At 35.9% G+C, this 510,000-nt stretch overlaps 9 protein-coding genes and 1 pseudogene across 15 annotated transcripts; 3 read left to right on the forward strand and 7 right to left on the reverse strand.

Moving 5' to 3' along the window:
- The first annotated feature begins 22,834 nt into the window (after nt 1–22,834).
- LOC106052993 (serine/threonine-protein kinase TBK1-like) lies at nt 22,835–102,377 on the forward strand. 3 transcript variants are annotated; one of them, XM_013208469.2, is made up of 20 exons: nt 22,835–22,884; nt 57,203–57,795; nt 59,136–59,227; nt 71,037–71,171; nt 72,646–72,772; nt 72,936–73,005; nt 73,316–73,427; nt 77,232–77,389; nt 82,549–82,659; nt 83,612–83,791; nt 84,780–84,985; nt 86,252–86,402; nt 88,863–89,073; nt 91,491–91,603; nt 92,130–92,249; nt 92,796–92,897; nt 93,015–93,111; nt 94,278–94,447; nt 95,804–95,896; nt 97,153–102,377. In XM_013208469.2, the coding sequence occupies exons 2-20, from the start codon at nt 57,762–57,764 to the stop codon at nt 97,232–97,234; spliced, it is 2,364 nt and encodes a 787-aa protein (XP_013063923.2). In that variant the 5' UTR covers nt 22,835–22,884; nt 57,203–57,761; the 3' UTR covers nt 97,235–102,377. The 3 variants fall into 3 exon arrangements, with proteins under 3 accessions (XP_013063923.2, XP_013063922.2, XP_055881276.1); XM_013208468.2 differs by lacking the exon at nt 22,835–22,884 and adding an exon at nt 39,898–40,036; XM_056025301.1 differs by lacking the exon at nt 22,835–22,884 and adding an exon at nt 52,431–52,579.
- A 17,815-nt stretch (nt 102,378–120,192) lies between these two features.
- Nucleotides 120,193–126,803, reverse strand: LOC129925913 (uncharacterized). The gene is made up of 4 exons (XM_056027477.1): nt 126,530–126,803; nt 121,972–122,882; nt 121,401–121,472; nt 120,193–120,734 (listed from the first exon to the last, which is right to left on the reverse strand). The coding sequence occupies exons 1-4, from the start codon at nt 126,601–126,603 to the stop codon at nt 120,310–120,312; spliced, it is 1,482 nt and encodes a 493-aa protein (XP_055883452.1). The 5' UTR covers nt 126,604–126,803; the 3' UTR covers nt 120,193–120,309.
- A 31,572-nt stretch (nt 126,804–158,375) lies between these two features.
- LOC106052453 (uncharacterized) lies at nt 158,376–169,418 on the reverse strand. Its single transcript, XM_056027494.1, has 7 exons — nt 169,184–169,418; nt 162,695–162,992; nt 161,743–162,148; nt 160,240–161,021; nt 159,326–159,501; nt 159,031–159,142; nt 158,376–158,538 (listed from the first exon to the last, which is right to left on the reverse strand). The coding sequence occupies exons 1-7, from the start codon at nt 169,255–169,257 to the stop codon at nt 158,512–158,514; spliced, it is 1,875 nt and encodes a 624-aa protein (XP_055883469.1). The 5' UTR covers nt 169,258–169,418; the 3' UTR covers nt 158,376–158,511.
- Nucleotides 169,419–184,504: 15,086 nt separating this feature from the next.
- LOC106054059 (S-crystallin SL11-like) lies at nt 184,505–189,417 on the reverse strand. The gene is made up of 6 exons (XM_013209770.2): nt 189,262–189,417; nt 186,992–187,127; nt 186,738–186,830; nt 186,265–186,383; nt 185,570–185,674; nt 184,505–184,913 (listed from the first exon to the last, which is right to left on the reverse strand). The coding sequence occupies exons 2-6, from the start codon at nt 187,125–187,127 to the stop codon at nt 184,752–184,754; spliced, it is 615 nt and encodes a 204-aa protein (XP_013065224.2). The 5' UTR covers nt 189,262–189,417; the 3' UTR covers nt 184,505–184,751.
- LOC106054056 (probable E3 ubiquitin-protein ligase makorin-1) lies at nt 188,057–209,416 on the forward strand. Of its 4 annotated transcripts, XM_056026835.1 has the most exons (9): nt 195,327–195,381; nt 196,220–196,438; nt 201,268–201,434; nt 202,027–202,158; nt 202,306–202,553; nt 203,436–203,647; nt 204,982–205,196; nt 206,216–206,326; nt 206,666–209,416. In XM_056026835.1, exons 3-9 carry the CDS (start codon nt 201,361–201,363, stop codon nt 207,033–207,035), a joined length of 1,362 nt encoding a protein of 453 aa, XP_055882810.1. In that variant the 5' UTR covers nt 195,327–195,381; nt 196,220–196,438; nt 201,268–201,360; the 3' UTR covers nt 207,036–209,416. The 4 variants fall into 4 exon arrangements, with proteins under 4 accessions (XP_055882811.1, XP_055882814.1, XP_055882813.1 ...); XM_056026836.1 differs by lacking the exons at nt 195,327–195,381; nt 196,220–196,438 and adding an exon at nt 188,057–188,221; XM_056026839.1 differs by lacking the exons at nt 195,327–195,381; nt 196,220–196,438 and adding an exon at nt 195,247–195,292.
- A 5,887-nt stretch (nt 209,417–215,303) lies between these two features.
- LOC106054057 (mediator of RNA polymerase II transcription subunit 20-like) lies at nt 215,304–226,631 on the forward strand. The gene is made up of 4 exons (XM_056026850.1): nt 215,304–215,486; nt 219,951–220,093; nt 221,138–221,385; nt 222,163–226,631. Exons 1-4 carry the CDS (start codon nt 215,473–215,475, stop codon nt 222,373–222,375), a joined length of 618 nt encoding a protein of 205 aa, XP_055882825.1. The 5' UTR covers nt 215,304–215,472; the 3' UTR covers nt 222,376–226,631.
- LOC106054058 (urocanate hydratase-like) lies at nt 222,829–239,313 on the reverse strand. 2 transcript variants are annotated; one of them, XM_013209769.2, is made up of 20 exons: nt 239,171–239,313; nt 237,598–237,759; nt 237,268–237,398; nt 236,364–236,517; nt 236,108–236,236; nt 234,832–234,960; nt 234,288–234,344; nt 233,631–233,717; nt 233,299–233,450; nt 232,278–232,457; nt 230,991–231,088; nt 230,123–230,231; nt 227,545–227,633; nt 227,243–227,313; nt 226,598–226,696; nt 224,706–224,805; nt 224,039–224,120; nt 223,889–223,937; nt 223,315–223,365; nt 222,829–222,996 (listed from the first exon to the last, which is right to left on the reverse strand). In XM_013209769.2, exons 2-20 carry the CDS (start codon nt 237,721–237,723, stop codon nt 222,850–222,852), a joined length of 2,040 nt encoding a protein of 679 aa, XP_013065223.2. In that variant the 5' UTR covers nt 237,724–237,759; nt 239,171–239,313; the 3' UTR covers nt 222,829–222,849. The 2 variants fall into 2 exon arrangements, with proteins under 2 accessions (XP_013065223.2, XP_055882824.1); XM_056026849.1 differs by lacking the exon at nt 222,829–222,996 and having other exon boundaries at nt 223,026–223,365.
- Nucleotides 239,314–241,882: 2,569 nt separating this feature from the next.
- Nucleotides 241,883–452,385, reverse strand: LOC106054061 (potassium voltage-gated channel protein Shal-like). Its single transcript, XM_056026848.1, has 6 exons — nt 451,501–452,385; nt 394,039–395,911; nt 259,354–259,516; nt 255,730–255,915; nt 253,105–253,281; nt 241,883–249,513 (listed from the first exon to the last, which is right to left on the reverse strand). The coding sequence occupies exons 2-6, from the start codon at nt 395,142–395,144 to the stop codon at nt 249,073–249,075; spliced, it is 2,073 nt and encodes a 690-aa protein (XP_055882823.1). The 5' UTR covers nt 395,145–395,911; nt 451,501–452,385; the 3' UTR covers nt 241,883–249,072.
- On the reverse strand, nt 412,111–412,728 carry LOC106070629 (60S ribosomal protein L18-like; annotated as a pseudogene).
- Nucleotides 452,386–458,453: 6,068 nt separating the features above from the next.
- On the reverse strand, nt 458,454–459,698 carry LOC129925783 (myb-like protein D). Its single transcript, XM_056026330.1, has 3 exons — nt 459,465–459,698; nt 459,149–459,349; nt 458,454–458,936 (listed from the first exon to the last, which is right to left on the reverse strand). The coding sequence occupies exons 1-3, from the start codon at nt 459,696–459,698 to the stop codon at nt 458,454–458,456; spliced, it is 918 nt and encodes a 305-aa protein (XP_055882305.1).
- Nucleotides 459,699–510,000: the final 50,302 nt, after the last annotated feature.

The following is a 510,000-nucleotide window of genomic DNA, read 5'->3' on the forward strand; positions in this document are numbered from 1 at the left end:
CACATAAGTATATGTGCGCTTTGGTCCAGTTTCTGTTTTAGAGTAGACTGTAAATGTTTTTACAAAGCTTATATCAATTCATTCTGTCTGTCTGGTAAAAAGTTAGTACACTTTATTTCTCCGACACCTAATCTCGGATCAAGCTGAAGTTTTGCGCTATTATTTCTTTTACCTGACAACACAAGAATCAATAAAAACAATTAACCAATAAGTTAATTAACTATTGGTAATTATTTTGTTTGATATCTTGGACAAAGGAAAGAAACTGTACTAGACTGAAGTAGTATATTCTTCACTAGAGACTCTAGGATCGGAAGCCAGGGACTTTACCTTCAACCACGACCCCCATGAATCAAACATTCCTCGTTCCATATGCTAGGACAAATTTGTACAAATGCTCCTTCTTCCCTAGTGCTATTAGAGCATGGAATGGATTGCCTGAGCTAGCCAGGAAAACCAGTGACTTGGCAGAATTTAGGTCATTGGTTAATATGCATGACTAAATGCATGACGCGTAGGACGTATTCATCTTCTTTTTTGATCTAACGTCCGTATTATATAAGATAAATATCTGAAATCTCGAAATCATAAGCGTATTCTGAGTTAGTTCTAGGTTGTTTTTTTGTACTGTTTGAACATAATAACATTCTGAGGTCTTTTGTATTCCACGTTTAGTCTCTACGTCAGACTTTAAGTAGGAACCTTTTTATTGGTGCTGCACACACGTCAGACACTTTGTGTACTTTTTGTTTGTGTGTGTATGTGTTGTTGTTTTCTTCGAAACTAAACTGCAGATAATTACCACCAAAATAATTTCTTTTTCGCAATAGAGAAAGAGAATATAAATGACCTTGAACTTAAACTTGACTATGATGACGTAGGATCAAAAACAGAGCAACTAGGAAAATAAAATAATAGATGAACAAAACTTAGTTTTAATGTTCGAGTCTACATCTATAAATTATAGGCTTAGTTTTAATGACATAATGACTACTACTTTACATCAATACATTATATAACTTTACCTCATTGTTATGTATAACAAATTTAAATATCCATCCTTTAGATCTACTAAAATATTAGAAGTCATAACAATTAAATAGAAAATATCATAACAGTTTTGAGTTAAAAGAGTATTGTTTTTTTTCAATTCTTATTTTTTCTTTAAAGTTGAAATTGTAATCATGTATGTCCTTATCAAAGACTACAACTATGAACAGCATTGAAAGAATGTTATAGTGCACTTTTAAGACATTAGACTCATTCTTTTCAAACAAACAAAAACATTTATTTTGTATGTAATTTGTAAGAAAAAAAAATTGCCTCGGCGGGTTAATAAATAAAATATTAAAATAAATAAATCTTTAATAAAGCAAAGAGATTTAAGTACGAACAAAATACTAATTTCACTATTGATTTGCTAACAATTTCAGAGTCCTCTCCCATGTTATGTCTATACAACTTACTGCGCTCTACATTAAAGTAATTCTTTTTTTGCGAATCGAAAAAGTGTATTTCAGCTTTCTAATTCTGGTGTACACATTCTTTGAAGTCTCTGGATGCACAAGACGGCTCCTTAAGTAAGAATGAAACCAAAATTGTACTGAAAATGATTACGCCGATTTCCTAGGAGAAGAAAGTGAAAACCAATCAGAAGAACTGAAAGCGTACTGCCATTGGTTAAATTTCAAAGTTTTCAGACACTGGTTTATAAAGCAGTACTCATCATTTTAGACACTGGTTTATAAAGCAGTACTTATCATTTCAGACACTAGTATATAAAGAAGTACTCATTATTTCAGACACTGGTTTATAAAGCAGTACTCATCATATCAGACAAATCCTGAATCTATTTGTGTGTGTGTGCTCGTGCATCATTTAAAACTAAATATCCAGGTAAAGTGTCTATTATAAACATTCTGACCTGCATTATACCCGCATGAATAACTTTGCGACAAATTTTAGAGTTATCTAACGTTAAAATGAAAATTCTAAAATGGCAGTCTAGCCTTTAAATGTCTAAATTTCATTTCAGCATAGCGTTACCTTCGTATCTCATCTCTCTTATTGGAGAACTTTCTCTTTGTTTTTAATGTTTCGTTTCCATGAACAGGCGAGAGAGCAAGAAAGAAGAGAAATTGAAGAGAGAGAGAGAGAGAGTTTATTGGTCCCTTTCCCGCGCTGAAGTGCATGGGTATTACTAACACAGAACTATTCCATTTCTATTAAGTTACTTTATCTAGTTCTTTCTCACTAGAGCTTCAAAACCTTAAACCTAAGAAGAATCTTTGGTGTTTATCTGTTATAGAGAATACGAATAGTTTGATAAGCTATTTAATACATATACATATATACAAGAGAGTTAACAAATGTTATTCTGCAATTATATATATATATAATTGCAGAATAACATTTGTTAACTCTCTTGTAGTAGAAAATAATATTTATTATTTAATTCTCTTTCAATTGTCTTTGCCCGTCTTTATATATATATATATATAAATATATAATTCTAATTCCCTTCCAATCTTTCGCATTGACCATACAAATGTAAAAATCAGATCTTATAAGTAAAATGTGAACAGAGTGAAGGAAACTGACATTGACATAAGTTTGAAAATTCCCCTAAATAGATAAAGCACCGTTAATGCAGTTTTTACTTATGAAATTATTCTTATAATTAATTCATTAATGTACATCTATAAAGATTAATAAAGAATGAACCTATGTATGTGAAGGCCTACTAGATCTATGTCACGGTTTTATAACAATATAATAAATTAACAGGCAGAGTATAAAATTACACCAGGACAATAAAGCTTATATTAAGAAAAGCACCGAAAAATAAAACTGCCATCTCTCAGTACTACAAGGTTTATCTCCTCCTTTTCCTTTTTTCCACATAACAAAAAATTAATTACCTCTAAAGGATTAACATGTGGTTCACCTTTTGATCGATTCGTGTAGTGTCTTCGACTAGGAATGATTGTGCGAAGTTTCAACTTGATCCGAATGGGAAGTGGGAGAACAAATAAACGTAGAAATAATCCTCCCAGACAGACAGATGGAGTGAGCTTTGTAACCTAAACCAAAGTGAGATACTATTCACAAATCTAATAGGCTTAATATGTGGCCGAGGAAAGTTTCGGAACCCTGTAGGCTACTTCATTGTTATTTAGTTCTTTAGGTTTGGGAGTGAGCGGTGAAGGAATTTAAACTCCTCAGCTAGATCGAACATTTAAAAAAAAAATTTGAAAACACTAAACCACAGACTTTTGAACTGATTCTCTGGGGGGAGGGGGGGTGGTCAACCTAAACACTGTGACAGTGTTATTCATTTTAGTAGAGCGTGAAGCATAAATCGAATGTTTCTACACTGGTCCGTTATATCCAAACACGAAACCAATCAAAATTAAGTTTACCCCCTTTTGTGTGTGTGTGTGTGTAGTTTCATAACATTTCCTTGTCTTCGGGTACATTCGAACCAATCAATTGTTTACATATTAATAGCATGGACATGGGGAAATTACCGTAAGCTAGGAACTGACACACATACAAAAAAAAAAAAAAACTTCTCGGAAAAGTTATTTGAATAACACAGAGCTAACGTTTCGACTAAATGGAACAACAAGAAACTGTTCAATCCAATGTGAATGTTTGTCGAAACAAGCAGTACACAAAAACTGGGTTTGAAAGAGTGTGTTATAAAAAATAAGAATACATGTATAAAAAAAAAAGTGAAAAAAAACGTTATTCGGAACACTCAATAAGGATTTATAATACTACAAAATTATTCCGGGTTCTCATTTTTTTAAAAATTGAACCGATTGAATGTAATTATTATAAATTGATTTAAATTTATTGTTGCTAATTTTTTGTTGTTACTAGTTTTATATGTTAGTCGAGCATTACTTCTAGACAATCTCTCAATCTCTAGTTGTAAGCCAAGTCTTCATTTTGGGCCAATTTTAATTATAGGCAAGCCTTTGTAAATGCCAGCCTTAGTTGGGCAAGTATTAGTTGTTAGACAAGCCTTAATTTTGAGCCAGTCTTTGTGGTTAGGCAAGCCTTAAGTTTGGACCAGCCTTAGTGGTTAGGCAAGCCTTAATTTTGGACCAGCCTTAGTGGTTAGGCAAGCCTTAATTTTGAGCCAGCCTTAGTGGTTAGGCAAGCCTTAATTTTGGACCAGCCTTAGTGGTTAGGCAAGCCTTAATTTTGGACCAGCCTTAGTGGTTAGGCAAGCCTTAATTTTGAGCCAGCCTTAGTGGTTAGGCAAGCCTTAATTTTAGGCCACCTACTTACAACCAACAGCATGCCAGCTAACGATAAGCCTAAGTCAAGGCTTACTTTTAAGCCATCCTTAGTTGTTAGTTGTTAGTTAAGTCTTAGTTCCAGACAGCTTATAGCCAAGCCTTGGTTTTAAACAGCTTTAGTTGTTAGACACTCTTTGTTTCTAGACATCTTTAGTTGTTAGCCAAGCCTTGGTTCTAGACAGCTTATAGCCAAGCCTTGGTTTTAAACAGCTTTAGTTGTTAGACACTCTTTGGTTCTAGACAGCTTTAGTTGTTAGCCAAGCCTTACATTTAGGCTATCCTTAGTTGTTGACTAAGCCTTACATTTAGGCTATCCTTAGTTGTTAGCCACGCCTTACATTTAGGCTATCCTTAGTTGTTGACTAAGCCTTACATTTAGGCTATCCTTAGTTGTTGACTAAGCCTTACATTTAGGCTATCCTTAGTTGTTAGCCACGCCTTACATTTAGGCTATCCTTAGTTGTTAACCAAGCCTTACATTTAGGCTATCCTTAGTTGTTAGCCACGCCTTAGTTCTAGACAGCTTATAGCCAAGCCTTGGTTCTAGACAGCTTATAGCCAAGCCTTGGTTCTAGACAGCTTATAGCCAAGCCTTGGTTCTAGTCAGTTGATTGCAAAGCCTTGGTTTTATCGAAGTCCCTAATCTTGATAGGAAATGTAAAAATAATTTTTTCTTCTTTTTAATTTCTAAGAAAATAATGACCACAAAAAAAAAAAAATCAGAAATATTTTTTTTTAAAGAAAATGCATCCACGTCTGACACGTGACTTTCAGTTGTGGTTAGTGGTGAGCTGTTTGAGATGCTGAAATAGAAAAAACAATTGGTGAGAAATATGGATGTTTTTTCCTGTCACGATTTAAGAAAGTCTGTACTTTGTGGTAATCACGAACTATTTGATGATTCATTTAAACCTGGATATTTTTGGGTTACTCTGTTTAAACTTGCTTATTTCATCCGAATTTAAGTCCGTCGACTATTCATATGTACATCGTGCTGGGTGTCACAGTAGTCGGGGCTGATGAACCACTTAACATTATAATTAGATGTCTACCTTTTTAGTTCAGCGTTTTTATAAAGGATATGAATGATATAGGTCCGCTATATTTATATACCGTATACGAGTATTAAAATGTATTCCTAGTAAATTAAGTTTCACGAATTAAAATAGTTTTCATTTATGTAAGTATTCAAACTTAAATCAAACGAGATTTTTTCATTCGTTGCATTTCATAATCTTATTTGATCTGATAAGTGATGGTGAAATTGTATACAATTCTTTATTCTTTATACGGATATACAGATTATTTAAAAATCTAATCCTACGTCTTCTTAGTTTGTCGGAAAACGAAATATATAATTAAAAAAAAACACTTTCTGTATTATGTTGTATATCAATATTTTATTTCATAATTTTGTAAAAATTCTAAATTAATATGGTAATATGATGAAGATTATCTTACATTTGTATGAGGGTGGCCATATGCAAAAGGTTTGTTTGTTGAAGATAAATTTACTTCCTAGTTCAAATCTCCCGCACGACGACGGGGGATGGAAGCGGGCAGGGTTTGAACCCGGGACCATGAATAAGTCCCAACGACAATCCAGCTCGCAAACCGCACGACTAGGCAGATAGTGACTGATACACTACTGATTACACAGTGATTAGAAAATACAGTATAACTCTTAGGTCATCTGAGATTTTTAAAAATAGTTTATTCAATAATTAAAGACGTTATCTTTCTGTCTGACAGTTTAATAAAATGTGTTGTGTTGTCACTCAGCGCAAGTTATTTTATTTTTTTATTATTATTATTTTAGCTCGATAAGGTAAAAGAAAGTTGTCCAAATAGATTATTCATATTTTTATCTAAAGATGAAGACCAGATACCTGTGTTTGATAACCTTGACGTCTTACTTGATATTGAAATGAAAGACAATGTTCTGCTGTAGCCTATTTCTCTGTTTCCTATCTCGGAGAAAAGTCATGCTCACAGAATTTTTAATTTCAACTATTCTGCCTGGTTTTTTAATTAAGTTAACATGAATATACGTCTAACTTAACATGACAAGACGTCCAACTTAACACAAGATGTCTAAATTAAGACAAGACGTCTAACTTTACACAAGACGTCTAACTTTACACAAGATGACTAACTAAACACGACAAGACATGTAACTTAACACAAAGATGATCTTACGATAATCACGCCCATTGCAAGCGTACGTGTGCTCTATGTAACTCGAATGTTCTCACATAGATCTGTAAGTATTGGCCACTGATGCCTCTTTCTTATTAACCTTAATTTAATCTGCGACTTTTTTTTTTTACTAGAATGAATGCAATTGCAATAAAACGTTTCAATATATGCGTGTCCTAATCCTTTTTTACAGTAAATTTTTTGACCTGTGCCTTTCTTACTATAAGCAAAAGTGAATTATTAGGTTCGGAACGCTAGAAACGCTTGGCGCCGGCCGGGCACCGCTGTGGAAACTTACAGCGCTCCCTAGACCCCATTGCTGGTCGGAGGGAAAACCTACTGCTTCTCTAGTTAGTACAGCGGTTCTCAACCTTTTATGCTCAGCGACCCCTTTTTACAATCCCCCACTCTGCCGCGACCCCCCTCCCCCACACACATATAGCAATAGAAGAATAGACAAAAACAATCCACATTTTCGATGGTCTTAGGCGACCCCTGGCAAAACGTCAATCGACCCCCAAGGGGGTCGCGACCCACAGGTTGAGAACCCCTGAGTTAGTATATCCAGAAAGACCTTCTCTTGTAGACAAAACACTTACAAATTATCTTTGAAATACTTCTGTCAAAAAAAAAGATTATAATGGACTAACTTAAATGAATCACCCACTGTGAAAGTCCACAGCGCCCCAATGCCTCCAGCTGGCTAAGTTGGGGAGGAGGAATATTTTACTGGTTTAGGAAGGTTGGGCGCCATCGACAAAAGTTTAAGAAACACTGAGTTCAGTGCTATATAAACAGCACTGATTGTGCGGTAGTTTTTAGGTCTCTCAAATGTTTATATCGAATCAATAATATTTGACACCGATATTTGCACCAGATCAATAGATACGTAGGGCGTACATTAACGTAAAGGAGGCTTTAGTTTCCTTACATTGCTAGCCGAATCAGGAAGGGAAAGTTCTTTTTGGTTTTGTATAGTTAAAGGGGTGTGGTGGCCGAGCAGTTAAGTGCTTGGTTTCCAAAAAATGGGTCACGAATTCAAATCCCAAATAACACTAGAAATTTTACTTTTCGGATTTTTTTCAGGGATTCCCTGACTTCTACCAGTTTTTACGGGTACGTGACATCAATTAGGAAAAGTAAAGACGGTTGGTCGTTTTGCTGGCCACATAACGCCGTCAGTAACCGCAGGCCAAAAAAAAAAAGATTTCTGCCCCGTGGATCTATGGTCTATGATGGGAACTTTACTTTACTAATTTCTTTACTTACATAGTCAAAACAGTTTCGTATAAATCTTCTTTAAAAAAAAAACATTGAGGTAATATGTGTGTCATCATCATCTGTCTCTTTGACTTTCGTCGTAGGGGTGCTGTGAGAGGTCGCGTAACCAAATCCCGCCACTATTCACTGTCAGCAGCTGGATATCAAGAGAGAGGCCGGTCCAACCTTTTACGTTGTCTAGCCAGCTTTGCTTGGACGACAATTTGATCGTGTCCTAGAAGGAGGACATTTGACAGCGAGTCTTCTGTTACATTCTGTAGTAGCACGTAAGGGACGCAAATAATAGAAGAAATAATAACTGTAAACATGCATTGAAACAGTTTCCAATGGCGTTACTGCACTTAGAAACATCTAAGAACTTGCGAAAGGTTAAAAAAAGAAAATCAAAACAGCAGACGATGAAATTGAAATACTTATCTGTTTTTATGGTCAACAGCTTTACTAATTTCAGGTACTCATTTGAGTTGGTTGGACTCATGGGCGTCCTTAAAATCCCGAAAGGGATCACATTCACAAATTGTAAACAAACACTCTTTAAGTCGCATGCTTCCCTGTCCTTTCCATACAACTTACGACCTAATGCGAATGATATCACGTGACCTTATTTTTTTCCCCATGAACATCACGTGATCTTTCTTTTTGGTGAATAAGGTCAATTAAAAAAAAACAGTTTTCACCGAGATTCGAATCCGGGATCCCTCGGTTCGGAAAACATACACTTGAACACTCGGCCAGCACGCCCGTTAAAACATGTAGAAACAAACATAAGTCTCAATGACTTTCACCATGCCTTACAACGAGATTATTTTTTTTTAAAGCAAGAAGACGCCCATGGAAATAAATGTTTCTATTGATATGCATCTAAAGTGTGGTGATCTCGAAAGACTATCATAAAAGTTCCATGTTTAAATCCTTAGCATTGGATGTGTATTCAAAAATGGGAAAACCATTTGAAATTCTCTAATCCGATATTTAAAGTAGTTGTGTAGTTTGGTTTAGACACGCTAGTTCCATAATATAGCTACAGTGCATTTCACTGTAAACGAATGGCTTGCTTCCTTCCTAAACACATACAAATATGTTATGTTAGTATGCTCTCTCTGCCTGTTCATATTCTCTTGGCACAAATTGTACACTTTTTATGAAGATGTCTGAAAACTAGGTGTCAAAAAAAATTAATTAAAAATGCTAATATAATTTCTAATGACGTGTACTTCGATGTAAAAGTACAGTCATTTTGATTTAAAAGTACAGTACATTTTCTACTAGAAGTGCAATCTTGTTTTGTTCTTAAAGTGCGATGTATTTTGTTCCGGAAGAATGCCTACGCTATATTTTGTTCTGCTAATACATTGTAGTTCAATGATATCCAATCTATGACTCGCGGTACACATCCGGCATGTTACGTAAAACGTCCGGCCCATCTTAACGTCGACCATAACTTTACAATAAAGAGGCTCGCTTCCATTGGATCCAAAGATTTGGTTTGAGTGGATGTGGCTCTTGGCATGCGTGAGGGAAAGTTTTAGGATAGGTCGCTCTCCACTGGTGTTGTTATTCTTGATATAGGCCTACATTTGTCCGGTCTAAGAGGAAACAAGCGAAATTGAAAAAAAAAAATTATAAAAAACAAACAAAGATTGTATAAGGAAAAGAACTGCAAAATCATTGCCATATCTATTTATTTTTCTAATTAAAACACAATTAATTAATTAATAAACCTCTAAGGTAATTGTTTTACTAATTGGTTAATTATTTGATTGATTCGTGTATTGTCATCGACTGAATGACTGTTCCAAATTTTTACTCGACCCGAGATGGAGAAGTAGGAGAAAATGTGTAAAAGAATCCACCCAGACAGAGTGAATTAATATGTGTGTATATATGTATGTATGTAAGTATATAAATATAAGTGTGTGTATTTATGTATGTATGTAATTATGTATGTATGTAATTATGTATGTATGTAATTATGTATGTATGTAATTATGTATGTATATGTGTATGTATGTATGCATGCATGCATGCAAACATATATTTAAGTATGTATTTAATTATGTATGTAATTATGTATGTATGTATGTATGTATGTATGTATGTATGTATGTATGTATGTATGTATGTATGTATGTATGTATATGTGTATGTATGTATGTATGTATGTATGTATGTATGTATATGTGTATGTATGTATGTATGTATGTATGTATGTATATATGTATATGTGTATGTATTTATATATGTATGAATGTGTATGTATTTACTATGTATATTATAAGCAAGTATGTATACTTGCATTTCATTTAGACTACAGAAAATAGAAGAATGTCACAAGAACAAAGACCTATATGTAGGTAAAGTCTTGTCGCATACCTCACTCAAAATACTTAAAACACAATAGGGAAATTCCCACTTTAGCCACGATTCGGTCCGATGAACAATCGGGGAACCTGTGTCTCATAACTGGACCAGGAAAAACGAATAGAAATATCAGTCACATGACAGACTAGTACAAATGCTTGATAAACGACAGTGTCTAATAAGCATGTTTGAAATACAAACATAAGTAACTATTTCAATAGCAGTTGGAAGTGTCTTGATGTATAGTGCATGCTGCCGCCAAGAATTCCATGATAACGCTAATCAACGTAACGTACTTCATGTCTGATCATGTCAATGCCTATTTCCCCTTTGTAATTCATTTCAATGGCTTTTGCCCAGATTCAATTCATGTCATTGTCTATTGCCCCAGTCTAATTCATGTCAATGCCTTTGCCCCAATGCAATTCACGTCAATGCATATTGTCCCAACGAACTTCATCCCGATGCTATACAGCCCCAATGTAAATCATGTCAATACCTATTGTCCCAATGCAATTCATGTCATCACCTATTGCCCCATTGTAATTCATGCCAATGCCTATTGCCCCAATGGAATTCATGACAATGTTTATTGCCCCAACGAGCTTCATTCCAATCCACACAGCTCCAATGTTATTTTTGTTATTTAAACAAGCAGTACATTTAAAAAAAAATACTTTAAAAAAACATACAAAAAACACCTAAGCTTATACAAGGGAAAGAACCGCAAAATTAATGACATATCTCTAAATAGCATGATTTATCACCCCTTTTCTAAATAAAAAAAATTAATTAATTACCACTAATTAAATTAATTGGTTTATTTTTTGATTGATTCGTGTATAGTCTTGGACAACGAATGTATTTTGCCTGCAAAGCTTCAATTTGATTTTAAAATTGTTGAAGAAAGAACGTGTACAAGTTTTGTACCAGACAACAGGTGGAGTTGATATTAGTTTTGTACCAGAAAACAGGTGGAGTTGATATTAGTTTTGTACCAGAAAACAGGTGGAGTTGATATTAGTTTTGTACTAGACAACAGGTGGAGTTGATATTAGTTTTGTACTAGACAACAGGTGGAGTTGATATTAGTTTTGTAGCAGACAACAGGTGGAGTTGATATTAGTTTTGTACTAGAAAACAGGTGGAGTTGATATTAGTTTTGTACTAGACAACAGGTGGAGTTGATATTAGTTTTGTACCAGACAACAGGTGGAGTTGATATTAGTTTTGTACCAGAAAACAGGTGGAGTTGATATTAGTTTTGTACCAGAAAACAGGTGGAGTTGATATTAGTTTTGTAGCAGACAACAGGTGGAGTTGATATTAGTTTTGTACCAGAAAACAGGTGGAGTTGATATTAGTTTTGTACTAGACAACAGGTGGAGTTGATATTAGTTTTGTACCAGAAAACAGGTGGAGTTGATATTAGTTTTGTACCAGAAAACAGGTGGAGTTGATATTAGTTTTGTACTAGACAACAGGTGGAGTTGATATTAGTTTTGTACCAGACAACAGGTGGAGTTGATATTAATTTGTAAAATTCCTTTATAAAAGTGTTGTTTTTTTTTAAATGAGGGCACTCTTTGATTTCAAGGGAACATCTGTAAATTTAGTGACTGGAAGCCCTGAACAAGATGTGTGTGAATGCCCGAACCCTTTTCAAGGCTCATTATAAATGAACTTAATAACATTATAACATGTAAGACCAAGTTATAGATGTACAGAAACAATAAGAGAGTTGTGAATGAAATATCATTTCTCTTATATTTTCTTACATTTAATATGCAGATATTGTTGAAAATGTGGAAGCTCCTTTATGGGAGAGGCTCTGTGCGACTGAAACATCTTACACCGTCGTAGGACCGGCCCTGGTAATCTACTGGAAGTGAAAGTGATAGTTGGCTAACTGAATAGGGTCACAGGTAATTAGGTACACCATGCATATATATAGAAGTCGTTCTAGGGTTAAAGGAGGCCAACACACTTACATGGTAAATAATAATTCCCCACCGTCAGCAAATGTAGTTTCCAGTTCTAAAAACAGCCGTAACACACAAGCAACCTGTCGCGTGACCTATCTCACGATCTTTATTACGTATACATGGTCACGTGATTCTGATTGCCAAAGTTTATTTCTTCGTTTTGTTAATGAAGTTTGTATATACATACATACATAGTTCAATGATAATTCCGTACAGGGGAGAATCTCTTTCTATGATCCTTTGTCAATTTTAAACTTTAAAAAAAAAAAAGAATGGTTTGATTCAAACCAAATATTGTTACATATTTATAAGAAACTAAATTTTATTTTTCTTTGAAGCTAACAATATTTTGTTTCCCACTTCTGCCATCTGTATTGTTTTGCTTGTTTGGTTGTTGTTGTTTTTCTCATTCCAGACATTGAGGTTTAAATGTTTGAATATACTACTTAAGCGTCAAAATAAAATTATTTGTGAAAAAAAAAGAATATTTTTTTTAAAAATCTTATTAGTTTCAGACGTTATTTAAAAAAGAGAAGATGATCATGTTCTGCGCATGTGTCAATCTAGTCATACATGTACATCAATGACTTCAACTCTGTTAAGTCTTTGTTGTTGTTGTTGTTGCTTTTTTGGCTGATTCAAGCAACCTACTCCATTCTCTAATGGCACTAGGATAGGAAAGAAGGAGCACTTGTACGAATCTATCCTACCATATGGAATAAGAAATGTATCTTTATCTTTGTGTCTTTATGAGTATTTTATTAGATTTTGTTTTTCTATTTATAAATTCTAGTTTCGTGTTTTATGTATTATAGCTACTTGACTTTCTAGTCTTCTGTCCTGAAGTGTCTCAAAGTTCTAAGTTTAGTCATTTTACTCATGGTGTTACTCTAATAATACTCTAATCAAATGTGAATATTCGTTTGTTATAAATCTCATGGCTCTGTTTTGTGTCTTTTCTAGTTTAATGTTTAATGTAAGTGTTTGGTTATTTTATTTACTTAACATTGGCTGTAATGACAAACACTGAGCCCAAGTGGGGGACGAAAAACAGGAGCCAGAGGTCAATGTACAACTTCTGGGCTAGCATGTGTCCTATTGTATTTTCGTTTCATTTAGTGTATCTTCGGTTGCGATGATCGATTCAGTTGCGATTATTGATTTAGTTGAGATGATGGATTCAGTTGCGATCATTGATTTAGTTGAGATGATGGATTCAGTTGCGAAGATATATTTGAGCAGATTCTTTGCTTTTTTACAGAACAACTAGACTTGGAAATGGGTCAAGTACAAACCAAAGCTAAGATAAGAAACTACGAAAACAAATACTTTTATTAAGAAACCTGACACGTTTAGCCTAGACACATAAGTTTGAGTCACCGTTTTGCAATCTTATAATATTAATAATAATAATAATAGTGTAATAATATAATATAATATCTATAGTAACAACAAACTCCGTTGTTATAGCAATCGAAGAAGTAATGTTGACTAACCTCGCGGACATAGTCGAACCCCTAATCATTCCTAAGAGAATCCTTATTACCTGTGAAAGGGCAGTACTGCTGCAGACCTGCCACATCATCAGACTATTAGTGGACACTGTTAAAGGGACTACAATATATATTTTTTTCACTTTAACGAAGCTCCACCATAGCAGCATCCACCACGGGAAGGTGGGGGTCAGGATTCCTCATTGCTCCCATACTCCGAGGATTTGTCCCATCTCTCAAACCATTTCTTCCATTTCTATCTTGAAATAAAACGCTCCTACCTTTTAAATTCCTTCTTCCTCACTCAGATCTCCTGTTTGATTGGGCAATCGTCTAAAACAAAAACACACAAAAAAAAACAACAACAACATAATTGTTATTTTATGTCCCAGCCAATAATATACAAGTACCTTTTTTTTCAAATATATAGTTCAGTGTTATGAATTAACCCTCCCCAAGACACAACACACAGACACACACAAGACAAACGGTTATGGAAAACGGTTGAATTCTGCTGCCTAAATTTCCGAATAGCTTCCTGAATATTAATATGTAAACGTACTACCTCGTTCTTAAAGCCTATTCTCTTCTAAGTTACATAATACGCTAGATCCTATATAACCACTTCCTATTTGTAAAAGCCGCGGATACACATTTAAGACCAAAAGAAAAATCCCCTGTCGAGGACAGCCGTAGATGGAAAGGTGGAAATCTAAATCGACCACCGGTGGACACAAGTTATGGCTGCGCTACATGTGGTATGAAAAGTAGGTCGCATCTAGGGGCTGCGTAGCCACGGGAAATACTGCATTCCTCATTAATCTCCGGACTCACAAGACAAGCCTTATTACTTTATTATTATTATTATTATTACATATTAATACTATTATTGTTATTATTATTTGTAACTATCAGAGTAAATAAAAGCACATAAACGGAATTCAGAACATAATTATTTGGATGGACTATCCGCCAGATCTGCTGCCCATATATCGCTGACTCGTCATAATGTTATACTTTTCGGTTTCAAAATAGAACACTTTGCAATTGTTCCCCTTGTTAAGAAGGTTTCTGGACCTGACCTCAGTTTCCAATGTTCCTGTTTCTAATACTATAATATCATCTTCCTTGTTTAGGTCATGCGCAACGTTGGCATATGTCATTCTATAGTTTGATCATTCGTGTGACAATGTCAGGCGTCAACGTCGCGTAGAGCGGCAGAGACGAATTAGTCGTTCTTATTTTAATAGTAGCCACTAACAAGAAAAACAAACAACAAAGTTTATACTTAGTGTTATTATAATTGTATCCATTAGTTTGAAAGTCATTTATTGTTTAGGCCCAAAGTTTTGTATATAATTGTGTAGATCTAGTTAGTGGTTAAGACATAGTTTGGACTGGTAGGTTTGACAAATGAAAACAGATTGCAAACAAGTCAAGAAAAAAAAATTCTTAAAAAAAAAAACAACGAAGCTTAATCGAGTGTGGCTCTATTAATTAGTGTAGATCAATTATGTAATTAAGTTTGTAATAGATCTAGACCAACAACAATAAATGTGTGCGATTAATAATATTTTTACCACATGTTTTTGCTTAGTGCTATTTCATGCTTTTAGCTTTCTCAATACGCTATGATCCAATCACTTATCTGGACCAGTTGGGAAAAGGGGGGGGGGGACGGAGGAAAGAAAGTGATATCTGGGTGGATTTTACCGTAAATGTTCTTTAAAAGCATTTACAAAAAAAAAAAGAGGGAACGATATGAATTTGAACTCGTGGCTCACGACTGCTTGGGTCGACGTGCAAACCACTAGACAAGATTGTTTAGTTATGTATTGGTTAGAGAAACAAAAACCTAATGAAATACTCTGAAAGACACAAAGATAGAAGCACATTTCTTATTCCTTATGCTAGAACACATTCGTCCAAGTGCTCCTTCTTCCCTAGTGTCATTAGAGAAAGGAATGGGTTGCCTGAATCAGCCAGGAAAACCAACGACTTAGCATGCATGAATAAATTGATACGTGAAATGCGTAGGAAGTAATTATCTTTAATTCTGAAATGACCTCTGTAATATATTAGATAAGATAAGATACAAGAAAATTAAAAATACTCTCTTCTGGTCTTGACATATTTTGGAAATACAAAAATACTTTTTTTCCCCCTTTTACAGTGTAACTAAATATAGGCATATTTTGACACCAGATACCCAGTCACTAGTATGCAACTCTGTTGAGATAGTTAATAGTCAAAGGTTTCTTTTTAGTACGCCTCAATACAGACTTGCGGAACTTGCTAAATGAGAATTCGGTAAAAACCGGTTCTGGTGAACAGGACTTGAACTAGGCCAATGCTTTTTACTTTAGTATTTCGCAGTAGAAACAAGAAATATTATATGTAGATTTAAATAGACTTCAACTTTTTTTTCCCTTTTCAGAGGAACATACTTGAAAAGTCGGGCATTTCATTATGTAGACATAATTATTTACATTCTCAATTAAAAACAACTTGAATAGCATCAAACATATATCTACTCTATACCCTTCACCCTAATCGTAGACTTATCTCTTATACGGATATCTAAACATTGTTTTCTTTAAAGTACTCCAGTGATCTGATATTCATATTTGTATTGGCCTAATTTAAATTGATTAAATTTACATTAAAAAATATTACTTTATTAAGCACCCCACCATCACGATGGGAACATAGATATTTACGTGTATTTGTTGGAACAAATTTCCTCTTGGTGGTTGCATCGATTTGTAGAACTATGTTCTCCTTCAAAGAAATCTCTCTGGCTGTTAAAGACCTTTCTTGAAAAGGTAACTAGTGATAATGCTATATGAAGCATATAGTTACAGGAGTAAGGTCGCAAATGGGATATTAGGACCTACTACACTCATCTCATTGCAATATGTTGATTTTCTCTTTCTCTATCACATTTCGTTTTATCTTATATCTTGTATATTGGGCACGACATGGCCTGAGTTGTGCCGATGTGCCCAAAACCTAAAATATCACAAACATATCTTATATATTAGTTCTTACTCTTAATAACTTCTAGCGTCTTCGAAAAACAAAAAAAATGATGAACTGCTTTCCTTTGTTAAATTCCAATTCCCAGATTTAAAAAAAAAATGACCTAACAAGAACTGTTACCATAGGCAAAGTATTGAAAGCAATACTAAGTGAATTCTCGAATGACGTTTGACACTTTTCTGTGGTGCTTATAGGAAGCACAAGACAATATTTTTTCCTTTTCAAAGATATTAGAGTTTCAGACCCGGAAATCCAGTTCCGGAAGAATGCACTTTTACGTATGTGTGAGGGGGGGGGGGCTAGATTTGGGAAGATATAAAACGTAGTGTTTTGAAATAACAATTCAATAATTTATTAATTGAGCTGTAAAAATAAGAAAGAAGTATGAACTTTTTATACATTTGGGAAAGCCTGGCTTCAGACTACCGCAATCCGTAGTGCATGATATAATCTATATCTTGATTGAAAACCTGACTTTAATTTTTCATTTGTAGATAACTGTTGTAGATAATTATGGTAACTCTATAATTTCAAGATTGTGCAGGTATGAAATGTTATGCAGTGTATGCCTGTGTATCATTTGTGTAACTTTCGGGTAGAATTCTCGAAGATGATTGGCTGAACAGGAAGGAGAGAGCAGACGAGAGACTACTAGTGTCTATTATGGGGTGAATACAGTAGTTTTAATGTGAGTTGAAATAGTTTGTTAAAACGTGAACTAGAAAGCTGCAAATATCTGTCAATTAAAAGTGTATTTTGTTTAAATAGAAGTTTTTTAGCTTTGTTTATACGCAAACTGTGGTACGTTGGTCTAACTGTCTGGATCTGCAGCCCATTACACCATATTAATATATATATATATATATATATATATATATATATATATATATCCTTAGTATGGGATGTAAAAAATATGAAAGTGATATAAATGAATAAAGAAATGGATATAGCGGAAGCAACTGTCAGAGTACTTTGCTAGTAGAAATAGGAAATAGTTTTATTTATTGGTATATTTTAATATAGAAACAAAAAAAAATCGTTATATTAACTTATATTTAGACAGGGAAATGACGACAGTTTTTTGTTAGAGATTAATTAAATCTATATTGTCCACTACTTACCATTCCACTGTTGCGCTTGGTTGGACTTTTATCTCGCATGGGGGACGACCGCGACATTCTTTGGCGAGGTATAAGAAGGATGGCATAACAGAGGTCGAGGTACCCACTGAAGGCACTATTTAAAAAAATCAATTCAGACGCCATTTTGGCCTCACTGACCTAGGACATAGAGGAAAGTAACTGGAAGCTATTGGCCTCTTAAAGAAACAATTGGAGAGCTCTCAGGAAGGCGCGGGAAACAGATTTATGGTCCAAAAGAAAAGCCTTGACGAAGAAAGGCGCAAAAGATGTAAATAACAATTCATAAAGACTCCAAGCGAACTAAGACTTTGTCTGCATTAGATGTGACAAAATATGCAGGTCGAAACTGGGTTTACAGAGTCATGTGAAACACTGCACTCACCCTTACGACATTGCCATTTATAATTAGTAACCAATAGAGACAGGATACGAAATAATGAACGACATTTATAATTAGTAACCAATAGAGACAGGATACGAAATAATGAACGACATTTATAATTAGTAACCAATAGAGACAGGATACGAAATAATGAACGACATTTATAATTAGTAACCAATAGAGACAGGATACGAAATAATGAACGACATTTATAATTAGTAACCAATAGAGACAGGATACGAAATAATGAACGACATTTATAATTAGTAACCAATAGAGACAGGATACGAAATAATGAACGACATTTATAATTAGTAACCAATAGAGACAGGATACGAAATAATGAACGACATTTATAATTAGTAACCAATAGAGACAGGATACGAAATAATGAACGACATTTATAATTAGTAACCAATAGAGACAGGATACGAAATAATGAACGACATTTATAATTAGTAACCAATAGAGACAGGATACGAAATAATGAACGACATTTATAATTAGTAACCAATAGAGACAGGATACGAAATAATGAACGACATTTATAATTAGTAACCAATAGAGACAGGATACGAAATAATGAACGACATTTATAATTAGTAACCAATAGAGACAGGATACGAAATAATGAACGACATTTATAATTAGTAACCAATAGAGACAGGATACGAAATAATGAACGACATTTATAATTAGTAACCAATAGAGACAGGATACGAAATAATGAACGACATTTATAATTAGTAACCAATAGAGACAGGATACGAAATAATGAACGACATTTATAATTAGTAACCAATAGAGACAGGATACGAAATAATGAACGACATTTATAATTAGTAACCAATAGAGACAGGATACGAAATAATGAACGACATTTTTTCCTTCAGAGAAAAAACTTTTTTTAATAGGGACGAACCTTTTGTAAATTATTGAATATTAGTGATTGATAGAAACGCTTGTGTGTTGGACACTTTTGAAGTCATACATATCTAATGGGCTCCTTCACGGATATGGATCATCTCATTGCAATGAGATGAATGCCTGGGCACTAGCTATGGTCGGAACGATGTCGCTCACATTCCCCCCCCTCCCCCGCAGTGCAGCTGATCTATCCAAAGAAAGGTCACGTTCCCATACAGTTAGAGATCAGCGCAATCGCAGGCTCTGCCAGGGTGTACCTATATGCTGCCTTTAGGTCAGCGGCTCCCTGATTTATTCCTCAGGGTTGACCATCAAAGCCTTTACAATGATTGGGCAGAGCTGCAAGGCAGCAACAGTTTGAATTCAGAGTTTGCCATCTTCAAAGTCATATACATACAAAATCAAGAAAGTCACATGAATGAATATTAATTATGCAGCTAACGTAATTGTTAAATCAACACCCTATTTACTGTTTCTGATCGACAAATGGTATAATGAAATATAGTTAACATTACTAGCTTTGTTCCAATCTCTGCTTTAAAAATGTCCCAGAGAAATCAGGGAAACGACCCTGGCTTCAAACTTCGTTGTGACCGCCCCTGTATCGTTATTGGGATCTTTAACACACTTATCTTGTCTGTTGACATGCCGTCCATTAACACTCACTTTATCTACGAGACGTGACATATATAAACAGATCCTCGGGACATTTCCAAAACTAAAAATATTTATTGTCTTCCTACTTACATATGTAAAATAAGAGTTGGGACAAGAGTGGCATTTATTGAAGAGCAACAAGGTCAAGGGCACATGAATGTCAATTCGAGACATTGTTTATTTGTGCAAGGTCTCGATAGACACATTAATGTCACTTAAGGACATAGCTTACTTTTGTGCGGTCTCAATGCAATTCAGCATTAAATTTAATGATGTTTTTTCCCCACAAATTAAAATTAGCCTGTACAGCCAAAGTCCACGAAGATCAGAAAAAAAAAAAGGTGGAATTGGCAGCTTGACAAGGGGCACTAAACAGTTAATGTCTTTCAAAATAATCCGTGTAAAAAGTAGACATAGACACATAGTTATTGTGATGGATATATGTCTCATACCCTTACGTGAATTCGTATGTAAGGTACCTCTGTTGCTCAACGATTATGTTGGCAACTCCGCGCTGGATTTGATAAAATATGTAGCCACGTGAAATACTATACTCCTCATCAGTCTTCAGACTCGAAGAAAAACCTAATTTATTTATTAGCTGCCACTTTGAAAACATTTGCCTTAGTTTGTGTTCATATTTCAAATTTTATTATCTAACTTTTATGTAACGATTAAGTTAAATAATAAAGATTATTTGTTCCGACTAAAATATTTCAAGCTAACGCTCTTCGTATTTCTGTTGTTTATTAAATATTGCATACCAGTTATCCTCAAGCTATGGACCAGGACACATGGGGCACGTAACATCTCTTGTAACTTCTGCCCGTAATGATGCAGCAGACGATCAGTTCCACAATATTTTGCACGTGGCCCACGACAAGCGTGTAAGATATCCGTGTGACCCACCCCAGCACTTCTAGGCCTAGAAAAATAATGGACACAGCAAATGAAATGTATACTGACTAATTTCAACACTTACAAAAGCACTTCTAGTTCCTCCTACCGTACCCGAAATAGGTCAATAGCCAAAGTAAGAGGCCGTCTATTCAAGTCATGCGAGGGTTTTATATTGTGACCCTACCGTACCCTAAATAGGTCAATAGCCAAAGTAAGAGGCCGTCTATTCAGGTCATGTCATGGTCTTTACTGTAACCCTTCGTACGTTTGACTTTAAATAGCGTACAGAGGAACTTAGTTTAGCATGCATGCAATAACACTGCAAATTGGAGTCACAAATTGCACGCGCAGCAGCCATTGTGCCCCTGTAAGTCTCTTCTGGTCTTCAGTTGTAGCCTCTTTAATTTTGAGACCCTGGGTCGTGACATTCTCACTTTAAACATTCAACCAATCAACTTTGGTTTCACTTTAAACAAATACAAATGTTAGTGCCTTGGTCTATGCACTCCCTTAGTTCGTCAGACTAAATTCATCATTTTGTCTCATTAAAAAATTTAGTCCCTGGTGATGCCTTTATATATGTCATAGGTATGCGTCAGTCATTGTTTCCGCTATAAGCTTTATATTCATATTTACGTTTACAGCTTAATTGCAATCTACTCACTAAAGCCTCTAGGTGTAAAGCATTTGTATTGTCCTTTTCGTTTATTGAGAGATATATGGTTCTTTTTGTGTCCAATATATGCCAAACGGCTATCTGTTGTGCCGTCTCTTATTTCTTCATATTTCACCGTTTTCTATCATTTCAAATCCTTTGTACCTGTACCTATATGTATGATTTAATCTTATTAGTATTTTTTCCACCGTCGTGTGCATTTAAAAATATTTTTTTTAAATATATATATAACACATCATAAATTCTCCCACTTGCGGTGGTTGAAAAAAAAACTACGAAATATTTAACATCTTATTACATGTGACTAGAACCACTAAGAACCTTTCGCGATCGAAACCGCCGCGGTTCAATTGACTAAAAACAATTCTTTATTCTTTATTTAGACCCAATTTTATTTTAAAAGTCCACCTATCAAAAAGCACAAAATTAAAATTCCTCCTGTTTTTAAGCAATATTTACTTTTTTTTGTGTGTGAGTACATTTCTCCTTGGCACGAAATTTGATATTGTAGACATTACATAAAATAATTCTTTTTTTTTTCATATGAAGCCGGCATTGACTGAATACGTGTTTTTTGTGCGTTTATATTATGAACCAATTTACTAACTGGATTATTATGTTTTTAGTTTAGCAGTAAACGTGTACATTGGTGACTGGGATTCACTTTTGTAAATACAAAAATAAACTACTACAAAGGAGTTATACATTCATTTATACATGTATGAATAATCTCGGGAATTCACCAATCACGCGATTTTGGGAAGGATTACATTGTTTGTATAGGGTTACTATTACAAAAATTACTATAAATATATTTGTTTGCGGCAAAACATGATGGTCACGTGGGCACAGTTGGACCTGCGTTACGGCTGCGTAGCCACGTGAATTACTACGCTTTGTTTTGTCTCGTGTCTCATTTTTTTTTTAAAAATCAAAATGGGTTTTTTGTTTTGTTTCGAAATTCAACATTGTGTATACCCAACATTGTGATCCTATGTTGTTTTCCTTGAATAGATCTGCTACTAAATCTGTTGACGACAAAGATAATACATTACATCTAACAAGGGGACTAGCATTCGTTGACCTTGATGTGGATTATCATTTCGTGTAAGAAATCGACGACAAAGTTTTGGATACATCCAACGCAAGTGTTAATGGTTTTATTATAATATTCAGTCTTATTTGTTATACACTATAGATTCTATAATACTTTTCAATGTGAGTGTTCACGTTCAAGAAAAGCAATAGCACTTTCGTAAACGATATCTACATATGTATGTATATAGGTCAAACCATATTTCATACGTAAATTATTTTTCGTAGCTTTTTTTTCCTAAACATATAATAGGTCAACACTCACATGCATACCCTTATGACATAAAAAAACAACATTATAACGTTTAAAATGGATGTTTACATTATTCAGAGAGTTTAATTTAAAGCGTATTATTATTTCTTTTTTTTTTATTATTTCAGATTTCTGAAAAAAAAAACTTAACGTACTAACCAAGGACACATCACGGACAGTAAGTAGATTGTTATGCGATTAAACAGAGTGTACCAAGAGAAAGGAAGTTACTACTTTACAGATTAATTTAGTAGAAACAATATTCATATCGGATTCAAAGATGTCTTTGTGTGTGGTTAGAAGCCAGTCTTGATTAGTCTAAGTACAGAACTGAAGTTTGAAAAGCACTTCGAGACTGCCTGAGACTTGGCGACATTTTAAAAGCTAGTCAGTACAATAAAGTCAACCGTTTTTTAAATAGCTTTTTATAAAGCATTTGTCAGGTCACTCTATCTGTCTGTCTGGGACAATTTTGTACACGTTATTTCTCCCACACCCATGCTTGGATCAGGTTGAAACTTTACACAATTATTAGCAATAATTAAAACATGAAACTGTCAAAGAATTAACCAATTATTTAATTCATAATTGGTAACAATTTTTTTCTTTGGTATTAAAGAATGGAAATAAATGCGACGTATTGAGATATGTGTATATGTGGAGTTATCCCCTTATCAAGTTTTGTACACATTTTTTTCTCCCACTTCCCATTCTCAGATGACACTACAAGAATCAATAAAAAATGTAACCAATTAGTTAATCAAGTAGTGGTAATTAATCTTGTTTTATATATATATATATATATATATATATATATATATATATATATATATAAAAGAAACCTTTCATATTCAAAAAAATATTTTTTCTATTTTATTTTTTTATAGTTCTAGACTTTGGAATTAGGAATATGTCTTCACTAAATCTTTGGAATTAGGAATATGTCTTCACTAAATCTTTGGAATTAGGAATATGTCTTCACTAAATCTTTGGAATTAGGAATATGTCTTCACTAAATCTTTGGAATTAGGAATATGTCTTCACTAAATATTTCTCACGTTATTTCAAAACTATTTTCCCCGCCATCTAGAATTTTGAATGTACACAATACCTCTGTAATACATCGTAGGAACATATAGATCTATCTTTCATCAGTTCGGTATTGTCTTTTTTACAAAGCTTATATCAACTCACTTTGTCTGTCTGTCTGGTCAAAAGTTTGAACATTTTTTTATCCCATTTCCAATTCTCTGAACAAGTTGACACTTTGCACAACTATTTATTGTACCTGACAAAACACGAATCAATAAAAAAAAAATAACAGTTAGTTAATTAATTATTGCTGATAAATTATTTTGTTTGATATCGAAAAGGGGGAATAACTGCTACTTAATGAGAGCTATGGAGGTTAATCCCCTTATTACGCCTTGACACGTTTTTTCTCTCACTTATCATTCTTGTATCAAATTTAAATTTTGCATAATTATTCGTAGTCGATGACAATACACAAATAAATCCAAATAATAAACAATTAATTAATTAGTACTATTAAATATATTTTGTTTTATAATAATAATATGGCTAGTCTTCGAGCCCGAAGATCAGTGAGGAATGCAGTATTTCCGTGGCTGCGCAGTCCCAGCTGTGACCTACATATTTTGCCACATCCAGGGCAAGCATATCCATATCCATTGTCCGCAGGTGGTCGATTTAGATTTTCTTTTCGCCGTCTGCGTTTGTCTTCGGCAGCAGATTTTCTTTTGGTCTCAAATGTGTATCCCGCGGCCTTCGTGAGTGACCTTCAGCTGTCTCGTTCTGAGGCCGCTTGCAACCAAGTGCTCTTTTTTTTCTTTCCATATTAATGGTATTCATAGCCATCTACTATTTGTTAACATTTTGATTTTTTAAGATCTGGTCTGCATTCTCAGCAAAAAAAAAACAAAAAAACAGTTGTGTAGAAAAAGATGAGAAAGCGGTATGAGAAATGTGGAGACTAAGAAATGAACTTAAAGAAAAAAAAAACATAAAGTGAAAAGAAGAAAATTTTGTGATATTTTGATGGAAATGAACTTTTGAGAAAATGTCAAAGACGCCATATTGAAATATCATTATAGCCTAGAAAATAATAAATATGTTCTTTGTGTGACTAAAGAAAAAAGGTTAGAACTTTGATTCTGCAATGCTGAAAAGTGACCAAAACTTATTTTAGTTCCATGGATTGTTAAAATACTTCGCTTATCAATAATTCCTTTTTATGTACATCGGATAAACCAGAACAGTAGCCCGGAATTTCATACATTGATAAATCTATCTTAAAAATATTCAATAGGACTTTATTAATGAATGATTTTAAAGACAGATGTGACTGGGTGTTCATCGAATGGTATACAGTGTGTGTCGTCCAGATTGTATGGTAGGCAGGGACAATTTGGACACCCCGTCCGTCTCTGTTACTACTTTTTATCTTCTTTTCTTTGTCTTTCTTACTCGTCACTTCATCCTCTCTATCTCTCTCTCTATCTCTCTCTCTCTCTCGCTCTCTTTCCCCTTTACCTTCACCTGTCCCTTAGACTTTTGGACTGTTGGGGCACCACATCTATCTATCTATCTATCTATCTATCTATCTATCTATCTATCTATCTATCTATCTATCTATCTATCTATCTATCTATCTAATCTATCTATCTATCTATCTATCTATCTATCTATCTATCTATCTATCTATCTATCTATCTGTCTGTCTGTCTGTCTGTCTGTCTGTCTGTCTGTCTATCTATATGTCTGTCTGTCTGTCTGTCTGTCTCTATCTATCTATCTATCTATCTATCTATCTATCTATCTATCTTACTATCTATCTTACTATCTATCTATCTATCTATCTATCTATCTATCTATCTATCTATCTATCTATCCATCTATCTATCTATCTATCTCAGTGTGCAGATGTGGGTTTTTTGTACATATAGTAGCCGTATGTGTGTGTATGAGAGTACGCATATATGCAAGTGTGTTTTGAATGCTTGTGAATGTCTCAAAAATGTATGTTTGTATGTGCGCGTGTATGCATGTGTTTATTATCTATTTATGTGTAGATTTGCATGTTTGTATGCGTTTTCATCCCAGCTAAGTTATTTATTTATTTATTCACCTATAAGGTAAAGTAGTTTAACTTTATGACACCGTCTCTCCGTCTCTTCGAATTTTCAGTTCTGCAGTTTTACTGTGTAAGTTGTAAAATAAAATGCAGCCAATAAAACGTATTTATTGATATGCAGGTGTTATTATAAAACCATCAGCTCAAATGCGTTGCCCTCTAGAGGTATACTAGACTCAGTGGCTATGTCACTTCTTTCTACGCATACAATAAATAACATCCAAAAAGTTTGAAAGCTTTTTAAAAAGTAAATAAATGAACAAAGCACTTCCTATTCATACCAAGTGTGTGCGGACTGGATCCCGATAAAGGCTGTGAACTGTAATCTGGAATTCTTAGATTTTAGGAGTCCACCCATCTTAAAATGGTACCTGCCAATTTTTGGTGGCTTGTTGTTTTTCGTGCTTCCGTAACGCCATCATTAACTGCTGGACACGTTCTGACTTTAACTGTGCACTTGTACTACCCCTACAGTGTTACCGGTATCCACACAATAAGTAGACTTTACTTATGGGTGTCGTCACACGCACTATACTGAAGTTTACAGATCTCACGGGATTACAGTGATGTCTGCAAGCGCCACTTCAGGAATACAGCTTTCAATGAAAGTGAGTTGGTAGAGATCCCCAAAGACCAGACAGCATGGATAGAGACTGTACTTTATTTGTATACGACATTTGCAGAGACCAACCGGCTGAGGCGGCCTTAGACACGAGAGTGGGGAAGAAAGCTGCCCTATAAGCTAATATAACACTAAGATCCATTCTCATGCACGAACTTTGGCTAAATTTGCCTTTCCAGATTTGGACAGCTTAGTGAACAAGCATTCTGCCTAATCTAGGAAAAAGAAATGTACAATAATGATTCATCTAAATATCCCACTGAAGTATTACCTTGTAAGCCTACCACATTCCACCATGCTGTTATCCTAGTCGTGGGTCACGTAGCCATCTAACCTGACAGGTCAAAGAGTGATGTCCCCATTTATTTTCTTTTTGGACTTTGTCTCCTACGCCTACACTCACACAAGTACTAGTTACAGACTCAACATTTAATCTCCAGGCAATTGATTGGAGTCACGACTGCAATCTAATCATGGAACGTGAAACAATCAGTTTCATTTGTGTCCTGTGAATCATGCACTTTCTGAACTTCTAAGAAAACGTTAGTAAGCAGTACAAAACACACAGACCTATATATATTATATGTAAACTGGACATGGAGATTTTTTAACACTATACAAAAATGTCCTGAAAAACTTCAACAAAAAAAAGTTAAAACAAGGCGTTGTTTTGTAAAGTAGGCCTAGTTATACGAAGTAACTTTTTTTTCAACCCTAACCTTTGTAACATAAAAGTTAATGTTTAGATCTAGATCATAGACCTATATATAGTACTAGCCTACCATTACCGCGGCCTGCGGGTCTAAGTTTGTGTTTACTAATCTAGTGGATTGGATTTAGATGTATGTTAAACTTAGCTAATGATCCTTTCAAGTTTTTTCTCTTTCGCTACGAAAATAAAATTAGGTTTGCGAAAAAGGGTTTACCAGAAGCCGATACATTCATATCTATTAAAAACGAAAAGAGCGATAGCTTTGTTAAATGAATGGGATTATAAAGTGAACAATTAAACGAAATAATTTTTAGTACGCGATTCATGAATGAATATAGATCTAGGCCTATCTCAACTCGGCTTCGCAGCTTTCGTAAACGAATGTAGTCTCTTAAAAATGCTTTAGAAAACCAAATTTGAATGTTTATTTGATCAAAATATGAAATGAATGTACTATAATTAGTATGTTCATGTGTTAAAGTATAAAACTATCTGTGCGAAGAGAAGTTTTATCATCTTAGAGTTGAATTAAAGTTTTAGATCTATGAATGGGATTATAAAGTAAACAATTAAACGAATTAATTTTTAGTACTCGATTCATTACGGTATTGTCTAATGAAAGAATGTTCGCCAGGAAATCTGTAGTCACAGATATCAGGAACTAATTTATGTAAAAAAAATGCTTTTGAAACATAAAATTGAAGGTTAATTTTATTATATAATGAAATCAATGGATCTTCTTTTGTATTTTCATGTGTCAAAGTAAAAAACTATCTGCGCAAAGTGTATTTCTTAAAATTAGATCTAGGTCTAAATCCTTTCGATCTTTTCTCATTCTCAACATTGTTAACCATTGCCTAGATCCATAAATACTATAGCTGTAATAGAGTCGGACAACTTTATTTTTTTTGAGGGTCTTAAGTTTGTTTTAGGGCTACAATACATACACTACGGTCTAAGTTGGTACCCAAGAAACATTCCTGCCAAGTTTTATCAAGATTGGTCAAGCGGTTTTGATGTCTAAAAGTCACATACATACATACACCTTACATTCTACTTTATAATATAGATATCAAGACTGGACATGTAGATCATTTAACAGTACAAAAAATGTCGTGAAATATTTTTTTTTAAGTTGAAACATGGCGTTGTTTTGTTTGTAAAGTAGTAATCAATGTAACATATAATTTAATTTTTAAATCTAGATCTAGTACATAAAAATAAGAGCACTCTCGTCTCATAATTATTATTTTGCAGTTTTTAGATACATAATCTGGAAAGATCTAGGTCATCAATCTAGTTAAATGCACATAGATAAGTTGATTAAAATCAACTGACGTGAATTATTGCGATCCTATTTTCGAAACATTATCTCTATGGAAACTGGAAACTAACAGGAAATAGCTTTATTTCATATATTTGCATGAATATATAGTTCTGTAATTGATGGCTCATTCCATAAAAAATCTGCTAAATGGTATTGCATTATTTCTAAACTTTGAAAACTAAAGATCATTCCTTTTCTAAGACAGAAAAGAAAGATTTTCCTAGATTCTCTTTCAGCTTGGAAAAAAAGTTACATACATGGCAATCTATATATAGAGTAGTTTATGCTATTCGGACACCTATAGGCCCAAATTTGAAAGTTTGACTTCGACAGCGCATTATTTTACAATGGTTTGACATAGAAAAGAAAATGACGTATCAAAATCTTCTTTAGTTAAAGGAGAATAAGGATGATTACTTATATTTGTTCCTCTAACCTATATTTGTTATTATATTTAAGGTCAAAGAGGCCGTGTGTTTTCATTTAATTCGGACACATTTGACCCAGATTATTTGATTCCGGACACCATAATTTATTTCGGACAGTCTCTATATTTAGGCATCAATAAACTCAGATTTTAATTCTATATTAACATTATTTAAATTTTAAGATCCCCAGGCATAGCCCCTCACATGAAATCATTACGATGTTTTCAAACTATGCATAAATACGAACACAAAAAATAAAAATGTGAACACACTTATTCTACCAAAATTAGATCACTGGGATAGTGATTTCTGCACCGACTTTTAGACTTATTTTATGTTTGTTTATTTTATGTGTGTTGAACGTTTGGGGTTTGCATGATTAGATGTGTGTTGAATGTTTGTGTTTTTTTTTTGTTTATTAATTTAATAAATTTCTAATACAGATGATCTTTCGTAGTATAGTAGGCCCCTACAGGTTACGATAGCCATTCTTGCCTAACTGAATCCTCTATATTCTCTCTATCTAAATCTAGATCTATCTAGTTGGTCTAGATCTAAGCATTTAACTTCATTCAATGTACCAAGCTCACTCCAAACATTTGCCCATTTATTCTCTATTTTAAAAAAAAAAACAACAAACGAACAAATATAAGATCATTTTTATTGATGTCCAAAACTGTCTGTCCGAAATAAATTTTGGTAAGAAAATCGTAATTTAATTCGGACACCGTATTAATTTTTTTTTTGTATGGAATTAGAAAACTTGGCTTATGAATCAAATAAATTAGCTCCAAAAACAGAATAAATATTGCCGGGCTCATTAGTATAGACTTAGCCAATCAAAAAATATAGTCTTAACTCTAGGAAGAGGTAAAGTCGTCCGTGTAACATAGGAAAAAACAACAACCTGACTAACACATTTGAAATTCGTGTTTCTTACATAAAAAGACAGCTAAATGGAAGGAAATTGGGTTAGAATCATTGGAAAATGGACAAGCACATTATACAGCACGCTAGTTTTATAATACATATTAAAATAATTATGTAATGACCACAAAAAACAGCGAATGTCCGAATTCATGTAATGTCCGAAATAAATAAACTACTATATATATAGGTCTGTGATTTGATCATTATGGGATAAGAATTTACTTCCTTTTTCCAGCCTAGCTATAACATATATGCTATAGGTGTATGACAAAACAACAGTGTGCACACATCGCACTCTTCCTCTCTCGCATTCCTTCATTATCAGTAGATCAGTACTCTCTATCCCTGTCTCTAGCTGGAATTTAAATACCCGACCCACTATCGTTCCATTAAGCACGTGGTTTAAAATATCCCCTAACCGGCAGTGGAGTTAAAAGTGGCCTGTAGTTTTATGGAGTTATCTTTTACATGAAGTATTTCCTCTTGTAAATCTATCAGACTTAATGCAACTCAAGGTCACCATAATAGCTAAGGAGGAAGGGAGAGAGGCGCAAGGTGCTGACAAGAGAAAGGGTGGGGGCGGGAGAAGTAGTCTTGTCTCATCTTCAAAATATTTAACAACAACGTGATGAAATCTAGTTAGATACTATATTTTTTATATATAAATGAAGTGAAAATGAAATTATTACTAATGTTACCAAAATTAAATTTAATTAAGAGGCGTTGTTTCTTATTCAAGATAGGAACTTTTTCAGAATGAAAACGATTTTGCAAGAGTCATCAGCAACAAAATTAAATCAAAACTCCTCAAATAGTTCTAATATGTTAGTTTTAACCTGTGTCCCCTCTTTTCTTTTTTTTTTTTTTTTAAACTGACTTTGACATCCGTCTTTTTGTATTTGGTTAAAAATTCCGCGCTATCGACGCACGTAGAATACAAGATTCCGTCTGAGAAGTGTCGGAAGACGATTGAAGCCAACTGCTTTCATCTCTAGCGCGAACTTACATTTATCTTTTGTCTAAAGGTGGCAACACAGGTCAATAATTTGAGAAACACTGAAACAAACGCGACAGTTGATCGGAAAACCTTAAAGCTTTGGTCTGATAAAGGACGGACTGACTGTGACTGACGCCTGTGATGAATACATGAAGTCGCTGTATTTCTTTGAATTTATGACACAGTGTCAGCAATTAATCCATGTCTGTTATTCGGGCCTCATAGCAGGATAGATGATAGAATAAACGACGAAAATGCTTATTACAAAGCTTATATCACACTCACTCTGTTTGGTAAAAAGTTAGTACGCGTTATTTCTCCGACACCCAATCTCGAATCAAGCTGAGAATTGGCGCTATTTCTTGTACCTGACAAAACAAGAGTCAATAAAAAAAAAAATTACCAATTAGTTAATTTAAGTTAATTAGTAATTAATTTTTTTTGTTATGTATCGAACAAGGTAAATAATTTGTACTGATGTGTTGAAACAAGTTGAATTAGTCTCCTTTTTAATTTGTAGAGAAATATGTCGCCGCTTTAAAGTTTGAAACTAACAATAGATAACTATAAAACCATCTATTTTCATAAGCACTTCGCTGACACAATGGTTACTGATAACCGAGAAGGTTTCATCCTTCAATTTCGAATTCAGCTCGTTCCTCTTTTTTTTTTACTTTTTGTAAATGCTTTTAAAAACCAGTTACGTAAAAATCCACCCAGATATCTCTTTCTTTCTCTCCCTCCCCCCTTTTTCATTTTCCCAACTGGTCCAGATAATTCATATAGGATCATAGCGTATTGAAAAAGCTAAAAGCATGAAGTCTGGATCTATTACAAACTTAATTACATGATTGATCCACTCTAATTAATAGAACCACACTCGATTAAGCTTCGTTTTTTTTTTAAGTATTTTTTTTTCTTGACTTGTTTGCAATCTGTTTTCATCTGTCAAACCTACCAGTCCAAACTATGTCTTAACCACTAACTAGATCTACACAACTATGTACAAAACTTTGGGCCTAAACAATAAATGACTTCTCTTTTCTTCTTCATTGAGTCCCTTGTATCATCATTGTCTGTTCTGCTGTCTTCAAGTGTGTGATCTCTTTAGAACTAAATGATGTACAACAGCTGAATTTAGACATTTCTACGTTATCTCGTATGCTGATATCAGTTGATGAAACACTCGCTATATACCGTTCACACAGTTGATTAAATATAAAATGCTTTAAAGGTATAGCTGTTTTTTTTTTATAATCTAAATTGGTATGGGTGTTTTTTTTTGTTTTTTTTTATGAGACTAGTTTTAAAAAAATGAATACAATAAAAAAAAAACTGCATAGAAACCAGTGTATGAACAATTTTAATGTCATATTGGAAACATCCTGGTGATACAAAGTCTAATCCTTTAAACAGAGGGGAGATAACTCATTGATAAACTGATAAGAGAGAGTAACGCGTACCTTAGACACTCTTCTATAGTAAAATCTATAAACAATACTAAAAATAACGGCACTCAATAATGAATCTCTTTGTGGGAAAGGTAAAGGGAATCCCGAGAATTACTTGTGGGGAGAGAGACATGGCTTGCCTTCTAGATAGACGTTCTATACAGTTGTTTGTAAAATGTTTGACATGCTTCGGGTGTTCCTTCAGAGTTCGATATAATCCGCTTCTTAGTCCAAACCTCCCGCAGGACGATAGGGGGGGGGGGGGGTGGCAGCGGACAGGGACTATCGAGACGACCAAACGACAGTCCAGTGCGCATAACGCATGATCAGGCCTCGCCCTCCCCCCCACCTCATCTACGATAAAGAATCTTGGTTAAGCGAATGTATAGATCTAGTCCACTTTATAATTCTCCAATTTAGATCTAAGAGTAAGTAAAGACTTACAATAAGATGAGCAAAATTTTCATGAAAATTAATTTATTAAACTCTTGAATCAGTAACATGAATTGTAAAAATGAAAATTAAAAACAATTTTTGGTATTTAGATAATACAGTTTTCATTCACACTACCTTATCTTTCAGTAAGCATGCTTCATTCATTAGACAGCCTTATGTTTCATAATGCATGCTTCATTCATGAAACAACTTTATCTTTCAAAGTGTATGCTTCATTCATGAGATAACCCTTTCTTTCAATGTGCATCCTTCATTCATAACATAACCTTTCCTTTCAATGTGCATCCTTCATTCATAACATAACCCTTTCTTTCAATGTGCATCCTTCATTCATAATATAACCCTTTCTTTCAATATGCATACTTCATTCATGACATAACCTTTTCTTTCATTGTGCATTGTTCGTTCATAAAATAACCCTTTCTTTCAATATGCATGCTTCATTCATGACATAACCTTCTCTTTCATTGTGCATTCTTCGTTCATACCATAACCTTCTCTATCAATGCTTCCATCACAAGATAATGTTATCTACACAATCTGGTTCACGGAGATTACTGTGACGTTTTAACTCTTTCTCTCCTAACTGACGATACCAGCGTTGATTCCACCAGAATGTGGTAAATAATTACGGAGAGAAAGAGTTAAAAAAGAATCAACACTCACTAATAAGTTTTGTAACGATCAATGAATGTGGTTCATTAGCTCATTGTATTACGATTAAATAAAAAGAACAATCTAACGATATTTTTAGGTGGGGATGTTGGGGGTGTAGGAGTGACACTCTACAACCTTAGGCTACCGTTAATCGCACCGAAGGAAACCGACACCTAGTGTCACCACTTCGACCAAAAAAAAAAAAGCTATACTAAAAAACTTATTAGCTCTTCAAACTAAATTACTAGAGCTACTAACAAACTTACTGGCGATGTTAATCAGTTAGTCCTAGGAATATTTTATGACAAAAATACTTAACTTGGTAACACTTTTTTTTTTAGATTTTGATTTATCCAAAACAAAAAAAAAGTCGCGAATATATTAAAAAAATATGCTGGAATATTTCATCTTGTACTATTATGGCCTCTTGAGTTATGTTTTTTTTAAACTATTAATAGTGAATAGTTTTGAAAATTATGAATTTTATGAAAAACTGGATGCATAGTTAATTTTAAAAAATCAAACTTTTCGCATTCAGATAAAAAAAAAAAGTAGCCGTTGCATCAGACTTTTGAAAGATGTAAAATAACATGATATTGGATTTTCAATATCTTTTCTAGTTTTTAATATCTAAACGCGACGGACGGGCGGACAGACTACACAATACTAAAAGCGGCTACTTCCATTTCGGGGCCGCAAAAAAAAATAAAAAATATATATATGAAATGATTTCTCCACGGGAGCCGAAATTTCATGACCATTGATCGTTCCAAGGGTTCTCTGTCTTTTTTTTTCTTCTTCCCCTATCAAGTAGTTTTATTTAGATATCAGAAAGTACCAAAAGTTAAGGATGTGACACTGCTTTCCCTATCAATCAAACCTAGACAAGAACTGCATCAAGGAAGTCAGTTATGTTTGGAATCCGTACAAGAGTACATTCGAGTATGGTGCAACTTTGATCATTTCCAAACTCTCAATTTTTAGCTCAAAAAAGACAAAGACAAATATGTGAAAATCAACATTTAGGCTAACATTTTTTTTATGGCATTACTGCCAGTGCGTCCATGGCGCGAGGGGGTTCAATGAACCCGGGTCCGCGACCATTAGGGGCCCACAGTCCGTGAAGAAGCAACAATGGCACGTTGGGGTTTCATTGCACTAGAGCCCATGGATCATGACCAATTAGGGCCCACATGAGCCTATGGGGCTAACATCAAAGTGAGAGAAAAAATGTACTTTCGTAAAAGCCGACTAGTATCATTTCACCTTATTTTTTCGTGCCCTCCCATGGTTTTAAGACGCTATAAGATGTACGGAATAATAGCTGAATTAAACTTTGCAATATTATTTGAGTGTTAAAAAAAACTATAAATCCCAGCGCCATACAAGTACTTGTGTAATCAATAAAATAAACTCGAAATGACTATTCCAAGAAACTTTATTGCTTCAGAATTTCCTAATTTCCGGGTAAAGTTATGTAGTATCAAAATAAAATCAATATTTTCGGGGTTGCTTTGTCGAAGAAGTCCAAGATGTCCTAGCGTACATACCTACAGGACAACTGGGTTTGAAGACTATAGAGACGATGGTTGGAAGAACGTGTCTGATTGAATATGTCTGGTTGTAGAATGTATGTAATCCGCACTTTTGTTTATATTTCTAAAAAATTATTTTCACTTAATAGTGCACTCATAATTTAAAGTGTGATTTTAAATAATTGTTTTCTTTCTACATAATACAATGAGATTATCTCCCTTGACGTATTTCTAAAGTGTCCCAAGCTGAAATTTTGCACAATTATTTCTTTTACCTGACAACACAAGAATCAACAAAAAAAAAAGTTAATTAAATATTGATAATTAATTATTTTGTTTGGTATCTCGAACAAGTGAAAGAAAGTGCACTTGACTGACAATGTGGTATAAGTTGAATGAGTCCCCTTTTAACTTTGTAGGGAGTAAAGTTTGAAATTAAGATAAGTATAAAACATTCTATGTTCTTAAGCACTTCCCTGGCACAGTGGTTAGTGTACCGGCTTGAGGAGGAGGAGAAGATTTTAGAACTCCAGTTCGAATTCAGGTCGTTCGCTTTTTTTTTTTTTTATAAATGAATTTAAAAAGCGATCACCAAAATACCCCCCCTCTTCCTCCCTTCCTCCCCAGCCCCTTTCTAACTGGTCCAGATAAAGTGACAGGATCATAACGTAATGAGAAAGCTTAAACCATGAAATTGCGCTAAACAAAAACAATTGGTAAAAATATTATATTAAAATTCCCAAACAGATGATTTTTACGATAAAATTTCCCTTTTCGATATAAAATCTAAATCAAACTACAGTCACTTAATTCCGAGAGCGTAGCCAAGAGAGTATTTCGTCTAGCTTGCGCTGGCTTGGACATGTTCGCCGGATGGAGGACAATCGCATCCCGAAAGTCATCGTATATGGACAACTCGCGAGTGGCTCAAGAAAAACTGGTCGCCCCCACCTCCGTTACACAGATGTAATAAAACGGGACCTCAAATCAGTGAACATCAATACTGACCATTGGGAAGACATAGCTCTAGTCCACTGGCGGATCCAGGGGGGGGGGCGGTAGGGGCGATCGCCCCCCCCCACTCGGCCGACCCCCCCCCCCAGGGGGGGGGCGGACGAACTTTAGTATAGGATTCACACAATTTGTATACGAATTTATTACTTATGTTAAAAATATATACTAATTATTTATATTTCAACCTATTTTTAGATTATTTCGCCCCCCCCTCTAGTATGTTGGCCGATTTGGTGGGGTCGGGAGGGGGCGATGGTATCAATCCCGCCCCCCCTACACTTTCGAGTGGGGGGGCGGTCCAATTTATTGGTAGAAATCACAGCCTGCTAACAAATCAATTAAATATCTATATCCTTGTAACTTTTTATTGATATTTTAACCGATCTTTATATTATGTCGTTCCCTGTTTGCCGATTGGTGGGGGGGGGGGGGACGAATACCTCTTCTGCCCTTCCCACCTAAACCATTTGAGTGGGGGGGGGGCGGTCCGTTTTTATGGAGAAATCATAGTTTGTGAACAAAATTAGTTGAATTAATATATAAATTTTATGTTTCTCCCTTTCTGGTATTTTGGCCGATTCGGTGGGGTGAGGGGGGGGGGCGATTGCATGTACTGCCCTCCCCACTCTAGCCCTCTGAGTGCTGGGGGGGGGGCGGTCCTATTTTTGTGGAGAATCATAGTTTGTGAATATCTATATAATATAAACTACGTATTGATATGTGACCCATTGTAAATATGTCGTACCACACTCTAATCTCAAATTGTATCATTAGTAAATTTAAATGAAAAAGGGTTGTACCAGGTGGGAGGGGCGATACATGCAATCGCATTTCCCCCATCGGACAAATCAATACTTTTTCTTTTTGTATTATAGTTAAGAAATTACAAAATTATAAAAATCTGTCACTAGTATAATTTATATATACTATAAATAAAATTCTTATATCGAGTCGCCCCATACCTATTCTTTAATGCCAAATGCAATCTTTAGCAGAAATTAGTAAAGGAGCGAGGATTAATCGTTTTCACTCTACCGCCATTCCCATTTCCAGACAGAGTTTTTGTAATTTCATATGAAGTTATCATAAGTATTTTAAGAAAGACTTTGCATTGGAAAAGTTAGAATTCAAACGAAATTTTTCAGTATAAGAGTCATGATTGAGATGAGTTCTAAACTCAAATAACCTTTTCATAGTCACCTTTTCCCAACCTTTTCAATCTGATTTTTTTCTAGCTAAATAAATTTGGGACTATAACTCACAATTTATGCTAGAGTTTTCTTGAATAATATTTATCGAATAAGTTTTTTTTCGGCGGCGATCCTCAAAGCAAAAATCTAAATACGTGGGGTATCCTATCTTTTTAAGGAACAAATCGGTTTTATTTGCAATGTATTATGGGCCTATAAATTCAAATTAGAATATTTTTCAAGTACAACATTATTCGAAAGGTCGTTTTTTAATAGTATGAATAATGAGCTTCAGGTCAGGAGAATGCGTTTCTGCAGTGAAGAATGCAAGAAAACGCTTTTGGCGTCGGGGCTTCGCCCCGAACTTCATTTATGGGTAATGAGTTGTAGATGTCAGGAGAATGCGTTTCTGCAGAGAAGAATGCAAGAAAACGCTTCTGGCGTCGGGGCTTCGCCCCGTACTCCATTGATGAATAATGAGCTGTACTTGTCAGGAGAATGCGTTTCTGCAGTGAAAAAAGCAAGAAAACGCTTTTGGCGTCGGGGCTTCGCCCCGAACTACATTGTGAAGAATGAGCTGTACTTGTCAGGAGAATGCATTTCTGCAGTGAAAAAAGCAAGAAAACGCTTTTGGCGTCGGGGCTTCGCCCCGAACTACATTGTGAAGAATGAGCTGTACTTGTCAGGAGAATGCATTTCTGCAGTGAAAAAAGCAAGAAAACGCTTTTGGCGTCGGGGCTTCGCCCCGAACTCCATTGATGAATAATGAGCTATACTTGTCAGGAGAATGCGTTTCTGCAGTGAAAAAAGCAAGAAAACGCTTATGGCGTCGGGGCTTCGCCCCGAACTTCACCAGAGTACCTTATAGCGCTGCCCCAGTTGTTTTGTTTTTCGCAGAAGGTTGAGAAATGCTGCTTTTTTTTATTCTCATATTTATTTATATATATATATATATATATAAATATATATATATATATATATATATATATATATATATATATATATATATATATATACATATATGTGTGTGTGTGTGTGTGTGTGCGCGCGCGTGTGTGTGTGTGTGTGTGTGTGCACGTTTATGCGTAGGGTTAGGGTTTACTGGGCGTTAGGGTTAGGGTTTGGAAAAAAATCGCCCCCCCCACTCCAAAGTTCTGGATCCGCTAGTGCTCTAGTCCGCACCAGATGGAGAGAGATAGTGACCAAGAAAGCTATCGACAGTGAAAGAACATGGGTCTCAGCTCGGGAAAAAAAACGTACAATACGAAAAATGGCCTGCTCCTCTACCACTGAAGCAAAGGCCACCTTAACCTGCGATATTTGTGGACGGGAGTGGCTCTCCAAAAATAGGGCTCCACAGTCACATGAAGAAGTGTGCTAGATGAACAACAAGAAGCCAAGAGAGGTTACACATTTCTACCGTTGGCTGGGCTCTATTAATAAAGTGCAGTAAATAGTCATCTGCCGAAATTGAAAAAGACTAAATGTGGCTCAATAATGATGGCTAAGACGGATTTAAGGAGTCAGTTAAAGAGATCAGGTCTCAATCAAGGAAATCATTTGCCGAACTGGGAGTCGACCCCTTAGTAAGGTTGTGACAGAGCGTCGCATGGGGTTTGCGGGACATGTTCTCCGACAAAATGAATTACCCATAACAAGAGTTGCGATTACATGGAGGCCATTACGAGGAAAGCACAAACAGGGAAATCCTAGTATAACTTGGCGCCATACTTTCATGGAGGACCTCAGAGCAGGTGGAAAGAAGCTTCAGACATTGCCAGTGACAGATTTTTGTGGAAGCAGCTTGCACCCAATGCGACGAACGGCGCATGAGGATCTAAGTCCTAAGTAAGTAAGAAAAGCAGATTAGGTTTTTGAAATAAAACTTTTTAATAGCAGAATATTGCACTGTAGATTCCTCAGAATATGCATTTTGTTGGCTTTCAATACCGGAAATAGTGCTGGCGGCGGGGCTCCACCCCGAACCCCTCTGGGGTGAGCTCGCAGCGCTCCCCCAGACGCCCTACTGGCAAGGGCTGGGATTCTACAATCTTTCCACTAAGTCCAGGAAGAACCTATTTTAGGGTACAATAAACGTCTTCCGAAAGGATGAAGGGTCAGAATGTAATAGAGATTAATTAAGTACACACACATTCGAACGTATATATGTGTATGTACCATATGTATATAATATATATATATGTATATGTATATATATATATATATATATATATATATATATATATATATATATATATATATATATATATATATATATATATATGTATATATGTATATATATATATATACATATATATATATATATATATATATATATATATATATATATATATATATACATATATATATATATATATATATATATATATACATATATATATATATATATATATATACATATATATATATATATATATATATATATATATATACATATATATATATATATATATACATATATATATATATATACACATATATACATATATATATATATATATATATATATATATATATATATATATATATATATATATATATACATATATATATATATATATATATATATATATACGGTACATATATATGTATATATATATGTATATATATATACATATAGCGGGGGGGGGGGAGTATCAGAACGATTTTAAATGTTTTTTTTATATAAAATAAATAATGTTTGAGCCGCAGATCAACATCGAAAGAGCCGTGCATGGCTCGAGAGCCGCAAGTTGTCGACCCCTGGCCTACATCTAAATTAAGCTCAGGTTTTTTCTATGCTATTTTTAGATTCTAGCTCCAGATGGTATTTTCTGTAAGGCAGGCTAAATTCACGGTAAGATTAATTATTTTTGGACAATAGCGTAATCAAGAACATATTATAGGACATGATTCACCTTAAGAATATTTTAAAATAGGCAATTAAGGTCTTAATAATGATAAATTTTGTTTGACCTCAGCGTAGAGCCTAATCGAGCTATCTAGGTCAACCTCGTACAAAGGATTCTGACTTCCTAGTAGTCGTGGCTACACTAGTCTAGTGTGTAGAATACGGTTGTTGCCGTTCTCGCGATAAAGCGCACTAAACTAGTCCGTAAACTTTTCACTCTTCAGCACCCTAAGATTGTCATCTGCGCTTTATTTTTGCCAATCTGCAGTTATTTTTAATCTATCCACCAATCAATCTAATTTTACTAGACTCTACTGCCATTTACATATATTCTGCAAGATCTAGAGTCTTGCATATATATAGCCTACTATATAGATCTAGCTAGATCTAGTTCTACGTGTAACTGCATCGTTTATAGTATAGGCTTAGTTAGAACTCAAGATCTAGACCGAGGTTTATATCTAGATTTAGTCAATCTAGACTGAAGTCTATTGATTTAGATATTTATATATATAATGTCTGCAACGACAAAGGACATTTTCCACGCCCGCTTGGATAAGTCGCTATTCAGGAGTTCATTTCAGCCCTAAATATAAGATCTGTACTAACTTGTCTACCTCTAGATCTATGTGTCGTGTTACTGTATAATTTGTAACTCTATAAAACAAAATGGCCAATAAAATTATATATTCTATAGTGTTTTTTTTTTTTTTTACTTTCTCTGTCATTTTTAATTTTTAGCTTAAGGAATATTCCATAATGCATCTTTTTTTTTTCCCAAATACAAGATCTAGAAATATTGGGTTAAAACAGCTAGAATCTAGGGTAAATTCAGGGATATATTTAAATTGTTGGATAAATGGAAGACGAGTTTTGACAATCAAAAGATGTTCTGTTAATCTGGATGTCTTGTTTTATTTTTTTTTAAATTTTATTTTAGATTTTATTTTTACTTGATTTTTTACATCCATCTGTAAAATTTAGAAATGTACAAATGTGAGACTTAATTTTAAACCTTATATTGTTACATTTAGAATAAGTGAACTACGTATAGTGTTGCCTTAAAAAAAAAACATGCATACTGCAAACACTGTGGAGAAGAAATGAGATACTAGTCAAGATGTTGTTCTTGTGGGAAAATGAAGTTTGAAGATATATGTATTGAATAGTCTACACTTTAAACAAAACTTTGAGACACTTTACGAGCTGTCTTCTTATATTGTAAGCACATAAATCTACTGCCAATTCTATATTTAAAAAAAAAACAAAATAAAAAAAACTTTGACTAGAATTTATTGGAGATTGTTTTCATTATTTTTTAGTGTATCCGCTTTGCAGACTAATGAAGTATGACCTTATTAATATGCGGATTATTATAATAAACTATTAAATAATTTTCATGCCCATTTTCAGAAGTGTACAAATTTCGTATCTCTTTGAATTATAAGACAAAGTCATTTTTTTTTATTTCGCTGACACGAGACCAGTCGTCATAGAAGGCCTCAACACTACCCTTCTATATCACAACCTGTGGGCAGTGGAGAGCAATAGATCGTTGCCATGTCGCAGGTTTTTATGACATAGCAACCAGCTATTGGGCTTCACTGCTCACAGGTTGCTCCAGTGTTGAGGCCTTCTATGACGACTGGTCTCGTTTGAAAACGATGAAATTCCAGTATGACAATGTGTTTATTCAACAACATCTGTACATCAAATAAGCTTCAAGGTATTTCAATTCGATCGTTGTACCGCAAAACTAAAACCTCTCTCAGAAAGAAAGACTCTCCTCCTCTGATACAAAAAATAAAATAAAAAAACAACGACAACATGACCTCTTAATAAACACTCTTACTCTCCACACCTTATTTACCCCCTCCTCCTTTTTTAATCTACACGTGAGCCTGTTGACCAGGATCTCATTCCTCCGTGGTCAGTGTCTCTACGGGACAGTAAAACTGGCACAATTTATCCCCAACTTTATAATTCACTAATATGTTTGTGCCATTACCAATGCGATATAGAAACTATAAATAGCTAGCTTTTTAAAAAAAAGAAAATGTATCCGGTGTATAGAATATAGCAAATGTTGATAAGCTGTTTTTAAAAAAGTATATGGTAATTTCTGTGCACGTTAGGACTGCAGAATCAAATTGATATAACCTCTTTCGCTTGTCTAAAGTAAGTTTTCTTATCTTACAGGCACTGTGATGTCCCGACATGCATCCTTGAAATTCTCTATTCTGTCTGTTTCGAAATTTCTCTCAATCTTTCAATTCCCTTTTTTTTAAAGTTTTTTTTTAACTTCCATTATGTTGTCACCACATTTCTTCTTATCACATTTCCTTTTTCTTTTTCTCACTATTCTTCTATTGCTTAAAAACATAAAAGATATAACAAGCAGAACATAAAAATTACTTTAAAAAAAAACAAACAAAGCTTATATTAGGGAAAGCACTGCATAATCACCACCATATCTCTAAATATTGCAAAACGTATCTCCCCTTTTCTACATAACTTAAAATTAATTAGTCGATCACCACTAATTGATCAACTGATTAGTTTATTGCTTGATTCGTGTATTGTCTTCGATATTGAATATTCCAACTTGATCCGAGAATGGGAAGTGGGAGAAAAAAAACTTGCAAAAGAATCCATTCAGGCAGACGGAGTGAGTTAATATAAGCTTTGTAAAACAATAACGTCAACAAAGGTCAGATCACTCTGTATAACTTTTTGTGTTCAAATTCCTAATTAGCCTATTATTTAGGATAAAATATAGGTCAGTGAGGCTAAGTTAATGTTTTCTGTGGTACTTATTTAATTTTTATTCTTTTTTTTTTGGCAATACAATTTTGTGAATTAAAAATAAACTTAGTTCTTAGGAATCTTCAAAATAATATTACACAGAGTAATTCTTAAGTAAAACAATTTTAGGTATTTCAATAATCTATTCTAAATGAATCGCGAGCGTCCAAAATACCAGACTGGGTGCGTTCTTCCGGTACTAAGTCGTATATCTTGGGAGTGCAAGTTTGCTTTACTAAGAAATACTAAGCAATTACAGGCCTGACTGTCCTGTCACGCTTTAAGATTGTATCTAGGTTTGGCTTGTTTTATAGGCATGACAAGATGTGTCTTAAAAAGTAAGAACAGAAACGTGTGCGTGATAAAAAACGAAACAGTCTATCGACGTCACAATTGGGGATAGTTTTAGCTATGATGAAAGCATGTTATTGCTTCGCTGATCATTGAAAAAGATTCGGATGGCTGATTACGTATGGCTCCCGAATCTTGTAGGCTAACTGACTTCCTTTAATGGAACACTTCGCAATTTAGTAAAATTTAGCGGAAAACTTTGCTTTTATTTTTTAACTTGAATTATATCCTATATTATACAAACAAATTAACTGAATTATAAAACACAATTTTGCTTTATTATTTATTTTTAAGTATAAAAATATAATAATAACTCTTATAATAATAACTCCAATCCCTTCGATTCCGAAGTTTAAGGATGAGTCCAGTGTTTAACATGACCACGCAAACCCAGATGTGACTTGCATATTTTCCCGCATCTCGCGCAGACAATAAATACAAACATAAACATATAAACAAAAAAAAATCTCAGAGACTGTGATGGTATTTTGTCCTTGAAGAACATAGCAAATGGATATCAAGCACTTATATTGGTCAGCTTAATTCTAACATCTTGTTTCAATACTTTGTGCAACATGAATAGAAAATCTTGCTTCGCAAAAAATGTTTCTACGAAACTGAGGTATGATAATGATAGCTTGTTTTTTTGAAATATTGTGGAACTCTTCAGACAAACTCTACCAGAAATAGACGAATGGTTGATCTTTCTTTGTTTGAAAGTTATGTTGTAGAATGTCATTTCCGTGACCGAGAAGAGCTAGTAATAAAATTAATGGTCTACTAATTAATGAATCCAAAAGTTCAGTTCTGTGGAACTCTAATGTTCCGAGGAATACATTTTGGAAACCACTGATTTAAAGAGAGCAGTGGTGGCTATAGAATCACAAACGCGTTTTAAAAATATATTTGTTGAACTTATTTAGCAAATCCAACTTCGGCACTGTTTGCATTTATTACATTGATAATTGATATTTCACATAATTTTTTTTTGCGGTTGGGGGGGGGGGGGGATGGGGGGGGGGGCGTGGGACTTGTAATTTACCTTATTTATTTTTTTCTATATAAACGGTCATTCTATTTATAACTTAAACATTAACTCTTTCTCTCCTAATTGGCCATGCCAACGTTGATTTGATCCCATTACGTTAAATTGATTTTTGGATTTCCCCTATAATACCAAATATAACATTTTCTGATAGCAAATAAAAAAGTTATTGAAGTTTAATCATAACAGGATAGTGAATTACGAATGAGCAAAATGAATAATTCTATCGGAACGAGGAAAATAATTGCGGAGAGAAAGGGTTAAGTTTTATTTTTTTCGGAATGCTGTTTTATGATTTCTTAAACACCTTCTCTTCATTAAACTATTGTGTAGTATACATGCCTAACCATGCTTAGAACTAAATACGTTAGTTCGAAAATTACTATACAAAACTAAAATCTATAACTAAGTGTCACAGATTACATTATAGAATTGTTTGTACATTTCACTTTTGAAAGTAATATAAGCCCTCGACATGAGTCTCGGGATTTAATCCTCAAATTTAGACACTTGACGTTCAAGTCAGGATTTACCCAAGGGACGTAATTAGTATGTTTGAAATCTATTGGTTGATTTGAATTTAAACAAAGACATTTTTGAAAAGAGTTAGCGCCAGAGGATTGGCGGTAGTAAGAAAGAAAAGTCAGTCGATAAAATAATGTTCTTGTAGCTAGTCACGTTTCTAGGAGCTCTGTTTGAAAAGCCTTTGTAATATGTTCCATATTCATTGATTTGTAATTTGTACATAACTGTACTTACGTTGTGTTTAAATAAAGTTCCAGAGTTTTGTTTTATCAAAGAATCGTCAATTGTGATTCTAGATCGTCATTTTTGTTAGCTATTGAATTCAAGTAAAATCCCCGGCATAACAACACATCATACCATCAAAAGGTTGTCACATCTGGCACAAGTGTTGTTACACTAAGCATTTTAAAAAAATGTAATAAATATAGTGTTGCATTATGTTACACTTTAATTAGTAGGGATCTAATGCTCTATGTGTCTCAGCGCGTCACGTTATTACTAAGAAGGGAAATATTTTTTATTTATATATAAATGCCTGGAAAAAAAAAAAAGTAATTTAATTGTTTAAAATCACTTCCTACTTTGTTTAAATAACATAGTAAACTAAACATTCCTATTTTATTTGTTACTGGAAAAATATGCCAGTAAGGGGATCGAACCCGCTTCATCTGCGTTAATAATGCCACGCTCAATCAACTTTGCCAACCGGCCACAGCCAGACAGAGAGAGTTGATATAACCTTTGTAAGAATAAAATTTATATTCGTGACAATAAATTTGGCTGGTGTCCTCTTAACAGGGCCGGCCTTAGGCCCATTTCAAAATTGGGCCCCGCACCTGACAAGGTTTCCGCAATTTTACATTTAGCATGTCACTACCAGTTGTGTCTGTTGTCATAAGCCAGGATGTGGGAATTATAAGGGTCAACATATTTAGTATATCGCACGAATGACGTAGCTTTAATAAATTTACTGGCGCCTATGGCGTTTGAGCTGCTTCCTATGCTTGTTGTATATTAAATGTTGATAAAATGATCTAATTCATAGTAATAATAGAAGCGGGACCTCGCAAGCATCCAATAAATAGGGGCCCGTAATTCTTAAGGCCGGCCTTGCGTTTAGCAGCAGGTTGCATGAGTTTGTTTGGCGATGTCTGAGACGTTAATATATGCATGTGCACTTTGTACACTGAGTGTCCTTCTTTGTTTGTTTTTCTTTAAAAGGAATTAACTGTGCTTAAACTAGGTGCAAAATCTACGTTCGGTCTTTCAAGTGTACCCATTCTTGGTTATATACAAAATATGCATATTTTATGCATAAACGTCTAAACCATTTTAAAACAAAAGCAAAAATGACATCGGGTATTACGCAAGGATTTTACAAAGTACCATAATTTCGCAATGGAAAATCCCATTTCACTGTCGTTTACACGTGTTCAGAATAGGTGCTCCCGGACTTTTTTTTTTTTTGTCGACTTGTAAAAAGGGAAAAGTGTGTTATTCAATATCTCTTTGGGATCGAGATTAAATCGGGCCGTTGATAACATTCTTGAATTTATACAAGTAGCCTCTAGACTGGTTGGTTTTGTTTCTTGTTCTTGTCTCATCATTTAATCATCTTTTTTTTTCCTACCAAGCTATTGTGATATATAATTTTTTTTTATATAGATTCACTATATACACCTGACACACTGTTGTGAATATGATTTATATTTAGGTTTTGTGCAACATAATGTGGGCGTGGAACTGCTTTCAACGAGCCTCCAACGAATCGCTGTATTGTTTGTACATTTTAAATTGAAACATAAGCTGAAACTCCAGATAGTCGACCCAGTCTCACGTGAACACAAATAATGACATTGATTTAATTACAATCTAGCTTGAATAAAATTCATAACACTTTTTAACAATACTAAATCTATCTTTTTTTTTTAAGAATATAAAGTTAGGTAAAGTTCCCCTTTCAGACCTTGTGGTCTATGGGGCAGATGATGTAAAGGTCATCTATTTCTGTGGCCCACGGTTAACATTACAAACATTTTAATTATTTTGTATAACAATGTATATCTATCTTCTATTACAGAATATGCACACATTTCAAACCTTTTTTTTAACATCATATAAAACTAGAATAAAAATTTGTTGTTCCTAGCGATGGCAGTATATAGGCGGTGGCATTTGGACCCCTTGCTGTGGATGATAAATATGAAAATGTAATCTATTATTTTCTAACTTAAGCCTAAGACAACTAAGCCATTTTAAAGATCGAAACCGCAGCGGTAAAATTGACTAAATATAATTTTTTTTTTAATTCGCAATTTTTACCAACTATGTATTCGAAAGCCGACATTTTAATGCCTAAAGTACAAAACAATAATTCCGTCCGCTTATTCACGTATTAACATTTTTTTGTGCTTAACTTTCTTTCGATTCATTCTGTTATTTCTTCACAGATGTAGATCTTGAATGTAATTCTCCTCTAGGTGTCAATACTTGTCACAGTGGATGTGAGGGATTATCCTTAGATCAGTGTGATTATCAAATGTGCTTTTACCTTTGTGTGAAAACGTGTGTGTGTATGTATGCGTGTGTGTGTGTGTGAACAAAAATTACTGCAATTTGAAATGTAAAGACTGTAGTTAATGATAATGTGTAGAACAATTTTAAAACGACTAGATTTAGTTCTACAAGTAGGCCTATGCCTTTATTCTAAAGCAAAAGTCATACAAATTGTCGCAATGAATGAAAGGGGCTATTAAAAGTGTGAGTGTCTGTATTTGTTTTTTATTTTGAGGGGGGGGGGTGGAGGTGTATAATACTGTTTGTAAAGATGGGTTATTCTAAATAACGTGCCTCTCTTGATTAAGGTCCATGACTGAGAAAATAAAATACATAAGGATTCGACGAAGTTGCGAATAGCGATGTTTCTTCCTTCAAACTGTTCCGCGGGAAGGGGCGGTTCATTAAAAATTATTGTGTATATATCTGGGGGTGCAGGGAGATGGAAGGCCTACTCTTGTGAATACTCTGTAATAAGATGACAGAAGACGGACAGCATTGAGTGTCATGATACTATTACTTTTAAGGGTGGTAGGCCTACATAAGTTGAAATGTCATTTTGCAATGTACTAATAGATACAAGATTAATCGATTTGTTTTTGTCACACTCAACCTTCTATTTTATTGGGGGGGGGGGGGGGCGGGGGCCACCATCAATCATATTATTGAACCCAGGCCCACTGAGACCTTGCTACGTCACTGGTGAGACACAGTACATTCTGTCTACCCTTTGATGTTATAAACACAAGATACCTTCTCTCTTTCTAGATATTTCCCTAAATAACTTTAGCAATGGTAATAGTACTGACTCTAGTTCCAAATAGAAGTAATAACACAAATAGTACAAACAATTTATTTGACGCATTTTGTCTCGAACGTTAATGGATGGGCCTAGAGTCTGCCCTAGAGTCTGCCCTAGAGTCTGCCCTAGAGTTGCCATTAACGAATAACGTGTTTATTTTTTCGCATTGAGTCGGGGCAGAAGCTGATTGACTTTAACATTAACATGCCGATTCTGGAACAGCAACATTTGTCACAGTTCGTGCACTGAATTGAATCATCTTCGTGGGCAGCTTTCTCCCTCTTTCTTCTGACCACTCAAAAAATTATGAAGAAAAAAAAATATATATACATATAAATGAACCAACTCCTGTGGGTCCTTAATTTGATAGTCAATTTAGGTCAAAGGGCAGATTTAAAAAAAATAGCATGATGGACATAAGGGTAAAATTAGATTTCAATAGCTCATTTTGTTTTTTTGAGATGTCACTATAATCATTGTAAATATAAAGAGCTAAGAGTGACGTTGAGTTTATAAAAATTAACCGGAAATCTTCATGTGTGGATATATGAAACTATACAAAAATTTAAGTTACATCTCTCTTCGTTCAATGTGCACTTAAAACTTGATTGCCTGGGATCACTTTCAGCTCACGACCCTTGAAAATAATGCTCACTGTGCTGACTCTACACAAGGTATTGTCGCTAGTCCGATTAAGGTCAACTTGCTCAGTAGGCCCCTACAGTGTTTTTTTGTTTTGTTTTGTTTCATTGTAAACTGACACTAATTTACTGTTACAGCAATTGTGGATTACATACAGCTGTAAATAAACAAATTGCCTATTAGATCACATTTATAAAATGTTTATGTGTTATGCATATCTTATACAATCATACTTGGTGTTTCTATACTAAAGTGCACGCTGTATATAGGTTTTTTTTTTTTTTTTTACTTTTTCTAAATTCATATTTTAACGAACCGGAAAGCATTGTAGATAAATAAATAAATTTTGTGAATTTTTTTGTACATTGCAATTACTGTAGGCCTCCTCAGCGTCCATAGTTAGGTTACATCATATAAGACTTTAAAATCTGTTTTAAATATGATATTTTATCATCTACCTAATTCGCAACCGTTAAACTTATCTTGGACATCACATAACCGACAACTCTGAAATAAAATTTATGAAGTGACTATGTGACTGGTAAAAACAGACTGCACAAAACCAGCCCCCCACCCTTTTCTTTTCTTTTTTTTTTTTTGGGGGGGGGGGAGGTGATAAAAAGGAAATAATGATGAATGTCGCAGCCCTTGTAGCACGAGTAACATTAAAACCATTTAGTGAAATAATTGATTTAAAAAAAAAATCTTATCGATGGAAAGAACCGCATTAACGACTAAGACATGTTCACAGTTGTGTATGCCCATGAAATCTCTCAAGTAATGGAGAAAGAACAACATCGACAGTTCGGTAAACTACGTTGATTTTGAAAGTCTTCTCTTGAATGTAGAATTTTCTCTTCACAGTTATTAATGATGGGTTCATCGAATTGCATTTTAGCTTTCCTTGTAGGAAAAAAAAGATCAGCATCCTCAAGTTCGAGCTACTTCAGCAGCCTCATTTTTTACACTCTTAAAGTCATTCTAGATCTTCTCCAATTAACTTTCTTCTCTACGTTGATTTTGGTGCTCACTTGCAAACATTTTTTAAACAACGTTGATTGCTCTTACAATTCTGCAATCGACAAAAAGCAGAACATAAATATCAAATGTTTCTAATCTTCTCCTAAGTATTGCAGCTTCCAGGCGTTCTTTTTTCCTATGGTGAACACAAAATACTTTGTGTTAATACCTTAAATACCGGTACATGAAAACACCTGAATCTAATTGCTGTTAGAGGATCATTCCTTGCAGGGCAAAATTTTTTGAGTGCCTTATAAACTATGGTCTCCCTATTAGATTCATATCGCGCCCATCTTGAGATGTTGTGAGCAAAAAACAAACCAAGTCATAGAAATCTGCAATGTCTTGAACATAGTTGATGACCAATTATATGTTGTGATTAATGCATAATGCGCGAGCAGCTGCTTTTGATGAAGCAATGCCTATAGCTCATTCTACTATTCACTTATGTTGGAAGCAGGATCTTAGCATTGCAGCTTATTTAAGGATAAATTTAAATTATTTAATACTTGGAGAATTTTTTTCAGACAATTCTGCAGACTTCTGGTTCTCACAAATATGAATCTCTAATCGCTATTTCTTTGGGTATTCCGTCATCGGAAATCACGAAATCATATCGGAAAATTGGATCACATTTGGTAATGAGTGCTGTCACCAATGACAGAGAATAATGGTGCAGATTGGATCTTCTCTAGTAGGCCTACAGGTATTTTCGCTAGCATTGCAATGCCAAACAGGCCTATTATCTCGTTTTGAATCTGTGGGGCTTAGTTTTCCTGTCAAAGTCAAATATTCTTAGCAATTTCAAATAAAGCCTGGTCTGAGGCTTTTGTATACTTGAAATGCTTTTTTAATTTCTTTGAGAACTATGGATCAAGTTTCAACTAAGCCTAAATACTAGATCTTTTTTATAAACCTCATCCCTAAGTCGCCTTCGCCATTCGATACAATAGCACAAAGAAATTCAGCTTTAAGGATTCCTATGCAACAAAATATTTCTTTCTGTTATATTTGTTTCTTTTGCTTGCCAAATATTCTTTTTCGATTTATTCACCATTTTCAAATGTTTCAAATTACCCAAAACAAAATGAGCAAATTGCACTGTCTCTCAACAAGAAACGTATTCAGAAATTGTTCATTTGATGTTTGACATTGATTCGTAGAAATTTAATAATTTTTAAAAAATGTAAATAGAAAAAAAGTAAGCGATTGAGCTTTAAGAAAGTTGAAGAACTAAGAGCTATGACTGTGTCGAAATTTTAATTGGTGAAGACTATCCCTAGAGACCTAATTGTCGTTGTTCCCTTCTCCTTTTTTCTGTGTTACACATCATGTTTATTCCTCTAACCAAACTCTGTCTTCCACCTCTCCCCCCCCCCCTTTTCCGAATCCTGTAATACTATCAATTTAATGGTTTCCTTAGGGCTTATATTAAAATTCAAGCCGCTGGTGCTATTACTCTAGATGAAAACAAGGTTTAATGTTTTGAAGTTAATTTTAAGTTTCGACTTTCGAGTAATGTTTAAGACATTCTGAGGGGGACTTTTTAGATTCTATTTTTTTTTAAATTTGTTTAATTTTGTTTATTCACTTTGGTCTCATCCCCCCTAGTGCTCATGTTGGCTCCAACTGGTCATGAGTTATAGTCCTGAGCGCAATGAACCCCTTGTTGTGGACGCTCGTTGACTTGTAGGCGCTAGCACCAGACCGCTGGTAGACAACTAAGCCATAGCCTAGTAGGTGTATTGCATTTTAACCTGCAAAACTTGAAATTACTTGAACATTTTATTAACATAACTAAATATAGTTTTTATTACTATCGGCAGACTAATTGAACTTGAGATGAAATGAAATAAATGTAGTAGCCTAGACTTTGGTAATAATAATATTTTGAACAAAATTCTTGTCAATCCGGCATTTGAAATTGGAGCCGTCTGGCGTAGGCTAACCAAGACAGCTCACGACAATCCCACTTAGGCCTATCTTGCATCATTGACACTGCATATAAACACCATCCAATCGCTAACTAGCTTCTTCTCGCCCCTAATGGTCTTGGGCCCGGGTTCATTGAACCGGCGCCTTCGACGGAGGTCACGATTGAACCCCTTTGCGCCGTGGATGCGACGCCACTGCCTTAATTTGTGCATTGTCATAAACATATTGAATACATTTCAGTTATTTGATCTTTAACATTTTTATCCTTTTCAAATTTACGTTTTGTTAGTATCATCAAAATCTAATTTTAGAATGACTTGTCATATTCAGACATATTTTATTCCACAAATAGACGTGAATGATTAATTTTCTTTGTTTAAGTTTAAGAATTTGGATAAGATAAAAGAATATATCTGTGATAGAAGAATATGAGTTTGCAGTGTTTTCTTCACCTAAAAGTAAAATTAATAGACAAAATATAAGAGTCTATCATAGTCTTTTATCTTTTCATATTATAGACAAAATAATTTGAGATTTTAAACATTTTTAGGTTATTATTTCGTTTCCTTAGAAATCAATTTTGAATAGTTTATAAAGGGAAATCACTGTAAATCAATGCAATTTCGAATGTGATAATAATAATAGAATCTAGAATTCTAGAAATCTAGATCTAGATCTATCTAGTTAATCTAGATATCTAATCAATAAATCAATCTATTTACATTTCTAGATCTACTCTAGATGTTAATGTTGTCTAGATTTATATAGATGTCTATAGATCTACATTTTTCATTAACAAATTCGTAGAGTATGAACTTTTTTACTTTTTAAAAATTAAAACCTTTCACTTTCATTACTTTCAATCCTTTCACGAAACCGACTCGGTTAGTTAAAAATAAAGAGAAACTCCGATGAGATGGTTTTGACAATTTTTGATATAATATGTGTTTTGATTTACACATAATGAATATAGATCTATTATTTTTTTTATAAAATTTGCAATAATAATTTAGTAATTGATGTTTTTCTGACATATTTTTTCTGGGCTTCTAGATCTATCATCTATCTATGTGACGTCAAACTAACCAAGTATTAATTTAATCTATTGACTTATTGCATTATTGCATAACGGGAGACCATACAGTAAAGTTTACATTCTCGTAAAAGAAATATATCTTCGTCTATGCAGTTAGAGCTAGATCTTGTAATGTATGTATGTAAAGAAAAAAATGCGTGTTGGAAGTAGATTTACATGCTTGACTAGCCACGGCAGTGTGTATTTTCTCGCCTGACCACTCAACACACACAAACACTATCGCTTGATTGTCTTGTCATGACCGACTACATGTAGTCTAGACTATGCCTATGCTAACACTGACCACTTTGTTAGAATCAGTCAGACACACAATCTATTTAATATTTAGGATAGGGAGGGGATTAGCTGAATATGTTACTTTTTTATCGAGTTGGTTATCCTAATGCTTTTAGATCTCTCTTTCTATATATATAACTGTACCATAGCTCTGGACTAGGCTGTCACTAAGCCTAACAGCTACTGTAAGAATGAAGCGATACGATTGGTTAAATGTAGTTTCTCTTTCAGTATTGTTGAGGGAAGTGACGCAAAATCTCAAAGAACCCCGTTTTTTTGGAGATGTCAAGAATTTACTGTCTTATTTATTACATATAAATGTTTCTAAGCATTTAAATACAAAATGGTAAAATGTTTACTATTACAATGTTTTACGCAGTATTTAAATATGTCAATAAATCTAATTTGAAAAACCTACAGAGTTTCCCTTTAACTCAATCACTCATCTGCATCACTCAACTCAAAGTCAAATCACTGGCCAGACCTTTCAACTTCGTCTTAGTCAAGTGACTGACTAGCGTTTACTAGATTAGATTATTTATTTAGATTCTACTAGATCTAGAATCTAGTCTAGACCTAGGCTCCAGATCTAGACATAATCATCTTTTTTTCAGTAACCTCTTGATCTAGATCATCTATATTTTAAATTAATTTTTTAATTTATGTTAAAGTATGAATGATAAACTCATAAAGATAGAATTTTTAAAAAATTGATCTAGATCTATATTCTAGACACTAAGTCTCTAGACTCTAGATTACTCTATATTAATCTAGAATAATCTAGATTCTAGATAGATCAAGAATCTATATAGACCTATTCTAGATCTAGAAATCTAGATCTATCACTACTATCAGTATCTGAGTATCTAATCTAGATCTAGAATTAAAAAAAAAAGAATCTTGAATTAAGTTGAATTTATAATCTAGAACTATACTGATAATTCTATTTTATATCTAGATTTTATAGAATTACTAGAATAAGAATTAGGCTCTAGATCCAGATCTAGCTAGAATTGATTGAATGAAGTTATTCAATTAAATTTATAAAACTAATTCATCATTTCAATCTCAGGCGCAGGGAATTAGGAAAATGTTCATAATTCAGGCGCATTCTATTTGAATTTTTTTTCTTTGTATTAGAATCTAGATCTAGACTAGATGAAATCTTTTATTTTTTTTAATTGATCTAGAGGCTTAGAATACTTATAGAGGTTTAGAGTCTAGACTAGAAGAAGAAAAGTATATAGAACTAGACTCTATCTAGATTTTAATCCTCCTAGAGAACTACAGGCCAGATTCTAGATCGTGAAAAAATATATATTGATAGTCTATGATGTAGGTCTCTAGAAACAGAGTATCTGTATATATATTATTCTCTACGTCGCCTAACCATGTGTGACACCACACACGCCGACTCTCTAACCCTCGATAAAAAGTAATGGAAAGATAATTCTTTTATTTTTGCAAGTTGGACTTAGAGTAGTCCCACGTAACTTTCGTGGGGACAGAGAGTGTGGCTCAAAAAAAAAGAGGGGTGAGGGTAGAACAAGTAATCTTCTATATATATATATATATATAAATCTCTACGTCGCCCAACCATGCGGGACACTACACATGCACGCTGACTCTCTAACCATCTTGGTGTGCTAATAGGTCTCTCATTGCTGCCATCTTTGTTTGTCCCCACACGCTTCTTTGGCCCGCCTTTTTTGCTTTGCTAACGGGTCTATCTCATTGCTCCTGTATTCTTAACTGTGTCTTTCAGGAAGTGTTCACTTGCCACTTAATAGCGGCGTATGCTACACTGCGGGTCAGCTCGATATATATATATATATATAGCTAATGTTACAATGATCTAGCTAGATCTGTGATCTAAGCAGTTTAATAAAAATTTCATAATGATAATAAACTGTCACTAAATCTATATATATATAATTCTCTTCATGGCTCAACAGTTTGAACCCCAAGCAAATAAAGAAAAGATCACTCTTTTGTTTCTGCAAGTCGGACTAGAGTTACCAACAAAAACAAAAAAAGAGGTGGGGGGAAAACCAAGTAGTATTCAGCCGTCACTAAATAGCAGGTCCGGACTGAATCATTGTGACCAAGAAATCATGGAAAGATCACTCGGCGAAAAAAAAGAGGGGGGGGGGGGGGGAGTAATCTACTCTGTATTCACCTGTCACTAAATATCAGGGCGGACTCAACCGTTGTGGGGCCCTATGCAAAACAGATTTTGCAGGGTCAAGTTTGGGTAGGGATACGTATAATAAGTGAAAATTAAGAGTTTGTATTAGAAAATAAATTCGTCTTTGCATTTTATTCATTCTTTACTACGCACAGAATTACTCTACGAGCCTTGCGTGTATGGAAATCATAAACAGCACACTATTTATCCTTGGCTAAAAGGAAAAAAAAGCAAAAAGCTGGCCAGAAGAAGAAGAAGTATGGAATTCATACAGTATATCATAAAAATTCTATTTCCTGCATAGATCACGGTCAATAGCAAGAATTACCAAATGTTTCAATCTATCTACGAGAATTGTTGACCTCAAGTAATTCTTCATTAATTTGAGGCGCGAGAAGCTTCTTTCACCCGATTCCACAATTACGGGTATTGCATTTTTTTTTTTTTTATCACGCTTAGGATTGGCATTTTCCATATTGAACGACACCCCAAAATGACAATTGTTGTCTATGTATTTCAGGAGATTTTTGAAGTTTGAGCTTATTGATTTGATGATTCTAGCCTTTACACATATTGTACAAAGCTTATATCAACTCACTCTGTCTGTCTGTATGGTAAAAATGTGTACACATTATTTCTCCCACACCCAATCTTGGATTAAGCTGAAATTCTGCACATATATCTCTTTTACCTGACAACACAAGAATAAATACAAAAAAAAATAACTTATTAGTTAATTATTTATTGGTAATTAATTATTTTGTTTGGTATCTTGAAAAAGGTTAACAAATCTTACTTGACAGATGTGATGGTATTAGTTGATATAGTCCCCTTTTGGATTCTTGAGCCCAGAATGAATTTTTTTTTATGCCTTTAAAAAACGATTATATGTAAACATTCACCAAAATACCCCTTGCCTCCCTCCCCCGTGCACAACTGTTCCAGACAAGTGATAGGATTGAGCATTGAGAAAGCAAAAAGCATGACATTGCGCTAAACAAAAACATTTGGTTAAAATATTTCTAATCGCACAGATTTATTATGTATCAAATCATACATACATACATGACTGATCCAAACTAGTTGATACAGTTACACTTAATTATAAGCTTTGATTTTTTTAAAAAGTATTTTGTATGTTTTGCTTGTTATTATTTTACTATTTCTTTTTTCTGCTATGACTCTCATTATTACATTTAGTATATTTTTTTTAATGGCTTTGATTTGATTTGAATGGTAACTTAATTTAAATGAAATTAGGAAAGTGTTGTGAAAAATCTGTGTTGCAGGGAACTAGAAAGTTTTAAGTCTTATAGGAAAGGGCCTAAAAAAAAGAAAAAAAGATTGAAGAAATTGTCATTTTGGCATGTAACATGAATTAAACATCTTTTTATTCCTTCTTATCTTTTTTTTTCTGTCTCCAGACTTAAAACAGTATTTGCTGTAGCAGGAATATATATAAACTTATATTTTCCAAGGCAAATTTATTTTTTTCTTTAATTTGAAGCGCAACATATATTTGTGAATTAACATCAGATTATAATATATTCTAACCTTATTATTATTATTCATAGCACTACACCAAAGTTTTTCCCAAATGGGGTTTACATAACTTTCAGAATGTTACATACCTGTAACATTTTGGCCGAGGAGGACAATATGATCAAATGTGTCCAGTTTTTGTACTTTTTAAAATCCTCTGCCCTGCTTCTAATGGTTGTGCATTTAATTTAGTATTGTATAGAGCTACATACTAACGAAATTCAGTGCTGTTGTAACCCATATATAATTGTATGATTTTTATGTTCATAAACATTAATTTATTAAACTGTTATCTGTATTTTAATTCTTTATTTCTTTATGTTCTACAGATTCTTCTCAAACCTTAAATTGCGATGATATCATCTTACCAAAGGATCTGGCAATATTTTCCACCACGGCGTCTCCATTTATAGTCCTGTTTATTACCTATTCTACTTCGATGAGAGGATATAGTGATATTCACTTTACTTACATTGACCCAATATTTCGACATCTGGTCCGGCCAATCGGTCCCAGGAAGAGGATTCCTGATTCAGAGCTGATCCCTTGGCTACCAACGTATGTAATATTGCTGACTACATCAAAGTTACATGTAATATTATTACACAGTGACATAACTTAGCAAGTTTTGGTGGAGACTGTCATTGTTTGTTATATTTGTATACAAGTGTATATTTATTCATATATTGTGTTAATATAGATATTGTATTTCACGTTCATATAAACAAGTGGATAAATGTAGTGGAATACAATCATTGTGTTTCTAAAAAAAAATATTATTTCTGTGAACAACTGTCTACATACACAAGGATATATGTGTATTTAGTGGAAATATTCTTGATGAAGGACTTAGATTCACATGCATACACATTGTTATAGTAAATTCAGATGACATCTACTTCATCATATCCTGTAATAAAAGGTATGGATTTTTTTTCAACTATTGAAATTATTTTACATTTTTATGAAACCTATAAATTGATTAAATTCAATTTCTAATTTATATAAGTCGTCTCATGGAACTTATATTTATTTAAAAAAGCAAATAAAAAATGTTTAAAAAAATTATTTGATATTGAAATGGGCCAGCTTTCCATCTTTTTCCAGGTGTAATCAAACTTGAATGTGTCTGCCTTTAGTTCGCATCACCAGGTGCTTCTAGGAAGCCTTTCTTTCTGTTTCATAAATTTATAAATGCTTTTATTTTTTTTATCTTATTCTAGCAATGTTATCTATAAAATTATGCTGGGTTGAAGCGAATGCTGTACATTATAGAAGATGCTGAATCATATGTATTGAATTAGGCAAAATCATGAAATCATATCGTTATGATATATGCATATATTGGTTTTAGTATCAGAATCTTACTCCAAACCCAGATGTTCTTTGTTACATCGAAAGTCTTTATTTTGTGTGCTATTTTTACACATTTTCTACAATTTTTATTTTTACACTTAGAAGCAACTTCTTAGCACAAAATATCTAACTTATAAATATAGATTAACCATTTCTAAATTAATTGAGCATTGCAACATTTCAATGAGAATTTTTTTAGATTGTATCTGGACTTTTTAGTGAGCCAACATCTTCAAAGGCTTTAAAGGCAGTGTTTGAAAAAAAAAACATTTAAAGGCAATAAAAATAAACACTATACCATAACTTGCTTAAAAATAAAATATATATATATTTTTTAAGAAAAATGCTTGTAAATGCTCAAAGGTTATAATATTGTTGTAAATTTAAGAATCAGGCAACTCAACGATGGAGCAAATTTGGATGTTGTTTGTTTATTAAATATTGTAGAAAGTGCATCTGATGATAACAACAAATACAGAACTGTCTGCCTTGGGTTCACGTCTGCCCAACCGAGTTTAATTGTACCACTATATTAGCTCTTAGGTTCACCTGTCCTTTCTGCATATATATCTCCACTTTTCAGGCACCCCCACCACGCAGCACCAATAACACTCTTAACAGTGTTGTTTTCAGTCCACACCAACAGCCTCCACTTTCCTCTCCTCTTCTTGTTCCAGAATGCCAGAATGTCGTGATTGCCTTCTTGTCACTTGGGCGGAAGGAAACTCTTCTCTTTTTAAACAGCTAATTCTTGTCCCATGTTAAACAGGGAGCAATATCATTTGGGATGGCAGAGTTACAATTTGTTCATTATATAAATATTCTTTGTACATATTCCATTTATTTTGTGTCATCTCTAAGTTTACTTTTATCTTTGATGTCAATTTTTGTGTATTCTCTATGTAGGTACTCTAGTGAGCACTGATAACCACACATGGAACACTGCAGACTCCCTTGGGAGGGGGGCTAGTGCTATCGTTTATCTAGGAAGAAATAAGGTAGGTTTAGACACAAAAGTTGACATTTAACATATCACTTGACTCCCTATGAGGGGGGATTGGTTGAGTTGAATTGCAAATGGAGCTGAGTTGTGTTTGCTGAGTGCCTTTAGGCAGCATGGAAACCTTCTCTCACTTCTCTCAGATCCCCCCATCCACACACACACCCCGCAGATCCACAAAAGAGATTAAAATAGCTAATAGTACACTGTGCATGCAAGAATTTGGGATGCTACATCTCAAAAGTCAGCTGTGCACACATTAAAAAAACAAATTGGCATCAGATAAGAGAACTCCCTACTGTCAGAATGTGTCATGAGTATGAGCTCTCAGCTGCTACCTATTCTAATGTGGAGCAATAGATAACTGAAAGTTTGTACATTTTCTAATTCTTGATAGATTTGTTGTTGTTGTTGTTGATGAAGGAGGCATTGTAAACGTCCAGTGTCTTACATTGGTCCAGTGTCTTACATTGGTCCAGTAGGGTTTCCTATAAATGTAGGTCAAATTCTCTTTGATAATAGTCACAATACAAGCTTGTTTTATATTCGGTCAAGTTTAGTTGCAAATCTGCTTGGTTAAACCTAACGTAAAAAAAAAAAAAAAAAAAAAAAAAGATTATAATACTATCATACTATGCGTTTCTAAGAAAAACATAATAAAACACTTGAAAAAAAAAAGCTTATATTAAGTGTAGTTGTATTATTAGTTATGTAATTAAATTTGTAACAATTGCTAACAATAATAAATCTGGGCAATTAGAAATATTTTTATCAATAGTTTATGTTTAGCTTCATGCTGCTTTTAGCTTTCTCAATTCGCTATGATCCTATCACTTGTCTGGGCCAGTTAGAAAGGGTAGGGGGGGGGGAGAAAGATTGGGGTATCTGGGTGATCGTTTTTTTAGATGCTTATTATTAAAAAAAACAAAAAAAAACCTAGTGTACGACCTCCCCAGCCTCCTCAAGCCATTATACTAACCACTGTGCCTGGTAAGTTTTCTCTCTACCAAGTATAAAGGGGACTAATTCAACTTATACCACCTTATCAGTCAAGTACAATGTCTTTCCCTTGTTTAAGATACCAAACAAAATGATTAATTACTAATAGTTAATTAACTTATTGGTTAGTTTACAAACGTTTTACTTGACAACGGGTGAATTGATAAAAAAGTACATCAGTAACAAATACTCCTCCCTCCTCAAATTGTAACTAGTATTGAGTTGTAATTACACTAAGCTTCATGTGCTGGACAAATAGAGAGTGTTGTTTGTTTCGGGGGTTTGATGTTATGTTCTATGAAACAGCTGTCAATCATTGGTGAGAGAAAACATATCCCACAAGTCAGCTGCCGTGGGAATTCTCTCGTCTGTCCTTTTGTTTATTTTTTGTGTGTGATTCATTCACTGAGCTCTGTAGTGTCTTGTTTAACAGGGGGGGGGGGGTCCTCTATGTCCTGTACTAACAAGGGATGGTAATGCGTGCAAAATTAGACTTAACACAACGGATCATTTCCCAACTGTCGTAATGTTTATACCACGAACCAGGTTTAAGCTTTCTGTGAATAGAAATGTGAGCAGACCTCCTGCCCCCGCCTCTCCGCTCACACTTCAGTCCCTAAACACTGATGTGCGATCTTTGTGCAGAGGGAAACAAAAGGTGTCGAGTCACTTCCTTCTCATTTCATCATTGACCGAGCTCGGAGACGAGGATGACTTCCTCAGCCAAGAGGAAGCTAAAACATAGGTTGCGACAGGTGCCAGCTAGCACCGCCCGGATATTGAAGTACTCATGTTTACACAGAATTGTTTGTTTCCTTATAAATTATTTTGTTTTAAATATCAGTTTATTCGTTGATTTTTCTAAAATTCAATTTGTATGTCTACTCGTGTCACTAATAGCTTACTCTAGTCTACCAAACTCTCCTAGCCTTAGCATAAAACTCCGTTTGTAACTCGTCTTTGATAAGAAGTTAATACAAATAAAATAAGATTGTCTGGACATATAGATTGTCTTATATTTACTCTGTTCTAATCCTTCTTGTTATGAGCTACTTTGCGAACTGTTTTTTCTGTATCTGCTAAAAGGTTTATGAATTTGGTATTCCATGTCACGTGAAGTGCCGAGCCCAACCTACAAAATCAAATCTCAATTTAATACTTTTGGTGCAACTAGGAGAGACAACCCAGTGATATATAATGCTTGGAGGACATGAAATGTTAAGTTACGATAAATTGGTCCCAATGACAACGTCAAGTTCGTTGGTCTATTTCTTAAGCCTTTAAAACTACATTGTCATGTGCATTACATTAGTATAATATTACAAAATAGAGAAAAATAATTCGTTGGTTTTTTAGAAAACTTTAATTCATTATTGCCAGTGGCGTAGCATCCATAGTCTTGAACCCGGGCCTACTACGCCACTGAATTTATGGCACACGACAATTTTATCTTTATATACACTTCATTAAAATATAAAAAAAAAATAAAACATGTGTACAAATTGTGTATGTTTCGTGTGAGAGTTGTGTGCAGGGCCAGATTTAGACTCGATAAGACCCTAAACTATTTGAGATATGGGGGCCCCTTGTAATCAACATAAAGTAATTTATTTTTTTGCTTTTTCCTCAAAACAATTTGTTTAGGGCCGTGGGGGGGGGGGGGGGGGAGGCTCTAGCTTATGTTTTCTACTATACGGTAACCCCGGCACTGTGTGGGTAAAAAAACATGCTTCGGTATACAACATTGAGCAATAATGCGACAATAAGGTGTGCCCCTCCCCTTGATTCAAGTAGCCACGCCTACACTCATTTCAGCTAGCTGTATCCTCCCAGTCCCACTTTCCTGTTCATTGGATGGCTATCTAGTTCTCCTATTGCCTCCTCTTCATTGACACGCCCTGGTACACAACGCCATGTCACACGGGCGTGACCGTTGCTGGATAGGGAAAATCGTGGTCACGTGACTATTGAGAAGGATATCGTCTCCCAGGAAATCAATACAACTTTTTATTTGTATAAATGTTTCAACTGCGTCTCAGATTATTTCTTTCTTTCCGGTCAATGACAAGCTCAAATATGGGCCCACTATCTCTTGAAATAAAATGTCCAAGGAGTGTACATCCTCGTATTCAGGCACCGATTTGCTTTTAAGGGATCAATGTTCGTTGAGCCCCGTAAATATAACGGGGGGAAAATATGAAGCCACCCCACCCTTTTTTTTTTCAATAGTGCAAGAAAAATGTAATTGAGGCCCGGCTTTCCTGGGATATATGCGTATGTCATTCGTCTGACTTGACCCAGTTTTGTGTTGTTTCGTGACGAGTTAAGAGTTCATTGTTCTCTCGAGAGCTAGAGCTACGCCGGGGATTCTCAACACTTGACATTGTACCCTTCTTGTGTGTTGTACCTTCTTACAAAGCTTATATAAACGCACCCCGTCTGTCTGTAGGGTACACGTTTCCCTCTCCCCTATCTCGGGTCAGGTTGAAACTTGGCACAATTAATCATTGTCGATGGTAAAACAAGAACCAATTTAAAAAAAAAATTAATTAATTAATAATTTGTGGTAGTTAATTTTGTTTGATGTAGAAAGGGGAAACAAATATTACAGCATTGAGGTATATGGCTGTAAAATGTTCAGTTCTTTCCCTTATAAAAGCTTTGTTAGTTGCTTTTTTTTTTTAATCATTTTTTCTAATTTTGCTTGTTTATAAATCATCTGAAATATCAGGACGTTTGTTAATTTTTGCTTTACTATTCTCCCACATGTACTTGTTCATATAGTGCAAGACGGATTAGCAACCATCCCCACCCCCAACCCCCCTTTTTCCCCCTTAAAAGTTATTTAGTACCTCAAATATCTGGCCACTTCAGTCTCTTGTATTTAAAACGAAAATGTCTTTTTTTTTTTAATCTTCATTTCTATCAATGGGGCAGAGTGGCCGCGAGAGATACGTGATGGGATTTACAGAGGTAGAACTTGAGGTGGGATTGACAGAGGTAGAATTTGAGGTGGGATTTACAGAGGTGGGATTTACAGAGGTAGAATTTGAGGTGGGATTTACAGAGGTAGAACCTGGGGGGGGGGGAGAGATTTACAGAGGTAGAACTTGAGGTGGGATTTACAGAGGTAAAGCTTGAGGTGGGATTTACAGAGGTAGAATTTGAGGTGGGATTTACAGAGGTAGAATTTGAGGTGGGATTTACAGAGGTAGAATTTGAGGTGGGATTTACAGAGGTAGAATTTGAGGTGGGATTTACAGAGGTAGAATTTGAGGTGGGATTTACAGAGGTAGAGCCTGAGGGACGATTTACAGAGGTAGAACTTGAGGTGGGATTTACAGAGGTAGAACGTGAGATGGGGTTGACAGATGTCGAGCTTTGGTTGACATGAGAAGAAACTGAGAGATGGTTGTGGGAAGTAACCAAGCTCTGAATTGCTTTGCTGTCGTGCTTGCTTTGCTTATATTATTAACGCGGACTATGCCTATAAGCAAACAGCCTGTTATAACAAAATGGAATAAGCATTCGGATAGTTTGACAGTTCAACGGTTGTGCGATATAATCGAACAATGCAGTTAAGCGCTTCGCACATAAGCGGGTTTCACTTTGTGACACTGTATCTCGATTTGGGTCACCGTTTTGTAAAGTAGGTTTGTAGGTTACTAAAAAAAATAGTACCAAAATACTAAAAGTGAAAAGGACCGAAATCAAAAATAGTTGGGAAATCCCCATCTTTGAAGTCAGCTTTGTGAATAGTCACTCAGACTCTTCTAGGAAGAGAGAACTCAATTTTAGCGCATGAAAACTGTCAAAATTGTCTGCAGGGCATTCTTTTTTTTTCTCTAGTCAGTATACAAATTAAAAAAAAACAAACTTTGATTAATGTAGGTCATAATAAATGTATTCAGTTCTTACAGTTCTAAGTGTATCTTTGGATTTGTCTCCAGACTATTTGTGTTTCTAGCACACTCTAACCACGCCCTGACATTAACAATATTCAAAGGAAGCGATGATATTGTGAAGACATTCAAACTTTCTGAATTAGAGATTTTAAAAAAATCTAAACTAAACACCCCAAGCACGATTCCGGATTTAGTCATATTTCTTATTGGCATTAACCTAGGCACTTTGCTGTGTCAGGTAGATACCGTTTCGTGCAAGCTGAATACTGACATTGTAGTGAGCGTATGGGTTTGTTGCAATTCTAAACGATAGTAAATATAGATTGGTCCAAATTTTGAGCTGGGTAGTCTGATCCTTGCCTTTGGTAAAACATAAATATGTTCTTGTGAAATTAAAAACTAAAAAAGACAATTTATTAGATCTCTGTATTAAAAATTCATCCAACATTTTACTCTTCATTTTTGCTGAGTTGTTTTGAAATGGGAGATAATCGATTCGTTGAGGTCAACCAGACAACTGGACACACACACACAAAAAACAGAAAAAAACGAGAAAATAGGAAAATGTAATATATATATATATATATATATATATATATATATATATATATATATATATATATATATATATATATATATATATATAATAATAATAATAAGTCTTCGAGTCCGAAGATTAGTGAGGAGAGCAGTATTTCCCGTGGGTACGCAGCCCCAGCTGTGACCTATATATTTTGCCACAACTAGGGCAAGCATAACCATTGTCCGCAGGTGGTCGATTTAGATGTATGTACATGTTAGTTTTAAATAATTTTATAACATTTTAGTCGTAATTGTTATCGGTGATTTGGGGAAATGGTTGAGGAAGTTGTCAAAGGGTCTATATATAATGTACGTTATTTTCCCCCAACCCTAGGTGTAAAGATTGATGGATAGAAAAAGATAACTTCTTAGTTTTTCCTTCCTATTCCTAACTTGTGTTTTCTTTCATCAGTAGCCTACTTTACACTTAGATCTATGTACTAATCAATAAAGAAACAGAAAGAGAGAGGGTCATCTGTTTAATCAGCAATGCATGTACAAAGAAAGGTTTCAATATTTTCAACAGAAGTTATTTTCTTCTTCTGGGCTCTCATGGTCTTGTTGTGGGGTTCCAATAACTAGTCCCTAGTCTGAGGCGTACTGCGCAGTGGTTACTAGACCAGGCAGCTCTCCACCTTGCTTCTCTTCTAATGGGTTGTTTTGGGGGTTGTATCTTAAAGGCTATGACCTTTTTTAAACATAAAGGTTCCTAATCGCAAATTTATTGCTAGTACGTATAACGGAACACACACAATATGAATATATATTGTAACATTATTTTGAGAAATATAACCGTTTGCAGAAATCACATTTAGGCTACCCGTGATTCCCCTCTAAATGAGAAACATTTCGTTCGCGCTCACCTTAGCAGCTGAGGACTTGGAGGAGCGCTATAGGCTCCCACATTAAGGGGTGGCAATGTTTGACGCTTTTAAGAAAGTAGTAAAAATAAAAGAAGCTTAAAGGCAACACAATTTTCAGTTGTTTTTTTTTTTTTTTTTTTTTTTCATTTAGATTAACACTATGTTTAGAATTAAATTTTAGGTAATGAAATTAGTCTATTTATTTTTTGTTTTCGGAAACAGTGTTTCGTTCAGAATTTTAAAATGTTTTGTTTACTAGGAATTTTTTTTTCCTGGAGTAATATTGGAGAGGTGCTGAAGGTTTCCCCTACATCCAGCAACGGGGCGGTCTGTGGAGCACTGGCGCCAATCTTATTCCGGCGTTCTGAGCTTAAGAAATTATTTGTCCTGGTGCCTTTTTTCTCGAAGAAGAGAGCATCTCAATAACGGTCAATATTAGAGTGTTTTCTTGCAATCACGGTTCACTATTTATCCTAGTTAAAAAAAAAAAGTCGAGGGTTAAATTAAGTCTAATAAATAAGTAGGCAGCACTGGCCAATTATATTATGCGAGGGACATTCGAGGTACAGATCGTGCACGTCCGTCCGTAATGGAGCTAATTATCGTGAGAACATTTTCGTGTTAAGTTAGACTTTTTTTGTTGTTTGTTTTGTTGTTTTTTGCCGCACCATAACGAAGTACAAGTGTCCGAAGCATTTCGACTATTCTGACGCACAGTGTCAACAAGAATCACATTAGCGGAGACGTTTTGAAATGTCTTCTTCAAAAAACGTTTTGAGTGCTATTGTTGCAGACGCCTCCCGAGAAAACCACACATTTTACTAGGTCCATATTAGAAGAGGAAACGACGCCTCCTACTTAAAATATTGTAATTTTTAAAACATTGGTAATAAGTTTGAGAGACACTGGAATAAAAGTTATAACAATATACCCAATAATCACCTTCATTAGTAAATATAGCCTCCCTCTGTTTCTTGCTAGTATTATAGTAAATAGTTTTAAAGTGGTGTGATTTTATGCAACAAATCGGCTTTACTTATTGAATGCATAAAAAAAAAGTTTGCTTTTTTGAAAATAAAGACGTACTGCTTTAAGGTTTAAAGCTGCCAATAGATATTAGGCAATCGGGTTTTTCAATATCTCTTCCAGTACTTTGAATTTAAACGTCATAGACTAACGGACCGGCCTCACGAAACGAACAGCGGCTATTCCCCATTCGTGGACCTTTATGGAAGTGTTTGAATGTTGATAGAATGACGTGCAAGACTGTAACATCTTTGTCTTTTTTTGGGGGGCACTTATCTTTACAACGCGATGTGCTAGTAGGACATTTCGAGTCCTGGAGATATTATATTTTGAGGACTCCCCATTGCTGACTTCATTGTCTTAGCCAAACGTTTCATTGGACTGTATGCTGCTAGTTCACTATACAAGCCCTCCAACTTTCCCCCCCTCCCTCTTTTGTCTCATTTCCTTGTTCCTTGATTGAGATCAAAATGCGTTCTTTTTTACTTGTGACAGAGCTCGGAGTTCATCTCGATCACATTTTCTCCAAACTTGTTCAGACAGGCTGTTACTAATTAAGGCGTCTGACTAATACTGAAGGTTGCCTGGGGGGTGGGGGAGCAGTTTAGTTTTTCTTGATCCTCATTATTATGTGTCACCGTTAAAAAAAAAAGAAAGCTACAAAGAAACATCAATGGACTTTCCAGAGCCCGTCTCCAGTTAAACGTAGCCGCGCGATGATGACGCAAGTGTGGAGTCACCACTGGGAAATGGTAAGAGAATGACGTCCAGGTACACAGGTGAAAGTATGTGGCCGCTAGTACGTTTGGTTTTGAAGGTCTGCTACGTCCGACTGGCCAAGTCAAACTAACGATTTATAGTGAACTGTAAATTTTGTCATAACCCCCCCCCCCCCCCACCCGTCTGGCCCAACTTCCTTCTTTTTTTTAAACTTGTGAGTATTTGTAATATGTATAGCTCAAGACTGTAGCCTCTGATCTGGATTAATTTGGTTTAATACTTTTTTTTTTTACAAAGCTTATATCAACTCACTCGGTCTGTCTGATAAAAAAGTTTGTACACGTTATTTCTCCCACACCCAATCTGCACCAGGCTGAATTTTTTAACTTATTTCTTTTACCCGACAAAACAAGAATCAATAGGAAAAAAAATTAGGAAAATATTTTTTTTTTGGTATAGAACAATGTAAATAAATTGTGGTGCATTAAAGTTTGAAACTAACATTGAATAACTATAAAACCTTCTATTTTTATAAACACTTCTCTAGTACAGTGGTTAGAGTATCATCTGGAGGAGGCAAGAGCCCAGGAGTTTGAATCCATGACGTTCAACAGTTGTTTTTTTTGTATAAATGCATTTAAAAAGTGATCACTGTAAATTTCTCTCCCAACCCCTTCCCAGCTGGTCCAGATAAGTGATACGATCATAGCATAATGAGAAAGCTCAGGCTAAAAGCATGAAATTGCGCTCAACAAAAACAATGGATAAACATATATCTAATCGCTCTGATTTATTATTGTTAGTCTAGATCTATTACAAATTTAATTACTTGGCTGATACAAACTAATTGATACATTAATGCTTAATATAAGCTTTTTTTTTTAGCATTTTTCTTAAATATTTTTTTTTATTTTGTTTTTGTCTAATTCACAAATTTGGAGGAGGGATGTTTATGTTAGTTTTCTTAAAATTTTTCTTTGGCTACAGGTAACAAGGTTGTCGTGTGGCCAGCACAACGACCAACTAATGTCAGGTATCCATCAGAGTGGGGTGGACTTATGGGCATCCTAAAATCCAGAAATTCAAAATCACAGTAATCACTCAGATTTGAACCTGATATCCCTCCATTGGAAGCAAAGTGCTTTGCAACTTGGCCTGCACCTGTGTAAACAATGCAGCGCTCATAATAATACCCTATAGGTCTTGATCTGTAAGAACACTCAAGTGTTAGGGCATGTTTATAGACTTTTACATATAATTGTATGATTTTTTTAAAAATTATTTGAAACACTTTACATTTTTGAAATGAGTTTACATCTACTAAAACATTAATCCTACACTTAAGCTTTTAATTAGTGTAGCTCATTTCTATGAAAATACTGAGAGGACACTTTGAATGAAGCACTTCCAAATGTCACTTCACTTAGTCTGTTCTAGAAGAGTATAATGAAGACACAGTATTTAATTTGAAGCCCATTTCATGATTGCTATCAAGCTCAAGTTATTCAGCTTGAAAACTGTTTTTATTCATTCTATAAATCGTCCCCCTCTACAATCACTCATCTTTGTGAAGCTACCTACTGATGAACTCAAACCCGTTGATGCTGTTGTTCGTACTATATAACAGAGAGAGAGAGATAGAGAGAGCAGCTTTTCCCGAAATATGTTATGCGGAACCCTATCCTGAATAAGTGTTAACGAACTTTTGGAAAAATTAACTAATAGACCTACAAGTGAATTGATTCCAAAGTAAAAATGCAGAAAAGAAAACAATGATATTTATTAGTTCTTCATGGTAACATAACATGGATGCACATGCCGGCAAAATATAATCTAAAAAAATAACTTGTCGGTAAACGCCAGCCCGGTATTGGACTTTTTTTTTTCAAATAGCAACTAATAAATTATATACATCTTAATTACAGTATTCAATATGATTTATATGCAAGAGAAATAAGAAAATTAGATATTTTATATACTGAATCCATTTTGAAATATATAAAAAAAAAATTTACTTTCTTTCTGTGTTTACAAAGCAGATTATCTGCAGATTTTAAGCAACTTTACCACAACTTTTCATATGAAAAAAAAGGTTTTAAGGTCGTGCATACCTATGTAAATATATAAACTACAACGGTGATAGTGGTGAAACATTCAAACTTTATAATAGCGGTGAAACATTCCTATTCTATAATAGCATTGATACATTCAAACTTTAAAACATTGTTGAAACAGCAGAGAATTAACTGGGCAGGTTTCAACCAGGCAGTGATCCTTTCATCCTCTACTGTAAGATGTGATTATACAAGATATGAACTTTGAACTGATTTAGATTCTAAATCCAATTTAAAAACAAAAATAGACATATCTAATATTAAATGATTTATGGGCTAGTTTGTCTGAAGAGTACTACAGTATTTGAAAACAAGCTAGCATTATTTTAATTCAGTTTCTTACTACCTAAATAAGGTGAAGCAGAAATTTTGTTATTATACTGTATAAAGTCAAAGCTAACAGGCTTGACAACACACCAGCTATAAGAATTCAAATTACCAATATTGTGCAATATTATTCATAATATCTTAACTTCTTATCCTATAAATTACAGACGGTGATATATTAAGAATTGATGCTCTTCAAGGATACAATGTTATCCGTCTTTATGTCTGTATTTTTTTTTAAGAGTATATTGGACATAAGTATATAATTCTTATTTTGGAATATGTTTTAATTATTATTTTTATTTAAACAAATAGGAAATGCTTCAACCTCTGCTAAATTCTCTGAATGTGCGAATATATATATACACAGTGCTTTTTTTGTGATGGTACAATGTGGGGAAAAATTATTACTTTTCTTGTATTTTAACATTTATTTTTTATTTATTAGCAGTCAAAAGTTAGGCATTTCATCACTGAGTACTGGCACCTATTTTTTTTTTTTTTACATAAAAGCACTTTATAAAGAGAGAGAGATAACTTTTTGTTATTATTGGGTTTGGTATTTTAAAATGATTGTTTGAAAACACAAATATTGCTTTTTTTAATTCAGTATTGTGTTCAACAAGATTAACTTAACTCTATATTTTAGTTGCATTGCTTCTCAAAGTCATTTCTCCTGGTAGATGGTCAGGACCTAAAACTATAACTGGCCACTCAGAATTGACTGTCACTAAAGTACACATTTTATTTTCCCTCCTTTATCCTGAAATTTGTTTTTTTCTACTAATTCAATTGTAGTCTAACTAAATTTCCATTTGATTGGACCAATAAATATTATCTTAACTTATAATCTCTTTATTTTCTTGAACAGTTTAGTGGCTTATTTGACCATGGACATAATTAATTACATCAAAGTACCTGATTTTTTTTTGAGAAGTAAAAGAAACTACTACAAAAAAGAAAATACAAGTTTCATGTCTAGTATTTAATTTATGTTTAGATTGTGTCTAATGTCACCAGAGTAACTGAAAATGGAACGCATGATGATTTTTGTCAACAGAAAGATCTCAGAGATCATTGGTAGTCATAATATCATTATTTTAACATCCTAGAGTTAAGGAAAAAATTTCTTGTTGGCATATAGGCTGGTGATTGTATGTCTTTTTGTTCACTTATTTTTGTGTGTGATAATCTTAATTTTAAGATAGACATAATACACCTTTAAATACAAGTTTATCTGAACACATTTGTTCATGTTTTCTCATTGCAAGAATAATGGTCAAGTTGTAGCTGTGAAAGTATTTCATGATTACATTAGCCAGAAGACAGACGATATCAGGGAATTGGAGCTACTCAAACAATTAAATCATAGAAACATCATCAAGTTAATTGGAATAGAAAGACTAGTAAGTTATACATTTTCGGTTAGCTCAATTTTTTTCTTTATTCAAATTATCTTTAACCTTATCTTATAAAGTACAGATTTTCCTTTAAAAAAAAAAAAAGAATTATTACATCACACACACATCAATGTGTTTATCTAGTCTATGACCTCCTTCATTTGGAACCAACCTTGGATCATCTCATTTCTAGCCTGGGCATTTGCTAACCATCTTACACACACAGCACCACCACCCCCCACTAATCTACACCATTGATGTGTCTAAAGGAAGGGCAGTTGCCAATATAGTTTGTGAGTGGCAGTGTTGCAGGCTCTGCCAGGGTGTAGCACTCTGCAAATTGGGTATAGCTGCAAGGCAGCAGAGTTTGGATTCGAGTTTTCTCTCTCCTAGGTGGGTAGCCAACCAAGGCTAATGAAACTTTCCTGCCCAAAGCTTACTGATTTATATGCCAGTTGCTTGCGTTTGCACCATCTAGTCATTAGTAAAAGTTCCACCTGACCATATATTTGAGCCACATGTGAAGACCAGGAGTTGGACTGGTTGTCAGAGGCTATTTGAGACGCATGCCATTGGAAGCATTTTATAGGTAGTGGAGTGCTTTTATCCATTAACACTTCCAGCACTAACAACCATTTGGACATTTTGCATGTTAATTAAAGACTTAAACTCTTCTCAGTCATGGGTTTTGCAGGTTTCATGGTCAAATGGCACTGGGGAAGAGAGGAGCACTTTCAGGACTTTATCCTAGTATACAAAATAAGAAAATTGCTTTTTATCTTTGTGTCTTTCTGGGTATTTTTTAGTTGTGATTTTGTATTTGTAATTTATGGTTCAGTTTTTAAGTATTATTTCTACTTTACTTTTTAGTTTTTTTTTCCTGAAGTGTCCCTAAGCTAAGTGTTTTTTGAAATAGCGTTTCTATTATTTATCAGCACAATAAGATTTAGTTGGAGTCTGAATATTATAAAGTATAAATATGATAGGCTAATTAACAAGGAAATTATTGTATAAGACCTCTAAATATTGAGACAGTGACTTAAATCTATTATCTCTGTGGTGAGCAGTTTTTTAATGTGCTTGATACTTGACAAGCCAAATGGCAGATACCCATTGGTACTAGATTAAATTGGCACTTGTGAGGATGGTGAAGATGCTGGAAAGACCTGTTTTAGTGAGCATATCAGTCTTACACTGTCTTTCTTGTCATGTGATTTTCAGGATGCCATAGGGGTAGCACAAGTTACATGAATTAATTTTTTTTTCTCTTGCTTCCTGTAGAGTTTTGCTGATTACCTTTATTTTTGAGTTTTTAATCAAACTTATCTGACTTCAGCTTTTAGAAAATACACAAATTATATACTTTGGTTCTATTATCAGATAACTTTGTAAACCTTGCTATAAACAAAGCATTCGGTCCCTCAAGCAAAGAATTGAATTTCTGAAAGTATTTAAGATTATTTGACTATTTGTTTTCCAGCCATCCAATAAAAATGTTCTTATTATGGAGTACTGTGAAGGTGGCTCATTGCATCACATGCTAGACCTACCTGTGTACTATTATGGCCTGTCTGAGGAGGAGTTCATTTTGGTCCTAAAGCACGTTTGTAAGTTTTAAAAAAGCTTTTTATTGAGACCTCATATTAAGGGTTATTTATATTGCACACACATATATATATATATATATTATGTCATTATCGGGAAGAAATTCTCCTCATTTATATCTGATCCATCTGTTGTACATTATTATTGATGTTTCTTTCACTGTAGCTGATGGCATACAGTATCTTAGACAAATGTGTGTGATTCATCGTGATATTAAACCAGGGAACATAATGAGGTATTGTAAAACAATATTAGCTGAGTTGTTTTTTTTTGTATTGTTAGCACTTCAACTCAAATACTGTTTGTGTTGTTCATTGATATTTTGTATGGAGCATTGTATAGTAGTAAATTTTGTTTGTTTTTTCTCTAACTCCCAGCTGCCTTGCTTTTTACAAGACATGTTTTATAATTGATCAGTTTTATAATTGATCAGTTTTATAATTGATCATTTTCAATTCAATTTTATTGTCAGCATTCTCTAACAAGATGTTTGGTAATCTCATGGGCTACTAGTCCAATTTTAATTCTCTGCTTATCACAACAAGGTATATAACAGCAGATGGCCAGTCTGTTTATAAACTTACTGATTTTGGTGCTGCAAGAAACCTGAATGAAGATGAAAGCTTTCAGTCTCTGTATGGAACAGAAGAATATTTGGTACTTTTTTTTTATCCTTACTTTCTCTCTATCACTTTTTCATCATTACTGCAGTTGACCTTTATTATATACAACTCTTTGGGGAGCTCCTATATCTATATACTATCTCAGTTTACATCAGGACTGTTTGATTCCTTTGATGCAGACACTTCTAACCCATACAACATCCTAAACACCATCCCAAACCAAACTCACCAACCACTAGCCAGATCCACTCCTGTTAAACCTAAATCTACTAAAATTAATACAACAGCCTCACTAAACAAACCTACTAAAGAAGTAACACCAAAATACCTTAAAACCTTAGTAATAAATTTTCAAAGCATTAGGAACAAAACAGCAGACTTAGAAATTTTATTAGAATGTGAGAAACCAGACATAATTGCAGGCACAGAAACTTGGCTACATCCTGAAATTTATAATGCAGAAATTTTCAATAGTAATTATGAAATTTTTAGAAAAGATAGGGCTGATAATCATGGAGGAGTTCTTTTAGCAATAAAAAACACTCTTATAGCAGAAGAAATTACCTTACCTAACTCAAAAAATATAGAATCAACATTTTGTAAAATTAATACCACCTCAACATCCCTAATAATAGGCAGCATTTACAGACCACCAAATTCTAGTTTAGAATACATGCAGGAACTATGTAATCAGATTACGACACTTAAAGAGACAAATAAAAATGCAGTTTTTTGGATTATGGGTGATTTCAACCTACCTGATATAAATTGGAAAACACTAACCATAGATAAACACCAAAACCTTAAGGACATAAATGAGCTTTTCATAGAAACTTTACACAACCTAAGTTTAAATCAAATCATTAAAAAGCCAACTAGATTAAACAACACATTAGATCTCTTCTTAACCAACAGACCTGGATTAGTAGTTGATTATGATATTATCCCTGGCCTATCAGACCATGAGATCATAAAAATACACAGTCAGATAAAAGCAGTAGCCAATACAAAACCCAAAAGAAAAATCTTACTCTGGAATAAATGTAACCTAACACAACTACACCAAGCTGCATTAAACTTTCAACAAACATTCTTATTAGAAAAAGACATTAACCAACCAGTCGATGACCTCTGGAATTTTATTAAAAACCATCTTAAAAGCATTATAGAAAATCAAATACCAACTAAATACACATCAAACAAAATAAATAAATGCTGGTTTAATAATAGACTAAAGAAGCTTTGTAAACAGAAGGAAAACCTATATAGAAAATTTAAAGAAACTAATGCAGAAAGAGTTTACAAAAAGTATATAAAAATTAAACACTTAACCCAAAAAGTAAGCAGACAGCTGCAGAGTGAATACATAAACAATGTAATATCTAAAGACAACAACAAAAACCTATGGTCATACATTAAGTCTAAGAAAATGGAAACAACAGGCGTAGCGCCATTAAAAGATGAACATAACATAATACATAATGATAATGAAACTAAAGCAAACATTCTAAACAAATACTTTGCATCAGCATTCTCAGCCCCAGGAGACAAAGACATATTACTGAATTTGAACCAAGTAGACAACATAGAAGATATAGTAGTACAAGAAAATGGAATTCAAAAACTATTAGCCAACACCAAACCAAATAAAGCTTCTGGACCTGATGGTATTCCAGCTAGATTACTCAAAGAACTAAGTAATGAGCTAGCCCCAGTGTTCAAAATACTCTTTCAGGCTTCACTTAACCAGGGCAGAGTACCAAAGGACTGGAAAGAAGCTAATGTCACCCCCCTATTTAAAAAAGGAGAAAAATCTGACCCAGGAAACTACAGACCAGTATCACTTACCAGCATCACATGTAAAATCCTAGAACACATAATATGTAGCAACATCATAAACCACTTAGACAAACATAATGTCCTCACACCATACCAACATGGCTTTAGGAAATATAGATCATGTGAAACACAACTAATAGGACTAATTGATGATTTTTCAAAAGGTTTAGATAATAGTGAACAAATAGATGCTATCTTACTAGATTTTTCTAAGGCTTTTGACAAAGTTCACCACCATAGTTTGCTTAAAAAATTAAAATATTTCGGCATTAATGGTCCACTGCATCAGTGGATTAAAGACTTTCTGATAGGGAGAGAACAAACTGTAATAATAAATGGCTCTAAATCAACACCGATAACAGTAAACTCAGGTGTACCTCAAGGAACAGTCTTGGGTCCACTACTATTTTTAATTTACATAAATGATTTACCAAATTGCATTACTTCAGGAACAAAAGTCAGATTATTTGCAGACGATTGCATAATATATAGAACAATAAAAACAACACAAGACACAGATATTTTACAAAGAGAATTAGATGAATTACAGAAATGGGAATCAAATTGGAGCATGTCTTTCCACCCAGAAAAATGTCAGTTGTTAAGAGTAACAAAAAAACTAAAACAAATTAATTCCACTTATCTTATTCATGGCAAACCAGTAACACAGACTAAAAACGCAAAATACCTAGGTGTTATAAATGAAAAACTGTCATGGAATCCACATATTGATGAAACTACAAAAAATCAAACAAAGCATTAGGATTTATTAAAAGAAATTTCTATAAATCAAATAAGAACATAAAACTAAAATGTTATTTAACCTTGGTTAGGCCAATAATAGAATATGCATCCTCTGTTTGGGACCCCTCAACTCAAGAAAACATTAAGAAACTAGAACAGACACAAAATAGAGCAGTGCGATTCATAACAAACGAATATTCACATTTGACTAGAGTAACACCTTTAGTAAAATCACTAAATTTAGAAAGCCTTCAGGACAGAAGGCTCAAAAGTAAAGTAGCAATCATACATAAAACACTGAACCATAATCTTCAAATACAAAAACAAAATTTAATAAAATACTCTGAAAGACACAAAGATAAAGGCACATTCCTCGTCCCATATGCTAGGACAAATTTGTACAAATACTCCTTCTTCCCTAGTGCTATTAGAGCATGGAATGGGTTGCCTGAGCTAGCCAGGAAAACCAGTGACTTGGCAGAATTTAAGTCATTGGTTAATATGCATGACTAAATGCATGACGCGTAGGACGTAATCATCTTCTTTTTTGAAGTAACGTCTGTATTATATAAGATAAGATATACTGACATTTTTACAGACATTCTGTATATTAAAAATTTAAATCCCATATCACTAAAAAAACTTAATTCTCTGAGAAATATTTTTTTTCCTTTAAATTGTTTTACTAATATTTGATAAAAGAAATTGGACAGACGTCAGTTATTCTAAATTTCCAAACTTGAAATGTTGACACAGGTGATTTTGAAACGACTATTGGCTTTAGCTATAACCTGTATTTTTGCATTTGTAATATTTTTTTAATGTGAGGAAATATTATATAAGAAGGTTTCATTATATTTTGTGTACATATTGTATAACACTGCCATTATGAATTATATTTTAATTAACTGTTTATTAATTTTTATCTATATTTTTTCCTAAATAATAAAAAAAAAAATTCTTGCAAATTTCAATTTAAATTTTTAAAAAAATTTCACATCAATGTTGTAATCTTTAGATGAAATGAGCAGTGTTTCATCTGTTGTATTTCTAAACTATACACAAAAACATTGGGATATAATTCTTTGGGGAACATTTTCATTTCTAAGTGAAAATGGTTGGTGGAAAATACCTAGATCTAGTACAGAAAGAATTAATTAAAATTTGAAGCTTATCTCAATGCCTCCATTTTGTTTAAAATAGAGAAATTGTTTTCATTTGGTTTAAGCTTTAATCATTACTATTATTTGTACAGCATCCTGGTATATATGAGCGAGCAGTCTTAAAACTACCTACCCAGCAATCTTTTGATGCCAAAGTTGACCTGTGGTCTCTGGGAGTTACATTCTATCATACAGCAACTGGTCAGCTACCTTTCCAGCCATTCGGAGGTCGCAGCAATCGATTAAAAATGCAAGTATCTGACACTGTTCTAATGTGACACTGGTTAAAGTGAACTTATGTTTTGTTGTTAGCTTTATTATGTAGCGAAACCAGTTTGGGACTTAGCTTTTTTTTTTTTTTTTTTTTTTTAATTTATTTACCCTTTTAGAACATTTTCTTTTTTTTTTTTTATATTTCTGTTTAATTTTTTTAGGAGAGGGAGGGAGTCTATTCATCCAGTGTCCAACATTTGCTTTTCAGTTCAGAAAGGGAACTTTGAATATCTGGCAGTATTAATGGCAGTTCCATATTTGTGTCAGTCAAGTGTGAATGAAACTTTCCTTCCTTCCGTTGAAAAGGCAATGAATGAAATGACTTTCCAAGATTTTCTTTCCCTTAATGTGTTAACTTTAACATCTTGTGCCATGGTGTACATGTGATTTTTTTAGACTAGGGGGTCTTGATTTGAAATCCAGGTTAAGGCTGATGTCCCAAGGACAAGCTCTGATGATTACTTGACCTTGGGGGAAGTAGGGAGAGGGGTAAGGCATCTGGTCATTGTAAAGTTCCCTTTTAAGACCTTGTGATCTAAAGGGCAGATGATGTAAAGGTCATCTGTTTCTGTGTGCTAGGGTTAACGAGGGTGTCATGTGGCCAGCACAACCACCAACTGCCTTTACTTTTCCCTAACTAATGTCAGGTACCCATTAGAGGTGGGTAGACTCAGAGGCGCCCAAAGGTTTCGTTATTAAAAATTCAAGTGTTCACCAGGATTGACCCTGGGACACCTTGATTCAGAAGCCAAGTGCTTTACCACTCATCTCCACCTGGTCATAGTGCTAGACACAAATTAACTAAATAACTAAATAATGTCTTTTTCCCATTTGAAGGCATCTAAAAGTAGATTTATTATGATAACATTCAAATAGAGAATTCTTTCTTTCTTACAGAACTCTCTACCTGTAATAGTATTCAATTTTATTCTTTTATTGTCATTGATCCATGTGACTACAATTTGTAGAGGACTTTGGCCTGATTCACCATGCAAACTGTTTTCTTGATCAAAACTTGAAGCTGTCAAAGGTCAATCTCCAAACCATCAACTCAATTCTTAGACAATTCATTTAGCAGTTTGTCTCTAAGCCTATGTAAAAAGAAGTCTTAAATTTCTACTGCCATTGTAAGCTTTTTGACTTCACCAAGTTTTTGGCTTCTTTAGTTGTTAATCTTTTCTCATATGTTATATATGTTACTGGCTAATTGCAAAATCCAGGCATTCTATACAGTTCAAAGTAACAGAAGTTAAAAGTAATTGATAATACTCTGAGTAGTAGCCTGCTCATTATTTTAAAATATTTCTTGTTAGTTTCTTCTAAACATTAATGCAAATATAAAAATTAAGATAATGTTCCAATCAGTTGCCTTAATTTATATAATGAAAAAAAGTAATTTAAAAATAAATTGTATATAATGCAAATAAAAAAAAAATAAATTTAATGTTTAAAATTCTATTTCCCAATTCTTCTTCAATCTTTACTTCTTGTCTAATCAACTCTTCTACATCTTGTCAAATATCTTGTGGGTAGATAAAACTTGAGGTTACAAAACTCCTGCACACTTATGTGAACCTAAAAAACTCTAAAAACTTAGCTTACAATGTATTTTATATTACACACCAGTAAATCATAGGTTGTAAAACAACATTATTATGTTTGTTGGATGTTTCTCAGTTGAAATGAGTTGTTACATTAGTTCATGATTCACGCAATATTAGGCATAAAACTCCTTGCATAACTTTTCTTCTCATAGTACTAAGTGACAAAATTGCCACTAACTGCAGAATCTTTGTATCTTTACTTTATCTTGATGGGACTTAAGTTTGATCAGATCAACCTGACAGTAAGAATTTACATCAGAAAGATTTGTTTATAGATTTGTTAACAGCATTTGTTTCACACAATTACAAAGTTCATTGTCATGACAATTGAAGTTCTTGTATTTGGATACTGGCTCTTTCAACAGTCTGTCTTTGGATACTGGCTCTTTCAACTGTCTGTCTTTGGATACTGGCTCTTTCAACAGTCTGTCTTTGGATACTGGCTCTTTCAACTGTCTGTCTTTGGATACTGGCTCTTTCAACAGTCTGTCTTTGGATACTGGCTCTTTCAACTGTCTGTCTTTGGATACTGGCTCTTTCAACTGTCTGTCTTTGGATACTGGCTCTTTCAACAGTCTGTCTTTGGATACTGGCTCTTTCAACAGTCTGTCTTTGGATACTGGCTCTTTCAACAGTCTGTCTTTGGATACTGGCTCTTTCAACAGTCTGTCTTTGGATACTGGCTCTTTCAACAGTCTGTCTTTGGATACTGGCTCTTTCAACTGTCTGTCTTTGGATACTGGCTCTTTCAACTGTCTGTCTTTGGATACTGGCTCTTTCAACAGTCTGTCTTTGGATACTGGCTCTTTCAACTGTCTGTCTTTTCATCATTGGCACAATGAGTTTTTTTAATTGTGTCAAATGTTAGATAGCTAGTTTAGTTAGTTGGATTGCGCACTTTATTAGACTGACGGTGAACATACATTTTATAGTGACGACATAGACTTTGGGTTAGAGATTAGAATAGACTTTTATTAATCAGTTACTGCTAGACTCTTGAGGGGATAACATCGTTTATTAGTGACAGACTAGACTGTGGCCCATTCTGTATTAAACGTTTGTTTGAAGTTCACCTTGAGTCAACTTGGACATTGAGTCTGTGTTCCTGTTTAGTACCTGTTCAATCTTGTAACCTGATGTTCATGTCTTGAACTTGCAGTTGTAATACACTCAACAAGGTACGCACGCACTTAGTCTAATTAAGCATCTTCTAGAAATACTTCAGCTACATTTGATATACACATGCATCTGTTACACAAATAGTTCAGACATCAAAATGATGAAATTACTTGTTCATTTGTTGAAAATCAAAAATAACTTGACACTGTGCAATGAAATGTTGATACAACCCACTTTGCAAAACATCCTCCTCAGGTTGTGTTACTAATGGGAATGTGTTATACTATATAATAATAATACAAGAAATTTAAACTTGGGCTTTTAGTCAAGGATTGTGTTGGGCCCTGATCTGTCTAATGAATTTTACCAACTAATGTCAGGTACTCATTAGAGCTGGGTGAGCTCATAGGTGCCCTAAAAATCTAGAAATTAAAAATTCCAGTCTTCATCAGGATTTGAACCTGGAACCCTCTGGTTTGGAAGCACTTTAACACTCTATCACTCCTCCTCCTAGTCTTAAATGTTAATCTAATATAAAATTGTAAAAAATTTTAAATAATCTCTTGATAAAATTTTGTTTTTGAAATGTAACAAATAATTTAAATATCCTTAAAATATCAGCTTATGCCTTCTTACTGTTGCATAACATATTGATGCAATGTAGTGATTTGTAAGATACTTGAGTATTTGCTTTAACTTCAGGAGAATTACAAAAATGAACAGCTTACAAATGAAATTATCACAATTATTGTAAAACATATTAAGAGGATTTAGTAGGTCTTAATGATAACACCAGTTTTCATAACCAAAATGTGGAATCTATGGGCATAATTACTTTTACAATGTCAAGTATGTGTAGAGACTATATCATTCAGCTGATGAGAGGATGTCACTAATTTGTAATGAAGGAAGCTTGATATTAAAATGTTTTTTGTTTGGTTGTTGTTTTAAAAACTAGTATCTAATTACAAGATGGGGAATTTCCCTTAAAGTTCCCACTGGCTAAAAACAAACATCCTAAACTAACTGATTTGTAGCTTGTTCTAAATTAAATTTATTTTATTTAAACCTTAATGGCTTTACAATTTATTAATACTGAAATTAGAAAAAAAAATGAATTGATACACTTTCCTATAAGAACTAATATTTAAACATTATCAGACACAAATTGGAACTATTTTAAACTTGAAATTTCCCTTCTTATTTTTCCTTTCCTTTTTTAAAAATATGCTTCTTTTTCTTGTCCTTTTATTAGATTTAAAATTATGTAGCTAAAAATTATACTTGATCTAATGGAATATTTTACACAAGACACATTTTTACTTCTACATACATTTAGATTCTGTGCCTTTTGATTTTAGCCTAATTTTGTGTGTGTTTGTGTGTTGTTTTTACATTAAAAAAAAATGGAAAACAAAAATTGTTGTTATAACTAATTTCCAGGCATCACTGCTGCTCTAACTTATGAGTGGGTAACAAATTTTTATTGTACAGTGTATTAAAGTTCCATTGAAAGCCACACATTCTGCCTGTAGAGCATGTTGACTAGTTCCTTTTTTGTCAATTCATATTTTCCTTTGGCTATCTAGTATAATCAGAAGTCAGCCTGCAATAAAGTCTCATTGAAGTAGCAATGGAAGCTCATGCTGTGCTAATCATGGAAATTTAAAACATGAGTCATTAGAATTATTTTCCACAAACCCCAGATCTTAACTAGAGAGTAACCCAGAAACTCTTAGCACTGTATACAGTTAAGAATAGGAAGTAAAATGAACTCAAAACAAGTCTTTGTGTATGAGTTCTCATCTGCTAGTTTAACCTTCAAATGTTTTGGGGGGGGGGGGGGAAGAACTTAAACCACTAAAAAATGTATTGATAGAGTACATGCTGGAGAGCTGAAAGGTTTTTCAGATGTTATTTTATTTCCTTATTTCATAAAATATCTTCAGGTTTTAAATAGCGTATATTTCAATTCTACTTTCTCATCACACATCATTGTAATTGACTCTAGTCTTCTGTCTCTATTTTATCCAAGATTTTTTTTTTCAATAAATCCTCCAAATCTAAAAATCAGCAAGTGTATTCACTTCTACATGACCATTTGTGAACATTTTGGCACTACAAGCATATGTAAAAGGCGTCATGTATAGCAGATAGGCTTTAGAAACAAGGAACTCCTTTCAAGAAAAGTGAATACACTTTATCCCTCTAAGTTACACTTCTCAATGTTTATGACTTAACAGGGTTTTTGTAATAAAAAATGAACTTCATTTGTTTTATTTGTTTGTTTGTTTTTTTACAAGAATTGAGTGTTTTGTAAATATCTGCTATTAGCTTTGTCATTAATGTTTATGACAACTTTTTGGTTAATGTTTATTTCTGAGTAGTCTGAGACTTTTTTTTTTCCTTTCAGGTTTGAAATTATAACACAGAAAGAGAGTGGGGTAATATCTGGAGTCCAAAATTTTGAGAATGGGCCTATCCAGTGGAAACGTGATCTTCCAGAAACTTCACCATTGTCAAGGTACTTTAATACTAGATAGTATTTCATAGTCAATATAGCAAATATATAAATATATCATCTTCTTTTTTGAAGAAACAACTGTATTTGATAAAATATATATTTAAAGAAAATCTGAAAAACTAACAAAACAGAATTAGATAAAACAGCACAATCAGCCAACAAAAGATGTGTCCTTTTCTCTGATTGTAGATATGGACTGAAGTTTTGCTGGACTATCAACTAGCAGATTAGTTTAAATAAATCACTCATTGTATTTTTTTAGCACCCTTTTTTTTTAAATTAAATCTGATCATTCAAAAAAAGATTGTTGGTCTTTTAGGAAAGCTGTTGAAACTTTTTATGACTTTAATAGAAATTGAATAGGGATTATGACGTAAGCATTGTTGGGGATCTCTAATCATCAGCCTGTAGATATTTATTCATATCATAAGACATTTTAAAGGTATTCTTTTTCAGAAGTGCATGCGTGACTTGTTCGTTTTTGAGCTCTTTGATATTTGTAATGATGATCTATTTGTTTCTTACTGGAACTTTTGAAACATTCTTTTAAAAACCTTTTTTTGGGTGGGAGGGGAAGGACTTTTTTAAAAAGTATAATAAACATTTTCTTTTAGACATTCATTTATAATGAGTAACTTTATTAAAACTAATCATTACAACATTACAATCTTGCATATAACTTTGACAAAAGTTATCATAAATTGATTGATACAGCAGAACAATAAAATAACAAGATAATGCTTTTTAATTGTAATGCTGTATTAATTTCCTAATCATAACATTTTGTTACATCTTGGAATATATTGGAATATAGATTTAGGTCTAATTTTGTACTAACTTTGAAAAAAAAATTATGTTTCACATTTTTCAGTTTCTGTTAAAACATTTACTTTGTGGTTTGAAATGAATATCAGATTTTATATGATCTTCAATTGACAATATTTTGTTTCAGTGGTCTGAAATCTATAGTCATTCCAGTGCTTGCTGGTCTAATGGAGCCAGATCCTCCTAAGATGGTATCTTACGAGAGTCTGTTCCGGATGGTGAAAAATCTTTGTGAAAAGATCAATATCTCTGTGTTCCATTTCAGTCGTTGTGAGGATCTCAATATCTATGCTGATGCTTCTACAAGGTGACTACTTAAGCTCTGACAGTAAACATTCCCTAAATGAAATTAAGCTTGTGCTTGAAAGCTTCTACTCTTCTGTTACTTGTAGATACACATCCATGTACATTGTTGTTTCAATCATTTAATGTCTTTCGTGTTGGTGATAAAGGTATACCTAAAACAACTAAGGATTAAAAATTATCAGCATCAAAATAAAGTACCCAAAATGATATATTTTTTATTGTAAAAAAAAAAAAAGAACTTTGAAGTTAAAATAACTTTTTTTTTCAGGGATTCTTTAAATTTGGGTTATTATGACTTTTGTGTTGTAACGTTATCTTCCTTTTGATAAGAAAATCTTCACTGACCAACTCTTCCAAAGAATCCCTACCTCTACCTCTCAAACTGATGATTAGATTTGGAAGTTATGGGTTTAGGTGAGATGAGGATGTTCCAAGATATGAATTTAGGATGTTAAAGGAACAAAATGCCTTGACAGCTGTTCACTTCACACAAAAACAACATAACTTTAACTGCATCATGGACAGGGAAGTTTCTTAGACTTGAAATAGAAGTTCTGAATCATGTTTAACAGGATGATTGATGATGATGATTACTGCACCAAAGCAAAGAAATAATTTTTAGGTCAAATAAAGGATGTTGTCAAAACATGTCTCAAAAGCCCAAATTCAAAATAGTGACATGTCCTTTTGGCATTGTTCCATCAAACAGAAAACACATTCCTATTAAAATACAATATCAAAACAGTGGCCCCATTTTATATCCTGTCAGAGAACAACTTTCATTTCTACTATCTTTGCTTAGGTCTTCTGGGCTGTAGATCCACTGGGCTGTAGATCCTCTGGGCTGTTTATTTTTGTTAGAATTACTTTTCTTCCTATTTTCTTTTATAGAAAAAGAGAAAAACATTTTTTGGTTTACTTAACTGTTTAAATAATTCAATTGTCCTGAATAGCTGTAGGACTAAACAGTTTTGATTGTCTTCCACCAGCCTCGCTGGACTTCAGGATGAGATAGCTGCTCTCACTGACATAGCAGCCAGAGACCAGATCTTGCTGGTGGGAGGAAAGGGCCTGGAGGAGATAGTGGATCCCAGCTGTCACTTGAAAGACTATCCAGTACATTTACTGCAGGACAGTATCTATTTGTTTCAGAAGGAAATGTCAGAGACAGTACGCCTCTCTAAACCTGAGATACGTAAGTCTTAAGAGCTGGTAAACTATTAGGAAAATGCATTAATAATTTCTGATAGGTTTGGATTTTCAAAAGAATAAAAAAATCCAGTGTCTATTCTTTTAATATCTTTTGGATATTCAGTTTTATGGATATTTAACCAAGTCTTTATTGCCTTGGCTATATTTGTCTGTTAATTCAACAAACTTTGTCTAGTTCTTGTATTTCTGTATGTTCCAATCGTCAACAAGGTCACAGAACCCTATAGGTGACAAGGAAGTAAAAAAAATATATTTTAGAGCTGTATATGTGAGATAAAGAATAGTGTAAGCCTATTAATCTTTTACTTTCAATAGTTTTTGTATTAATAGATTTTGAATGTTTGTTTAAAAAAAAAAAAATTTGCATGAGATTGAAAGAAAAAAGGCTTTAGATGGTGAAAGGTAAGTTTGTAAAACTGTCCCCCTTTTGAAATGGTTATAACTTTGAGATCTTAAGCTCTATGGTTCATAGTGTTGGCCTTGCAATAGCTATTCCTTTTACTTTCCACTACAATGATCTTAGGTGATGAGTCTGAAGAAAACTAACCCTTGTCCCCAACTAGAACAGCTATAATCTTCAGACTTCACAATTTACATAGCCTATAGCTCACAATAATTTGTGCAACAATTACAGACTGTTTTTTTTTAGTGAAGTCTAAAGAACATTGACATTATTTTTTTTTTATAATCACATAACTTAGTAATATTTTTAATTGCCTTTGGCAATTTATATCTTTAGATATTATTATTATTATAGCTTTTATAGAGCGCTACTTTCATGCTTATAGCATGCTCAGAGCGCTTTTTAGGTCCAATCTCATTTGTGGATCAGTGGGGGGGGGAGGGGGTATCTAGGAGTTGGTTTTCTGTGCTGCCTTTAGGCGCTCAGTAAACACAACTCTGCCTGAGTTGGGTGTCAAACCTCAAGCCCCCTTCTAGGTAGCCAAGCCAAGCCAAGTTCAAACGCACTTGGCCTCTCGACCACGCTTCCCACATATTTGATAGATGTAATATTTTCCCTTTGCAGCTTCTCATATAACTAAATTCTAAACTAGAAAATTGGACTAAATGAAAAAAAGAAGATCTCTATTTGACACAGACAGGGCCTGTATTACATTTTACTGATTTTAAGTGAAAAAAAAGAATTCTCATCTTTTGTGATATTTAGATTGTGATTGGTTGAGTCTATGTTTATGTGGTTAAGTCTAGTTTAATTTTTAAGCAATAATATTTTTTTTTCTTCCCACAGCAATCTTCCCAGAATTTTCAGTCAGTTTTGACATGGACTCTGATGCTAGACTGGCACATAGCTGTGCCGCTAGAGGCGAGCTTGTCAAGAGATATGTTGAGAGAAATACACGATATCAAGAGAAGTTAACTTCTGGGATATTTTATTTGAGGTGAGTGATTTACAGGGATTTCTTTTCATACTGCAGTAACAGCATTTTTTTTTTCTTTTGTAAAATTGTTTAACAATAATATACTATTGACTCCTTAGTCTGGCTTATGAAGTTTCTTCTTTGTCATTTTTTAAATCAAAAAACACTTTCTCAATCAGTCTCGTTCATTATACAGTATCACTAAACTTTAGAGACACTTCAGGACAGAAAAATAAAAAAATAAAGTAGCTATAATACATAAAACACTGAACCATAATTTACAAATAAAAAAACAAAACTTAATGAATCAGCCAGAAAAACCAACGACTTTGCAGAGTTTAAGTTATTGATTAACATGCATGACTAGATTGACAGATGAAATGCGTAGGACGTAATTATCTTCTTTTTTGAAGTAGCATCTGTAATATATAAGATAAAATTATATGCACAAAGATGCACAATCTCTTTTTCTACTAACAATAAAATCTTTACATTGAAAGGGAATAATTTTGTGACCCAAGATCTAATGCATATCAAAATGAATTGTTTGTATCTGAAAAAGTCTCTGAATCACTTTCTTAGACTATTGATTTTCATCTTGACATTTTTGTAATAATGCACATGTCCAGGCTATACAGTACTCAGACTGAAGCCATCCATAGAAACTTTTTTATTGCAATATATATAACATGGTTTTATTGCAATATATATATAACATGGCTTAGTGTGTGGAGTAGCATAGCTTATAGCAAAACATAACTTGGTCAGAGAAAAAAAAAAGGCATGCACTTCACTAACAAAAATATTAACTAGATGTCCTCTTAATATTTTATTATTTTTTTTATTCAAGTTGAATTTTTTACTCTTGAATTTATATATATTGGCTGAATATCATAATTTACTATCCGCCATATTCAGCTCTGAACGAATATCACAAAGTGATATCCGGTGCTTCCCTTATATATGTATATATATATATATATATATACTTGAATCTATTTCTGTGTTATCCTTACTACTTAATATCATAATCTTGCACTGACATATCCGTTGAATAATTGCTTAAAGTTATGCATTAAATTATGGCTTTTATATAGCGCTACTTTCATGCTTATAGCATGCTCAGAGCGCTTTGGTCCAATCTCAGTTGTGGACCAGTTGGGGGGGGGGTGGGGTATCTAGGAGATGGTTTTTCCGTCCTGCCTTTTGGCGCTCAGTAAACACAACTCTTCCCGAGTCAGGTGTCGAACCTCGAGCCCCCTTCATAGGTAGCCAAGCCAAGCTAAGTTCAAGCGCACTTAGCCTCTCGATTACGCTTCCCACAAGTGAATGTGAATTACACCAAAGAGTTTATTTTTTTGGTTTATATTTACACTATGCATTTCAACTGTAATATTTATGATTTTTTTACAGTCAGTTATTACAATTTGTTACAATAAACTATAATGTATTAACCATGATTCTGTATGATATTTATTTTGCAAATATAACAGTATTTAGTTTGATTTTAGACTAGATATGTAATGTATCTACAATTTCAGACCTAGATCTACGCGCTTCCAATGTAAGGAATAAATGACACATAAATTAAGGTCCTGCACACTGAATTTTATTCATATTTCTTGTTAGTTATTGAATATATTGATGCAGAAACTTCTATAAAATACTTTTTCAAACAAAAAGGTGACACTTGTTTCTATAAGATATAACCTCATTACAATAATTTTATGGCAATGTCAGTCATTACAATCTGCAGATGATCCATCGTCTCTTCTGGATCATTGTCCATAATTCTCTTTCAAAATCATGAACAACTTTTGACTGTAATAATATGATCGATCATTAAACCCTAACATATATAACTTGTCTTTTCTTTAGTAATAGTAATAGTTATACATCCCTTTAATTAATAACTGTATTTATAATAACTAACATCTCTTTAACTAATAACTGTATTTATAATAACTACATGTTACAGTAACTGTGCTCCTTTTCAACTAAACTATTAATTTCATTGGAATGAAGTGGAGCACTAGTTCTTATCTATTTTTTTTTTTACCAGTTTAAATGCTTGCCTTTTGAATTTAGGCTATAATTTAGTATTATTTTTGAACTGATGATATCACTGTATAGAATACTTTTGAATTCATGCTATCACATATTGTTTTGAACTTATGCTATCCCATATTGTGTAAACTCTATTTGAACTTGTGCTACCACATATTGTGTAAACTCTATTTGAACTTATGCTATCCCATATTGTGTAAACTCTATTTGAACTTATGCTATCACATATTGTGTAAACTCTATTAGAACTTATGCTATCCCATATTGTGTAAACTCTATTTGAACTTATGCTATCCCATATTGTGTAAACTCTATTTGAACTTATGCTATCCCATATTGTGCAGACTATTTCACTCTTATAAATTGTGTTGACTGACTCCAATTTGAATGTGTGTTTGTGTTGCAATGTTTCAGTGTGTTTGTTGAGAGCAGGCTGGGCAACACCAAAACTAGTCAAGACTTCATGAAGCAGCTGATGGATGAATGCAAGAATCACTATGAATCCTTTTTCAGCATGGTGCAGATTATTCGATCTGTTTTGTCAGTTATGCATAAGACAGAAGAAGACTTAGAGTCATTGGATGCAGTCCTTAGAGACTCAGTAATCCGACAGGTCCATGCTAAGGTTTGCACTGCAGTAGTAATTTTTCTCATGTTTTGGCTTGATTTTAAATAGCAATTCAGACCCAATCTTGCTTTTTTCCAAAAACACCCACGTCAGAACCTTTAATGAAAACCTTAAAGGGAAACTCCGATAGTTTTTCAAATTTTAGTTATTGACATATTTAAATTCTGCGTAAAAAGTTGTAATAGTAAACATTATATCATTTTTTATTTAAATGCTCGGAAAATTTTATATTTGATAAATTAGAAAGAAAATTCTCCGCGCCCCCCAAAAAACGGGGTTCTGCGAGATGTTTTTAGTTTTTAAAAACGTGACGTCACAAGGGTGCTGGCTAAATATAGATCTAGACCTATATAACCGATAAACTCTCTAGTCTAGATCTAGACCTATCGACTCACATTTATTGTTACACTTCACAGCTAGATCTAGTCTCCACGTTGATTTACAATCGGTCTTTGTTTATAAATAATATTCTAGATATAAACCTCTATTTCTACTTGAAGAAAATTAAATATTGTTCTTCAGCTTGTTGCAGTAGTTCCAATCAAAAAGATAAAATCAGCAAGTATGCTGATACAGAAATTAGTGTCTCTTTTCATTTGTTTCCAAGAGATGAAGTTTTAAAGGGAAAATGGGGAAAATTTATTCGCCTGAAGAGCAAATATTTTACAAAGACATTAGCTAATTCCTGTTTATGCTCAAACCATTTTGATAGAAGCTGTTTCAGCAACTTCATTGCTGTGGAAATGGGATTTGAAAAAAATTGAAGTTAATACCAGGTGCAGTACCAACAATACATTGGATTTCCAGGCCAAAGAATTCAATTAATGATACTACTGAGACATTTAAAAAAACTGAAGTTCACAAATATAATTGAATCAGATTTGTGAGCTAGAAATTTACTACGAATACTAGATCTACTATTAAATTTCTTATTTAATAAGTAGATCTATCGTCTACGAAACTCAATTCCAACTTTTTAACTTTTGACCTTGGGGGTGTGTTTCGCTGGCTGAGCCAGTGTCAAGCTCTCTCATCACTTTTTCCATGTCAACCATTGTTAGGTCAAAACGGCACACAAAAATCATAATTTTCTTATGGTCAAACATAGTCATAATTTATACACCATTAGAAATTTCTTTTATAAAGTATTTTAATGATGTACTAACGAAAATTTTTTTTTATCAAAGATAATTTTTTTTTCGCCTCCCTATCTATAGGATTTGAGTGCACACTCGTGACGTCACACAGAAATTCAGTGAAAATCTGACTGTTTTGGATGCGCAGAAAAATTATGTCACAAAAACATCAATTACTAAGTTATTCTTGCAAATAAAAAAAAAAGAATAATATATTCATTATCTATAAATCAAAACACATATTATATCAAAAATTGTCAAAACCATCGGAGTTTCCCTTTAAATTTATCCTTGAAGAGAAACTGTGAGATTTGTAATTTTTTTTTGCCTACATGTGCATGATAAACTGTCAGACTAGTACACATGGACAAAGAAATATAACCATTAATATTAATTGATACCACTGTCCTTCAATAAATATTAATAGTTATATTTCTTTGTCCATGTGTACTAGTCTGACAGTTTATCAGGCACATGTAGGCACATGTAAACATTGTAACCACTGCTTGAGTCATAAGGGATGAAATAAAAATAAGATTTAAATAGAAAATGAAATACTTGTGAGTGTGTTTACAAAAATGGACCAAATACAACAACAACAACTAATGATAGGAGACTAATACATTCATTCTAACTGTCCACAAGTATAGTAAATGAAAGGATAAAGACACTGCTGTTTTACATATAAATTCTCATGTATACATTTTGTAGAAAACATATTGTTTGCTTCTTAGATTCCACAGCTAGAACTCTTCTTAAGTAAGCACCTAAACTATAGAAATATTTAAATTCCAAGCCCCAATTAAGACAACAAGAATTATATTAATCCATTTACAAATAATTAGAATATACAATAATAGCAGTGGGCATGGTGGTTTAGCGTCAAACGCTTGGCATTCCCAACTAATGTTAGGTATCCATTAGAGATGTTTGTACTCAATAGTCCCCTAAAAATCCTGAAAATCAAAATCCCAATCTTCACCAAGATTTGAGCTCAGTTTGGAAGCCAAGGGCTTTACCGCTCAGCCACATGGCCTCCATTGATACAAAAAATTAAAACCAAATATTTTCAGTTTATTGTGTTTTTTTTTATTTTTGTTTTTTCATTTTTTATTTGAAATATGTGAAAAGAGCATTTCAAGTGACACTACTACTGAATGAGTGCTTACAACTTTTAAAGAAAATCATGTGACATACAGGTTTTAATATGATAAGATTAGAATGCTTTCATCTAAAGCATTGATATGTGTTATTACATTTTCTTTTCTCTGTACATAGGCAAGTGATCGCCTTGCAGAAATAGAACATTACAGAGAATTGCTACTGACTAAAATTGATGAAGCTAAAAGTCACACCACAAAGTTGTCTGCTTATTGTGTCAAAGAGAAGTGGTAAATTGTTTGTGTTTGTTTTACATTTACTTGAGAAGTAAAGGAAACCTAGTTTAGACCAAGGAGCTAGAGTTTGAAACTAGTTGAAAGCTTGGAATTGTTACTAGAAATTTGAAAACTTTCCTTGTTCACTATCTTGTCTTCTCTAACATTACAACAATTTCAAATTATTGAATAGATATTTACCTTGAGATAATAGTAAGCTCATTCTGCTTATAAAACAAATCCCTGGCCTCAACAACAACGTCCTATTGTGTTCATTGCTTAAATGTGCAAATCACATTTCCTTTGGACATTTTTGTTTTAAAAAAAAGGGTGAGAGAAAACTTTTGTGTTTTTAAGCTTCTTAAACTGCTTAAAACAAAATGGTCATAGAAAGTGGTGTTGTTGTTTTTTTATTTAGAATGTTTGTTTTTTTTAAACTATTGGTTACTAAAGATAGAAAATGAAACATGACTAAACTGAATAGAAAACTAAATAAATTATGCTCATAAATAAATACAGTGCATTGTTGTTTTTTATGTAGCTTGAAAAAGAGTCAGCACCACATGTCAATGATATCAAGTGTCAGTAGCCGGTTCAGGAGAGACAAAAATGTCAAAACCCAAATGGCCCTTCACGATGAAAACATACACAATTTTGAAAGGTACAATTTCTATATATAGGGGTAAGATAATGAAAACATACATCAAAAGTTCCCCATCTTTCTGTCAGACCTAAGCTGTGGGAATTACACCTTTTTCTATTTTCCTTCCCAAACAAGATCACTTAGTTAAATAGTCAAGATAAAATAGTTGTGCAATGCCACTGCAAAGAAGCATTAAACCCCAATATTGCTGCAGTACACTTCTTTTTCTAGCCAATTTTTTTCTGCTGAGCTGTGGGCTCTTTTGCAGACTGCCAAGGAAAAAAAGTGTGCTGTTCTTTTCAGTTGTTCAGCACTGCCCTACAGGGTGTTGGTTATGTTGGGCTGAAGTGGTAGTAGGGTCTGACTAAGGTGGATTAGGAAGGGGCATTCAAAGAGAAAATGGTTTACAGTTTCATAAAGGTAGGCACAGTGTCTACAAAGGGGTAGGTTTGTGGGATTTATTTTGTTAAAATGGCTGCAGTACATACAAATTTTTAAAAATTATTAAATATTTAAATGAAGTTAGAAAATTGTGAAATTGAAATACCAAAATAAATTTTCCAGGAGAAAACTTCAAGACCATTGTGTTTCATTAAAGTCGATACTGAGTGATCATTGCCTGCCTAAGTTAGAACTCATACATAAAAATTGTATGCAGATTGGAGAGTAAGTAGTCTACAATAGTAACAAAATCATTAGGACTTGTTAGAGTTTGTTACATTTACAGGAGCAAAATTTTTCTAGTTTATATATCTGGTGACCATTTTCTTCTATATTTCACAGTGCCTTAATTAAATGTTTCAATCGTGTGCAGAAGATTGAAAAAAATTTAATAAGTGTTCTTAACTGCCAGAAACTGTTGAGTGATAAACTTATTAAGGTTTGTACATTTTTGTTTGGAAATATATACTCCTGGTCAGTTTAATAGGATTTGTTGACTGAAAAGTTCAATGACTCTTTTTAAAACATTGATCATACTGACTATTTGTTTGTGACTCATATGCTCTGGTCTTGACCATAGATTTTCAGATCGAGATTACTAGAAAAACATGCAAAAAAAAAAATAAAGATACTTTTTAAAAACAAAGCTTATCAAAGAAAAAAAACTAATTACTGCCATTTAGCTGATGATGGCAGAGTTTAGCTCCCTTTCTGCTTTATAAAATAAAATGAATTCATTAGGACTAAGGTGATTAAAACCCTATATGCATCCATATCTCTCATTAAGTAGCAATTATTCCCCTTATTTCAATATCAAACAAAATAATTAATCACCAATAATTAATGAACGAATTGGTTAATTTTTTTTATTGATTCATGTCTTGTCAGTTGATTGATTCATATCTTGTCAGCTAATTGATTCATGTCTTGTCAGTTGATTGATTCATGTCTTGTCAGTTAATTGATTCAGTTGATTGATTCATGTCTTGTCAGTTGATTCATGTCCCGTCAGTTGATTGATTCATGTCCTGTCAGTTGATTGATTTATGTCTTGTCATTTGATTGATTCATGTCTTGTCAGTTGATTGATTCATGTCCTGTCAGCTGATTGATTCATGTCTTGTCAGCTGATTGATTCATGTCTTATCAGTTGATTGATTCATGTCTTGTCATTTGATTGATTCATGTCTTGTCAGTTGATTGATTCATGTCTTGTCATTTACAATGAATAATTGTGAAAAGTTTCAACTTGAGCTGAGAATGGAAAGTGAGAGAAAAAACATGTTTTTTATCTGACAGACAGACAGTGTGATTCGATATAAGCTTTGTACAAATTCTGACTCTAATAATAATGTCAAATTTAAAACCAAAAAATATTTTGAAGTGTTCTGGTAGCCCGACCTACACATTGCATTGTGTCAAATATGCAAACTGTTAAGGTATTTACAGTAACAGTAGATTATATTAGCAATGAGATGATGCAACTCTGATGACCTGACTTAAGGTTGTGACTAACTGTAAGGTGAAGTCACATTTGGTTTGATGAGTTACTCATGACGTGTATGTCTCATTCAGTGCTTTATAAACCTCTTTGTGATCTTTCAGTTGAGGTCGTCAACTGTGGAGCGTCTCAAGGTGAGGGACACTGGTTACTGGTCAGTTTTGGAGAACTCACGGCTTATGACCCCTATTCCAGAAGCCTGTAGTCAGGAGACAGCATCAAGCAGCAACAGTGATTTGATAATACACGACAGTAGACAGTCATTCCATGAAGAGTAAGTCATTTCTAGTGAAGGTTACTTTGTATGGAAAATAAGATAAAAACAAGAATTATTTTTCAGCTCTTCTAGAAACTTTCAACTTCAAAATTCTTTCGTACATTAAAATAAATCTTAGCTATCAGCCCTACCAGCCCTTTGTCCCTATATCTGTCTTCTATGCCTGAGTTGCTGAGGGACAGGTTCCCCTTTTCCAACTATTTTCATAGCTATAGATTGAGATTTTTGTGCGCTCAGTCTAAAGCAACTAAAATATTGATAAGCTTTAGGCTTATCACAAAACTAGGTCTACTCTATACATGCATGATTTATGTTTTATTGTGAGTTTCTTAAATAAAATTATTAACAATTCAATAACAATTCAATGTAACCACATGGGGGCAGACATTTGCAATGGCTAAACTTGTGGTTCAATTATGATAGGTTTGTGATTTTTAGATTCTGGTGAACATTTTTCATGAAATAGTTAAGTACTGGAAAATAGGTAAAGTGGCATAGCACCTTTTTTGGAAAATATCTAAAAATCAGTATAGCAGTCTGGTGGAGTTAAACAATCTTTTTATAGGCTTTATTTTTCATTTATATTTTTGTTTTTTTTTCATTTATTTGGCCACCATTGTAAAAAGCTCCATTTGTTATTGTACCGTGGCTCTGTTACATTATGGTCTTCATAAAAAATTGTAAAAATGCACTATTGAAAATCTTTTTTTTTTTTTTTTTTTTTTTTTTTTTTTTTTTAAAGTATACACATTTAATGTAACATATTTATAATTCATTTTATGAATTCAGTTTCACTCTCATGTTTGTCATGCTTGAAATATGTGCAAAGGTTCCTCTGAAAACATATTTATTGGTATTTTATGTATGCAAAGTTTATCTTATTTATATTTGACATAAGTATAAACCAGATTCCAGTCATTTTGGTTTCATTTTAAAAGTTTTCACCCAAAAGTCTCCCAAAGTCTTGCCGTTTTGAAGTATGCACCTATGTACATGCTTTTCACTATTTGTTTTATAGTCTAGATTATTAACAACTGTGAATGTGATTTAGGTGTGAGTTTATGTGTTATGTAATGTGTAAGTGAAAGTGTTTTGGGTGTGAATTTATGTCATGTGTGAGTATGACTGACTTTCAAGTTCTAAAACACTATCTCCCTTTGCTACATTTTATAATTCAGGCCACTATTTCCTTGGACTAAATGAATTAAAAACAAAATGTTTCTATTAAGTTATAAATCTTTGCAAAGCAAATAAATGAGCACAATTACTTTGCATAATTTATTAACTTTATTCTTCTACATGTATTATTTATTATAACCTGATGTTTCTAATGAAAATGTTTTGTTTCTTCAGTGTGAACTCATTGTCTAAACAAAGTATGGCACTAGAAGAGAAACTTAAAGACTTAACAAAGGAGCTACAGTTAAATTCAATAATAATACAAAGGTAATTGAGTTTATTCCAGTCCCCATAGAGTTCTGTTCTTCCCCTGAACATTTAGTTGTTTTTGCCTACTATCCACATTACCCAGTGGTTCTATTTTGTGCAGTAAAGCCTGCTTACTTATAACATTATTTATTTTTTTATTTAAAAATTTCTTCTGGTGTTGCAAGGAATGAACTAACTAAAGCACCATATAAGAGTATTAAGAGACAAATGACTACTTTTTGGTGGTTAATTGGTCCAGTATTGTTCCTTGGTCCCTAACCAGGTCCCTAATCAGGCCACTTAGAGGAGGTTGAAGACTGAATTTATGAGGAATTCTTTCATTTGTGACCGTCATATTTTTTGAGGAGACTGCTATTATAGATTTTTTTCTTGACATGCCCCCTTAAATATGGAACATCAAGGCAGAATTTTGGTACTGGGCTAGCTGGTCTCTGTTGAATCTCCATTCCAAAGCTTAAGTGACTGAGAGCATTTTCACATGCCCTGTTTCAATAGCAATGAGGTAACCCAGTGGGGGCCAGTTGCGCTCTGTTTTATTCACAATAATATCAAGTCTTACAATAATTGATTACCAACTATGGCTGGTTCTAGGTGTAATATCAGTAATTTGTGTTTTCAGCAACATTGGATTTAGTATTTCCTGGTGACATTATCTAATTAACATCTCCTTACTTGCTTGATTCCTGTTGATTTTGCTTCAATGACTCTCAAAGTTCATGTTCTTGTTTTCCTTGTGACTACAAAATTAATTTCTTAACATTTACTTTTTGTATCAGTTGCTTCTTATGTCACACGAGATATTGCACTCATCTTCAAACTCAAAGACAATAAAATCTTAATTCTGCATGCAACCATTGTCCCCTTTCAAACTGACCTGTCATCAGATTTATTTGTAAATGTTTTCTCTTAACCATTCCAACTACTTTTTGGTTTCAACCCAAACTCACTTGCTATGCAATATTTTAGATCTGCAATTGCATTCCAATTCAGTAAAAAAAAAATTAAAAATTTGAAATCTGAAAGTCTCTTGAGCTATTGGTGTACATTGAAATCAAATATAACATTTGTTGAAATTGGTTTTTACATCCACTAGCGTCATTGAAGCCCTTTGCTTGTTGAGATTTAAAAAACCCTGATGACACATAGCTGGTGTTTAGTTATAAGCTAGTACTTTGTAAAAATATTTGGCCTTTAGTTGTTTTCTTTTTAAAAATCTTTAAGTTACAATTAAATTTTTAAATTCTTTATTTTAGTCTTGATGATGGAAGTTTATTGAGCCGAGGATGTGTAACAGAAACTGACATGTACCGGTCTGATCTAGATGGAAACACATGAAGAGAAAATTGCTGGAACTGTTTTTAGTGTTAACCATTAAATCAACTATTCCATTCATTGGCTGTTACTATCCCAGCAACAGTGGTCAACCTCCTACTGACATGTCAAGTCTATATGCTGCAGTCGAGCCACAGTCAGTCTTGGGTGCTGGAAAGTCCAGGATTACACTTGGAAAGTTTACAAGTGTTTGTGTTTCTGTGTGTTAAGTCGCTGTTCTAAATATGTTTCAGGGCAAATAAAATATGAATGTAATCAGATTTTTTTTTAGAGATTACTTTCAGTAGTCATTGAACATCATTCAAATCATTCTAAATGTAATAGTTTTGCGCTGGCCATTTGGTTTGTTATGTAGGGCCATCTATAAGAAAAGAAGAGCCTTACCAATTTATCTGCAATTACATTGACTAAGTTATCATACAAAAAATGTTGTTTAATTCTTTAAGTCTCATGTTTAAATCTATGTAATTGTTGAAAATCTTACGGAATGTCATTTTATTTAATTGCAAGCCTTGATGCATAGAGAAATAAATCAAAAGTTATTCTAAACCTGTGGTACATATTAAATTCATTCTGAGAAGAGCATAGAATGCAGAGTAGAATGGTCATGGAGAATTGGTCTGGAATGAGCAGAGGAGTGTTTCATATTATTGAGCATAGATACTGAAAATGTGAATTCCACCCTATGAATACATTTCACAGTGTAAGTTGCATTGATAATCTCACTACATTTGAAGCCTAGGTCATAAGGTACAGCAGTTGAAGTCATTGAAGCATATTTAAATAACATTACAATAAAAACCTACACTAAAAATCAGAGCTTAATATCAAGAGTAAGCAATCATTTCTATTTTAGTTTTTGTTTTTTGGTCATTTTTCACCATTCTTTTTAAAATACTAAAATGAATAGCATTCCTGTTCTGACTTGTTGGTTTTCATTGGCCATTTGTAGTTCTTTGTGAAATTTACAATTTAGAACAGAGCCATCATTTTAGAATAATTATTTTTTTTTTGTTTTCATTTTCAATACTTGATAAAATAGTAACTATTTAATGATAAACATAATCTGAAATAAAAATATAAAAAAAAAGAAAAACAATGTTCCTTCGAAGTATTAGAAACATTCTGACAATAAAAATTGTCAGATGGCAAAACCGAATGTACAAGAAATTCTGGGTATAATAATTAAAGAAGGATTAATAAGGTAATGTAAAAGGTTACAATTTTCCAGTATTTGATACTTAGTACTTTTTAACAAGAGAAAAATCCAAGAGGTGTCAATGTATATGCTTTTGAAGAATGTAATCATATCAGTGTTTTTGTAAATCAACTAACTTTACATTAGATTTACAGACCCAGTCTTTAAGTAAAAATTGACACTGGAAGGTAAGAAAGTTACTTTTCAATTAATATTTTAAATCAAAATCAGAATGTTGAGACTGGCTCAACTTAAACATTACTGAGATGTAAACAAACTAAAGCAGTACAGACAATAAATCATCTAGAATAATATTTCACACAAACTTCGTTTGTTCATACAGTGGTAGTGTTGGTACTGCAATGGTATTCATATAGCTTATTAGATATATATTAAGAACAATATTACTGTTATTATTTTTATTAAAGTCTATATATCCAGCACATTTCAACATTTTGTTTTATACATTTTTGGGGGGAAATTTAAAAAAAAAATTACTTTTGTAATACACATCTTTCATGCATAGCATACTAAGTGTGCTATGATCCAATCTTTTTTGCAGAAATGTGGACACACAGCTAACACAACATGGCTCAAGTTGGGATTCGAACTCTCACCCACTTAATCCTAAAAAACTAAATATTTTTAATAAGAGAAGTAAGTAAAATTAAAATCACCCTTTCAGACCATGTCGTCTGTAGAGTAGGTCTAGAAAAAAAAAAGTTTCTTATGAAAGGCTAATAAAGAAATATTTCAAATAGAAGGAGAAAGAAACTCATGAGTATGTCCTTGTTTCAAAGTAAATTAGAAAACATCTTTTTTTATCAAGAGTAAATAGTGTGGCAACAATACATGTTTGATACAGTCTAGCAATAGCCTAAAACATGTCAGGATAGTTGAGCAAATGTTACAATGTAGATCAAGATTCTTTTTTTGCGCTCACTGTGTATCTAAGGAAATGTTCTATGAAATTTTGAATATGGTGACATACATATTTATGTTCGTTTCATGCACATAAGACCTTACTTTTGAAAATTTGTAATTGTTTTGTTCTCTTCTAAAATCTTTTAAAAAAAAAGAAACTTTACAACTACTAGATGCTTTATTTCTATGAATTAGTAGAGATGAAAATGTTTTTACAAAGCTTATATCAACTCACTCTGTCTGTTAAAAAGTTTGTACACATTATTTCTCTGGCACCCAATCTTTGATCAAGATGAAATCGTGCACATTTATTTCTTTTACTTGACTACTCAAGAATCGATTTGAAAAATTAGCCAATTAGTTAACTATTGGTAATTAATTATTTTGTTTGGTATCTTGAACAAGGGAAAGAAATTGTAATTGTCTAATTGTGAATTAGTTTTTCTTATAATTTGTGGAAAGAAAAGTTTGAAACAAGCAATCTCATCTCTGCCTCTGGGGCATAGGCCACAAACTAGTTTCCTCCAGGCATCTTGGTTCTGGGCGAGTCTCTTCAACTGTCCCTGCGTCTTGCCCATCTGCTTAGCATCCTGCTTTCAAATTGCAGCGCCATATATTCCTGGGCCATCCTTCTTCCTCTTTCCTTGAGGGTTCCAAGTTAGGGCTTGCCTTGTTATGTTGGATGTGGTTTGCAAAGGGTGTGACCTATCCAGCTCTTGCTTCTCTGAAGGATAACTACTTTAATGGGTGGCTGCTTTGTTCTTTGCCACAGTTCCGCATTCAAGATCTTGTCTGGCCAGTGGATCATAAGAATGCAATAGATATATAAAAAACACTTTGCTGGCACAGTCACTCTCCTTTTTTCTTTGTAATAAATGCATCTAAAAATTCAAAAAGAGATCTAAACAAAAGCAATTGGTAAAAATATTTGTAATGGTTAATTGTTGTTTTTCTAGATCTATTTCAAATTTAATTAAATGACTGATCTAAACTAATTGATACAATTACACTTCATATAAGCTTTGGTTTTTTTTTTAAATATTGTTTATGTTTTTTCTTTTTTTTTTTTTTTTTACTTACTTTCAAAATATTATAAGTGTTTATAACGGTGTTAAATATTTGGGCATGTTACTATGTTTTTGTGTACAAAGATGTTCTTCGAAAGAAAAAGGATTTATAATCTTTATCTTTGTTAAGGATTCTTTAGTAAAGATGAGAAAACTTATCATAAGTATGTCTCAATAAGCAAGAAATAAAACAATTGTCATTGGAATTTAGAATTTTAGGGTTCAAAAAAAATTTGTTGTTCAATATCCACAGAAAAAAATAATTAATATAAAGCTAATTTCATGTGCAAGCCACCAATACAAGAGAGTTCTTAGTTGAAAGTTAATTGCTTATTCTCTGTATCCTACGTTCAACATTGTTCTCACCTTAACCTATTGAGTCACCCATATCAAATTGGCTCAAATCAAAGTAATTAATTTTGTTCACTGGAAACAAAAAATTGCTTTATTGAAGTGATATTTCCAATCCTGCTCTGTGCTGTCTAGTCTTTTATAGTACTTTCTGTTATATAGAAAACATTTTTCCAAAGTCGAGACAAATTTGATGTTAGATTAAATTTCCTCTTATTTTGGTATTATAGTAGCATTTCTTTTGAAAAGCATTTTTGTTTAAAAGTGACCCCTAAGTATGTTATTATTCAGAAGATTACTTGGTTAAATTGTGTGAAATCATTTGGGTCAAGACTTCCTTTATTGGAAGAATGCTTTAGGAATAGTTAATTATATCAATCATTAGAGTCAAGGGAATTTTTTTTTTAATTGAAATCTTCAAGAAGTAAAAGTTTATTCTCATGTATGACAAGAAATGTCCAACTAAAGATGGTTTAGAGCATTAGAAGATTGTTCTGAAAATCTTATGTACAAGTGACAACAGGTCTGTCAACTACCAATCAATCAATCTATCAGATACCTTGTTTCTATATCAGGGGATCTACCTGTCTGTCAGGGCCCTTCTTTCAAGTACTTTATCTGTCTTTCAGGTGCACCACCTCATCAACAGTACCGGTTCCTTTCCTGCATGTCTAGCATGTGCCTTGCCTGTTTATCAGCTGCCCTACCTGTGTATTAGCTGCTCTAACAGATACTATGTTTCTGAGGTGCCTTACATTTGCATCAAGTCTATCTTTCTAATAGTTATGTTACAATTATCAGCTGCCCTACCTGTCTATCAGCTGCCCTACTTGTCAGTCAGATGCCCTACCTGTCTGTCATGTGACATACCTGTCTGACAGCTTCCCTACTTGTCTGTCAGATGCCCTACCTGTCATGTCACCTACCTGTCTGACAGCTTCCCTACCTGTCTGTCAGATGCCCTTCTTTTCTTTCAGGTGTACAACTCTCAAGTATCATGTCTTCAACTTAAAAAAAAAATTCTGGTTAAAATACACTTAAGTACATAGTTATGGAACTTACAATGTTATGAAACTCAATGATGACCTTTAGCAATAGCTAATAGTTTTAACTAGCTTAAACCCATGGCTACAATATCGCACTGATGTCCCATCTGGTTGTGTAGTGGACTTTTAATGTTCACCAGTTGATGTTTACTTTAATATTTAGAACATATTGTATGAACTTTACTGTACACAAGGCAAGACAAAATGGCTGCAACAAGGTCATTGAACAATAGCAGAACTTTAGAATTAACCTGCACAACTTTTTGTAACATTTAAGAGGCTAAAGAAATGTGTGCTGTGTAAATAATGTAAAGATGTTATATGCAAGCTTTACAGTCAGTGATTACATTGTATTTTGTTGCTTCTAGGCCAATTTTTGATTGAGGTATTTTATCCATTAGGTTAGATTCCAGGGATATTCTTAATGCAGTGTTCATGGGATGATTAATATATATCATATATTTGTATGCATTACTTTCTAATTAATATTATTCACATTAGTTTTTGTTTTATTGTGTCACTGTTTTCAAAGTTGTTAATAAATATCAACATAAAATATGTAGCTGGGTTTTTTTTTCCTTCTCTCTAGTTCAGGTAGTCTGATACTTTTGGATGAAGAGTTTCCCCCCATTAGTTCCTTCAGTTCTTGTTAGTAGATATGCTTACATTTATATAGAGGTTAAAGATGATTGATTGGTCTTCTGTCCTTGTTGTAGCGGCCCACATCAGATGGTCTGACAAGGCGTGGAAGCACGACCATGTCCAGACTTTGGATTGGTCACACCTACATCACGCACTCCTTTGTGCTGAAGAGAGAGGAGCCTCCACTTTGTGAGTACTGTGACTCGTGGAACATATCCTCATTGATTGTCCCAGATACCAGGATATTAGGGGGACATTTTTTAGAGCGCACAACTTAAAAACACTGTTCAATAATGTCGACCCTGAGAAGGCACTGGACTTTGTCCGGGAGGTGGGGTTGTCTACGAAGGTTTGATTTGTGAAATTGTGAACATATAACATTTACAAAAAAATTTAATTAAATTATAAAATTTTTACTACCTTCACTAATTTAACTGTGAATAAACCTTGTTTTTAATGACTGAACTATATAAAATTTAGCTCTTGTGGTATGAAGGGAGAGTAACCCTTAAGGGATTACGGGCACGACATGGCATTTGTGCCTGTGTGCCAAAAACTCAAACTCAACTTGGCCACAGCTACACACGCCTCTTATGTAACGTTGCATACTTGATACCAGGTCTCACATAGATTTTAATTTTGTTCAACTTAAAATTTTGTTCTTCCCATTAAAAAAAACTGAACGTCTGCACAAAAATCATTTTTATAACGAGAACAAAAGTTGTCTTTCTTTGTAATGTATATAGGCCAATTTTTTTTTTTTTTAATTTGAAACCTACTACATCTAGTTATTTTAACATAAAGTTGATAAAGTAATTCAGTCTAGTCAAACATTGGATCAGGAATCACATGGTGCTAAGCAACTAGTGCGGATCATATCGTGGATCAGAGATCATTTATTGCTCTTAAAGCATTTAGTGTGCATCTCATCATATTTGCAATTAACTCTTTCCATAATTATTTAAAGAAAGAGTTAATAAATGTTATATTTTTTCTAAAAACGCTGGGATCGTTTGGGAGGTCGGTCTCCCCCTCACTTAAAAAATTGTTTTTCTCCATTGGCTCTCGGGTGTGGGGGGTCAACATAAGTGTTACAAAGGGTCCGCTAAATATCAGCTCTCGGTCTCTCGTCATGAAGTGAAGCCGTGAGTGTCGGAGTTTCAAGATATGAGACATGAAGATCAGTCGTGGTTTCGAATCAGCCCTAAGTAAAGAACGCAGAGCTCAAACAAAAATAGGCAGAGAAAAGAAGCAGGCATCAGACCACCAATGCCGCCGGTTCTTTAAATCTTGGACTGGACTTCATAGTCATCTTCAAGTCCTTAGGAAATGCGAAATGTGTGATCTTCAACTTTGAAGGAGGACGCATATATGTCATCGATGATACCAGAGAATACACTTTTGGTCTGCACGGATTATTGTGTCTGTGTTTTTACATTTAAATTGTTAATTACTTAAATCAGCAATTATATATCAAGAAGTTACTGCTACAAATACAAGGAGATCTATTATATATACATTCACTTAATTTGCAAGATTAAATAGCTTTAAATTCTGAAAAAAAAATTCTCTTTATATTTTTTTAATCAACCATTAGAAGAAAGTATTGACAAAACACACACACAACACAAACGGTAAGTTCCATCACAACGATAAGGGTTTACAATTCAGTGATTCCCAAAGTGGTCTATATAGACGCCCCAGGGGTCTACGAAGACTTCCAAGGGGTCTACGAAAGTGAAAAATTAAATTGGGGGTCTACGATAATGAATTTCATTTCATTTGTGACTTTAATTTTCACTCCCATTAATGCAATTATTTCCTACACTCATATGTAAATGTACCTTTAATCCTTTAAATACATATACGCTATTCAAATGAAAAATAAAGATAAAGTTCAGAATACACCCACAAAATCTCACTTCGACATCATATAGAGAAGATGATGCGTTTGTGAACGTCTTACAATGTCTCGGAAAACACTAAAAGTAAAACATTGATTTTACCTGCCCTTGAAGTAGTTTTAAAAACTTGTATTACACAAACCTACATCTGATATTATGAATTTTTTAAAGCAACAATACAGTTTAAGGGCATATCGGTGGTATAAATTATAACATTAAAAGCTTCTTATGTAATTCTTTGCAAACGACATATACAGTTTGGGATCAACGGTCTAGCAGGCTCTGATAGGATGTAGAGCTGTGTGCTGTAAACTGCCTAAGGGTTGCTGGCTCCTTATTTTTCCTCAGGGTTGACTCACAAAACCTTTCCCATGTTTGAGTATAGCTGCAAGGCAGCAGAGGTTTGAATTCAGTTCTTCTGCTAGGTGGGGAGCCTTTCCAAAGCTTACTGGTTTTAGCGCCAGTTACTCATCTTCGCCCCATTCTCCTGTTAGTGAAAACAGTTCTGCGGGCCCAATATTTGAGCCACACATGAAAGATCAAGAAATACAAGAGAAACTGCTCTTTGTGAAAACGTTTACAAGAATCCCTAAAGCAAATTAATTAATTAATATTTAATGTTTCATAGAACAACAAATTCCTATATGAAACATAATATCCGTAGCAATGGATGATGAGCCTACAAAAAAAAAAAAACAACATTTCCAGTGTGTTTGATTCCAGAAATATATATTTTGTTATTTCAATTGGTTTAAATTTAAATTTTATCAATCTGTATAACTTCAAATGTAGCTTTAAATTGCCTTTTCACTCTTAGACTCACCACAGTTAGACATTAGTTTTAAAAATGTTGATTGATTTGCAATAATGCAACACAAGTTAAGCAGGGGGTCTACGGAAAATCAGAAACCATGTCAAGGGGTCTACGAGACAAAAAAGTTTGGGAACCACTGGCTTACATCATGCAGAAATTGTTTTAATTTCAAGATCATTAAAAATATGGATTTTTTTTCAGAGTTTAAAGCTATTTCATCTTGCACTTTACTTTTTTTTTTTTTACTTACTTATATCAACTCACTCTGCATGGTAAAATGATACCCTGAGGCATGGGCGTAGTTTTTTTTTGTTTTGGGGGGGGGGCGCTAAATATATATTATCAGTGACGTGATAATATAGAGATTTACGTAAGATTTTATTTTCCCTTCTGTAGTTGTTATAACATTTAAACAAAGAGTCACTCACTTTTAATAGGATTGATATTGTTTGATTTATGTTATATTGTATTGTTACGTTAAATCCAAAGCAACAGCAGCATTCTATGTGCGACAATCTAGCCTGCTTGACCACAATTTTGCAAGCATTTTTTGTTACGTTTACTCAAATTACGTTTCATCTCAAATAGACACTTGTTGTTGTTTTGTTTTAATTAAATAACTCCTTAAGATAATAGTTAGTGTGATGATTTTTTTTCTCAATTTTATTTACACGTATTTTTACACATTTTTTTTTAAATGCAAAAATACATTGCTAGATTGGGTATATTAAAAGTGCCGAAAATAGATCGAATCATTTGGGGGAGGGGGGGGGGGTAATTCTTTATTTTATAAAAATAATAAACAAACTCATCATGTTCTTTTATGTTTGTTTTTTTAATGCCACAAGTTTTAATAGACATCTAAATTCTGAAGTCTCCAAATATTTTTTTCATGATAAATCTAGCGACTAGGCAGTTCAACAAGTCCATGTTTCCCATCTGAAATAGACAACAAAAGTTTCGTTATCATAAGAAAACAAATTATATTTCTAAAACATTCTTTTATAATTTAAAAACATATTTCACTGCAATAGTCACGAGTCTATCCATCTGCAATATCAGTAGAGTATAATTATTGTTTTTATAATAAAAACTGTACGCAGTGTCTAACTGTAGAAAAAAAAAAAACAAGACAACTTTACAAGTTGGATGCATTACGCTTACAGTTGTCGAAGATAAAAATAATTTTTTCTGTCGATACCTTATGTGTTAAAATGCAAGGCTATTATGGCCTCTGGGTAACGAGAGAGTCATTTGGCCAGCACATTGACAAATCTCTTTTATAGATAATACAGTTTGCAAGAGTAGGTCCCGTAGAAAATATAAATCACAGTAAGCACTAGGGTTATATTTATTAAGTTTTTAAAATGAAAGAATGTATGCATATATAATAATAATAATAATAATTATCTTTATTATCCGTATGGAAATTTGTCTTACAATTTGTGCATTACACCAAACAAAAAACATTATAACTATATGCATACATTCTTTCATTTCAAAACTTTTTACAAAATTGCAGAGAGAAAATGTGCCTCCATTTCAAAATTAATTAAGATGGGTTAGGTTATACAAGAAGGAAAAGCCATTATGCTATTGGTATAGTTCAATTACCTGTAAAAGGCTCTCAGAGTACTCGTAGATTTCATGTTTCAACTCTTCAGAATTGAACCAATAGTTTGATTTGAACAAAATAACGGAAGGAGTGTCGCAGAAAGGACAGAAACTGTGTCAAGAAAAAAAAAACATATTTGTATTATTAAACAATGTCAACTGAACTATACAACAAACATAAAAAAATTTGCTAAAAGGAAGAAATGTAGCAAATGATATTAGAGGGGATGCATGATAAAAAGCTACCTACCTATCTTTAGAGACTATTGTGGTTCATTGGTAAAACATTTTAATAATAAATATAAATGAATTTAACACCCAAGACTGCTTTATTAATCTCAATTGGAAATGTGTAATGATAATATTGACCTTTATAACAATCGCCGAAAAATCACAACTGACCCCAGAGTTTCATTGATGAGTTTTTATATTTTACATTGTCTTCTTTACCTTATTCATATTTTTATTATCTTTATTTACTATATTTACACACAAAATTGATAATTATTATTAATAGTGTCTTGCGGGGCAAGTCTGGCATACTCCGAAAGCATTCTCAGTGCGCTTATGTGGTCAGGTGAGAGAGGGGGAGGGGATGTAGGATAGGCTTGCTTAGTAAACACATCACAGCTTGCCTCGAATTTTGTCTAAATAAGGATTTTATCTTCACTTCTCTCTCTCTCTCTCTCACGCATACAAAAAAGTGCTATATTCTTTTGTCACATAAACAAGTAATTTTGGAATATTATAATTAATCAACATTTTCAGTCAAAGGAATTAACTACAAATGGAAAAAACAACAACAGTATTTTGTCCCTCCGTTTGACATTCTATTCTTTTATGGTTATGAATTTTAAAAAAATCCAATTCTAAAGAACTCCTCCATGCCAGCAAGGCAAACAAAAAAAGGCCCCGCTGATGTGTGTGTGTTCTGTTCTAGTCCAGACACTAGTTCAATAAAAGGAAATAAAACAATCACCGGTTGCTCTGTAAGTCCATTTGTAGGAGCCATCTCCCGAGACAGCGATGGCAGAAACTGTGAGGGCAGTTCAAGAGGATGGTGAAGTTCCTTGTGGTATGGCTCAGTGGAATATTTGCTTGACAAATACCACATTGCTTGCCTGTACTCATCTCAACTAAACACTCCTAAAGAGAAAACAACAACAACAACTAGAAGTTTGAATTGAAAAAAAGAAATTAATAATTTTCATTACTTTGATGCAATTTTCACTGCACATGGCTTGCTGTTGAGGCGATATGGTGTATATTCTGAATTTGAATGAACTTTCTGGTATGGAAATTTGAAACAATTCAGACATCTAGTGGACTGACAGTGTTCAGTTTTTAACGGATGAATGTAGAGGTGCATATATGGGCATATACCACTTGTCGGGTGACGCGGTAAATGGCTGATTAAACGAAATGTCCAGGGCTCATACTCTTACGGCATACGATTTTATTTCTAGCTATTGACTTAACTCTTTACCACCCAACCACCCCCACCCGACCCCACCCCCTGTCCCTATTTACAATTTGAGAACAACTTCAAACCACTTACCTTTACGTGTCTCTCCCTTCTGTCTGCTCTATAGAGGTCCAGTCTTGGCATCCGGCACACGTAGCAAGTGGCGCCATGCATATACTGACAGTCTTCATTTGGACACTCGCCGTTATTATTATTTGGACACATGATGGTTCTGTAACGTCTAGAGTCTCTCTCCATCACATCTGAATCTGTAACAACAGAAAGGTTTTCTAATACATAGAATGCAAGAGCCATTTGTTAGACTACTGAAAAAAATAATTTAATACAAGAACGAGGGGTGAGGGGTGGACGCCAGTAAACGTTAAATTAGAAAAAAAATGAAAAGAAAAAAAATGTCTTTACTATTTTCTTCATAATTATCCGGTTTCGTTGCCCCCTATGTATTTATATAGTTTGCAAATAGGTCAATTTGTTTTATTTGTGGGGAAGTAACTTTGAATATTAGAAAATGTTACAAGTAGTTCTCGAACAAAAATTATTACTGCTAGCATCTGTTACCAACATAACAACTTACCTTCAGGGCCATTGTGTCTATCAGAAACCGCAGCCTCTTCTGTGCTAGGATTATATCTGTACTCTGGAGAAATCCATTCGTCCTCATCTCTGGTCTCCGTCTGGGTTTGAGCTGTAGGCAAGCCAGGAACGAACCCGTGGTTGATCATTGTAGACAGAGGTGGAACTGCAGGACCAAACATCATTCTAAATAGCATGTGGGGTGGGAGCTGTGGGCCGCAAAACACCCGAGATGTTGAATCACTTTGTAACCGTGGCTCCACTGATGGCCTTGAAGATGCCTGGTCAGAGACGGAAAGGTTGCTGAACATCATATTCAATGTATGGGTAGGTGCCGGAACGTTGCTCACTGCTGGCAGAATCACGTCAGGAGCAGGTGATATGTTTGACATCGTGGGAAATGTAGGCGGCGAAACTTCCGCTCCGTAGTGCATTGGATATCCTTGGGCCAGAGCGGAGGGATCTCTAGCCACCATCAGCGTTCTCTGGTCACGTGCGTCTACCAGAGGATTTGGAGCAATAGCCAATACAGGTGGAGGAGCTTGCAGATAGGCATAGACTGGCGCTGTGTGGTCGACGTGTGGTTGTGATGTGGTGTGGTTGAAATAACGCTGTCGCTGTCTTTGATTACCAAGTTGGTTTCTAAGAAGAAAAACATAAAATTTAGCTGTTTGTAGACAAATACATTGTTTTCCGCTATGAGTTCAATTAGAAAATTGTCATTTAAAAGGCAATACCTCCTTTAAACAACAAATAGAGCGATTGTTTTGACGATTTCGAGAATCGCGCCCACCCACCCTTTGCCCACCCAGAAGGTTCCATGAATGTGTGACTTGAAAAGATGTGATGTTTAATCAAATACATTGACCTATGCAGTGATTTCAATAAAAAAAAACACCTGGCGGTTATAAGAAGGATTTTTCTTATACTTTACATGGAACAAGATTGGAATCAAACATATACTGTGGCGCGGTTGTTTCCGAACTAAAGGGTCCAGGGTTCGAATCCTGGTGAACAGTTGGATTTTGAATTTGTTTTAGCGTGTCGCTCCGAGTCCTACCATTTGAAAAAAGTAAAGGTTGGTCGTTGTGCTGGTCACACGACACCCTCATTAACTGTGGGTCACTGAAACAGAGGAACTGTAGCCTACATTCTCGCAAGGTCTGAAAGGGGAATTTTTCTGACTAATAATGGGGGGTTTCCATACTATGGGTATTCCACAGTTATCTGCTCTTTGTTTCCTTATTTATCTTTAATAAGTTTTGAAATATTATATAGGTGCTTAAAAAAAAACGGCCTAGTTGATTCACCCCGTGCTCTGTACACTAGATGTTCGAGTGTTCTTTAATCTTACATTTATTAGTTCTTAAGAGAAAAATGATTGCGCTATACCTTGTAAAAAGGAAGAATTTTTCATTTAAAAAAATGCTAGCTTTAATCATTATGGTTTTCTTCAGGGGCGGACTGGGTATCTAAATCATCCCGGGCATTACCATATAAACCGGCCCACAAATGGCATGTCATATATATTCGGTTGGGGGGGGGGGATTTTCACCTCACTCCACAATTTATATATATATATATATATATATATATATATATATATATATATATATATATATATATATATATATATATATTAGTGTGTGTGTATGTTCTATATGTAATTAATCTTCATTACATTCTGATCTTTCATTCTTTCAAAGGTTTTTCTACCCTAGAATACTCTCTTCCTATAATTAGTGGAAAGACAGTACACCGTCAAAGGACAGCTAGTTAGTCCGGGGAGCGCTGTGAGCTCACCCCAGTGGGGTCCGGGGCGAAGCATTATTTCCGTTATTTTAAGCTTTAAAAAATGGATATTCTGAAATTTGGAAACTAGTTTTCTTACGTTGGCTGCACTGGGGCAGTAAGTAAAGTTTCCCTTTCAGACAATGGGGTCTGAGGCAAGTGATGGTTTGAAGACCCTCCCCTCCCGGCTACGCCCATGTGTTATATTATAGGTGTAAGCCTAATTCTCTACAAAATATATAAAGTTTGATAACGCATCGAAAACTGAATGTATGCATTCGTTGGATTACATAATGTATTCTATTTATACATTTATGTAGTCTGAAAACTATAAACAATACAATAGCCGCCTAATGAGTTTGAAGCTTTTTGGTATTACATATAGATTACAGACGTTTCTTCAAAAAATAAGATTGTTACGTCTTGTGCATTTCATGTGTCAATCTAGTCATGCATATTGATCTGTGACTTAAAATATGCTAAATCATTGGTTTTCCTGGCTGACTCAGGCAACCCATTCCATTAAAAGATAAGAGAAAGAAGAACGGTTAGAGAGGCACTTAGTTAAAGTGAAAAGCTCTTGCTTCCTTCTAGAACATTTTCAAAAACGCGATTTGTATATGAATATACCATGACCCATTATTTAAAATATAAATCTCCTTTAATTAAATATCGGATGTGACAGCGCTATATAAATTATTGTAATAATTTTCATCATTAATGACTTCATACTAAGCATAAGTTTGCCATTAATTATAGTAGGATAAAAATTTATTGAGATCTAGATTTATTTTTTAATTAAATATTTTTTTTTTGTAAGCCTTAGATCTACGTTATTAAAAATAAACAAAAAGAAACTTACTTTTTCTTTTAAAATTGCAGAAAGTAAAGCTTTATACCCATATTGAGCTGGGAATATATTGGGTGGTGTGCAATTTCGCGGCTGTGTGTATGTGTTAAAGTTAATTTCTATTAAGTATTGTTAAAGAGGTAATTGTCGCGCCTATCTTTTTTTTTCTGCGTTATAGCAATGTTTTCTTAACCTCTCTCAATCCCTCTTTTTGGTTAAATTTCATTGGAACCATTAAAAGACGGGGGAGGGAAGGAGCACACAAAAAAAGGGAGTGCCATCAAAGGCCCATGCCGACCAGCAAAATTATTAGGCCAAATACAGCCTCAAAGACATCAAAGCAGTCCATGCCGCTCCAGCATAGCAGAAAGTACGGTCTAACGTTTTGCAAAAGATAATACGTACAGTGTATAGTGTTTTTTTTTTATATTCTTGTTGAATTTCAAACAAAATTAATTGTAATAACAATTTTAAAAAACAACAAGAAAACGTTTTCGGGCATTTGAATCTTGCTGCTGTCAATTTTTTTTTAAATTGTCTACATTGAAATTTTGTTTTCTTTGGTACCGGCCCACCGGGCATTTGCCCGTTTGCCCATATAGCCAGTCCGCCCCTGGTTTTCGTCCTTCATTACTTTACTTCTATAATGTAAGCAGTGAAGAGATACGTTTCAATACACTTATACACTGGTGGAATTGAAAAAACAACATGAAATTGTTGACTTATACAAAATGTTAATTTATTGTTTAAGATGTTTGCAATTATACTTATTGGTAAATTAATATGATAATGAATGTTTCAATAAATAATATAGATAATATAAAATAAATGATCTTGATATTATTTAAATCATTTGTATTCATTTTCACTTCCAACTTGGGAAACGCGTACCAAATATCGGGACTAAATGTGACCATATTAAATCTGAACAGCTCACCTCATTGAGACTTATATAGTATGAATATATAAAATACCAGTAGATATAGAAGATATTATATTTTATATGTGATAGTTTTATAAGTACTTTTGATATTTTAACATTTGCTTAGTCCGTTTTAGACGCATACTCATAAATGCAACATAAAATTATGGGTCTAATTATATATAGTATAATGGGCTGGTTCATGTGGCAATTCCTATATTCAATATAATTATAAAGTTATACTAAAGACTAAAACAGATAATTACCTTGATCTTGCATTAAAGTGTCCTTTAATTCTGCGATTTTCAGCCATAGTATTTGATCAAAGAAGAAATGAACAGTGTGAAATCCTTACACAGGTTTAAAATTATTTTAAAACACAGAAAAAGAGAAAGGTGTAGTCCGGTCACTATGCGAAACAAGACTGACTGCGGTAAGACTAGACTGGACAATTTATATAGGCGCGTCATAGCCTAGGACATACCAATTGGTCATCTATTCAACTCGGTGGGGGTGGGGTGGAAAGTCTAAAGAAAAGGGGGATTGTGCGGTGTAAGAGATGTGATACGAATGTCGTCCATTAGATGTGCTACATCTTCTTCTTCATTTATAAAATATATGCTACAATTTAGCTGTTATTTTAAAGGAATTTAATGTAATTATTTCTTACACACACACACAAAAGATATGCTACAATTAAAGCTGTTATTCTAAAATGAATTTAATGTAATTATTTGTTACACACACATATATATATATATACAATATACATATATATATATATATATATATATATATATATATATATGTGTGTGTGTATACAGAGAGAGAGAAGAGTAGATAGATAGATAGATAGATAGATAGATAGATAGATAGATAGATAGATAGATAGATTAGATAGATAGATAGATAGATAGATAGATAGATAGACAGATAGATAGATAGATAGATAGATAGATAGATAGATAGATAGATAGATAGATAGATAGATAGATAGATAGATAGATAGATAGATAGATAGATAGATAGATAGATAGATAGATTAGATAGATAGATTAGATAGATAGATAGATAGATAGATAGATAGATAGATAGATAGATAGATTAGATAGATAGATAGATAGATAGATAGATAGATAGATAGATAGATAGATAGATAGATAGATAGATTAGATAGATAGATAGATAGATAGATAGATAGATAGATAGATAGATAGATAGATAGATAGATAGATTAGATAGATAGATAGATAGATAGATAGATAGATAGATAGATAGATAGATAGATAGATAGATAGATAGATAGATAGATAGATAGATAGATAGACTGATTGACAGATTGGTAGATAGATTGATAAAACATTATATTCATTAATATGAGGTCGAAGCAGTGTACCAATTTATGTACTCTAACTTTTGATGCTATAATTTTTTTGTACCAATTTTTCATGACACTCTTTTTTTATATTTTTTTTATTTCTAGTAAGACTTATTCAATTTTATATTGTATATAAATATAGTATCTAATGAAATTAAAATAAAGACATATAATTTGCACGTGCATACTAAATTTACTATATGCCAACAATTTAGATGATTATGCTTGCAATACAAGTTACCAGCTCACTAAAAATATAAACTTTTGGTGTTTCATCGGCATTGCCTTTATTGTTTTATTCATGCTGTTTCTATATTACTGAAGTACTTGAAGTGAGATTAGCTCTTTGAATAAATACTTTATGAATGAACTAGTCCTGGCTTGTAACATTGAAAGATAGCAGGCTAAATATATTAGCGTATGCAAGTGGCATGAATGGGAATTTATTCTCTTATGCAGAGCTCTCATTAAAAAGGACACCAGACAGGTTACATAAATCGAAAATTAAACATGTTTGTAAATTTGTAGTTACAATTTATGAGACTTAACCATTTTTTTTTTTTGGAAAAAAGGGGGAGGGGGTAAATCTGTTGACCAATTTGTATTTTTAAATTATATCAATCCTCTCAGTGATGGCGCTACATTCTCATCTACAGGCGCACCGTAGACCATCTGGTTGTCTTACCATTTTGGCTCAAGGTTTACAAGTATTTAAGAATTTTTTTTTAAAAGGAAGAAGTTACTAAAAGTTTAATACCGTTACAATAAACAGTCACGGAAAAGAAAACTATCATAGTGGAGAAAGTGAGGAACAGAAGTATCCATTTTGTTACTTGTAAACTACTCCTCTGCATCTACTTAAATGAAGTCTTTAAATTGACTCTTACGAAGGCGTAAATTTCAGACATAAAATAACGCTTCACTAGGTAACAATGGGGCCCCCTTACAAAGTCCCTGATAAGCTTATTGTTCTCCAGGTGTCGCTTTGAGTTTTTCTCGCCACTGAGACAGACGACAAGTCCAACAACAACAAGACCTTCCCGTCTCTCCCGTTGAACAATAGTCCAATGATGTCATATGTGACATTCAGGAGCGTAGGCTAAGGGATGGGGAGGGTAGGAGCAGTGGCGAGTGAAATCCCTTGTAATTACCTGTCCACAGTAGACCTTGACAGTGTCATAATCAGATAAGGCTTGAATATTTCGTACAAACAATGTGGTCCAGTATCAGCTCTCTGTGACCACCTTGCCTTCCTGATTTGTGGTTTATTGTTCATTACAAATTCAATGTTTTGCTTTGCTAGGCTACTAATCTAGTAGGGGGGAAAAATGAGTTGAAAATATTAGCGTGTCCCATTTTATTCTAATTGAAATCTATTTCCTAACTCAGGCCACACTTTGCCAAGCATATACTAGACGGCCGTGTTGGCCTAAGTTCTTAATTTTATCCAGGATAAACTTCATTTTTAAAGGCTCAAGTAAATTTGCATGTAAATTAAAATTGTTAGATCGCCAAGCTAATCAAATGTGACACTTCACCATGATGATAAAGGATTTTTTATAAATTATAAAGAAAAAAAAAAAAACAGAATGTTTCAAAGAAGCTGCATCCTCCTCTGTTTAGTTTGAAGTCTTTAGATTGCTCCCTCGTTGATTGGAATTGTTTTGAAAATGAGTGTGTATGTGTGTAATATTGTTATTTAAAATATTCTTAGCAAATTTGAAACTGATTTATCAATGACATCACATATTATTAATACGTGTTATATATAGAAACAATTGACAATTTCATAACATAAATATATGCTACCAAAAATCATCACTACCAGGGGAAAGTAACAGCTGTTAATTAGTGCTTGTATCAGTGATACTTCAACATTGTAGGCCTAAACATCCTATGTGGGTCACTAGCCTCGAAATACTAAAAAAAAAAAAAAAAATATCGTGGAAACAATGGAATCCAGCCTTTGTGAGCTCATTGTTCCAGGTGAGCAGTAGTCTCGAGTGGCAAAGTAAAACCGCGTCACTATCCGAATATGGCCAGCAGGTCGTCGCTTTGGTATCACTAGTTAATGGGGCAGTGTATGTGGCTTTTTTTTTTCTTGTGATGCCAGGCGAAATATTTCAAAATAAAACTTTTTTTTTTCCTTTTTTTTTTAAGTTCGACATTTAAAAGCCAATGTGATATGATATAGACGCTCTACCACTAAAGGAAGCCAACAGATATGACATAGACCGATGTAGTGAACTATATGCCAATGTGATACACCTTAAAATTTACCGTCCTCCGATTTATCTGATTTGTACTTTAGAAACATTGGCGGAGTGAAACAGTCCCCACTCCTCAAAGTTTGCTAAAGGAGGGGTGGGGGAGTAAAAAGGGTGAGATACATATTTTAACTTTCCATGACTGAATCCACTTTTTTTTGTTTAGGTTTGCAAACAGCCACCGACACCGACTACTTTTTTTTGTTATATTAGCTATGCGACTTAAAACGGACTATTGTTTTCTAAAGGCCGGACGCTCAAGTGGACAACTTCTGTATACAGTGAATCACATTGGCTTCAGTGAACGATGTAGGTCAGTGTCGCATCACTGCCAGTGAAAGGGCTTTATCTCAAAACAATCTTCAGGCTATTGTTTTCTTTGTGCGAGACACTCACGTGGACGACTTCTCTGTACAATCACATTGGCCTCAGTGAACGACCTGGGTCACATCACATTGACTATTACCTGTTTATTAGAACTCGCAACAATGCCCCCAGATCAAAAGTTGAGTTGAACAAACATTGACGTTCTCCTAATTTGTAACCACATTGGAGAAATCTCTGACACTTTTATATTATACCATTCGGGGTTTTCTCACAAAGGCTGAGGGACAAATATTGAAGAACCAAAGAAAAGCCATTATTGAAGACATGCGCAGAAGACGGAAAGAAAACTTAAATAAACCGCCAGCGGACAACGGCTTGGTCTGTATAAGAGCTGGAAAATATGCAGGTCACAACTCGGTCTGCATATCATGTAAATCACTCCATGTATCGTTTATCTTCGGAATCGAAGACATTGCCGTTATTTATTTTATAAAAAGTTTGTTTAAAAAAAAAAAAAATTAACTTGATACACATTTTAAGTTACATTAATTTTTTTTACCTTTACCTATCCCTTAGTCTGTTCGACAGTTGGGGCACCAAGCAAGATTTGTCGACCGTCTTTCTCCATTCCTCCCTGTCTTTTGCCTTGTTTAAAACCTCTATCAATGGTAGGCCCGTTCATTCTTTTATGTTGTCCACCATCGCTTTCTATGTCTGCCTCTTCTTCTTTTTCCTGGTACTGTTCCTTGAAGGAAGGTCTCTGCGAGCCCCGTAGATCTTGTAATATGGCCATATATTTTAATCTTGCGTTTCTTTACAATAGTTAGCAGGTCGTCATGGGGTCCGATCGCTGCAGTAACCCTGTCTCTGATTTCTTGGTTTGTGATGCGGTCTTTGAATGTGATGCCTAGAATCCTTCTGTAACATCTCAATTCCATTGTTAGGATCCTTCTGTAACATCTCAATTCCATTGTTAGGATCCTTCTGTAACATCTCAATTCCATTGTTAGGATCCTTCTGTAACATCTCAATTCCATTGTTAGGATCCTTCTGTAACATCTCAATTCCATTGTTAGGATCCTTCTGTAACATCTCAATTCCATTGTTAGGATCCTCCTCTCTAGCTCTGCGTCCAAGGCACAAGTTTGAAACTTCTTCACAAAAAAAAAAAGACCGCCTCCCACTCAAATGCTATAGGTGGGAAGGGCAATGGATGTATTCGCCCATCCCCCCCCACGCCACCCAATCGGCCAACATGGGAAAGACATAATATAAAGATCGGTTAAAATATCAATAACAAGTTTTGATCATATAGATATTTGATTCTGTAAACAAGCTGTGATTTTTATAAATAAATTGGACAGCCCTCTCCCCTCGAATGTTTATTGGGGGGGGGGGGGCGGGATTGATGCCATCGCCCTCTCCCCACCGCACCAAATCGGCCAACATACTAGAGGGGGGGGCGAAATAGATTGAAATATAAATAATTAATTAATATAAATTATTAAGATAAGTAATTAATTCAAATACTTATTGTGTGATTTCTTTACTAAAACTCGTCAGACTACCCCCTTCAGGGGAAGGGGTGTCGGCCGAGTGGAGAGGGGTCGGCCACGTGTGGAGGGTGATCGCCCTACCGCGCCCACCTGGATCCGCCAGTGGTCATTAAGGCACACGTTTGAGACTTAAAGAAAGGCCTTTGTCAAACACACTCGCACAACAAAAAAAGATAACTTAAATACTCGCCACCACCTTCTTGCGGACAATTGGTTTGTCTGTAACAGATGAGGCAAAAAATGTAGGCCGCGACTGGGTCTGCATGTCACGTGAAGTAATGATCTCGTCCTTATTCTTTTGAATCAGGGAAACAATGACTAGATCATGTTTAGGAGCACCGTAGTGACTCCAACAAATCATCTATGCAATTTATCATTACCTAATTAGAAACAGAGTACCGAATGGGTACCTGGCATTCGTTGGGGCGATGTAAGGGCGGATAAGCATTGCACTGGCTACATGACAGCCTCGTTAAAGTTGGGCTACATAAACAGATGACCTTTACATCGTCTGCCCCATAGATCACAAGGTCTGAAACGGGAACATTACTTCTTACTTATTAAAAGCAAGTGATTAGAGCTATTTACAGTTTGTAAGAACTAACCAGTAGAATACTGCAGCTTGATTATTTGAAGCCAACATAAAATTTTGTGCAAAATGTCATACTCCCATTTCCCATGTCTTCCATTTCATAACTGTTAGTGTTTTGAGTTTTCTCCCTTCGATTTTTTTATAGCAGCCAAGTCTATAATAAATTGTAGCCTACTATCACTTTTGAAAACCCACTAATTGTTTTAATTTAACATTTTAATTTAAAACATTTTGCTTTTTCTTATATCGTTATATAGCCATATATTTTCAAATATAAATAAATAAATACATATCCTTTTATATATGTAATTTTAAAATGAAACATTTTCCTTTTTTTTACATTTTTTTTGTTCGTGTTTCTTTTAATAGTTTAAATAGTTTCTAATATGTTTTTAAATATTGTATATTCCGAAATAGAAATTACGACTTTACTTCATTAAATATTCACTGAGTATGTTGAGTATGTAGATGAAACCAATGAATATGCAGGGCCTATGCTTTTCCAATTTTTTTTTAAACATTTTAGTTTTCTACAATTTTCAAATATTTAATGGTTTATAAATAAAAAAAAAATAAGCTACTAAATTTTAAAAAATGAGTTACTAGTGTTATTCGATTTGTTACATGTATATAAATGCCTTCCAATATTTGGAAAGAGAAATTCTCTCGTTTGTATTAAATGGCAGGTAATTTAAAGTCAAGGAATAAGTCTCTACCTCTGACTACAGTTATGTTTTTTTATATAACGATAAGGTGTTCATTTCAATATCCCTCCTGTCAGTTAAACAGCTGTGAGTCGCTTTCTTATTTTTACTATGCTTACATCAACTCACTCTGTCTGATTGTGTTTCTGTTTGGTACCAATTGGGTACACGTTATTTCTTTTGTCTTTCTGTTTGGTATCAATTGTGTACATGTTATGTCTCTTGTCTTTCTGTTTAGTACCAATTGTGTACATGTTATTTCTCTTGTCTTTCTGTTTAGTACCAATTGTGTACATGTTATTTCTCTTGTCTTTCTGTTTAGTACCAATTGTGTACACGTTATTTCTTTTGTCTTTCTGTTTAGTACCAATTGTGTACATGTTATTTCTCTTGTCTTTCTGTTTAGTACCAATTGTGTACACGTTATTTCTCCCACGTCCCTTTCTCGGATCATGTTGAAATGTTTGCACACTTATTTATCATTCTACAACAAAACAAGCATGAATAATAAAAAATAACCAATAAATTAACTAATTATGTTTGATATAGAACATAGGAAATAAATCTTGCAGTATTTAGAAGTATATGTACAGTTCACTTATATAAGATTTTTTAAAAGTATAAACTGCTACTTTGCTGGAATTATTATATGAGTATACATTTTTAGAGTGTGGTTGTTTCATTGCATATAGGCTACATTTGTAGCCTATGGAATATATTCCTTAATTATCCAACTTGATCAGAGATTAATACTTTTTTATTTAGTTTCATAACATTATGAATGCTTCACACGGGCGTGATTTATATGAAATTTCAGCCAAATTCAAAGTCTCTAAAATCTCACATAGACACAAAAATAGAACAGACATTACAAATTTAAACAAAGCAGTAATCTTGTTTATGATATATACTTTTATTATCATTTTGTCTCAAAGATGAAAAACTTATTGTTCGTTTCTAAGGGACATGTTTTTTTTTTAATTAATTCGTTTTTAATTTTTGAATAATACAATTTACAAATAAATCTTCTCGCTGTTTCCAAGATCACGTTTTACAATGTAAGGATCTGTTTTTAGTTGACATCCTCTTCAGCGATGTCACTGAGTCTGGAGTCCTGTTCCGATGGCTCTTCATCTTCTTCAGCGATGTCACTGAGTCTGGAGTCCTGTTCCGATGGCTCTTCATCTTCTTCAGCGATGTCACTGAGTCTGGAGTCCTGTTCCGATGGCTCTTCATCTTCTTCAGCGATGTCACTGAGTCTGGATTCCTGTTCCGATGGCTCTTCATCCTCTTCAGCGATGTCACTGAGTCTGGATTCCTGTTCCGATGGCTCTTCATCCTCTTCAGCGATGTCACTGAGTCTGGAGTCCTGTTCCGATGGCTCTTCATCTTCTTCAGCGATGTCACTGAGTCTGGATTCCTGTTCCGATGGCTCTTCATCTTCTTCAGCGATGTCACTTTGTCTGGATTCCTGTTCCGATGGCTCTTCATATGACGCTAAAATAAAATAGGATAAAGTAAACAAAATTAGTTAAATAATTTACCTAAACAAATAAAGAAATGCTTATCTTTTTTTTTTACTTAGTACATAAAAAGAAGAACAAAAAATGAACATTGAACATATTGCTGAATGGTAACTGAAAATAAAGTGGTCTGACGAAGTAGGAAGCACTCAACTGTGAGAAAATGGACAGAGAAATATAGAATTACAGATCTTAGAAAGAAACTGCAAATAAATTAGTCAAACTCTAAGAAAAGATGCCAACATGGGAATTAGACAGACCTTAGATTGAAACTCCCAGGGTACAAGACGCAAAAAAAAAAAAAAAAATGAACATAGCGACGCAGAGTACTATATGAAGCTGGAGGACTCTCAGCTTCGAGTGGGCAGATAGCCATTAAAAGACTAGCAAGAGACTGTGGAAAGTGGCATTTTTTTTAATACTGAGGCCCTATGTTCCATAAGGAACGGCAAAGGACAGATGACTCCATGTAAACAAGAATGAGATAGTTCATTATATGTATAAGAACTTCTATCGCAATCTACACACTAAGTCAAAGCAATAAATTAGAAATAAATGAAATGTGGCAAGTCTGATGCAATGAATGATTTGACAGAAGCCTTCAAACGCCAGCTTAAAAAAAAAAAAAAAAGAAGCTTACTATCTATGATCAAGTTCTTCTCTGATGAATCATCCTCGTTAATGTCCGACAGAGTCCATTCATCATCGCCATCTATAAGACATAAAAAAAAATAATTAAAATAAAAGATCATGTAAAAGCTATAGTCTATTCACACTAATCTGATGTTTGTTTACACTTGGGTATTTCTTTTGACTTAACAGTGCTAAAAGAAAGGACAGATATGGTTTTATAAAAGTGTTGTGTAACAATATTTCCATCAACTTTACGCCGGACACACCAAAAATCTCTGCCTCTATTGAATGAAAACGTTCTGTTCATCACCAAGAAGTTCTCATTCTGTGTGTGCTGAATTTGTATTTGCTTCTCCCTTCCCTTCCCTTTATGTTCAATGTTCATTGCAGCTCAATAGATAATCATTACATACATAATTAGGAAGAAAACAAAAGGGGGTGTGGAATGATAGAATATTACAACAAAATCAGGAGCAGGAATAAAATATTAAGCATTGGACTTAAACCAGACAACGAAATAACCAGCCCCAATCATTGCTTGAAAGTTTGTATTTATTTGACTCCTTTAGGCAACTTACCATTGTTAGGTGATTGAGGCCAATTCCTTGATGACTGAGATGAACTTCTACCTTCTTCTGTTTGGTGTAAGCTTGAAGCTGATGGAGACAGATCTAAAGGCGAGAGCTGAGCGGCGTAAGAAAAATGTGGGAATAGAGGACTTGGGGTGCGGACTGATTCATACAGAGCCTGGGGAACTTGAGACAGGTACGCCCCTGCTTCTAAACGAGGCATTCCCCAATGTACTGAAGTCCGAACTAGAGATAAAGATGCCGGTGGTAGACGCCAAATCGATTGAGGTATAACCTGTCGTGCTTGAGACTCGTTCAATGCTAACTGCATAGCAGATAAATGAGAAACAAATGCATGATGCGCACTCAGGGGTGCTGATGGCGGCATCTGGGGCACTCCACATGTGCATGTGCACAAACATGCAACTTTGTCAGGGTCGTTGCGATTAGCAGGATGCGTGGTCAGCGGCTCAGGTTGAGAGGCAGACGTCTGTGGTAGATAACCGTTTCCACCCAACGTGTAAGACGGAGAAGATGTTTGAAAACAAAGTTCGTAGGGATTTGATGCTGAAGTCTTGGGACATGTTTGAACGTTTGAATATAGGCCTGCTGCATGATGACCTGTAAATGACAGAGCGTTGGATTGCTCTGACTTACGCACGATCCTCGGACTTGAAAGGTCACCTTGACTTATTGGATGAGTGACCTTGGGCCTAGCCCCACTCAGGTAAGGATGCCCTTGAGCTCGAGCTCTGGCTCTGTTTGAATATTGGCCTACTGCATAATGACCTGTAAATGACAGAGCGTTGGATTGCTCTGACTTACGCACGATCCTCGGGCTTGAAAGGTCACCTTGACTTATTGGATGAACGACCTTGGGCCTTGCTTGAAGTAGATAAGGATGCCCATGATCTCGAGCTCTGTGAATAAAACAGAATGTCTTCATTAAGCATTTCCAATCATATCAAACCAGAGCAGCAACAGTTGTTACAGGGAATATCAGTGGCTTGTGTGACGAGACTGAATGCATAGTAGCTATTATAGTGTTATTTCATTTATGAATAAAATTACATTATTTTGTTTCTATATGAACAGGATATGAATGTGAACAGATTGGAATATTTTACTAGATGATATGTTGCATGACAAGGGAGGGTCTTGTGAGTGGTTGGGGGTTAGTGGATTTTTGGAACAAGAAGAGGACAAGTATTAGTGATTTATATTCAATGTATTTTTTCCTTGGATAGCCGGATTTTTTTTTTGTGTGGGGTCATTTACTAGTATCGTTGTATGTTACTAATTGTTTATAATCGATCTGCAGTGGTTGAAGTTTCAGTGTTTCCAAACTTCCCTATTGAAGTCGTAAAGAGAAAGGACAACATCGAACATCATTGTCAGAAACAAATTTGGTCATTGTTCCATTAGAATATATAGGTATGTGAGGGAAATATATACATAGCAACTACCTCCCCTCCCTTTCCAACGACTCATTGTCATTATTAATAGAAGAAATACATAAAAAGGTTGCGCTCGATAATTTGCATAGGAACAATCTAGGATGGACACTTTGCTCAAACATAAAAGAAATAGTTCTCTATTAATGTATTCTTAACATCATCACGATGTCTTTTCTGTACAGATGTGAAGAATGTGTATGTGCATTACATTCAGATATTTAGTCGCTCACATTTCATCCAGGATGTGCAGCTGTATATATAATATATGTGTGTAGAAGGTACCTAATCTGGGTCTGTAGAATTTATACTGATAAGAAGATAGGTTGCATGTTTATGTACGTGTAGTATTGTTATTGAGTGCCTGGCCGCAGACGTCCAGTTCAAGCCACAATAAAGTAAAGCAACAGGTGTATGTAGCAATATAACCGTTTAACCCAGAACAGTCACTATAATAAACGATGTTAATCCTATGAAAGCCAAGCCTCAACTGTCCATTTATCTCTATCTAATGTATAGTCTCTTTTTGAATTTATGTCATTAAAATTGTGCGTTCACTAGCAGTGCGTCTCTACACTGTTTGTATTAAAGTATAAGTAGTGTGGGCTGTTGTTGTTAGAAGTCTATAGCTATATTCAACAAAATTATACTACAAATAAGAAATTTAGGAGTACTCAGAGAAACTGTTCACATCTTTGTAATAAACTTACGGTCATGATTGCAATCATCTACATACTTTTGAAATGTTTCACAGTTACTAAAGGAAGTCGACTTGTAAAAGACTTACTTTACTAAACTATAAAGTACATTTCTTTGACCAAGATTTAAAATTTCAGTAAAACGTCATAATGTAAGTTCATTACTAATAACAATGTACACTCTAGAGTTACCTAAGTCATTCTTTATAGCGGTAAAAGAGAATTAATTCCCTTTAGTTTGTGGAATCAGGTTACAAAAAAAATGGAAATATAGAAGATCTAATAGTGAAACCAGCGTTAAAACAAATTATAGTGGCTTATAGATCTGAAAATTTAAGTGTCGACATGGGATGTAATATTTAATAATTCTCTAACTAATTTCGATAAAGGGGAGTCAGAAAAGAATGTTTTATTGGTTGTCTAAGCCTATGCTTGGTTGTATGTTATAGGGTCTGTATATTAGGCTACAATACAATGATGAATACACATTTATATGATTGTTTTTCTTTTCGTCTGATATTATCACTTCAGCATTTGATAACTAAACAAGATAGAGGCTATAGATATTTAAATAAATCATTAGGTGAGAGGGTGAGGTGAAAAGAAATATAGTGATGAATAAAATGAACACGATTGTAATCTTATATGAATTCAATGAACACCATTATATTCTTCCAAGGCAATGCAAGCTCTACATTTCATCAAGAGATACTTTAAAGCCATGCTCACTTTTTAAGAGTCAACGATAAAACACAAAATATAAAGCAGATCTAGTTAAATCTAGTAGTCCTATAGTCAACAGATCTAGTTAAATTTAGTAGTCCTATAGTCAACAAATCTAGTTAAATCTAGTAGCCCTATAGTCAACAGATCTAGTTAAATTTAGTAGTCCTATAGTCAACAAATCTAGTTAAATCTAGTAGTCCTATAGTCAACAGATCTAGTTAAATCTAGTAGTCCTATAGTCAACAGATCTAGTTAAATTTAGTAGTCCTATAGTCAACAGATCTAGTTAAATCTAGTAGTCCTATAGTCAACAGATCTAGTTAAATTTAGTAGTCCTATAGTCAACAGATCTAGTTAAATTTAGTAGCCCTATAGTCAACAGATCTAGTTAAATTTAGTAGTCCTATAGTCAACAGATCTAGTTAAATTTAGTAGCCCTATAGTCAACAGATCTAGTTAAATTTAGTAGTCCTATAGTCAACAGATCTAGTTAAATTTAGTAGCCCTATAGTCAACAGATCTAGTTAAATCTAGTAGTCCTATAGTCAACAGATCTAGTTAAATTTAGTAGTCCTATAGTCAACAGATCTAGTTAAATTTAGTAGCCCTATAGTCAACAGATCTAGTTAAATTTAGTAGCCCTATAGTCAACAGATCTAGTTAAATTTAGTAGTCCTATAGTCAACAGATCTAGTTAAATCTAGTAGTCCTATAGTCAACAGATCTAGTTAAATCTAGTAGTCCTATAGTCAACAGATCTAGTTAAATTTAGTAGCCCTATAGTCAACAGATCTAGTTAAATCTAGTAGTCCTATAGTCAACAGATCTAGTTAAATCTAGTAGTCCTATAGTCAACAGATCTAGTTAAATCTAGTAGTCCTATAGTCAACAGATCTAGTTAAATCTAGTAGTCCTATAGTCAACAGATCTAGTTAAATTTAGTAGTCCTATAGTCAACAGATCTAGTTAAATTTAGTAGCCCTATAGTCAACAGATCTAGTTAAATTTAGTAGTCCTATAGTCAACAGATCTAGTTAAATTTAGTAGCCCTATAGTCAACAGATCTAGTTAAATCTAGTAGTCCTATAGTCAACAGATCTAGTTAAATTTAGTAGTCCTATAGTCAACAGATCTAGTTAAATTTAGTAGCCCTATAGTCAACAGATCTAGTTAAATTTAGTAGCCCTATAGTCAACAGATCTAGTTAAATTTAGTAGTCCTATAGTCAACAGATCTAGTTAAATCTAGTAGTCCTATAGTCAACAGATCTAGTTAAATCTAGTAGTCCTATAGTCAACAGATCTAGTTAAATTTAGTAGCCCTATAGTCAACAGATCTAGTTAAATCTAGTAGTCCTATAGTCAACAGATCTAGTTAAATCTAGTAGTCCTATAGTCAACAGATCTAGTTAAATCTAGTAGTCCTATAGTCAACAGATCTAGTTAAATTTAGTAGTCTTATAATAGTCCGAAGATCAAGCTATTTTCAAAATATGTTCACTTCTAAAGAACAACACACACAAATACTAATATATGATATATGTTAAAATTTTGTTACGAAATGAACACCTCATTTTCAATTGTAGTTCCACAAACTGTGTCACACATGCATCATGCTAAAGTAGTAAGTATTAACATGAAATATGTTTTGAAAAAAAAAATCAAAAGTAACGCATTGAGAGGAACTTACCGTTCAGTCAGGTCCATGAGATTACGCCGTTGGTGTCCATGTGCGGCATGGGTTTCAGAATTTTGTTCAGACATTATTTTGTTTCAAATAACTTTCTGTAACTGGTGTGCGCAAAAATCCAAAGAATTAGAAGCAGACAGAGAACAAGTATCTGACCAACTTTTTAACACTAGAAAATAATCCGCGGTTAGAAAAAAGCAGTCCAATGCTAGGTAAACACGAGACAACTGGACGTTACAGTTCTCGTGGTGGGTCATAAAGGCTCGCTCGGAAATGAATGACCTATCCAGAGTAGGCCCTATAGGGGGCGTGGCTTTGACTTTGAAAGCAAAAACTGGATGTGGCTTTCCTAACACAGGTAGGCGGGAGAGAGGGCGTAGCTAGCAGTCTAGGCTCATCAGAACCTAGTTTTAAAATGGTTTTAAATTGGCTTCTAAAAAAAAAAAGAAAACAGGCGTAGCAGAAAAAAAAAAGCGAAAAAGAAACCAAAAAATGAAAATGTTTACATTTTTTATTTTGAATGCATAAATTAAACTACATCCCATGATCCGATGTAGCCGCAATTATTATAGATTTGTCTGTTCAGAAATGTACGTTATAACAGCTTCCTACTCATGTAACGTAGGCCTGTAACGTAGGCCCTAATGTTATGCCTAATGTTGCCATAGTGTAACAGACGTCGTCATCTTTTCAGTCATTCAGATCCACCATCTTCCTAGATTTATATATTGAGATTATACTTCATATTGTTATACTTTGGTCAACAATTTTATTGCCAAAGGAACAAAAGAATTCATCACAAAGATTTAAGACACCGATCACAAAAACAAATAGACACACAAACTCTTTTTGGTTCCTTTGGCAATTCAATCGTTGAACAATAACTTAGGCCTACTGTTGTGAATTTCACATGTAATGTCAACTGAAATTGGGGCATGAACATATATTTTCTGTACTATCAAACACATTGTGTGCACTAATTATGTATTGATTTCTTAAGGCACAATTGAAAAACAAAGTTCCTCACGGACAATAATAATACTAAAGCTTGTCTTCGAGTTCGAAGACTAATAAGGAATGCAGTATTTCCCGTTCTGTGCTACTGAGGACTGCACGGATAATAAAGATGTTTTATTATTGAATATTGTTTGGTCTTATTTTCTTTTAGCTGGAATGATGATGAAAAGAGAAGTGACGAGAACAGAAGATGAAGACAAGGAAGTTAGGGAGAAGTTTAAGTGGAAAGGGAATAGAGGATTAGTCATGGAAAATTGAATGTAGAGAGAAGTGAAGTGTTGAATGTAGAGAGAAGTTATGAAGAATTGAATATAGAAAGAGAGAAGTGATGAAGACTTGAAAATAGAAAGAGAGAATCGACAAGATTAGAAAGAAATTACAATCTTCTATTTGTGGTCCAATTAAAATTAAAATTAAAGTGAATGCACAACTCAACAAAGACAAAAACTTTCTATTTTTAAGCATGATCGAGATATCTTACTGGACACAAATATCTTTATTTGTATGTAAATCTGGCCATTTTAAAACTGCATTTTTTTTTGTTGTATTCTATTTTATACATTTGGATTTGGTGACATTGCCTTGTCTCACTCACTACAGGTCTGATTCTCATTATCTTCAAATTAAGGAATAGATTCAGATATATCACAGAGTTCAGCTAACCCTAATGAGTACCTGACCATTAGTTAGGGAAAAATAAAGGCGGTAGGTCGTTGTGCTGGCCACATGACACCCTCGATATCTGTGAACCACAGAAACATCATCTGCCTCATAGATCGCAAGGTCTGAGAGGAGAACTTTACTTTTTTAATATTAAAAATACTGATTATCGTATATTATAATATTTTAATTAGTTGTAAAGATTAATTAAAAATGTTAATTTTCATCTCCCTCTCAGAGAAATCAATGTAAGTGGCATTAAATTAAGAACGTTAGATATATATTATGGTAGGGGACAGTTGGGGTACAAATTGGAAAATCCCACCTGGCCCCCACTTGAGGGGGTCCCCACACAAAAGTGTCCCAGATTTGTTTACATTAAATACTAAGCTAATGTTATCTTGCTATTCGTGGTGTTATATATAAATTAGTGACCATGTTGCATGTATTCCACTTATTAGACTTATCTCTTTCTCTTCTTAATTATTTTCCTCGTTCCGATGGAGTTATTCATTTTGCTCATTACTATTTTACTTTTCCTATTATGATTAAACTTCAATAACTTTTTTGTTTGTTTGATATCAGAAAATGTTATATTTCGTATCGAATTATAGGGAAATGGGTGCCCTTTTTTACGCAACACAAATTAAAGTTTATAAATCCAAAAATCAATTTAGTTTAATGGGGTCAAATAAGCGTTGGCATCGTCGATTAGGAGAGAAAGAGTTATATATTTATTTAGTACATTATCTCATGTCATGACGTCGAATTTCAAAAATCAGGGGCCACTACAGAGCCCCAAATCCCTTGCTGCGCCACTGACTTGAATACTAATTTGCCCGTTTATAACTCTTATATCTGTGAAGAATAGGCTTAATACTTCCAATTTAACTATCAAAACAAAAGTAATACCTAGAAGTTCATAGAGATTATTGTTCATCCCAGATTTCCTTCAGCTTTAATAGGTACGATAGAAAGTTAAATTTATTTTCTTTTGTTTTAATTTATGGGGCAATCCAACTGAGGGCTAGTATCTTGTCTTTTTAATCAATGCTCTAGGCCCTCTAGGGCCAGTGTCTTGTTCCTTGATGAAAAATCATAGAGGCCTATATCCTAATTCTAATACATTTACACGCACATTCAAATAATAAAAGAAGACATACTTATATATACAAAAGCGACACTTATAACCTACTCACACGCAATAAATTTCTGAATCGACTATGAAGTTTGTCTTTCAATTTAATATTGAATTTCCTCCGTGTGGAACTTTCTTTGTATATTTACATGCCAATACTATTTGTATCAATTGTTTTTGCTTAGCGCTATTTCATGCTTTTAGCTTTCTCAATACGCTATGGGTGACCGATCATTTCATTCCCGGTCACTTCATCCCCCCGGTCATTTGTAAAAAAGCTTTTAGGTAAGAATTAATTAAATTTAAACTAATTTAGCTTGTAGTTGCTGAGAAATGACATCTCACATAAATCATTTGCAGCACATACTTTTGTACAAATATCTAGCCAAGGGAAATACTGCATTCCTCATTAGTCTTCGGACTCGAATTTATTATTATTATTTATTATTATTACTATTATCTAATCTACCCACCAAAATTATGAAATAATGCAAAGCTTCTTATTTCACACAAAAAAATCATGACATTCCCTACTATCGGCGTCCCTATCTTTTTTACTTGATTTTCATTTGTAAAAACATCAATGGCACAGCCCTTTTACGCCCGTAGCAATTTGTCCAAACCTTGTGACACCTGGGTGAACAAATCATTGACTCGACGTCAGACTAAATCGTCCTAACTTCATCACGCTTGACCACACACCTGGACTATTGTTTCATCGGAATTCTAAAATTGTTGATTTCGTTTTCCACCCCAACGATCGCCTACCATATTTGTTAAACAATTGGATAGTCAAGATAAGGTATGTCGGCCTGCATTGTTGACCTTGATTGCGTGTCACTGGCCATCTTGTCTAAACAACGACGCCGGCCACTGGTCACTCCCACTCCGCCCCTATTAATATTAGTACGCGCGAGTTAGGTTGTTTTTTTTTCTTTTATATATTCAAAGATTTTTGTTCAAATCTGATGATCCAATGTCATGCTGGTTGTTAGCCTCCCACGTGAGGGCTCCCTAATCAATGCCATTGAACATTTTTTCGCAGCAGGCTAACAAAGGCTAGTGTCAGTTGGTGGGGTTAGCTAATGATGTCAAGTACCAAAATCATCGTCAACCCCCCCCCCCGGGTCCACCCTCCACAAGGAAAAATTACCTATCAAATCTGGTGACAGGTCATTTCATCCCCGGCCATTTCATCCGCAATTAAATATTTTTGTCTTATACTTGTTGAGAAATGAACGAATAGATTTCAATAAGTAGATATATTGTAATGCGGAGTTTGTATTTAGTTATATTGTTTCTGTTTTGTTGTAGGGATGTCAATATTACAGTGAGCATATTGCGTGATGTAATGATCAAAGGCCAAGGTGTGGTGGAAGGAGGGAAAATCTTTTGTTAGATAGAAGTACGATTTGAATAATTATGTTCATGCCGCTCTACGCTCATAATGTATCATCAAAGGCCAAGGTGTGGTGGAAGTAAGGGAAATCTTTTGAGATGAGAATGATTAGAATACCTTTTATCTTGCCGCTGATAACTTATCTCCTGAAGGCCATCTCTTTCACTTTATTTGTCAATAGTCCTTTCTTAAATCTGAGCGTGTCATTTCAAACCCTGGTATAACGTTTGCTTTATTCTAATCAACTCTGACTTCAAGAAATACGCCACACTGGCCAAGAAATTACAAATGATGTAGAGCAATACGAATCAAAGAATCGTGATCTGTACCTACTAGCAATAGCCTATCTTAATTATTTTAATTAACACACAAAAAATAATTTTTACATAACTCTATATCTATAGTAGTAAAGTAATTGCGGTTGGTCATTGTGCTGGCCACATGACACCCTGCTCGTTAACCGTGGGCCACAGAAACAGATGACCTTAACAACATCTGCCCTATAGATCGCAAGGTCTGAAAGGGAAAGTTTTATTTTTATACATGTTCATTTTTATATTTTTAATGACATTCTATTCTATTCTTATGCATTAATGTAAATTCTTTTTGTCATGTACATACAAATAAATATATAAAATTTTGTTCAGTTCATACTTTTTAAAAACTGCTGTATGATGGATTAGAGGATAAAATGACCAGGGGATCAAGTGACCAAGGATGAAGTGACCAAGGATGAAATGACCGGGATCCACCCAATCTTGCCTTTGTTTAATTGTTGTTTCTTTTTTCTTAATTGGAATTTAAAACAAATAGCTACATTTAACATGCCTTCAGTCCTAAGTTCAAGTCAAGTTTCCCCTTTCAGACCTTGTGATCTCTAGGGCAGATGATGAGAAGTTCGTCTGCTTTATGGCCTATGGTGACATGTGGCCAGCACAACTAGTGTCAGGTATCCATTCGAGTTGGGCGGACTCAGATGCGTCCTAAGAAAAAACAAAATAAATTCAAAATCCCTTTCTTCGCCGTGATTCGAACCCGAAACTTTTCGGCTCGGAAGCCAAACGCTTTAACATCATATTATGCATTAAGTAATAATTAAATGTATAAAATATGTGCTCATGATATGAAGACAGTGCAGTGACATGATTGTAACAAAAGTAGTTACGACGTAACATTAGATAAACTTGAAGTAGACTTGGTCTCATGACTTTCATCTTTACAAAGCTTGTGTCTGTCTGCCTGGTAAAAAGTTTGAACATGTTTGTCTCCCTCTTCCCAATCTCGGATCAAGTTGAAACTTTGCACAATTATTTACTGTGCCTTACAAAATACGAATCAATCAGAAAATCCATTTATTAATTCATTAATTTAAAGTAAAAAAAAAAATTAGTTCCCCCTTTCAGACATTGTGATCTATGGAGGCATATGATGTAAAGGTCATCTGCTTACGCGGCCCACGGTTAACGAGGGTGTCATGTGGCCAGCACAACGACCCAATCGCCTTTATTTTTCCACAAGTAATGTCTAGTGTTAAATTAGATGTCCATATAAAAAATAATTGTATATACATTCCTCGCTGGCCGAACTATTAGCAACTGAAGGTGTCACGGGTTCGATACCCGAATAGAACCGAAAATTAAAAAAAAATTTTTTTTAATTGTTTTATTATATTTAAAGTTTACTAATGGAGGTATTGTCTTTTTTTTATTTATTTTTTAAAATGTTTATCTTTTTGTGCATTGCATCCAATCAGTCTTCTAACAGTATTGTTTACAGCGACTCATTCAATCAGTCTTCTAACAGTATTGTTTACAGCGACTCATTCAATCAGTCTTCTAACAGTATTGTCTACAACGACTCATTCAATCAGTCTTATAACAGTATTGTTTACAGCGACTCATTCAATCAGTCTTCTAACAGTATTGTCTACAACGACTCATTCAATCAGTCTTATAACAGTATTGTTTACAACGACTCATTCAATCAGTCTTCTAACAGTATTGTTTACAGCGACTCATTCAATCAGTCTTCTAACAGTATTGTTTACAACGACTCATTCAATCAGTCTTCTAACAGTATTGTTTACAACGACTCATTCAATCAGTCTTCTAACAGTATTGTTTACAACGACTCATTCAATCAGTCTTCTAACAGTATTGTTTACAGCGACTCATTCAATCAGTCTTCTAACAGTATTGTTTACAACGACTCATTCAATCAGTCTTATAACAGTATTGTCTACAACGACTCATTCAATCAGTCTTATAACAGTATTGTTTACAACGACTCATTCAATCAGTCTTCTAACAGTATTGTTTACAGCGACTCATTCAATCAGTCTTCTAACAGTATTGTTTACAACGACTCATTCAATCAGTCTTATAACAGTATTGTTTACAACGACTCATTCAATCAGTCTTATAACAGTATTGTTTACAACGACTCATTCAATCAGTCTTCTAACAGTATTGTTTACAGCGACTCATTCAATCAGTCTTCTAACAGTATTGTTTACAGCGACTCATTCAATCAGTCTTCTAACAGTATTGTCTACAACGACTCATTCAATCAGTCTTCTAACAGTATTGTTTACAACGACTCATTCAATCAGTCTTATAACAGTATTGTTTACAACGACTCATTCAATCAGTCTTATAACAGTATTGTTTACAACGACTCATTCAATCAGTCTTCTAACAGTATTGTTTACAACGAATCATTCAATCAGTCTTATAACAGTATTGTTTACAACGACTCATTCAATCAGTCTTATAACAGTATTGTCTACAACGACTCATTCAATCAGTCTTCTAACAGTATTGTTTACAACGACTCATTCAATCAGTCTTATAACAGTATTGTTTACAACGACTCATTCAATCAGTCTTATAACAGTATTGTTTACAACGACTCATTCAATCAGTCTTATAACAGTATTGTTTACAACGACTCATTCAATCAGTCTTATAACAGTATTGTTTACAGCGACTCATTCAATCAGTCTTATAACAGTATTGTTTACAGCGACTCATTCAATCAGTCTTCTAACAGTATTGTCTACAACGACTCATTCAATCAGTCTTCTAACAGTATTGTTTACAACGACTCATTCAATCAGTCTTATAACAGTATTGTTTACAGCGACTCATTCAATCAGTCTTATAACAGTATTGTTTACAACGACTCATTCAATCAGTCTTATAACAGTATTGTTTACAGCGACTCATTCAATCAGTCTTCTAACAGTATTGTTTACAACGAATCATTCAATCAGTCTTCTAACAGTATTGTTTACAACGACTCATTCAATCAGTCTTCTAACAGTATTGTCTACAACGACTCATTCAATCAGTCTTATAACAGTATTGTTTACAACGAATCATTCAATCAGTCTTATAACAGTATTGTTTAGAACGACTCATTCAATCAGTCTTATAACAGTATTGTTTACAACGACTCATTCAATCAGTCTTATAACAGTATTGTTTACAACGACTCATTCAATCAGTCTTATAACAGTATTGTTTACAACGACTCATTCAATCAGTCTTATAACAGTATTGTTTAGAACGACTCATTCAATCAGTCTTATAACAGTATTGTTTACAACGACTCATCCAATTAGTCTTCTAACAGTATTGTTTACAACGACTCATTCAATCAGTCTTATAACAGTATTGTTTACAACGACTCATTCAATCAGTCTTATAACAGTATTGTTTACAACGAATCATTCAATCAGTCTTCTAACAGTATTGTTTAGAACGACTCATCCAATCAGTCTTATAACAGTATTGTTTACAGCGACTCATTCAATCAGTCTTATAACAGTATTGTTTACAACGAATCATTCAATCAGTCTTATAACAGTATTGTTTAGAACGACTCATCCAATCAGTCTTATAACAGTATTGTTTACAACGAATCATTCAATCAGTCTTATAACAGTATTGTTTAGAACGACTCATCCAATCAGTCTTATAACAGTATTGTTTACAACGACTCATTCAATCAGTCTTATAACAGTATTGTTTACAACGACTCATTCAATCAGTCTTCTAACAGTATTGTTTACAACGACTCATTCAATCAGTCTTATAACAGTATTGTTTACAACGACTCATTCAATCAGTCTTATAACAGTATTGTTTACAACAACTCATTCAATCAGTCTTATAACAGTATTGTTTACAACGACTCATTCAATCAGTCTTCTAACAGTATTGTTTACAACGAATCATTCAATCAGTCTTCTAAAAGTATTGTTTAGAACGACTCATCCAATCAGTCTTATAACAGTATTGTTTACAGCGACTCATTCAATCAGTCTTATAACAGTATTGTTTACAACGAATCATTCAATCAGTCTTATAACAGTATTGTTTACAACGACTCATTCAATCAGTCTTATAACAGTATTGTTTACAACGAATCATTCAATCAGTCTTATAACAGTATTGTTTAGAACGACTCATCCAATCAGTCTTATAACAGTATTGTTTACAGCGACTCATTCAATCAGTCTTATAACAGTATTGTCTACAACGACTCATTCAATCAGTCTTATAACAGTATTGTTTACAGCGACTCATTCAATCAGTCTTATAACAGTATTGTTTACAACGACTCATTCAATCAGTCTTATAACAGTATTGTTTACAACGACTCATTCAATCAGTCTTATAACAGTATTGTTTACAACGACTCATTCAATCAGTCTTCTAACAGTATTGTTTACAACGACTCATTCAATCAGTCTTATAACAGTATTGTTTACAACGACTCATTCAATCAGTCTTCTAACAGTATTGTTTAGAACGACTCATCCAATCAGTCTTATAACAGTATTGTTTACAGCGACTCATTCAATCAGTCTTATAACAGTATTGTTTACAACGAATCATTCAATCAGTCTTATAACAGTATTGTTTACAACGACTCATTCAATCAGTCTTATAACAGTATTGTTTACAACGAATCATTCAATCAGTCTTATAACAGTATTGTTTAGAACGACTCATCCAATCAGTCTTATAACAGTATTGTTTACAGCGACTCATTCAATCAGTCTTCTAACAGTATTGTCTACAACGACTCATTCAATCAGTCTTATAACAGTATTGTTTACAGCGACTCATTCAATCAGTCTTATAACAGTATTGTTTACAACGACTCATTCAATCAGTCTTATAACAGTATTGTTTACAACGACTCATTCAATCAGTCTTATAACAGTATTGTTTACAACGAATCAATCAGTCTTATAACAGTATTGTTTACAGCGACTCATTCAATCAGTCTTATAACAGTATTGTCTACAACAACTCATTCAATCAGTCTTATAACAGTATTGTTTACAACGACTCATTCAATCAGTCTTATAACAGTATTGTTTACAACGACTCATTCAATCAGTCTTATAACAGTATTGTTTACAACGACTCATTCAATCAGTCTTATAACAGTATTGTCTACAACGACTCATTCAATCAGTCTTCTAACAGTATTGTTTACAGCGACTCATTCAATCAGTCTTATAACAGTATTGTTTACAGCGACTCATTCAATCAGTCTTATAACAGTATTGTCTACAACGACTCATTCAATCAGTCTTATAACAGTATTGTCTACAACGACTCATTCAATCAGTCTTATAACAGTATTGTTTACAGCGACTCATTCAATCAGTCTTATAACAGTATTGTCTACAACGACTCATTAAATCAGTCTTATAACAGTACTGTCTACAACGACTCATTCAATCAGTCTTATAACAGTATTGTCTACAACGACTCATTCAATCAGTCTTATAACAGTATTGTTTACAACGACTCATTCAATCAGTCTTCTAACAGTATTGTCTACAACGACTCATTCAATCAGTCTTATAACAGTATTGTTTACAACGACTCATTCAATCAGTCTTATAACAGTATTGTCTACAACGACACATTCAATCAGTCTTCTAACAGTATTATTTACAACGACTCATTCAATCAGTCTTATAACAGTATTGTTTACAACGACTCATCCAATCAGTCTTATAACAGTATTGTTTACAACGACTCATTCAATCAGTCTTATAACAGTATTGTTTACAACGACTCATTCAATCAGTCTTCTAACAGTATTGTTTACAACGACTCATTCAATCAGTCTTCTAACAGTATTGTTTACAGCGACTCATTCAATCAGTCTTCTAACAGTATTGTTTACAACTACTCATTCAATCAGTCTTCTAACAGTATTGTTTACAACGACTCATTCAATCAGTCTTCTAACAGTATTGTTTACAGCGACTCATTCAATCAGTCTTATAACAGTATTGTTTACAACGACTCATTCAATCAGTCTTATAACAGTATTGTTTACAACGACTCATTCAATCAGTCTTATAACAGTATTGTTTACAACGACTCATTCAATCAGTCTTATAACAGTATTGTCTACAACGACTCATTCAATCAGTCTTCTAACAGTATTGTTTACAACGACTCATTCAATCAGTCTTATAACAGTATTGTTTACAACGACTCATTCAATCAGTCTTCTAACAGTATTGTCTACAACGACTCATTCAATCAGTCTTCTAACAGTATTGTTTACAACGACTCATTCAATCAGTCTTATAACAGTATTGTTTACAACGACTCATTCAATCAGTCTTCTAACAGTATTGTCTACAACGACTCATTCAATCAGTCTTATAACAGTATTGTTTACAACGACTCATTCAATCAGTCTTATAACAGTATTGTCTACAACGACTCATTCAATCAGTCTTCTAACAGTATTATTTACAACGACTCATTCAATCAGTCTTATAACAGTATTGTTTACAACGACTCATCCAATCAGTCTTATAACAGTATTGTTTACAACGACTCATTCAATCAGTCTTATAACAGTATTGTTTACAACGACTCATTCAATCAGTCTTATAACAGTATTGTTTACAACGACTCATTCAATCAGTCTTATAACAGTATTGTTTACAACGACTCATTCAATCAGTCTTCTAACAGTATTGTTTACAACGACTCATTCAATCAGTCTTATAACAGTATTGTTTAGAACGACTCATTCAATCAGTCTTATAACAGTATTGTTTACAACGACTCATTCAATCAGTCTTCTAACAGTATTGTTTACAACGACTCATTCAATCAGTCTTCTAACAGTATTGTCTACAACGACTCATTCAATCAGTCTTCTAACAGTATTGTTTACAACGACTCATTCAATCAGTCTTCTAACAGTATTGTTTACAACGACTCATTCAATCAGTCTTATAACAGTATTGTCTACAACGACTCATTCAATCAGTCTTATAACAGTATTGTCTACAACGACTCATTCAATCAGTCTTATAACAGTATTGTCTACAACGACTCATTCAATCAGTCTTATAACAGTATTGTCTACAACGACTCATTCAATCAGTCTTATAACAGTATTGTTTACAACGACTCATTCAATCAGTCTTCTAACAGTATTGTCTACAACGACTCATTCAATCAGTCTTATAACAGTATTGTCTACAATGACTCATTCAATCAGTCTTATAACAGTATTGTTTACAACGACTCATTCAATCAGTCTTCTAACAGTATTGTTTACAACAACTCATTCAATCAGTCTTATAACAGTATTGTTTACAACAACTCATTCAATCAGTCTTATAACAGTATTGTTTACAACGACTCATTCAATCAGTCTTATAACAGTATTGTTTACAACAACTCATTCAATCAGTCTTATAACAGTATTGTTTACAACGACTCATTCAATCAGTCTTCTAACAGTATTGTTTACAACAACTCATTCAATCAGTCTTATAACAGTATTGTTTACAACAACTCATTCAATCAGTCTTATAACAGTATTGTTTACAACGACTCATTCAATCAGTCTTATAACAGTATTGTTTACAACGACTCATTCAATCAGTCTTCTAACAGTATTGTTTACAACAACTCATTCAATCAGTCTTATAACAGTATTGTTTACAACAACTCATTCAATCAGTCTTATAACAGTATTGTTTACAACGACTCATTCAATCAGTCTTATAACAGTATTGTTTACAACGACTCATTCAATCAGTCTTATAACAGTATTGTTTACAACGACTCATTCAATCAGTCTTCTAACAGTATTGTTTACAACAACTCATTCAATCAGTCTTATAACAGTATTGTTTACAACAACTCATTCAATCAGTCTTATAACAGTATTGTTTACAACGACTCATTCAATCAGTCTTATAACAGTATTGTTTACAACGACTCATTCAATCAGTCTTATAACAGTATTGTTTACAACAACTCATTCAATCAGTCTTATAACAGTATTGTCTACAACGACTCATTCAATCAGTCTTATAACAGTATTGTTTACAACGACTCATTCAATCAGTCTTATAACAGTATTGTTTACAACGACTCATTCAATCAGTCTTATAACAGTATTGTTTACAACAACTCATTCAATCAGTCTTATAACAGTATTGTTTACAACGACTCATTCAATCAGTCTTATAACAGTATTGTTTACAACGACTCATTCAATCAGTCTTCTAACAGTATTGTTTACAACGACTCATTCAATCAGTCTTATAACAGTATTGTTTACAACGACTCATTCAATCAGTCTTCTAACAGTATTGTTTAGAACGACTCATCCAATCAGTCTTATAACAGTATTGTTTACAACGACTCATTCAATCAGTCTTATAACAGTATTGTTTACAACGACTCATTCAATCAGTCTTATAACAGTATTGTTTACAACAACTCATTCAATCAGTCTTATAACAGTATTGTTTACAACGACTCATTCAATCAGTCTTATAACAGTATTGTTTACAACGACTCATTCAATCAGTCTTCTAACAGTATTGTTTACAACGACTCATTCAATCAGTCTTATAACAGTATTGTTTACAACGACTCATTCAATCAGTCTTCTAACAGTATTGTTTAGAACGACTCATCCAATCAGTCTTATAACAGTATTGTTTACAGCGACTCATTCAATCAGTCTTATAACAGTATTGTTTACAACGAATCATTCAATCAGTCTTATAACAGTATTGTTTACAACGACTCATTCAATCAGTCTTATAACAGTATTGTTTACAACGAATCATTCAATCAGTCTTATAACAGTATTGTTTACAACGACTCATTCAATCAGTCTTATAACAGTATTGTTTACAACGAATCATTCAATCAGTCTTATAACAGTATTGTTTAGAACGACTCATCCAATCAGTCTTATAACAGTATTGTTTACAGCGACTCATTCAATCAGTCTTATAACAGTATTGTCTACAACGACTCATTCAATCAGTCTTATAACAGTATTGTTTACAGCGACTCATTCAATCAGTCTTATAACAGTATTGTTTACAACGACTCATTCAATCAGTCTTATAACAGTATTGTTTACAACGACTCATTCAATCAGTCTTATAACAGTATTGTTTACAACGACTCATTCAATCAGTCTTCTAACAGTATTGTTTACAACGACTCATTCAATCAGTCTTATAACAGTATTGTTTACAACGACTCATTCAATCAGTCTTCTAACAGTATTGTTTAGAACGACTCATCCAATCAGTCTTATAACAGTATTGTTTACAGCGACTCATTCAATCAGTCTTATAACAGTATTGTTTACAACGAATCATTCAATCAGTCTTATAACAGTATTGTTTACAACGACTCATTCAATCAGTCTTATAACAGTATTGTTTACAACGAATCATTCAATCAGTCTTATAACAGTATTGTTTAGAACGACTCATCCAATCAGTCTTATAACAGTATTGTTTACAGCGACTCATTCAATCAGTCTTCTAACAGTATTGTCTACAACGACTCATTCAATCAGTCTTATAACAGTATTGTTTACAGCGACTCATTCAATCAGTCTTATAACAGTATTGTTTACAACGACTCATTCAATCAGTCTTATAACAGTATTGTTTACAACGACTCATTCAATCAGTCTTATAACAGTATTGTTTACAACGAATCAATCAGTCTTATAACAGTATTGTTTACAGCGACTCATTCAATCAGTCTTATAACAGTATTGTCTACAACAACTCATTCAATCAGTCTTATAACAGTATTGTTTACAACGACTCATTCAATCAGTCTTATAACAGTATTGTTTACAACGACTCATTCAATCAGTCTTATAACAGTATTGTTTACAACGACTCATTCAATCAGTCTTATAACAGTATTGTCTACAACGACTCATTCAATCAGTCTTCTAACAGTATTGTTTACAGCGACTCATTCAATCAGTCTTATAACAGTATTGTTTACAGCGACTCATTCAATCAGTCTTATAACAGTATTGTCTACAACGACTCATTCAATCAGTCTTATAACAGTATTGTCTACAACGACTCATTCAATCAGTCTTATAACAGTATTGTTTACAGCGACTCATTCAATCAGTCTTATAACAGTATTGTCTACAACGACTCATTAAATCAGTCTTATAACAGTACTGTCTACAACGACTCATTCAATCAGTCTTATAACAGTATTGTCTACAACGACTCATTCAATCAGTCTTATAACAGTATTGTTTACAACGACTCATTCAATCAGTCTTCTAACAGTATTGTCTACAACGACTCATTCAATCAGTCTTATAACAGTATTGTTTACAACGACTCATTCAATCAGTCTTATAACAGTATTGTCTACAACGACACATTCAATCAGTCTTCTAACAGTATTATTTACAACGACTCATTCAATCAGTCTTATAACAGTATTGTTTACAACGACTCATCCAATCAGTCTTATAACAGTATTGTTTACAACGACTCATTCAATCAGTCTTATAACAGTATTGTTTACAACGACTCATTCAATCAGTCTTCTAACAGTATTGTTTACAACGACTCATTCAATCAGTCTTCTAACAGTATTGTTTACAGCGACTCATTCAATCAGTCTTCTAACAGTATTGTTTACAACTACTCATTCAATCAGTCTTCTAACAGTATTGTTTACAACGACTCATTCAATCAGTCTTCTAACAGTATTGTTTACAGCGACTCATTCAATCAGTCTTATAACAGTATTGTTTACAACGACTCATTCAATCAGTCTTATAACAGTATTGTTTACAACGACTCATTCAATCAGTCTTATAACAGTATTGTTTACAACGACTCATTCAATCAGTCTTATAACAGTATTGTCTACAACGACTCATTCAATCAGTCTTCTAACAGTATTGTTTACAACGACTCATTCAATCAGTCTTATAACAGTATTGTTTACAACGACTCATTCAATCAGTCTTCTAACAGTATTGTCTACAACGACTCATTCAATCAGTCTTCTAACAGTATTGTTTACAACGACTCATTCAATCAGTCTTATAACAGTATTGTTTACAACGACTCATTCAATCAGTCTTCTAACAGTATTGTCTACAACGACTCATTCAATCAGTCTTATAACAGTATTGTTTACAACGACTCATTCAATCAGTCTTATAACAGTATTGTCTACAACGACTCATTCAATCAGTCTTCTAACAGTATTATTTACAACGACTCATTCAATCAGTCTTATAACAGTATTGTTTACAACGACTCATCCAATCAGTCTTATAACAGTATTGTTTACAACGACTCATTCAATCAGTCTTATAACAGTATTGTTTACAACGACTCATTCAATCAGTCTTATAACAGTATTGTTTACAACGACTCATTCAATCAGTCTTATAACAGTATTGTTTACAACGACTCATTCAATCAGTCTTCTAACAGTATTGTTTACAACGACTCATTCAATCAGTCTTATAACAGTATTGTTTAGAACGACTCATTCAATCAGTCTTATAACAGTATTGTTTACAACGACTCATTCAATCAGTCTTCTAACAGTATTGTTTACAACGACTCATTCAATCAGTCTTCTAACAGTATTGTCTACAACGACTCATTCAATCAGTCTTCTAACAGTATTGTTTACAACGACTCATTCAATCAGTCTTCTAACAGTATTGTTTACAACGACTCATTCAATCAGTCTTATAACAGTATTGTCTACAACGACTCATTCAATCAGTCTTATAACAGTATTGTCTACAACGACTCATTCAATCAGTCTTATAACAGTATTGTCTACAACGACTCATTCAATCAGTCTTATAACAGTATTGTCTACAACGACTCATTCAATCAGTCTTATAACAGTATTGTTTACAACGACTCATTCAATCAGTCTTCTAACAGTATTGTCTACAACGACTCATTCAATCAGTCTTATAACAGTATTGTCTACAATGACTCATTCAATCAGTCTTATAACAGTATTGTTTACAACGACTCATTCAATCAGTCTTCTAACAGTATTGTTTACAACAACTCATTCAATCAGTCTTATAACAGTATTGTTTACAACAACTCATTCAATCAGTCTTATAACAGTATTGTTTACAACGACTCATTCAATCAGTCTTATAACAGTATTGTTTACAACAACTCATTCAATCAGTCTTATAACAGTATTGTTTACAACGACTCATTCAATCAGTCTTCTAACAGTATTGTTTACAACAACTCATTCAATCAGTCTTATAACAGTATTGTTTACAACAACTCATTCAATCAGTCTTATAACAGTATTGTTTACAACGACTCATTCAATCAGTCTTATAACAGTATTGTTTACAACGACTCATTCAATCAGTCTTCTAACAGTATTGTTTACAACAACTCATTCAATCAGTCTTATAACAGTATTGTTTACAACAACTCATTCAATCAGTCTTATAACAGTATTGTTTACAACGACTCATTCAATCAGTCTTATAACAGTATTGTTTACAACGACTCATTCAATCAGTCTTATAACAGTATTGTTTACAACGACTCATTCAATCAGTCTTCTAACAGTATTGTTTACAACAACTCATTCAATCAGTCTTATAACAGTATTGTTTACAACAACTCATTCAATCAGTCTTATAACAGTATTGTTTACAACGACTCATTCAATCAGTCTTATAACAGTATTGTTTACAACGACTCATTCAATCAGTCTTATAACAGTATTGTTTACAACAACTCATTCAATCAGTCTTATAACAGTATTGTCTACAACGACTCATTCAATCAGTCTTATAACAGTATTGTTTACAACGACTCATTCAATCAGTCTTATAACAGTATTGTTTACAACGACTCATTCAATCAGTCTTATAACAGTATTGTTTACAACAACTCATTCAATCAGTCTTCTAACAGTATTGTCTACAACGACTCATTCAATCAGTCTTATAACAGTATTGTTTACAACGACTCATTCAATCAGTCTTATAACAGTATTGTTTACAACGACTCATTCAATCAGTCTTCTAACAGTATTGTCTACAACGACTCATTCAATCAGTCTTCTAACAGTATTGTTTACAACGACTCATTCAATCAGTCTTCTAACAGTATTGTCTACAACGACTCATTCAATCAGTCTTCTAACAGTATTGTCTACAACGACTCATTCAATCAGTCTTCTAACAGTATTGTCTACAACGACTCATTCAATCAGTCTTATAACAGTATTGTCTACAACGACTCATTCAATCAGTCTTCTAACAGTATTGTTTACAACGACTCATTCAATCAGTCTTCTAACAGTATTGTCTACAACGACTCATTCAATCAGTCTTATAACAGTATTGTCTACAACTACTTATTCAATCAGTCTTATAACAGTATTGTTTACAACGACTCATTCAATCAGTCTTCTAACAGTATTGTCTACAACGACTCATTCAATCAGTCTTCTAACAGTATTGTCTACAACAACTCATTCAATCAGTCTTCTAACAGTATTGTCTACAACAACTCATTCAATCAGTCTTCTAACAGTATTGTTTACAACGACTCATTCAATCAGTCTTATAACAGTATTGTTTACAACGACTCATTCAATCAGTCTTATAACAGTATTGTTTACAACGACTCATTCAATCAGTCTTATAACAGTATTGTTTACAACGACTCATTCAATCAGTCTTATAACAGTATTGTTTACAACGACTCATTCAATCAGTCTTATAACAGTATTGTTTACAACGACTCATTCAATCAGTCTTATAACAGTATTGTTTACAACGACTCATCCAATCAGTCTTATAACAGTATTGTTTACAACGACTCATTCAATCAGTCTTATAACAGTATTGTTTACAACGACTCATTCAATCAGTCTTATAACAGTATTGTTTACAACGACTCATTCAATCAGTCTTATAACAGTATTGTTTACAACGACTCATTCAATCAGTCTTCTAACAGTATTGTTTACAACGACTCATTCAATCAGTCTTCTAACAGTATTGTTTACAACGACTCATTCAATCAGTCTTATAACAGTATTGTTTACAACGACTCATTCAATCAGTCTTATAACAGTATTGTTTACAACGACTCATTCAATCAGTCTTATAACTGTATTGTTTACAACGACTCATTCAATCAGTCTTATAACAGTATTGTTTACAACGACTCATTCAATCAGTCTTCTAACAGTATTGTTTACAACGACTCATTCAATCAGTCTTATAACAGTATTGTTTACAACGACTCATTCAATCAGTCTTATAACAGTATTGTTTACAACGACTCATTCAATCAGTCTTCTAACAGTATTGTTTACAACGACTCATTCAATCAGTCTTCTAACAGTATTGTCTACAACAACTCATTCAATCAGTCTTATAACAGTATTGTTTACAGCGACTCATTCAATCAGTCTTATAACAGTATTGTTTACAACGACTCATTCAATCAGTCTTATAACAGTATTGTTTACAACGACTCAATCAATCAGTCTTATAACAGTATTGTTTACAACGAATCATTCAATCAGTCTTATAACAGTATTGTTTACAACGACTCATTCAATCAGTCTTATAACAGTATTGTTTACAACGACTCATTCAATCAGTCTTATAACAGTATTGTTTACAACGACTCATTCAATCAGTCTTCTAACAGTATTGTTTACAACGACTCATTCAATCAGTCTTATAACAGTATTGTTTACAACGACTCATCCAATCAGTCTTATAACAGTATTGTTTACAACGACTCATTCAATCAGTCTTATAACAGTATTGTTTACAGCGACTCATCCAATCAGTCTTATAACAGTATTGTTTACAACGACTCATCCAATCAGTCTTATAACAGTATTGTTTACAACGACTCATCCAATCAGTCTTATAACAGTATTGTTTACAACGACTCATTCAATCAGTCTTATAACAGTATTGTTTACAACGACTCATTCAATCAGTCTTATAACAGTATTGTTTACAACGACTCATTCAATCAGTCTTATAACAGTATTGTTTACAACGACTCATTCAATCAGTCTTCTAACAGTATTGTTTACAACGACTCATTCAATCAGTCTTATAACAGTATTGTTTACAACGACTCATTCAATCAGTCTTATAACAGTATTGTTTACAACGACTCATTCAATCAGTCTTCTAACAGTATTGTTTAGAACGACTCATCCAATCAGTCTTATAACAGTATTGTTTACAACGACTCATTCAATCAGTCTTCTAACAGTATTGTTTACAACGACTCATTCAATCAGTCTTCTAACAGTATTGTTTACAACGACTCATCCAATCAGTCTTCTAACAGTATTGTTTACAACGACTCATTCAATCAGTCTTATAACAGTATTGTTTACAACAACTCATTCAATCAGTCTTATAACAGTATTGTTTACAACGACTCATTCAATCAGTCTTATAACAGTATTGTTTACAACGACTCATTCAATCAGTCTTCTAACATTATTGTTTACAACGACTCATTCAATCAGTCTTCTAACAGTATTGTTTACAACGACTCATTCAATCAGTCTTCTAACAGTATTGTTTACAACGACTCATTCAATCAGTCTTATAACAGTATTGTTTACAGCGACTCATTCAATCAGTCTTCTAACAGTATTGTTTACAACGACTCATTCAATCAGTCTTCTAACAGTATTGTTTACAGCGACTCATTCAATCAGTCTTATAACAGTATTGTTTACAACGACTCATTCAATCAGTCTTATAACAGTATTGTTTACAGCGACTCATTCAATCAGTCTTCTAACAGTATTGTTTACAACGACTCATCCAATCAGTCTTATAACAGTATTGTTTACAACGACTCATTCAATCAGTCTTCTAACAGTATTGTTTACAACGACTCATTCAATCAGTCTTATAACAGTATTGTTTACAACGACTCATTCAATCAGTCTTATAACAGTATTGTTTACAACGACTCATTCAATGAGTCTTATAACAGTATTGTTTAGAACGACTCATTCAATCAGTCTTATAACAGTATTGTTTACAACGACTCATTCAATCAGTCTTATAACAGTATTGTTTACAACGACTCATCCAATCAGTCTTATAACAGTATTGTTTACAACGACAAATTCAATCAGTCTTATAACAGTATTGTTTACAACGACTCATTCAATGAGTCTTATAACAGTATTGTTTAGAACGACTCATTCAATCAGTCTTATAACAGTATTGTTTACAACGACTCATTCAATCAGTCTTCTAACAGTATTGTTTACAACGACTCATTCAATCAGTCTTCTAACAGTATTGTTTACAGCGACTCATTCAATCAGTCTTCTAACAGTATTGTCTACAACAACTCATTCAATCAGTCTTATAACAGTATTGTTTACAGCGACTCATTCAATCAGTCTTATAACAGTATTGTTTACAACGACTCATTCAATCAGTCTTATAACAGTATTGTTTACAACGACTCATTCAATCAGTCTTATAACAGTATTGTTTACAACGACTCATCCAATCAGTCTTATAACAGTATTGTTTAGAACGACTCATTCAATCAGTCTTATAACAGTATTGTTTACAACGACTCATTCAATCAGTCTTCTAACAGTATTGTTTACAACGACTCATTCAATCAGTCTTATAACAGTATTGTTTACAACAACTCATTCAATCAGTCTTATAACAGTATTGTCTACAGCGACTCATTCAATCAGTCTTATAACAGTATTGTTTACAGCGACTCATTCAATCAGTCTTCTAACAGTATTGTTTACAACGACTCATTCAATCAGTCTTATAACAGTATTGTTTACAGCGACTCATTCAATCAGTCTTCTAACAGTATTGTTTACAACGACTCATTCAATCAGTCTTCTAACAGTATTGTTTACAACGACTCATTCAATCAGTCTTATAACAGTATTGTTTACAGCGACTCATTCAATCAGTCTTCTAACAGTATTGTTTACAACGACTCATTCAATCAGTCTTCTAACAGTATTGTTTACAACGACTCATTCAATCAGTCTTATAACAGTATTGTTTTCAACGACTCATTCAATCAGTCTTATAACAGTATTGTTTACAACGACTCATTCAATCAGTCTTCTAACAGTATTGTTTACAACGACTCATTCAATCAGTCTTCTAACAGTATTGTTTACAGCGACTCATTCAATCAGTCTTCTAACAGTATTGTCTACAACAACTCATTCAATCAGTCTTATAACAGTATTGTTTACAACGACTCATTCAATCAGTCTTCTAACAGTATTGTTTACAACGACTCATTCAATCAGTCTTATAACAGTATTGTTTACAACGACTCATTCAATCAGTCTTCTAACAGTATTGTTTACAACGACTCATTCAATCAGTCTTATAACAATATTGTTTACAACGACTCATTCAATCAGTCTTATAACAGTATTGTTTACAACGACTCATTCAATCAGTCTTATAACAGTATTGTTTACAACGACTCATTCAATCAGTCTTATAACAGTATTGTTTACAACGACTCATTCAATCAGTCTTATAACAGTATTGTCTACTCCGACTCATTCAATCAGTCTTCTAACAGTATTGTTTACAACGACTCATTCAATCAGTCTTCTAACATTATTGTTTACAACGACTCATTCAATCAGTCTTATAACAGTATTGTTTACAACGACTCATTCAATCAGTCTTATAACAGTATTGTTTACAACGACTCATTCAATCAGTCTTATAACAGTATTGTTTACAACGACTCATTCAATCAGTCTTATAACAGTATTGTTTACAACGACTCATCCAATCAGTCTTCTAACAGTATTGTTTACAACGACTCATTCAATCAGTCTTCTAACAGTATTGTTTACAACGACTCATTCAATCAGTCTTATAACAGTATTGTTTACAATGACTCATTCAATCAGTCTTATAACAGTATTGTTTACAACGACTCATCCAATCAGTCTTATAACAGTATTGTTTACAACGACTCATTCAATCAGTCTTATAACAGTATTGTCTACAACGACTCATCCAATCAGTCTTCTAACAGTATTGTTTACAACGATTCATTCAATCAGTCTTCTAACAGTATTGTTTACAACGACTCATTCAATCAGTCTTATAACAGTATTGTCTACAACGACTCATTCAATCAGTCTTCTAACAGTATTGTTTACAACGACTCATTCAATCAGTCTTCTAACAGTATTGTTTACAACGATTCATTCAATCAGTCTTCTAACAGTATTGTTTACAACGACTCATTCAATCAGTCTTCTAACAGTATTGTCTACAACGACTCATTCAATCAGTCTTCTAACAGTATTGTTTACAACGACTCATTCAATCAGTCTTATAACAGTATTGTTTACAACGACTCATTCAATCAGTCTTATAACAGTATTGTTTACAACGACTCATTCAATCAGTCTTATAACAGTATTGTTTACAACGACTCATTCAATCAGTCTTCTAACAGTATTGTTTACAACGACTCATTCAATCAGTCTTATAACAGTATTGTTTACAACGACTCATTCAATCAGTCTTCTAACAGTATTGTTTACAACGACTCATTCAATCAGTCTTCTAACAGTATTGTTTACAACGACTCATCCAATTAGTCTTCTAACAGTATTGTTTACAACGACTCATTCAATCAGTCTTATAACAGTATTGTTTACAACGACTCATTCAATCAGTCTTATAACAGTATTGTTTACAACGACTCATTCAATCAGTCTTATAACAGTATTGTCTACAACGACTCATTCAATCAGTCTTCTAACAGTATTGTTTACAACGACTCATCCAATCAGTCTTCTAACAGTATTGTTTACAACGATTCATTCAATCAGTCTTCTAACAGTATTGTTTACAACGACTCATTCAATCAGTCTTCTAACAGTATTGTTTACAACGACTCATTCAATCAGTCTTCTAACAGTATTGTTTACAACGACTCATCCAATCAGTCTTATAACAGTATTGTTTACAACGACTCATTCAATCAGTCTTCTAACAGTATTGTTTACAACGACTCATTCAATCAGTCTTATAACAGTATTGTTTACAACGACTCATTCAATCAGTCTTCTAACAGTATTGTTTACAACGACTCATTCAATCAGTCTTCTAACAGTATTGTTTACAACGACTCATTCAATCAGTCTTCTAACAGTATTGTTTACAACGACTCATTCAATCAGTCTTCTAACAGTATTGTTTACAACGACTCATTCAATCAGTCTTATAACAGTATTGTTTACAACGACTCATCCAATCAGTCTTCTAACAGTATTGTCTACAACGACTCATTCAATCAGTCTTATAACAGTATTGTTTACAACGACTCATCCAATCAGTCTTCTAACAGTATTGTTTACAACGACTCATTCAATCAGTCTTCTAACAGTATTGTTTACAACGACTCATTCAATCAGTCTTATAACAGTATTGTTTACAACGACTCATCCAATCAGTCTTCTAACAGTATTGTCTACAACGACTCATTCAATCAGTCTTATAACAGTATTGTTTACAACGACTCATCCAATCAGTCTTCTAACAGTATTGTTTACAACGACTCATCCAATCAGTCTTCTAACAGTATTGTTTACAACGACTCATTCAATCAGTCTTCTAACAGTATTGTTTACAACGACTCATCCAATCAGTCTTCTAACAGTATTGTTTACAACGACTCATTCAAGTCGCACAATGGGCGAAACCTTCTGGACAAAACTTCAAACCTTCTGGACAAAACTTCAAACCTTCTGGACAAAACTTCAAACCTTCTGGACAAAACTTCAAACCTTCTGGACAAAACTTCAAACCTGGGTGGACACGGTTTGATGTTTGATATTCAAAACACTTAATTATACTTTGTTTTAATATCTTTTAAATAGATTGATACTCCTGGGAGTTGGGAGGATATGTGGTCAATCCTTCACTTTTCTTTACACGACTAAAATATGATCTTGCATGTCATTATACTACAGCTGTTGGGTTTATGTTTGTTTTGATATGTTTATAATACGTCATGATTATTTGTTGTGATGTTTTAAGAAAACTACTTAAAAGGATGTGACTTAATAAAATGAGAGCTTTAATAAATATGAATTCTCTGTTACAATGCATTATTATGTTTATTTTTCTACATTGATTATCTAAAGTTTAATGGCTGATGGAACAGATGTTGAGATGTAGAAGCAGGTTAAAAAAAAATATAGTCACCATTGTGATTCCCTATTTTATGTCGAAAGAAAGATAAAATGTTTTGTTTTTTTTAGAATTGTATCTTGGGCCTGTTGTGTCCTACATTTTTATTCATGTATATGGACATCCAATTGGCTGCTTGGTTCGAGATTAAATTCACATTAAACTTTGGCAGTAGATTTCCGTTTGGTTTTAAATTCAAACCCCATTTACTTCCACTCATAAATAAATATAGACTGGCCGATAAAAGAGTTTTATGAAACGAAAATTTGTGACTTGCAATTTTGTGTATTTTATCATACAGCATTTATGTTTTGTTTAATCTCTAAGACTGAAGATCATGCAACTTTTCAGAATTCGGAAATCCGACAACAATAGATATACACGTTTTTAAGTTACATGAAGTTATTTCCTTTTTCCAGTCTATATTTATGTATGTCTATGCTTCCACTGTTATGGCACGATGAGGAAGTTTGCGGGACAAGTTATTTGTTTCACAAAAAGGGAAAGTGTTTGCCTTAGAGACAATGGCGTGACTAGTAAAAACAAGACTAGGACTTTTGGAAGAATATCAAAATGTAAACTGATTACTTTTGGCAGCTTTAGAAAGAGGGTTTTATGAACGCAGAGATTTAGCTTGACGACATTCGACGGTTTCCTTCATTATTAGTAAACTTCTTGTTCAACATTCATTCAGCGTCGACTGACTTCTATTGTTGGCCTTTCGACTGTGTTATTTGATTTCGTTATTTGAGTCTTACCTCTGTTTGACTTAGCTGCATACGATACAGCGTGAAAGTCACCACAATTTTGTATAATTTAAAAGGTAGACCATTTGAAGTGTACATGATTTCATATCCATCTATAAACTTTATCGCAAATGTTAATTATAGATTTGAACTCAATCATTGTTTCTTCTGGACGAAATTTATTCACAGCTCTAATAGAAACGAGGAAATAGAGAATGCTTTCATTGATTTAGTCTTAGCGTACGGAATAAGAAAAGTGCTATTACCTCTACACATCTCTGTCTTTATAAATATATCATGATCTTATGTTTTTGTTTTATGGCTCTGTTAATTTACTATTACAACTGCTTGTGACAAGTCAAAAACTCGCTGTCAGAGTCACTCTAAATTATCACAGCATTAATTATTATTTTTCATTATTTATTTATTTTATTTTAATTATTTCCCCATCCAACCCCTAAATCATTCACCCGCCACACCTTTTCCGCTCCAGGCTAGACTTAGTTGACCACCTTGGAGATAGCTAAGGCGCGTCCTTTCATTTATCAGCCCTTGATCGGGGAAAGGTAAACACACAACCTCTTTTGTCTTGCCCGCCGGATGTCTGAAGGACGGTCGCGGTTGACACCGCCTTGGTTTGAATGCAAGCTAATCCTTCTCCCCCCCCCCCCTTCACTCACGTCTCTCTTTGATCTAAGAGATTACACTGGTCAACACACCGCGTGATATTCCAAGGTGCGGCTCCCACCTCGAGTCAAATCCACCCACGTGTGAGATGAAACTTAGCCTAGGACATTTCCTGTGTCCGCTCACATTTTCCAGGCCTTTGTATATAAGGTAAATTAAATAAAGTCAGACCCTCTCTTTCTCATTCGAGCTGAGCTATCGAGTCTGGACTATATCACTTATTCTTTCTCCTAGAGGAATACCTGGTGCCTCCCTCAGGTGTCTGCCTATTTATCGGATCACTTACCTGCCTATTTGCCTACTGGCCTATCTATGTGTTTAGTGCTAATCAGCGCTGCACTTGCCTAGTTGCTATCAAGAATCACCTATTGCCTAGTTACTGGATCAACGATCCATTTACCTGCAGTTGTGCTTAGTGCTATTCAGCGCTGCATTTGCCTACTGAGATCTACTCAACTCTACTACTTGGCGCTATCGGCATTGCCCGCCTATTCGACAGCCCACCTGTCAAGCTATTAGGCGCGACGTCCCTATAGAGTCAGATCTGTGCGAGACGTCATAGCTACGCCAACCCTCTGCAACTCACTGGACATATCCTGTTACTCACACTGCCCACGGCAGATCAGCTCTGCCCGCAGTAACCTTGTGCCCACGGTATCCGGCCACCCGCCATACTGTGCCCACTACAGATACTAGACCTTGGGACTGAGACTCCACAAGAGCTATATCGCCGGCGTCCCTCTATCCGCTAGAGCGCCACCTCCAGCTGCAGAACCTCAAGCCAGGACCCAGCCAGCTGCGACAACAACAGGACAACCAGCTAAGTCAGAGGACAAAGTGACATACTCTCTTATTATGTGCAAGAGTGATGATTAAACATAGAATATACTAGAGATAGATGCTAACCCTCCCCCTTTTTATTATTATATGTATATTTATGTAAATAAATATCCTTTATTTTAACTTTTGTATCTATCTTTCATTGCTTTGTCTCGTTGCGTGCCTGCTCCCGATTCATATGCTGATAAGTGGGGGTGTGATTGCTTTCAAAAATAATCATCCCCTAGACATAAAACGTGCCAAACACACGTCACATTTCCCCACTTGTCACATTTTGGCGAGCCCGTCCGTGGATTTAACCCATAGTACAGCAGGCACGAACAGGCAGCAATAACTAAATTCGATATCAATATTTTTCTTTCTAAAAATATTTATAAGTATCATCACTTCGCATTATCAAGAGTGTCACTTCTGTCATATTTTATTTATTACTATTATTGCATTTTATGTGTAACATTTCCTTGCAGGAACTTTGTGATTAACTTAGGCAGACACCGCATTCCTTCTGCACTTTTTCCTGTAACAATTGCTCTCCAGTGGCCCTTTCCGCTATTCCATTTCATACTTTTTCTAATCCGTCCTCTATTATCATGGACTCAACAGAATTAGATTCTGAAGTTGAGGAGATTATGATGCTCCTTGGATATGAAGACCCCAAGGTGGAAGACATCGTACGCCGGTTGATTGACAATGAAAGAAAATTCAAGCAAGAAATGGAAGAATTGGACAAAGCCCATGCACAGGAAACACCAGAAATCAGACAGAGCTATAGGCCGCAGAGTTTGGAGCTGAACACCACACCGGCAAGACAAGACCAGGAAGCAGAGGAGAGCAAAACCACGACTCACATCCAAAGCGGGTACACTGCCCAAACGGACACAGAAGTTGCTGCCAAGGATGAAGCTTTCATACCTGATATCCCTCCTCTCGATGATTCCACATTGTCCACCCAGCCCAACCCTCCTGCTGAGTCTAATAGTCCTGCAAACTGCGACGCCCCAATTCAGCCCATGCCCCCAAGCCAACCCCAACCTAAAAAGGCACCAGTCCAACAACCAGCCTTGCACAAAAACGGCAACTTTCCAGCACGTAAGCCTCGTCATGACCAGAACAACCAAGCCCACCGTGACTGTAACAACAGCACGCGTGGCAACAAACCTAACCGTGCCTACCGTGACTGCAACAACAGCATGCGTAGCCACCAACCCAACCGCCAAAAGCAGCAGGCCTCACAGACCATTTCAGTAATGACCGCGGTCCCCAAACCCTCTGCGTCTAATCAGCAAACACGCACTGATAGAACAGCGGGCGACCCATACGTCATATCAACACTGACTGTGGCCCCTGAGCACACTGCCCTTGGCTCTAGGAAAACGGAAGTCCTACCGGCACTTCCTCACCCTGTCTCATCTTCCCCCGGGATAGAGAAGATTCTGGTTAACGGACGGTACGTCCGGTCCCTATTTGACACAGGCTGTGCGGTAAGCTCAGTTATCTGCAAAGCACTGGTTGATCCGGCTGATCTCACAGATAGAACTGTGACGATTCAGTCCCTTGACCGTGAGATTCCTCCAAAGATTCTTCCTATTGCTAGGGTCCACGTAGAATGCAAGTACGTACACGGCACCATTGACGCAGCCGTCATGGACACGCCAGTATATGACTTCATTCTAGGCTCCAAATATGTCCCTCTTGGAGTAGTCAACAAACCGTACTTCTCTCTGCCCATCGGTAGATCGACGAAGCAGAGACGTGGCAGCAACCAGCAGGTTGGAAACCCTGGTCGCCACACTAACACGCCTAGTCCCGACTCATCAGCGAAGCTCAAACCACTCCGCCCTGGCATTGACACTGCTAGGAAGTCACGAGTTAAAGTGTGCCCGCGCACTCGTGAGGGTAAACTTGACCCAGGCTACTCAGCCAAAATTAAGCAACATTCCTCTGACATTGACAGTGTCAGGATGCCCCGAGGTAAGATGAACCCTTGCTCTCGTGGTCTCACTCCTTTTCATGGCTCCTCAGCCCCCATTCCAAATCAACCTTCCCCTGGCATTGATAGTGTCAGGAAGTCACGAGGTAAGCCGAACCCACGCGCTCGTGAAAACATTTCTCTTCGTGGCTCCTCAGCCACCAATCAATATCAACCTTCCCCTGGCATTGACCGTGTCAGGAAGCCACGATGTAAGCCGAATGGTCGCACTCGTGGGGACGTTCTCGATCAGAACTCCACATTCTTTATCAGGCCACTCTTCCCTGACATTGATCGTGTCAGACGAAACCGAGGTAAGCTGACCACTTACTCTCGTGAAGAAGCGCCTCACAGCGGCCTTGGAGGTAAGCCCCAACGGGCACACGAGCCTTGGGCACCCCGCCTAAACCCCAATCACCCTCCCCAATCCGCCCCAGGACGGAAACATAACTCATCCAATCGCCCAATCTACTCTCCCAAGCAGCCCCACGTGTTTCACCCAGGTGACTACATAATCAGGGACGGAAAGTAGACCACGGACAAACTTGGACAGACTCTCCTCCTGGCATGGCTACCCCTTTATTTTTCCAGATTTTTTTTTAATGCTGTGATAACAACTGATCTTAAAGTTAGAGTGACATCAGTCTGCTCGCACTTTATGGATCCTTCTGCGATAGATCCATCTTGGCGGCGGCGTATGTGACAAGTCAAAAACTCGCTGTCAGAGTCACTCTAAATTATCACAGCATTAATTATTATTTTTCATTATTTATTTATTTTATTTTAATTATTTCCCCATCCAACCCCTAAATCATTCACCCGCCACACCTTTTCCGCTCCAGGCTAGACTTAGTTGACCACCTTGGAGATAGCTAAGGCGCGTCCTTTCATTTATCAGCCCTTGATCGGGGAAAGGTAAACACACAACCTCTTTTGTCTTGCCCGCCGGATGTCTGAAGGACGGTCGCGGTTGACACCGCCTTGGTTTGAATGCAAGCTAATCCTTCTCCCCCCCCCCCCCTTCACTCACGTCTCTCTTTGATCTAAGAGATTACACTGGTCAACACACCGCGTGATATTCCAAGGTGCGGCTCCCACCTCGAGTCAAATCCACCCACGTGTGAGATGAAACTTAGCCTAGGACATTTCCTGTGTCCGCTCACATTTTCCAGGCCTTTGTATATAAGGTAAATTAAATAAAGTCAGACCCTCTCTTTCTCATTCGAGCTGAGCTATCGAGTCTGGACTATATCACTTATTCTTTCTCCTAGAGGAATACCTGGTGCCTCCCTCAGGTGTCTGCCTATTTATCGGATCACTTACCTGCCTATTTGCCTACTGGCCTATCTATGTGTTTAGTGCTAATCAGCGCTGCACTTGCCTAGTTGCTATCAAGAATCACCTATTGCCTAGTTACTGGATCAACGATCCATTTACCTGCAGTTGTGCTTAGTGCTATTCAGCGCTGCATTTGCCTACTGAGATCTACTCAACTCTACTACTTGGCGCTATCGGCATTGCCCGCCTATTCGACAGCCCACCTGTCAAGCTATTAGGCGCGACGTCCCTATAGAGTCAGATCTGTGCGAGACGTCATAGCTACGCCAACCCTCTGCAACTCACTGGACATATCCTGTTACTCACACTGCCCACGGCAGATCAGCTCTGCCCGCAGTAACCTTGTGCCCACGGTATCCGGCCACCCGCCATACTGTGCCCACTACAGATACTAGACCTTGGGACTGAGACTCCACAAGAGCTATATCGCCGGCGTCCCTCTATCCGCTAGAGCGCCACCTCCAGCTGCAGAACCTCAAGCCAGGACCCAGCCAGCTGCGACAACAACAGGACAACCAGCTAAGTCAGAGGACAAAGTGACATACTCTCTTATTATGTGCAAGAGTGATGATTAAACATAGAATATACTAGAGATAGATGCTAACCCTCCCCCTTTTTATTATTATATGTATATTTATGTAAATAAATATCCTTTATTTTAACTTTTGTATCTATCTTTCATTGCTTTGTCTCGTTGCGTGCCTGCTCCCGATTCATATGCTGATAAGTGGGGGTGTGATTGCTTTCAAAAATAATCATCCCCTAGACATAAAACGTGCCAAACACACGTCACATTTCCCCACTTGTCACACTGCTTTATTTTATATCATGATCTGGAAACCAGTTATATGACAATCTGAGACTCACTTATACTTGCATGGCCCCGTCCAATGTTACAAATGGAGAAAAAGTTAATAGAATTTAAAACAAAAAAAGGTTTGTGTGAACGCTATACCAAAATGGCCAAGTTTTGATATGTTACAGATGTTCCTTCTGAAGGTAATTACATCCTAGCCCAAATCTCATGTAAGACGACGGGGTGGAAGGTGGGGGTGGCATCAGGCAGGACCATTCGAAACCAGTCCGAAGTGCCTACACACAACCATGCAGCCATAAGACGCAACAAACCTTTGTTGTATTAAAAGGCGTGTTATTCATACAACTAATTTGGAAATAGTCTCTTGTGTAATAAGGTTAATTAAATTATGATTTTCTACTGGCAATACTAATTAATTTCACACAAGCTGTATTGAGATACCCACATATTTATAGGTGCTGTACCTACAAAAAAAAAAAAAAAGCAAAAAAAAAAAAAACACACACACACACAAAGACTGTACCAGACATCCAGAACATAACACACACAAACTGTGACAAACTCCCAAAAACAAACACATTTTAAATAAATCAAACAGTTTATTATTTACTTCTATTCTCATTCTCAAAGACAATGTGCCGACTTATTGACTTGGTGATGATAGCAAACTAAATAAACATTCGTCAATCAATGAAGATGTGGATTTAAAAAAAATGAGACATTTTGGATGAATTTGATGACTGGCTCATTACTTAATTTGAAATTCTTGCTGTTCCATCCTGAAATAAACGGTAAACAAAAGCCTTTAGCCAAAAGGTCAGAAATAAAGTTATATTTGCTTATTAAAATAAAATAACTTATATTTTGGTTTTGGTATTAAAAAAAAAGTAAAAGGAAAAATTAAATGGTTTCTCTATCTCTCTTAGTATAGCTTACAATGAGTGACCCTTAACCTGAGCTGTCCAAACTAGAGGAAACCTTAGCAGTTTGTCACTAATTTGTGTACGAATTAATCCCCCCCTCCCCAAAGGACCTTGACAATCTGGCATAACAACACAGCAAACTATCAATTTTATTGCCTTTTTGAGAAGTCTTTGTGTCATGATATGCGTATCAAATATATATATATATCATCCTTAATCTGAAAATATTTGGGTATTGCTTATTTGAAGGGAAAAAAAAGATTAAGCGATTCTTGAAATAATAAAGCATCTCATTTCCAACTTGCTAATGCCACAAGAATAACACTTCAAGCGTGCGGTCAGCTTTACCTCCATCTCTTCTTTGATGCATTTGATAATTTTCTTCTTTGAATTCGGACACTGGATGCAGTACCTACTGTGAAAGATCAGACCCGAGGGCGTGCGGCAGACAGGACAGGCCCTGTGAATGAAAATAAGATTTTATTTTTAAAATATATGCAATGTCCAACTAAGGGCTATAACTTTAAAAAAAAAAAGGGAAGGGGGGGAATCGCTGTCAATTTTTTTTTTGCATGAAAAAAAAAAAAAAAAGACAATAATGGCAATACTAGTCATTTAGAATCTATTCTATAGAGAGACCTACTCATGATTTGCCATGGCCTCGTTTTGATTCCACCGCTCGAGGCACCTAACACAGAATACGTGCGGACAATTCTCCTGGACCCCAAACGGATGTTCTAGGCCTATGGAACGTATTCTCTCGTAACAAATATCACAGTCTCTATCCTCACTCTGCAGCTCATGCTCAGCAACACAAATCTAAAGACGGAACATGAAAAACATTTTATAAAATTCTTTTTTATAAAAAAAAAGTTAATATTAAGTATAAGTGTATCAATTAGTTTGGACATGTAGCTACAGATACAATGGACTTGGACAGAATACATCTGTGCGATAAGAAATTTTGTTTACCAATTGTTTTTATTTAACTTTTAGCTTTCTCAGTGCGCTATGATCTTATCATTTGTCTGGACCAGTTGAGATAACGGGGTGGGAAGAGAAGGGTATCTTGGTGAATGTTTACATGATCTGGGTTTTTTTTAATGCATAAAATATGTTCAAGCATGTCTCAAGAGTCCTCAAGGGAACTAATTCAACTTATACCACCACAACTGTCAATTACGATTTCTTTCACTTGTTCAAGATACCAGACAAAATAATTAATTACCAATAGTTAATTTACTAAATGGTTAATTTTTTTTTTACTGATACTTGTGTTGTCTGTTAAAAGAAATAATAGTGCACAACTTCAGTTTAATCCGAGATTGGGTGTGGGAGAAATAACGTGTACAAACTTTTTACCAAACAGAGTGAGTTAATAAAAAAACAAAGAAATATTTTGGGGATTTTTATGCCGCATTTTAAACACGTATTTAGTCTAATCCAGTCCTGGTACTTCAAGGTTGTTAGCTTTTATTATTATTGGAAGGAAAAGATATAATTAACCCTCCCCCAATGTTAACGCATTAGAAAACAATCAATCTAATCAGTACTTACACCTTGATGCAGAGAAGGGTTAAAAGGATGGCATTTGGGCAGGTGGCACAAGAAGCACCTGAAGCCGTGGAGGTAAGGGCAGTCCCCTTCACATTCACCCAGATCATTGTTTGGACACAGATCCAACAGATGTTCACTGCTTTCCTCGTTATAGGGTGAATCTTCGTGATAGGGTAAATTTTCATGGTAGGGTGAAATTTCAAAATTTTCATGGTAGGGAGAATTTTCATGGTAGGGTAAATTTTCATGGAATGGTGAATTTTCGAGATAGGGTGAATTTTCATGGTAGGGTGAAGCTTCGTGATAGGGTGAACTTTCATGGTAGGGTGAATTTTCATGGTAGGGTGAATTTTCATGGTAGGGTGAATTTTCATGGTAGGGTGAATCTTCGTGATAGGGTGAATCTTCGTGATAGGGTGAATCTTCGTGATAGGGGGAATTTTCGTGATAGGGTGAATCTTCATGGTAGGGTGAATCTTCGTGGTAGGGTGAATCTTCTCGGTAGGGTGAATCTTCTCGGTAGGGTGAATCTTCTCGGTAGGGTGAATCTTCGTGGTAGGGTGCATCTTCTCGGTAGGGTGCATCTTCTCGGTAGGGTGAATCTTCGTGGTAGGGTGCATCTTCTCGGTAGGATGAATCTTCTCGGTAGGGTGCATCTTCGCGATAGGGCGAATCTTCTCGGTAGGGTGAATCTTCTCGGTAGGGTGAATCTTCGTGGTAGGGTGCATCTTCGCGATAGGGCGAATCTTCGTGTTCATTCTCTTCTAGCTCGTTCACTGACACTATAAACAAAATTGAAACGATGCTTGAAAAATACAAGTAGTATTGAGTTATTGCTTTATTTTCTGATTCAAATGGAAATAATTTGTAACGAAACCCAAACCAAGAGAATGATAGAATATAGTATATCTCAAAAGCTGACCAGATATTTCCGAAACAAAAATAAAAAAAAAAGATCTATATTACAAGCAATCTCAACATGACCTAGGAAACATGTTCCCCTCCTAACAGAACACAATGAGACAAACATGTTCCCCTCCTAACAGAACACAATGAGACAAACATGTTCCCCTCCTAACAGAACACAATGAGACAAACATGTTCCCCTCCTAACAGAACACAATGAGACACACATGTTCCAAAAGTTGACATCGGAACTAGTGAAACATTCACTTGAGTATCATCAAAGAAGGCGACAGTGTCCTCTAAAAGATGCAATTTTTTTCAAAATGCCCCAACAAGACACTGCCCCCCTTCCCCCAAATGTTAGAAGAAAGGCTGAATGGAAAGCTGCCTAATCTGGTCACCATTGCGATTTGTTATTACAATTTAAATTTAATATCTTCATATGTTGTTGTTCCCAAACTTAATGAATGCTTAATATAGTTCAATATATTAATATGCAAATAGTGTGATGTACATATCAAGCGATATTGCACCTGGTTGGCCACTAGTGTGTGAGTCATGAAATAACCTATCCCAAACAGAAATAGGACACCCTACCTTCTCTAAGGTCAGCCAATCTTGGTGCAGTCACTGTGTCATGGGCAGGACTTCGTGCTGAGAGCATCAGACTATAAGATCCACGAACACTCCTGATGCCAGACTCTGATTCTATATAAGCCAGCCCTCTAGCGTTCATTGGCTGGTCACTGAGCATTGCAAAGGCTCTTTCAGGATCTTGAACGAGTCGCAAACATTCATTGGCCAACACCAGGGGGACGTCAAAGCGAATCCGGCCTGTCCGGTATTGTCCCGAGGGGATGCTCGTCATCAAGGTCGGCGGTTCGGCCGAGAACATAATTCGGACCGCAGCAAAAAACGGTGATCCTTGACTGCTAACTGCTGGACCAACGTACTGTGGCGGGATTGGATTTATTAGATCACCATTAATCAATTCCGGTGTTACCTGAAATGAAACATACATTCATTAAATATCCGGACTTTTGTTTTTGTTAACCGCACCTAACGACACGCATAGTGAGATATATAATTGTAAAAGTAATCATTGCCGTTGATGCTGTTACTACCATTCATTCAAATATAGTTGATGTAGTTGGGTTATAAGATGACAATGATGTATCAAGTACATCCCGTGCAGCGGACGATAGCTGGTTCATAATATTATAGCAGAATTGGTAACACTCGGTGCAGACGAAGATGTCTGGTTGAAGAACCATTCTAAGTTATTGTTTACAACCGATAGCTCATTTAAGTGCATCCTGAAAGCATAAGTTACATCCCTTGCATTAGATGATGGATCGAGGTTGACCTGCCCTGAATTAATTTTAAAATACGATGCTGCAAATGATGGTTGCTCGTAAAGCCGCCCTAAACTACTACCTACATTTGATGCAGTGGATGATGTCTGGCTGCTGACCTGCCCTGGATTAATAGCAAAATATGATGCTGCAAATGATGGTTGCTCGTAAAGCCGCCCTAAATTACTACTTACATTTGATGCAGTGGATGATGTCTGGCTGCTGAGCTGCTCTGATGTACTGTTTAAAGCCCTTTCTCGAAATGACAGCAGGTTTCTGAGTCGCTCTATAGTTTCGGATAAACTGGTAAGTCTATCTGAAAAATGTTGTAAATCTTGTGCATCATATGATGATCTGTTTGGCTGTTGCTCTGAAGTATCAGATAAAGTCCGAGAACTGGAAGGTGTGGGAATGGGTGAAGCTCTGAGATTTGGATGGTTCTGCTGGACGTCTGTAGACGTCTGAGAGTTGGGAGAGCTGTTACATTCCAATCTGACAAAGGAATAAGACATTTATTTGATGGCAAACATGTCAGAGTGAACATCATATTTTCTTCTTTTTCTTATATTAATACAGTGACATATTTCTTTTAAGGTTTTAATATTCTACTAAGTCTATATAATAGATTATTTTGCCGTTTTATTTTGTTTTCTTTAACTGTACATTACCATACTAGTTTATCGATAATAGTATTATCCTTGAAGACGAGATCATTTCCAACACAAACAAATGCAGGTTAAGGCGATCCCTGCGAATCGTTTGTGCTCCCACATTATGTTGCACAAGCTACAACCTCCTTTTAAGGAAGGGAGGCGTTGGATAGGACCCATGCTCTTCACTATATACACAACACAACCAGGCCGTATTATGAGTAGGCCTACATAGTTTTTAGAACAAAAAAAAAACATATTTTTAGATTGCCGGAGGACCAGCTTAGAAACACTTTTTTTTAAATTATTTGTATTTCATTCATTTGAGAAATATAAAATTGAATATACAAGTAAATATATTACAGAAATGAATTTACTTCATTATCACATATTGAATGGATGATAAATTCAAAGCAACAATGTAAGTTGGCCTAGGTCTATGTAATTATATACATATATGTTAATGTGTTCGCCTTATAATTTCACGATAAAGAGACTAACAAGACGTTTGATAAACTAGAAACTAAAAGGACAGGATTTAAAAACTGCACGGTTCCCAAACTGATAGATGCTACCCCAGCCCGGTCCTATTGTCATCACTGTTAATGTAATGTATCTTTCACCAGATGATGGGGCTCCATATTGAACGTTTTCTAACTTTTCTTGAAACGGAGAGCTACACAGGGAAAAGTGTGTCTAAGATTGTGCATTAGGTAAACTATAAATGTGAGCAAGATGGATTTTTAGTAAAAATTGATTCCTTCCAAGTCTATCAAATACAAGGGTCTGCAAAATATAATATTGAAGATTAACAAGCAAGTGTGGTGGCAGAGTGGTAAAGCGGATATCGAGCCGAGAGGTGCCGGGTTCGAATCTGTGAAGACTAGGATTTTAAATTTCGGGATTTTTAGTACGCTTGAGTGCACTGTAACTCTAATGGATACCTGGCTTTAGTTGTATTGGTTGGTATGCTGGCCACGTGACACCCTTATTAATCGATATTTTCAAATAATCAGATATTTCTTGAAAGCAAGTAATTGTATTTTAAAAAGCAATATTCATTCATGGATTATCATTTCGCTTAGGTATCTAGGCGCCCGAGCGCCCAAGGGGACGCCAAAATGGGTATCAAACAGAAAAAGAAGACCTTTGCATAATTTGCCCTGTAGATCTCAACATCTGAAAAAAAAAAGGGGGGGGGGTATATTTTTTACATTTTTAGATATATTTCACGTGCTGGTCATTCTCTGAATCTTGTTGGAGGTGCTGCGATCGACTGTCGTAAACTTTTAAAGACTTGTTTAAGAAATATATAATGGCTTTTAAATATTTATTGTTTCACTGTCTATACCAGCTCGGACAATAGTTATGCCTGCGCTAGGTGTTGCAAAATGTTTAGGTTACAGCTGAGGCTGCGTAGCCATGGGAATTACTGCATTCCTCATTAATCTTCGGACTCGAAATTATTTTAATGCTTATATTCTTCTTAATTGTATCTAAGTCAAACCCTATAAATATCATAAATCCTATTTAGTACTGACATATTGCACTGGAGGTGTGAGGGCCCTTCCCTCCCAACTCAAATAGCTTGGAGCCTTTTCAACTTAAAACCGGCCCTGCTTCGAGTACCATGAATTATTTTGAACTATTGCTGCTGCTTGTAGACAGTTGAACCAGTTAAGTATGAAACATGTGACTGCGTCTTTGAAGAGATGCCTACATGCCAAAATGGAAATGTTTATTTTGAGGGGCAAATGCGTATTTTCCTAAATATCAAGAAATATACCCAGGAAAGACTAAAATTAAATCATTCAAGCACATAACATACATGAAAGGCAGCTATCCTAAAGTTAACACAGCATAAAGTTATACAAGACATTTTGTACATTTGTCAAAACATTTACACTTTTAGTCTTTGTCTTAGACTTTTCTAGACTATGTTAGAATAATAACGTTTTTGTCACTTGGCAATGATCTTATGATCATAATGTCTTTTGTGTACTTCACATTCCATAATAGCGACAACAGAACATTTAGCTGGATCAGTGACATCTAGTTTTATAGAAGTAATTTTGTTTATAGGCAATTTCTTTACAAGGTATCCAGCCACTGGAAATATTTTATATCACTCAGATATTCTTCTTCCAGACCTTTTTTACTGTTAGCAATGAAAGCTTTGGCCTCCTCTACAATCACTAATAACAAACATTTTACATATTTGTTTTTGAGGCAGATAATTCTAATTAGTCATTGAACTTCTTTCTAATATAAAAAAAGCTTTGCTATATGGTTTGTTGGACTAGTCCGTTTCGTTTCTTTTAATAAAATGTATTGGGCCGGAAGTCGCTTTTTTTTCCTTATATATCTTTGCATTTTTCAGTTCTCTTTTTAAATTAAACTGACATTATTATGCTATAATTTTAAGTGTGCCCGATAGAGAAAAACATTTTGCACAAAAATACGGGTAGTTGGGATCAAACCCGATAGAGGCTATAAAAAGAAAAGACCTGAAACTAGCGCGTTAAACTACACATTTACAGTACTTTATTTGATGAGTATTTTACCCAAGATCTGTGTTGTTGTTTTTTTAGGACTAGATTATTTCAAGTACCCGGCATTTTCCGATACACAATTTCATACACAAAATAATTGTTGAAAAAAATTGTAGTGATTTTAAACTTTAAATGATTAGTTAAAAATGTGTTACTCTAATCACTTTTGAATATTAGTTTGTTATGAATGTCACTGTCTATTTTGTGTCTGTTCTAGTTTCTTAAATTTTTCTTGAGAAAAGGGTTATTCTCCTAATGGGTATACCTGATTTCTCCAAGCAGCCTTTCTAAAATATTGGTCCTAAATAATGCTATGTTCATAAACGAAAAATCACATGGCTGCATTATGATAAATGTACGTGTTAGTTCAATATATTTTATAGTACTAGGTAACTAAAATTAACTGTATAAATAGACGTAAGTTTCTTTTTTTTCTGTTAGACAAAGTCATATGGCAAATTTTTGTTTATATCATTCTAGAAAGGAATAATAATAGAAGTATACAGTAAAAATAATCACTAAGTATTTTTTGTATAGTTTTAATAGTTTGGAAAGTCTGATAAGATTACAAAGAGAGTTTGTGTTTTTGCAAATGTACACAAGGTACACAATGAGTCAGTCCATCTCTTCTGATTGTTTAGCAATGAGTGCAAAAATGTTGGCTTCGATATTTTTAGCCTGAATTTAAGAAGTTACAAAATTCAAACAACTAATATATTGCCTCTTCCATAAAACTTTGTATTTAAAAAATAAATTTATCAAATGCTCGAGATCCTGCTTGTATACTTAGGCCCTATATGAATCGATCCGGTATTAATGTATTAAGTAGCAATAACTCCGCACAAAAAAAAAAGTTAAATGAAAGAAGATTGAGATATACATATATTTTTGTTACGGTACTCATCGGTACGGGGTAGCGGCACCTTTTTTCAATGTCGGGAAAAATTATTACTTTTCTTGTACTTCAACGTTAATTGTTAATTTATTAGTAGTTTAAAGTTAGGCAATCTATCACTGAGTACCGGCACCTATTTTTGTTTTTTTTACAAAAAAAAAATCACATTATATATATGTATACTTTGTATACTGCTTACGTTCAGTCGACATGCCGTATTATTAACAACACCTATATGTGAAAGTCTCAATCATCTAGAGTCTTAGACAGTCATTATTTTAGACTAAATTTAAGTAGAGTCTAGACCTAGTAGGCCTATTACAATTTTTAAAAAATCAGTCATTAGATATCAATAGCAATTTTATTATTAGGTCTAGACATTGAAAAGTAAATCTATTAATACACTATAATAGATCTAATCATCTAAATGTAAGTAGGCCTACTAACTTTATAAAAATGTAGAAGTATTATAATGAATGTTGTATAGATCTAGATTGACTAGATAATAGATAGATCTATAGATAGATATCTAGTTTAGTAGATTAAGTATAGAGTATAGTAAATGTATTACAGCATTATTAGGTCTATGTCTTTTGTCTATATCTAATAATCTATTAATTAATAAACTTTAGTCTTTAGTAATATCTAGAATTTATTCTAATAAAAACTGACTATAGGCATAGCATAGGCTAGACTCGGCAATTTAGTCTCAAGATAGAATCTATACTATTACTAGATCTAATCGATTTTTATATATAGATCTAGACTAGAATTTTATTATAGATCTAAATATACTATTGGAGATATGATATGCGGTGTTAGCTAATAGAAACGAACCTGAGTTTTTCTAAACTCTAATACTTGGTATGTAGTAGTAAATCAGCACCTACCTAAATAAATCGTAACTAGAAATAAAAAATCTATATTTATCGTAGTATATATAGGTCTGTGGTTGTAAATTATATAGCCTTCGTAACTTCTTCTATAGAGAAATGACTTTTGTAATTTCTTTTACATAAAAATTGGGCTATTCGCGTCTGACACATATATAATTTTTATGTTCAGCAACAAACCCTATTGAGTCTGCCTTAAATGCCCCTGATTTCATTCTTTGAACTTATGCCTTCATAATTAATGGAACAACCTATCTAGTCGCTAGTGACTATAACAGTAGCTACCACAGAAGATACATTCTGCAAGTTATTTTCATGGAACATCATTTTGATTCACTTTATCATGCTAAAAGAGAGATTAAGCGCAACAAATGTTTCTTCAATGAAAACCTCTGCCATTCTCACTTTCATCTAAAAAAATATCAAAACCAAATCTAGAATAGATCTAGATTTGTAAGCAGCTTCATTAACAGTTGATTGTTTTTTAATGTCCATATTTTAGATTCCATAATTGATACGAAATTGCTTCTTTTAGGTAGATTTAATTTTAGATCTAGATCTAGTTACAGATAGGCCTATCTAGAGCCTTGAGTTTTCGAGGTACCTCCTCTACTAGAGTGGAATCTAAACCTACATTGATTGCCAGTAGTCTAAATTTAAGTCTATTACACACCTGGTCATATCTAGAGCTAGAAGGTAGACTAGAATTAGATTTAGATCTAAATCTAGAAAAATTTAGATCTATATTTAGATTACACAATTAGATCTAATTAGGGTTAGGGTTTGGGAAAAAATTCCCCTCCCCACTCCAACGTTCTGGATCCGCTAGTGGATCTAGATCTAGTATCTAGATCTAAATCGTCATTCTAAATCTAGACTTAGGCCTACGTAAATTCTATTATAGGTGCCTGACATATCTCTGGTTCTAGAACCAGTCTAGATGAATTAGAACTAATCGATCAATTAATTTCCAATTAATTTGAAGACTTCATATAAGCTGACACATTGAAAGGAACTCAACTTTATTTAGATCAGTAAGATGTAGACCTAGTAAACATTTAAATCTTAAATATTTAAATCTTCGCGCGTCAGCGCTCGCGAAATAAAAAAAAAAGCGATACTAGATCTATCTCATGGCAGATCTAATAGGAATAGTCTAATTCTAGGCATTGAGGCACTGATCTATATATATAATTAGCAAGAACTACTTGTTTTTGTTTTTTTTTTTAATTTGTTTTCTGCTTTAGAGGGGGAAATGCGTATTTTCAAATGATAAACCGTACTCGCGTATTTTCGAGTCCATTTGTGTACAAAATACGCAAGATACTCTGATTTATCATTATATTCTAGATGGTTGAAAATAAGAGAAATGACGATTGATGTATGCAAATTGCTTTTTAAAAATAGTCTATACAAATGTAATTTTAATCCTGAAATAATATGTTGTTTCATTTGTTTTTAAATCTATAATTTATGTTCGGCTAGGAGAAAAAAATAATTACTCTATAAGTTGTATAAAGGAACTATTATTGTTGTTTTTTTTTCAGTATATCCGAAATGTTTATTTTGTTTATAGGCATTGTTCTAAGCAGCTCATCTAATACTTATAGCTAGATCCCCATCTAATAATTATAGCTAGCGCTAGATCGTCAGTAATAAAGTGTGTTCAAAAAAAATGAGTCACTTTACTTACTCTTCTGGTCTGCTTGGGTTGTGCTGACCACAGTCACAAGTTGGTATCCTTATGGTATGCCCTCCTTCGGCCATTGGAACAAAGTCAATTTATGCAATCCAACAAGAAACACACTGAGAAAATAATTCCAAAACAAAGTTCTCACGTTCAATTCTAAATCTACGTTATAGCAACCATTTTAATTCAAGACAAAATTGTAATAAAAAAAAGGTACACAGAAGACTTGTGCCTGGCTTATGTAGGCTCAAGGCAATCCCCATGACCTTTTGAAGAGGAAGGGGAGGGGGCACTTCCTCCGTGACATTGTAGGTGATTGTTCGACCATTGTAGGGAGGGATTGAAAGTAGTGGACAATTACCTAGGCTTGGACAATACCACAGTAATGCACAGGAGGCCGGACAACGACGTTGCGTTGTATCTACCCACGTGGTTAGGCATTGAATTTTTTCCTGATGTTTGAAAGTGTTAAATTAACACGCACACACACACATACATACACACACACACTCATACATCTCTTTCTCTCTCTCTCTCTCTCTCTCTATATATATATATATATATACGTGATCATACATCTTTTACATTTACATTCTCATATTTATGCCACGGGAACTGAAGCTTTTTTTTGAACAAAAATGTTTGAATTATATTAATAAAGTGGGGGGGGGGGGGGGCTACTTAGCACTACACAAACTGCAATGAATATGAATGTTGGCGGTACCTCTGCAGACCTTCCATAACGTTAGAAATCTTCTCAGTCGATTTTTCTTTCCTTTAATGAGTCTCGGTCCTGGCAGCGAAAGAGAATTTTAAACAGTTTAAATCAGGCATGTCAAACACGGCGTTCGGGGGCCGCATGCGGCCCGCGACCACCTTGCATGCGGCCCGCTTGACCACCTCAAAAATTATCAAAATAATGTTAAACTATTACACTGGAAAATAAAAGATGACAAGCTACTTAAATTGAAAAATAGTATTTGTTAAAATGAACAACGAAATTGAGTCTGCAGTGAAAGCCATCTACATTTTTCCCAAACATAATTGCAAGCCATAGCAAATCATTTAGTGAAAGGGATTTTAAGAAGGAGTGTATCGTTAACTAGGAACACTGTCGCAGATAGAATAAATGACATGTCAATTAGCTCGGGTGAACAATTAAAGAACAAAATAGATTTTGAATTATTTTCATTCACTCTCGATGAGTCAACTGATGTAACGTGTGTAGCATAGTTGGCTATTTTCATATGGGCCTGGGACAGGAATTTTGAGATACATGAGGAGCTACTTGTTCTCTGTTCTGAGCAAAGCTACTTGCAGCAATAAGAGAGACCAATGCTAATTTTAAATTTGCTCATTTTCAGTGCATCATTCACCAAGAAACATAACGCACAAAGCAATTACAATTCCAACATGTCATAAGACTGGTTTCAGTCACTATCAATTTTATTCGTGCCCGTGGCTTAAATCATCGCCAATGTTCAATGTTTCTGAATGACTGGACACGAAATTTGCTGGCTCTCATGTCATAAAGAATTGAAGAGATTTGTTGTACTGCCTGAAGAAAGTGATTTGTTTCTGAACATGAAAGATGAACCTGTTGAACATTTCCATACTGACGACTGGGTTCAGGATTTGGCATTTGCAATTGATCTCACTGGTCACCTGCAAGACTTGAATTTGAAACTTCAGAGTAAAGACTAAATGTTCACAACTGCGTGTGATCATGTGAAGTGCTTTCAAGCAAAATTACGAATGTGGATAAACCAATTATGAAGAGAAAATCTTGTTCACTTGTCAACGTGTCAGAGACTAAAAAGATTAAATACGGCTACAACATTTGGTAAATATGTCTTACACCTGGAAGTGTTAGTATATGCTTCCACTGAACGTTTTCATGACTTTCAAGCGAGCAAGAATTTTCGTTGTTTTTATCTCCATTTTCATTTGCTTCTGAAAATGCTGCTGGTAATGTGCAACTAGAGTTGATAGAATAGCAGTTAGATTCTTTGTCGAAAGCGAAGTATAAAGAAGTGGCTGCGCCAAAATGTAATTATTTAACTAAACGGTACGTTGAATTGCGAAAATTTGCAGCCAGAATTCTAGCTATGTTTGCAAGCATTGATCTCTGTGAGCAGTTATTTTCTATAATGAAAGCTACAAAAACACCTCACCGTTCGAGATAAGCTGATCAAAATTTGTCATCAGTGATGAAAGTGTAAGAGACAAACAAACTTCCATCCGAAATGAATAAACTTGTATTCTAGAAAGATGTCAAGCATCAGGACAAAAAAAAAATGCGCAATCTTAGTAATTTTTAATTACCAAATTGTACTACAAATTTAGCTAAGGGACAGGTATGCCATTAATTATGGTATTCTATTGTATTATTTCTAATTTACATAAAACTAGTAGGCTGTTTTGCAACTGATTTTTGGCTGCGGCCCCTCAGGCCATAGTAAGTTTTTTATGCGGCCCATACACCTTATCGAGTTTGACATGCCTAGTTTAAATTGTATGCTGTAGTGCTCACTGTACAGCATCATATAGATTTATAGATCTAACTATTGCTCAGTATTATGCGTACATTGTGCATTATTATATACCTTTCGTTTTGTCATTTTAACATGACATATTTCAAACACTGCGCATTATTGTGAACACAAATTAGGTGTTATTTTAATAATGCACACTGCTATTCTTAAAACTTGATTAAAATTCTCACATTGCCCATCAGGCTTATCATTCTCTTATTGCATATTAGGTTTGATTAGGTTTATCCTTTGTAAAATTGTAGTGTCTTGGACATGATATAACTCGATCGTCCACTTAATTAATGTTTTATTTCAAATATGTTCTAAATCTACTGGTTATGCCTGCAAAGGTTTGAACTTTAGCTACCTAAAATGGGGAAGGGGTGGGCAGGAGACGTGTGTGACAACTTCTTACTTTTCCGCTGGGTAACTTGACCTCCACCCCCCCCCCCCCCACCCCCAACACTTAGGCATGTCTGTAAATAGGAAACTGCAAAGATGGTTAGCATGCCCACTGTTTAGGTTTGTACATTGTTAAAGATGAATGAGATTTCAACGTCTTTTTGTCCTCCCCCCCCCCCCGCTAGCGCCAGCTCGAGCCGCAGGGTTCGTCACATTTGAATGATTAAGCCACTGCGCGATAAGATTTTCCTTACATCGGACAATGGGTCGTTTTGACCAAGTCGGGTCATTGGATTGGGCGTAACGAACCCTACCTCCTGGTTATTTTAAGCTTATCGCCTACTAATCGTCCACCACCTTGATAAGAAAATAAACAATGTTCTAGGCCGCACTGTGTACAGAGACATTCTAGGAGCAAAGATTTGTACCACGTCACATCGTGGTGATCCTTGACGGCGACTCTATCTGGACTCGCCTAACAATAGACTATTTCCCCAAATAACTTCTCTGACGTGCCTCTCGATCTTCACATTTAGACAGTACATCTAAAATATTGGAGATTTTCACAATAAACTAGAAATTGTCAAGGACGCTAAATGTTGCCAACTAAATAGACACAAACAGAGATGAAATTCAAAGAGTAATTTTGTTATTGAATGCATTACCCTAAAATTATAAAATTCGCATTTGCTGTTCAATAAGTTGTAAGCTTTATGTAAAGCTTTCTTCATATTGAAATCATTGTGTGCTGCAAAACGAAGAGCGTAGTAAAAGGTTGATTCTGCAGTGTTAAAAAGTGCTTAAAAGTTATCATATAACTTTAAAACAACAACAACCATAACTTATCGATACTTTCTTTATTTTTACATCGGATACACCAAAAGTCTAGCTATTTTTTTCAGCCATGTATGAAAATCTCCACGTGACCATATGTAAACATATTGTAATCGTTTTATGTTCGTTGTAAAGTGTTTTTATTGGGCTGAGTATCATCTGCGTATTATACACTGTTGTAGAACATTTGAATAGCCTAATGTTCATTACATTTAAACCTATATACGTTTTTACTTCAGAGTTCATTTCATTTTTTAAAACTCTACTGACAAATATAGACTCCTTCCTCCGCCCCGTCCCCTATCTACTCCAGTTTTAAAATTCTATAAATATTTCTCCTCTTTAGGTACACTCCTGGTAGCCTTACACAATAAGGATTTTCAAGTTGCTGCCTTCAGGCGTGAAGTCGTTTATCTGAATCCTTGATAGGACAAATATTGTTAAGTAGTCTTGGCTAGCGCGTCAGTTGGTAGGTTCAATTACACCTTTAGTATTATAAGCGTACGTATTTGTCTGGGAATATTGCGAGAGAGGGAGGGGGCGATGAATAGGTAGTCTAACGTAAAGAGATAATTTAAGTAAAAAAGTTGGATAAATACCCCCCCCTTTTTTTTTGTGTAAGTGACGCCCCGTGTTGACAAGTCATGAAAGTCATTCTCTCTGTTGTTTTCAGCGTCTTTAAATGTAATCACACAGACAGACAGACAGTCAGACATAGTCTCAGTTTATAAACATTGTATTATTGAAAACCAGGTTAAGTCACATAATTATGTCAACATTCTGAGCTTGTAGTGCTATCATTCAAGGGCAGTTTTAATGGTGGACTTTTCGCATTGTCTATAGAAGACAACATAAGAATGTCAGATGCTAACTAGTGACTCAAATAATGACTCAAATGAACCCCTTGGTAACTTAAAGAAAATTAACCATTTAAGTTTCGATCTAGTCAAAAATTAAAATCACACAAGATTAAAAAATTACAAAAAAATGTTTTTTGTTGTTTACATACAAACTCAAATGTGGCCCCATGGATCCTCTGTTTGTAAAAACTAGGATTTTAATATTTTCAACGTGTATCATCATCATCAAACTCCATTAGAGTGAGGACTTGAGAGCAGAAACCTTTAAGTTTTGCCTAGTGCGTTCAACGTGTATTTCAAAGCTTTAAACTGGAAACTAGCAACAATCACATTTGACCTCCTACAGGGTCAGAGTGTTGCAGACCCGATTGTTTGTTTGGCTGCTGTTATGATTGTTCATATTTTTCTTCTTCGTTCTCATTTTTATGTTGAAGCGTTCATATGACTAGACCAATACATGAGATGAACTGCGCAGTGGTTTCCAAATCAGGGAGATCTCCATATAGTTTTCTTTGTATTTGGGTTGTTTTGGGACCAGTGTCTTGTACGGGCCTCTTGGTTAAGAGAACAGCTTTGGAGGACATGATCAGCATGCTCTGGGGACACTCCACATGGGCACATCATTGGCTCCAATTTTGAGCTTCGGTACATATGTTGTCTCATTCTGTTGTGTCTGGCCCTGAATCGAAAGATTAGACGTTGATCTTGTCGGAATAGCTTATAATAGGCATCATGGGCGACCTCCCCCCCCCCCCCCCCGCGGAGAAAAATTATATATATATGTGTGTGTGTACATAATTAATCTTTATTAATGCTAGCAAGGGGGTCTGGGGGAGTTCGCAGCGCTCCCCCAGCGCGGGGCGAAGCCCCGCCGCCGAGCACTATTTCTGGTATTGAAAGCCAACAAAATGCATAGTCTGAGGTATCTACAGTGCATTATCTTGCTATTAAAAAGTTTTATTTCAAAAACCTAATGTGCTATTCTTACTGACTTAGACCCTCTCGCGCCGTTCGGCGCATTTTCCGGCAAGCTGTTTCCGCAACTCTTATTTTGAGTAATTCATTTTGTCGGAAAACATGTCCCACAAAACCTCATGCGACGCTCTGTCACAACCTTACTTAGGATTCGACTCCCAGTTCGGCACATGATTTCTTTGATTTAGACCCGATCTCTATGACTGACTCCTAAAATCTGTCTTAGCCATCTTTGTTGAGACACATTTAATGATTTTCAATTTCGGCAGAAGACTATTCACACTTAATTAATGGAGCCCAAGCCACTGGTAGAAATTTGTAACCTTTCTTGACTACGCTCTTGGAATTACATGCCTGTATTTCGCTTTAGATTTTATATCGAAAAGGAAAGATTTTTTCGTCAAATCATCTGTTGATGGGGTTTTAAACTAAAAAATCTCTGGAGTTTTTTTGTTTTGTTTTTAATTCAAAACCCCATTTAGCTACGATCATAGAATTTGGTGACTGTAGTTTGCTTTAAAATTATATTGAAGAGATAGGTTTTCAACTCTAAACGCTTTGTAGGGGAATTTTAAACTCAAAACCATCTGGAGGGGTTTTAAACTTTAAAGAAAAAGCCATCTGGAGGAAGGGGATTTAAACTCAAAACCCCTTTGGCTACGCTCATAGATTTTATAGTGTGTAATTTGCTTTTTTTTTATATTGAAGAGATACTTTTTAGCTTCAAACCCCAACTGGAAAAAGGGGGGGGGGTTAAACTCAAAACCCCTTTGGCTACGCTCATATCGTAAATTTTGGATGGGGTTTTAAAATCAAAATCTTCCTCAACTGTGTTGTTGGAATTTGGGGATTGTTGTTTGCATTTTTTTTGTTTTGTTTTATAGAAGAGGGGGATTTAACTGCAAAAACCTCTGGTAGGGGGTTTAAAATTAAAAACCCCCTGTAGGGGGTTTTAAACTCAAAGCCCCCTGGTAGAGGGATTTGTATCTCAAAACCCCCTGATAGGGGTTTTTTAAATCTCAAAACCCCCTGGTAGGGGGATTTAAACTCAAAACCCCCTGGTAGAGGGTTTTCAACTCAAAACTGCCTCGGCTGTGCTGTGGTAAGTGATGATTTAGTATTAAAATCTCAATTAAAATAAACAAAATGAAAGCAAAAATCAGTCACTTAATTCCGTCCCCCCCCCTAGTGGGGGGTTATTTCATTTCGGGGGGGGGGGGGGGGGGGTTTGAACCCCAAGAACCCCCCCCCCCTGGCTACGCCCATGATAGGCATCATCTTTCTTGTGATTTGGATGAGAGCTTGTCTTCTCATTTATTTTATTTACTATTATTTATTTTATTTCTTCTAGATAGAGTGCTATATTTTTTGTTTTTTTGTTGTGATTTTGTTCTCCCACTCTTGGCGAGTGTGTCAGCCTTCTCGTTTCCTTCTAGTTCTATATTTGGCAAATATGTGCTGGTATCCGTTGAATAACAGTTTTTATGCTTTATAAGTGCTGTCCTGAGTCGTTTTATATAGGAGGAATCAGAGTTTTCCAAACTTTGGAGGGTTGTTTTCGCATCGGTTAGAAAGACAATCGGACTGTGTGGGGCACTTGGATGATTTGCTAGCATGGTAGCTGCTAGTTCTAGTGCTTACCTTTCTGCTCTGTGGCTGTCAGAGAGCTCTCCAGTTGCAATGGAAATTGTTCATATGATATGATATGATTTTACAGCGCTGAAAGTAAAAAATGGAAAATCTAATAACATCTTACATTTAAATTTCTATTCCGGATATTACTATACTTATATGTAAAATGTGTATACACATTTACATTTCAATTTATTATTATATTTAAAAACAAAACAAAAAATAAAAAAACACTTTAAAAAAAATCTTATATAAAGCGCACTTGTATCAATTAGTTTGGATCAGTCATATAATTAAGTTTGTAACAGATCGACTAACAATACAAAAAAAAAAAAAAAAGAATTTATAGAAATAAAAAAAAAAAGGAGGAACAACCTAAATTCGAGCTTCGCATTTTCTCAGGCCAACACGGTAACCACTCTGGTAGTGGAATGCTTATGAACATGGAAGATTGTATTGTTATTATTGTTTCTATAGTCTCGTCCTACTTTTCAGGTTTGTGTTCGCTAAGACTCAGACGACGACCTATTATGGGAATAAATTCGGCTCGAACCACCACTTCAGTCAATTACAATTTCTTCCCTTTGTTCGAGATACCAAACAAAATAATTTATTATCAATGGTTAATTAACTAATTGGCTTTTTTTTTAAATTGATTATTTTGATGTCAGGTAAAAGAAATAATTGTGCAAAATTACGGCTTGATCCGAGATCGGGTGTGGGAGAAATCAAGTTCTGAAATACACGAAATATGACATTTAAGTAATTCATCAATACATTTAGAGACAAGTTTCCTCTTTCAGACCTTGTGATCTATAAGGCAAATGATGTTAAGGTCTTCTGTTTCTTTGGCCAACGAGCAGGATGTCATGTGGCCAGCACTACGAAAAACTACCCTTACTTTCCAAAACTTAAGTCAGGTACTTATTAGAGTTGGAGGACTCAGGGGCGCCCTAAAAGTCCCGAAATTAAAAATCAAGATCTGCACCAAGATTTGAATCAAGCACCCTTGGTTTGGAAGACAAGCGCTTTACCACCTAGCCGACGCGCCGCACACCTAGCGACAAGGTTTGTGGTGATTTCCGCTGAAGACGTTATTTTTAACAATTTATTAATAAAAAGACGTTAGCCTAATTCTAAGATGATTAAATATTTATTTTTAAAATATTACTAGCAAACCAGAGTTTCTACTGGGGAAATAGCAAACGATTTGTTCCCAAAGATGTACACAACATGTCCCATTTTTTTAGGAAAATCGTTATAGACATTTTCTAAATACAAAGGTTTTGTCCCTTCCACTCATCTTTTTTAGTGTTGGTAAAAAAAAAATATTCGCCACTACATTTTTATGAGTATGAGTTAACTTCTAAACAAGCAAAATGTAAAAAGAAAACAAAGCTTATATTGAGTGTAGGGAGAGCATCGTCCAATCGCAGTCTCATATCTCTTTATTGCAAGTTTTATCTCCCCCTTTTCTATATAAAACAATTAATTAATTACCCACTAATTAACTAATTGGTTAAATTTTTTAATGTATTCATGTCATTTCCTGTGTTGTCATTGACAATGAATAAGTTAGCGAGATTTCAACTTTATCCGAGATTTGGAAGTGGGGGAAAAAGTGTAAAAAAAAAATCTACCCAGACAGACGGACAGACGGTTTGATTCAATATAAGCTTTGTACAAAATCTATGATCAGTTCTATAAAAATATACGTCTGTGTTGAACAACCTTTTATTTTAACGACCTCACACACATAATAGGTCACGGGGGTCACAGTCTTGGGCAGCATCAACAAAGGATTGCCAAGTCTAAAGGAATCGAACCTCGTGGCTTCAATATCCACGGTGGGCATTAGTTTAAGGTGGGCCATATAGCACCGCGTCAATCCGTCGAGGTATCACTGATAGCCGTTTTGATGTCCGCGTATGGTTGGAGATTTCCGCATCCCTTTTATGAACCATGTGACCCGGGAAAGGATTTTATCCCGTGGCTAAAATGAGGAATCGGCTCTTCTCCAAACCCTCTGTCTGGGGTCCCCCTGAGACTGGATTTATTCACATCCGTCTGGTCATAGGACACGGTCCCTTAAGCCAAAGACATGAGTTCCTCCTCGCATGCAAGGCCGAAGGCCGAGCCCACGGGGGCGGGGCCTCCATATTCCTACAATGTGCCATGGCTTCCGTGAGAGGATCATCAACACCCGTATGACCCCTGTTGGGAAACGACGCAATGGGTTTCGAACTGGTTAGCAAGTCTTTCTCACATCCCCACCACGTGCAAGTACACTCGCTGGAGCATACAGGGGTGGCTCACTGGGAGCCATGTTAGCTCATGTACTTAGTCTTTCCGCTTCCCCGAGCGGACGTTTCCACAGAAATGCCACGCTGAGGTGACGGGAGCATTTCCTCCGACACTGATAGTCTGATAGGTTTGTAGGTCTTTTGATTTATTGCATTCAAAGAGGTAAAAATCTTTCAAGAATTTATAAATTATATCTATGTTACAGTGTATTGCTTCACATCTTTCTTGCTGTAGACAGCTGGGGCAAACTATGTAACGTTCGATTGATCATTTCTTTTTTTTTTGTAGTTTTGAAGGTGATTAGTGTTGGTAGGATTCTTTTTTTTTCCCTAACCCTGAACGACGGAATAACATTTAGTGTTTGAATTATTCACAATAAAAAAGTAAATAAATAAATAAATGGAACCACTGCTAAAAGTGACACGGAGAAAGATAAGGAAGAAAAAAAATCACTCCTAACGTGCTATTAGCTCATATTTTGTAGGGAAGGAAACTCCTCTAATACATTTAAAATCTTTTCTAGGATACTTTCCCCTTATTTCTGAAAATCTGTGTAACAACTTTATGGCTATCATTCTTATTTGTGATATAATAAATGACATCATTTTTTTAAATTAATTATAGCTCGTACCAGTGATTCTAGTAATTTTACATTCTCTCATTTCTCTTTTTTTTTTTTGGGAGGGGGGGGGTCTCATTATAATATATATTATTAAAGCCTATTTTTCCATATCGCTTCCTATTCTTCTTGCTTTATTTTATTGCTTAAAATTTTAAATTGGTCTAAAACAAAAGAGCAGGTAACTCAACATTTCATGTGATAATTTCCCATATCTCTTCTTCTTCTTTGTTTTCATTTTGATGTTGAAGCTTTCTGATGACCAGACCAATACATGAGATGAACTGGGCAGTGGTTTTCCAATCAGGTAGCTCTCCATAAAGTTTTATTTCTATTTTGGTTGTTTTGGGGCCAGTGTCTTGTACGAGCCTCTTGGTAAAGAGAACAGTTTTGAAGGACATTGTCTGCATTTTCTGGTGATACTCCACATTGGCAGATTTCCCTGGTTCCAATTTTGAACTTGTAAAATGTTTTACATGTTTCGGATGTTCCTTCAGAGTTGAAGATAATTACTTCCTAGTCCAAACCTTCCGCAGGACGACGGGGGATGGGAGCGGGCAGGGTTTGAACCCGGGACCATCGATAAATCTGAACGACAGTCCAGCGTGCAAACCGCACGACCAGGCAGCCATCTGGTACATATGTTGTCTCATTCTGTTGTCTCTGGCCCTGAGTCGAAAGATTAGACATTGATCTTGTCGGGATAGCTTATAATAGGCATCATCTTTCATTCGGGTGAGAGCTTGTCCATTTCTCATTTATTTTATTTACTATTAGTTTCTTCATTTCTTCTGGATAGAGTGCAATGTTTAAGTGTGAATTTGTTCTCCCACTCTTGGCGAGTGTGTCAGCCTTCTCATTTCCTTATGGTTCTATATGTGCTGGTATTCATTGAATAACATGTTTTATGCTGTTGTTGTTGAGCTTTATAAGTGCTAAGTCGTTTTATATAGGAGGAATCAGAGTTTTCCAAGTTTTGGAGAGTTGTTTTCGCATTGGTTAGAAAGACAATCTGACTGTGTGGGGTATTTGGAAGACTTTCTAGCATGGTAGTAGCTAGTTCTAGTACTTCCCTTTCTTTTCTGTGGCTGTCAGAGAACTCTCCAGCTGCAATGGATTTTTCTTTTTTTTTCTCCTTCGGGCCATTCGATGAGTAAACTCTGATCCACAGATTGCTAGTGTGTAGAAAACAGTTCACTATTTCATTGAGCTCTGTTGGAATGTAATCAGATATTTGGGGTTATATTTTCAATATGGTCTCTTATAGTAGGAAGAGAGCTTTCGTTACAGGGTGGAGATTTAATTTCCCATATGAACAATGCAATTTTCTAATGCGATTCTTTCCTTTTTAGGTCTCGCAAATAAGTTTTAAAAGTATATCCAACGTCACACGAACAAAGAAAATAGTCTTAAGTTTATTGTCTCAGGAACGCGATTGCTGAGTTGTCCCGGGTTCGAATCAAGGGGAAAACTGGCAGGGCAGGCCTTAGGCATAGACAAGAGCCTCCGATTTTGTGGGGGCCTCGCACATGACTACAAAAATATTTGTGGAGAAAAAAATTACGAAACTTGGATTGAATTTCAAAAAGATCAGAACCCTATGGCTCTTTGTCTACTCGCTTAGCTCTAAGTCTCCTCTATGATACAAGATTTATTCACGAGCGTTTAGATCTACTAGTTATATCTTGTCAAGAAATTGATAGGCTAATCTGTGAGAGTAACTCATGCATAAAGATACAGGTTTGAGCCACGCAGACGAGATCTAGCATATTGGCTTCGATTGAAAAGAAGGCTTGTGTCATCTTCAATTAGCAATTAAGAACGTGTTGACTTGGTTAAAAGAACGTGTTGACTTGGTCAATAAAGAGCGTGTTGACTAGGTCAATAAAGAACGTGTTGACTTGGTTAATAAAGAACGTGTTGACTAGGTCAATAAAGAGTGTGCTGACTTGGTCAATAAAGAACGAGCTGACTTGGTCAATAAAGAACGAGCTGACTTGGTCAATAAAGAACGTGTTGACTTGGTCAATAAAGAACGTGTTGACTTGGTCAATAAAGAACGTGTTGACTTGGTCAATAAAGAACGTATTGACTTGGTCAATAAAGAACGTGTTGACTTGGTCAATAAAGAACGTATTGACTTGGTCAATAAAGAACGTGTTGACTTGGTCAATAAAGAACGTATTGACTTGGTCAATAAAGAACGTGTTGACTTGGTAAATAAAGAACGTGTTGACTAGGTCAATAAAGAACGTGTTGACTAGGTCAATAAAGAACGTGCTGACTTGGTCAATAAAGAACGTGCTGACTTGGTCAATAAAGAACGTGCTGACTTGGTCAATAAAGAACGTGTTGACTTGGTCAATAAAGAACGAGCTGACTTGGTCAATAAAAAACGTTTTGACTTGGTCAATAAAGAACGTTTTGACTTGGTCAATAAAGAATGTGTTGACTTGGTCAATAAAGAACGTGTTTACTTGGTCAATAAAGAACGTGTTGACTTGGTCAATAAAGAACGTGCTGACTTGGTCAATAAAGAACGTGTTGACTTGGTCAATAAAGAACGTGTTGACTTGGTCAATAAAGAACGTGTTGACTTGGTCAATAAAGAACGTATTGACTTGGTCAATAAAGAACGTGTTGAATTGGTCAATAAAGAACGTGTTGACTTGGTCAATGAAGAACGTGCTGACTAGGTCAATAAAGAACGTGCTGACTTGGTCAATAAAGAACGTGCTGACTTGGTCAATAAAGAACGTGTTGACTTGGTCAATAAAGAACGTGTTGACTTGGTCAATAAAGAACGAGCTGACTTGGTCAATAAAAACGTTTTGACTTGGTCAATAAAGAACGTGCTGACTTGGTCAATAAAGAACGTGTTGACTTGGTCAATAAAGAACGTGTTTACTTGGTCAATAAAGAACGTGTTGACTTGGTCAATAAAGAACGTGTTGACTTGGTCAATAAAGAACGTGTTGACTTGGTCAATAAAGAACGTGTTGACTTGGTCAATAAAGAACGTGTTGACTTGGTCAATAAAGAACGTTTCACGATTCTGGAACAAAGTCTATGCAAGAACTTCTAAGAAGCGCCTTTTTTCTGTGGGATTTTTTTTAAAGGAAGTTATGAAATGTTGAATGCGCAAATTGTGTAATTTTGTTTTCTATTTCATTTTGGGCCAACCATATTCATTTTGCCAAGGGCCTCCAATAACCCAAAGCCGGTCCTAACTGGGATTTTTAAATTTCGGGATCTCTAGGGCGCCTATGAGTCCACCCAGATCTCATGGGTACCTGACATTAGTTGTCGAAAATTAAAGACCTCATGATACCCTCGTTAACCGTGGGCCACAGAAACATATAATCTTTACATCATCTGCCCCATATATCGCAAGGTCTGAAAGGGGAACCAGGCTATTGACCTAGCGTGACGGTATCAGCAACATCAAGAAACTGTTATCTCAAAAAATAAAAGTCACACATTGGACAACTTTTAAAATGTCAAGTCATGATATATACAATCAAAACATTGCATTATCACCCAAACCTTTAACCTTGCTAGGAGTTGGTTTTCCGTGCTGCCTTTAGGCACTCAGTAAACACAACTCTGCCCGAGTCGGGTGTCGAACCTGGAGCCCCCTTCTAGGCAGCCAAACCAAGCCAAGTTCAAGCGCACTTGGCCTCTCGACCAATTAATTTTAGTTTATCAAGTCCTAGGCCTCTGACAAATGAGATAGAAATAAATGGTTCCTGTTGAATTTAGCGCGCGAAAGAAGCAAACGTGTGCACGTGTAAATTCAAACTATTTGCTATTTTATCAGTTCAGGCAATGTTGTGGCGTATTAACGAGAGTAACCAAATCGTTATCTTGCATGTACACCACTGGGTCAACATGACCTTGACTCAGCAAATACAAAAATTGTCTAGTCATTTCACATTTTCAAACGATTCAATTATATCATCTCTTTTTTTTTTATCTGATAAGAGCATTTACATTTAGAGCCAGCATTGCAATCCTGTCTTGTTCCATGAATCAACTCTTGTTCTATGAATCAACTCTTGTTCTATGAATCAACTCTTGTTTTTTGACTTGTTCTATGAATCAACTCTTGTTCTATGAATCAACTCTTGTTCTATGAATCAACTCTTGTTTTATCAATCAACTCTTGTTCTATGAATCAACTCTTGTTCTATCAATTAACTCTTGTTCTATGAATCAACTCTTGTTCTATGAATCAACTCTTGTTCTATCAATGAACTCTTGTTGATTGAGATCAACTCACATTGTCATACAAAAATTTTGTTCCCATTCTTTGGTAGTTTACGCACATTGACAGATTCTATTAAAAATTGCTTATTTTGTACTAAATGCATCCACCACTAGAGCAATGTTCATTAGAAAATGTATGCATTGAAGCAAGGGAATCTGAACAAACACACATCTGAAATAGAATCGCCTTTTGTTCATTTGTATTTTTTTTTTTTAAAGATTTACTCTTTCATTTCCCTGGCTAATGGTCGAACGATATGTCACGTGGTCATAAAACCAATCAATGAATTTTTTGTTTTTAATACGATACGTTAGTCTTGGGTAAAGTGAAAACTTCCAAATGTTCCAATTTAACGTCAGAGCCTTTGGTTCGGAAGACAAGCGATTTCAATCAGCCACTTTATCCTCCAATCTTATGTCAACCACAGAGTAAGGAGTTATGTTCATAGATGTGTGTCATTGTGCCAACGTTTTGTTTGTTTGTAAAATGTTTTACATGTTTCGGATGTTCCTTTAGAGTTGAAGATAGTTTACTTCCTGTCCAAACCTCCCGCAGGACGACGGGGGATGGGAACGGGTAGGGTTTGAACCCGGGACCATCGATAAATCCAAACGACAGTCCAGCGGTCAAACCGCACGACCAGGCAGTGTGTCATCATGCCAATGAAAGTAAGAATTAGTATCAACAGATGTGTGTAGTACGTTCACTGTCATTGCTGTATCATTGTTCGCGAGAGAGTTTAGAAATAGTTTTAAATGCATAATATATGTTGCTTTGACCCACAGTTTTTTTTTATTTACAAGCTACAACTGGTGGGTATAAGCTGCATGCATAATATATCCAATATGCACATGCACTTTCTTGAACAAGAATAATGAAGAAACAGAAACGCAGTTTAATAAACTAGTAAGCAAATTTATTGGATAACAATTAACAAATAAATTAACATTCCAGAAATGTGTTAAAATATTTTTCAATCTCATGAAATATAAGCTATTATTTACAAATAAATTAATAACTTTTTAAACAATGATCTGTTGGCTGTACGTGTAATGGACATGAATAATGATTACTAATCTATATAAAAATACAAGTAGGCATTTATGTATTATTTCTGTATTTTATAATCTATTAGTACTTCTCAATTAGGCGTTATCCTCCTTTGAGCCACATAAGGCTTAATGTTTGGATGACTCTCCACCAGCTGATACAATGCTTCAACAAGGGGAAATCCACTTGTGCTAAAGCCGCGCTGAAGGAATGCGAACACAACATCGTAGACAATCAGATCTGCTAGAGTTAGCTGTTGACAACATGTTTGTAATTCAAATTAAAATGCAGATAAGAAAGTGGAACATATTTGTTAAACCTAAATCTATCTCCCTTTTGCTTAGTGGGTACTAATAATTCAATAAATGTTGATCAACACTGCAGCAATGTTTGCCTACAAAAACTCATGAACTTTAACATGCTCTGTTGATATTGTCAAAATTTAAACTTAATTTTTTTTTTAATGAAATGTTTCTATTTCATTTGGGACCACCAATTTCTCTTCGCCTAGGGGCTCCAATTATCTAAAGCCGGCCCTGTATTCATTTAGATATGCTCATCATAATTATTATTATTAAAGATATTTTAATTAGAAAATTCGAATGATAGTAAGTGTCTGCACAAAATTTATGCTCTACACAAAATTTATGCTCTACGCAAAATTTATGCTCTACACAAAATTTATGCTCTTTTTAAAATCGACCCTGACTACGGAGATAGTTGAAGTCTCCAAGATACAACTTCTATGTTCTCGTTCCCGTGAAACCTGTACTTGTATTTTAAAGAGTAAATGTTTCAAGAACGAACGTTTAGTGTTACCATCCTATTTCAGTCGTGTCGACTTACACGACTACCATTAGAAAGGAACTCGAGGCACATGTGAGTAATTAAAAATACACTCAAACCTACCGAATCTCCCACGAAATAGGAAGTGCCGTTGTCTCTGAGCAACTTTTCGTAATATCCAAGATATCTGGGGAATTCTTTCTCTTTCAACTCACGGATCAGTTCATCCTAGAAATAAAAATATAGAAATATAAAAAATACCTTTATAAAAAAAAAAAAACTCTCTTATATTGAGGGACATGGCGTCAAATATTTTTTATCAATCAGGTTTCTATTTTTTTAACAAAATTTAATCAATACATTAGATATGTAAATCCCTTTTCACTTTGTTGTCAAATGATTTATTTGCGAAACCTCTCTTTTGTGTGCGAAACTAGAGCACTATCCTTCTTATACCATGCTATGTTTTAATGTATTATTTAAGATTTATCCATACTTCAGCTATTTAGACGGGAGATAATATTATATAGTAAAAATTTAAAAAACAACAATATCTCCCCTTAGCTTAGTACATTTTCTCTATAATAATAAGTAATTAAGACTTATTGATCAAGTAATTGTTTGATTTCTTTTGTTATTGATTCACGTGTTGTCATCGAGCTTGAGCTTGTTTGCAAAATTTGAGGACGATTGGATGAGTGGAAGTGGTTACAAGAAATATGAAGAGCGAGTTAATTTAAGTGTTGCACAACCATATGCGGTTTTGTCAAGTAGTAAATCTTGAAGTAAAACCAGTGAAGATTGACTATTGTCTTTACCTTTTTGGTTTCATCAGGTTCAAACAGATATGCTCTGTAGCCTGCGTTCAAAATCTCTTGCGTCAGCTGTACTATTTGATCTATCCTGAGACCATCTCGATTGGTTTTGCCGTAAAAACCTTCAACAGAGAATTATTACTGGATTATTCTTTATGTTATTTATTCTCAATAGATTAGGCGATAGAATATTCTACTCGCCACTAAACACCCATCCTTTCATACCAAACAAAAGAATTAATTACCAATAGTTAATTAACTAATTGGTTAATTTTGTTAGTGATTCTTCTGTTGTCAGGCACAAGACACAATTTGTGCAAAATTTCAGCTTAATCCGAGATTTGGGTGTGGGAGAAAAAAAACGTGTACAAACTTTTTACCAAACAGACAGACAGAAAGACAGACAGAGTTGATAGAACCTTTGTAAAAACAAAAAGTTACATTACATTTAGAATCTAATATAATGGCTAACTCACCAAATTCACGTGCCAGATACGTTGCAATAGCTACACTTTGTGCAAACGTTTCCCCGTCTATCTCCAACAAAGGCAGCTGACCAAATGGAGTTTCTAAAAATAGATAAAGTCATATCACTTTTGTCATATTTCTTTTTAAATACTGGATATAGATCATTGCTAATTTTGTACATTAGGAGTTACACATTTTTAAGAACTCATTTAAAGAAACTACAATTTGAAAAAAGAGTAGGACATAAACTTGATAGACTTACTGGCTTTATGTTCTGGTGTAAATGTCTCAAGGCGGACATCTTCAAACTGTTTGCCTGCAGCCACCAGAATCAAACGAGAAACTTCAATTCTGCCTCTGCCAGTGAAGTAGATGAGCTTGATGTTTTGTGAGGCCATCTTAAATATCAAACAAATATCACTGTTAAATGTGTTTATATTGCTAGACAGGCCGACAGACATAAAGACAAACAGCAGTAGCGTAGCAACCATGACGCGAAGGGATATTAAAGAAAAGTAACTCTTAAATTGTCAATATAGAGAGCTTCTTCGGCAATGGCGATTTTTACAGTGATTTGCGGGAATGGATGTGAATAGGGTCAGGCACGCATATCACAAGTCTGAACATCGAAAGGGCGACTCTGTTTTTATAATAAAAGATTTCTCTGTCTATTGAAACAATAATTGGTTCGCTACTCGGAAGTAGATGTCATTGACGTAGATGTCATTGACATTTGTGTTGGTCATTACAGTGCATCTGAAAGAGAGCGCTGAGAGTGGCAAAATATGTAGGTCGCAGCAGAACTGAACACAACATGGCATACTGTAAGTAAATAAAAGTCAAGTTCCCCTTTCAGACCATGTGGTCTATAGGGCAGATGATGTAAAGGTCATTTGTTTTTGTGGCCTACGGTTAACGAGGGTGTCATGTGGCCAGCACAATGACCAACCGCCTTTACCTTTCCCCAACAAATGTCGGGTACCCATTAGAGCTGGGTTCGGGTACCCATTAGAGCTGGGTGGACTCAGGGGCGCCCGAAGATCCAGAAATTAAAAATCTCAGTCATCACCAGGATTCGAACCTCGGACCCCGGTTAGGAAGCAACGCGCTTTACCGCTCAGCCACCGAGCCTCCGTGGCATACTGTACTCCTCCTCAATCTTCGGACCCCAAGAAAAGCCTTATTATTATTGTTATTATCTACAAGAAAAAAAGGAGAAGGTTTTACAACCTAAACCGATATTGATAATACTGATAACAGTGAACCATTGGCCTACTTAAATTGTACAACTTCCTAAAATGCACATGCCAACTATTTCACTTTATAGAACAAATGTTATCACTTCCATGATCACTTTAATAGCAAGACGATTTTCTGCTGAGTTTTTATCTATAAAAAGTAATAAAAACTATACACCAGCGAAACAACCGCGTTCACTGATAGATAATGACCGCTACAACCTTAATATTTATTTTAGTTCTGCTTCTTACAGGTAGGTTTAAAATACTGAAAAAAAAATATTTGTAAAACTTATTTAACTTATCATAATAGTTCTAGAAACGGCAATTTTTTTTCTTTCTGTTGCAATATTGTATTGACGTCATTGGTTATATACATGTAATACTATTACTAATAACTTTGACAATGACATGGTCGAGAGTTTTTGCCCAAGCGTCACGCGCATCAATCAAATTTATAATTAGCTTAGCCCAGTGTTTCTCAAACGTGTACAGTGACGCTCTCGGATCATAATATATACATTCGCCCCCCCCCCCCCCACGTTTCCCCTAATAAGACAAGCGCAGGTCAAAGAAAGTTTATTTAAAAAGAGAGGAACGGGTCACTAATGAAGAGACACAGTCGAGGCAGTAGAGCGTGCGTGTTTGTAATGGGCTTGATGGAGAGCAATCGTCATAGTAGGCCTCAACACTGACCTGCAACGTCACAGCTTGTGGGCAGCTTAAACCAATAGCTTGTTGCCTTGTCCCAGGTCTGTATGACGTGGCAACGAGCTATTTATCTCTACTGCCCACAGGTTGTGACGTCGCAAGCCAGTGTTGAGGCCTTCTATTCCAAATGGTCTCGACCAATCAGCAATTTGTTTTAAAACATTAATAACAATGTCGGTTGAACTTGATTAGTATACCCCACCTACACACACAAATAAAATAGGAGACCTATAACTGCAATGTAAATACAAGGTCTTAGAAACAAATAAAAGGAAAACCGCCTTTCCCCCCTCCCCCTCTGTTTCCATGCCAAGTCCATAAGAGTTCGGATTGAGAAAGGCATGCTTAGTCTAACAAAATGTGTTCCTCCGATCAGCGGGCGTCTGTTTGTATGCTTTTCGATCACCCCTTTTAATTCATTTATTGAGAATGGAGCATCAATAACTCACCATACCTCCAAAACCACACTATTTGGTAAATACATAGATTACGAATCAGAGTCACGTTTTATGAACACCTATTATTAACTACTAAATAATAATATCTAACCGAAAAACTCACGCACATGTTTTTGTCTACTTACATTTTAATTTATATTATGTAATATTATTATTGACATACAGAACGTAATCAATCCAATAACAGACAATACAGTATAACCACCCTGCCCTTTTATAGCCTTCCACTAGCGACACTTGCTAATTCACCATTAGATCAGCACTTACAAGTTTTGATAGGATTTTTTTGTTCAGTCTTATCTGTAAGACCTTGACCTTACTAGAAACAGCCTAGTCACGTCTGACCTTTTCTTTATTATGAGAAATGAATGATACGCTTTTCCCATTAATTCTTTTGAAATAAATGTTATTTTCGGAATGATATTAGAAATTGGAGATAAAAAAAAAGTTAATTCTAGTATCAATTAAAGGTATTTTAAAAAGTATGCGAGCCGGGATAGACCTGTGCGAAATTTAAAAGTGCAATTATATTCCATGACCAAATATAGGTAACCTACAATAAGCCTACTCAACTCATGGGCGTAGCCAGGATTTTGTTTCTTCCCCCCCCCCCCCCGGACCAATATATATATATATATGTGTGTGTGTGCGCGCGCGCAGAAAATCAATCTTTATTACATTCTGACCCTTCATTCTTTCGGAAGACATTTATTGTACTCTAGAATTAGTTCTTCCTGGAGTTGGTGGGAAAATTGTTGACTCCCCGCCCTTGCCAGCAAGGGAGTTTGGGGGAGCGCTGTAAGCTTTCTCAGCGGGGTTTGGTGAGAAGCCCCTCCGCCAAGCACTATTTCCGGTATTGAAAGCTAACAAAATGCATATTCTGAGGTATCTACAGTGCATTATCCTTCTATAAAAATTTTTATTTCAAAAACCTTATGTGCTTTAAAATTTCTTACTTACGCATATCCTCGGCGCATTGGGCGCAAACTGCTTACACAAAAATCTGTCACTGGCAATGTCTCAAGCCTCTTCGAACCTGCTCTAAGAACCTCCATGAAAGTGTGGCGCCAAGTTGTACTAGGATGTCCCTGTTTGCTCTTTCCTCGTAATGGCCTTCATGTCATCGCAACTCTTATTATGCGTATTTCATGTCCCGGAAAACTCATGCGACACTCTGTCACAACCTTACCAAGGGGTCGACTCCCAGTTTGGCATAGCATTTCCTTGATTGAGACCCGATCTCTATAACTGAACCTTAAAATTCGTCGCAGCCATTTTGTTGAGCCACATTTAGTCTTTTTCAATTTTGGCATATGACTATTCACATTCACTATTTATATCGAAAAGGGAAGTTTTATCGTCAAAATCATCTGTTGGGGGGTTTTAAACTAAAAAATCTCTGGAGTTTTTTTTTTTAACATATTCAAAACCCCATTTAGCTACGCTCATCGAATTTGGTGAGAGTAGTTTGTTTTAGAATAATATTGAAGAGGGGGTTTTCAACCTCAGCTAATTCAAAACTATCTGGAGGGGTTTCAAACTTTAAAAAAAAAAGCCATCTGGAGGAGGGGGGGGGGTTAAACTCAAAAACCCCCTTAGCTTGGCTACGCTAAAAGAATTTTAGTGTGTTATTTGCTTTTTTTATATTGATGAGGTGGTTTTTAGCTGTAACCCCGCTGGAGGGGGGGGGGAGTTAAACACAAAACCCCTCTTGGCTACGCTCATAGAATCTGGTGACTGATATATGGATAGTCTTATATTGAAGAGGGGTTTTATAGTAAAATTCGGAGGGGATTTTAAAATCAAAATCTTCCTTAGCTATACTCTTGGAATTTGGAGATTGTCGTTTGCGTTATTTTTTTTGTTTTGTTTTATAGAAGAGGGAGATTCAACTGCAAAACCACCTGGTAGGGGTTTTTAAACTCAAAACTCCAATGGCTGCGCTGGGACAAGTGATGGTTTAGTATTAAAATCCCACCCAAAATAAATAAAGTGGAAGCAAAAAATCGATTACTAAACTCCGACCCCCCCCCCCCTGCGGGGATTTTATTTCGGTAGCCACCCAATATCGACACTGTCATCATGGCTTCACACAACATAAAGCAGCGCTATGGCACCCCTGTAATAATGCAGTGGGTACCGAGTCACATGGGTGTGACTGGCAACACTATTGCAGACTTCAAAATTCCACCCACTGAACAGGCTGTAAGTTTTCATCATGCTCTGACTATAATTCAAAAAAACAGAAATGGAAAAGTGGTTTGAGTGCTGGGACAAGTCCCAAAAAGCAGTGGAGTCTGGGAGCTCATGGGGCGCCCTGACCGCACTTCCCCGTGGTGGAGGCTGTCCAGGCCTGAGCAAGCTATTATAGCACAGTGCATGACAGGCCATGTCCTGTTTGCTCATATTTCTCACGGCTTTGGACAAATTTCGATTCACGGTGCCCCCGCTGTGGGGAAGAAGAGGAAACCGTGCCTCATATTCTGTTTGACTGCCCCAGACTTGCTGATCTCCGTCTCGACAGGTCTGGAGAACCAAAAATTCTCGACCTGTATGGTGACGTCAGGTGACGTGTATGCACTACGCAAGACATCAGGATTTCTGTCCAGGGCTTTTCCAAGAGAGGATTCGAGCCTCTCAAGCCCTCACTTAAAATGGAGTTTGATGATGATGATGATTAAATAAAATGCAAGGCCATAGCCAGTGGCGTAGCTACCAATGTGCGGGTGGTGCGGGCCGCACAGGGCACCAAGTGGAGAGGGGCACCAAAATTCCCCCAGTGTGTATTAATTTCCTATTTCCCTGAGCTTTTCAGTAAAAACGACTAATTGTATGGACACGAACAAACATAAACTGCTGTATTTTAAACATGAACTAAGGATTTATCAACTAGTCATGTCGCTATTTTGTTTCATCTCAATACAATGTAAGGTATAGAACAGTTTGAATCTAATTTACTAGATTTATTTCGGACACACGGTACATGTTGTTACTACACTGATCGATGCTTTTTAATATAAAGAAGAAGAAGAAGATAGGCCAACTTTTTTTTACTTCATTGTTTAGTCCATTAGTTTAATCTAGATATTGAGTTTACAAATATATTTCTAAACTCTAGCTTTAAACAACTGTCTTAGTTTATTCATTTCTTTATGATTCTTAATCGTTTAATTTTGGAAATAATTCTATTGTAATGTCAATTTTTTTAAATAAGCTAACCTTTGTTTTCTACGAGTTGTTTTTAACTAACTAGTTAATTGTAATACTGTAACGTAAACAAAATGATGAACAGTGCTCAAGACTGACTAGTCTGGCTGGCGCCTCAAAACCCTTTTAAGCTCAGACGGAGAAATCGGCATCTCTGGTTCTGTCCGGTCTGTGTAGTCTATAAGGGCCCAATACCCAGATCTATCGGGGTCCCTCATTACCGACCCATCGGTATAGCAGAAAATAGCATCTGATGGGTAGGACTTTAGTGTAGCTGATGCCAAGTTTTGGAGTATGGCAGGTGTTAATCGCCTCTTGGTGGCTCCCTGTTGTCCTATAAGGGACATGTTTATTTGTGGGGCCGGCATCTCCTCCACGGAGGGCAAGTATTAATTCTTCTATTAGGAATTCTATCAGTGGAGAGCCCAGATGATTTTGACAAATTGGCCGCAATGTGGAGGAACGATCGCATTTTTATGCGGTTCCTCTCTCTCCACTGTTGCACTAAGATTGTGGTGGGTAGCCTAGAGTCGCCCCTTTTGTAGCGCTCGTAGGCCGTAAGTACCGCCCTCTCCCTCCCTAAATGTAAAGGGGCCACGTTTGTTAAGATTTCATCATCTTCATTTAAATCCAAAGATGGATTCAATGAGTGGTGGAGGTTATGCCCGAAAATAGAAAAACATGAGACCAGCAGAGCTCACATTCAGTCATCGCTTGCTTGGAGGGAACTTGAAATTCGCCTGAGAGTAGGAAACAATATGGACAACAAGGCCCAAGATTTGATTATACAAGAGACGAAAACCTGGAGAGTTACTATCAACGTACGCTCCACTCTTGAGGGAGCATGTGCTTCGAACCATAGACTATATATAGTCTATGCTTCGAACTAAGCTTTGTTCCAGACCGAATACATACATGTCTCCACAAATACAAAATTAATTTATTACAAAATTGGGGGATCACGCTAAAAAAAAATAAATCATACAGCAAGTAAAACAAGCCAAATATTTCTCTATTATTTTTGACAGTACACCTGACATCTTAAAGCTGGATCAAACTTAAATTTTACGGTACGTTGTCATGGATAATGACGGGGTGCAGGTTCGTGAGTCTTTTATTGACTTCATCGACACAAAGGACAAGCATGCTGCTGGAATCGCTGAGATGATTCTAGAGAAACTGCGTTCGGATGGCTTAGACATAATGGACTGCAGGGGTCAAGGCTATGATAATGCTGCGGTCATGAAAGGTCAAAACTACGGTGTCCAAAAACGTATTCTAGAAGTCACTATTCATTGCCTTCTCAAACTCTGGAGACATTAACTAGCAGAGATGAAAATTCATCGACTAGATCTGAAGCAGGTGGATTATTGGTTGCTGTTCAGTCTTTTAATTTTGTCACCTATCCTGAATTTTGGGCTCCTGTATTAACTGAAATTAATGATGCGCAATTCTAGCTTCAAAAACAAGGATTGTCTATTCGAGACTGCTCACTCAAACTAAAAACATTAGAGACATTTTTAAGTAGTAATCGAGAGGACATCGCTGAAGCCAGCATTACTTTGCCGAAAGCGTGTGTTCATATCTGAGAATCAGTACAGAACCTCAAAAACGTATGGGCTATAAGAAAAAGATGCCTGGTGAGAAAAGTGACCATTCTGTACTTACACACAAAGAAGAGCTACGAAGGGAAATTTATTCTACCTTGGACAGGATTGTTCAAGAAATAATCACCCGATTCGAGCAACTTCATAATGTAGCAGATAGATATGAATTTTTGTCGCCTTCCCAGCTATTAAATCCTCAGGTCGAAATCAATCTCGATAGTACTCCTAGTGACATTGATAAAAACGAATTTCTGCTGCAGCGAAAGAGGCTTCAACAGTTTGTCACAGTTTCATCAGAAGCCTCCGAATTTCCAAAACAAAGACCTGTTGAGCTCTTGAATTTTATAAATAAATATCAGCTAGATGATTCAGTCCCGAATATCGTCCTAGCTATTAAATCCTCAGGTCGAAATCAATCTCGATAGTACTCCTAGAGACATTGACAAAAACAAATTTCTGCTGGAGCGAAAGAGGCTTCAACGGTTTGTCACAGTTTCATCAGAAGCCTCCGCACTTCCAAAACAAGGACCTGTTGAGCTCTTGAAATTTATAAAAAAAATATCAGCTAGATGATTCAGTTCCGAATATCGTCATCATGATTCGCAATTTTTTACTATTGCTGTAAGCGTCGCTACATGCGAGAGAAGTTTTTCCAAACTTAAACTGATCAAGAATTACTTGCGATCAACGATGACAAATTTACGACTCACTAATTTGGCCATTTTGTCCTTTGAACAAGAACTGGTGGAAAAAATGGATTTCGATAAAATTATTGATACTTTTGCCAGCAAGAAAGCTCGTAAAATTCATTTGTAGTATGTTTATGTAAAAGTGATTTTTTTTGAATTAACAATATTTGATTTATGAATACATATTATTTTGAACAGGTTTTGCAATGTTATTAATTAGTTAGTTGTTTTTTTGTTGTTTTTTTTTTTGGGGGGGGGGGCATCAAGATGAGGTACCGCACCAGGCATCATATACTCTAGCTACGCCACTGGCCATAGCTATCATGGTGCTTCTAATATGAGTGAACAGTGCTGTAGAAATCAGGCAAATAAAAGCAGCCTCTGGCGCAATATGTTCACTGTGCTAACCACAATGGCTTGGTAAAGAAATGCGTATGTGTTTTATGCTCACAGCATATGATGATGCAAGATGGGTGGCCAAATCGAGAATTGGGGGTTTCGGGTTTCTGACCGTAACATATAAAACCATTTATATTGATTATACTAATAACATATATTTATATATAGGTATGTGACAAAAATTCTAACTCTTTTATGTTGCAAGTCTAATTTTTTGTTTTCTCCATAAAGTCTAAAGTAGTGTAATTCTGATGGTAGGTCTGATTGATTGCACATTATGGCAGTACTAGTCTAACTTTCAGAATCAGTATTAGATCTATATAGATCTACTATAGTCTATAGTGTTAGTCTTCTAGTGAAGATCTAGATATCTATAGTATATAGATCTAGAATACTAGATTAAAGACTCTTGAGTCCTTGACTCTTACTCTACTCTACTCTAGCTAGTCTCTACTTCTTAGTGAAGTTAGTCTTACTCTAGTCTTAGTTAGTGACATAGTCACTGTCTTCTACTACTACTGACTACTACTACTACTAGATCTAGTACTGCTAGAAAGAGTCTAGATCTAGTTAGTACTACTCACTACTACTATTGGCTTACTTAGACTTACCGGTACTACTTACTTAATTAGTCTTAGCCTGCCCTTACTCAGCATTAGCCTTCTACTAAGTTCTAGTTGTCTTCTTGTATTGATGTCGAATGATTTCGATGTAGACTCTAGATAATAATCATAATAGAATCTAGATCTATATACTAGTAGATATATAGACTACTGACTACTATTACTAGCTTATTAGACAGACTTGTGTATTAGATATTTATAAATATTATAAATATAATCTACTAGTATAGTAGTATAGTATCTATTATTTTTGTCTTCTGAACACCCCCTATTTTCTGACATGAGCCTTTATTTTGACAAAAACAGTCTATAACTCTATTGTTTTTATTTATACTCAATTTCTTTATTAAATAGTTCAGGCACATTTAGTTTCGTTTACTCTGAAAAACAAAGGTTTTACACAAGTTCAAAGAGCACTGGTAGGACAATAGCAGAAAACAGATTTCTCATTGAAAATGCATTTTTGAGAATCTGAATTCATTATCTCCTTCAATAGGCCATCTGTTGCGTGTTTGTTTGTTTTGATAGATAGATTCGATGCCATTTCTTTACTTCTAGGACAGAAGGAGGGGTTAAGGATATATTTTGAAAATTTAAGTATCAGCTAAACATGAACTATCTAAAATGCTTCTAAATAGATCTAAAAACACATGCCATGTAATAGTCTTTGTGTAAATTATGGGGTGTTCCATAATATTTGTTTGTCACAATCAATGACACTAACAAACGCTATTTTAATGTTGAAAATGCATATCGAAGGGATGTATCTCAAGACCGGTAAATGGAAATTCCTTTGATTTATTTTGTATAGATTAATATTTTCGTACTTAATTTTGTTTTTGTCTTAGATGTTAAACCAAGTGTGATTTGAATGGGTAAAAAGAAAGGCAATATATCGCTAAACATAGTGCTATTGAGGGGCAGAGTCAGACATTATATTGTGTGTGAAAAAAAAAAGTTTTTATGAGAGGCACAATCCTGCTCTCTCTCTTTCTCACCTTGGTGCTCTAATTTTTGATTGACCAGCCTAGGTAGGTACCTAGCATGGTATCATTAACACAGTACCAGAAAAGAAAACGTAGCAGGAGGGACACTTATTGATCGATCAGGTACCAAATTAGGTCACAATCACTACGTGGAGTGAGCAGGCTAGACGCGTTGAGTCACGCAGTTGTTGTTGTTTTTTTTTTTTTTTTGTCAACTTTGAAATCTAGGTAGGTCACAGTAAATGGCCCTTTGTAAAGTGACACTAATCTGTCTGTTTTGAGTTGGCATAAAAAAAGAAATTGATATTAAAATAAAACAAATTGAAGATAATATTATTTTTAAATCTTATCTTCTTCTTCTTATCTTATATAATACAGACGTTACTTCAAAAAAGAAGATGATTACGTCCTACGCGTCATGCATTTAGTCAAGCATATTAACCAATGACTTGAATTCTGCCAAGTCACTGGTTTTCCTGGCTAGCTCAGGCAACCCATTCCATGCTCTAATAGCACTAGGGAAGATAAGAATGAGTATTTGTACAAATTTGTCCTAGCATATGGGATGACAAATGTGCCTTTATCTTTGTGTCTTACAGAGTATTTTATTAAATTTTGTTTTAGTATTTGAAGATTATGGTTCAGTGTTTTATGTATAATTGCTAATTTACTTTTGAGTCTTCTGTCCTGAAGGCTTTCTAAATTTAGTGATTTTACTAAAGGTGTTACTCTAGTCAAATGTGAATATTCGTTTGTTATGAATCTCACTGCTCTATTTTGTGTCTGTTCCAGTTTCTTAATGTTTTCTTGAGTTGAGGGGTTTGTAAAATGTTTTGTTTGTTTGTAAAATGTTTTACATGTTTCGAATGTTCCTTCAGAGTTGAAGATAGTTTACTACCTAGTCCAAACCTCCCGCAGGACGACAGGGGATGGGAGCAGGCAGGGTTTTAACCCTCGACCATCGATAAATCTGAACGACAGTCCAGCGCACAAACCGCACAACCAGGCAGCCATCCCAAACGGAGGATGCATACTCTATTATTGGCCTAACCAAGGTTAAATAACATTTTAGTTTTATGTTCTTATTTGATTTATAGAAATTTCTTTTAATAAACCCTAATGCTTTGTTTTATTTTTTTATAGTTTCATCAATATGTGGATTCCATGACAGTTTTTCATTTATTATAACATCTAGGTATTTTGCGTTTTTAGTTTGTGTTACTGGTTTGCCATGAATAAGATAAGTGGAATTAATTTGTTTTAGTTTTTTTGTTACTCTTACCAACTGACATTTTTCTGGGTGGAAAGACATGCTCCAATTTGATTCCCATTTCTGTAATTCATCTAATTCTCTTTGTAAAATATCTGTTTCTTGTGTTGTTTTTATTGTTCTATATATTATGCAATCGTCTGCAAATAATCTGACTTTTGTTCCTGAAGTAATGCAGTTTTGTACATCATTTATGTAAATTAAAAATAGTAGTGGACCTAAGACTGTTCCTTGAGGTACACCTGAGTTTACTGTTATCGGTGTTGATTTAGAGCGGTTTATTATTATTACAGTTTGTTTTCTCCCTATCAGAAAATCTTTAATCCACTGATGCACTTTCAGATCTTCTTCCCTGTTGGCTTCTTCTTTTCGTTCATCTTGTATTGTATTTTCCATGTTCTTTTATCCACCGCTTCTTGTATGAAAACCCATTTTCCTTCTGCATATTCAGTTGTTACATTTCTAAAGTTGAGCCATTTTTCTTCAAGCTGCAATGGATTTGTTAGAGCTTCAAAGCAGCTCTTCAGTTTCAGTTGGAATTGTTCAGCAATATTGTGATGTTTGAGCCTGTCTCCTTGAAATGGTTGAGGCGTTTGACTTGTTCTGGTTGGTGCTTCAATATGAGTATGCATTTACCATGTCCAATCCTTTGCGGGCCTGCTTATCCAACTGTGATGACCTCTATCACTTGGAGAGGCAAGTATAATCAATCTCATTGAAAATGTCTTCATTTGGTGAACACTATGTTTTTCTGTGTTTCTTTTTTGATGATTGAAATACATGTTACCAACTGACAGTGTTGAAAGTGCAGAAAGAAAGCAAGCACTCACCATTATCTTTGATTTTTTTCTGCAAAGCCATATGTTCCCAATACATGTTGGAAGCCAGTTCACTTGCGACTGATTTAGACATTGAAGTCTCCCATTAGTAAAATAATGTTGTGTCTGCATGTCTCATAATGTGTCATTTGGAGTTGGTCGTAAAAGTGTTATCCTTATGGCATCTTCTGCATCTTTGATCAGAACATATTTGCTTGGATGATAGAGATTTTAATTTGGTTGGTTTGGAGTCAAGGTGTAATGAGTTCACTGAATGGCTTCCAAGCAGATTGTGCAGAGGCTGCTATTTTTGACATTACATTGCCTACTCCACCAGGATGTTCTGAATCATGTCCTGAATATATTATAGTCTTGCTCCCATTAACTATGTCTCCTCTTGATGTCCATTGCATCTCGAAGATTCCAAGGGCTGGTAGGTGTAAATTTTTTTCAAAAGTTTGGCCAGCTTACCTCATTGTTTCATGGTCCTTATGTACCATATGTGACAATTAAGGTTGGTTTATTTGCATTGAGAGGCTTGCCTTGTGTTTGGCATTTTACATCCTGTCAGATTTGGACCAATATACAAACTAGATACATATCAGTAAAAGTAAATAATGTCTGTAAAACTATATAGTATAGTATCATAAATAATTCATATTTTAAATTTCTCATAGGAAGAGTTATTTTCTTCAGAAGAATACAAATACTGCACTATTACAAAAACAATGTTAGGTCTTAGTTTCTCTTTTGTATGAAGTAACTGCTCTGTGCACTTATCAGCATTTTAATCAGAAGATAAAGAAGTCTATATATATACAAAAGGGTAAAAGTAGAGTCTGTAATATTAGACTAATGCTTGCTGCATGAAGAATGCTACCTAAAAAAAAAGAGAACATGTCCTTTAGCTGAACATCTAGTAACCGTCTGACTATGCCCTACTCTGTGTTTCAAAGTAAACATTATAAGCTGATCTGTATATTAAATCAAGCATAAGCACTTGTCTTTAAAAATTTGAGATTTAATTGTAAATACAAATATTTTTCTTTATGAACTCTTATTATAATTCAATTTTACCAACTGAAGTGACTTTGGAAAATAAGACTTAATGTATCATGTTAAACAAAGCCTCATTGCAATTTTTTTTTTTTCTGAAATATGATTTACTAGTCTTGACTTTGAAATTTAAAATCAACTCTGTGTGCTATGTTAGAAAAAAGATTTTTTTTTTTCAAATAACTATAATAAGGTTGTTTTGTCATATAAATTCTTGCTATCAAGTTGACTTTAAGCCCCATCCACATAAAAATAAAAAGAAGATAGAATAACATTACCCAGCGAAAATTGTTTGTTTGTTTTTCCACCAAGTACTATTGGAAGAAAATAGGCATTGAAATCCACATACACTCTTTGTGTGTCTGTGTATGTGATTGATAAACTGGTGTAAATGTAACTTCATATGATTAATGTAAGATAAACATACTATGTAATTTTACAGCCTATGATCTACTAATATTTTTCATTAAATATTTTGTAAGCCTTTTGATGTTCACTTTTGTCTTTTTTTGTCTTCCTATGGGTTTGAAAGTATCAGAAGGTCTCAGTGTTATTTTTTTTTTTTCTAAATATAAAATAGTTTATAAGAAGCAAAGACTAAGAAAGAGTTGGGAGATTCAATAAAAATGCTCACAAGCAGAACATGTGGTAGACAAGATTTATTTATTTCCTTTATCAACATTTTTAAAAATTATCCTTTCATTATATAAATAAAGACAACTGATAGGAATATTATTATATTTATTTCTAATATTTGTATTTAAGAATAAACTAAAATAATGAGCATCCTTCAGGAATATCATGAGTTACTTTTGTCCTCTATTGCTGTTGCCTGTAGACAGTTTTACCCACTCACAATGCAAAATATTTCTCTACATCTTTTGATTTCTCATTGTAGACCGTTTAGATGAAACTGAAAAAAATTATATTTACTAATGTGTATTACTATTTTATAATACAAATTACTGAAATAACACTCATAGGTTATTTAGGCATATGGGTCTAAAAATGCATTTTTAGTCATAAGAAATCCTGTTGTTAAATTTGATTTTGTTTTATCATCTATTTACATTTTAATTATAAATATATTACTAAATAAGACATTTTTTTACTTCGTGTAAAGATCTAGTCAGTATATAGAATGCCCAGGCAAAGTAGGAAAAGGCCTTAAATGCCTGCATTTCACACTTTGCGGGTAACATATATACACTTCTATCATACTCTAATTTATAGATAGAATAATTCTAGATTCTAAATGTAGTTTAAAATGAGCTCGAGATTTAGAATTAGCCCAATGTCTCAAAACAATTTTATTTTTGTCCCCATAAAATTTAAAATGTGTTTATATTCTAGATGAGATTTAAACTTTCAAAGAAATAATTTTATACTGACTGTCTGGGTCAAAGTATTCGTTCAAAAATAAACTTTTTTATATGAATATGATTAGATCTATTTCAATTCTATTGTATTTTACAGGGTCAATGCATATTAAAGTCATAAAGTAGATCTAGATTTAAAGAAATATCTAGATCTAATCACCCCCAGCTTAAACTTAAATTAACATTCAGCATGGCAGAAGGAGGCTATGAACCAAATTATCGGAAAAATTATGACAGTCGCCCAAAATATAATCAAGTTTGTCGGTAAGTAGACCTTGATACTTTTGCCTCTCTACCATTATTTAAATTATGAGAAGATTAGCAAATTATCAGTGAAAAGAGACTTCTCTTTTCTTACTTACAGCCCATCAACTCTATGTTTGTAAAATGTTTTACATGTTTCGGATGTTCCTTCAGAGTTGAATATAGTTTACTTCCTAGTCCAAACCTCCCGCAGGACGACGGGGGATGGGAGCGGGCAGGATTTGAACCCTCGAACATCGATAAATCCGAACGACAGTCCAGCACGCAAACCGCACAACCAGGCAGCCATCTATTGAAGTATGGGCCCCCAACAACATTCTTTCCATCTTGTTCCAGGTGCAATCAAACCTTAAAGTGTCTGCCTCTAGTTCCTGTCACCAGGTGCTTCTAGGGCAACTTCTCTTTCTCTTTCCTTGTGGCTTCCACTTCTATGCCTGCTTTGTGATACTAGTTTGTGGAAAATTCCATCTAACCTTCAGTCTAATGCAATGCAAACTGAGATAGCAAAGGAAACTGGATAACAAGGACAACCTATTTTATTTATAAGTTTATATGTTATCCAGATTACTATACATTTTTTTTTTTATTTCAGATACTTTCTGCATGGTTCTTGTAATAAGGGGAGGGAATGTCAGTTCAGTCATGATAAGTCAAGAGCAGTTCCCATGGATACTGTATGTCGATATTACTTATATGGACGATGTAGTTATGGAGATAAATGCAGGTGTGCTAAAAGTATTTAATTTTTTTTTCATTTTTTAATGATTCAAAAAAGGTTTTTAATTGTTCAAAAGAAGATAAATTTTAACGATAACGTTGAGACTTTCAAGAAATTAATCTAATAATAGACACTCCTCATCTGATTTCGAAGGTATGACCATGTTAAGAAAGATGTACAGAGAGACAGCCAGGCATCATCAAGCCCATCAGTTCAGAATACAGAGAATAGAAGAACTCCACAGAAACAACAAAATGCATTAGCTTCCAACATGGTGACACTTAAAAAAGGCGGCTTTGACAAAAGCAGAGCACACTCTAGTAACTCAAGCAGAAATGATCACAGAAAGAAGTGGGCCATGGCCAGAGATTTTGTACCAGGGCAGAAATATTATGGAGCAGGTGAGTTTGAGTTTAAAAGTTTTGCTGAAAACATTGTTGTCCAGGCAAGACTGCAACTCAGATTAAAAACTACAAAAAGGAAAAGCTAACACCAAATCAATTTTAATCCCTATAATTTACCATGACCATGACAACATGTCCTTGAAGACATATAGAAATATCAACAAAACACCATTCTCTTTTAGAGAGTTAATACAAGATAAGTACTAGTTATTAAAATAAATGAACAGCACACAGGAATCCTCTTCTTGTTTTGTTGAAATAATGTGTTTCAAACTTCTTTCTTCAAACACTTGAATTAGATTTGTTTTTACATTTTTTTACAACATTCATAAAACATTCTATACCTCTTAACCTCAACTTTCAGTGTGCTGAATAAAATGATAACCTTCCATGCCCACCAAGTCATGTTGGCAGCTCTAAGCATGTAAAGATTCTTGATATATGTTGTCTTGGTCTTTGTAGTATTTTTTTTTTTTTTTGCATCTATATTGCTATTGTTATAATAGTAATACTTAGTAGACTATTGTAGTCAAACTTAATTTCCATTTGTTGGGACCAATAACATAATATTATTAAAGATTCCAATCGATATTAGTAAACTGACAGAAAGGTTACTAAAAACAAATCAGTCTTTTTAATGGGACTTAGTCTGCTCTCCTGTTCATGCTAATAACAATTCCAATCTTTTCTGAAGATGTCTATGTCACAAATGTATTTTTACCTGTATATCAGTTGGGTGTTGCGGGTTACTGTTTATCTTCACTCTGGTTGATTACCCTTAACTTTTCCCAAAATCTGATTCTCCGATTATGTAATGTGTTGCTTTTATCTTTTTTCAGTATTCTTAATATGAAGCAAATATTTGTTGTTGTCTACCAGTTAGCTATGCTGATGCTGTGCACCCTGCGATGGCCCACGACAGCTCATCATTTGAGCCAAGAGAGTATGAGGAAGGCCTGTGTCCTTACTATGCTTTAGGAGAGTGCCCCTATGAGGAGAACTGCGCCTATCTTCATGGTGAGATTTGTGATCTTTGTGGTATGCCCCGGCTGCATCCTACAGATATAGAACAACGAGAACAACATGTTAGGGTAAGAAGTTTACGCATCTTTCTTGAGATTAACCATCGGTAAGTAATATAAATATGATATGCATTGTAAAGGGTTAATCCTTTTGTTAACATTTTTTGTTTAATTGCTACACTAAAATTGGGTGGTTAGTATATTTCAGATGTTCCAGAAGGGAAATCTGACATCCAGTTGTATGCCAGATATTCTTATTTAACTGAAGCAATAACAAAATTCCTCTTTACAAAATAAAATATTTAAATCTCTGGACAAAAAATCAGGAAAACTAAACTCTATAAGTACTATACATCAACTAGTAATACACTTTATAATTCAAATTTAATAATAGTTTTTCTTAGCGTAGAAACTCAAAGATGCCAAAATGTAAAAAATAAAACAACTTACTGTTTGCATTTCTTGACAAGTACACTACTTTTGTAAGAGTGATTACTTAATTCTTAATAACTAATGAATAGTAGATTTAAAAAAAAAAAGAAAAGTTGTTGGTAAGTTGAAGTGAATGAAATAAAAACATTCACATAAAACTTTATTCTTGCCTTTGGGGCAACTGAAAATGTCAAAAGTGAAATTTTACTTCTTAGCACTTATTTTTTTTTGTTCAATGATATGCTTAAAGTTATTCCTTTCAGATTTCCTGTGCTAAACAATTTTACAGTTGACTGACCCAATACTCCATGTACACACAATTACCTTCAATTTCAGATCTGATTAGCTACATTATTTGCTGTATTCCTGCAAAAAATAAAACCAGAACATTGAAACACAGTTTAAAAAAAAAATATTTTGTTAAACAGTGCAAGCCACATTATTTTCTGTAATGTGTGAGCTCTATTAGTCCATTCTTTTTTATTGTCAATATAAACATTTATATAAATGCCCACATCCCACAGAGCCTAAACCTGATTATTGCATTATTTTAAATTGTATTAAATTTTTAAATCAAGGGTTTGCACCATATCTGAATCATCATTTTGGATGACTCATTATTGGGAGCAGGCTCAGCGCCTTGTGGGGACAAACAGGATTCTACTCTGGAGCCCTAACAAAGGAGGTGGTCCCTAAATGTTTTTTTAATATGCATTTTGTAAATGTATTTTAAAGGTTTTTGGCATTGTGGTTGGAAGAAAGAGGTACCCAAATGTACCCAGTTGTCTGGAGACCAAATATTTCTGGCAGCGGGCCTGAGGGTTGTCATGAATTTTGAATTTCAGATGCAAGTATTCTCACAGAATATTAGGGAAACAAAAATAACTGGCTTTAAACTTTAAATTCAGAAAATGTGTAATTTATTTAGCTTGCCACAATTAAAGGTGATATTTTAAACAATTGTTCTGCAGGACTGTATAGCGGAGCATGAAAGACAAATGGAGTTAGCATTCTCTGTCAAGCAGAGTAAAGACAAGGAGTGTGGCATCTGCCTTGAGAATGTGATGGAGAAGGAAGGAAAGGATTCGAAAAGATTTGGAATCCTAGAAAATTGCAATCATTGCTTTTGTCTAAGCTGTATTCGTCAGTGGCGCAGTAACAAAAATTCACTTATAGAGACTCATAGGTACTCTTACAATATTAGTTTTTTTTTTTTTTTTTTTTTGGGGGGGGGGGTGGAGAAAGAAGCCATATAGCAAAAAGAAATTTAAATTTTTATTATAAGTGAATGTTACATTTAATAATTGATAATGAATATATGATTTCAATTAGTGTGTTGGTTTACAAATGATGTTAAGACATATTAAGTCACTTCAGATGTCAGCACTGTTGGGACAAACACCATTGAGAAAATTTCATGGATAAAAACCTTGGTCTTGGTAGCTTCTACAGCAACATTAGAACTGCAAAATTGTATATTAACCCCCTACCACTGTAAAAAAAACCAACTCTTCCTAAAACTAGCTACTTTTTATAGACAACACAAAAGAAATTGTTATTATGTATTCTAAGCATCACTGCCTTTCATCAACTAAATCAAGTGATTAATAGAAGAAACCAACTAACATATTAGGTGAAAGGAAGAAAAATGAGTATATTTCTTTAGCTAAAGTGAACAAGCCTTTCTGATTGAGGGGAAAAAATGTCTTTTAGTTTTCAGCTCGTTGAAAGAGACAGAAAACAAAACATTGACGAACTCTTATCCTAACTTATAAGGCTTGATCCAGCTAGTTCAAATCAAACACACAAAGTGCATTATAAGCTGACCCCTCAACTTTAATATTCTATGCCGGTTGCAGTTGAAATTAGCAACACATTTGAGAAGATCACTTCACAAGTAAATATAAACTAGACATTTCATCACGTTAGCATACTCTTTCAAGACTTTGGCTTGCTTTCAAAGCAAAACTTTTCAAGGCATTGTCTGCCCTGTAAATTCGTTCAAAAATTTATCCCAGAAATTGATTTTTATCTCCATTTATTGTTTTAGTTGCCACTAAAGAAGAAAAATTTATTTGTTTTGTTTTTTTTAGCATATTGTATATTTTTGAGTGCATCTTTTGATCTCATACTAGTGAAAATATATTTTTTTCTTTTGATTGATATTGTCTAGTTTATTGGCACACAAATTCTCTCTTTCACCAGAGCTTGCCCTTCTTGCCGCACACATTCAGACTTTGTGACGCCTAGTAAATATTGGGTTGAATGTCCAGAGGAGAAGAAAAAACTGATTAGTGATTACAAAGATGCATTAAGGTAGGTGTATTGAACTCTGTGTAAAACTTCTATTTATTACATTGAAAAGCCCAAACTTTTTCTTTTAATTAATTGATGTTATTGATTTTGAAGCTAAAATTTGAGCTTTGTTTTATTTTTTCAAATTTGTTTCAAAACTTACATTCTATTTTTGTATAAGGGGAGGCCTAACATTATTTGAATATGCATGAAAAAATGTTGTTAACAGTACATATGAGATCCATATGTTTTTTTGAGTATCTTAACTTAATCATCTTATGAAATTTTGATGAATTTTTTAACTAGTTTTTTTTTTAATATAATGTGTTTTTTTCTTTTTTATTCCTTTGATTTGAACAGTAAAAAGCCATGTCATTATTTCAAGCTTGGTAAAGGAGAATGTCCTTTTGACTCAAGATGTTTCTACCGCCATGCTCTTCCTGATGGCAAAGTGGTGACTAACAATATTGTCAAGCGTCGTCGCAGGGAAAATGCAGAAGGCGATAGAATAGTAGATGATGAGAATCTGCTGTGGGATTACATTTCAAGGAGAGAGAGGGACGGAGAAAGTGATTATTCTCTAGAAGATGATTTATATATGTTCTTATTAGAGACCTTTCAGGACGATGATGATGATGATAACAATAGCAGTTTTATCCGTTTCGCATTGAGGGAAAATCTTATCCTGTCAGATACAGATAGTGATTCAGATGATTCATATGATTATTAATAGCATCTTGCAATTGATTTCATCTATAGGAGACTGTTGTTTTATGTATGTATGTAGAGGGACAGGGTCTTACAACCTATATCACTTTAAGAACGCTTAGGCTTATACATATTTACTATATAGATATTATTCAGTGTAATTTTCTATTCTACAATGTTAAAATTTTTAAAAACTAATATTAGAAAAAAAAATTGATTGGAATAGTAATTTTTTTGGTCAAGCTGCAGCTCATGACTTAAGAATGATAAGATTAAGTATTGTGTTGCATTTTGACTTAATATCAACCAGTTGTTTTTTTTAGCTGATCGGTAGGCTCTTGCACAGTTTTATAAAAAGAAATAAAAACTGGATGTTAATATCTGCTTGGAGATAAAGTTTTAGATAATAGACTGTTGCTTGTCATTTGTAATTGATAAGGACCACTTCTGTCGACCTAAGAAACCAGAGACTGCATTTCTGTGCTTTCGCATGTATGTTATGAGGCCTATTTCTGTATGTTTAGCTACAAACTGTACCATTAAATCTGGTGCATGTATGAATAGCCATTTCTTTTGGATCATTGGCTTGTTTTCTGGTATCATCAGAGGTAAAGGTTAATGTTTTGAAAATAAGGCTTTAAGGTTGGCATTAGAAGATATTTTGATCAACAGTTATACATTCTCAGAGCATTATGGTAGATATGTTTATAAAATTTCAATGAAACTTTTACATTAAGATTCAAGATTTTTAGAGATTCTAATTATAGATTTTAAGACAAAAACCAGTTAAAAAGCATTTATCCAAAAGCTTTTTTATCGATCTTGACATATCTCTGATTGCATTTTTTAAAAATTAATTTGGATTATAAAATCATCAGCTTAACTAATGACAATCTTGATATATCAGTTATTTTATGTTAGATAATGATAGGTAACTAGACCTCCATGTGAGTGGTAATCTTCATGTTTCTGCCAAAAGTATTATTCAAATTTAAATACAACTGTTCATTTTTATTTTTTTTTTCTTATACATGGATCTTTTAAAGTGATATTTTCACATTACATATAAATGTCAAAGTAAGTCAAATTCTTATGAAGGCTCAACATTTGGCTAGATCACACAATTTTTTAATACCTTAACTGGAAATATATTTGTAAAGTTTTCAAGTCGTTAGAAATTTTAGGCAATACTTTTTAATCCGCTGTTGTCTGTCATTTTACTTCTTACTCAAAAGATGTCAAGTGTGTATTCTTTACCACACATTGTTGTATAGATAATTGTTGTGCAGCTTAGCAAAGAAACCAAAACAAAATTAAGTGCTAGAGTAAAGAAATTTGGATGTATGTAAACAAGAATACATACTTGATCCAAATAGTTTTATAGTCATCATATACTTAATTGCTTTTATTCTGTTTGCTTTTTAAATTTAAAATGACCAACTTCTTTTCAAAAATTACATTTTGCCCCTTTTTATGTGTTTTTAAAATATTGAAAATTTGGCTAAAAACAGGGCAGTATTTCAGTAGGTCATCACTTTTCGAAATAAAATTTTAATAGCCCTGAATTTTGCATTCGTCAAAATATTTGAAATACTTTAAAATCAACTGGTTTATTTTGTTTTAAAGTCTACTTTCTTTTTAACAATTATTTTTCTCAGCTTGATGTTACTCAATGTTCTGGTATGTAATCTAAATGGGCCAAAAGAAATGATAATTGAATTAGTGGACAAGAGTTTGACAGATAATTTTTTTTTTTTAATGTTTAGATTTATTTTTATAAAATTACAATCTCAGGCATTATTATTATACGATATTTAAAAATGATAATAGTACCTTAAATTACTTTTTACTATGCATGATAAATGATTTATATTATTCTGTAAACTTTTACTTGCATATGTTCCTTTAATAATGATATTACTCCAATTGATTACTAAATGAAATAATTATATTCTAATACTTAAATATAAACTATACCGGTACATTAAAATCAAATCAGTTGATATAAATTGGAAATATTTTTTTGGTCCATTATTTGGTATTATAGCGACTTATATGGTAATCTAGAAAACTGTCAATGTAAAAGGACATTTGGGACATAAAATTAGACTTGTAATTCCTGCCCTACCTCCATTATAGGAAAACAAAATGTTATAAATTGTATAAAAAGTACCATGTAGGATACAGTAAAGTTGAAGCTTGTTTTGTCGATTTCACCTTTGAAAATAATCTTCATTAGCTTTTCTTTAGACTGATAGTTCAGACCCATAGAAATGTCTCTGCCCTTCTACCAACATCTCTAGTCAGCAGTTGTTTTAACAAATATATGTTCGCACTCAATCTTAAACTGAACTTTATTGTTGTAATTTTGTTTGAAGAAAATATAACAAGAATTGATTCTCACTTGCATGTTTTTTTTGTTATTTTAAATTTTGAAAGTATTTCAAATTCATTTTTTCATATAAAGAATTCTTCTTGTTGTTAGAATATGTGTTATTTTAACATGCATCATTATGTGTGATCAAATTATAAGCTTTGTCAGGGCGGCACCAGTTGACACTCAAGTGGGATAAAATGCACATTTTCTCAAGTGCAGACAAGTTGAACAACAAGTCTCAGTGGCTAGATACCTGAGCATGTATATTCACAATGAATAAAAAGCCTATATTGTTGTCCTAATTTTGGATGAGAATCATTGTGTTAAAAACATTATATCAAGCCAGTATTTTATATCACCAGCAAAATGTTAAACCGTATGTTCAGCTATGCACTAGCTTCATGGATTTATGATGAGTCTTTATTAAATAAATGGCATTTCCTTGAGATAGTAGAAATGTTATCCAAACATGACCCAGTTATGGGTAGTAGAAATGTTATCCAAACATAACCCAGTTATGGGTAGTAGAAATGTTATCCAAACATGACCCAGTTATGAAAGAAAATCTATACGTTTGAAAAGCAGCGACACACACACACACAAAAACAACTCAAAAGAGTTCATACATTTTTTGTTCAAACTACGTCAATGATATGATATAACAAGGCTACAAGGATCTATAGTGTCTTGTTCAACAGCACAACTGAAAGCACACACTGATCAGATGTCTGAAGTTTTAAGATTTAAAAAAAAACAAGATTACAGAGAGAGTTTGTGTTACACAAACTCAGAGGCGGCCCCCGTCGAAGTCGGATCCCTGTCGGATCTGCATATTCGCAAATAATATTCAAGAAGTGATTTAATTTTGATGTAAAATGTTTTACATGTTTCGGATGTTCCTTCAGAGTTGAAGATAATTACTTCCTAGTCCAAACCTCCCACAGGACGACGGGGGATGGGAGCGGGCAGGGTTTGAACCCTGGACCATCCATAAATCTGAACGACAGTCTAGCGCGAAAACCGCACGACCAGGCAGCCATCCGATGGTCAAAAGTAATAATGTTTCAAAGATTCATTTGCCGTAAATTTAAATTAAATAAAAAAATAGTAGATTAGTTTTAGTATATTAAAACATTACAATATAGATCAAAACGTTTGGAAATGAAAATCTACACTTTTTTTTTACACTTTAAGTTTAGAAATTGAAATTCTACATCTTAATCTAGTCTATTTTAGTCTAAACTAGATCTACAAATTCTAGATATAGATTCTAAAATAATTTTAATTAGAATATAAATCCAGATCTAGATATACTGTAATAAAAATCTAGATCTAGTCTAAAAAATCTAGATTAGATCTAAATCAAGATATCATTCCTTTTTTAAACGCGAGTCACATAACGAGGCTTAATAAACATTACTATACCGAGTTCTTTTTTCATTTCATTTGAAGAATTAATTCCATATGACGTCAAAGGAAAAAAAAAACACTACGTCACAAGGCCTAGCTAGAATAAAAATCGCCTTCATCATTACTTCAATTACGAGCCATTTATCGAGTGTTCATAGACATTGGTGCACCGAGTGCGTTCTTTTAGCATTTCTTTTAAAGAATTCATTCCATATGACGTCAAAGGAAAAAAAAACACTACGTCACACGGCTTAGTTAGACTAAAATATGTTTTTATTAATACAAGCAATTTTTCGAGGGTTAATAGACATTGGTGCACCGAGTGCGTTCTTTTAACATTACATTTAAAGAGTCCATTCATATGACGTCAAAGAAAAAAAATTCCATTACCTCACAATAGGCATAAAAAAATGTCTTTATTTACACGAGATATTTAACGAGGGTTCATAGATATTGGTGCAATGAGTTCTAATAGAATTTATTTTAAAAGGATCAAAGCCGCATTGTTTTTGCGTTTTGTCTGTCAGTCGGTCTGTCCGTCATCTTGATATAAAAAAAACAACAACTAAAAGTTATTAAAAATTGATTAACCTTTATTCTACGTTTCAAAACATCGCAATAATTTTTAGGTATGAACACAATTGAAAAGTTTATATAATAGATTGTTCCGGATGTTTGTATAAATAGTAAAAGAAAAAGAGAATTTCAGATAAATGAAATACCGTTTATTAAATTTTTTGGATGGTCTCGTATAAAAATTAGATGTACTACAGCCATGTGGAGAGATTTTCATACCTTACTTTGGTGTTTGGATTCTGTTTTCCTTAAAAATAGGAACATAATATTAACGATAATTAGATTTTTTAATGTTTTAGGAAGAAAGTTAAATGTACTGTAAGAGAGTTGTGAGTTAAAATATTTTTCATAAAAATCCGTAAAAACATTATTTCGTAAATGAGAAGATTATTTGTTTATTAATTAGAAGAGGGAGTTCAAACAATTATTTGGCGTTAGTAGATTTTTAAATAAATTCGGAAATTTCTGGCGACGATTTATAAGAAACAAAATCCGGAACATTCTTTATCGATTACAAAACTTCTATGTTATGTTTTAGCAAAAAAATTAAATGTCTAAAAAGTAATTTTCAGTAATCAATTCTAGTAAATTACTTTTTTTTAAAGCCCTGAACAACCTATTGTCGATATTTTAAAAATTTGTTTAAAGATGAAAATACGGAACAATTTGATATTGATAACCAAATTATAGTGACGCATTGTCAAATAATATAAGTATAATATTAGTAAATTATGCGATTTCAAACAATCATTAGGCATAATTCATGTTTTATAAAACAATATCCGGAACATTTTTACACTTAATGAAATATAAGTCAGTATAGAGATTTTGATTTAGCATTAATATGCTATTTACATAAAAAACGGAACAATATATTATTGATAATGTGTTTTTGCAACGGAATGCATGGAAATTGAATGTAATATAAATTAGAAGAGCAAACAAACATTTGTTGGGGTTGATTAGTTTTGCACAAAAAAATCCGGAACAATCAATTTTTAGATACTTAAAACTATTGAGATGTTACGGGAGGAACATTAAAGTGTAAATCAGATTTTCAATAGCTTTTAGAGTTCTAGTTTTTTTTTATCTAATCGTGACGGACAGACCGACCAACAGACAAAACGCACAAAAATAATCTTTTTTTATTCGGATGGGGGCACTAAAGAAAAAATAAATAAAATCTGATTTTTTAAAAAAGTTTAAGGAATTGGTTTAGCACCTGGTCATGTAGGGCGTTACGCTACTGCACGAAAATCGCTGCATAAAAAGTCCATTAAAAAAAAATGTGCGTGATATTTACATACAAAATGCATTATTAGCCTTTATAAACAAACAGAAATGTTTTCTTTTAATTTTAGCAGCTAGTTGACCAGAAAAAAACATCGTTAACTATTATTTATATTTGTTGTAAACATTTCCTGTACATTTTAAAAATATATTTGACTTAGTGATACTAAAAATACACAACAATTGTCCATCTTTGTTAGCATATTGTAACATTGCCTCCCTTACATTTACGTAATTGTTTTAGAATTGGTGTATTTTTATGAAAAAATCGCTTGCTTAATTAATTTTATAAATTAAACGGTTTGCTTTTAGAAAACCAAAAGTAGCCGTTGCACCTAAACTTTTCAAGCCGCATTTAATGATGAAATAATATGAAACGAAAAATTCTAAGTATTTTTAGTGGTTGACTGATTTAGATCTAGAGTCTAAGTCGAGATCTAGTTTAATTTCTTAAACAAAAAATATCATCTGCACCCTGGTTGACGGAAGACATAAAGACTGCCAAACTTATTCGCCGACGTGCCGAACGTAGCCTACATTTCAAAAGACAGGTCTGACGATACATCGACAAATATACATACTAGAAAAAAAACAAGGTTAACCGTATGATTAGAGACGCAAAAGCTAGTCATATTCGACAAAAAATCGAAACTTTTGATTCTTCAAAGGAGCTATTTAGGATCACCGCTGAAATGTTAGGGGGAGCAAATAACGAACGTTTGCCGTCATCTATCAAAGTATCTGAACTTCCTGATTCCTTCAATAGATTCTTCATTGGGAAGATTGAGCAGATTAGAAATGACATGCCATCCCTCTCATCACAGCTTGACCACTCTCCAATTTTTCAAAATACTCCTTTTTGCGAGTTTCAGCGTGTATCTGAAGATTATGTCAAAAGTAGGCCTACTATTTTAAAGATGCCAAATAAGTCATGTGACCTTGATCCTATTCCAACTTCCTTGCTCCTTGAATGTTTAGATGAGCTTGTACCTACAATTACTAACATTGTGAACTCTTCACTGACTTCAGGCATTGTACCACAGCAATATAAGCATGCAATTGTCAGGCCCTTATTAAAGAAATCCAGTCTTGACCCGGAATGTCTAAAAAACTATCGCCCGGTATCAAAACTTCCCTTCCTGTCAAAGCTTCTGGAGCGCATCGTGTTAGCGCAAATTCTTTCTAATCTTGAACAGTACTGTCTCTTGGAAGAATTTCAATCTGCATATAGGAAGTGCCGTAGCACAGAGACAGCAGTGGTCAGGGTACTAAACGACTTACTTCACAATTCCGACAAAGGCCGCATATCAATTCTTTCCATGCTGGACTTGTCCGCAGCCTTTGATACGCTAGACCATGAAATTATGATGGCCAGATTCTCTGCAACTTTTGGTTTAGCAGGAGTCGTCCTAAAGTGGCTTGGATCCTACCTGACGAATCGCACCCAAAGTGTCGTTGTTAGCGGGACAGAATCAACAAGCTTACTTTTGAAGTACGGAGTACCCCAAGGATCAGTTCTAGGTCCAGTACTGTTCACTATGTACACATATCCACTCAGCGGTGTCATACGGCCAACCAGCATCTTATACCATTTCTTTGCCGATGACTCACAGTTATACGATTCATCAGTACCCTCAGAGGTGTCGCATCTGGCAGAGAAAATCAGTAGTACCGTTGCAAGGGTGAGCGATTGGATGATTGAAAATAAACTCAAGATGAACGAAGACAAGACAGAAATAATTAAGATTGGCACTAGGAACAATGTCTCAAAAGTTGAAAGCACAGATTCTCTCTTTATCACGAACTGCCATGTTCCTTTTGTCCATGTAGTGCGGAATCTTGGAGTTTTCTTCGACTCAACACTATCTTTCGACCCACACATAAGTCAGCTCTGCAAAGGTCTTTATCTGCAGCTGCGCAGTTTAGGCCAGATCCGACCATATTTAACAACAGAGTCAACAAAAACGCTAGAGTGGCATTCATACTCTCCCGCCTTGACTACTGCGACGCTGTGCTAGCAGGTATACCTGATGACAAAATAGCCAAGCTGCAACGTATACAGAACAACGCCGCTCGAATAGTCCTTAAAAAAAACTAGACAAGATTCTGCTACTACGCTCTTGCGCACGCTCCATTGGCTTCCCATGAAAGCGAGAATCGATTACAAGGTCGCCACACTTTGTCATCAGTGTATATATAACAATGAGATGCCCTTGTACCTTAGCGAACTGATTACTCCATATGTCCCCCAGAGAGCCCTGCTCTCAATGGACTCAACGCTTTTAGTAGTGCCACTTTTCTCCCTCAAAAGCTACGGTCTGCTTGCTTTTTCACTTCACGGACCAAAGGTTTGGAACTCACTCCCCATTGATCTCAGACAGACAACATGCTACACCACTTTTATTACTTTTAAGAAGAACATTAAGACCTATCTGTTTAAAACGTTTTTAGATTAACTGTCATTTTAGCTCTCGTGTTTTTGTTTGTAATGTTGTTACAGCGCCTTGAGCCTACATTTTGTTTGTTAACAGCGCTTTATAAATAAAATTATTATTATTATTATTATCATTAAAAAAAATAAAATCGAATATTAAAGAAACAAAACCGGAAGTCTATTTTGTGCTATTTATAGTATTCTTAATGGCGGCCCCCACTAAAAAAAACAATTTTTTAATCCGTAATCGAGTTAATAGAGTCCTGATGTTTTTAGATCTAGATCTCTATATAGATCTAGATTTAATCTACATCGAACAATAATTACAAATTTAAATCTATAGTCTATCTAGATTTATTTAATTATAGCAAAATGGGCGTTTCATGGTAAGTCTAAGTGTATTATTATTTAACTTCTAATTTTTAAAACTGCGGCTTGGGTAAAGACACTCAGTGACTCACAGACTCACAGTATGAGTAAAGTTCACTAGATCTAGACTAATCTAGAGTCTAGATCTACTAAATCTAGATTATTCTATATCTAGTAGTAGTAGTAGTAACAGTAACACGTCTGTGATGTGAGACGTCTGAGTTAAGCACTGAAGTTTCACTTTTTACATACTATACATCTAACTCTAAGTCAGTGTTTCTCAAACTTTTTTGTATGGCGGCACAGTAAAAAAACTACAAAAATTTCGCGGCACACCACGAAGAGCAAAAGTTGTTTTATAATAAAAAAGAAAAAAGATTTTACCTTTTTTAAGTATCACATTTAATGTGAAGGGTGTGCCTGTTTTTGAGAGCAAATTCGATCTAATCGAGGCTCCAGAGCCGACAAACAAACTCGCATTTCATCGACTATTGTAAGAAGTCTCTCTTGATTTCAGTCAGTGCTGAAAATCCAAACTCACAAAACCATGAAGATGCAAATGGAAGAATTATTTTGATTGCTTTTAAACTGATTGCAGGATATAACTTGTTGATTGAAATCCAAAAGACATCCAGGCTTTTCTCGGCAAAACTTGACTTAAGAACTGCATCGTTTTTTAAATCTATGAGCTGCTCTGCTTCTTCAGTTGTCAGATTTGTAGCTTCATTGTTTCCAAATGGATAGCTGACCCATCCATATTCATTACTTCCAATTGTTGGAAAGTAATGCTGCAATGCTGACTGCAGGTGTGTCAAAGTGTCCAGAATTTCGGAGGTGATTTCTTCATTTGAAATACATCCATTGTAAGTAGGAAAGCAGTCGAAGACTCCTTTCGAGATCTTACTTTGCCACAAAGACAATTTTTCCCCAAATGACTTCAGTTTTGAGGATGCAGTGATGATGGTTTCCGATGGTCCTTGAAGACTTAAATTCAATGAATTTAATTTATCAAATAAATCAGAGAGAAATGTCACCTTAACCCACCAGATCTCGTCATGAATAGATAATCCAAAGTCTTTTTTTTCAGCCTCTAAGAATGACATCAACTCGGCCTTGAGTTGGACGACACGCTTTAACACTTTTCCCCTGGAGAGCCAACGAACGTTGGTATGATACAGCAGACATTTGTAGTCTGAGTCCATTGCTTCACAGAGCTGAGAGAAAAGTCGGGATGCAAGCGGTCGAGATTTGATAAAGTTTACAACTTCAATCACTTGCTCCAGAACAGACATAAAATCTTTCGGTAAAGATTTGAAGGCAAGAGCTTCTCTGTGGATCATGTAGTGAACAACTAATACATTTGGATTTTCTTGACGCACAAGAGTGACGAATCCCTTTCTATTTCCCTGCATGGAAGGACAGCCATCGGTGCAAACGCTGACACAGTTTTTCCACTGTAGTTTGAATAGCAAAATGTTTTCGTTCAACACTTTTAAAAATATCTTCGCCTTTGGTCGTAGTTGGTAAGTCTTTGCAAAATAAGAATTCGTTGACACATTTTTCATCCTTTATGAACCGAATAAAAGCTAGAAGCTGGGCTTTGCCGCTAACGTCAGTGGATTCATCAACTTGAAGAGACCATAGCAGAGACACTTCATCGTCAGTCACGTCGAAGTGTTCGCAGATTTGATCTTGTAAATCTGACGACAAGTCTTCAATTCTGCGCGAGATAGTATCATTTGACAAAGGAACTTTTTTAACTTTTTCGGCGGCATCGGGTCCAAGGATAGTTTCAACAACTATTGCTAAAGCTGGTGCAATGACTGATTCAGCCTCTGTGTGTGCTTTCTTGCGTTTTGCTAATAACTGAGCAACCTTATAACTTGCAATCAATCCCTTTTCTGGCAGCTTTAGGTAGTTCGTAAGTTTCTTAGCTTGTTTATTTTGTTGAGCCCTGATGTTTTCGAAGTATTCCCTCGGTTGCGCTTTTACAGATGGATGTTTTGTTTCCAAGTGCCTCTTCAATTTGCTTGGAACAAGCGCCTCATTCGACAGAGTTGCATTGCAGATCAGACAGAATGGCAATGGAGAATCTTCAGGTCCCGAAGATATGAAACCATATCCGATGTAATCTTCTTTGTACCTTCGTTTGGTTCCTTGCTTTTCATTTAACGCTTGCGCAGTTTCATTCTTGCTAACGTATTTCTCCATGGATAACAATGAATAATGCTTATTGATAATTTGTTATTATTAAAATTCACCTAAACAATTTACATGAAACACATAGCTTATTGTTTGTAATAGTAGGCTAGTAGAGACTAACAAACACTTTCTTGTCTGTTTAAAGTTTAAATGCTGGTTTATTCATGTTAGATCGTCCATATATAAAGGCCTAAAAGGAATTCAATTACTTCCCCCCCCCCATCTGTTAATGAGCACATTCTTTCGACATGCCAGCATTGTGGGTTACTGGGTTACAATAACAGGACGGGCCTGACAAAACAACAACATTTACTATCACCTTATTATCGTAACCAATTCAAGAACTGACGTGAGTCTGCTAAGGCGGCCTACATTTATAATAATATTTGTATAGTGGACAATGCTATAACCTGAAGAGCTAACAGCCCTTTCCGTCACTATGAAGCGACCCACTTCTATTACTGGTCATTGTAAGTGGGGATGTCATCGTAACGTAAAATAAAAATTTAATAGTTGCCATGCCTGTCTAACGCTGCACTTGTGGCGTTCTGAAAACTCCCGCGGCACACCTGCAAATCTTCGGCGGCACACTAGTGTGCCGCGGCACACAGTTTGAGAAACACTGCTCTAAGTACTCTAAATAATCATCATTCATAATGATAATGATATGATTTTATGATAATGCATGATCTAGCCAATTATAATAGAATAAAAAGATACACAGTCACATGTAATAAATCATAATGTATGATAAATTATTATTAGTAATTTATTCTAAAGTTCATTCATTTCATGCATCCTCCATTTGGGGCCCCAAGTCACCAAGAAAATATTAAAATTAACCCTCTTAGTCAGATAAGAAGACTCTTTACTAGTTTTACTTTAACCTTAAGTTAGTAAGCATGTCTTTCTTGTGGCAAGTTGTGCCAAAAAATAAAAAGACTGGGGCACTCTTTTCATACTTTACTAAGCACTTTTGTTACAAAAAAATTCCTAACAAATTAAACTAATTACTTTACATATAGATCTATAAATAAAAAACTATAATATAAACTACATGTAGACCCTATACTCCTATACTCTATATAATATTAAAGAGAAATGAATGAACTAATGTAACATAGAGTCTGTAATTAGTCAATGGACATCATTCACCAATATTTATATATTATTATTATTATAGCTTTTATATAGCGCTACTTTCATGCTTATAGCAGGCTCAGAGCGCTTTGGTTCAATCTCATTTGTAGACCAGTTGGGGGGGGGGGGTTCTAGGAGTTGGTTTTCCGTGATGCCTTTAGGCGCTCAGTAAACGCAACTCTGCCCGAGTCGGGTGTCGAACCTCGAGCCCCCTTCTAGGTAGCCAAGTTCAAGCGCAATTAGCCTCTCGACCACGCTTTATAGATAAATCTAAGTCTAATCTAGATTAAGACTTTTATAAGACTATAATTAGTGCAAGGAATTGGTTGCCTGAATCAGACAGAAAAAAACAATGACTTAGCAGATTTTAACTCACTGATTAGCAATCATGTCATGAAAGTCAATGTCAATATTATGGTTGGTGTCTTTTTCCGCTTCTAAAATAGTATATTTTCTCCTGAGAAACTCCTCTTAATGCCACAGTAACAGAAACAATGTTTTGCCCTTTAATATTGCTATTAGCAGCTTTAGAATGCAGTTGCGTGATATAAAAATTAAAGAATTAAAATTGAAAATTCAAGCATATATCTGCTATAAAAGTTCTGGAGAGGAAAGAAAGTTTTGCTTTTTTCAATATATATCCAGTTCTTTTTTTTTTTTTTCACTTTATCAAGATCTAATTAAGAAATCAGCTTATATATATATAAAATCGATGAGCACTTGGAATCATGCATTAACTTATAAACAGCAACAAATACAAACCTGATTTACCCTACTTTCTTTACTTTTTTTTAGGGATGACTTATACATTATTTAACTTTTTATATTTTTAAATAAATACTATATTTATATAAGTACAAAACTAAGTTTTAATTAATGTTTCAACATTTAATTTAATTTAAACTAAGATAAATTTAGGAAAAGCAAGCTCAAGATTGGACTTTCAATCCTTTAACATTGACTCTTTTGGATAATGAGTCTGGCCTAGAATAGAGTAAACCACTAATTAACAGGAACAACTGGAGTTACTAGATTAACACATGGATTTAAAGATATGACATAAGTTTCATTTTAGAAAGAATGTCTCTAATGTAAAATAAAATTTACTATTTTTGTGACACTACTTGTTTATATTTTAGCGTCTACATGTATCCTGTGCCCGAGGGTCGCAGTGGTGCCCATGTGGTTGAAGTCTTACAAAAGCAAGTGGAGACAATTGGTGGAGTGAAGATGGGAAGTTTTGTTGTAGATTGTGAGTCCTATCTCTCCATTATGTTATCAGGTGGGTGTTTAACAATCCAATTATAATCAGATTTTGTTTTTAACTATTAACCCAATATCTCCTACTTTGTTAGGATACATTGTTGAAGGCATTACTACATTGTTGAAGGCATTACTACATTGTTGAAGGCATTACTACATTGTTGAAGGCATTACTACATTGTTGAAGGCATTCTAATGCTTAATGCGTTAGGATGGGATAGCAGCAGATTTTAAAACTTTCATATAAGAAGAGCTTATTATGTCTTGTTCAAAATAACTTGGTGGCTCTTTTTTTTTTCTTTTAGTGAAAAACATATAGCTATTTTATTCATTTTTGAGTATTTTTGAAGCTATTTTTATTTCAAAGGTATTAAAAGTTGTTGTTTTTTTCCACTATACTTAATTTTTTTATTTTTAAAAATGTTTATTGATTATTTTTTTCATAATTTTTTTTTTCTGATTTCTTAAAAATCTGAGCTATTTATCTTTTAAACGATAGATGATTTTTTCAGACTTGTTACAGGTGCTATTTGGGTTAATTACATGAGCTTTGTGATAATTGATATTATATAATAATTGATCTAAATTAAAAAAATTAGACAACAGTGAAGTAAGAAGTTTATCACTTTTAAAAAATTGATGCTCACTCTCTGGCACATCCTTTGTTTGCCATTATGCTCATGAACAAGTGATTGAAATGTGCTACATGATTACCAAGGAAAATTTACTTGTATTATAATGTAGTCACTGCATCTAATTCTTTAGCAAAATTGATTTTTAAATTGCTTTGTATAATACAGTATAGTGCAACTTTTATGCATAAATAGCATCTCTTTTTTGGACCAGGAGGGGGTGTCTGGGAGAAGGTTTCCATGCTGCCTTTAGGTGCTTAGCAATTACAAATCAGCTAGAGATAGGATTCAAACTGGAGCGCCTTAATAGGTTGCCAGGCAGTTTTTTTCCACTCTGCCACACATGCCATATTAGTAACTTGAGTAAACACTTGAAATTCAATAAGAATCTGTTGATTGTATCTGTAATTAATTTCACTTTTATTTTTCAGTTTCTAAAACATTGCAAATTTTACACAATACTGAGTATCCAGCTTCTTGTTTTGCCGTGTTAGACTCTGGAGCCACACTTGTAGCAGACACCCTTTTTAATGGACTCCTGTCTCATCTCAAAGCTTATTATCAAGCTCGAAAGGGTTCTAAAATTGAGTCTAAAGGCAACAGGTACCAGCTGGCTGACTTTGTAATCAAGATTGGATCTGTCACTTTATCTGGAAGTTTTAAAGGCATTCTTGTGGAGGTAGTGTAGCCTTTTTTTTTTTTTTTTTTTTGAAGCAGTTAACTATAAGACATAAGATATTTTCTGAAAATATAATAGTAAAGACAGGAAGTGGTTCAATGAAATAAGAGAAGACATGACACATAAATAGTTCCTTAATTCATGAAGATAATTGTCTCTTTCTTTGATATTTTTTTGTCTACTGAATCTGCTTATAATGCTAGTTAAATTGTAGCTAACATTCCAAAATAAAATAAGTCATAGTTAAATGATACTTGGCTGGAGAACCATGGTGTTAAATTAAAACAATTTTCTTGATACCATAAAATGAAGTAAGCTGTTTATTTTTTTAATAATTATTATTTTGCAATTTTGTTTTGGGTCTTTGAGATTATCTCTCAATCTTAAATAAAAATTGGTTTTAAAAAAGTACCTATAATATGTTTTTCATTAGGTTCCTGCACTTATTAAGCAACTTATGGTATGGTTGCAATATATTTTTTTTTCACATTTGCTAGATGATTTTTAAGGAAAACTGACTTACATATGAATATATTGTGTTGTTTTTTTTAGGTAAATTAAAATGTGCGTAATGTATTATGAAAGTTAACCTTGTAATGTTACACAATATCATCACTTGTAACAAAATATATTTGGATCTGTTGTGTTATAATCACTTTGAATTGTTGCTATTGTTTCCCATGCCCATATTAAAGCAGGTTAAAATTTTTAATTATGTACCAACAAATGCAAATTGGTTATGCTTTATGTAAAGTTAACTTTCCTTTCATGGCTCAGGTTGAGTACTGCCCATCAGTAATAGCTTCAGAATGTTGGAACTTGATGAAAGAATTGCTACAGAGTCTCATTGGAAACATTGCTGAGTCACCTCCGCCCAGCCTTAAAATGAAAATGGATGAAATCTACACCCCAGCCATGACGATGTTACAATACTTGGAGCATTTCAACAATTTCCGTAAAGCAGCCGCAGTCAGTCAGCCACCTAGGTGACATGAGGAGTCCTCCAGTGATTTCATTCTCTAGTCTCCCAATAATTGAAGAGGTTTGAGACTTACAATAGTATCACTGTCAATTGCTGGAGATTTTAATTGGTACAACGTAATATTACAATAATTACTCACTTTTATTAAGTGTTCAATTGTTCCAAAATGTTGTTTGTTTGTTTTTTTTGGGGGGGGGGGGTAATTTTCAGTTATTTCTAAAAGTTACTACTTACTTTTAGTCACTTAATAAATTATTATTTACTTTAAGAATAAAAGTAAAAAAAATTTTTGTCATCACTGACAGAAATTAATCTAGTTTTGTATTGTAGAAATCATTGTGTAAGCAATCAATAAACTTAAAAGGTGATGGCATTGAAATTTTGTAATAGCTTTGACACATCTTATTGATGTAAACAGAACAAATGATTGGATAGGCAGTCATAGCAAAATAACATTGAACTCAACAAGATCATTGTCCTTATTAGAAGCAAGGGTTTAGAGCACGCTCTAACAGACTGTCATCCTCTATGCCATGAGGAAGAGTGACTCTGAGTCTAGGCTCTGTCATCATAGTGCGCTGAATTGTCTCTTTGGCATTTTGGTTTCCTGCCCAGCAGCGTCTTGAAACCTGTACATATGTAGATAAAAAGGTATACATTTAAACTCTACTGCATGTAATAGTCTTATTTGTTTCTATGTCTGGTAAAACTTTGTGTGAAGAAGGTTAAACTTAGACTTTGTTTTTTTATGCAAGCTTTTATAGAGGTCTTTGCTGTGAGTCATTTTACTTTACTCAATCCAATAATTTTTGGAGAAGTGATGATTTGTTGTAAGGCTCTAGAATATTAATATTTTCATTCAGGCTTTGTCTATTATCCATGTATATAATGTGAATCATTAAGTTGTTTGTAAAGTACCATAGTAATGACAAATCATTAAATATTACCCCATTGCTGACATCCCATGCTAGCATATTTTCTGCTCTAGTTTTGGCTTCCTGGTTGGAATAAAAAAAAATGTTTGATATAGATTAGTTGCACAATTTTACTTTTCTTCTAAATAGGCCTTCTTTGTCATAGTCTTTCTTTTTAATGCATCCTATTCTAAGATACCATTGTTTAATTAACATTGTAAACATTATAGAAGTGAATTGATGCATTAGGTGCTTAATTATATATTGACTTTTGTTGAATTTATAATACATAAATATTCATGTCTTGTCTTCATAATGGAATTTATGTAAAGTGTAAGCTGAGTTGTTTTTTTAATGTAAAAAATTCCTTTGATTATGAAACAAAAAAACTTAAACATATTTTATATTAGTTCTTGATAGTTCAATGTTATTAAGGCCTGACTAGTTCAGGTTCTTAATTTAAGTAATAATTTGGTGAAACGTTAAAGCTACCCAAGATCTCATTAAGTACATAGAAAAGCTTAATATATTGTATTAATTTAGCTCATCATACTAATTATGGGAAGTCTAAAAGAATGTTACTAAACTAGTCTAAATCTAAACTTACCTCTGAGCCATCTAACACTAGACCAAATCCTCCATTCATGACTTCACCCCTGGTTTTGGGAAAACATAGAAAACATGAGTTGGTTAAATCAAACTTGTCTGAACTGTGGGGGCAGTAAATAACTACCTGGACTATCTATGCTTTGCTTACCATCCAACACCACCACCATTATGGAGAGCAACCCATGTGGCACCTCTGAAGCTATCTCCTAGCACATTCTGCACTGACATATCTATCAAGAAAAAAAAATTATTTTATATTCTTTATGATTGTAAAGATTAATTGTTTTTAGAATAAGAAAACTTTTGATTTTTACATGGATCAATTTGTATCTTATGCTTAAACCACATAAATGTTATCTAGTGATATATCTAAAGTAATGACATTCCAAATCTTATATCACATTTTCACATTATTTTCACAAAACAGACATTGGACTCTTGTTAAATGTTGTAAAAGGGGAAAAAAAATTAAGTTTGGTGTGCACAGGCACAATTCACATCACAAAAACAAACAGACACAAGAACTCTTTTGTTCCCTTAACAATTAAATCATAGAAGAAAATCTTTCTCTTATTAAACTTCACCATTAATAGTTAATGAAACTGTGGTATGAATGTATATCATATAATTGGTTTGTTATCTTATAATTTTTAAATGTGAAATACATGATTGACAAATTTCCTTAACGATAATAAAGATTATTATTTTTCAGACCATGTCATGTTAAGTTGCTTTGAACCTATTGATTTCAAGAACCTAATTTAACATTGAACACTAAATTTGATCTATAAAGGGTATCATTCATGTCACAGTACCAGCACAAAATGCAGAGCCATCATAAATATTTGATGTTTCTCTGTACAGACTATCTGTGCCACTAACATCATGGTGATCTCTGCTTATCACAACAGGACCCTGGAAACACAAGGAGAATGTTCATTTTATAAACACAGACATATAATGTTCTGGTTATATTTATGAATGGGAAGTTTCTTTGTTGCTTATTAATTTGCATGTCCCAAAATTTTTACATTCTTCCATGTAAAAGAGCTAAAATTTGAGATTCAATTTGCTTTGAAATCTTGTATGGCAGTGTTTTCTAAACTGTGTTGTGTGTCACGAACTACTGAAATAATAAACTAGTAGGCCTCCACATGAATTAAAACTAAAAATAAACAAATTGTACCATTAAATACTCAGAATGTGCGAAGTGTTCTGTTTAGGAACAAAGTTTAAGAAACACTGTTATATGGTAATCCTAGATATGTTGGGTATCTTAGTTGATGCAAGAAACAAAGAGTGACAATAATTTATTTAAGAGGCTTAAGAGATGTGTGGTAGGCCCAAGAACCAGCAGTTACTTTCTAATCCAGTGTTTCCCAAACTGTTTCTTTAATGAAACATCTCACATATTCAGAGAATTTTGCGGAACACTTTTTTTTTTTTTGGTTGGATTATTTCCTATTTGTTTAAATAAAAATATAATAACAATGGAGCCATATTCTAAATTTAGTATTGTTAATTAATTTCAAGTAAACAAGTAAAATAAAATACAGGCATAAACAAATGAAGAAAAAAAAAAAAAAAAAAACCTTTGTAGACTTTAATGGTGCTGTTTTCTTGAAGAATGTAACTTCTTGATTATCAGACATGATATTGGTAAGCTGAATTTTAATCTGGTGTGTCAGTATTTTTATTCTTATTTTATTTTGCTAATTTTAACTAATGATTGGGAACAATATATATTTTTGCTTATTAACATTATGCCGAATGAAGAAATATTAACTTTGCATGAAAATGCATCAAATATTAGAAAAAAAAGTGTAGTGGCTCATTCTTTGATAAGAGCAATGAAATGGTGTATGTGTTTTACCAATGCTTTAGTTTCACTAAATCCTGGAGTTTGCTTTTTTCTTGTTATTTTTCAATATGCATGAAGAATACTTTTTTTTTTTTTTTGGTTAATTATCTATTTCTCTTTTTTAGTTTACTATCCAGCATTTATTTATGGAGTGTTTTATGTTTTTCAAATATTATTAATTATTTTAACAACTTAATTGAAATGCTTAATTCTATGCTTGTTTGTTTGTTTATGTTTGTTTTACATGTTTCGAATATTCCTTTAGAGTTGACAGTCCAGTGCGCATACCCCACAATCAGGCAGCCATGCTATACTCTTACACTTATCTTTTTTTTTTGACAGTTATTTCCCTTTCATCTAAATAATAATAATAAGACTTGTCTCGAGTCCGAAGATTAGTGAGGAATGCAGTATTTCCCGTGGCTGCGCAGCCCCAGCTGTGAGCTACATATTTTGCCACATCCAGGGCAAGCATAACCATTGTCTACAGGTGGTTGATTTAGATTTTCTTTTCACTGTCTGCATTTTTCCTCGGCATTGTATTTTCTTTTGGTCTCTAATGTGTATCGCTTAAGCTGGTCATTGAAGCATTTCCGTGGGGCACCTCTGTTACACTGACGACCTTTTAGCTCACCAAAAAAGACTTTCTTTGGCATATGTTCGTCTCCCATACGGGAAACGTGCCCTGCCCATCTAAATGTCAACACACAAATTACATTATTAATTAAAACTCACATTACTCAGATTATTGAACTTAATAGACACAGTAGTGGTGTGTTTTAATATGGTGGTTATAAAAATCAATCAATCGAAAGATACAAACTTTTAACAATAGTTGCTACTTAACTTCAGATATCCTTCTGAAACTGCTTTATTGAAAGCCAAAGCCACAGAAATGCGACCTTCCTGATCAGAATAAAGTATTCTTGCTTGAGAACCCACAACCTAAGAGTTTAATAATTGAATTTTATTAATATATTAAATATCAATTTAACAAATAAACTGTAAAGTGAAATTAAAATGTACAAATTAACATTTGGAACTTGATTACTACTATATAGTCTATAGTGATTTATGTGTTTAAAAAAAGAGTTGTACATTTGATTAAAGCTATTAGTTTCAAGGTGAAATATTGCATTCTTTTTAAATGTTGTATATTCTAGTATGTACTAAAATAAAATGATTACATTCTTAATTCAAACATTATTTTTTGTTCTTTGTTTTATATTCTTTCCTTACATTATAGATATTTTTTAAAAACAAATTGAAAATATTTTTTCTAAGTCATTTAGACATCATCAATGTTTTTTTTTTGAATGATAAATAATAAAATAAATAAATATGGGCTACCTTTTTTTTTTAGTGCTGCTCCCCCTCCCCCCCGGCTTAAATCCCTATTATTTTTCTACTCAAAAAGCAGACATCATTCATCATTCCACTACTATTTTAAAAATCAATGAGCTTTAAAACAATGAGGAAGTGTATACTAGCCATATTGTGCTCTCCAGCCTCTTTGATCCACTTGGCATTGTCGTCATACTGCTGTTTTACCGAACAGGGAACTAAGAAATATCAATTTTAACAAATGTTACTTTCAAAGTTATTTATTAAAAGGTGAAATTTTTTTGATTAAAATTTTTCTGTTTTTGTAACTTTCTTTAATATTTAAAACAACACTTTGATCAAAATTTTATAAATCAAAGAATGAATAATGATAATTATTGGTTTAACTTCCACATGCTGTCATGGCTTCTAAATTCATATCTTTTTTAAAAAAAATCTGTTGTTCTTACTGGAATTCTTCGAAAGCTGTTCAATTACAGACAATGCCAGAGCATCTGTTTTCTTTAAGTCCTCTGGGTCTGCTGAGGTACACACCCATCTGAGGAAGAATCAATTTTAAAGATTTTATGTCATTAAACACACATTTTTACTTTTAAAAAAAGTTGAATGCATAGTGATTAGATAAGCATATTTTGGTCTAATTCAACAAATTGTGCTAATTAAATGTCATCTAGGAATTCTAAAATGTTCTAGGAATGAATTCATTTTCTTAGAATAAGTTGTGTACCAGTACAATAAAAAAAAATGGGTACAGTATATCCTAGTGTAAAAGTGTCACAACTTTTGAATCAGTTTCATATTTTTATACGTTTGATCATTAATATAAAAGATTATTTTAATTGATAGAAAACAAAAAGCATTTCAATCTATATTGTTAAGAGTCTTCCGGATATTTGTAATGATTATTGGCTATCATATTTATAGAAATGCATGTTTTTAAAATTATAGATACACATTGTTTTTACATTATTTCAGTAATTTTATTTAATTTTTTTTTGGCATTACTTTAACATCACTATCTGGCTATTGTTTAACATGTTTGTTTCCCAAAATCTCAATGTTTTTCTTACAATATTTAAGAAGTATATTTTTTTTTAATTTGAAAATATATCTCCCTTTAAGCCTGAAACTAGAGAGGTTTAAAATCTAAACTATCTTATCTTATATAATACAGAGGTTACTTCAAAAAAGAAGATGATTACCTCCTACGCGTCATGCATTTAGTCATGCATATTTACCAATGACTTAAATTCTGCCAAGTCACTGGTTTTCCTGGCTAGCTCAGGCAACCCATTCCATGCTCTAATAGCACTAGGGAAGAAGGAGTATTTGTACAAATTTGTCCTAGCATATGGGACGAGGAATGTGCCTTTATCTTTGTGTCTTTCATTTTATTTTATTAAATTTTGTTTTTGTATTTGAAGATTATGGTTCAGTGTTTTATGTATGATTGCTACTTTACTTTTGAGCCTTCTATCCTGAAGGCTTTCTAAATTTAGTGATTTTACTAAAGGTGTTACTCTAGTCAAATGTGAATATTCTTTTGTTATGAATCTCACTGCTTTATTTTGTGTCTGTTCCAGTTTCTTAATGTTTTCTTGAGTTGAGGGGTCCCAAACGGAGGATGCATATTTTATTATTGGCCTAACCAAGGTTAAATAACATTTTAGTTTTATGTTCTTATTTGATTTATAGAAATTTCTTTTAATAAATCCTAATGCTTTGTTTGATTTTTTTGTAGTTTCATCAATATGTGGATTCCATGACAGTTTTTCATTTATTATAACACCTAGGTATTTTGCGTTTTTAGTCTGTGTTACTGGTTTGCCATGAATAAGATAAGTGGAATTAATTTGTTTTAGTGTTTTTGTTACTCTTAATAACTGACATTTTTCTGGGTGGAAAGACAATTTGATTCCCATTTCTGTAATTCATCTAATTCTCTTTGTAAAATATCTGTGTCTTGTGTTGTTTTTATTGTTCTATATATTATGCAATCGTCTGCAAATAATCTGACTTTTGTTCCTGAACTAATGCAATTTGGTAAATCATTTATGTAAATTAAAAATAGTAGTGGACCCAAGACTGTTCCTTGAGGTACACCTGAGTTCACTGTTATCGGTGTTGATTTAGAGACATTTATTATTACAGTTTGTTCTCTCCCTATCAGAAAATCTTTAATCCACTGATGCAGTGGACCATTAATGCCGAAATATTTTAATTTTTTAAGCAAACTATGGTGGTGAACTTTGTCAAAAGCCTTAGAAAAATCTAGTAAGATAGCATCTATTTGTTCACTATTATCTAAACCTTTTGAAAAATCATCAATTAGTCCTATTAGTTGTGTTTCACATGATCTATATTTCCTAAAGCCATGTTGGTATGGTGAGAGGACATTATGTTTGTCTAGGTGGTTTATGATGTTGCTACATATTATGTGTTCTAGGATTTTACATGTGATGCTGGTAAGTGATACTGGTTTGTTGTTTCCTGGGTCAGATTTTTCTCCTTTTTTAAATAGGGGGGTGACATTAGCTTCTTTCCAGTCCTTTGGTACTCTGCCCTGGTTAAGTGAAGCCTGAAAGAGTATTTTGAACACTGGGGCTAGCTCATTGCTTAGTTCTTTGAGTAATCTAGCTGGAATAACATCAGGTCCAGACGCTTTATTAGGTTTGGTGTTGGCTAATAGTTTTTTAATTCCATTTTCTTGTACTACTATATCTTCTATGTTGTCTACTTGGTCCAAATTCAGTAATATGTCTTTGTCTCCTGGGGCTGAGAATGCTGATGCAAAGTATTTGTTTAGGATGTTTGCTTTAGTTTCATTATCATTATGTATTATGTTTTTTTCATCTTTTAATGGCGCTATGCCTTTTGTTTCCATTTTCTTAGACTTAATGTATGACCATAGGTTTTTGTTATCTTTAGATATTACATTGTTTATGTATTCACTCTGCAGCTGTCTGCTTACTTTTTGGGTTAAGTGTTTAATTTTTATATACTTTTGTCACATTAATATAATATCACCTGAAAGGTCCAAAGCCTAATGAAAATATATCTCCCATAATGTCCTGTACATAGGATGGATATTTAAAAGTGGTACCATGAAGTCCATCTTTGCGTCCAACATCAGCGCCTGAAAACAAAATGTGATTTAGTTGTTGTTTTTTTTCATTCGCATTTAAAATCTAATGAGAATTCTCTTCAAAACAAAAACTAAGTTCATTTAGCAACATTTGATTTACAGAAAAGATAAGATATTTTTATTGATCCAGCAAATTTTAGTACAAGTGTGACTATAACTGTTAACTTCAGCATTATTACTATAACAATAATAATAATATAGAAATGCAGTGCTTAATGACTTAGGATTTCTTCAGAAATGATGGCATTAAAACAAATATCCTTGTAATTCTATCATTTATGATACAATGATGGCTTTAGAATAAAGCTTACAACTTCTAAACCACAATTTTAGAATCTTAAATTTGACAATCTAATTTCAGAATATATTTATATTCGTAAATAGCCAATTAGCTATACCTATTAGATCAGTGCCAAAAAAGTAAAGTAAATAGATTATATCAATAAACAAAGTAATAGGCTTATACTATTGAACGTTTAAAGTAATGCACTATTACAGTCAACAAAGTCATACTATACAAAACCTAGTCAGGCACTACTTTCACAAGGGAGCAAAAACAAAATTACTAAAATAGGCTCAACAGCCAAAAGAATAGATGTTGAATAAATACACAATACTACTTTTTAAAAAGATATGCTATAAAATAAGTTAACAAAGTAATACTGCTGACATAGATAAATAGCGTTTAATAAATATTTCATAAATTTAACATAGTCAAATTGATTAATTTATAAATATTAAATGATTTACCTGCTCGACTTGCTTCAAGTAGGAAGGCATTCCCATAGTCAAAAAAGTACATGCCTCCTGCTGAAAGCTTGTTAATAGCAGCCACTTGCCTGCAAAGACTGTCAAATAACATTATTTTTTAGCTGACTCGTGTAGATTAGATTTATTTACCCAAAATGTTGGAAATAACCAAATAACAAAAATGTTCAAGAAACAATTCATCATTTATTTAATTAACAATTGGGTTTGAATTTCTGAGAAGACTGGGATTTTGAATTTCAATATTTTTGTTCCACCCAACTCAAATGGTGATTGAGTGGTAAAGTGCTTGGCTTCCAAACCAAGGGGTCCTGGGTTTGAATCCTGGTGAAGACAGTGATTTTCTTTTATTTTGGGATCTTCAGGGTGCCTCTGAGTCCATCCAGCTCTGATGGGTACCTGACAGTTGGGGAAAAGTCAAGGTGGTTTGTTGTTGTGCTGGCCACATGACACCCTCATTAAATGTGGGCCACAGAAACAGATGACCTTTACATCATCTGCCCTTTAGATGACAAGGTCTGAAAGGGGAACTTTAGCTTTAATGAGTATATTACATTAGTTGGATAAAAGTAAAGGCTCTTAATTGGTAATGACACCCTCATAGGCCACAGAAGCAGATCACCTTGACATCATCTGCCCCATACAAAGCAAGGTCTGAAAAGCTATATAGGCTATTTAATGTACTAAAATCCTTTTGTTCAATGAATGATATAAATGTCAAAATATTTTTTAAAGCAATTTTGTAATTCGAGAAATGCTAAAAAAATATGAGAGCTTTGGTTTTCTTCACTTCAGCAATGGTATGATTAGCTAATTTAAAAAAAGGCTTTAAACTACAAATTGATTTTCTAAGTAATGCATTTTTTGTCTGTATTAAAGTTTAAATAAATACAAAAAGATTGATTTTAAAAGCACATTTATCATCACATTTGTTATCAACTGTGTAGTGACTGAAATAAAGAGTGTAATTTTGTTTTTATTTATTAATTAAACAATAATACCAATTGTAAAAAAGGTATTGTATACAAAAATTCACAAAAGAAATGTCACTTTTTTGATATTATATGGGCATGAATATTTTCTAGAAATTGATTTTATCAACAAGAATGAAAAAAATAGCACAAATATTGCAGATTAATATACTGGTAATCAAAATATTTTTTTAAGGTGCTATATTAACTTTTAAATATATGAGAATATTTTAAGATCAAGTCTATCTTATTGAAATATGATGAACAAGTATTTAAAGTATTTAAGTTTTTTTTTAACCTTTCTTGCACAAGAACCTTGAAATTGACAGGATCCTGGTGCATCATTTCCCTAGCTTCTTGATAGCTGATTTGAACAGGATAGTAGCCTCCTTGAAATGGGTTGTGGCAAGAAGTCTGATCTGAGCCTAAGTCCACTAAAACTTCACCTGTAGCTTCATATTCCATAACCAGGCGTTCCCTAAAAGCAATTTAAAATAATGTACACAACAGTTCAAAGTATTGCTGCTTATTTTTAGATATGAAAAATGAATGACGTATTTGTTTCAGATGTTTCTTCAGAAAAAGTTTATCCAAAAACTCAAGGAGAATGGCAGGGGATGATAACTAGTAGAGCTAAACTCAAAACCATATTTTAGAATATAGGGAAACACATATCAGGATTTTTTATGTTATAATTTTTTTTGGTCAACAATTTATTTTTTTTGAAAAGTTATTAATGATATGCAATGAGAATAAAAAGTAATAGATCACAGTACAACACTAAAGAAAGCCCTTGTAGATACTATCTTTGATTTGTATCTTATTTTTGTGCTGTAGAATTAGAATGGGTAAATTACATATAGGCCTATATATATTTATTATTTGTTTACAGCCTAAAATGATTTTTATTCACCCTTTTTTTTTTATCACAAATATAGTCTGTTTAGAAATGTGCAACAAAAATTTCATATTATCTTCAGTATTTTTTGTATCTGTATGAAATTACCTAATTCTGTTAACTTAATCTTATTAAAAGTAATATCAAATTCTAACCTTTGTAGATAACTTGACCAATCATATTTGCTGTTTGAATCAATTAGTAAACAAGAAAAAGAAGCTTAAAGGAAATGTCAACAATTTTTTGATCTTACTGCAAATGACAAGTACAATCAATTCTAATAAGCATCAGACACAAAGAACTAGGCAGCAACCAAGTCTTTTTGGCTCAAGCTCATTCCTACACACAGCTTAGAGCATTTATAAAAGTTATATTCATAACTAAAAGATTTAGGTTGCTTATTTCATAATAATAGACATACCAAACATCAACTATGTTTCCATGGTAGCCAATGCTCAATGGCTTTTTTCTTCTCCTTGCATTTTTCAACAATGCAACTAGATTATCCAAATCATTCACAAGTTCCATAACCCAACCTTGATTGTATCTTTTTAAGAGTGCATCCTCACTAACCTGAAAAAAACAACAACTATTACAAAATTGTATAAAGAAACAGCAAATGTAAATAAGTTAGCTACATTTAGCCAATGTAAATAAGCTACTATTGGGGTGTCAAAAGAGCACAAGAATAATAACTCAAGCACTTTTACCAGTTGACTAAATCAAAGCTTTGAATATGCTATATGAACCAACCTCAGCAACAACACCAACACAACCACAAATAACAGCAGCCTTGGCCTGTGCTCCGCTCATACCACCAAGTCCTGCACTCACAAAAACCTGAAGAATGTTACAGCTGCATTATTCACATGGTTCTAGAACTGCAGATAATGTTTTTTTATATTCACCTATACTAATAAATTGTCTGAGTCATGTTCATTAAAGAAAACTTCTGAATATGGTACAAAGAAGAGACCTATTGGAATATAAATGACAATTAAGAATCTTGAGAACATAGATGAGAGAAAGAAGAATCAGCCATGAACTCAGAGTAAAGAACAAAATGTTGCTGCACAGGAATTGAATCTTAAGATTGAATTCATTGATTATATGCACCTCTCTACAGACTGCATCATTTTATCAGCACACTATTCTTCAAAGTTTGTATGATATTATAACATTGAATGTTGGTGATAGATAAAACAGCAGTGAGAAAACTTGTAATTTTAATGTTGTTTACATTATCATATCTAATTTTTGTTAATTGATATTTCCTTTTCCACTCAATGGTAGTAGTGCTACTGAAGGTTGTTCTAATCTTTATGGGTATGATGAGAGATGTGGGCCCAATTGAATCCCAATTTAGTGCCTATGGCATGCATGCAAGAATAGTACAATGAAGGTACTTACCTTTCCTGCCAAATCATTTGTTTTCAAGTTTTTCCTTGCTGCATTTAAAATTGTTAACTGAAAAACAAATGAATTAAGAACTTTCTCGAACCAATTTTAAAGTTAAGAAATATATAATTAGAAAAACTATTAATCAATAGACTATAGACCTAACTCCATAAAATATGTATGCTGAGGTTAAAATAATCAAATAAAAGGATAAGTAGGCCTTTTACTAAGAATGATTTTTTTTTCTACCTTCCTTTAATAAAAGATGTGCACAAAAATATACAGACTTCTTCCACATCCCTACTTATTTAAAACCAACCATCAATAAATGCTGGAAACCATGGATATTTTATGAGCAGAAATTTGGATTACTAATATTCCTGCAGGAGGTTTTCTTACTTTGTTCATTATTTTTTGTTTATTATAAGTTTGAATGTTCCTTCAGAAATGAAGATTATTAAGTCCTTGTCTAAGAAAGCAAAACTAGTATATTTATATTCCATCTAGAGGGATAATAAATGTCTAAGACATACAAGAATAAAAAGCATAAACCTACTGTAGTACCATGGACAATGCCTTGTGGACCAATGTAACAGTAACTGCCAGCAGTCATCTGACCGTACATGGTCACACCAAGGGAGAATAGCTTATCATACATTTCTCTACTGGAATAGTTTGGTATCATCTAAAAGTAAACACAGCCATATGCTAGTACAAGAATACTTTAAATACAATCCAGCCATATGTTTACCACAATAATACATTAAATATAATCTTGTTATATCAGCATTAATGTTTAGTTGAACTAAACTAATTAAATATTTTTAAAACTACATTATATATTTTTTATATTCCTTCAAAAGTGCAATAAATAAAAAAAAATCCTTGCATGATTTTTTAAGAAATTCTAAATACAAAGTTTATTCGAATTCCATTTTCTGTGACTCAAAATAATTATTTCTTTGTTCTTTTTCTTTTCTTTTTATTAAAAAATTAAATTAACTTTTTTTTTGTTTGCCTCCTTCAGTTGTAATCACTATTCTTCATGTTGTAAAAGTGAGTTGAAAGCCTGGGCAGTATTTATGGTCAGAACGAGGTAGCCCACACAACAGTTCCCCCTCTCTACGCAGATGAGGTGGCCAAAGGAATGGAAATATCTCATACAGTTTGGGATCAGCAGCACCACAAGGATTCAGCTTGGTTACAGCACAGTGTGACACAATCTGCCTAAGGGGGACCAGTTCCTGATTTCTCAGAGTTGTCTCCTGAAGCCTTTCCCATTCTTGAGTATAGCGGCAAGGCAGCAGAGGTTTGGAATCAAGAGTTTTGTTTCTCCTAAATAGGTAGCCAACCAAGGCTAATATAAGCCCCACCTGCCCAAAGCTGACTGACTGCCAGTTGCTTGCCTTTGCTCTTCTCCTTTTAGTGGTAAAAGTGGGTCAGGCTCAATATCTGAACCACACATGAAGGCCAGGAATTGGACTGGTTGACAGAGGCTATTTGAGACCAGGAGTTGGACTGGTTGACAGAGGCTATTTGAGACCAGGAGTTGGACTGGTTGACAGAGGCTATTTGAGACCAGGAGTTGGACTGGTTGACAGAGGCTATTTGAGACGCATGCTATTGGAAGCATTTTATAGGTAATGGTGCACTTAAAACTTAAAACCATTAGCACTTCTGGCATTAACAACAAAAAGTATTGGAGGTATTGGTTAGCTTTTTTTTTTTTGGCATACTATTATGTCAAAAAAAAGTTGTTATATAATAAACTTTAAAATAAATAGTTCTTCTTTAATCTTGTTCAAATAATAAATTCATATAAGCCTACCAACCATTCCATTAGTAATGACTAGTCTTGGTGATGTGGTCAAGCTTGGAAATAGCCCCATTGGATGACCAGAGTACATGACCAATGTCTGTGTTTCGGACATTTCGGATAAATAGTGCATTGTCAGCCAGAACTGAAAGAATTAAAACATCAGTTCTAATAAGTAAAAAAAAAAATCTGAGGTTAAATAATTATTTTGTTTGTTATTTTAGTAGTCTGTGCATATTAAGACAAAAAAAAAACACATATTTCTGTCCTACTTGAGCCCAGTTGGAAAACACTTGTCCATTGCCACCATAAGTAACAAGCTCGTGAGGAAACTGGGCCACCTTGGGGTCAAGGTTGTTCATAATCATATGCATGATAGCAGCAGCAGAAGTGCATTTGGCAGGATAGTCTGTAATGGGGTAAGCCCTATTAAAATGAAACAAGAATCAAATGTAAAATTTGCTACAACACAGTCTAAAAGTATTACTACCAAAACTGATGTCGTGAACAGACACATCCTTATAAGTTATTCCCCATGCTGTCTTAGCTTGTCCTAAAATAATTAAGCTCGATTGAAGATGTTTGTGCACGGCTTATGACGCAATTAAAATAGTGATACAGGCTCAAATAGATTTAACAAATGTGAAGTTTTAAGCTTAGTTCTGAAACAAATGACGAAAGGAAAATGGCACTGACATATAAAAGCAGAATTAGAGGATAACTTATTGAGAAAAGAATGTGACAAAAAATAGGACGAAAAATAGGCAAGCTCTGAAGAGGACTCGAACAATGTGATCACTTAAGGATGATAAAGGATAAAGCTAACTTGTATTGAGAGGATCTTGATGGTAACCAAGATCGTTATGTCAGATGGTCGCTGTGATGTTGCCCCAAGTTGGGGGTGCATAATATTTCGCCGTATTTTATTTTCCCAATAATAATTATACCCCGTAAACCAGTGTTGTTATTAGGCTTGTATCTTAGGCCTTCATGTCGCACGTATCGACATAGATCTCATTTTGAGGACGTTTTTGAATGAGAGAAAACAATTTTAAGTTCTTATGCCATTACAATTCACTACGGGATTTGATATAATGATATACATCGATTTCCTTTCCCCTATAATTATACGTAATTCTATTAAGCAACAAATTGAATTTCTTTGGTTAGTGTCACCTCATATCAATATCCGGCCGGAATCTGTACATGTAGATGTGGCCGTACGTTCGGAGCTCAATAGCAAACTCTTGAGCCAGCAGCTCGTGGAACCGAGCCGGGAAATATCGCAATGCATTCTGGACTGCTAGCTGTCAGAGCAGACGAAAAGGTGATAATGTGTTAGTTTACATAGTAGTAATATAAAAAGTTACTTCCTTTGTTCGATAGCATTTGTTTTTGAAAGTCTTCTCATATTTGATATTACGTTTACTTAATTAAAAACAGCATGTATATGAAAAGGCTAAAGTAACATCTCAAAGCTAGAGGATTGGAATCAAATCAAATTACCTTTTCCTCTTCATGTGTAAGCTCCTGAACTCTGATTGGTGCATGTGGGACGTTAGGATCCCTGGGCTGAAGCTCTGGCAAGGGATCCAGGGGAAGACCCCCACACAATTCTTTTAATGTCAGCATTACGTAGGTATATAATTTCTAAGTTTTCCTGCCTCACTGCATAAAACATAAGTTCTGGCTAAGAATATATTGACCCTGGTGAATGTGAGTAATTACTTATATCTAACACCGATTTGATAAGCGAGTTAGGCCTAATTCTGGTAAAATTTCGACCGATATTGAAATAGCATTCCGCGTTTTTGAACAATCAAAGTCTCCAATAATATAACCAGATAAACGGCAAATATAAAAGTTCATTTTTATTTCGCTAATAAAAATGATAAACATTAAGGTATTTAGCATATTTTTACCTTTTTTACTTTTTTACCTTTAACTATCCCTTAGTCTGTTGGACCGTTGAGGCACCATGCAAGATTTGTCGACCGTCTTTCTCCATTCCTCTATGTCTTTTGCCTTAGAACCTCTTTCAATGGCAGGCTCGTCCATTCTTTCATGTTGTCTTCCCATCGCTTTCTTTGTCTGTCTCCTCTTCTTTTTCCTGGTACTGTTCCCTAAGACCTTGTAATATGGCCATGCGTTTTTTTTACGATAGCTAGCAGGTCATCATGGAGTCCAATCGCTGCAGTAACTCTGTCTCTAATCTCATTGATTGTGATGCGGTCATATTACGATTTTCAATTTAATGAGTTTGTTAAACACATAGTATTTGCATCCTTGGAGAAACTGTGAAACTCTATTTCATCATAAACCATCAATGGATTTAACTGTATCTAATGGTAGCTAACGTCCATGTTACCCAGTAAGCTTGATTCACCATGATTTGTGATTTTTAAATGAGAATTTTGTTAATAAAACCCAAATAAATATTTTTGGTCAACCAAGACAAATAATGTGTGGATTTACTTGTTCAACTCGTCAAGTGGAAGTAAAATAAAGTACATGTAAGCCTACTCCTGTAGGTATAGGCTACATAGAGACGTATCGTCACGTACGTCATTGTTAGCACATATTGACATTTCTTTCTCCACCCTATATGTTAAGGATAAAGTGACATTTCTGTTGAATATCGTACTGACTGAAACGCTACTGAACAATAATGTTGCTGAAAACGTATCAGACAGAAATACGCCTCCTTGAAATTGTCTGTTATCACCATTACTTTACAGTTAGAAGCCTACCTAGGGAAGCTACTGGTACAACAATGTCAAATATTACACTGGTATGAGGATAGGATTAAGTACATTTTATTAGGTTCTATTTAGAACTATAGACCATTGATACACATTCCCTGTGTGCTGTCTTTATTGTTCTATGTAAATGTTTTTGTTGTTGTTAATTTGATTTAAAAAAAAAACACCTTGCAATCACAACAAATTTCCAGTAAGGATCAATAAAGCAGTCCTTGTCTTAAGTCCTGATCAATAATTTAGAAGGCCCTAATTGTGACAAATATAAACAGTACATTAAAGTAATGTTGAAATAAAATGACTAAATCCCAGGGTCTTACCTTTACACAAGAAGACTAAATATTGCTACACACGTTTGAAAATCACTGTGACAATGTTTTGGTCAGAGTCGACCCTAGGTCATTGTTCGTTATCAAATCAGTTAAAAGTCCGCAAAAGAAGTCAACAATGAACCAGGTCAAGGACTTGGACACAGATCAACTTAAGAATGTGAATGTTGTCATCTGCTCAAGAATGTTATCTCCCATGTCTAGTAACTACTAGTGAAAGTGATACTATTCTAGAAAGAACAGTTTGCTAAAATTTAACAGGTGCCAGTGATTACACATGCAGGTGTACAGTAATATTCAGTTAAGACCATTTGAATTTCGTTGTATGGTGTCTAATGAATGACAAATTTAGATCTAGATCTATATATCATTTATTGTTTTAATCAGGTCTATGCAAAATGGGGTAAAAAAAAACTATCTTTGAAAACAAAATTAAAGCTTAAAACTATGAACATCCACAAAATCTGTAATATATGTAGCTGTTTCTGTAAGATCAAAATCTCTAAGTAGGCCACCAATCTCTAGAACCTGTTTCTCTTTTCAATACCTTTTTTTCTGTTCCTTTCGCACATAAACTAGATCAAGTTGGTTTAGAATACAATAACACGAGATAGATGATGCAATGTTCACATTTATGTCCGTGGTCAGTGGCTAACAGTTAATTATACTGTTTCAACTATTTAGTAAAAACGTTTGATACTCCTATTCCTTGCTGTCTCTTTCTTTCTCTCTCTTTTTTCTCCTTTTTGACTTTTTCTGTCTAAAAGACTCTAATCCTCTCATTTTGTTACGCCCCTCTCTGACTAACAATCACATTATACTGTGATGTAGAAGCTTTTATATTCTCAAAACATCGTGACAGAGAATAATGAGAGATATGTCAATCGTTACAAAAAGATTCCAAATATTAAAAAAAAAAGTGTTTTTTTTTTACATGCTTGACCTATATGAGTTTCTCCTAGTTAAATGAGTAAATCTCATTTTCTTTCAGATAATTGAAAAGAAGTTACTTCCTTGGTTCGATAACATTTGTTTTTGAAAGTCTTCTCTGAATATTACATTTTCTCTGCATATTGCCATTCCATAATTCAGCTTCTCCCCACCTTTAATTTTTACACTCTCTCATTTCTAACATACATACTTCATTTTAGATAGTTAACTCACTGGGCCATTAGAGAATGGAAAATGGGTTGCCTAAATCAGCCAGGAAAACCAACGACTTAGCAGAGTTTAAGTCATTGATTTACATGCATGACTAGATAGACACATGAAATGCGTAGGACGTAATTATCTTCTTTTTTGAAGTAACGTCTGCAATATATAAGATAAGAAGATAATATAGACCTAGAGTTTGCTGAGCTTCTAACCTTTTTTTTTTTTTTAAACAAACGTTGATTTTTCACTAAAATGTTCCACTCAATACGAAGCCGCTGCCCTTTGACCTTCTTGCCTTCAGCGCATGCAGCCAATAAAGTCTTTAGTGTCTTTCAAAGATGCCTAAAACCATGCCAATGTCCTGTTGTCAGAATGTGAAGTGGTGTCTCGCTTCTCGACTACAATACGTTCCAGTCGAGTTGTTTGTACACCGAAGCTATGTTTAACAAAAAGAAATGTAGTATGATTTAATGGGCTCTTACAGACCAGAAGCAGTCTAAAGCTGTAGGCTATATTCTAAAACTAAACGCATGTCGTTTTGTGAAGCGAGGTCCAAACGCCGTGTACATACTTAGCCAGGACAACAGGAAGAGGTTGAAAGATCAACGAACGACGCACGTGAATCTAAGTTTTATTTTGTATATTTCATTTAGAATACTTTTTTGTTTTGTTTACCTTTCGATTTCATAAGCAAAGAAAAATAAAAAAATCATGGAAGACAACGGCCACCCGCTCCATCAGAACTACGTCAGGTCGTCGCGAAGTGGGCGACTGCTGTCAATCAAAACAAGAATGGAGCGGTACAAAAACTTGTTCGTACCTCACTCGGTCAGACTCTATCACCGCCACTCATTTATCAGGGAATATGAAATGCACCAAGATACCTGTGTGTAGTCGCTGAATGAACTCTTTACGTTGTCTGTTGTATTTATGTGTATTTTTCTGTTGTGTTGTCTTTATATGAGAAAAGAGTCCTTATAATCACAACAAATTTCCGTAAGGATCAATAAAGCAGTCTTAGTCTTAGTCTTTAATACAGATCTTCATACAACACACACACACACTGTAGTGGCGTAGCTAGAGTGAGGTGGGGGTCCAAATTCGAAAGTCCCCCCGGGCCCACACTTGAGGGGGCCCCAAATGAATTTCCTACTTTTTTGTACATTAAATATTACGCCACTGCCATGTAATCTTGCTATCCACTTGGAGTCAAAAATGGTAAACAGTATTGCTGCACAAAAAACACGAGATCAGGCTATATGAATTGAAATTTGTCACGTTTGCCTTTTCTCGTCAATAAAACAATAAAAGAGTTTTAAAGATTATTTTTATGTTAATTTTACTTATATACTGTACCTGTTGGAATTTAGATATATATTTATAATTACATTATCTCATGTCATGATGTCGAAAGCCAAAATGCAGGGGACCCCCTAAAAAAAGGTAAACCCCCTAAAGACCCCATATCCTTAGCAACGCCACTGACGCACTGATTAGAAATACACACTACAGCATGTGAATTAAGAAAAAAAAAACCCACTCCAATGATTGTGTAAAAAGATGTTTATTTCAATGGTAACTTTGTCACAGAATTCTCAGCTGTTGGAACACAAAGGACCGCCTCATACCAGAAACGTTGGACTCTACAAACATGGACCAGGGCCGTCGGGGAATTCAGGTGTCCGGGGGAAGTGGGATTAGGGGAGAAACCCAACAAAAAAAAAACAACTCATGTAACAAAAATAAAAAGTAATAAAACTCACCAATAGTTATTTGAAAAGTCTCATTAAAATGCATCCACATTCCTTAACACAACTTATAATATTAGTAAATGCTAAATAAATCTTAAAATTAGTATTAAAATAGTTAAAAAAAAACATGATAGTGATAATAATGAGAGTACTAATGGATGGTGTAACTAAAGACCGCAATCAAGTCGCTCACTCAGTCGCTTCATGAATCAGGAATTCTCTGAGCTCACATATGAATGAATGAAGTTTATCTCCTACAGTGATTTTCTTAACCCAGAAACCAATTTTAAAAAATGCAAATAGTTATAAAAGTCAAATGGTGATACACTTGAAAAAAAAAAATAAAGTGAACAATATATACATATAGTAAACGTTAGAACAGAGAGTGTGTTGATATATTTTAAAATATAGGGATACAAAAAAAAACGACAACAAATATTTAATCGATTCTTATATATCATTTATGCATTTAAGGAAAAGCTTTTTTTAACACTTAAGATTTTACATCTAATCTTATCAGGTGCTACGTACATTTCTGTGCTACAGCATAGTATTACAATATGTGATTGTGTGACTTCGGATCATCTCACAAACTATCTAAACTAATCAAAGCATACCCAAAAAAACCAGCCATTTTTATAGACCCAAAAACTAGATTTGAGCAGATTATTGACAATGGCCTTGATAAAGCCATAATGTACACTGAGAGTCGTTCTAGTTTTTCAAATAAATAAGATCTGCGAGATGCTTTGACTTAAACAAATAATAAGCCCTAAATCCAATTAAATTTGTTAATTCATAAACATAAAAAAATATATAAAAATAAAATGTAATTAACAAAACATTAAAATTTATATAAAAAAAGATGTTAACATAATTTAATTCAGTGCATTCTTGACATGTTTATGAATATTATGCTTTTTAATCTTTTTAAATACAACAAAACAAAAAACATGGTAGCATATCAAATAGAAGGCGAACAAATACATCATTCATGTTCCAGGAATAATTTGTTGAAAAATCTCTAAAAGTCTGATGCACTGTTATAACTGTAAAACAAAAGAGAAATAAAAGCACACACACACATTTCTTGTTTGGCAAGTCTTGATCTTAGACGAGTTTGGTGAGCCATTGACAAAACTTAGGCTTTCTCAAAGTCATTGGATCTAATGCTTTATACTACTACTGTGCATGAGACACTATACGCACAGACCAAAATATAGATTGGTTAAGTCTAATGCTAGCAATGGAACATCTTCGACACTTTGGAAAAATATGTTTCCGATATAGACTACATAAATAAATTAAGCTGTTACAATAATTACACATCAAGATCGATATCTAGACTCTATTCTAGTGTTAAAAAAGTACTAACATAAAAAAAAAAATATATATCCCTTGATCTTTGTAGTATTTGATTCGAAACCAATGAACGTGAGCGCACACTTTGATCATTTTTCTATTTGAGATTTTTTTTTTACATGGCGAAAAAGCTAAAAATAGCTAACTTTTGGTGTAACCGGTGTCCAATCTAAGGACGTGCTGACAAGCTAGGCTTTTTTTCAAAGTCACGTGATCATTTTAAAAAAAATACTATTTAGCACAGCAGAAACAAATTTTCTAAGCTCTTCGGTTTGTTGCACACACACACACAAATCCATATGGTAGAAGCACTGGACTTTATGACTTACAACTTATTTAAAAACAAATGGGCAACTATCTAGCGGTAATAAAGTAGATTTGCTACGTAGGTCAGCTGCCACGAATTGAGATATTGTTACATTTAAAGCTTCACTCTTTTTCATTTAGTTGGCACTATTGAAGTCTAATTTAGCGCGCTGGACGTTGTCCAGTTTATCGTGAAAATGACCAATAGGATTTCAATCCAGATTAAACAATTAGGATTGATGTCGAGATATTAGCCATATTATTTCATGGTTTGCAAGGACTATAGAGTTCTTTCTTTTTGACGCAAGGATTAGGAATATGGAATGGACCTCATTCACCAATCGTAAACAAACATCATTTAGCCACATGATAATATTGACAAAACAACGGAAAAAAAACTGTCACGTGGTAGCCATTGTGTATTACGTAATTTGTATAGAAGAGATAGAGGATCACGTGGCTAAATGTTGTTAGTTTACGATTGGTGAATGAGGTCCATTGTGATATAGGTCTATTTAGTTTCTAAAAACTGAAGATCACAAGTTTTTTTATTATTTTTTTGTTGGAGAGCGAATTCACAGAATCTTTATAAAAGTTCATAGTGTTTTACTTATTGATTGAACGTATTAAAATGAAGAAATACAATGTTCTCGTTGGCCAGTCTATGTATATCTGTGTCTATGGTTGTCTTACTCTTTTCTACTTAACGAAGTATCATTTTCCTAAACACAAACACACACACCAAATGTGAACCATCCCATTACAAAAATGAATAAGGAGTTAAAAAAACAGGAGACAAAATGTGTGCAACTATAAAAACAGTACTCGTAAGAAAAAAAAAGAAACGAATCAAAACGTACTGAGTTTTTTTTTTTTTTTTGTAGGACAGCTCTAGCTTTACTAATCTTATATATTACAGACGTTACTTCAAAACAGAAGATAACTACGTCCTACGCATTTCATGTGTCAATCAATACCAATGGTATAAGTTATTCATCCATTGTTTAAACTACACCATACGAGTTTATGTAGGCAGCCCTCAGTCGTAGGTTGTCTACGGCTCATCTTGTTAAGCGTTTCTTCTCGTGGCTACATAACTCTGTTCTAAATAATCATTGATAGTTAATCATATAATCATATTATGTGCAAAGAGGAAGGATTATAAAAGAAAGTTACCTAAAAAAAAGAAAAACAATAGATAATAAGAAATGGTGAGTCCCACAGTAGACTTTCATCTATCGTGTGGTACAAGCAAGCTCCAGTTGGGCTAACAAAAAGATAATCCTAATGACATTACAATTTGAATTATGCATGTTATTACATATGTACAATAAATAGAGACAAATACAACAAAAGGGAGAGAAGAAAAACAAATAAATGCAGTGGTATTGAAGTTACTTACGTCATAACAAGAATACATACGAGGAATTAAGAATGTTAAAACAGGCAATTGCAATTCTTTTACATAGGATCGTCACCTGAATCATCATTGCAACATCATTACCTTCACCAACAGTTTACGTGACAGTTAAAAAATTGGTTAATAACTATTTACATATTTGCAGTCAAATATCACAATATAGATGGGGACATAGGATAAGGATGGTGTCAATATCGTTGCACTTTTGTCATTGGTGATAAATAGAAAAAAATGATTGAAAGTGTATAAAGTGTAACAATCTGTTGTCAAGAGCCTCAGGGTTCTAAAAGAAATGATGGATTGTGTGTAAAGTATGACACATCAGATATAAAGAGTCTCAGGGTTCTAACAGAAATGATTGATTGTATGTAAAGTATGACACATCAGATGTCAAGAGCCTCAGGGTTCTAAAAGAAATGATTGATTGTGTGTAAAGCATGACAAATCAGATGTCAAGAGCCTCAGGGTTCTAAAAGAAATGATTGATTGTATGTAAAGTATGACACATCAGATGTCAAGAGCCTCAGGGTTCTAAAAGAAATGATTGATTGTGTGTAAAGCATGACACATCAGACGTCAAGATCCTCAGGGTTCTAAATGAAAGGATTGATAGTGTGTAAAGTATGACACATCAGATGTAAAGAGTCTCAGGGTTCTAAAAGAAATGATTGATAGTGTGCAAAGTATGACACATTAGATGTAAAGAGCCTCAGGGTTCTAAAAGAAATGATTGATTGTGTGTAAAGTATGACACATCAGATGTCAAGAGCCTGAGGGTTCTAAAAAAATGATTGATTGTATGTAAATTATGACACATCATATGTAAAGAGTCTCAGGGTTCTAAAAGAAATGATTGATTGTGTGTAAAGTATGACACATTAGATGTAAAGAGTCTCAGGGTTCTAAAAGAAATGATTGATAGTGTGTAAATTATGACACATCAGATGTCAAGAGCCTCAGGGTTCTAAAAGAAATGATTGATAGTGTGTAAATTATGACACATCAGATGTAAAGAGTCTAAGGGTTCTAACAGAAATGATTGTGTATAAACTATGACACATCAGATGTCAAGAGCCTCAGGGTTCTAAAAACAATGATTGATTGTGTGTTAAGTATGACACATCAGATGTAAAGAGCCTCAGGGTTCTAAAAGAAATGATTGTGTGTAAAGTGTGAAACAATAATGTCAAGAGTCTCAGGGTTCTAAAAGAAATGTTTGATAGTGTGTAAAGTATGGCATGTTTAGCTGGTGTCAAGAACCTCATTGTTCTAAAAATATCACTGCAGCTAGTTTTAATAGTATACTGTTGTTGTATTTTTTGTTAGCTTCGACAGGAAAGTTGAACTGAGTTTTAATGTTCGGTCTAGTAGAAATTATGATCCTAAAGAAAGTGACATGGAAAGAAAGTGGATACTAGAAAACTCGTTCTATTTATAACCCTCACAACGGATATAGTATATTTGCTGTTTCACGTTTTGTGATTTTTATAGTACTTTTGTTTGTTGTTTGTTTTACATGTTTCGGATGTTCCTTCAGAGTTGAAGATAGTTTACTTCCTAGTCCAAACAGATACTAACAGATTGTTGTGATGTGTAGATTATTGTTTAAGACGGCAATGGTAAACAAACCATTCTAAGATATCTGATACTGTTTATTTACTTATTATTATGAAAATAGTAAATAAAAATAGACTTTGCACCTAAATCAATCATATTATAAAAACCAAAAATTTTTTACAATTTAGAAATTACTTTTCATTGATTGACCAAAAAGAAATACACTCACATGCAGATCCTGTCTAATTTGCTCGTAAATCGTGTGGTTAGAATTTGGTATAGTTTTACTCAGTACAACAAAATATTTCGTATAAACAATAATAAATACATATGCACTATGAATAATGCCACATAATGACAATGGTAATGAACGCAAATGAGGTATATTTTTTACGTTAAATGCCGATTTCAACTCAGTTGTTGGTAATAGTGAACTTCACCGAAATATAAACTCAGTAGTGGAATACAAATTTAAAAAAAAAATAAAAGGATACAAAATATAACATCTGTTGTTCACACGAATTATATATTGACTTTGTTGATGTTTTTCTTTACATGTATCGCCAATTACAAACAACCAATCACTCTGCAAAGGTAATAATTTCAAATCACGTCCTACAACGAAATGCTTCAGTCTATATTCTATATCATTCTATGTACAGAAGCAGCATAAAGTTCACGTCGACCAAATTGTCAGGCCTCTCCATATACGGCGTTCACACAAATACCTTCTAGCTTCTTTCTTCCTTTATTAGTTCAAACGTTATTTTTTTAAAAAGTATTTGTATCTAAATCTTAAGGAGTGGATCTAGGAAACGTGATAAGGTATTGACTGAAGTTCTATTATAGTTGATTCTATACTCTTCTATAAAAGTGCTACAGGTCTTGACATCCGCACTGTGGATTGCGGAGTTTTATATTTTCAAAAGATTCTCATGCTCTCGATTTGAGTAGACGTCATTAGTGGACGATCCAGTATAGATGTTTTTGCATTAATTTCAAGAGTTTCTTAGATTTCAAGTCAACAGAATCATTCAAAACATAAAAAAATAGTGTCTACCAATTTATTACCCACCAAGCGCATTTAGACGTGACATTTTAGCTTTAGATTTATCTTCTCCATGTTGGTAACGAATAATTCTTATTATATCTGATACTTACTTCCCCTTCTGTTATTTCTTTACAAACCCACCATTTTTATTTCATTTCCTCAAACGGCGTGTTATGATTTGACTAGTTAGTTTTCTAGCAACACACTGTCTTGTCCATTATTCAGAACTGGGCATAAACATTTGAATACAAATATATAATAATGAATATTTTTTTCAAAATTTAGGTTTTCATTAAAAATAATTTTCTCCTCTTATTAGGATGTAAAACAAATTCAAATCATTTTTCAAGCTATAACATTAAATGTGAAAAATATTGTTTTTATCCAAAGACTAGGTTACCTTTCATGTTTCTGATTTTCAGAGAATATAAACACTTCAATTTTTGCAAAAGTTTAATGCAAACCAAAACTTAATTATTTACACATACTTCATAAATAGCACATTCACCAGAGACATCAGCCGCGTGACATTTTAAAACGTTAAAAAAAAAAAGGAATTTTTTTTTCTGCATTTTAAACTACATGGTGAATTAAAAAATTGGAAGATTTGTTGAAAAGTTTTATGCAAAATTGGAACAAAGAGAGAAAAAAAATGGAGGCTATTTACAAAGAGAATGAGCAGATCTTGAACTTTGAATCATTCCGTTTCACTTTCCAATGTTGCTTGTTCATGGAAACACCAACATAGGGTACAAGTGTTCAACAGGACCAGACGATCACAAACAAGAACTCCAGTTCCTGGTAGATAATGCTATAGCGTTGTAGTTCACAGACTTTTGTTGCCAACTTTGTACAAAGTTTAGCTGCTTTAACTGATATTAAAAAATATAGGTCTATAGTAAAGAAAAAAAAATAGCCAAAAGTATTTTCATAAGAATCACTCCACATTTGATTTTTGTTTTATTAACTTGCTTTTTGCGTTGTTAGAAGTTTTTTTATTATGACTACTTTATTTTTTGAAGAGACACACCATATATTGGAATTAAGTCAAAAAATTGTTCTTTCTTTGTGTGAGTCATAAAATGTAAAAGGGAATACTGATAAGGGAATAGACTCACTAAACATATGTGGGGGGTGGGGGTGGGTAGGCGTGGGAAGTGTTAACAAATGGGGAAGGGTTTATGGTATAAGTGCACTACAACTAATCCTTGAAATTTAAATAAAAGTCCGTTGATTTGTTGTTGTTTTTTAATGTTTTCAGTTAAACAGAAGTTTACTTCTCTTGCCATGGTTATAAGGTAGATATCCTGACTATGTCTCCCTTGTTGGACGTGGAAGGCAAGAGTGAGCTGTGAGCAGTCAATACGTCCGGCACGGACTGTGAACTTCCGGTGGAGTTCGGGCTGGACACCAACGCTGTGGTGATGTTCTGGTGGCTGGAGGAGGATAGCCTGGATCCCATGTTCGGCTCACTGCCGGACACGGGGCAAGCGTTCCTCAGGCCGCCCAAGAAATTGGGCTGAAAGTTGCCATAAATGTCCTGACTACTATTGGACTTATTGTCCAGCCCATTGCCCCGTTGTCCGCTGCCGCCTTGGCTGTGATTAGTGTTGGAAAAGCCTTGGACAGCCAGGACGTTGACGTCGCTAGATCTGGACTCTTGTTTGGAAGCAGGTGATAAGCGAACTCTCACGTCGTTCATCTCTTCATGGTCAATGGTGTGAGAATGTTTCTGAAAGGCATAAATATTTAAATAGGATTTCACGTACCCATGAAATATGTAAGAACAAGAATTATTTTGTAAAAAAAAAATATATAGGCTAATTAGATAAACCTTTTTTTTTACCTAAACCAGAAACATGTCAGCTTCTGTTTCAATGAAACCGATGATCACATAACAAAATAGGCACGAAGCACAAGGAAGCAATCATTCTGAAAAGAATTCTTTAAAGCTCTCTTGTCTATCTCACGCAACCTTCTCAAAATTGTCCCAGTTAACACTAATCAACTAATGTAAAGTGACTAAAATAAATAAAAATAAAATATCGAGCTCTTGGAAATTAAAAACAACAAACAACGTAGTCTGGTCAGTCCAGAGCGCAAACCACACGACCAGGCCGCCATCCTCTAATTCCGCCTTTATGGAAAAGTTAAATAATATTAAATTATACTCTGTTGGAACGTAATATGATTTTCCCTTGGAAATATGTTCCATAGCTATGGGTATTTTAATTCAAAGTACTGATTCCATTCCGTGGTGATGAGGGTGAAGTGAAAAAGAGTTCCACAAAAGGAAAGTTATTTATTCATTTAAGTAGCTTTTAGTTGTAAATGTTTCTCGTGACTAATTAATTCAGGACCAAATAATATTGAAAAGGATTTCTTCCCCATAGGAATCAGTTTTCTTGGCATCGATCTCGCAGTTATAAGAATGATATCGATTCGGCTTCGGAATCGATATCGTCTTATTTTTTGTGTTGTTGTCTACCACTTCATAAAGTATTTGGCCTAGGGCCGAGACAATGTCCGAAATTTAACAACTACAAACCTTGAAGAGGAGAATTCATGGTCTTCTATTACCTCTGTAGTGCTAATGTAAGCCAAACTGTTTTTAAACAGGTCGAGAGATACTATCAAAAGAGAAGGGAACGTTTGAACCTATCGATCGCTGACCAGACTCGGTTCTCCAACACGTAGTTGCCATTTCAATCAAGAGTGCGCAAGTTTTGCTTTTTATGTCACGTGTTCTCTACCAAGATCTGCGCAAGTCGAGGATAAAACAGAATTTGATTGTCAAGAAGAAGACAAACAATAGGCACTTGCACGCGAGTCTAGCTGTTACCAGCTAGATACGTTTTCCTCTGTTTATTTTGTTCTGTGTATTTGTGTGAGAAGCTGTCATCAAGTGCATTCCACAGTTTTGTATTCTGTACACCGGATACTCCAGCTTAGATCAAAATCTCCATTTTTTTTTGTTATCTTCAAAATATTTATTTTCAGATTTTACTCTAGGTTACCTCATTGAACTATTGCTAAATAAAAGCTTTAAAAGAATACTATAAGATAGGGATAGTACTTTTTGAAATCCGGATACCATGTTTCTTAAATAGCTCGTGTTACTGAATGTTTCGCATAACTTCTAAATCAGATACCTATGTTAATATTTTGAAAAACTATTTTTCCCTTATTGTTTTCAACTATATAACTAATTGTGACGAATTAAAGTAAATCCGCATTTATTAACAGATAGCAAATACTAATCTGAATTAAAGTAAATCCGCATTTATTAACAGATAGCAAATACTAACCTGAAAGTGCTAGGACTACCGCAGTCTGAACGGAAATTGTAAAACTAAAATATGTTACAATTTAATTGAAAAAAAAATACTGATCAAATCACAATCACATCATTTGAAACTAAAGATTGCAAAGTAAAATAAATATAAATGCTGAGATTACCCGTTGCTAAGTGACAAGTTTAAGTTTCAGTAGTAAAAAAAAGAGTAAGGTTACCCTTTCAGACCTTGTGGTCTAAAGGGCAGATGATGTAAAGCTCATCTGTTTCTGTGGCCTACGGTTAACGAGGGTGTCATGTGGCCAGCACAACGACCTTTACTTTTCCCAAACTAATGTCGGGTACCCGTTTGAGCTGGGTGGACTCAGAGGCGCCCGAAGATCCCGAAATTAAAAATCCCAGTCTTCACCAGGATTCGAACCTCAGACCCCGCTACGGAAGCCAAGCGCTTTACCGCTCAGCCACCGCGCCTAGAGTTTCAGCAGAGGACTATAGAGATAGAGCAGAGTTCATTATAATTAAGAACATTTTTTCGGCATTGTCCGGTACTTCCCGGTTTAAGTTTTGCAAGCTTGTCATTGATAATACGTACAGTGACGCTGAACAATCTTTTTGATGACAAACAGGTTGGAGGTGGCAAAAGGTAGATTTGAGCAACCTGGGCTAATCCAGGGAATCTGTTGTCTAAGGCCTTCCACCATAAAACCGGATCGTCTTTTCGCTGAATCAAGGGTTCACTCAGGTATTTTGACAGCTCAATTTATCATATCTTGCTGGTTTTGTGCTCTATAGACCACTGGTGACTGTCGTGTGCATCTGGAGTTGCTCCTTTGTTTGATGTTTTTCTTTTGTGCACCATTATGGTTTGTGCGCTAGTTCTTAAGGGCGCGCTATGCTGGTGTCATTGCTCTGTTTGTTTTTGCTGGATAGCAGTCCTTTAGATTGAGCTCTGTTGTTGTTTTCTTCCCCAGCGTTGGAGACGCAGGCTTGGGACTCTGCTGGAGTCAAGCCTGATCTGTAAGCTTTGTTATGGTTAGGACCCTACTTAGCTATCAGCCATGGCATTGGGTTGTGGATTTCGCGGGCCCTGTTGGAACTGCGGCACTAAGTTTTAAGGTGTGCTTTATTTATTTTGAATAATTTGCATAACTTGTACTTGACCTTGTAAATACTGTTGTGTACTTATTCATCATTCATGTCATATTACATCATCTATTCATTAAACTGTTGTACTGTAACTCATGTTTTTAACTGATAAAGGTTAACTTTTCAGCGTTGAGGTGATGGAACCCGGTGGAGCATGTCATACCCTAGATAGACCTGTAAACACACCTTGACAGTGACTAGCTTCTTCTTGAGTCACCAATTCTTTGAAACAGCCCAACAAAATGGAATCCTCTGACCGGGCTTTCTTTGTTCAACAGCTTCAATGAAGACTTCTGCTGGTGATGCTGTTACTGTAACAGGATTTCGGTGATGCACATCTTAGGGCTCCAGTCTTCGCTTCTGCGCATGCATTGACATTTAACAAGAAAGACTTGAGTCGAGGGTCCAAATCTTGCTATGCTGTTCAGACGAGTAATGTCTAGTAATTGTCACCTCTTTTCTTAGCTTAGCCCCCTTTTCTTTCCCCAACACCTAATGAATAATCTTACACTTTCGGCCATCTCGACTGATATGCACAGTAGAAAAAAGGTTATGCTTTTGATCTACCCAGATAGGGCAATTTCTTTATTGCTCACCATATTAGCTGATAAACGTCGCGAGATCGAGACTTAAGCTGGTCATTACCTACTTTATCTAACCAACATTTTTAGCGGCCAAACACAGTCATTTAAAAGAGCAACTTCCCTGTTATTAACACCAATCATCGTCTAGATACCTGACATTCAATATATAAGGCTTGTCTTGGAGTCCATAGATTAATGAGGAGTGCAGTATTTCCCGTGTCTACGCAGGCCCAGCTGCGACCTACTCAATAAGACTCTATCGTGTAATGACATGCACCAGTTCTATCTGTGTACTTACCTTTTTATTTCTGTTTCTGTTTTTATGTTTGGAAGATTTAGAAAATCGATTGACACAACACCTGGACTTTTTCTCTTTCTTTGATACGATGGATGGGTCAGGTGAGGGCGGTGGTGTGGAAGATGGTTTGTTGCCCAAGGTGTTGAATGTCATGTCCATCTCAACGAACTCTCTGTCCTGAAGGTGTAAATAAAGTCATGTAGTCAGGTAAATAGAGTCACGTAGTCAAGTAGATAAAGTCGCGTAGTTAAGTAAATAAAGTCACGTGGTTAAGTAAAAAAAAGTCACGTAGTCAGGTAAATAAAGTCACGTAGTCAAGTAAACAAAGTCACGTAGTCAAGCAAATAAAGTCACGTAGTCAAATAAATAAAGTCACGTAGTCCAGTAAATAATGTCAAGTAGTCAAATAAATAAAGTCACGTAGTCCAGTAAATAATGTCAAGTAGTCAAATAAATAAAGTCACGTAGTCAAGTAAATAATGTCACGTAGTCAAATAAATAAAGTCACGTATTAAAGTAAATAATGTCACGTAGTCAAATAAATAAAGTCACGTAGTCAGGTAAATAATGTCAAGTAGTCAAATAAATAAAGTCACGTAGTCAAGTAAATAAAGTCATGTAGTCAGGTAAATAAAGTCACGTAGTCCGGTAAATAAAGTCATGTAGTCAGGTAAATAAAGTCATGTAGTCAGGTAAATAAAGTCATGTAGTCAGGTAAATAAAGTCACGTAGTCAGGTAAATAAAGTCATGTAGTCAAATTTAAAAAAAAGTCACGTAGTCAAGAAAATAAAGTCACGTAGTCGGGTAATAATGTCACGTAGTCAAGTAAATAATGTTAATTAGTCAAATAAATAAAGTCAAGTAGTCAAATAAATAAAGTCATGTAGTCAAGTAGATAAAGTCGCGTAGTTAAGTAGAGTAGCTTAGAAAATTGCAAACCTTTCATTAATTAGATACAGTAAATATTAAAAGAATACTTAATGACTGTAACAAAAATATCCCTGACATTGGTTAAAATTAATAGAATCTCTAAAGTCTGTATAAAGAAAAAGTAATGAATCCCTGATGTTTGTAAAACGCAAAGAATCCCCAAAATTTGTTAAAAGTAAAGAATCCCTGATGTCTGTAAAAAAAATATAGTAAGGAATCCCTGATGTTTGTAAAACGCAAAGAATCCCCAAAGTTTGTACAAATTAAAGAATCCCTGATGTCTGTCAGAAAATAGTAATGAGTCCCTATGTTTGTAAAAAGTAAAGAATCCCTGATGTCTGTTACAGCAAAGACTCCATAAAGTTTGCATAAAGTAAAGAAACCATTCAACATAGAAGATGTTTGGGTGAAAGATGCGCTACATAAAATCAATTTAGAAAACAATGAAAGAAATTAATTTGGGGAAGATGGGAAGCTTAGGAAACTTGTGATGGTCAAAACCACACCGTAAAGTGACATTCACACAGATTTTAAACGAAGCAATATTATAATTAAGGAAAAAAAAAGTTAAGTAAAATGGACAGCTGGAAAATTGTGGACCTTTTCCCTTCTGTCTAAAACTATTTCCTACAGTGAATGAGTTCAATTATTTCTGCAGCTAAGGGGTTAATGACGAAGTTTTATTGCTGTCACAACTATTAGAAAGCCCATTAGGCTGAATGAACCAAAGCGTGTTCTTTGTACTATAAAACTCCCACTACTATACCTGTACACTCATTACATACTACATGGCAAATGCTGGTCTAAGTCTAGTGTAAGTTAAAAGGTAAAAACAAAGAGAAAAAAATCGCTACAGGTTTTATAAACATGACATGTAACAAATCATAGCAGCACTGGAAATTTAGAGTTATTAGGAGAAGACGTATTTAATAAAATATATAAAGAAGAAAATATGGTGAAAGCAAGATTTCGACTAGAACTTGAACTATGGACGACTCCATAAAAATTTAAGTTCTTATAAAAAAATTAATTCCCCCATAAAAATGAAGTTCTCCATAAAAAATTAGGTTTCTCATAAAAAATAAGTTCCTCATAAAAAAAATTAAGTTCCCCATAAAAAATAAGTTCCTCATAAAAAATGTAAGTTCTTCATAGAAAAAAATAAGTTTCTCAGGAAAAATTTAAGTTCCCCATAAAAAATAAAGTTCCCCATAAAAAATAAAGTTCCGGATAAAAAATAAAGTTCCGGATAAAAAAATTAAGTTATCTGGATAAACTGTTCTTCGCCCTTCTCTGGTCTTTGATTTCTTGTAAAATAAATGCTAATAAAATTACGCGTGTGATATATTCTCTATATGAGGCGACTCGTGTTCAGGAATATGACTTCTGTGATTAATTAGCCACCATGTTTTTATTTTAAATATTTTTTTCATCTGCATAAAATTTTAATTAGAAGTTAAAACCATAATTAAAAACTGTGGAGCAGCTAGCCCTAGAGGGGGGGGGGGGAAGGAGAAGAGGAAGGGTAGTCACGATTTACATTTGCCCCCACCACATCATTTAAGTCTCATTTCAAAGTGACGTCACACTTGATTAGTTTTAGACGTCTTTAACGATTTAAAAATATTAAACACGAGGCCGCACCCCAAACACACGCGCACAGGGACGCCACTGGTAAAGGTTTGGTACTGTACCGTTGTTCTTTCCAAACAGGACAGAAGATGGTGATGCTGCATTTCAAAGATGTCGTGCTTGCTGTACTCCTCGATCTCTAGGCCTGCCTCTCGAGCCAACAGCGCTTCCTCGGCTCGTTTCTTGGCACTGATGAAACCCGCACTGCTGGCGTTCTTGGCCATATTGATTCTGGTTTCCCGCGCTTTCTGAAAGTGGGGAAAAAAAGATTTAAAACATTTCAAAACAAGTTCAATCATTTTTATTTTAAAGTTTTTTTTTTCTTAATATAAAAAAGTTGTTTTCTGATTTGTTTTCCAAATTCTTATCCTTTTTTTTTTTTTAAAATGTATTACTGATTTAAAATGGAGGTCTGCCTGATTGTGTGGTATGCGATTTAGATTGTCCTTACTTGAAGCCATGATCGCTTCCTTCCCCTGCTAACCTACAGGTTGTTTTGGATTGAAGTTAATATCTTTAATTGGGAAAGAATGGTTGAAACTTGTTATACATTACATGAGAAAATGTAATGGTAAAGACAAAACAAAAGTCATAAAATTATAAACTCACCCTAAGGATTCATCCAACCTATAAAAAAATGTACCCCCTTTCAGACCTTGCGATCTAAAGGTCATCTGCTTCATTGACCTACGGTTAACGAGCAGTTATCATGTGGGCAGCCTTTATTTCCCGATATAAATTCAGGTACGCTGGAGTTGGGTGGACTCATGAGTGTCCTTAAAATTCTGTGACCTCTCGGTTCGGAATCCAAGTGTTTTACACCTGAGTCACCAGGTCCCTGTCTCTTTCCTAGCTCTTTCTCATGTCATCGGAACTGATACTCTGCGGCTTCCATAGGCACATTTAGACAGACGAGGGGTCGGCGAGCCATAATTAGAGTAACCATTTTGAAATAAACAAGGTTACAAAGACAGTTTGTGTGGAAACACAAACTCTAAATCGGCCCCCGAAGTGGTCCACACAGACAGGTAAAAAGGCAGGCTTCAATATTTTCAGAAAGAATATCAGAATGAAATTTTATCAAAGACAAATGACAGAGAAGAATGGAGAAAGAAGGTTGACAGATCTTGTGTGGTCGCTCCAGCGATCAGGCAGACCAAAGGATAAGTGAAAGTGAATGTGAAGTTAGATGTTGTGAATGTGAAGTTAGATGTGAACCTGGACTAACTGATGTCTTATAATAAATATTTAATTGATCTAATTGTTTTGTAAGAGTCAATCTCTAATTGAAATCCTCAAGAAAAAAACATTTCCGTAAAAAAAAAATTCCTTTAGTTCGGTGTTCTATTATTCTGGTATGAAGTTGCAGTTCATGTGATAATATGAACAACTACTTACTAAGTGTTGTATTAAATTATGTCCAACTTATATGCATACTAAATAGATTTTTTCTCTTAAAAAAAGGAAACATTTTTTTTTATAAATGTAGTAGTTAGTATGACAGGACTTACTTAACTTAGCAATACAAATGTAAAAACAAAATATTTATTGACAAAAAATCTAAAACCATTTGGGTAAATGTGTTTACAATATGGTATACTTTTATTGCACCCCACCACAAACACTAAAGAGCCTCCCGTGTTTGTTACTATTAATAGTGAATGGTTGTAAAAAGTGATGTATTTTTATGAAAAAACTGCTTGCATAAGTGATTTAAAAAATTAGATTTTTTCGCTTTCAGAAAAGAAAAAAATAGCCGTTGTATCAGAACTTTGAATGGTCTAAAATATTATGATGTTGGATGACGGACGGACGGAGAGACATTCCACATAAAACTAATACCGTCTTTTCCCCTTTCGGGGGCCGCTAAAAATAAATATCTGGTTAACTACAAAAGAGTAAATTAAAAAGCTAAGATTGATAAAAGATTCGTTGTTTCGTGAATAATATATTTATTGTTTTTAATCATTAGTAAGCCTCGTTTTCGTAAGAGAATAACGAATTATTGAAAAAATGTGCTGAGTGTCGAAGCCTCAGACCTATATATATATATATGCCCAGGCCTTTTCAAAAAGACAATCATTCAACAATATAGATTTGAAACAACAGAAAAACGGTTAAAGCGGAATTTAAACAATTGGAAGTAACCCAGACTCCAACTCGCATTGATCACTACTTTATCAATGACACAAACAAATTATTACGATAAAAACCAATAATAACCAAAAACACAGCAATCACAAACTTTAAAAAATAAACTCTCCAATCTGACGAAAGCTTGAAGAACGTGCAATTATATTGCTTGAAAGATTCATCAATTTTTTGGGGGGAGTATTGTCTCAGATTTGATGGGTTTGAAATGGATTCAAACGGATTGGTTATGGGAATTCAATGCTTCATTAGGGCATTAACCCTTACCCACCTCTCCGAGCTATCGAACGAAAAGCTTCACGTTAACACATTGTTCGGTTTAAAAAAAAACTGTAGTTTTATATTTTTTAATTTAATTTATAAATGGATTATGCCATGAATTTAGCTATGAAAAGACAGCACAGCCTTTATGATTCCAGGCACAATTTAGCCACAATAAATAAACGATCTTTTTAATTATTCTAGTTTGCTAATAACACCACCGTTATTTCAAACAATGAAGTCACAAATAATAAAATAATGAGAAAGCATATAAATATCCTGATTTTTTTACTTATCTTACCTTATCTTATCTTATCTTATCTTATAAGTTACACACGTTCATTCAAAACAGAATAATTACGTTTTAGGTGTATCCATGTGTTAATCTACTCAAACATGTCAACTAGAAACAATCCCTGCCAAGGCATTTGTTTTCCTGGTTAATTTAGGCAACCCGTTCGACGCTCTTATGGCATTAAGGAAGTAGGAGCCCTTGTAAGAATGTGTCTTAGCATAAGGAATAAGAAATGTACCTTTATCTGTGTTTGTACTAGTATACAAATAGGAAAAAAAAATTATTCGCTTAATTTGATGACAGTTCCCCTCTTCAGAGCATGCGGTCTACAGGGCAGATGATGTAAAGGTCATCTGCTTCTGAGGAACACGGTTAAAGAGGGTGTCACGTGATGACATATCATGAGAATCGTAAGGTATCAAACAACTTTGAAGCTTAGATTATACACACTACTGTTGTAGACGGTCGTTGAGATGTAGCACTAAACTGATGGTAGACAACTAAACTGATGGTAGACAACTAAACTGATGGTAGACAACTAAACTGATGGTAGACAACTAAACTGATGGTAGACAACTAAACCGCTGTTGGCGTACTAAATGTTAACTTGTAAAATTTGAAATAACTTGAATAACTTCTTTTGTTAACAGAACTAAATAGAATTTTCATTAAAATATCAACAAAGTCAACTTGAGATAAAGTGAAATCAATGTAGTAGACTTGAGTAATATAATAAAATGGTATTCTGAACAAAATCTAAATCACTAAAAAGACACGTCTTTTCTCTCTGGCGTTCTGGAATCGGCTTTACTCCCCAAGACAGCTGACGACAGAGCCGCTTTTCTTGCATCATTCAGGACCAATCGCTAACCTCTTCCCACCGTCACCATAGAGAAACACACACACACACACTCCATAACAACTAGTAGATTGGTGTAACGACCTGGACTAGATGCTGAGTTCAAATAATGTGTCCTACCTTCTGTGCTTTTCTTTTGTCCGCTCTTTGGTTTTGGTGGTAGATCCTACTGAAGTTTGAGACTATAACAGGAACAGGAAGCGCGATGACCAGCACACCACTGAGCGAGCAAACACCGCCGACTATCTTTCCAGTGATTGTCTCTGGCGTCATGTCACCGTACCTGGTGAGGAGAAACATAGCGATACATGTTTCGTGATATATAGAGAGAGGAATTTTCAGGAAGAAAACACAAGGTATGAATAGTGAGACAACGAGGTATCTTTAGTGAGACAACGAGGTATCTTTAGTGAGACAACGAGGTATAGTGAGACAACGAGGTACCTTGAGTGAGACAACGAGGTATGAATAGTGAGACAACAAGGATCTTTACTGAGACAACGAGGTATGAATAGTGAGACAACAAGGATCTTTACTGAGACAACGAGGTATGAATAGTGAGACAACGAGGATCTTTAGTGAGACAACGAGGATCTTTAGTGAGACAACGAGGCATCTTTAGTGAGACAACGAGGATCTTTAGTGAGACAACGAGGATCTTTAGTGAGACAACGAGGATCTTAGTGAGACAACGAGGTATGTTTATATAATTATAATCTTTTCTATTTAAAGGAAAATTGTCTTACAATTTGTGCAAGACACAAAACCTTATAACTATAGAAAACAAAATATACTTTTACACCATATTTACTCAAGAGTTGTATGTGAAATGTTGAATTGTATTTAATGATTTAAATGCCAGGGAAACAAAGTGTTTGCGACTGCTTGTCTTTGTAATCGTTGTCTTGTATTTCCTTTGTGATGGTAATATCACAAAATACTGAACCAGAGGGTGCATTTTTTTTTTAATTTCTGAAATCTTTGCAGCTTTTTATGAATGTTTTCTCAAACAGTTGTCCAAATAAGGTAGTTTTTTTTTAACCAATGACATTACCAGCAGCATTAAGGCGACAACGAGGTATGTTTAGTAATAAGACAAGGAGGTATGTTTAGTAATAAGACAAGGAGGTATGTTTAGTAATAAGACAAGGAGATATGTTTAGTAATAAGACAACGTGGTATGTTTAGTAATAAGACAAGGAGGTATGTTTAATAATAAGACAAGGAGGTATGTTTAGTAATAAGACAAGGAGGTATGTTTAATAATAAGACAAGGAGGTATGTTTAGTAATAAGACAAGGAGGTATGTTTAGTAATAAGACAAGGAGGTATGTTTAGTAATAAGACAAGGAGGTATGTTTAGTAATAAGACAGCGAGGTATGTTTAGTAATAAGACAAGGAGGTATGTTTAGTAATAAGACAAGGAGGTATGTTTAGTAATAAGACAAGGAGGTATGTTTAGTAATAAGACAAGGAGGTATGTTTAGTAATAAGACAAGGAGATATGTTTAATAATAAGACAACGAGGTATGTTTAGTAATAAGACAACGAAATATGTTTAGTAATAAGACAAGGAGATATGTTTAGTAATAAGACAAGGAGGTATATTTAGAAAGGCAACATAATAAATGCACGTGATACCTTGGTAAATAGTTTGGTATTTTTTCTCTTTTTTATTGACAGAGAATGATTATTAATATTTTAATAAATGTTTAGTTTCCACATGATAAAATAACCTCAAATTAAGATATTAAGTCTAATTATTATTTGCGAACTGTAGACAGGTCTAAATCAACGTGTTCATATTTTCTTTCCTTTCACGATATTATATATTTAATATATCGCCAACTTCTTTTACCAATAGTATTGTATTATAGTGGATTCAATTCTAGGTATCACATACAAAGACCGCATTACAAACGAATAGACTGAGACATGATTAGGTCAGCGATCGGACCCCACGATGATCTTCAAACTACTGTAAAAAACAAACAAAAAAAAAAGGCAAAACTAAAATTCTATGGCCATATAACAAGGTCCTCAGAGCTCGTAAAAACCATCCTTCAAATAACAGTACCAGGAAAAAGAAGAAGAGGCAGACAGAAAAAGTGATGGGAAGACAACATAAAAGAATGAACGGGCCTGTCATTGAAAGAGATTCAATCAAAGGCGAAAGACAGAGAGGAATGGAGAAAGACTGTCAACAGAACTTGTGTGATGCTGCCCGGTCCAACAGACTATGGGATAGCTAATGGTGGATTTAAATAGTTCTAGTGTTTTATTCTGCTACATTGCTAAACAGACGTATCGTTACGTGTAGCAACATCATGCAGTTATAGTGGATCACATAATCCTGAGACTCGAGTGCATAGCAAGGGTCAGTCCCTCACGTTGCGACACACACTGGACTCTCAGTAGAATTTGTTGACCACATCAACGACGTCAAACCTCTTTTGGAACTCACCAGTCTTGCTGGTCAATTTTGGCCAGCTCTGGGGACAGGGGCAGACGAGTTAATGACTTGTTAGCGCTTAATTGGGATGTACCTTGGAGCCGAGCGTGCTAGACACCAGTTAAACTTAGGGGGGGGGGTCATTATTAGAGCATTGGGTGTTAAACGAAGAGACTACCAGAGGTCAGCAACAGTCAGGACAAGTCAGGTCAAGTCAGGTCGTTGGGTTGATTTTAGAATATGCAATTATCTCAAAAGATAAGATTTAAATATGAAAGGAAGGTTAGTGCCAATATCCCCCCAGTCTTTAAACTTTACTTTGACATATATTAGGTATGTGTAGTTCAGTCTCGTAGCTAGGGATATGGGGGCACTGGGGGCTTGACCTCTTTAAGGGTCTTTGCATTTTGACATTCAACATCATGACATGAGATAATGGCGTAACTTTTAATGTAAAAATTAATTTCGGACAATCATATGAGGGACCTCTCATGTGTGGACGGGGGGATTTTCAAATTTGGACCCCTTCCCCCACCCTAGCTACGCCCATGATGTAAGTCTGTGTTACCTAAGCTTATGAGATGTAGATCTTCAATAATGTGTAGTATTGTAACTTAAGCAGTTTATAAGAATTAGCAAGCACTTTGTGACTGTGGTTAGACTCTTGGAACTCGAGGCCCCTGGAGGTTTACCTCAGTCAACCTGGAGGTTTACCTCAGTCAACCTGGAGGTTTACCTCAGTCAACCTGTCTGAACAACTGTTCTAGGATGGATCCAAGAAGATGTCAATTCGTTACGTCATGTTTCCGATTAAATTCCGATGATTCGTGTAACACATAACTCAGATTAGAAGCGAGGCCGAAGGCTGAACTCATCTAAGATGCTCAATATTTTCCTTCTCTGTATCTCTCCAGTCGTTTGGGTGTCCCACCAAAAAATAAAAAAATATCAAAGACGCTCAAGTGAACTTCAAACTACTTGCCAACGAAATCAAAGTGTAAAGTGAACAGTTTGAAGACCAAAGCCTAGCTCCACTTCCTTCATTGACTACACCGGAGACACCAAACAAGCTGGCTATTTATAGTTTGTAGGCCATGTATGAAAACTTCCAATAAACAAATACACATTCCAAGCACACACATATATATATATATATAATATGAAGAGAGAGAGAGAGAGAGGATACTATTTAACTAAGTAATATTTAATTAAATTCATCGCAATTGTTCGTTCAGGAATGAGATTTTTAGGTAGTCGGACATGACATCTGGAGGACGACAGGAAATGACAGCGGAAAGTGATTCGAACTCGGAACTATCTTATCAACAATCCGAATCTGTCATCAGAATACGACTAAGACTTTAGAGTCGATCAATGCTACAAACTGTTTGTCACACTGACGTCACTCTTTACGTTCATGTTCAACACAAACTTCCAATAGTATGACAGTCACGTGGTGTACGCGTCAAGGTTGATATGGACATTTGAACCTTTTTTTTTGTGTTTAGTTTAATTGAGTAAATCTACTATTATGGAAACTTCAAGTCAAGCTTTATAATCTACTTTAGTAAATCTGCTATCGAATTTGAATTATAAAGTATATTTATTTCTCGATACATACATATAGCGTGTTCCATCTTTTCATGGTTTCTACTTATGTTATTTTGTAAAGAGGAATTGTGTTGTTTTTTTCCCCGCCTGAACAAGAATCTCCCGGCATACTATTGGATATTGCGTTATCAGATTTCACTTTTAAAAATCTCTAGACGTATTCAACACTAACATAAGAAGTAAGTCAAAAGAAAAAAAAATCCAAATCAATGCAAAATACCAGCAATGAGGCCAAATTATCTTTATAAATACAAAAAAGCCAAAATTGTAAAATGATTGCCATGAAAGACCAAACTGGCTAGTCATCTGCAGCCAAGTCCTAAAAGACTGGTATATGGAAATGTACGCGTCTCGCATATTCCCAGTTAATAATTCCACTTACATAATCGACCGTTTCCGGAGAGAGTGAAGTATCGGAATTAAATAGCTTAGTATCGATCCAGGTCTTGTATTTGACTTTTTTTTTTTTTTACATCTTCTTTCTTTTAGTGAAGATTCCAGAATATCGAAAACTTTGAAAGACGCTGGGTATATGATGGGAGACATAAAATCAAGAACGATTTTAAGTGAAGTGAACTCTGTAATACTGTGGCTAAAAATAAACCCAAAAACTCGTTTTTTTATTATTTTAAATATATTTTACATTAATGCTTTCAGTTTTGCTCTTAAAGAAACTAAAACTGACCAATAATAACCTGAACTTATTAAATTCCAACCATTAGCTAACACTTTCGTTATAGTCAAAACCAAAAGTCAAAAACTGAAGACCACAAGTCAAAAACTGAAGACCACAAGTCAAAAACTGAAGACCACAAGTAAAAAACTGAAGACCACAAGTCAAAAACTGAAGACCACAAGTCAAAAACTGAAGACCACAAGTCAAAAACTGAAGACCACAAGTAAAAAACTGAAGACCACAAGTAAAAAACTGAAGACCACAAGTAAAAAACTGAAGACCACAAGTAAAAAAACTGAAGACCACAAGTAAAAAACTGAAGACCACAAGTAAAAAACTGAAGACCACAAGTCAAAAACTGAAGACCACAAGTCAAAAACTGAAGACCACAAGTAAAAAACTGAAGACCACAAGTAAAAAACTGAAGACCACAAGTAAAAAACTGAAGACCACAAGTAAAAAACTGAAGACCACAAGTCGAAAACTGAAGAACACAAGTAAAAAACTGAAGACCACAAGTCGAAAACTGAAGACCACAAGTCGAAAACTGAAGACCACAAGTAAAAAACTGAAGACCACAAGTAAAAAACTGAAGACCACAAGTAAAAAACTGAAGACCACAAGTAAAAAACTGAAGACCACAAGTAAAAAACTGAAGACCACAAGTAAAAAACTGAAGACCACAAGTAAAAAACTGAAGACCACAAGTAAAAAACTGAAGACCACAAGTCGAAAACTGAAGACCACAAGTAAAAAACTGAAGACCACAAGTCGAAAACTGAAGACCACAAGTAAAAAACTGAAGACCACAAGTAAAAAACTGAAGACCACAAGTAAAAAACTGAAGACCACAAGTAAAAAACTGAAGACCACAAGTAAAAAACTGAAGACCACAAGTAAAAAGCTGAAGACCACAAGTCGAAAACTGAAGACCACAAGTCGAAAACTGAAGACCACAAGTCGAAAACTGAAGACCACAAGTAAAAAACTGAAGACCACAAGTAAAAAACTGAAGACCACAAGTCGAAAACTGAAGACCACAAGTCGAAAACTGAAGACCACAAGTAAAAAACTGAAGACCACAAGTCGAAAACTGAAGACCACAAGTCGAAAACTGAAGACCACAAGTAAAAAACTGAAGACCACAAGTAAAAAACTGAAGACCACAAGTAAAAAACTGAAGACCACAAGTAAAAAACTGAAGACCACAAGTAAAAAACTGAAGACCACAAGTAAAAAACTGAAGACCACAAGTCGAAAACTGAAGACCACAAGTAAAAAACTGAAGACCACAAGTAAAAAACTGAAGACCACAAGTCGAAAACTGAAGACCACAAGTCGAAAACTGAAGACCACAAGTCGAAAACTGAAGACCACAAGTCGAAAACTGAAGACCACAAGTCGAAAACTGAAGACCACAAGTAAAAAACTGAAGACCACAAGTAAAAAACTGAAGACCACAAGTAAAAAACTGAAGACCACAAGTAAAAAACTGAAGACCACAAGTAAAAAACTGAATACCACAAGTAAAAAACTGAAGACCACAAGTAAAAAACTGAAGACCACAAGTAAAAAACTGAAGACCACAAGTCGAAAACTGAAGACCACAAGTCGAAAACTGAAGACCACAAGTCAAAAACTGAAGACCACAAGTCAAAAACTGAAGACCACAAGTCAAAAACTGAAGACCACAAGTCAAAAACTGAAGACCACAAGTAAAAAACTGAAGACCACAAGTAAAAAACTGAAGACCACAAGTAAAAAACTGAAGACCACAAGTAAAAAACTGAAGACCACAAGTAAAAAACTGAAGACCACAAGTAAAAAACTGAAGACCACAAGTAAAAAACTGAAGACCACAAGTAAAAAACTGAAGACCACAAGTCGAAAACTGAAGACCACAAGTCGAAAACTGAAGACCACAAGTCGAAAACTGAAGACCACAAGTAAAAAACTGAAGACCACAAGTAAAAAACTGAAGACCACAAGTCGAAAACTGAAGACCACAAGTCGAAAACTGAAGACCACAAGTAAAAAACTGAAGACCACAAGTCGAAAACTGAAGACCACAAGTCGAAAACTGAAGACCACAAGTAAAAAACTGAAGACCACAAGTAAAAAACTGAAGACCACAAGTAAAAAACTGAAGACCACAAGTAAAAAACTGAAGACCACAAGTAAAAAACTGAAGACCACAAGTCGAAAACTGAAGACCACAAGTAAAAAACTGAAGACCACAAGTAAAAAACTGAAGACCACAAGTCGAAAACTGAAGACCACAAGTCGAAAACTGAAGACCACAAGTCGAAAACTGAAGACCACAAGTAAAAAACTGAATACCACAAGTAAAAAACTGAAGACCACAAGTAAAAAACTGAAGACCACAAGTAAAAAACTGAAGACCACAAGTCGAAAACTGAAGACCACAAGTCGAAAACTGAAGACCACAAGTAAAAAACTGAAGACCACAAGTAAAAAACTGAAGACCACAAGTCAAAAACTGAAGACCACAAGTCAAAAACTGAAGACCACAAGTAAAAAACTGAAGACCACAAGTAAAAAACTGAAGACCACAAGTAAAAAACTGAAGACCACAAGTAAAAAACTGAAGACCACAAGTCGAAAACTGAAGAACACAAGTAAAAAACTGAAGACCACAAGTCGAAAACTCAAGACCACAAGTCGAAAACTGAAGACCACAAGTAAAAAACTGAAGACCACAAGTAAAAAACTGAAGACCACAAGTAAAAAACTGAAGACCACAAGTAAAAAACTGAAGACCACAAGTAAAAAACTGAAGACCACAAGTAAAAAACTGAAGACCACAAGTAAAAAACTGAAGACCACAAGTAAAAAACTGAAGACCACAAGTCGAAAACTGAAGACCACAAGTAAAAAACTGAAGACCACAAGTCGAAAACTGAAGACCACAAGTAAAAAACTGAAGACCACAAGTAAAAAACTGAAGACCACAAGTAAAAAACTGAAGACCACAAGTCAAAAACTGAAGACCACAAGTCGAAAACTGAAGACCACAAGTCGAAAACTGAAGACCACAAGTCGAAAACTGAAGACCACAAGTAAAAAACTGAAGACCACAAGTAAAAAACTGAAGACCACAAGTCGAAAACTGAAGACCACAAGTCGAAAACTGAAGACCACAAGTAAAAAACTGAAGACCACAAGTCGAAAACTGAAGACCACAAGTCGAAAACTGAAGACCACAAGTAAAAAACTGAAGACCACAAGTAAAAAACTGAAGACCACAAGTAAAAAACTGAAGACCACAAGTAAAAAACTGAAGACCACAAGTAAAAAACTGAAGACCACAAGTCGAAAACTGAAGACCACAAGTAAAAAACTGAAGACCACAAGTAAAAAACTGAAGACCACAAGTCGAAAACTGAAGACCACAAGTCGAAAACTGAAGACCACAAGTAAAAAACTGAAGACCACAAGTAAAAAACTGAAGACCACAAGTAAAAAACTGAAGACCACAAGTCGAAAACTGAAGACCACAAGTCGAAAACTGAAGACCACAAGTCGAAAACTGAAGACCACAAGTAAAAAACTGAAGACCACAAGTAAAAAACTGAAGACCACAAGTCGAAAACTGAAGACCACAAGTCGAAAACTGAAGACCACAAGTAAAAAACTGAAGACCACAAGTCGAAAACTGAAGACCACAAGTCGAAAACTGAAGACCACAAGTAAAAAACTGAAGACCACAAGTAAAAAACTGAAGACCACAAGTAAAAAACTGAAGACCACAAGTAAAAAACTGAAGACCACAAGTAAAAAACTGAAGACCACAAGTCGAAAACTGAAGACCACAAGTAAAAAACTGAAGACCACAAGTAAAAAACTGAAGACCACAAGTCGAAAACTGAAGACCACAAGTCGAAAACTGAAGACCACAAGTCGAAAACTGAAGACCACAAGTCGAAAACTGAAGACCACAAGTAAAAAACTGAAGACCACAAGTAAAAAACTGAAGACCACAAGTAAAAAACTGAAGACCACAAGTAAAAAACTGAATACCACAAGTAAAAAACTGAAGACCACAAGTAAAAAACTGAAGACCACAAGTAAAAAACTGAAGACCACAAGTCGAAAACTGAAGACCACAAGTCGAAAACTGAAGACCACAAGTAAAAAACTGAAGACCACAAGTAAAAAACTGAAGACCACAAGTCAAAAACTGAAGACCACAAGTCAAAAACTGAAGACCACAAGTAAAAAACTGAAGACCACAAGTAAAAAACTGAAGACCACAAGTAAAAAACTGAAGACCACAAGTAAAAAACTGAAGACCACAAGTCGAAAACTGAAGAACACAAGTAAAAAACTGAAGACCACAAGTCGAAAACTGAAGACCACAAGTCGAAAACTGAAGACCACAAGTAAAAAACTGAAGACCACAAGTAAAAAACTGAAGACCACAAGTAAAAAACTGAAGACCACAAGTAAAAAACTGAAGACCACAAGTAAAAAACTGAAGACCACAAGTAAAAAACTGAAGACCACAAGTAAAAAACTGAAGACCACAAGTAAAAAACTGAAGACCACAAGTCGAAAACTGAAGACCACAAGTAAAAAACTGAAGACCACAAGTCGAAAACTGAAGACCACAAGTAAAAAACTGAAGACCACAAGTAAAAAACTGAAGACCACAAGTAAAAAACTGAAGACCACAAGTCGAAAACTGAAGACCACAAGTCGAAAACTGAAGACCACAAGTCGAAAACTGAAGACCACAAGTAAAAAACTGAAGACCACAAGTAAAAAACTGAAGACCACAAGTCGAAAACTGAAGACCACAAGTCGAAAACTGAAGACCACAAGTAAAAAACTGAAGACCACAAGTCGAAAACTGAAGACCACAAGTCGAAAACTGAAGACCACAAGTAAAAAACTGAAGACCACAAGTAAAAAACTGAAGACCACAAGTAAAAAACTGAAGACCACAAGTAAAAAACTGAAGACCACAAGTAAAAAACTGAAGACCACAAGTCGAAAACTGAAGACCACAAGTAAAAAACTGAAGACCACAAGTAAAAAACTGAAGACCACAAGTCGAAAACTGAAGACCACAAGTCGAAAACTGAAGACCACAAGTCGAAAACTGAAGACCACAAGTCGAAAACTGAAGACCACAAGTAAAAAACTGAAGACCACAAGTAAAAAACTGAAGACCACAAGTAAAAAACTGAAGACCACAAGTAAAAAACTGAATACCACAAGTAAAAAACTGAAGACCACAAGTAAAAAACTGAAGACCACAAGTAAAAAACTGAAGACCACAAGTCGAAAACTGAAGACCACAAGTCGAAAACTGAAGACCACAAGTAAAAAACTGAAGACCACAAGTAAAAAACTGAAGACCACAAGTCAAAAACTGAAGACCACAAGTCAAAAACTGAAGACCACAAGTAAAAAACTGAAGACCACAAGTAAAAAACTGAAGACCACAAGTAAAAAACTGAAGACCACAAGTAAAAAACTGAAGACCACAAGTCGAAAACTGAAGAACACAAGTAAAAAACTGAAGACCACAAGTCGAAAACTGAAGACCACAAGTCGAAAACTGAAGACCACAAGTAAAAAACTGAAGACCACAAGTAAAAAACTGAAGACCACAAGTAAAAAACTGAAGACCACAAGTAAAAAACTGAAGACCACAAGTAAAAAACTGAAGACCACAAGTAAAAAACTGAAGACCACAAGTAAAAAACTGAAGACCACAAGTAAAAAACTGAAGACCACAAGTCGAAAACTGAAGACCACAAGTAAAAAACTGAAGACCACAAGTCGAAAACTGAAGACCACAAGTAAAAAACTGAAGACCACAAGTAAAAAACTGAAGACCACAAGTAAAAAACTGAAGACCACAAGTCAAAAACTGAAGACCACAAGTCGAAAACTGAAGACCACAAGTCGAAAACTGAAGACCACAAGTCGAAAACTGAAGACCACAAGTAAAAAACTGAAGACCACAAGTAAAAAACTGAAGACCACAAGTCGAAAACTGAAGACCACAAGTCGAAAACTGAAGACCACAAGTAAAAAACTGAAGACCACAAGTCGAAAACTGAAGACCACAAGTCGAAAACTGAAGACCACAAGTAAAAAACTGAAGACCACAAGTAAAAAACTGAAGACCACAAGTAAAAAACTGAAGACCACAAGTAAAAAACTGAAGACCACAAGTAAAAAACTGAAGACCACAAGTCGAAAACTGAAGACCACAAGTAAAAAACTGAAGACCACAAGTAAAAAACTGAAGACCACAAGTCGAAAACTGAAGACCACAAGTCGAAAACTGAAGACCACAAGTCGAAAACTGAAGACCACAAGTCGAAAACTGAAGACCACAAGTAAAAAACTGAAGACCACAAGTAAAAAACTGAAGACCACAAGTAAAAAACTGAAGACCACAAGTAAAAAACTGAAGACCACAAGTAAAAAACTGAATACCACAAGTAAAAAACTGAAGACCACAAGTAAAAAACTGAAGACCACAAGTAAAAAACTGAAGACCACAAGTCGAAAACTGAAGACCACAAGTCGAAAACTGAAGACCACAAGTAAAAAACTGAAGACCACAAGTAAAAAACTGAAGACCACAAGTAAAAAACTGAAGACCACAAGTAAAAAACTGAAGACCACAAGTAAAAAACTGAAGACCACAAGTAAAAAACTGAAGACCACAAGTAAAAAACTGAAGACCACAAGTAAAAAACTGAAGACCACAAGTAAAAAACTGAAGACCACTATTCAAAACCATAGGTCTAAAACAGAAAACCACAAGACAAGAAACTCGAAACCAGAAGTCAAGAAACTCAAAACCACAAGACAAAAAGTTAAAAAAAAAACCAAGTCAAGAAACTCAAAACCAAAAAAAAAATAAAATTATAACTACTAAAGTTTCGCACACAGAAGTGTGGCTGTTTAGGCAAGTTGAAAGAGTGTCGTGATAATAAGCTGAATGTCATTTGTTTAATACCCATACTAACCTATTGTTCAAATTATTTTTCTATCATATGGCATGGAAAATTTAAATTACATGAAGATCATTTAATCAATCATTGAATGGAAAAAAAAATCATCGAAAAGACTCTCCAGATTTACAAGAAATAATAGCATGAGAAATCATAGACCAACATCAGTTTCATAAAGTAGGAATCAATTTAATTTGCTTTCATATGAAGACACTATTTACAAAGTGTATATATCTCTCCCGTGTGGACTCTCCCCGTGTGAACTCCCCCATGTGTCTCTGTCGAATCTTGTAAAAGTATTTTTTCCTCACTTCTCATTCTCGGATTAAGTTAAAATTTTGCAAAATTATTTATAGTTGATGATAACACATGAATCAATAGCAAAAATTAACCAGTTAGTTAATAAATTAGTCTTAATTAATTACTTTTGTTTTATGTAAAAAAAAAAGTATGGGGAGATAAACATTGCAATAATGAAAGATATAGGAGAGACTGAACGGTGTTCTCCCTTTACTTAGTATAAGCTTTTCATTTGTCTTCTTAGAGTCCTAGATGGTGTCTTCATAGTTCCATAGACTGTGTCTTCCTGAGTCCTAGATTGTGTCTTCATAGTTCCATAGACTGTGTCTTCCCGAATCCCTAGACTGTGTCTTCCCGAATCCCTAGACTGAGTCGGTACTTCTTTTTTTCCCACTAACAATTATCGATGCTATCATCTTCAATTCTGTCTTTCATTCCTGTCTGGTAGTTCAACTCAACACAACAATTGTTTTAAATTATTTTTTCCTGTGTATTGTGTGTGTGTATAACATTCAAACTCAAGGGGCTGGCAACATTTGTTTTAAGACCACAAAGATATCTTGCAAATCAGCACGACCAGCTAAATATAGGAATCAATAGTTCTGGCCCTACCCCCTCCAGGCATTCAAGGGAGAGTATCATCATGTGATTAAATAATGTTAAGGCAGGATTAAAAAAAATAGTAGCTTCCCTTTACAAACAGTTTTACGTGATTTTGTCTTTGTATGTCTGTGTGTGTGTGTTTGTGCTGGTGATATGTTTAAGTAGTGTGTGTGTGTGAGTGTGTGTTTGTGCTGGTGATATGTTTAAGTAGTGTGTGTGTGTGAGTGTCGCCATTAAAAAGTGCCTTAACTTGTTTTTTTGTTCCTAAGTATGGAATTTCATAACTATAAAGATATAATGTTTAATAATATGTTATTAAATCTTTAATAGTTTGTAGTTATTTCCAGATATTTGTGAATCCTCGTTGAAAGCATACTCTATCAGCATATTTATCATTATTTTTAAACCCAAGAGTTAAATTGTTCTCTTGCAGGCTAATCTTTTTACAAAGAAAAAAAAATACTGCTGTAAAATATTAATGAACTATTATGAAAGAACATTTCGATTTTGTATACCTCTAAAACAAAGTCAAGATAATTCGCAGATACTTTAATCGATGTATTTGTTGGCTTTTTAAGTTAATGCATAGGCTTCAGAAAATTTGATATGCAGATGAAGTAACAATACTCAAATAACAGTACTTTACAGTACTCTGATAATTGTACTAAAGCTTTATTACATTTGAACTTTTAAAAAGTAATATAACGTAATTAAGCGGGCTTATAGAAGAAATGTAGATACTAGTTCTGTGTAGTCTGTTTGTCCATCTGTTTGCTTGTCTGTCTGTCTGTTCTGATTTCACTATATTCTGTAGCTAGCTAAAAGTTGGTGAAACACATACTTTTGGTCTTCTGAAAGTGAACTTTTTTTTTTAAATTTAAATTGCAAACCGTTTTTTTCCCTCGTAAACATACTATTTTCACAACTTGTCTTTAAAATCTTTTAAAAATTATTCGTACGAATAGCAACAGTGCTGATTGATTAGAATAAAGCAGAATGAAATTAAAATGTTGTTTCTGTGACAATTTCTATATAAATGTCTGTTAGTTGCTATAAAGTATGTTCCCCTTTCAGACCTTGCTATCTATGGGGCAGATGATGTATAGCTCATCTGTTTCTGTGGCAAACGGTTAACGACGGTGTCATGTGGCCAGCACAATGACCAACCGCCTTTACTTTTCCTCAAGGAGTGTCAGGTACACATTAGATCTGGGTGGACTCAGAGTTAGTTGCTATAATAGTGTAGAAATGTATCAAAATGATCTTAACACTATCAAAGAGGCTAGTTATTCACGTTGGCACCATCTCTCATCTCTGCCTGGGGCATAGGCCACCAACCAGCTTCCTCCAGGCATCTCGGTTCTGGGCGAGTCTCTCCAACTGTCCTCACGTCTTGCCCATCTGCTTGGCATCTGCTTCCAAATCGTGGCGCCATGTATTCCTGGGTCGTCCCCTCTTCCTCTTTCCTTGGGGGTTCCAGATTAGGGCTTGCCAAGTTGACAAATATACTTATTTATGACTAAACACGTCTTTCAAAAATATTAACAAATGTGAGTGTTCTTTTCAATAGGAATATTGTTTATTTATTTATTAAAATATACTTTTTGATTTGACAAAAAGGTGGAAAAATTATTAAGATTTTTAATATCCTTTATACTTTTTGAGATCTAGACGTGACGGACGAACTGACAGACATACTAACCATACAATACTATAGCTTCTTTTCCCGTTTCGGGGGCAACTAAAAAACAATAAGCACTAATATAATAAGGGACATTTTATTTCATGCTCATGACAATAGTTTTTAATCTTTATTATACTTATGTTCTCTTTTTTTTCTCTACTCCTTGCTTACCTTCTTTTTCTCTACTCCTTGCTTATCTTCTTTTTCTCTACTCCTTGCTTATCTTCTTTTTTCTCTACTCCTTCCTTATCTTCTTTTTTCTCTACTCCTTGCTTATCTTCTTTTTCTCTACTCCATGCTTATCTTCTTTTTCTCTACTCCATGCTTATCTTCTTTTTCTCTACTCCATGCTTATCTTCTTTTTTCTCTACTCCTTGCTTATCTTCTTTTTCTCTACTCCTTGCTTATCTTCTTTTTCTCTACTCCATGCTTATCTTCTTTTTGTTTTCTTCTCCCTATAGCTCCAGCATATCTCTTCCAATGCTGTGTCAAAGCATTTCTCGTGTGCTTCTGGTTTAACGGCTACTACATTAACCGACAGTGAAGCCGTCCCACTTTCCCTCACCCCCCTCTCAGCGTCCAGACCGACCAGTGGCTAATGGATGAAACTGAGTCTTTGACGCCTTCAGTGTCACCGGAACCCCCAAGTTGACAGTTTACGGGAAGAAATGGTTTCTATTTTAGGAATGGGCTGAGCTCTGAGCAAAGGAAATAAGTGAGGCGAAGGCAGACACACACGTGCATATATGTAGAGACACACAAACACATACGCACAGAGAGAGAACGCACACATACGTAAATAAAGAGGTAGCACATATACAAACTAAGAGAGTTGTGTTTATAAGAGAGAGGGGTGGGTGGGGGGGGGAGAGCGAGGGAGAGAGATAATGAGTGACAGAGAGAGCGTAACTTTGCTTTGCAGAAACTATCTCAATAAACAGACAAACATAATCATTAGTTATTATGTATTATCATTGTTATAATTATAATTATTTTAAAATTCTTATTACTATTATTACCATTTACGTAACACGTTTGATTATTGCTTCAGGCATTATTTTTAAGCCCTGACAAAGATTAGCGCAGAGAATGATGCCTAAAACAAATGATTTTATATTTTCAAGCTAATAGCTTTTACTTTTACAATGACTTTCTTGTATTAACATAAATTGGGGTCCAGAGGTGAGCAGGGCAACAAAGGAAGCCTTTGCGTCAGATGGGTGCTCTTTATCAACCTAAAAATATATGTGAAACACCAGAGTTATGATTCTCTAACTTTTTAAATCATAAACACCCTTCGAGATGTATTTGTGAATTCATTCAAAGGAAAATTTATTTACAAAACTTATATCTACTCACTCTGTCTATCTGGTAAAAAGTTTTTACACTTTATTTCTCCCACACCCAATCAAGTTGAAACGTTACACAATTACACATTGGTATAGACACTACATGAATCTATAAAACAATTAATGAAACACATAAATAATCAATAATTGTTAATTAATTATTTTGTTTTATACCAAAAAACGTAAATTAATCCTTCAGTATTCAAAGATATGACTAAATATGTAGGGCTTTATCACATTTTTTAATTGTACACATTATTTCTCCCACAACCATTCTCGGATCAAGTTGAAACTTTAAACAATTTTCTATAGTACATAACAAAACATGAATCAATTTAAGAAATTAACCAATTAGTCAATTAGTTATTGGTGATTATCTTGTTTGATAGAGAGAGAGAGACAGATCCCTTTACATTGTTTTTGTTGATCTGACTAAAGCCTTTGACATGGTCAACAGAAGTGGCCTTTTCAAACTACTAAGGAAAATAGGTTGCCCTCCAAAACTACTTAAGTTCATTGAGTGCTTCCACGAGGAAACGAAATGTAGGGCCTACTGTCAAATTCAATGGAGCCCTATCAGCACATTTTGAGGTTAGCAGTGGGATGTGTGCTCGCACCTACTCTGTTTGGCATATTCTTCTCCTGTCTACTGCATTATGCGGACAACGACATCAACGAAGGTGTATTTCTCCATACAAGATCCTCTGGAAAACTCTTTAAAGTATCCAGGCTGCAAGCAAAAACCAAGGTTAGGAAGATACTTATCAGGGAACTCCTGTATACTGATAATGCAGCTATTGTGGCTGATTCTGATATTCAGCTTCAGTCCCTGGTTGACAAACTATCTGCTGCTTAACAGAAGTTCGGCTTAAATATTAGTCAAAGCAAGACTAAGATACTAGTTGAGAACACAAACACTGCACATCAAGTAAACATTAAATGTCAACCACTAGAAATTGTGGATCACTTTAGCTATCTTGGCTCCATCATATCCAACAATGCTGTACTGGATAAAGACATTAACAACAGAATAGCCAAAGCAATAAGCACCTTTTCACGGTTTCAGGAACGAGTGTGGGACACCATATTGCTGACTAACAATACTAAAGCCTTAGTCTACCGGACCTGTGTGATGAGCACTTTGCTATACGGAAGTGAAACATGGTCAACCTACTCATGGCAGGAAAAAAAGCTGAATGTCTTCCACCTCTGATGCCAAAGGCGGATCTTTAAAATAAGGTGGCAAGATAAAATAACCAATGAGGATGTGCTGCGAAGAGCAGGGTGCCAGGACCTCCGCTCTGTTATAAGCAGCAGACGCCTTGGCTGGCTTGGCCACGTTCATAGAATGCCAGTAGGTCGACTTCAACAAAACATTCTGTATGGCGATCTAATAGAAGGCAGGAGAGCCTCTGGTCGCCCACTTTTACAGTATACGGATGTATGCAAACGCGACATGAAGCTCTTCAAAATCGACACTAGCAGCTGGGAAAATGTGGCACTGGATTGATCGACATGCAGAGAGAGCATAAAGGAAGGATCTCGGATTGCAGATGCCACACACAACAGAGGAAGAAAGAAGGGTGAAAATACAACAGCGCCTGGTGATTACATATACCCAACCTGCCACCGTTACAAAGGGAAAAGATTGTCTCTCGAGACGTAAAATGCCACAGAATATATATATATATATATATATATATATATATATATATATAAATATATGAATATTATCAATGTAATAATAATAATCTGAGATATCGGTTCATCAGTCGGCCTAACAATACAATAATAAATTCGTTGTTGATAGTTTATAGGTGAAAATATAAAAAAACAAGCCATTTTACCAATTCGGGGGCCGATTCTGACTTTGTGTTTCCACATAAACTATCTTTGTAATCTTGTGTTTTAAATAGATTCAATATCTTTGTCACCGGAACTAACTTTTGTTTTATTGTTTTAAATAGCTTCAATATCATAGTCACCGGAACTAACTTATGTATCTTATGTATACATTACATTTATGCAAATCTGTCAGACACTTTAGAAGTCAATAAAACTTTTCTGTCCTTAGGAGGTGGTAGTGTAGAAAGGGGAATGTCAGAGATGCTATAGAAATTATTTTTTTTGGAGTGCTATGGTTTCAATTGGCTATTATCTGAAAGCCTCTTATTGAAGCCGAATACCCCTGTCGAATATCTAAAGACGATCCATTTCTCAGCACGCAAAGTCAAAGCGATTGTGGGACAAAAATAGAGATTACACAATTAAGTAATGCAATATATTTTATATAATCTGTTTATTCTTATATTGGCTGTAAGAAGGAATGGCTGCCTGGTCGAGTGGAATGCTCTCTGGGCTGTAGTCACGATGGTCCTGGGTTCAAACCTAGCACACCACCAACCTTCGCCGTCCAGCGGATCTTTTATGCTAGGATACTATAATCTTCCATTCTGCAGAAACATCCGAAACGTGTAAAAGATACCAAACACAACAATTTTATCAGCGCCTAACACAACATCATCAATTTTATCAGCGCCTAACACAACATCATCAATTTTATCAGCGCCTAACATTACATCATCAATTTTATCAGCGCCTTACACAACATCATCAATTTTGTCAGCGCCTAACACAACATCATCAATTTTATCAGCGCCTAACACAACATCATCAATTTTATCAGCGCCTAAGGGATTTTAGTTGACTTAAAAATGAACTTACAAAATTGTTCTCTCGCATTATGACGTGACTGAAAAGAAATTCGCGCGCCAACGAAACGAGCAGAAGTAATCGAATCCGACTGCGAGACGGACGATTTCATGCTTTGGCTCCAATCTTTTTTTTTTTATTTGTAGTCGATGTCATTGGAAAAAGGGGAAAAAGGAGGAAGGGGGGGGGGGTCACAGAGGGTGTGGCTTTGGCCAAGATTAATTGAACCTTAAACCTTGGTGCCGATCTTGGCAGACATTAAGCTGAAGGAAAAGAGAGGGTTGGGGTAGAGGAAGAACAGAAATAGAAACTAGAGCTTTGGAGTACTCAGCCGGTCATAACGTAATGTCCAAGTAATCGTATCGCGTTAACTGATTCCAGCGTTACTTTGGGTCGCCCAGAGATTTTCCAAGCATTAAACAGAATAATGTCTGGGCAGCCAATGAGTGTTGATCGTTTGTTTGTATTGGATCTTGTAGGTCAGTGACAATGTGCTCCCTTAGTGTGGCCATGAAACCGGAGTCAATCCCCAAAAAGGAAAGGGATCGTTTGGGATAACTTCTGACATTGGTTGATGCTATTAAATAGAAAAGAGTTTGATGGTCAATCCATGTCTTTGGAATTTAAGAACACATATCTCCTAGGCAGGGCCGGATTTAATTATGTGGAGGCCCCAGGGCAGAATAGTCTATGATTTACATTATTGTCTGTAAAAATGAGAAAAAAATATGTCTTAAAAAGTTGCTGACCCTTCGAAGTATGGATTTTTTTTCTATTGTGGGGTCCGATGGGCAATACTGCCCACCCTTAAATCCGGCACTAATCCTATGCTGTATCTCATTATTCCATTCCCAGCAAAGACATTAACCTGAAGATGAACTTACAAGAAAGAGACTCGCAAGCAGTTTGCATTGACTTTTAGACTATGAAAGGATTGCGTCAGACATTCAGTGAAAGACTATGTTGTGAATTTGAGATTGCATCAGACATTCAGCAAAAGACTATGTGGGGATGTCTGCATCATACACTAAGTGAATGTTGGCTTCCCAGTGAGACATACGGCACCTAATTAACTACGTTTCAACATGTTGATAATGAAGACAACTCTAATGCGTATGACACTAGCTAGAGTCATTGCAATATACTCTAGGATGTGTCTAGTAATGTCGTGTTCAAGTAGCGTATTTTAATACCTTAATAGACACTGCAGTTAGTTTATGAAGATTATCACCCATGAAAGTTTTGAATGGAGTTATCCAGCTTAACACACCTCATCAAAACACAACTAAAAGGTCTACACACACGCCTAGAGCACACTTTGTTTTGTTTTTTTCCATACTCATCATTTTTCGTTTCTTTTTGTTTGTGTCCCTTGAATGACGTCAATGAATGTCTTTTTATGGCTATTGCGTTCAAAGGGAGATGATGCATTAATTTTTGTGTATCTCCACAAACAGGCAAGTGAAAATATTGATGTTTAACCCGGCCAGCAAATACTTCCACAAGCGGAAAATATATCACGCATTAATAGCTGGCCCAGAAATTATATCCCTGCTAAAAGGGGGAGGTAGTGGAGAGACAGTGGGTGTAGAATTTTTTTTTGGGGGGTTGTTTGTTTTAATAAGCAACACTTTAAATTTGAGATGTTTTTTTGTTTGCTTTTCTAACAGTTCAAATGTTTTTATTTTTTGATCTTTTTCTTTCTCACAACAAAATCTCATCTTTTGTTTTTGTTTTGTTTTTAAATAAATCAGAGTTGAAACACTCGGGATGTGTGAAGACATTTTTAACAAGGCGTCATTGTTACAAGGAATGCTAAGACATTACTACATGTTTAACATTAAAACTGAATGTACAATACATTTGTGAGTAGAACTTTTGAGCTGCTCCTAGAGTTCCACTACAAATTGGCATTCGACATTCCGTGAAAGAAGCGGGGATAACTTTTGTCTTATAGGTAATGTGGAGTGTTTGCGTGCAAGTGAAATCACAAGAGCTGGACAAGTTCATACACCTAGGAACATTATAACAAACGATGGGGATGACTACCTTGATGTAGCGCGCCGAATAGGAAAGGCAGGGAGCATTTTCTAAAGGCTGTGGCTTATTAGGATAAGCCGAACTATTGGACTTGAGACAAAGCTACACCTACTTAACACTATTGTCATCCCAACAGCAACATATGCATGAGATACTCGCAAGTCGTCTGCCAAAATTGAGAAAAGACTAAATCTGGCTCAACAGAATGAATGAGTTGCGATGATATGGAGGCCAATACGAGGAAAGCGCAAACAGGGACGTCGTCGTATAACTTGGCGCCACACTTTCATGGAGGACCTCAGAACATTTGACACTAGGTGGGAGGAGGCTTCAGACATTGTCAGGGACAGATCTTTGTAGAGACAGCTTGCCGCCCAATGCTACGAACGGCAAGGGAGGATCTAACTCTAAGAAATCACAAGATGTCGGAAATATCTCTAAACTCGCTAGACATATACTGCTTTCAACATCCAATGAACACACTTGTTCCATCTCCTTGTCTGTCCTTTTTTTGTTGACGCTCTTTTATCCACTCATCATTCCTTATCAACGTTCACACACACACACACGCACGCACGCACGCACGCGCACACACACACACACACACACACGCACGCACGCACACACGCACGCACGCACGCACACACACACACACACACACACAATAACAGCTGCGTTGGTGACTATTTTTCTCGTTGCTGATGTAAAAAATTCTGAGTATAAAAATTAAAAATTGAACCTTAGAAGCCTAAACTTTGTTGGCTCCGTCTAGTAATGGTATTCAAGAATGTTGGACACGCGCTAAAACAACATAATAATCTGCCAATACAGCCAATGTGCTGCTGTTACGATAGACGCGTTTCAAACCTACTTTCATATTGCAATCTAAACTAAAACAACCACTTACAAGCCAACACTACCTCAGTACGATACTCCTATTCATGTATATTCTACATTTCTCTCGATTCCACGTCTGACGTATGATCTAAATTTAATCATGACAGTCTTCAGGGACACTTTTACTGTTTTAGTTTTTGTCTGCCGTTGAAATGATGCCAAGATAGCCACTGTATAATGACATTTTTAGTTTGATTAAAGGTTCTTTCCCTTTTGGTTTCGTTTGTGCTAACTTCCACGACTAGCGCGCAATATTCATTGTTATTTCCCCTTATAACTCTCTCATAATAAGATCCAACTTAAGTAAGACAAGTCCTGGGTTAGTCGTGGACATTGTAACACATGCACAGAGACAGGATAGAGTAGAGATCAATTTTTAGGGTGTGATGAAAGGAATGATAGAGCCAGAGAGAGAGAGAGAGAGAGAGGGTGGGGCAGAGCCAGAGAGGAGAGCTAGAATGAGAGACAAAGAGAGAGTTAGAGAGACACACACAAAAGACTGAAATAGAAGGAGCAAGAGAGAGAGAGAGAGAGAGAGAGAGAGAGAGCTGCAGAGTATCATATATAGAGCGAAATTAACATGCATGACTAGATTGACATAATGCAATGCCTAGGACGTAATTCTCTTCTCGTTTGAAGTCACGTCTGTAATGAGAGAAGAATGAAGAAAGACAACGACAAGCAAAATACCAACCAAAAAAAAAACTTTTTTTAAAAAACAAAGCTCATATTACGTATAGTTGCATCAATTAGTTTAGATCAGACAAGTAATTCAATTTGTAATAGATCTAGACTAATCATAATAAATCTGTGCGATTTAAAAAAAAAATTACCAATGGTTTTTGTTTAGCGCAATTTCATTCTTTCAGCTTTCTCAATACGCTTGTTACGCTGTTATCCTATCAGTTGTAAAAAAATAAATAAATTAGAACCAGCAGAAATAATGGCAAATGTTGAGAAAGTAAGGAGAGAAAGAGAAAGAGAGAGAGAGAAAGAGAGAGAGAGAAAGAGAGAAAGAGAAAGCAAGAGAGAGAGAGAGAACGAGAGAGAAAGAGAGAAATAGAGAAAGAGAGAAAGAGAGAGAAAGAGAGAGAGAAAGAGAGAGAGAAAAAAAGAGAGAAAGAGAGAGAGAGAAAGAGAGAGAGAGAGAAAGAGAGAGAGAGAAAGAGAGAAAGAGATGACGGTAACGGGAACGTATGATCCGTTTGTTCTGACCTACAGCGTCTTAAAGCTAGCACCATAGCCACTGTCCCTTGGGGGACAGACCTCACAAGTCACTTTACGGTAAGCCCATTCCTAAAATAGTTTTTCTACCAAACTAATTAGACAACACATGTGATCGCGTGTGTCGCACGAGTTTCTACGAGGAACAAAGCCAGTGCCTAGTCCGATCAAATAGGTCAGGTGTACTAGTTCAAAAGGTGATTAATAACTACACAGCGCTACACCATTATACTCACTTTTTGTTTCGCTGACTAAATACGGCAACAGTTGGTGATATTTGAAATTTCGACCAATGTAGAGCGTTATTATATCGGATCTAACCTTTCAATGTGTCTTAAATATTTTGTGTGCCATATACCCATTGAATACGATTCTCACTTCCAACCAGCTTTATGCTTTTTAAAAAAAATCATATTAAATAATCTTTCATTTCACCATAAGCGCAATGTTTCTAACAACAAAATTGTCCATCAGATATCCTATACAATTTTTCTAAAACCAAATAGTCCATCAGATATCCTATACTAGTTTTCTAAAACCTTAGTGTCCATCAGATATCCTATACTAGTTTTCTAAAACCTTAGTGTCCATCAGGTATCTTATACTAGTTTTCTAAAACCTTAGTGTCCATCAGGTATCCAATACTAGTTTTCTAAAACAATAGAGTCCATCAGATATCCTATACTAGTTTTCTAAAACCTTAGTGTCCATCAGGTATCCAATACTAGTTTTCTAAAACCTTAGAGTCCATCAGATATCCTATACTAGTTTTCTAAAACCTTTGTGTCCATCAGATATCCTATACTAGTTTTCTAAAACCTTAGTGTTCATCAGGTATCCAATACTAGTTTTCTAAAACCTTAGAGTCCATCAGATATCCTATACTAGTTTTCTAAAACCTTAGTGTCCATCAGATATCCTATACTAGTTTTTTAAAACCTTTGTGTCCATCAGATATTCTATACTAGTTTTCTAAAACCTTTGTGTCCATCAGTTATCCTATACTAGTTTTCTAAAACCTTAGAGTCCATCAGATATCCTATACTAGTTTTCTAAAACCTTAGAGTCCATCAGATATCCTATACTAGTTTTCTAAAACCTTAGAGTCCATCAGATATCCTATACTAGTTTTCTAAAACCTTAGTGTCCATCAGGTATCCTATACTAGTTTTTTAAAACCTTTGTGTCCATCAGATATCCTATACTAGTTTTCTAAAACCTTTGTGTCCATCAGATATCCTATACTAGTTTTCTAAAACCTTAGAGTCCATCAGATATCCTATACTAGTTTTCTAAAACCTTAGAGTCCATCAGGTATCCAATACTAGTTTTCTAAAACCTTAGAGTCCATCAGATATCCTATACTAGTTTTCTAAAACCTTAGTGTCCATCAGGTATCTTATAGTAGTTTTCTAAAACCTTAGTGTCCATCAGGTATCCAATACTAGTTTTCTAAAACAATAGAGTCCATCAGATATCCAATACTAGTTTTCTAAAACCTTAAAGTCCATCAGTTATCCTATACTAGTTTTCTAAAACCTTAGAGTCCATCAGATATCCTATACTAGTTTTCTAAAACCTTAGTGTCCATCAGGTATCCTATACTAGTTTTTTAAAACCTTTGTGTCCATCAGATATCCTACACTAGTTTTCTAAAACCTTTGTGTCCATCAGATATCCTATACTAGTTTTCTAAAACCTTAGAGTCCATCAGGTATCCAATACTAGTTTTCTAAAACCTTAGAGTCCATCAGATATCCTATACTAGTTTTCTAAAACCTTAGTGTCCATCAGGTATCCAATACTAGTTTTTTAAAACCTTTGTGTCCATCAGGTATCCAATACTAGTTTTCTAAAACAATTGAGTCCATCAGATATCCTATACTAGTTTTCTAAAACCTTAGTGTCCATCAGGTATCCAATACTAGTTTTCTAAAACCTTAGAGTCCATCAGATATCCTATACTAGTTTTCTAAGACCTTAGTGCCCATCAGATATCCTATACTAGTTTTCTAAAACCTTAGTGTCCATCAGGTATCCTATACTAGGTTTCTAAAACCTTAGTGTCCATCAGATATCCTATACTAGTTTTCTTAAACCTTAGTGTCCATCAGGTATCCAATACTAGTTTTCTAAAACCTTAGAGTCCATCAGATATCCTATACTAGTTTTTTAAAACCTTTGTGTCCATCAGATATCCTATACTAGTTTTCTTAAACCTTTGTGTCCATCAGTTATCCTATACTAGTTTTCTAAAACCTTAGTGTCCATCAGGTATCCTATACTAGTTTTCTAAAACATTAGTGTCCATCAGGTATCCTATACTAGTTTTTTAAAACCTTTGTGTCCATCAGATATCCTATACTAGTTTTCTAAAACCTTTGTGTCCATCAGATATCCTATACTAGTTTTCTAAAACCTTAGTGTCCATCAGATATCCTATACTAGTTTTCTAAAACCTTAGTGTCCATCAGGTATCCTATACTAGTTTTCTAAAACAATAGAGTCCATCAGATATCCTATACTAGTTTTCTAAAACCTTAGTGTCCATCAGGTATCCTATACTAGTTTTTTAAAACCTTAGTGTCCATCAGGTATCCTATACTAGGTTTCTAAAACCTTAGTGTCCATCAGATATCCTATACTAGTTTTCTTAAACCTTAGCGTCCATCAGGTATCCTATACTAGGTTTCTAAAACCTTAGTGTCCATCAGGTATCCTATACTAGTTTTCTAAAACCTTAGTGTCCATCAGGTATCCTATACTAGTTTTCTAAAACCTTAGTGTTCATCATATATCCTATACTAGTTTTCTAAAACCTCAGTGTCCATCAGGTATCCCATACTGGTCTATCTTTCACTTGTCCATATTAACTTTGAGAGCTATTTCCAAGTTTAGCTTTGTGTCGGCATAATGTGATGATCATTGCAATTAGTCTTTATTTAGATCTAAAGGAATTCCCAATCAACATAGCAATTTAATTCTATATTTAGGTCAGAAGCAATTCCCAGTCAATAAGTAAAATAATAATAATGTGTACGAATTTATTACCAGACAGTTAGACAAAGTGAGTTGATATAAGCGACACCCAATCTCTGATAAAGCTGAAATTTTGCTCTATTATTTATTTTACCTGACAACACAAGAATCAATTTTAAAAATATTAACCTATTAGTTAACGAACTATTTTAAATAAATTACTTTGTTTGGTATCTCAATTAAGGGATAGAAATAGTAATTGACTGCAAGTGGTATAAGCTGAATTAGTCTCCATTATATATTGTTGTCTGAGGCTTATCACGAATTTAATATCATGACTGATCCCAACTAATTGATACACTTATGTCACTTAATACACGCTTTGTTTTCTTAAAAACGTTTATTTTTGTTATTATAAAGCTTGTTAACGATCCAGTTAACGTTTAGGCAATACATTGAGAGAGAGAAATATAATAAACACTAATAAACAGTAACATGAAGACATTGACCCAAAAAACTCGAAAAAAAAAAGACTGACAGTGCTGTACAAACTAATAGATAAAATAAAACAATGTCAGGGTCATTCAACGGAATTATCTTGTTGCCAACTACATGTTTTATTCTGCAGTGCAATAAAAAAAAAGTTTATTTTATGTTAATTTAAAATCCATAATCTTTTCAATAGTTCCACCTGCTGCTCAGCGGATACACAAAACAAAAACAAAACAAAAGATAACATTTATGAGAATCAGCGAAGTAAATTTTCTTGTAATGTTTATATTTGATAGCAAGTAGCTAAAATTGAATAGCTTGAAATTTTTGTTGATGGCATAAAATATATTTTGTCTAACTTGTGTTCCAACTGGACTGTTATCTTTGAATTTCTAAACAATCGGTACACTATTTCTTTAAAAATGTCATATCTTTAATAGTAAGGTGTGTGTTCGGAAGGAAGAAAAGCTTGCAACAATTCATTCAGGCCTATGTCATAATAGAACAACCAAAAAGCTATCCCCAAAACTAACGTCCAGACCGAGCTCTAGATGACGTATTGTTGTGTTTTAGAAACTGTTCTGTCCGTACGGTGATTTTTGTTTATTTTTTTTTGTTACCAAAGCTAGGTTAACCAGGTGAAAGAATACGGACATTTTATATAATAAAAATATTTACAAATATTAAATTAACTTTATTGTAAGTACTATTTTGCTTTCACTTATCCCATTAACTCCCCCTTCCAGCTTTCCGGTATCCCCACCATGTCACCTCCCAGGTATCTTTTAATTAAAACCTAACACTCCGCTTTGGTACTGAAACAAAATTGAGTTTGACTGGGTAGGAAGACTTTTGAAATGAGATTTCCGGGATTCCGCTGCTAATTGAAGTCTCTTCACTACCTTCTCACTCTTTTACACACACACGCTCACATGCTGAACCCCACAAACAAGCCAACACTTCAATCTTCGGTCCACTCTAGATTTTTTTTTTCCTTATTTATAAACCGGCACTGACAGTCCGGGGCGGCCCTCATCTGGCTGTACAAACTTAAAAAGAGTGGACTCTACATCAACGCAAACACTGAAGGGACACCTCATTTCACCGCTTATCTAACCAATTGAAGGGGTTCACAAACTGAGCCTTAGTGATGACTGTGTTGAACCGACACTAGTCTATACCTCAAGAAAAAATAACGATGAATACACAATGCCATGGTAAAGGTTTCATTAAGTGGACATAGAATAGTTCGAATAAGTATCCAAACTTGCATGATGTTTGGGCAACTCGAATACACTAGATTTGGTGCGAATCCCCCCCCCCTAAATACACCAACCAGGGGCGTAGCTAGCAATCTGCCATCATTTGGGGGCCCGGGGGGAACGACCTCTTTGGGGGCCCCTGCATTTTGCGTAATATTTAATGTGAAAAACACTCATTTGGCCCCCTCTCAAGTGGGGGCCCGGGAGGACTTTCAAATTCTCTCCCCTCCCTTCCCACCCTAGCTACGCCACTGACACCAATTCCTCCTTATAAATATAGGTAACAACAATGCACCAGTAGTCCTACGAAACAGAGACGTGATTCAGCTACTGCTCTCTGGCGCACACTCCATTGGCTCCCTGTGAATGCAAGAATCGACTCCAAGATGACCACACTTTGCCATCAGTGCATCTACAACAAAGCAATGCCCTTGTGCCATAGTGAACTGATCACTTCATATGTCCCTCAGAGTGCCCTGCGCTCCATGGACTCAACGCTTCTAGTGGTGCCACGTTTCTCTCTAAAACCTTACAGTGTGCGGACTTTTTCAATGCTTGGACCAATGCGTTGGAACTCACTCCTCATTAATCTCAAACCGCTTCACAACATTCATAAAGAACATTAAGACCTATCTGTTCAAAACGTTTAAGATTTGTTTGTCATTTTAACTCTCGTGTTTAAGATTGTTACGTGATCATAGCGCTTTGAACCTACATATTATGTTTAACTGCGCTTTATACATTGTTATTAAGTTGAAATATTTTAGAAGTCGAATTCAGGCTCAAGCAAAGTTGTGTGTGCTGAGCGCTTAACAGGCAGCACGGCAACCTTCTCCCAGAATTTAAAGATGCGCCAGATATAGTTCGTCCATCTTGGTTCGATGATGACCACTTTCGTCATCAAGGTTTCTGGTTTAAAAAATAAACAAAAACTCTTGCATCTTAGCCTACGCCCCACCCCGGCAAAGGATGGCAGCGGGCATGGTTCCAATTCTGGATCTTACGATGACAGTCTTATCTTACCTTATGTTATATAATACAGACGTTAATTCAAAAAAGAAGATGACTACGTCCTACGCGTCATGCATCTAGTCATACATGTTAACCAATGACTAAAATTCTGCCAAGTCACTGGTTTTCCTGCCCTATTAGAACTTAAATCCGTTATAGTGAATTTTTTTTAAAAGAGCCGACAGCTCAGCAGCAAAAAGCTGGCTAGAAAAAGAAGTAAAAGAATAGTGACATTTAGAGTACTAACCAATTACATTAATAAGAAAAACAACTTTCTCAAGGTTGTGATTTCTTTGGGTTTTTTTTTTATAATTTGTTCCAATCAGCTTGTCAACTCTTCATGGGAACAGGAAACGTGGTAGAAACCTGGACGACGGGTAGTTTGAAAACTTTGCTAACAATGTTCCTAGACATTGGACAGATTATGTATATCTTTTGAAACAAAAACTGCTTAATTGACCACATAGTGAAAACTCTGGTTTGACCGTTCAAATGTTTCAGAATATAATCTTCAAATTTAACTTACGTCTTGAGCATAGCTCATCGGGAATACCCGCACTCGACTCCAATGTTTCTTTGGATTCAGTGAAGAGTTGAAGAAATAGACGTACATTTCACGCCCCGTCTTGTGTAGAAAATCAATAGCATTACAAGAAATGAGTCGAATGTAAAATAATTGACCACCATCGAATTTATAAAGGAGGGATTGATGAAAAAAAACTTTTTTTATTTATTTGTTTATATTGTTAATTACAATAAGCCTTGGCTCCTATAGAAGTATGTATGAAATAGACTCCTTTAAAAAAAATGGTGTTTGTGATATATTTGTTAAAAGAGTTTGTATTCATGTTTGTGTAAGTGCTGAAAAAATGAGAATGTAAGGGTGCGAGTGCATGTGTGATGGGGCAAGGGAAAAAAGGCAATAAGTTGCCCCTTTCCAGGAGTTCCGTATGTACCACAATGTACACCACTTACCAGCCCCTTGTCACCTATTGCCATCTGTTTCTGGCCAGCCAGTTCATCCTCCTGGTGCTGTTGTAGACCAGGGTAGAAATCGATACGGGCCTCTCATCAGAGCCAGAGAAGATTGTTTTTGCCCAACTTGATTGGGGTCGTGGCAGAGTAGAGGGGCGCACCAGGTCAGGTTGGAGTAGGAATGAGGATGGCGGCCCTGGATCGTGAAAGTGTGCCGCAAGATATGCTAAGGATGAGTGGGGGAATCGAAGAACAAGGCTAACTAGTACTCTCTCTTTCTTTCTCTCACTCTCTATCTCTCTCACTCTCTCTATCTCTGTCTGTGTGTTTGTGTATGTGTCAGAGAGAACACGGGTTGACGAGAACTGACGAGTATTGCCAAAGGATGCCCGCCGTTTCAGGAGCCCTAGTGAGTAAAATGATCTACGTGTCGATGTACTCCTGACCCCATGGCTGTTTAATGTCTTTAAGAACATTCTTCTTGAGCCTCTTCTCTCAAACAGACAACTGCTATCTATCTATCTATCTATTTATTTTGTCACAGAAATGAAAGCGAGGCTATTGTTACGCCCCTATGTAAACAGCTTCTCTTTTAAAAACTGGGGAAGTGAAGAGGGAAGAAACACACATTTATTCTGGAGATGCTTCTTCTAAATGACATTGATCAGCCAAAGTATGCAACTGTCCGTGTAGAGCCAGATGTGACATACAATATCTCTTCTAACCTTCAAGAAGCCGTTGAATGATCTCTGTGATGATAAAGAACGAAACATACAGTCCATTGCAACAATCCAGATTTGAAGAACGTTTAATTAACACATTCCAGTTCTGCTGGTCCAAGTAAAGTTCCCATTAAAGACCTTACGATCTATAGGGCAGATGATGTAAAGGTCATCTGTTTCTGTGGCCTACGGTTAACGAGGGTGCCAGCACAACGACCAACCGGCTTTACTTTTCCCTCAACTAATGTTTTGTCAGGTACCAAGAGGCGCCAAAAGATCCCAAAATTATAAATATTCTAGTCTTCACCAGGATTCGAACCCGGAACCCCGGTTCAGAAGCCAAGTGCTTTACCACCCAGCCACATGAACAGCCGTCACAATTCGGGGGATGTCTTCATAATGGCTGGCGATGTAGTTTCTGAATGAAGATGCTGGAACTAAGTTTTGTAGAATCTAACCGCCTTGCGTAATCTCAAAAACGTTGATACATTTTCCAATTACTATCAATGTAAATAAAGTTTATTTATTTTATTATACTGCATTCCTCACTATATATATATATATACAGATAATTTAATTTGTTACAATGTATTTTACTTCCTACACATACTATATAGATACCCAAAAAAGCTCACGTTTCCAGAAATCTCTAAAATGCTTTGAATGTTTTGTTTTGTGACTTAATCTATATTGTTTTATCTTTTTCTTTTTTTTTTTTTATATTAAAAAAAATGTAATATCTCGTATTACATGGGGAAACTTAGTAAAGATCTAAAACTAAACAAATTTCATTTGTAAATATAAAAATTGTTAGGAAAGAAAGAACCTTTGAGGTTTATGCAAAGATCAATAGTGCATGCTATTTAGTCCTGCATTAAATGTACATTTATATAATGAGAAAATAACAAGAAATCAAAAAGTGTATTGTGAGTTCTTAAACAAAATTTAAAAAATAATAAAAAAAAAAACTTATCTAATGGGTAAGAACTCCGTCCTTAAAACAATACCCACCAAAAAGTACATAATTCGATATCAAACAAAAATAATTAATTACCAAAAATAATTGACTAATTGAGTATTTTGTTGAATGAGTCATATATTGTTACGTACAGGTAAAGTATCAACTTGATCGGAGAACGTGTGAGGGAGAAATAGCGTTTACAATTATTTAAGGGACTACACCCAACTAATTTAGCCATATCGGTGAATACTGAAGTATTAGTTTCCCTTGTTGCTATTAAACAAAACAATTAATTACAAGTAGTTAATTGTCTAATTATTTACTTTTGCATTGATTCATGTCTTATTTATGTCAATGAATAATTGTGCGAAGTTTCAACTTGATCCGAGAATGGGTGTGGGACAGTGGGAGAGATATCGTGCACACACTTTTTACCCGACAGACAGACAGACAGACAGAGTAAGTTGATATAAGCTTTGTAAAAACTGAACAATATTTACAGATATTTTTTCAAAACTAAATTGTGTATCGTATTTAATGTGGAACTACCAAAGAGCTTTCCAAAATGTTCAATATTTCATTCTTCCATCTTACTATTTCAGCGTACCCAAAGGTCTGCTGATGTCTATATTTTTCATTTATTTGCCTTCGTCTCGTACCCAACGGTGCGAAGAAAAACAAATCCACCAAAACAAAACAATATTACGTCATACAGGGGAAACAAAGTAATCTCTTCTAAAACAGAATTGTTTCAAGACTCTCTCCTACAAATAAACACTAGACTGTGTGTGTAAGAGCTTTCTAACTTCATTGCGCTGTAGGCTTCAAATAAAAGAGAAAGGGACAAAAAAGGGGGGAGGGAGCAAGAGCGAGGGGGGTGGGGGCGATGCTAATCATAAAATATTGTTGGAGAAATTGTTAACACAAAAAAAAAGAAATGCTACTCGATGCTGTAAAGTAAAACTTTAAAATGTTAATTTTGTTTTTATGCAAATGGAAACATCGTTAATGGAAACATTCTGTGTGTGTGTTTAAGTGCAGACTTTATCCACGAAAGAAATACAACAGAAAGATGGACAGCTTTGATGTTCCTTTTCGGTGAAGTAGTCCTTCACATTCTTTGTTTCCGTGACACAACTTTATACAGCATTCTTTGTTTTATGTCATCTGTGAAATTGGTACGGAAGTGAATATTTGGTTAACATTAAATTGTGGCATAGTTACTTGACTAAACTCAAACATTTTTTGTGCTGATTGTAAATTAATAGACTTTGATTTCGAAACTTTTTTTTTAAGCTATCTGGAAAAGGTAAAAAAACAACAACTTCCCAACATTTTGAAATTAAAAATCCCAGTCTTAACCAGGATTCAAATCCGAGGCCAGAAGCACTGAGCCTCCTGAACATACAAAAGTAATTTTTTTGAGAAGTTTCATACATTTTATTCTATGTTAATTTTATTTCTTATAAATCACAGTTAACATGACTTTTAAAGTTCCGGTATACATTCTTTAAGCAATAAAATAGAGTCATGCAGTAGCAGACACAACAGAGAAATGGAAGCGATTATTGCAGGTTTAACATAAGGGAGCATTAATTTAAAAAAACAACAACCTTTTGAATATTAAAAATAGGAAATCCGGGGAAGACTTTGAAATAAATACAAACAAATTAACTTTACTAAGAACTCTAAATTGAAGGATCATTATTACCAACTGTAAAATAAAACAAAAAGAAACACGGTGGCTGTGTGGTAAAGCGTTTTGCTTCCGATACAGGTATCTTTCGGGCGCCAGCCAGCTCTAATGGGTACCTGACATTAGTTGAGAAAAATTAATGGCTGTTGGTTGTTGTGCTGACCACATGACACCCTCGTTAATCGTTTACCACAGAAACTACCCTATATATCGCAAGGTCTGAAAGAACTATTGTTCTGCCCATAGAAGCTTCTTCAAACAATGAATAATGAAGCCGTACAGCTTCCATTGGATGGAAAGATTCTTGTTTTTACCGCAGCGGTACCACAAGTTTTAGACGGTCCCAAACGCTGAAAAAGGTTAGGGAAAACACAGCGAGAAAAATAAAAATAATAAACGGCGAAAAAAAAAAATAAAGTAACGCAATTTATTTAAAACGAAGTGAACTTCAACAAAAACACTGAGCACACATCTCACTATTTCTTATCTAAACAATATTGTTGAGTCTTGTGTGAGGCCCCCGACAAGCGGAGTCCTCAGGCGGTTGCCTAGCTTGCCCATGCCTAAGGCCGCCTTGCGTCTACAGCGACGTGAAACAATACTCTATATAAGTACCTAAACACGTGACCACTTAATCAACTCTGCCTTTGAGATCCCACCTTCGGCAGTAATAGTTTTCGTTGGTATCAAACAATTGTATGTCAATAAATCTTATACAAAATAAAGTAGTGCATCTTTGCGACCAAGCAAAATCCCAGCAGGTCCCTGATGCCAATAAAATGAAAATACCAACGCACACACATACACTTAAACACACGTACCCATGCATGCTCAAATACACACATTAACATTGAATATAGGACTATGGTGGCAAATGCACATAAAAATCGCGAAGCAGAAAATCTTGTTTCCACTTTGTTGGTAAATGATAGGTCTACATCTTCTTGAAACAAACGTAGAACTTCAAATATAAAGTTAAAAATAACAAACAGTGTGTGAAAATAATGTTTATTTCAAAAGAGAGGGGCTGAGAGAAGAGAGAAACAGTAACATAAAAAAGATGTAGATAGATGGATAGAGAGAGAGAGGGAGAAAGAGAGGAGAGAGAGAGAGAGAGGAGAGAGAGAGAGAGAGAGATGATGGCTTATTATGAAAAGAACGATGCACTGAGCAAAAAGGGGGAGGGGGGGGGGCTTCTGGCTACGTTGTCTCCGCGTGAGATTTTAAAGAGAATCAATAGTATGAAATGGGTCTATGACGTCAAAGGGTTACATTTTATATAATATATATATATATATATATATATATATATATGTATATATATATATAATACGATTCTTTTAAAGCAGTGCTTCCGAGACTATTTCCTTAAAGGAACACTTCACACATTCTGAGTATTTAGCGGAACACTTTTCTTATTCTTTTAGAGAGGTTGATTCACGTGGTAGCCTATTAGTCAATTATTCCAGTTGTTTGTGGAACACCCATTCCGGCCTCGCGGAACACTAGGGTCCCGCGGAACACAGTTTGGGAAACACTGTTTGAAAATATCAGTAAAGGGAGATGCAGAGAGCAACTGGGAAAAGAAGGAGTTAGTTCCAGATGAGCTTCATCGTTAACTGATTGGCTGCATTGTCTGACATCCCGAAGTCTAGTAATACTTCCGGTGTAAGTTGACGTCTTGTGGGCTTATCCTTTTTGTACCCAGCCTCGAGCTGTTCTAAATACAAACCTCAGTACAGTTGTGTTCAGATACTGACAAGGGGGCAGGAAGGGGCAATCACAGTTATACTCTGAAGACTTGGTCCAGTGGCGTAGCTAGAGTATATGATGCCTGGTGCGGTACCTCATCTTGATGCCCCCCCCCCCCCAAAAAAAAAAAAAAAAAACTAACTAATTAATAACATTGCAAAACCTGTTCAAAATAATATGTATTCATAAATCAAATATTGTTAATTAAAAAAAAATCACTTTTACATAAACATACTACAAATGAATTTTACGAGCTTTCTTGCTGGCAAAAGTATCAATAATTTTATCGAAATCCATTTTTTCCACCAGCTCTTGTTCAATGAACAAAATGGCCAAATTAGTGAGTCGTAAATTTGTCATCGTTGATCGCAAGTAATTCTTGATCAGTTTAAGTTTGGAAAAACTTCTCTCGCATGTAGCGACGCTTACAGCAATAGTAAAAAATTGCGAATCATGATGACGATATTCGGAACTGAATCATCTAGCTGATATTTTTTTTATAAATTTCAAGAGCTCAACAGGTCCTTGTTTTGGAAGTGCGGAGGCTTCTGATGAAACTGTGACAAACCGTTGAAGCCTCTTTCGCTCCAGCAGAAATTCGTTTTTGTCAATGTCTCTAGGAGTACTATCGAGATTGATTTCGACCTGAGGATTTAATAGCTAGGACGATATTCGGGACTGAATCATCTAGCTGATATTTATTTATAAAATTCAAGAGCTCAACAGGTCTTTGTTTTGGAAATTCGGAGGCTTCTGATGAAACTGTGACAAACTGTTGAAGCCTCTTTCGCTCCAGCAGAAATTCGTTTTTATCAATGTCACTAGGAGTACTATCGAGATTGATTTCGACCTGAGGATTTAATAGCTGGGAAGGCGACAAAAATTCATATCTATCTGCTACATTATGAAGTTGCTCGAATCGGGTGATTATTTCTTGAACAATCCTGTGCAAAGTAGAATAAATTTCCCTTCGTAGCTCTTCTTTGTGTGTAAGTACAGAGTAGTCACTTTTCTCACCAGGCATCTTTTTCTTTTAGCCCATACGTTTTTGAGGTTCTGTACTGATTCTCAGATCTGAACACACGCTTTCGGCAAAGTAATGCTGGCTTCAGCGATGTCCTCTCGATTACTACTTAAAAATGTCTCTAATGTTTTTAGTTTGAGTGAGCAGTCTTGAATAGACAATCCTTGTTTTTGAAGGTAGAATTGCGCATCATTAATTTCAGTTAATACAGGAGCCCAAAATTCAGGATAGGTGACAAAATTAAAAGACTGAACAGCAACCAATAATCCACCTGCTTCAGATCTAGTCGATGAATTTTCATCTCTGCTAGTTAATGTCTCCAGAGTTTGAGAAGGCAATGAATAGTGACTTCTAGAATACGTTTTTGGACACCGTAGTTTTGACCTTTCATGACCGCAGCATTATCATAGCCTTGACCCCTGCAGTCCATTATGTCTAAGCCATCCGAACGCAGTTTCTCTAGAATCATCTCAGCGATTCCAGCAGCATGCTTGTCCTTTGTGTCGATGAAGTCAATAAAAGACTCACGAACCTGCACCCCGTCATTATCCATGACAACGTACCGTAAAATTTAAGTTTGATCCAGCTTTAAGATGTCAGGTGTACTGTCAAAAATAATAGAGAAATATTTGGCTTGTTTTACTTGCTGTATGATTTTTTTTTTTTTTTTTTTTAGCGTGATCCCCCAATTTTGTAATAAATTAATTTTGTATTTGTGGAGACATGTATGTATTCGGTCTGGAACAAAGCTTAGTTCGAAGCATAGACTATATATAGTCTATGGTTCGAAGCACATGCTCCCTCAAGAGTGGAGCGTACGTTGATAGTAACTCTCCAGGTTTTCGTCTCTTGTATAATCAAATCTTGGGCCTTGTTGTCCATATTGTTTCCTACTCTCAGGCGAATTTCAAGTTCCCTCCAAGCAAGCGATGACTGAATGTGAGCTCTGCTGGTCTCATGTTTTTCTATTTTCGGGCATAACCTCCACCACTCATTGAATCCATCTTTGGATTTAAATGAAGATGATGAAATCTTAACAAACGTGGCCCCTTTACATTTAGGGAGGGAGAGGGCGGTACTTACGGCCTACGAGCGCTACAAAAGGGGCGACTCTAGGCTACCCACCACAATCTTAGTGCAACAGTGGAGAGAGAGGAACCGCATAAAAATGCGATCGTTCCTCCACATTGCGGCCAATTTGTCAAAATCATCTGGGCTCTCCACTGATAGAATTCCTAATAGAAGAATTAATACTTGCCCTCCGTGGAGGAGATGCCGGCCCCACAAATAAACATGTCCCTTATAGGACAACAGGGAGCCACCAAGAGGCGATTAACACCTGCCATACTCCAAAACTTGGCATCAGCTACACTAAAGTCCTACCCATCAGATGCTATTTTCTGCTATACCGATGGGTCGGTAATGAGGGACCCCGATAGATCTGGGTATGGGGCCCTTATAGACTACACAGACCGGACAGAACCAGAGATGCCGATTTCTCCGTCTGAGCTTAAAAGGGTTTTGAGGCGCCAGCCAGACTAGTCAGTCTTGAGCACTGTTCATCATTTTGTTTACGTTACAGTATTACAATTAACTAGTTAGTTAAAAACAACTCGTAGAAAACAAAGGTTAGCTTATTTAAAAAAATTGACATTACAATAGAATTATTTCCAAAATTAAACGATTAAGAATCATAAAGAAATGAATAAACTAAGACAATTGTTTAAAGCTAGAGTTTAGAAATATATTTGTAAACTCAATATCTAGATTAAACCAGTGGACTAAACAATGAAGTAAAAAAAGGTTGGCCTATCTTCTTCTTCTTCTTTATATTAAAAAGCATTGATCAGTGTAGTAACAACATGTACCGTGTGTCCGAAATAAATCTAGTAAATTAGATTCAAACTGTTCTATAGCTTACATTGTATTGAAGAAATAGTCAAGGAGATGAAACAAAATAGCGACATGACTAGTTGATAAATCCTTAGTTCATGTTTAAAATACAGTAGTTTATGTTTGTTCGTGTCCATACAATTTGTCGTTTTTACTGAAAAGCTCAGGGAAATAGGAAATTAATACACACTGGGGGAATTTTGGTGCCCCTTTTCACTTGGTGCCCTGTGCGGCCCGCACCACCCGCACATTGGTAGCTACGCCACTGACTTGGTCATCATATATGTACTTTAGGTAATTTTAAACATATTTTCTGTGTATGTTTAGATTAGAATAGTAGATTACTGACTGTATATCTTAGAAGATTGATCTAAAGTTTGGGGTTCAGCAATGTAATAATGCATGTATTAAAAAAGACCGGAACACTCAGCTAAATACGATTAACTGTTTCTTTTTCTTGTGAACGTAACATCATCCCTTGCTAAATTTGAATACTGTGAAAACGGGCAACCCTTCCTAGCCTTAACGTGATGCCCGGGAGAATCCCCGTTTGAGTGCCTAAGGACAGGGTCCATTGCAATATCGGGGATGGACAGGAAGAGAGCCCAAAGCAACCCTGTCACTACCCACACACCGTTCCCATGAGGACCTTTTTTAGGCTGAGATCCGCTCTGTGTTCAGCCATCGGCATGGCTTCTACCCCAAGCGTCTTGGGACACGAACCAACGAGAATAGGAATGAAACTCATTAACATGTGCTCGGATTTCCCCAGACAGGTCCATGGAGGGAAAGCTTAAGTGGATCTAAAGTTACAAAAGTTTTCGACTCAACTCTTACGACAATCGAAACGCTATAGACAAAGTCTCAAAGCAGAGTTTGGGCATTGCATTTTGTTCCGTCATAAAATATTTCACCAATTTAATGTTGTGAGTGGTGGCAGCAAATTACAGAACTTTGTAGGCAAATAAAAAAAAAATGACCAGAAGCTAGGCTTTCTCGCTGTAACGGACGCTGAAAGGAAGATACGAAACTCTCGTAAACCATTAGTCACATAAAAAAAGTAAAATACATATAAACTTTTATGTTGAGAGGATTTGGATTAGAACTACAATCTAGTATCTGTGTATTGTGTTTAATGTCCAGTAAGTCTCCAGGATAGGGGAGGGGGTAACAGGGCTTTTCCCTGCGTCCAGTTCCATCAGTGTTTGTCTTGGTCTCTGTGGAATGTAAGTGTAGCTGTGACTTTTTCGATATTAATATGTATGTCTTAAAGATCTTATTACTTTCTTAAAACAGATTATTATATGTTCTTAGTCACTGGTGTGAGCGACGAATTCACATTTAAAAAGAAGCAAGATGATCCTGACAAGGGGCGTAGCTTGGAGCTTTCCAACGTTTGGAGGCCCGGTGGGCTTGATCTCTATTTGGCCCCTGCATTTAACGTAATATTTAGTTTTTAATGTAAATAGCACTCACTTGGGCCCACTCTCAAGTGTGGCCCGGGGGGATTTTCAAATTCTCCTCCCTACCCACCCCCACCCTAGCTACGCCACTGATCCCGACAACAAGATTCAAACAGAAACCAAACCAAACGAACAGTCGTACGTGTATTTACGTCTGTCAGTTTGGTTGGTCCTGATGTTTCCCAGTTGCCTAACAACACGTGACGACATTGGCAGGAACCTGCAGGGAACGGGAGGGGGGATCAAGGACCATGGAGTGCGCTAGTGCCGTGAGTACTTGAACCACTCACTACGGACGGACGTGTCCCCTTGCGTCTTTTGGGTGAGTAAATAATGCAATGCCGTCAACAATCTACACTTTGACTTCCGGTGAGTTACTCCAGGATAAAAACACACTCTCACGAACGCTCATCCCAAAGTTGGTAAGACTGACGTGTGAGTCTAATCCCTAAGTGATGATTTTATTAGCAACGTAGGGCTGAAAGTCAACTTGATATTTTCACAAAATTTGGTTATAATGTAGGTCAACAGATAGATATCTATTTCTTATCTATCTATCTATCTATCTATCTATCTATCTATCTATCTATCTATCTATCTATCTATCTATCTATCTATCTATCTATCTATCTATCTATCTATCTATCTATCTATCTGTCTGTCTATATATATATATATATATATTTATTTATTTATAATATAAAGCTGAAAGTAAGGCGTATATAAGTATGTAATATGCATGTATGTATGTCTAGAATAAACATCAAAACCGTTTGACCAATCTTGATAAAACTTGGCATAAATATTTCTTGGATCATAGACAAAAAGTAGCTAATCCATCTCTATTACAGAGCGACACTTTTTGATTAATCGGGTAAACCCGTTTTCACATTATTTTATTCTGGATATGAATATGTCGGCTGAACGGGTAAACCCATTTTCACACTCTACTTTTATTTTCGTGGCAAAATTTTTAAAATGTGAAGGAAGCATTCTAAGAGTTCGACATAGATCTAAATTCAAGCCAGTAGATCAGCAATACCCAAAATAAAGCCCGCAGGCCTAGGGTTATTTTTGGCTAGTATAAATCTTTATATATATATATATATATATATATATATATATATATATATATATATATATATATATATATATATATATATATATATATATATATATATATATATATATATATATATATATATATATATATTGTAAAACAAATGTATGTACTTGAAGCCAGGTTTACACCCCTTAGCGGCAGCAGCATCGTTATCCACAGATGGGAGGACGTTCTAACTTCCGCTGTCTGAGAGTGACACGGTGCAAGAGGAAATAATTTCGGGCAGAGATTAACATAAAGGAAAAACTGTCGTCACGAGATAGCGTCTTCCCACAAAACATCTGTGTCCATAGCTAATGGTTGCTGGTCGAAGACTCTTTTTTGAAAAACAAAAAACGGAATCTTTAAAAAGAGCAGATAAACAAGAACCTAAATCTGGGGTCTCAGAGCTTATGAGGATATTGTGTAGCCTAGACAACGTGTGAAAAAAGGACTCTTATGTTTTCCCTCGATCAAAGGCACAGCTTAGAGATGGGTGAACTCTTAGATTAGGAAATGTCCGGCCTTGCATGTGTTTAAGCAGAGGAAGAAGAACTAAATGACATTTAAATGTTGCAAAAATCATTAAATATTGTTTAAGCGAACATGTTTTAAGTGGACATTTTTAAGAGGGCATTGTAAGCGGCCATATTTTTATCTGATAGGTAAACAAAGTAGTTCTATGTCTATCTCCATAAGTTATTGTCTTATGGCTTCAATGTAAAATAGATAGATGTATACACTTTTCCTTCAACGCTTTCTTTCATATCAAATAGATCTAATTTAGTGAGGTTAGAAATTCAGGCCATCAAATGCTGGGATACATTGAATTCTCTTAATGAGAATAAGGCAGAAAATTCAAAGACATCTTCGATGTTATAAGTAGGAGACAAGGCCGGCCTTTTTTGAGGACCTAGACGAAGTGAATTTGGAGGCTTCAAATGCAATATAAAAATGAAACGAGTTTTGAACACCAGAATTGAAATTTTGATCACATTGATTTATAAGTGCAATGCTTAACATTTCATTATAATTTTGTCCCCAAGCAATGATCATGAATTTCTTCGCTTATTATAAATGATCTCGGCACGACTCGGCTGTCCTAACAATGCGACATATCCCCACACAAATGTCCATTGTTTGGATGACACTATGGAGACACAGTGTCAAGAAGTGCTCTATTCCGTACTGCAGGAAACTGCGCAACTGAAATGTTTCTTTGTAAAACAGTGTTCCTTTGCTGAGTCACTTTTTGCTGAAGTTTGTATGTTTCCTTGTCCATTGTCTTTTCTTCCTTCAAGCGATTTAGAGCTCAATCCAACTTCCGCTAGCACAAATGTACTTTAAGGACGATGTGGTCAATTAAACAAAACTAAGAGATTGGATCGAAGTTTCACAATTTATTTTTTTTTCTCTAAAAAATATTTTTTGAATCCTCTACAATGCCCCACCAATGGAAGGTTCTAGGCGGTTTCATAGTTAGCATATGTCTAAGGCCAGCCTTGTAGGAGTTATAACCTACTTGGGTGTGGGGGCTCAGTTCAAATTATAATTTTATCTTTAATAACCTGAGCTAGAAACTAGAAGAAATATTCAGAATGAAGATAGTTGCAGATAGGCGAAGGCGACTCAGAAGACTGCTAGTGTGTTTATTTTATCAGCCCATTTATCTCACTTCAGTAAAAGTATTTTAAAAAATTACTTTTCCACTTTCACACCTATATTTATAGGTCAAATAGGTCATTCGTTTCTATGCTTGACAGTTAATGAGGGTGTCAAGTGGCCAGCACGTCGACCAACCGGCTTTACTTTTCCTAACTACTAACAGATACAGATGTGTGGACTCAGTGGCGTTAGTGCGTCCAAAAAATCTAAACATCAAGCCTAGTCTTCAGAAAGATTCGAACCAGAAAACCCTCGCTTCGGAAGCCCAGTGCTTTAGCACTCAATTACCGCGTTCAATATCTCACTACACAGTGTGAATAAACATTAACATCCACTGTGATTATCTTTCGCTTAGTTTCTGAACTTGATTGACACCAATAGAGGTGATGATGTTTGACTCATAGGACGTGAAAATGAATGGCATAGAACATACTTGTACAAGACGTTTGAGACTGTCAGGACTTACAAAGACTTCTTTAGCGATCGGAGGAAAGAATAAGCAATAGAAAACCAAAGCTTACCTAAGGGGAACCATAATAAGACCAGCAGCAATGTATGCAAGTGAGACCTGGACACTGACTAAGACATCTGAAAATTTACTTAATACTTGGGAACGAAAAATTCTTAGGAAAATCTATGGTGCTATACAGGATGAAACAGGGTGGAGGACACGCACTAACCATGAGTTATATCAATTGTATGACCGAAATAAAAAAAAACAGACTACGTTGGGCAGGTCACATTGAAAGAATGTCAGATAACAGAGGAGCGAAAATTGTATACAGGCAGAAACCAAAAGGCAGGTGACCCAAAGGCAGACCCCGAATGCGATGGATTGATGATGTGGAAGCAGATCTGCAACAGAAAGGGTTAGGGCATGGAGACGAAAGGCCCAGGAGAGATCTGAATGGAAGGATGTGTTGAACCAGGCCAGAGCCCTCCATTGGCTGTAGCGCCACTGGGATGGATGAATGGATCTAAGGGGAAATAAACTTAATAAACGCTACGTACTAATCTGAAAATTACATAGTTTAGCTCGCTTTGTGTTGGATAAAGCAAAATTAATTTATTTGTAATGAATGATAACTAACTGGTTGCTTTTGGAATTGTTTCGTTTATTGTTATCGACTATGAATAATTGTGCAAAATTTCAACTTGATTCGAGAATGTGGAAAAAAAAACGAAAACATAGTAAGGGGACTAAATCCATATATATATATATATATTGTAAAGAAGTGGGTGCCAGTACTCAGTGATTAGGTGAAGGTACTCAGTAGTTTATTGCCTAACTTTTAACTACAAAAAATTAATAATATACGTTAAAATACAAGAAGAGTAATCATTTTTTCAAAAAGTTGCAGGTACGCCGTACCGGTGCGTACCGCGTACCGTCACAAAAAAAAGCAATATATATATAGATAGATAGATAGATAGATAGATTCAAATTTCTCATTAAGTAGCATTTATTCCCCTTATTTCGAAATCAATCAAAATAATTAGTTAACAAAAATAAATAAACACATTTTTTTAAATCGCTTCATGTTGTGTCAGGTTCAATGACTATCTGTGCAAAGTTTGAACTTGATCAATGACTTGGATACGGAAGAAAAACATGTTCATACTTTGTATCCTAGAGACAGACAGAATGAGTTGCATGTTCATACTTTGTATCCTAGAGACAGACAGAATGAGTTGCATGTTCATACTTTGTATCCTAGAGACAGACAGAATGAGTTGCATGTTCATACTTTGTATCCTAGAGACAGACAGAATGAGTTGCATGTTCATACTTTGTATTCTAGAGACAGACAGAATGAGTTGCATGTTCATACTTTGTATCCTAGAGACAGACAGAATGAGTTGCATGTTCATACTTTGTATCCTAGAGACAGACAGAATGAGTTGCATGTTCATACTTTGTATCCTAGAGACAGACAGAATGAGTTGCATGTTCATACTTTGTATCCTAGAGACAGACAGAATGAGTTGCATGTTCATACTTTGTATCCTAGAGACAGACAGAATGAGTTGCATGTTCATACTTTGTATCCTAGAGACAGACAGAATGAGTTGCATGTTCATACTTTGTATCCTAGAGACAGACAGAATGAGTTGCATGTTCATACTTTGTATCCTAGAGACAGACAGAATGAGTTGCATGTTCATACTTTGTATCCTAGAGACAGACAGAATGAGTTGCATGTTCATACTTTGTATCCTAGAGACAGACAGAATGAGTTGCATGTTCATACTTTGTATCCTAGAGACAGACAGAATGAGTTGCATGTTCATACTTTGTATCCTAGAGACAGACAGAATGAGTTGCATGTTCATACTTTGTATCCTAGAGACAGACAGAATGAGTTGCATGTTCATACTTTGTATCCTAGAGACAGACAGAATGAGTTGCTCTAAGCTTTGTGAAAAGTAATGGACTAGCATGGTCGATGGAGGAGAATCGAATCCAGATAAAACACATAGAGAAAAAGAAAAAAAACTGTATACAGATCCTGTGTGGTACCCAACGGTCCAAGGGATTAAGACATAGGTGTAGGTTAAATTGACTCGCACAAATGTCATGACGTGTAAGCTACTTAAAAAATACATACATACATTACTCACTCACAGTCTTGCGAGGTCAAAAACGAAGGGGGTGGTGAGAGCTTGGGGTCAAGTTCAAAACTTACAAAATGGGAGATCATCGATTCAACAAAATACATCAGCACGCCCAATTCCAAGGTCATCCTGGACAAACGACCAAGGCCCATTCTACGGCCTTCCCCATTGTGTCTTTACCCCGCCCCCTTTCCCCAACTGTGACTACCACGAGCTCAAAGAACCCACTGGAGTTTGGAAAGAGGTCGTGCTGAGAACAATAGTGGCTCCGTGGTATTTTTCACTGGAACGTAAACATAGCCCCACGAAGTCCGACACACAAACGGAAGGAGTAATTAGATTTGTGTCTATCTGTAGGGTGATGCCGTAAACAAGAGGCCAAATTGTTCCTCTTCCGTGTGCAGTGAGGTAGTGGGTGAAACGATGTGCGTGCATTTAGAAGTCGACATGCAAACATAATATTTATGGATGCCGTTGTGTACATCAGGAGCTAGGTGGAATCACTTTGGTTTGAAAATGGAAATATAGATCGACAGACAAAATATTTTAGTATACATACAATGGGCATCGGGAATAGGTAGAAATAGATAAATAGATAGATAGATAGATAGATAGATAGATAGATAGATAGTCAGATAGATAGATAGATAGATAGATAGATAGATAGATAGATAGATAGATAGATAGATAGATGGATGGATGGATGGATGGATGGATAGTCAGATAGATAGATAGATAGATAGATAGATAGATAGATAGACATAGATAGATAGATAGATAGATAGATAGTCAGATAGTTAGATAGATAGACATAGATAGATAGATAGATAGATAGATAGATAGATAGATAGATAGATAGATAGATAGATAGACAGTCAGATAGATAGATAGATAGATAGATAGATAGATGGATGGATGGATGGATGGATGGGTGGATGGATGGATAGTCAGATAGATAGATAGATAGATAGATAGATAGATAGATAGATAGATAGATAGATAGATAGATAGATAGACATAGATAGATAGATAGATAGATAGTCAGATAGTTAGATAGATAGACATAGATAGATAGATAGATAGATAGATAGATAGATAGATAGATAGATAGATATATAGATAGATAGATAGACATAGATAGATATATATATATAGATAGACATAGATAGATATATATGTATATAGATAGATAGATAGATAGATAGATAGATAGATAGATAGATAGATAGATAGATAGATAGATAGATAGATAGATAGATAGACATAGATAGATAGATAGATAGATAGATAGATAGATAGATATGTATATAGATAGATAGATAGATAGATATAGATATATATATAAAGATAGACATAGATAGATAGATAGATAGATAGATAGATAGATAGATATGTATATAGATAGATAGATAGATAGATAGATAGATAGATAGATAGACATAGATAGATAGATAGATAGATAGATAGATAGATAGATAGATAGATAGATAGATAGATAGATAGATAGATAGATAGATCTCACATTGTATAGCCCCAATGAAAAGGAAAACCCCCCAGTTTCCGGTCACACATTTTGTATCCACATATCTTCCACTTCATGTATTTACACATTTTGTATCCACATATCTTCCACTTCATGTATTTACAAAAAACATCTTCTTCACATCTTTCAGACACAACTACCTTATATGGTACATCGTCACAACCAGCTTTTGTGTATAATTAAGTCACACACACACACACAGACACAGGTGCAACAGCTGTTGAAACCACTTGCACACACCTACCTTTGGCTACATGGAGAAATAATAAACAGGCAGTGAAACATTTTGACTTACAAAAGGCACATTACTGTTGCAATTAAACTAGAACAAACTAGTATTGGGAAAGTCTGATCGGATCTATGAGTGCTAATCGGTTTACCATAGAGGTTTGGGAAAGTCTGATCGGATCTATGAGTGCTAATCGGTTTACCATAGAGGTTTGGGAAAGTCTGATCGGATCTATGAGTGCTAATCGGTTTACCATAGAGGTTTGGGAAAGGGGGGGGGCGAAGTCCAAGCGTGGGGTCATGCACTTGGAAACAAATAGCGGTCATTTTACTCCGGATAATCTGGGGAATTTATCGCCTCGGTCACGAGGTACAAACAAATAAACTTTGTATGGTATTGTCTAGTTTGACGGGTTAACTATGGGGGGTGAGGGGGCTAATCAAAATCGATCACTTCATTCTTGATAAAGACTCTGTTAGACTCATTATATATTGATTGAAACGGTGATCAAAATCAAACACTGTCAATTATCAATTGATACTTTCTCACGCTACCATTTTAAATGTATGGATATCCTCTTTTTTTAAATATTGCTATTTACAATTAGTTCTATTATAATTTTTTTTTTAATGTGTAAAGTCTAATTTTATGTCTATTCTGTAACAATGCGCTGTCTCAGTGCTGCAGAGTGTATATAGCGTAGTTACTTTGGAATAGGGGAATATCTCAAGATTTTTTACTTCACTAGAAATGGGAAAACTAAAATGTGGACAAAAGTTTTCACGGAAAAATTGTTCTTTCCCCAATGTATTTGTCACGGCCGAAGTTTGGTCAGTTCCCGAACTGTCCGACCCATTTTGCACTGTTTTTTTTTTTTTTTTTAAAGTTGTAACAGTTAACAAACATAATAAAATGTTTAAACTAATGTCTGACCATAATAACTGCTAGTCTTCAAGCAGAAGAAGAAAGAATTAAACCTAGGTGGGTACCCTCCTGTTAGTTCATAAAGGTCACATTATGGTAAATGTTTAATATAAATATAGATTTTAAAATGTTTTATTGTAAATATTTAGAAATTTAAGTACAGATTGTAGTACACATTTGTATCCCTCACTGAAGAACAGAAAATAGGTAAACATAAAATGAATAAAGTTAAAAAAAAACGTGATTCCTATAACAATTCACTCAACATCTGGTTTCATTTGCGTGCACTCAGTGGTCCAGGACGATCAAAGCCTGAGTCAGGTCTTCGGAAAGGAAACGCGAATAGAGGTTTTAAAACTAGACAGCCAAGCAGGATCTAGCTGGCACCAATTGTGTCATGTATTCATCCATTGTCTTCTCTTACCTCCGACCAGTTGTGAGATGAACGATCATATCTTTAAATGCAGTGCTTCTCAAACTACGGGGTAATACTACAATGCATAGAAAAGAGTGGTGCAGATTATATACTTTTATTCAAGGACAAACATTTTGTTGTATATGAATTACTGTTGTAACCCCATCAAGTAGAATCATCAAATTAAGGGACGTTGTTTCAACGTGTAAGAAATCAAGTAGAATCATCATATTAATTGACGTCTTTTAACGTCTAAGTAATCAAGTAGAATCATCAAATTTAATGGACGTCCTTTTAACGTCTAAGTAATCAAATAGAATCATCAAATTAAATGGACGTCCTTTTTAAAAATCTACCAAAGGACCTTCAAACTGCTTTTGTGAGAGGTGACTGTATGTCGTGGACGGTCGTTGACTTGTAGCACCAAACTGCTGGTAGACAACTAAACCGCTGTTGGTGTATTTTATATTCACTTATATAACTTGAAATCACTTCTTTGTGAGCACAACTAAATAGAACATAAATCACCACAGAGAAACGCTTTCAATTTGAGAGATAAAATGAAATCGATGTCGTAGACTTTTATAATAATATTAAATGGTATTCTGAAGAACTCATTAAAATAACTGATGTTTTCAGTCTGGCGTTCTGGAGTCGTCTGCCCTACCTAAGACTGCAGACGACAATGCCACTTATCATTCACAACCAATCGCTAACCTTTTCCAACCGTCACCATAGAAACACACACACACACTTCATAACACTGAACCAAAATGGATTCAAGGATTTCTCTTGAAGCATTCATTTCAATAAGAATATGTCTATTTGAATCTAGAGTCTACGAACATGACGCCCAATTAAAACCAGTCGATATGATATCTTTATAAAAGAGGAGAGCCACTGATTCTCAGTGTTTAGTTGACCTGTCATAGTTACAATTAAAAAAAAAAATTGAAACCCCCCTGGAGTACAATGTTTGAAATTGTGGACCGCTTAAACACCCGTCAAAGTTAACACATAGCCGATCAGGCTTAAAAAAAAAAGCAGCCAAAACAGTCCTTAAGTCTTTTTTTTTTCCACAAGTCTGTCCATTATAGCTTGGTGATGGTCTCTGGAGGCGTTTCTAAGCTGAATGGACAAGACCAGAAGACGACAAGTGGGTTTTATGTTTCCCTTATTTCGTCGTCTGCTCGAAATGGTAGAAACCTAGTAGGCATGACTTCACATCAGCAGTCATCCATTTTTCTTACGTTACTTTCTTCTGTTCTTTCGTGTGGTGTGGAGGTCTATGCATCGAATCAATTCGTAGTTCTAAATTTGTTTATGTCTTTCATGTCCAAATATGTCTGCGTCTTGACTTTTATAGAATTGTCTTCAATTTTAAAGGTAATTAATTTTGCTACAGATAATAATATACACTTATATCTCGATATTTATAAAGATATTTACAGGAACAAACAAATAAAAAAAAGAGCTTGCTTTCAGTAGACGGAAGGTACCATTGGTACCGAAACTAAGCAGGATATACACATTTGCTGAAATCGGAATTTCAATCGTTTTTATAGTTTTAGAGATCGAAACGTGACAGACGAACGGACGGACAGACAGACTACACAAAACCGAAATCGCGTTTTCCCGCTGACGGAGCCACTACAAATGAACCAATATAAAAAATAATGACATGTAGTGGAAACATGTAAATAAAAGAGCCTTTTCAAGCTTCATAAACTAACATGCAAATTGTCGTATGCTTCCCATTCCATAATTACATTAACGTTTCAATGCTAACCACAATTATGTATTCTCTCCCTTTATATTCCTCTACCTCTTTCAACATTATTCTTATAGCTTCTGATGTTATTGTTCTAGTAAATTGTCCATTTATTTACTGCAATGCATCAGCAGTGACAACGAAACAAAGAACAAGAACAATGGATGAAACACAAAAATATTTTAACAGTAAACTCATTGATGCCCCCCCCCCCTTTTTTTTTAGCTGCACGTTACAACGAAAGAAAGGACAGAGTGAGGGAAAGAGAGATGGAAGAGAAAGTGGGGTCGCTAAGAGAGAAAGGAAGAAAATGATCGGTGAGATGAAGATGAGTGAAACAAGAGAATGAGATGAAGTGAAATAGAGGCGGAACGAGATAGAGAGAAAGACAGACTGAGTTAAAGATATAGAGAAAGAAGAAGAGACAGTATGCATATAACAAGTAAAATATAACAAATTCCAAAGAAATCAAATATCAAAGAAAATGATTAATTACCAATAATTAATTGACTAATTTAGTATTTTATTTATTGATCCGTGTTTTGTAAGGTACAATAAATAATTATTTAAAGTATCAACTTGATCGGAGAATGCGTGAGGGAGAAATAGCGTTAGCAATTATTTGAGGGGACTTCACCCAACAAATGTTGCCGTATCTGTGAATACTGAAGTATTAGTTTACCTTGTTGCTATTAAACAAAATAATGAATTACCAGTAATTAATTGTCTAATGGGCTAATTTTTATTGATTTTTGTCGTGTCTATGTCAATGAATAATTGTGCGAAGTTTCAACTTGATCCGAGAATGGGTGTGGGAGAAATAGCGTGTATACACTTTTTACCAGACAGACAGAGTGAGTTGATATAAGCTTTGTAAATAGAGTAAAAGAAGTGAAACTGGAGGAGTTAAAGAAAGAGAAATAAGAAGAGACAGGTTGAGGAAGAAAAACAAAGAGATTAAGTTTTAAAGAAAAATGTTAACCCTAACAAGACAAGTTTCAGTGAAGAAAACAAAATCGAAAAATCGAATTGGAATATAATAAATATTTACATCAATAACAAACATATTCTGTATGCGTTGATGACATTTCACTACATCAAAAACACTTACAGGCGGCGCTTAATCACGCAACAGGAACACGCCATAGTTCAAAAATATCAAACAGGTGTGGTTCTCAAAATGTGCCAACAAAGACTCACTTGTCCACCGAGTACAGCATTACGAAATATAAAACATACTTTAAAAAAAAAAGAAGAAGAAGCTTATCTAAGTGGAAGAGCTCCGCATTTTTAAGCTTTATGTCTCAATACTGTAAGATTTATTTTCCTTTTCGATATCAAACAAAATTAATTAATTGCCACTATGTATCTACTCTTAAGTTGATAAAAGAAGTTTGAGTTTCATTGAAAATTTCATACGCATACATAGGTTTAGTTGTACTGGTTGTTTGAATCTATAAACCATAGAAACATATCCAAGAGTCAAGCACACCAAGAATTCTAATCCTAGACACTGTGTAGGGAGATCACGAATTATGTTTCCCTTTATTAGATCTTGTCATTGCCAAAACATGACTCTTTGCTTGAAATTCAATAATAATATGAATATTTATCATTCTAAATGAAATATACACGACTGTTCGACACACACACACACACACTCTCTCTCACACATACACACACTCTCTCTCTCACACACACACACACACAAAAATAGTCTTCAAGAAACAAAAAGTCATGCTTAATGGTATCACAAATGTAGTGGATAGCCGCGACTCTTTTCTACAGGGAATAGTGCCCAAAGAAATGGTCACATTAGAATGCTGTGCATCGCCAAATTGACATATTACCGTTTGATCAGTTTCTATTTCGTTTTTTTTGTGGGACATTATCTAAAGATGCCAAAATTGACGGACTCCAAATGGGAAGAAAAAAAAAAGATGGACAACAAATAACTCAATTTTCTTTTCTTTCTTTGAAATTTTCCATTTAGAAAGTTAAAATATTTGGTGAAAAGAAACTGTAGGAAAAAATCGACACTGGAAAAAACTTTTGCAGGTTCATTTCAGGACTGGCTGAACATGTGAAGAGATGAAACTATCAAGAAAATACTCTGAAAGACACAAAGATAAAGGCACATTCCTCGTCCCAAATGCTAGGACAAATTTGTACAAATGCTCCTTCTTCCCTAGTGCTATTAGAGCATGGAATGGGTTGCCTGAGCTAGCCAGGAAAACAAGTGACTTGGCAGAATTTAAGTCATTTGTTAATATGCATGACTAAATGCATGACGCGTAGGACGTAATCATCTTCGTTTTTGAAGTAACGTCTGTATTATATAAGATAATATGATTTAGCAAGAAAATACCACTCTATGTTGATATTTCAAATCTTCAAGATTGAATGGTAGAAGTAAAACAAACATAACCGAATATCTTCTTTTTTACACTCATAAAACATGTTCGAAACACAGGACAAACTTCTGATGCAATGTAAATAGTACAGGAGGTACAAGCTATCATAAATGAATACAACCTAAACTGTTAGGTACTTTACAATGCATAAAAGAGTTGTAACTGTGGCACACAAGATCACTTGTAGTTGGCAGAAAATAGTTAACATGAACTTTAAACTAGTTGCTGAGTTTCCCATTTGTCTTTCTCTTATCTATTAGAAATAGTAGATTGATAGAATTGAGCAGGTCAGAGCAAAGATGCAGGGCCGGCCCTAACCATTGTGAGGCCTTATGCGAACCGGATTGCGCGGTGCCAGTCTGGGTAGGGATAAGGATAATAAGTGAAAATTCTGATTTTGTATTATAAAATACATGTCTTTACATTACATTTTTATTAAATGAAGGCTGACAGTGCCTTTTTTTTATTGCTCTTAGGATTGACGTTTTTCTTATTGATAGACACCCACAATGACAATTTTGTCTACCTTTTTATGAGCTCTTTAGGAGTTTTCAAGAGATTAACAGGACCTTTTAGATTTAGCGATTTCAGGACATTGCCAGGAGCTCCTGGGAAATCAGGAGGCGGCGGGATCCCTGTTATAAGTTACAATGGTCTTATTCGATAATTTAGAACAAGAATTAGCACGGGGCCTTTGAAAGTGCGGGGCCCACTGCGGCCGCATAGATTGCAGTGGCTTAAGGCCGGCCCTGCAAGGATGCATTGGAGCATTTCTACTGGACAGGCCATTCTAGACTGGTAGTATGGTTAATTTTCATAGACCACATCTACGTTTTAGTGACCAGCAGGAAACGGGTTGTCTTGTGAAAAAGTTGACAGATTAACATCCTTTTGATTGGTCCAAACTTCCAAAAATTTTACAATTAGAAGTCAGTGATACAATCGTGATCATTACAGCCTGCTCGTTTGTTCTTCGCTTCTTGTTAATTGGGGCGACGATCTGAGTTTGAAGAGTTGAACTCCGCCGCTCTGTTAGTCGGCTAGGACGTGATAGTTGTTAGCAAGGGTTAACAAGAAAATATTTTTAAAATCCTTTTTTTTTAAGAAACAAAGCTCATCTAATGTGAAGAACTTACAACTATAGCTCTCAATAATGTAGAAGTTTAATTAATTAATTGAATAATTCTTGGTTTCTAAATTGATTCGTGTATGGTTAGGTACAATAAATAATTGTTTAAAATTTCAACTTTATCCGAGAATGGCTGTGCGAGAAATAATGTGCTAATTATATTAGGGGACTAAACTCTACATATTTAGCCATATCTGTGAAACTGAAGGATTAATTCTCATGTCCTTATAAAAAAAATAATTACCATTACTTAATTGGTTAATTGGTTTTGGCTTGTCTATGCCAATGAATATTTGTGCTAAGTGTCAACTTGATTCGATAATGGGTGTGGGAAAAATATTGTACGGTATAAAAACGTTATACCAGACAGACAGAGGGAGTTTATATAAGCTTTGAAAAAAAAGGCAGAATGATTTAAACGTGTACTAACACAGAGGGCAGATTGTGTATTGTGAGGCTGCGCACAGAAAGACGTCATTAATATAAAAATATTATTTTCATTCATTTTAATAATGGTTTTCAATTTATGCCTAAATCTGCAAGGTTAATTACAGACACTTCGGAACGATCGCTGGCTGGATTGATGCACACTTTACTAGAGAAGGTCTCGCGTTAACCTTTGCCCGATTACCTGTAATTAACAAATGTCTGCTTCTGACGGACTACCTGTACATCTGCCAATCTTTTTTTTTCCTCTCCCTTGTGTTATGTGTGAAGATTAGCCTTGTTCTTGGCACGCTACCTCTGTAGCCTTACACCTTTGTAAGTCAAGTCTGTCGGTAGCTGGTCTATATATATAACACAGCTTGTAATGACGACCTACATCGACAAGTACCAGCTGTCATCTTCGTTGTCTATGTATAAGCATTGTGGCGTGTTCTACTAACCGATATCATAGACAATGGAGTACCTCTTAACCAGGTTGTTGTTGCTGGGGTTTTTTTTTTAGTTTAAAAAGCATTGCCAATATGTCTTCAATAAATCGCAAGTACAGATAAGCAGCGCCAAACTTACGGCGACCCTGAGTTTTTTTTTTTTTTATGTAACATGATAATAATAATAACATAGATTATAAAGCGCCTTTTTTAGTGCTCAGAGCGCGTTAAAGAAAAAAATAATGAATTTTTTAAAAATATCTAATAGACCTATTTATACTAATTCTGTTATACTATCAAATGCTGTTAATTGGATCAATCAGTTATCAGGATCTACACGATCACGACCCTTATTGGTCCAATTAACAGAATTTGACTATTTAATATGATTAATTTCGGTACTGTAGGACTGATTAACAGGTGGTCTGATTAACAGGTGGTCTGGTTAAATGGCTTATTTGTATTTTTCCCTTAATGCTTTCTAAATTCTATTCACATTGAAATCAGACTTACTCAATTCCTTTTTCCTACTATTGTTTCCTGTTTATTGCAAGAATGTCTTTATAGGTCCTGAGGATCCCGAGGCGTGACATTGGAACAAAGGTCATGAGAAGACCTAATTGACCTTTTGATCCTGTCGTGTAGTTTCCCCGTTCAACAGGAAGTCCAATGTAGTCGATGTGCAAATCTATCAGCTTCCCAAGAGCGTCTCATCTTGAGGGTTGACATGTTTCTTCTTCGTATTAACACATATAATGTTATATAATAGAGCACATACTTATCCCAAACTAAATACGCTCTTAAGAGCAGAGCAGCTCAGGAGGTACACAGCTCCAGCGTCCAGCCTTAAGGGTGGATGCAGCTAATACCTAGAGATAACGCCACGGTCCTTTGTAGTCGAAAATATGTCATCAGCTAAGAAGTAGTATAGGAATTTTAAATAACTCTATGACGCCTGTGTGTGTGTATTCGCGTGAGTAGTGAACCGACGCTGGGATTAGGACCGGGATGTAGTGGCGACCTTCACTTAATGTAACGAATGTTAATGTTACGGTAACGACAAAAATTTACTGAAATGTGCTGGTTTATTCTGATGTTCCCAAATACCTCCGTCAGCCCTGCCCACCCTCATTGGCATACACAAGCACTGGAAGTCAATTAGAAGTTTTGCATGTGACGGGAAAAAGAAGATATAAAAAAATTTAATAAAATCTATTAAATGTATTATAATGCTAGTGATTTCAACGTATGGAGGGGGGGGGGCGGTGGCTAAGTGGTTAAGCGCATGGCAACCGAACCTGTGTTTCTGGGTTCTAATCTCAGTGAAGACTGGGATTTAGAATTTCTAGAGTCCACCCAACTCTAATGGGGCTAGTTTACTTTAGTTTGGGAAAGTAGAGGCGGTTGGTCGTTGTGCTGGCCACATGACACCCTGCTCTTTAACCGTTGGCCAGAGAAACATCATCTGCCCCACAAATCGCAAGTTATGAAAGGTTAAGGTTAGCAAGACCTAAACTTCAACATACATTTACTGTGATGGCCAAGTGGTAAACGCTTGGCATTCGATTTGGCGGATTTTGACCTCGAATCCCTGTGAAGACTGAGGTCATGAACTTCGGAAATTTTAGGCTCCACCCAACTCAACATGCTTTGGGGGAAGTAAAGGTGGTCGGTCGATCAAATGAAACCATTGTTAACAGTCGCTTCTTAAAAACAGATAACCTTTAAATCTTCTGCATAGATCGATGGGCCTGAGAGAGATACATTTCTCTTTGTACACAGCTTATCTCAACTCTGTCTGTCTGTCTTTCTATCTGTGACTGTCTGGTAAAACGTTTGTACGTGATATTTCTCCGACATCCAATCTCAGATCGAACTGAAATTTTGCACAATTATTATTACTTTTACCTGACAAATCAAAAACAATAACAAAAAAAAAAACTTAACCGATAAGTTTATTAACGATTGGTAATTAACCATTTTCTTTGGTATCTAGCAAGGGAAAGAAATTCTACTTGACTGGTGTGGTGGTATAAGCTGAACTATATATATAGAGAGAGATATAGATAGATAGATAGAGAGAGATATAGATAGACAGATAGATAGATAGATAGATAGATAGATAGATAGATAGATAGATAGATAGATAGATAGATAGATAGATAGATAGATAGATAGAGATAGATAGATAGATAGATAGAGATAGAGATAGATAGATAGATAGATAGATAGATCGATAGATAGATAGATAGATAGATAGATAGATAGATAGATAGATAGATAGATAGATAGATAGATAGATAGATAGATATACATATACATATACATATATAATTTCATAAGCACAACACTAGCACAGTGGTTAGCGTGTCGGTTTGATGGAGCCTGAGCTCTGAGTGTGAACCCAGGTCGTTACCTTGCTGGGTTTTTTTTTTTTGTTGTTTTAAATAAATGCATTTAAAAAGCGATCACCCAGGTACCCCCTTCTTTCTACCCTCATCCCTCAACCCAACTGATCCAGATAAGTGACAGGATCATAGCGCATTAAGACATTAAGAAAGCTAAACGCATGCAATAGCGCTAAACAAAAACAATGGACCTTATTCACCAATCAACAAACAACATTTAGCCACGTGATAATATTGATAAAACAATGAAAAAAAAACGTATCACGTGACAGCCTTTATGAATTACGTAATTTGTACAGAAGAGATTGAGAATCACGTGGCTAAATGTTGTTTGTTTACGATTGGTGAATGAGGTCCATTGGTAAAAATATTTCTAGTCGCACAGATTTCTTATTGTTAGTCTAGATCTAATAGAAATTTAATTACATGACCAACCCAACTAATTAACACAACTATGCTTAATGAAAGAGTATTTTTGATATTTATTTTTGTTCCTCATATCTTCTCTTAACTGTCAAAGGCTTTATGGTATTCTATAGAATGATCATCTTGTAATATCCCTAACTTTCCTAAACGACATTTCAAAGTACGGATACCGGGTGCCAAGATGGAAGAGGTTACAGACGAAGGTGACCAGATCGGGGGTCAAGAGAGATGGATTGGAGCTAATAGCACCCAAAGGATTTCGATGAAGCACGTGACAGGGGAAACAAGCATAATCGGATTCCCATTGGCTGAAATACGAGTTGACGAATTTACTGCGGATTTGAAGATGAAAGTATTTAGACATGTGAAAGACAAGTGTGTCACCATTGAAGCTTACACCGTAAATATGTTCTGAGATATGTGTCACCACTGTAGCCTACACCGTGAATATGTTCTGAGATATGTGGCACCACTGTAGCCTACACCGTGAATATGTTCTGGGATATGTGTCACCACTGTAGCCTACACCGTGAATATGTTCTGAGATATGTGGCACCACTGTAGCCTATACCGTGAATATGTTCTGAGATATGTGGCACCACTGTAGCCTACACCGTGAATATGTTCTGAGATATGTGGCACCACTGTAGCCTACACCGTGAATATGTTCTGAGATATGTGGCACCACTGTAGCCTACACCGTGAATATGTTCTGAGATATGTGGCACCACTGTAGCCTACATCGTGAATATGTTCTGAGATATGTGTCACCACTGTAGCCTACACCGTGAATATGTTCTGAGATATGTGGCACCACTGTAGCCTACAACCGTGAATATGTTCTGAGATATTTGGCACCACTGTAGCCTATACAGTGAATATGTTGTGAGATATGTGGCACCACTGTAGCCTATACCGTGAATATGTTCTGAGATATGTGGCACCACTGTAGCCTATACCGTGAATATGTTCTGAGATATGTGGCACCACTGTAGCCTACATCGTGAATATGTTCTGAGATATGTGGCACCACTGTAGCCTACATCGTGAATATGTTCTGAGATATGTGTCACCACTGTAGCCTACATCGTGAATATGTTCTGAGATATATGGCACCACTGTAGCCTATACCGTGAATATGTTCTGAGATAAATGGCACCACTGTAGCCTATACCGTGAATATGTTCTGAGATATGTGGCACCACTGTAGCCTACATCGTGAATATGTTCTGAGATATGTGGCACCACTGTAGCCTATACCGTGAATATGTTGTGAGATATGTGGCACCACTGTAGCCTATACCGTGAATATGTTGTGAGATATGTGGCACCACTGTAGCCTATACCGTGAATATGTTCTGAGATATGTGGCACCACTGTAGCCTATACCGTGAATATGTTGTGAGATATGTGGCACCACTGTAGCCTACATCGTGAATATGTTCTGAGATATGTGGCACCACTGTAGCCTATACCGTGAATATGTTGTGAGATATGTGGCACCACTGTAGCCTATACCGTGAATATGTTGTGAGATATGTGGCACCACTGTAGCCTACATCGTGAATATGTTCTGAGATATGTGGCACCACTGTAGCCTATACCGTGAATATGTTGTGAGATATGTGGCACCACTGTAGCCTATACCGTGAATATGTTGTGAGATATGTGGCACCACTGTAGCCTACAGCACGAATACGTTCTGAGATATGTGGCACCACTGTAGCCTATACCGTGAATATGTTGTGAGATATGTGGCACCACTGTAGCCTATACCGTGAATATGTTGTGAGATATGTGGCACCACTGTAGCCTATACCGTGAATATGTTCTGAGATATGTGGCACCACTGTAGCCTATACCGTAAATATGTTCTGAGATATGTGGCACCACTGTAGCCTACATCGTGAATATGTTCTGAGATATGTGTCACCACTGTAGCCTACACCGTGAATATGTTCTGAGATATGTGGCACCACTGTAGCCTACACCGTGAATATGTTCTGAGATATGTGGCACCACTGTAGCCTATACCGTGAATATGTTCTGAGATATGTGGCACCACTGTAGCCTACATCGTGAATATGTTCTGAGATATGTGGCACCACTGTAGCCTATACCGTGAATATGTTCTGAGATAAATGGCACCACTGTAGCCTATACCGTGAATATGTTCTGAGATAAATGGCACCACTGTAGCCTATACCGTGAATATGTTCTGAGATAAATGGCACCACTGTAGCCTATACCGTGAATATGTTCTGAGATATGTGGCACCACTGTAGCCTATACCGTGAATATGTTCTGAGATAAATGGCACCACTGTAGCCTATACCGTGAATATGTTCTGAGATATGTGGCACCACTGTAGCCTACATCGTGAATATGTTCTGAGATATGTGTCACCACTGTAGCCTATACCGTGAATATGTTGTGAGATATGTGGCACCACTGTAGCCTACAGCACGAATAGGTTCTGAGATATGTGGCATTATTTTAGCCTACAGCACGAATAGGTTCTAGAATATGTGGTAGTATTTTAGCCTACAGCATTAATAGGTTCTGGAACATGTGGTAGAACAGGAAATGTTTCTAGAATTATACAAGTAGAGGTGGAGGTGGCAGTAGGTAGTGAAACAGGAAATAGTTGCAAAACATGAATAGGTCGCAAAGACAATACCTCCATTTAAAAATTTCAAATATAAAAAAGAATTAAAAAACAAAAAATCAAAAATATTTTGTTTCCATTTTGATTTTGAACCCGTGACAGCGCCATCTGCTACAACTTTCGCATTCTCTCTTTTGGCCAGCGAGGAAGGCAATATTTATGTGATTATTTTTTGGTATGTTCATTACATTTAACACTAGACCTAAAGCTCTAATTTAGAACTCTTCAGATCTAGTCTAGATCTATTTCTAGATGGTAGACTCTAGATGTAGTCTATAGTAGATTTAGGTATAATATAAGCAACGCTTATAAACTTCACTAAAACTGAGTCAACTTCAATTTACTCAGTTATGGCATAATTACGGCTGACTATACGATGTAGACTCCAGACCTAGATATAGTCTCCAGCTAAATTTACATTTATTTAATTTTTACTTTGAAAATTTATAACGGTCAAACTAGAGTTTTCCCGTGTGGCTAACGAGCTAGTAATTATTTTCTATTGCGATATACATCAACAGTTAAATTTATATGAAAATAGTTAGAGCCGTTTTTGATATCAGTTGTCCAGGTTTCTTGATCCAGGTTCCGTGAAGTCCTGACTTGAATAGAGGTATTGTAAAAATGTGTTGTGGAACATTTAAATGTAGAACAAGTGTGAATTGTAATGTATGCATAAGTTCTAGAACACTCAAGGTTTGCTCAACATGAATACGTTGTTAGGTGATGAATAGTTTGTCGAACTTATTGTTTGTAATACATAAGTTCCAGAGACAAAACAATTGGAAGATTCAAAATAATATCCGGCATCATAACCTTACATGTACTAAATGTTCATTCGTAATAATAATAATAATGTTAATGTCTGCGATTCCTAAGATATAGAATATTGAACATAAAAAAGCAAGTGTTTATACTTTTTTTTTTTTATTCTTATTTAGGCACAGGCAAGGTATTTAGTTCAGACTCGATGCTTGTGAGGCTCTATAAATATTTCCCTTCAGTTGTTCTCTTTTTTATTTCTTAGATATTACTGAATCATTCGTTCTGACCCAGTCTCTTTGTACAGGAACTGATTTATAGATGCCACCAGTACAACTTCAATGATTGGTCTTTGCTTCAATTTATTTTTAGGCAACCGACTTATGAGAAAACAACGGTATTGACAATGAATAATTGATAGATTCATCTGTTCTAACAGCTACGCCTTCCTTATCAGACTTGGACTTAGATGTGGTTTCTCAAACTGTCTGTGAGTACCCCAAAAATATTTCCTCGCAGTGAAGTAAACAGAAAATAAGAGTTTTTTTTTTTTTTTTAAATCAACATTTAAAAAGATTCAGATGTTCAATAGTAAACTTCTTAGTACAAAAATGTCTCTCAAAGGTTAGCACGACCTTATTAAGATCTGGACTCGCTGGCTACAGTTCGCCCGCACCCCAGTTTTTCACCCTATGTTTTGATTCTCATAAAGCTAACTCGGGGAGCTGTTCTTCTGCTCTGCTCCCGCCCCCCACCCCAACCCACAGCCCCCCTTTCCCACTTCTCTTTAATTTTTTTTCTCTTTTTCTTTTCTCTCGCCCTCTCCTCTCTCTCTCTCTCTCTTTCTCTCTCTCTCTCTCTCTTGGGGCAATTTATCATGGGCATTCGATCTCTTTTATCAGACCAGGAAGGTGGTTATCAGAAAGAAAGAGGAGTCAACAGCTGCTCCCACGTTTGATCTTTCACAAGACAAATGTTTGGCCTGGTGGGTGGCTACGGGGAAGAGGCAGCAACTCCAAAAGACCATTACCGCAGCATTCCATTAGAAAGATGAAGCTAAGATCAATCATGAGATTCGATCATAAAAAGGAAAAGTAAATCAAACGTCCATTATTTTCAATTTTGATTTTAAATAATTCTCCTTTGCAACGACTCTGTACTTATTTTCATGTATTTTCATGTCACATTTAAAACGCACTAGTTTTATTTTTATTCATTTTTCCATTTTTATATTATTTAAAATTTATAATTAGATAAATGGTTAGAATTGTAAAATGGAATAGACTACACGTAGAATTGAGTATACTGAGAATTTATAAAAATATTTAAGGCTAGTATTTGCTTTCCTGGAAAGGCCTTGAAAAGAAAAAAATGTATTGAAACGAATTCTATTGTCTTTTATTGCACTGTGACATTCTGCATCACTGCACTATAAAAATAAATGAGTTTATAAAGTCTTTAGCACCGAAAGAGAACAGCAGATTGACAAGCTAATCTAGTTTAGTTTTACCAATGATATTATTTGTCATCAATTTGTGAATACCTGTGTATTGTGGAAGAAAAAAGAAATATTGATTGACGTTCATTGTATAATTTCAAATCAGAACCAGTCATATTAAACACCGCAAGCAGGGGCTGATAATTAAACAAAATGCACGCAGTAAAATAATTAATAACTCTCTTCCAGTGTTTCTATGTCAGCTTCATTGGAAACGGAAATCACCCGAAAGGCTGGTAATTACTTTAGATGTAATCAAGGCAGAGGTGATATGAAATCAGTTTAGCCAGAATTTTTTTAAAAAATATATAAATCTGTTCTTACAAGCTAAGAAAAAAAAAAAGACGCTTGTTTATTTATTTAAATCCACTACATTAGTATGACACTCTCATTTCCATTTTAGATCATTTTGGTACTCAGTTATAAGCCATGACCTCTTCAGATTCGCGAGGTATAAGGGCCAAGGCTATGCTAGTGTTATTGAGCACGCATAAAAACAGCTATGTGTTTTCTGGATGTATCTAATATGGCTAGTTCATACTTTCATTAGTCTTTGTTTATGTAAAAAAAAAAGGTCTACACCTATTGGAATATTACGAATTATTAGACTAAGAGTGAGTCTCTAGCTGCTTATATTAGGTTGGTATCAAATGCGTAATTTTTTCTTCTTTTTTAACCGTTAACTGTGGGTCACAGAAACAGATGACCTTTATATGACCTTTACATCATCTGCCCCATAGATCGCAAGGTCTGAATGGGAACTTTACTTTACTTACTAAAATGGTGCTTTAATGTATTAAGGCTTTCCTAACATGTCCTATATGACTCACACAAATTCTTCCCGCGTTAGTTGATTTTTTTTTATATCTAATACCCGACAATTAAAATAAGTTAAAACACACACACTCACCAATTCACACACTCACCCACAATTCTTTAAAAAAAAACAACATATTTTTTTTACCACTTGTTACAAATGAGGTCTGTATACTCATTCTTTCATGTAAAAAAAATTATAAAACTAGAAAAGTCTTCCTATTGAATATAACGAGACTGTAATTCAATGTCTTCTATTCTACACTTTAAATGTAACTCTCTAAATAAAAATATCTCTTTTCGTCAAAAGGCCCCCACGGCAAATGATTAGTTCCACGTCTTGACAGCCGCGCTCTGCATCTGAAGTCGGCTGCCCGATGTGGTGGTGGGGGAGGGGGAGAGCAATTATAGTAATAGGCAGCTCCAGTTCCCCCGTCATGTCTGACCTTGCCCGGCAACCACAGCAGGCGTGACATTGTCGTACGGACTGTTTCTTTGGGGACATACTTCTATGTGGTAGCTCACCCTACAGATCTATCCTACAAGTGAGAGGGGGGGAGTCGTCCTTTCGTCTAAGCTGCAGCTAATGCAAGACTCAGTCATTTCAAAAGCAGCTTGTACAGACATTTTATTAGCTTTGGAGACGTGCACATAATTAAATCTTCTATAAATGTCTACATTTCCATATGCGTATTTTCGACAGATTACTCAAGAAAACATTAAGAAGTTTGAAGGGAAACAAAATAGAGCAGTGAGATTCATAACAAACGAATATCACAATTGACTAGAGTAACACCTTTAGTAAAATCACTAAATTTAGAAAGCCTTCAGGACAGAATGCTTAAAAGTAAAGTAGCAATTATTCATAAAACACTGAACCATAATCTTCAAATACAAAAACAAAATTTAATAAAATACTCAGAAAGACAAAGATAGATATATATATACATAATCATTTCATAAGCTAGGACAAATTTGTACAAATGCTCTTCCCTAGTGTTATTAGAGCATGGAATGGGTTGCCTGAGTCAGCCAGGAAAACCAGTGACTTATCAGAATTTAAGCCATTGGTTAGCATGCACGATTAGATGCATGACGCATGGGAGGTAATTGTCTTCTTTTTTGAAGTAACGTCGGTATTATATAAGATAAGAAGAAGATAACGTAATGTAATGGACCTCTTTCACAATTTTAATGATAGAAATTAAGAAAGACAGAACTTGTATGTTTAATATATATTTTTTAAATAAATGTAGTCTACAAAGACAGGCTACCGATATATTATTTACGTCAACAGTATTTTAGAAAACTAGAATCATCATCATCATCATCATTGAACTCCATTTGAGTGAAGGCTTGAGAGGCCTGTCCAGACGGAGATCAGCAAGTCTGGGGCAGTCAAACAGAATTAGAGACATAGTTTCCTCTTCCTCCCCGCAGCTGGGGGGCACCGTGAATCAAATTTTGACCATAGCCGTGAGAAATATGAGCCAACAGGACAGTGGTCTGTCCACCACTGTGCTATAATAACAACTAGAATGTATCTAGGCATTTTCTCAAGGGAACTATCTTTTTTTTAGATTTAACTTTCAAATTAATTGAAGATACACACATTTTCTCAGTAACAAACGTATGTTTTAGATAGATAGATAGATAGATAGATAGATAGATAGATAGATAGATAGATAGATAGATAGATAGATTGATAGATAGATAGATAGAATTATTGTTGAGAAAAATCAAAACATTTATTTGCTTGAGTTCATAGATTTTGGTCAGTGTCGTTTCCACACAATATCCCTATTAAAAAAAACAAAACAACTTCATATTCTCCATCCTAAATAGTAGTATGTATTCAGATTAACAGTAAATACCCTAACGAACAGCGAAATCGTTGGTGATCTCCTTTTTTTTTTTTGCGATGTGTATCGATTGAAAAAATTAGAACAGATTACAAATAGCTTGTAAAAATTATTTATATTCATTCAGCGCGTGCAAGTACTGCATTGATTTTTTCCTCTCTTTTGTCATTGTGTGAATAGCCAACTTCCCAGATTCTCTTGCGAGTGTTTTCAATGTAGAGCCCCCCCCCCCCGTTCCTTTTATCTATATACACATGTATGTATCATCCCCCCCCCCCTTCCGAATCCAAGCTAAACGAACGTCTCCAATACATCTTCGGTTCAAGTTTCCGTGCTGGCGGCCTCAAGGAAATCAGGTTGCCTTGACAGACTATTCCATGACCGCTGTCCAACACCTTACGGGCCGTGAACAGCTAACAGATCACGTGAACCGTCTGGCTGAGGCTATTTTTAGAGTTCTGGAAAAGCTGTAGTCTAGTCGTATTTTTTAATATTTTTTTTTTTTTTTGTGTGCTCAGATTTGGCGGGAAAGTTCCTAAATCTTTGAGAAGTGTTCAGACAAGGTCGTAGTAGAAAAACTAGACGCTAAGTTTTGTCTTCGTTCCGTCCCAATTTTCAAAACCACGTTGACTGCAATCATTCTAGTTAGCAAAGACATGCATAGCACTTAGTGTAGTCAGTGGCGTAGGTATGGTGGAGGATGGAGGGGGGAGGGGAGAATGTGAAAATCCCCCGGGGACCTCACTTAAAGCAAGTTGAAGGTTGGGGGGGGAGGCCTCAAATGAGTGTATGATTTTTTTTTACATTAAATATTATCTCATGTCATGATGTCGCATGTCAAAATGCAGGGGCCCCTAAAGAGGTCAAGCCCCCCCCCCCCCGGGCCCCCAAATGATGGCAAATTCCTTGCTACGCCACTGATTGTAGTACTATGGGGAAAACAAAGCTAAATAGACATTAAATCTAGTTTTGAACCATCTGTTTAAAGATTATATACCTGAGCTTGCCGAAAGGACCAGACCCGAGGTCTCAAGACTGCAGACACTAAGTTAAATATATGGAAGGAATTTGTACTAGCATAGAGACAGACCGTACGTGCTGATACAGCCCAAGGGAAAAACCAAAATGACAGACGCAGCCTTACTTAAGGAAATGAGAAAGCTTTCTTATCTGATAACCCTGAAACAGATGCATTCTCTTGTGGCAAAGTTTACGGATCTAGAATCGGCTTCTTCAGTCACAGCAGATCCTGTTACGATTGAAGGAGAAGAAGCCAACATCAGTATTTCATCTGAGTACACTTAGTCTTTCGAGATAGGTTGAACAATATGCATGTGATATGCATTCACCTATACGCTGCTGACCATGAGATGACCACGAAAGGTTTTCAGTGGTCCTCCGCACTTTTACTAGTAGCCAGCAATATTGTAATTAGTGACCGAGAACAGGTTTAATGGTGCTGTCCCATAATGTAAGAACCCTTGCATTTGTAGCCCACAAACACAAACATGCTGATGGCCCACAGTTACCAGTAGCCTAACTATTATCAGGGATTCCAATTCAGTTAGCAGTGGGTCTAGTTGATGTTACTGACAAGAAAATGTCGAAAGGATCTAAATATTTATTAGTTTATAGGCATACTGAAAACTTGAATATGGGATGGACTCCGACTAGAACCTGGACCGGAAGAATAACTCTTTCAGTAGTGCCCTGACAAGAAACTGATCTGTGCAGCATGATGACTCAAAGATTCCATAAAGATCCAATGACCATCGCGAGACTTCTTCCCTTAGCTCGTGAAGCTGGCAACACTCGTGCAAAATGTGCGACACTGTTTCCTGTCACTCCTGACAAGGGCGCCACCGGAAGTCATAGTTTCGTCAGATCCGGCCAAATAATGCATCTCCAGGGCAACGTCGGTTCTAGACTGTGCTAAAATGGATTATTGTGATCTGTTTAGCCACTCCCATGGTGCATTTTGTTTTGGGCAACACAAATGTTCCAAGGAACCACGGGCATCCTTGAACTTGCATCACGGAAACCAGCGTACACTCTCGGAATATAGCTTGTAGAGTTCAAATTACGTGATAACTTTATAATCCGTACTGAACAGTTAAGGATAAAAATCGATTTTAACTAGATATACAAGCCGTGGTATGTCTTGTCTTTAACTTGGAAAACATTCTGTCTCTTAAAACGTCGCCTGCTTCCAATTCTGTCTCTTTTTATGAAGCTGTTAAGTGAAGTTCATGTTTTTTCCCCTTGCAGTGTTTCGGAACTCAAGCAAACGACAATTGTATTAAATTTCAGGTCATTATTAGTTCCAAACTCAATAATTCACGTCTACAACGGGGTACCACGTGAATAAAACATGTTTGACGTCAAAGTTCTGCAGCAGATGGCAAGGCAATGGTGTTACCATTATCTTAAAACAAGATTGTACGCCAATTACTGTCCACAAGTTGTGTGGAAAAAGATAGTCCCTTGAGGAATGGACTTTTCGAGTCTACTTGCGTGTCTATGTCTCTGTATGTGTCTCTGTGTGTATGTCTGTGTGTGTGTGTAGTGTGGAGGATTCAGATTTTTAAAACCTACTAGCTAAACGACTACTTCCAAAATTGTCATTGAGTTTTCAGTTGGGGGAGGGAGTATAAAAAGAAAACAGAAAAGAGGATGAGGAGGTGTTATCGGATGTTAGCAACAGGAACATGATTACCGTCAATATATATCGCACAGAAAGTTAACAACTTCTTGACAGCGAAACAATAGAGAGGAGGAAGGATTGTTGATCCTGAAGATTTTATTTAGTATGCTAACTCCAACAGGGAATGTCGGATCTGTTTGGAAAGTACACAGTGGTCACATTTTTTTTCCAATAAGATTTAATGTTATTTAATACAATTAAAATCGGACTTGACTTGACTGACCTATACAACGTCTCTACACTAGTAGCAAAGAATGTCCAAATGTAGGCCTTTCCAAAAGTTTTAGAAATTTCTAATAAGAAGGTCCGAATGTATCCTAATTATAAATTAAGTTTATAATTTTTTAAAAAAAATTCTATTCTGTTTGTTCTACATCCAGAAGAAAGAAACCACTCCAAATATCTACCTGAAGTAGAAGTAGAATGATTCAGTCTATGTATTCTACACCAATCCATAGCCGCCTGGTGCTGTGCTATTCGCTTCGGAGTGTCGACGCTATGATTGCGAGTTCATACCCTGCCCCCTTCCATTTTCTGCCGTCCTGCAGATTTAAACTAGGACGTCATTATGTTAAGGAACGTCCTGAACTAGTAAAACAAACTAAAAAACAAACCAAAGGGAAGCCTTCAAGCTATTAATTAGTGGAGATGTTCACGATAAACTAAATCATGTCGAGGACGCTAAACTGAACTTCAAAATTGGCCAACTACACAAAAACTACAAAGAGAAAAAAGATGAAATAAAAATGATTCTGCACTGCTAAACTGTGTACAAGAATGAGCATGTCACTTATCAGCACTTCCTCTATTTCCTACACCGGATACACCAATAAGCTTGCTATTTATAGGTTTTCCTCCATGTATACACCAAGTAACAAGAAAAAGCCCATTCAAACTATCTAGTCTAAATCAGGACTATAAAAGGCAATGATCTTCTTATCTTATCTTATCTTGTATATTACATATCAGGACTCTAATTTCGTTGTTTTTCAAATCAAAATATTCTCTTCTACCTGGTGATGCCGTTATCTATACAACACGTATACGTTGCTTGTTGTTTCGGTACTTAGCTTCACAGCTTTACACTGGTACGTACTAAGGCATTTAGTCTATCCAGGGCCGGATTTAAATTCATGGAGGCCTCGGAACAGGATTTTTTGTGTAGGCCCCTACAATTTTTCCAAAGCTCTATTAAAGATCCGCTTATGAATGAAAATACTTGGATCTAAAGGCAAGTTATAGTTTAGAAGAAAGAAATACAGAGTTGTTGTAAATTTAATCTCACTTTCCTTTAAAAAAAACATTTAATATTTTAGTTTTCAAAAAAGTATATTTTTGAGTTTTTGGAGGGTAAGACTCTTGGCAGATGCACTGTGGTAAATCCGGAGCTGTATTGACTTATTTCCAGCTACAAGCGGTCACTTCTTAATCACGACATTTTTTTTCCAGCCGTAAAAATGCGAAAACAAACAAATGTTGAGAAAAAAAAATTTATACATTTTTTGACTCGTCAAAATGCGAATATATTTTTTTCTCTTTTGTGGAGGCCCCGTTCTTGTGGATATCCCGGGGATGCACTTCCTTAAACCAGCCCTGAGTCCCCTTCTGCACTAGACATATGGTCTAGATATTCTAGGAACCTAGGTTCAGTTTATAACAAACATGTTGTCTAATTACTTACAATCAATTAGTGCCCGAAGATTCGTTAAAAAGAATATAAGCAAAAATATAAAAATTCATTAAAAAAAAGCTTATCTAAAGGGAAAGAACTACGCCCTTTATACTATGTCTATCAATACCGTAAAAATTATTTCTCTTATTCGATATCAAACAAAATAATTAATTTTAAATAATTAATTGACTAACTGGTCATTGTTTTTATTGATTCATGTTTTCTTAAGTACAATAAATATTTGCTTAAAGTATTAACTCGATCGAAGGATGCGTTAACAACTACTTAAGGGAACTAAACCCAACAAATTTAGTCATATATATGAATACTGAAGAATTAGTTTCCCTTGTTGGTATTAGATAAATTAATTAATTATCATCAATTAATTGACTAATTGGTTACATTTTTAAATTAATCTATTGTCTTGTCTATGCCAATAAATAATTTTGCGAAGTTTCAACTTGATCTGAGAATGTGTGTGGAAGAAATAACATGTACACACATTTTACCAGACAGACAGACGGATAGACAGACAGAGTGAGTTGATATAAGCTTTGTAAAAAACGTGTCACATTTATAAAAAAAAAAAAATGGTAAAAAAAATGCATATAAAGTTCATGGAAACTAAAAGACGAAACAAACACAGATACTCAAAACACGTGACGTTCTAAAATCTATTTTTAGTTCAAGCCGCTTCGAATTTCCCAGCATTCATGCTAAAGAACAAAATGGTGGACAGAAAAAAGAAAGAAAGAAGTAAACGCTCTGTATTCAACTTTCCTGGTTAGCACGTTACTTGTGTCTCTGTACACTCTAGAAGTTATCGATTACTTTTTTTGGTTTGGTTCTAGAAGCGACCAGAGAAACGGAGAAATTATTTGCTCCGAAATTGTCAGTATCAATTTGACGCTGCGAATATTGGTCCCATGAAATAAAAAGAGTTGAGGGATATTTTTTTTTCTTTTTTTTTTTTTTTTTTTTGATGTTTTATCAATAGAACGGACATAGGAGAAATAATTCAGGAAGCCGTAAATGTACGCTGATAAAATGATTTCTTTGGAGAGTTGACCTAAAAAAAGAGTACGCCTGGTATTGATCGATTATTACTGTCTGCATTTAACGTGTAACATAGTCCACGCGCCAACATATCTAGCGTTATATTATTAACAGTCGGAAGGAAATGACAGCAAACAATGTTATAATTAAACACAGCAGATGGACACAGAAAATTGACTATTGTGGCAGTCTATCAATTTTTTTTTTTCACAAAATAAAACAATTGGAGCAATCAATGTAACAATTTATTTTGTTTTGCAAGATTTAATCTTTGTTTAGTAGTGTTTTAGTTTTGTTTTAGATTAAACATTTTAACTCGTAATCTTATATTAGATTATCTTATATAATTTTATGAATTACAGACGTTCATTCAAGGAAAATAATACATATACACCCATCTGTATAAAATATATTTAAATAAAATTTTGACATTGTAATTCTTTTCTTTTTTTTTCTTGTCTCATTGCGCCTTAAGCAAAATTGTGTTTGTTAACAGCGCTATACTAGTTAAAAGTATTATGTTATCAATGGTGGCGTGGCGGCTGAAAGGTTAAGCTCTTGGGTCCTGGGTTCGAATCTCGGGATTTTTAGGGCGTCCCTGTGTCCAAAAGGTCTCATGGGTACCTGACCTTAGTTGGGGGAAAGTAAAGGCAGTAGTGGTGGACATTGACACCCTGCTCATTAACCATTGGCTAAAGAAACAGGTGACCTAACCATTATCTGCCCTATATAGATCGCAAGGTCTGAAAGGGGAAGTTTACTTCTTTACTATTATGGTTATCATCACAAATGTTGTGGTTATTATAATAGTATTTATTTATTTTTATTAAATTAGTAATATAACGCTTTTAACTGTACTTTTTGAAAGCCATAGTTCCTTTCTTTTGTACACCCTTTTTTGAAGTCTTCTGCTGTCCCCCAAGAATCACGCCCCTGATTGATCCTAACTAAGAGTAAGGTTGGGAGAATTGTTATGAGAAACATAACAAGCAATCCAGAAGTGGCACTCTTCTAAAACAAATGTTTTCTTTCTTAGGACGTGCTGGGCACAAGAGCTACACTAATAACTCATCCAATTGGAAAGACAGAGACACAATTTCTGGTTAAGATGAATAGATACATGTTCCCTTTAGGGATTGCAGACTTCAGGAGCCTATCCTGTTCTTAAGTACTTAACACTATTTTAAAGGTTGGCAGGCGAAGTCAACACATGGGTCGAGTGCGTCTCACGTTAAAAGTGGCCTGCTAATACGTTTAAATTATTATTATTTTTTTTACAATATTTTTTTCGAAAAGATTTTAATCAACTTAAATCAACTAATTAATAGTTAAAAAAACACAAGACATCTTTCGGAAACTGTGTCTAAAGGAGTTAAAGTGATTTTAAAGTGATTCTAAGGTGATAATTACACCTTCAAAAAAAAAAAATAAATTACGACTCTGTTGTGTTAAAATTGCCAAAAACATTAATTTAATTATGTGTATGCCACTTTAGCAGCTTAATAGCAATTAATAGTACAAATAAAAAGTCGTAATTTCAAAGATTGACAAGAGTGCAGATATTTCACAGGACTTCGTAGAACAAACGATGATCTAATCTACATATTTTGTTACGACGGACGCAAACAAAGCCGTTGTCTACCGGGAGTTTATCTTATCGCTCAAGCTTCCGTGGGAGCTTTCTTTTGCCTTTCAAATGCATGTCCCAGTGGCTTTGTAGAGTAGTCCAGCTTTCTCTTTCCAAAGTCCAAAGCTGCCAATGGTAAAAAGCATTTGAAATTGAAAATCAGTTTTGTGATAGTGTGTTTGTGTTGAGTGTCTAGTAGTGTATTGTGTGTGACTGTAGGAAATGATCAGCTGACCTTCATTGTACATGGATGAGTGAACAAAGAAAGAAAGTGTGTACGTCAGGACTGTGTGGAAATGTGGGTCAGAAAGACAAGAGGATGCTGGAACGATGAAGATGAATGGAAAGCTAATAAAGCAATGTGTTAATTGAGACTGTTGTTGTGTAAATTGTGTCTATTACAAGTTGTATCAGTTTCTTCAGTCAGCGCTTGCTATTGGGCTGGTGCCCTAAGGAAAAGATCAGCACTCCTTTGGGACCATGACAAGCCAAGAGTCCTTTATTTAAGGCCCAGGAATGCCCACAGAAAGGAAACTCTGGCCGGCGATGCTGCAAAGTAGCTAAAACTAAGAGAGACGCCACATTCTTTGACTACTTTTACGTTAGCGACTTTAAAGTGTTAGTTTGCCTTTTCTTTTTTCTATTCGTCCAATAAAACTACTTTGTACGACTCGCACATTAAACTTTTGTTAAAAACATTGTCGCGGCCAACTTTCAGGGCGTTGCATCTAGAAATCACAGCAATGGGTGGCATTAGGTTTGACGTTTGATAAATGATAGAGTACCAAACGTTACAATACGATCAGACTACGCCTTTTATAATCTGTCCGTCTCTTCATTTCCCAGGATGCCAGGGATCCATATTAATGTGACTGAGATGGTAACATTCGTCCTTATCTGGTGGATTATCAGGATTAAAGTTGTCAACTCGTGGGCTAGATGGGATTAGGCTAGTGGGTGCTTGAAGAGTTATATTGTGAGACTGTAAAGACAGTAATATCTGACAGTGCTTGTATTTTTAGAAGCGCGGTGGCTGAGAGGTAAAACGCTTGGCTTCCGAACCGGAGTTCGAATCCTGGTGAAGACGGGTATTTTTAATTTCGGGATCTTCGGGCGCCTATGAGTCCGTCAGCTCTAATGGGTATCTGACATTAGTTGGGGAAAAGTAAAGACGGTTGGTCGTTGTGCTGGCCACATTACACCCTCGTTAACCGTGGGTCACAGAAACAGATGAACTTTAAAAAAATGTTTTACATGATTGGGATGTTCCTTCAGAGTTGAAGATAGTTACTTCCTAGTCCAAACCTCCCGCCGGACGACTGGGGATGGGCGCGGGCAGTGTTTGAACCCGGGACCAGGGCCGGTCTTAGGCCACTGCAACCTATGCGGCCGCAGTGGGCCCCGCACTTTCATAGGCCCCGCGCGAATTCTAGGTATAATATATTTAAATAAACCATTTCAACTTATTATTAAAGGGTTTCTGGAAGTCTCATGAAAGTGTAAAATATGCGAAAATAAAAGTCATGAAAATCTCCTGAAATTATTTAAATCTTCTGAAAACTGATGCAAAGCTCCTTTAAAACAGACAAAATTGTCAAATCTGGCTGTCATTCAATATGGAAAACGCCAATACTACTAACTATTAAAAAAAAAGGCATTGTCAGCTTTCATTTAATAAAAATGTAATAATAAGGCGAATTTTAACCAAAACAAGAAGTTCAAATTTTTAATTTACTTAATTAAATAGTCACTGGCATACAAATATAGACCAAAAATCTATCTCGACCTCTTAAAAAAAAAGCGATATTTCTTTTTCTAGTCGATAGTAAATCTATTGGCAGATCTGAATGTTTATCAGCTTTTTGTTAAAAAACATATCTACTGTAGATGGCTAATTTGAAAGTGATTTTGTACCTAGTAAAGTATGAATACAATGTAAAGAAATATTTATTTTCTAATACAAAATCTTAATTTTCTCTTATTATCTTTATCACAACCCAGAATAGGCCCCGCGCAATCGGTTTCGCATAGGGCCCCGCAATCTGTAGGACCGGCCCTGCCCGGGACCATCGATAAATCCAAACGACAGTCCAGCGCGCAAACCGCACGACCAGGCAGCCATCATTTGCCCAATAGACTAAAAGGTCCGAAAGGGAAACTTTAGTTTATGTTAGTTTAGTTTAGTTTACGTTAGTGCTTGTATTCTGTGACAGAACTTGTTGGTTTCTTGTATACTGTCTGTAGTGCAATTATGTATGCTGGAGGGGGGGGGGGTGTTTAAAGTCTGCACCCTCACAAAGTCTAAAGTCTTTCTTTTTTTTTTAATAAAGTAAGATGTAAGATATTAAGGATAATTATTAAGTAAAGCATTGTTTAAAATGACAATAATGTCTCCTCCATTTTGCCAGTTACATAGAAACTCACCATTCGAACATTTGCTTATGCTTAAGATAAGAACTAACACTGCGGTTTTGAAATACAGGCAAAGACTTTCTGGATTGAATTTTATATTATCAATTATATGTTAGATATTATCTATAATGTTCAACATAGAAGACTAAAAAACACTCGCTTCTTGTGACTTGAGAGAGAACTTTGTTTCTAAATACTTCAATGACGATAACAGATATTAGGTAGACATCTAAAGTGTTGAAAAACATGATATTCAAAGACCAAAGAGATAATGTTTGTTTGAGGGGACTGATGAAAGCGAGTATTGTGCCAGAGGTCACGTTCAAGCACCAAAAGACTCTGGGGCCTAAGCCTTTAAATACCCATGTTTTAGAACTTAACATAGGTCCCTAATGCTCTCCAATGGACTTGATTGCTAACTGCCTGAGCCTTTGAATACCCATGTTTTAGAACTGAACATAATGTTATCCAATGGACTTGATGGCTAACTGCCTGAGCCTTTGAATACCCATGTTTTAGAACTGAACATAATGTTATCCAATGGACTTGATGGCTAACTGCCTGAGCCTTTGAATACCCATGTTTTAGAACTGAACATAATGTTATCCAATGGACTTGATGGCTAACTGCCTGAGCCTTTGAATACCCATGTTTTAGAACTGAACATAATGTTATCCAATGGACTTGGTGGCTAACTGCCTGAGCCTTTGAATACCCATGTTTTAGAACTGAACATAATGTTATCCAATGGACTTGATGGCTAACTGCATGAGCCTTTGAATACCCATGTTTTAGAACTGAACATAATGTTATCCAATGGACTTGATGGCTAACTGCCTGAGCCTTTGAATACCCATGTTTTAGAACTGAACATAATGTTATCCAATGGACTTGATGGCTAACTGCCTGAGCCTTTGAATACCCATGTTTTAGAACTTAACATAATGTTAACCAATGGACTTACTGCCACCTTGAGCTGATTTAAGAACATATTGTTCAATTCCTATCAAGTTCTAAGTAAAGTATTAACTAGACTACACAATTCTAATGATTGTTTAGTGCTAATGATAAACTTATTAGGGCGCTTAAAAAAAGAAGTTTCTACAAAGGCACAACCCGGAGTGGGAGGAGCTACATAAGCTTATAACCGATATGGCAAAAGAGTGTATCGATAAAGCAAACTGTGATTGAATACGAGTAGCCATGTCTAGCGTCGGATGGATTGCAAAAGTATAATTGCCCATAGAATTAGAACAACGATTAACAATAGGGCGTCGTTAGGGTAATCGATACACACCGGTATCGATATACGAGTTGGTTGTATTGTGCTGTCATAAAGTTATTCGTTCAGCATTTACAGTTACATTGTGAGTGTCACGTGAGGCGTGGCAGTGACACGTGCCGTGACATGGTAAAATGACACACCAAGACAAATATAACAACTCAGACACGGTAGCATCCATGGTTCAAAACCTACTCACCTAACCATAAGTCATAATACAGAAGTACGGGCAGATAGGGGTATGATGAGTGAGTCACCGGTGAGTGGTAAAGCGCTTGGCTTTCAAACTGAAGGGTGTCAGTGAAGGTTAGGATTTTATATTTCTGGATTTTTAGGACACCTCTGAGTCCATCCAACTCTAATGGGTACCTGACATTAGTTTGGGAAAGTAATGACGGTTGGTCATCGTGCTGGCCACATGACACTCTCGTTAACCGTCTTTAAAGAATGGTAATGTGCATATTTGAATTGTTATGGACATTTGTGTATAGTAGAGGAGAGGATTTAAGAACAAAATTTTACTTATTAAGTAGATCTAAGCTTTTGTTCACATTTTTAGTTTGCAATTATGGTTTTAATGTATTATTTATATATGACCAATAAACTAATTAGAATTTATGACTGTTAGCAGTTTTAAATTTCAATAATATAAACATATGAATAAGAATGCTTGCTGGCATCAATATCAGGCAAACAGAAGTCAGATTACAGTTCCAGTAACTCTATCAGCATTGATGGCTAAGTTTATACTTAAGTTAACCTTATTTAATTGATAACTTCCTAGATATGACCTTGATTCCTTAAATATGTCTGATCATTTTTCTTAGAGTGACTTAAGGCCAATAAGGTCTTTATCAAAATGTTGAAATTATCATCATTTTTCATCATTTTTTTTACTATATCAAGAGGCCCGAACAAGTCTGTGGCCCCAAAACCTTCATATAGAACAAAAACTGTACAGAAATCTGCCTGATCTGGGACCACTGTGCAGTTCATCTCAGATATAGGATTACTGATATGAACCCTTCCACATGTAAAATGACAACAAAGAAAAAGAAGAATCATTTTTTTTTTCTAATAAAGAAAAGCTTAAATATGTAACATATAAAAATGCCCAACGCTAAAGCAAAGAAAAACCCATGTGTACTATATGATACAATTTAATTAGATTTATTCACATTTCGGTCAATAATTTGAAGTCGTACTAACAAGTAAATTTAATTTCTGTGAAACTTTTGTTTTTTAAATGGACTATTATCATTTTTTTGTTTGCGAATAGTCATGTCTTTTCTTGATTTTTTGGGGGGATTAAATGCACCACTTGTTATTGTGCAATGCGCCACTTTTGGTGCAAGCGTCCTAGGTCGAATTTTAAATTACAATTAATCTGCTTGATACTTGTGCTTTGATGAGCAATGTTTTTCAACGCTAGCCTAGATAAAGACACAAAGGGATTGGAAAGACGCCCTTACACACTTTAAGACTCTAAGAAACAGAGAGATAATTAGCTTCCTCAAAGAAATATAGGCTACATGTGTGCGGCAGTACATTTAGGAACGTTGTATTCTTTTTTAGAGATTCAGCAGCCAAGGTCTCCCCACCCCCTCCTTCCAAACTGCGAATTTGCTCCGAATTCTATTTACATGCAGCGAAGTCAATCTGTATTCTGCTTTCCCCATTCACAGCCACCACAAGAAGACAAGGGCTGTCAGTGAGAGTGTTTGAACAGACAAATAATCACTTAGAATAAAGAGAAGCTATTCCGGTGGTGCTGTTCTCTAGTTATTTCTGGGTTTACGGACAGTATGTTTCTAAGTTTGCTTTTTATGTTGCTCTTCCTTTTTCCTACGTTGCAGCAGATGGAATGAAAACAAAAAAAAAGAGACGATTCCCTTGAACTATATTAGACGATCTGTTATGTTGAGAAGTATATTTAAACCTAGACTGAATGGAGCTATAGCGGGGATCTATAAATATCTTCTACATTTTTATTTTGTTATTATTTATTTATAGATCTTGAAGCAAGAAAAGGTTTGGGATTGTGTATGTTTGCGGGTAGTCTGAAGTTCATTTGTCATAAACTAAACATGTGTTAAAATATGAAACACTGTGTGTTTACCTTGTCAGAACGGTTGAGAATCAAATTCAAATTCAAAGTGTAACAAAGAGCAAATCACTGAGAATATCATCCAATGCAGATCTATATGTTACGGACAAATCCAGAAGTGTGGCCAAATTGCAAAGTGGCCGGCCATTTCGAGTAATGGCCTAGGCGTGTGACCAACACCCGATGTACTTGTAATTAAAAGTGTTTATTCTACTTTTAATAATTAATAAATAAAAATGATAGACAAAAAAAATCGATGCAGTTATTTGTTCACTCAAAGAATGGTTTTATTTTATTTATGCTCTCTCCAACTAAAGAAACAAACAAACAAACAACATCTACTTATTGAAGCTATTCTGTGAGTTTCGCGCATTTATTGACCAGTAACAACGATAATGGCCAGTTCTAAAATTGTCCGGCCAGATCGCGAATTGGTCGGTTTCATGTGTTGGCCGTAACATATAGACTATTCAGGTTTGTAGTTGGTAAGGATTTTGGGAGGGGGGGGGGGCTTGAACCGTTTCCCCTTCCTAGTGATGAGACGATCTATCTTGACCTGCATTTTGTATAACTAATTTAATTATACAAGTTTCTCCCTACCCCTCCACTACTAAACTATACCATACGTTTGACTAATGTCAGATTGAATTTTTTTTTATTCAGAAGAGTCTTTCTATCATTAATAGTCACTGACTGGAAATCTTCAAGTAGTAACTACAAACCTCTTCGATTTCGGCTTTTAAAACTGGGTGTTTTCCACTTGATGAATGGCCAGGAGAGGCGTGACTTTCCGATGGACAGCGAAGCTAAAAGGGAAGGAAGCCGCTCCAAGAAACGTCTGTCCATTCACATGGTCGGAATGATTACTTAACACAGAGTTGTTGTCCTTGTTGGAGTATTGACTTGAGTTGATTTTGAGTTTATTGTAAACAGAAGGGCATTGTATCCCTTCTGGCGAACTCCGTTAAGTTATAGTTTGAAAACATTCTTGATAATAATAAAGAAGTATATTGAAATAATATGTTTAGGTCAGTATTCTGACCGAAAGAAATAAGTACTTTTCCTAGTTTTCCTAAGGTACTGACACAGTGAAATTTAATTACATCTAGGTTTACGTATTAAGGTTTTAATGAGATATATGATTGATTGATTGTATTTAAATCCTGGAATAGACCTACATACTTCATGTTTGGTATATAGTAATGTACCATTGATCGATCATTAAGCTGGATATTCAACAAAGGACTGAGAGACCTATTTAACTTCAAAATATTAAGTGAGAGATACAAACCAAACCATTTGATTGTATTTGATTGTTTACCATCTGTCAAGGATGAATGGCGGTATGTGTGTATAATCTATTTTTTTACGGACATATGTCAGTTGGAATGTATGCGCGAATGACCGGAAGTATGTTACTTTTCAGACAAGAGACCAGCGTGTGATATGTGTCATGAAGTATAATAAAGTTTCGTGCTTTGATTGAGATTTTAAGTGTCTTTTGTAATTACATACAAACCCAGGGACACCTACATTTGGAGTGAAACTAAGGTACTTTCTATTGAAAGATAGATATAGTAGGAAGCAGTAACACCTTCAAAGCTGCAATTTATATTTTAAACTCATATTCAGAAACACTAGTTGTAATACACGCAGTTACCACTGTGGTGCAAATGCTTTTACCACAACATTAATTTCCCACAACATTCATTTCCCACTACATTCATTTCCCACTACACTTTCTAAACCGTATCCCATTAGAAGATATGTCGGGTATCAGAGTCGCCACTTTGCGCCATTTGATCTGGTCCTCCACAAAATAAAAGGTCAGCTCGATCTTACTTAAGATTGTACCATCATCATGTTTTCCTCTTATGCAAGGCGATGTGCTCTGTAGGATTGTGTATCGAAATGACGTTTGAGCTGGTTCAATGCTTGTGTTATTCAATCATTTCGCATTCGTAAGAATTTTATTTTTTTAAACAAATTTACAAAAGGAGTTTATGTCTTCACAGAAACATGTGGGAGGCACTTGTGGGTCATTTGTTTGATAAGCCAAGCAAGATTTTTTTTATATTCTTGGGGTGAAATCAAACAGAGGGACAAAATAATGATATGATTGTTAGTTTATTTCTTACATTATTATCATAATTTATTTTCTATATTAAGATTAACTTAAGAAACATATTTTATCTCAATATTACTATCGATTTCCGGTTTAGTTTCATTAAGATTTTCGATTAATTTCAGTAAAATAAAAAAAAATTCATTTAAAAAATAGAAAGCAGGTTATTTTCAAACATGTGATACTTTTAACGAGGAAAGCATCGACTTGTTTAGAAGTAACTCTGAAAATAGCTAAAAGGGGTCAATTTACATAAAAAATACAAATATCAAAATGCAAAAGAAATATGCTTTAATATCAAGAACATAATATGACTAATATTCGGAAAAAAAAATTCATTTTTAATTAGAAAATTGCGAAACTTAGTTATAATCAGAAAAAAATGCTATTTTTAGAAAGACCACGTCACACTTGGGATCTATATTTAGCTGCTTGGTGTTTTAAAAGAGAGTTTCAGTCCCATCCAGTCTAACGTTGAATGCTAGAGAGAAGGTCATGAAATCCAATAGCTAGGTAGAGATTACAGGAAGGAGATGAGAAAAAACAAACTAAAATAGAATCACGCTTTTCTGCTAGAATAGATTGGTCAGTTAGGGTCATTGTTCTAATCTCGTGTTGATGTAGTCAGGTTTTTATTGAAATGTCTTGTTACATGATTTTGTTATTATTGTTACTTCTGGGATGTATGTGAGAGTGGTATAGCCAGCCTAACTACTTAACTTAACAGAACGTCAATCTTCAGCTACAGACTACAGGGGAAACGTGTTAGAAATAGTTAAAATTGATTGGTCCTTCTTCTGGGTTAACCTTGTGAACTGTGGACCACATGACACGTTTGGTATCTGTTGGTCACATGATAGCCTTGTTAATTGTTGATCACACGTCAAGCTTTCTAACTGTCGACCACAGGAAAACCTTGTTAATTGTTGACCACATGACAAACTTGTTCATTGTTAACGGTATGGCAATCCTGTTTAATGTTAAATAAATAAATAAATTGTAGCTTTTATATAGCGCAACTTTCATGCTTATAGCATGCTCAGTGCGCTATGGTCCATTCTCATTTGTGGACCAGTGGGGTGATGGTGTATCTGGGAGAAGGTTTTCTGTTCTGCTTTTATGCGTTTAGTAAACACAACTCTACTCGAGTCGGGTGTCGAACCTCGAGCCCCCATCATAGGTAGCCAAGCCAAACCAAGTTCAAGCGTAGTTTACTGTTGACCACACGACAACCTTTTTAAATTTTGACCACACGACAACCTTGTTAACTGTTGACCACACGACAAACTTGTTAACTGTTGACCACACGACAATTTGTTAACTGTTGACCACATGACTACCTTGTTAACTATTGACCACACGACAACCTTGTTAACTATTGACCACACGACAACCTTGTTAACTATTGACCACACGACAACCTTGTTAACTGTTGACCAATCGATAACCTTGTTAACTATTGACCACACGACAACCTTGTTAACTATTGACCACACGACAACCTTGTTAACTGTTGACCAATCGATAACCTTGTTAACTGTTGACCCCACGACAACCTTGTTAACTGTTGACCAATCGATAACCTTGTTAACTGTTGACCAATCGATAACCTTGTTAACTGTTGACCAATCGATAACCTTGTTAACTGTTGACCAATCGATAACCTTGTTAACTGTTGACCACACGATAACCTTGTTAACTGTTGACCACACAATAACCTTGTTAACTGTTGACCACACGACAACCTTGTTAACTGTTGACCAATCGATAACCTTGTTAACTGTTGAACAATCGATAACCTTGTTAACTGCTGACCACACGATAACCTTGTTAACTGTTGACCAATCGATAACCTTGTTAACTGTTGACCACACGATAACCTTGTTAACTGTTGACCAATCGATAACCTTGTTAACTGTTGACCACACGACAACTTTGTTAACTGTTGACCAATCTATAACCTTGTTAACTGTAGGCCACAGGACAACCACATCATGTCTTTCAAAGGATTTTGAAATGGAATCAAATGGAATGTGAGTTTTTATTTGGTGAACACAAGTGTATATTATGAACTGTCTTTACCAAGGTATGCCGAGCCCAGGCAGTAGTAAACGTGTTCTGCTCAACATTCTGCTCAACAATACACGACTTTTGTAAATCTGAACTGTGACTATGTCTGGACAACGAGAGTGATATGTGTCCAGCACAACGATCCACCGCCTAACTAAAACAAATTAAGAGTTGAGCGTCCTGTAAATATGGAAAATCAAAATAGTAATCGAACCCCACCCTTCTGTTCAAACATCACCATGCCACCACGCCCTTCATGTAATATTTTTTGCCTTTTAACTTTGGTTTAGCCGTTTAACCCATCCTTCGGTATCATTACTCGGCTCAATGGGTCTATCAAGAAACATTGGGACCTCAAGAAACACAGATCGATCATATATACTAATTATCTTACAAATATACTAGTACATGAATCAACAAAAAACAAAACAACCACCAGCTATCCAGAAAAAAAAACAACAAATTAACATTTATATAAAACAGATTTAGTGATAACACAACCACATGTTTTCTTCCACTACCAGAAAATAAATACCACCAGCCATTCACAAAACTTGTCTAACAGTAAAATTCAAAAATTCAGTGACAATTCAGTACATGTGATATCTATAACTTAACATTCAACCCCTGGAAATACATAAACCAAGGAATGTAACTCTTTCATACCTACATAATAATAAAGTAACAATACACACGGTCTGACCACACATTGTAATGACAACATCTTTCATAGCAGATCAAGGGAGAAGGTTTCCCGTGATGCATTTAGGCGCTAAGCGACTCAGTTCGAGTCTAGATCTGAACTCGAGCCCCTTGATAAATAGTCATGCGTTTTATATCACTCAGCCACATATCCCACGTTGTTATTAAGGTTGTTTTTTTTAAATGTGAAGAAAAGGAAGGTGGAAGCGGGGTCTTAAAAGCCTTCATTGTCCAATTGGTTGTTGAATTTCAGTCCAAATGTACCTTCCATGTGTTTCCCCAACACCTATGCTTTCCAGATGGGTCAGCATATTGCCAAAACAAAGCGATAGGGAGTAGAAGCAATTGGCAATCAATCAATGCGGATATCCTCTGGTAAACTCGCCCAAAAGGTCGTCTGAAGCAACGAACAGACGAGGTACAAGAGTCAGGGCTGGTACTAGAAGTGTCGCCCCGAGGAGCAAACAAAAATGTTGAGCTTGTCTTCACGGCTCCTAGTTTCCCGCCATTTTTTTTTTTATCTTTTCTTTTTCTTGCTCGCTTCTTTCCCTTGCTTCGAACCAGGAGATGGGCTAAAAATAGTATCAAAGACTTGCCTAACTCCATTCAGTTGCAGCTTGCCCATAATCAGCTTTAGACGTGGAAGAGGACGACGAGAAAATAGAAGATGAGTGTCTTTGCGTGAGTGTGAGGGTGCGTGTGAGGTATCGCATGTCTTTGGGAGTGTGTGTGAGAGAGGAAGCATGGGAATATTGCCGTATGTTTCAATGTGTCTTGAAGGTGTCTCAGTGTGTCATGAATGTGTCTCAGTGTGTCTTGAAGGTCTGTCAGAATATGTGCGTGAACAGAAAAGAGTTTCAATGTATGTGTGTGTGTGTGTTTTTGAGAGTGTGTGTGTGAGCAACCGATTGTGGTTGTCAGTCTGGCAGCGTGCATGCGTTAGAGAGAAAGAAAGAGAAAGAAAGAAAGAGAGAGAGAGAAATAAAGAGAGAAAGAAAGAAAGAAAGAGAGAGAGAGAAAGAAAGAGAGAGAGAAAGAAAGAAAGAAAGAGAGAAAGAAAGAAAGAGAGAGAGAGAAAGAAAGAAAGAGAGAGAGAGAAAGAAAGAAAGAAAGAAAGAGAAAGAGAGAGAAAGAAAGAAAGAAAGAGAGAGAATGAAAGAAAGAGAGAGAAAGTAAAATAAGAAAGAGAGAGAGAGAAAGAAAGAGAGAGAAATAAGGAGAAAGAGAAAGAAAGAAATTATTCATTAAAGTTTCAATTCGATCAACAAAAAAATTTTTGATTCACACTATTTTCGTACTGTTAAAGTAGAATTACTTTAAACATTGTAAAAATCTATCTACAGTAGAAATGATTTATTCTACAAATACTGTATCTGATGCTGCAGAGTAAATTAGAATACGACAGTTGTAACTAGCTGTGAGAAGGAAACGTACATGCCAGTCGAAGACTCGTGATAGTAATGTGTTAGTTAAAGTTCCGCAAGGTTGTTAACGCCGGAAGTGGTAATGATCTTAAGCCCATCATTACCTACAAAGTGCTTCCAATGGCATGCGTCTCAAATAGCCTCTGACAACCAGTCCAACTCCTGGCCTTCACGTGTGGCTCAGTTACTGAGCCTGGCGGAACCGTTACCACAGACAGGAGAAGGGGCAAAGGCGAGCAACTGGCGCCTAAACCAGTAAGCTTCGGGCAGGAGGGGCTCGTTAGCCTTGGTTGGCTACCCATCTAGGAGAAGGAAAACTCTGAATCCAAACCTCCGCTGCCCTGCGGATATACCCAAACACGGGAAAGGCTTCGGGAGACAACCCTGAGGAAAAATCAGGAACTGGTGACCCTTAGGCAGACTGTGGCACACCGTTCTACAGCCTGGCAGATCCTGCGGCGCTACTGATCCCAAACTGTATTGGATACTCCGTTCCTTTGGTCACATCAGTTGCACGGAGAGGGGGGAACTGCTGTGTGGGCGACATCGTTCCGACCATAAACAATGCCCAGGCTTTCATCTCACTTATTCAAAGCCCTAACCCCAAAAAACTGGAGAGGACACTCCAGCTTCGCCTTTGGCGTCGGCCAAACGCGGGAAGTGGCAGTCACCGGTTATAAGCTCAAATGCTCAATTGACGTAGAGCAAGGCGCCAGGGGCCACTTTCGTCGGTGGGAGGGATCCTAGGATTCCAATGGACAGCTACCGCCCGCCTCAAGCTGGGCAGCCGCCAATAAGTTGCTGTCCCGTCATGCCTGTCTTCCTCGTTTGGGTACACGAGGATAGAACAAAATCTGAAAAGCAGGCACAAAGCCAATGTACCAGTCGACATGAAGAAAAAAAAGAGGAGCTCCACTCTTAAACTGGGCACATGGAATGTGCGTACTCTACAAACTGGACTTAATGAAAACCTACCAGACATAGAAGATGTCAGAAAATCTGCAATAATAAACGATGAACTGTCCAGGCTCAAAGTAGACATTGCCGCCCTTCGTTAAAGTAAGAAAAGAGAAATGGAAGCTGATATCTAGATCTTTGGAAATTAAAAAAAAAACATCTCTGTATAAAATGTGATATCAAAAATGTGTGAAACTGCAACATGACGTCATAGTACGTGTGCTTGCTAATGAACAAGGATATCTTCAGCATCACTCAATCATCGGAATCAGCTCTAACTATCAATCCAATCCAATCAACTGTGATTCAAGAACTCTTCTTTTTTTCACTTTACCTTCGATTGTATCACACCCACCCCCCTTCTCCTCTCTCATTCCCAAGCTTCTTTTTTTTTTTAATGATCCTACGGCTGAATAATCACGAACAAAAAAAAAAACCCACAAAATAATCATGAAACAATTATCTTGGCATTTACCTCCCCTTATCTCTCCCCCCCCCCCCAACACATGTAATCCTTTTGTTTAATTGTTTTTTCTAGTAAAATTAAACTTTGAATCTCCATTCTTCAAAGTATTTGACTGATATCTGCATGTTTTGTTCATTACTAACTACTACAATCTTTTCCTTGTCTTTTTATCTTCATTCACTGACTGGCGTGACTGACTGACTGGCGTGACTGACTGACTGGCGTGACTGACTGACTGACTGGCGTGACTGACTGACTGGCGTGACTGACTGACTGACTGGCGTGACTGACTGACTGGCGTGACTGACTGGCGTGACTGACTGACTGACTGGCGTGACTGACTGACTGATGTGGTGGCCGAGAGGTACAGCGTTTTGGCTTCCGAACCGAGGGGCTCGGGTCGAATGTCAGTGAAGACTAGAATTTTGAATTTCTGGATTTTAAGGGCACCCCGGAGTCCAAACAACTCTAATGCCTACCTGACATTTGTTGGGGAAAAGTTAAGACGGTTGGTCGTTGTGATGGCCCCACGACACCCTCGTTTACCGTGGACTACAGAAACAGTTAACCTTTACATCATTAGCCCCATAGATCACAAGGTCTAAAATGAGAACTGTACTTTTTTGCTTACTGTAACTGCCCCTCAATAGCGGCCTTAGGGTGTGGCAAGTGGGACAACCGCCCCAGGCCCCGCGCCTGAGTGGGGCCCCGCAATCGGAGATTTTATTGTCACAAACCTGATCACTACACATTTTTCTAATAAAATCCGACTGGACGTCGAAGTTTATAAACAAAATAAACTCTTACGATTGGTTGCTTCCGCAAAAGTGTTTTATAGGCTACTGTGCCTAGACATTAATACACTTAAGCGGCCAATAGTAGGCCAACAGTACTTACGTAAAGTTCTATGTTTTGTAACAAAAATAAGGCCCACGGCGTTAGAGACATACTGAATTGTTATTGTTACAGCGTTAGAGACGGATTAGCCCGCTAGCGTGATGTGGTACGGAATATATAGTCTACCTTTACTGCTATGGGCCCTGCACAAGACACTCGCCCAGGGCCCCGCGCACTGCTAAGGCGCCTCTGTAGTGCCTAACCGTTTCACTCCATTTCTCATTCCCCTACCAATTTAAGTTACCACTGCAGTGCTGCATACACACATTTACACATACTAATTACACGCACACACTTACAATCAAACAGCCAGCACACGTAGAGAGACGTAGGGGCTGGAATGGGGAAGCTTTCACAATTTAATTATTTTAAGGTGAACCCAAACACAACAAAAGAAACAAAGAGAAAAAAAGCAACAAAGACACCAAAGAGAGGGAATACAAAGGACAATAAACAATACAAAGACGATCTGAAATTGTCAATTTGAGTTATGAGTTACGGCTTCGTTAAACGTGAGTAATGGCGTCTTTAAAACTGAGCGATGACATGTTTCATGCTTTTTTATCGTCTGCGGATCCGGCGTAATGAGGCGTTTGTGTTGGCCACGTCATAATATGTAATAACTCCCCAAAGAGCGATGAGGGTCAAAGATGCCAAATAAAAATAATAAGACACAATCGGAAGCCCTAAGCATTCGAAAGAAGATCCTCATTACCTCTCAGAGGGCAGCATTGCTGCGGACCTGCCTCAGTGGACACTGTTGAGGGGACTGCAATGAACTTTGTAAACCTTTAACGATGATCGTTCCTGGCAGTGCCAGAGAAATAAAATTAATTCCTATCTACATTAACGTAAGGATTGAAAGAGATTATGAATATCACATTTAGTCTTATAACGATATATCTGATCTACAAACAATGCAAGTGTTATAATGTTAGTAGTGTAGCCACATCTGCAGAATGGAAGACCCCCGCATCCCTAAACGACTCCTGTATGTCCAATTAAGGGAAGGAAAGTGTTTTAAAGGTGGACAAAAAAAAAACGCTTCAGGTACACCCTTAAAGCTTCTCTGAAAGCGTTCAGCATTAACCCAGCCACCTGGGAGACAGAAGCATATGGCAGATCATCATGACGTGGCGCTGTGAAAACTGGAGCACACATTGCTGAGAACAGTGATGGCAGAAGAAAAGCGCCAGAGAGGAAAAGCAAGGCCATTGACACTAACTCCAGCTGGAATAATCTGCCCAGTGTGCAGCCAAACATTCAGGGCTCACAAAGGTCTCACCAGCCACATGTTCTCCTTTAATCTTGACCAAAAAATATTTTAAAAAGAAAAGTTCTAAACTTCTATTAAAAGTGATGAGGCTACATTGTAATACTTTTAAAACATTCTATTTTCTTTGATTAGCGAGCACAATTATCACACATTTAGATCATTAGCCTAATAAAAAAGCACCGTACTTTGCATCTTTAACGAGCGCGCTTAAAAAAAACAAAAAAAAAACAAAAACAGAAGACTTCCTAGATACGAAAACAAGCTTCCAACATTTTGCAGGATGTTATGATCTCGTGCTTCATAAGAATCCCACACATTTGTGTTGACAATGTGGAGAATACAGGTTTTTTAAAATAACAATTCTCCACTTCATAGTTGCTATAATTTAGTATGCTTAAAAAGTTCTCTTTTTTTTCAAGTTATATACTTTCATCCTGTTCTTCAGAGACATTTGTTTGTTCACTTCTATGTGTAAAATCGTCTATTTGCTCTAAGATAAAACTTGATTGCTTTTCAGATCCACACATTTGATGCTTTCAATTCCAGCCAGATCTGCTGCGGCCTGTTTCATCCGTGGCGTTGTACTAATCGATGGAGAAGATTTGAACGTAGGGCGCTCTTAACCTGGGGGTCAATGGGGATGTGGGGAGGGCGGATGAACTTGCGCGAATATAGCTTAAGGTATTTATTGGGAAAGGAGAGGCTGGATTGGCGAATCTTTAGGCTTTTGATTCACTCTAGATTTGTGGCATGGTGTCTAGATTGACGACGGATTCTCGGGCGAGTTACTCAGAGTTAACACTGAAGCTGAGATGAGCAACAGCGACGTAGAGAGTGGAGACAGGACAAAAGAACAACAGAAACACAGATCTTTACCTTGTCGTATAAAAGGAGTCTACATTGGATTAAGTTCTATTGTTTATCAATGTTGACACTCTAAATGGACCCTCAAAAGTGTTTAAAAGGCATTCACATATATGTGTGCAAATGTTTTGAGGAAGTAGCAAATAAATTATGTTAACAAAAAAATAGAAAATTCTTCCTTTACAAAACTAATGACTTTTTCTAAGAGCAATATCTTCTTCCTCGTTCTCATTATTATGTTGGAGCGTTCATGAGATGAACTGCGCAGTGGTTTCCCAATCAGGGAGCTCTTCATATAGCTTTCTTTCTATTGGGATGTTTTGGGGCCAGTGTCTTGAGCGGGTCTCTTGGTAAAGAGAACAGTTTTGAAGGGCATGGTCAGCATTCTCTGGTGACCCTCCGCATGGGCTAGGGTTAGCGATAACTTTGCTGTTATTATGATAACATGAAAAGACAGATTCTAGTTTGGTGTTAGGCTTATAGATCCAGACTTAGAAAGTGCGCAAAATGTTCCTCAACGTTCAATTATTGCACTCTTTCATGAAGACGTGCCGGAATAGCCACGAACTAACGTATGTGTATTCAACATAAAGACATTCATAACAGCCAGACAGCCTCAACAAAGTTTTAATGGTCAAACCAGAGTTTTCTCAGTGTGGCCAATTAGCTAATAATTCTTTTCCCCAAAAATATACATAAACTGTCAAATCTCTAAAAAAAAATCGTTAGAGCCGTTTTCGAGAAGCGTGTCCACCCAGCTTTTTATTTTTTCCTTCCGATCTTTTTTTTTTTCAATGAAGAATTTGCAAGCTGAGAAGAGGAATTGTACAAATGTCTATATAGCTTATATTTTAAAAGAAAATGCAAAAAAGAAATTAAACCTAGACATTACAAAGATTTATATTCGGTGGTTACAAAGTGGAAGTAGGTTAAGAGAAATTCTGTTTTCAATAGGTTTCTGATACTTTTTTTCCTTTCGCGCTGATTTCTCGTGTTTTTTTAGATTTACTTATCCTTCTTAATGTTAGTAGCGTAAAGCTACACAAGCAAAGAGACAATCTATTGAGACAATCTATTGAGACAATCTATTGAGACAATCTATTGAGACAATCTATTGAGACAATCTATTGAGACAATCTATTGAGACAATCTATTGACCAACTCAAGATTCTTAGAAAAAGACGAGCGAACGAGCAAAACCAAAATCCGTCGCTACGGCTATTAGAAAAAACAACGTTCTGATTTAACGTCGATACATTTACTCTTTCTCATTCAGCTATTGTCTTCATAGAACTTTTACTTTCCTAAACTTATTGTCCGCTGGACTGACGTTCACTCGTCTCGGGTTCAAACCCTGCTCTCTGCCATCCCCGTCGTCCTGGGAGAGGTTTGGGCTTGTCTTTCAATGCTGATGAGGCATCCGAAATATGTCAAAGAGTTTACAAACAAACAAACATTTACAAACGTACAAACATTTTACAATGCCACGAGACCAAAATTACAGTCTGTCCACTAGTACCATAATATCACTATTACCATTATTTACCTAATACCTCCACACCAAATTGCCATCTGAACACTATTACTATAATACCGCTATTATTAGAGTACCAATATTACCTTTAAAGCATTATTACCATCCAACTACTCAACGCAGACATATAATGACTAAATATTCAATGCCAACTTTAAATCAGGCACTTTACCCAAATCCCAGTTCCAGACGTCACGTTAGCTCACGAGAACCACGAGAAATCAAGAGAGTTTCTGCACTCTGGAATATTTGTAGAAGCCAAACACTATTCTAGAGCGAAGGTTTCGGACTTTTTTTTCCCTCCTCCAAGAATTGCTTCTTCCTCCTCCTCTTTTTCTTGTTCTCTGTGATCAAGCGATGAGGAGAGAAAAACAAAAGAGCACACCGGAGTATATATATTTACCACGAGAGAGTAGAGGGAGAGGTTGTGATGTTGTTTGTTGTAGATGTGTCAATACATCTCTACACAATGTGCTGTTTAGTCTGAGGAATGACTCGGGATGTTTGGGAGATGTCACTCTGGTCCGATGGGAGAAGAAGTATATGTGGTACTAAGAAACTTGAATTCACTTTATGAGCTAGCAGGTAAAGACAGGGAGGGAAAAAGAACGGGTTGACTTTTTTTAAGAGAGAAAGAAAAGGAAAAGAGCAAGTGAAAGAGAGAAAGAGAAAGAGAGAGAGAAGAAAGACAGACAGAAAGAGAGAGAAAGACAGAAAGAGAGAGAGAGAAAGAAAGAGAGAGAGAGAAAGAGAGAGAGAAAGACAGACAGAAAGAGCGAGAGAGAGAAAGACAGACAGAAAGAGCGAAAGAGAAATTGAAATAGATAGATGGGGGTAAATTAAAAGAAACTGTCAATAAAAAATGTTTTATAATTCACCAAATTAGATGTTTATACATAAAACTTCACTCTGAATTACTTTTAATTTGTTCAGCTTAGAATGTGAACATCGTAATAGTCAGGTGAAATTGATATTTTTTCATTTTAAAAATTGATCACGAAATCACAAAGGTAAGGACGAAGCAGCTTCTACTTCTAAAGAGATATTATCCTAGTGCCACGACAGACAGACAGACAGACAGACAGGCAGGCAAGCAGAAAGATGATAGATAGATAGATAGATAGATAGATAGATAGATAGATAGATAGATAGATAGATAGATAGATAGATAGATAGAAAGATAGATAGATAGATATTGAATTAAGAGTTCAGAGCAGAACAAAACAAAAACGCTTTAAAAAATACAAAAAAAAAACAACAGACAATGGGTCTGGACGCTATTTTGACTCTGAAAACACCAATCAAGGAGGGCGAGTACGTTGATGCAGCTCAAACTCAGAGAAATCGACTCGTAATAAGCATTCAGGGAACAATGGAGGGAAGTGAGTGGGCGTGGCCAGTGACGTCATTAATATACGTGCACTTGTGACGGTTAATGCTCCATAAATCATTCACAGATGTGCAAATCCTGCTTGTTAGGGAAATTGCCAGAAAACATTTCTGCCCAACTATCGTTTTATTTATTTATTTAGCTTTTTTTTTTCTCTCTCTCTCTTGCCGCTGATTTCTAAGTTTTGCTAGTTTAGCCTTGCGTAACACAAAATTTGTTTAAAGACAACAACAACAACAAAAAATGGGCCCGGGGGGAGGGGGGATTGTTTTGACAATACGCTGGTTTGATAACACTGGACTTAAATGACAAGACTAGGTTTGGATTTATCGGAAATTCCCGACCTTTTTTTCGTATGCTAATGAAATGGTGACGTCTTTAGAAAATTTCCTTGTAAATAAAAGTTTCCTTGTGATACATTTTTAAAGTCAGCCCTTGGTTTTAGGGCAATCTGTTGGAGATTTGTATGCATTGTAGGCAAATCAATAAATATTATTATCATACTTGTGTATAGGTGTACAAAAAAAAAACGAATAAGTAATGCCAAGTGAAGTAGTTTAACAAAGTATATAGTATTTTAACAACGTATATAGTATTTTTATAAAGTATATAGTATTTTAACAAAGTATATAGTATTATTGAGCACTTTCCAGCCGAGTAGAGTCCCATTTCTAAGCTCTTTGTTTCTTGTAGCACAAAGTCATTTGTGTTATTTAGTTAGCGACTGTGCGCCATCAATATGACGTTCTTGACATTCTGTTTCATTTATCTTTTTTTCTCCTAATCTTCCTACTTTCATTTTGTAACGCCATTTTTTTGAAGCTTGCATTATATAACTGACCACATTTCTGTACTGAAGCTAATCCGGCAGCGCATACCTTTTTTTTGTGTATTTTAACGTTTATAATTAATTTATTAGTAGCTAAAAGTTAGGCAACCTGTCACAGTCTCGATGGACATTGCATGATCTAATGTTCACGTCATGTTAAGAGTTTAAAAGACACGTGGAATTCCTGATTTAGAAAACAGGAAGTAGAAGGAATAGAGTTGACTTTGAGTTCAGTCAAGTCAGTCATTCAAGTAAGTCAAGTGGTATCCTTTAGACCGGGTGGTCAAGTAATATTTTAGTCCGCGACGGACAGAAGCGACTTAGAAAAGTCTGTAGTAATTTCAGTTAGAAAGTAACTTGTGGGCAGTTGTTGTCAGTGGTCTTTTTGAGACATGTATTAGTTGATCTATATTTCTGCACAGTGTTACCCGCTGAGATGCGGACGTGATTTGTAATCTAGAGAGTTGAACGTATTAGATATATTGGATACCGATGTTATGCGGATAGGATTATTTATTATTTCTTGACTTGTAGCACTAACAAAGAGTGCAGTATTATTATGTTGTAAAATAAACTTTATATTTGTCTGCTGAAACGGACTTAAGTCAGTTTGTAGTATATATAATTGTCACGTGTTAAGAGTGCTCCAGGAAGCAAGAACCCAGCCTTTCACGACATTCGCATCCTTCAACATTACACCATTTAACTTCATTTACACAAGCCATCACTGAGTACCGGCACCAATGTTTTACAAAACAAAAAAGCACTATATACAAACATATATACAAACATATATATATATATATATATATATATATATATATATATATATATATATATATATATATATATATATATATATATATATATATTCCTTTTTACACTGCAATTCAAAGGCAATCGACCTTTATGTGACGTATATTTTGGGGGGAAAAAAATGAACAGAATGGTGTTCTAAATAAAATAGCTATGTCACGTGACTACAATTAAAGTTCCTAACACTAGACCTTAATTATAGAATAAAAACTGCAATTAAATGCATAAGAAAAATAGGTCGCGAGCAGACGATCTCTGACAGCGAGTATCACGTGAACGCTATTTCCCCATCCCCTCCCCCAGCACTGCTACAAAACATCAAAGGTTGCCGCGGTAACAGTTAATTCCATCCCAGACAGAAGTAGACGGTAGATATAACAATCGTTTCTAAGCGTCTGACACACACAAATATACACACACTCACACAGCTGAAACAGATCTCAAGAGAACAAACCACCTTCCTCTTTTTCAAAGAGCTTTTGTTCGGAGTGTCCGCTATTTCTGGACAATGTTACTAATTGTTGTCTGGCGTCCTAAAAAGGCCTTAATTAATTTTTGAGGATCACTCAGTTCAGCATTTTTTTTTTGTTTCCTCTGTTTCACTGTCACCTTCAGCGGTTTGGCCAGTGAAGCATGAGCACATTTATTGATGACGTCATTAATCCTGTAGTCATTAAACGCTTGAACAGCGGAGTACGAATAAGGTAAAGGTACTAAAAAGTGTGTGTGTGTGTGTGTGGGGGGGTTATTAGTTCGATGCTCGAAATTTGAAGGTGTTATGCTTTGTGTTTTGGGGATAATTGTGTAGATATTTGAGCTAGCTACACAATGGTGAAAGTTATGCAAGGCTTAAGCTGTTTTTGTTTTTTTTATCATAACTAAGTTTTTTTTGACGTCTAGCGGTTAGATGGATTTAAATATTGTAATTTTCAACTCACTGAAGAAATCTTTGTTTCTACATATTGTGATTAGCCTAAATATTATGGGGGGAGGGGGGTGTATGTGCAGGGAATCGTGTATTAGAGGTACAAAATTAATTTCTATTTTTAGAAAATGGGGAATTTCATTTAGTTTATTTTTAAAACTGTACCTTCGATGTTTGAACAGGACCTGATGGCTGATGAACTATTAGACCCCTGTAGAGACTACAATGACGATCGCAAGTAGATTTTTTTTAGCGAATTAATGATTTTTTAACAACCGGTTAAAATTGTGTGCTTATATTTGTATTTTGAATATCGTTACACTGATATTGAAAGTCTGTAAATATGTGTGCAGAACATTTGAATTTATTTTTGTCTTAGAGGAAGGAATGCTTCAATGAAAATTGTATGTTCATATGAGTTGAGGATACAGGAGATATTGGATAAGCAGCCCGGAGCGAGAACTGCATTACGACTCTAACCCAACAACGCTAGCAGGAACGGGGGGCTGTTTCATTATTTTACCTGTCCAAGAACGAGACAGAAGGAGAAAGAGGAAGAAGAGGAAGAAGAGAAAGATCGAATGAGAAAACGATGTGAAGAATTGTGGTGGCTACATAATGGAACCTAATGAAAAAAAAGGCAAGAAAAATGCAAGAAGGTTTTTATCTGTTTCGAAATAAGTAGAAAACAAAATACACGATGTCAAAGACGCCATATTAACTCTTTCCCTCCTAATTAACGATGTCAACGTTGATTTGACACAATTAAATTAAATTGATCTTTGGATTTATAAACTTTAATTTGTGTTGTGTAGAAAGAGCATGCATTCTCCTACAATTCGATACCAAATAAAACATTTTCTGATAACAAACACAAAAGTTATTAAAGCTTAATCAGCACAGAATAGTGACATACAAAAGAGAAAAATGAATAATACTATCGGACTGACGAAAGTAATTACGGAAAGAAAGAGTTAAAATGAGAGTGTAACGTAACGTAAAGATTATGCATTAAGTTTATTTTTAGATTGTATGTCTGCAGCGCAAGGTCATGGTTGTTTGCTGTTGACGAGTAATGACAAATTTATTTAAAACTATGACCGTTTTTTCATAAGCTCTAAAAATAATTTGGACGTTACTGGAAAAGGGGCAAAAGTTGAAGGAGAGCGACGACTAGAGTAAACGAATTTAAATTGAATTGTATTGTTCATGTGTGTAGTGTGTGTGTATTATGAAAGAGATGTTTAGTTACAGAATTAAAGCTTTGTATTGATTTAAAAGAAGATTTCAGCATTGAGTTACGTTTACACCTTAAGTATGATCATCGGCATCACGATATTGTTGGAGATGTCTAATATTGCCCGATAGGAACATCAATTACAAACTATAAGAACGCATTGGCTGGCCGGCCAACACAATCTCGTCGTAACATCAAGAAATCATCTGGCACTTAACATGTAACGTCCTAGAGAGAAGCATAATACGAGAGCGTGTGAGAGGGGGTGGACTGTTTGGTTGTATGAAAAAATGGGACAATGATAGCTGAGAACAAAAAAAAAAAGAGACAGACAAATTTATGTCTCCTAAAAGTAATAATAGTAGCAGGCAGCTATGGTTTGCACGCACAACTAATGTGTATCGTATCTCAATCAGCTATTTCAACAGAAGTCGTGACCAGGTTTCAACACCAACAATGGAGTCATGTATTCCAGCTTACTATCCTCGGATCTTGATATGTGATCTTCTCGACATTTCCACTACATCCACTGTTAGTATGGAATAGTACTATGGGACATTGTCAAACTACATCTATATTTCTTTCCTAAAGTGCTGACCTAAGCGTGTTAAAATTATCCCAGTGTAATTTGATCTGACAGTTGGAAGCTTTTTGAACTATAGTGTTACGGTATGTCATTTAGGGATTTAACGTTTTATGTGGGGTAAAAATGTTTCTTTTTTTTTTAATATCTATCATTTATTAGTTGTTAAATGGAAATAGTCGCTCTTGTTTTGGTTACCTGCTACTAGCCCTCCTATCGGCTTACAAGACACGCATTTCAAAAAAGGATCTAACGATTTTCCAAGAAATTGGATAGTGTATGTATAACTTTGAGAAATTACTAGCTAATTGGCCATACAGGGAAAACTCTGGTTTGACCGTTATAGTTTTTCAAATTATAATCTCCTCTAAAAGTAAACTTGGTCTGAAGGTCTAAACTCTAAACCTTTCTATATTCTGAGCACAGATACGTCAAGGAGTATTTCCGCAAGTCTTCATGAGAGAGTTGAATAACTGGGTGATCAGGAACATTATTCGCACCGTCTTCTAAGTCTGGATCTATTCCGCCTAACCAGGACTTTTTTTTAAGGGGGGGGGGGGGCGGAAACGATTGGGGCTAGGTAAAAACATATTTTATTGCTTTAAATCTTTCATTTCTTAGTTTTAAGCGCAAAGTATTCAGCTTCATAAAGGAGGAATTGTCTATTTAAAACAACAAAACAATAAAACAAAAATATAATAGATAGATAGATAGATAGATAGATAGATAGATAGATAGATAGATAGATAGATAGATAAATAGATAGATAGATAGATAGATAGATAGATAGATAGATAGATAGATAGACAGATAGATACATAGATACATAGATACATAGATAGATATCATCCTCTTGTTCAGAAATAACTACGAGGCAAACAGGCTAATTATTAGCAGTCAACGTAGCATCTATTTTGAGAGTTAATTATGGTTCAAAAGATAAACAAGCCCTTATAGCATCTAGATAGATGGACTGATGCAGAAAGACAGACACACAGAGAGACAGGGATGGGACGCAGCCAGACCAATGGGCCATCTCGTGCGAACTTTGCTGAGCACAGTCCAGCTAACGGTTCATTAGGCTCCCACTCCCTGGCCTCCTCCCTTCCCCCCCACTCAGCGTTCACCCACACGGTGTAAGTGTAAGCTTCTGGCTCCTTCTCTCCCCCCCCCCCCCGCCCAAACCTTCATCCGAGTATGTCTCCCCCCCCCCCCCCCAGCGTCCATCAACTCACAAAGTGTTAAGGGATATCAGAGTCCAAAGTGCCACTAATCAGGTTAGTGGCAACACTAACATTTGTGTACCACACTCTGCCTGTGAATGTCATCTTGGTCTCGACGACCTCCCTTGTTTCTTTGACTTTAGATAAACGGAAGTCGGTGAAAAGGAAATAGGTACTGTCAACCGGCAGATGGCGTCTGCGACAGGTAGTCATACATTTTCACACAGACCAGACATACCACGACAAGGGGCATGCATAATCAGAAGACAGATGTTACGAGATTAAAATTAACAACATGCTGCTAGGTGAAAGTACACATTTTGTGTTTTTTTCTTTTTCCCTTTTTAATGTTTCGCAATGAAAAACAAGAATTTTAAAGTCAGACTTCGATGCTCTCCCCCTTGCCCTGCTATCGTCTGCTAAGATCAACTTCCGGGGTATTTTTTTTTTCTCTTCCCAGTCAAGTCTTAAAATATTCAGCCAATCAATAGACTAGATAGTAAAAAGACGTCAGAGTTCTATAGCTCGTGTCTGCGTGTGATGTCTATGCTACAGTGTGTTCCATCTCAGAAGGTCTAGTACTGGAGAGCTCTTAACGCCAAAACACTTTATCATTCAAGTTTATAAAAATTTACAAAACTCTTCAGAGTTCATATAAATAGAAAATATCTAGGAACGAAGTATTCTTTTACTTGCAGAAGTGTACAATGTTGTACCTGTTTAGTTTGAACTGGCGTCTTTCTTTAACATTCTTAACGAATAGAGTTAAAGAATTATTTTTTATATTTAGGGCCCCGAATGTTGTCTCCAGAAATTCTAATTCGGTCTCGGCAACGATCTAAGAGTATTAATGCTAAGTTTAATCAAAGTTCGCCTCATGATGTTAATTTATATAAATGACATTCAAACAAACACCTTTCAATTTGCTTTATATTTTCTATAGGTCATTTTATAAACGAAAAACAAATCTCTGTAAATAGATACACACACAGACAGAGACATAATAATAATGTCAATGTCTTCGATTACGAAGATTAAGGGTGAGTGCAGACATGAGTACGCTAACCCACTTGCAACTTGATTAATTAATATTCCCCTTTCAGACCTTGCGATCTTTGGGGCAGACGATGTGAAGGTCATCTGCTTATGTGGCTAACGGTTAACGAAGGTTTCATTGGACTAGCACATCCACCGACCGCCTTTACTTCTTCCGGACTAATGTCAGTTAACCATTAGAGTTGGGAGGGCCCAGTGGCGCCCTCAAAATCATGGATTCGAACCTGACAGCCCTTGGTACGGAAACCAAATGAAAGTCTCCAAATCTGATACATATGTATCTTTATATTTTGCCTCACCACAGTAGCAAGTACATCTAAAATATCAGTGTTATTAGGACCAAGTTGAGATTGTATGTCATTCAAGTACGTCTGATTAAAATACATTATTAATGAATTACTTTCCACCAGAGGTACCACCACATTTCTATAACAGAAGAATCGTTAGGTTTTTAGACTAAATCTACATTTCATTATTAATGAATAAAAATGTGCAAATACATTATTGTCATTGTGTTACAATAAAAGGGCCGCTCTTCAACGATCCCCCTAACATACTTTTTAGCCCTTGATTTCTAGTATCTGTTACACTGCACTGGAATGGATTCTGCAATCTTTCTCTTGCCTCCTCTCTCTCTCTCTCTCTTTTTCTCTCTCTCTCTCTCCCTTATCCTCTCTCTTCTCTATTTCTCTCTCTGGGATATCTTTTTTGTTTAGTTTGTTTTTCATCCTATACATGTTTATGTTCTCTATTTACTTTTGACTTGCATCGGTTCGACCATTTTTATGACACACACACATACACAGACGCAAACACACTTTTCGGTCGTAAATTAAAGTATCACAGCTTGCGGTTTTTTCGAGTATAGCTGCGTTCAGTCTGTGAATCTGACAAAATCTTAGAGAAAAAAAGCACATAAAAGGCACTACGAACCCAAGTACGAAATTTGAAACGAATCCGTTTTTATTAAATGAACACTCTTAACAAAACATAACGGGTATAAAACAAGACTTCAATGTGCATTCTATAACAGTTTTAAATTGTATATGTATAAAATATCGGCACGATTTAATAACAGAATCATAAATAACATCTATTCCCGTCAACGGGGCTCAAGTCATCTGAAATGGTTCAGACTACTGCTCGATTACATACATAGCTTGACATTATCCACGGATAGATGTTATTCATCTTTGGATATCATCTATTGCAAGATGTCATTCATTGCTAGATGTCATCCACTTCTCGATTTCCTCTACTCCTTGAATGTCAGCTTCACTATTATCGTTTGCATCGCCCTACACCAGCTCGTCTACTTGGAGTTTAGAAGAGGAAGGGGCAAGGGGCCAAATAAAAAAAAAACGGATTCATTCTCCTCGATGTGATGTCATGTGACCAGGGCATTAATTATGTAACCCCGTAATTGGAAAATCAACAGGTGTCCATTGACACCGGCCTCAGCATTGTCAGTAGTCGATTTTAAATTCGGCATCTACATTACCAAGACACCGTTTTTAGGTAGGAGGGTGGGGTTTTTTTTTCGTTTCAGATGCTCAGATATAAGTCGTTATTGGCTTGTCCCACTAGTAAGAGAGAGAGAGAGAGAGAGAGAGGGAGAGAGAGAGAGAGAGAAGGAGAGAAAGAAAGAGAGAGAGAGAGAGAGAGAGAAAGTAAGTCGCAACTAGCATAGACCCCGATGGCGACATCGCCGTTTATCTGTCCTTGTTTCTTAATCTTATATTATAAAATATTAGTTAAGACGGTAAGGTATATAGTTTTACAAAGCTTAAATCAAATCCCCTCTGTCTGTCTGGTAAAAGGTTAAAACATGTTTTTTCTCCCATTCCCCATTCTCGAATCAAGTAACAAATTTGCACTTATTATTAATTGCAACAGACAAGACACGAATGAATAAAAAAAAACAAACAATTAGTTAATTAATTAATTATTGGTGATTAATTATTTAGTTAATTTCGAAATAAGGAAAATAAATAACACTTAATAAGAAATGTGGATGTATACATGGATTTAATCCCTTTATTACGTTTTGACACTTCCCATTCTCGGATCAAGTTGAAATTTTGCATAATTAAAAACCGAAAATTAACCAATTAGTTAATAATTTAGTACTAATTAATTAATTTTGTTTCTTATATCAGAAAGGGACTTAAACCCTGTAATTTTAAGATTAAGGGTAGTAATTATCGGTTATTTCCCCATAGATAAGTTTTTTTTGTTTTTTTTTAAGTATTAATTTTTCTATTTGCTTCTTTATAAATGTCAGACGTTCTTTCAAAAAGGGAGGTCATATCAAGCCTCTTGTTGGCCAGCAGGGAAGAGATTGAAGGCTTCAATCTCAGGAGCATCGTGATGACCTTGCAAACCACACTAGGTAGCCAAATGCGGTTTGCGCGCTGGACTGTCGTTCGGACTTATCGATAGTCCTGGGTTCAAACCCTGCCCGCTCCCATTCCCCGTCAACTCTGAAGGAACATCCGAAACATGTAAAACATTTTTTTTACAATTCTCTGCGTCGCCTACGATCCGGGACACCACGCACGCACGCCAATTCTCTAACCCTCGGTAAAACAGTCATGGAAAGATAACTTTATTTCTGCAAATCGGACTAGAGTTACCCCACGTAACTTTCGCGGCGACAGAAAGCGCGGCTCAGAAAAAAAAGAGAGGGGGGGGGGGAGAGCAAGTAATCTTCTCACTAAATAGCGGCGCATGCTACGCCGCGGGTCGGCTCGTGCATCTATAAAACAGTGCCACACAATTATGTTTCACTCTAATTTCAACTAAATTCATACCATGTGTCATAGACCATAGAGTCCTGAGAAGTAATTGTTATACTAGTGACATTCCTACATTTACGAGGCAGGCACGAGTGTAAAATAAGCATTTATAGAGCATCTCACGAGTCTTAAGGCTCTGGCATGACTATCACGGAGCTTGTCAACCTGCTCAACTGAGACAGTTGTTATAGAAGGCCTGGGCACTGACCTGCAATGTCACAACCTGTAGGCAGTTTGGACCAATAGCTCGTTGCCATGTCACAGGCCGTGTCGTCGTGGCAACGTCGTAGCTAAAATAGTTTCAACTGATCACAGGTTTCGACGTCGCAGAATATAATGATTGGTCTCGGCTCTACCACTCTTAACTTTCTGTTTTTTTTTTGTTTTTTTGTTAGTTTTGTTTTTGTTAACTATTATGCCCGTGCTACACTTTCCTCTTTCTCTACCTCCCTCTTTATCTCTTTCTCCCTCTCACTACTCTCACTTTCACTCTTTTTCTCTACCACATTCTCCCTTCTCTCCTTTCCTCTCTCTCTCTCTCTCTCTATTTCATTATGTTATTTTCTCTTACTTCCTCTTTCTCTCTTTTTTTCTCTCTCTCTTTCTATTTCTTTATTTCTCTCTTTCCATTTCTTTTTCTACCTCTCTGTTTATCTCTATCTCTTTATGCCTTTCTCACACTCTCTTTCAGCCCATCTCTTTTTGTGTGTCTGTTTCATATGAAATGTAGGATTCTATTGCTTGTAAAGGATCACCCTGTACTTCCTTTAACTCTCAGCTCACTTGCCAGTATACTATAGTCAGAGACTACTCTCTCTTTTGGTTCATCACATTAGCCCGTAATACTTGATGCATTTTTTCTCCAACATTTATCGATCTTATACAAAACTCTCTATCTATATATATAATTATCTTCTTCGCTCAAGAGTTTGGACGAGAAGAAGAAGTAAAGGAAAGATCACTCTCTTATTTCTGTGTTACGGTCGTAGCGCAGCATGGTGTGAATGAAAATGTTGCGAATTTGGATATTGACTGGAAGTGGGATTAAAAAGGTGGAAGCCGGAAGGGATGGATATGAAGAGAGTTGAAAAATATGATGTTTACGTCATTTGTGATCATATTCAAATATTTTTAGATTAGCACTGCGGTCGCATAGGTTGCAGTGGCCTAAGGCCGGCCCTGCAAAATAGCGGCGTATTCTACGAATTTCCCACTAAACATTACGGGGTATACACGCGTAATATAAGAGCCATTGGACATTCCATACTTCAAGTGTATGTCTATATTACATCTAATGATATTTCCTTTTTTTTTCATTCATGCTAAGCTTGTACGGAACTTTGAAGTCGGAGCAGCTAGAAATAGCTAGTCATAAAATGTTCGAGGGCGCAGGCCCAGTACATGCTACATCAGCTATAGAAAACAATGACGCACTTTGAAGAGTGCAAAAGTAATTACAGCGTTCACGGCGTGCTGTAATTAGGGACGGCTCGTGTTATTATCATATTATAAGATAGACGTCAGCTGAACACACTAACGAGCCAACAAATGGAAGAGTTTAAGAGAACAGGAAAGGGAGAGAACTCACGACGTTGTACGGCTAATGTCAGCTTACGACAGCAGTAGGGTATTGTACTTTGCATTGCAAAAACTATTGTATTAGCGTCCGATGTATTTCATGTTCTTTGAAGTTTTCTTGGTCTTCGCTAATGTGATTATGACTTTAATTATGAAAAATGAAACCGAGCTCACAACTGATTCTCTATAGTGTATGTTAAACAACGAACTGTATTAACAAATGCTTCTTCAGGGGCGTAACTAGGAATTTGCCATCATTTGGGGCCCGGGAGGCTTGACCTCTTTGGGGGCCCCTGCATTTTGCGTAATATTTAAAATTTAATGTAAAAAATATTTATTTGGTGGCCCCCCTCAAGTGGTGGCCCTGGGGATTTTCAAATTATTCCCCCCCTACTCTCCCCACCCTAGCTACGCCACTGTGCCTCTTATCAAAAAGTCTCTACGCCACCGCAAGATTTTTGTAATTGCTGGAATCGGTAATGGATATGAGCACTCCTCTACCTATAAAATGCTTTCAATAGCATGCGTCTCAAATAGCATCTGACAACCAGTCCAACTCCTGGCATTGATCTGTGGCTCAGATATTGAGTCCGACGGAACTGCTTTCACTAACAGGGGTAGGTACAAGTAGCCTTGACTCGCTTCCCACCAAGGAGAATGAAAACTTTTGAATTCAAACTTCTGCTGCCTTCACTGGAAAAGCTTCTCCTGAGGAAAAATCAGGAGCAGGCGACCCTAAGGCAATTGGCAACACACAGTGCTACCAGCCGGCAAAGCCAGCAACGGCACTGATCCCAAACTGTTTTGGCACTTGCTGTTCCTGTGGATAGATCAGCTGCGTGGAGATGAGAGGGTGAGGGGGGCTGCTGTTTGAGAGACATTGGTTCGACTAGAGCGACATTGTTTTGACCAATAGCTAATCCGTTTTTATATAACGCTAATAAGTCTGAAGAATTTTGTTTAAATAAATGTTTTTTTTTTAATTGAGGATACCTCAGTCTTTGTGCTTTTCATCTCAGGAGTACTTGGGCTCAGGGCCTCTTTTTTTTTCGAGGGGGGGGGTGCATATGACTCTTTTGGTTAATGTGGACACCTACCGCCGATATTAGGTTGGTTGCCTGGTCGTGCGGTTTGAGTGCTGGACTGTCGTTTGGATTTATCGACGGTCGAGGGTTCAAACCCTGCCCGCTCCCATCCCCCGTCGTCCTGCGGGAGGTTTGGACTAGGAAGTAAACTATCTTCAACTCTGAAGGAACATCCGAAACATGTAAAACATTTTACAAACAAAACATTAAATCTTTTCATTTAATATTGTGTAAGGCTCTTTCTTTACTCTAATCAAATTGGTTATTATGTATTAATTTATTTTAGGACAAGATCAGTTTATAATGTCAATCACGAAGAACCGAAACTGAGATATCTGAATATACATAAATCCGAAATTGTTCATACTTGAGATTCTTTTATTCAGTAGAAGATAACATTGCCAAAATACATAGGACAAAACTGTTAGATCCATGTTTTGACATATTATGAAGTTATTTGTACTTTCGAACCTCTATTCTATGAAATATATTAAGAAGGGTTAAAAAGTAATAGTTCAAGTACTTATAAATTCAGGTTTTAAAATGGGTTGCACCAATGAATGAAATTTTTCGTTCACAACAAAGAAGAAAAAAATAATAAATGAAATCAAAATAGATTTGGAAGGTACCTAAGCTCCACGTCAGTTCAGATACTAGATACTAGTTACAGACTGGATGATTCTAACTGTGGCTTTTAATCACACCACTCCATTAATAGCTACTAAACCGTTTAAAGAAACAACTAATTTGAATTCCTCTATAAACCTCTAAACGAGTTTCCTACGCACCAAAGTAACAATTCTTTGTTGGCATATCAAAATCAGTTTCTCTTTGTTTTGTTAAATAATAAAAGATATCTAGGCTGTTAATTCAAGTATATGAACTATATCTGCTAAACTCTATTGTTGTAGGTCTACTTAACATATACTAAGATCACCGCTATTATCTCAAGGAACATTCATAACAATTTTTTAGTAAAATTGGTTAAACGATTTTGATTTCTATAAAAGACATACATACATACATGCATACATACATACATACATACATACATACATACATACATACATACATACATATATACATACATACACACATGCATGTTCGTTACATTCTACTACATATATTAGATGCTTGTTGATGAGATCTAGAAGTTATACGCATTGTGAGGGCCCCAAAGAACAAAACAAAACAAAAACCCAGGTAAAAACAAAGCTAGTATGATAATATGTTAGAGGTCGGTCTTATGAAGTACCCTGTAAATATAGGTTCACCTTTTTGAAAGTTGTCGTGATGTCACTGTGACATTGCATGTCTCAAGCGAATTCCTGCCGTACCAGCTAACAAACGATACGCCCGTCGTTCAGGTACAGGAAGAACGATCTCTGGATTAGTTAGAGCAGCGGTTCTCAACCTTTTAAGCTCGCGACCCCTTCTTACAATTCCCCACTCTGCCGCGACCCCCCCCCCCTATACACACATACAGCAACAGAAGAGTAGACAATAGCAATCCATATTTTCGATGGTCTTAAGCGACCCCTGGCAAATAGTCAATCGACCCCCAAGGGGGTCGCGATCCACAGGTTGAGAACCCCTAAGTTGGAGAGAATAACGCGTTACGCTTGGTTGGCGACTCAAATCCTTAATCTTAAGTTGTTTAATGAGTATTAAGGTGAACTAAGCATCCCTCTCGTTACAAAGTGTGCGTGGAGAGAGAGGGGGATGCACAGCTAGAGACCAGTGCTCGTCTTTTTGGCTAAGCCATTCTGGATGGAAATAGAGCGGAACGGGTTTTAGAAGACAACCATTACAACGTATGATTTCTAAATGTGATTTAAAGGCTGTGGAGATGTAATCCTTTCTATTCTATTCGTATGGGTGGCACGATGCTGTGGCGACCTATCGCGGTTAGTGGCTGTACAGTGTAGGAATATGGCATGTTTAACACACTTCAGAAAGGCGGAATAGGTTCGAGATAGATCTACATTAGAGCCGTTGAAGTTACGTTTTAAAAGTTAAACTATGAATGGTGTATACAAATAAATAAAGAGACAATAGAACTATTCAAAGTGCATAATCAAGGTTTTTAAGAGTCGAATTCAAAGCTATTTTCAGCAATTCAATTAACTTTTTATCTTATCTCTCTTTATATCAATCTTTTTCTCTCTAGCCTGAGTGGCTAAGCGTTTGGCTTCCGAACCTAGGGTCCTGGGTTCGAATCTCGGTGAAGACTGGGATTTTAAATTTCGCGATTTTTAGGGCACCCCTGCGTCCAACCAACTCTATTGGGTACCTGACTTAAGTTGGGGAACATACAGGCTTTGGGTTGTTGTACTGGCCACATGACACCCTGCGCGGTAACCGTTGGCATTAGAAACAGATGCCCGTAACATCATCATCATCATCATCCGCCCTATAGATCGCATGGTTTGAAAGGGGAACTTTACTTCTCACGAGCTGTCTTTCTTTTTCTTTCTCTATTTCTCTGTCTCTTTCCCTCTCTCTCTTTCTCTTTCGGTCTAAATTTTTATTTGACTTGATTATATCTAGAAAAAGAAATGTTGTAGAGCTGGGAGCTAGAAGAAAAGGCACACACACACACACACACACTCACACACACACACACACAAAGCGCCATGATTGGAAGATAGATGCCTTTGCATATTAGAGTGTCCAGCTGTCAACATGACAATACATCCAGTCTTGTCATGCTTTCATTAGCTCATGCATAAAGTGTTGAAAGTGCTGCGGCTCTTGAAATAGATTGAATCGGAACAATCAGTCAATAATCCCATTGACTGAATCTGAACAACAGCATTGACTGAATCTGAACAATCAGTCAATAATCTCATTGACTGAATCTGAACAACAGCATTGACTGAATCTGAACAATCAGTCAATAATCCCATTGACTGAATCTGAACAACACCATTGACTGAATCTGAACAATCAGTCAATAATCCCATTGACTGAATCGGAACAATCAGTCAATAATCAGTGGGGCGTGTTTGTTTTCTGGTGAAAGCAGGGTTTGGGTCATTAAGAAATCGGCATTTATTGTGACCTTGAATATTATGGCTGATGATGATGTGGACAATTGTAGTCAAATTAAGATTCTATTTGTACGGACCTATATAATTATCTAATTTAATCTTATCTTTATTATTATTATTATTATTATTATTATTATTATTAAAGCATAAATCGTCCCAGAATGGCATTAACTCTTTCTCTCCTAATTGACGATACCATTGCTGATTTGACATCATTAAATGTTTGATTGTATAAACTTGACTTTGTGTCACATAAAAAGGGCAAGGGCATACATTCCCCTTTAACTCTAGACCAACTCAAACATTTTCTGACAGCAAACGAAAACGTTATTGAAACTTAATCATAACAGGGGAGGGAAATAGTAATGAGCAAAATGAAGAATTCCCTCAAAACGTGGACAAATAATTGCGGAGAGAAAGAGTTAAAGGTACAAACTTCACTAATTCATTAGGTGTTTAAATGTCTTTGGGAATGTATTTGAAAGGACTAATTAAGCGCTTTCGATGTAGGCTGTTCATGTGGGCCTACTATTTCACACAGTACCCGTGTGTAGTGTGTGTCACTTAACTCAGTGGCATAGCTAAGGATTTGGAGACCCGAGGGGGTGGGGCCTCTTTAGGGGCCCTTGCATTTTTGACATTCGACATCATGACATGGCGCAATATTTAATGTAAAAACAAATGTCGGACACTCATTTGGGGGACTCTCAAGTGGGGGCCTGGGGAGGTTTTCATATTCGGACTCCCCCTCCCCCTAGCTACGCCACTGACTTAACTAAAAGTGAAACATATTTGAATGTTAGGAGATGTAATGCTTTCTCTCTCTCACACACACAGACAAACTCTCAATCAATCAATATATCATTCTCTCTTTCTCTCGCTCTCTCCTCTCTCTCTCTCTCTCTTTATATAAATAAATAAATATCTGTAGCGTCCGTGTCACAGACTATTTTTATTTGAGATTAAGTCTTATCTTTAGAAATGTTAGGTCAATTTAAAAGCGCTGACCACTAATAGATGACCACAAACTGTGATGACCACTAACCGTGCTCACCTTAACATACTATTTTTCTGATCACTAAATAGCCTAGAATATTCCTACCCCCCCCCCCAACCCTTTTGTTGTTTTTTTCTCCAGGTTCCTGGGCCTCTATCGCCCCGCCCCAAGGAATGACTGACATTTCCTAAGCATCAATTTCCTGTTCCTGTGTGGTGGTGGTCAAGGGGAAATGAGAGGGGGGGGGGGAGCGAAGACCTCTGTCGACATTTAACTGCGCTTGAAAAGAACATCTTAGGTTCCCTCCACACAAAGAATATTGGAACTTTGGGCCACGCTGTTTGATCTAACATCTCAACAGAGCTGGAGTTGGACAGAGTCTCCTCAAAGTGGGCGATGTTTGATTATTGTTTGGAGAGACATTGTAGAGCAAGAGACATGCAGTCTTGAAGGCTAAACAATAAAGACCTAATGGATTTCTTCTGTATCTGTGGCGCTTCAGCACTCCAGACTGCTGCTGTTATTTCATTAGAATGAAGGGCATGAAAGTTAATTATACATTTGTATTAGATTTATTCATAATGGCTTGGGATATAATATATTCATAATTAATACATCTGATAGTATTGTGTTGTATTTTCTTTAACCGTGTATCTTCTACTAATATTTCGTTCAACTTCAGAAATTTGTTCTTAATAAACTTTTGATCTTTGTATTGGTCGAAAAACTACATTAACAATTTGTATTAAAAACAAAATAGATTCTAAACCTTCTTAGTAGATTGTTTATTTCTTATTGATTTTGTGTATTTGTTGTTTATTTAGTTGTATCTCAATTGTTACAGACATAGTAAAACACTTAAAGTCGAATACTGTGTCCTAACAATACAGTTTGAATAACGGACAGTAACATGGACTCTCAACATGTCGTGAACACTGAAAAACAGCAACTGATACAATGAATTTAATTCACCCCAGTTCAAAGTGCACCTGAATAAAGGGAGACAATTTAAGACACTGGTTTTGAAGAGGCTCATCGATGTAAAATTAATAGAAAGTTGTAAACACCTTCCTTTAGAAATGATCATTACTTCCAAGCCCAGTGGTTCCCAAACATTTTACATAACGGAACACTTCGCACATTCTGACTATTTAGTGGAACACTATTTTTTTTAGAGAGATTAATGCACGTGGTGGCCTACTAGTTAATTATTCCAATAGTTTTTGGAACACAAATTCAGGCCTTGCGAATACTAAGGAACATACAAAGCGGTTTGGGAAACACTGTCCTAGCTAGCCCAAAACTCGTCAAGGACGACTGGGTTTTTCTTATGCAAAGCCTCAAACTCAACGGCTGGATTTTTCTTGGTTTTAAAAAGTTGCTTTTAATTCATATTTTAGAAGACACTTAACTAGAGGACTGTTACATCTAAAGGTAAATTTAATGATTACTGAAATCAAATCGCATTTGCCACACAGAGGTTACCACTTTTAGAGAAGACGACATAGAATGTATTCAAAGGGAGCGAGATAGAGAGGAACAGAGAGAGAAAAGAGGAGAGAGAGAGAGAGTTAGATGCTAATGTATACCCTGGGAAGTGTCAGTGGAAAGGCAAGAGAGTTTGAGAGACAGAGAGGTAGAGAGGACAAAGAGATGTTAGAGAGAGACTAGGAGAGGGGTTGAATTCTGGGGCATTTTTATTACGAAAACTATTCCGTTTGTATTGGTAGATAAGACATTTTATCTGGGCCTTGACCTTGTGTATAGCCTGGAAATACACAGCTTTGGATTGGGTTCCTCCTTTAGTCATTCATTGCAGTGGTGTGACGATCAATACTGATTGCTTTAGATATTGATCGATTTTGACAAGGGGATCGATAGGTGAATATTTCATAACATGAATGGAGGTCACGTTACGTGGTTATCAGCTGTGGCAGCATCCTAGAGTAATTTTATTTTTCATTAACCCCTTTTCGAGTTTCACTTGAGTGACCTGCGCCGAGCTGTGAAACTGAAAGTAATGATTTATTTGCTGGTTTTCACTGGGCCGTGTAAGTTCACCGAATAATTGATATACTGGCCTTAAAAGGGCACCCAAAAGTTGACCTAATAGCTGACCTACTAGGCAGGGCAAGCCAATCTGAAAATAGGCAGCCAAAAGTTGACCTAATAGCCGACCTACTAGGCCGGGCAAGCCAATCTGAAAATAGGCAGCCAAAAGTTGACCTAATAGCTGACCTGCTAGACCAGGCAAGTCAATCTGAAAATAGGCAGCCAAAAGTTGACCTAATAGCTGACCTGCTAGACCAGGCAAGCCAATCTGAAAATAGGCAGCCAAAAGTTGACCTAATAGCTGACCTGCTAGACCAGGCAAGCCAATCTGAAAATAGGCAGCCAAAAGGTTACCTAATAGCTGACATGCTAGACCAGGCAAGTCAATCTGAAAATAGGCAGCCAAAAGTTGACCTAATAGCTGACCTGCTAGACCAGGCAAGCCAATCTGAAAATAGGCAGCCAAAAGTTGACCTAATAGCTGACCTGCTAGACCAGGCAAGTCAATCTGAAAAAAGGCAGCCAAAAGTTGACATAATAGCTGACCTGCTAGACCAGGCAAGCCAATCTGAAAATAGGCAGCCAAAAGTTGACCTAATAGCTGACCTGCTAGACCAGGCAAGTCAACTGAAAATAGGCAGCCAAAAGTTGACCTAATAGCTGACCTGCTAGACCAGGCAAGTCAATCTGAAAATAGGCAGCCAAAAGTTGACCTAATAGCTGACCTGCTAGACCAGGCAAGTCAATCTGAAAATAGGCAGCCAAAGGTTGACCTAATAGCTGACCTGCTAGGCCAGGCAAGTCAATCTGAAAATAGGCAGCCAAAAGTTGACCTAATAGCTGACCTGCTAGGCCAGGCAAGCCAATCTGAAAATACGCAGTACAAAACAACGTTTGGGTTCGTCATTCAAAACTTTGATGAAACTCAGTACTTAGACGGTGATCAAAGCACAGTCCGCGGGCCGTTTCCGGCCGGCATTCAACCTTCGGAAACCCCTACCCCATAGTGCATAATGACGCCGGTTCCGTTAGAATAGACAATTTTTTTTTTCAAAGAAGCGACCCGTGGTGCATGTGTCGGAAATTTGTGGGGGCCTCAGGCCGGAAAAAAAAAGTCACCACCAATGTACATGTTTTTCTTTTGTTTGACATGTTTCGAATGTCCCTTTAGAATTCAAGATCATTACATCCCAGCTCAATTTTTGCCATTTATAGATTCGCCTCCATTTTATGAAAGTCTCCAATATTTTGAAAGGATTAATTTGATTAATCTAAAGAAAATAATCCTTTATTTGTCTTTTTTGATGTCTGTCTGGTAAAAAGTTTGTACATGTTATTTCTCACAAACCTATTTTGGGATCAAATTGAAACTTTCCACAATTTTTTATTGGCGAAGACATTTATGAATCAATGAAAAAAAAAAGCAACAATCAATTAGTCAATTACCATCTGGTAAAGGAAAGAGAAATTCATTCTTCAGTGTTCAGATATATGTCTGTATATTTGGGGTTTTGCCCTCGTGTACGCCCTATTTTTTCCACACATACTCTCGTATTAAGTTGAAACTTGAAACAATTATTTCTGTAGCCAAGAAAACACCAATGAATAAAAAAAAACAGTTAGTCATTTAAATATTGGTAATAAAGAATATTGTTTGGTATCGAAAACGGAAATAACTTCTACATTATTGATTTATATAATTGTAAATGTGGAGCTCTTCATATTATTTTTTTTAAGTTTTTAAAAATATTTTTCTAGTTTTAGTTTATAAAGAAAAACAATGATACTAAGACAGTTTGTGTGGAAACACAAACTCAAAATCGGCCCCCTAAGTAGTCCACTCAGGCATGTAAAAAGCCATGTTTCAATATTTTCAGAAAAAATTATTAAAAAACTATCAACTACGAACTATCAACAACTACAACCCTATCTCCTATCACAACTACAACCCTATCAACAACTACAACCCTATCAACAACTACCACCCTATCTCCGTCGATACAAAAAGATGAGACATGTACGTGTCAAAAGTGTTACAGATACTGTAGTATTGATAGTTCGACTCATGACTTAATCTCTCATTCAAAGTCTCAACAAATGAAACTTTTCCCTAAAAAAAACTGTTCCTATAAGGCCTTAAGGTAAGTGTTCAATGTGGTGTCCATCATTCCGGTTCACGTGTATAAGATAAAACACTACTTATTAATTGTTGTTTTACATTATATTCCACTTATATACATACCAAATAGATTTTTTCTGTTTAAAAAAAAAGTAAATTTTTTTTTAAATGTAGGTAAATAATATGGCAGAACTTATTTAATTTAGCAATACAATTGTAAAATAATAAAAAAATAATTTTATTTAATAATATGCAAAATAGTTATCACACTTACTAAAGTCTCAATGTTTTTTCCTTAAAGAATACAACTTTTCCCTTAAGGTAGACATAGCCAACAATTGTAAATAGAAGTCATTCCGGTTCACGTGAATAATATAAAACACTACTTGTTAATAGTTTTTTTTTTTTTAATTTTATTATACTTATATGCATTCCAAATAGATTTTTTTCTCTTAAAAAATAATTAAAGATTTTTTTAATGTAGGTAAATAATATGACAGAACTTACTTAATTTAGCAATACAATTGTAAAAAAAAATGTTAAAGATATGCAAAATAGTTATCACCCTTACTAAAGTCTCCCTGTTTTTTATTAATAGTGAATAGTTATTAAAATTTTATATTTAGAATATCCAAAGACTGCTTTCAGAAAAGAAAAAAGTAGCCGTTGCATCAGAACTTTGAAATGTGTAAGATCTCAAGATGTCGGATTTTTTATGTTTTCTATTTTACGAGATCTAAACGGGACGGACGGATGGACATACAAACCACACAAACATATAGCGGCTATTTCCCTTTCGGGGGCCGCTGAAAAATACACACACAAAAAAAAGTATCTGGCATCAGCTTTAGCACATTTCTAGCCTTTTTTTTCCCCGTCGTGTCGACATATACGTCTACCGCAAGACAAACAGCCGAAAGAAAATATGTGTACGCGTCTATTTATTTGCTTTGTTTTAACTAAATGGAACTTTGCCCTATAATGGACCCGACTAGCTGGCATATATAAACACTGGCCTTACCTAAGGTAGCAGCTTGTTTGTTTGGGTATCTAGGGTCCGCTCGGCAGTCTGTCTGCCTGAATGTCTGTCCATCTGTAAGTCTGACTGCGTATATCGGCACATCTCTAGCTGAGGATAATGTATCCTGTTAGTGTTATCTCCTCGTGATAATGTTTAATGTTCAATATGTCACTTTTAGGGATAATAGTCTATGGCTACAGGGGCGGCGTTGACATTTTCAACAAGAACGGTTCAATGTAAGCCCTAAACGTAACTATTTTGTCTTTCTTATCTTAGACTTGTTCAGTTTATAGATTTAAAAAAAAATAACTCCACGCCTCAGAGGCGTAGTGAACAAAACGTGTGTCCAGGGCAAGGTACATTATGGGGGACCCCCCCCCCTTTTTCATTTTTCTTGAACATCACGTAGAAATATAGGATGCGTGTGGGACCCCCTGATTGTGGTGCCCGGGGCGTCGTGCCCCACTACTCCCCCCCCCACTACGCCTCTTCCACACCTTACCTGAAGCTTATTATTCGTGTTTGAAGAAGTAGAGCGTATCATTTACTCTCTACACACAGATGAGTATAGAATCGTTTTCTCAGCAAAGAAACAAAAACTAAGTATTTATGTATTCAATTTACACAAACATTTGTACAAAGCTCATGTCAACTCTGTTTGGTCCATATTTTCAACACGTTATTTCAACCACTTTCCATTATCGGATGAAGTTGAAACTTTGCTTAAAATTATCCATGGTTCCCAACCAGACAGGAATCATTATAAAATATAAACAATTATTTAATTAAATAGTGGTAATTAATTAAATTTCTATGACATAGAAAAGGGTGGGAAAATTTTAATTATTATTAATTATGCTGTAAATATGGAGTTCTTCCTTTTTTTGGGGGGGTCACATCAGAAAGAAACACTCACATACTCTCGACAACAATGAAGATTGCTGTGAATAGTGAATAAAAATTAAAGGAAATTAATGTTGGGAAGTAATTACATTTTATTTAAATTTTGGAAGACAGTATTTTTGCAAATATATTCATTATATGTTCCCATTATAGAAGCAATAATTTTTTACCACAGTATCTCTGCTCGCATTGGGCTCTATTATTGTAATGCTTTAATTATTGTTTTTTTTAATCCAAAAGAGCTTTAAAAGTTCCGAAATTTGTATGATTTTAGAATTAAACTTTTATAGAATGATTAAAAAAAGCAGGACACCTAAAAACACATATTGAATTTATAACCGCAAAGAATAAAATACTACATTTTTAGGATCTTTTAATGTTTTTTTTTTCCAGCAAATTTTTTTTTAGCTTAATTGGCACGTTTGTTTGTGTTCATTAACAAAATAAAAAAAAATAAAAAATGTTATGCTTTACCAGGCTTAGGAACGACCTTATAAAGCGCGTGCTGTATTTATTCTCAGCTGACTCTACGGGTCCCTGATAGCAGGCATGACATTCGCCAACGAGTCCCGAATAACGGTTATGACATTTGCCAGCTATTGATTTCGAGCCATTGCAAGGAGTTAAAAAAAATTAATTTAAAATAAATATAAAATACATGTTTAGAGATAACGAGGTGCGGAATAGATAATGACTTCTAGACTAGAGTAAACTAGGAATGTTTTTAATGAGTAATTTTCTATACTGAGTTCTTGTATTAGAATGGATTAAGTTAACGCGGTGCTGGATTTACCTATAGGCAACACAAGCTATAGAGTATTGGTCCCCCCCCCTTTTTTTCAACTGCAAAAAAAAAATGGCTAAGGAAAATTGCTTTATGTTGATTACAAGTGACTAAATAACTCAATCGAGCTTAATCATGTCTGTTTAGATTATAGGCATTTTATTTAACATACATTTCATTATCCTCAAAAACAGTTATCACACACACTGATCAATAATTCCATTAGGCAGTGTTGCCTACAAGTACGCATCTTATTTATTTTGTACGCAAATGGACTCGAAAATACGCGAGTACGGTTTATCATCTGAAAATACGCGTTTTCCCCTCTAAAGCAGAAAAAAACAAGGTTACAAAAGACAGTTTGTATGGAAACACAAACTCAAAATCGGCCCCCGAAGTGGTCCACCCAGTCAGGCTTCAATATTTTCAGAAAGAACATCCAAATGAGATTATATCAAAGACAAATGAGAGATAAGAATGGAGAAAGAAGGTTAACAGATCTTGTGTAGTGCCCCAACAGTCCCGCAGATCAAAGGATAGGTGAAAGTGAAATTAAAGTTAGATGTGAACCTGGCCTAACTAGTTCCTCTTTTAGACCTTGTGGTCTATAGGGCAGATGATGTCTAAGTTCTTCTGTTTTTGTGGCCTACGGTTAACGAGGGTGTCATGTAGCCAGCACAACGACCAACCGCCTTTACTTTGCCCCAACTAATGTTAGGTACCCATTAGAGCTGAGTGGACTCAGAGGCGCCCAAAGATTCCAAAGTTGAAAATCCCAGTCTTCACCAGGATTCGAACCCGGGACCCCCGCGCCTCCCCTGGCCTAACTGATGTCTTATAATTGATCTAATTGTTTTGAAAAGGCTTAATCTCTTAATCTCTTGATCGAATCCTCAATAAAATAGAAAAACAAAAATTTCCGCAATAAAAAAAATTCAGGAAAATGAAATTTACAAGATTACTATTTGTTTTACTAATTAGCTTTTTCTCTTTAAAAAACTGCTTGCATAACTGATTTTAAAAATTAGATTTTTCGCTTTCAGAAAAAAAAAGTAGCCGTTGCATCAGAACTTTGAATGGTCTAAAATATTGTGATGTCGGATTTTCAATATCTTTTCTAGTTTACGAGATCTAAACGGGAAGGACGGACGGACAGACATTTCGCACAAATCTAATAGCGTCTTTTCCCCTTTCGGGGGCCGCTAAAAATAAAAAAAAAAAATCAACAAGTATTTATTGCTAATAATATATATATAGATCAGTGCCTCAATGCCTGGAAATGGACTATTCCTTTTAGATCTACCACGAGATAGATCTAGTATCGCTTTTTTTTTCGCGCGCGCTGACGCGCGAAGATTTAAATATTTAAGATTTAAATATTTACTAGGTCTACATCTTACTGATCTAAATAAAGTTGAGTTCCTTTCAATGTGTCAGCTTAATGTCTTCAAACTAATTGGGGATTAATTGATCGATTAGTTCTAATTCCTCTAGACTGGATCTAGAACCAGAGATATGTCAGGCACCTATAATAGAATTTACGTACATCTAGATTTAGAATTGAGATCTAGATCTAATTGTGTAATCTAAATATAGATCTAGATATAGATCTAAATCTAGATTCTAGATCTAAATCTAATTCTAGTCTACATTCTAGCTCTAGATATGACTAGGTGTGTAATATACTTAGATTTAGACTACTGGCTAGATGTAGCAATCAATGTAGACTGTAGGTTTAGATGCCACTCTAGTAGAAGAGGTATCTCAAAAACTCAAGGCTCTAGATATCTGTAACTAGATCTAAATCTAAAATTAAATCTACCCAAAAGAAGCAATTTTGTATCAATTATGGAATCTAAAATATGCACGTTAAAAAACAATCAACTGTTAATGAAGCTGTTTACAGATCTAGATCTATTCTAGATTTGAATTTGATTTTTTTTATAGATGAAAGTGAGAAGGGCAGAGGTTTTCATAGAAGAAACATTAGTTGCGCTTAATCTCTCTTTTAGCATGATAAAGGGAATCAAACTGATGTTCCTTGATTTGCAGAATGTACCTAGGTTCCATTAATTATGAAGGCCTAAGTTCAAAGAATGAAATCAGGGGCACTTATTAAGGCAGACTCAATAGCAAAGCTTTTTTATATTAGAAACAAGTTCAATGACTAATTATAATTATCTGCCTGAAAAACAAATATTTAAAATGTTTGTTATTAGTGATTTTAGAGGAGGCCAAAGCTTTCATTGCCAACTTTGCAATAAAGGTCTGGAAGAAGAAAATCTGAGTGATTTAAAATATTTCCAGTGGCTGGATACCTTGTAAAGAAATTGCCTATAAACAAAATTACTTCTATAAAACTAGATGTCACTAATCCAGCTAAATGTTCAGTTGCCGCTATTATGGAATGTGAAGTACACAAGAGGCATTAGGATCATAAGATCATTGCCAAGTGACAAGAACGTTATCATTCTAACATAGTCTACAAAAGTCTAAGACAAAGACTAAAAGTGTAAATGTTTTGACAAATGTACAAAATGTCTTGTATAACTTTATGCTGTGTTAACTTTAGGATAGCTGCCTTTCATGAATGGTATGTGCTTGAATGATTTAATTTTAGTCTTTCCTGCGTATATTTCTTGATATTTAAGAAAATACGCATTTCCATTTTGGCATGTAGGTATCTCTGAATTTGTGCTATCTTTCCCATTGACAGATTTAAAAATAATAATTTTTAAATAACTAATTGTTGTTTAAATCTTGGTGTTATAATTCTGTATTAAATATGGTCAAACGTTATTGTAATGTTTAACATTAAATTTGGAAATGTTAACCATAGTAAACAAAATATCTTCTGAGCTCTTCAGCCTGAGATCTCAAACCTTTAAGTTGCTTCTCTATTAGCTTCAGATTCTGACAATGTTGAAACGGACCAAGAAGGGAACACCTGGCTGCAATCAATAATTGTCCTCCACCACTTCTTTTTTTCAAGTAGATCTAAAACAAACGCACTGTTTGACACAGTGTCGTGCGTAGAATATTTCTCTCGCTGAAGGAAGACATTAAATGAAAATAACACTTCCGATAATTGATGCTTCTTTATAATGTATAACTGACGTCAGAGCTTGCCGAGTTTACATTGCCTCATGGGATAGATTCATAACACAAAAAAGGTATCTACAGTAGGGCTTGCTCTGCCTGTTTTAATAGGTTCTAGTGCGGAGAGGCAAACATCTTTAAACGAAACCAACAACAACAATAAAAACAACAATAATAAAAACAATAACTAAAACAATAACATTAATTACAAAAACAATAACAATAACATCAAAAACAGTAAAAAATAATAAAAACTTAAACAGTTAGAAACAAAAAAACAATAACAAAGAAAACATCAACAGCAACGGACTTGACGCTACTACTTGGCACTACTACTTGGCACTACTTGTCTTGTTTTAAGCCGAAACGCACACAATTTGTGAAGATGTGAAGATGTTTTAATGATGTTCTGAAGATGTTCCTATGTTTATATTTCTCTTAGGTTTTGATTTCCTGCTTGCGCGCCTGCATATCGTCTTTCAGAGGCGAAGATTTTTTTCTTCTATTTTTTTTTTCTTGTTCTGTTCACACCTAGTTCTTGTGGGCTAAGCATTGAGTACTTTTCACCTAGTTCTTGTGGGCTAAGCATTGAGTACTTTTCACCTAGTTCTTGTGGGCTAAGTATTGAGTTCCTTTGACGTAGTTCTCGTGGACTAAGTATTGAGTACTTTTCACCTAGTTCTTGTGGGCTAAGCATTGAGTACTTATCACCTAGTTCTTGTGGGCTAAGCATTGAGTACTTTTCACCTAGTTCTTGTGGGCTAAGTATTGAGTTCCTTTGACGTAGTTCTCGTGGACTAAGTATTGAGTACTTTTCACCTAGTTCTTGTGGGCTAAGCATTGAGTACTTTTCACCTAGTTCTTGTGAGCTAAGCATTGAGTACTTTTCACCTAGTTCTTGTGGGCTAAGCATTGAGTACTTTTCACCTAGTTCTTGTGGGCTAAGTATTGAGTTCCTTTGACGTAGTTCTCGTGGACTAAGTATTGAGTACTTTTCACCTAGTTCTTGTGGGCTAAGCATTGAGTACTTTTCACCTAGTTCTTGTGGGCTAAGCATTGAGTACTTTTCACCTAGTTCTTGTGGGCTAAGCATTGAGTACCTTTCACCTAGTTCTTGTGGGCTAAGTATTGAGTTCCTTTGACGTAGTTCTCGTGGACTAAGTATTGAGTACTTTTCACCTAGTTCTTGTGAGCTAAGTATTGAGTACTTTTCACCTAGTTCTTGTGGGCTAAGCATTGAGTACTTTTCACCTAGTTCTCGTGGGCTAAGTATTGAGTTCCTTTGACGTAGTTCTCGTGGACTAAGTATTGAGTACTTTTCACCTAGTTCTTGTGAGCTAAGTATTGAGTACTTTTCACCTAGTTCTTGTGAGCTAAGTATTGAGTACTTTTCACCTAGTTCTCGTGGGCTAAGTATTGAGTACTTTTCACCTAGTTCTTGTGGGCTAAGCATTGAGTACTTTTCATCTAGTTCTCGTGGGCTAAGTATTGAGTACTTTTCACCTAGTTCTTGTGGGCTAAGTATTGAGTACTTTTCACATCTAGTTCTTGTGGGCTAAGCATTGAGTACTTTTCACCTTGTTCTTGTGGGCTAAATATTGAGTACATTTCACCTAGTTCTTGTGGGCTAAGTATTGAGTACTTTTCACATCTAGTTCTTGTGGGCTAAATATTGAGTACATTTCACCTTGTTCTTGTGGGCTAAGTATTGAGTACTTTTCACCTAGTTCTTCCTTCACACACCCCTTTCCCCGTTTTCCCATCCTTTTCGTTTATTTTCTCTTTTTTACAAAGAATATATTTTGTTGATTTTAATAAGCCCCCCCCCCCCCCCCCAGTTCAGAACTAACTGGGAAAACAAAAGATTTTTTTTTTATCCATCCAGATACATCTTCTACGTTATAAAAGAAATGTCTATACTTTTAAACGATAGTCGAAGACTATCCACCTGTGACCTGCAAATTTTGTAACCTTTAACGCTGACGAAACCTTTGTCTGTCAGGAGTTGATTCTCTAGGTGGGTTTTCCAGGTTTAAATGTGAGTTAACTATCCTGGTTTCCCACCTCAAACGGTAAATGCAGTCATTAACAGCTGCAACACAAAATGAATAAATTATTTTGAAATGGAAATGACTGCTCAACGCACGTTTACAAAATGAACATTTAATAATGAGCTATAACGTGAACTGATGAATGATGAGAGCTAGGTTACATTACGTGACGTTACAATATCATGCTATAAAATGTTCAGCATAACATCGAGAGTAATTTAATGTTCTTCTTGAAGGTAGTGAAGCATGTTTGTCTGAGATCAACGGGGATCGAGTTCCAAACCATTGGTCCGTGCACTGAAAAAGACCGCTAACCGTAACTTAAGAGGGAGAAACGTGGGACGACTAGAAGCGTTGTCCAGGGGAGCCGCAGGGCTCTCTGGGGGACATATGAAGTGATCAGTTCACAAAGGTACATGGCCATTTCTTTATAGTAGATTCCTCAGCAACAACGCTGGCAGAAGAAAAACGCCACAGAAGAAAAGCAAGGCCAATGACACTAGCTCCAACTGGAATAACCTGCCCAGTGTGCAGTTGAACATTCCGGGCTGACATAGGTCTCACCAGCCACATGAGGAGGCATAAAACCTTAGTGCAAATCCCTCAGCCCCCTGAATAACAAAGTGGTCATCATCGAACCACGATGGACGAACTATTTAGTACATTCACTGATGGCAATGTGTGGCCACCTTGTAGTCGATTCTTGCACTCACCGGAAGCCAATGGAATATACTTATTCGTACAGGTTGGGTTAAAACTGGGATAAACAACATATTTACAATCAAAAAGGTTTTGACCTATCATGATAAATACACTGCGGCAACATTGTGATCCTGGATGTTATACTCTATCATCCCTATCGTCTCCTTAATACCACTTGTTCTTCAAGTAGTGTGTATGGTCCCTACCAGAGCCAGACCAGTCAGGCGAGCTTTACATCGCATCGTCTGCCCTTTAAACTGCTAGGTCTCAAGGGAATACAGTGAGTACATGTGTTTGTTCGTTATTCGATCTAAGTCACTGTGAGACTCGCTGACACTTCGAAGCCCAGTAAGTGCAGTAACTACGACTAATATAAGGGATAAAGGAAGTAGAGGAAGGTCTGGATCACAAAATAACAAAAGACCTTGGTGTAAGCTTAGCCACACGACACTATCCATAATTAATGCACCTGGGAGTTACATTCAAGCACCGTAACCTATAATATAGCTCAGTGTGTCTCGCATGGGAAGGCTCGCGGGTCTGTTTCAGTCACCAAAGTAATTAAGACCATATATATAGTTTGAATTGATAAAACAGTTTTCTTTGACATTGTGACTACCATATGATTTCTACAACTCACGCCAGAACATCTTAAAATGTAAGATAAAAAAATGGTTCTGGCTCTTTGAATTTTGAGAATCGTTGACACGTCTAATCCACCCTTCTCCGTTCCATTATGTGTGGAAAGCAGCAAGATGTGTGCTCCTGTTAGTTGCTGTTAGAGTGTTGTCATAGATGAGTGTCAGCTGGACCAAAGCGATGTGTTAAAATTGTAGTGAAGATAGGAGGGAGAGAAAGGGGGGGGGGGGCTACCAACATCAACAGGCAGCAGCATCATTTGAAAACTGTCGCAAGAAATTATCGACCCAGCTGCAGATGAAATAACATCACGATAACACATGATGGCATTGATAGGCAGAGTCCAGCACAGAAGAGGGGGAGGGAAAGGATTGAGAGAAGAGCGACTCCAGAAATTTTAGAATCGATTCTATTTCTTTCACAAAGGGAATCGATGAGAGAAAGGTTTTAATATTACATTCTGTGCCATCTAAAGGATGTTTTGAAAGTTAAGGGTTGTTTTAAGGCTATAGACCTTCAAAAGTCAAAGCGTTCAAATCTAAAATTGAGTTGTGTTTCTTTAGTGCCAAAAAGCAGCTCTGAAATCTCTCCCAGAACCCACCTCATTCCTCCCACTCGGGTCCACACAACTGATAGCGCACTGAGATTGTTATTGCATGTACGCTGTACAGTAGTCATGTTTTACAGAACTTCAGAGTTACGGTCTGAACTACGCGACTAGGGCGTGTGAATAAAGAAACAACGCTAAACAATTTGACGAATCAAGAGGTTGAAATGTCCACATTGTAAGCGGCCATAGTATGGAAAAGCCTATGTTAGTTTTGTGCAGTCTGTCTAACATGTTTAGATCTTAAAAAAAAAACCAAAAAAAAAAACAAACAAACAAAAACAAGGATAACATCCTTAATGTCTGAAAAGTAAAAAAAAAATAAAAAATAAAATAGAATTTGTGTAGTTGCGGCTGATATTTTTATGGCCTCCAACTATCGTGAGTTTTTATAAATAAGTCATGCATATTGTGTTTATATAATTTAGGTTTAAGAAAACAAGAAGTATTTGATATTTATCTGCTACCAATCTAATGCCCAACCTAATTCGACATGCGGGCCATTCTAATTTCCGGCACTCGTGTCGCGGGCCAGATGACTGAAAATGTATAAAACGAAATGAAATTGACCTAAAACAAGTTTATTAGAATCGGTTGCATCTTGTACTTACATTAATTAATGGGATATTGGGAGTTTAAATTTTTTTTAAGCGTCGGAAACTGGCGTCATTTCTCTACTTAAAATGTGAGCAACATTGTAGATAGCTTTACCAACGACTCAAATTCTTGCCTCTTGTTGGTAAATATTCCCATCGATCCTTCAGGCGTAGTTAAAAAATCTTCAATTCGCGGCTCAAACCAACAATGTTTTAGAATCCGTTTCTATGTTGCTGTGCTTTAGAACAGACACACTTTTCAAAACAAATAAGTTGGTTTATTATCATGGGGGGATTTTCGACACTTTGTACAGACGTTTTGGCGGGCCCAATCTGGCCCGGGGGCCGTATTTTGGGCATTGCTTCCTTAAGGATCTAGCTTCACATTAATAGGCCTAATCAGGAACTTTGAATTAAGGAACAGCGCAGTATGTCACGTGGCTACCCAGACCCAGCTGTGACCTACATATTTCGTCGCTAATAATGCAGACAAATTGATTGTCAGCCGGGGGTACAACATTAAACATTTAGTTTAGTCTGGCAGGCAAATGTTAATTGCTGCCTAGCTTATATTCTCAGTTGCGTTTTAGTCTAGTGCGTTCAAGTAGATTGTTACGGGACATTAGTTTCGTACTTTCACTAAGATCAAGGTTATTATTAAGGTCAAGGTTCTCTCGTGATTACTGTCTGATTCTGTCACTGTTGTTTTTGTGATATCTGCCACGCGCGGTCTTTCCACAAAAGTGGAACATCTTTGGCACTTAAGGTCTCCTAAAGGTAGCTAGGCTCCGGTCTTGTCTCTCTTGGGGGATATGGAGGGAGTCGGGGGGTTAAGGCGATCTCAAAACTGTTGTGTTCTATTTAGATCTAGATCCTGGCATCTACTTCTAATTTGAGACGTATCATATGGAGATGACATGTTGTTTTTCACAAAGTGTACACCAAGTCACTTTTTCTGTCTGTCTGTGTGTTTGTCTGGCCGAAAGTTTGTACACATTATTTCTCCGACACCCAATCTTGGATCAAGCTGAAATTTAGCACAATTATTTATTTTAACTGACAACACAAGAATCAATTTAAAAGAAAACGAATTAGTTAATTAACTATTGGTAATAAATTACTTAGTTTGGTATCTCAATAAAGGAAAAGAAATATTACTTGACTTAAGTGGTGGTATAAGCTGAATTAGTCCCTTTTATAAACAATTATATAAGTCTTATTGCAAATTTAATGACATGACTGATCCAAACTAATTGATACACTTTTATAAGCTTTCTTATTTTAAAAAAAATATTCTTTTTTTTTTTGTATTTTTGCTTGTTTCATCATTAGTTGCCATAACGATTCTCTCTATTGGTCGATAGTATCATGGCGCTGGCTTTAATGGTCATCAGGAATGCACACCTCGAGATGAACTCGGATTGATTTCAAGACAGGGAAGTCTATAACTGAAGTAGTGCCCTGGCCAGAAACTGTGCTGGTTGGCGTCATGGGCCATGGCTTCCAAACAGGCCGAGTTGATCTACATACACATTCATCTCTCGGAGTTGGGGACACCCCTACATGATATTCGCCACTGTCTACCCCGAAACGGCAGTGTCGTAAAAGCGAGTCTTATTCACAAACGAAAATGTGGAAGAGTTCACTACAAAAATCCAATGTTCTACAAAAGCGCTACATTGGCGACATCAGTGGAAACGAAAACACGTCATCCAGTAACAGATATGTCATATAAGTCATGCATGACTTCAAGACTGAAACAGTCATTAAAAAATTAAAAACCATTAATACCATCGTACTTTACCTCCATAAGTCAACTAAGCTTTAACTAAAGTTTACAGCCACATGCACACACACAAAAACACACCAGAGTTTTGGCGCTGGCGATCAACACACACACACACACACACCTTCCATAGCAAATTATCAGCACCGCCATCTCGTCCCTCCCAGCAGTGCAACTCACGCCACGCGCTCCAGTGCTCCCGCAATATGTCGACAAATGGCAACAGATATTTGATTACAATCGGGTCATTACAACATCCTAGTTGAGCCGGGAGAAAAAAAAATTTGTAAACTCTTTTGTTCTCGTATGTAGGATATAGTTTGTGTCCACAGTTCGATGTCAAATATTGAGTCTTGGGAAGAAAACTTTTCACAAAAAAAATCTGGGCTCGAGAATACCTTACCCACGAACATTGTTTTTTTTAAAATACTCCTAGATCTAGATTCTCCTGCTTGTGTCTCTGTGAGGTGGGGGGGGGGCTTTGAGATTGAATGTACAGTTAATTAATTAAAGCAAGACAACTTTTAATATTGACTTCTTGTAGAACTACATTTTAACTTGTGCATTTAATTTTTTTTTACCAATTAGTTAGCATTCTCACCAATCAACAATCACTCCGATCCACAATCACTCCGATCAACAATCACTCGGATGTACGTTAGTACCAATGAACATTCGCAGAATCAAATGCCATAAAAGTATTAAAAGCGTATCCAGAAAGACTCTGAGATAAAGGCACTTTTCTTATTCAATATGCTAGGATAAATTCAAACAAGTGCTCCTTCTTCCTCAGTACCATTAGAGCATGGAATGGACTACCTGAATCAGCCAGGAAAACCCATTGACTTGGCAGAGTTTGACGAATCTGAAATCGCATAAACCTATTCAGTGATAGCCCGTTGACAAATTATGGATCACAAATCATGGATCACAAATCATGGATCACTAATCATGGATCACAAATCATGGACCACAAATCATGGATCACTAATCATGGATTACAAAAAACTATTCAGTGATAATAAGGCTTGTCTTTGAAATCGTAGATTAGTGAGGAGTGCAGTATTTCCTGTGGCTAAGCAGCCCCAGTTGCGACCTACATACTTTGCCACAACCCACATCCAGCGCAGACATAACCATTGTCCGCCGGTGGTCGATTTCGATTTTCATTACTACGCCTGTCCTCGGTAAGATTACGGCAGAGTTCAAACCAAGGGAAATAGTAAGAACAGTCTGAAGCGTTACCAAACCCAGGGCAAAGATCTCATGCTGAACAGCTCATCTTCAGGCTTCATTAACACGCGCCCTGGTTCAAGTCTGTTTTCTGATAATGGGTGTGTGTGTGTGAGGAGGGGGGGGGGGTTGAAGGATACGGGAGAAGGTTTCAGTGCTGCCCTTTAAACGTTTAGCAACCTCAAGTTTCAAAATTAAGTGGAACCCCTTCCCTCTGGTAGCCTAGTTGTTTATGACATTCGATTAAACATCCCACACAACTTGTTCCATGTTAACTGTCCACTGACGCCCTAATTATTTCATCTAAAGCCCTACTTAGCAGTGCAAACGTTTCGATCGTATCTCTTAAAACAGTGTTTCCCAACGTGGGGTGCGCCTACCCCCAGGGGTACGGGAAGACTTTGGAGGGGGTACGCGTTGCATCTCATTAACTACGCTGATTGTTTTTAAATACCCATTTATTATGTTCTGTTAATAAGTGAAACTGTGGTGGGGAAAGGGGAGGGCGAGGGATACTCAGCATTACAAAAATTATAAAAGGGGTACGCATAGGTCAAAAGTTTGAGAAACACTGTCTTAAAAGATCTGAGTTCAAAGTGAACCTACTAATTGTTGTTTTGTTTTGGATCGAACACCGAGGGTACATGTGAGCAGTACATCGTGTAAGAACACAGGTGGGGGGGGGGGGTCATTAATACTTATGGGGGGTCAATACTGAAGTGAATGAGCGTATACACCGAAACGTAGCACTCTGTATGTGGGAGTAAGAGGAAGAGAGTGAGAGAAAGAGAGAGAGAGAGAGTAAGATAGTGAGAAAGAAAGAAAGAAAAGAGAAGAGAGGAAGAAAGAGGAGATAGAGAGAGAGAAAGAAAGAAAAGAGAAAAGAGAGATAAAAAAAAAACCTGAGACAGAGAAAATTAAAATTAAGAACTAAAGAAAGTACAACGAGGAAATTTAAAAAAACGAACAAATATAATGAAAAAAGGGAGTGAAAAAGAAAGAAAAAGGAAAATAGTGATAATGAGAGAGATTAAAACCAAGAAACCTAGAAACCGTCGCGTAGCAGGGTAGCAGTGAGCCCGAGTTCAAAACTAAAATGTTGGGCCCCCTCCTGTGAGTGTGACGGAAACATAATGGAGGCGAGCCATTGTAACAGTATATTTACAGAAAGCCATTCCAAAGTAAGTACAAGAAGGCTGATAACTGTAGTGTCATTGACATTCAATTCAACGACATCTTCTTTCAAGTACTAATCATGCTTGTTAATAAGAGTCTTATGATCGACTGACTCAATGGTTTTCCTGCCTGATTTACGCTTCAATGGCATCAGGGGAGATATGAAATGGACCTATGTTATCTTATTTATAAACTATGGTTCTGTCCTAAAGTATCTCTAAGTTTAGTGATTTTACTAATGGTGTCAAATATTATAAACCTTAGGGCTCTATTTTGCATCAGCTCTAGTTTATATGTTTTAATAAGTCAGGGGGTACCATACACAGGACGTATATTCTAATATTTGACAAACCAAGGTTGAAGATATTTCAGTTGTATAAAAATAGTTTAATAAACCTTACTGCTTTGTTTGATTCTTCGATAATGTAATTAGTATGTCTACATGTAGAAGCCACATATATTATAACACTTAGACCTAGATATTTCGAGTTTTTAGTCTGTGTAACTGGTCTACCATTAATACATATTTCTTTTTACAAATCCTATAAGTGGACTTTTTTTTTCTGATGGAAAGACACCGCTTCCAATTCACACTTCTTTAACACTTCTAATTCTCTATGTCAAGTTTCAGAACCGCGTGTTTCTCAATTGTTCTAAATAAAATGCAATTATCTGCAAATAGTCTTTTCCCTGAACTAATGCAATTTGTTAGGTCATTTAAATAAAAAAGAGTAGCGAGCCCAGGACTGTTCCTTGAGGTAAACTAGAGTTTACTGTTATTGGTGTTGATTTGGAGCCATTTATTATTACAGTTTGTTCTCTACATATCAGGGAATCCTTTTTACTCAATGCTTATAAAAAAAAAATAAAAGTAATAAAAAAAACTATACGATGATTCTTATTTTTAAAAAATATCCTTTTTTAAAGACATATTGTTATAACGAAAATTTACATTCTGAAAAGGACTATATGAAATAACTGTTGAACATTGACCGAAATGTACACACAATTTAGTTTTTATACATTATTTATTTATAATTAATTTACTATTAGTTCAGTGGGTATTATATATACAATGTATTGATAAATATTTTTTTTATTCTGTTTTGTTACGAAATTTTTATCACTCAACGTTGCAATTGACCGCTGTACTAAACAAATTGTCTAAGACAAAGTTAGAAACAGGAAGATGCAGGTTTGGAAAAAAAAACAACTTTATTTCAAAAGATAAAAGTATCTTGACTTTTCCCCCTAGAAATCAATGATGTGCTCATCCAATTGTTTTCAAACACTCGTGTTACTTCTCGATATATACGCTTTCAAAATTGTTTCTATTTTGACAGAGTCTGATTATGTTGTATGCCTTGCAGTTCTAAATTGGATTACATTGGGCATAGGTAACTGAATCCAATCCATTAATGTAACTTATGCCTAGGGCCTAGGTCCCTTCTCCGTGACGTTTATGGTTCTCAAACAATAGCTCAAATGGCTGAATTGCCCATATTCTTGGTGGCAATACCATGATGTTCCATATTATATGGAGGTATCAGTAAGCATTGTTTTTACTCTTGATGTGTTATGGATTCTTAAAATATGAATATAATTACTGTTACGTAAAGGGAAACAACAATGAAACTGTCAACAAAAAGTATCAATTCGTGTATCTCAGCACGTCAACAAATATCGTAATATTAAATATAAAAATAAATTTAAAAATTCAGCCGGTAGAGTCTCTAAATACCGTTTATAAATTTCGCTTTATAACTTTGTATTATTTATGTCGTGTTTAGTAAATCGTTGTATCTAAATCTTAGAGTTACCTTTCTTTAGTATATTCTATATTACAAAAAACCTCACGTCAACTGTCATAGGTTTAACATCGTTTTATTTCTCAAGAAAAAGTATTGTAACAGTGGAAGTGAAATTAAAGAGAGAATAAAAAATGATAATAAATAATTATAAAATAATACCCCATCCACCCCATTGTGTTTGCTCTAAAGGCAGCAAGGAAATCTCCCAGATACCCCATCCTCCCCATTGTGTTTGCTCTAAAGGCAGCAAGGAAATCTCCCAGATACCCCATCCTCTACATTGTGTTTGCTCTAAAGGCACCAAGGAAATCTCCCAGATACCCCATCCTCTACATTGTGTTTGCTCTAAAGGCACCAAGGAAATCTCCCAGATACCCCATCCTCTACATTGTGTTTGCTCTAAAGGCACCAAGGAAATCTCCCAGATACCCCATCCTCTACATTGTGTTTGCTCTAAAGGCACCAAGGAAATCTCCCAGATACCCCATCCTCTACATTGTGTTTGCTCTAAAGGCACCAAGGAAATCTCCCAGATACCCCATCCTCTACATTGTGTTTGCTCTAAAGGCAGCAAGGAAATCTCCCAGATACCCCATCCTCCCCATTGTGTTTGCTCTAAAGGCACCAAGGAAATCTCCCAGATACCCCATCCTCTACATTGTGTTTGCTCTAAAGGCACCAAGGAAATCTCCCAGATACCCCATCCTCCCCATTGTGTTTGCTCTAAAGGCACTAAGGAAATCTCCCAGATACCCCATCCTCTACATTGTGTTTGCTCTAAAGGCACCAAGGAAATCTCCCAGATACCCCATCCTCCCCATTGTGTTTGCTCTAAAGGCACCAAGGAAATCTCCCAGATACCCCATCCTTCCCATTGTGTTTGCTCTAAAGGCACCAAGGAAACCTCCCAGATACCCCATCCTCCCCATTGTGTTTGCTCTAAAGGCACCAAGGAAATCTCCCAGATACCCCATCCTCCCCATTGTGTTTGCTCTAAAGGCACCAAGGAAATCTCCCAGATACCCCATCCTCCCCATTGTGTTTGCTCTAAAGGCACCAAGGAAATCTCCCAGATACCCCATCCTCCCCATTGTGTTTGCTCTAAAGGCACCAAGGAAATCTCCCAGATACCCCATCCTCCCCATTGTGTTTGCTCTAAAGGCACCAAGGAAATCTCCCAGATACCCCATCCTCCCCATTGTGTTTGCTCTAAAGGCACCAAGGAAATCTCCCAGATACCCCATCCTCTACATTGTGTTTGCTCTAAAGGCACCAAGGAAATCTCCCAGATACCCCATCCTCCCCATTGTGTTTGCTCTAAAGGCACCAAGGAAATCTCCCAGATACCCCATCCTCCCCATTGTGTTTGCTCTAAAGGCACCAAGGAAATCTCCCAGATACCCCATCCTCCCCATTGTGTTTGCTATAAAGGCACCAAGGAAATCTCCCAGATACCCCATCCTCCCCATTGTGTTTGCTCTAAAGGCACCAAGGAAATCTCTCAGATACCCCATCCTCCCCATTGTGTTTGCTCTAAAGGCACTAAGGAAATCTCCCAGATACCCCATCCTCCCCATTGTGTTTGCTCTAAAGGCAGCAAGGAAATCTCCCAGATACCCCATCCTCTACATTGTGTTTGCTCTAAAGGCACCAAGGAAATCTCCCAGATACCCCATCCTCCCCATTGTGTTTGCTCTAAAGGCACCAAGGAAATCTCCCAGATACCCCATCCTCTACATTGTGTTTGCTCTAAAGGCAGCAAGGAAATCTCCCAGATACCCCATCCTTCCCATTGTGTTTGCTCTAAAGGCAGCAAGGAAATATCCCAGATACCCCATCCTCCCCATTGTGTTTGCTCTAAAGGCACCAAGGAAATCTCCCAGATACCCCATCCTTCCCATTGTGTTTGCTCTAAAGGCAGCAAGGAAATCTCCCAGATACCCCATCCTTCCCATTGTGTTTGCTCTAAAGGCAGCAAGGAAATATCCCAGATACCCCATCCTTCCCATTGTGTTTGCTCTAAAGGCACCAAGGAAATCTCCCAGATACCCCATCCTCCTCATTGGTCCACAAAAGAAATAGAACCATAGCGCTCTGAGCATGCTATAAGCACAAAAGTTGCGCTATAATAAAATCATTTTTTTAAAACTGTCATTGTGTAACTGTAATGATACATACGTGGAAAAGAGGGGGGGGGTATTGATTTGTTTTTCTATTTTGTCACGCACACCCTTAAAGTTTCTTGAGAAATAAAAAAGGGGAGGAGCATCAATAGTTACAACAAAAACACATATAACAAAAATTTGGAAATATCGATTGCTTAAATCTATAAAAATAAGTCAGTAATCAATATTTACACTTAGTAGAGTCCAGACATTAAACGACAAAGAAAGAAAAAAATATTGTCCATATTATAGGGCAAGACAGATCGATCAGCCATCAATCAATTTCTAGAACCTTATACGACAGGGCATCATTTGCTTGGCAATAGAGCTAGGCTGTTCATTACATACTAAAACATTGAATGTCTGCGCTTTTTAAAACCAGTGTCGATAATAAGATGATCGCTAAGACTTATCGGTAGTGAGTAGAGTTTTAACATACAATCATACATTGCTTGGTTGTATAGTTGACCCCATTCTTAACTGGTAAAGCATATTGTCACTAACTGGTGGGATCTTTTCATAAATTAAATAATAGTTGACCCCATTCTTAACTGGTAAAGCATATTGTCACTAACTGGTGGGATCTTTTCATAAATTAAATAATAATTGACCCCATTCTTAACTGGTAAAGCATATTGTCACTAACTGGTGGGATCTTTTCATAAATTAAATAATAATTGACCCCATTCTTAACTGGTAAAGCATATTGTCACTAACTGGTGGGATCTTTTCATAAATGGAATAATAATTGACCCCATTCTTAACTGGTAAAGCATATTGTCACTAACTGGTGGGATCTTTTCATAAATGGAATAATAATTGACCCCATTCTTAACTGGTAAAGCATATTGTCACTAACTGGTGGGATCTTTTCATAAATGGAATAATAATTGACCCCATTCTTAACTGGTAAAGCATATTGTCACTAACTGGTGGGATCTTTTCATAAATGGAATAATAATTGACCCCATTCTTAACTGGTAAAGCATATTGTCACTAACTGGTGGGATCTTTTCATAAATGGAATAATAATTGACCCCATTCTTAACTGGTAAAGCATATTGTCACTAACTGGTGGGATCTTTTCATAAATTAAATAATAATTGACCCCATTCTTAACTGGTAAAGCATATTTTTACAAACTGGTGGGCTCTTTATATAAATGGAATAAATTGAATACAAAAATACAACACATGTAGATGTATCACATTATATATATATTTATATATAAGATATATATATATATATATATAAAATATATATAATATATATATTCATGATAGTAAATGTCACCTAATAATATGTGTCTAGGTCGAAGTTGTTTTAATTATAGAAACAGTAATCAGCACATTTACATTTCGAGAAACAACAGTAATTTTCTAGTAGTGCTAAAAATAGCCAATGAAGTTGAAAATAAGCAGTGATCTTTCAAATGGAAGGTCCTGGTTCTTTCTTAGCAGAAGCTAATGTTAAAGATGATATATATGTTTATATTTATTTTTTTTTATTCAGGGATCAGTCATTAAGTTTCAAGCTTCATGCTAAGTAAATTTTGTAAATTATTTTTGAAATGTAATTGCATTCTGTGTTAATAGTGTGTGTTAAATATTGTTATTATTCCTAATTGGAGAATGTAAGTTTTTGTAACTCTTAAAAATGAATGCTGTTATTGGATTTTTGACCATCAAATTTAACTTCTGTAAATAACATGATGTTTTCACCAACAATGCCAATGTAACAATCGTGAGAACATGAGATGCAAGGAGATGAACGGAAACACACAAGGTACTTTAAAAATAACAATGAATGTAATTTGTATTTAAATGTGCTTAGTTAATTCAAAATAAACCCTTTCTATAATCCCAAATCTGTCTGTAATTTAATATCTATTTTATGTTATTGGGAATTCGAACGAAAACCGTTACCGTGCATTGTTTACATTTTGATTTCTAAGATACGGTCTACATTCTACAAGCAATTAGATACACTATAGAAATAGAAAAAGAAAGACAAAATAATATGTAGAAATGTGAGGGAGAGAAAAGGTTACCTCAAGAAAAACGTTGGATAAAAAAAAAGATTGAAATATTTGTAGAGTTGGAAAAAAAGATAATAGAAACAATGCCAAATAATAATTATTAGTTATTATGCAGATCAAAGAGTTAGTACTTTGATTTTACAATGTTCAAAAGTGTGCAAATATGATCGTGTACCTTTTAAAACAAAAAGCTTTTCAGCACTTCCTATGTGTACCTCGGAGACACCAAACAAAAAAAAAAAAGCTAGCTATTTATAGACAGGATTCTCGACTGAGTAAATCGGAGTGCTAACTCTTGACAATAGCCAAGGGAAACCACTTCAAACTTTTAGACTCCGCGATAGTCATGTTCACTGCTAGGCTTGGTCTGTGTTCTTCTACAATGCAAACTAATGGTGGGCCTCTTCTGAAGAATGCTTCAGTCATCTAAGCAGCACTGGACTCATTCTAGATCGTCCCCCTACCAACAGTCAAGTGGATTTGGTGGTTAGTAATGCTGGGACAGTGAAGGACTTGTATTAGTGGAAGAAACACAACATAATATTTAAGGGCATTATAGTTATTTGAATTTGGTTAAAAAAAAAAAAAAAGAACATATCAAAGAACAAAAAAAAACAACATTGAACTATATAAATTACAGCCTTGATATTGGCACGTAAGATGTACTAAAGAAAATACAACTTTAATATAGGCACGTTAAATGAACCAAAGAAAATACAACCTTGAAATGGGCACGTAGGATGAACGAAAGAAAATAAAACTTTGATATAGGCACGTAGGATGTACTAAAGAAAATAAAACTTTGATATAGGCACGTAGGAAGAACAAAAGAGAATACAACTTTGATATAGGCACGTAGGATGAACTAAAGAAAATACAACTTTGATATAGGCACGTAGGAAGAACTAAAGAGAATACAACTTTGATATAGGCACGTAGGATAAACCAAATAAAATACAACTTTGATATAGGCACGTAGGAAGAACTAAAGAGAATACAACTTTGATATAGGCACGTAGGATAAACCAAATAAAATACAACTTTGATATAGGCACGTAGGAAGAACTAAAGAGAATATAACTTTGATATAGGCACGTAGGATAAACCAAATAAAATACAACTTTGATATAGGCACGTAGGAAGAACTAAAGATAATACAACTTTGATATAGGCACGTAGGAAGAACTAATGAGAATACAACTTTGATATAGGCACGTAAGATGATCTAAAGAGAATACAACTTTGATATATGCACGTAGGAAGAACTAAAGAGAATACAACTTTGATATATGCACGTAGGAAGAACTAAAGAGAATACAACTTTGATATAGACATGTAGGATGATCTAAAATCTAAAGAGAAATACAACTTTGATATAGGCACGTAGGAAGAACTAAAGAAATAACAAGTACTTTTGTGCAGCCATTCTTGGTGTTCGTTACTTTCTATATTCTTGTTTATGATTTTGTCAACTAGTTTTATCATTTTATATATTAATTAAAAAAAAACTTATTAAGTTATGGGATCTCTTTTAATCAGCAAAAGCCTATTGTTTCAATTATTTTTTCAAAAACATTGAAAATATCCAGCACTGCATACAAGTGAGCTCAGTATGCACGAAATTATCGTTATTACACAGTACTATTATCATAATTTTGCAGTGCTACTAGAAAGTAACTCAGCTCAACCATTTAAAAAAAACAAGCCCGCTGGGGCCTCCTGAAAGTTTATGTAAACAACACTACTTTCCTTCGTCACCTTGTTTTCTTCTTACAAAAAAACGTATGATACATCAAAACACATTAGGGAGTTTTCCGAAATGTGTTGTTAGACGGGAAAAGTAATTATAGCATGAAGGAAAAAAAAAGCCTTTCATAACGATAGCGTACTACGAGACAGGTGTGACATGATGATGATCAATAACTTATTGATGGGAAATAACTATTTATACACGAGTATGCAAATTTTATCTAAGGTAATAATCATGATAAGAAAATATTTTCAAAATACATAAAAAAAACAACAAAGCTTATAAAATACCTAAATTCAGAGTCCCAGTCTTCGCCGGAAACCTAAACCAAGTCCCTTCTGTTTTGAATATGCTTTAATTTGCTTCCTGAGCGTTTTTAATAGTTATTCCAGCTTTAATTTACGATCTAGCTTCACTAATGATAACTGCCTATTGAGTGAACAAGATAGTGTATGTACACTATCGGAGAAACATGCTGAAGTTACAGCACGACTAATTCATTCCATGTAACGAAGGCTTTATTGAAGGTTCCACTAGCAGTAGAATATCAATTAGTTCAAAGAATAGATAAAGTACAAATAGAGAATGACTTCTCCTGAGCTAATTTAACCTAAAAATTCCAATGCCTGAAGATGCTAGAATAGAAGTAAATCACGCGGCTGACCTTGAACTTAACACACCACATTTAATTGAATTTGAAAGTAATTAGAAAACTGAAATGTCAAATGTATAAGCTTGTATGATAGTTCTATTACCAAAAGGGTTACTTTAAAATATACCCTCGCAAACATGCACGAAAGTAACTTAGTGAAAGAGATCAGTGGAGCGTAGATCAGTGGAGTGTAGATCAGTGGAGTGTAGATCAGTGTAGTGTAGATCAGTGTAGTGTAGATCAGTGGAGTGTAGATCAGTGTAGTGTAGATCAGTGTAGTGTAGATCAGTGTAGTGTAGATCAATGGAGTGTAGATCATGTAGTAATTAGGTTACCAAACAGTAGCAGGCTAAAAGGGGGGCACAGACTTGAAAAGCAGAACAGAAAGGAGGACAGAGCCATAAAATGGAGAATAGAGATAGGGACAGATAGAAGTAGAGCCATAAAAAGGAGGACAGAAAGGAGGACAGAACCATACAAAGGAGGACAGAATGGAGGACATAGCCAAAAAAGGAGGACAGAGACATAAAAGGAGGATGGAAGGGAGAACAGCCATAAAAAGGAGGATAGAAAGGAGGACAGAACCTTAAAATGGAGGACAGGGACATAAAAATGAGGCTAGAAAGAAGGACATAGACATACAAAGGAGGACAAAAATAAGATTAAAATTTAGGTGAACACATCAACAGGTTGCTGTTATTTTACAATGAAGTCTAGATCTGAATTAAATCGTAAAACTACATTTAAAATCAAGTCCGTTACTTGGAAAAAAAATATCATAATCATGAATGATGAATGTTTTTTTTTTTTGATGTAATTAACAAGGCGATGAAACCTTGTTAGTTGAGCAGTAATTAATAGAAACAGATCTAGACATTAGCCTTGTGGGAAAAAAAAAGGTGTTAGCTTGCATCAGTACAAAGTAAGAGGGTGTTTCATTAAGAGAGACACTGATCGATTAGTGTGTACTTACCCCAGCGTTGTCATGGTAACGATGGTGTACCAGAAGGCGGCCGGTATGCTGGTGAAGGTTGTGCCCTCGACATTTTTTTCTGCGTAAAACATGATGGTGGCGAAGATGATGATGGCCATGGTCAATGAGAAGAGAAGGAAGCCCAGCTCACTGGCGCACGACTTGAGCGTGTAGCCCAGGATGCGCAGGCCCTGAGAGTGGCGGGAGAACTTGAAGATGCGGAACACTCGGAACACCCTCAAGGTGACGAAGGCTCCGCTGACGTCGTCGTTGTCGGCGATGACCAGGCCGATGTAGTAAGGGATGATGGCCACCACGTCGATGATGCTCATAACGCTCCGCATGAACTTGCACCGGTCAGGGGCGGCGTAAAGCCGGAGCATGTACTCCGCCGTGAAGATCATGACGCACGCCGTGTCCAAGCAGAAGAACGCCACCGCGAACCTTTCCCCGCACGACTCGCTCTTCTTTGTCCCTCGAACCGTCCCGCAAGGGACCGTCTCGATGACGTTGGCGATGACGGACACGGCGATGAAGAACCCCGTGACGTAGTAGAAAACCAAGGCGACGGTGCCGATGTGGGGGTTCTCAAACGCCCGCCACATCGTCTCCCTCAGACTGATTGCGGGGTCGTAGTCTCCGTCCTCGCTCTTCTCATCGTCAATCAGCCTCTCGGTGTTCTCGCGTTTCCGGTCGCGGTAATCTTCGTAGCAGCAGTCTCCGATGATGTCCGGAAGTATTCCAAAGAAAGCCAACTCCTCATCGTAAGCGCTGATGCACTCGTGCTTCGGGTAGTGGAGTCGGCTGGTCCTGTAGTAGCTCAGTATATGCCTGAAGATGTCAGGATCTCTATCGAAGAAGTACTCATCCGTCTCCTCGTCGTAAAAGAACTCCCTCTCATTGGAGCCAAGTAAAGAATCCGGAAACTTCTCCAGCGTCGTCCGCCAAGTTTCGAACCTCCTGCCACTCACGTTGATCTTCAGCTTCTCATCCCCTCTTCGATTCTCTGCTCGCACGGCCGGAGGAGGAAGGGGGTGTTCAGATATCGGCACCCAACCGATGGCGGACGCCCTGGCAAAGGGTAACCACGCCGCTACTGAAGCCATTACTCCACCACTGTTGCCGTCGGCACAAAATAAATCTGACTTTTCCCGGAAGACAATTTTGGAAATTTGGTTAGAAAATCCACGTGAAACGAAGGAAATGAGTACTCCAAATTTAGATTGATCTGAAAACTAAATCCACAGGAGTACGGACTTTTTTCTTCTCTACATCAACACACTGACATTTTTATGTGGCCACAAACACTCAACAGCCATAATTATCCAAGAATGATCATCGAAGTAGAGACAATAAAATGACAAAACTAATTTGTAAAATATTATCAGGATTTCAGAAGCGTGTTGGTCTTCACTTTGAATGAAATCAAATGTAGTGCACACTCGAATGCTATCTAAAACACATTCTTTTGAAACCTTATAGAATCAAAGATAGAGTGCAACTTTTAAAGCCCACAATGAGATTCCTTTAATCTAGCTTCAGGGGCTAGCGAATATCTTCTCTTCTGAACAGTCGAGAGACTTTCTTGAGGTTTTCATTTTTACGTAGGCGTGGTTGGAGCTCCTTCCACGAGCGTTGAGTCGAGTTGCTAAAGAACATGATCTGAAGTTGGGCTTAACTTGGTTTCTAAGACTTGCTCACACGAGAGGCTTTTCTGTGGCTCTCCTGTGGATTCCTTTCCTTGCCGATTTTAGAAGACGCATCGATTACCTGGAGATAGACGTGGATCGATGAGATTGTGTCATTAGCTTTCTGTAGTTGACCTGTGGCTGTAGATGACTTAACTCTGTGATCTTTGTTTCTTTGTGGAGAACTGACAAAGTAGGAAATAACATGAATGTGAATTAGATGATTAAAAATAGAATACAATAAATACTTGAAAAATATGTGTTTACTTTAGCTTTATTTTCAGTGGGTTGGCAAAAATATTTAACAATTTAACGTGATATGGAGTACATTGTGTGTTTCTGATGTAACCATGAGGAAAGTAGGACGCATACTTTTGATTGTAAAGCTGTAAGTTGCACTGAATCTGATGAAACTACAGTGGGGTCTGTCGTAGTTCAAGGGAATAAATAAAAGTGTACAACTTGAGGAAGCGGGAGACTTGCGGGAGACTTGTGAGAGACGTATGGACCTCAAGACGTATTTTTTTAGTTAGTTATAACTTGTTGAATTATTATTTCACTTGTGTTTCTACTTTAAAGTTGAATGTAAATTTATACATAAAAACATTTCTGTACAGTTTTGTTTTAAAAGAAGCCAATCTATGTTTATTTCCAAGTTCTACATTAAGAATTTAACACGCCTACACGAATAGGTAACATTGACAGAGCAAAGCTATAAATCAAAGACCGGACATTAATATTGTATATTAATACAGGGCCAGTCATAGGTATAGGCAAACTAGGCAGCTGCCTAGGGTGGGGGTCTCGCACAGGACTCTAGAAATATTTTTTTTAAAGAAAAAATTGCGAAACATGGATCAAATCACAAACAAGCAGAACTCTGTAGCTCTGTCTACAAGCAGAACTCTGTAGCTCTATGTCTACAAGCAGAATTCTATGGCTCTATGTCTACAAGCAGAGCTCTATGGCTCTATGTCTACAAGCAGAACTCTGTAGCTCTATGTCTACAAGCAGAACTCTGTAGCTCTATGTCTACAAGCAGAACTCTATGGCTCTATGTCTACAAGCAGAACTCTGTAGCTCTATGTCTACAAGCAGAACTCTATGGCTCTATGTCTACAAGCAGAACTCTATAGCTCTATGTCTACAAGCAGAACTCAATGGCTCTATATCTACAAGCAGAACTCTATGGCTCTATGTCTACAAGCAGAACTCTATGGCTCTATGTCTACAAGCAGAACTCCGTAGCTCTATGTCTACAAGCAGAACTCCATAGCTCTATGTCTACAAGCAGAACTCCATAGCTCTATGTCTACAAGCAGAACTCTATAGCTCTATGTCTACAAGCAGAACTCCATAGCTCTATGTGAACAAGCAGAACTCTATAGCTCTATGTCTACAAGCAGAACTCTGTAGCTCTATGTCTACAAGCAGAACTATGTAGCTATATGTCTACAAGCAGAACTCTATGGCTCTATGTCTACAAGCAGAACTCTGTAGCTCTATGTCTACAAGCAGAACTCAATGGCTCTATGTCTACAAGCAGAACTCTATAGCTCTATGTCTACAAGCAGAACTCTATAGCTCTATGTCTACAAGCAGAACTCCATAGCTCTATGTCTACAAGCAGAACTCCATAACTCTATGTCTACAAGCAGAACTCCTTAGCTCTATGTCTACAAGCAGAACTCCATAGCTCTTTGTCTACAAGCAGAACTCCACAGCTCTATGTCTACAAGCAGAACTCTGTAGCTCTATGTCTACAAGCAGAACTCTGTAGCTCTATGTCTACAAGCAGAACTCTATAGCTCTATGTCTACAAGCAGAACTCCATATCTCTATGTCTACAAGCAGAACTCCATAACTCTATGTCTACAAGCAGAACTCCTTAGCTCTATGTCTACAAGCAGAACTCCATAGCTCTATGTCTACAAGCAGAACTCCACAGCTCTATGTCTACAAGCAGAACTCTGTAGCTCTATGTCTACAAGCAGAACTCAATGGCTCTATGTCTACAAGCAGAACTCTATAGCTCTATGTCTACAAGCAGAACTCTATAGCTCTATGTCTACAAGCAGAACTCCATAGCTCTATGTCTACAAGCAGAACTCCATAACTCTATGTCTACAAGCAGAACTCCTTAGCTCTATGTCTACAAGCAGAACTCCATAGCTCTTTGTCTACAAGCAGAACTCCACAGCTCTATGTCTACAAGCAGAACTCTGTAGCTCTATGTCTACAAGCAGAACTCTGTAGCTCTATGTCTACAAGCAGAACTCTATGGCTCTATGTCTACAAGCAGAACTCCATAGCTCTATGTCTACAAGCAGAACTCCATAGCTCGATGTCTACAAGCAGAACTCCACAGCTCTATGTCTACAAGCAGAACTCTGTAGCTCTATGTCTACAAGCAGAACTCTGTAGCTCTATGTCAACAAGCAGAACTCTATGGCTCTATGTCTACAAGCAGAACTCTATAGCTCTATGTCTTCAAGCAGAACTCTATAGCTCTATGTCTACAAGCAGAACTCCATAGCTCTATGTCTACAAGCAGAACTCCATAACTCTATGTCTACAAGCAGAACTCTGTAGCTCTATGTCTACAAGCAGAACTCCATAGCTCTATGTCTACAGGCAGAACTCTATGGCTCTATGTCTACAAGCAGAACTCTGTAGCTCTATGTCTACAAGCAGAACTCTGTAGCTCTATGTCTACAAGCAGAACTCCATAGCTCTATGTCTACAAGCAGAACTCTATGGCTCTATGTCTACAAGCAGAACTCCATAGCTCTATGTCTACAAGCAGAACTCTATGGCTCTATGTCTACAAGCAGAACTATATAGCTCTATGTCTTAATTTTTTGTTTTTCTATTTCATTTTGGGGTCACACTATTCACTTCACATGGAGCCTCACTATTCACTTCACATGGAGCCTTACTATTCACTTCACGTGGAGCTTCACTATTTTCTTCACATGGAGCCTCACTATTCTCTTCACATGGAGCCTCACTATTCTCTTCACATGGAGCCTCACTATTCACTTCACATGGAGCCTCAATATTCACTTCATTTGGAGCCTCACTATTCAATTCGCCTATGACCTCCAATTGCCTAATATTGGCCCTTATTGATATATCTCCATCATGTTTATAAAAGAAAAAAAAACTTGATTATTTCAATATTTAGAGGTGTGTGTATATAGAAAAATGAAACATACCCTATATATTGCGTTGACAAAGATATTTTGCATGCTACGGGCAAAAAAGAGTGAAACGAATAAAGAAAGTGAGCCAGAGAGACGCATGAATATTGAGTGACAATAACTAATAGATTTAACTGAGTTCTCCATGTTGTCCAGGTCGATGTTGTAAGGAATGGTGGCCACCACTTCGATGGTGCTCGTAACATAAAGCCGGAGCATGTACTCAGCTCTTAGGATCATGACGCCGCTGTGTCCTAGCAAAGGAGCGCCTTCGTGAACCTTTCCCCGCACGACTCGCTCTGCTTCCGCTAGGGACCGTCTCAATGATGTTGACGAACTCGGCGATGAAGAACCCTGTGAGTTCCCCTTTCAGATCTTGCGATCTATAGAGCAGATCATCTGTTTCTTTGGCCAATGGTTAACGATGGTGTCATGTGGCCAGCACAACGATCAACCGCCTTTAGTTTCAACAAATAAAGCCAGGTAGCCAATCGAGTTGGTCGGACTCAAAACAACAACTCAACGTCCAACTTGAATAGATACTAGATAATCAACTCGCTGAAAGAGTGTCTACACAAAGTCAAGTGAAAAGGAAGGTCAAGTCAAGGACAAGTTGATTGCTAAGAAAGCAACGCTACATAGTGAAGACATTTCTATTGACAAGATTTCACATCTAGCAACACACCGCCTGTTACAGCTCACCGAGACACCTCCTCGTTAAAAGTAAGAGGATACAGTAACATTTCTCCTATGTAAGCTTATTGAAATACAACGGACAGAATGTTGCCTTCTGTAACAGCTCTGAGCACTCACAGGGCTTAACAGACGGCATTCACAGCGGCAGACAGATGTCGGGGACGATAAGCCACCACGTGCTGGCCATTGTGTGCCAAATGTTTGAAATGTATAATTAACACCAACATTTACGTAAGCTTAGACCTTAGCGTCCTTGCTGGATAGAACAATATTTCATCATTCCAGTTCCAAGACGCTCTCATGTGAAAACACACACACACTGTAGATGATGAGACGAAGTTAAAGGGGGCCATAACGAGGCTAATACACATGGAAACGATTTAGCTTTAAATCCGCATTATCTCCACCTTGTCAGGGGCGTGGCAGGGTACCAGTGTGCCGGGGTTCGGGACTACGACGGTATGTGCTTACATTACATTAGAGTTGATAGTGACCAGAGTGCAGTCACTTAGCATTATTATTAAAGACCTGAGACATTCGTCAAATTAAAACATCTTGATATTCACTGTCACATTATAATGTTAATTTATGTTTCTAAACCAGTGAACACTTTAATATTAAAGAAAAAAATCTCTAAGCACTTTCAGAATGTTTAAATAAAATCAAACATGTAGTATTTGAAATAATGCAAGAGTTATCTTCCTTGAGCAGACTTCATAATTTCAGTAACGACGTTTGACAATTATTTTTATTTATTTATTTTTTCCTATCACAAGAGCCCGTTTGGGGCTTTATTGGTCTTCGCCCAGGGCGCAATTAACCCCTCCGCGCCATGATTGCTACGCCACTGCCCCTAGCAACAATGACCACCATTGTAGTTTGATGGTCTATTAGTGAATTTAAAACTTCTTTATACTTTTAGATATTGAATTTACAAATAGCAAATTTTTGTGTTCGAACTAGTTTAGAGGAATTGGCATAGTAGAGTCTGAGACTTTCATTTATTCACATCAGGTTCCTGTAATGATCCTCAACTATTATAGTCCAAAGTCACACTTCCTATATCCACATTTGGACCGGTAAGCAATTAGATTTTTTTTTCGGAATTTAACATTTAGAGAGATACTATTCTTTCCCCTTGCAAAATCCAAAATTCAGTTAAACATACATCACTTGAGCGCCCACAGTTTGTGCATACTAAAGCAGCAGAGTCTGCATCATTTTCAGCTCCCCCCCCCCCCCCAGATGTGCAAGAGCCCTCCTTATTCTAGCTCTCCTGGGTAGGGTGGGAAGCGAGGTCGAGAGGCCAAGTGCGCTTGAACTTGGCTTGGCTTGGCTACCTAGAAGGGGGCTCGAGGTTCGACACCCGACTCGGGCAGAGTTGTGTTTACTGAGCGCCTAAAGGCAGCATGAAAGCATTCTATAAGCATGAAAGTAGCGCTATATATACAAAGATATAATAATAATAGGGAGGGAAGGGGTAGTCAAATCCTTTTTTTTACTTACAGCTTTGTTATCAATGTTGTGACATATTATTTCACGCTTGAAAACTTAACAGCAAGGATCTTCAGTAGATCTCCAAACTGCATTACCTGCGGGAGTCGATCATGTGACTTGCGATCCACATATCAAAGCCATCAAAGACGCCTGCTGCTGAACAGAGTGCCAAAGTGCTGGTCACTTCTCTTTCTTTTTTCTTTTGCAAGACATACTCGTTGGTGATTTTATTGTTCCAACTTACTTATAGATACGCCTAAGGCATTGGAGATACAGAGTAATTTGTGTTTCATTTCCAATCATCAGTTTATGCTTCATTGCACACAAAGGGCTTATGAAACAGTTTCAGTACATACTAAAACTTCACTAATGCCAGTAAATAGACACACAGCCATTCTTGGTGTTCGTTACTTTAGATATTCTGGTTTATGATTTTGTCAAGCAGCATAACATTTAATATTTTAATAAGAAGTTAAATACAAGCAGAGCCTAATTTACATTTGATAAGACCCTAAGATTCAGAGATATGGGATCAGCATAAGCCTTTTTTTTTTAATTATTTCTTCAAAAGGATTGAGAATATCCCTGGAAACGTTTTGCGGTCCACCAAGCAGGTTTGGCCCCTAAAGGTAAATCCAGCAGTGCATACAATGTGCTCACTATGCACGAAATTATCGTTATTACGCTGTATTATTATAATAATTTTGCAGTGATACTAGAAGTAACTCAACTCAACCATTGAAAAAAAAAAAAAAAAACAAGCCCGCTGAGGCCGCCTGAGAGTTTATGTAAACAACACTACTTTCCTTCGTCACCTTGTTTTCTTCTTACAAAAAAACGTATGATTATCAAAACACATTAGGGAGTTTTCCGAAATGTGTTGTTAGACGGGAAAAGTAATTATAGCATGAAGGAAAAAAAAAGCCTTTCATAACGATAGCGTACTAAGAGACAGGTGTGACATATGCTGATGATCAATAACTTATTGATGGGAAATAAGTATTTATACACGAGTATGTACATTTTATCCAAGGTAATAAACATGATAAAATGGTATAAAGCTCGTACTTCTATGACAAGTATGATACAAGCACTTATTTAAAACTATGATTGTGTAATTGTCCATTAGCCTAGCACAAGGAGAGCGCCAAGAGATACAGAGGAAGGTAGACTTGCACACAAAAAAAAAGGGGGAACACATACAGGGATATTGAAGAAACAATGTATTTGCATGTTTGGTAAAGTAAAAGTAAGTTCCCCTTTCAGACCTTGTGATCTATAACGCAGATGATGTAAAGGCCATCTGTTTCTGTGGTCCACGAGGGTTTCATGTGGCCAGCACAATGGTCAGCCGCCTTCACTTTCCCCCAAAGAACCCGAAATTAAAAATCCCAGCCCGGTACTAAAGCCAAGCGCTTGACCGCTCAGCCATCGCTCCTCCATTTGCGTGTATGCAAGAGAACTTTTTACTGTCTGTAAAGAGAACAAAAAAGATGTATGTTTGTATGTAAGAAAACAAGCAAGGAATAAGAGAATGTAAGAAATATATATATGTTTGGATGTAAGAGAACTAATAACGTATATGTTTGTATGTAAGAGAACTAATAACGTATATGTTTGGATGTAAGAGAACTAATAACGTATATGTTTGTATGTAAGAGAACTAATAACGTATATGTTTGGATGTAAAATATAGTGTTTCATAAACGTTCAGAATACTGCAAGAAGAATATAAAAACATTTTTGGGAAATAGAAAAAGAGCGCCATGAAATAAATAAAGGAGAGAATGATAGATAAAGAGAATGATTGATAAACTGAAAGAGAATGGTCGATAAACAAAAAGAGATAGATAAACAAAAAGAGAGTGATAGATAATCAAAAAGGGAATCACAAATAAATGAGTGAGAAATATCACTAGAAAGAATTGACAAATAGAAACTGGAGAATAAGAAAATATATCTCTTAAGGTACCACAACTTCTAACGTAACTGAATGAACTTGATTCAAACCATGACCACATCTGTTCATAATCATCTGTGTATCGATTAGTTGAAGTCACTATATGACTAGTAAAAAAATGTTTCTTCTATTTTTTTTTATCCATATAACTTTATCTAGAATCTTTAAAAACAAGTTTACAAAGACAGTTTGTGTGGAAACACAAACTCAAAATTGGCATCCGAAGTGTTTTCACCAGGATTCGAACACGGGACTTAAGGTTCCAAGTGCTTTACCCCTCAGCCACAGCATCTCCATATATTCATTTAGCGTACACTTATATTTTTTTAAAATAATTATTATTAATCTTACGTGATTCTCTATCTCTTCTATACAAGTTACGATCTAATTTTTAATACACAATGGCTATCACGTGATAGTTTTTTGTTTTTATCAATATATCACGTGACTAAATGTTGTTTGTTAACGATTGGTGAATGAACTCCTTGTATCAATTAGTTTGGATCAGTCATGTCATTAAATTTGTAATAGATCTAGACCAACAACAATAAATCTGTGCGATTAGAAATATTTTGACCAATCTTTTTTTATTTAGCGCTATTTCATGCTTTTAGTTTTCTCACTACGCTATGATCCTATCACGTGACTGGACCAGTTGAGACAATGGAGGGGGGGGGAGGAGGTAAGAAAAAAAGGGAGATCTGCGTGAATTTTTAATCGTTTTTTTAAAGCATTTACGGAAAAGAAAAAGGGGGAACGACCTGAATCCGAACTCATGGCTCACGCCTCCCCAAGCCGACGTGGTAACCACTCTACTAATGAGGTGCTTATGGCTATAGAAGATTGTATAGTTATCTATTGTTTGTTTCAAACTTACTTTAAAGCGGAGACCTATAAAGCGGACTAATTCAGCTTTTACTACCACCTTCAGTCAAGTACAGATGTTTTCCCTTGTTTGAGATGCCAAACAAAATAATGAATTACCTTTTACCAGACAGACGGTCAGTTGATATAAGGTTTGTAACAATTTGGAATAAGATAAAAATAGATATTATGTCTAATGGTTAATTGAGCCATTCGCGATTAAATGATTGACAAAACCTAAATATGTAACAAACTAATGGTTTTAAAAGAGGGTTCATATACCAGTGACTTAGCAGAATTTAGGTCATTGGTTAATATGCACGACTGGATGCATGACGCGTAGGACGTAATCATCTTCTTTCTTGAAGTAACGTCTGTATCATATAAGATAAGATAAGATATATATATATATATGAATGAGAATGACTCACAAAATAAATCAGCATAGCATCACATAACAGCTCACCCTCACAGACACAACAAAACACACGACTACAAAAAATGTTATTACACACATGCACCCCCCCTCCCTAACTCATTTCCACTTACAACCACCTCCCCCCCCCCCTCACCTAACCTTCTTTCCATCACCGACCACCTCAAAGCGTGAGCTGTACACGTGGACTGTTAATCAACGTCATTCATCACTTGTTGCGGGTTATAATAGCAGGACGTTTAACCATTTTACCCCCTACGCATGGCTGGCCAAGCGTTAAATCCTACTGCATAGTCAATACATGGGTGTCGCGATATATATATATATATATATATATATATATATATATATATATATATATATATATATGTATATTGCATATACAGTGATACTGGCCCAATTTAATGTGTTTGTGTGAGGATGTGTGAGTTTTAAAATGGTATACATCAAGAGCGAAGTATTACTTCACTAAAGGTCAAGCCTGGTAGTAAATGTTTTGTGGTGTAAAGCTTGAGCCTGGTTAATGAGGCTGCCAGCTGTTACTTTTGAATTCATACACTGAAAACGTGTTGGTTTAAAAGGTTGGCTATTGTGGTGGTCTCTAGAATAGACTGATATTTTAGGTTTAGCTAGGTTTCTTGGGCAGACTTGTGGGCATGATACATATATACAAACTAAGACAGACGGAGTAAGACAGGCAGACTAAGCAAAAAAAAAAAAAAAAAACACCCCAGTAACATAAAAAATCAATTCTTACTTAACGTTCAAATAATATAGTAAACTAAACATTCATATTTTAGTTTTCGTCAGTGGCGTACCTAGAGTCGGGAGAGGAGGGTTAATTAAGTTGAAAAATCCCAAGTGGGGGCCCAAATAAGTGTCCGAAATTAGTTTTTTACATTAACATAATACGCCATTATCTCATGTCATGAAGTCGAATGTCAAAATGCTGGGCCCTCTAAAGAGTTCAAGCTCCCGTGCCCCCATATCCCTAGCTACGTCACTGGTTATCATTGAAAAATAGATCAAGAAATAGGTCAGTATGGGTAGTCAAACCGCGACATTATCGTCACTGGCGCTGCACTCTATTGTGTTAGCTAATCAGCCATACTTTTATGTGCCACATTGTAAATGAATCACTTTTTTTTTTTTTAGTTGCGTGTTTTCACCGCTCGTTCCTCATTGATCTTGGAGTTGAAGTCAAGCCTTATTAGGATTATTTTCACCCCCTCCATCTTTTATACATTTGACTTTAAAGAAAGTGTGAACTAATAAATGGAAATAGAAAGGAGGATAACAATTTGAAAGTGGGATTGAGAGAGTAAATTAAAGATTCATAACTAGAGAGAGAGAGAGAGAGAGAGAGAGAGAGAGAGAGAGAGAGAGAGTTAAGAGGAAGAGTTAAGAGGAAGAAGAAGAGATAGAAAAGAAAAGAGTAAATGTAATTGTGATGGCACCCCAATAGAAAGAAAACTATATGGAGAACTCCCTGATTTGAAAACCACTTTTCAGTTCATCTCATATATTGGTCTAGTCATCTGAACACTCCAACAGATCATCTCATATATTGGTCTAGTCATCTGAACGCTCCAACAGTTCATCTCATATATTGGTCTAGTCATCTGAACGCTCCAACAGTTCATCTCATATATTGGTCTAGTCATCTGAAAGCTCCAACATAAAAAGGGGAACAACAAGATTACAAAGAGAGTTTGTGTTACACAAACTCAGAGGCGGCCCCCGTCGAAGTCGGATCCCTGTCGGATCTGCATATTCGCAAATAATATTCAAGAGGTGATTTAATTTTGATGTAAAATGTTTTACACGTTTCGGATGTTCCTTCAGAGTTGAAGATAATTACTTCCTAGTCCAAACCTCCCGCAGGACGACGGGGGATGGGAGCGGGCAGGGTTTGAACCCTGGGCCATCCATAAATCTGAACGACAGTCCAGCGCGCAAACCGCACGACCAGGCAGCCATCCGATGGTCAAAAGTAATAATGTTTCAAAGATTCATTTGCCGTAAATTTAAATTTAAATTTAATAAAAAAAATAGTAGATTAGTTTTAGTATATTAAAACATTACAATATTGATCAAAACGTTTGGAAATGAAAATCTACACTTTTTTTTACACTTTAAGTTTAGAAATTGAAATTCTACATCTTAATCTAGTCTATTTTAGTCTAAACTAGATCTAGAAATTCTAGATCTAGACTCTAAAATAATTTTAATTAGAATATAAATCCAGATCTAGATATACTGTAATAAAAATCTAGATCTAGTTTAAAAAATCTAGATTAGATCTAAATCAAGATATCATTCCTTTTTTAAACGCGAGTCACATAACGAGGCTTAATAAACATTACTATACCGAGTTCTTTTTTCATTTCATTTGAAGAATTAATTCCATATTACGTCAGAGGGAAAAAAAAACACTACGTCACACGGCCTAGCTAGACTAAAAATCGCCTTCATCTATAAGAGCCATTTATCGAGTGTTCATAGACTTTGGTGCACCGAGTGCGTTCTTTAAGCATTTCATTTAAAGAATTCATTCCATATGACGTCAAAGGAAAAAAAACACTACGTCACACGGCCTAGCTAGAATAAAAATCGCCTTCATCATAACGAGCCTTTTATCGAGTGTTCATAGACATTGGTGCACCGAGTGCGTTCTTTTAGCATTTCATTTAAAGAATTCATTCCATATGACTTCAAAGGAAAAAAAAAACACTACGTCACAAGGCCTAGCTAGACTAAAAATCACCTTTATCAACACGAGCCATTTCTCGAGTGTTCATAGACATTGGTGCACCGAGTGCGTTCTTTTAGCATTTCATTTAAAGAATTCATTCCATGTGACGTCAAAGAAAAAAAAAACACTACGTCACAAGGCTTAGTTAGACTAAAATATGTTTTCATTAATACAAGCAATTTTTTCGAGGGTTAATAGACATTGGTGCACCGAGTGCGTTCTTTTAACATTACATTTAAAGAGTCCATTCATATGACGTCAAAGAAAAAAAAATCTATTACCTCACAATAGGCTAGTACCGGTACCATAAAAAAAAATGTCTTTATTTACACGAGATATTTAACGAGGGCTCATAAACATTGGTGCACTGAGTTCTAATAGATATTATTTAAAAAGGATCAAAGCCACATTGTTTTTGCGTTTTGTCTGTCAGTCGGTCTGTCCGTTATCTTGATATAAAAAAAACAACTAAAAGTTATTAAAAATTGATTAACCTTTATTTTACGTTTCAAAACATCGCAATAATTTTTAGGTATGAACACAATTGAAAAGTTTATATAATAGATTGTTCCGGATGTTTGTATAAATAGTAAAAGAAAAAGAGAATTTCAGATAAATGTAATACCGTTAATTAAATTTTTTGGATGGTCTCGTATAAAAATTAGATGTACTACAGCCACGTGGAGAGATTTTCATACCTTACTTTGGTGTTTGGATTCTGTTTTCCTTAAAAATCGGAACATAATATTAACGATAACTAGATTTTTTAATGTTTTAGGTAGAAAGTTAAATGTACTGTAAGAGAGTAGTGAGTTAAAATATTTTTCATAAAAATCCGTAAAAACATTATTTCGTAAATGAGAAGATTATTTGTTTATTAATTAGAAGAGGGAGTTCAAACAATTATTTGGCGTTAGTAGATTTTTAAATAAATTCGGAAATTTCTGGCGACGATTTGTAAGAAACAAAATCCGGAACATTCTTTATCGATTACAAAACTTCTATGTTATGTTTTACAAGAAAATTAAATGTCTAAAAAGTAATTTTCAGTAATCAATTCTAGTAAATTACTTTTTTTAAAAGCCTTATGTGATTTCAAACAATCATTAGGCATAATTCATGTTTTATAAAACAATATCCGGAACATTTTTACACTTAATGAAATATAAGTCAGTATAGAGATTATGATTTAGCATTAATATGCTATTTACATAAAAAACGGAACAACATATTATTGATAATGTGTTTTTGCAACGTTTAAGCATGGAAATTGAATGTAATATAAGTTAGAAGAGCAAACAAACATTTGTTGGCGTTGATTAGTTTTGCACAAAAAAATCCGGAACAATCAATTTTAGATACTTAAAACTATTGAGATGTTATGGGAGGAACATTAAAGGGTAAATCAGATTTTCAATAGCTTTTAGAGTTCTAGTTTTTTAAATCTAATCGTGACGGACAGACCGACCAACAGACAAAACGCACAAAAATAAGCTTCTTTTATTCGGATGGGGGCACTAAACAAAAAATAAATAAAATCTGATTTTTTAAAAAAGTTTAAGGAATTGGTTTAGCACCTGATCATGTTGCGACGTTACGCTACTGCACGAAAATCGCTGCATAAAAAGTCCATTTAAAAAAATGTGCGTGATATTTACATACAAAGTGCATTATTAGCCTTTATAAACAAACAGAAATGTTTTCTTTTAATTTTAGCAGCTAGTTGACCAGAAAAAACGTCTTTAACTATTATTTGTATTTGTTGTAAACATTTCCTGTACATTTTAAAAATATATTTGACTTAGTGATACTGAAAATACACAAAAATTGTCCATCTTTGTTAGTATATTGTAACATTGCCTCCCTTACATTTACGTAATTGTTTTAGAATTGGTGTATTTTTATGAAAAAATCGCTTGCATAATTAATTTTATAAATTAAACGGTTTGCTTTTAGAAAACCAAAAGTAGCCGTTGCACCTAAACTTTTCAAGCCGGATTTAATGATGAAATAATATTTTTCATATCTCTTCTAGTTTTCGAGATCTGAGTGTGACAGACGGACAGACGGACAGACGGACAGACGGACATTTTGCACAAACCTAATAGCGGCTTTTTCCCCTTACGGGGGCCGCTAATAAAAAAGAAAAAGAAAAGATGGCCAAAAAAAAAAGTAATTGTAAATTTGAACGAGAGAAATTCAGACAATCTGAAGTTAGAAAGAAATCTGGGGATAGTCTGTTGGAACGGAAGTAAAATTTGCTTCAGGTTCCAGGCAGATCCAGCAGTCCTAAGGACAAGTTTCAATTATTTCATTGATTATAAAGATGGACATTTATTTTATTGACTGCCAAACCTGGGCATATATTTCATCTCTTGAAGAACTATTTAGTAAAAGATACCTTTCCGAGATGTATAACATCCCAAAATACACTTTGCACCCAGTATACCAGAGCTACATCAACTCTGGTCGGCTCCCGTCCATAAAGCCTATTACAGAGAGATTTAAGAACTCATTTATTTCAAATTAAGTTAACTTTTTGGCAGGTCAATAAAACATTCCAAATCAATGGTCATCTCTTAGAAACATGATCACACCGACTGGACTCTATAGACTCGAATTGGAATAGTCTTATTCAAATGACATATTGAAATGAATTCTTCAAGAGCAATTCTTGACTCCATCTTGTTCTTACATCGGTAATATATCGGTGTCACTTTAATATCGGTGTCACTTTATTTGATGCTTTCATTATATTTCATCGTTATGTCGTTATTACTTGATTAATGCTTAAATAATAATAACAATAATAATAATAATAATAATACTGCTGCAGACCTACCACATCACCAGAAAATTCCTCGGTGGAAACTGATAAAGGGACGACGATGAATTTTGTTTCCCTTTAACGAAACTCGGCCCATGGCTGCGCCAGAGAAAGAATACTCGTTCTTTTCTAACATAATAATAATAATAATAACCTCGTAAACACATTTGAAGCAGTACGCTTTCATAAGAGGATCCTTATTACATGTCAAAAGGGTAGCACCGCTGCAGACCTGTCACATCATCTTAAAATGTCTCAGTGGACACTGTTCAAGGGTTTACAGTGAATTGTGTTTCCCTTCAACGAAGCTCGACTCTGGCAGTGCCAGAGAATACAAAAATTAATTCAATACTAATTATTATAATCGTTATTATCCATGAGTAAATGTTTTACAATTGCACATTGCAAATAACAATACACAATTAAAGCAAAACAATTAGTACGAGAGTACATAAAATAGAAGTTCATGCCCCCAGTTTCTCAGTATGGGTCTATGACAACAATTCCTACACAATTTGCTTTCCAAAAGATAAAAAATCATTAAAGGCCATTAGCACCTAGAAAACAAAAATTGCATCAGATTTGGACGAACTGGTCGTCTGCTCTACATTAAAGAAAGAACAGAAGATTTTTTAACTACTTTATTCCTCGTTAAATTAGGGTTCTTCAAGGTCACTGGTCGTCACAGAGAAGAACTCTATTCACGAACCTGGTTTACGCCGTGTTTATATTTGGTCGTATGAGTATGTTATTTATATTTGGTCGTATGAGTATGTTATTTGTATTAGGTCGTATGAGTATGTTATTTATATTTGGTCTTATGAGTATGTTATTTGTATTTGGTCGTATGAGTATGTTATTTGCATTTGGTCTTATGAGTATGTTATTTGTATTTGGTCTTATGAGTATGTTATTTATATTTGGTCGTATGAGTATGTTATTTATATTTGGTCGTATGAGTATGTTATTTGCATTTGGTCTTATGAGTATGTTATTTGTATTTGGTCTTATGAGTATGTTATTTCTATTTGGTCTTATGAGTATGTTATTTGCATTTGGTCTTATGAGTATGTTATTTATATTTGGTCGTATGAGTATGTTATTTGCATTTGGTCTTATGAGTATGTTATTTGTATTTGGTCTTATGAGTATGTTATTTGCATTTGGTCTTATGAGTATGTTATTTGCATTTGGTCTTATGAGTATGTTATTTGCATTTGGTCTTATGAGTATGTTATTCCTATTTGGTCTTATGAGTATGTTATTTGCATTTGGTCTTATGAGTATGTTATTCCTATTTGGTCTTATGAGTATGTTATTTAAATTTGGTCTTATGAGTATGTTATTTAAATTTAGTCTTATGAGTATGTTATTTATATTTGGTCTTATGAGTATGTTATTTGTATTTGGTCGTATGAGTATGTTATTTAAATTTGGTCTTATGAGTATGTTATTTATATTTGGTCTTATGAGTATGTTATTTATATTTGGTCTTATGAGTATGTTATTTATATTTGGTCTTATGAGTATGTTATTTATATTTGGTCTTATGAGTATGTTATTTATATTTGGTCTTATGAGTATGTTATTTATATTTGGTCTTATGAGTATGTTATTTATATTTGGTCTTATGAGTATGTTATTTGTATTTGGTCTTATGAGTATGTTATTTATATTTGGTCTTATGAGTATGTTATTTGTATTTGGTCTTATGAGTATGTTATTTATATTTGGTCTTATGAGTATGTTATTTATATTTGGTCTTATGAGTATGTTATTTGTATTTGGTCTTATGAGTATGTTATTTATATTTGGTCTTATGACTATGTTATTTATATTTGGTCTTATGAGTATGTTATTTATATTTGGTCTTATGAGTATGTTATTCCTATTTGGTCTTATGAGTATGTTATTTGCATTTGGTCTTATGAGTATGTTATTCCTATTTGGTCTTATGAGTATGTTATTTAATGGCTGCCTGGTCGTGCGGTTAGCGCGCTGGACTGTCGTTCGGATTTATCGACGGTCGAGGGTTCAAACCCTGCCCGCTGCCATCCCCCGTCGTCCTGCGGGAGGTTTGGACTAGGAAGTAAACTATCTTCAACTCTGAAGGAACATCCGAAACATGTAAAACAAACACAATGTCAAACTGACTACAGACAAGTAAGTCTCTTTATGCCTTGTATCCTCTGCTCTTTCTGCGACCACGAACACGTTCAAATGTGCGACCCTCGGAGCGTACAATAGGAGCAGTATGACTCTGTGGTGCACCGGGAGCCAATTCAAAATGTCTGAAAGACTTTCGAGCTTTCCTGGGACCTGGAACTAAAACTGTGTTTTGTCTTTTAGGTGCACGAAGTGCAAGCTGGTCATATGTTAGGATTTCCCCACCAGCCTTCAAGATACGTCCTCTTGCTTTGTCACCAATGGGCAGTGCACAAATCTTGAGCTTGGGCAACTTCTGAATACGGATGTCATCTGTGATGGCTTCTACAGCCACAGCTATTTTATCCTGTCCACCTGGCTTCATCAAACGTGCCAATTTAGAGACAGACAGTGGTGGCCTATTGGTTCTGCTCATAAGCAATCTCCTCAAAACAACTTTGTTGTAATTAGAGTTGGTACGTCTAGTAAGGGAACGGTAAGGTTTCACTAATGGCCTCAAGTAAATATCGTCACTTTTAGGCTCGGTCTTACGGACCTATCTGTCGTATTTATGACAGATATCAATACCAACAAATTCATAGTCCGAAAAAATTGGCATTGTAATGGAACTAAATTTTAAAAATTACATAATTAAAATTGGTACAATAGATTTTGAATAGATTTTGAAATAGACAAAATAAAGTCGAGTATGCCGTATTGAAAAATCATTGTGGCCAATTAAATAATACAAATTGTTATGTGCTACAAGATAAGCCATGAAAAGTGATGTATTATGCTGAAAATTGAAACAGATTGCAGTATATGGTTGGACAAGATACTTCGCATATCAATACTTCAGTATTCTGTACACCAGATACACCAACAAGTTAGCTGTTTATGGATTTGTTTCCATGTATTCAAACGTACTGTTAATCACATCAATACTGTAAGTTTTAACTCCTTTCTTTAGGAACTAAAGACGGGAAATTAGGGGTATGAAATATGTATACGTTCCATATTAATATCATATTACAAATACCTTGGATCTATTATACTGGCTAGCACATAAACTCCCTGGTGATTGCGCACGCATTGAAGGGGTAGAAAAATACAACAGTTGTGAGTGTAAGGTTGAAAGGTTAAAGGGTAGCGCTGAGTTGTGGTGCCGCCCCTCCTCCATCTTGCCTGTTTGTTTCGGGAACGTGTCGTTTATTAGTGTCTTTCTGACAGGGGCGTTGACTCGAGAGAAAAATATCAGGTTGGATTTCTGCAGCATTAGTGTCTGCAATTTAAACAAACACTGTATCCCCGTTGTTTTATTGATTTACAGTATATGTAGAGCCTACTTACAACATACATAAAACTATGTACATGTAGACATAGACTTGTCCCAGAATTTACATTTAGTCCCAATATAAACTGCACACAACAATACACATAGTAATACACAATACACTATGGCGAGTTGGATTTTTTTTATAAAACTTCAACATTTAGAAAAACTAATTTTGTACAATGTTTTAAAAGTTCTTAAAAGTCAAATATAAATAATACAAAGTTACAAAGACAGTTTGTGTGGAAACAAACTCAAAATCAATCCTCGAAGTGGTCCACTCAGGCAGGTTTCAATATTTTCAGAAAGAACATCAGAAAGAAATTCTATCAAAGACAAATCACAGAGAAGAATGGAGAAAGAAGGTTGACAGATCTTGTGTGGTGCCCCAGCTGTCCAAAGGATAGGTGAATGTAAACCTGGTCTAAATGAAGTTTTATAATGAATATCTAATTGATCTAATTGTTTTGTAAAGGGTCAATCTGTTATTCAACTCTTCAAACGAAAAAAATTTCGAAAAAAAATAATTTTCTTTTAGTTAAGTGTACTGGAATGATCGTATACTTTCGCAGTTGACGAGATAATATGAAAAACTACTTATTAATTGTTGTTTTAAATTATGTACAACGTATAAGCATACTAAATAGATTTTTCTCTTTAAAAAAAAGTAAACATCTTTTGTATAACAGAACTTACTTAACTTAGCTATACAAATGTAAAAAAAAATATTTTTGACCACAGATCTAAAACCATTTGCATAAATGTGTTAATAATATGGTACATAGTTATCTCCCCTACTAAAGAGCCTTCGGTATTTGTTACTATTAATAGTGAATATTTGTAAAAGTGGTGTATTTTTATGAAAAAAAAACAGTTTGCATATGTGATTTAAAAAATTATTTTTTTCGCTTTCAGAAAAGAAAAAAAGTAGCCGTTGCATCAGAACTTTGAATGGTCTAAAATATTATTATGTCGGATTTTCACTATCTTTTATAGTTTACGTGACGGACGGACGGACGCACGGACGCACGGACTGACATTCCACACAAAACTAATATCTTCTTTTCCCCTTTCGGGGGCGGCTAATAAAAAAGTGTATTAGATTTTAACTAAAGTTTAAACTAAACTAGAATAAAAACAGGACATAATAAAAAAATGTTTCTAAATATTTCACTTGACATATAAGGCAACTCAAAGTATTTGTGAAATAATGTCGCTAATAACGATTTATTTCGATAGTCTTATCAACAGATAAAAGTGTTGTAGTTTTATTATTCGTGTATTATACGATCATTGTGAGCTTTGTTATGCAAATACATATAAACTATAATAATAATAGCTCACAAAAAAACGGAAACTGTTTCAAGAATTTTGTACTGAAAATGTCCAATGATGAACAAAAGAAACCGAAGTACTTATCAAAGTCGTTGATTATGATTATATTCGACTTCTCGACTGGTTAAGTGTTTTTACTGAATATGTTGATAAATATTATTATAGAATTTTACTATGAATGTAAAATTAGTAAATACATTTGATCTTTCAGTGGATCTAACATCTACCCTATAAGAGAGTCGGAGTAGTCACATTACATGATAATAAATTCTTATCCATTTTATTTAACAAGGTTAGACGCATTCAAATGTTATATTGGTTTTCCATTATCTTTATTAATTCATCGGGGGAAAAAGTATAAACTATACAAGCAAACAAAATGTTCAAGTCTGATCCATAATAGGAGCTTATTTAGGTCGTTAATCTTTTAAATGATACAGATATAGCTCTCTATTAACATTATGTGTGCACTAACGAGGGTGTAGCGTAGCCAGTACGATGACCAATATCTTTTACTTTCCCCAGCTAATCTTAGATAAACTTCAGGGCTGGGTTCTTTCAAGGCTTAAACACAGATGTGGATCACATGCCTGGGGTGGTCAATGCAGTGTTCTGGCAAGCTGGCCTTCATACCACCTTCAATGTGCCACAGGTCTGTCTGGGGCCTGGCACTTACTGCGCCGATCGTTCTCTATTAAAGTATAAATTCTTCTCTTTTTTTTTCCTTCCACAATAACCTTCCGCTGTACGATCTGTGATACTTTTTAGTTCTACCAAAGCAGCTGCCTCATTCAGCCCCAACGCCTGACTTTAGGTGAGCTGTTCAATACTTACCTGGACAGAAACCACCTGTAGAACTTAACCCTCTCCCAACCTCTCCCACTCCCACCTTCCTTGACCTGTAGAGGTTCTTACCCTTCCCTTCACACCCCAACAAACAACACTTGTTTTCCCCCCTCCCCCCACACACACACTCCCGCCCCACCCCAATCTTAACTCTCTATAGTTCACTAGAAAGCACTGATGTGCTCACATACGGCGTATGTGTGTCAATGTACGCTCTGGTTAGTGTGTGAGAGACTCAATGAGTGAGTAACTCAGATACAATATGTTTCATTAGACATACAGTTGTTGTGAGAGAGAGAGTTAAATATGTAGCTTTGCATAAACAGTCTCAAACGAATCTTAATTTGTACAATACAATCCGCTATTAGTTTTGTGTGGTCTGTCCGTCCGTCCGTCGGTCCCGTTTAGATTGCAGAAACTAGAAAATATATTGAAAATCTTACATCATCTTTTTTTTATAGACGTTACTTCAAAGAAAGAAGATAATTACGTTCCTCGCAGTTCATCTTAGCATCTCATAGTATTTTGAATTTAAAGATATTTTGTTGCGGTAGAAGTAATTATCAGTAGTTCTAATTGCATTAACTGTTAAAATTAGCAGCAGCCCAATACCATGCACTACCAAGATCCGTCTGAAATTTGTCTTAAAAAGTAATTTATAAAGAGCAGTGGCTTAAAAGGGGGTTGGGGACATAGGGAACCCGCCCGTCTCCGGGGCTTTGGAACGCCAAACACTTCTGTAAATATCGTATAATTCTGTCGCTAGGATTATGAACTTCATTTACAGTGTATGCGTTTTGTATTGCTTACTAGAGATTTTTCTTAAAGCAAATATGAGTTTTGTTCAGTACACTATTGGGATATGTGAGGGGCGACGACAGGAATTTTTTTAAGCCACTGATAGAGAGAATTCCTAAATCTAATTTTTGAGGAACTTTGAAACAAGAGAAATAAACGAATGTTAACAACATTGAATTGTTGATATATGGTCAGTATGAGAACATGGTATTTCACCTTCGGCACCTGCATAAATTTAAAGTCATATACAAACAAACATGGACAATATTTAAATCTCAAACTTGTTCTAAGAAGACTAAGATAGTGTCTAGCAACTTCATTTTTTCTAAAACGTATCTCTTTATTGTAATGTATAATGTCATTGTTGGCTAACAAGTAACTGGCAAAGAGAGAAAGTGTGTGTGTGTGTGTGGGGGGGGTGGTAGTTCATACGAAAAAAAAAAGGGGGGGGGGGCTAGGTTAAGTTGGCATAGGAAGAAAAATAACAGCAGACGATATCAACAAGGTACCAGATCTGTGTGCGTTTTAAGTCCCAAGGGCTGTGAGCACTGTAGACTTACACGTGTTGCCCCTCGCTTGTGTTCAATAGAGCATTCACTACGTGTATTGATGTCTAAGCTAGACACATTATATACGCACTGGGAAACAAATGTTGATTTGATTTGCAAAATAAAAGTCTAAAAAACTATTTAAAACAGCTTCCCGCCTACCTACGACCATTGTAATCTCATTGTGATATACACATGCACACACAGACATGTTGTCTCATGTCCACATTCTTTCTCTCCTGGTCGACGATACTATTGTTGATTTGACCCCATTAAATTAACTTAATTTTTGGGTTCATAAACTTTGATTTGTATTATATAAAAGGGCATACATTTATCTCTACCAATTATAACATTGTCTGATTAAAAGAAAAACGTTATTGAAGTTTAACTCTAACAGGCTAGTGAAATACAAATGTAAAAAATGAATAATTCCTTCTGAACGCGGAAAATAAGGAGAGATAGAGTTAACATCACGAGAACAATGAAAGCTAGAAATGTCTTTCAGCAAGTGATTGGAGACACTATATCCATCTATTGTCCATTGTGCGATGATCAGTTAAATGGCCCAAGAACGCAAAAGAAACAATCGCAGATCTTGAATAACAGATTTCTTCCAAACAGCCGAGTATATATACCAATGTTCATGGAGCCAAGTAGCCTGTCAACTTTCTATTTATGAGTTTGTGTCTTTAAACCAGATGCTATGAATGAAGGAGTTAGATTTATGAAATAGTATTTTTAAACCAGATGTTATGAAGGAATGTTACATTTATGTAATTGTGTGTTTAAACCAGATGTTATGAAGGAAAGTTAGATTTATGTAATTGTGTGTTTAAACCAGATGTTATGAAGGAAAGTTAGATTTATGTAATTGTGTGTTTAAACCAGATGTTATGAAGGAAAGTTAGATTTATGTAATTGTGTGTTTAAACCAGATGTTATGAAGGAATGAGTTAGATTTATGAAATAGTATTTTTAAACCAGATGTTATGAAGGAATGTTACATTTATGTAATTGTGTGTTTAAACCAGATGTTATGAAGGAAAGTTAGATTTATGTAATTGTGTGTTTAAACCAGATGTTATGAAGGAAAGTTAGATTTATGTAATTGTGTGTTTAAACCAGATGTTATGAAGGAAAGTTAGATTTATGTAGTTGTGTGTTTAAACCAGATGTTATGAAGGAAAGTGTTACATTTATGTAATTGTGTGTTTAAACCAGATGTTATGAAGGAAAGTTAGATTTATGTAATTGTGTGTTTAAACCAGATGTTATGAAGGAAAGTTAGATTTATGTAATAGTATTTTTAAACCAGATGTTATGAAGGAAAGTTAGATTTATGTAATTGTGTGTTTAAACCAGATGTTATGAAGGAAAGTTAGATTTATGTAATAGTATTTTTAAACCAGATGTTATGAAGGAATGTTACATTTATGTAATTGTGTGTTTAAACCAGATGTTATGAAGGAAAGTTAGATTTATGTAATTGTGTGTTTAAACCAGATGTTATGAAGGAAAGTTAGATTTAAGTAATTGTGTGTTTAAACCAGATGTTATGAAGGAAAGTGTTACATTTATGTAATTGTGTGTTTAAACCAGATGTTATGAAGGAAAGTTAGATTTATGTAATTGTGTGTTTAAACCAGATGTTATGAAGGAAAGTTAGATTTATGTAATTGTGTGTTTAAACCAGATGTTATGAAGGAAGGAGTTAGATTTATGAAATAGTATTTTTAAACCAGATGTTATGTAGGAATGTTACATTTATGTAATTGTGTGTTTAAACCAGATGTTATGAAGGAAAGTTAGATTTATGTAATTGTGTGTTTAAACCAGATGTTATGAAGGAAAGTGTTACATTTATGTAATTGTGTGTTTAAACCAGATGTTTTGAAGGAAAGTTAGATTTATGTAATTGTGTGTTTAAACCAGATGTTATGAAGGAAAGTTAGATTTATGTAATTGTGTGTTTAAACCAGATGTTATGAAGAAAAGTTAGATTTATGTAATTGTGTGTTTAAACCAGATGTTATGAAGGAAAGTTAGATTTATGTAATTGTGTGTTTAAACCAGATGTTATGAAGAAAAGTTAGATTTATGTAATTGTGTGTTTAAACCAGATGTTATGAAGGAAAGTTAGATTTATGCAATTGTGTGTTTAAGCCAGATGTTATGAAGGAAAGTTAGATTTATGTAATTGTGTGTTTAAGCCAGATGTTATGAAGGAAACAGCAGACTTAGGCCAGAGCCTACCTCGTGGAGGATACGGGCCCCCCCAAAAAAATGACATGTCCTCCATTTTTTAGACGTCTGGTAACCTACCACGGAGTGTCATTAAAGAAGAAATCTTTTTTTTTTATACTATTGATTATCTAGATTATGTTAACTGGAAGCAATTTTGTTTTGATGCATTTTTAGCGGGACCGGACATGTCTCTAGTACAGCAGTTGACATTTTGGTTATAGTTGTAGGATAGTAGGAATTATATTATGCACAGAATAGAACATTTCAAATAGGACATTATTAGGAGAGAGGACTATGGGAATCAGTTGCAGGTTTCACGTCGAGGTTAATCCATATGGTAGGTATTGACGTGAGTCACACCTCGACAGGCTGACTTAAGACCTGGTAAGTAGAACATTTGGTTTAGGTAAGAACTGGGGAATGGCTTGGACTACGAGTCTCACTGGAGCAAGGTACGCGAGAGGGAAAGGAGGGGAAGCAGTCAAGAACACAGGAACAGGTACACCTTTCATTTCTTACTTTATCAGAGGCGCGTAAATTTTTTTTGAGGGGTTGGGGGGGGGGGGGGATGGCGCAAAAATGGCTCTTGGAGAGGGGCATGCTGACCATTCGGGTCATTAGCGCTTCATACAAACTTTAATAACGTCAAGACCTCACGGAGCATGTACACTCCACGTCCCCTAAACGTCTAGGGCCAGTCAAGGCTAGGGAGATAAAATGAGGGACAGACGGAGACACACAAAAAGTCATACTTTATGAACTCACATTTCCTAATTGCAATTAACTTTGTTCATCAACTTTGCCTGCGATTGAAATTTTCTCATTGGCAGGCTTTACAAATAAAAAAAAAATCTTGACACCCCATTAGAGAACATTCCTAGTTCCATATTTGCCTAATCAGCAAGAAAATGAACGCATTCTATTTGGGAGACTCTCCGTTATATCGTTGAATGTGTTGTCCAATGAATACACTTGATGTTTGTGTATACCCACGCTCTGGCACGCACGCAAACACGTACACCTATGTGTACATACACAAAAAACGAGACAACCCAGCTACGATCAATTGCTGGCCACTGGTCAACGTGGGCTCACACATATACAAACACACAAACGCGTGAGCACACAAAGCCCTATATCTATAATTCCGCTGGTACAAGCGCGGTCTATCCCCCCCCCCCTCTCACCTCGCCTTCCACCCCCCACCCCACTTTTCCAATACACCATACCCGTTGGCTTGTGTGGATTTCAACTAATCGTGAAGGCTTGGGCTGCTCGTTGGGTTGTGTGCCGTGAGTTCGCATCATTGGTTTGGTCAGGGATGACCTTCGGTGCTCTTGGATCGAGCCTGCCCCTAGTCTGGCTCTATTAATAGCATCTCATTTTGTTAGTTGGCTCTAGTGGCTTTAACTAGAAAACATACGGCTTGATCTTTTTGGGGTTTTTTAAATAGGTTTTCTAGACCAGTGATTCTCAATTTGTGACTGCCGTGTACTATAATGTTGACTGTTCATTAGAAAATATCCTTTATCGAATTTTACAATTAATTTGAGTGGTACTGGCATAATTTAGAAGTTCAGTCTGATGACCCAATATCCGATGTATGCCAGGGACTCTTGTCAAGGTCAAGAAATAACACAGTTCCTCTTTCGAAATAAAACAATCATAAAAAGATTGAAAATACACTCATAACGCAATAATAAATTAACTTTATTTCAATAGTAGATTCAGAAATGTAGACTTTACATGAAGCTTGAAACTTATACACTTAGGCCCATTTAAAAAGCATCTCTTAAATTACTTTTTCCGATGGCACCATTCATTGTTGGAAATATTTTTGCTTATTTTTTTTTAATTCCTTGCCTATTTTTAGTTTTATTAGAAAATTACTGTTGTTTCTCGAAATGTTAACATGTAGTTATAGTTTATACAATTAAAACTATCTTGACCTTGACACTCATTATTACGTGACCTGTACATGTTTCGTTTTAAGTTCTCTTCTTATTTCACCCGTGCAGGCCTACAAAAACCTTTACAAAGCCTTTTCTGCTATTTCCTTAATTCGCGACAGACAAGAGCTCTGGATTGAGAGGGTTAATATTAATTTTGAGCACAGGCTTCTATAATATAACCTTAGGATTAAATCCGCAATCGATAGCTTGCCAGTGTCCTAAGCTACGAAAGATTTGAACTTTGATACATTACATCCACAAGGATGGTGGTTTTGGTCAATCTTGGACACGAGTGAAAATGGTGAAGACGTTAACGAGTTCTATCTTTAAAATTAAGAATGCATTAAAATATCAAATCTAACTATATATCAAACAGAAGTAGTCAATAAAATATAGCAAATGATGCTAATATGTTGGTGTTTTGTTCAAGATAGAACAAGATATGGAGTTAAAAACCTAGCGAAAAAAGATAGAACGTTGAGGGATGTGGCTGTATAACCCTAACCCTAAGCCACATCTCTCAATAAGTAGCATTTCTTTTCCTTTTTCGATACCAAACAAAATAAACAATATTGAATTAATTAATTGTTGTTGTTGTTGTTTTTAATTCATTGTTTTGTAAGGAACAATGAATAATTGTGTAAAGTTTCAACTTGATCCGAGAATGGGTGTGTTAGAAATAACGTGTACAAGAATTGTACTATACAGACAGACAGACAGACAGACAGACAGACAGACAGAGTGAGTTGATATAACCTTTGTAATTAAGTATTCAGAAAAAGGATAACAGAATTATAGAATAAAGAGGTTTTCAAAGAGATAGATAGATAGATAGATAGATAGATAGATAGATAGATAGATAGATAGATAGATAGATAGATAGATAGATAGATAGACAGACAGACAGACAGACAGACAGACAGACAGACACAGACACAGACAGACAGACAGAAAGACAGACAGACAGACAGACAGACAGACAGACATAGATAGATAGATAGATAGATAGATAGATAGATAGATAGATAGATAGATAGATAGATAGATAGATAGATATAGACAGATAATGGTCTTGTTAGATAAAATTGTTAATAGGCCTACTATACAATGTACAAGTAATTGAACAAGATGGCTGACGCTAAGAAAGGCCGCTGACGTCATAGACTGTCATCAAGCCAAAAAAGACACCCGGCAGAGTTTATGTCGCCTGCTAGATGGATTCTGGGAAATGAGGGGGAAAAAAAAGGGGTGTGAATGGTGTGCTGCTGCCCGGATTTAATGGACGTACTACAGAGTGAATGTGAGCTCTCCGGTGTCCACTGAGGCCACTTTCTCTAGCCGACAGACTTTCCCAAGGTGTTTCGAATGACCGAATCTCCTTCCGTGGAATGGTTGTCACACTTTCACCCACACCATTACAATTTGATTGGCTTAGTTTAAGACCATTTTGGTATCTAATTCCAGAATCTAGATTTCTCTAGTCCAATGGAGTCTCATGTTCCTACTGGAAGCTGACACGTATTTTATTTTTTTTGTTCCGTGAAGAAAACCACGCAGTATAACTCCGAGTTTTGTTTTTATACTTTTCTCCTCCTACGACTTGTGTAAAACACTAAATAGACATGTTATGGTTTTTTTTTTATTATTGTTTTGTTGTTGCCATTTATTGTTTATCGGTGTCCCAGATAAAGTTTGTATTGAAAGAAATCTTCCACTATGTATTTTTTTATATCTGTATTCCCAAGTTTGAGTTAGCATAGCTACTATAACTGGTACAAGGTAGACCACTAGCCAGAAAAAAAAAGTTCCCCTTTCACACCTTGTGATCTGCAGGCAGATGATGTAAAGTTTAACTGTTTCAATAGTCTACGGTTAATGAGTGTGTCATGTGGCCAGCAGCACAACGACCAACCGCTTTACTTTTCCCCACCTAGTGTCAGGTACCCATTAGAGCAGTGTGGACTCAGAGATCCTAAAGATCCAAAGATCTCAAAACTAGGATTCTAACCCAGGACCCCCGGTTCAGAAGCCAAGCGCTTTACCGCTCAGCCACCGCACCTCCACTAGCTTGGTCGTAATTGTGGTCTCTCTATTTCGCTAGTTCCGCTAGGTATCGGTAATAAGTAATATTAGATCACAATAGTTACTAGTATCTCGTTTTAACTTTTGTTTTTTAGCATTACTCGGTAGCACCACTTAGTAGACTTTAAATGACTAACAAGCAATACTAGGTAGAATTACCAGGAAGCATATCCTTAATGGTTTCATTTGGCAGCACAAAGATTTCTTTCACTGGATATTAGACTCAATATCATTTCGATGCACATAATAATAAGGATTTTCTTAGCGTCGGAAGAATACAGAAGGAGTCCATTATTTCTCGTTAAGAAATTCAAGCTGTGATCTAGATATTTTGATACCTGTAAGCACACTCATGTTGTCTGCCGGTGGTCGGTTTAAAGTATTTTGTTAGCGTTTTCGCCTGTCTTCGACATTAGATTTCTTTTAGATTTGCATCCTGCGGCCTTTGTAAGAACTCTCCGGCTGACGTGTTCGGGAGTAGCCTCTTTTCTAGGCCAGTAAAAGTAAACTTGCACTTGAGCGGGTCTATAACGCACTTTTATTAATTGGTAGCACAGTCGATACTTTTACTTGGCAATGTTGCATCTTTATTTTTATTGTTACAGTAGTTACGCTGAGGTGGTCAATTGTTGTCAAACTGAATTTCCATTTGATTGGATCAATAAAAAATTATCTTATCTTAAAATATATTTTCTTACTTGATGGAATATGTGATACCATCCCTTGATAGCACCACATGATGCCTTCACTTTGAAGCACTATTCAGTACCATAACTACTACTACTACTACTACTAATATTATTAATAATATTCCAAAGAGTTAGGTAATTTTACTTGGTATCACCAATTATAAGCACCACTTAATACCACCACTAGGTAAGATCATTTGGTAGCACCATTCGAAATCCTTCCTCAGTTGCTAGCACCAATCAAAATCTTCACTTGGTAGCTCTACTTGATATTATCCCTTGCTAGCACAACATGACAAGGCACTTGTAGTAGCTTCTCAATGTCGCCAAATAGCAAGTCACATTTTTTTATGATAATCAAAGTTAGTTTCTTACAGCAAGGTCTCAGTAAATGCTTGCAACTCGAGCAAAACTGAATTTCGCCATCTTAGTGAAAAAAAAAAAAAGCAAGTCTTTACATGGGCTCCAAAGACGATTGCGAAGGCGGCATTTGGGGGTGGAGAATAAGGGCGATGCCCCGCACCTGTTGGGGCCCCGCAATGTATAGATTTTCTTTGTCATCACCTCGTGTATTCTAATGTACCGATTAGTATCGAACCAATTCCCTAGAGGTTAAATGTGGTCTACTTACTTCAAAACAAATCTTTGAAACCAAGACCTATTACTCAATTTCAATGCAGCCTTTCCGGCAACTATAGCTATTGTCATGAAAGCGCTTAGCATATTTTATGTATGGTTAGGCCGCCTCTGCAAATGGGGCTCAAAATGTCATAATTCTATGTGTGTAATGTGTCATTGCTATTCCGAGAACGTTTAAAGCTTATAATAATGTTTTCAAATTAGGTTTTGTATAGTTTTTAAAATTCCATTTATATGAATTCCATTTGAATATCAAATATTTTTTTAAAGTATTTAATTATAATGAATGTTATGTTTAAAAACAAATGCTAGCATTGAAAAGGATTCAGATTACATTCCCCCCCCCCATACACACACACACGCACACCTTTGCATTGATTGCGGTGTTATTTCAGAAGCACCCATCACTTTATGTTGGCACTAGAACATTGATGTGCGAAGGTCGTCCGGTGTAGGGATATGGTAGGCAGAGATAAAACAAATATACACTTAGTGTTCGTTCATTGATTACTGAGTGCGGTGTAAAACATAGTCCCAATGTGGTGATAATTACATCACTTCCTGTCGTCTGCTACTGTGATGAAATCACATTCAACTTTATATATATGTGTGTGTATGTGTGTGTGTGTGTGTGTGTGTGTGTGTGTCTTTGTAACTAGATAGATAGATAGAAAGATAGATAGATAGATAGATAGATAGATAGATAGATAGACGGACGATTGTTTCCCCTTCCAAACCTTGATATCTATAGGGCAGATGATGTTAAGGGCATCTGTTTCTTTGACCAACGGTTACTGAGTAGAGTGTTATGTGGCCAGCACAACGACCAACCGCATTTACTTTTCCTAACTAAAGCCAGGCCCTATTAGAGTTGGATGGACTCTAGGACGCCCTAGAAATCCGGAAATTCAAAATTCCAGTCTTCACCGAGATTCAAACCCAGGACTCAAGATTCAGAAAGCCAAGCGCTTAACCACTCAGCCACCGCGCCGTTTTTAATAAGTTATATTTAAATATTTTAAGTCACATTCGATTGCACATATACATGTAGTTTCGTTGCAATTAGTCTGGAAAAATGTCAGGACTTTTTAAACTGATAAGCGATGCCCCATGATTAAAAACGCCCCTGCAGCTATGGCTCTGTTTGAGCGCCATGAGCAGTCCAAACGGAGTCACAACTTTTGTCCTTCATTCAGAGATAAAGATATGCATTCAGAGGACTCATATCATTGTTTGGGCAGAAGGATTTAAGCATCGAAATAAAATAGCTAGGCCCCTTTTGTCGCGGTGGCTGAGCGGTAAGGCTCTTGGCTTCCAAACCGGGGTCCCGGGTTCGAATCTTGATGAAGACTAGGATTTTTTAATTTTTGGGAGCCTCTGAGTAAACACAGCTGTAAACCCAGCTAGTTGGGGAAAAGTAAAAGCGGTTGGTCGTTGTGCTGGCCACATGCCATCCTCGTTAACCCTGGGCCACAGAAGCAGATGACCTTTACATCAGCTGCCCTATATAGACTAGATCGCAAGATCTAAAAAGGGAACTTTACTTTACTTTCGTCTCAAAAAGACATACCCTGTGCTTTTTAAAAACTGCTGACATTTATGCTTTCTTAGTCTGTATGCCATTGTTGAACCCAGCATCAATAAATCCTTAAAGTCCCTATATTATCCGTATATGTTTATGCTCCTTATGTAATGCTATGTATAATTTATAAGGGATATTCTTTATTAGCTTAATCAAAGGAGTCAGGTGACAGACTGATCTTTGTTTACATTATGATTTATAAGACCAGGTTTACATTGAAAAGACATGTCTTGAAGCTACAAAATACAGAAAGAGAAATCGATATAGAGACATGTAGTGGCGATGTAATGGAACATAAAGACATATTTAAGAAAATAGGTAAAGATAAAGACTGTGAGAGATGTTGAAATACAAAATTGAAAACAATAATTTGAATATGAGAATATAATTTGTCAACGGAATAATACATGTTAGAATATAATTTGTCAACGGAATAATACATGTTAGAATATAATTTGTCAACGGAATTATACAAGTTATTTTCTTCTATAAAAGTAGGAGTATCGAAAGGGTATATAGTAGAGCGAAAAATAGTTTTTTTTAAACATATAGCCTGATAATACTTGGTATTTTGCACAACGGATATACCAATACAATTGGCTATCTATATATTTGCAACCATTTATAAAAATCCTCCACATAATTTTCTAGGATGATATATACTCTAGAGGTCTATGGGTAGCTAAATATTTCATGGTAAATCATTATTTAAGATGTTATTGAATATTATTACTAAGCCACCAATTTCACCCTTTTTGAATAAAAAAAAAAAAGTGCGTTATCAGGACTAATAAAATCTGCACTTCTTTTCCTTGCGCCATGGCAGCCGCCTAGTTGGACATATCGAGCCATCCGTCAACGCCGTCATTTCAGGAGATGTAGACAAGTGTTAGACTGACACACATTTCCTCCCCCCAAATACACGACACCCTTCTCCCTGCGTCTTTTCTTCTTTACCCTACCCCCCCCCCCCCCTTTCCCAACCATTCTTTTCTTTTCCCGCCTCCCGTGATAACAGCCACGTGTATTTGGGATCACGCAGCATACATGACGTCTGCTCGGCCAGCACTAATGGGGAACTCCTGTTGACGAGAGGCACGTGTGTTGTGGGGATAATTATCGAGGCTGTGGGGGGGGGGGAGAGATGTGGGGGATGGGTGTGGGGAGGGAGTTTAAGTTTGTGTTAAGGATTAGATTAGGTTTTGGGAAGAAGGGTTAATGAGGAGACAACTCGTGTGGAGGATACGTGCAGACTGCATAGGAAATAGGTAAAAGTAACATGCTTTAATCAGTGGTGCCAAACTATACTCTGTTTTAAGGACAATATATATCTGCGGCACATGCGTCATCAGACCGAATCACGGCGAAAAATTGTCGAGTGCAATAGAACCGATCTTCTTCGGCTTTTATTACGCTGTGGGTAAAAGTTTCGCGGGACTAGATAGCATTGCACGAAGGACCGGAAATGACCCGCTGACCATGGTTTTTGCATCACTGTTCTATAATAGTAACCAATTACAGGGTGATGATTGATAGAGGTGAGGGCTCTCCATAGCTATTCTAAGTTCATTGTGGAAAATCGTGACATCAAACTTGGTGACATTTTGTGTTACCGTGAGGGAATAGTTACATACGTAGACCAGTGTAAGGAGACTACGAGCGTAAACCATGAGAAACGTAGAGCGGATGGTTTTGGTTGCATTGGCTGAATAGATTCTGATGACATCGCAAGGTGGTCTGTGGTAGTTCAAGTCAATAAATAATGGTGTGAACGTTGCAGAGAAGGGTGCAAGCAAGACCTCTATTTGTAGTGAGTTCAAACTTTTTAAAATAATTATTTCACTTGTGTTTCTACTTTCTACATAGGCCTATTTCTACTTTCAAGTAAAATCTCTGTGAGTTTATAAATAAAAGTTCTATTCAGTTTTGGTTTAAAATAATTTTTTTCATGCTTTTTTTCAAGTACATTAGTAACTGAATATCCCTACATCGGTTTAGTTGTACTAGCTGTTTGGAGGCAATGTTTTGAGCTACAAACCAACGAGCGAGCATTCACAATCAGGTAATGAGGTAATTGCTACGTCTATGGCTGTGCTAGACCTGGAAATATTGCCTAGAAATTATGACAAGATACATTAGAAAGATTAAATAAACTTTACAAGGGTAATTGTTCTGTTGATAGAGTACGTGAACCTGGAAATATTGCCTAGAAATTATGACAAGATACACTAGAAAGATTAGATAAACTTTACAAGGGTAATTGTTCTGTTGATAGAGTAGGTGAACCTGGAAATATTACTCCTAGATCAATCTTATGTTCGTTGATCAGGTAATTCTAACAATATTAACCAATGAATCTAAAAAATTGAAAGTCTTTTTTCTTCCTTCTTGACATAAGAGTTAAAAAATTTCTTCAAAGAGACGGAAATGCTACGTCGCCATGTAAATAGACAAATAAATAATAATAACAATAGTAATAATTTTTTTTTTATTCTTAAGGAAATTAGTCTTATATTTGTGCCTTACACATAACAAAGAAATACACTGCATATTATATTGATGGTAAATGAAATGGTTTTAAACTGCCAAGGAAACAAAAGAGTTCTTGTATCTGTTTGAGTCGGTATCTTCCCTGTGATGGCTAAACGATAAAATCGTGACCTAAGAGTAATGTTAGCTTTGTAGTCTTTTTGTTAAAATATAAATCAGAGGCAATATCAACGATGTTATAATATTTCAAAGTTAATAACTAGTCTAGTAGGCAAGTGTCTGAATATATTGGCTGTCTGGTCGTTTGGTATCAACAGAGCATTTTATAGCACCCATCATTTACTTAAGAGCAAAACAATTTCAAGGAAAACCAAGAAAATAATATACGAAACCAGCAGCTATGTATGCAAGTGAGATCTGGACACTAAGACATCTGAAAATTTACTTAATACTTGGGAACAAAAAATTCTTAGGAAAATCTATGGTGCTATACAGGATGAAACAGGGTGGAGGACACGCACTAACGATGAGATAAATCAATTGTATGAAGACCCACCGATAGTGACCGAAATAAAAAAGAACAGACTACGTTGGGCAGGTCACCTTGAAAGAATGTCAGATAACAGAGGAGCGAAAATCGTATACAAGCAAAAACTTAAAGGCAGGCGACCCAAAGGCAGACCCCGAATGCGATGGATTGATGATGTGGAAGCAGATCTTCAACAGCTTGGGGTTAGGGCGTGGAGACGAAAGGCCCAGGAGAGATCTGAATGGAAGGATGTGTTGAAGCAGGCCAGAGCCCTCCATGGGCTGTAGCGCCACTGGGATGGATGGATGGATGGTCGTTTGGTATGCTTACAGACTTTCGTTTGGATGGTTTAGAATTCGAACTATACTCTATGTACTCTTTTGGTGCTATGTGTGACTTTGGGCTAAGGTGTCATAAACTCCATTCCGTATGGAACGTTCGAAAGGTGTATAACAATTTGAATAAAACAATATAATTTTCTCCAGTGAACTTAATAGTGTATAGAGCAACACAATAATGCTGTAACAACTTAAAAAGGAAATCTAGTTGATGTAGGAGAATTATCTCAACAGAGCAGGAATTATAAATTACGCAATATGACTTTGTAGGTATTTGCGACGAAAAAAAGACTGATATGTGACAAATAATAAGTGTAACTTTTTGACAATTTAGGAAGTTAAAGAAATCACTCTAACTCTTCATCAATAACAAAATATAACTAAGATCGAGCTTACGGCTCGCTTTCTAGTTATTGAGTCTTTCATTGGAAAAGGGGGGGGGGGGGAAATGGGGAGAGGCCAGGCTGCAAAATAATAATGCATGTTTTGTATTTTTGTTTTTTGTTGTTTTTTTTAGCCGGAAATTGTGCAAGCGCCATTTTAAAAATTTAAATGAACTTAGAAAAAATACTTTGAAAATGTTCATTCAGGTCTGGAATTGCATTTTTTTTTCTATTCTGGCATGAAATCTTTTTCATTTAAATATTGTTCTCGTTTTGGAAACCAAAAATAGCATAATTTTGGTCTATGCTGTCAGTCTGACACAGTGAACTAAAAATATAATAGTTTGCTATATGCTTCGTCGTACAGAGCTGTGACGGGACAACGATTGGTCTAAACTGCCCGCAGGTTGTGACGTTGCAGGTCTCTCGGTTCAGGACGGAACTGGCTTCAATATTAGGCGAAGTCCAGAGAGAGAAAGCTCTGGTGTTAATGATAGTCTTTCTGTACGGAGACAGGGAAAACCCTGAAAACCTAGCCCACTTCCTGGACTCTGTTGATAAAGAATAGTCACAATTTGGTGTGCTTTAGAGAATTTTAAATTATTATTTGAAATTATATAAAAATAGGAAAATCTATATCTACTTCATTAGCAACATTAGCAAAATACTTCATGCAATCGTTTACATCGCTTTAGCGTCTTCTAAGTTTGCGACACTATTCATCAAAAACATTGGCACCAAGCTGCACTTGTAACTACACTACAGCAAATGTATTTCGAGGGGGTGCAATTAAGGTGTGCATCCTAAACATTGCGTCCAATAGTTGAATTTCAATCAAATACACAAACATAGGCCAAATTTTCTGGGCATTGTGTATTCGTATAACAACCACATAGTATTGTGGGAAAGATATATTCCTTAATCGAAAGAAGCCAAAACAAAGGATTTCTGCAAGAAACTGTACTACGGTATCGCATAAGATCATCATTATTTCCCTTTTAACCTAAGTCTAGTAAGAAATACCCAATCCCTAAAGCACCGTTAATTAGCAACACATCAATCTTGATGAAGCTGCTCTAGGACACGATCGATTCATGCCCAGAACGTAACTAATGACAATTAGAAGGATTTCTCTTAGTTCTACTTTTCTTGAATCCATCTTATCCCAATACTCTGGCCGGCACACTCGACGTCGCCTCTATCAGTGTCGCTTGTCAAAGGGAAATAATGCGAGCGACATAAACATAAAGAATTCCAAGTACATGAGTTCGCCGATTTAAAAGTTTAGCCTATAATTTACTAATATATTAACTTCTGATATCGGGGACGGATTTAAGTAAGTCGAGGCCCTAGTCAGTATTTTTTGTGAAGGCCCCTGCCCACCTTTGAAACTGTAATATCACATAAGAAAACTTGTATATCATCTTATTTTCATTCGTTCCACATACACATACGGAATATTGAAATTATACACATATTTATCGTTAGTGATGGCGGCACTGTCTGGTGTGCTGTAACCCTAGCCCTGGATACCTTAGGAAACCATAAATCACAAGACGTTACGCAATCTTAGGTACAGCTCATGGATATGATGTCCGATCTGCATATTAAATTCAATCCTTATTCTTCTGGGGGTCATCGCCCTCAGTGTTGTAATTGGACTTCACCTTTACCTTCATCTGCGGGTGTCCCTTAGCCTGTTGAACAGTTGGAGCATCCCATATGATCTGTAGACCATCTTTCTCTACTACATCTTTAGCCAGGTTTAGAGTCTCTTCTATAAACCATCTTTCTTCACCAAGTGTTTAGCCAGGTTTAGAGTCTCTTCCATAGACGGGCCCGTCCACACCTTATTTTGTCCTCCCATCTTTTTCTCTGTCTGCCTCTCCTTCTTTTCTCTGGTACCGTTCCTTGCAGGAAAGTTTTTGAGTACCCAGAGGATCTCATTATGCGATGCCTAGAATCTTTCTGTAACATCTCAGTACCATGATTATGAGTTTTTCGTCATTAAGACACCTTAGCATTTCATTTCACTTGTATTTCAGTTTGCAACAAAGCAATCCTATTTAGACAAAGAAAACTTAAAATCACTTCATTGTATTCCATGTTTATTTTCCACTAGGCCATCAAAACAGTCATACAATAAAACATTGATTGAATCCTACTTCTTTTTTTTTTCCATTTAAAAGGTTATAAAAATTTAATTAAATTTAATTTGAAAACAAAAAGTTCTCCATTATAGCGCCATGAATGATTCGTTAAAATGATCTCACGGATAAGCTCCCCCCAGAGACTCCAGCAGTTCACAGGCGGCGTTTAATGTCATTACATTGAAGTGTTCTAAATTAATTATGAATCTGTCAAATATCTTTCTTTTTTTTTCCAACAAAGTTTTTTAAACCAATTTTATGCCTTGGTAAAATATTGAGATTTCTAGCGTAGAACGTTTGATTTAGTTGTGAGAAATTTATTTAGTAACAGATTACAGAAAGTTTAGACTTGTAGATGGTAACATCACTGAAGTATATCTTCTTCATTATCTGGATGAGGAGGAGTTAGGAGTGGGTAAAATGAGGATGAGCCTTACTCTCTTATCAGTCTCTTGAAGATAAATAGTTTCAAAACTTGTTCTTCTTTTTGTTTCGTTGAATGCGTCGTTGCGTGGTGAAAGTTTTGGTCATCATACAAGAATGCTGCCGCGAGTTGACAATAGATATCTTTTAGGGCCACATGATTCCCAGTATCCGGCGTAGGCAACTGTTGGCCTAAGCCGAATACTGGGAATCATGTGACCCAAAAATATAGGCCTATCTGTGGGAGAAAGCCGTAGCCAAGATATAACAATTAAAAATGAAGCTGGAAAAGACACTACCTGCGAAAACCAGCTACCAATGTTGCAAGGCAGGCACTTGATTAGAATCCGCAGGGAAAGAGAAAAGTGGGAAGAGGTCAGTCATCAGTGAAGCTGAGGATATTGGATTGACATGGGAGCAGATGAAAAGGCTGTTCAAAACCTAGTTCAGCGGATAGGTATGTTTGCGGACTTATGCTCTTTAATTGGGCAAGGGATTAAAAAGACATATTCTACCACGTCTTAAAGCTCGTGTGTTGTATACAAATGAGCTGTAAGAAAATATGAATATACATCGTGAAATGATGATCGTTATATAAAAGATCCAAAATCCAAAAAATAGATTAGATGTTACGCTTATGTTTGGAATTAACTATGTCAAGAAGTTTCAATAGCATCCATTTTTGAAGTGTTTGATCACACACTTGAAATAGACCTAGCTCACATACACTTTACTTCCATCTGTTATGGAGTATGTGTGTGTGTGTGTTGCTATGGGGACGGTGGGAAGAGGTTAGCGATTGGTTGTGAATGACGCAACATAGGTGGCATTGTCGTCACTTGGTCTTAGTTAGGAGAGACGACTCCAGAACGTGAGACTGAAAGGTTGTGTCATTGTAGTGAGTTAGATTTTGTTATGAAATATTGTTACTTATGTCTAGTACATTTATTTCATATTAACTTGATTTTGTCTTTTTAATAAATAAAGTTATAAAGTTCACAAAAGGAAGTTATTCAAGTTTTTTTCAAAGTTTATTAGTTAAGATATATTATGCCTACTACGGTTTAGTTGTCTACCAGCATCTACCTTCTAATCTTTCGAGAGAGAGAGAGAGAGAAATAGAGAGAAAGATTTCGAACTTTTACCCATTAGCAAAGAGCTATATCAGATAACTTCACACTCCCTTTAATTCATAAGGAACCCATGTTTACCACTTCGGTAAAGTAAAGTAAAGTTTCCCTTTCAGACCTTGTAATCTATGGGGAAGAATATGTTATGGTCATCTGTTTCTGTGGCCAAAGTTTAACGAGCAGAGTGTCATGTGGCCAGCACAACGACCAACTGCCTTTACTTTCCCCAACTAAAGTCAGGTACCCATTAAAAATCCAGAAATTCAAAATCCCATTATTCACAGAGATTCGAACCCCGCATCCCAGGTTCGGAAGCCGAGCACGTAACCACTCATCCATCGCGCCCCCAACCACCTAGGTACTTGCTAATCAATTTTGCGATGACGAAACAATTCTGTAGTATGTCTTGGCCACATTAATGAACAAACTTGATATCGCGTGCCTGCTCCGCACCATTAAGCCTAGAAATACACGTTGAGAAATACCCAGCTTCAACTATAAATCAGAAACAGAATTTCTATCCTAAGTTCGATCCTCAGAAGTAGTTTCCGGAACAGAATCCAGATTAATGCTCTTGTTTTTACCCACGATTAGAAATGGTTGAAACAAATCTATTTAATGCCCCAGCCTGACTGGGTTAATGTCCCTGGCTTAGCTGGACGCTGACCATTGGATTGGGCTGAATAAAAAATAAAAAAAAATAAGTCCCGTGTGAAGGATGATACCTTGCTGAAGGTTCGGCTCACTCTATTTCAGGCGGAAGAACTTAAAATAGGACATTAGTATTGATTGATACCATTGGAGGAAACCTAAGTCATGTGTTTTATGTTAGTTAAATTAACTGTAGCATTGAAAATAAAAACATTTACATACTTCTGTCTGTCTGTCTGTCTCTCTCTCTCTCTGTGTTTATGTGTGTATGTGAGAGAGAGAGATTTTACTAAAGGCGTTACTGTAAATGTGAATATTCGTTTGTTATGAATCTCACTGCTCTTAGAATCTGTTCCATTTTCTTCATGTTTTCAAGAGTTGAGGGATCCCAAACAGAGGATACATATTCTATTGTTGGCCAAACCAAAGTTAACTCTTTATCTCCGTAATTATTTTCCACGTTCTAACAGATTTGTTCATTTTTCAGATTTGTTCAACCCTGTTATGATTAAACTTCAATAACATTTTTGTTTTTAATCAGAAAACGTTACTTTTGGTATAGAACTATAGGAGAATGCATGCTCTTTTATATAACACAAATACAAGTTTATAAAACCAAAAATTAATTAAATTTAATGATCTCAAATCAACGATACTATCGTCAATTAGGAGAGGAGTTCAATAACATTTCAGTTACATATCTTTATTCTGTTTGTAGAAATTTATTTTAATAAAACCCTACTGCTTTTTTTGCTTTTTTATAGTTATCAATATAGGGAGTCCATGATAGTTTTTTTATTTATTATAACACCTATAACATCTAATCTACTGTCAACGTAGTTATGTTTGAGACTAGCTGTGTCACTGCTACAAGCAATCAACATCGGTCTAGTGACAGTCTAGTCCAGCCAGAGTTAATCAATACCGTAGATTTCCTTGGTCAGCTCGTCAGCGATGTCCTCTTACTCACTATGTCACTGCTTCTGGAGGACAGCCCTATTTTTAGTAACACGTTCCTTTGTCACAGTAAGAGAATCTGGGAAAATGTATTTGTGTGTGAGTGTGTGTGTTTAAGTGTATGAGTTTATAATGAGGGAGCACTATGTAAGTGTGTTGGTGGTGTGTGTGTATATGTGCATATATGTGTATAAGGGTGTGATTGGTGAGAGTGTGTTTGAACATGTTCGAATTATAGCGAATACGTGTGTACCTAATTGTAGTGAGTGTGTGTGTGAATGTGTGTGAATGCGTGTGTGTGCGTGGGAGTGGTGGTGTTTATACGTTTGTGTGAGTGTATGATGTTTGGATATGTGTGAATGTTGTGACTGTGTTTGTATCTAATTGTAGAGAGTGTGTGTGTGTGGGTGTGTCGGAGTGAATAAGTTTATGTGTGTCTGTGGGTGTGCTCAATATTAACTCAAGTTCAGTGTCGTATACACAGAAAATATCATACCAACCAGGCAACAAGGAAATTTAATACTTCAGTATTCACAGGTAGGGTTAAATATGTAGGGTCACATCGGCTTCGAGAATTTAACACGACATTTCTCCAACAAGCATTCTCGGAGCAAGTTGAACTTTTCTAACAATTAACAAATTAATTATTGGTAATTAATTCTTTTATATTGATTAAGTAAAATAACTTCTACATTATTGAGAGTTAAAGTTTTAAGTGCGAAGCTCTTTACCTCAGATAAGCTTTGCTTTTTGAAAAAGGATTTTTGCTTGTTCTTTTGCCATTTCTTATGTTATATTTTCTTTTTTGTTTGTTATACCTTACTCACGACCAATAAGCAAGAGTCAAGAGTAGTACGTTGCATGCTACGCAATCTCTCTATATAATTCTCTTCATGGCTCAAGAGTTTGGACGAGAAGAAGAAGTAAAGGAAAGATCACTCTTTTATTTCTGCGGATAGAGTTATCTCACGAAAAAACAAGAGGGGGGAAGAACAAGTGGTATTCACCCGTCACTACGGATGGCTGCCTGGTATTAGTTATTTTGTTAGGTGTTCCCTGTCGCATTCAGTCGGTGTTGATTAGATACTGCTCTAGAAATTGTGTAGAATTTTGTCTTATCTATTAATATTAATATTCTATGAAAGATGCCTTTCCAAAACACTCAAGATTCTTAAAGATAACCTTCACCCATTAAACCACTATTACTTAACATCTGAACGAAGTAGTCGTCTCCTTTCCGTTAGAAGTAAAACAGAAAGATGTAAAAACTCCTTCATCCCACTGTCGGTCAGAGTGTTACAAGATCAGCTGTCGTCATCGAGAAGTACATAGAAGTCAAATTTATAAAGCGCTGGTTGTGAGAGTGTATGGCTTTCGTGTGTGAATATTGTTCGTATTTGCATCTATAATGTTATTGTTACAGTAGTTACGCTGAGGTTGTCAATTGTTGTCAAATTGAACTTCCATTTGATTGGATCAATAACAATTATCTTATCTTATCTTATAAAGTCTCTACAAATCTCGTTTCTTCAATGTAGATGTAGTAGACCAGAATTCATATTTTTTTCTATACATATAGTTGGCAACTGTGAAGTTTAATTTAGAGTCCTTGACATTGCTTAGTTCATAGTGAACATCTCAAATTGTCTCGTCAACACAATGTCCTCATCAAAGTGAAATCTTGTTGCTTGTCTTGCATGAATCAAGGGGGGAAAACCCAACAACACCAGAGAACTAGAGTCTCACCTGAGCGGATTCCCTGTGCCATTTGATTTATGGGCCAACCACTTCTACTTCCCGCCTCTCCATAACAGTGCGCGTTGGCAGGTATTCGCCTCAATATGTGCACCCTGATACCATCAACAAACACAGGTACAATGAGAGACGTGAGAAGGATAATCCGTAATTAAAAACACCTGCTTGTATTGCAGTTAACATGGATGTTTTGAGTACTGCGGAGTACTTTTGAGTCAAGTCTTAGAACGTACCTTTTTTCTCTTAGATAATGCTGTTTGCTTTTGTATGTTTTTATTATCTTTAATTGTTCTTTTAATATGATGAACCGTAGACGTCCTACGACTCCATAAAACCATCAAAATAACAACAAGGATTGACTCTCTACTTGAACCAAAAAGAGATGAATTGAAAGAGTATACATTTTGGTCTTATACTCATGAACTCTCGGGCAATACCTCCCAACCTCAACTTAGTGCTCGGGTGGAAACGGTTGTTAAAAGAGACGATTAGGCCAACACGGAAACAAAATGAACATAGGTTTGGTTACCTAAGAACCGAGTCCATTGCACTAGCGGAGTTGGAAGAACACCCAAACAAACAGGTCACTATCTACATGCCATTCCTCAGAGACCGTTTTTTTATGGCGGACACCAGTAGGCTGATGTGGTACAAAAAAAAAAGGAACATGGGGTAGTTTTCCAAATGTGCTCGGCCTTTGGCCTCGCTTCTAATTCGAGCGTATTGAGATACGAGCCATCGGTAATAGGGATGTAAAAAGTTACATCTGCTTTGCTCTTTCCCAAACAGAAGTGTGTTCAGACAGACAGACAGGCCTAGAGTTCCAAGAGTCATGGACTAAACTCTTAGGACTATTAAAAAAAAAAGAGTATAAATACTCCTAAGCTAGACCATACGTTAAATAATGTACAACCGTATTATGCTCTCAAAACAAGCAGTTTCTAAAAGTGAACTGCGTTTCGTAGCCTATTTGTTTATTATAGTGGACCCCACAAGTCAATAGTTTTAATGTTATTTCTTGTCCTCTATTTGTTGAACAAAAATATCAAGTATCGATTTTTAAACATGCGTGGATGTAGCTGATAATCCGCTTCTATTGTCCAATTTAGAATTGAGTGAGAATCGGGAAGTTGATTATTTGATTATGTAATCGATATTTTAACGAGATGATTATTCCTTTTCGATTTTTTTTTTTGGTGAGAAGGTCGCTTTGACATGCCTGGACAATATAACTAAGCTGGCCTTGAACTTGACAGGATGAAGTGTTATTCTGTTTTAATAGTATTATGTTAATAATAATTTCTGTTCAGAGGGAAGAGAGATGGGGTATGTACGGCGGCTGGGTACAGTGCTGAATTTACCTATACACAACATTAGCTATAGATTAGGGCCTCCTTATGCTTGGGGGCTCCAAAAATGGTTCCAGAGATATTTTCCATTATTTTTTTAAAAAGGTGGAAACATTACTTGATGCTGATTACAAGGAGCCCTGTATCTCAAAAAGATTAGGGCCTTATGAAGTCTAAAGCCGACCCTGGGTGGATACAAAATGTGGGTTGGGGAATAGAGCGCTGTGTAGCTTCCTTCAAGGCATAACACTTCACCGTTGTAAGAATGTCAATACAATTGGGGGGGGGGGGTAATCTCGAATAACGTTCCGAACCTACCCCCGCCTCCCTCTTTATATTTAATGTTCTTGAGACAACTTCATCGCCTCTCGGTTATCGAACTTATTGATTATTCGCCTCCTAGAGAGACTAACCCGTACGTGTCGCAATATGGCCTTCACCTCTCTGACATCTGCTCACGTGAAGTTGGTCATTAAAATAGTTTCTTCTGAGTATTGTTTTTTTCCTTAAGTTTCAATGACACCGTAGCTGATGATTTCACAATCTGTCTGGAAAGAAAACAAGGAGGCGGTGTGGAGGTACATGTAAATTATTGCTGACCAGACATCTCTTTTAAGATACCTATTGGGCCTCAGGTGGAGAGGTACATTTAAAGTAGTACTGACCAGACATCTCTTTTAAGATACCTATTGGGCCTCAGGTGGAGAGGTACATTTAAAGTAGTACTGACCAGACATCTCTTTTAAGATACCCACTGGTCTTTAGGTGGGGAGGTACATGTAAATTATTGCTAACCAGACGTCTCTTATAAGATACCCAATGGGCTTTATTCTAATTTATTTATTTAAGTATACACAGCATCCAATTAGATTTAAGAAACATTTTCTAATAGTAAATGTAATAATTAAAACCGTTTGTATTTAAAAACCTTGGTTTAATCATAGCGCTATGGCTTTGTGATATTCTATTTTATTCATTTTTTTTTTCATTACAACTTTAAAAAAAATTATTCATGAATTAAAAAAAAAATAATAATAAACACCAAACAACATTATTCATCTCATTTCTTTTAAAGCCTTTTGATAACAACAAACAAGATATGTAGTATATATTCACTCTAGGCCAAGAAATTAGACATGAGAATCTTTAATAAAAATTATATTTTAAAATCCTAGTGTAATAGTGCTATCTTATTGTGTGTGGATTATTTTTAATTACAACTTTAAACAAGATTACAAAAGATAGTTTGTGTGGAAACACAAACTCAAAATCGGCCCCCGAAGTGGTCCACCCAGGCAGGCTTCAATATTTTCAGAAAGAACATCCGAATGAAATTATATCAAAGACAAATGACGGATAAGAATGGAGAAAGAAGGTTAACAGATCTTGTGTAGTGCCCCAACGGTCCCGCAGATCAAAGGATAGGTGAAAGTGAATGTACAGTTAGATGTGAACCTGGCCTAACTAGTTCCCTTTTCAGACCTTGTGGTCTATATGGCAGATGATGTAAAGTTCATCTGTTTTTGTGGCCTAAGGTTAACGAGGGTGTCATGTAGCCAGCACAACGACCAACCGCCTTTACTTTTCCCCAACTAATGTGAGGTACCCATTATAGCTGAGTGGACTCAGAGGCGTCCAAAGTTCGAAATCCCAGTCTTCACCAGGATTCGAACCCGGGACCTCCGGTTCGGAAGCTAAGCGCTTTACCACTCAGCCACCGCGCCTCCCCTGGCCTAACTAATGTCTTATGATTGATCTAATTGTTTTGAAAAGGCTCAATCTCTTATTCGAATCCTCAAAAAAAAAATAAAAAAAAATTCCGCAATAAAATAAATGTTCAGGATAATAATAATAATAATAATAATAATAATAATAATAATAATAATCTTTATTATCCGTAAGGAAATTTGTCTTACAATTTGTGCATTACACCAAACAAAAAGCATTATAACTATAAGAAACCAAAGTGTACATTCACACCAGACTCACTCATAATTCACATGTGACAAAGTTTATACCAGATTGTTCTTATTTAATGATTTGATTGCCAGGGGAACAAAAGAGTGTTTGTGTCTGTTTGTCTTTGCTATCGGTGTCTTGTATCTCTTTTGTGATGCTATGAAGTAATCTACGAATTCTTTATTTCGAGGATGAAATGTAGTTTATAAGATTACTTTTCGTTTTAAATTAGGTCTAACTTATAATGCATACTAATTAGCTTTTTCTTTTTAAAAAACTGCTAGCATAACTGATTTTAAAAATTAGATTTTTCGCTTTCAGAAAAAAAAAAGTAGCCGTTGCATCAGAACTTTGAATGGTCTAAAACAGTGATGCCCAAAATACGGCCCGCGGGCCAAATCCGGCCCGCGACGTGGTTCCATCCGGCCCGCCGAAATGTCGGCACAACGTATATAAAATCAGCTAACCCCCCCCCCCCTTTTTTAAAGAAAAGATTTAATAAATGTCTCCGATGATTGGTACAATGACTAACATTTGTGCGTTTATGAGACTCTTAATGTAGAATTTATCATAAATACAAAAAAAGAAAAAAAAAACTTTTCTTTTTTGGCAAAACATGATAATAAGTTGAGTTGCAAATAAAGTGTAGCTGTTTTTTTGTTTTTTTTTAAAGAAATTTGACGTCATTGAATAAAAAAAAAAGATTGTTAAACTACGTCTAGAGATTGGAAGATTAATGTTAATATTTACCAAAAAGAGACAAGAATATGAGTCGTTGGTAAAGCTAGCTACAGTGTTGCTCATATTTTTAGTAAAGAAATGAAGCCGTTTTCTGGCGCATGAGATAATAATATCCCATTAATGAATGTAAGTGCTAGATCCAGGGGGTTTCTAATCAAATAGTTTCAGGTCAATTTCATTTCATTTTTGTACCTTTCCTTTATGTGGCCCGCGACACCAATGTCGGAAATTAAAATGGCCCGCAGGTCGATTTATGTTGGGCATCACTGGTCTAAAATATTGTGATGTCGGATTTTCAATATCTTTTGTAGTTTACGAGATCTAAACGGGACAGACGGACAGACGGTCAGACGGACAGACGGACAGACATTTCTCACAAAACTAATAGCGTCTTTTCCCCTTTCGGCGACCGCTAAAAAACATTTATGAATTTAAAAAAACTGGAAAAGAAACACTCTTAGTTTTGTACATAAATGACGTTCACATTACATATAACAAATTAATATAAACTATCTACCTCCTAAGGCATTAAATAAAATGGTAATAATAATTCTGTACGTCTAAAGTATTAAACCCAGACATTTAAACATTGCACAATGCAGTCGGAAACTTTTCTCAAGACATAAAGAAAGGCCTTCTTTCTGACCATTGTTGTATTTATACTTTTTTTTTCTTACAATTTTGTTTACAGTAGTTCAAACGATTATTACAATATACAATCTAGATTATTGCCTACTGTAAAACATCTAAAATTTGTGCTATCCATGCCGACGGACAACTTCAAACAATGGGAAATGTTTCAAGCGAGTTAAAAATAACATCAGGTGGTACAAGAGAGTATAATCGATAGCAAACAAAAGACTATGAAACGCTACCTCTCTGATACACTATTGACTATGTCTGGTGTTACAAGATTAACTCTCAACATGTGTGATGGAGAAAATAAATAATAATAGTGCGTTGGCTTGGGGAGACTAGAGCCATCAAGTTCCAATCCAGGTCATTAAACTTTTTTTTTTATAAATGCATTTAAAAAGCGATCACGGTAATATTCACAAAGATACCTTCTTTTTCCACCGTCCCGTTTCACAACTGATCCAGGCAAGTGATAGGATCATGGGGTATTAAGAAAGCTATAAAAACATGAAATTGCGCTAAACAAAAACAATTGGTAAAAATATTTTTAATCGTTATAAATGCACCTTTAAGTTTATAGGCAGTGAGTTAACCCAGGGTCTTAACCTTTACAAACTCAAAAATATACTTCTTTTTTTTTTTTTTGCTAAAATATGCATATTAAATTTTTAAAGAAGGAAAATGAGATAAAATGTACAACTGCTTTCTTCTAAAATAAGCCATGCTTTAAAAAAAAAGGATTATTATTAAATGGATTCATAATTAAGCTTTCGAGAAAGTGTAGAGGGCTCCACTAACTTAAATCCGGCCTTGCATACACTCACTTGCTCTCTTAACCATTAAAAAAAAAACATCAAAAAAATATGTTGGTTTGGTTTCGTTTAATTCCGTTGTTATGTGGTCCAAAGTTTTGGTCAGCCTACAAGAATGCTACCATAGATATATAGTTATAGAGATAGAAGCCATTCTATACTTAACTGCATGCTTTTTCTGTTGCTGCTTATTCATCGCAAAAACAGAGCAGCACTATTGAATACGGTGTTTGGGAACAAGGGGAAGCAATGCCAGTAAAGAAAAAAAAGCTGAGGGAGATAACTAGGCCCACTCATAATAACCCAAAAATGTCATCAATGTCTATCGATCGAGGCCCAAATATCTGTCCATCACCTGACTGGCAGGTCACGCCAAGCAAGCCAAGTAATGGGGGGAATCAGGCTGCCGTAATGAGCTCCGACGTAAACCTCAAACTCTCTAACAACAGCCAGGGAAAAGGGCGGCAAATGTTTGCGTCTGCCCCATAAGTTGGCTGACACTAATCTAAAATTATAATGGTCAGTGGGCTGCTGGCATTGTTTTCCGAAATGAAAGCATGACAAAGCCGAAAATCTAGGGAAAAAAACGAAAATAAGCTAAAACCAAGTAAAAACCAAGTAAAAACCAAGTTAAAACCAAGTTAAAACCATAGCCAAAAAAAAAAAACAAAAAAAAAAAAAAACAAGCTACAAACTAGGAAAAAGAATTTCAAATGACATCACCAAAACAAGTGCCGTATTTCCACTGCAAAAAAAAACAAAACTATTTAAGATATGTTGCTCGTTTGGGTCCCTTTATCAGTCCAGGTATTACATGTCATTGCAATATATTTCTTGGGGGCTGAAAGCTATAGCTTGTGTTGCCTATAGTAACCTCCGACCCTTATCAAACCTTCCCCATGGCTAAAAGTTTGCTATCATACTTTCATTCTGCATAAAACAAATATTGATTTTTGTCTTTACATTGAGGTCGGTTTGTTTTCTGAATGTTTCATGGTCTGACACCAAAGCTCGGTGGTTTCCCTACTTCGTCATTTCAAAATGTGGCGTCTCTGTGTTAAGAATCTTCTGTTGTGTCTTAGAGTTGTGCTTCGAAATGACAAAGAAGAAATTCTCTTAAGAATTGGGGGACACTTTAATTCACACAATTACAGTCACAAGTAAAATTAAGTCAACTTATGATACAGTGTAGACCTATTAGTGCACTGATTCTCAAAGTGGTCTATATAAACCCCCAATGGATCTACGACGACTTCCAATGGGTCTACGAAGGTGAAAAAATAAATTGGGGGTTTATGAGATGTAAAGCGGGGTTGACGAAACTCCATCTAATTTAAGCAGTTAGAGACTTATAATTTTCTTTCCCAGTAATGGACTAACCCATACACACATATGATTTGTACCTAAGTTAATCCTTTGATTTTAAACTATGTTATTCGAATGAATTTTTTTTATATTGATGAATGTTAACATTTTAAATTATCTTTATTATATCGACATGAGACTATATATTATCAATATTAAGCAAGGCAGAATCCAAAAAGAAACGTAGACCGTACAGCGTTGATTATTTTAAATTTGGCTTTGTCCCTTCCATCATGGCCTATGTGCCTTTTTTAGCAACAAAGTTTTAAGTAATGACCCCATAAACCAACTCAGCTGGAGGATCATTTGAGATGATAAGATAGATATTGACATACTTTCCAACACTCAAAGAAAAAGTTCAGAATAGACCCACAATGGTCAAAATGCTCACTTCAAAATCACAAAGAGAAAAGTTTGCGAGCGTCTTACTATATCTCTTCTTATTAGCTAAATCCGGAAAACCTCACATTATATGAGAAACGTGGTTTTGTCAAGGATGTCAAATCTTCCGGCTACAGAAAAGAATTTACCTTGATACTTATAACATATTATGGAGTATCAACAGAAAATTTCTAATTGTTTTACCATCTTCATATTTAGAGGGGAAAATGTGTCAGCAAGGTTGCACGCTAATCTAATAAAACTGAATATCACTTACTGAAATGTTTTAATACTAAACTTAACTAAATTGAAGCGAGATATTGAAATTCTAATATCAAAGTAGCCCATTAAATTGTATTTATTTTTTGTTTTGTTTCATTCGTGTCTATATATTAAATTTTATTGAGCATAGTTTTAATTCGAATTTCATTCATAAATCTTGACTGCCTAGAAATAGGTAGGAACAAAAAAAAAAAAGATGAAATTTAAAAAATGCATAATTAGCTTACCGAAAACATGACCAAAAAAATTTAGAAACTTAATTTAGTGCAATTTCATATTAGCACCTCTAGCACTACTAAATTATACAACATTAACTTGTGACGTATTCACGACCTCAATTCTGTTTTTTTAATTGCTGAGCTGTGAACCCTGTGCTACAATAAAAAATAAAAATAGATAGTCCTTTTAATGTGCTTGCCACAAATCTACCTCATTGCCGCTTGGAGCTAAGACTACACATAATCAACTCTCTCTCTCTCTCTATCTCCTCTCTCTCTGGGCTCCTTCTTTAGCAAAGCATCTCATAGAAGTGAGATGAAAGCAAGAAGATCGGCTATGCTCGGAGGAATGTCGTGTACACAACAGTTTCTCCTTTAAAGGCTGCTGGTGTTCTAATGGAAAGGCAGGTGCCTTTACAGTTTGGGATCAGCGGAATCGTATGTACTGCCAGGGTGTAGCGCTGCAAGCTGCCTTAGGATCACCGGCTCCTGATTTTTACCTCAGGGTTTACTCCCAAAGCCCTTCCAAAGTTTGGGCTGCAAGGCAGCAGAGGTTTGGATTCAGAGTTTTCATTTTCCTAGGTGGGTAGCCAGCCATGGTTAAAGAGCTCCTCCTGTCTGAAGCTTAATGATTTAGGCATCAGTTGCCCGCATTTGTCCCTTTTAGTGATAACAATAGAATTCTTATGGGCAACTGTATGTTTTGTACGCGAATAGAAAAAAGAAGCACCAATGACTCTACATGAGTCTTTAAAACCTCCCTCTTCAATTCTTTTCCTTTTTAAATCTAAAGGGTTACCCAAAAATAGCGCATGTTTACCTTATAAAAATGCATTGACGCCAACACGAATGCTATTAAAACTAGATTCTCAAGGGTGTTGTATTGAATTATCTAAATGTTTGTCAACACAGACATAAATGTCTCGTAATTTGTCTCCCTTTTCACGGGCTAAACATGGGAAGCAATCTTTACAAGCAATGCAAGCTCAAAACTATGTCCAGCAACGTGAATTCTGAATGTACATGTTTGTTTTTGTGTTTTATTTCAAAATAGATGTATTCGATTGTATAGAGAACAGTTGGAAACAAATTCGGATTGCTCAAAGTCGCCTGTTTAGGCGCAACAGACTTTGCCACGCACCAAGTAAGAGAAACACAATAACCAATTGTACATAACTTGACACAGTTCTAGATTATCTCCATAGTATCAAAATCACAACGTGTACCGGAGAAAAACAAAAGTACCATGTCTATATAGTACTTATTCTTATTTTAGTTATGCCTTTCGTGATCAACACCGGGTGATAGAGTGCTAGTTTAATGTCGCAAAAGCATGAAATTGAAGCCCAAGTGGTGGGTAGAATTTCATCATGCATTAATAATACGTTGTACCATTTTTAAAGTCCACTCTAGCAAGGTGAAATAGTAGATTTTTGAAGACCATTGTAGTACGGTAAACCGATGGCTCTCTTAAATCCAATCTAGCAAGTTGGAACTTTTATGTTTTTGAAGTCAATTCTAGCAAGATCAACGAGTAGTTCTTTAAAGTCCACTTTAGCAAGGTGAAATAGATTTCTGAAGTCAAATTTAGTAAGGCAAACCAGTAGTCCAAGATAAAATAGTAGGTTTTGGAATGGAACTTGACTCCATCAAGGTGACCTAATAGCTTTATGAAATGCCATTCATAAAAGATGAACTAGTCAGGTCTTTGAACGGCACTTCATTAAGGCGTAAGTCACTTCAGTTTGCTGCAGCTGTATAGCTTCGTATTGTTCTTCAGTAGTAGGTACCAAGAGATAGTGAAGGTCCCTTCAGTGGTAGGTACCAAGAGATAGCGAAGGTCCCTTCAGTAGTAGGTACCAAGAGATAGCGAAGGTCCCTTCAGTAGTAGGTACCAAGAGATAGTGAAGGTCCCTTCAGTAGTAGGTACCAAGAGATAGCGAAGGTCCCTTCAGTAGTAGGTACCAAGAGATAGCGAAGGTCCCTTCAGTGGTAGGTACCAAGAGATAGCGAAGGTCCCTTCAGTAGTAGGTACCAAGAGATAGCGAAGGTCCCTTCAGTAGTAGGTACCAAGAGATAGCGAAGGTCCCTTCAGTAGTAGGTACCAAGAGATAGCGAAGGTCCCTTCAGTGGTAGGTACCAAGAGATAGTGAAGGTCCCTTCAGTAGTAGGTACCAAGAGATAGCGAAGGTCCCTTCAGTAGTAGGTACCAAAAGATAGTGAAGGTCCCTTCAGTGGTAGGTACCAAGAGATAGCGAAGGTCCCTTCAGTGGTAGGTACCAAGAGATAGTGAAGGTCCCTTCAGTGGTAGGTACCAAGAGATAGCGAAGGTCCCTTCAGTGGTAGGTACCAAGAGATAGTGAAGGTCCCTTCAGTAGTAGGTACCAAGAGATAGCGAAGGTCCCTTCAGTGGTAGGTACCAAGAGATAGCGAAGGTCCCTTCAGTGGTAGGTACCAAGAGATAGCGAAGGTCCCTTCAGTGGTAGGTACCAAGAGATAGTGAAGGTCCCTTCAGTGGTAGGTACCAAGAGATAGTGAAGGTCCCTTCAGTGGTAGGTACCAAGAGATAGCGAAGGTCCCTTCAGTGGTAGGTACCAAGAGATAGCGAAGGTCCCTTCAGTAGTAGGTACCAAGAGATAGCGAAGGTCCCTTCAGTAGTAGGTACCAAGAGATAGCGAAGGTCCCTTCAGTAGTAGGTACCAAGAGATAGCGAAGGTCCCTTCAGTGGTAGGTACCAAGAGATAGTGAAGGTCCCTTCAGTGGTAGGTACCAAGAGATAGCGAAGGTCCCTTCAGTAGTAGGTACCAAGAGATAGTGAAGGTCCCTTCAGTAGTAGGTACCAAGAGATAGCGAAGGTCCCTTCAGTAGTAGGTACCAAGAGATAGTGAAGGTCCCTTCAGTGGTAGGTACCAAGAGATAGTGAAGGTCCCTTCAGTGGTAGGTACCAAGAGATAGCGAAGGTCCCTTCAGTAGTAGGTACCAAGAGATAGCGAAGGTCCCTTCAGTGGTAGGTACCAAGAGATAGTGAAGGTCCCTTCAGTGGTAGGTACCAAGAGATAGCGAAGGTCCCTTCAGTAGTAGGTACCAAGAGATAGTGAAGGTCCCTTCAGTAGTAGGTACCAAGAGATAGCGAAGGTCCCTTCAGTGGTAAGTACCAAGAGATAGTGAAGGTCCCTTCAGTAGTAGGTACCAAGAGATAGCGAAGGTCCCTTCAGTGGTAGGTACCAAGAGATAGCGAAGGTCCCTTCAGTGGTAGGTACCAAGAGATAGTGAAGGTCCCTTCAGTGGTAGGTACCAAGAGATAGCGAAGGTCCCTTCAGTAGTAGGTACCAAGAGATAGCGAAGGTCCCTTCAGTAAATCTTTCAATGACACTAATAAGTCTCTAATGGGCTCTTCTGTACAATGAACAAATGAATCTATAAAAATGTATTAGAACCAGTAGGTCTTTGGGGTGCGTTTCAATAGGGCTCAACCAGTAGGTCTTTTAAGAACGCTAAATTGACCATTGACTTAAGGAAAAACTATTTAGCGTAGCCTACATCCAGTTCAACTTTGTGCAGTTGCCGTGTGAGTGTAACATTTGGAACATTTTTAAGCTCAATAAGAGCTGTCAATCAAAGTTTGAAAATGTTTTTAATGCCTTTGATCAGATTGTTAATCTTCTTGGCATAGAAGTAATTCAATGAAACAGTCCACAATATGAATAGGTTCAAAATATTTGTGGCATTGATTAAAACCGCTGCCTGCACAATGGCCTTCAATATTACATCTTTAAAAAAAACAATTTTCAAGTTCAGTTTTTTATTATATGTATTTATAGATTTATAGATATTGTAATTAGCCAGATAGAAAAGTATTGCTCTCTAATATTTGTATACAATAAATAATGTTTTATTAAATTTTCTTAGGTGCCATTATATAGCCACCACATTTCTACGTATCGCATTCTATACTTTTTCTCCTTACAGCATTACAATTTACATTTTAAAAAACTGGATCTTAAACAATGTTTCTGTCTCATATATTTGTTACTATATTTACAATAGTTCTACATCTGTAATGCCAGAAATACGCTCCGAGGGACATTTCCGGCCCGTGACATGGTACTGTCTGCTCAAAAAGTCTGAAGCCTCAGAGCATTGTTTTCTTTTATTTGTTTGCATGACTTTTGACAGTGGTGCGGCACGTGAGACATGGTTTGGAAATTAACATGGCACCCAAACCAAGACAAGACCATAAAAGACCAAGAAAGACCAAGAAAGGCAAAGAAAGGCCAAGAAAGGCATCATTGTTCAAGGTTAACAGGGCCATAGGCTGCAAGTGCATGGATACAATTTTCAATAGATCTCTTTTAGGACCTTCATTTGACTTTCGCGTCTTAGCCTAAAACTTCACAATACGGCAAGGAATGAGAGACAACAGGTTTCGAACCCCAGACCCATCACGGTGATAGTCAAGATCAAATACCATTCGACCAAGCAGACAACTAACCAAAGTGCTTTGTGTATACAGCTATGAGAAATACGTTTCCCATGAAAGTAACACCAGGACCGGAAACACTACAGTACATACAGTGCAGCTGCACCAACGTCTCACCATCAAAGAGAGAAGAGGCTTGACAGACTAAAATAAATGTGTTTAAAGAATATTCATGCATTAAAAAGAAAAAAAAGGGCATAATTTTAAATGCAGTGCTGTACTATGTCATTGCTCTAGCTTGTATTAAGATCACTTTCATTCAAGGCTCCAAAATGGGGATGGTCCTACGTAAAACTACTGCCATGTTAAGTGCCAAGGACCCTCCGATTACTGAACTCAGACTCCTAGGGATATGCAGCTTAAATAATGTTGAAAAAAAAACAACAACAGCACATTTCTATAGGTCGCCTATAATGGACCGGTTTATTTAAAATAAAATAATTTCCGGTGCTTAAACAAGAGAAAAAAAAAGCAGCAGATTTGAAGTCTGTAATTAACAAGATAAACAAACTGCTTGTAAAATAACCAGAAATAAAAAGACTGTTTTAATTAACGTCTGTTACTTGTAATAATAAGAAGAGGGAAAAAAACTTGAAGAGTTCACGAATGAAGAGGCAGATTAAAAGAATTTTTAAAAAAAGAAATGAATGACTCATGTGCTGGTGTTAAATGATGCAGACAGACATGTGCATTGATCGACTGCCTGTTTGATTGATTGATTGATTGATTGATTGGTGGGATGTAAGCTGGTGTCTTCCTTTTCACAAGGCAGATAATCACACAGTTGCTGCGAGTCTTTAAAATCCAAAGAATATCTTGGACATAGTCGTGAAAAGCTGAGACACAGGGGTATGGCCGTGGAGTCAGTGACTGTACTAATGTTGTGAGTCAGTGACTGTACTAATGTTGTGAGTCAGTGAAAGTACCAATGTTGTGAGTCAGTGAAAGTACCAATGTAATGAGTCAGTGACAGTACCAGTGTTGTGAGTCAGTGACAGTACCAGTATTGTATGTCAGTGAAAGTACTAATATTGGGAGTGAAAGTACTGATATTGGGAGTCAGTGACACCGTGACGGTACTAATACTGGGAGTCAGTGAGGGTACTAGAGTTGGGAGTCAGTGCAGTACTGATGTTGTAACAATATGAAATGGATTGAAATGAAATCCTTACAATTAGCTCTTAAACGGTTTCTTGGTCATGAATTAATTGTATAATGTTACGTTCTCACACAGCTACACGTTATTTCAGTATCACCTCGACATCTTATCACACAGCTACACGTTATTTCAGTATCACCTCGACATCTTATCACACAGCTACACGTTATTTCAGTATCACCTCGACATCTTATCACACAGCTACACGTTATTTCAGTATCACCTCGACATCTTATCACACAGCTACACGTTATTTCAGTATCACCTCGACATCTTATCACACAGCTACACGTTATTTCAGTATCACCTCGACATCTTATCACACAGCTACACGTTATTTCAGTATCACCTCGACATCTTATCACACAGCTACACGTTATTTCAGTATCACCTCGACATCTTATCACACAGCTACACGTTATTTCAGTATCACCTCGACATCTTATCACACAGCTACACGTTATTTCAGTATCACCTCGACATCTTATCACACAGCTACACGTTATTTCAGTATCACCTCGACATCTTATCACACAGCTACACGTTATTTCAGTATCACCTCGACATCTTATCACACAGCTACACGTTATTTCAGTATCACATCGACATCTTATCACACAGCTACACGTTATTTCAGTATCACCTCGACATCTTCAAGAGCCTGGCATTTTGTTCTTTCTATGTCTTTCAAGTGTCTATTTTAAAACTAAAACATCGAAATAGTGCACTGACATCAGGAAAATATCTCATTGAAAACATCGAAACTTCTCACGGATCCGATTTAAAAATCTCATAGCTATCATCAAAACATCTTATTGAAAATACACGCTCTACGAAATGGTGTGTTAACAATGATGTCAAAGTCTGCTGAGTAAATACAAGCGTGGTGTAGCAGTTAAGATGAAATGACCCTTCTCAATGGAAGTGTATTGACCTGGGATCACTCTGAACAAAAAATATTTAATTACTTCCTTATTTGTATCTAACTGAGACCATAATCTACGTTTTGAAATCATAGCACTATTCTAATTAATTGCATTGCTGCTAATTAAATGTATTACAATATGGCAAAGGTTGAAATGATTTTCGAAAAAACTCTAGATCTAAATAATATAGATAGGACATTGTAAAAGCAAAAAAATAATAACCTACCTTAATTAAACAAATCCTAAAGAGGTACAGTTGCCAGCTTCAATATACAATCCACTGTCAGAAATTATTCCAGGAATTCAATCTCTTTAGCAGACGAATTTTTTATCCTAATTAAAGAACTACTTTTTAGGAAAAGAAGCTGTAGTGGTTCTATCCGAGGTTAGAAGATATGAAAGCTGAAGAGCTCGTACTTAGCGTGAAACGGTCAGCAAGATGGGCTAATTATCCACAGTGCGAAACAAAAACTCCTGATACAGCAGGAATGAAAGAAAAAGAAAAACAAAAGAACAATTTGGTATCCTAACGGTCTAAATGCAATGAAAATTAAAGCCTCGATCGGCGGCAACCTGTAAGACTGGGAGCTAGTGGCCCGGACATGACTTCACTGTACGTGCTCCAGCGCGGCTTTCCTCGCGCTACCTCGCGCTCCGACAATAGTAAACAAAACATCGTACAGAATTGGCTGTACACCCGAAGTGATTATCTAGCGATTAGTAGGCTAGTCGGAAATGAGGCAGAAACAATTTGCACGGTAGTTTTGGTGAGGAATAATAAGATGGGAGGTCAGAGTGGATGGGGAGGTATGTGTGAAGCGGAGAGGGGCATGTCAGTAGGCTGCAGGGGTCAGAGGTAACAGTTCAAAGGCGATTGAAAAAACAACAACAGGCGACACACATTACAACTAAGCTCCAGTGTAATTTAATAGCCGCGAATAGGTGCCTGTAGACCGGCAAGGAAGGTGGAGGACTATTGTTCACTCTTTCCCTCTCTCTAAACCGTTTTTTTTTCTTCCTCTCACTCTCTCTCTCTCTGCTTCCTCTTTCTCCCCCTATTTTGCGAGCGCTTTCTCCTGTCGGGCGCACCACTGAGCGATGCTAAGTCCGCCATCACCTACGAGGACAAAGCTCACCCCCGCCTCTCGCTCGCGCAGAGACCACTACTCACACAACTATACAGGAGATGGAAGAGAGGCTGTTGGGGGGGGGGGGGGTAGGATTTGTAGTGAGCGCTGGTGGTTGGGGTGGGTCGGGGAAAATGACACGGCTGATGGAAGGGTCGAGGTGAATGTGTCGTCAGGTGAAACCAAGTTGTTTCTTACTTGGGAAGAGGTGCTTGAAATGTTGTAGACCTGGAGAGGGCGAAGGAATACAACATGGTAGTTGTGTTTTTTTTTTTCTTATTTGGGTACTTAATTTATTGCCTCAAATAGTCACTTGATTATTAGTTCTGTGTTCCTCAATTATCTAATTAGATAAAGCACTTTATAAATAAAATACCAAGACACAAAGTAAAATGCATACGTTTCATTAGCAACAACAAATTTGGTCAAGAACTCCTTCTGGCTTCTTCCCAAGTGCCAATAAAGCATGGAACAAATAGCCTGAATCAGCTAGGAAAACCAATGACTTAGCGGGATTTAGGTCTATAATTAGCATGCATGACTAGATTAACGCATGACAACGCGTAGGACTTATCTGAAGGAACGTCTGTAATTTATAAGATAAGACGTTTTTACAGTTCATGGGACTCTGTTTGACGTTGCATAGAACTTGAGAGCTTTAGGGTTTGGAAAGGGCAAAGGAATTTCTCCAATGGGTTTGTCCAAAAATAGAATAATAATCTTAGTGCTAGCTACCCAATGGGGGCGCTGTGGGTGAGCGGTTAAGCGCTTGGCTTTCGAACCTGTTGTTCCGGGTTTGAATCGTGGGGTGAAGACTGGTATTTTGAATTTCGTGAATTTCAGAGCGCCCCTTGGTTCACCCAACTCTAATGGGTACCTAACTTTAGATGGGGAAAGTAAAGGTGGTTGGGAGCTTTGCTGGCCATATGACACACTGCTCGTTAACCGCTGGCCAAAGATACAGATGACCTTAACATCATCTATCTTATAGATCAAAAGGTCTGAAAGGAGAACGATACTTTTTTCTAGCTATCAATTAGCTGTAGGTCATGATGTTAGCTATAAAATAATTAAGAGTGAGTAGTTGCGATGCGGGCCTTGGAGACATCTACATGAAGAATATTTACATTTTTTTTTAGTTTAGTATCGAATGAAATATCGGAACGAATATATTGTGTACAGCGGCCGGGTAAAGTTTGGGTGGTGTGGCAACAGGTGGTGTGGCAAAGCAGATGAAAGAAGTGCGACATAAGAGTGTCTTGGACAGGCTAGAAGTGCGACATAAGAGTGTCTTGGACAGGCTAGACTAGAACTTCCCAGGCATCTTACCTGGTGCACTTTGAGGCTGTCACGGCGAGGTGTAAAATTGACCCCCCCAAAAAAAGACCTCCTTACTTATGTCCTACAAATTAACAATCTCACTTGAGGAGCAGTCTTTTCCCTAGGCCGCCCGCAGAATTGTTTCGCTGATAGGTGCAAGCTGCAACCTATGGTTCAACTTTCTTGTTACGGCCCAACCCGTTTTTTTTTTGTTTTCCCCTATGCGGAGTGATTCCTAAACTTTTTTCTTTAACGGAACATTGCGCACATTGTGAATATTGTTGTGTACTAGTATAGTTAGAGAGCATGTTAGTTTTGGTAGACGAATATAGTGTGTATTGTTTTAGCGGCGGTAAAGTTGTGACGTAGTAAGACAGACGAATGACGTAGCAGAATGGGCGAACAAGGAGGAACAATATGGCGATAGCTTAGAAGAAGTTTGATTAGTACAAATGTAACTATGGATAAATAGACGAAGCAGACTTCCTAAGATTTTACAGTAGTGGAACGTCTTGATTAAGTTGATATCGTTAATTGTATTGTTCTTTGGCTAATGTAGAATAGTTGATGAAATAGTAGTAGATTTGCAGGTAATAGTTTAGATGCCCAGATACCTTTACTGACCACCATGTTGTTTTTAAGCAAATTTATCTTTTTTTTGAAGAGATTTTTATTCTTATGCGGTCAACTTATGCATTTTTAATCGTATTTACTGAACTGAAGGTCTAAAAAAATGTTAATAATAAATTGATGAAGTTGTTTCTTCTTTTTTTCAATAACTTTTTTTAAGAGAGTTTTTTGTTCTTACGCTATCATTTTAAATGAATTCTAATATTAGACCTAATAGCTGCTAGAAAGAAAGACAAAACAGCAACAGAAAAATGTTGGGAAGTAATTCAAGGGAGATAGTCCAGTATTTAGCCACCAAAATGGCGTATTTCCAATAACAATATATGGTAATAAGAAATAAAACTTAAAAATATATATTTTAAAAACTATTTATCTCCGAGGAAATTAAATTACATATTTGTAATATGCATTTTTTTCTGCATATTCTTAAAATATAAGAGAAACCTGATTTAGCATTTCTAGTCATGTAAACTAACACCGATTTGCATAATACCCAAGATACTAGCCAGAACAATATTTAGCAGAACACTCTGTTATCCGGATATGTAAGTGGTGTCCTACTAGTTAATTATTCCAGTAGTTCATGGAACACTATTCAGGCCTATGCGATATTAAGGGCACTGTAAATACTTCTTTCATGAAATAAAAAAAAAAGTGAACAAACTATTTACTCTGCTCTACTCTGCACGATTTTAAAGCTTATCCGTGCGGCACGTACCTCCCCAATAACAAAAAGAAACTGCAAACGTCGACTGTGGCTGCCGAAATTGTCAATAACATTAACATAAGCATTGATTTACTTATGAATATGGTGCTTTTTACTGATTTTATCTCAATATCGAAATTACAAGCATACAACCTGGGACATGGCGATACGGGTGTCTGGATATTTAGGTACTGGAAATTTAGGCACCGATAATTTAGGCACCCGGAGATTTAGGTACCGGTAATTTAGTCACCCGGTTATTTAGGCTCTGGTAAATTAGGCACTTTTGATATGTCGGAAAAGTAGGCACCGGAAAATTAGGCACTCTTTAATAACGACTATAATTTTGAGCATAATTTAAAAACTTTAGACACTTGAAATTTAGACACAGGTAATTTAGGCACCCCCAGCGATACGTAGCATGTAGCCAAGAACTTAAAGGTTAATGTCTGATAAGAGAATGCAAAATAATTCATCAGAAGATCCTTACGTTTTCTTGCAACCAGTTATTTCAATATATTTTATGAGGCCATTTCTCTCTTATATCTATATACAAATTGCTCTCCCTTAGTTAATTTATCGCAATAGAAATGAAGTGTTCTGTTCGTAGACTATTAAAGAATCAATACACTACACTTACCAAAGTACTTTCCCAAGGATTTACAAAACTCAATTTAGTCACATCTCTATTATAGGCTTTCAAAATAAATTTTAACCAAAGTAGTTTACTATTTGTATATACTTTGATTTGTAAGATCCATTTTACATTTTAAAGAAATAAACTTGTATCATGTGGACATGTATCTTGTGGACATGTATCATGTGGACATGTATCTTGTGGACATGTATCATGTGGACATGTATCTTGTGGACATGTATCTTGTGGACATGTATCTTGTGGACATGTATACAGTCGAAATATTGTGTGGAGATCATGTGCAGATGATAATCTGATGTATTTTATGTAGATATATTGTGAAGAGATATATTATGTCCAGATGTATCATTTCGAGATGTATCTTGTAAAAATGAATAGTGTGTTGATATATCATTATATGTAGATGTATCATGTGTAAAGTTAACATTGGAGATATAACGTGTGGAAATGTATCATGTGGAGATGTATCATGTGTAGATGTAACGTGTGTAGATGTATCATGTGTAGATGTAACGTGTGCAGATTAACGTGTGTAGATGTAACGTGTGTAGATGTAACGTGTGTAGATGTAACGTGTGGAGATGTATCATGTGGAGATGTATCATTTGGAGATGTAACATGTGTAGATGTAACGTGTGGAGATGTAACATGTGTAGATGTATCATGTGTAGATGTAACATGTGGAGATGTATCATGTGTAGATGTAACGTGTGTAGATGTATCATGTGTAGATGTAACGTGTGCAGATTAACGTGTGTAGATGTAACGTGTGTAGATGTAACGTGTGGAGATGTATCATGTGTAGATGTATCATGTGGAGATGTAACATGTGTAGATGTAACGTGTGGAGATGTATCATGTGTAGATGTAACTTGTGCAGATGTATCATGTGTAGATGTATCATGTGTAGATGTATCATGTGTAGATGTAACATGTGTAGATATATCATGTGTAGATGTATCATGTGTAGATGTAACGTGTGTAGATGTAACGTGTGCAGATTAACGTGTGTAGATGTAACGTGTGTAGATGTAACGTGTGGAGATGTATCATGTGGAGATGTATCATGTGTAGATGTAACGTGTGTAGATAAAACGTGTGTAGATAAAACGTGTGTAGATGTAACGTGTGTAGATATAACGTGTGTAGATGTAACGTGTGTAATGTAACATGTGTAGATGTAACGTGTGTAGATGTAACGTGTGAAGATGTAACGTGTGTAGATGTAACGTGTGTAGATGTAACGTGTGTAGATGTAACGTATGTAGATGTATCATGTGTAGATGTATCATGTGGAGATGTATCATGTGAAGATGTAACGTGTGTAGATGTAACATGTGTAGATGTAACGTGTGTAGATGTAACATGTGTAGATGTATCATGTGTAGATGTAACATGTGTAGATGTAACGTGTGTAGATGTAACGTGTGTAGATGTAACATGTGGAGATGTAACATGTCTAGATGTAACATGTGGAGATGTAACGTGTGTAGATGTAACGTGTGTAGATGTAACGTGTGTAGATGTAACATGTGGAGATGTATCATGTGTAGATGTAATGTGTGGAGATATATTGTGTGGAGATGTATCATGTGTAGATGTAATGTGTGGAGATGTAACGTGTGTAGATGTAATGTGTGGGGATGTATCATGTGTAGATGTAATGTGTGGAGATATATTGTGTGGAGATGTATCATGTGTAGATGTAATGTGTGGAGATATATTGTGTGGAGATGTATCATGTGTAGATGTAATGTGTGGAGATATATTGTGTGGAGATGTATCATGTGTAGATGTAATGTGTGGAGATATATTGTGTGGAGATGTATTATGTGTAGATGTAATGTGTGGAGATATATTGTGTGGAGATGTATCATGTGTAGATGTAATGTGTGGAGATATATTGTGTGGAAATGTATCATGTGTAGATGTAATGTGTGGAGATATATTGTGTGGAGATGTATCATGTGTAGATATAATTTGTAGAGATATATTGTGTGGAGATGTATCATGTGTAGATGTAATGTGTGGAGATATATTGTGTGGAGATGTATCATGTGTAAGATGTTTTTAGAAGAGAACGTTGGACAGTGATGTGAAGTTATTGTCACCTGTTTTCTACAGTGAGTCTTTTTGTCTGAGACTCTTTTGATATAATCCTGGATCTATTTCTAACAACAACTCGGTCTGAATGTGTTACATGTCACAGCTCTAGTCTTTCTTACATCACACGAAGGACAATCCTCACACACAGACTCTGAGCTAAAAAAAAAAGGGGGGGGGGCGAGGGGGGGGTAGACTCAGAACCAGAAATCAATAGAGAAGACATGTCCGAGGCTTCCAGGCCACATCTATTGCGTCATCATGTCTCGTGCTAGTTTCTGGTTCCCCATTGTGGCACATGACATCAGAGGCGGAGAACATAACCGAGAGATGAGAAGATCGATTTCTTTTTTTCTTTTCTTTCCTTTGACTAAGTGGAAAGGGAATATTGTTGTTTATGATATTTATGAGTTCGGATTTCCTTGTGAGGAACAAAACAAAGATTGATCTCTTGCTAGATCAAAAGTTGTTCATAACGAGTTCAGCTAAATGTTAGACAGAATCTATTATCATGTCATCAATGTTATGTCATGGTTTTAATGACCTCGTTATTATGTCATCATTATCATGTCATCATTGTCTTGTCATTATTTATTTTCTGCCGTATTTTCTATATCATTCTTATCATTTCATATTTATTTTAGTATCTCAACGTAGCCGTCACGTCTGGATTGTCTATAATTGTTCTGAAAGTTGTTGTTGTCGTTGTTGGTGTTGAATGGCTGTCTTCTTTGATAGTTCTGGAGGTTGTAGTTATTGATGGTGTTGTATTGCTTTCTTCTGTCATTAGGGCTGTAACTCTGGGTTGCTCTGCTGTTTCTTCTGTTATTAGGGCTGTAGCTTTGGGTTGCTCTGCTGTTTCTTCTGGCATTAGGACTGTAGCTTTGGGTTGCTCTGCTGTTTCTTCTGTGGTCATATCTATTGTTCTGATATGTGCCACTTCTATACTGGAAATTTCTTCTGTTGTTTGATCTACACTGGCTCTTTATATGGCCACTTCTGCCGCAATTAAAGCAGGTCTTATTATTGTTACTGTACTTGAACTTGCTTGAATCAGTGTTAATAGTGGCAGCTACTTGAAGGTCTCTTCTGTCGATGGTGTGATTAGGATGGCTGTCCTTAAATAGGTTCAGGTTAGTTATGAGCTCTGTTTCGTTTCTAATCTTTTTTTCTTTCAAGAAAGTGAAAACATTGTCTGTAACGTTCAACAGCACACAATCAATTAAAAACATATCAATAATTTCATCTGGTTTCGTCATATCACAGTTGGAGAATTCAAGCCACTTTAAGATATTTTGTCTAATTTCAAAAATAATTCTGTTGTAATCACCATTCTTTTGCAATCTCGAAAGAGTTTTCTGTAGTGGTCCTCGGATTTGCCAAAGTGTTCGAGGAGTCTGTTTTTCACAGCCTTGTAGTCAGTCTTTTGTTCAGGTGTCAGGGTAGCTATTATATTAAGCGGTTCACCGGCGAGATTGGAGAGTAGGTGCTTAGCCATATCTTTAGGGGACATATATGTTGAGGCAATGTGCTGGAATTGCACAAGGTAGTTTTCCAAGAGTTTCATTTTTCTCGTTGAATTTGTGGAATTTCGAGACTTATGTCTTGGCTTGCTGTGTCTGTGGTAGTAATATGTTGGGATTCACCTTTGCAGCGTCAAGTCTAGCCAATTCTATTTTATCTTCTTGCGCCTTCATTTCTTTCTCTATTTGTTTCATTTCTTTCTGATGCGCTCTTTCTGCAGCTCGTTCATCTCGTTCCGCTACTTCACGTTCTTTCTTCTTTAATTCATCCAATTCTCTTTCGATAAACTCTCTTTTCTTTTCACCCTTCAATTCCATTTCTCTGGCCAACTCCAAGATTTTATCATAGGTAGACATTGTTGATAGGTATGGATTTAGGCTTCAAGTGTGTATAATTTCAATAAATATTAAATAATCTTCAACGTGTATAAAGTCAACAAATATATAGGATTCCAATCTGTATATAGTATTAACTGTGTAGTGAGTGCTTAGTTTTTTAAGTTATCAAAATACAAAATAATAATGTCTCACTTTGCATGTATTTTTGATATTTAAATAATAGATGGCCAATAAATGTGTTAAGTTTATAATCAATATGTGTCAGGTACAATGCGCTAAATAATCAACTTTGTAATCAATGTGTGCCAAATACAATGTACTAAATAATAGTAACTTGCACCGACCAAATAAATGCTTATTGTAATTTAATATATAATGATAAATTCCTATATACAATACTTAGTAATGACTTACAGTTTCATTCTTGATTGCCTAGGTGTAGCTAAGTTCAATCCTCTTAATGTCGATCTCTCACATACAACATAGTAGTCCAATAGTAATCCAATAGTAATTCAATAGGTAATCCACTTTATATGAAGCACAATAATGTAATAAGATATAATAATCCACTAGGTATGCAAATAATCCAATCAGTAGGCTACAAAGCGCGACGATGTAGGAAGTACCAAAATAATCCAGAGAGATGACAGGTATATAATAATCCAATTAGTTCAGTCCGCGCCGATATAGTAATCCATCAGGTAAAATACAGTGATACTTCAAGGTGATAAAGATAAATAATCCAAAGTACTTGAGCGGTTACAAAATAATCCAATTGTAGATGACTAGCTTGTATAATCCACGATATCTTGTAATGACAATGTGTCAGGTAGAAACAGCTTAAATAAAAAGCTTAATACAATAGTGGTATGATTTGCTTGAATTTAAATGTACCACAATTGGCTACTGTATGGGGACAGTGAACAAATATATAGGTGAGTCTTAATCGACGTACACCTCGATGATCGGAGACTTGAATGACGTCAGATTCTGGGTCGAGTTGACATGTACAGGCACATCAGTTCCAGCTCCAGGGTTGTCTTATTTTTCACTCACACATCGATGTTTCAGGGTTGTCTCTGCTGTCTTCTGTTTCATCCACGCAGATGTACAAGGTTGTAGATGGTGATGTTAATACTGGATCTAAAGATGTCAGCAAAAAATGTAGAGTGAAGCATTGACCTTGCTGTGCAGATGTTATGTCCCAAAAAATTGGTCAATGACAAAGTAAATTATTTAACAAATAAAGGTTGTAGAAGAAATGTTCAGTTTCTTGCATTGACTGCCTTGATAGCAAACATAACTTCCGTGTATAACAATCCCAGTCGTGTGTAGAGGTCAGTGTGTGTTCAGGTCAAACAAAAAAAAAGTAAGGCTCTGGCCAGTTCAATGACAATGGACTTGAATACGTGTGACTGGTTTCGCTTGAGTGGTAACGTGTCGACTGGCTTTTTACAGTTTAAAATAGTAAATGTAGAATAAAATCAGTTGAAATGCTATCATAGTCACCTTAACTTGTACTTTTGAGAACAATCTTGGACAGCTTCACAATTTGAATAGCGATCTTACTGGCGAAAAAATAGTCCGTGTTCCTGAGTTCCTGAGTGCTCCAAGAAGTCCGTGCGAATGTCGTGGAATGCTGGGTTCGTGCTTCCTGGAGTACTCTTGACACGTGTCAAACATAGATACCACAAATTGACTTAGGTCCGTTTCAGCAGACAAAACATAAAGTTTATTTGACAACAATAATAACAATACTGCACTCCTAGTTAGTTACACAAGACAAGAAATAAACAATCCTATCCGCATAACAGCGGTATCAAGTGTAATTAATACGTTAAACTCTCCAGAGTAGATTACAAATCACGTCCGCATCTCAGCGGGTAACACTGTACAGAATAATACTGATTAACTACTAGAAATACATGCCTCAAAAAAAAAACAACACTGGCATCAACTGCCCAAAAGTTACTATCTAACTGAAATTACTGTTCGACTTTTCTAAGTCGCTACTGTCCGTCCCGGACCAAAATATAGGCTACTACTTGACCGCCCGATCTAAAGGATACCACTTGACTTACTTGACTGAACTCAAAGTCAACTTTATTCATTTTACTTCCTGTTTTCTACCTCAGGAATTCCACGTGTCTTTTAAACTCTTAACGTGAACTTTAAATCAGGCAATGTCAACTGAGACTGTGACAGTTATGTCATCATTAGTATGTCATCATTATCACATCATCAGTGCTATGTCATAATTATCATGTCACATTGTCTTATCATCAATTCTATGTCATAATAATCATGTCATTATTATTTCACCATTGCCACGTCATTATTATCATGACATCATTGTAACGTCATCATTGCTATATCATTATTGTCATGTCATCATAATTATGTAATAATTGTCGTATCATTATTATCATGACATCATTGTCATGTCATCATTGCTAAATCATTATTGTCATATCGTTATTATTATCACATCATTGTTATGTCATCATTGCCTATAATTATTATCATGACATCATTGTCACGTCATGGATTTAATGTCATCATTATCATGTCATCGTTGTCACCAAAACGTTTCAACTTTCGGAAATAAACGACTCAAGACCATTTCTAAAACATAAAATTAATATGTAGGTGAACTATACTGCAAAGATATCCATAATGAACAAATTTGTCTAGAAAATTCTATGTTTGATTTAGTACGATATTTCATTAGACTTTCAAAAGTATAAAATAAACAAGAGACGAATGCGTTTAAGTTTTTGATCAAGTTTGAAACATCTGTCCACTTGGCTAATATTTTCTCTCCGCGCATACATAAGAAGCATTGACAGTGTTTTGGCTTTTTCAATTTCTCAAACCAGTCTCCGCTTTTACTTTTTCTGTTCAAATATCTCCAATCTTCGGGGCAATCTCTTCCTTTCCTTTTTCAACCAAGCCTAAAGATCTTCAACATGGGAATATTTGCTCGATTTAAGGGTGTTTCTTTTGGTGGTAGTCTTCAATGGACTTTCACAAAATTGTCTATTTTCTCCAATATTTCCTTCAATGTCCTAAACGTGCCCGATGCCATAAAACGAAGAAATAGCTCGACATTATGTCTTTTAATCATTTTCCATTCTTCAGGAAGAGATAATATGTTATGCCTACGTTTGCCAACTTTGCACGCCTTCATACGAGACGTTAAAAAAACTACGGAAGGTAAACTGTTATATAGTAATCCTAGAAAAACACTTAAGTACGCATCACAATTTAAAGTAAATTGGATATAATTTTAGAAGGACGTGCATTGTCAAGACTCGAACTTGCAAGTGAGGCATGCGTTGGAGCCGCGTCGGATTACTGAGTGTGTCGGATTAGGAAGTGTCGGATAATCAAGACTACACAGTAAAATGTTATTGTAAAATCAGATCAGTCCAGAGACATCTTAAACACAGTGTTGCGCTAATTTGTAAACAATGTATTTACAGAACAGATATCTTAAACGTCTTCGACTTACAAACAAAGCATGGTAAGGAGGAACGTTCGCCATGTTCAAATCTGTCGGAACTGCAAAAATGAGATAAAGATTTGCTTTTTGTGCAGACCAAATATTTGAAAACATTTTTCATAAACATGAAGAAATATACCGCCCGTGGACAAACTCAGATCCCAAGCACATGTGAGTTTATATTAATACAGGAACAGTTCGGGTTCATTTTTATTGCTTAGCTCGTTAGGGGTTACTTAAATAAGAACAATTAATACTCAATATACTTCAACTCCATATTCAGCTATCCATGAATAACAAAAATACTTTAATATCAAATAAAGCACACAATGATATCACTCTCAAGAAATAATATAAAACACCAGTCCGGGAACAGACCGTCCAACGTTCTTCGACCGGGAACAAGACCTCACTGACTAACACACTCTTTCGCACATTCAAAGAAGACTAAACCATTCAGTTCATAACACGTGCAAGACTATTCACATTCATAACCTGGGCCTAGGAGTACCTAAATACCAAAATATCTCATACCAAAATATCAAAGTAACATATTCAGTCTTGCCATTCCTCCCCCTGACACTTATGGAAATATCCATAAATGGGGAACACCAATGTTTGAAAAAGTTACAAAAACCACAAATTCCAATTTTACGTCCCGCATTATGGGATATTGTACAGAAGTTGTTGACTACTTTCAAGTCTTCCTATTTGGTAGAACATGGATTCAGTGACATTGTAAGCCTCAAACCTCTTCCACACGAAAAAAACGACTTGAAATTATTGCTCATAGGATTCGCAATTACAGTTTACAAACATTGAATCGAATATAAATACACTCATAAATTCTCTTCACGTTAAAAAATAGTCATTAAATTTTGTAAAAAATATTTTATTATAAAACTTAAGTTATAATTTCATTAACTATTTAATTAAAAAAATTTTTTTTTTCAATTAAATTTTTTATTATGCGTAAATTTAGCTATTAGTTGGGGGTTCGTGGGCAAGTTGCGATTCTAAAAGGGTAAAAAAAAAAAGTTAAGGAACCACTACACTAAACCTAACTCAATCTTTAGCACTAAATATAGTTCAATCTTTATCACTAAACCTATCTCAACTTTAGCACTAAACCAAACTCAACTTTAGCACTAAACCAACTCAATGCTTACCACTAAAACCAAACCTGGCTCTCTACTCACTTTCCAAGACTACCTCCCTCCCATTCTCCTGCGAACACAATGTTCTCAAACCGGCCTTAAGATTTTAGCTGGATCTTCATGGGCTGCTTTTATTGACAGCAGTGCATTCTGTCTGTGGCCTTTTCAGGCTTGCAAATCAAGACTCGGAATCCGCTGAGACTAAGGCAATAAAACAAAAGAAAACAACCACAACAGAATTAATTTTAAAATAGTGCAAAGTAGAATTTAAAATACTAGTTTGTAATAAAAGAATTATAAGATAAAATTGTTCATAGAATTATATGATAAACGTTTCTTATCAAATTATTCGATACAAGTTTCAAATCGAATTATAAGATACAATTTTCTAAGATAAGATACATTTATACATTACTAATAAAATTGAAGGATTATAGCTTATATTAAAATCATTGTCAAGACGTGTTCAAAAAATCTATAGGATAGATGTTTACACTATAATTATATTAACTAGTATGCATACAACAGTAGCAATAATTATAGTACAGTATTATAATTTAGAATTAAAAGATAGACAATTGTTATAATGTTCTATCACTTTCTAAATTATCATATAAAACAAATGAATCAAATTCACACTTTTAATGTATGTATAGGCCTATATATATGTTTCAAAGGTTGTCATGGCCATTGGTGTCAATGGGGTTAAGCTCCCATTGTCTATAAAATACTCCTAATGGCATGCGTCTCAAATAGCCTCTGACAACTAAGTCCAGCACCTGGCCTGCTCGTGTGGCTTAGATATTAAGCCCGGCGAAACTGCTCTTACTAACAGGTGAAGGGGTGAAGGCGGATACCTGGCGCCACAAAACCGGGAGCTTCGGGCAGATGGAGCTCGTCAGCCTAGTAAGGCAGTTCATCTAGGAGAGGGGTACTCTGACTTCAAACCCCCGCTGCCTTGCGGTACTGAGGCTTCAGGAGAAAACCTCGAGGAGAAATCAGGAGTGAAGCCACTTAGGCGTTGGGAGTATCAGCTGCGAAATTCCCTCCGGCAGCTTCTGCAACTGAGTTGGTGCCAAATGTAATGCGATGCGTTCCTTTGGATCACATCAGCAAGGTCGAGAGAGGGATCATGACGCATGGGCCACCCATGACCCCTTTATCCAAGGCCCAGGAATGCGCCCCGGAGAGGAAACTCTGGTGCTGCTGCAAAGCGGCTAAAACAACACGGGAGACAACAGTTACGGGTTATAAGTCCAACTTGATTGGCGTAATGTATGGACGCCACGGGTTGTCTCTGACGGTGGGAGAGGTCTTCGCGCCTCACTGATCAGCTACCGCCCGCCTCAACCTGGGCAGCCCCCAGTCAGTTAGGTGCTGATCCGCCACAGCCTGCCTGCTCTAATGGGTGCTTAGAGCTTAGTTTAAAACGACAAGTAGGCTGGAAACTTGCACCAAGCAACAAAAGAAGAAAAATTAAACTGAAAAAGAAAATCCCTGTCATGCGACTGGCCACTTGGAATGTCAGGACAATGTGTCCTGGTCTCACTGATGATCTAAGGCAGATTGACGATGCAAGGAAGACGGCAGTTATAAACAACGAGCTAAAAAGGCTACATATCGACATTGCAGCCCTGCAAGAAACCCGACTGGCCGAAAACGGCATGCTCCGCGAGACTGACTACACTTTCTTTTGGAAAGGGAAAGCACAGGATGAGACTCGAATACATGGTGTGGGCTTTGCTGTCAAGAACAGTCTTCTTCCCATGATAGTCCCTCCAGTTGGTGGCTCGGAACGGCTACTAAGCATAAGTATGATGACAGCATCTGGAAAAGTCACTCTAATTAGTGCCTATGCCCCCACACTAAGCTCGCTTCAGGAGGACAAAGACAAGTTCTATGAAGACCTCAAAGAAGCCATTGCAAACATTCCTCAAAAAGAACATATGATCCTTCTAGGTGACTTCAATGCCAGAGTAGGATCAGATCACACTACCTGGCCAGACTGTCTTGGGCTTTTTGGAATCGGAAAGATGAATGAGAACGGACAAAGACTGCTTGAATTCTGCACATACCATAAGCTCTGCATTACCAACACATACTTCAGAACAAAACCACAGCACTGTGTCTCATGGAGGCACCCTAGGTCTGGGCACTGGCACCAGCTGGATATGATACTGACACGAAAAAAGGACATTGGAAATATGCTGCTGACACGTAGCTACCAAAGCGCGGATTGTGATACTGATCATACTTTAGTGTCCTGCCGGACAAGACTGCTGCCGACTAAGATCCACACATCACAGGGAAAAGGAAAATCACGCCTGAATACTACTAGCACAAAAAATCCTGATCTTTGCACCGAATTTGAGAACAAATTAGAGGAAGCTTTTAAAAACTTCTCTGTGACTGAGGTAGAAAAAAGCTGGACGTTTATGCGTGATACAATCTACCAAACATCATCACTGGTCTTTGGAAACAAAACCAAGAAAAGCGAAGACTGGTTTGAAGCTAGTCTACCAGAAATGGAAACTGCCACTACGAACAAGAGAGCAGCCATGCTAATCTACAAGAAGGATCCCACCCCAAGCAACTTAAAAAGGCTCAGAGCTGCACGTAACAATGCCCAAAGAGTAGCGAGACAATGTGCTAACAAATACTGGCAGGAGCTATGCGAAGATATTCAATCTTGTGCCGACTGTGGTAACATAAGAGGACTATATGAGGGCATGAGAAAAGCCTTTGGACCTCACACCAGCAAGTGTGCTCCGCTCAAGTCAAAAGATGGCTCAATCATCAGCGATCGTGCGCTGCAAATGGAACGATGGGTTGAACACTATGCAGAACTCTACCAGATTGAAAACGCCATCTCACCAAATGCTGTTTCCAACTTCCCATCACTTCCAGTTTTGACGGAATTAGACGAAACGCCCTCAGTAAAGGAGCTGAGCATTGCCATTGACATGCTTGCACATGGGAAAACACCCGGAGGAGATGGCATTCCTGCTGAAGTAATTCAGGCTGGAAAACATGCCCTAATCAAACCACTCCATGAACTGCTAAGCTTGTGCTGGGAACAAGGAATGGTCCCCCAGGAATTGAAAGACTCCAACATTGTTACAATTTATAAAAATAAAGACGACCGCTCTGATTGTAACAATTACAGAGGCATCTCACTGCTTAGCATAGTCGGAAAGGCTTTTGCTATAGTATTACTAAAGCGATTACAGATCCTGGCAGATCGTGTTTATCCATAGTCGCAGTGTGGCTTTAGGGCAGGTAGATCTACAACAGATATGATTTTCTCTCTTCGGCAGCTACAGGAGAAGAGCAGAGAACAAAAGCAGCCCCTCTTCATAGCATTTATTGATTTGACCAAGGCCTTTGACCTTGTTAGCAGAAGCGGTCTGTTTGCTGTACTAGAGAGAATCGGCTGCCCAAATAAGTTAAGAAAACTAGTGTCAGCTTTTCACGAAAATATGCAGGGCACCGTTCAGTTTGAAAGTTCTTCCTCCAGGCCATTCTCCATTAAGAGCGGTGTCAAACAAGGATGTGTACTGGCCCCTACACTATTTGGCATCTTCTTCTCAGTCGTACTATCCAGTGCTTTTAAATCCCTGGAAGACGGAATATACATCCATAGCAGATCCGATGGAAGGCTCTTTAACCTGGCACGTCTTAAAGCCAAAACGAAAAGGCGTCGTATCTTGATAAGGGAGCTGCTGTTTGGCGATGACGCGGCACTCGTATCTCACTCACAAGGAGGTCTACAGAAGCTAGTGAACGCCTTAGCAGCTGCTTGTCAAGAGTTTAGCCTTACTATAAGTCTCTCCAAGACCGAAATCCTGGCACAAGACGTCGCAGAAATACCTATAATACAAATTGGGAACCACACCCTTTCAGTGGTGCAGGAATTTACCTACTTGGGTTCAACAATTGTCAGTAACCTAGACTTAGACATCGAGCTGACAAAAAGGATAGGAAAAGCTACCACAGCATTGGCAAAACTCTCCAAGCGCGTCTGGGAAAATGGTAAATTGACCACAGCGACCAAAATCCTAGTCTACAACGCCTGTGTTGTGAGCACTCTCCTTTATGGCAGTGAGAGCTGGTCAACATACATGTACCAAGAGCACAGATTGAATAGTTTCCACTTGCGCTGCCTGAGACGCATAATGGGCATCTCTTGGAGGGACCATGTCTCCAATCAGGAAGTTTTAAGATTGGCCAATATGAACAGCATGTATGCTCTCCTGACACAAAGAAGATTACGCTGGCTCGGACATGTCACCCGCATGCCAGATGGCAGAATCCCGAAAGATATCTTATATGCTGAGCTTGTGGAAGGAGTCAGACCCAAGGGCCGCCCAAGATTAACATATAGAGATGTCTGCAAGCGAGACATGAGAGCCTCAGGCATCAGCGAAAGTATGTGGGAAAACATAGCCAAAGACCGGAGTGCATGGAGACAGACTGTGCGTGCTGGGACAACCCTTACTGAGAACAAAAGAATTGAAGCGGCTTTAATCAAGAGGGATAAAAAGAAAGCTGCCCTGTCTGCTAGCCCTAAATCAGAGGCATACACATGTACGAATTGTGGCAAAGTCTGCCGTTCTAGAATTGGCTTGATTAGCCACACCAGATTCTGCCCCGTCTCAAGATTAAGCCAAAACCAGTGACTCATTTGGGCGCATCCATTGCCTTTCGAGACAAAAGGAGCCATATATATATATATATATATATATATATATATATATATATATATATATATATATATATATATATATATATATATATATTACAATGAAATTAAAGATGCATGTACCTGATTTGATCTTATATTTTTTTCAGATAAAATAATAATAATAATAATAAATTTCATATCTTTTGAGGAATTTTGTCTTAAAATAGTGCAATTGACAAAACAAAACACTGAAATGATAGCAAAAGTAGATAAATCATGTTCCTCAGTTATCGATGACTTAATGTTGGTAAAAAGTTGGCAATACAGAGTCTGACTTTTCTATTCTCAATTATCAACTTGATTAGATTCTATTTAGGTTTCAAAACAAAACAAAAATGAAAAGTCTATTTACAAACTCGTTATCATATATTATATCTAGACTGGAAACCGGAAACAAATTCTTATCCGCGATTGATCGATTCACAGACCTATATTTCAGGGGTTCTCAACTTGTGGGTCGCATCCCCCTTGGGGGTTGATTGACGGTTTGCCAGTGGTCGCCTAAAACCATCGAAAATATGGATTGTTCTATTGCTGTTTGTATGTTTATGTGTTGATGGGGGTCGCGGAAGAGTTGGGGATTGAAAAAAGGGGTCGCCGAGCTTAAAAGGTTGAGAACCGTTGCTATATATATTATATATATATTACGTAACTCTTCTTCAAGCTCTGAGGAAGTCGTCCAAATTAATCTTTTCTGTCGTAGAAAATTTATGATCTTTAGTTTTCAAAGTTTAGAAATAATGCTTGTCGGATTTTCTTTATAATGAGCTATTAATCACAGAACTTTAAAAAAAAAATTTCACGACATTTTATGTAGTTTTAAAAGCTCTTCATGTCCAGTCTAGATACAGTATATATAGGTCTTCTATGCTCGTGATAGTGAGATAGAAGAAGAGCATTGTATCACTTAGCAACCGCATCACATTAGTTATACAAAATATGTTCATTTTTTTTACAAATAAGTCCTACTTTTATATTTTAGGCAGCTGGATTGGACTATTGAAGAATGGTGTTGCGATCTAGTTAGTAGCAGATTAGAAGATCTGCTATAGGGGCTTGTGGGCTTTAGAATTCACATGTTCCTTTTAGAAAATAATATGGTTAAATTTATCACTTCTTTTTAGGTTTTAGAGTATGGTCTTGTTAAAGATAGATGGCTGCCTGGTCGTGTGGTGTGGTGTGGGCTCAGGACTGTCATCTCGATGGTCCCATAATCGAACCGTGTCGTCATCCCCCGCAGATTTGAACCAGGAAATAAAAACTTTGAATTCTGAAGGAACACATGAGACGTTGTAACACAAAACATTTTCTAAAGGACTAACATCCTACTTTAGAGGAGGCACTGTTTTAACCCTTAAGGCGCGTGTGGTAGATTAGCCTCAAAACATTAGACTTGTAATTCCATTTTGTATGCACTCATTGTAAAACAGCTCAGCCCTTTAAGGGTTAAATAATGAGTCTCCCTGCACAGTATACATTAGCATAGTGAACCAGCTACCAGGGACGGAGTAGCCATATAGATATAGATCCATTAGGCAGGTTAGCCACCCTCAGTTGAATCATAAGAAATGCCCTTCAGAAAGCATCAAGTAAGTGGGCTAGATTGTATGGTAGGTAATGCCAGGGCCAATTTTGACACCCCAGAAAGCCCCAATCCAGCTGCCCTTTGATTTGGAAAAAAATCGTCCCCTTTTTCGCCTCTCATTTTCACGCTTTACAGGCTATGTATGATTTAGACTTTGACGAGCCAATGTACAGACGAACAGACACATAGACCAAATAACAAGAAAGACAGAGAGACAGACGAATACGATTTATCCAGTTATTTCAATTGTTGTCAACGCTCAAACAGGAGACCAAGGAAACAATACCGTCACGTGCGATGCTGATTGGCTGTTGCTTGGCAACCTGTCATTAAAAAGCCATCGACATTTCATGTCGGAAAAAAAAAAGAACAAGTACAAAAGTCAGTTGTTTTAGTTTGTTTTTTTCTTTTATAATCGATTGATCAAGGTGTTCAAATGTGTTTTCATTATTTGCTGTTGGAATGTTACGGCTGCACATTTAATTACTTCAGAGCCTGACTTTGTTTTGTTGTTGTCAGTCTTTTAATTTGACCCCAAAATAAACCAAATATCATAAACAATGTGACAGAAAAGGAAAATAGACCTTGTTTTCATTTATAAATTATCAGTTTGATTTTTGTTTTTGGTAGTATAATAAAAGAATGACGGTACAACAAGGATGTCCAGTGTATTTTTATTCAGATAGAAGCGAGAGTATTAGTTCAATGACTGACGGATTTATTCTGGTTAGCATTTTGTTTGGTTTTAGAACAGTGTTTCTCAAACTGTGTTCCGTGAGACCTGAATAGGTCTTGCACGGATCACTGGAATAACTGGAAACACTGGTACCATGGAGCGCGCCAAATATTTTAGAGAATGTAAAGAGAAGGCGTATCCAGACGTATCCAAGCATTCCAGGAGCGTACCACCAGGTTTCAAAAAGTGTGCTGCTTTCAATCCCTCTAATAAACATCCCTGCTGCAAAATAGTTCCAGCTAAACCATTTTTATTTATTTCGTTACGATATCTTGTTTTAATGTCGGCAATTTTTAAAAATATTTTGTTATTGGATTCAAATACATTTTCCATTACCGATCTTTCATACGAGTCGTGTTGGCTTGGTAGTAACAAATGGCTTCCTAAACGAGACATCTTGAGTTCAACTCCTTATGAAGACTGGGATTTTGAGGTTACAGTGGACCACAAATTAGATGGAGAAATAAGTGAAATCTAGGGAGAGACTAAGAGACTACTTTATTTCCGTTACACCCTCATTAGCCTCCACATCCACACAAACACATCCATCATCCACATCCACACAAACACATCCATCATCCACATCCACACAAACACATCCATCATCCACATCCACACAAACACATCCATCATCCACATCCACACAAACACATCCATCATCCACATCCGCACAAACACATCCATCATCCATATCCACACAAACACATTCATCATCCACACAAACACATCCATCATCCACATCCACACAAACTCATCCACATCCACATCCACACAAACACATCCATCATCCACATCCACACAAACACATCCATCATCCACATCCACACAAACACATCCATCATCCACATCCACACAAACACATCCATCATCCACATCCGCACAAACACATCCATATCCACACAAACACATCCATCATCCACATCCACACAAACACATCCATCATCCACATCCACACAAACACATCCATCATCCACATCCACACAAACACATCCATCATCCAAATCCACACAAACACATTCATCATCCACATCCACACAAACACATCCATCATCCACATCCGCACAAACACATCCATCATCCATATCCACACAAACACATCCATCATCCACATCCACACAAACACATCCATCATCCACATCCACACAAACACATCCATCATCCAAATCCACACAAACACATTCATCATCCACATCCACACAAACACATTCATCATCCACACAAACACATCCATCATCCACATCCACACAAACTCATCCACATCCACATCCACACAAACACATTCATCATCCACACAAACACATCCATCATCCACATCCACACAAACACATCCATCATCCACATAAACACATCCATCATCCACACAAACACATCCATCATCCACACAAACACATCCACCATCCACACAAACACATCCATCATCCACACAAACACATCCATCATCCACACAAACACATCCATCATCCACATCCACACAAACACATTCATCATCCACACAAACACATCCATCATCCACATCCACATCCACACAAACACATCCATCATCCACATCCACACAAACACATCCATCATCCACACAAACACATCCATCATCCACATCCACACAAACACATCCATCATCCACATCCACACAAACACATCCATCATCCACATCCACACAAACTCATCCACATCCACATCCACACAAACACATCCATCATCCACATCCACACAAACACATCCATCATCCACATCCACACAAACACATCCATTATCCATATCCACACAAACACATCCATCATCCACATCCACACAAACACATCCATCATCCATATCCACTCAAACATCCAGAACTACATGCACCATCCAAATGAATAACCAAACCGGCATCCACATGCAAATCCACATGAACCTCATAATTACCCACATCCAAACAACATCCTACGCCCACCTCATATCCACAAACAACCTCACCCAACATCCTCAGAAACATCCACATCTACCACCCGAATCCATATTAATATCTATATCCACAATCCACATTAACTTCAGAAATATTTAATTTATATATGTTAGGCGCAGACTCAACAAAAGCCAGGCGAGAATTACCAACAGAAACTATTCTAGTAGCAAGATTTTTTTTAAAAAAAAAGCTTTTTCTTTTAGCTGAGCCGAAATTTTTTCTCTCCCAGGCCCAACTAATGGATAAAGCCTCTTCAAGAAGTTCAAAGTCTTTTGACAAATCGCGCAGTTTCAGAGACTTTTTTTTCTCCTTAGACGGAACTACGATTCTTTGCAATCGATTTTTTTTATATCTTGAAGTACCGGTACAAAGCGGTCGAATCCAGTCGTTTCCGTTTTGACTTCAACAATAACGACCAGCTGTTTGGTCTGGTATTCGATTATGGTAATACCGGGTAAAAAAGAAGGTACGGCGAAGTTTCTGCTAAAGTGATCGGTGGTGATTGACAAATTGCCTTTAAATCTAATTTTCTTTTCTATCAGTGCCAAGTTCAAAACTACCTCCAATGTTCGTCTTTACTTGATATTCAAGCGGGCCTTTGGCCAGGGTTTCGTATTCGTAGATCTACATGTGCACTTGAGTTTTAATGAGTTTATAAACTTAAGTGATATTTCTTCAAAAGAGAGTTAAGTATTAAAGGTTGTTAAGCCAATACTACTTTATGGGGCAGAGATTGTTTCTTATCTTATATAACACACACGTTATTTCAAAAAAAGAAGATGATTACGTCCTAAGAGTCATGCATTCAGTCATGCATATTAACCAATGACCTAAATTCTGCCAAGTCACTGGTTTTCCTGGCTAGCTCAGGCAACCCATTCCATGCTCTAATAGCACTAGATAAGAAGGAGCATTTGTACAAATTTGTCACAGCATATGGAACAAGGACTGTGCCTCTATGTGTCGGCATTAAACACCTTTCTTTTTAATAATAATATTTTAAAACATATAAAATGTTTTCATTCAGATGAAGTTCAACATTTAAAGCAATATTTATAAAATACTGAATTAAAAATTGTAGATTTCAGAAATAAATTCAATCCAAAGTACGTATAAATAATATCGGTTTACCATAGAAATTTGATACATTCCTGAAATCTAAATTTTATTACGATAAATATTGTTACGAATCTCACTATCCAGGCTCTCTGCAAACTGCACCATACACCACCAACTCAAAGAACTTGACAACTCAGGGCTCCAAAGTAACGTAAGACTTTAATGGTTGAATAAATAACAGCCAATACTGTACAATTGGCAGCACGTAACACTAGACTGTACAAATATCTCTTCGATAACACCGTTCCGCCGTATCAACTCTTGCACTGGCCTCTCTGTCTCGTTCCGGGCTTGCACTGGGCTCAACAGTTCAGGACTGACTTCACACACTAGGCTCGTTGTGTCGGACTCGATCGCAGACCAAGATCAAGACGCCGTTCGCCTCAACTGTACTTGATAGTACTCCGCACTGAACCGTCGTAATGCTCCGTACAGAACCACACCGCTGAACTGTGCTGTAGTCAACCGGACTGTAGTGAACCGGGCTCTGAACCCCTGCCGTGAACCGTCTTGACTGCAACACCTCCGCTCTTATATAGGGTCCCTACTGGCCTTCTCGAACCGGACAGAACGCCGCTCGACGTTTCTAGGTGGTCAGATGACTACAACTCTCGTGACGCTCCTGAGCTCTGTTCACGACGTCGATCCTTCCCGGACCGCCGTCGATCCTTCCCGAACCGCCGTGTTGACACTCGTCTCGGCTGACAGTCGTAACTCGTCACGGTTGACCTCTCGTCTAGCGCTGGCCTGGGGCGATTTGCGTCGGCTGACTACACACACACCACTACCCCCATTTGTGCCACCACCAGGTTTATAACAATATAAACATAATTTTAAAATAATCTCGAGTTTCATTGTTCTATATCGTGTAACAGTTGCGTAGAACATCAGCGTTTCATACCACTGGTAATGAGTTCGATTCTCTGATGTGGAGTTTTTCTTACATTAAGTTTTTTTTATATATTTTTACATTTCATACTAATTTGTAATATAAAAATAACTAAAAAACTGCAATAGATTGTGGTTACCTATTTTTTTTAAAGGTTAGCCGCCCGGTAAGCGTAACTAAATGTCTTCACTCTTCCCAATTAGAAACTAACCTGAACTGAAATCAAAAGAAACAGATTCTTTGATTGAAGTCGATCGTCTAGTTTTTCTTTGTCTTACTTTTGTCGTGTCAAACAATATGACGGAACCAGCCTTTGAATACCTTAAATGTGAAGGTCAAGTACATGTATATGTAAATGTATAAGGTAGCAGGATTTTGTAGGTAACAACAGATTCACCATTCCGAGTGTTATAATTTATTCATTTAGTAATAGTTTAGATAGTTTCAAAATCATCTAATAAATTACTCAGATAGCAAAATACTGTCGATACATTATTAAACTTTACATAATGCTTTAGAAGACAGATATGATTTAATGCCAATCATACGGGCATACAATTTGTGGGCCGCATTGTATAGAAATGCCCGGGCCGATTTTGACACCCAGTCCGCCCCTGACCCCCCTCCCTCCAAAAAAAAAAAAAAAAGCAAAGTTTAATTATAGCTTAGAAGTCAAATAATACAAATCGATTTTCTTCAATCAGCATAAAAATATTGACTTCACAAATACATTTCCCTAAGTGAAATTCTGGAATCCTCAAACATAAAAAATACTGCTTTAATATTCATTGTATTTGACACCATTTTACCTCTGCGTCAAGTATTCTAAGGTTTAAGCAGACCACAAGTCGAGAAACTTTTTGTTTCCAATTGAAATCAATAGTATTTTTAGTAGTTGTTATAACGTTGCTAATGACGGATTGAATATTTGAATTGTGTTCGGTTGAGCTGCTTCTATTAATAGCGCTGCCGATGTTGGCTAAGCACTGGTATTGTTTCAAATTGTTAAAAAGTAGCTAGTTAGAAAGTCACGGAACAATACAAGTGAGAGAGTGGGATGAATATGAAATGGATCTCCCAAGCGTCAATGGCCTTCTACATGTGTCTTGTTTTTAGAAAGGAATCGAAGTTTTTGTTTTCCTAGTGAGGTTGCTATTTTGTTTCATCACGTGTATTAATGCATGGGCCTAGACGGTTCTTTTCATCGTTGAATTTTTGGCCTATTTGGTTAAAAAAAAAACTTATTGTTGTTGTTGACTATTAGACCTATTTATTCGTCTATTTATTCGTTTATTTATTCGTTTATTTATTCGTCAATTCTTTTTCATTCTGTTCTATAAAGTTAGTTTCTACCTTAACATGTACTCGAAACACAATAATAATTGCTAAAAGACCATCTCGCTGAAATCATATCTTGCTTATAAAACCATATCGCTTAAATACCATCTCGTTTAAGGACAATCTTGCTAATAAACCATCTCGCTAAAATACCATCTCGTTTAAAGACAATCTTGCTAATAAACCATCTCGCTAAAATACCATCTCGTTTAAAGACAATCTTGCTAATAAACCATCTCGCTAAAATACCATCTCGTTTAAAGACAATCTTGCTAATAAACCATCTCGCTAAAATACCATCTCGTTTAAAGACAAACTTGCTAATAAACCATCTCGCTAAAATACCATCTCGTTTAAGGACAATCTTGCTAATAAACCATCTCGCTAAAATACCATCTCGTTTAAAGACAATCTTGCTAATAAACCATCTCGCTAAAATACCATCTCGTCTAAAGACAATCTTGCTAATAAACCATCTCGCTAAAATACCATCTCGTTTAAAGACAATCTTGCTAATAAACCATCTCGCTAAAATACCATCTCGTTTAAGGACAATCTTGCTAATAAACCATCTCGCTAAAATACCATCTCGTTTAAAGACAATCTTGCTAATAAACCATCTCGATAAAATACCATCTCATTTAAAGATAATCTTGCTAATAAACCATCTCGCTAAAATACCATCTCGTTTAAAGACAATCTCTCTAATAAACCATCTCGCTAAAGAGTCCCACAGCTTACAGAAGAACGTTGCTGTCTTCCTCAACAATCCTGCAGGGTGCCCAATTCAACAATTCAACTCTCGTAGAATTCGCATAATGCAAGTTTTGTCTTTAACTCTTTCTCTTCTAATTAACGATACCATCGTTGATTTGACCCCATTAAATTAAATTAATTTTTGGTTTCAGAGAGTATAACTTGTGTTCCATAAAAAGAGCATGCATTCTCCTATAATTCTACACCAAAAGTAACGTTTTCTGATAACAAACAAAAATGTTATTGAAGTTTAATCATAACAGGGTAGAATGTACAAATGTGAAAAATGAACAATTCTGTCAGAACGTGGAAAAACAATTACGGAGATAAAGAGTTAAGTTATGCAAGTCTTGTCTTTAAGTCCGAAGATAAAAAAAACAGAGTGCAGAATTTCACGTGGCTAAGAAATGCTAGCTGCGACCTACATATTTGCCCCGATTTTCGCTGACAAAGCTGTTGTCTGCGGTGCATAAGTTTTTTTTTCACTCTCTTCGGCCATAGAATTTTTGTAAATATTACCTAAGGCTTCCATAGGAGGTAATGTCTATTTCAGTCAATAAGTATGTATTGTCTAAATGCTAAAGCCTTTTTTTTTAAATTTGGTTTTCTAAGTAATAATGCATCTCTAATGTTTGTCGCCAAGAATGGAGCCTACTCAAGATAATAGAGGCTGATAATAGAGGCTGATAATAGAGGCTGATAATAGAGTCTGATGTTGTACTTCAAATGTAGCAAGGATTGGTGTTAGGGTAGGAAGTCGGATATAGCACGATAGCTGTCTTGTCGTGTGGTGTGCACTCAAGAATGTCGTCATAACTGTCCCTGGATCGAACCCTGCCCGCCACTATCCGCTGCCGTTCCGCAGAAGTCTAGGGTTAGGAAGTAATAATCTTCATGTCTGAAGTCAAGTCAAAAGTCTCCGACGTTAAACTGTCTAAGAAGTTAAACTGTCTTAGAAGTTAAACTATATGCCTTAAACACGCCCATATTCATATTATACTTATATGTCGGTTAGCGAAAACAATATCTTAGTTTTAATTGAAATTGAAACAGGTTGCTAGGGTTCTCAAGTTATAGTTCTCTTGCCCAATGAATAACACTCCTGTCCTGTTAGAGGGTTCTATTTATACGCCACGACTGAGACTCTTTACCAGTCTTGCTGGTGAGTTAAATTGAACTTAAAATATAAATACCTCACGGCGGTGGAAAGTATTTAAAATACAAGTTTAAAAAAAAAAAAAAAAATTAAACAGAAAATGAAAATCCAAGGACCTGAACTCTTATTATCTCTTTACGTCAATGAATACCCTCCCCTACGCGTGCCCCTCAAATGCTACAGCTTTAAACAATGAGTGTTCTCAAGAGGGATTTTGTGTATGTGTGTATGTATTAACTTATACAAGATGGAAAAAGGGGGTGGGGAAGGGGGGTGTAACGCCGGTGAGATGCGGCAATGGACCGGGGGGTGGGGATGGAGAGCGGAATGTGGGAGGTAAATACAACAGGAAACAGGTCAAAGCTGTCCTATATCTGGAACAGCCAATGAGCTAAGTCAACTGAGCTAAATTATCAGTTGTTTGTTAAACTCTTTAGTTCGACAGGGCCTCTTGTGGTGCGGCACCGCGTGACGTCGATGGCTGCAGACACGACTTGAAGCGTGTGACAGTTCTGAGCATTGATTTTGGAGCCAACTATTGCCTTGGAGTCGTTACCAACATTCAACACTAGCTTCTGCTTTAGAGAGTATGCATGTACAGGCTGGAGAGGTTTTACAGTGTGTGTGTGTATCTTGAGCGCGCGTGAGTGAGACAGCGTGCGTTTGTTCACACATGCTTGGCACTTATTTACTGATACCATCAGCGCAGGATTTACTTTTAGAAATCTGAATTAAAGTTTTTAACTACTTGTAAAGAGTAACAAAAGTAACAAAAATGTTTTTACAAAGCTTATATCAACTCTATCTGTCCGACAACATAACAATCAACAAAACAGGCAAAATACCAAAAAAAATATTTTTTTAAAAATTATATTAAAAACAAAGCTTATATTAAGTTATCAATTAGTTTCGATCAGTCATGTGATTACATTTATTAAGAATAATAAATCTGCGCGATTAGAAATATTTGTACCTATTGTTTTTGTTTAGCACAATTTCATGCTTTTAGCTTTCTCAATACGTTTTGTTCCTATCACTTGTCTGGACCAGTTGAAAGAGGGTGGGGGTATCAGGGTGATCGCTTTTTAAATGTATTTGTTTAGATCTAAAAAGAGAAGTGAAACGACCTGAATTCGAACTTTTGGGCTCTCAAGCCAACACTGTAACCACTTTGCTAGCGAAGAGCTTATGAACAGGGAAGATTTATAGTTATCTATTATTTCTATTTAATGTTTGTGTTCATTAAGCCTCAGACGTCGACCTTATACCACCACTTAAGTCAAGTACAATTTCTTTCCCTTGTTCGACATACCAAACAAAGTAATTATTCACCATAAGGTAATTAACTTTTATTCTACACGAATAGTGTAACAGTAATTTTCATATACATTTTTAAACAATCATGAAATTTTTTTTTTTTTTTTTTTTAATGTAACAAAGTAGGGGAAGGAATGATAAGTAAATAATTGTGATCTAAGAGTTCTCTCCCCCTTTCTTCCCTCAGACTGTGTTGGTAACGCAAAATTGGTTTGCTGAACTAAAACTACAACCTTTACATTAATTAACGCGTTCCAACAACGCCAATTATTATAATTACTACTTTTACTTGATGGTTTGTACCTTTTTTTAGTAATATTTTAAACTACAAACACTCGTCAAACCATATAGACCAGTTTTCGACTGCTGATTTGGTGGGTAATTTTTTTTCTCCTATTCATGTAAGATAAACGGAAGAAACAATAACTATTTTTCCAGAGCTATTACCTTCCCGGCTTCCCCTGCATTTCGTATCCTACGAGTTTATAATTGTAATGTCTATTATTATTGTAAAAATTCTATTTCTGGGCTTCGTAGATCAATATTTCAATTATCGTGCTCAAAGGCGGATGCTGTCAGAAACATGCGCACCTCGCGGCTACGTCTGCTAGCACAAGAGTTATTTTCCTTGGATTGTCTTCACGCCATGTTCAGTGTACCATCGTCACGTGATTTCAAAGCAGGATTACGGAGAGATTGTTGACTGTGATGACATTGATATGGCGAGGATTTTTTTCTCTCTCTCTGCTGTTCTACGGTTACACGGATTCAACACATCTCGTCAGTGTTTTTTACTTCTTTTTGCTGACACATCTCGTCAGGGTTTTGACTTCTTTCTGCTGACACATCTCGTCAGTGTTTTGACTTCTTTCTGTTGACAAATCTCGTCAGGGTTTTGACTTCTTTTTGCTGACACATCTCGTCAGGGTTTTGACTTCTTTCTGCTGACACATCTCGTCAGGGTTTTGACTTCTTTCTGCTGACACATCTAGTCAGGGTTTTGACTTCTTTCTGCTGACACATCTCGTCAGGGTTTTGACTTCTTTCTGCTGACACATCTCGTCAGGGTTTTGACTTCTTTCTGCTGACACATCTCGTCAGTGTTTTGACTTCTTTCTGCTGACACATCTCGTCAGTGTTTTGACTTCTTTCTGCTGACACATCTCGTCAGGGTTTTGACTTCTTTCTGCTGACACATCTAGTCAGGGTTTTGACTTCTTTCTGCTGACACATCTCGTCAGGGTTTTGACTTCTTTCTGCTGACACATCTCGTCAGGGTTTTGACTTCTTTCTGCTGACACATCTCGTCAGTGTTTTGACTTCTTTCTGCTGACACATCTAGTCAGGGTTTTGACTTCTTTCTGCTGACAAATCTCGTCAGGGTTATGACTTCTTTCTGCTGACACATCTTAGCACTTGTCAATATCAGGAAATATCGTATTCTTAGTGCTTGTCATTATCAGGAAACATCCCATTCTTAACACTTGTCATTAACAGAAAACGTTTATGTGTCTTAGTTTTACAATTGGAGATAATACTAAATATGAAAGGCTAAAAGAGAAGGATGCCTCTCGTCAAAGTCAAGCAAGCTGTTCTTACGCGCACCTTCATCAAGAGCTTGGACAAAAAAAAACTACAAGTTTACTTCCTAACATTCAATTTCCACGCAAACTACAAACATATTACTATAATGCTTGTAATAATTTTTGACGTAATGATTTGATGATAAAATACAACCAGGACTTGATTTAAGGGAGGGCAGGGATATGCACAAGAAAGCCCCCCCCACCACCACCATTGTGAAAAATTTCATATTTCGACGGATCAGCAACTTTATTTTTTTTTAAAAATGTTTTTACCTAAAACCTTAAAGTTGGCCACATTTTCGTTGTTCCAAAGTGGTTGCTTATAATGTGCTCGGGATATACTTTGGATTTACTACATCGCGAAAACCGTAAAAAATGTAAAATATGTTACTTATAAATATTTTTTTAAGGAAGAAAATTTACATTAGCAGATTAAATTTTATTAGTACTCTTTACCTTTTATAATATGGCAATATATTTGGATATAAGCCCTGAATTGATGTTTCATCTATATTGATTGTTTTGTATCTACATTTATGCTTCATTGGCATAGATATCCCCTTTACACTGATGTACTTTTGAAATACAAAAAAAAGGTAACTAACTAATTCTAATATACTGGTTTTTGTATGCATTATAGAATTTACGGGTACTTTCTAAAAAAATGCTTACTTATTATTGTGTGCGTATTCGTTAGTTTGTAATATGTTGAACTACTTGCTAACTACTGTCGAAACTCTTCACTCTACGGCCATATCACAAGGTCCTCAGGTTTCGAAAAGACCTTCCTTCATGGAACAGTACCAGGAAAAAGAAGAAGAGACAGACAGAGAAAACGCTGGGAATACAACATCAAAGAATGGACCGGATGGGTGAAGGTGAAACAGTTTATAACGAATTGTATTTCAATACTTTATAATGTGATTGCATAATAAGTCTTCACTTTTAAAATGAAAACATAAATAGCACTGATATTAAAATTAGTCTAATTTCTTTCTCTTAGTTAAAAAAGAGGGGAATCGAATATTTCGTATGATAACTGAAGATCGATATCTTTGTACCACGTGACCTGTATGAGAGGAAACAAGTTTTGATAATTTATCTTTTCATTGCATGATTTTGTAATCGATTGCTGCAATATTTTCTGGTACCCAAAGATCTAATGGCCGGAAAAGTAGCGTCCATGGGATGGGCCTAACCCGCGCGTGTGTGTGTGTGTGTGTGTGTTGTCTGATGTAATACATGTACTACGACAAAGATTTTTTGTTGCTATTTTTAGAAGGATGTATTGCATATGCGCTGTTTGAAAGAGAAAGGCCGGAGCTGATAGGGGAAGTAAATACCGAATACCGATAACAAGTTGGTTGGAATGAGTTCAGAGAATTTTTTTTTTAAATGTAATACTCGTAAGTAAAATTGTATTTTGTATATTACTACACCGATATTTCATGTCTGTATATACGTCTTAGTAAAGATTGAGCTTATTTTGTATACAAAAGAAGATTGGAAGCTTTTAGTCAAATTTATTTGTCCAGCTCATACACAACAAGGTTTACTTGTCTTTAAAAAGAATATTTTTTTATTTAGAGTTACAGTACACACATCGTATTGCAGGGTGCGCGGTACTTTAAAAATAGTTTCCTTAAGACAAAAATTCGTTAAGTGCAAGTCAAGAAATTCACATTTAATAAAACTATTTTACTAATAACTTTTAATGTACCGATGGTTTTTTGTTACCAATAAAAAATTAGGCTATATTGGGCCATGTGTATAGAATTTTGAGACGAACTTTCTTACACCATCTGTCTTGACCTTTTTGCAAAAGGTTGATTGCGCTTGCTTCCGAAAACAAAAAACCTCTGAAACAAAATCTCCTACCATTGTTCAGACATAAAAGGATCTTTGTATTACCCACACCGTACCCTGAGTTGTATTAGTTTGTGACGGCATAGACACAGTGTGTGTCATAGACACTAAATGTTATATTGTACACAAAGCATTTTCTTCTGTTTAAAACAAAACTATTTGCACTATTTCTAGTTTGGCTAGGCAAGGGAGGCAAGAAGTGGTGAAGGGAAAGCATTCGAAACGATTTCCTTAATGTTCTTGTGTGAATGCCCCGCCATGCTCAGAGTTCGTGAGGGGGAGTAACCATGCGTCAATTATGAAGGCAGGAAGAAATGCTCGTATATTCCGATGGCAGCGGTTCTAATTATGGAGTGACTTAATGGAATGCAATCTTTTTTTTGCAGTGGTCTTCATTGTGGTGTGTCTCCGTATCTGGTAATGCCTTGCAGTAGTTATTATTGCAGGAACATGTCAGATATTTCATTGTGATTGTTCTATCTATGGAAAGTACTCTCTTGTCGCTGCAAGTTCATGGGATATCTAAAACAAATATTAAGAACCCATGAGTTCGAGAATAGAAAAAAAAATTGCTATTAAAAGTAAGAGCAACGAGATTTTTTTTTCTACTTTTAAAGCTTAAAATCTCAATCTTGATGTGAAAGTATTTCCTTTGAACGTTTTCTCAGACTAGCAGTTTTTAAGTTTCAGTCAGAGAGAAAGAGTTAGTAATTCAGTCAGAGAGAAAGAGTTAGTGATTCAGTCAGAGAGAAAGAGTGATTCAGTTAGAGAGAAAGAGTTAGTGATTCAGTCAGAGAGAAAGAGCTAGTAATTCAGTCAGAGAGAAAGAGTTAGTGATTCAGTCAGAGAGAAAGAGTTAGTGATTCAATCAGAGAGAAAGAGTTAGTGATTAAGTCAGAGAGAAAGAGCTTGTGATTCAATCAGAGAGAAAGAGCTAGTGATTCAGTCAGAGAGAAAGAGCTAGTGATTCAATCAGAGAGAAAGAGTTAGTGATTCAGTCAGAGAGAAAGAGTTAGTGATTCAGTCAGAGAGAAAGAGCTAGTGATTCAATCAGAGAGAAAGAGTTAGTGATTCAGTCAGAGAGAAAGAGTTAGTGATTCAGTCAGAGAGAAAGAGTTAGTGATTCAGTCAGAGAGAAAGAGTTAGTAATTCAGTCAGAGAGAAAGAGTTAGTGATTCAGTCAGAGAGAAAGAGCTAGTGATTCAGTCAGAGAGAAAGAGCTTGTGATTCAATCAGAGAGAAAGAGCTAGTGATTCAATCAGAGAGAAAGAGCTAGTGATTCAGTCAGAGAGAAAGAGTTAGTGATTCAGTCAGAGAGAAAGAGCTAGTGATTCAGTCAGGGAGAAAGAGCTAGTGATTCAGTCAGAGAGAAAGAGCTAGTGATTCAGTCAGAGAGAAAGAGCTAGTGATTCAGTCAGGGAGAAAGAGCTTGTGATTCAGTCAGAGAGAAAGAGTTAGTGATTCAGTCTGAGAGAAAGAGCTAGTGATTCAGTCAGAGAGAAAGAGCTAGTGATTTAGTCAGAGAGAAAGAGTTAGTGATTCAGTCAGAGAGAAAGAGTTAGTGATTCAATCAGAGAGAAAGAGCTTGTGATTCAGTCAGAGAGAAAGAGTTAGTGATTCAATCAGAGAGAAAGAGCTAGTGATTCAGTCAGAGAGAAAGAGCTAGTGATTCAGTCATGGAGAAAGAGTTAGTGATTCAGTCAGAGAGAAAGAGTTAGTGATTCAGTCAGAGAGAAAGAGTTAGTGATTCAGTCAGAGAGAAAGAGCTTGTGATTCAGTCAGAGAGAAAGAGCTTGTGATTCAGTCAGAGAGAAAGAGCTAGTGATTCAGTCAGAGAGAAAGAGCTTGTGATTCAGTCAGAGAGAAAGAGCTTGTGATTCAGTCAGAGAGAAAGAGCTAGTGATTCAGTCAGGGAGAAAGAGTTAGTGATTCAGTCAGAGAGAAAGAGTTAGTGATTCAATGAGAGAGAAAGAGCTAGTGATTCAGTCAGAGAGAAAGAGCTAGTGATTCAGTCAGGGAGAAAGAGTTAGTGATTCAGTCAGAGAGAAAGAGTTAGTGATTCAGTCAGAGAGAAAGAGCTTGTGATTCAGTCAGAGAGAAAGAGCTAGTGATTCAGTCAGGGAGAAAGAGTTAGTGATTCAGTCAGGGAGAAAGAGCTAGTGATTCAGTCAGAGAGAAAGAGTTAGTGATTCAGTCAGAGAGAAAGAGTTAGTGATTCAGTCAGAGAGAAAGAGCTAGTGATTCAGTCAGAGAGAAAGAGCTAGTGATTCAGTCAGAGAGAAAGAGTTAGTGATTCAATCAGAGAGAATGAGCTACTGATTCAATCAGAGAGAAAGAGCTAGTGATTCAGTCAGAGAGAAAGAGTTAGTTATTCAGTCAGAGAGAAAGAGTGATTCAGTTAGAGAGAAAGAGTTAGTGATTCAGTCATAGAGAAAGAGCTAGTGATTCAGTCAGAGAGAAAGAGTTAGTGATTCAATCAGAGAGAAAGAGTTAGTGATTAAGTCAGAGAGAAAGAGCTTGTGATTCAATCAGAGAGAAAGAGCTTGTGATTCAGTCAGAGAGAAAGAGCTTGTGATTCAGTCAGAGAGAAAGAGCTTGTGATTCAGTCAGAGAGAAAGAGCTTGTGATTCAGTCAGAGAGAAAGAGCTAGTGATTCAGTCAGGGAGAAAGAGTTAGTGATTCAGTCAGAGAGAAAGAGTTAGTGATTCAATCAGAGAGAAAGAGCTAGTGATTCAGTCAGAGACAAAGAGCTAGTGATTCAGTCAGGGAGAAAGAGTTAGTGATTCAGTCAGAGAGAAAGAGTTAGTGATTCAGTCAGAGAGAAAGAGCTTGTGATTCAGTCAGAGAGAAAGAGCTAGTGATTCAGTCAGAGAGAAAGAGCTAATGATTCAGTCAGAGAGAAAGAGCTAGTAATTCAGTCAGAGCGAAAGAGCTAGTGATTCAATCAGAGAGAAAGAGCTAGTGATTCAGTCAGAGAGAAAGAGCTAGTGATTCAGTCAGAGAGAAAGAGTTAGTGATTCAGTCAGAGAGAAAGAGTTAGTGATTCAATCAGAGAGAAAGAGCTAGTGATTCAGTCAGAGAGAAAGAGCTAGTGATTCAGTCAGAGAGAAAGAGTTAGTGATTCAGTCAGAGAGAAAGAGCTAATGATTCAGTCAGAGAGAAAGAGCTAGTGATTCAGTCAGAGAGAAAGAGCTAGTGATTCAGTCCGAGAGAAAGAGTTAGTGATTCAGTCAGAGAGAAAGAGTTAGTGATTCAATCAGAGAGAAAGAGTTAGTGATTCAGTCCGAGAGAAAGAGTTAGTGATTCAATCAGAGAGAAAGAGCTAGTGATTCAGTCAGAGAGAAAGAGCTAGTAATTCAGTCAGAGAGAAAGAGTTAGTGATTCAGTCAGAGAGAAAGAGTTAGTGATTCAATCAGAGAGAAAGAGTTAGTGATTAAGTCAGAGAGAAAGAGCTTGTGATTCAATCAGAGAGAAAGAGCTAGTGATTCAGTCAGAGAGAAAGAGCTAGTGATTCAATCAGAGAGAAAGAGTTAGTGATTCAGTCAGAGAGAAAGAGTTAGTGATTCAGTCAGAGAGAAAGAGCTAGTGATTCAATCAGAGAGAAAGAGTTAGTGATTCAGTCAGAGAGAAAGAGTTAGTGATTCAGTCAGAGAGAAAGAGTTAGTGATTCAGTCAGAGAGAAAGAGTTAGTAATTCAGTCAGAGAGAAAGAGTTAGTGATTCAGTCAGAGAGAAAGAGCTAGTGATTCAGTCAGAGAGAAAGAGCTTGTGATTCAATCAGAGAGAAAGAGCTAGTGATTCAATCAGAGAGAAAGAGCTAGTGATTCAGTCAGAGAGAAAGAGTTAGTGATTCAGTCAGAGAGAAAGAGCTAGTGATTCAGTCAGGGAGAAAGAGCTAGTGATTCAGTCAGAGAGAAAGAGCTAGTGATTCAGTCAGAGAGAAAGAGCTAGTGATTCAGTCAGGGAGAAAGAGCTTGTGATTCAGTCAGAGAGAAAGAGTTAGTGATTCAGTCTGAGAGAAAGAGCTAGTGATTCAGTCAGAGAGAAAGAGCTAGTGATTTAGTCAGAGAGAAAGAGTTAGTGATTCAGTCAGAGAGAAAGAGTTAGTGATTCAATCAGAGAGAAAGAGCTTGTGATTCAGTCAGAGAGAAAGAGTTAGTGATTCAATCAGAGAGAAAGAGCTAGTGATTCAGTCAGAGAGAAAGAGCTAGTGATTCAGTCAGGGAGAAAGAGTTAGTGATTCAGTCAGAGAGAAAGAGTTAGTGATTCAGTCAGAGAGAAAGAGTTAGTGATTCAGTCAGAGAGAAAGAGCTTGTGATTCAGTCAGAGAGAAAGAGCTTGTGATTCAGTCAGAGAGAAAGAGCTAGTGATTCAGTCAGAGAGAAAGAGCTTGTGATTCAGTCAGAGAGAAAGAGCTTGTGATTCAGTCAGAGAGAAAGAGCTAGTGATTCAGTCAGGGAGAAAGAGTTAGTGATTCAGTCAGAGAGAAAGAGTTAGTGATTCAATGAGAGAGAAAGAGCAAGTGATTCAGTCAGAGAGAAAGAGCTAGTGATTCAGTCAGGGAGAAAGAGTTAGTGATTCAGTCAGAGAGAAAGAGTTAGTGATTCAGTCAGAGAGAAAGAGCTTGTGATTCAGTCAGAGAGAAAGAGCTAGTGATTCAGTCAGGGAGAAAGAGTTAGTGATTCAGTCAGAGAGAAAGAGCTTGTGATTCAGTCAGAGAGAAAGAGTTAGTGATTCAGTCAGAGAGAAAGAGTTAGTGATTCAGTCAGAGAGAAAGAGCTAGTGATTCAATCAGAGAGAAAGAGTTAGTGATTCAGTCAGAGAGAAAGAGTTAGTGATTCAGTCAGAGAGAAAGAGTTAGTGATTCAGTCAGAGAGAAAGAGTTAGTAATTCAGTCAGAGAGAAAGAGTTAGTGATTCAGTCAGAGAGAAAGAGCTAGTGATTCAGTCAGAGAGAAAGAGCTTGTGATTCAATCAGAGAGAAAGAGCTAGTGATTCAATCAGAGAGAAAGAGCTAGTGATTCAGTCAGAGAGAAAGAGTTAGTGATTCAGTCAGAGAGAAAGAGCTAGTGATTCAGTCAGGGAGAAAGAGCTAGTGATTCAGTCAGAGAGAAAGAGCTAGTGATTCAGTCAGAGAGAAAGAGCTAGTGATTCAGTCAGGGAGAAAGAGCTTGTGATTCAGTCAGAGAGAAAGAGTTAGTGATTCAGTCTGAGAGAAAGAGCTAGTGATTCAGTCAGAGAGAAAGAGCTAGTGATTTAGTCAGAGAGAAAGAGTTAGTGATTCAGTCAGAGAGAAAGAGTTAGTGATTCAATCAGAGAGAAAGAGCTTGTGATTCAGTCAGAGAGAAAGAGTTAGTGATTCAATCAGAGAGAAAGAGCTAGTGATTCAGTCAGAGAGAAAGAGCTAGTGATTCAGTCATGGAGAAAGAGTTAGTGATTCAGTCAGAGAGAAAGAGTTAGTGATTCAGTCAGAGAGAAAGAGTTAGTGATTCAGTCAGAGAGAAAGAGCTTGTGATTCAGTCAGAGAGAAAGAGCTTGTGATTCAGTCAGAGAGAAAGAGCTAGTGATTCAGTCAGAGAGAAAGAGCTTGTGATTCAGTCAGAGAGAAAGAGCTTGTGATTCAGTCAGAGAGAAAGAGCTAGTGATTCAGTCAGGGAGAAAGAGTTAGTGATTCAGTCAGAGAGAAAGAGTTAGTGATTCAATGAGAGAGAAAGAGCTAGTGATTCAGTCAGAGAGAAAGAGCTAGTGATTCAGTCAGGGAGAAAGAGTTAGTGATTCAGTCAGAGAGAAAGAGTTAGTGATTCAGTCAGAGAGAAAGAGCTTGTGATTCAGTCAGAGAGAAAGAACTAGTGATTCAGTCAGGGAGAAAGAGTTAGTGATTCAGTCAGGGAGAAAGAGCTAGTGATTCAGTCAGAGAGAAAGAGTTAGTGATTCAGTCAGAGAGAAAGAGTTAGTGATTCAGTCAGAGAGAAAGAGCTAGTGATTCAGTCAGAGAGAAAGAGCTAGTGATTCAGTCAGAGAGAAAGAGTTAGTGATTCAATCAGAGAGAATGAGCTACTGATTCAATCAGAGAGAAAGAGCTAGTGATTCAGTCAGAGAGAAAGAGTTAGTTATTCAGTCAGAGAGAAAGAGTGATTCAGTTAGAGAGAAAGAGTTAGTGATTCAGTCATAGAGAAAGAGCTAGTGATTCAGTCAGAGAGAAAGAGTTAGTGATTCAATCAGAGAGAAAGAGTTAGTGATTAAGTCAGAGAGAAAGAGCTTGTGATTCAATCAGAGAGAAAGAGCTTGTGATTCAGTCAGAGAGAAAGAGCTTGTGATTCAGTCAGAGAGAAAGAGCTTGTGATTCAGTCAGAGAGAAAGAGCTTGTGATTCAGTCAGAGAGAAAGAGCTAGTGATTCAGTCAGGGAGAAAGAGTTAGTGATTCAGTCAGAGAGAAAGAGTTAGTGATTCAATCAGAGAGAAAGAGCTAGTGATTCAGTCAGAGACAAAGAGCTAGTGATTCAGTCAGGGAGAAAGAGTTAGTGATTCAGTCAGAGAGAAAGAGTTAGTGATTCAGTCAGAGAGAAAGAGCTTGTGATTCAGTCAGAGAGAAAGAGCTAGTGATTCAGTCAGAGAGAAAGAGCTAATGATTCAGTCAGAGAGAAAGAGCTAGTAATTCAGTCAGAGCGAAAGAGCTAGTGATTCAATCAGAGAGAAAGAGCTAGTGATTCAGTCAGAGAGAAAGAGCTAGTGATTCAGTCAGAGAGAAAGAGTTAGTGATTCAGTCAGAGAGAAAGAGTTAGTGATTCAATCAGAGAGAAAGAGCTAGTGATTCAGTCAGAGAGAAAGAGCTAGTGATTCAGTCAGAGAGAAAGAGTTAGTGATTCAGTCAGAGAGAAAGAGCTAATGATTCAGTCAGAGAGAAAGAGCTAGTGATTCAGTCAGAGAGAAAGAGCTAGTGATTCAGTCCGAGAGAAAGAGTTAGTGATTCAGTCAGAGAGAAAGAGTTAGTGATTCAATCAGAGAGAAAGAGTTAGTGATTCAGTCCGAGAGAAAGAGTTAGTGATTCAATCAGAGAGAAAGAGCTAGTGATTCAGTCAGAGAGAAAGAGCTAGTAATTCAGTCAGAGAGAAAGAGTTAGTGATTCAGTCAGAGAGAAAGAGTTAGTGATTCAATCAGAGAGAAAGAGTTAGTGATTAAGTCAGAGAGAAAGAGCTTGTGATTCAATCAGAGAGAAAGAGCTAGTGATTCAGTCAGAGAGAAAGAGCTAGTGATTCAATCAGAGAGAAAGAGTTAGTGATTCAGTCAGAGAGAAAGAGTTAGTGATTCAGTCAGAGAGAAAGAGCTAGTGATTCAATCAGAGAGAAAGAGTTAGTGATTCAGTCAGAGAGAAAGAGTTAGTGATTCAGTCAGAGAGAAAGAGTTAGTGATTCAGTCAGAGAGAAAGAGTTAGTAATTCAGTCAGAGAGAAAGAGTTAGTGATTCAGTCAGAGAGAAAGAGCTAGTGATTCAGTCAGAGAGAAAGAGCTTGTGATTCAATCAGAGAGAAAGAGCTAGTGATTCAATCAGAGAGAAAGAGCTAGTGATTCAGTCAGAGAGAAAGAGTTAGTGATTCAGTCAGAGAGAAAGAGCTAGTGATTCAGTCAGGGAGAAAGAGCTAGTGATTCAGTCAGAGAGAAAGAGCTAGTGATTCAGTCAGAGAGAAAGAGCTAGTGATTCAGTCAGGGAGAAAGAGCTTGTGATTCAGTCAGAGAGAAAGAGTTAGTGATTCAGTCTGAGAGAAAGAGCTAGTGATTCAGTCAGAGAGAAAGAGCTAGTGATTTAGTCAGAGAGAAAGAGTTAGTGATTCAGTCAGAGAGAAAGAGTTAGTGATTCAATCAGAGAGAAAGAGCTTGTGATTCAGTCAGAGAGAAAGAGTTAGTGATTCAATCAGAGAGAAAGAGCTAGTGATTCAGTCAGAGAGAAAGAGCTAGTGATTCAGTCAGGGAGAAAGAGTTAGTGATTCAGTCAGAGAGAAAGAGTTAGTGATTCAGTCAGAGAGAAAGAGTTAGTGATTCAGTCAGAGAGAAAGAGCTTGTGATTCAGTCAGAGAGAAAGAGCTTGTGATTCAGTCAGAGAGAAAGAGCTAGTGATTCAGTCAGAGAGAAAGAGCTTGTGATTCAGTCAGAGAGAAAGAGCTTGTGATTCAGTCAGAGAGAAAGAGCTAGTGATTCAGTCAGGGAGAAAGAGTTAGTGATTCAGTCAGAGAGAAAGAGTTAGTGATTCAATGAGAGAGAAAGAGCTAGTGATTCAGTCAGAGAGAAAGAGCTAGTGATTCAGTCAGGGAGAAAGAGTTAGTGATTCAGTCAGAGAGAAAGAGTTAGTGATTCAGTCAGAGAGAAAGAGCTTGTGATTCAGTCAGAGAGAAAGAGCTAGTGATTCAGTCAGGGAGAAAGAGTTAGTGATTCAGTCAGAGAGAAAGAGCTTGTGATTCAGTCAGAGAGAAAGAGCTAGTGATTCAGTCAGGGAGAAAGAGTTAGTGATTCAGTCAGAGAGAAAGAGTTAGTGATGCAATCAGAGAGAAAGAGCTAGTGATTCAATCAGAGAGAAAGAGTTAGTGATTCAGTCAGAGAGAAAGAGCTAATGATTCAGTCAGAGAGAAAGAGCTAGTAATTCAGTCAGAGAGAAAGAGCTAGTGATTCAGTCAGAGAGAAAGAGCTAGTGATTCAGTCAGAGAGAAAGAGCTTGTGATTCAATCAGAGAGAAAGAGCTAGTGATTCAATCAGAGAGAAAGAGCTAGTGATTCAGTCAGAGAGAAAGAGTTAGTGATTCAGTCAGAGAGAAAGAGCTAGTGATTCAGTCAGGGAGAAAGAGCTAGTGATTCAGTCAGAGAGAAAGAGCTAGTGATTCAGTCAGAGAGAAAGAGCTAGTGATTCAGTCAGGGAGAAAGAGCTTGTGATTCAGTCAGAGAGAAAGAGTTAGTGATTCAGTCTGAGAGAAAGAGCTAGTGATTCAGTCAGAGAGAAAGAGCTAGTGATTTAGTCAGAGAGAAAGAGTTAGTGATTCAGTCAGAGAGAAAGAGTTAGTGATTCAATCAGAGAGAAAGAGCTTGTGATTCAGTCAGAGAGAAAGAGTTAGTGATTCAATCAGAGAGAAAGAGCTAGTGATTCAGTCAGAGAGAAAGAGCTAGTGATTCAGTCATGGAGAAAGAGTTAGTGATTCAGTCAGAGAGAAAGAGTTAGTGATTCAGTCAGAGAGAAAGAGTTAGTGATTCAGTCAGAGAGAAAGAGCTTGTGATTCAGTCAGAGAGAAAGAGCTTGTGATTCAGTCAGAGAGAAAGAGCTAGTGATTCAGTCAGAGAGAAAGAGCTTGTGATTCAGTCAGAGAGAAAGAGCTTGTGATTCAGTCAGAGAGAAAGAGCTAGTGATTCAGTCAGGGAGAAAGAGTTAGTGATTCAGTCAGAGAGAAAGAGTTAGTGATTCAATGAGAGAGAAAGAGCTAGTGATTCAGTCAGAGAGAAAGAGCTAGTGATTCAGTCAGGGAGAAAGAGTTAGTGATTCAGTCAGAGAGAAAGAGTTAGTGATTCAGTCAGAGAGAAAGAGCTTGTGATTCAGTCAGAGAGAAAGAGCTAGTGATTCAGTCAGGGAGAAAGAGTTAGTGATTCAGTCAGGGAGAAAGAGCTAGTGATTCAGTCAGAGAGAAAGAGTTAGTGATTCAGTCAGAGAGAAAGAGTTAGTGATTCAGTCAGAGAGAAAGAGTTAGTGATTCAGTCAGAGAGAAAGAGCTAGTGATTCAGTCAGAGAGAAAGAGTTAGTGATTCAATCAGAGAGAATGAGCTACTGATTCAATCAGAGAGAAAGAGCTAGTGATTCAGTCAGAGAGAAAGAGTTAGTTATTCAGTCAGAGAGAAAGAGTGATTCAGTTAGAGAGAAAGAGTTAGTGATTCAGTCATAGAGAAAGAGCTAGTGATTCAGTCAGAGAGAAAGAGTTAGTGATTCAATCAGAGAGAAAGAGTTAGTGATTAAGTCAGAGAGAAAGAGCTTGTGATTCAATCAGAGAGAAAGAGCTTGTGATTCAGTCAGAGAGAAAGAGCTTGTGATTCAGTCAGAGAGAAAGAGCTTGTGATTCAGTCAGAGAGAAAGAGCTTGTGATTCAGTCAGAGAGAAAGAGCTAGTGATTCAGTCAGGGAGAAAGAGTTAGTGATTCAGTCAGAGAGAAAGAGTTAGTGATTCAATCAGAGAGAAAGAGCTAGTGATTCAGTCAGAGACAAAGAGCTAGTGATTCAGTCAGGGAGAAAGAGTTAGTGATTCAGTCAGAGAGAAAGAGTTAGTGATTCAGTCAGAGAGAAAGAGCTTGTGATTCAGTCAGAGAGAAAGAGCTAGTGATTCAGTCAGAGAGAAAGAGCTAATGATTCAGTCAGAGAGAAAGAGCTAGTAATTCAGTCAGAGCGAAAGAGCTAGTGATTCAATCAGAGAGAAAGAGCTAGTGATTCAGTCAGAGAGAAAGAGCTAGTGATTCAGTCAGAGAGAAAGAGTTAGTGATTCAGTCAGAGAGAAAGAGTTAGTGATTCAATCAGAGAGAAAGAGCTAGTGATTCAGTCAGAGAGAAAGAGCTAGTGATTCAGTCAGAGAGAAAGAGTTAGTGATTCAGTCAGAGAGAAAGAGCTAATGATTCAGTCAGAGAGAAAGAGCTAGTGATTCAGTCAGAGAGAAAGAGCTAGTGATTCAGTCCGAGAGAAAGAGTTAGTGATTCAGTCAGAGAGAAAGAGTTAGTGATTCAATCAGAGAGAAAGAGTTAGTGATTCAGTCCGAGAGAAAGAGTTAGTGATTCAATCAGAGAGAAAGAGCTAGTGATTCAGTCAGAGAGAAAGAGCTAGTAATTCAGTCAGAGAGAAAGAGTTAGTGATTCAGTCAGAGAGAAAGAGTTAGTGATTCAATCAGAGAGAAAGAGTTAGTGATTAAGTCAGAGAGAAAGAGCTTGTGATTCAATCAGAGAGAAAGAGCTAGTGATTCAGTCAGAGAGAAAGAGCTAGTGATTCAATCAGAGAGAAAGAGTTAGTGATTCAGTCAGAGAGAAAGAGTTAGTGATTCAGTCAGAGAGAAAGAGCTAGTGATTCAATCAGAGAGAAAGAGTTAGTGATTCAGTCAGAGAGAAAGAGTTAGTGATTCAGTCAGAGAGAAAGAGTTAGTGATTCAGTCAGAGAGAAAGAGTTAGTAATTCAGTCAGAGAGAAAGAGTTAGTGATTCAGTCAGAGAGAAAGAGCTAGTGATTCAGTCAGAGAGAAAGAGCTTGTGATTCAATCAGAGAGAAAGAGCTAGTGATTCAATCAGAGAGAAAGAGCTAGTGATTCAGTCAGAGAGAAAGAGTTAGTGATTCAGTCAGAGAGAAAGAGCTAGTGATTCAGTCAGGGAGAAAGAGCTAGTGATTCAGTCAGAGAGAAAGAGCTAGTGATTCAGTCAGAGAGAAAGAGCTAGTGATTCAGTCAGGGAGAAAGAGCTTGTGATTCAGTCAGAGAGAAAGAGTTAGTGATTCAGTCTGAGAGAAAGAGCTAGTGATTCAGTCAGAGAGAAAGAGCTAGTGATTTAGTCAGAGAGAAAGAGTTAGTGATTCAGTCAGAGAGAAAGAGTTAGTGATTCAATCAGAGAGAAAGAGCTTGTGATTCAGTCAGAGAGAAAGAGTTAGTGATTCAATCAGAGAGAAAGAGCTAGTGATTCAGTCAGAGAGAAAGAGCTAGTGATTCAGTCAGGGAGAAAGAGTTAGTGATTCAGTCAGAGAGAAAGAGTTAGTGATTCAGTCAGAGAGAAAGAATTAGTGATTCAGTCAGAGAGAAAGAGCTTGTGATTCAGTCAGAGAGAAAGAGCTTGTGATTCAGTCAGAGAGAAAGAGCTAGTGATTCAGTCAGAGAGAAAGAGCTTGTGATTCAGTCAGAGAGAAAGAGCTTGTGATTCAGTCAGAGAGAAAGAGCTAGTGATTCAGTCAGGGAGAAAGAGTTAGTGATTCAGTCAGAGAGAAAGAGTTAGTGATTCAATGAGAGAGAAAGAGCTAGTGATTCAGTCAGAGAGAAAGAGCTAGTGATTCAGTCAGGGAGAAAGAGTTAGTGATTCAGTCAGAGAGAAAGAGTTAGTGATTCAGTCAGAGAGAAAGAGCTTGTGATTCAGTCAGAGAGAAAGAGCTAGTGATTCAGTCAGGGAGAAAGAGTTAGTGATTCAGTCAGAGAGAAAGAGCTTGTGATTCAGTCAGAGAGAAAGAGCTAGTGATTCAGTCAGGGAGAAAGAGTTAGTGATTCAGTCAGAGAGAAAGAGTTAGTGATGCAATCAGAGAGAAAGAGCTAGTGATTCAATCAGAGAGAAAGAGTTAGTGATTCAGTCAGAGAGAAAGAGCTAATGATTCAGTCAGAGAGAAAGAGCTAGTAATTCAGTCAGAGAGAAAGAGCTAGTGATTCAGTCAGAGAGAAAGAGCTAATGATTCAGTCAGAGAGAAAGAGCTAGTAATTCAGTCAGAGCGAAAGAGCTAGTGATTCAATCAGAGAGAAAGAGCTAGTGATTCAGTCAGAGAGAAAGAGCTAGTGATTCAGTCAGAGAGAAAGAGTTAGTGATTCAGTCAGAGAGAAAGAGTTAGTGATTCAATCAGAGAGAAAGAGCTAGTGATTCAGTCAGAGAGAAAGAGCTAGTGATTCAGTCAGAGAGAAAGAGTTAGTGATTCAGTCAGAGAGAAAGAGCTAATGATTCAGTCAGAGAGAAAGAGCTAGTGATTCAGTCAGAGAGAAAGAGCTAGTGATTCAGTCCGAGAGAAAGAGTTAGTGATTCAGTCAGAGAGAAAGAGTTAGTGATTCAATCAGAGAGAAAGAGTTAGTGATTCAGTCCGAGAGAAAGAGTTAGTGATTCAATCAGAGAGAAAGAGCTAGTGATTCAGTCAGAGAGAAAGAGTTAGTGATTCAATCAGAGAGAAAGAGCTAGTGATTCAGTCAGAGAGAAAGAGCTAGTGATTCAGTCAGAGAGAAAGAGCTTGTGATTCAGTCAGAGAGAAAGAGCTAGTGATTCAGTCAGAGAGAAAGAGTTAGTGATTCAGTCTGAGAGAAAGAGCTAGTGATTCAGTCAGAGAGAAAGAGCTCGTGATTCAGTCAGAGAGAAAGAGTTAGTGATTCAGTCAGAGAGAAAGAGCTAGTGATTCAATCAGAGAGAAAGAGCTAGTGATTCAATCAGAGAGAAAGAGTTAGTGATTCAATCAGAGAGAAAGAGCTAGTGATTCAATCAGAGAGAAAGAGTTAGTGATTCAGTCAGAGAGAAAGAGCTAATGATTCAGTCAGAGAGAAAGAGCTAGTAATTCAGTCAGAGAGAAAGAGCTAGTGATTCAGTCAGAGAGAAAGAGTTAGTGATTCAGTCTGAGAGAAAGAGCTAGTGATTCAGTCAGAGAGAAAGAGCTCGTGATTCAGTCAGAGAGAAAGAGTTAGTGATTCAGTCAGAGAGAAAGAGCTAGTGATTCAATCAGAGAGAAAGAGCTAGTGATTCAATCAGAGAGAAAGAGTTAGTGATTCAATCAGAGAGAAAGAGCTAGTGATTCAATCAGAGAGAAAGAGTTAGTGATTCAGTCAGAGAGAAAGAGCTAATGATTCAGTCAGAGAGAAAGAGCTAGTAATTCAGTCAGAGCGAAAGAGCTAGTGATTCAATCAGAGAGAAAGAGCTAGTGATTCAGTCAGAGAGAAAGAGCTAGTGATTCAGTCAGAGAGAAAGAGTTAGTGATTCAGTCAGAGAGAAAGAGTTAGTGATTCAATCAGAGAGAAAGAGCTAGTGATTCAGTCAGAGAGAAAGAGCTAGTGATTCAGTCAGAGAGAAAGAGTTAGTGATTCAGTCAGAGAGAAAGAGCTAATGATTCAGTCAGAGAGAAAGAGCTAGTGATTCAGTCAGAGAGAAAGAGCTAGTGATTCAGTCCGAGAGAAAGAGTTAGTGATTCAGTCAGAGAGAAAGAGTTAGTTATTCAGTCAGAGAGAAAGAGTGATTCAGTCCGAGAGAAAGAGTTAGTGATTCAATCAGAGAGAAAGAGCTAGTGATTCAGTCAGAGAGAAAGAGTTAGTGATTCAATCAGAGAGAAAGAGTTAGTGATTAAGTCAGAGAGAAAGAGCTTGTGATTCAATCAGAGAGAAAGAGCTAGTGATTCAGTCAGAGAGAAAGAGCTAGTGATTCAATCAGAGAGAAAGAGTTAGTGATTCAGTCAGAGAGAAAGAGTTAGTGATTCAGTCAGAGAGAAAGAGCTAGTGATTCAATCAGAGAGAAAGAGTTAGTGATTCAGTCAGAGAGAAAGAGTTAGTGATTCAGTCAGAGAGAAAGAGTTAGTGATACAGTCAGAGAGAAAGAGTTAGTAATTCAGTCAGAGAGAAAGAGTTAGTGATTCAGTCAGAGAGAAAGAGCTAGTGATTCAGTCAGAGAGAAAGAGCTTGTGATTCAATCAGAGAGAAAGAGCTAGTGATTCAATCAGAGAGAAAGAGCTAGTGATTCAGTCAGAGAGAAAGAGTTAGTGATTCAGTCAGAGAGAAAGAGCTAGTGATTCAGTCAGGGAGAAAGAGCTAGTGATTTAGTCAGAGAGAAAGAGCTAGTGATTCAGTCAGAGAGAAAGAGCTAGTGATTCAGTCAGGGAGAAAGAGCTTGTGATTCAGTCAGAGAGAAAGAGTTAGTGATTCAGTCTGAGAGAAAGAGCTAGTGATTCAGTCAGAGAGAAAGAGCTAGTGATTCAGTCAGAGAGAAAGAGTTAGTGATTCAGTCAGAGAGAAAGAGTTAGTGATTCAATCAGAGAGAAAGAGCTTGTGATTCAGTCAGAGAGAAAGAGTTAGTGATTCAATAAGAGAGAAAGAGCTAGTGATTCAGTCAGAGAGAAAGAGCTAGTGATTCAGTCAGGGAGAAAGAGTTAGTGATTCAGTCAGAGAGAAAGAGTTAGTGATTCAGTCAGAGAGAAAGAGCTAGTGATTCAGTCAGAGAGAAAGAGTTAGTGATTCAGTCAGAGAGAAAGAGCTAGTGATTCAGTCAGAGAGAAAGAGTTAGTGATTCAATCAGAGAGAATGAGCTACTGATTCAATCAGAGAGAAAGAGCTAGTGATTCAGTCAGAGAGAAAGAGTTAGTTATTCAGTCAGAGAGAAAGAGTGATTCAGTTAGAGAGAAAGAGTTAGTGATTCAGTCATAGAGAAAGAGCTAGTGATTCAGTCAGAGAGAAAGAGTTAGTGATTCAATCAGAGAGAAAGAGTTAGTGATTAAGTCAGAGAGAAAGAGCTTGTGATTCAATCAGAGAGAAAGAGCTAGTGATTCAGTCAGAGAGAAAGAGCTAGTGATTCAATCAGAGAGAAAGAGTTAGTGATTCAGTCAGAGAGAAAGAGTTAGTGATTCAGTCAGAGAGAAAGAGCTAGTGATTCAATCAGAGAGAAAGAGTTAGTGATTCAGTCAGAGAGAAAGAGTTAGTGATTCAGTCAGAGAGAAAGAGTTAGTGATACAGTCAGAGAGAAAGAGTTAGTAATTCAGTCAGAGAGAAAGAGTTAGTGATTCAGTCAGAGAGAAAGAGCTAGTGATTCAGTCAGAGAGAAAGAGCTTGTGATTCAATCAGAGAGAAAGAGCTAGTGATTCAATCAGAGAGAAAGAGCTAGTGATTCAGTCAGAGAGAAAGAGTTAGTGATTCAGTCAGAGAGAAAGAGCTAGTGATTCAGTCAGGGAGAAAGAGCTAGTGATTTAGTCAGAGAGAAAGAGCTAGTGATTCAGTCAGAGAGAAAGAGCTAGTGATTCAGTCAGGGAGAAAGAGCTTGTGATTCAGTCAGAGAGAAAGAGTTAGTGATTCAGTCTGAGAGAAAGAGCTAGTGATTCAGTCAGAGAGAAAGAGCTAGTGATTCAGTCAGAGAGAAAGAGTTAGTGATTCAGTCAGAGAGAAAGAGTTAGTGATTCAATCAGAGAGAAAGAGCTTGTGATTCAGTCAGAGAGAAAGAGTTAGTGATTCAATAAGAGAGAAAGAGCTAGTGATTCAGTCAGAGAGAAAGAGCTAGTGATTCAGTCAGGGAGAAAGAGTTAGTGATTCAGTCAGAGAGAAAGAGTTAGTGATTCAGTCAGAGAGAAAGAGTTAGTGATTCAGTCAGAGAGAAAGAGCTTGTGATTCAGTCAGAGAGAAAGAGCTTGTGATTCAGTCAGAGAGAAAGAGCTTGTGATTCAGTCAGAGAGAAAGAGCTTGTGATTCAGTCAGAGAGAAAGAGCTAGTGATTCAGTCAGGGAGAAAGAGTTAGTGATTCAGTCAGAGAGAAAGAGTTAGTGATTCAATCAGAGAGAAAGAGCTAGTGATTCAGTCAGAGACAAAGAGCTAGTGATTCAGTCAGGGAGAAAGAGTTAGTGATTCAGTCAGAGAGAAAGAGTTAGTGATTCAGTCAGAGAGAAAGAGCTTGTGATTCAGTCAGAGAGAAAGAGCTAGTGATTCAGTCAGAGAGAAAGAGCTAATGATTCAGTCAGAGAGAAAGAGCTAGTAATTCAGTCAGAGCGAAAGAGCTAGTGATTCAATCAGAGAGAAAGAGCTAGTGATTCAGTCAGAGAGAAAGAGCTAGTGATTCAGTCAGAGAGAAAGAGTTAGTGATTCAGTCAGAGAGAAAGAGTTAGTGATTCAATCAGAGAGAAAGAGCTAGTGATTCAGTCAGAGAGAAAGAGCTAGTGATTCAGTCAGAGAGAAAGAGTTAGTGATTCAGTCAGAGAGAAAGAGCTAATGATTCAGTCAGAGAGAAAGAGCTAGTGATTCAGTCAGAGAGAAAGAGCTAGTGATTCAGTCCGAGAGAAAGAGTTAGTGATTCAGTCAGAGAGAAAGAGTTAGTGATTCAATCAGAGAGAAAGAGTTAGTGATTCAGTCCGAGAGAAAGAGTTAGTGATTCAATCAGAGAGAAAGAGCTAGTGATTCAGTCAGAGAGAAAGAGTTAGTGATTCAATCAGAGAGAAAGAGCTAGTGATTCAGTCAGAGAGAAAGAGCTAGTGATTCAGTCAGAGAGAAAGAGCTTGTGATTCAGTCAGAGAGAAAGAGCTAGTGATTCAGTCAGAGAGAAAGAGCTAGTGATTCAATCAGAGAGAAAGAGCTAGTGATTCAGTCAGAGAGAAAGAGCTAGTGATTCAGTCAGAGAGAAAGAGTTAGTGATTCAGTCAGAGAGAAAGAGCTAGTGATTCAATCAGAGAGAAAGAGCTAGTGATTCAATCAGAGAGAAAGAGTTAGTGATTCAATCAGAGAGAAAGAGCTAGTGATTCAATCAGAGAGAAAGAGTTAGTGATTCAGTCAGAGAGAAAGAGCTAATGATTCAGTCAGAGAGAAAGAGCTAGTAATTCAGTCAGAGCGAAAGAGCTAGTGATTCAATCAGAGAGAAAGAGCTAGTGATTCAGTCAGAGAGAAAGAGCTAGTGATTCAGTCAGAGAGAAAGAGTTAGTGATTCAGTCAGAGAGAAAGAGTTAGTGATTCAATCAGAGAGAAAGAGCTAGTGATTCAGTCAGAGAGAAAGAGCTAGTGATTCAGTCAGAGAGAAAGAGTTAGTGATTCAGTCAGAGAGAAAGAGCTAATGATTCAGTCAGAGAGAAAGAGCTAGTGATTCAGTCAGAGAGAAAGAGCTAGTGATTCAGTCCGAGAGAAAGAGTTAGTGATTCAGTCAGAGAGAAAGAGTTAGTGATTCAATCAGAGAGAAAGAGTTAGTGATTCAGTCCGAGAGAAAGAGTTAGTGATTCAATCAGAGAGAAAGAGCTAGTGATTCAGTCAGAGAGAAAGAGTTAGTGATTCAATCAGAGAGAAAGAGCTAGTGATTCAGTCAGAGAGAAAGAGCTAGTGATTCAGTCAGAGAGAAAGAGCTTGTGATTCAGTCAGAGAGAAAGAGTTAGTGATTCAATCAGAGAGAAAGAGCTAGTGATTCAGTCAGAGAGAAAGAGCTAGTGATTCAGTCAGGGAGAAAGAGTTAGTGATTCAGTCAGAGAGAAAGAGCTAGTGATTCAGTCAGAGAGAAAGAGTTAGTGATTCAGTCAGAGAGAAAGAGCTAGTGATTCAATCAGAGAGAAAGAGCTAGTGATTCAATCAGAGAGAAAGAGTTAGTGATTCAATCAGAGAGAAAGAGCTAGTGATTCAATCAGAGAGAAAGAGTTAGTGATTCAGTCAGAGAGAAAGAGCTAATGATTCAGTCAGAGAGAAAGAGCTAGTAATTCAGTCAGAGCGAAAGAGCTAGTGATTCAATCAGAGAGAAAGAGCTAGTGATTCAGTCAGAGAGAAAGAGTTAGTGATTCAGTCAGAGAGAAAGAGTTAGTGATTCAATCAGAGAGAAAGAGCTAGTGATTCAGTCAGAGAGAAAGAGCTAGTGATTCAGTCAGAGAGAAAGAGTTAGTGATTCAGTCAGAGAGAAAGAGCTAATAATTCAGTCAGAGAGAAAGAGCTAGTGATTCAGTCAGAGAGAAAGAGCTAGTGATTCAGTCCGAGAGAAAGAGTTAGTGATTCAGTCAGAGAGAAAGAGTTAGTGATTCAGTCAGAGTGAAAGAGTTAGTGATTCAATCAGAGAGAAAGAGTTAGTGATTCAGTCCGAGAGAAAGAGTTAGTGATTCAATCAGAGAGAAAGAGCTAGTGATTCAGTCAGAGAGAAAGAGCTTGTGATTCAATCAGAGAGAAAGAGCTAGTGATTCAGTCAGAGAGAAAGAGCTAGTGATTCAGTCAGAGAGAAAGAGCTAGTGATTCAGTCAGAGAGAAAGAGTTAGTGATTCAGTCAGAGAGAAAGAGTTAGTGATTCAGTCAGAGAGAAAGAGCTAGTGATTCAATCAGAGAGAAAGAGCTAGTGATTCAATCAGAGAGAAAGAGTTAGTGATTCAGTCAGAGAGAAAGAGTTAGTGATTCAGTCAGAGAGAAAGAGCTAGTGATTCAATCAGAGAGAAAGAGCTAGTGATTCAATCAGAGAGAAAGAGCTAGTGATTCAGTCAGAGAGAAAGAGCTAGTGATTCAATCAGAGAGAAAGAGCTAGTGATTCCGAGAGTCAAGGCAAGTTATTCAGTCAGAGAGATGAGGGTAATTCGACCAAGAATTGTTACACATTTTAGTTAATTTGTAGCTTCATACTTCCAGCCAAAAACAAAACATTTCCAAGTGTTTTATTTTCTTAATGCAGAACTTAAAAAGTGAAAACTTACGTTGTTTTGGGGACAATATATACAGCTGTCAATCCCAAATGTTATTATATGTAGAAACTCAAGTGTAACAAAGATGTTCAACAATGTCAACAAAAGACAAAGCTTCCAATCAACACACGCCCCTCTGTCCCTCAGTCTCAGACTGTCACACCTTTCATCAGGCGTTCACAGACTTTTATAAACTTCATCTGTCAATAGTCTTACACTCTTACTCATCGAAGCATGGTAATCTATTTAATCACCCCATAACATCAGCATAATAGCAATGTGAACATTTGTTCCCCGGATGTATGACTTATGTGTTGGACAACAACATTACCCACTCCACACACACACACACATACTCTTCTTTCATCCAATGGTCTTGTCAGAAATACAAAGAAATCATTCGGTCTCCAGTAGTGGAACACTGACCTACATATCAACGTTAAATACTGTCAGTTTCACATTCTGATAAATATAATAGCATGTACTCTTCTAGCTTATTCTAGCATGTAATCTTCAAGCATGTACTCTTCTAGCTTATTCTAGCATGTACTCTTCAAGCATGTACTCTTCTAACATGTACTCCTCTAGCATGTACTCTTCTAACATGTACTCCTCTAACATGTTCCCTTCTAACATGTATTCCTCTAACATGTACTCTTCTAACATGTACTCCTCTAGCATGTACCCTTCTAACATGTACTCCTCTAACATGTTCCCTTCTAACATGTACTCCTCTAACATGTACCCTTCTAACATGTACTCTTCTAACATGTACTCTTCTAACATGTACTCTTCTAACATGTACTCCTCTAGCATGTACTCTTCTAACATGTACTCCTCTAACATGTTCCCTTCTAACATGTACTCCTCTAACATGTACCCTTCTAACATGTACTCTTCTAACATGTACTCCTCTAACATGTACTCCTCTAGCATGTACTCTTCTAACATGTACTCATGTACTCCTCTAACATGTACTCATGTACTCCTCTAACATGTACTCCTCTAGCATGTACTCTTCTAACATGTACTCATGTACTCCTCTAACATGTACTCATGTACTCCTCTAACATGTACTCATGTACTCCTCTAACATGTACTCTTCTAACATGTACTCCTGTGTCTCCTCTAGCATTTGCTCCTCTAACATGTACTCATCTAACATGTACTCCTGTGTCTCCTCTAGCATTTGCTCCTCTAACATGTACTCCTGTGTCTCCTCTAGCATTTGCTCCTCTAACATGTACTCATCTAACATGTACTCCTGTGTCTCCTCTAGCATTTGCTCCTCTAACATGTACTCCTCTAACATGTACTCCTGTGTCTCCTCTAGCATTTGCTCCTCTAACATGTACTCCTGTGTCTCCTCTAGCATTTGCTCCTCTAGCATTTGCTCCTCTAACATGTACTCTTCTAACATGTACTTCTGTGTCTCCTCTAGTATTTGCTCCTCTAACATGTACTATTCTAACATGTACTCCTCTAACACGTAGTCCTTTAACATCTACTCCTGTGTCTCCTCTAACATTTGCTCCTCTAACATGGACTTCTCTTTCTGTTTAAATGCAACATAACAAAAATAGCTCCCCAGTAAATTGCCTCCATTTCGACTCCGCCCTGTGTATACTTTGCAGCCATGAAAGATTGAGTTTTGGAGGCTATTGGACAGACAGGGGACGAGGCACTCGGCCAGAAGGAAAGTCAAGAGGAGGGAGAGGGGAGGGGTGGGCAGTAAGGAAATACAGACGACGGTCAAGAGTCGAACTAACACGTGACCCAGAAGGGATCAACTGCACGTGCTGACCTGCGGTACTATTTACTCTATGAATAATGTCCAAGAGCGAATGAAGGAGTGATGGATGAAACAGATGGAGAGAAGGTAACATAAGTTGGACAAATTCTTAAATGAGCTCAACGCAAGATGTCTCATGCAGCATGATGTCTTTAGAGGTCAGTTTATTGGTCAGTTCGGATAGGTCGGTCAGTGGATCAGCTGGTACAGGTTGATTTACTCGATTAGTTGGTATACATTGGTCATTTTTTTATAACTTGGTCAGTTGGTATAAAATGGTCATTTGGTCAGTTGGTATAAGTTGGTCATTTGGTTTATGTTTGTCAGTTGATATAAGTTGGGGGCTATTTTTAATTTCTACGAAACCTGAAAAGAAATTAGTGGTTAATGCAGTCAACATTTTTTTTCCTTGTCAGTAGAAAGCGTGTGTTCACCTCACCCCTTCTCCACCCCGAAATAACAATAAGGGAAAATGTGGTCACCGTAGTTTTGTGTTATCTCTTTTTTAAGTAAAGCAAATCTACAGATACAAGAATTCCATGAACGTAGTCAAGAAGGCATTTGAAGTTAAAACCCCATCCAATAAAAAAGGCAACAATTGAACTACTATTAACAAAAATTAGAAAATTACAGCTACAAGGGAGTTAATCAACTAGATCCAGAAGGGGTTCTAGTCAAGTTATTGAACTTTCCAGTATACAGGTGAACGAGGGTTTCCTATAGTCAACTAGTGGTTTCATGGAAGACCTTTCCAAGCATTTTCCCGGCGTTACTCAATCAAAGCCACTTTTCTTCATTTCGGATAGCTTGGAAACCAAAAAAAAAAGAAAAAAAAAGCTTTTATTCAATGTAATTGTATCAATTAGTTTGGTTAATGTATATGTGAGCAGGTCAGGAGGCGCTCGAGACCTTTTCTCTGCTCAACATTAAATTCTATAACAGTAGGCAGATGTTAGCGCTACTGGGTGGGTCCCATCAGTGACACCTCAGTCTACGACCAAGGGGCTAGAGTCACCTAAGCAACCAGACAACTAGACTATACTAAATGAAAGCACAAACGAAACTTTGCTTGAAATTAAATAAAACAAAATGAAACTCTATTTACATATACAAAAAAATCAATAATAAAAAATATAATATATACACTAACCACTACAACTGAACCCAGCAACTAACTTAAACCCTCTAAATCTACGCCACTACCAAACACCAACAAACTAACCAAACCAACTAACACAAACTGATAAAACCAACTATCTAACTAAATCACTACAACTACTACACTAGACCTAGATCTACACAAACACACTACAATAAACTAGTCTAGATCTACAATATTCAACTACTACAACCAACCCATAACTAACACTAAAACAAGAACACCTTGGTACCTTACTGTTCACTAAGAACAGACTTAGACTGTTAGACTATAACTTAGTATAAATAAGCCACTAATCACTAAGCCGACTAACTCACAAAGGAAACACTACAGAAACAAAATAACACTAGATCTAGATCTACAGCAGAAGCAATAACAATAGCAGTTATATTCAGCAGAGTAATGGCAGCAGTATTAGATACAGCAGCATGTATTTCAGCAGTTAAAACAGTAGTAATAATAGCCTGGAATACATAAATGCAAAACTATAAATACAAAATCATATATTCTATTAGATCTAGAACACTCAAAGCAGGACTGATGGGCGCCGCCATCTTTAAATCAACGTGCTCAAAACATAAACTGCCAACTAGAAAATAAAACTAAATTAAAATATATATCTAGCATTTTTACACATAGTGTGACATAGATCTAGTAAAAGAAAATATAAAATAGTTATACACTTACAGGCCTTCCCAGGTACAGAATAATAAAATAATTACACGACAGACCACAAAGATCTTCAGCTGTCACACAGACAGAGATGCTGTTCTGACCGCTGGTCAACTGCACAGGATGTAGCATGGATTTAACTATTTATACTACCCGCCCCAACCCATATAACAATAGCTCTAGCCTATAAAAATACACACAAAAAATATCTCTGGTAGCGCACGCTCACATATACAAAATTGACCTAGGCATAATAAATCTATGCGAGTAGAAAATTTTTTAGCAATGTTTTTGTTTACCTTTAGCTTCCTCAATGCGCTATAATCCTATCACTTGTCTGGACTAGTTGGGAAAAGGGGGGGTGGGTATCTTGGTGAATGTTTACATGATAATTTTTTTAAATGCATTTCAAAAAGTTCACTAAGTACTCAAGAGTCCTCAATGGGACTAATTTAACTTATACCACCACATCTGTTAAGTACGATCTCTTTCCCTTGCTCAATATACCAAACAAAATAATTAATTTCAAATAGTTAATTAACTAATTAATTTTTTTAAATTGATTCTTGTGTTGTAAAGTAAAAGAAATAATTGTGCGAAATTTCAGCTTAGGCCTAATCCGACATTGGGTGTGGGAGGAATAACGTGTACACACTTTTTTTGACAGACAGACAGAGCCGATTAAGTTTTGTAACAAGTTCTGCCTGTGAAGTTAGCGTAGTCCCTATTACTATCAACAAGCTCCAACTAGTATTGAGCTTTGAACAGAGTTAGAAAATGTGACTCCGAACTTCGTTCTGAGCAGCCTTCGTCACCATTCGAAGTTGAGTGGGACACACTGCTGGCTATCCTCATGGAGAACTGCCCAGACCTCACTGTACGACACAGGCAGCTATGGAGGCAGTGCTTCAGGAGATTGTTCGGGGGCAAAACATCCAGGAAGCTCTTAACATAAATGTCGCATCAATTCAGCGAGTCCTGTCTCAAGGCCTGGGATTCAAACAAAAACAAATTCAAATTTTCTTTTTTTTTTCTATCTTTTGAGAACTCGTTAGCAGTCTGTGACAAGGAGAGTAGCACGCTCTTTCTTTTATTACTCCGAAGTGTCATTAGTTTTAATCCTGTGAACTCCTAGGGGACCATGGGGCCACAACCACACCTCTCCACCGAACTGGGTTGTGAGCAGCTTTCTTTATCTGCACCCATCTCATTCCAGTAGCCGCACCCTCACTGATGACTGACCTCTTCCAGGTTTGCTTGGGCCTGCTAACTTTCCTCTTTTCTTGAGGATTCCAATCAAGTACTGGGTTGTTGATGTCAAAATATGATTATACTGGGTTGTTGATGTCAAAAGATGATTATACTGGGTTGTTGATGTCAAAAGATGATTATACTGCGTTGTTGATGTCAAAAGATGATTATACTGGGTTGTTGATGTCAAAATATGATTATACTGGGTTGTTGATGTCAAAAGATGATTATACTGGGTTGTTGATGTCAAAAGATTATTATACTGGGTTGTTGATGTCAAAAGATTATTATACTGGGTTGTTGATGTCAAAAGATGATTATACTGGGTTGTTGATGTCAAAAGATGATTATACTGGGTTGTTGATGTCAAAAGATGATTATACTGGGTTGTTGATGTCAAAAGATGATTATACTGGGTTGTTGATGTCAAAAGATGATTATACTGGGTTGTTGATGTCAAAAGATGATTATACTAGGTTGTTGATGTCAAAAGATGATTATACTGGGTTGTTGATGTCAAAAGATGATTATACTGGGTTGTTGATGTCAAAAGATGATTATACTGGGTTGTTGATGTCAAAAGATGATTATACTGGGTTGTTGATGTCAAAAGATGATTATACTGGGTTGTTGATGTCAAAAGATGATTATACTGGGTTGTTGATGTCAAAAGATGATTATACTGGGTTGTTGATGTCAAAAGATGATTATACTGGGTTGTTGATGTCAAAAGATGATTATACTGGGTTGTTGATGTCAAAAGATGATTATACTAGGTTGTTGATGTCAAAAGATGATTATACTGGGTTGTTGATGTCAAAAGATGATTATACTGGGTTGTTGATGTCAAAAGATGATTATACTGGGTTGTTGATGTCAAAAGATGATTATACTAGGTTGTTGATGTCAAAAGATGATTATACTGGGTTGTTGATGTCAAAAGATGATTATACTGGGTTGTTGATGTCAAAAGATGATTATACTGGGTTGTTGATGTCAAAAGATGATTATACTGGGTTGTTGATGTCAAAAGATGATTATACTGGGTTGTTGATGTCAAAAGATGATTATACTGGGTTGTTGATGTCAAAAGATGATTATACTAGGTTGTTGATGTCAAAAGATGATTATACTGGGTTGTTGATGTCAAAAGATGATTATACTGGGTTGTTGATGTCAAAAGATGATTATACTGGGTTGTTGATGTCAAAAGATGATTATACTGGGTTGTTGATGTCAAAAGATGATTATACTGGGTTGTTGATGTCAAAAGATGATTATACTGGGTTGTTGAGATATTAGGTTCTGAGGTGGATCAAAAAACTAAAACTCAATGTTTGAAAGTTTCATGAATGTGGAAGCACTATGTGTTTGCCTACTGCCTGCAGTGTTGGTGTGTTAGGGCACTGTAGGCAGAAGATTATGACATAAAGTAAGTGAAGTAAAACTGAACTTAGTTATCGATCTAGAAAACTGTGTGACTCCTGGGAGACCTTTTGGCTAAGGAAAAAAAAAAGTATCATAATACAGTTCTTATTTCATTTGATTTCAAGACGCTAACGTTTCTGAGTCACAAAAGGGGGAGAAAGTTTCATTCAGAATAAACTTATTTATAAGAGTTTCATGAAATTCACGGCTCAGAAAAAAGCAAACAAATTGTATAGAGACAGGATTATAACAAACGTCTTAGATCTAGTTCCCAGAAAACTCAATGGGGTTTTTTTTAGGAGAAAGCGGACACGTGACGTCACAGACTGCTTGGGGGAGTTGGCGCGAGATCTGGTGCGAGATGCAGACAAGAGGAAGATTTAGACTTGACGACAAGTTATTGAACGAGACTACTAACCGAGTTCCACAAGTCGTAAATACGTCACACACACACACACAATCTGAAGTTAACTGAGAAAAAAACAACAAATGTCAATGTTGTAAAAAAAAAAAAGGAAAGTTTTCTGAATGGTGATGAGCAGCTATGGGGAGATAAACGGCATAAAACTAGAACATTCCCTTACACTTGAAACTGAATGAATGCATTGATAGATGACGATTCAATGGAAGAGATGTTTTACTTTTAAAATCCATTTTTTATAGTCCAACAGATTGTTTATCTTATATATTATAGACGTTACTTCAAAAAAAAAAAAAAAAAAAGATGATTACGTCCCATGCGTCATGCATTTAGTCATTTATATTAACCAGTGACCGAATTCTGCGAAGTCCTTGGTTTTCCTGGCTGATTCAGGCAACCCATTCCATTCTCTAATGACACTAGGGAAGAAGGAGCACTTGTAGGAATTTGTTTTAACATACGGAATAAGAAATGTGCCTCTATCTTTGTGTCTTTCTGGGTATTATGATTAGTTGCGTTATCATTTGAAACCTGTTGCTACCGTGTACATATATCAGCATCTATAATATGAACTTAGAGGTTACAAACGTTTATAAAACAAAGAGAAAGCCAAACACATTTGTACTTGTAAATCTAGTCGTGCATGTTACTAAGAGACTTAAGTCTGCTGTCATTGGTTTGAGGGCTGATTGAGGTCACCCATTTCATGCTCTAATAATAGCACTAGGGGAGAAGGAGCACTTGTAGGAATTTGTTATAGCGTATGCAGTATGGAATAAGAAATGTGTCTTTGTCTTTGTGTCTTATCTTATCT

The sequence above is a fragment of the Biomphalaria glabrata genome, chromosome 4 (genome assembly GCF_947242115.1).
Source record: "Biomphalaria glabrata chromosome 4, xgBioGlab47.1, whole genome shotgun sequence".
Classification (NCBI taxonomy): Eukaryota; Metazoa; Mollusca; class Gastropoda; family Planorbidae; genus Biomphalaria; species Biomphalaria glabrata.

Coding starts and splice junctions, on each gene's coding strand:
- LOC106052993 (XM_013208469.2), top strand. CDS start 57,762: ATGACATCTACTTCATCATATCCTGTAATAAAAG. Junction 71,172..72,645: donor TAATTGGAATAGAAAGACTA/GTAAGTTATACA, acceptor TTTGTTTTCCAG/CCATCCAATAAAAATGTTCT. Junction 82,660..83,611: donor GAAACTTCACCATTGTCAAG/GTACTTTAATAC, acceptor ATTTTGTTTCAG/TGGTCTGAAATCTATAGTCA.
- LOC129925913 (XM_056027477.1), bottom strand. CDS start 126,603: ATGTCTGAACAAAATTCTGAAACCCATGCCGCACATGGACACCAACGG. Junction 122,883..126,529: donor CTCATGGACCTGACTGAACG/GTAAGTTCCTCT, acceptor TTTTATTCACAG/AGCTCGAGATCATGGGCATC. Junction 121,473..121,971: donor GCCTCAATCACCTAACAATG/GTAAGTTGCCTA, acceptor TATGTCTTATAG/ATGGCGATGATGAATGGACT.
- LOC106054057 (XM_056026850.1), top strand. Junction 220,094..221,137: donor TCTCTCCATTATGTTATCAG/GTGGGTGTTTAA, acceptor TTTATTTTTCAG/TTTCTAAAACATTGCAAATT. Junction 221,386..222,162: donor TTAAAGGCATTCTTGTGGAG/GTAGTGTAGCCT, acceptor TTCATGGCTCAG/GTTGAGTACTGCCCATCAGT.
- LOC106054056 (XM_056026836.1), top strand. CDS start 201,361: ATGGCAGAAGGAGGCTATGAACCAAATTATCGGAAAAATTATGACAGT. Junction 201,435..202,026: donor AAATATAATCAAGTTTGTCG/GTAAGTAGACCT, acceptor TTTTTATTTCAG/ATACTTTCTGCATGGTTCTT. Junction 205,197..206,215: donor TCACTTATAGAGACTCATAG/GTACTCTTACAA, acceptor CTCTTTCACCAG/AGCTTGCCCTTCTTGCCGCA.
- LOC106054059 (XM_013209770.2), bottom strand. CDS start 187,127: ATGGCCTCACAAAACATCAAGCTCATCTACTTCACTGGCAGAGGCAGA. Junction 185,675..186,264: donor AACCTGATGAAACCAAAAAG/GTAAAGACAATA, acceptor TTTTATTTCTAG/GATGAACTGATCCGTGAGTT. Junction 184,914..185,569: donor CCTATTTCGTGGGAGATTCG/GTAGGTTTGAGT, acceptor TGTTGTCAACAG/CTAACTCTAGCAGATCTGAT.
- LOC106054058 (XM_056026849.1), bottom strand. CDS start 237,723: ATGCTGACATTAAAAGAATTGTGTGGGGGTCTTCCCCTGGATCCCTTG. Junction 236,518..237,267: donor CGGCCGGATATTGATATGAG/GTGACACTAACC, acceptor TCATTTTAATAG/GGCTTACCCCATTACAGACT. Junction 231,089..232,277: donor AAGGTTCTTGTGCAAGAAAG/GTTAAAAAAAAA, acceptor GTTATTTGACAG/TCTTTGCAGGCAAGTGGCTG.
- LOC106054061 (XM_056026848.1), bottom strand. CDS start 395,144: ATGGCTTCAGTAGCGGCGTGGTTACCCTTTGCCAGGGCGTCCGCCATC. Junction 255,916..259,353: donor ACAAAAGAAAAGCACAGAAG/GTAGGACACATT, acceptor CCCCACTTTCAG/AAAGCGCGGGAAACCAGAAT. Junction 253,282..255,729: donor CCTGTTTGGAAAGAACAACG/GTACAGTACCAA, acceptor TTACACCTTCAG/GACAGAGAGTTCGTTGAGAT.
- LOC129925783 (XM_056026330.1), bottom strand. CDS start 459,698: ATGTCTACCTATGATAAAATCTTGGAGTTGGCCAGAGAAATGGAATTG. Junction 459,350..459,464: donor CTAGACTTGACGCTGCAAAG/GTGAATCCCAAC, acceptor GTGCAATTCCAG/CACATTGCCTCAACATATAT. Junction 458,937..459,148: donor TTCGAGATTGCAAAAGAATG/GTGATTACAACA, acceptor AACCTATTTAAG/GACAGCCATCCTAATCACAC.
- LOC106052453 (XM_056027494.1), bottom strand. CDS start 169,257: ATGGCCGAAGGAGGGCATACCATAAGGATACCAACTTGTGACTGTGGT. Junction 159,143..159,325: donor GAGGCCATGGCAAATCATGA/GTAGGTCTCTCT, acceptor TTTCATTCACAG/GGCCTGTCCTGTCTGCCGCA. Junction 158,539..159,030: donor GCATCAAAGAAGAGATGGAG/GTAAAGCTGACC, acceptor CGTTTATTTCAG/GATGGAACAGCAAGAATTTC.